At 39.4% G+C, this 541,808-nt stretch overlaps 2 protein-coding genes across 6 annotated transcripts; one reads left to right on the top strand and one right to left on the bottom strand.

Annotated features, from left to right (window-relative positions):
• The first annotated feature begins 129,386 nt into the window (after positions 1-129,386).
• SEC61G (SEC61 translocon subunit gamma) lies at positions 129,387-132,355 on the top strand. Of its 2 annotated transcripts, XM_054639506.2 has the most exons (4): positions 129,387-129,505; positions 130,201-130,300; positions 131,268-131,370; positions 132,205-132,355. In XM_054639506.2, exons 2-4 carry the CDS (start codon positions 130,207-130,209, stop codon positions 132,212-132,214), a joined length of 207 nt encoding a protein of 68 aa, XP_054495481.1. In that variant the 5' UTR covers positions 129,387-129,505; positions 130,201-130,206; the 3' UTR covers positions 132,215-132,355. The 2 variants fall into 2 exon arrangements, with proteins under 2 accessions (XP_054495481.1, XP_054495473.1); XM_054639498.2 differs by lacking the exon at positions 129,387-129,505 and having other exon boundaries at positions 130,183-130,300.
• A 1,249-nt stretch (positions 132,356-133,604) lies between these two features.
• On the bottom strand, positions 133,605-437,979 carry TPK1 (thiamin pyrophosphokinase 1). Of its 4 annotated transcripts, XM_054639468.2 has the most exons (8): positions 437,565-437,979; positions 379,835-379,909; positions 321,433-321,502; positions 292,264-292,336; positions 257,391-257,486; positions 239,176-239,322; positions 196,907-197,018; positions 133,605-133,888 (listed from the first exon to the last, which is right to left on the bottom strand). In XM_054639468.2, exons 1-8 carry the CDS (start codon positions 437,605-437,607, stop codon positions 133,770-133,772), a joined length of 735 nt encoding a protein of 244 aa, XP_054495443.1. In that variant the 5' UTR covers positions 437,608-437,979; the 3' UTR covers positions 133,605-133,769. The 4 variants fall into 4 exon arrangements, with proteins under 4 accessions (XP_054495443.1, XP_077034983.1, XP_054495452.2 ...); XM_077178868.1 differs by lacking the exon at positions 379,835-379,909; XM_054639477.2 differs by lacking the exons at positions 321,433-321,502; positions 379,835-379,909; positions 437,565-437,979 and adding an exon at positions 299,094-299,220.
• Between the last annotated feature and the right edge of the window lie 103,829 nt (positions 437,980-541,808).

Genomic DNA, 541,808 nt, shown 5'->3' with positions numbered 1-541,808 from the left:
GTAGCCCAGGTTTGCCAAAGTTTATGGGTGCTGTGAGGGTCTAGTTGTCCATATGGAATTGGCCTCTTGCCATCCCAGAGCAAGATGCACCCATCTGTAGAGTCAGACATTATTGCTTACCTCACAAGCCTTTTGGGAACTTTTAAGGATGCTACTTGAGACTTTTACCTGAAAAGTGAATCATTACAGTTCATTACCAGGCCTGAATTTTTAAACAACAAAGTAGAAGTCTCAGTCACTTGATTAAAAGGTGATTACATACCAGCACAGACCAATAATTTGCTTCCAAGAACCTAAGGCATATGATTTAGGAATAAAGAATGCTTGTGATTCTTGCACAGGACTTGCCAATAGTCCTGCCCACCTCATCTAGGAAATTTAGCCCTTACCTGGCTTCTTGATGAAAGGGTTGTGGTGAGGCAGGCACATTTGCTGAGTGTTGGTGGTCTTGCTCTGAGCTGTACTGTTCTGGGGCAGAGATACTTGCATATCATCGCTTCTTCAGGAAGTTCAGCTTGAGAAAGGACAGCAGGCAAATGAAGTGCTGAGGTGTTCTGGGGGCTGAACCACAGCCTGTGAGACCCAAGAGAGTTGTTCTTCTCCGTGTCAGGATTTGAGCCCTGCAGAAGCACCTATCAGTTGCACAGCTATTCAAAAATATTAATTCAAGTGGTACAAACCACTAAAACTTCTACAATCAATCCAAAACTACAGTTCAGTCGAGTGACTCTCAGAGAGTACAAATTACATCTTGACTGAAGACAGTCTGTAGCATATGAAGACAGAATCCAACTCCTAACCAATCTTTTTTTAGGTTGGCTATGCCAAATTTTCTTTAAGGGCTTTTGATCTCTAGAGAATTATTTCTTTACTTTTCCTGCAACCTTGAAGTTTTTCAGGGCTGTTCAGTACTCTAGGGTCATGAAGCTCTTCTCTGAGGGCATCACCTGATAAGGGAATGATTTGCTTTCTATCCTGCGGTCTGGCATCCTTGTGTGAAACCTGTTTGACTCTGACACATGCTGTTGAGCTGTTCCTAATCATTGGACTGGTCATATTTTACTTATTACATGTTTATAAATAATAATTTGGACAACAGTCATTCTCGTGTGAACCTGTGGTATTTTATATCTTTCTTAAATCTGCTACCTTGGTTTAACAGAGAATTTCAATCTACTATTTTAAGGAAAATGTCATGCTCATTGGTGCTGCATGAAAACTTTAAAAATTGGTATTGAAATGACTGGCAAATAAATAATGAGAAAGAAATAAAAAAACCACAAAACCAAAAAAGGTGGTGACCTGTATATGCAACAAAAGAAAGCAAAGAAACAAAATCATATTTATTAAGATGACCTGATTATTAAAACCAATCACACTGTTCCTAAGTGACAGAGTTTTGAATGTTTGTGGCTTGCAATATCAGATACAAATGCATCTGAGCAGACACAGGGAGGAAGGGGAGGAGGGAAAGGTACTATGGTGTCTCATCCCTGGGACCTGGGGACTCTCTGTTACCTTCCACACAGAGGCTTTTTCACGTCCTGCACAGAGTTAACTAAGTTGTAGGACAGCTACCAGGAGCGTTTTGTAGATGCCTTTATGATATTTTTGTCTGGTTCTCTGTGAAGGCCAGGTTTGGAGTGCAAGCCATGCCAAGAAAGGTTCTCTGGGGAATATCACGGGATCATTGCTCATTTCAAGCAGTCCCAAGCATGGAGTCAGATTGTCATGCTCAGTTCAAAGCAGCTTTTCTGCAAGAAAAGTTGCAATTTGTGGCCATTAAGCCCTTGGCAATTTTCTAGTGCAGTACAGTAAAATTTTTTCTATTAGCAGTTATTTGTAACAAAAGTATTTCTTTTCTCTGTTAGGCATCTTTATACTTGCAACATTAGGGAATGCCACCAGAATTAACACTGCTTTATAAGCCTGTGGAGTTTATGATATGGTTGGGAGCTGTGAAAAATGCTTTGTCTATGCCTTGCCAACTCTGTGGTAGCATAAAGCAGAAGCCAGACATCAAAACATTAAGAGAATGCAAAAAATATTTTGCACTTGCCAGATGCTTACTCAAATTTGGAGAGGTAAATATATTTATAGCTGCTTTCAGAAGTGTCTACACTGAACTGAACTGTGCACAAGTACTTAGTGCTTTCAATACTTAAACTTTAAAGGAAAGAAATAGCTCCATAGATATAGTTCAGAACTAAACACTCCCATCTTTGCTGTTACAAGTAATTATTCCTCTACCTACCAAGCATTGTAGATGCCACAATTAATTTAAGTAGTTGATTCTTGCCATCTACAACCTAACTCAGTGATTTACAGTTACATCAGACAGGATTTCACCTGACACCCAATTCCTACCTCACTGAAGCATATTGAACACTGGAGTGGAATTCCCTATGGAGGAGCAACTCACCTTATGTTGCTGAAAAATAGCCTTATGATGAAGCAAAACTTGAGCATTGGGAGCAGCACCTTCTCCTAATCTACCATCCACACAGCATCTCTGTAGCAGTGGGGAATTCTGTAACTGTGTTGTGACCATTATGACCTTGTAGAGGTCAGAGGAGCAGCCACAGCACCTTGTTCCATGTGAAACAAGGAGCAGAGAAAAACGCAGCTTGTAATCATCTGCACAGGGCTGTTTGTGACAAACCAAACAAAAAATACCTTGATGGTTGTTTTGAATGGATTTCTTTTCTTTTGAAAGAAAGCACTGCAGAACAACTTTTTGTCCTTTACAGCTGGGACAGTACTCCACTAGGTAGGCTTAAAAATGGAATTCCACCATCAGCCTTGAATACGTTGTGATGTATTTCTGCAAGGAGAATAAAAACAAGTCTACTTTTTAAAAAGAAATATACCTTGAATTATGCCCACTGCTCAGTACAGCTGTGTGCATACTATATTACAAGCACACTCACACATCAAAAACATCTTAGTGACCTGTGCATATTTTTGAGGTGATTTTCTTTTGTCTCTTGTTCTGCTTATAATTTTCTCTCTCTGTATATGTCCACGTTCAGATGTCATGGAACCACCAGGTGTCCAAACTTTATTGACTCCCTTGCTATTTGAGGAAAATACCATTTTTCATATAATCCTACTACACCTCACGCTACTTGCAGCTTGCTTTCCTAAGGCAATGAGGTAATTGTGCACTGTGTGTGTATGCTTATGTGCATACATCACTTGACTCAGTCTCCTCCCAGCAACCTTCAACCCTGCTGGCCTGCCAGTTCAATGTAACAAACACATGGCAGCTTCAGATACTTTCAGTTCCTCCAGTGAGGAAAGTAGGCCAGCAGATAGCGAGAAGAAACTCCCTCATCAACTCTGCCACTGAGAAGGAGACAGCAGGGTTGCCCTAGATGGGTGCAAAGAGTGAAATGTCCTGACTTCTACTCCTGGGAAAACAGTGGGATTTTCCATCTAATGAGATAGCTGATAACACACTACAAGACAAAACTGTAGGAAACCAGGCTCCACCGCCTCCACAGCTCTTGGATGACTTGGGCACCACCTAGGTATGAGTTAAGGTTTAGGTTTGCTCTTGCCAGATATAACCACTGCCATGTTCCTCATTCAGGGGACCCCTAACTCAATTTTTACATCCCTGAAGTGTCTAATGAACATTCATGAAAAGTACCCTGTACCCCTGAAGATGTGGCGCCCTTCTGTAGGCACAATGGCAATCATGGTTTACAGATTAACCTCAGATGGTACATACTGTTTTCCTTCTTCTATATTTAAGGTGCTCAGTAATTTGCTACTGATGCAATGACTGACAATTGCAGCACGTTCCAAGCTATGGCTGTGAATTCAGAGGCAGAGGAGGAGAGAGGAGAGCTCCTTGACCCAGTCTGCCTTGGCTGATGACAGCTATTAATAACCTAGATCTCCAAACATCTTACCTGGGGGGCTCAACTCTTTCTGCAGTCCAGGGAATTGACTACATTAAGAAGGCTACAGAGGCCCTGTCTATAAGTCAGTGAAACATAATTTTTCCAATTCTCTAATCAGCTTGCAACAGCACACCTTTTGGGCTGTTGGGCTGCTCCACCCGTGGTCAGAGGCCACGTTGTCTGTTAGCAGCACAGCTGATCCATCAGCAGCCTGGCAAAGCTGGGGAAAGAGCATGCAAGTCCTGCCAACTCACCAAGCAGCATTACTTCCTCATACTCAACTGGCTGCAAATTGCTCTGTCTTTCTAAAATCATGATTAGAGTTTGATCAGCAAATGTAGCCTTCCATCTTGTTCATTTTCCTCCTGGGAATACCTTGTTCCTATAATAGCAATGCCTTCATAAAGCCAGTAGGAAGTGTTTTGGGCTTTATAAATCATAAGATATCTCAAATAGAAAGCGACGTATAGGGATCATTCAGCTCAGTTCCCTGCTCCTCATAGGACTACTTTACACTAAAATATATGACAGAATCCTCTAGACTGCCTGAACTCAGTCAGGCTTGGTGCCACAACCACTTTCCTGGGGACTCTGCTCCAGCACCCAATCATCTTCTCAGTGAAGAAGCTTTTCCTAATGTTTAATCTGAACTTCTCCTGATGCAGCCTCCTTCCAGTCCTCTTGCTGGGCACCAGAGGGAGAAGATCAGCACTTCCCTTCCCATTGTCCCCTTGAGAAAGTCCTGGGCTCCACCGAGGTCTCCACTCAGCCTTGTCTAAGCTGAACAAGCCCAGTGACAGCTGCTCAGTTAACCTTGGCAACACCTCCAGCCTTGGTGAGCCATCATCTTCATCAGTGTTTGCTCTGACTTCCAGAGGCTTTTACCTATCTTACATGGGATGAGTGGAGACTAAATATTGCTTTATGATAAGCATAGTTTGTGTTTTATCTGAACAAGAGGCATAAAAATTAGATAACCAAACAGCACACAAAATGATGCCTTATCCATATTTCAAAAGAGTATTTCTGCCAAAGCCTCTGACCATGTCAGAGATCAGCAGGAGAAAGGTTGCTTCTCAATAGAGGATAAGCCAGAGCCCAAGCATGATCCCAGTGCAAGAAATGCCATCACCACCTAGGGTGCCACCTCACAGAGCAGGAATAATATGGTTAAGTGACAATCCCTTACAGGGCAAGATAAAGGATCAGGTCCAGAGGACACTTCAGAGTCCAGTCACAAGGAGCAGGAGGCAGAGCTAGAGGTCCAACCAGATGAACAGTCAGAGGCAGCACTGGGTGCAAGCGTACCCACAGTATAGGTCAGACAAGAGCCAAAAGTCAGAGCTGTGCCTGAATTGATCTTCTGGGTCCACTGGCAGAGGGTGTGGGAGAGGCCCAGGTGAGTCTGATCTGAGCTATTGAGGTCTAATAGTGCCCTAAGGGCACTGGGAAGAACTTAAAATTTTACCCTGTAGTCAGGTATCAGGAAAACAACTTAAACTGTTCATGCAGTGTCTTCTCTGTTTTCGTCTGTCCATCCAGGCCCTCAGAAGAAGCTCCCACAAAATCTTCTCTAATCCAAGACTAGCAGGAAGTGATGGAGTAATGACAGTGTGCACCAGCACCCAGGAAAAGCCACTACCAACACAACGGGTGGAGCCACAGACAGTGACACCAGCTGGGAAAGAGTGATTCACAGGTGATGCATCACCACCCAGCACTGGGAACCACCTGCAGGACAAAGACACATCTGTGCCTGATAAATGAAATGCCTTTTGATTTCTAGGTCAGCAAAGCAGGTTTATTGCAAAGAGTACCTGCTAATTGATCAGCTCTTCAGCTTGGAGATGAGCCAGCCTGCAAACCCAGGTTTTCTTGCAGTAGAAAGCAGTGTGGAGATGTGAGGCATGGGAGAACTGGGGGAAGAATGCATGGACATTTCAGTGTCAGGACGTGTCCAGAGCTTATGCCTACCCCAGGGAGATAGATAATAATCCCAGGAACTGAAAAACACACAGAACCAGCTAATTCCATGACAGATAGTGTAACCAGGGTGGAGTAACCAGCAAAGAAATAAACCAAATTTGATTGCATTACTGCCTTCTAAACCATGGGTGCTGAAACACAACATACGCAGTAGTTGTGGTTATCCAATCTCCAAAGTCAATAGGAGGGCAAGAAACTCATGAAAATGAGTTTACATATTGTACTTTGATACCACATCAACACAGAGTGAGGAATGGCACCCACTGAATACCTCCCACACCCTGAAGCATCACCGCAAGATTCTTCTTAGTATTTGAACATTAAAGCTATCATAGGGTGAAGTGGTGCTGCTGTGAGGTTAAAAGCCAGAGCAGGAATTAACCTTTGGCAGTGTCATGTTCACTTGATGATGAAGGGGTTTTCTAACTCAGAACTTTGAATGACAAAACCATACATTTAAATGGACTTAATTTCCCCCCCCCCCAGAATTAGCCTCTGTGTTGGAGCTTTGTTGCCACTATAGCTAATGAAAAAAAAAAATATTTGTGTGAATCTAAACACTGGAAAGGCAAAGAAAAAAACTTTCCCCTTTTATCGGTTAGGAAATCTCTAAAAATCTGCCATGTAGAAAAACCACAGAAAAAATTTACCTTATTTTCTTTTCATGGTCTGACAGTATCAGGTCATGCTGGCTTTGGCTGTAATCTTATCAACAGTATCTCATCCTTTAGGAATCTCTGCTACAATTTCAGTTGGAGTACCTTTCTGGAAAAAGAAGGCTCTTGAGAAAGAAAAGCAATTGTACAAGATGACCTAATAGTTGAATAATCTTTTCCCTTAAGGCAAAGCATGAAAAAACATGAAAGCTACCAAACAGGGTGATCAAAAATAACTGGAAATACGTGTCCTGAAGGGTGGTACAGGATGGATCCCAAGAGTCACTCAAAACCTTACTACCAGTTATTTGTCCCTTCTAAAGCTGGGGGTCTTTGGAAATTGACACATTTTTCCCCCTTTATTATCTTTCATACACACACACACACACACACACACACACATATTTACAAAAACGTAGTGCCAGGATTTACACAGATGTATTGCTGATGGAAAATAAATGGCAGTATAGGAGCCCTAGAGATTCAAGAATTTTCTTTTGTGAGGGCATGTTAATGAAGGAACAGACTCTCCCTTCAAATGTCTGCCATATATGTGTTGCACAAAGATGCACACATTACAGTCTACTTTGTTGAACATGCATTTCCTCAAGTTTTCTCTACAGAGCTAATTCAGCATAATGAAAGTGGACTGTAAAAACCATTACTTAGGACAATATTAATATGCATTTTGTTTAATGGAGCTTTGTTAGCTCACTGCCAAGTAATACGTAAGCAAATCATCATTCATTAGGGAAGCTTGAGTAACATTGTAAGGACCCAATTTGCTTAAAGAGTCTGAAGTTATTGCTGGGCACATGTCCAGTGTTTCTTCAGATTTGCAGAAGCACAGAAAGAGTATTTTCCCCCTGAAGTTACTTTTGTATTCTTCTGCTTTTCAGATGTGTATTTAAATACAGAAATTCACATGCACCTGAAAATAATACCTGAGAAGTTATTTTCTTTATAAAAAGCAATCATAGGAGGTAGGTCAAATGTTGGTCCCATTTCCAAATGCATTGACTTCTGTGGGGGTTTAGTGGCCTCCCAAAGACTAAAATTTGACTTTGTGTTCCCAGAAAGGGTTATGGTTGGGAAATCTGAAACCATGTAACCTTTGTGCATTCATTAAATGTGTAAGCAATAGAACTGCTGGTGTACCAAGTACTTGTGGACTATGCCCGTGAGACTGGCTGTCAGCCTTTTCAGAAAACAACCTTTCCCCTTTCTTTGCCTTGAACTTTAATGAAGAAAAAACATACAAAATCCCTAGAACAGGTTTACTAGAATATAGTGTAGGGTTAGTGTAGGGGGGTCAAATTCAGGCTTTTCTGAGGCAGATTAGCAGCAAGTGATCTTGGTAGTTTGGGGTGTCAGATGGCTTGTGCCAGTTATTAGACACATTAGGGAGGGAGTCAGAGCATCCTGCAGCTAAACAATATTGCAGCAGGGAAACTGGCTGGCCTTAGAGGGAGCAGACGGGTAGGCAGATTGGAGATGTCTGTAATGGGACACCTGTGTCCGGGGACCACTGCACCACACCTGAGTCAAAGAGATTACAACAAGGAAAGCTCTGGAGCTCAGGACTTCAGGCTGGCTGCTGGTGGCTGCTGGAACATCAGGGAGGGAAGGTATATGGAGCTTTTAGGGAAAAGAGAGGATTTGTGACTCTAGGGAAAAGAGCAAGAGAAGACAATCGAAAAATGTCACCTCACTTGCCAGGATCAGCAGTGAAGCTGATAGCTCTCCAGTTTGGAAGTAAACAAGTGACAATGTGCATTTGTAGCCCAGAAAACCAACCTTTTCCTGGTCTGCAGGAACAGAACCATGGCCAGCAGATCAAAGGCGGTGATTCTTCCCTTCTGCTCTGATCTCTTAAGACCCCACCTGGAATGCTGTGTCCAGGGTCATCAGCACAGGGAAGACATGGACTTGTTGGAATTAGTCCAGAGGAGGCCACAAAAATGATCAGAGGGCTGGAACACCTCTCCTACAAATACAGGCTGAGAGAGTTGGGGCTGTGGAACCTGGAGAAGTGAAGGCCCCATGAAGACCTAACTGTGGCCTTTTAATACTTAAAGGAGGCTTAGAAGAAAGATGGGGACAGGTTTCTAGTAATAGAGCCTGTTGTGATAAGACAAGATGTCATGTCTGTAGACTGAAAAACTGCATAGATTCAGGCTAGATATAAGGAAAAACCAAATTGTGATGAGTTTGGTGAAACACTTGTACAAGTTGACTGAGAGGTTGCAGATATCCCATCCCTGTAAACATTCAAGATCAAGCTGGACTAGCTTTTGAATGCCTTGCAGGGTAAGAATTTGGAACAGACAGGTCTTAATAAGTGTACAAAACTGTATAACTCAAGACTCTTATAAAATAGGTGTTTAAGTAATTTTGAAGTAATTTTAAAATTTGCCTGACTTGTGGTAAGATCTGAAGAGAGTGTAAGAGAGAAGTTCTACCCTTGCTTTGGCCCACCATGAGATGCTTTAAAGGAGGTTATTCTTCCATGTGTAAAGAGGAAGTTCTCAAAAAAAGGCTTTAACTTATCTCAAAAGTGTTCTAAAACAACTGAGAACACCAGACCCAGGAGTAGCCTGAGCAAGGAGACCCTGCACACAAGCAAAGCACACCCTCATGGAGGGTCAGAAAAAGAACAGACAATGCTGTGTACCAAATGCTTTTACATCTGCCTGGAAGAAGGTTACCTCCAGCCTGAGGTGCAGACAGTGATATTACCCTCACTTGTGAACTGTCTGAGACAGAGAGGCTTAGACAAGGCCTGAAGTAAAAACTATGGATATATTTCCTAAGAAACAAGTGTAAGAAGTGCCAGGAGCAAACCTGAGCAGTAGATCCTTAGCACAGCTCTGTTTTGTTCTGCTGCAATTGGCTGTTCCCAAAGTTTGGGATAGGAGTGCCTCCCACAAGCTGGTATGTATTAGGATGCACTAATTTTGATTCCTTTCACTCTGCACTGTGCTCCCAAACTATCCCATCTGGTCTTGTACCCTTAACCATTTTATCACATCCCCATGCCATTTATCAGGGCATGAAAGAAATGCCCTCAGATGGACTACATGCTTTAGAAGTACACAATGCAGTCCTCACATTAGTTCATTCACTCTGAACACAAAAATGACAGCTTGCCATCAGGAGAGCATTGAATGAGCTGCTAACTGAGAGTGTGGATATCTCCCTACATCTGCACCTGTGGGCTTGCCCTTAAATAGACACAGGTACAAGAGTTTCCCTTTGGAAAGAAGACACACAAAGTTGCAGGGAGGTGGTACAACCCTCCATCTGTTCTGACTCTCTCTCCTCTCAGTGGGCAGGTGTACCTCCTGCACCTTCAGAGATTCCTTTACTATGACAAGACATCAAAGTTGTCAATCCAGCCCCATATTTTCTAAAAATAATTTAAAGGAATTACTTCCCAATGTTCCCTTCTCTTCTACATTCCTCATGCCCTAAGTCAAGTGCAACACCTTCGAATGGTGACGAGCCATAGGAGACACTGTCAATCATCCTGTTCTAAATGGGGAGAACCATTTCTTTAATGATGACCAGAGTGGGACCAAGACAGTTCCTTCCTAATTTATTTGTCACTGAGTGCAGCACTCAGAAAACATATGTTGTGATGCCTGGTGCATTCCTGTGAGAGGTATATCCACTCCCAGTCACGTGGCAATAGCTGTGCTCAAAGATTGCAGTGTATGTGCTCTGAATTGCATTATTATGCACATACTTACACATGTAAATATGTTGCATTGTTTTTGTGATCATAGTCAAGATATCTATGCAAAGTAGATGTTAATCTCACATTCAGGCACTGGGGCAGAACTTCCATTGCAAAAACAGTGCAGGTGTTGCATTGGGTTGCCAGGTTCCCAAAAGGCTGTAGCTCAAACAGTTGGCACCTCAGGAACATCCTTTTCCTGTGTTTGCTTCCCCCTCTTGTGCACTGCTGCCTGCATGTGTATTTATGTGCACAGAGCATGTCTTCTGAGAGCAAACACTGAGAAAGGGAACAGATCCATGAACTGGGTATGTACATGTAAGTGCAGAGGAAATCTTCTCTTCATTTTTTAGAAAAGCAAATCTAATTAGGGCCACTTGTTTCCTTTGGACTCAAACCAGTAAAGTACATTTATAAAGTAGCAAAAGTACTGAAGTAATTTCTGCTTGGTGGCATGGATAGTAACACATTTTAGATCTTTCTCTTACTTATGAAAGAAACTCTAATGATGTGCTTCTAAATACATGAATTTGAAAAATGGTAAAGAATGTTTTATGTATAATTCTTTAATTTCTATGAATTCTAAATGAAGATAGCTTTTTTGCTTGTTGAAGTTTTTCTCTCCTCAGATATACAGGTTTCTGAAATATTTTACTAAAATCTGTACATAGTTTCTTGTTGCAGAAAAACTGACTGTCCATCTGCTTGCAAACCTTTAAGAGATGAAATGTCAGTAATTTTTAAAATTATTAGACCTGAGTGAAAAATATTCCCTTGAGACTTTCTTTTTCTTTTTTATATAATGGAACAACTAGGACCATGCAAACACACATAAACTTAATTCTATGTTTAACCCTTTGAAAAATAAAAGATTCTGCCTGTGAAAGCATGAGAATCCCATACAGTTCATTTTTCTATACATGCATATATACTCACCAGAAGCTTTGGCACTTCCTCCTTACAATAAATTAGTTATCTGAGCCTTTTGATGAAATGATCTGTGGAAGATCAGTGTTCCGGAAACCCAAAGCTTTAATAGCTATTTAATTGTATCTTTTGGGTAAGTGACAAAGTGATGGATGGAGTTACCACAAATTACATTCTCTTCAAGTGAAAACACCATCTTTTGGTGTTAGCAACACTAATTTGGCCAAGTAATAGTTAAGTGACTTTGTAATAAAGAAGCTGATACAAGCAAAGTCCCAAAAAGTACTGAGCCTTCATTTGCTTTTTGGGAGGACAGTGCAGAGACCAAATGCTTGAGGAGCTAAGCTTTAAAATATAATCAGGTTGGAGATATTGCATTGGATATTTCTGGTGCAAATCAAAGGGAATTGTAAAGAGCTCAATTAATTTTTCTGTCCCAGCATGATGCCTGTTCTCCCATAAACAGATTCTGGTGGAGTGGTGTTTGTTACACTGAGGCAGTATCTTTTTAATGGCCAGTGCACAGCCACTGCTGGGGATGTGCAGGAAAGCCCATGAAACACAGATTATTTTGTATGAAATTGTAGTTAAATTCTTGCAGAATGTCTCTGCTACCCAGAGATTCTGTCCTCTCATCTTTGAGGTTGTGGCTTCATGCTTGCTACCACCACAGCTCTGCTAAGCTCTTGAGGCAGGACTGCCCAATGCTGTACTTCAGGAAGGCTCATTCTGCCTTAAAAAGAGGCAAATTAGTTAATCAGCATTGTAAGTTGGACAGCTACTTATAAACTTCTTTGCATACCCTTTGACTGTCTTGCACTGTCCATGTGATACAGACAGATCTATGACAAAAAAATAAGGTCTGATCAAAGACATTGCTGGTGTGTGAACTAAAGCTGGAGTGTCAGAAGGGTCTGGGGTGGGAGGAAGGCTGCAGGAGCTGTGTCCTCAGCTGCTGTCATGTCACTGAGCCCGAGAAGAAAGCCTAGTTCTCTTACAGCCCTTTCTACAGGCAAACTATAGCTTCCAGATTAAAATCCCAAGGATTTATTTTAACTGGCTCTCCCTTATTATAGGTTCTGCAAAGTAACAGTCTGTAATGGAATCCCTGAAAGAAACTCCAAAGGGAGAAAAATTCCAGCATATTTTTGCTTGTATTCACAGACACGGGCAGAGACCAAGAGGCCCCTATGGTCTAATTTTGACACCTCTCATCCATCAAACCAGTTAGTCCCTCTAGATTTAATATACAAATCAGAATAACCACAGGCTGGGCAGACATGAACCTTCCTGCCCAGGAATGTTTGTGCTGTGGAGGAATAAATCCTGGCAGTGGGCAAGAAAAGAAAAGTTAGTACTCCAACAGAAGTTGGAGATGTGGGGCTGCACTTGTCATTTTAAGAGTTTGGTGTTTTCAAGAAGGTCTGAGAAGAAAGACTGGTCAAACACCTTTCAGATGCACAACTCTACTGCCAGCCCTGGTTTGCACCACTGTAACCAGGAACAGCCTTCTAATCATACATGCTAAGGTATGTCACAGAAGGCATCTCTCATCCTCTCTGAAAGTTAAAGGAGACCAGCAGAAAGGTCTGTCTGTTTCCAAATGAGATGGGCTTTCTGTGTTACTTGTCATCACACGTAGGACTAAAAAACAGAATTACTAATTTTTGCAATTATCATACTAACAGAATTACTAATTTTTGCAATTATGATTGAAATTTCTTCGAGGCCTCAAGCTCTCAACTTACTTTCTGGTGAAGAGGAGTTACAGTCAGTCCACATATTTTGATGCAGTTCATCAAGATAGAAACTGCTTTTCTTTTCTTGTGCTCCCAACCTAAGATTATAATCAAACACAAGTGCCAATAAGTTCTAATTAATTGGTGCCTTCATTTAGTACTTTGCATGGTATATCCAAATAATGGGGTACCTGAATTTTTCCCAGAACCAAGCAATTAGAATGAAGCCAGAGTTAAAGCTATACAACAAAATGCTACCTAGACTATTTTTTTAGACTAGATAACCTGCAGAAGCCTGCTCCAATTTAAACCATGCTAATGACTTGTTCCATGAGGTTCATTTTGTGCTTTCATGCACATTCAAAACATAGGTGAAAAATCTGTATTTTAGCTTTACTTGTGTCCTTTAGTTCCTTACCCCAAAAGCTCTGTCAAAACTAGCAAGCCTCTTGATGGAGTAAATCCTACTCAAGGTAAGTACCACAGGATCTGAGATCTGCTGTTAAAATGCAGCTATGCATATTTGTGCACCTCTCTACACAAACATTCTGTGTTTGCAGGTTGGCAGGATGAAAGCAGGTGTCTTACCTTCCAGTTACTCTGTGACTAAACACATTCTTTCCCCAAAGAATCCAGTCCAGTTTGCCATGAGCTTGTTATGACTATGAGCCATGACATCAGCAGAGACACATCTTTTTGGTTTGATCTAAAGTATATGGAAATTGGCAGAAAAAATGCACTCACTTTCAAAGGTATTCTGTTTTTTGCTCCTATGTAATATAAATAATATTCTATTTTGTTTTATTCAAGTATCACTCTTGTGGCATACAATCATTAGGACATGCACTGCTTTTTTGACTGTACAAGGAGAACACAATACTTTGGTATTCATTTAACAAAACATATCTGGGTTGGGGGAGATATGAAGGGAAGGACACAAGGAAATACTACATGGAAAAAGTAGTCAAACATGCAGAATTTCTCAAGAGAGAAATTGGAGCTTCATTTTGCATATCAAGATAAATGATCATACTATTTTTGCCCTTGTGCTTCTGAAGAATTCCCTTCAAAATACCACTTACCTCAGAAGGGAGTCATGATTCTTAGGAAAAAGTCAGGACCAGCATGAACAGGAAATTAGGTGAGAATGAGCAGGACCAGTTGTTCAGACTTGCAGAGCAAAAAACTCCAAACAAACCCCAAATCAGACACCAAATTAAATATGTGAGAACTGGCTCAGGTCTTTGATGGGTTGTTTGGATTAACATACCCCCAAGAAAGAGAAAGACACCATTTGTGTTTACAGTCCGAGTGCTCAACCTTCCTTAGCTCTGCACTGCTTTCACAGAAGGGATGTCTCCAGAGCTCCTGCAGCAGTGGCAAAGACCTCAGTCTGGAGGATGGTTGAGGGAGATCTACTGAGATGAAAAGGCCTGAAAAACAAGAATGAGAAGTTGTGAAACATGAACACTATGTGAAACCTGTCCAGCTGTTACAGTCATTTCCCCCAAATTTCTTCTTCGAAGCAGCAGAGCACCCAGGTCAACTTCTGAGTCAATCAGCACCAAAACAATACAAAAGAGCAAGTGGGAAACTGCCCATTTCAGCAACCACTTTAAAAAGGGATGGGCTTTTAACCCTTCTACTTCAGAGGCATCTCTCCCTTTTGTGTAGTTTTGCTGTGACTACACACACTTATCAAATCTGTTGCTCACCACAGTCATAACAAAATTATCCTGTTATGCCAAAACCTCAATCTCTGCCACCTGAGAAGGCCCTCAACAGGCAGCAGTTGTCAAACACTTGGCCATTCACGCCTTGAAAAAAATCAACAGATAAATGAACATCTGGACCTGCCCTTAACTTTGCCCCACGACTCCCCTTGTCTCTCTGGGGTAGATAAGACTGGCCAGGTGCTGCTGAGCACTAACTCTTGTCCTTGTTCCACAGCTCCTAGAAAGCACGTGAAATTGTAGATGATATCTCTCTCTCTGTCCTCTTCAACTGAAGAGCAGCAAGGGACTCTACTTAAAAGTTAAGGCTGTCTGAGGGAATGTGCTTGTAATTCATTATCAGATCTATAACTCTTCAGGGGCTAGCCATGAATATCTTGACATATGGTATCAAAGACTGAAGCATTACTGCTATGAATCTTCTAATTCTGCAGTCAGAAATATATTTCTTTTCAGTAAGTATAAGGTGTGCTATGTTTTCTTCCCAACTTCATGTACAGGAATCCTACACATTCAGACCTTCCACACCCTGCAAAATTCAGAGGTACTAAAGAAATTGTATATAAAACTCTCCCAGAATACATTATGTCTCTGCCGTTTCTTCACAGCTCCCAGCTGTGTTGCTGAGAGTCCATTCTACAACACCAGAGCCTCTCCAGCTACCAGCTACAAGTGGCAGTATGTAATTTATTCCCAGAAGTCCTCTTCTCCACTTGTGCCTTTTTCATGGCTGAGCATATCCTTTTTTCCCATCTCTCCTCCAGTAAGAGTTAAGGTTTTTAACCTCCTGATCAGAATTTCAGAGTTTCTTCACAGCATATTTTCATGAGAGTGTTTTTTCCTGCCAAAGAGTAGATCATCCACCTATTCCACTTGGATTTCTCTTTTTCTGGACTATTGTACCTTTCCTGAGATCAGAACTCAGATGGAAATAATCACCAAGATTTGTTAGCTCAGCATAAAACTTTTCTCAGATACAAAGGCTTTGGGAAGGAAACTTTGTGTGCATGTTTACAATGCTTTCTGACATTGCCTATGGAGTCACAGATTGAGGTCTTTAGCATCAGCAGTCTGCAGAAACAAGCTCCTTAGGCAGTGATGGTATTTTGCCTGCATTGAGGACAAAAGCATGATTAAATATATTCCTGGACCACTGATGATTGATTTTTTTTCCAGAAAAGCAGCTAATGATCTTGGATGTCTCATCTGAGACATCTGACTTCCAGAGGAGAATGTCAGGAATTTTTGAAGAATCAAAACCCCATACCCAGCATATGTTTTGAACTGGGCACCCAAAACAAATGGACTCTTGGAAGGAGGCTCCTGTTTTCTGAACACTCCCAAATAACTCTGACTACTTTGTTGAGGAAGTGAGGTGTCCGACGGAAAATTGCAAACTATTCAGAAATGCCAAGCACAAGAAGGGAACATTAAGAAAAGCCTATTTGGGATCCAATGGTAAATTAAAAAAAAAAATTTAAAAACCTAAACAAACAAAGCCTGCACCAAAATAAACCAAAATAAACCACAACATTATTAGCTCTTAAAATAGTAAAAAATTCTGACTCAAATTGTTCAGCAGCATGTTCCTGGCAGAACTGGGGTTAGGAGTGGCCCAGCCAGGGGTACACAACCAGCTCTCAGCAATCAGCCACTTAAGTATTTGCTGCCAAATGTCTCCTCTGGGATCACTATGCCTATACATATGGTATTCTTCCTAGAATGCCCCCAGGAAAGGACTGGGATAGTGCACGAGAGAGGGGAAGAGGAGGAAGCATTGCCTTGACTCTGGGAGCAGGACACAATACCTGGGCTCCACCAGCTGGTTATGGGCTCTGTGAAGTTTGACCTTTCATTTTGGCTCTCACTGACTCAGACTGCACACTCACAGCTGGGCACTTGGTGAAAGCAGGCTCTGGACTGTGTGAAAGCTAAAACCAGAGCAGGGGAATTCTTGCCCTTGGCATGAACAGCTACCACAGCAGCTGGCTGAAAATGTTATAATACATGGGAATCTGGCAGGTGGTTCAGGGCTGCATAGCTTCTGTGGAAACATTCTGTATTGCTCCAGAAAGCAGGAGTCAAGAGAGAATGCAATTTGCATGTACTGCAAAGTGACAAATAAAAGATTTAAATAACTCAAAAGATACCGTCCCTGTTTAATATTAAATATAAAATCCACAGATTACTATGAAATCTTCCTGTGTTCTGAGAGCAAAGCATGCTAACTCTCAGGAAAGGGATATCATGAACATACCATAAGTTCTCAGGATGGCATAGCAGTTTAACAGGCCTTCATGCTGCTGCAAATACTAAAGGAGGGACGTGGGGATCTGTAGGCTCTGAAGCCCTCTTAACAAGTGCTGTGTGCTGTGTGCTGTGCAGGAATCAGGGGAGGAGGTTCTGCCCAGGCAGGGCTACCCCATGCCTTTGCAATGTGTACAACAGTGTTTGAAGCCTCACCTGACTTCTCAGGTAAATCTACTTCTCCAGAACCAATTTGGCACTTGTAGATGTTGGTCTAGTTGTAGATAATATAACAAGCAGGATTGAAATTCCCTGAGCTGAAGACAAGGGTTGAGTACATCATGGAAAGTGTTCACTGTTTTTTTCCCCACCCTGCTATATACTTCTTCCAGAGAACTGTGAATGCTTTTGGAAGAGAAGAGGAAAAATAAGGATGAAAAGTTTTGAATATCTGTACAAGTCATTAAGTTCTGAAGAATTCTGTCCAGAACAAGTTCTCATATATATTGGGATATTTTGCTGGCTGTGAGGATGTGATGCTCATAATTTAATACAATGATACTCATGAAATCAGTGTGATGTCATAAAGTTTTTTGCTGGTATAAGCCCCAAGAAAAGCCAACATTTTACAGAACATTCTTTCAAACAGAACTTTAAAAATACATTAATACTGTGAGTTTGTCTGGGATCAGCAATGGGAATAAAAAAGTATATAGACCAACAAATTTAAACTATGTCCTGGAGAAATGTACTCACATGCATCCTTAGGTTTTTTTATTTTATTTTTTTTTTAATTTAAGTAATCTTGTTAGATTAGAATTAATACCAAACCAAATTCAGTGGTAGTTCTGTGACCAATCAGTGTACATTTCCTATATATCAGCATATATGCACTTTTATCCATGCATTTCTGTAGCTGGTCAGTAACTTCAGGGTTCACTTTTCCATTGTGTAGATGATGCCTGCAAGGCTCGAGTCCCAAACTACTTAAGTGCTTCTGTATGAACATTTATTGGTATGTGAGGGTTAATGCTAAACACCTTTAGTGAGACTTACAGCTCTCTTTTATGACCCCATTTCTTGTTTCTGAAAAATGTGAAGCAGGAGTAGAAGGAAGACCAGATCCCCACCCCAAAAGGGGTGGAAGCAAGTGTAAAGGTACATGGGGTACATGCCCATCCTCCTTGGCCATGATACCTGCGAGGTGGAGGACACTCAGTCCTGCCACAAGCTCTGTTTTTAATTGGTATTTGGATGCCTCATGCTTCTGAGAGTGTGAGCCTATCACGAGCACCTAAGGGGCTCTCATACATCATTTATCACTTTGCACATGTATGTGAAAAATTGGACATTATGTTCTAGTTTCATGTACAGGCTCTGTGGCTCTTTTTTCCATTTTCCCCTCCTTTTTCTTTTTTTACAAACATTCCTGCAAAACCAATCCTTTTAATATCACCATGTGTTTAGCCACGAAAATTGCCAACTTTTGTTGGAAATGCTGCTCATGATTCAACTGTTTGCCAATTATTTCCTTTAATGTTTTAATCCTATGTGGTTCCATAAAATAGTTCTGTGCTAGTTTGATTTTTTCAGACATTTGATCAGTCCAGCTTGCCTGCTAAAAATGATGCTTGACTCATATCCTGGCAACAGTGTTTATTTGACGTGCACTGGTGAAGCACTCTAGAAAACTGTACTCAGTCTATTCCGAATTTAGCCTCCTACATCTGTGTGTGTTTTGGTGTTTGGGTGCGTCTGAGTTATCAGCTGTGTCTAGTGGGTGACACAAGCTGATCAGTGCACCTTTGTTGTTTAATTAGAAGTTCAGTGTTGAAGAAGCCTTGAGAGGGAAAATATCTGCGTTCCTTGAGGGCTTTTTTTAGGTCTGTTTATCTTGGGTAGCTTTGTGCTATAAGAAAATCCAAGTTGCTTTAGACTGTGTCTATCTTCAGCCAAATTCCAATTACTTTTGTATTTCTGTCCAAACAAAACTTCTTGCTGTTAGTCCAAACCTATGAGAAATGTGCAGCTGTGAAGTTACATCCATTCCTATGTTCAAAAATGTAAAACAGCAGAACCAAAGTGTTTTTTCAGAGGGAGGCATACCTGAGGACTAGATGAGGGGAGAAGCTGGCCACATGCTGGGTTTCAGGTGGGAATGCAGGACAGTAAAGAGGGGAATGTCTCACTAAAAGTAGCTGTGCCAAGTTGGCTGAGTTGGTCTTCCTGTGTGTGAGGAGTGTCAAACAATGTGAGCACTTTGCCAAGGAGAGTCCTCCAGGGTCACAACAGCTGTGGTGGGAGTGGAGGCATCAGGCCAAGGTTCCAGCCAAGCCCCAGGCTAGTACAGCATGCTGTTTACTAAAAACTTCTTGCAGTTTCAGTTCAGTGACATATTTCTTACTCCTACTCCAAGAGGCGGAAAGATCTGGGGGCTGGCTAGTTTGTCCTTCAAAAATGGTCTTAAAATCCTCTTATTCCTGTTTACATGAAGTAAGCAAACTCATAGCTGCTCAAATAACCAGGCCCTAAATTCACTTCATTGGCACCTCCTCAGCAACGGCACCAAACAACACAGACCTTCAGAGCCTGTGGAGCCACATGCCAGGGCTAGCTGGGTTTGCTCATCAGTGGAGGTGTCGGGGTCTCTCGCTGGTCAGAGTGACCCTAAGAAATGTTATAAAGTCTCTTTTCCCAGCCTGGCGCTTGAAGAAGGAGTCAGGGCTCTTAATTTCTCGGTCTCAAGGTTGTTTATTGTATCTTATCTATAAAATTCTTTCTCCTGTCCTGCTGAGGTCTGTCCAGCAGGACAGTTCCAGGCACTCTGCCTGCCCCTGGGTCAGTGTTATGTCTTTATACTAAAAACTACGTATACGATGTTTGCAATTACTTTCCAGTACCTATCACCTATGTTAGACAGTGAGCTTCTACTCTAAACCAATCTAAAAGTGCCAGTATCACAGCAGAAGATGGAGGCCAAGAAGAAGAAGCAGAAAAGCAGGACACGTCCAGATCCCTCCATCTTGCCTCCCTGAATCTCCATTCTAAAAACCCCAAAATCTACTTTTTCACCTTGTGATAAATTCACTCTCATTCTACTTAATTTTTCATGGCTTGCAGATCTTCATCTAAGGTTGGTAACTTGCTCCATGGGTCATAATCAAAACCACAGGCATTTTTGGGCTCTGTGCCAGGGTCTCTGAGACCCCTGGCAGGGGTCTTGGCTGCTCAGGACAGCCAGAGGGATGTCCTAGGTTCCCACATCAAGGCAGCAAGCACACAGGTGCTGGCAGTGGGAGAGGCAGGTGCCTTCACCACCAGCCTTCCACCATTGCAGCTGCCTCAGACACCTCAGAGCACCCCTGGGTGCTGCATGAGCTGCAGTCACACCATGGCTGTGGGGTGCAGACATCTGAAGAAGGTGAGCACATCTCCTTTCTTACCACATCTATGGTCAATTAGGCTGTATTTTCACTGAGCAGAGGTGTCCCTGCCCGTGCTATGAGGACAAGGCAGCACCCTGTCCCTAGGAGCCTGGTGGGATAATACTGGTCCTTTAGGAGACCTGACCGTTCCTCTTTGTAGTGTATGCAAAGCTGTAGAGGATGATGGGGCTGCTAAAATTCCCCTCTGCTGATTCATTCCTACCTGAGACTATTTACCTTCAGGGCTCAACATCAGTCTTGTTCTGGAATGTATCAGATTGTGCCAAAAGAAGAAATTATGGGGAAAAAGCAGGGTAACAGCAAGAGATTTTAAACAAGCTACCTGCTGCCAGCCCTGCCTCTGTGCATGCTATCCATTTCACATCACACAAGCAGGGTGACACAAAAAAGCCTTAATGTATCCAGAATATTTCTTTTCAGGATGAAAGTGTATTTGCAGCCAGCACAGCAAGCTTGGGTTAGCTTGCCAAGATTTGTTGCATTTTTGTTTAATTACAGCAGCAGCCAATAGGTTTAAATTTGAGACCCAATGAGCAGAATCCCTGCCTCTCCTCCCTCTCCACTGATTGTTTGAATCTTTAAGAAACAGCTTCCCAGTGTCTTTGGGACAGTCAGGAGAGCCTTTAAGCACATGCTTATCTTCAGCTAATGGATTGCACTCAGCTGGGTGGTACATGTTTGCCAAGTTTAGTGTGTGCTGAAGTGCTTTCTGGGGTGGAGGCTGGAATACACTTGGTTCACAACTCTGAAAGCATGTGATTGCAATGAATTTGTCTTGCATCAGAGAGGAATTTTTTTGGAAGGTCTCCTGTTTAAACAACAATCCACTGGTGTTTCTCAGGCTTCTAGAACAAAGTTGCTATTAAAATATGCAAGTATTTCAATGTTACACAGATGTAACATTTGTGTTTTATATAGTTTGCAAAGTGTGGGAGATTTCTGGTTGAAAAGTGCTCTGCACATACACATCACCATCATCATTATAAATGCATTGAAGGCAGAGAAGCCTAAGCTGATCTATTATGGGCACCTGCCCTGTATAATTTTCTAACACTGCCTGCCTGGCTGAACTGATGAGATCTCCACTAAATTGGGGTAGCCTGTCTTTTTATTCAGATTGAAATGGATTTTCTTGCCTTGAATTCCTGGCAGAGAGAAAACAATCAAAAAATAATGGCTCACAGATAATAAGGTTGTGTGACGAGCTAGGCATAACAGATACACAGCTGTCAACACTTTTCCTGCACACCTTTACATTGTCTTTATTATGAGATGAGCAAGCCCAGGATGAGAGGCAAAACAGAGCCTGGGTGTTTACCATTTGACCCCCCCCCCCACCACAAAAACCAACTTGGGATCCTCCTAATAAAGCTGGTTCTCGTAATTTACACCAGCCAGAGAGACGGGCTCCCTGGCAGAAGGGCAGGCAAATAGTTTGCCTTCCTTCAGATAAGCAAAACTGATTATGTTCCACTGAAATGATATCTAATAAGGGCTTTTGTATGTTTTGGCCCTCAGCATGGCACCACTTCTCCTGCTCTCATCTCTGGAGAGCTCTTAAAGTCCAAGTGACGCATTTTGTAGATTTCAAGAAAAATACAGGCATTCTGGACAACTTTCCTTTTTCAGGGCTACATGGGAAGCTGTAACTCAATGCATAATGGCTTGCCTTGGTTGTCAACAGAGTCACACTGGCCCAGGACAAAAACCTGCTTGAGCCCTATGACTCCATTATATAACTGAGGCCAAGGCTCACCAACTTCACAGCAAGCAGCAGACAGGAGTTGGATGTTGCTATCACACCAGGCTGGCTCTGATTCCCCAGACTGGATGAAATAGTGACACTTCCCAATGGGATGTGCCTACAGTGTCTTGGTTCTCTGGTTCCAGAGCCAGCTACTTCAGCTGCTCTGCCATCCTCTCCATGTCATGTCCTTTTTGCTTACCTGATTCAGCCTGATAAACTTAGTTTTGGAGTATGAAAATATATCTTAAAGATATGCTTGATTTGTCCCTTCCTTGCTTTGTCTGAGTACGTACTGCAAAACTGGAAGCAGTGGAGTTAGCAGCAGCTCCCTGCAGCTCATCTGTTGGCAAGGCTGGAGCTGAAATCACATTCTCAAAGTGCCAGAAAGATAGACCTTCAGAAAGGAAATGTCGGGTGAAAGAGCAGGAAAGCAAGTTTGCCTCCCAACAATAAACATGCAGATCGGAAATAATTGAGGCACTAGAACAAGGAGAAGGGAAAACAAAACAAACCATAAAAACAGATCCTCAGTTGAACTGGTTTTCCTTGTAGTAGGGAAGAAGGACAAGGGAGAAAAGGAAGAAACCAAAACCATCCAGCTTTAGGTAGCTCAGAACTGACCAGAATAACATTTTTCACTTTGTGATAAATCCTGAGGAGCTGCTATGTTCAGTGTCACAATGATAAGCTGGCATCCTGGTGGTTCTGACAAAACAAAGTCTTTCAGGACCTGTCTGCCTGCTGGCTGACCTGCTGATGAGCCAGGAAGCTACTTGCTGTGGCTGGTTTCCTTTAAAACACCAAAAAAATTGACCTGTTTCAATAGAGCATGTCAGTTCTACCAACTCACTGTCTTTGCAGCAGACTCCTGTCTGATGGGGAGATTTCCAAACTGCTCCATGATGCCAGACAATTACAGCTATAATTTTTTTTATTATGGAATACCACAGTATCATTCTGTAGAAAGACATAAAGACAAAGAACAGAATAAAAACTAATTTCCTTTACTACTAGACAGCACTTAAACTATGTGAGAATGATATCTCCAGGCTCCTAAGCAGAGGTCTGTGGGTCACTTGGGGTCCAAGGGAGAGAGGGACAAAGGATTCTGGAAAGAAGAGGAGCACACACACAAAATCTAGAGCCAAGCAGGGTAAAGAGACTTTTTTCAAAGCTTCATGGGATACAGTGTACAGATGTAAATGTACGTGACACCATTTTCTACAGCACAAGAAGGATTGCTAAAGCACTGAATTTAGGCACCCAGCCTGGCTGGTTTAGTTACCTGGCTTGCCTCCTTGAATTTCCTTAATAGAGAAGCTCTCCCAGAGGCAATACAGAACAGAAGCCTGACACAGGCTTACTGAATTGCTCCTGGAAGTGTGTCTCTCTCCCCCTGTTTTTCCATTGACTCCAGGGGGAACCTGGAGAGCCCAGCTGGCTAGCATAACCAGCCAAATTGGGTGGCTAAATTTGGGTGGTCTGAACACCTACACTTCTGCATGAGGCCCAGATTAGGCTTGGACCTTTGTCTTTAACACTTGCATTGCTAGAAAAATACATTGTTGCACTTCAACCTTCAGTAGCTGTGCTTTAGATGGACTGTATATTTATGTTAGACATTGCTTTTCACTTGTACCTAGGATGTGGAAGTGAAAATCTAATGGTGTATTGTATTAAAGAATGGGAGGACTGGGGGAAGTTGGTAAACAACCTGGAAGCTATGGGAAGTTCACATTCACTTTGGGGCATTGCCTCTATTGAAGACAGCACTTTCCTGCTGAGTGACAGTAGTGAATGATGAATATCAGTGAATATTAGCCCTGAGTGCCTGTGTGAGCAACATGGTATTGTTCACTCCTTGCTCACCAGCTTTATAACGAAATCTGAGTGTGTCTGCTCTCTGTCTGGTTTTTGCAGCCTTCCAAATATGAACATGCCTGCCCAGCTTCAGCCTGCATTATTGCATTCCAGCATACTCGCTTTGCATGACATACCAGTTACCTTCAAACAAACTTCGGGCTAAGTCTGCACAGACCAATTCAAAGGGTGCCATTTAATGAAGCTGAGCTCTCACCACACATTTAGTCAGATGTTTCTTTCAGGCCATTGAAATAATATGCAGGCAGCCACCTCCTGCATTTCCAAAGTTGGCCTTCAACAGTGCAGGCTCAGACCAGATTAGGAAGCTGAATTGTAAATTATTCCTTAAAAAAATAAGCCAAGTCGCTTTCTGTTGTCCCAGGAGCCCAGTTCTTACCCCAGTATGATGAGCTGCCTCTCCTGTGACAGAGTTTACAGTTTGAAAGTGGCAGTATCTGCAAACACTTGGCACACTGGAGGAAAAGCACTGGATAGACCTGAGACTGTTAGCCCAAGCAGAAGCTTGGGAGAATGACATGGTCCTGCTCTGGAACATTGTTCCTTCCCCAGGTGATGCACAATCACCCAAAGGGTCACCTTTTGTGGCCCAGACCTCTAGTTCCTTTCTAAACAGACAAGAGAGAAATAGATATTTATTATCAGAGCAGTCCAAGCATGAACCTAATAGGCCAGAGGGTAAATCTTGTTGACAAAGATGGAGCTATTATTACTAATGTATTTTTCAAAGCTGAACCACAAAGATTCTGTGTCATACATCTAACTTTTCCATATGATGGGGAAGAGGAGTGATGTGGTGGGAAGAAAGACTGAAATGTTTTTCAGTCTTGACATTACTACTACTGCATACTGCTTCTTATAGTTCCTTCCAGCTAAAAAGCCATTAAATAGCCCATATTTGTTTGGACTCATGCAGAGAAACATCAGAGAAGAAGAAAAAAAAATCTCATGCTCCTGTTGCCTGATTTTCACTATGCAGAGTACAGACTTGGAATTGTGCTATTATATATTCCTCAAATAGGGGTAGGTCTGAAAACATCTGCCCTGGTCACATTGTGCTTGGCAAGGATAAAAGTTAATATATAAACTCTAATAACCAAGATCTACTGATAGGCAAAAAATGCTGAGATTTTGTTGTGTATACTTTGGGAGAAGTAATTACATTTCGTTATATAATCAGTTATACAACAGAGATTCTCCTCAAAGTAAATGGTAGCTCCATCCATGAAGACTTTTGATGTGTGTTCCAAGAATTTGTAATAAATCAAAACATAAATAGACTTTTTTTGGTGGCACAGGTTGGATGGCTTACAAGGAAACAAAAGTTCCCTTGAATAAAACACAGCTTTTAATCAAGCACTTTGTTTTCACTGAATTTTTACCAAATCCAAGACTTTGGGCCATACATGGGTCTAGGGAGAGTTTGCTTGAGGCCAGTGGTCGTCAGGTCCTGGAGTCCCTTGGCCTCACAGCACCTCCCACGTGCATCTGGTCTGCAGCCACATCCCCATCCTGCTGCCAGAGCTGCTAGCACTGGAGTGCTCCTGACACCTGAGTGCTCCTGGCTCCAAACTCACTCATCCAACAGCTCTGCCTTAGGAAAGGGGGATGTCTGGAAGCTGCTTGCAACCACCCTGAGAGAGTAATGGCTTTGAACATTGTGAAGCCAGCAGAGCTCCCAGCTTGATTGCAGAAAATTAAATAAAAGTTGGATTCTCATCAGAATCCAGACAAGTTAAATTGAAATTAGAAATTACCCTGCAAGCCTCTGCATGGTGTGTGGCACTCTCAGTATTAAATGTCTTGATTTTCTCCAGAACTGGAAGCAGTTTTGTCAGCACACCAGGACAAATTATCAGCTAGTTCTAATGCAACTCAGAGGGGACTGTGCTTGATCAAATCAGTCAAGGAAAGCAGAAAGTAAGCATAAAGTGCAATTTTTGGGCCCATTAATGCTATGTAGAAGTAACTGTCTCCTGTCACTACAGAAGCTTAGACAAATTTACAGTGATCAGCAATCAAGATCTCACATTTCAGTGCTGCAATGCATAAATGAGCAATGTAAGAAAGAGATTCCAAATCCTCCTGGTTCAATCCCAAATCTTGTGTATTCCTTAAAAGAAAATTCTAAATCATGAAGAAAAAAACCTGGAAGTACTTAAAAGAGAGTGTGAAGAAGCAAAAAATTGGGGGAATCTTTCTAAACTCTAGTGCAAGTAGCTTGGCCCATCTTGTGTTACATGTCTGCAGGAGCTGGCCAGCAATAATCTTGATATTTGCTCCTCAAGGCCAACAGTCAGGCAATAGCCAGAAACATTGGGCTCAGAGATTGGTGGGGAAATTTAGGCCACCTGACTTGACCCCCCAGATTCATGCACAAGACTTTAATTAATTTTGTTGTGGTTATCCTGACATTCTATTTCCTTTATTACTATGGCCTGAAGTCAGTAATACACTTGAAAGTACATGTATATCCTTACTATAACTTTGAACTTTTGAGAAGCCCAAAAGAAGAGCCTCTTTTTTTTTTCTTTTTCTTTTTTTTTTTTTTGATTAAGTAGAGCATGACAATAAAGATTTTGTAAATTATGTCCCCCATTAAACCAATAGAGGCATTCATTTTGAATGAAAGTCTGTCAGGACTCAGTAGAACTGAAAATTTTGGCTGTAGCAATCATATAAATTTTCCCCAGTGCCTTTAATGTTTTTCTCAGAGGCAGTGTTTTTTGGTTTATCCCCTACAGTCTGTCCATCAAAAAAAAATAAAACATAGGAAAACCCCATTGCCAGCTGCTTCAAGTTTGGATCCTTATAGATTAATGCAGCAAACTCAGTGTGAAAATGCCTAATTCAGTAAACCTGTTTGCAGACAGGACATTCTCCTTTCCTACCAAAGTAATAACAAATGCATTTTCTTGCTGAATGACCTCCACAAAATGGGCTACATTTATTTATGTGAAGTTAATTAGGTCATAACATTTACTTTTCCTGTTCAGAGATTAAGAACTTCTTATAAATCAAAATTGAAACTTTGCCTCATTTACAGTATGCAATTTTTAAAATACTCCTGGTGACTATCATAATTGCATTTTTTAGATTTTGAGATATTATTTTTATTAAAATATTTGCAATGGGAAATCTAATCAATTAAATAGAATTGTAGCTTTTCAGGCATCACACTTTCCCACCTGGCAGGTCTCAACTCTTTTTAATGCTAAAAAACTGTTTGAATTTTTATTGAACCTATGTTAGAGATTTTTCTAAGGATTAAACCCACCAATTTATAAGTATGCATCCCGTAGTTAAGGTCATACTATCAATTTTCATCTGTATGTAAATATATTCATGCAGTGGATCCTAAGTCTACAATAAAAAGACACCTATGAACATGTTTTTCATGGTTGAAAACAATATGTAACAATTGGAAGCCTACTCAAGAAAATGCCTTCAAAATCACCAGTTAAATGCATTCACAGATATGTACATATTTATACATATAAAAATACATGCCCATGTATGTATGGATATGCATATAGCACTGAATAACATTTGAGAAAGTACCAATCTTTATGGGGCTGCTCTCCATGCCAAGAAAATAATTAATGGACACTTGCAATAATTCTGTAAATTATACTCACAATAATAATACATGGGCTCGAGAAGGGACCGCAGCAGCATTTTTGGCACTGTGTGAAGCTATTAATTTCTATTTATGTCTCTGCAACAAAGTAATTAAACACATGCATAAATCCCCAATAACCTGAGTTGAACTTCAAAATATTTCAAAGGGCTTTGCATAATGGGCCTGGGACATAGGAGGTCACAAAGTGAAAAATTCTACTTCCCAGCAAATACTGATATTTTGACTCTTTTCCATTTTGAAATGGTGCGATAGGATGAAAATATTTTGCAAAAGAAACACTCCACAATTAATTTTTATAGCAAAAGTCAGCAATTTCAAAGAGATTTGACAGGTAAACCATTACAAAATAGAAATACATAAATTCAAAGAAATCCCTGCAAGATCAATAGAAATGGAAAAAAACACAGGAAAACATGTTGGTGCCCTCCAAATAAATAAAAATGAATTCTCCATCTAGATATTTTCTCTTCTCAGCACTATAAAACCAGGACAATCCCCAGAAACACTTCCAGTTTCAAAAAAACCCAGATTGTAATTAATTTTGTTTTCCAGCTGTTTGTAAACCAACCAACCTGTACTATTTATAGATGCAGGCACATAAAACAAATCTTGATGTCTATCCTGCCTTCAGCATTCCATTCAGTTTCTACAGTGCTGCAGAAATTGATCTTTGTGTTTCTTATACAATAACTAGAGCCTGGGCTGCGTGTTCCATGGTTCCACGTTATGAAGCAGCAGCTGGATATCTTCATAATGGAATTTCAGGAAAACCACTCCTAGAAATAATGCACATTATTTTGTTAGTAAATGAATACTGGAAATACATCAACCCTTTGCAGTGAAAAGCAATGAAAAGTTGCGCAGTTAAGGCTGGGGAATTGAATGTTCTCAAAATTGGATGTATGAAAAAATATAGCCCACCCATAAAAAAAAAATCTTAATTTAAAACCAACCAGGCTTGCTCACAGCAAGATACACATCCTCCTGTTATAATTTATGCTGCAGTAGTTCCTAGAAGCCCCGAGTCCCTATCATGCCACACACTGCACATTTATTTATTTATTTATTTATTTTTAGGGCATTAGATTTACCTGCTCTTGAGTGAGCAGGTAAAGCACTGATTGCTGAGGACACCACATGCACCCAGGCAGCCAGCCACAGAAAGCAATTTCAGCCTTTGTTTTAAATAAACACCTGCATTTTCATATGGAGAAAAGAATTTGTTTCACAATGAGCTGTCACAGCATGTTTGCCTGCTAATGAACCAAAAGCTCTTTGAATTCTCTCTCCCATTCTTCCCACACTGCAATTTTGCCAGCCCTGACTATCCCTTTTAGTGCTTTTTCTTTTTTTATTTTTTTTTATTTCTCTTGAACAAAACATTCCTGCTTAGGCCTGCAGTTACTTTGCAATTCCCATTTCATTTACTACAGGGAAAGGCCTTGTTTCCGTTCACAGACAAAAGAAACAGATCGTTGTCACTGCCCTGCGCAGACAGGTAGTCTCTGGTTGATGGTATTTCAGTGGAAAAATATATTTGGAAAAATACATTTATATAGACAGGGAGCTCAAAACAAGGCTTCTCATGGAACCCAGGATCATGGCATAGGATACTGTGCCACATACAACTCAACCTAGTCCCACAGTGCATGAATCCCCAAAGACTTCCAAGGATCAGGCCCTCCTCCAGCGTGAGAGTGTCTGGCATGTGTCAAAGCACGCCCTGCTCCCCACAGGAGCCAACCCCTGCTTCTAGCACTGTAAAACCAGACCCAGCCTCTGCTTTTCTCTATCATATTGAGCAGTGCTCCAGCGGGACTTTGCACAAGAAAGTTTGTTTTCTTTGGGATCCTGGATCAAGGCAAGTCCTCTGGCAGTTATGGCATTTAACCTTTCTGTTCCCCCAGATGCTCACTGGGGAGAAGCACATATTGAAGAAGTGATGTTATGCAAGCACAAGGTTTTTTTAACCTAGGAAATTTCTCATGGGGCCCATTATATCATATGAGGAAGAACAACTGAGTCATTTTTAAGTATAGGAATTTAACATAAAAATAGCCAAGAAATCCTTAGCTTGAGCATCTGTCCCAAGCACACCCCTCCTCCCTTTCCTTCTGCCTTTCCATCATGCGTGGGCTTTCCCCTGAGCTCATTCAGTGTTTTCCTTGCCTGCCTTACACCACTGCATGTCTCCCACCTAAACTTTATTTCATGGCAACATGAAAGGGACTCTGAAGTTCTCCCTTCTTCCCCCAGCTTAGCAGAGGAGAGCCTGCCTGGACAGCCCACCAGAGTGCTGGGAGTGTGGGGTTAAAGAGGGTCTCCTGTGGCAGCAAGGGCTGGGCCATGGGAGTGAGAGAACAGCTCAAGGAAGGGAGGGAAAGGAGGTGTGGAAGCTCTCTGCTGTCCAGAGGTGTGGTGATGTATGCACACAGAGGGGTCAGTGTCACCATGGGACATCTTCACGAGGTGACCCTAGTCATCCTCAGCACTTCACTACTGGAAAAGTCTCTTTTAAGCTCCTTTTTTCTTCCAAATCCTCCTTCCCTGAACATCAGACTCCACAAACCACACACTTTTTTTTTGAGCCACACACAAATAATAATATAGAAATAAAATGTTCAACAACGCTGTGGCACCTTTTGCAAGACAAGTACTGAGAGTGGATAAAGGAAGGACATGGGATGGTCCACCCATCTTCCTGCTCTTTACAGGAGTCAGCTGGGCTGTCCTGTGGGGCCTGGCATGCACATCCCAGGTGCCTGGATTTGTTGGCACCAAGAAAATTCTCCTGGAGAGAGGACAGAGTCCAAGCCCTGCCTTGCCTATCATGGCTAGGCCAGGAAGGTGAAGGACCTGCTGCCTGCAGTCCCTATCCTCATGGCATGGTGGTGCTTCCTGCAGTGTCTCATCTTCCTCTGGTCTAGGGCCACCAGCATCACCTTCCAAAGCAGCCCTCCTTGGGCTGGCACACAAAACCAAACATGTTTAAGCTGAGGCTGTAGCAAGCATGGGCTTTGCTCCTGTAGCAAATTCCTCCTCTCAGCAAAGTCACCCTCTGCTTTGTCAGCTGCACCTTGAAATTAGAAGTACTTCATAAAAAAATAATATAGGGAATATAGCAAGTAAGAATTGCCGAGGTACTGCACTTCATATTTCCTGTGAGGCTGGGCTGCTGTTCCACTGTGCTGACTGAGGGATCAGAATAAAACCTGTGCTCATGTTACAGGAGATGGGGAGGGAGGTGCTTTTGGCTGGGAGGCAGAGGATGTGGGGCTGTGGCCCGGTGCTCCCTCTGCCCCTCTGCCAGCTCTCCCTGGGGTCCACTCTCTGCCTTCCCCTCCAATCCTGCAGGTGGACCTGACACACAGGGGTGCCCAGTGTGGCTGAGGCTTTGAAACTGCTCTGCATAGGTAAGAAATAAAGGAGAATATTTCCTTTACTCCTTGCCACGAGCCAGATAGAACTACGGCAGTTTACAACAGATGAGTATTAACATGTAAGAAAGAAAATAAGGCAAAACAGATAGATATCTGATAAAAGTTCTCAGCTGGAGGTCTTTTAGACCCTTATTGCCATATTTACTGTACTACACACCTGTTTTACACTTCCAGGGACATCCAGCAGTTAATACCAACAGAAAATTGTGTACTACCCCCATAGCAGAGTTAAACCAAGAAATTAAACAAGAATCTACCTTACTTTGAATTGTGGCTGAATTTAACTGAAGGATGTCAAAGTCAGATTAAATTTAAAAAACCCAAAATGACCAAAATTTCCTTATTTACAACTGCATATGCACAGTTGGGCTCACCAGGATTGAAAGGATCAGAGTGGTTTTCTTACACCTTGATGAAAGGGAATCAACAGGCCAAAAGACCATTTTAAAGCTGTCTTGAAAGACAAACTTAAAAGAAATACTTTATAACCAGAGGGTAAGGTGGTAGGAGGGGATAGCATTTTCTTCTCCTGTTTATTAAAAAGACACCTTGGGCATGATTCTAATCTGATTTAAGCATCACGTGAGGTGCATTTATTACATGGGAAAATTGCCTCAGTGTGTTCACTGACACAGTTTGGACCCAGCCTGCAGGAGCTCCTCTGCATGCAGAAGACTCTCCAGTACACAGGGATGAAGTGCGGGGGAGGGAACAGCAGCCAAGAAATAAAAAGGGAATATCTGGGGCAAAGCCACCTGAAAAATAGCAGAAGGTTGAGTGAGCAAGGATATCCTGCTCCTGAAACCTGCAGGGCAATGGCAACCAAGAAGGGTGGGACCACGGGCAGAGGGAAGGGAGAGTATGAGGAGAAACCAGCAGAGTCTGAATGGTCTTGGATCCACACTATAAAACGGAGCAAATTATAGTTGGCAAAATAATGTGTGAAAGAGCCAGCTGTTCCTGAAAATGCTGGACTCCTGCTGCTGCAAGGTTTCAAGGTTTATAGCCTGAAGGCACAGAAACCCCAGAACAAGGAACCAGTAGTAAGACTCTGGTCTTCCAGATGGACTAAAGATCATCTGTGGGGCACCCACTTCACAATACAGGCAACTAGAAAACAACTTAGGGGTGCAGGCAGTGAATAAAAGTGTCTGGCAATGACAGCAATGGGGACTGATGAGCTGAAGCACCCGACCAAGGGTGCAGTGAGCAGAAGAGAGCAGCTTCACACCACAGAGTTAACAGGGACTCATTTAGTGAGGGCTCCCTCCATGCAGCCCAATCTTGTCTCCATCTCAATGGAACCGTCGGACTTGACATCAACATTGCCATGTGCGTGGGATAAGGGAGGCAGTGAGAGAGAAACGGCCAGGGTCTCATTATATAATCATGAATCTCTGCTCCAAAAGTACGACTTATTATTCAAAAATAGCCAGTTTTCTGGGCAATAGCCCAGGGCAGTACTTTGCCAGAAGTCTGTAGAAACCAAACCCATCCTTTTCCCTTTGCTGCCAAAGGAATTGTAATAGGCTTCTCATATCACAGTCACTCCTCTCTCCTAGAAACACAGTTGGAGAAATCATCACAAAGGTCTCTAGGGTTAAATTCCATCCTCTCAGAGTAGATCAGTTGGTTACCAAAAGACTTCAGCAGGCCCTGGATAGCACTGCAACATGACCAGTAAGTCTGGAATTACTGTTTCGAAATGGAAGTGTACTCCAGATCCTTAAAAATGGACACTTCCTTTGGAAAACTCTCCCTACAAACCTCTGACTGCCCAGAAAAGCACATTTAGCCCAGTGTCATCCTGACTCTCAGCTGGAAGAAGCCTTCTGAACTTTCAGAGTCCTGTCATATGGAAGCTAGATGTGGAGAGGCTGAGGTTCTGCCTACAGCAGCTAGAGAAGGAGGGGGATGATGCATGTGTGGGGGAAAAATATCATAAAAGTGTCTTTAATTATTAATATTCACCAGAGCTTGTGACGACCCAGTGGGAGTTAGGACCCCAGAGTGCTGAGCACACCACAAGGCTTTTATCCCTGCAAGGGGATGGGTCAACGTCACCATCGGAAATCAGAGCACCCAACGTGTGGGATGAATGACAAGGACTCCACTGATATCAGAAGGTTAATTAATTACTTTATTATACTATATTATTCTATACTATATTACACTATATTGAACTTCATCTAATCTGCACAAGCACTCACCTCAACTGAACAGAATCTTGTGACTGTCTGCTGACCGACAGTCAGCACACGCGCTTGGCCCTGATGGGCCAAGGAAACAAAACACCATCACTTTGGGTAAACAATCTCCATATTGCATTCTACTTTGGCACAACACAGGAGCAGTGAATGAGAGAAGAATTGTTTTGATCATACTTTTCTCTGCTTTTCTCAGGTTCAGGGCATGTGAATCCCACAGGTCACTACATAGAAATCCTTGTGGCAACAGAAACCAAACATGCTCTCAAAGCAGCAGCATCCTCTCAGTCAGTCACTGAACAGCTCTTGGTTACCTTGGGCAAGGCACATTGTTATGTGTCTCCCGAAGCCCTGTCTGACACATCAGCAGCTGAAGCCCTTGCCAGGGATGTCCAACCTGGAAAAAAGCTGCCAGGAGCAATATCTTATGCTGCAATATTTGTATTTTACTCCAGTCCCACCCCTCTGCCCAAGTCTAGAGCCCTGCAGCACAGCAGGTGCTGAGGAACACACCTGGTGTAGGCAGCCTGGTTTGCAAGCTGCAGTGTGAGATGCAGGTCGAGCTCTGGGTGGGAGCCCAGAGAGACAGGAGGCTGTGAGCTGCCAGCCCTTCTCATGACAAAGGGCACAAAGAGCAGTGGCAGCCAATGAATGGACACTGAGAGGCTCAGGAGGAAGAGCGAGACTTGTGAGCAAATAGATTGTGAGGGGAGAAAAGCCCAGGGTTCCTGTGCTGGGGATCCTCCTTGGAGGCACCAGCCTGGGCTGTTTGTGTGTTACTGGGCCCTGAATAAATGGCTTTATGGAATGAGGTGTCTGACACTGCCATGGGAAACCCAGGGTCAAACTGGGCAGCTCTATTAAGTGACAGTATTAAGATCAGGCTAGGAATGATGAGACCCCTTTCAACACACCATCATTCTAAAGCTGGCCAAAATTGTTCTGGAACTTTGTTATAAAGTGCAGGTTGTATTGGACTTATCAACAGTGGGCTTTCTACACCATTATTGTCCATTTTTCAGGATCAAAACTGTATAATGTCAATACTCTACAAGAAATGCCTCCTCCCAGATCACAGAAAGCAATTTCAGTAGGTGAAGCTATAATGGTAGCAGCATTTTATGTCAGTCACTGACATAAAAAAAGCTACTCCTCTCTACTACCTCCTTAAAGAGACCCTCTGTTTTTCCTAAATTAGGTGTGAAATGTACAGTACATGCCACATTAGGATATGGGTTTCCTACTTCAGGGATAGAAATGTGCAGTCAAGCCTGCAGATGACCAAATTGAAACTTTGGCAAGCACAGGCATATGCTGAAGGTGTGAGTCGCTGTATCTGGTTCCGAGTTCCAGTCCCTTACATAACTTCTAAAGTTATGTATGAATTCAGGGCAATTGCCTATGGAAAAGCAGCATTCTCACTTCAGAAGCCACATCCACAGAGGAAATCATGGCAAAGTCAGTTAGGAAGGGGCCTCAAGAAGATTTCTGCTTTACCCCCTGTGCTGAGGAGAATCACAGGTTCCTAGTTGGTGTGGTGGTTGGCTCTGTGACTGAGACAAATGTGTATTAGTGTGGAAGAAACCACATATTGACTTTTTATGATACCAGGTTACTTCTTAGAAAACTGCATGGTCCAGGAGGGTAGATAGTGGTTGCAGCAACGGGATTTGTTATTAATTAGATCTTTGGCTACAGCTTAAAGGCTGCCATGTATCTCTCAGGTCAGACTTTCCTGCTGCCATTGCCATCAAAGAATCTGTAATTGTCATCAAAGTGAATCCATAATTCACTTAAATTTTTATGGCACTACAGTGAGCACTACCTGATGCTCCTTCCTACATAAGTTCCTTTCAGTTTACAGAGTAATAATGACTTATTTAACCCTTGCATATATGTATTTTATTTCCCATGCTTAAAACATCTGTTGAAATCCAGATTATTATTCTTTTATCCATAGAAAGCAACTATCTCATATTTCACATGGACTTCCTTGTGACTGTAAAGATATCCTGGAAGAAAACAAGCAATTCAGGGACACTAGCAGTTCAGCTTTCCTTCTCTCTTGCCATAAAAAAAATGATGATTTATTAAGAAATTGGTTCTGGCTCAGTTAATCTGACTGGCAAGGTGAGAACAGTGCCTTCCTGCCTGCCTATCCTATCCCTAATTAAGTACTCCAAATAGTTGCATTTCATGGGAAAAGACCTATGGTTTCTGCAGCTACTGTAGAAAACTCACTCATGAGCTGTCTACTCCTCCACCAGGAATGGTGGCTGGCATACACTGTCGTATAAATTCCCTGGCTTAATGTCTGAGCATTTAATGGCAGAACTGCATGAAAAAGTAAAGAAATGTAATAAAAATAATTAAAGAGAAGGAATAATAATTAAAAAGAAATCCATATATGGTAGTTCAAATGCACATTACTACATGAGCTAAATGGGTTTTCTTCAGAGTCTTCTTCTCAGACACAAATGAGTATTCCCCTTCTGATCAGGAGCAAGTACACCTAACATGGTAGCAGGGCTTTATTTTTGTGAAAAACAGCAGCATTATGTGACTGTAAAAATAGAAATTACAGCTCCACTATGGAAGTACTCATTCTCAAGGCTTCCATTGTCTCTCCACAATGCAGCAGGAAAGTGGTCGTGTAATGGAAAGTCATAAACACTATGTCAGATGTGGCTTTGACAAAACATTAATTCACTTCAGCTGATTTGGTTCACTATCTTAGCTTCAGCTACCATGTCAGCTTCCAGAATGACACCATGGATCATGAAGAGTTGTCAGTCACTGTTGATATTCTAACAAGGAATATATAAGAGAGAGCTATGAGTTCCTCCCACTGTCTGTGGGATAAATGCTTGACTGGTTTCCTGAGCTGGAGGATGTAAGAAGTGTGCTTTGAGGTGACCCTGCTCCACAGTATCACCATATAACACTTCTGGTTTATAGGGCAGAAATCAAAGCAAAGGTGACTTGTCTGACATTACATGGTGCTAAAAACAAAATCTGGGTGTCCCAAATCCTGGTAGAACAGCAACCTTTCCATTTCATACCAACCTATTTCATCTCCAGCTCAGCAATTCCGGGAACAAGATTCTGTAGTTGGGCTTTATGAGTTACTGGCTCCTTACATTTACTTTAGATGAGAAAAAAATGCCATGGTCTATCCCTGAAAAAACTCAACCATCCCCACCACTTGCTACTCTCCTACGCACTTACATTAGCACAGCATACACTGGATCAAAAATTTTCAACTAAATTCATTCTCAGCCTCTTAACTTTTTTTTTTTTTTAGCCTTATGATGAGTGAAATTTTGCTTTATTGACAACAACTTGATTTCTTGTTTCCCTGTCATTCATGTCCTCAGAAGCACCACATGGTCTGTGAGGGCTCTGGCAAACAGAGTGAAACCACTTCTCTGGAGAGCTGCTTGTCAAGGAATTTTATGCCCTGGTCTTCTACACTGCAACATAAATCCTACAGTAAACATAGCACAAACTTTGTATTCAAGTGAACCAACTTATTTCCAGAGTTTATTACTTCCTATCTTGTCACATCTTCACCACCTTTGATTTACATAATACTTGTCATCCATAAGGGCTTCAGATGCTTGCTCCAAAATGCTTGTGTCTGCTGCAGGCATTCCTGCTTTCCCAGGACAAAAACCAGAGCCACCCTCTCTCTTCAAACTCCACAACACACAGGAAGGGAGTTCTGCTCTCCACTAAGGTCACTGGTTAAAAGCCATGCTTCAAAATGGCAAATACCACAGGCAGATTATATCTGTTACAGGCTCACATGAACTACAAAGTAGTAACCAGTAATCAAGATTTCTGTGCTGATACCTTCAATGTCTTAAAAAATGCCTTTCTCTCCCTAACACAGGCTGCTGCAGAAGGATTTCTCTGCAGTATCTTACTCAGAGAGGCAGCAAATCTCTGCTTTCACCCACAGCTGAAAAACAACAGACCCATTTGGGAGGAGTTGAGCTCCTGGGCATGGTTTGCACCATCATCAATCTCAGCCCTGCACCAACTCCTTGAGCAACCCCCAGAAAAAAGCACCAAACAAACCAACAGAAAATGACCCTTCTCATGCTGCTGTTTGCATTTCATCTGCAAGGTGAAGAAAATAGTAACTTCTTATCAATGTAAAATGTCTGTCAATCCATGAAGAGACCTGCAACTCTACAGATGTTACCACAGACTGCTGAACAGCCATTAAAGCAAAACTCCTCCGGGAGAAAAGCCAAAAATAATTGTAACAACCAGAAAATATATTTCAATATGAATAGATTATGCATTAAAACATTATTATTACTATTATTACTATTATTATTATTATTATTATTATTATTATTATTAACAAAAGTAAACTGTAGTTATTTGATGTTTGGATTTTGTTCAAGAAATGATGCAAACTTTGAGGAAAAACATTTTTTGCTCAAGAAAAGAGGAAAAATTTTGCTGATTCTCCCCCTCCAAAGACATGCTCATTTTGGAAAAGAACAGGCAAAATTGACAATCTACTGAATGCCAAGCAAGACTTTCATCCCTTTGACATTTCATCTTCTTGAATAGTGATATTTCCACTTGTGATAAAATACCATAGTCTCTCCAGCTTTGGGATACCAGGCATCAGGTCTAGCTGAGCAGTTGCCAATGAGCCAGACATCCCTGGCACCTGTGGGTATGGACCTGCCCACAGTGGAGCAGCGTGTGCCTCTGAGCAGGGCTCCTCTTGGGAGGCACATGCTCCTGATGGCAGCTCCAGCTGGTGGCCCTCTCCCTGCAGCAGGACCTTGAGGGCTCCTCCCAGGGGCAGAAAAGGAGAGAGAGGCCTTCTCTCCCTATTAGAAGTCACTTGCAACACATGGCATGGAAGATGATAAAAGGAAACAAGTCTTGAAAATGCAAGTCTGAAGTGCAGCCTTGCTTGAGCTAAGGGCTTGGATGTCTGGGTCTATTCAAACTCTCTTGGGTTTGTGGCAAATGGGCCGTGAAATTTCCAAGGCAATTGCCTGGTATGAGGTTATCACTACTACAGGGAGTGTAGGAAGGAACTCAAAGTTGTTTTTCCTGACTCCCTGTGTGCACAGAAGTCCAATAGACAGCTACTATTTGGTACACTGACTGCCATTAAAAAATGTCTATTCTTTTTTCTCTGCTCCTTTCACTTTTTTCCTCCTCCTCAGTTTGGTGCTTATGCTGACATTTGAACTCCTGTGCAGTGGAAGTGAATGTGCCCCTGCAATCTGGTAGTGCTGTACATCCACTTTGCACAAGCATAAATTATTTAGCAGTGTTTCAGACAGAAGCAATTGGGTCAACACCATCCAGCCTCTCACAAAGACAGTGCTTTTTGCTCTTGTCTTGTTTGCTTAATCTGAAAGGTCACTGCCACTGCAAGCATATGTTTATTCTTTTATACAGAAAGTATAATACTACTTATTTCCTTCCCGAGAAATTAGAATTGCTGGAATAACCATTTCTTTCACAACATTACTGCACTTCTGCTTCTTGTCCTGTTTGGAATCTAGAATTTCAAAAGGGCATAGAATAATGGAAAAGCTATGATGAACATTTCTGGAAAGTAAAAAAGGGAAATATTGATTTGAGTTTTCTCTAAAAGTACAAATTATTATGCATTTCAAATCAGTTCATCCACTTTGCCTGACTTTGTGTTCCCAGGGGCTGTCAGCCAGAGCAATTGTTAAGGCTTCCCAATGAGCTCTTTTGAAAGGATACATTTTCTTTTTTTATCATCAGCTTTGTCTTATCTGCAAAATGATAAAGAAATAAATCTATATTAATGGTGTGTACCCATACAATTAATCCATCCTTTACTTTTAATTTAAACTGTCAGAGTTTAATTGTAGAGCTGTAAGCAGTTCTATAAATTCTGTAATTCTGCAGTTCTTCCCTGTGGATCCCTTTAGTAGCTTTGCCAGAACTGAACCTAATCTCAGCTGCTAAGGCAGAAATTGCACAGGTCTGTGGAACAAAATTTCCTGGTGTGTGCCAAGAAAATACTTTCATTAATTAACGAGGTAAAAATCAGAAAAAAATGACTTTATTTATGTAGTAAATGGCCTTTCTGCAAAGTACACTTCGAATTTCTGAAATATTTTCTGCATAGTTTGAGCTTTAACTTATTTTAGCTCTGAGTCTCCTATGGGGAATGCCTGGTTATTCTGAGAATTTCTGATGGGTAAGAACCATGGCATTTCCCTGATTTCCACATTAGTCAGTGACCAGGAGTCTCACTCTTTAAAAGCTCTTTGCTTTCTTGAAAATAGAAGTGATATTTGATGCATGTGATACCTGGAGACCAAGGGTGAAACTCTGTGCTTGGGAGTCTTTGTGGAACTTTGCTCTCAGTGTTATCCATGTGATCAACAACATTCCTACTCAGGAGTGATAGGTGAAAGGAATGAAAGGCACGAGGAAAAGTCTTTATAAAGAATAAAACAAATAGACTAAGTTTTGCTCTTTCACATGACTTCTAGCATGCCAGGAAAAAAACCCAACCAACCTTTTCTGATTTTTCAGACATACTCATTTTAGTGTAATGATGATAAATAAAAAAATGCTTTATTTTGCTTTTCATATTTTCTTTTTTCTCAGTTAAAAGCTTAAAAAGATAAATTCTTCCAGACAAAGAAATAATTCCTCATTAAAGTGCAAGAGAACTCTTGCAGTAGTACTTCAGGTATGCCTGCTGTATTCTTACAGAAAAGATTCCTCTTTCTTTTTCTAGTAAAGCATTTTACTCCACAAGTTATGCCCTGAAAATGAGCATGAAATGAAGAGCTGGATGCTAGCTCGGTGAATAACAACAGCTAAACTAGAACAAGAAGCTCAGGCATCTACAGTGCATTGTAAGCAGGTTTTTTTTTAACCTCTGGCTGGAGCTTGCAGAGCAAGTACCTAAGTTCAGTTTGAAGAGGAGTGGCAATGTACTTAGCCACCAAATAAAAACCACTACATAGATCAGTAACTTGTAAAGATGTTGTCCAAGGGACCAAGATGTTCTTTTTCCCTATATATATATGGTTTTTTTAGCTAGGGATGTCATTATGACAGACGGTTTTTTTTCCCTCCTCTAGAATTATATTAAAAAAAAAAATTAAATCTGTCTTTATTCATTATTTTTACATTTCTCTTAATAAAGAGGTCATCTACAATTTCTTCTTTTGTATTTTTCATCCAAAGAAAATCACTTACAAGCCACAAAGAGATGACCTTGGAGCTCCATAAATCAATGTGACAGGTGATTCAATCAGCCACATGCCTTCCCTGATTTAAGCAGCTGCTGACTCTCCTGGAGCATGCCAAGTGCAGGTCCCAGCGGCCCTGCCAGTGATGAAGAAAGCAGCAGGTTTGCACTTTCAAAACCACTGAAGCCTGGCTGAGGAAATCACTGACACAAGTGAAATAAGAGGGACTGAATATTGAATTTGCATGATCTGCTGGCACCACACACACCTCCACACTGAGCCTTCCCATCCTACGTGCGCCATCAGCGTCGCTGCAGGGACTGCAACTGCCCTGGGGATTTTCTCTCCACAAAGGGATACTTCAAGTTCATGACTGCCATTTTTGTGCACTTCCCAGGCAAGCACTTCATGAACCTTTAGAGAACTGCAACAAGCGTAGGTGGAATACTGTTCAAACTCAAATGGGAGACACAGAGCTGGAAAGGCTGCTGAGTGCCAGTGGGAGGCCTTCACCTGGTTGGCCAAATTCTCCTTAAATTCAGAACGGCTCATCACACTGAAATGACTTACTGCTAAGTTTTTATGGCATTCCTTTGGATTTTTTTAGATAGATCAAGTAAGAGGGCTCAACAGAGTTGCTAGGGTCTAAGCAAAGATACGGTTTATTCCTGAAACAAAAATCTATAGTTCATCTAGTCTGATAGCCTATATTTTTCTTCTCACTTAAAATTTATTTGCACATTGCTATCTCAAAATACCCTGTAAATTCAACAGTTCACAGTGCTTTCCCAGGAATGAAACCTGTCTTCTCAGTTTTATTCCTTCAGGACACCAAAGGAAGCACGAAGAAGGACTCAGGAAGATGATGTATGAGTGCTGAAAAGCCTCATCTTTGAAAGTAAGTTGCCAGTATGCTCCTAACTTTGTAAAATCTACTTTGAATGAATATTTAGCAAGCTTTTGGAACCAGCAGGTTTCATACAGTTACTTAGAATAAAGTCTCGGAGTCTCAGTACCATTTTTTGGGTTTTAGTAGAGGATATTGCAAAGATTAATTCACTTGAAGAAAATGAAAACGTGGAAGAAAACCAGAAAACTGTCAACTTATTTTTATAAAACTTGCAAAATTTACCTCTTTCTTGGGGGAAAAACAATGAAAATGTTCTGAAATGTATGTGGAAGAATTCCTCTAGATCCTGGAACATAAGATCTCTCAGTCTGCCTCTGATGAAAGATCTGTCTAGCCCAGTGTCCTGATTTAAAAGTACAGAGAGTGGAAGCTCAAGCTAAAAGACACCTGAAAACCAGCAGATACTTATATAAAGCAAAACTATCCCTTACCTTACCACCTTATTTTATGTCTCACTGCCTCAGAATGTGGCCGCCATCCTGACTGAGTGGCAACAGCCTTGCCAGGGCTCTGAATTGCATCAAATTCAAGCAATAGGATGGACCACAGGCACATGTCACCTAGAAAGAACAGCCGATTTTTCATGGCATGCCTCCTTTTTGTCCTCTCCTCCACACATGGTTTTAATCAAAGCTTAATTTGGGAAAGTTTTGTGGCTAGTGTTATGAAGAAAATCAGACTGATTTACTGCAATGGTCCATTTTGTCCTTGAAATGGAAAAAAAATGGTGCACAAAAAGTTTTGAAGGATGTACTCCCTTACTCTCAGGAGGGAAAATGAGAAAGGCAGGGAAAGATCTCTAATCCGTTTCTCTTATGAATTACTTTCCTTCTACTCACTGTGTTTTCCATCATCATTATTTTTTCATGGATCTGCTTTCTCCAGTACTTTATTGTCATCTTTCCTCCCTCAAATAAGCCCATTAAGCATGTTCAACTTCAAAAGCTAATAGGCAGAGGTGCAAAAAACCACTGACACAGACATGATCATTAATAATGAGCAATGGTGATCATGGTCTTATGCTTTTTCTCTTTAATTGCAGTGCATCAGCTGTATTAATGTATGTTGCCTAAACTCTATCCCACAAAATAATGCAGGCTTAGGGGAACAGCTGCCCAGTCCTGATTGTTTCAGGCAGGCTTCTTGTCGCCTTCAAATTGTCATTTGCTACTGAATCCTCAGTCAGCAGTAGGGAAACATGCAGGTAAGGAAAGTGAAATATTGAAACAAAGCTCAGACCTTCCTTTGGCATTAAAGTGAAGTGCACAGTCTGTGCAAGAAATCCCTGAAACTGATCTATGCTCAGGCAGGTTGCATGACTACATTATTTCTTGCTATTTTTACTTAGAAGAGATGACCAAAAGGCACGGAAAATATTTAGGAACAGAATACAGACCATGCCTCTCTGCCTCTTACATGGAAAGTTAACTTCTGTGAAGACAAGGTGAATTTAAATCTTGGAGAATAGACACTACTGGTTGCATTAGGGAAAAAAAAAAAAAAAAAAGAGAGAGGAAAGATTTATGGTACATTCACACTTAAGTCGATCTGAAACATAGGCAATAATTCTTCATTTATTAGTTGAAGAACAGATTAAAGGCTACTTTCTTAGTTGAAGCAAATTAGTTCAGTTTTATGAATATGAATAGAGGTTTGCATAAGGCAAGGATAAGGCTTTATATTTTTCTAAGTGTGTAGTAAATTTGCTTACTTTCATTATAATGTTAACAATGAAATAGTTTGGGGGAGAAAAAAATTTCTTTCCATGGAAGAGTTAAAGGAAAAAACATTATATGGGAGCTTGTGCCAAGGCTCCAGCTGCTCTGAAATGACAAGTTCTGAAAGTTCTCACTGAAGCTACAGTGAAACATCTCTGTCTATCATTTCATCTGCTTCAGGGATTTTCAAAGAAATATATCACTATATTCAAAACACTCAGTCCTTTGCCTGGTATTGTTGGAATATTTTTGACAAGTCTCCCTCATGAAGTAAGTCTGAGAAAAAGAGCAGATGAAAAAGAAACATCTTTCTAAGGAGTTAAATCACCAAATTTTTCTTAGAACCACAGAGATGACAAAGATTAGGGGTTTTTTGATAAAATCCATAAAATATTAGTTACAAATAACTTACAGTAACTTTATTAGTACAATGAACTGTCCATGTATGGTATTTTCTCCCTCTCTCTCTCTTTTCTCTCTTTCTTTTTTTTAACAGTAAAATCCCCAGTAACTGGGGGACTGTGATGTCACATCGTGGGACCCCAGCCCACCCTAGGTAGCTGCTCCTCCTCTGCTGGCCACTGCAGCTAATCTCCTGCTCCTCTGCTCTGCCTGTTCTCCAAGAATTGTGGAGTGAAGACTAAGGACAGGCATTTCAGAGAGGCAACACTTTGCAAGTGCTTTCTCATTTCAAAGATGTGACATTTTACAAACACTTTCTTTTCTCTCAGGCTCCAGTTTTTGCACTCCAAAGGTGCAAATTATTGCCCTGCATTAAGATGACCCTGCTTAGAAGTGGTTGCTTGACTGTCATTTTTACACTTCATAAAATTGCTCTACTTTAGGATAGGCGTATATTTATTACAGAAATGCTGCAAATATGATAACACAAACAAACACAAATTAGACACTTAAGGCAAATCTCCTATTTATATTCATGCCCACTCCTCTGAACAAGACATCACTGGATTCTTTCCCTATTCTACCCATCAGAAGACCAAACTTCGATCTACATTTTTTGTGTGTCTTTCATCAAGATAAAGGCAGCAGACAGAAGTGCAAGATGTGAGCAACCTATGCCCCTTCATTTGCAACTTAAAAGTCTTGTTCTGATAACTGGTAAGTCAGATAGATTTTTTTTCCTAATTAAAAAACAAATTAACTCTTCCATTATGTGAAAGAAACATATCTTTATCTCATTGTCAAAAGCAAATACTTCCAGACACTTGATCCTGACTCTTATAGCAAGGTGTGTATGGAAAACAGGAATGGTTTTCTATCTAAAATTTCTAAGGCACCTTGAGGATTATGTTTTCCATTCTTGGTCTTTGCTCAAAAGTACAAGCACAGCTCTGTCAGCACATAAATAGTGTAATAAAGATGAAAAAGAGACAATGGTCTTGCAAATTAATCCAACCATGCTGGAAGAAAAAACAACTGAGTTTTTAACTTGACTTGGATTTAATCCTCATTAACATCTTATTTGGTTTGGATGCAGTAAGAGGCAGAAGCATGGGAACAAGGAGAGTGTTGGGGAGATTCTGATCACTCTTCTCATTGGAAATGGAAAGTTCACCTTTGAAGGTGGATATTTTGAGCATCAGTAGACAGCAGATAACAAAGCCTGCTTTTCAGAGTTGGATGAAAAATGATAACAATAATTCCAATCTTTTGCATGACATGCCAAAATCTTTAGATTTCTCCGAAATTTTAAAGGTGTTATGCTGACCCATTTTAAGGAGGCTTATAATTCTCTGTTTGAAAACTTGTGTGGGATACTTTTTTACTTTTCTTTAATTCCTTTAACAAATGATGAAATGGGGGAAAATAATGGCAGTACAGGCCATCTCTGAAAGCCCAAATGACCTGGAAATGCAGTGGTTTTTTCAATCATGTTGAGGGTTTTGGAAGTGAGCATAAATCTAGTTATTTCCATACAACCACTGTCAAACATGCCCCACTTCTAATATTAAGAGTATTATTTTGGAACTCTTTAGGTTCTCAGTTCAATTTTATCACCCTAGTATCAGTTTGAGAAAACTTGCCCTGTAGCAGCATTAGCTTTTTAATCCCCCAGACATCTCTGAGAGATGGATGGTCATGTGCAAGGTCTTTTGGCTTTAGAGAGAAGCACAGTAGGGACAGGACATAAAACAATCTGCTCATGGGCAGGTGGCAATTCAGAGCAGTCCACAGCCCTTGTCTCATGGATTTGGTGCCAGCTAAGGGAATTCCTGGTCTTGCTCCATGATGTCGCACTCCTAAACTCATGCATGCATGGGCTGGGATCAGGAACTACATCAATGAACCATACTGCAAAAGATTTAAAGGAGTTTATTCCAGCCCCTCTCTGAGCTGCAACTGGTGTTGAAAAACAAATGTGTGCATGTAAGGTGAGGGAGGATAACGTGGGAAGAACCAGCTGGGATCAGCTATGACAGAAAGGAACAGTTTAGACCAACGTAACTTCTAAACACAAGATCTGAGCTGGCAGAGCCAGAAGAAGAACATATATCTTCCTGACATTTATTTCCAGAGGCATGTGTGATACATGTCATATCTTGTTTCTCCCAGTTTACCACCTGAGCTTTATACTCAGTTCTTAACATAACCCCCACCATTAAATTTTCTCTTCCAGTTTTCTGCACAATAGTTTCCTTATTTTCACCAATAGCATCCAAAGGAAGTCTAAAAATGGTGACACAGAGCTCAAGAAAGGAGGGAGGAGCAAAAATGCCTCTTTGTGTGACAATTTACATGTGGATAATAGTACACAGTATTCATCAGCTGCAATTTGAACCAGGTCTCTGGAGTTCTTGAACCAACCTAGTAAATTGGGGCCAGGTCCTGACCAAATCTGGGCTGAATTTCAAGTGATGTCACTCCCTCTCCTTGGGCTTCACACAAAGTTTACACATTATGTCAGTATGGTTTGGATAGATACTGTGAAGGTGTGAGCAGATGGATTTTATTTTTAGGCTTTTAAGTTAGAAAATCTCTTAATGCATTTAAGTTATGAATGGTCCAAAGTGAATGCCAGCCCACGAGCCTCAAACTCAGGATTTATGCAAGAAATGGTGCAACACATTGCTATGATATTTGGGTGGCTGGTTTTTTTTTATGATACAAAACACAAATAGTGCTTAGGATAGTCTTCCACACTAGTACAGTGACAATCACTAAAAGGCCCCTGTTTTCTAATAGTTAAAAGGGTTACTTATGAGTCTTTTGCAACTGCGTAAATGTGAGGAGGAGACACACGAGATGCACACACAAAAGCCCCACATGTAGACTGAGCATTCTTGTGCTGCTTGGGCAAGGACATGGCTAGATGATATAGCAGGCAGAGAGGTATAATAATGTTTTCACTTTTCTGAGTTTCAGAAACAGAAACTGAAATAATCCATCAAATGCATTCCAAGGGGGTACACAGGAGAGCTATCTTTGGATGGGACATGTCTCCCACAACCACAACTTCCCACAGACTAACTACTGATAATTAATTAAGGATTATGATCCTCAGACAGGGACAATTGTTCATCTGCTGAACTTCATTCAGGGTCTTAGTCTCATGACTGAATGCAAACAGAATAGTGGCTATTTCCATGAATCCAGCTGTTTTCACCCTTTAGCTTAAAAAGCGCCTAAACCCGAACACACTGTTAGACGGTTATCTGACTTTGGATGTCTAACAAATTAGAAGTTCTACTGCAGAGCATCATCACTGCACCCTTCCTTCTGTTTTTCTCAATTTCATCTGGTCCGATAAACGTTCAACATTCTTGCAGGGATACAAGCAAAGGCAGGGGCTGAGAGAAATGAGGGGAGGGTGCAACAACACCAGGGTGTAGTGCCTGGGATTGTTGAGGCTGAACCATTTGGACACTGCAGAGATGGAGCCACTGACCTGAGCAACACAAGCGGCAAATCCTAGCATGCAAAAAAAAAAGATTCATGGTATGCTCTTGTTTCCCCACCTAACCAAATGGCTCTGCTTCCCAGGCCTGCCTGGTCACAGTTGCCAAGCTTGCTCTTTCTGTAAGGGCAGCCATGGTTTTGGGGACTCCCTCAGAGCCTACATGCTTTGGCAAATCCCCCAGTTTTATCAGGGACTTTTGTGGGCTCAACAAGGGAGGCAGAGAAGGTTCTCCAAACCTCAAAATGGCCTTCAAGAAACAGCTGAGAAATTGGAGCAGGGACCAAAATCAAACACACACAGAGATTTGGAGAAGAGAGTCACTCCTTCGACAGCTGGCAAGGAGAAAGCAGAGGGGACTGCAGCACTGAGAAGAAGATGACCTGCAGATTTCCTATTCAAAAAAATCCCTCAGAATGCACTTAAGCCCTTTGAACTGCACTTCGTTGATGGTCATAAACAGATCGCACCTCAGTTTTCTATCACATTCCACAAGGCTTAAAAAAATTATTTCTATAGAAAGTTATTTATTTAATTCTTTTAATCTTTTCAAGTACATTTTCTATGTCTATTATTCAGTTCTGATCTTTAGATCTGTGGGATTAAATTTGTATTGCAGAAGAGCCTGGAGTGTTTCTTTTCAGTTTTATTTTATTGAGGGGAAAAAAATGCCCAAGTTTAAATTACTGAAAAAAATATCAAATGACCCAAGCAGCAGTTCATCAAGTTCACACCACTACAAGTCAGAGCAAGCTATGGATTTAGAAAGCATGAACCATGAGAACAATTGCAACATAGATCCAGTGAAAACCCCAGTCCCTAAAGGATTGCACTGCTGTTTTAGGCGGTCTACATCTATCTTCCCTGGGTGTATGCTTTGATCATTTTCCCACAATGACATTTATTTCAGATTTTGTGACCTCTTCTTTAATTCTTTGCTGCCTCACTCCTTGAATGCCTGGTTTCTTCTTGTGCTCTATGCAAAGTGATTCTGGGGTGGTTGTAAAAAGTCACTGAATTGAAACTGCTCTACTGCCCATGGGACATTCACTTTGTATAGGAGTGTGCAACTCTCTCTGTAGTTCTAGGAGGCAAAAAAATAGCGGCTCTTGCTGGGTGGTTTTCTACTCTACCCCTCCCCTGCCCTGTTTCAAAATCAATTTGTAATATGCTTCATGGCCCAGCCTCACAAATAGCTTTACTGCTGCAACTCAGGGAGCAGCATGGGAAAGCTGTGGCCTTAGCAGTTAAAGGAATTTGCTGAGTTACACAAAATTTCTTTTTAAACTACGAGGAATAAAAAGATAACTATCCTGACTTTAGCATGAGTATATTCTCTAGGTTCAGTTTCATAGATTGTATATATTTTATTGGCAAGAACTAAAAAAATCCCCCATCCAAAAAAGGAGTTCCTTGCCATGGGAGAAGAACAATTTCTCTGTACAAAAGGCCAATTTTTGTGAGGCAACATGCAGCTCTCATTTCAGTATCTTGTATCAGTATCAGTCTGAGAGAAAGTTCGGGACAACCCCTTGAAAGTGTGAGGGGAAAGATGCTTGATGACATTTATTCTCAGCAGTGCTGTGTTGGCAGTGAACAAGTCCCCCTTGGCAAAGCAAGGAGATAAAAGGTCATGGATTTTACCCGGTATTTTGCTGGTAATCAGTTACCAGCCCAGCTGACAGGACATAACTCACTTGGCCATGAAATACACCTCAGCTGACACACACCAGTGCCTGATGTCACCACCCAGCTCATACCTTACTCATGCTCAAGTCCCACCAAGACCTTGTACCTATTATCCTGACACTCCTGTCTCTCATGGTTAACTCCAACCAAGCACAGCTAGAGGGGAAAGAGTACATGGTGATCATGGGGGAGATGTTCCCAGGCCCTTGCGTAGCAGTAATGCAACAGTCTGATAATCTGCCATGTGAGAGAACCAGGTTCAGCTCCTTCTCCATCAGAAGAGTTGTGAGACTGCACCTCCTCTTATACAAGGAAATGTTTCAGCCCAGATCAGAAAGTTGAGAGCATGTCCCTCAGTCCTCTTTGCTGAAGAGGACCGACAGATGAAGTAATTATTGCAATTATTTAGAAAAAATACCAAATGCTTCTAAATCCATAACTGCTGCAGTTCTTAAAACAAATACACAACTCTTGGCCTCACAATGAAATGATACAACATAAGGATACCTGCTGTAACTGGAAGAGTGGCCTCCCACACATGTACTTGTTCAGCAATCGCAGTTCTTTTTGCTAGAAGGGCTTGGATATTTCCTTTGAAGCTCAGCATGGAGCTAAGGGGAGCAGTTATCATTAACCACTGCATGGTCATGTAGTCCTTTCTCATTTTCTTTAAATCCCTTTTATAAAATATTTCATCCTCTTGTAAGCTGCTGTTCTAGTAAGCTGCAGCAAGGCTTTTGTGGATGCACGCTGTGCTTTGAATACAGAGTAAGCAGTGAGGTTGCTGCGTCAGTGTTTGCCTTGCGTGAAGCAGCTCTTACTGTGTTTTCAGAGTTTGCTTCTTCTGTTTTCAAAAGCTTAATAACTATGGAAACAAGTGTTGTTTGTTTTGTTTTGTTTTTATATAAAAATAGATGGCACCATTAAGCAAGAAAGCAGTGTGTAGTGTCCTAAATAGGAACCTCTGAACTATGCAAAGTTTAGTCTAGCTACTCAGTTTAACTTGCTCTCCATCATAGGCTCTGTGAGAGGCACTATTCATCAGCAGTATTTTCAGTTAGGACTCTGAATGTATATTGACATTATCCCTGGCAGCTTGAATGGAAGAAGAGGCCTTTTAAAAACTGCACTAACACATTAAGATACTCAATAAACACATATGTGTTTTGACAATTGTAGAGCTGTATAATTTAACTTTAAAACTAGCCATCCTTCCAGAACTTGAAGGAGCCCATTTTTTTTCCCTCCTCAAAAGTACAAGGAGCTTGGGCAGTAATTATTAAAATCACCTCAATGCACATTAAAGTACTTCTGTTCTTCTTAAAATTCATTCTAGAACAAGCCCCCTCCTCATCAACTGTATGGATAGGTGAAGAATAGTTCACCTATCCATACAGTTCAGAAGAAAGGGAGAGGAAGAACACCTTTCAGCAGGATTTGAACCTCACACTAAACACCTGAAAGCCCCACCAGTGCTAAAAGCCCCCCTGAGAGCAAAGGAAGACAGTCAGGGGAGCAGAGGACACTTTGCAAATGCCCAAAATAGGCAGCTCCACTATAGTGGAAGGCTGAGTACAGTTTCTCAGATGGATCTCAGCTCACAGGCAGCCTGGAAGTCCTGAAACAATGCCTGCAGAGATGTGCAGTGTGAGAAGGACAAGTATATTTGCCTCCATGAAAAATAAAGAATCTTTCCTGGCCCAGATGCCTCTTAGAAAGAGATGCATGGTTCCTTGGCTGTCCAGGCTAAAGAGAGAGAAATAGCAGGACATGGAAATTAGGAGCCATTCTGGAAGACCATAAAGACTATATTCTAAATCACCAGAGTATGAACCCATTGTATGCAAAAAAATAAATTGATTTGGGTGACAACCCCTCTGCTGCACTCCCCTCTCCTCACAGACTTTTGTGGATATTCATGTGTAGGGCAGGGCACTGGGGCAGGAATAGTAGAAGAGATGGAAATTTCACAAACCTGGAAGCATTTGCAAATGGTGCAAGTATTTGCACCCTTATTTGCACAAATGGGGTGTGTGGAGGGTATTGCTTGGTCCTCAAACACCACTGACTTACTATCTGCAATTTATCACCAGTGAAGACTTCTCTGGCAACCAGCAATGCTACAGCAAAATGAGATGCAGAAGAAAATGCTGTATTTTAGATAATGTTTTTAAAAGTGATTGAGAAAGAAAATGTAGTTCTCAGACAAAGTGCTCAGTCTTTTTTTTGGTAAGAATGTGACATGGAGTGGTTTAGCTGAATTAGGGCTGTGGGGTTTGCCCTTCAGTACTGTTCTGAAAAATTCTTATCAAGAACTGAGCCTTACCATTTTTATTGGCCCAACTCCTGCTTTTCAGAAAGCAGTAATTGCACACAGCTTGCTCTACTTTGCTTCAGCTCTCCCCTGGGGAACCAATACTTCTCATTTCAGTGAACAGACCTGAAGCTGAGAAAACGAAGCCTATTGTTACTTGAGCTTAAGAGGCAAAAGATGTTTGGAAATTTTATAAATTTGGCTTAGAAGACAAGAGACTTTCCTACCCTCACTGTCCACTGGGACTAGCTGAGCTAGAGGCTTATGTTTTGATAATATGGAAAAATGTTCTCGCACAACTGCAAGGGCACCACCCTTCTCCAAACACCTTTGTCCATTGAGCAGACCTCTTTGGCAGCTCCCTCAGTGCAATTGCAGTCCATCTCAAGCACTGCATGTATCATGTATCTTGATTTCCCCTAGGTGTTCAATTCAGATTGAGCATAAATGAGCTGTAACTACATCTCAGATGGGAAATAAGGCTTCTAACAAGCAGAGCAGAGAGGATCTGAAATTGTCATGTCACTGGAGGAGTGAATACAAAAGGTTTATTTATTTTCAATACAGAACTTGATCTAGCATTCCCTAGCATTTGAGTGAATAGTTCTCCACACAACCATGAGGTTACTGCTCATGGCATTCCTTCTAGGCCTACAGTGTACCAATGAATTTGCATGAAGCTAGTAAACCAGGGGGCTACTGCTCTGTGCTCTCAGCTAGCTAGCACTCACTGCAGTTGCATCTCCAGTTCTCAGCAACTAGCTTTCCCAACAACTTGAGAACTGGAATACACAGACCTTCTTAATCCAGTGGAAAGATGTGCATCTCAGAAACTACAGAATTCCACGAGACATCCTGGCAAGCCTGTCATCTGTTTGCCAGAGAGGCATCATATAACTTCTGCTGCAAACCTTCCTCTTTGTATAAGCTAAGCTACCTTGAAGCTGCAGGACACCCTCCTGTTGAAAAGACATCAGCTGAGCCTTCTGTCTTTGCAGTCCCTGCCACCCACACCTCTCACTTGCATACAGCTGGTTATGATCTTGTGAGACTTAGCAGGTGAAGGGCAGTATGGGCCAACCATCTTCAGAAACCAGGCCTTGCTATACTTCATCTAAGTACAAGTCTGGGGTGGACTGATGCCTCCAAAGTCCAATCCCTCTTTTCCATAACCCTTTCCTACTTGGGAAAATTCAATAAGGAGTTTCCCCAAGAAACAGCATAATGGGACCAAAGGTGTTCCGCATTACTGTCCTAGATCCTGCAAAAGAAATCCCCTAATCGAAAGTTGGTTTAAGGTGCAGAACTGGTTTTAAAATATTCCAAATGTTTGATACTTACCTTCCAGGCTTGGTGTGAATCTTGCAGACAAATACAAAATACAGGTGTCTTGAATGCATAGAGTCTTAAAACTCCTGTTTCTCACATTACTGTAGGTCATTCATCGCTCACATTATCCTCCCATACAGAATACCCAGCACCTGGGATTCACCTCTTTAGTAGTGACTGATCCACCAAAGTTTTCAGATGCTGTATTCTACCTCATAAATACTCAATAAGTTTGACACAAAAATGCTTAGGAGCTTCATGTATCACAGCTGAACCAAAGGGATCCACGCCTTTATTAGCTGTAGAAATGGCAAGGAAATAAGGCATTATACCAGCACAAGCAAAATGTTGAAAATAGGCCCTATCATGGAATTTCTACTTCTGCTGCAGGAAGACACCATTTTGCAAGCTCTTTGCAATTGTAAGGAATTGAATTTTTCAAAAAGCTGCTCAGGAAACACATACTGCCAAGAAAGTCCTAACTTAGGGATTTTGCAAAACATTTATCTGCACATGGTGAAGTTTGGATTTCTGACAGCTCATACATCAGGCAATTCTAAGCCTAGAGGTCCATCTTGTAAGAATTGTTTTTGTTTCCTTTTTTGGCCTTATTATTTGGCTTCTTATTCTAGATCTGTGATTTTAAACAAGTCTTTCTTTCAAAACAAGACATATTTCCTGTTGGAATTTAAACAACAGTCCTACAGTGCTAAATGAATTATCTCCTTAGACAAATGTCAAAATATATAGCAACTCAAAACAAAAAGTGTCTACTGTCTTCAGTTCAGACTTACAAGCAATAAACTCCAAGAGGCTTATGTAAAAGAACTTGTAATTGTGTATTTCATATGAAATAGCAGAAATACTTTGGCACTAGAGTGCTAACATAGAGCATAAAAGTATACTTCTCTTGTACTTTATAGAGTTCAGGCAAATGGGCAAATGGATGAAAGCAAAAAGTTTATTTTCTATGGAGAAGATAAAATGTTTGGGCTTTTGAAATATTTAAGTCCTTCCCAAAGAAATAATACATAAATCTTCAGCAAAACAATTATTTACCAAAATTTTGCCTTAATTTCTTTTCTTTTTTCTTCACTTATTTTGTGAGAATGGCACCCATGAGAAAAGTCAAAGTTCAGTATGTGGTGATTTGTGTTATTATTCCATGTTTCCTATAGCTTCAAGAGGCTATAAGATATAGGATTAAAATTATGTTACCAAGCAAGCACATTCCCCCTGAAACCATTGAGATTTAGGTTGAAATTCAAGAAAATGTCTTTCAGTGTATAAATCAGAGCTGTGTACACGAGGAAGTAAAAGTACTAAGCTGACTTCTGACACTCACTGACTGCTGTGAGTGGTTTAACATCTTTTAAAGTCTGGCTTCTCTTTTGTGATCCTGAATTTTGACATAGAGTTTTAAATATCCAGGCATTAATTTCCATTGCTATAACACTTTGTACATTTCATTTTCATTGTGAAGGTTTTGTATAGCTTTACACACACATATAGAAAATGGTATTTTCAAGGTTACCACAGAATATTGTAGAAATTGAAGTTATATTTACCCTTTTCAGACAGTGTAACCTCCAAGTATCATCACTGAAGATGAAGTTCTTCACAGTGAATTTCAGTGTAGCTAGAAACACAGCTTGGTCCACTGTCTCTTCAGGGAGTTGCAAAATGGCCCTGTGCTACATCTTCCCTGTAACACACTCATAATTACTTTCTGGCCCTGATTTGGTCCTTTGAAACTAAGCAGATGGTCCTGCCACCCCACTGCCCCCTTCTCCATGAAAGACTGGTGTTGGCAAGTGAATCCTTTGTAGATGGAACCCAGGAGAGGCACTCACAGTGACAGCTGTGGGACCAGCTAACCCTTGACTGATGGGGCATTTGTGATGGCTGTGCTTTCTGAAGACATTGACAGTCTTGGAACCACACTACCAGCCCTAGAGGTAGGTCTGGTATTTCACACACACTGTCCAGTACAATTTTTACATTTGGGGCTTATGCATGGATGCACATGAGGCTGGCCTCTCCATTTTGAACTAGGTTCAACCATTTTGAACCTTCCTAGTGCTTGGCAGAGCAGGTGCATTTTCTCTCTATTCCTTAAAAAGAACCAAAACCAAAACACCAGGCTTGGGAGGCCAAAAGCAACAAAGCCACAGTTTTGACAAGTGATTATTAAATTGATGTTCTGGGATACTGTAATTTTGGGACAGCAAAATTTGTGATCATCACTCTTGTTGCTTCCAGGTCTCTGATGACCAATAGCCAGGTCCTTCTGTCTGGCCACCTGTCACGAGGGGTTGCAGACTGAGTGGTGGCCTCAGAAGAACTTGTTCACTGTCACTGGTTTTGCAGATTTGCCACATGGAGCTGGCTAGGGTTTGGGAGTCAGTGGTTTGCAAAAGAGCTGCTGGCAGTCAGTAGAAGCAAAGCGCGCTTCTCAGCAGCAGACTCAGCAGGTAGGATGGACTCTATCAGATTAGAAAATATTGCTTTAAAACAGGAAATACTTGAGAGAAGGACCCATTTTTTAGGCTTTGTGTAAGGGCATTTTGACATATGTGACAGAGAGAGAACCTGGAGGTCTCTCATCTATAAGCAACTTATTCCAGCTGTTGCTGAGCTTCATTTCCTGACCTCAGGGACCTAACATTTGACACCTACTAGACCATTTTTAGCCTTGTACCAGAAACTGTAATAATGGCCTTGTTCTAATGGGAAGTATGACCTCTGAAATCCTTCCCATGGGTAAACACCCATCCTGACCCGGTTTGTACTATTGACACAGCACAGCTGTGCACAGCAGCAAATGAAACTTCATACACTTAAAATACTATTTCTATATAGAGTCAATCAGTAGTTGAAGCCTATTTCATCTCTCACCTGCCACTTGGCTTGGGGTGCTAGTCAAGTGAGCTCTCCTAATTCATCAGATGCCAAATCACCAAAATAATCTCTTTCTTAACAAGACCTAAGCTTAAAGTAAACATATTTTGCAAGTTATTATTCAATGTGTTATATCTGTTATTTATCAAATGCTGTTCTGTTGGCTTACTTTATCTTCATGCTTTTCTGCTGCTCACCCGTAACTCTTGGCACTTTAAAATTATCATCTCCGTGCTTCTTTAAAATAATGAGTGAGTTTTCAGAACAAGTGTTCAGTTAATCATCTTTCCAATGCTATTCTTTCAGTTTCTATTCTTTCACTCAGACCAGTATGCAGCCTACCCAACTACTATTTAGCATTCAAGGGAGTAGGGGTAAGGAAATTAAGGGTTTTACTCAGACTTACTGGAAAATAGGAGAGGCCATTCTTTTTGCTTATATGATGCATTTTTTCCACAATTTTTATGTTATTCAGGGCTCCTTCTCTAAAAGCTCTGAAAACTACAATTGTCCAGACTGTTCTAAGATCTTCTGGGGTTAGAAGATAGGGATGAGAGATGCCTACTGAGTGATTTGTTTTTGTGGTCTTTGAGCTACATATATGTATAGCTTCCCTATACCCAAACTAAAGAAAAGCTTTCTTTAAGGTTAGGTTTGAACAGAACTTCCTGAAATCAAATTTCATCTCTGAACTTTAGACAGTCCTAATGGCTTGGCACCTCTTCCCAAGCTTGTCACGTGCTCTACTTTTGGTGAAGGAGAGTTGATCAGCATAATTAAGTGCTTATAACAAAGAATCCAGGGCATAGGTCCCTAAACAGGCGTGTTCTCACTGCTCACAAAAAAGATGGATTACCTGACATACACACAAACTGCATTGCTAACATTTATCCTGCCAGTTTTGCTCCATCCTGAAGGGGACATGAAGATGCTCTTGAACCCAACCTACACCTAATCTGTGTCACCCCAGGTCTCATTCTTGGCAGAAAGCAGAACAAACAATTTTTAAAAGCACAGTACTGCCATCTTCTTGATTTTATTTGGAAAAATATGACCTAAGGTTGATGAAAAGTCAGAAAGTTCCTCAACCTATTGCTAAAAACCAAATAAAGTAGATATATGGACTTTTACTGGAAGGGACAGGAGATCCATGTACATGGAGATCATGAAATGATTTGGGAGAGTAGATGAGAGAAGAAAAGCACTGAAGGGTGAGATGATCAAGTGAACAATGCAAATTATGAATGCTGAGGTGTTTCCTGAATGTTCACACTCTGAGTAATGAGACGACTGAGGCCCCTGAATGGACAAGAGCCGTGGCTCAGTAGGTCAGAGCACAGCAGGAACCAGATGCCCAGGGCCTGGAAAACTGCTCAGTTTGATATACCTGGAAAGGAGATGTGCCATCACTTGGACTTGCAGTAGAAGACATCAACAGCAATTCACGTGTGAATAGTTTAGATGAATAAACTGGCTTAAGGAGAGGGAAAGTGGGAATAGTAGCTGATGGGGAAAGACAGACATGTCCCCCTTGTTTTTGGTTTCTGTAACTCTGGAATAAAATGGCTAAGACTTTGGGATACAGCCCCGGACTGTGATTCCTCTTGGCTGGTCAGTTACAAGTGACACACCCACGGAGTACTTCAAAGTGCAAGAATAGTCTCCATTTAATGTCAAAGGGTAAGGGATGGAGAGGCAGAAGCATGTAAAGCAATTCAGTTTCTAACCATAGTAGTGTCTTAGGCAGATAAACTAATTTCCCATTTGTCTGTAAACATTTTTCCATGGCAAGAAGTTTGCTGAGGGCTATCACTGTTGCCACCTTTGAGAGGAGGGATCCTGGAGCTCCTTCACAAAAAAGGTTCACAGGGCTTTGTTCATATGTGGCCAGGTGAGGCAGCAGAGCTCTCTTGTTTGGCACAGAAACATGGCCCAGCCACATCTTTTCTTATCATAGCTAAACTGTTCTTCCTTTTAAGCACAGCTCTCTTCTGACTAATAAAATGGGTGCAAGCCACACAATCAATGCAGCCAGAAATTTGTCACTGGCTACTGGTGGCTGCAGGGACAGGGCAGTCGTGGGCTGAAGCATGCTAGGGGTATATAGGGGATATTTTTGCCCCTGATGAAGGGGAGAAAATGATGCATCTGACTCCATCTTATCAGAAGGCTAATTAATTACTTTATTATACTATATTACTCTATACTATATTACTCTATACTATATTACTCTATACTATATTATACTATGTTACATTACGTCTAAACTGAATCTGCCAAGCACTCAACTGCACCTCACTGCCCAGAATCTCATGACTGTCAGCCAACAGTCCTGATACACACACATGCTTGGCCCTGATAGGCTAAGGAAACAAAACACCATCGCTTTGGGTAACCAATCTCCATATTGCATTCTACTTTTGCACAAACACAGGCACAGCAAATGATAAGAACTGTTTTTCCTTTCTCTGAGGTTCAGAAAACATGAATCTCAGAAATATTCTTGGGTAGAATTGTGCCTTGCTTTTCTCTGTGAAGAGAAATGTGGCTACAGGGGTGTGGTAAAAGTTTTCTAGTGGTTTTCTAGTTATCTAGTGGTTTTCAGAGAATTGATCCTGAAACATGTAACTTTTCCACCACTCCAAAGGCGAGAGGTGAGCAGTTGGTTTCAGAAGGCAGTGAAACACCATGGGATCTCTTTCACTGCTAATGGAGTTGGCTGCTAAGGAGCAAAGCTCTGAGGCGGCAAGATTGACTTGCAATGGCAGCTGTACTCCTTGAGTCCTCAGGGGAGGTACTGTCTCTGCCAGCTCCTCCTTGGCTCCTACCACTCCAGAGGCCTCACTTTATTAGCAGGAAATCACATCTGCTTTGCCAGTTTCCAGAGTCTGTTATTTTTCTCTGCTGCACCAGCTGTACCCGCAATGGCACCAACACACAAGTGAAAGTTAGCTTCTATTTCTCTTGTAATTTATTGATTGCGTATCCATTTGATGGAAAGATAAGCACTGCACCTGGGAGGGCTGCCTGAAACCCTCATGCACATATGGCTGCAGGTTGGCTTACACTGGAGCCTGCTTGTGGTAATTCCTTCCATCACTTTGTTTACAGCTCTGTCTCTGCATTTTGCGTAACAGGCTGCGTTAGCAACTACTGCTAGGGATTCTCAACATGTGTCTGATTTAAGAAGACAGATACCAATGGAAAAGAAGCCAGAAGTGGCAGCAGATACTGCTGGCACTACTTATACATAACAAGAGTGAGAACCACTGCTGCTTCTTCTGCTGTGCAGAAGAAAATCCACATAGGTAAATCTGAAGTACTAATCAAAGAACAAGGACAGACTGGACTTCCTTCTGGACTGATGAGGAACTACTGGACAAAACTAAAGCTTTTCACCCCCTATATCTCTCTCTGTTTCTTGAGAATGCTTAGAGCTTGGCCACATTCAAGTGTTACATGAAGCCTTAGACCAGCTTTAATTTTCCCACATGGCTCTTTATTAGGGGGCTTGCACTGAAATACTTGTGATTTCTGGCTTCTCATTTATACCCACTTCAAAACTTCTTAATAATGAAATTATTCTCTCAGAGGAGTTGAATTTTGCTGCATTTGAAAAGAATGAAAAATAATTGTGTATCAAGTAATGAAGCATTGGTCCTTAGACTCTTGGCCCCTGAAGAAGTACATGGTATTTATTCTGTCATTGAGACTAAAGTATTTTGTATTGTTTTGAGTTTTGTATAAGCAACTCTCAGAAATCCTAGTGGGAAGAAATAATAAGGGAGGGAGTCAGCATGAGATGCTGTTGATTAAATCAGCATTAACAGAGGCATTTGTGAAGCTGAAGAGCAAAACTGTACACTACCAGCTTGGTCCCACTGACCCCCAAACCCACAGGAGATAAAAATGTCTGCAGATGTGGAGAGGCTTCTCTATAGCCTGGACCTCTTATCAGTTCCTGCTACAGGCATTCTTCAGAGCCATTGTCACCAGATGTGAGTCCCAAATGCTGTCACCTCACAGAAAGACACACCTCCCAAGTGGGTAACATGAAGATGGGAATTACAATTTATTTCCTACACATCTACCCAATTCTGGTCACAAAGGCAACCATGATCAGAAGAGGGAGGCTATAATTAATGCTCAGTATGAAAACAGACAGACCAAACTGTTTCTAATCTAACTGATGCTTTAGAAAAATTGGGCCCACCAAAGAATTCCAAATTCCAGAGTGGAAAGCTGAGAAATCTCTTGGGTGACCCCTTTTTCCCCCTCAAATAAAAGTCAGAATTTAAAACCTAAAGCCATAATTTGCTTACAATTACTGTGAAGACCTTTCTGGGATTTTCAGGGAACTCTGTCTTACAATTGTCTCCTTTACAGTGAGAAATTGAACAATTCCCAGGATTATGAAAACAGAAGGGATTTGCCGGGTTATATCATATCCAAATGATAATGGAATCATTTCAATTCAAGGGAGTCAATTTTTCCATTTTAGCGTTCTCTTTAGGACACCCCACCCTTTTCTGCAGACTTGCTAAAATCTCATTCCTTCCATCTGAGCTGCTCCATGAAAAAAAATGGAAGTAACTATTTTCCTCAGCAAAAGCTGACTTGGGAGAAAACATTTTCCTTTTGTACATAGCAGACAGCATGCTATCTTATCAGAAGCTGGATGAAAATATCTTGGAGGCATTTTCTTTGTTCAGTGCAGTTACAGGGAACTTTAAAACTGATCAGTCACTGACAGGCCATTTCTTCTCAGAAGGATTTTACTATCTGCCTTCCATTTGATCCCACACTACTTAGTATGTGGATGTTTCTGCACATCCAACCAACATATCTAGACACAGATGGCTCTGTCTCTAGGAATTGTGGTGGTGGTAAGATGAAAAAAGGCCAATCATGAATTTTATTCCACTGTTGCAACTGTGTGTGCAACTCAATGTAGAAAGCAGGGTCCATTCTGAAAGTGCTCTTAAAACTGCCATTAGCTCTGGCATCTTCTTTAGAAACATATCTGGCTATTAAGCCTCAGATCTCTTCTTGTCAGTAAAGCTGAGGTGACCACTACAAAGATTAATACATATATTTGGAGGAAGCCATTGGCAGCTCAATCTGTATAACCAGATCTTTGGAAGCAGATTTTGGTTGTGGGGCCTTTCCCTCTCCTTTTCACTTCTGTAAGCCCTGTAGAAGGAATATGGAGAGTGCCTGGCAATGAACACTTGAGAAGCCTGAGGCACAGTGCCTCCATTCCCATCTTCTTCTCCAAGATGGGCATAAAAATGTGGACCCTGACTGTGCACAGAGTTATATCATTTTTCCACTTGCTTCTGTAGGAGCCTTTACTGCTTTTCCAAGGACAAAGTTGATGGTGGCCAGAGAGCAAGCTCATCAGCTATCTTGGATGTCTAGAACATGTTAAACAAATTAGCTCATCTGATATCTGTCACTGTAGAAATTGTTGTATTGAATTGAATAAATAACCTGCTTCTCAGATGTGCAAAGCAGTGCACCCCTGCTTTAAGCATCAGCTGGAACCTTGAGAAACAGGGACCTTGGAAAATTAGGACATTCATGGCGTCTCAGAGAGAAGTAAAAAATATTTGCAAATAGCAGCCAAGACTCCAGTGCTTACTCAGTATGGACAATGTTGAGGCTTGTTCATCTTCTTATAAACATTAACAGGGCTAAAAAATATCTAGGAGGGATTTTTGCTTAGTTTGTTTTCAGAAAGAAGACGAGAGAAGAAGGAGGAGTGGAGAGTATGAATACTTGTTAGTGCTTGTTTTCAGCATACTAACTGAACCAATTTCAGTAAAATTCCTCATTATCTCAACAAGTGAGACTAGAGATACTGTCAGCTCATAGAATTTGTCAGGATCCACCCTAAAAATGGCAAGTGTTTGGCTAAGCTTCTTATTAAAGCTGCTTTAAATGTATATTCTGCTGTTTGTGAATGTTTGGTAAGCTAAAAATACGTGCCATTCTGAAATGGACACTTTCTTTTGCAAATTCTGTGACTGGTAAATAGAGATTAATTTTTCTGTGCAAGAGATTTGTACCCAGATATGGAAATGTGTCTGCTTTGGATTGCCACCCTTTCCCCTACCATGATGTGCAATCCCTGCACAAGGCATTTCTTGAGCCCTTACCCACATAAGCACACAAACACTTTCTAATGCTACAACCAAGCATCAACCTATGTAAAAAGAACAGGAATATGGGTTAGTTGCAATATTGGCACGTTTGCTCTTGATTCTCCATTTCTCTGAACCCCTGTAAAACAGATTAATAGTACCTTCACCTTGCCAAGCTATCTCTACCACCCACATGCACTCCTGCCTGCACCCCCCTCCTCTGCTGTAGTTTGGCATCTTTGTCCCCTGGACCAAACCAGTCACACACATTCCTTTTGGGAGTGACAGTCATCTGTTCTTCTCTTCCCAGCTACTGAAATCTCCTCCTGGTTCCAAAGCCATGACAAATTCAGGCTGCCCTACATGGTCTGTGATTTTGTGATTTACATATCATATGGCTGCTCTTCACACATGAATGACTTTCATTTTACATTCAGCAAAATTCATAGGTTAAACCTTGCCCTTTTCATCCACGGAGGGGGAAACAGATATGAGTGCTCGGCAACTGAGTGGAGAGGGAGAAGAGGTTGAGGGAGGGGGAAAGAGCAAAGGCTTTATCATTCTTCTCTCATGCTGAGGTGTCTGCCTGATGGAAGGGAGTATCCAGCCAAGAGAAAAATTAAGAGAGAGTGTTAATGAATTTTATTCTATTGTTGCAATTTTTGTTTCCAATTTAACTAATGCATAAAGCAAGACCCTCTAGAGAAAGTACTCTTAAAACTGACATTAGGTCTAGCATCTTCACAAGAAATGTATCTGCCTACAAAGTTTCAGGCCTCTTCCTTTTGGGGAAAGGCCACTACAAGGAATAATACACATTTTTGGAAGGAGGCATTTTCTTGGTCATGGGCTGATGATCCTGGTTATCTGGTCTTGTTAGTCCTGGGAACAAGATATGTTCAGAATGAGCATTGAAAAACAGTATTTTTTTTCTGTTTTTCAGTAAAATAGGTGACTATCTTACAGTCATCAGCACAGCCCAAAGGCATAATGCTGTTGTTTAACAGACTGGTAACTTTCCTCAGTCAGCAGGGGCTGGAGTGGGGCATCCCTTTAGGATTTGCCTAGCTGATGATGTGCACATTTTGACAAGCCCTGCTCTGCCAGCTCACCCCCAGCCACCTCTAGCTAACCTGCTCACAGGCCTTTCCAAGTCTGAAGTGCCAATATAAATGAGACACTTGCCTTGTGTCTGCTGGTGTTTAAAAGAGGAATGAAACATCATGACATGAATTTGCCACAAGTCAGAATTAATTGTTTTTTCAGCTATTTATTATTTTTTAATAAAAGGTGGTGCTTCATTTGAGGAAAGCATCTGGAAAAGCATTTGGAGACCTTGTCTCCAAATAAACTGCTTTTGGACTAAACTTTGAATGACAAGCTTCTGAATGAACTGAGATCTTCTAGCAATGTATAAGAGAACTGCCTGCAAATAGCAAAATGTATTGTTCAGCTGTAATTAGAGCAGCAGACTTAAACAATAAAGTGAGAAGTATTTGGGCTATACCTGACAAATTAGAGGGACATTCGATCAGAAAAAACTGTTTCAGTGTGAGGATGAGTGAAGGAGTACTGATAAACCCATGCTGCATTCAAACTAACAGTGTCTACACAGCCTTGCTAAACCGAAAATTCAACCCCAAATGGAAAGGAGCTCGTAGTAATAGGGCTGTGTTAATGTTAGTGAAGTTAAATCACACAGACAGATACTACATGTATGAGCAGCAGTATCAAAAACTCCAAGCTTCAGCTGGGCAACAGTCACTAGCCAACCTGACCTGCTGAGCTATGCCTAAAATGCCACTAACCCAGTACTAGGATACCAATGCCATTGTGATGTTAGAGGGCAATCAATTCAGCCTTTGGTTATCAACAGAGAGTGCCATTATGCCAAATTCATAGACCAAACAAAATCTATAATGAATAACAGGAACACAGTTATTTGTGTCACTGTGGAGGTTCATTTAAATCCTGTGTGTGGGAAGGCTCTGCATCCTTTCAAATCAAGACATTACTCATGACTGTTTTCCTTCCAAGTAGTTCATCTGTATGAACCACCTCTGATAAGTGTTTTTGCTTGCTCATTCATGTGCTGTCTTCCCCACAAAGGCTTTTACCAACTGATGTGAAGAGGGAATGCTTTCCAGGGCTGCACAGCACAGCCTTTTGGGGCTGCTTTATCCTATGGGCTGGGTTCCCCCCTGGCGTTTGCCCGGCTGCAGGCAGATGGCAGTGGGGGTCTCTGGCAGCCGGTGAGCAGATGACAGGCTCCGGGTGTGCTGTCTGTCCAGCATGCTGCAAGGCAGCCAAACTGAGCTCCTCAGGGCCAGTCCTCCCCGGTATTCTGAGGATTGCTCTAAATCTGGGAAGGAGTTAATCAGACTGTAGCTGCCTGTGATGTGTCTGCAGCCTTAGAAAGCTGATTAGTATTTTCTTCAGGAGTAAGACCTCAATGTAGTCACTCTCAGGAACATATTCAATTATTTTTTTAGGGCTTCAGTATCAGATATCTGCAGCATACAGTCTTACATCAACCAAATTTTATTTTTATTATTTACAGAAGCAGTGAAGAAGCTGTGAAATTAAAAGATACCATAGACACATCAAATTGTGGTACCAAGCCATGAACTGCATTTGTGCTGTTTTATATCCCAAACTGTGTCAAATCACAAGACCTTTAGATATGTAAGAGCAGGAATTACTCTGCTCTGGAGAGGCATGGGAGTTGGTTGCAGCAAAGGGATTTTAAATCTGTTTCCCAGAAGTTTGGGGATTGTGAAGATTAAGTGTTGCTTTGGAATCATCTTTCTGTTGTCTGAGGCGTTCAGTCCGGTGCCTTGACCAGACACCACATGCTGCTTGTTCCCTGTAGCAAACCTTTCACACTTGGCAGCTTGGAGAAAAAACAGAATACATTTGCTGGAACTGTACACATACATTAATTCTTGGCCAGAGTTAAAGGAAAATCAAAACAATAATTTCATGGATAAAATGTTTAACCATGGAAAAGGGGGGCTTCTAATAAAACTGATTATTTAATCCATATCAGCAAATTGCCCATAGCTGGACCATAGAATTGTCATGGCAAATAGTCCAGTGTGAAGATTTTAGTCTCTGGGTCAAAAGCACTGGTGTTTCCCATCGCCCTCAGAAGCACAATGCACAGCTCAGAGTCTGTGGTATTAGAAGGACAAATCACTTTCAGGTGAGGGCATAAGGCACCTCAGCCTGTCCTCCATAGGGGAAAGGGAGACAGAACTCACTCAAAACCAGCTGCTAGTGAGGAATGCAGTCTAAGATACCCTGCTGTGAGAGTGGTTTGTTTGCACAATAGTCTTATGAAAGATGGCCTACTATATAGCTGTTGGGATTTCATTGTTGGTCTTCTACAGCCAGTGGGGATTTAACCTTTAGGTCCTCAGATGCTCTCTAGTGCAGCAATCTTTGTCCTCAGTAACCTCACCAGCCATCACACTTCTCATCCAACAAACATTTGGAAATTCCAGCCTGATTTCTCAAGAACTCCTAAAAAGTGACTAAAGCAATATCCCCAAGTCAGAGATAATCACAAATGCCTTCCTGCTTGCAGAAAGGAGCTTTAAAACTTAGTCACACAATAGTTCATGTAACTTGGCTACTGGTGGGAGCATTGGGAAGGGATAGTCAACCTAAGTAGAGGTCTATTGAGGAAAGGAGGAGGAACTGTTGTAATCCATCCCAGAAAATTTGTGCTGCCTGAGTGGGGTCCTATGCATGAACAGACTCCCATTGTTAAGCTCTGGGGTGAAAAGCACTTTAACCTCAGGCAGACAAGGGAAAAATGCTAGACTGGACATTCCTGCCTACTGGTCTGTGGGGTGAGATACTACACTTTGTTAGCTATGGAATGTTCTCAACGTGGGTTCTTCAAGCAGAGATGAAACTGTGCTATAAATCTAAGTTTATCCCAGATAAGATGATTTAATTCCTTTAGAGCTTGCTGGTATTTCTGCTTTTTATCTACCAGAGAGCATCATCCTTTCAAATTCCAGGCAGAAGTTTCTCAGAATCTGAGCAATATTTCCTCCTTTCCACACTAGTAAACTCAAACAAAAGTATCTTTCCACATGTCTAAGTGCAAGGAGAACCAAGTGTTAAGTTGCTCAGCCTTCCAGCTCTGCTCTTACACAGCTGCACATGTGCTGTTATTGCAGATCCAAACACCACTTCAACACCTACGTTGTTCCCAGATTCAAAAGCCATTCATAGTGGGGTTCAGAACAAGCCTGTGGAAGTTTGCCAGTGCTCAGGTAAAATTTAAATGAATTGAATAATGCTTCTTTGGGGTGCTTTGAACGGTTTTGATTAGAACAGCTTAAGCTAAAAGGATCTTTTCGTTAACTCTTGTGCATTGCAACTTCCTCAGGAGAGATTTGGAACAAATTTTCCAGATATAGATGGCTATGTTTGTACTGCTGTATTACACATCTTCTACGTGGCTAAGAAGTACAGATGTAGCTGGCATTATTTCCATTCTCCAAGCTGTTAAATACATCAACTTCTAGACAAAAACAAAAGATTGGTACTTTGCAGCCCCTGTGTAAAAATAATCAGATGTCATAACCATGAGAAAGAACTCAATGTCACATCCAAGTCTGAATTTACACTGCAAATTATACTTGAAACTTCATGGTGTTGGGATCCTTATGATGTGTTCATTCCTGCTAGGCAGAGGGCTGGATGCAAAGGCCATTTGTGCCAGGAGTTGTCAGAGCTCCCAAGTGGCCTTGCTGGCCAGCTTGGAGGAACTAAATTGCACCGGGAGTAAGCTGGGGAGATGAGGAAGGATGGCTGCTGTGGCAGAGCTATTAAGCAAGAAACCTCAACACTATCAAATCCTGACAGCCAAAGTGGCAGAATCTGTTCCAAAGGGCATTGATTTAGGAAGGGAGATAAAAGTACCAAAACATTTCCTTCTAACTATCATACATGTAAGGCCTACTTCTGGAAAAGACTTCTCTTCACCCAGTCTAGAATTCAGCCCTTGTTTTGAAATGTAAAAAGAGGTGTTTTCTCACTGTACAGAAATATTTTGCCCAGTCCAGAATTCAGGAAATCCTGTTATACAACACTTAGAAGACGGGTGTCTATCTGACCTTAAGGAAGCAGAATTAACAGAAGTCATATCAGTCAGAGGCATTTTATTATTTAAAAACAATATTAGCAGCATGGAATCCTGTGGAGTGACCTGATAGGGCAGCATGTGTTTGCTTTGGAGCTTGACCTTCCAGCATTAAAAGTTTAAACAAATTCAGAGATTTTCACTGGCCTTGGTACTCAGCTTCTCTTATCCTATGTCACTTCTCACAAGCTGTGAAAATAATTATATATGCAATGGAAAATTGCAATTTTTCTTCCCTGTGACTTTTTCCCATAATGTAAATCTACTATTTGCCTAAAAACCAAAAGGGAGCAAAAGTTATTTACAATCATATTGTGGTTTTCTTCTGTTCAGGGCAAATTAATTATCAATCAGAAAAACCAAGAGCATATTAAGTGAGTTACTCCTGAATTTGTTTGAACCATAATCACACATGGCACTGTATGGAATTGCCAAAACTAGACAGGTAAATAAATGCACAGAACTTTCAGAAGACAGTGCAAAGGCATAAAGAAAAAAGAGACCAGGGACATGGTACCAGCTCTCCTGGAAAACTTATTAATGAAGGTGATAGGATTAAAAAGAAGAGGAAAAAGTGTCTTAATGCTTACTTTTCACTCTCCCTCTCCCCCAGATTTCTTCAGGGAAGGTTTTTGAAAGTTTGAACACATTCAAACCTAAGGGGACAGAGTTAGGAATCTGATCTGGCATCCTGTTTCAGGGACTCTCTATGATCTATGGAGCTGACATGACTGCTCTCACACATTACATCTTACAGTAATATTATTGCAGCTGTGAAGAAATCCCAGTGTCTGTATTTCTGGATGATTACAGATGGACATCATGCCCTGGATATAACCTTTTGGTATGGCATGTAGTAAACTGTAAATCTACCATGACAATCAGGAACAGAACTTCAAATCAAGAAGTGTTGGTTTTAATTGCTCAACCCCCAATGATATTGATAGGAATGTGACAGTCAAAGCAGAATATAAAGCTCTGAATACATGCCAGTCCTCAAGCCCTCACTATGTCAAAATCATCCCATTATACTGAATTCAGCATTGGCATGAATGACCAACACTATTTAGGCACACACACTCAACTCCAATTTAATCTGAGTGATGACTGCAGTCTAATCCATAGGATTTCCATTAAAATGTATTCAAAAGATAAGTCTTATCTCTTCCTCTGTTTAGCAACAAAGCAAGACATGACAGTTAAAAAAATGCATTTGTCTCACTAAAATATTCTCAGATACAGTTAAAACCTAGTTTCCTAGGCTGTGCAATGAGCTGGAAGAAAATAGTCTTTAATTCTCACCATTATCTTTGGACCTTCTCTGGGCACCACATTTATCACAAACACTATTCTGAATGAGGCAGAGACACCGTTGGAGTACTTCTGGTGAATAGCTAACAATACCAAGAATTAGTACTAGCAGGGATTTTTTCCCCCCACTGTTAGACCACAGATTGATTTTCTTCTTCTGCCTTGACATTCTTCCTTTAATAAATATTAACAATTTTGAGCCACTGGGAAAGTTGATTGGGAAAAAAAAAAATCAGTATCCCTTAATGATGGCTTTGTTAGAATTTATAACCTCTCAGAGTGCAATTAGGCAAGCTTCAGACAAGCAATGAATAACTAGGGAAGCTGAGAAGACCTTTTTCCTCCCTGCAGAGTATTCATACACCCAAAAACACAGAGAGTAAAATTGCTTGTCTCTTCTGCCTTTCTCATAAGTGTAATTAAATATTTCCCTCATTTGTCCCTGAGAAAAATTACCTTCTCAGGCAGAAACAGTGAAGAAGAAAAGCATGGTTGTACTCTTATATCTTCTAAATGCCTGTTACGTGAGTAGCTTAAAGTCAATATATAGAAAGGTTTTGTTTGGGTCTTTTCCCACTGTACTTCTGGCACATCACTCTGGTGCGTCATGTCCACTCATCTGCTAAAACAGACACAATGTGCTGCACACTTTGTGTGTCTGAAATGAAGGGCTCTGCTGGGCAAGCAGGATGCAGAGCACCCAGGACATCCATCCCATGCTCCCAGGAGAGGACAAGTGATACAGTAGCGTTTTTCAATCCAGAGATCTAATTTCATCACTTGTTATTAACTGTACAGAGCTGCTCCCTATTGTGTAATTCATCAATTACAATAATCGTTCATTGAATTACAATAATAGTTCCCGATCCTACTGTCCACATCCCCCCCTTTTATTTTACAGCTAGAGAGTCTACCTATCAGCAATTTCAGGAGTTCATTATTATTCAAAGTGAAGTTTAATACCTAAGATAGAAAGCTGTTTTTCTTTTTGAATCAAATCCGGCTGACATTTACTTAGTAGTTTCTCAGATCTACAAGTAAAACAAGAGAAGTAGCTTTGTTATTTCAGTCTGCATTTATAATTTTTCTAGTCCAGCTTGAATTAAAAAACAAACAGGAAGCCCAAGTTTCATTTGTTTTCAGCAAATGAAAAGCCCTTTGAACAGCTAAAATGATAGACTAAATTCAGGGGTTATATGTCAAGTGGTTCAAGATTTTCATCAGAGATAGATACAAGAGTCTGAAGCTAAAATCCCAGCTCTGCTTAAATTAAAACCAAAGACTCATGATCATTTCAGCCCAAGATCATGTAAACCAGTCAAGATGAAGGAGGAGCTCATCCACAAGTTAAGTTGGAAGGAGTCTAAATTAAACATCCTTGTGTGACGTTTTGTTGTGAAAGATGTCCCTAGAAGGTGACAAACAATCCTAAACAAAGCTAGGGCTTTAGTGAGATCAAAGGTCTATGGAATTTGGTAGATAATAATAATTATATAAAATATTAAAGTAATTTTTAGAGTACAATGAAAATTTCACCCTGTTACTATAATCTACAGATGGATTTAAAATTAATGGAATTAATTCAAGGGTTTTCTATTACATGCTGTAATTTTTCCACAACACTGTTGCTATTATCTAAAACTTGGCGGGATGACTCACAAATACTGGAAGTGACTCATGCTTTCCACTGAGATCACCATTAGGACAGGTAAACCCTGAAGAAAGGTGCTTCTGGCAGGTATGCAGAGACAGTGATTCATGCATAAAGGCAGGAGAACAGATGTTTTCCCAGCTGAATGCTCCTGGTCATTTTGTCCACGTCAGAACAAGGCAATTGCAGTGATCACAGTGCAGAGACCAGACAGGCAAGGATCCAATCTGTTTGAGGAGGCAAGGATTCCTCACTTTTGCTGTCCATAGCATCCAATATCACTTTGACTTTTTTGATATCTTTACAGAATCACTGCCCACTAATGATATTGCTATAGGTATCAAAAGTTTTATTTTTAGAGAAAAATGGTTGGCATTACCTCCAGCTATGAGGACATAGTAGGTGCAACAGAGAAAAGAGACTCTGTGCTCACCTGGGCATCATACTGGAAACTCACCAAGCCTAGCACACTGTGCTAGCACAGAAAGATGCCCTCCTTTCCTCTTCTCCTAATAATTAATGCAGAAGGAGGAAAATAAGGACATGGATCATTATGAATCCCTATGAGTTAAAATATGGACTCTATGGAAAGTGGTACAGCATAGAGGATCTATAACTTGAGACGCCTTTTGTTCTGATCAGAAAAAAAAACTACCATCTATGCAAGATGGCAGAAAAAACCCTTGATGTCAGTTGCTGGAACATGTAGAAGAAGACAGGTACTTTACTGTGGTATAAATGGGCACTTCCAGCACCTGTCCTGGATTTCCAAATGGTAGTAACTCGAGTGAGTTGAACCAGTGGTACACCACATATGGATTTTGCCATATAGTTTTATTTTCCTATTGGCAGTAAAATATAGGTAAAATATCTTAAAAACACAGTGAAAATACTCTCACATAGCAATTGAGAAACTGAGAAAGAGCAAGGCACATAGAAGACATATTTTCTGCATGAAATAACTGTTCTTTCTACTTAAAAAAATTCTTTGGGGTTCAATGAGGAATTTCAATAGGAATCCCAAATGTTTGATTTCCCTTGAGAGTGTTCATTAAGCATGAACAGGCAGACTTTCAACAACTCCTATTAAGAATAATGAGATTTGCTGTATGCTAAACAAATTTAAGATGTAGCAGGAACAGGATAAGGAAGCAAAGCCTTCACAAACACAGCAGTGCCAAGGATCTGCCACTGAGCTCAGCAGTGCCTCTTCTTGGCCTCTTCTTGGCCTGTTCTTTTATGTCGGTGCTACTGGAAACCGTTGTCAGATGAGGCAAACATTGTGAGCTGGTTTCTCATTGCAGTCATGCAGCACCTAACCCTGAGAAACTATGGAAAACTATGTCATTATTTGGCTTCATCATATTAACATTGATCTGACATGTACACAGAGGAATGGGAGCCGGGCCCTGAAACTTCACATGCCGTGTGGGGAGGGAAAGTCACTTGTTGAACACCAACAGCATGTTTGATGAGTGCCAAGAATCACAATATATTAATAATATTTTCTCTGTGGCATTAAAAAGCTTAGAATTAGATCCAAAAGAGCAAAGAAGTTGCTTGGAAAAAATGTTGTGCACTTTCACTGCTGTCGTATGTCACCCTGCCAGCATGACTGATCTTACAGAAGATGAGCCAAAGTAAAGAGTGGGTGATTTCCTTTGCAATGAGGACAATAAAATATATTTGCTATTAGACATGAACCATAAAGATGAAAAGAAATGTGGAATGAAAAAAAAAGATTATGAAATATTTTTATTTCTTTCAAATACTCAAAAATATAATGAAATAACTAATCTCTGATTGAAATGATGTCCATAAATGGTGAGTATGGTAATCTGCTGACAGCAACTGTTTTCCCAGACTGACAGAGCTAAACTGATAGATGCCCCTTTAAGTCAAACAATGCCAACCAAAAGTTTTGCGTTATCTTAATCAAACTTGGTACAAGGGGGTAAGGGAAGAGCAGAGCAAAAAGAAGAAAGTTAACCACACTTTAATTAAATTGACACAACTGTGCTCTTAGAAATGCCACCCTGGGGTCATGGATTTAACAATCCTCCTTGTTGTACCTGGGTTTAGAAGAATACCTTCACTTATGCCACCCAATACACAGGCACCGTTGCTGCTGAAGCCCTTTAATGGGAAACCTCTTAGAATGTTACTTGGTGCATGCTCCAAAGAGCCAAGTTCAAACAGGGTAATAAACCCTGCAAATGAGGAAAGGAGGAAGAGAGTGAACAATATTTTAAGTGATTAAAGAGAACAACCAAAAATATTTCAGATCAAATAAAGACTTAATAACAGAGGAGCCAATAGTGACAATGAATGGCAGTAATAAGTTGATCTCTGTGATCCCAGTGAGTGTATCTTTGGGGAGATTGGAATATAAGTATCCCTTCACATCACAAAGTGGCTGTGAAGATAAGAATATTGCAATCTGCAAGTCATTCAGGTACAAGGATGATGGAGGCCATATTGACTTGCAAAGATAAAAGTGTGGTAATCTAGAAAATAACCCAAAACAACAAAAAACAGATCTGTGGTTGCAGCTGGTATGGGGCCTCCTCTGCAGCTACAACTTTTCTGTAAATGAGTCCCATGCTGCCACCAGCTCATGTTTGCAAACATCCACTCTATCCTTTACATTATGGTTACAGGTGATTATTAGAGAGCAGGCTGCAGCAGCAGTACTAGCTAGTTCTTAGCTAGGCTCTACAGCCAACATAAAGCATGTTAAAGCAGAGCTGCTTCAGCAAACCATGAAATGTGTAGAAGTAATCCTTTTGTGTTCCAGGTACTGGTACCATCCTGATAGTTTAAACTCCTGGATTCCACCCCGCAGTGCAAAACTGGAACCAGTTTAATACAAGCACTGACTCAGTCTCATTGACTGAGCTATTGAATGTGCAGTTTAGTGCTGTAACTACCTACATACTGATGAACAAACTTTCTGTAAGGTTTTCCTGGAGACATGTAGGCTTATAAAGACTGGTATATGTGCCACATATATGTAAATATGGATAAATACACTGGATAATCCATTTATAGAATTTGAATTTAACCTGCAAATCCAATCATCTGGGAGAGGTTTTTTGGTTTTGCCATTTTACTTCTTTTACTGCTTTTTTGTGAAGGACACTCTAAGGTTATGTACTAATTTCAGCCTTCTTCTATTAATTCCGATGTTTTATCTTAGTCTTCATCCCTACTGCATATAGAAACAAAGGACAAACATCTTAATAGCACTGAGAGATACTGAATGGATATTTAAGGTGATTAACAGGCACACACACCTGGTCCCTGACATTAACCCATATCACCATGTTCCATGAGGTTCCATTATGCAATACACAATAAAACAAGGTTACTAGGCCAGAAACAAAATTACTAAACATTTAGATCTGATACCCAGCTGTAACTCATACCAAGTCAGAATTCACTGCAGCAAGATGAAGTAGGGGAAAAGAAAAGGAAAACCAAAGCAATTCAGAAGAGACACTAATTATCTTTTGCAGTTCAAGCAGGGGAGATGCATAAGCAGGGAATTATCTATGTTACATTCAGGGACAGTTTGGATTACAACTTTTTAATAAAAGGCCATAAGTTACTACGTAAGAAAATCAAGTAAAGAAAAGATCCATAATGAAGTTGTAATTATATTCTGTTTTGACTTGGGTGTGGAAGCAGGGAGAAATTGCTCATGGGAAGGTTTGGCATCTGTCTCAAAAATGTATTTAAAACAAAGATGAGTTTCAGCTGCAAAGCATGAGCGTGGATTTCCCCAAAGCTCACAGATGTTTGACTCCAAGGTTTGGTTGAAGTGCATCTATATGTAAAGAGTTGAATTAACCCATTAAGATTCACTTTAGCTGTTATTTTAAACCTGTTTTGAAAAGTAACATAAAAAAGGAATTTGAGCATCTACAGTTTAAGATAAATTGTTGATATCTAAGTCAAATTGAGGTACATCCAACCAGGTCTAAATAATTACAAAAATTTGCACCCCTACCTCCCAAAAGTCACTTTTAGTCAAATACCTTGGCATGCCGTCACTGATTATTTTAATTTGCACATTAACATTTCCACAGTTGCTTTGGGGAGTGACAGTTCCTTTGGCATTTGATTTGCCTTCCACACAACACTCTTTTTGCTTTTGTTCCCTATATCCATTCTTCGGAGTGTGTTCAGCCTGCTCTCTGGTTCCTCTTATTTGTACCTTTCTTTGATACAAAACAGGAGCAAAAAGCAACAACCACAAACATATTTGATGTTCTGAGAAACAGAGGGTTGCACCTAGGAACAGCTGGGGAGGAGTGAGGAGAAGATGTCTCAGGGAATAACAAGAACAGTATTTCTTTTCAACCAAGCCATTGCCAGAGGGACTCACCAGCCCAGGAGTGTGCAGCAGCTGATGAGGGTCAAAGCTACTGCCATTCAGAACCCCAAGGCCACCCCAGGGCTACAGAGGTGATTAGGATTGCTTGCTGCTGCTCCTAGCAAAAACAGTGTGCGCTGTGTTCAGAGACAAGAAATCAGGATTATAAATCAGAAATATTTTGAAAAAAGCAACTATTGCTCGTTCAGTCATATGGAATTAAAACCTCTCTCTAGGTAACCATATAAACAGCTTATGGTTTTTCCTTCAGGTAATGGAGCACAGATCCATTTATACTCTGAACTGTTTTGAGTCACACAGGCTCAGAGCCAAGGATTTCTCTTCCATTAGCCTTATCGTGGATGCAGGTCACAGCTCTGCTCCAAACGTGACACTCCCATTACTCAAGACATGCCTCCCTCATGCTTCCATTGAATGAGTAAAAGCCTTTTCTTTAGCTGCCATCAGTCAACAAACAGCTGCAATTTGCCATTCCTTTCCCACCTTACCACTTTCTTCTTTCATTTTGACACAGTTCTGACCTTAGATATCCTCAAGGCCTTCATATGTGGCAAAGTGTGTGGCCTAATCCTCCTCCTGCTGTGTACATGCTGTGAAAGTCCCATGATGGCATTTCACTTCTACTCCTGGTACCATGTTCCTAAGAATCACCCCGCTGAACACCTGTGGTCCACCTGCTGGTGGCCATTTAGCCTGTAGATTTCTAAACTCAGAAAATATCACCTAAACATCTCACTGCTTGAGAGATTTTTAAGAAAATGTCATGGCCTCTGTGGCTACAACTACTTTAGGTAAAAAAAGATGCAAAACAGGAGCAAAAAGCAACTACGACAAACATATTTGATGTTCTGAGGAACAGAGGTTTGCAGGATCATAGGATGATCGGATAAATGAAGTGTGGCAGTCTATCACTCAGTTTTCAGTGGATCAATCCTGTCTCAGCATCAGGATACTTGACATGTCTCATCAGGAAGTGGCAAAGAGCATTCAGGTAGCACACTAGAGCCTACACACCAGCTCCAGCAGATACAGCTTTCCTCTTGCAGCTGGGCTCTGGTAAACCCTTTGTACATTACCCCTCATCTTCTGCTGTGGGATAGCAAGGATAGGCCTCAATCCCAGGACTGACATCCCAAGACCAAGAAGACCTGGATGCTGACACAGCCCTGCTCCCAGGGTGAAAGCCATGCTGGCACTCCCCTCATTGCCAAAGAGGATGGGCTGAACCTGTCAGATCATACTTCTCTGACACCACCACTCTCAGAGGAGTTGCCTTGGCTCGTCACAAGTAAATAAATCTTGAAGAACAAAGGAATGGCAAGATGTGAAACTTCCCTACTTATTCCAGGCTCCATTTGGCTTATAATCTCATCAAAATGTTTGTGGCAGCTTTTTCTGTGCAGCACTTCTCTGCTTCAGAACTATTTGCTGTTATCTCATCCCAGTCTTCATGGCCTGCATAAGTAACTTCCATTAGCAAGGGACACTATCTTGCCTTGACACCTGACTAATTTTTTTTTTTTTTCAGTTTCTTTGTTCAATATTAGACAGAGGTATTTAGGAGCAGTACTCAATTAGTAGAACTGTGTCAAGCTCAATTTCTTCATGACAGTCTTTATAAGTCACCTCTTGGTAATTCTGAGTGTGGTATACTGTCTCAAGCACTCTGAAGAATGCAGACATGTGGATCATCTCCAGAGAAAGAAAAGAGGGCCGGTTACTTGTAACTCGAATTCTTTGAGGTATGCTATCTACCTGTTTGTTCTTTTTCTGTCTCTCTGTCCTGGATTGCCAAGCAAATCGTATTCTATTTGCCATCTGTATGGCAGTTGTCTTCTGTGAGTGGGCAGTTTTCCTTATCTCTTCCACAACCACTCCTCCCTTGGGAGGGGACATCTGCTGATAACAGGCTATTGAATGTCACTGCATGGCTGATAAGAACTATAGCATTCCATTGTGAGATGCTCCACCCAGAGGGAGGAGCCAAGCATTCCTACCCAGATATAACATTGAGATTCTGGAATAACTGCATGGCTTCTCCACTGGATTTCCCAGAGGAACAGCTGGCTCTTCCACTGGATCTTCAGAGGAAGACTACACCCTTTCTACAGGATCCCTGCTCCAACAGAACCACACCTGACAGTGTCCTCCAGGAGGACTGCAGCCAAGATTCCAATTGGACTGCTACCAACACCCTGACCAACAGGGTGTCAGGTTGAGTTCTGACTCTGTCAGTGTTGTTTTAGTTTACTGCATTGTCTATTTTGTCCTTTTATTTTCTTCCCTAATAAAGAACTGTTACTCCTGCTCCCATATTTTTGCCTGAAATGCCCTTAATTTCAAATTTATAACAAATCGGAGGGAGGGGGTTTACATTTTTCCATTTCAGGGGAAGCTCCTGCCTTCCTTAGCAGACTCCTGTCTTTCCAAACCTAGACACTCTCTTACCTTACTCTTGACTATTTCTGCTCGACTCACACTTTCACGAGAGCTGAAGGAAAGGACATTCTCTCCAAGCCCACATGTACCTATAAGAGGAAGACAGAAACTCAATCCACTATTGCTAAGGAAAAAGAACAGCTTAAATGCTGTGTCGTCCTGACTCACAATCATGAACACACAGAACAGACACAGCATCTTAAACAACTTTGATTACAGGAAAGTGGCACTACTTGGGCTTGAGAACATGAGATTTACAACACACAGATTTGCTTAGATAGCCTCAAATTTATTAAATATTTTGATTCCTATCCTACAAGAAGGAGAAATTATGTAAGGTTGTCTCCATTTTTACCAAAATCTTTCTAACTTTGTCCAGTGTGGCTGTAAATGTCAAAGATGTTGCATATTTAGTAAGATAGCTAAGATATTCCTGGCTTATATAGCTATGTAAGCACAGATTTTGAAGAAAGTATATTACATTTGGAGTCACTTCAAGTCTAAATTTTCAATGGAATGGTTATTTCTGGGTGAAGGAACGAAAATAGAAAAGAGGGCACAAAGCTGGCAGATGGGCTGGCCTGTCATACCTATGCTTATCGTTCTTACATATTTACTTTACAAATAATTTTAAGTGTTCCTGTTAAAACCTTGTGTTTTGGAAACATCGGCAAATCTTTACATTTTGAGAAAAAATAGAATCCCACTTTGATGACTGAATAAGTGATGGAATTACAGGAAAACAGTCCTCTATGTCTCCTTTAGCTTAACTGACCATTTGCCAGACTGTCATTTGCCAGACTTTCAACTCCCAGCTTCTCCTATTGGCATAGATTACACACAGGGAAGTATAATTAGGAAAATGCTTCTGTGGAATAATTTTAGCTACAGCACCCTAGTGAAAAATACCTCAAGCTTCTAAAAAGGTAAGAACAAAACGGCATTTTTGAACAAGAGCAGCACGGTGAGACAGGCCCATGTCTTAGATATTGCCCTCCTTACTTTTTTTTACCTTATCTTAGGTACATACCTCTTCTTAGGTATTGTAGTACCATGCTTTCCCCTTTCCAAATGCTCTTGGCAAGAAAACATAGTTAATCCAGGCCTACAGCAAATCTTGAGAGGCTCAGACATTTTCCCAGAGGAACAACACTCTAATCTGGCTGAGGCACATGAAAGTTTGGGTATTTCTAGAGTCTCTGCGTTCCAAGAAAAATAAAGCAACAAACTCTTACACACACCTGCTCCACTCAAGTGCTGGCAAATCATCAAGCCTCTTTTCCTGTAGGGAGACTTGGATAAGCAGCAGTCTTCCTTGGATTCCAGTTGTTCTGCAGGTAGAGGATAAAGACCCAACCACCCTACTTAGCTGCCAGTCCCAGTGCTGTGACCTCCAGTTCTATCCTGGAAACCTGCATGGAAGGTTTTGCTGCCTGACTACAGGTTTAGTCATCATCTTATTTATACTGTTGATGAGTAAATGAATTTTTTTTTATGTCAGCACCATCTCCCTTGCCAAGAGCAGTAACAATCACATCTATTGGAAAATAAGGGCGCACATTTCCATGGAAAGAAAAAAAATTACTTGCTGTTGACACCTCCTTATAATTTTGGTTACTTCATGGTAAATGCCACAACCAATAATATGTGCAATAGATTTTGCCAGTTGCTGATCTTCAAGTTCTTGTAGGATATAATGTCCACTCAGAAGGTAACTCCAACTAAAGATATGCAAATAAATGGAATCTTCATTTTAATGCCTACTTTCAGTGTCTTGACCTTTGTAAAAAATAAAAATAAAGAAAATAAATTCCTCCATTAGCATGTGAGTTAGAAGGAAATATTTTGTTGCTTTTTCTGGGTAAAAATTTTCCTGAGAAATATTGAAAGAAATTGTTCAACATTTTAATTTTGAATAAACAGAAAACACATTTTGACTTCTGAGATTTTTATCTTCAGTTTGTTGCTATCAAGTCCTTTTTAATGAAGAGTGAGAATCCTGTTTGAAACAGCACATTTGTTTCAAAACAAAATTCATTTGGGATCACTTGCCCATGTGTAAAATTGCTCAGTGCAGACTTTTCCTCAATAGCAGCCTCCCAGTGGACCACACTGACTGATTCTCCTCAGTTCATATAGATATCACAGTAGAAGCCTTCCACAGACTCAGGAGCCTTTTAGTTTCTTTGCTCTGGAAGATTGTTTTATTTCCTTGTTGATCATGTGGTTAGTTTAGATGCATTCAGCAGTGTGGTAGCATTTTCTTCCTCTTCGTTTCTAGACCAGACATGACCAAATAAATCACCGATGAGAAGAGTTTGATATTCTCTGTAACATTAAGACAAGACTTGCTAGAAAGGTTAAATTCTGTTTTCTCCCCTTTCAATAAGTATATCCCCCTCTTGTAAACTACAGCTTTTAATTCTTTTCACCCTCATAGGCTTGTAGACAAAGAGGGACATACACTTTGGAGCATCCAAAGAAGAGGGGCGAGCCTTCTAACCTGAAGTCAACTCACTGCTGGTAATATCAAAGACACTCAGTGAAGTGAATCCACCAGCACTGAATGCTAATTACACCAACACAAAAGCAGTTGTCACCGAGGTAGTGTAGACACCTTACCAAATTTCCTTCTTATGAAGAAAAAAATAGATATACCATAAAATCTTCTGCATGCTTTGCAGGGCAACTTCCCTGGCAGAATAGGTATCAAAGATGAGTTATGAGATTAAATAGAGACTAGCACTGTCATATACTTTCCTTTGCTGCACAGCCAAATTCAATTTTGTGTTGTTGACTCCTGCAGCCAAAATAAATGTACAGCTGGGACAAAGTTGGCTGGTGACTCCTGTTTGCTTAGTTTTGCCAGGGTTAAGGATGCTTGGAGAACTGCATAGGCGTTGCCTGCAAGTCTCCAGGGCAAATGCCTTTTGCAGAGGCATACTTGAGTGACAAAGTACACTGAGAATCAAAGTAAACAATGCAAAATAACTATAAAACAGACACCTGGAAGATGGGGAACAGATCTGGACCTGAAAAGAGACGCCCTTTTCTCCTGTATCTTCCAGTGTCTGTGGTGTTCTCTCCCTCCAGTGGCACAAAGCTGGGTGTAGCAAAGCTGAAACTATGGATAATACCATGATTGTTAAAGTTCCTGATGAACTTCTGTTTTCCTTTTTATATTTTACTTGAGAAAACCTCATGCTCACCTATAGTCTTCTAATTTCAAGGTTACAACAGAGCTAACGTCCCCACAGCACTGGATCTTAATTCTTGGGAATATATGCCTCACTTTGGTCCATGCAGCTTTCATGAGTAGTATTGCATCCCTTTCATGTGCCTCCTCTCTAAAAGCAGATGGGCATGAGCCCCAAACCAAACTCAGTTTTCAGGCAAGGCATTTAAATTCATGAGAAGCATCTTGCTTAATTTTTCCTCCTCATGCATATTCCAACCAGTTCTGGGGAGCATCAGAAAGCTGGAGCCACGTGTGGTTAAGGTGGCCAAATAATAAAGACTCTCTAGTACATTTCAGCTTGAAGAGACTGCCAAAAAGAAAATCAGACAAAGACCAAGGAGATCTCATGACACTGCATCCCTCTCTGGTCTAGATTAATTCCTCACGTCCACTCTAGCCCAGAGCTAACCTGTCCACTTAGGTTGAAACACTCTGCCAGTCTGACACTGCAATCACAGATACAGATGCTTCCTCCTTCTCCCTGGCAATTTTACAATAGCAATTTCCCTTCAGCCGTTGGTATGGTGAGCATATGAAGAATACTTGACACAACAGGTTCTTTAGGGTGGATGATTAGAAACACAAGTGATGCTGTGGGGATGCCCTGAGACTCACTGCCTCAGCTTCTTTGAAAAGACAGCACTTTCCTTAGATTGCAATTACAAGGTACTCAAAACAGATAATGGGCAGCAACCCTGCACACAGCAGTAACTCATTTAGAGAGCGCTCTTCCTTTCCCTGGAGCTAATGCCGCAGAGAAGCTGTTCCATCCTTCTTTTGGATTGGTTTATTGTAATGCCCTTTTCTATTTTGATCAAGTTTATTGCCACAGAGGTAAGTTATTGTCTGAGTTATTTCACATGCCTAGTTTATACAGCACATGTTGAACCATGTCTTTGTTAGTGCTCCAGCATGTAGTAGCTTAGCTACAGCCCCAAGTGTTGCATCAATTGTCACTATGAATTCTTTTGATCCAAAAGTGCTCACATCTTGTCTTAGGTGTGCATGCTTATCTCAAATAGCAATGTCATTACAAATAGATAAGTAATGATATTTTGTGTTGCTCTTCTTTCCTCTGGTGCTTTGTTTTGAACAGGTTTATATACTCCTTTATATGGTGCTGAGTAGAGACTGAAATGTGTTACCATTCCACCTGTCCCTCCTGATGATAGAAGTCAAATTCCTTAGATCAAACAAGCCTAGCAGAGAAACAGAGCTCTCAAATATCTGTTTTGTTAGAAAGCATGGGGTACTGTAGGGCAGATTTGCCTTCAAAGAGACCAGTAACAATGAAATCCAGTCCAGTGGCTGTCTTCTGTTGCTCTTCCTGTGATGCCTACCCTTTCCAAGATGCTCAGCTATCTGCCCTGCTCTGACAGTGAGGAGCTCCCTGAGCACCATTAGCTTGGCCTCACTGCCATCAGTGACAACAGTACAGCCAAACTTTCTCTTAGTTCTGGGCACAAGATATGAGCAACCAACACAGGAGCCAAAGGATGTTTAGCCCCATAAAAGAAGCAACATAGCAAAGATTTTCATAAGGTCTATGTACCATTGATGAATAGTCACACCAGGTTACAGGCTGAAGCCAGTGATCACGCATGCAGGAGCAAGAGCTCACAGAGAAGCACATGCATTTCCCTGGATAATTGTATTTCTATTATTACTCCAAATATTACTGAATTATTAGAGTCACTAAGCTTAATAGTCATCTGCAAAGAAAGACAAGCTATTAAGGCAAGGCAATCACTATTAAGTACCTTACAGCAATCCTTTGAAGGTTGCCATTGGAGAAGCAGAGCCTGGCTAAAGGTCCTGCTGAACTGGTTTCAAGGAGCAGGGCAAAAATCTAGGAAATCATAAAAACAAAGGACTCTTGCTTCAGTGAGGACATCAGGCTCTTGGCCAAGTGCAGAAATTGTGTACATGTTTTGTATTATGCTAACATAAATGCAAGTCCTTGCCCCTCTTTCTCTTGACCAGAAATGCTACAGCAGGAAGACAAAAGTTCTGACAGATGATGAGGAAAGGAATGTCCTGATTTAAAATACAACGATTTTGTATCAGATGATGGAGAGCAAGATTGATACACGCATTTTTCAGCATAGGATTCCATCTTAAAGAAACTGCACTCAATTTGTTGGTCCTCTCTTCAGTCCCTCTGTGATCTTGGACTAGTCAGACACTGTGCTTCCCCTTTGGAAAAAGCAGCAGGCAGTGATTCCCTGCCTCCCTCAGTGTTTGTGAGGATGTGCGCAGGCACAGAGCTACAGGCTGTCAGTGTAGGGGGTAGAGACGTTTGTAAGGCAATGGATCTGGGTGTTCCATAGCACCATCAACCTGTGGTTCCAGTGCTCCCTTCCCATCTTTCACTCTCCAAGGCACTTCTTAAACTGAAGATACAAATACCCCCTCTCTTGTACTGATCAGATGGACTGATTACTTCAGGAGTTTTCATCCAGCACTTAAAACTCTGTTATCTGTCACTCACTGAAAATCAATAAGTGAAATTTTAAGTCAAAATTTTTAGTTATCTAGAAAAGCCAGATAATTTACTGGCAATCTCAATACAACTTATGGTAAATGGATGTATTTTAACAACCAACGTCACTTTACATTTTCTGTTGCAACTTGGTACATTAGTGAGACAATAAATTCTGGAAACAAAACAGGCTAATCACAAAAGGCACTGTGATATATGAGATTTAAATTAATATCAGTAGTTGTACCTCACTCCAAGGTTACATGTGTGCTTGCTTAGTTCAGTAGCAAAAGTGTCACCAAGTGTAATGACATCTGGCCTGGCAACCATTCACTGGTTAGTTGTGAGCCAGTACTTTGAGGGTCACAGCTACAGAAAGCCCAGCTTTCTGTGGAGTCCTTGCTCTTCATCCTGAAATGATACAGGAGTTAGACAGTCTTACTGTGCTGCCAGACATCACTGGTGGAGACCAAGGGCACTGCATTCACCAAGCTACAAAAGCAACTTGCCACGTTGAATCAATGGAGTATGTTTGTCTAAGCAAGATTTTCTACGCTAATTAAAATGGACATATGCCACTCAGATCTGAAATTAAAAAGCAACACAGAAATCCAGTCTATCATTATATTGCTTTGTTACTTCTGAGAATGTATTCCCATTCATAAAAGAGTCTTTGACATGCACAAATATCACGTACCACTCTCAAGAGGAAGATCCTGTCTCTTCAGAAACTGGTTGAAGTACTTAAGGATGCAGAAAAGGAATAACTTCACCAAAAAAAACCTGCTTTCTGCAGTTGTCTATGCATTAGCCTGGAGTAAAGAAGCGGGCATTCAATATTTGGAGCAATTCATCCCAGCAGCACAGAATTAACTTATGCTTTTGTATGTGGTCTCATGTCAGTCACCTTCAGATGCACCTGATGGACCCTCAGAAAGGTTTATATGCAGTGAGGACGGTATGAGGAGTGCAAATGTTAGGTGTGTTGATCAAACAGAATGCCCATTATAGTAGCTGAAGAAGTCCTGAAAGCAAGTATTTGTCAGACATCTTTTTTTTCCTAAAAATTGTGGTTCAGCCATAGCTGGTCACTGGCTGGCCCACTTTGCCTGTGTGTTATCCAGGCTCTCAAATTAAAGGTTGTGGTTCATGGCAACACAATTGGGTGGGAAATCAATTCACTAAAGGAGTGACTCTTATCTTTAGTGTCTTAGAAACTCACAAATTTTGATCCTGGGGATATTAGGATTGCAGGATATAGGCACAGACAGAATGCTGTCAAGTACCTTAGCACAGCAGCAATGGCCAGCTCTCACAAAAGAGACAGCTGGGCCATTTACCCCAGCCAAGAGGTTGGTTTACTGAGGGTACAAAAGCTCTCTGCTTCCAAGCATGGCTATTCTCTGCTCTCCTCCTTCAGAGTTTGCTTGCACACACCTGCAGCTTATACATGCCAGCCCCACAGAGAGGCTGGGAGGTGGCAGGGAGCCAGATCTCCCTTCCTTCCTCCTGCACCTTCATCCCAGAGATGCCAGTGCAGAAATTCCTAAACTTCTGCAGAGCAGCTCAGGCTGCTCACAGACCTCAAACACTGCTTTTATATACAAAGCTGCTTGTTGGGAACTGGTGAGCCAGCTTAAAGTATGAATCAGCTTTATGCTGCTGTGTTTCCTCCAGAGGATTCACCTTTGGGGCAAGGATGCCATTCGTGTGTTTTGGCTTTCAATCCACACATTTGACAAGAGATGGTGTATGAAAGCAGACTTCCCTTGTGGTAATACCACCTTTTCCTCCTTCCACAGGGCAGCTAAGCTCACAATAAGAGCTCATCCTGCAAGTATATCGACATGTTAGAAAGAGAAAATATGAATTTAATTTTTTCATTTTACAAACTTAGTTTTCTCATTTCTTGTCTGCACATGCCATAGGAAGACAAGAATAATTTTCTCCCAGCTGACATCACACAGGGTTTTTTATCTCTTTACACATATAAAGACCCAAGCAGTTCAACCATAGCTAATTTCCAGAACTGCAGGTGCAGAACCAGCTAGTCAGTACAACTAAAGCAGGGCTGTAGAAGCCTGTAAATTATATACATTTAGAGTTTTTTGCATCTTCCAAAAAGCAGTGGCTTGTTTAAGTAACTTCTATCTAACCCCTTGGCTGTTACTTCCCACAAAACATTAAACGAATCCTTTATTAAAGAAGAAAAATCTCTTTTTTCTCTAAATTGCTTTTTTTTTTTGAAAGGTGCTTCAGTTCACTGTATTTGACCTTCTGTATCTACTTCACAAATGCTTGTATTTTAATTTTCATAGTGTGACATTTCCTATTGTTAGTTGCTTCAATGTTAACACTGCACAACCCAAAGGCCTCTTAGGAAAAGTAGATATCTAATTGAATTTTGACATACTTACAGAGAAGAAATGCTCTGCTTACATTGTATGGATCTCTGTTGTACCCTCAAAAGATGCTATCCATCAGTTCCATCACCTCTCCTCCATCTTTCTGCACCAAAATCTACAGGTAGAAACCACTTATTGTTGGCTATGTCTGTCATATTGTTTCTCATGTCAAAGCAAGCCTTGCATGAAATCAACTTGATGTGTTCTGTCATTAAATAATCTGATATTTATCCCATGCAGGGGAGGAGATAAAATGGGAAAGGTTGTTATTGATCATTAGGCTTCATGGCCATGATTTCCTGCCTGGGCTAGAACAATTGGGTTTTATTCATTTTTTTATTTATCTGTCTTTTTATTTACTGATGTAAGAGGCATTTCTATTACTCTATATAATCTGTGACAACACAAAAGTATTACATTGATATTATAATACAAAATGAATAAACTATTTGATGAGTAAAAATTGCATCTGAACAGATGCAAGAAGGCACAAATTAAGGATTATCCTTTAGATCCTTCTGAACAATTCTAAGCAAAGTTATTTTCACACCCCTTTGAAGTTTAAATGCTATCTGTGCTACCTACTATGCAGCTCTATGGCCTGGAGGTAATTTGGATTTATGCAGTCTGCTAAAATCTTCCAGTGCATGTCACTCCTAAATCTGAGCTATGTAAACAATTAAATGTTGTTACTTTTTAAGCAAGGGCTGTATCTGCTGGGTTTGTTCTCCCAATGCCTGTCTCCTGCCTGTAGCAAGAAACAAAATGTTGGTGTCCCTCATACAGACACAGAGGGCTTGCTTTGGGTTCTGAGTACAGCAGCTGGGAAAAGGCAGATCTGTTACCAAAGCAAATACAGATATTTCAATACAATGCATACAGAATACATACAATTATTTCCAATATAGTGGGGACTTTGGAATTCATCATGTGCAAAGAAGAATCAAAGTGCTTTCTGCTTAGGAGTAGTATTTGCACCATATGAAGTTCTGACACCTTTGTAGGTACAGAATTTTTAGTGCAACATGCAAGACTCTACAAGTTAACACTGCTAGAAATTCTTCCTAAAATGTTGCACTAGCCCACTGAAAACTGACTGAGAGCAAAGAGACAAGAAAGAAATAATTTTCCAGCAAATTAGACTGTAAGTAATATGAAATATTGATCTGGTATCACAAGCTCATGAGAATCTTATTTTAAAAAGCTGCCTGAACTGGACAACACAGCCTTCCACATAAAGCAGTACAATTTTCTCTATGATACCTGGTCTCATCTGCTCCAGTCTGGTTTATTATTAATTACTTCTTAGAGATGCAGCTGTAGCTGGGAAAGCTAAATGTGGTGGTGTCTGGTAGAGATTTTTCCTTCATATTAATCCCTTTTATGTCTGAATTAAAGCCAGAAGCTAGGGAAGTTAATTCTATGCTGGCCATACTAGAACTATAATAACCTGTGAAAACTGCAACCTTGACAAAGAGAATTAATCACTGCTTACATGTATGGGCTTGTGAAACCCAGCAAAGGTTTACATCAGTAGGAAATGCATTTTTCTATCGCTGATTGAAGGATGTGAATCTACGTGTTCATTCAACATCTTGGCACCATGAAACAGGGATTAAAAAAATAAACCTTTTTACCACTTTTACAGAAGAAATTGGATTTGCCAAGACATTTAAAAATTTAGAGTTGAAAGATTTATTTGTGCAGGATTAAATGAGACAGCTGAGAAAGTGAAGGCTGGCAGCAGGGCTGGCAGTGTAGGTACACCCAACATGCAGCTATGTTCCTGCCTCAATCGGTGCCATTAAATTTAACACGGAGACAGTACAGAGCCAGAGAAGATTGTTGGTGGTCCAGGAAGCTCACAGTAGGTCCTGGGAGCTGGTTATTAAAACTTCTGAAGCTAGGTCAGGATTGTAATCTCTCTGGCATGCAGGTTCTTCCATACAATCCTTGATCCAGAGCACGAAGCCTGACTTGGAAAGCCTCCATCTGAGCAACAGACTAGTCACTCGATGTTAGTTGCATGATCATAGTGGCTAGATTACCTAACAGGGGATCCAGATCCAGATCCTTCTGCTACAAATTCAAAATACTCTCCCACTTCCTAGGAATGTGCTTTCTTCCACATACTCATGAAACCATCCCTGTTTAGGTTGTGGGATGAAATCAGGTAGTTGTGCAGCTGGCAGGAGCTGTGGGGCAGAGGAGGCTGAGCAAAAAGGGAAACTAAATATAACCTGGAAGTGGCAGCACTTGAAATCCTAGGGGGTTCATTCTGAGCTGTTGCTACTGATACAGGTATATGTGCTTAGCTTGCTTAGTCCTAGATAGTCAAACATTGAAGAAGCATAGTTCCAGGCAGCAAGCACCACCCTGCTTTGCACCTACAGTCTTTGCCTTTTCCTCTCTCCTTCCAGCTCCCTGTTTACACCCTTTGCTGTACACTAACCAAGCACAACCTGGAGGTGAGGTCCCTCTTTCAGAGTGCGTGGGATGTGCAGGAGTAAATCCCTTTGCCCTGAGACAGGAAGTGATGCAGATAGCTCCATTCATAGGTAAATGCTCCAACTATTAGACAATTATACAAATCACAGGAAATAGAGCTCCTGCCTCATTTTTCAGCAAGAAGCCGGTTGCTGAGCTTTGTTCCCAATTGCTTTCTGCCTCTAATGACATTAATCTGTTCAGAGATTTCAGTCTTATTAGCTCAGACCCCTCTCTGACTCATTTCTGAACTGCTGTAGTGCTACATAAGGTGCTAAGCAGGCAGACCCTAAATTCTTTGGAGAGAGGCTTGCCTGTTGCTCTGTATTTGGGCTGTATCCAGATAGAGACATTTAAATCCCCTTGAGGATCTGATGAATCTAAGTTCCTGTTCAATATCCCAGAAGAATTCTCCAGTGAAGGAAAAAAATCAAGTGGAGAAATTTTCAGTCTTTAATCAATTATTAATCTGTAAGAGCATCTACTCCTAAGAGTACCGGTCTTGTACTATGCCCAGGTTCTTATATTTAATAATTCACTTTGGACTGAAGAACCCTAAATTATTAAGATGAGACCCACTTTTAATTCTCTCTATATCTATTGGGAGTTGCTTATCTTTGCTATGGCTAAAAATTATTTTATCTTGTTTTCCTTAGTTATGCACTAAGTTAAATAGTTTATATAACCTTGATCTTTGCCCCTACATTTCCATTCAAATTCTGCTAAACATTCCCCATACTCAAAAAGCAAGCAAGGGCATGCAATTTTTTTTTTTCCAATTAGGAAAACAAGAAGATACAATCTTGACAAGAAATTATATTTCTATGACAGCACTTTCTATTTGCTACTGTGTAAAAATAATGTTGGTTAACCCTGTAACCAGACAGCATTTGCAGGTATTTAGAAGAACAGACATAGAAAATGTATTGTTCAAATTCTCAGTGACAGGTCAGGGAACTGCCACAATGTATGCCATGGTGAATGAATTGAGACTTTACTAATTTTAAAGAAAGATGCCTTGCTTGAGCAACTTTTAAGTGATAAAACTCCTCAGAACACTTTCATGAAATCTCTCTCTGCCTCTGGATTTTGGTGACAGCAGTGTTTCTCTGCTCTGTCTCACTGCATTGGGCTGCACAGGGATTTTTCTACAAGTCATGAGAACCTGTGTCATTCCACAACATGACAATCATTGCAGTCACGTCTCAGTGCCATTGCAGCACACAAAGGAGGACTGGAAATCATCTCAGGTTAAACTGGCAAATTTCTGTGGGCTAAGACTCATGTTACATAGAACAACACAGACCTCAGCAGATTTGATTCATAGGCACTTTCATGAGCTGTTTTTTGTTACTGGAATGACTTCCCTAAAGCCAGACCTTAAGTTCACATCACACCAGTCACAAGGGAGAAAGTTCAGTGTAGGGGGTTTACTCATCATCCCAGGGCTGTCTGCACTTTTCACAGCCCCTGGGACAGCTTCATTTCTGGACAAGGGACTGAGAAGTGAGTCACAGGTGAAGCACTGCCAGCTTGTGAATGGCAAAGGAATGCTCAGGATGAGTAACAGTGCAGACAATGAGCTGAAAGGAAAGACAGAGAGAGGCTGAAGGGACCTGCCTCCCAGACTGAGCAACTATATGAGGACACAAAAATCCCCAGGATCTTTACCAGACTTTTCAATAAATGGGCATGTAACTTCTTTGCCAGTCAGAGTAAGTAATAGGAATGGCAAGCAAACTGCAAAGCCAGAGAGGATCTTTCTTCTATATAGGCCCTTAGCAAAAAGTGGGCAATGCCACTTGGGAAAAAGACAACTCAAAATCTCTTTTCATATTAATATGAGAACACACACATTTCAAAAAACCCCAAGCCCAGTTCCTTTTTGATCTCCAAGTGCTGGCAGTTGCCTCATGCCATGAGAATGAGAGATTATGCCCTTTCTATAAATAAGGAATAACATTATGGGTTTTGTCATTATCTATATAAACACCAAATCCTCTTCTAACCCCCACTAAAGTATTTTGCTTTGCTTCGGGCTCAGGGCTTCCAGAGTTTAGTTGAGCTCCATGTTGCACTTCACCTGTAACAAACTCATGCTCTGTCAGGGAGATATTATTTTGGACAGGTATGTTGTGACCATGTTAAGGCAACATTAAGCCTCTACATACACTGAACAATATTACCTGCATTCAGGTACAGCAGCAGGGGCCACCTCTGCCAAAATACAGAGACAATGCTGCATGATTCTCTCTCTTTAACTGTAAATTCAGTTTTGTTGAGTGTTGAAAAGCTTCATTATATTCCCCAGGGTTTGTTTACATGGTGTCTGTAACTTAAGAACCAGACTCAGAATATGCCCCATAGAAGTAAGACCCTCCATGTGACAGATCAATCAAAGAACAGTAATCTGGAGGATTACCAAGAGGAACTCTTAAGGATCACAAGGCACTTCTCAAAAACTCAGCATTTATTTGAAGAGGGTGACTTTCTGGAACTACACTGTCTTTACTCTTCCCACAATGGAGATACTGCTTTTCTAAATTAATAATTTCTACATTTTGAGCTCTTTCCTAATACTTATTCTTTGTAGGCTGATCTAGCAGAAAAAGATGAGTCAGTGGTTTCAATTCCGCCTGAGACTCAAGACTCACAGGGTGCCCACTTTGTGATGGCTTCACCCTGGATTTTAAGCAAGTCATGAATTTTATTTTCTTATTTGTCTTAAATGCATTGTGATGATAAAGTATCTAGTAGATAGGGATGTTACAAAGACAAATTATTTGTATGAATGTAATGATGTAAACCTGTAAGATGAAGGTAGAGAAGGTGTAATAACATTACAGAGAAACCCTTCAGCTCTTCACACACCGATGAGGTGCACTACTTACTGGATATTGAGAAAAAGCCACAAGGAAAGGAGTCCTGATCCACCTGAAATTCGTAATGTGACTGAACTCACTGCAATAAGGATTAGCTTTTCTGTGTTTATAACAGGAGTAGTACACTCTGAAGTAGGTTTTGAAATACTGTCCTGGGGACAGGGCTGTCAATCGGCAGGTGTACAGTAAATCTGTACAGCCCCAAATTATCTTATGCTATCACGCAACATCATAAAACATATTTACCTTTCCACTCCAGAGCATGGAGTTATACAAAAACCCCTCCCCCACTGCCAAGGCATTGCCTTGTTAGTACCTGGGATCACCTTTCTGTTACATGTCCAGGCTTTTCCTTTCTCATGTAGACTGGTTTGATTCCCACAAATGAGCCTGCAAGTGAGTGATTACACTCTGCATTTCATGCAGAGAGGTATGGAAACCAGCCTGTTCCATCAAAAGTCTGGATGCTGCCTGGGGAATGTGTGGGAACTGGGCAAAGGGGACTTTTCTCGTCCCAAAACTTTAGTGCTGGGTATGGTATTAAGCTCCTGGAGGAAATATGCCAGTAAAAACCACACACGCCTGAGCTTGATTAGAATCAGAGGGTTTTTTTAGCATCTCAATTGTCTTTTTATCCAAATAGAATGGATTAATTTACTTTTTTATTTATATTAAATAAGCAAAGATTTATGACACTTGAGAGAAATCTAGAGCTTGAGAGTGACCACAGAGAATTAACTTTCAATCAAGTCAGAACACAGTGTGGAAGTGCACACCAGGACACTATCTCAGACCAGGTCTGCTGGCTAACAGATTTTATTTAGCGAGTATGGCGTCCAGTCTTCTCAGATTTCTGTTTCTTTTAACCATTTATATACTTAGATCATCTTTATCCTTGCATTACTTGGTTGCATGTATTCTACCTACCCTGAATGCCCCACCTGCATAGCCTCTGATAACCCCTCAGACACTTCACAGCCCCAAGGCCTGCCTTGGTTAAGTGAACTTAATCACCATCAAAATGAGAAGCTGAACAATGCTTTGCTAGATGTAGCAGCACTAACTGCTTAGTGCTAATTCCTTTTCCAGATTGTGTTATTAAAACATAGAGTGAAAAGTGTGAGGCAAGTCAAGTAATTTCCTTCCTACAGAAAGGTCAAAGCTGAGAAAAGATCAGATACAGTGATGTGCGAAGGTTATTGACACAAATACAGTTTGTTAATCAAAGATGTGGGGCTTGTCATTACATCCACTGGAACAACTCCCCTGATGCTGGGAGGTGTCAGGGTCATAAGACAATCTCTTTCTTAACTTGGGCAAGCAGTCCTAGAAAGAAAGTAAGGGAAGCCTTGTTGCACTGAAGATGATAGTAGCATGGAAAGCATTTATGTCTCCAGCCCTGAAGGTGGAAGTGGGACACCTCTACTTTACCCCAAGGCAGGACTGATGTCAGTGCTAATCTTCTTGAAAAAAAAGCCACAAGGAATTCAGTCTTTTACATATGAGAATATTGTCATTTTCTCACAGGCTTTTTTTGTTGGTGTTATTTTTTAAGAGTGAAGGGACTTAGGAGTTTTTCTTAAAGCCTCGGCTCCAGGAAAGAAGTGATTATATGAGCAATTCAGCCATAAATTGAAATTATAAGGAACAGTTTCTAACCTCATAGCTATACAGAGAAGAAAAATGGGAGGGAGAAAATAGAATCCCTAAGGTTCAAAATCAGTAGGGCAAAAGGTCCAATCCCAAAAATAAGCCTGACTTTTCAGTTTTTACATCTGTGATAAACACTGATAACATAAAATTACAATACTGCCAGCTCCAATCAAGAACTGTACAATACCTTTGTCAAGACAAAGGTATTAACGCAGCTGTCCTGGCACATTTACCGGCTTTTGTCTTCCCAGTCCTCAGCATTTAAATACTTTCCATTAGAAACAGCCTTTGTCTTCCTTCTGCCAACAGAGACTGGAAGCTGACTTGGCAGAGCACAGCACCCACCATGCTCTCTCTCCATTTTGGCTATAGGTGAAGAGACCTCTTTACATACAGAGCCAACTCCTCCATTCACTTGATTTTCCATGGGTTTAAGTTACCCTGCATTCTCCCTGGTGAAAGAGCAGCTATTGGCATAGGGCTGGGAAAGGCTTTGCAACTCCTCAACATGAAAAATACAGTTAAAGAGGAGGTGTAATTATTAACACGTGAGCTAGAGGAGACTGCCTGAGAATTTGGAAGCAAACCTAAAATTACAAGCAAGATCAAACTAGTCACCTGAGGGAGGGTGGAGGGGAACAATAAAAATTTATTTCTCAGGGCAGAAAGGCAACAGCAGTCTTGTTGGTGCATGCTAGCAAATGTACCCATTTCTCTCATTTTCTATCTGAAAATTAAGGTTATTATAAGGCATATATATCCTTTGTCATACTTCATGAAAACATGTGGAGCCAGACTCTACTAAATGATACTCTGCACCTCACAGCTTGTGCCTCTAGGTTATGCCATTAAAATAGGTCCCACGTTTATTGGTTTATGCTTGCTGAGGTGTGAATGGCATGTTCGTGCATATCTGACTAACAACTGATAAACAATGTGAACAGAGTGAGCCTTTGTGGATGAAGACAATTTGTTATTTATCAGGTACATTTATCTCCAGTGTTTCTTGGAGCTCAGTTGCTCTCCCCCAGGGCTCAGAAACAGCCGGTTGGGTGCCTCAGGGTTGGACCAGTCCTCCTCTGAAGCCTCTGTCTTACACACGAGCTTCCTCCTTATGTGTTTCAGCATCACCTCAAAGACCCAAAGAGGATCAGCATCAGTTTACATCTTATACAAATTAAAAGGCACTCCTCAGCTTGAATAACCCAAGATAAAGACCCTCCTCCTCCTCCACTATAATTTGCCAGCCTTCCAGTGTGCCCACCCTTGAGCTCCAGAGAGCAGAGCAATGGATGGCCTTTCCAATGTTTACCTGTCCTGACTGGATTCATAGGCCCCTTCCCTCATGTTCCTGCTCCTCTTCTGCACATACTCCTGCTGCTTCTCTGGTGATGAAAAATTACCATACAGGCTCTACATGGCTGAAAAACAGCCTCCTTGCCATGACCCACAGAGCAGGAGGCACATTTCCAGCAGGGGTGTGCAGGATAATGACACAGATTTGATAACAGCCCTCCTTTTTTTTTTTGTTTTTAACTTAATCTTTAGCAAATCTAGAATCTCTTTTCCCACAAGAGCAATGCCTGTGCCTGCCATGGTGCCCTGTGAGACCTGCAGCAGTAATGCCACATCACTTAATGAGGCATAATCAGCATCTGGAACACATCAGCTGGCCATGGCTATCTAGGTAGATGTAGACTGAATTTGAGCAAAAACATTTCAAAAAACACATGAAAGGAGTGTACACTTTGATACAGAATGTAAAAAAATGTAACAGGAGAATTTCCTGTTAATTAACCTGTCATAGTAATGTTCACCACACCTTCTAAAGTAGCCACATGGATGAGTAAGTAGAAAAATAAAGAAAGGAAAAAAGAGATAAAGTAAACCACAAATCACATTGTTCAGATTTTACCTTAAGCAAAACTTTAGGGAAATCTGACCTGTTTCACCCTAAATATTTTTCCTGTGCTTCCTAACAAATGGGAACCAGATCTAATTCCTTTGCAACACAGCTCTGATCTAGGATGAATTATAATTTTAGCTCTGTTACCAGCCTCATCTACTACACTGGGTGGCAAATTATTCATCCATACGCTGCTCAATTCCTTGGTCTGTCCAATGATGACACTTTTCCCAGCCTTCTCTGAACAAGTTTCTCACAATGTCTTTCTGAGAAGGCTCATTTCAACATGAAGCAGAGCCTTCTGCCCCAGTTGCAAGTGGCACATGAAGGTTACATATTGTGGGTTTGATGGCATTATTACAAAAGGGCACTGCAGAATTCTGTGATTAATCTATTTTAGACCTGCCATTAGAGGGAAAACGGGCAGTTGAGTGTGGTACAATGAGTGTATCTGAACTGAAGACAAGTTCTCCCTTTGCAGCAGCAGAGATCTGCCCTTTCTTCTGTAATTGGGAGCAGGAATGTCTCCTATGGTTACACTGAAATGGACCAAATTAAATAGTAACCCTCACTGCTCTTCATAATTAATATTCTTTCCTCACACTGCCTCTGCCTCCTTTGATGACTTAAACTCCACCTGTAATGAGCCATCCTCTATGCTTAAGTTTCTTAGTCATAGCTTCAAAAAAACCCCAAACCATTTAGTCTGTTCCATGACTTCCAACTATATTCTCCCCCTTCTACAAAGTACATATAAATCAGTCAGCAACCATGATCTGCTCCCTTTAGGACAGAAATTTTGTGTCTTGACACAGTTACAACAGACTTGAATGGCTCTTTTTACTCAGTCCTTGTACTCGAAAAACACGTAAACATGGCACACTGGGGAACAGATCACTAGAGGTGGTGTTTTTGTTTTTTGTTACCATCCACCACAATGAAAGAAGTCAACAACATACTGACAAGAGAGAGGGAAGACATTAACCTTTTATCCCCACCAGAAATGCTTCCTCCAGCAGAATGTTTGGAATGAAGCCACTGTTGTGTCCCTATCACCAATGCAATATTACTTAAAAATAAAATAAAAATCCCACCCACTGGATGAACTCCCTTAATGGGAACCTCTGTCCATCTGGATGGAACTGCCTCCCAGTACAAGCAGCTTTTGTTTTACAGAGGCTGCCAGGTATTGCAAAGCTGAAATTCCTGTTTGGACTTATTTGGATCACAAGTCCCAAGACAGCAGAGAAAGGAAAAAGAAGTAGCAAAAATAAATACTCCAAAGATGACGTATCAGCTGCCTCACCATTATAGCATAAACATGCACTTATTTTATTACTGTTTATTAATAAACAAAACAAAATAATTACTTTTCCAATTGTTTTTCTTCTGAGAAAATAAAAAAGTATTCCATTATTCAAGCCTAGAAACTATGACTCTAAGACTTCTTCTGTTGTAAAATACTGTTAGCTTTCTATACCCATCTCACTTTTTTTTCTTGCACCTTTTGAAAGCTGTGTCATGAATATTGATTGAAAAACCTTATAATAGTTATAAAGCTAAAGAACAAACCAAGCAGGAAATACACACACAAAAGAGTGTTTTGATAAGCAGTGGAGATTTGCTGAAGAGTAAATGAGGGTGGGTAACAGCAGTGTGCTAATCTGATGCTCAGACAAAAAGGGTGCAAATATTTTGGCACAGAAAAAGGTTCACTTCCTAGGAGATGTACAGGAAAGGAGAAAAGCACAAACAGCATAAAAAGAAATTCCAGACAACAAATAATTAATCTCACTGGCCTTTCCAGGTTCATTTCTGGCTCACCAGAAGGCTTCTCCTTTTTATATCCCTATTTTCATTAATTTTATCGGCCCTCTTACTGTCTGACACCTATGTTGCCCTTCACACTTTCATGCCTGATGAATCTCTGTAATTCTTAGGATTAACTGGTCAAAAAAGAATGAGAGATTCATTTTTCTCTTCTCTGGAACATGATTAATTTTTAAAAAAAGTCTTATTCAAGCACATAAATTATTGTTTTCAAGTAAACAAGTGGTAGCTGCCTCTCAGGTGTTTCTGAGGTTCTATTGGAAAGGTTCTATTTCTGAGTGTTACAAAAAACAAGAAAAGCACTATCAACCACCAGTACACCCAAACATGAAGAAGGATATGTCAGCTTGCTCTGCAGGTTTATCCTGAGGAAGAAAGCTGTTCTGTTTACATGAACACCTCATCTGGTTTATCCAGGCAAAGAAATTCTTGACTCATGAATGCCTAAAATATTTCTCTCCCTTTTCCTACAAGCCAGATTAGATCAAATATATACAGCTGTCATGAATAGATGAGTCTCCTTCTATTTTCCTAAAACTGAACAAAGACATTTTCAGGCGTCTGCATCCAACAACACCTAATTTAGTAGTGGTATCTCCTTCCTTGAATTACTGGTATGGGGTGCAAGCTGTTAAAAAAAACCAAACAAACTGATAGGAAAAATTGTAATTGAACTTTTTTCTTTTTAAACATACGTGTTACTCAAATCTCATGGCTTAATGACATATCTTGTAATATATATATAAAAATATATCATTTAGCAACTACAGGTACCCATACATGTCCAAATATTGTGACATATACTGTCTATACTTTATTACATATATCATCACATCGTAATGAAGCTACCTTTAATATTCCAAATTTTCAAGACTGCTGTTGAAAATCAGGAAAGCTCTCAACAACATTTAGAAGAAACAAATAGATCAACTATGGTGTTATCTAACCTTTCTCAGAGCTTGAATTTCTTCTCCCAGAAGAAATTATGTATTTCCCAGATAAACAGTGCTGGGAAACTGGTAACAGCAGAGGAGAAGGCTGAGGTACTCAACAATTTTTTTGCCTTAGTCTTCAATGGCAACCTCTCTTCCCATATTCTCTCGAGCTGATGGACAGAAGGATGATGGGACTGGGGGATAATGTGCTTCTCACTGTAAGTAAAGACCAGGTTCATGGCCACCTGAGGAACCTGAATGTGCATCATGGACCTGATGAAATACATCCCGGAGTCCTGAGGGAACTTGCTGATGTAGTTGCCAAACTGCTCTCCATGATATTTGAAAAGTCCTGGCAGTCAGGTGAAGTCCCAGGTGACTGGAAAATGGGAAACATTGTACCTGTGACTAGAAAAAGGAAAACACACTAGCATCTTTAAAATGTGTAGAAAGGAGGCCCCTGGGAACCACTGACCCATCAGTCTCACCTCTGTGCCTGGGAAGATCATGGAACAGATCCTCCTAGAGGCTATGCTGAGGCACATGGAGAATGGCAACATGATTCAAGACAGCCATCGCGGCTTCACTAAGAGCAAGTCCGAGTGACCAGCCCAGTGGCCATCTGTGATCAGTGGTCAAGGGAAAAGCTACAGATGTCATTTATCTGGATTTCTGTAATGTCTTTGACATGGTCACCCTCAGCATCCTTCTCTCCAAACAGGAGAGAGATGGATTTGAGGAGTGGACTGTTAGAGGAGAAGAAAGTGGTTGAACAGTCGTGGTCAATGATTCAGAGTTGACCAACCTGATCTTGTGAAAAGTGCCTCTGCCCATGGCAGGGTGGTTGGAACCAGGTGATCTTTAAGGTCCCTCCCAGCCCAAGCCATTCTATAATTCCCTGCTTGTACATCAAGAAAGGGTTTATCCTGAATCAGTACAGATGTTTATTGCTTGAGGTCTTACAAACCTTCCTCAGAGGTGCTTCTGCAACTCAAATGGTGAATCAGCTTTCAATTCCTACAAAACCAGGTTGTTCCCATATAGAATTTAAGAATGTATTTCCAATGGTATTATTTTAACAAAAGATGTGTTTCTTAAAACAAAATATCTCTCTAGAGGAATTTAGTGGAGACTAATCACAGACCATTTCTACCTCAGTCAAGGCAGACACCTTGAGCCATACATCTTCAGCAGGGGAGTTCTCCAAAGCTCTAGCACAGCAAAATGGGCTGGGATTTATCTCTGCCGAGACTTTCTATCAAGGAGGTCATCTTCAGCTTGTTATTCTGTTATCAAAGTGGTCTTGTAGCACCACATGGCTGAGAAAGCACCTCAGATGATGTCAACATGGTGCTTCTCACAAGAATTTAGGACTCGTGATAACAAGAATAAAGCTTAAGCTGTGCCCATGTTCTTCACTTTGATGATAAACAGAAAATGGTGTGCAGCCAACCATACAACTGCTGTCCTGAAAGAGAAACCCACACAGCAGTGAACTGGACTTGAGGAAAATCTGTGCTTCTAGATGGACACAAAACTCAGGAACAGTGGGGCAGGCTGGGAGAGGTGTTACCCATAAATTTAATGCCACTAGAAGGATGGGACACAACATATGCCAGTTGCCCTGCTAGGACTAGGCCATTGGACACAAAAAAAAATCACAGTACATAAAAATCAGATTTAAAAATTTTTTTATCTGTACATAAAAAAAGAGCTAGTCCTGGGATTGTTAAGACCTTCAAATATACATTGCTGATGACTTCTTCTTTCTTCAGAGTTCAGGTAATAGTCTCATCCTGGCAGTTCTCTACAGTTTAACAAGTCTAAATTAATTTTTATTTGTTTGGTAAATGACCCTAAATAAAAAGGCTATAAACAAGATGAATGAATATGGCTGAGGAAACTGCAAATCACATTCAATGTGCTGTCAAACAAATGCACTCTAAAAGACCTCTCAAAGGAAGGCAAACCCAGAACAGCATGAACACTTGGAGCAGGATGGACACTTAGTATGGGGTATCATCTGCTGGACTAAAGGAAGGCACTAAAACATTTTAATTGTTGAACTGCTCCCTTTCCCAATGTGAGCATAGCAAGAAGTCCCTGTTACCAAAGAGAGGACTGAGACAAACAGGTTGGCCATTATTTGCTTTTCAAAAGAAAAGGAAATCTGCAGATTTTGGATGCTTGCAGTCCTGTTGGCTTGAGAATTTGTAGTCGCAGAAATCGCTACACAGGATTGCCTGCCACCATCTCCACAAACATCCTCTGTTAGCAAGACCCAGAAAGATGTAGACACAGCTGGTGGTACTGAACCAGAGTCCCTTATCCAGCATCATAAATCATGCTCAGATAAATCCTTTTAATGTCATTAGGTCATTAGCAAAGGTAAATTGCTCAATGTGAGCACAAATCAAAATGAACATCCACAAAACAATAGTAAAAGAGTTAGAAAACCTTTCCAGCCTCAGGGCAAAGCAAGGATTTGTTTTCCCAACACTATCCACAGGCAGTTAATGAGGAGCTGAGCTGTGTTAGCTATGGCTGGGTTTGCCTCTGCTCACATGCTCTCATTTGAGCCAGTGTTTTGAGTATCACACTTCCCCTTCAACCCCCTGCTTGCTTTTTAGGATATGCTGAAACATGGGAAGTGTTTTTCTGCTCATGTATTTACAGGCACTGGGAGAAGGGCAGCAATCCTCTCAAGAGGCAAGAGGGTGAGCACTCGAGACTGCTTGATTGAGGATCATTGCTGTGAGGTATAAACAATGTGTGACTGCTGAATTGGCTCAAATGATATGGCCCTGCAGATACAGGTGACTGTGACAACCTTTTCCTTGGCACCTGTGACCTCACACACAAGAGAAGCAGCAGCCAGGTCTGTTCCAGCATGGTCTGCCCACAGAACAACCTTAAAACCTGATGTAGAAATCCACGCTATTTTTTGTGTTATCTGCTGAGGAAGATGAAAAGGTATCTGTTGTGTTAATCAGGAAGTCTTGGATGATTTTTTCATTTCGTCATTAAAATTCAATTAAGCTTCTTTATCAGACCACAGTCTCTTGACTTTTTTATATTGAGAATTCGTATCTCACTCTCTTGCTACAGGGGTGAAAACACAGAAACCTAGTTTGACTGAAGACTTGACCTTTAAAAGTTTTTTAACTGTATCCAGCAGCATGAATCAGCAGTGCTCACCCAGCCTCTGAGGTGAAAAAAGAAAAAAATCCCATACCCCACATTAACACCTCCCCATCTTCCCAACCCCCAATGCATTAACCTTTGACAGAAACTCAGCCTAGACACCGAAATAGCTCTCATTTGTGGAAGAAATTAGCACTGCTTTGCTGCATATAAAACCACACACAATGCAGAAATATTAATATAGCAATAAAGCAACAAGACTGTTAATATAATCAGTATATTCATACATTAAATTATATGTGAAAATTAAATATATATATATAGCATTCACACTGCAGCAGTGTTATGTGCCATATACATGTATATATGTATATATAACAAGAAACGTGTCAATGTGTATACTTATATTAAAAAAGAATAGACCTTTGCCTGAGGAATTTCATAACATTATCTGTAGGTCTCACACTAGACTGAGCTTTTCTGCATGCCTGGGGCTATGCAGGCAGCATGGAATCATGTGTACAGCCCAGGGATGCACTCCAGTCACTCCCAAAGGCAAACACCCATGTCACAGGAAACCCATCGATGGAGAGAGTTCCTGGTTTGCCTAAAGCTTGTGATTAAATGCTGGAAAAGATATTTAGAAAAGGCCTCTATGACTGTGGCCTGTTATTATAGCCAGTAAAATACTTATTTTTATTCAAAACTATGTGAAACAAGCAATCCACATTTTCCAGCTCAGGACACAGGTAAGGAGCAGCACTTGGGGTGAATTCAGGGTCCATTTGCAATTTCAGCTTGCATTTTTTAAAATTTGTTTTCAGAAAGTTAGGACCCTTTTTACTGATTGTTGGCAGGTGCTACTATCAAACTGCAGTACCAGTGGGGGAAATAAACCCTTAAAGATTGGAGAAGCTCTCCTGGGTCTATTCAAAATAATTTCAGAACAGATGCTTTGAAAGAGAAAAGAAACCTTAAAATAAAATTTCAAACTCTGGCAAGTGCTTAAAATTTGAATTTGCTGAATATTAGTTATTCCTTTCATTATATGAGTTTCCATTTGCAGGTTTTATTTTCATAATCTTCATTGGGTTAATAAAAGAAGAAAGAGTTATGTAAAACCCCCAACTCGTTTGTTGTCATACTGAGGGTATGACATTTTTAACTTTAAGGATCAGGAGGAAAGGGTTGTGTCCTCATGCTAAAGAAGCTAATGAGGCCCATGGGAACACAACTCTGCTGACTCTCAGTGCTATTTACATTGGAGTCACTCTTAATTTCCTGATCTTAGCAAGACTTGAAAAGAAAAACAGTGCTGATCAACAGAGTTTTATCTCCACTCAGAGATAATACACACATCAATACATATAATTTGACACAGGACATAGCAAAACCACACACATTCATATACATTTATAAAGATACAGCATCTGATAAATAACTTTGTTGTTTCAGAGAATGCCAAACAGCTAAGTGAAACACAGGCTTTTTCTGTATCTCCATAAATATCTTTATGAATTTTTGTAGTTAACACTGGTTACATAAAACTGACATTCATGCAAGTAGTTTGCTGAGGGTTTGACTTTTCTTTTCCTCTTTAGAAAGGTGGGTGAGGAAGACTTCTGATTTTGGAATACTGGCAGTAGGGTAGGTATGGATAAACTTTCGGCTGAGATAAAAGGAGCCTGAAGTCCATTTTTCAGAGGAAAGTGAAAACAACCAACAAAAGGGATGAAACTCAGTAAATAATGATTGGTCAGAACAATGATTTCTGCCCTGTTTGGGCAGAAGAAGATGGGGGGTGGGGAGGTGTGGTGGAATTTGGACCTGAAAATTACCAAATGTGAGCTATAACAAGTTTGACAGGAACTCCTGACTGCACAGACAAGAAGGGACAGCACAGGAAGGACTGCTGGTTTTAAAATCCTTTATAAAGAACACCTCTTCTAGGGAAATACAGCAGAGCAATAAAACACTTGCTGTAGTCAAGGACAGCCCTGTATTATATATGCACCTCACAGCACACACACAGAGTCTCTGAACCTGCTCTACCTGATCTTTGCAAATCTGAACAGCTGCCTGTGTTATCATAATTTTTACTCTGCCAGACACGTATTCATTTGACCTTTTTTGGGAATTTCATGCTAAGGCTAGGCACTGCAAAAACGGGATTTCACAGTTTGGTGTGAAGATCTGCTTGTCTTGTCTCATCACCTAAAGGAAGACATGAAGTAGATAGGTGTGGAACAACAACAGCCAGACAACAAAGATTGGATGTTTTTGGCTAGGTGAAATATGGGACCAAAAATAAAGCCAACACACACATCCTAAAAGCATGAGCAGGCATATCCTGGGCTCAAAACCCAAAGGCAGATCTGCATATCTGAATCTAGGTATACATCAAGCTTGCAGAGGTTTAGAATAACATAGGACATTGCTGAAATACTTCAAAGGGCTCTGCAGTGCTTGAGAAGAATAGCAATGGAATGGCACAGCTGTGACCACAAGGGCTTTTCCAGATGCTAATATGAGACTTGCTCTTTAAAAACATAAACCAGAAGGCAGACAATATTTGGCAGGGATTCATATGCTCTCAGAAGAATCATTGGTTCACAAATTTTAGAGGAAAGTAAAAATTAAACAGAAATATTTAGTGATGTTTGCCTTTTCCAAAATGGCCTATTAAGATATTAGCATGAAAATACTACATATATATAAAATGAATGCAGCACTGTGAATCTACTCTGGTGTAATTTAATATCACATCGTGATTTACACTAGGAGACAAACAGTCAGAGAAATAGTTAAGCAAAACAAATCAATGCCTTTTATGAGGCCTGAGAATTTAATAAGCCACAGGATAAATATTGACAAGCTGCAGACAGGTGGAACAGGTTTGTAAAGACATAAAATGACTGTTCTAAGGTTCAAGAAACCTTGAAGCTTACTAACGGGTTGTACAAGATAAGTTCCTGGCATGTTCTCCTCCTGCTAAGTAAGGTCAATCAGGCTCAGTCCATGCAGAGCTGGGATGACTTTCAATGTTCTCCTGAAGTAACACTGCCATCTAGATGTCACCTCCTTACCCATGCCTGCTGCTGCTGATCACTTCTAATTGAGGAGATGCTGCCAATCTGATTAGAGCAGAACAAAAGCAAAGCATGCATGTGCATATATAAGCAACTGGAGGTCTGGGTTCAGCCCCAGGCCTGTGCCACTTCAGAAGGAAACCAGATTGTCTCAAATTCTTCAGTGTGGTAGGGCAGCAGAAGGATAGGGTACCACACTGCTGTGGATGCCAGAGGAAAGCTCTAAGGCAATCCGAGCGGTGGGCTGTATCACATTTCATACAACTATCCTTGAGGCTTTCCTCACACTACCATTAGCAGTTGTAGACCTGCACTTTGGCATCCATGCACTGAGACTGGGAGGTGTTTAGAGTATCAGTAGAAGCAACCTCTTGTGTGAGCAAGTACTTCTGATCCTGTGGTCTAACAAGGGAGCCAAGGGCAAGGAAATCATTGGTTCACCTTGTGAAAAAACAAGTTCAGATAAAGAACCTCCGATATAACTACATGAAAATTAAACCAACACAGTTCTAAAGATTTGGGTCCTGTTTGACTCACGAGGTGTGTACGAGAGTAGAGATTATATATATCCACTTGTGAGCTGAAACACCTGCCAATGAGACTCTTCATATTTACATAAGTTGTAGCATTTCACTGTCAAGCTGTGAATTTTATGGATCCTGAGAAAGTGCAGATTTGATTCAAGCGTGAGTTTAAGATTTCTTAGAGTGTCTTTAGCACCACAGTTTTAACATGCTCTTCCAGAAGTAAGTTGTTTTCATTCCAGGCACATGCACACTCCCTACATAGGCACAGATCTAGATCTAGATGGGAGAAGGAAAAGGTCACATTAATTTTTAGCCCTTACCCTTTATCTAAAGGGCATTTAAGATGACAAACAGCCAAGAACTTCTATTATGAAGCCCTGACACTGAATCTTTTAATGCATGTTTGCATTTTCTCACTTGTAATATGGAAATTCAGTCTAATCCTTTCAAGCCTATGGAAGCAGCTCCAATTTGCATTGCCTAGCAGAGAGAACAGGGCGCTGGCCCATCCACAGGGTCCCACGCTGCTTGCACGCAGAAGACAGACTGGAAATGTAGAACCCTTTCAAAAGAATACTTCTGTTCCATGTACACAAGTAATCAATGTATCTGGCTATTCATTCTATTGTGTTTATTTATTGTGGCTCATTCAAGTGGGGCTGGATTAGTACATCTAAGAGAAACTCCTCTTGAGTTCAGAAAATTAGCAGATCAATCTCCAAATGTATGACTTGCATTGGCCTAAGATAGAAACAAAGTATATTGATGAGAAAATCCCAGGCTTAGCTTGAGTGGGTAACAGTTAGGAAAACCACCACAGTGCAGAAATTAATTTAAATGCATAACAGGATAAGCATACTGTTCCCAGAAAAGAAGATCATTCTCAAAGTCTATTTAAAGGCATGTCCCTTTGGATGCACAGCAGAGTTCAAAATTGGAAAAAAGGTAGGAAACACAAGAGTAGAGTTTCAGAGCTGAATGGGAAAAAAACACCCTAAAAGGGGACGATGGTCTTTTACAGAGCCTGGTTCTTCAGTACCTCACAGTACTGTTCCAAATTTGAGTGCAAAAATATTAGAGCCACAATGAGTGAATTATTCAGGGTTAGTAGCATCCTTACAAATAATGCTGGAGCTGCCAGAGGAGGCAGAAGAAACACACAGGAGAGCAGAAAATCAAAGAAGTTGCCTATTTGTTACTTGCGGCAGCATTGTGTAGTTCTGCCAGTTAAAAATCCCCTGCTCCCCTGAAAATGCCAGTCTGTGCTGCTACCACTTTTTTTGGCATTCAATAGAAAGAACCCACAAAAGGGCATCCGTTTACAGACAGTGCGTGAAGTTTGTCCCTCTGCTGTGAACAGAGCTCTGCATCTCTCCGCCTTCAGGCACTGGATTTATTTCCCAGTCACTGCTGGAGTGGCCTTGCAGGCAGATTTCCTGCCAGCATGGTCACAATCAATGTGGGAACATTGGATGCAGACAATGAGTGTTTAATAAAAGCTTACAAGGGTTGGGTGTTTTTTCCTTTTTTCTTTTTCTTTTTTTTTTAAATTTAACTTGAGCTTGTTTCATTGCTAATGCAATAATTGATTGCAGTTAAGTCCCGTGCAGTCAAAATTCAAATAAACTTATAAAAGCCCCTTCTGGGAAGTTACAAGGCATCAGAGTGACCAAAAAATTTAAAGAATAATCCCCCATGTTTCTCAAGACAAACAAATGGCTAGCCCAAAGGTTGCTAAAGAATTCAGGGCAAGGCAGAGCAGAGCAGAGGCAGCTCAGGGCAGAGACAGCTCAGAATTGTGGTGAAACAAGAGCTTTGTCTACTCCTGAGCAATACTCTGCCCCCAGCCAGCTCACTGCTGTTCCCTCCCACCTGCTGTGACTATCTCCTGGCAAGGACCATCGAGAGGACAGCCTTCTTGTCAGCTCTCTGTTCTCCTGAGTGAGAAAACATGCAGGCTGGAGGTTAGAGAGAGAACTGAGGCTAGCACAGGAATGGCATCCATCCTCTCTCAGCATTCACCAAGGCAAGAGCCACACAATGTCCCAAGCAGTGCAATACTCTGTGTGTTGTCCCAAGCAGTGCAATACTCTGATGCCACTGTAAACTACAGGGACAAAAGCAGATTTCATGCTTCATAGGGATTTCTTTCTCCAACTCCCTAGCTGGCTTCAGTGAAACTTTAGGGATTTTTCTCCTTATTTGGGGTTTGTGGTAGTTCCTTCCCTCTGTTTTAATTGCCTCCAGCAAAGTTATTTAATCCTCTACCTTCCTTCCCACACACAGAAATATGAAATTATGCTGAACACAGCAAATATGCATATTTTTCACAGGTTTTAAGATTAAAAATTTTCCCATAAGAGGAAAGAAGCATCTGTATAAGTCTTGCAACACTTTTTCTTGAGGTTATTTGAATATTTTCAGATATTTTAAGAACATGTCTTCAGAGAAAGCACATTTTTCAGGTTTTCCTGTCACCACCTCTTGTTTCAGCAGTTTATATTTTTCATGCAAGTAATTTTAGTGACCACTGTTAAATTAATTTAGGACTGCAATTCCTGTGAGCAAACATCCACATCACTAAAGTCACTGCTGTGACTAGTATTGACCCATCAGATGGAAACACTGCATATAAGACAAAGAGTAGTGCAATACAGAAATTAAAATCTGGTCTGTCCAGACAATGGTTAAAAAACCCCAACAATGGTAGGGCAGTGTAGAAAAGTCTGTATTTTTACCATCAAGATGCATCTCTTCTTTGGGTAAATATAAGGACAAACTGTCTAAGCCCAGCAGCCCCAAAGAAGGGCTTTGCTCAATTGGCAAAAACATAAGACAAGTGTGGAAAAATGTTGTATGAAATGGTATGTGTGTGGCAGGAGGTTGTTTTTCCTTCCATCAGTTAATTTGGTAGAAACATTCTTTACCTTAATATCAAGGTAACTCCACTCAAGCTGGCAAGTTCCTACTAGCTGGAGATGCAAACCTCTGGAGCCCCAGCAAAGGCGTGCTTCCGTCTGTGGAACTGTGGTTATTTTCTCAACAGCCTATCTGCAGGCCTATGAGCTGTTTTCTTAATTTCCACCTCCCTTTTGTTTTCTGCCAGTTCCTGTGATGAGGTAGAAATCCTGTGACTTGTGACCAGTTGCTGAGGGTGGATTTGCAGACAGTGATCCCATTAAACCTGACATGTTGCTGAAGTCCAGGTTCATGCATCCAGTGAAGATTTAGTCTACATACTCTTATCAAAGATTCAAATATTGGGTAAAGGTAGAACAGGGAAGAATGAAAACTGAAACCAGAAAATTTCTTTGTGTAGAACCAGAACTGAAGTCAGCAAAGTTATGTTCCTTTGATCATTTTCTCTTCTCAAAGACTGTGTGGAACTCCTTTCCTGGCATTCACCTACACACCACTGAAACTACCTGCTGCTACCTCTCCTCAAACAAGATTGTCTCATATTCCACCCTTCCAGATGCTCTTTTGTGCTGTGACACTCACCATTTTCATCAGGATTTTGTCTTTGTGCATTTCCAGCAAAACATTTTGCATTTCCAGCAAAGCAATACTCAGCAGAGAAAACTCAGTAGATATCCAGGATCTACCTTAATATTTATTTATCTCCAGTTAAAAGAGTATGTCAAATGTTGCCTGTGGACTTTTCCCAGCTGATCCATCCCTTCAGCTCACCAAGGTGAAGGGCAATGTGGTACCTGTCACATTTTTGGGCAACTGGCATCTCACTATGAAGGCTGAAAAGATTTTCTGCTGCAAGATCCAAAAAAGACAATGCACACACATTTTATAGAACACATTGTCCTTGACCGTGACATTTTTCTCTATCCAAACCCAAAGCACCAAATAACAGATGGTAATGATACAACCTGGCACCAAATTAAGAAGTCAATTGATGTGGTAAAAACACTGGTTCACAATAGGACCCTGGATAATAAGACCATGAAGAGAGAGTGAGCTTGGGTCACCTCCCTGGATTACATCATATTTGGTGCATGATTACACCTGACATTTCATCTAACCTGTTTAATTCCTCTACTGAAGTAGGCTGTCCCCATGACTAGGGATCAATTTTTCTTCTTATTAGGCATTTTCTCCCCTTACTGTTTAATCCAAAGCCTGTCTTACTCTTGTCACTACAATGATTAAAAGCCCCTCTGCTATTGTAGCCGGAATGCAGATTGTTTGTCCAACTGCAGTTATAGTTCAGAGATTAGGATGTCCTACCAACCCAATGTTCCCTTCTGCTTTCAAGGCAGTACAGTGTTTTTGTCCCAGGGCATGATGTAGAGCTGTATTACATTGCTTGACACGGAGATGCTGCCTTATAAAGTCAGAAGGCTATATAAATAATTCATGATGAAGAGAACAGTGTGCCCTGAAATCTGCCATACATTGCAGTTAGTGCTGTCTGGGGGAAACAAAAAAAAAAAGCCCAACAAAAAAAGTTATCTGCAGAATAACTAGCTAGGAAACACCTGCCATGACTTTCCTATCTTAAGACAAATTTCCAATTAGTTACTAGGTCTGAATTAAAAATCCATTAAGTTTTTTTGAGGGAAAATCTTTTAAATTTAACAAAACTTTCATTTTTCATTATCTAGAGGAGCCCTCAAGTATGACGAGGGGTCTATTTAATTATCCTTAAATGTGGTACTCCAGTTCTTCATCCTCTCTGGTACAAATGGATGTGGAACAGGCTGAAAGACCAGGAAATGAGGAAGTGGAAAACAAGTGTTTCCAAGAGGTGGCACCAAACTTCTGCCTGGGGATCCTGTGAAGGAACGTGAAAGGTCTTTCCTTATACTCAGCCTTTCATAGGTTCCTCACTTAAAATCATCTTCTTATTTACAGCACACGGAACAAGTATTAGGATGGAAGGGCCAGTGTTTAGCATGCAGACAGTTTCTGTGTAAAATGTGAGATACTTTATGGGCAAAAAGCCTTCTTGGTGTGCTCTCACTCTTAGGATCTTAACCTCATGTGAGTGAGTAATTTGCATGCCTGTGGCTGGACAGGCTGGCTCAAAAATTCATTCTTGTCCAAGTCAAAAACACAGACATGATCTAGATTAGGTCTAAACAGAGTAGAATTAAAATTCAGTATGGTTAATATTGTAATCTTCCCAAGTTTTGATGTCTCGGTACAGAAAGGAGACAGAAGATACCAAATCACATAGCTGAGAACATCAGAAGAAATGATACTAAGGAATCTAATGGTTATTTTCTCCCGTTTGTAGTTGGGAAATATCTAAATTCAGTATTTCAACTGCTGACAGAGTCAATAATTCAGATCTACTTCAACAGTGTATAGAAGACTTCTTGGTGATGTCCTTCTTCTTATATCAACAGTATTAGTTTACATTTTCCAGTGGAAAGCCAACCAGCTGTTGGTTTCTGATGCAACTTTCTCACTCACAACATGAGCTATTATTCAGCAAGGCAGCCAAAATCCAATTGTTTCCATGATAAATCCTGCCCACATCTGAGATTACACATTGCAGTTGGAACTGTGATTTTATAACCACTAAAAAGCAGAATCAGCCAATGTGGTCAGAAGCTCAGCAGTGTGGTCTCTGTTCTCACAGCAGTGTCTGTACCCAGCCCCAGGCACTACTGTGCCATGGGAGAGATGCTGGGCAAGCATCCTGCAGACCCTCCAGAAAAGCCAGCTCTGCCAAGGAGCACAGCTGGTTTAACAGAGCCCCTCCACTGCCTTAGCAGGATTATGGGATAATCCTTTTCCTCAGGGGTCACAGTTCATTTTGCCATCACAGACACATTACTGTCAGTCTAAGATGCTGGAGTTACTGCTGTCTGTATCACATAGCCTGTGAGACCTGACAAAGCACAGATCAGAAATTATAAGAATCTCCCCAAAAAAGGCATAACCTAAAAAGGGCCGGTTTATATCCAACCAGACCACCCTCCTGGCAGTTCAATTTAACTGCTCCCAAGGTATGCAAAACCTCTGCTCCATTGGTAGGATTGACTACAGCTCTTCCTTTGACCCTGAAAACCTGAAGAAATAAATCCCATTTGGTTCACTGGAAATTCAGATGTGTGCAGAGCTGCAGTTTTATCAACAAGGGGTTTTCCCCAAGACAAGCTGTTAACCACAGCAGGATTAGAGCTTATGGGTGGAAGCAGAAAGGGGAGTGTGGGTAAGAAAGGAGAGACTTTCTTAGTAAACTGTAAGTTGTGCAATACTACCAGGTCTGTGAAACTTTCTAAAATGTGCCCTGGCTGACTTCTTCCTAAAATTTTGCCCTCAGTTAATCAGGAGAATTCTGATTCACTGATTGCTCAGGGTATGGCAGTTACCTACAGGCTGCTTGAGAAAACTTGACACCCTACAGCCTCTCAAGATGTGCATCTACAAGAGATTGGCTTCTTTTTATCCCACAGGCAGGAAGAGGCAGAGACTATTCTCTTCATTCCTCATTCTGGTGTAACAGCAATCCAGATTGAAGCAAAAGGACCCCATATAATCTGACAAGTTCCTGTGAACAAAATAACTATTCTATTCTTATTCTTCCAATAATTCTAATAATATTCTTAATAGGTCTAAGTTACTGCCCCCTGTACAACAGCCAGTACTGTAGTATTACTCCTATAGTTATCTTGTTTTTTCCTTTCCTTCAATATGAAGTGTTTAACCTGACACTGCTTCAGGCCTCTTCATTCCTTCTCTAGAGAGGCAGAGTACAGAACTACCAAAAGCAATATCAGAAGTGGTGCTTTAGTATGTTAATAAAGATGATTTGGCAGTGAATATTACACACATTTTCCCCTCCTTTTTAGTCAGACCACAGGTTTCATCAGAGGATGTCAGTAATGCAAATTTCTACCAAATGCCAAAAACCAATTTCTGTCTTTTTTTCTCTGAAGGTGGTCTTTCATTTGGGCTAACTCCATCTGCATGCCACATCACAAAGCCACACCACAATCTGGCATCCAGACTAACAGTGAGTAACATCCAGGCAGTCATGGTATTTTTTGGAGCAACTCTACGGTAGAGTTTCCTTACATCTACTTGGGGCCAACCACAGCCACAGCCCATGGCTGTGCTGCGGTGAAACCCCCCCAGCTCCTGATGAGCACATCACCTGCTCTGTCCTGGACCCTGCTGACACTCACAGGCACGAGTCCCTGCCCTGGCCACACGCAAATCTTCTTCTTCAGTGCCCTCTCATCCCATCCAGTGAGCACCTTTGGTACATAAAATGGTAGGGAGTAGGTGTCAAAGAAGATACCTCTCCTTCACAAACATAAGAAAAAGGAAAATCTGTGTCCTTGGCCAGGTATCTGCTTTCTCCTATCCTTTTTAAATGGTAAGATAAATGTCAGACTGCACCTATTACCAAATGCAAGGTAAAAATAAAAGGCTTCTGCTACATACCAGACTGATTATAGATCAGGGACAGTAGTGATGGTGATTCATTGCCTTGAAATGATTGTCTAGGAAAAAAAAGCAGGGATTACTCTCTGGCCCTGAGCATCAAACTAGGTAGTCTTCCACTCCAATAAAGTGCTCAGGCTCATATGAATACAGGATTTCTCAGGTACCACAGTCACACCCCAAAACCCAGTACCCTCAGCTAAGAGATATTTTGGTAATTTATGGCTCAGCAGCTCCTCATACAGCTTCCCCTCAAGGCCTTTCACCATCCTCGTAGGTCTGCCCTGGAAGGTCTCCAACAACTTTATATCTTACTTCTGTTTTAGCACCCAAAAAAGCACACAATAGCCAAAGTGAGGCCTGTCAAGTGAATGACAGAGAGGGACAGTCCCCTCCTTTGCCAGGTCAGTGTTTCTAGTCTGACACCGATACTCCTCAGGACATGGGTGGCACTCCCACCTGCCAGGGCATGGCTGACATTTCCATGTCAGTCAGCACAGCAAACTCAGACTTTCTAGACTGAGCCCACACTTGTAACTCCCTGTTTCTCTTCCATCCTGTATGTATCTGTGTCAAATCACTTCAAATAAGACAATGGGCATGGCAGTGGGAAAGAAGATGGTCAAGTTCTCCTTGTCCTGCTGTCCTTCTGGGCACTCCTTTTCTATTTCCAGTATGTGACCTTTCTTTGAGGAGTCTCCAGGAAGATCCTACCAATTTCCTCCTGCACCTTCTGAGTGCTCCAAAGCCTGCTATCTGCCTTGCACAGGTCAGTGCACAACTGGTTCAGAGCCTCAAATATGAGATGTGTCCCACTAACTGAGGAGGCCCCCACCAGCGACAGCCCCAGGCATAGAGAGCGTGTACAGCCTGAAGCCCTGGCAGACTTGAGAAGCTCCATCCTTCCTTGCAGGGCTCTGTGCATGGCTCCAGATCCAGCAGCTGCTGGCACCAAGACCTGGGGCACATCCCTGCCTTTTCTGGGCAGCCTCAAGCAGAGCCATCCTTGAGTGAGCACTGTTCCTACCCCTTGGTCTGCACAGGGTGCACTCTAGCTCCCCAGATCCCTGGGAGCCAGACCTCTTCTTTTGTTGCACTCCTCTGTTAGAGAATTCCTCTTCAGGGGCTACAGAGGCTTTGGTCTAAGCTCCAAGTTTGTGCTGCTTTCCTTGACACAATTCCTCAGACCTGTCTCAGCTGACTGCCTGTGCTTGTTCTCTCCCTGCTCTTGTTCCCTGGGCATGGATCCAGTCCTAGCCTTTCAGAGATGAGTTCTGTCCCTTTTGAGTCCCATTCTCCTCTGCTTGGAAGGCTACAGCACTTGAAGACACCTTGAGATTGCCCTGTTATCACAGCAGCTGCATGGCAGAACTGCCTTTTGTGTGCTGCTCCAGCTCCATCTTAAAACTCAAGGTGCTGCTGACTGAAAAGCTCTTCCAGAACCCTGTAGTTCAGACAGCTACTAGTCCGCTTCAATTTTCCAGTCTCAGCCTTTTCCCCATTCTATTTATGGACACTTATTCTGATACCAAGTGCCTCTTAGATGAAGTAGTTAATTCCTGAAGGGACGATTTCTTCTTCAAGGCAAATATACGAAGAATAAGGAAAGCAGCCCCTTGCAATGGCCCAGAAGTTGAGCAACACTCCTTGGCACAGCCTCTGCTCCTGCCTACAGGCAACTTACAGATGAGGCAGTGCTAACCTCATCAGAGGTGGGCAAGGACAAGAGAGAGCAGACAGAAAGAAGAGGCTTAAGCTGTGCCAAGGAATGTTTGGGTTAGACATTAGGAAGAACCTTTTCCCTGAAAAGGGGGATTCCATATTGGAATGGGCTGCCCAGGGCCAGGGTGGAATCCCCACAGTGGGAGATGGCCAGGAAAGGAAAGCCTGGGCATGGTACCCAGTGCTGTGCTCCAGTTGCCATGGTGGGTTTGGGTCACAGGTTGGACGCCAACAGGGCTCTTGCAAGGCGATGAATGCCATCCTGCTGTGACATCACAGCCCCTGGGCACAGCACGGTGGCTGCATCCACTGCCAGCCTGTGCCCAGAGCCCAGGCACAGAGCGAGGCCAGAGCCTGTGTGGAGCTGGTGGTTGGTGGCACAGCAGGACCATGGCTGGCCACGGCTTCCCCTGGTTCCAGCTGCTTGCACTGCTGGTGGTGATCTTGGGCCGTCCTCTGGACACTTCCAGTCGTCCTGCTGGGGACAGGGCCACCTTGGCTCTGCTTGCCGAGGTCCTGGAGCAGCAGGACGTGGGCCCAGGGACAACCGCTTTTGGGCACATGGCGCTGCTTGCTTGGAGCTGCACAGCCCTGGTCCTGCTGGTGACAGGCGTCTCAGTCAGATGGTGGCTGCGCAAAAGGCTCCGGAGATGCCGGCGAGAGGTCAGGGAGGGAGGGAAGTCAGGCGGGTGGGTTGGGGCCGGGAGCTGTCCAAGGCCTTGGGCCAAGCCAGCGTTGAATGAGACCTGAGCGCCTCCGTGGGGGAGAAAAGTTGGGCAGTCCCTGGTGTCCTGGGCCTCTTGGGCAGCCCTTTGCCCAAGGCCCAGAGGCAGCTGGAGGGGCTCAGCCCCTGGGCATGAATTGGGCCTGGGCTGAGCCCCAGGGACACCCGGCAGAGCCTCCGCCCAGGGCAGCCCAGCCGGGCACGAGTGTCTCCCACAGGGGCCAAAGGCCCCAGGCCTCAGCCCCCCGAGGTCCCTCTGCCCCCTTGCATCAGGCTCTCTGTGTTGTGCCCTCCAGGAGAAGCACCGGAGACCCTCGGCCTCTGCAGGGATGGGCTGCCAGGGACACGACTGCGGCAAGGAGCTGCTCCAGCTGCTGAAGGACAACCGTGCCCTGATGCGGCTGTGTGTGCGCCACCGCCCTGTGCAGAGGCCTCGAGAGAGGAGACAAAGGAAATGGGGCATTTGGAACAGGAAGAGACGCTACTTGTCCCTTTCACGCTGCCTCTCCAGCCCGGCTCTCCGTTTGTAGGTCTCTGTTGGGGATGCATGACCAGTGCTCAGCCCAGGCACTGCAACATCCCCCACGATAGGTGTTAGTGAAGTCCCCCAGTCTTAGGCTTAGGTATAGGGTTCCCAGCAGTCTGCTGCCACAGAAGTTGTAGTATCTCAGAGAGTTCAAGTTGCTAAAAGTTGATGTAGTCTTAGATATAAGGTTCTCTTCCCTGTAGTCTTCGCACCGTCTAGCTGTAGCTCTTAGGAGAAGTTGAAATGAATAAAGTTCACCTTTTCTCTACATTGCTGCCGTACAGTCTTTTATTGCTGTTGCATCTGAGAGGGGACAGCCATTGCCTGGTTTTGCACCTGCGCTGCAGAGCAGCCAGGATGGGAGGCTGGATGTAAGAGCAGTGGTTGAGAGAGAGAGTTTGGAGGGCATGTGGGAAGAAGACTGTGGGCAGTGTTCTCTTGCCTCCATCTTCAAAGAAAGCTCTTATTCGATCAGAGTCTGCACAATGCCAGGGGCCCCCAAAGGCACAGGGAAGTGCATGCTGGGGAACTAAAAGTAGTCATTTAGCCAGCAGAAGGCTGAGACACACACAAGGCTGCCTAGCATTTTTTCCATTCTTTTTCTGTTTCTTCCTCTCTAGGAAGCCCTCCCACCCCCTTTCATGCTAAGTAAAGAAAGAGAGGAGCAACTTTCTGTAAAACAGAATATCCATTCTAAATGAGGTCCTTACTGCTCACAAATATTGAATAAAACAACCTTTAAATTGAACAGATGTTAGTACTCTACCAAATTACTGCAGCAGCTCATATCCATTCCTTCAGCATTCACACAGCTTCAGAAAACCCCATCCAAGCCAAACATTCTCATCACTTGAAAACAGCCTTGCTGCTCCTTTCTCTTCAAATCCCCCTCCTGCTAATAGGCATCACTTTAAGGGGCATCCTGCCACAATGAACCAGTAGCTGGAGCCATAGCACCCGAGGTTCTTCTCTCCATGTGTATTTGGATATCTGATTATTCCCTTGGTTTTATTTTGAGCTCCTCCATTTATAAAGCACCCAATAATATTTTCAGTCTGCTATTAGAGTACATGGAGTTTATAACATCCATCTAATCCCTTGAATCCTTAATCCTCAAAATAAATTGCATTAGATGTTTCCAGCACTCACAGCCCAGAAATTTGAAAATAAAAGCCATTTTGACTAAAAGTTCAGAATTTAAATAAATAAAGACAGCCAAAAACTGGTTCAGAACACATGAATTTTAATTAATTTACAACTATCCCATTATTTGATTGGATTTTACCGTAAAGGCTCAAATCCTGTTGTTTAGCTTTTTAGTGGCTGCAGGTCTCAGCAACTGACTCTGCAGTAGGCATTTTAAGAAACAAGCTTAGAGTTTGAGTGTCAAGCCACTAACACAATGTTTGTACCCCAGGTGGCTGAAATACAGCATTTATAAAGGGACTTGCTGACATCAGAATGTCCTCCCCCTGCAGAGAGCAGTTTGGACAAGCTGGAATCCTTTTGAGAGTTCAAGCAATTCAGACAGTGATCCCCTCAAACTACCCTATGCCAGAAGCAATACACAATTTCATTTTTTCTTGACACCGTGAATTCACTTTGCCATTTTCAACTCTCTATTGAATGCCCATTCTTTTCCTTCAGCAATGATTCCTGACTTTTATTTAATGCCTAAGCCTCTCATTCTCCTGGATAAGGAGTCAAACACATACACAGATAGAAGGTGATTGAACCTGCACAAGAATTGAACCTTAACAATTGGGGTGTTTTTGGAAGGTCTCATGTGTTAACTTGTATGTGGGTCAAAATACAGTATGGGAAATGCTACAAATATTTGCTTAAAAAATACATTTTAAAAAAATACCAATTCTATGTGTGCCTTTGGAATTTTGCTTTAAAGCAAAGTGCACTTGCAGATCACTCCAAACTGAGCTCAGCTCTTCAACAAACATTTCTTGTTAGTTTTTTCATTGGGTCAGACAGCAAATCATACCTCTGAGAACCACTCTGATTTGGAGGAGTTCCAAGAGGTCTTTGCAGGTGGTCTCAGTGAACATTTTGGTTGGTCTGTGCTTTTCCCAGGGCTCAGCCCTTCCTCCAGTGCAGTTTTTGGGCCTCACATTCTGTTCCTCTTTTTCTTTCTCCCAGTCTCTCTCCAACTGCCACAAAGACAATTGCTTGCTTGCTCTTTCAGGTCATTCCTCTGAGAAAATTCCAGTTCTCCAGAGTCCATATATCTTACAGATTTGAAACAACCCAAACCATGTGAACTTGAGACTACTTTACTTTTATTTCAGTCCTTGAACCAGCCTTTCCACCACACCAGTTTACAACTGGGTTTGCACAATCTCTGCAATATTGTTCAGTGTGTGGATAGGGAAAACCAGCAAGCCTGGAGCAAAAATGAGCTGTCCTCATAGGCTCAGGAATTAACATTGAATCAACAGGAATCTGTTTAACCTGCCACATCTGCAGGACCCAAACAAAGCACAGTTAATCCGCATAAACTGAACGAGCACTTTGGAAACGTCGCCCAAAAACGCGGCCCGTGGAGGAAGGACGCTGTTCGGAGGGCAGCGGTGCCATCTAGCGAGAGGAAGGACTCGCTGCACCATTTAGATCCCGCAGCAGCAACACAGAACACCCGGATTTACCTGCTGGAAAGGTTGAAATGTTGAAAAGGTGCACTGCAGGAAATAAAATGCCTTCTTGTGACGTCACTTTTTTGATAAAGACATAAAAGGATTTTTTTAGAAACATCTGAATATTCATTTCTATGGGAAGATTTCTTTATCTCTTGGCTTCCCCATTATACATATATACTCATAATTACTGGAAATATTTTTAATTATGGACTGTTTTTTTAAAATAAGCAGTAATTTTTTCAGTGTTTTGCCTTCAAGAACTTATATGATAAGTGATTACAATGACAATTGATCAGATTAAAACCGGTTTCAAAGTTGATTCTAATCCTATTGCTTTATTGACTCCAACGAAGTCTGACAGACACCTGTCTGCCTGTTTGGTACTTAAAAAAATTCTTATGTATGATTACGCACTGATAAATCTATGAAAATATGAAAGATACATTTGTATATACAGGCAAACATCCCATAAGATGTTAGACCAAAGCTGAAGGAGTCCAACTTCCACAGAGAAAAAGTCCAGGCAAAAGAATATGTCTGAAAGAAGAAAATATGTGATGCCTTAATTATCTGTAGAGGACAGACCTCAGGCAAGTCAGACACTGCTCATGTGTAACCCCTGTGCACTCCTGTGTCTCACAGCCCAAGGCACAGTACCATGGGGGTGTACTGTGAATATCTTACTGTGAATATGTGTTCATGTATGTGTTTAGCATGAGCTGCAGAAAAGTGCTTAGAAACCTAAACACCTTTGTGGCTGTTTATTCATGTCTTGCATCTTGCAACAGGTTGCCCTGTTGTATATTGATCCCAAAAGTTTAGTTCACAGATTTCCACTTCCTTGTCATTATTAAATCTCAGTAGACTGAGAGATTTGGGAGGAAGAGTGAGACTTGTGAGCAGGTAGATTGGGAGAAAAGGGAGAAAAGCCTGGGATTCCTTTGCTGGGGATCCTCCTTGGAGGCACCAGCTGGGGCTGCTTGTGGTGTTACCTGTGCCCTGAATAAATGGCTTTATGGAACGAGACATCTGACACTGCCATGGGAAACCCAGGGTTGAACTGGTGAGGAAACCTGGTCTGACCATGTGAGTGGGGGATGTGGGGAGTCAAGCTGGGCTTCCACTGGAGCTGCCCTCTGTGGAGGGGCTTCAGTCCCAGCGGTGAAAGTCTCTGGCCTTGGGAATGTGACCAGCAGAGAGGCTCGAGAATGGTGAGACCAGGAATTTTCCTTAACATTCTTTTGAGCCTGTTTTAAACCATGTGAGGTGACCAGTTTTTCCCTGAGACAGTGATATGCTGTTCACTTCTTGACTCTTCCCAAGCAAGGTCCTCTGCATCTTCTCAGATGAACAAATTGTACATACCAGGACACCTTCAAGTTTGTTGTTGCAGCCTCTACAGGTCATGGTATTTGGCTCCATGAAAACAGCGGGTATCCAGCAATGCCTGAAACAGATTTCTGGCAAATACATACATATTTGTCACTCAAAATTTGCTCTTTTATTTTGACAAGCTGTAAGAAAGATCCCCTGACAGAATTATGACTTCACAGCTCACAGCTGTTATTTATGCTCTATAAAATGTCACCAACATCTGCTATTGTAGTGAAATGCAGAACTGCAAAGCAATCTGAAGTTCAGATGTAAACAAACAAAACCATTTTCCAAACAACAGTTTAAAAGGCAATAATGCTGAAATAGCCTAAGTATTTTAAAATCTAAAAGGGAATCAATCTGTTGAATATTTATGGAATGAGATGCATATGCAAATAGAAAACTTCAGTTTCCCAAATGTAAATCATATGTGACTCTCTGGATAAAGTCAAGGTTTTCAAAGGTTGTTTTCTATGTTTCTATGTCTGCTGTGTTGACATCTCTTGGTCCTCACATTTAATATTCACAGAATGACAGGTGCCCCTTTACATAGTGCCTTAGGATGTATCACTTCTGGGCAATTCAGAAGTGCCACAGGCACACTGTGACAGTCACATCAAGAAAGGGATGTCCTGGGACACTGAGCAGACCTGCAGGCCCCTCCTCTGAGGCCTCATGTCACACAGCAGCCACCCTGACCTGGCTGGGAAAAGGAACATGAGTATTATTTGCCTTAGGGCAACCAAATTACTCCAACTGTTCCTTCAAACATCTGGAAATGGCCCTGATCAGTGAAAAAGCATCGGTTCTTGCAATCCAAATACCTGGAACTTTAGAAATGTCTTGTGAAACACTTTATGAAAAAGTAATCCCTGCCACCAAGGATGCAAACCTAAATGTACATTTCCAAATATACATAGTCCAATTTTTACAACATGCAATGGATCTCCACACCCAATCTTTAGTATCCTTTGGTACAAAGAACTTGCTGACCCAGAGCAAAAACACCTGTTGTGATCTCCTAAATGAAGTACAATCTTCACTTCTTGGGCTTTTCTGAAAGGAGTCCCTGCAAAAACAATCAGCAAGGGACACTGCAGAAAGCATTGGAAAGCCAAAGTCTGGACAGCCAAACCACTCTGACAGTTCCTTGGGATATATTGACAGCCAGTCTCCTAGAAATAAGCTAGATGATGAGACAATGATGAGAATAAAACAATAATGAGAACTTTTCCCAAATGTGCAGCTCTATCCATACCCCCCAAAGATGCAGGCTGATTTCAGCAAAGTCAGAATCCAACAGACCTGCTCTTCCTGAAGTCATGTAAACACTAGGTATAGGACAGAGCTGGTGCCAAATGTCATTGAGATCTTGCAAGTGTTAAAGATCAGTGAGAAGGTTTTCTCCACCTGTGGCACACAGAAATACTCCAGGGATGGGAGTGGGTGGTGGTGGGGGATGTGTGTGTGCTGTAGCTAGGGAGCCTTGCACAGAATAGAAGCAATAGTAGACTTCCTATCCTGAAACACTCACTCCTCCACCAATGCTTTGAGATAATAAAAGCTGCGCTTACCAAATTTCCTCCCAGGATTACAGTTTTAGCTTGGCATAGGCAACCTATCAGTAGGATCAAGGGAGTCACCATTGCTAGATGACCTTTAAAAAGTAACATCTTGTAAACTTCAAATTTTCAGAGAAAAGTCCAGAGAGAAACAAAACTACAGATGGCTCACTACCCTGAGGACCCACATGGAGAAACAAAACTTGAAGGTGCACAGGAGCTGATAAATTAACCTCTGTATTGCCTGTGTGTTCATAGAGCTTGGAGCTGTCAGATGCTCTGAGATTGCCTGTCACCTTCCAAGGCTATGACTCCCAAGCCTGGCTAGGACAACACTGGAGCTGGGGATAGCCAGAAGATGGATTTTGAAAACAGTACTAGCTGTGGATAGCGGGGTAGCATTTTCACCTAAGGTTTGGGATTAAGGAATGGAATAAAACATTCTCCACTCCATGGACAGTTTCAAGGACTTTAGTGAGATATTTAATGAAAGTGCTAAGATTACAAGCAGCTTTAAGAAAGCTCAGGAGTCTAAGGATAGACAAGTAAAGATTATCCTGCTAAAAAACTTGTAGAGGTAATTAAGAACCACACAGCACTGAAGAACCTCTGCATTCTATGTGACATTCAAGGTGTGGCAGACAATGTGACACCATCACAGACAGTACTGTAAGTGATTTAACGAAGGGTGTCTAATAAGAAAAAATGCAGATACACTCTGCTTGACAACTAGTAGTAAGATAGGCTAAAGCCATATGACTATTAAACTGCAGACAAGAGGCTGAGCCAGGATCTAACACCCAGGAATAACATGGAGTCCTGGAAACTCAGAAAAGAAAACAAAAATGGTCCAAGAAAATAAGAGGAACTGAGGCAGAAGCACATTCCCCTCTGTTTCAGCTTCATGCTGGGTGGGTGCAATTTCAGAATTAAAGGACTGGCCTTGTTATTGCAGCCAACAAAGACTACCTGGCTCAGTGCTCATATGCAGGTAGCCCTGTAGTGCAGTGGTGTCACAGAATTATGGATGTTTGAGATTCACTTCACAGAAAAGACAGGAGTTATGTACAAAACCTTTAATCTTATACTCTTCCAGTCTAAAAGTCAGGCCAGCCAAAATCGTATTGCCATTTTTCAGTGTCTTAACAATTGCAAGACTGGAACAAGGTGGTATTTGCCATTTATTTCCAGAGTACATTGCTAATCACAGGAAAGCTGCAAGTGACTCCAACTGTGATTCTTTATCCTCTCCTGTAAGAGAGGACATGGAGCCTAAGACAGCTGCAGAAGAGCCTAAATTGCTCAAGTCCTCTCAAGTTCTCTATTCAAATCTCGTTCATCTAGAGCAGCTTCACTGGATTATTAATACTATAGTCCATATCTGCTGGCCCTCTCTCATATTGCAACCCCTGAGAAGTAAGGCATTCACTGCTGTAGGGTAAAAGAACAGAAAAAGTAATCTTGGATGTTTTCTGAAACATATTTTGCAAGTATTTTAAAAATCAGAAGTTTTATTAGCATCACCTCTCCCAATCCATGACAAACTTCAGACCACCAGTAAGATTAGCACTGAAAAGCTGCTGATGCAATGAAAGACCATAACTTATGTAATTGAAGCTGTGTATTTTAAAGGCCAAAGGCATCAATAACGCTGAACTGACAATAAAGATTTTAAAGATTTGTCAGCCTTTAAAAGCCTTAAATCTGTGTGGTAGACAAGCCATAGATTTTTCAGCATTTAATGTAATTTTAAACAGCTTAATGATTAACAGACAATTGATTACAGCATGTTCAGTGGCCAGTATGTTTTACAGGTTCATGCCTATAATCTACTTGTAGGAATCTAAATGTCAGTTTACCTGGACTGTGGCCCCAAAGGAATAACAAGAACCTCTGCAATGTACAGGTCAGACCTTGTAGATAACACAGTCAAAGCTGGAATACTACCCACCAGGCACCCTTATCTTGCACCCAAGGTAGAACAGGATCCATAGTTCTTCCAACTGAGCCACCTAAATAACCAGAGGAGATAGGTTGAAACAGATAATTCACATTTTTGTCCCTTGAGTCAAAGGAAGTCAAAGTGCATCAAGAAGCAGCAGAAAACAAAAAACCAAAAAAGTTCCTGTACTTTGACAATGTAACCAGTCCATCACTGCTTTACCTTGCATTTTCTCTGACTCCTCAGCTCATCCTTCCCTTTAGTTCAGATCCTTCACACCACCATGCCATGTTTTCCCCCCACTACTTACATTATATACCACACCTGAATATTCCCTGGTTTCATCACTGCAGGGAAACACAGAGTAACACCTCCTTATCCCCGTCCTACAGGCAGGATGTACTAAACAAGGCTTTTTCCCTAAGCACATGAATTCTCAGAAGCTAACTAAGGGTAGTTAAGGACAGACTATTCTTTTATAGTGAAAATCAGTTTTAGGACTGAGTGATGACAAAGTCCTAAAGGAATGGTTGTGGAAAGGAGGGTTAACAGTGACTGGAAGAGAGACCAAGCAGTGTGATGGTGCAAGGATGTTTATTGACAAAAGGCACAGATATTTGTACTGTTTTAGCCTCTGCATAACAATTTCCAATTGTCCTGTCCCACGTGTGATTTAGTACATAGCAGACCATAATGAATACTTTCTCTTTTGCACAATTACCTGCCACAGCAGGCTGTTCTGTTCTTTGGGAGGGGGACAGAATTTCTGCAGTTCCTTCTTTATGTATCTTTCTCAGTTTCTACAGTTTTTTCTCACAGCTTTTTCTCACAGCTCTTGATGTACAATCTCCAGCAATTTCAAGCGTACAGTTCATGTTGTTTAACTCATTCTGCTCTGCAACAGAAGGTCAGAAGTGAGGTTGGATTGAGCAGTTAAGAGCCTGCTCTGCTTGTGCCTGGCATGGGTAGAAGTGTAAAGAAACTACTTATAGGCTCCATAGCCAAGAGAAACCTCTCATGTGATGTTTATCAGCAACACTGCTGCATAACATACAATTACTATTTTACAACGTTAGGTTCCTACAGGTTTATTTTTATGCAAGAAGAGTGAAATAGTAAATCCAAAAGAACTCCAAAGATGAGGACAAAAATGCCTTTTTCATGGCTTGACTCAGCATTAGGTTCTAATCAGGATTACAGCTCTTAGAGACCCAGAGCAGGCATCTTTACTCTAGCTGCATAAATTCAGGATAATGAAAATATAGTAATTTCATAAGTTTATACTTATGAAATACATATGAGATAAAGTTCTCTGTCAGGAAAAGTGCTGTGACTACGGCTGTTGACTTGAAAACTGTAACAAATGCCAGTACCAAACAGCTGGCAGGTGCTTTACAAATGAATTTATAATGGTAACCCAGATATCATTCCAATTATGTACCATGAATTTGCTAGAAGAGAAACAATTCAGTAAAGAGCATTACCAGGATAGCAGTGTGTCCACACATTGAGACAGATGCAAGGCTCAAATCTGCAGATATCATTTGGGGAAGACTATTTAATACTTGACTAATTTAGCTAACAATTTGAAAAAGGTGCTAATTAAAATGTGCCTGGGGCTGTCAGCTGCTGCCAAAATTGCAGAGATGCTCCATTGAAATGTTTCCACTTTGTTATTAAAATAAGCACTTGGACTGGTTCAGGCAAACAGACACCAACTTACCATGATGTTAGCAGAACTCACTTTTAAAACTTCCTATATCTGATTATTGCAACATTTTGGACAGTTCTGCAATATTAAATCCATGATTAAATGGAAGTGACACCTGGGTAATAAAGCTAGCAGAAAGTGCTAGATCTTCAGATATTTATTTTTTAAACCAACACCACCTTGCAGGATTCTATCTTTTCAGCAATAATGAAAGTAATTGATTTTTATCTTACTAGGAGAGGAAGTGAGAGAAATTAGATTTACAAACATTTCATTACCTGTTGCAGCAATTACTGATAGGACTCAGGAACACTGGCAAGTTTGTGTTGAAAAACTGCTGGATACATTTGTGCCACTTGAACAGGTGATTCCCCAAATCCTTTTCACTAATGCAGAGTCAGACCAGTACTAGTGAGATAGACAAGCAGAATAATCAACAGAACCTTACTATTCCTTCTGCAGGAACAAAACAAATCTTACTGAAAATGCTGCAGATGCAAAGAATAGCAAGGAAGGCCTGCAGCTTCTTCATGCTGTGAAAAGCAGCTTTGTCCTGTGAGCAGCTTTGCATGTGAGGAAGATCATGCACTCAACCAGTGACCAAGCAAAACTGCTTCTCTAGTGACCACCCCTTTCAGTTCTCAAATCACCTTTAAAAATGAACTGTCTGCAGTTCAGAGACACTGTCTCTCACTCACTGAACAGCAGGACCTATCAAGGTTCTTCAGCAAGACTGGAATTTACGTTTCCATTTAAGTTTCTAACACAGAGAGCAAAGATCTGTGAGGGCAGAAAGGAGGAAAGGGAAAGCATTTAAAAATATCTTCAAAAGAGTAGTAAAAAGTACATAAAAAAAAATAAAAGAAACTTTGCAATTCTAGCTTTTTGAAGTTCAGGAATGATTCCCATCCCTGTAAAACCTTCCACTACCCGAACTCCTCTGGATTCTTTTACCTTCAAGTTATTGCATATTTAGAGTGTGTTTCCAAGGCACCCTTTGAGAAAGCACATGCCGCCAGCATGCCTGAAGCACATGGCTCCCATACAAATCAGTGACATGTCTGCTTTAGCACAGGCACTTGGCAAAATTCAGGAGACCTCAGCAGTATCACAAAAGCTTAACCTGAGCCAAAGGGAAATGTACTATTTAATCTGAAGGTAGGAACAAAAGACAACCAACTCTATATAGATCAACTGGGGAAAAAAAAAGTTTAAAAAAACTAGGGCCAAGAAGTTATTTTGCCTTTCAGTAGTAGGAAAGTTTTTTTTTTCTGCCTGTCCAGCTCCATCCTTTCAGCTGCTCAATTTTCCCTACCCCTCAAATGGTTCTCACCCTTATAAAGTGTCTCTCAACTTCTCTCAAATTTTTAGTTTTACAGCAGGAAAAAGCTGAAGAAACACCTTTTTAACTCACAAGAAAAGCATTCTGGCCCACACTCCTAGCCAGCTGGGATCCTGGACCTCAGTGGGCAGAACATGTAATGAAACAGCTTTTGTACCAAATGCATATAATGATAGTGGAACTGGGGTCCAGCTCGGCCAACCCCAATCATGGGTCATGATCCTGTTACATGGAATGAAACAGACATCCTGAGCCACTAATGGAGTAGAAGGTGTGTTGGAACACCACAGAAGGGAAAGGTTTAGTTTACTCCATGTCCCAAAAAGGGACATACTTCACAAACTAAGCGCAGATTTGCCAAAACAAATTAAAACAAGACTTTATAATGAAAAATCATATTAAGGTTAAGAGTATTTCCAATTTTAATTTCCTCCCCCCCTTTTCTTTTTTTAATCTGAAGTGCTAATTAGTATTTCCACAACTACTACTAGCATTTTTTAAAGAAGGATTCAGTGATTTATTTGTTAATATACACAACAATCTTCACGTGTAAATTACAAAGTAAGGAACAAGGCCCATATCATCAGCTGCTATTTATTGGAGCAAGACAAAACAAACTTTTACAAGCACCGCATCAGAGATTTTGATTTTTCTTTATCTCAGACCTGAACAGCTGATGGAGGATTTATTATTCCTCTGTTAATTTCCCTGTATTTCTTTTGCTAGATAGGAACCTTCAGATGTTTTTTTAGTCCGAAATATCATTTAGCAATGCCACTTTAGTATACTGCCTTTGTTTCTCTCCTATTTTGTCTATTATTATACAGTCACAAATCATTATACAGTCACAAATCTCCCAAGTGCTCTCTTTCAAATAAAATGGAACACAGGCTTTTTTTAAAAAGGTCATCTTTAAAATTATATACAATAAATTCAACACCAGGAAAAATCTATTTAACAGCACTTCTCCCTCATCCCACATTTCATCTCCATTGAATATTAAGCAGCACAAATCAAAAGATGGGGCTTGTTGGCTGCTTCAGACTAGAGACATTCCCTTTCACAACCACAGCATTGAAGAGTGGTCTAGTGGCATTTCTGCAATTATTGAGGCTAAACCCCAAGACATGGACCACAAGCACTCCATCATTTTCTCCTGACCCCCAAATCTGAGCTATAATTTTCTTCTTAACATTAATTTCCCATTTATGTTCTTCCCCTGCGTCTGTACAGATACTGAAGAGGGAAATAATCTTTCTTCCTATCGTAAATCATGCAGATGAGCTTATCAAGTCCAAACAGAGTCTCTGGATTGTTTAGGGGAATGAAAAGCTAAAATTAATTTTTAAATGTCAGAAGCACATAGATATTCCAATGTCTTTTCAAGATATAAATTAATCAAACACATTTATGATAATGTAGAATTAAAAATTAAAAGGTCCCATATATCTTTGCAATTTCTGAAGACTGAATTTTATAGATATTTAGTTATCCAACAACACTGACTGTCAAGCAACAGAGCATTAGCATGACATGGGGTTACTCTGCTGCTGCCTCTGAAAATCTGAGAAGGCAGCTCCCTGCAGCACTGTTCAACAAGGATGTCCCTTAACCTTTCCCACAACATCACCTTGCTTTCTCCTCTCTTTCCTCCTTCTCTACATTATTCCCTGGTTTGGGCTGCAAATCCCTGCTGCTGTGTGGTCTTTGTTCTCTGCTGCTTTCTGACCCAAAGCATGCTCAGATGCTCACTGCCTGCAGTGACCAACCCTCCTTGCATACATGAGTCCACAAGTGGCCACCGTCCCTGTTTCCTTAGTGTTTTTCTTTGCTTTTGCTGTCCTTCTGGAAAACCATTTGCCCCTTAAATTCCTAAAGGAAAGTCAGATTGTCCCCCAGTGCTACTCCTGCTCAGACAGTACATCCCTCCCAAAAATCCCCTTGGGGAAGAAGCCAATGTTTTGCCTTGCCTCCTCCAGTTCAAATGCCTTGGATCCTGGGCACAGCACTGGCTGTGCCTCCTGCCCACCCACCCACCCATCCCTCTGGCTCTTCCTAGACGGGAGCAGCTCAGTTCCTGCTGTCCATCATGAGATGGGAAGGAGATAACTCAGAAAGACTTCATATCCCAAAGTACCACTTTTTGTGCAGCCACAGGAAACCTGCCAAGACCACTGCAAGTGCTTTCTTCTAGCACATGGGGAGTAATCCTTCAAACAAGAGAACCAGACTGGCAGATCTCTCCACTCTGGGATGCAGAGAATGGAGTGTTGCCCCTGCCATCAAGCTGCTGCTGAGACCAGGCAGCACCAGCCTCATGGGAACATGAGCAGGACCTGCCTGGGGCTGGAGCAGAGTCAGGGTAGGGAAAATGGGGTTATGCCCCACAGGGGAACAGAGAGGCTTGGGAAACCTGTTCAGAGAGAGCTACTGCTCTGTCCTTCCCACAACCGCTTGGGGATCACACATGTGCCATCCCAGCATACAGAGGCTGAGCCGCCTCTCATACTGAAGTCTGTGTCTTTTCTCCTCTCAGCTGATCCCAAAATTGTTTGCTGCAGCTGCCAGCAGCTCTCTGGCTCCTGGTATCCCACAATGTTCTGCAGGTTGCAGTGGGATCTGTGCTGTGGCAGGCTGGCAGCATGGAATGGGAAAGGCTAAAGAGGAGGCTGATCACACTGTCCAAGTGTCCAGATCCAGAGGGATGGATGTCATACAACAGTCTAATATGCCAATAGTTAAAAGCAGATATTTATCTTGCATGTCCTCAAAAGGACAAGAACAAACTACAACTAAAATGTGCAAATATGCAAAGTGAAAATGTCATCAAAAGAAGTCTCTCATCCTTGGAGCACACAGCAGATGAAAACCTTCTCCCCCCACCCTCCCCCCAGTGGGCTCCAGTTTATGCAATATTCAGAAGCAAATCAGCGCTAGCACATACTGCATAGGATAACAATGGTCTTTTTTACTGTTGAGGGAATGGTTATGTACTGCTTAGATGTTGCCATAAAAGCAGACTTGAAACACTGCCATAAAAATTCACCTGTGCAAGCACACCGCTTTCTTCGCCGACCTTGCAAGAGCCATAAAGAAGTAGAAACAAAACACCCTAGTAGCAGTCTAGCTTTCAATGAAAAAAATTTACACATGCTGAGGAGATGTAAACCTTTTTTTATCTTCTGTAAGTGCAAACGGCTCTTTGTAAATATATTTAGAACAGTAACATAGTTGCCATAAGGACTGAGTCTAAGTAACCATGTATTAGTTCAAGGGCACTAAAAACCCCATAAAAGCTGGAAAATCCTATGAGGAGAACAGCCAATGCTTTCTGTGCACAAATCAGGACTCTGCCTCTCTCCTAAGCTGCTGAAGTCCAAACTTGCAAGCTGGCAGGCAAAGACAAGAGCTTATCACAGCAGAGTGGAGGAAGCTGAGATAGGACAATGGATACCTTCTACCCCACTCTAGAGAACCCGTAGCACAAACTTATGAGAAAGCTGCATTGTTAAGACATGCAAGATATGCTATGTTTCTCCAGAACATTTCTCCCCAGGAAAAACAACTTAGAGAATTTTGGGGAAACAAAGCTTTATTTCAACAAATGCTTTTTAAAACAAAAATCTAATCCAACCAGAAATCCGTGTCATGAATTGTTTCATACATGTCTTCTTTTTTCAGGTTAAATTTTTTTCCCAGTCAGTGCCTTTTGGCTACACCCACTGTGTAGATGGTTCACAGCAAGGCTCCTCATGCAGCACAGCTGGAAATGTGAGTTTCCTCTGTTGATAGAGTCTCTGGCTGTGATACTGAAGGGAAAAAACCCAAATAAGACAAAGCCCACCAAAATGCCTCCACATATGGAATCTCATTCAAAGGTTCAGCAATCTACTCTGTCCATCACACATCATGCACTATGGCTATCTGGCCCTTTGCTGCTTTCCTTAGGGATCTTCCTCTCCCCTTCCTTCCTTCCTGGCAGACTGCAGACTGGCATCAAAAACAAGAGCCAAGTTATACACAAATCTGCTGTGGGAGGCCTCACTGACACTCTAATCTTTCTGTGCTGGTGTGCCAATGGAAGAGGTCCAGCAGAATTTGGCCACCAAAATTATGGCCCCATCTGAGAAGCAGTGCTGCAGGAATTTTCATTCAAAACAAAATCCAAAGGCAGACTTTTGGAGAAAACCTGTAGAGGACCTCAAGCCAATAACCCTCCAATGCCACCTAGAGCGCTCATCTCTGAAGGAGGTCAGTAATACTGAGGGACCTGCCCTGTGGCCAGAGACAAAGAAGGTGGCTGCCAAAAAACCCATGGAATGACCAACAATTCCCCACTGTGATGTGATGGCACTTTACCTGTAGTGAAGATTGTCAGCAAAAATTTAAGCCCAGAAAAATATTTTGTGCACACTGAGATTCAACAGGGAGTTGAGATCAGCAAAGCATTCGCTAAACTGGCTGCAGAGGCCCCACAGTCTGATGAATAATTAATAAACTTTGGAGGCTTAATATAAACTCAAAGGTGGAGTCAACTCGGAATAGAGCTCTAGAGGAAAATCAATAACATCAAAAACAAAGTAAGTATAAAAACAGTAATTCCATTTTGTCTTTGTTCTTCCTTTATCTGTTACAAACTGAAGCAGCAGGGAAGCGCTCCCTTCAGGCACTGACGGCCTCTTTCCCCCTCAGGCAAGGAATTGTCCTATGCTACACCCGTGGAGCTGAAATGTACCGAGCTTTCCCACCTTTGGGCACTGCACACTTCTCTATGCAAGAAAAAGCCCGTGTTTTCAAAGGTGATGAAGTCCCTTAGTTGACAGTGGCTCCAGCATTCCTGAAAACCAGTTTTACACTGGGGAGGGGGAGGGGGGGGTTTGGTTGGTTGTGGGTTTTTTTTTTTGTTTTGTTTTTGCATTTTTTTTTACCATCTTTTCACCGAAGAGCATTTGTTACAGGCATATCCAGAGAATCAATTAGGCTGGAAAATACCTTTAAGATTATGGAGTCCAACCTATGCTCTAACACCACCTTGACAACTATTCTATGGCACTGAGTGCCATATCCAGTCTTTCCTTAAACACCTCCAGGGACAGCGACCTCACCAGTTCCCTGGGCAGCCCATTCCAATATCTAATCACCCTGGCTATGAGGAAATTCCTCCTAACGTCCAACCTAAACCTCCGTGGCCCAGCTTGAGACTACTCCTCTCATCCTTGTCGCTGTTTGCCTGGGAGAATAGTGACACCTTCTTCCCTTTATTTCCCGCTAGGACGCCCCGGGGTCCCAAGGCTCCAAGGGCACGGGAAGCAGGCGCGCTGCCAGGAGTCGCAGAGGCGCTGCAGGGGCGGACCGGCCCTCCCCGCTGTGCCCGCCCCGCCGGCGAGGCGGGAGGAGCGACAGCCCCCGGAAACCGGAAAGGAGGAAAAAAATCCAAGTGAAACCCCGCCCCCAAAACCCTTCAATTTCCACCCAAAACCCGCCCCGCCCGCCGCGGTGACGTCACGCGCTCCGCCGCTCAGTGCGACGTGTCCCTCGGCCCGCGGTGAGGGCGGCTCGGGGGGCCCGGGTGTTCCCCGGCCCGGGGAGAGGGGGATCAGGGCTGGGCAGCGAGGATTGGGATAGGGCCAGGGATGGGGCATTGCCGGGACTGCGGCAGGCAGGGGGACCTCGGCCGGAGCGAGGGGGAAGGGGGTCGCTGGGACGCGAGAGGGGCCGGCATCATACCGGGAGCCTTCTACCAGCTCCTACCAGGGGGTCCGTATGCATTAGTGGGAGCAAATCCCGCCGGTGGTGTCCTATGTGCCGTGGTAATGCTGGTACACGCTTGCTCTGAGGATACGGCTCGGGCACAGCGCTCTCTCTCCGTGCTCACCAGCCCTCGGCAGCTTTTGGCGTGGAGGTCCCCTCAAACCGGCGGCTTTTGTCTATTTAGACCTCTCTGGAACACGGCGTAGGGCGTGAGCTGAAAGCCCAGCTGTGATGGGGCTGTTTTCCTCTTCTGGGCTGAAAGGCGCAGTTTTCCATATTTTTTCTTTTGCAGTCAGAAATAGGCCCTCATGTTTATTTATTGAAACAGTGTCTTCATTTCCTGAAAAGTGGAAGTATCTTAGGTTGGAATATAACACTTACCTTAAGCCTTTAACAAATTTTGTAGGTAACTGTTACTAATGTAATGAAAAAGTCTGATTTTCAGTGTATATGTGGAACCATCAATGCTAAATGTGTGTGTCTTTGCAGGCAATCATGGATCAGGTAATGCAATTTGTGGAACCCAGCCGTCAGTTTGTGAAAGATTCCATACGACTTGTTAAGAGATGCACCAAGCCTGACAGGAAAGGTAAAGCACACAATAAACCAGAACACAATCCTTATTTCGTCTTGCATCTTAGCACGTGTCTTTCCATACGTCACTTCTGTTGATTTGTTTGCTGTGGATGTTTCTCAGCTGCCACTGTGAGATTTAAACTTGAGCTTTAGTTGTCTAAATGTCAGTGTGTTTAAGGTTCTGGCTATTGTAAACACATGTATGTAGGTGTGTAAGTGGTACTAAAATTCACTTTAGGAGAGAGATTAAGTAGCTGAAATTCAGTGCTCCGCAGTTGTCAGTCATTGCCTGATTGCGACAGGAGCAATTTTGTTGCAGGGAGTAGGGAAGAGGAGGTTTTGGACTAGAAAGGCCCTGGAGAGAAGCTATAACTAAAACCAGAATACAGCTAGTCCTCTGAAAGTTACAGTGCTTTATTTACATGCTCAGAGTGAGCAGGTCTGGGACTTAAGTTTGCTATTGAGATCCATAAGGAACTTAATTCCTTGTCAGATTGGCAGGGTTTCTGAGGGGCTGTTGACCTTTGTTAATTTCATGGCTGCTGTCCTAAAGTAATTGAAAATATCCCAAGTATTCGATTTTTGTGGGGTCTTAGAGTGCTGTCCTCCTGTGACAGACATAAATACAGATTTTCTATTTTTGATGCTGTATTAAAGATTACTTTCAGTGCTCGTAGGGATGTAAAGAAAACATAATGGGATAAAAGTTCTATGAATTGTCATAGTGGGTATTTTTGATTCTGCTTATGTTAAAAAAGATTGCGATCAGCCATTCTTTGTGGAAATCTCCATCTTCTCTCTGAAAATCTCATCTGTCTTCTAAAAAAGTGGATTTGTTTCTCAACATCTGTGCAGACTTTGAAGTGTTTCCAGTATTAACATAGTCCTGTAAAGAGAGATCTCTCCTTTGGTCTCTGCAGTGCACATATGTATGCCATACATGAGACATCCTAACAAATTTTCTTTTTGTTATTTTGCAGAGTTCCAGAAGATTGCCATGGCAACAGCAATAGGCTTTGCAATAATGGGATTTATTGGTTTCTTTGTCAAATTGATCCATATCCCCATCAACAATATAATTGTGTAAGTGAATACGGCCTTCAGTTTCACTAAATTTTTACGTCCTCAGTTTTAAATGGAGGATATTAGTGAGCCCTGTGGGACCCATGTTGTTTTTGTGTCTGCATTTCACATGTTAGTGTAATATGACAAGTATTACTTGATTTAAAGGACTTTATGAACAATGTTAATGAACTTTATGTTAATTCAGTATGCTGCAAAGTATTAGAACCACTGTTCTCAAGGTTTTTTCTGAGTATTCTGCTTCAAAACTGAACGCTAGATATTTTGATTTCCAGTTGCTCAGTGTATGTTTGACCACAGAACATTTACCTCATTTGGATCTTAAATGCTATTTCCACTTTATAGCCTGGGTATCCAAAGTAAATGGATAATGGGTGGTAAGGTAAAGAAAACTGAGTGGGTATGCTGTAGGAAGAGGGCACAGAACAAGGTTGGCCTTGTTTCATTTACTGAGTGCTAGATATGTTTGAAATGTTGTTTTAGGTGTAACTGCATCTTGTAAAATCCCTTTTGGAATGAATATTACATCATGAAGAATTTGAACTTCAGGTTGACTGGCCCCATGGTAGTGACATACTAACAGTACCATATTCTCCAGAGCTAATGTCATCCCCTCTCCAGCACTGGAAGAGGCTAAAGACCATTCTGTGTCTGTAATATGTGACTCCCTTATAAGTGTAAGAGTGGTCATCTAGGCAAGGAGTGTTTGAAAATGGGAGATAAGCTGTAATGGTTGTCCTAACAAGGCAGTGGTGGGAGGATAAGTAAGACTTTAGGTGGGATCACTTGATCACACTTCATTAGTTGAAACTGATTCCTTTGTTCTCTCAACAGAGGTGGCTGAATATTCATCATGAAGAAGACAGTTGTGACACCTGCTGCAGTGATTTCACAGCTTTAATTTGTTTGATATTAAACAAGCTCAGTTTGCGTTTTCAAACGTTGTTGTCATCTTACTGCTTTTTTTAAAGTGTATGTGATCATACCTCTCTGCAGGCTTGCTTTTTTTTTTTTTGGTAATAGTAGTTGTGTGCTTTACTTGTTTTGTTACTTCATTTAACCATAGTAGAATCATTCAAGTGGGAAGGAAGCTTGGACAATCTCTAGTCCAATGTCCTGCTTGAAGCTGGGTCGGTGTTGCATTCTAATGAGGTTGCCTAAGCTGTATGACCCCTCTTCAGGGGCTGTTTACAAAGCAGTAAATCAAGCTTTGGAACAGCATTGCTCTAGCAAAAGCGGACTGCAAGAAAACAGCCTTTCTTTCAAGTGGTGTAAAAGTGTATGGGAATTCCTGTCAGTCATTTCTGGAATCACCATCATTATCACTAATTCCTTTCTGCATTTGGAGGTCATGCTACTAGGTTGTAGTATGTACTTGACAGGAAAAAAATCTCATGTCAAACAAAGAAATTGCATTGCCAGTCCTTATTCTGATGGCATAATTAAAAAACCCAGACATAATTGATTACTGAGATATACCATTTGAGGATAATCTAGTTGTCAGAGACACTAAGCAGTCCTTCAGCAAATCCACAACTTGCTCACACCATTGGATAGGATATATACCCATTTTGGATCATGTTCTGTACATAGAATTGTATTGGCCCCCTGCATGTTGACCTGGAAGTTTTTATTATTTTATATTATTGCATATTTTGATTTTAAGAACTAAGCCTGCAAAAACTCTGGTAGATGCAATGCTCTTCCTCCTCAGATTGAGATTAAGACATTTAATTCACTTAAAAATCTTATTGTAAGCATTTAGTATTTGCAGAAGGTACAACGGTACTTCTGTTACAGACTTTAAAAGCACTTAATGCTGGGACAACTGATACTGGTACTGCAGCAAAACTGAAGCTTCTTCAGTACACTAACTTGCTTCAGTACACTAACTTGCTTCTAAGTAGAAAAGTTCAATTATTATTCTTGAGAAATCTTCACCAGCACCTACCTATGTAACAAACCAGGACAGAAAAATGAGATTAGTTAATCTTGGTGCTATCACCTTGTGATACAGTTTTACTATGTGCAACTGGATACTGTATTTCCTTTTGGCAGGACAGGAATAATAGTTGAGTATTGGAATAAAATACTTTGTAAAAGTAGCCTGAACTAACCAGATAAGCAGCAGCAGTTTCTTTACATTCATTTCGGTTTGTGGTTGTACTGAATGGCTGCTCATGCATCTTCTGATTAAGTAGATGTACCAGAATGAAGTACTCTATAACAGCAAGTAATTTTGATTCAGTCTCAAGTGACTTTTATTTCATACTTGTTTTTCATTCAATACAGAAAATCAGTGCCTGCTTATATCTTGCAGCAGTTTTAGTGTCTTAATTCAGTGAAATTTTGTAGTAATTTGAGTCGTGTCAGATCAGAAAAGGCAGCTGTAGCTGATCTTAGCTCTTGATAGCCATTGTCCACAGCAAAGGTTTGTCCGTCTCGATGGTCACGATCCCGGAGTTGTCATAGGTGTTGGAAGTACTGACCAGTGTTCCAAACTTCAGCACCTGGTTAGCTGTGAAAAGTAAGGAAAAGACTGAGTGGTTCTCTACAACAATAAAACAACATCAGTGCATTGATTTGAAAGACCACTGCTCCCACAAAGAACAAAAAAGTAGCTAAATAAATTCAAACTGGATAAACATTACCTAGTTAGAAGGCTTGTATGAGATTTTTCAATGACCCTAAGAGGCAATAAATTAATCCCCATATTAACAGTTTGAGTTTACACCAGGTTATTACAAAAGCAGTGTGTTGGATAATCCTCAGGGTTTCACATCTGGAAATTTGTATTTCATTTGAATCAGTTCAAATACTAGTGCTAGAAAATGTAAAACAAAGAGAATCTTACTGTAATTCCAAACTTGGGATTTGCTTTAGCTCAGCAACAAGCCTATAATCTTTTAAAACATGAACAGTTCTAAACAAAGGCCAGCAGTGAAAAGTGATATTTAGCAACTTTGAGTTAAGGGACTTGAACCTTTTCTTCTATTGCATGTGAGGTAGGTGTTTGTGTACATTAGAAATAACAAATAGCAAACCATACAGTTTAAGTTCTGCCTTTCATTTCTTCCCTTTTGAGATAGCGTTGTTTGCATGTTGCAAACATATCAACTTCCTCAAAGGCACTCTAGAATTACTCAGTTCTGTGGTAGTCCTTGCTCATAGGAAGGTTCAGAGTAAGAACTCTAATACTATCCTTTGATTTAGCTTGTAAAACAAGCCAAATTATAGCTCTTTCCCACTGGCAGGTCAGAAAAACATTTCCAGGTAGGATACAATGATAGCTGCAGCTGGGGAGGATTGTTCTGGAAGATCAGCAAGTCTGTGTGATCTATCAGAATTGCCAAATTGTGCATTGCTACCAAAGTAAAAATCCTCTGGATTTGCTATTAAGTGACCAAATGCAAAGGAGGATCTCCCTGTAGTCAAAAGGAGTGCAAAACAACTTAGTATGCTCTAAGTTATGTGATTTGCACAGGAGACACATTTTCCGGTGCTGGATATGAATGCTGGCTGTAGTAAACTTGGGTGTAGTGCATTACTACAATGCATGCACTGTCTGGCCCTTGCTGGAAGCTGCACAGGAGGAACTGATCTTGCCAGACTCTACTGCTTTAAAAGGAAGGACGTTCAGACAAAAGCCAGGATATATAGTTCAGTGTCTCTTTGCCAAATCTGTGCTTGCTCTACTTATTCCTGCTCCTACACTTGTTACGAGCTTGAAGTGAACTGAAAAGGAGGTTTCAGCTGCTAGCTGAATTTGTTGGCATGAGAGTAACACCCAAGTTTCACTACTGCAAATGGAAGAATCCTGCCATTTCAAGTTCAGGAGCGGGGAGCATAACTGCTATGCAGTGCAGAAATCCAGCAAAGAGAAAAGGAAAAAAAACCCCAGTACTACTGTACTATATTAATTGTGTACCTAAAATAAAGGTGCTAGATTCCATCAAGATTCTTTTGGACACACAACAGTACCAGGCAGGCTCCTAGACAGATGCCAGGATGGATGAGTTTTGGTGTTTGCCTTTGGAAGACACAGCAGAGGCCACAGGGGCTGTGTCTTGCCAGAAAACACAAATTTCCCAATTTGTAGGTAAACAAGTCATTTAGTGCTGAGGTAACACATGGGTAGAGTTCCCTGAGTATAAATACTCCCAAAATACTGTGTTAAGTGCTGTGGTCAAGCTATGAGTGTTTCCAGTCAGTTTTAAGTAGGAAAGAAGCTTAAATACTTTAAAACATTTACTGACACACAAATTATCTTCTTTTGGTTACTATATATTGAAACTTGAAGGGGGTGGGGAGGAAGAACTTTTTTGATGAACTACTGTATAAACCCACTCGTTTAGTATCATTTATTGCTTCTTGCTCAAGACTCAGAATAATACTCAATGTTTCGTAGCTTTGCATATAAAATAATGGCTCTGCAGAAGGCAAGAATTAACAACAACATGGCAGCTTAATGAAACTAAATCTAAAGCCATATTTCTTAGTGCATAAAATCAAGTGAAAATGAGAGCCTTTTTTTTCCCCTTTCAATAGAAAATTCTAGCCCACTAGATGGAGCCTTTTATCTTTACCAGGTTTTCTGCTGGGCAAGGATCACAGTGTGAAATAGTGAAATGAAAAAAAATGCAAAAACTGTTAAACAGTACTGCTGATTCACGTGGCCAACTGCTGATCAAATGGACCAATTCCAAGCACTTGGTTTCACACTAGCCAACATTTCAACTAACATAATTAAAAATGTATGTTTTCCATTCAATAAATGAACAGTAATTAATGTAAAAACCTAGTTTTGAGCTGGTAAAGGAAATAAGAGGATGTGCAAACCTACTGCTGCTAGGCAAACTTCTGCTGTGTCATGCATTCTGATGGAAGTTTACAAGGTCAGAGAAGTGGTAAGTTTTATTAGTTCACACCTGATCCATTCCCTTTTTTTAAAATGAATTTCAGTTTTATTTGTAAGTCCTACCAAGAACTTACATCTTGGGGGAAAAAACCCTACCTATTACAATACTCATTTTCACTACAATGATTACTTTTCAAGAAACGGATTCTGAAGAAAACCCCCTCTTTATATTTTACTATTTAGTAAATAGTTTTGCTATAATTTAGTACCAAATCCAATTTTAATAAAGGATTCCACACTGTGATTAAAAGAAAAATCCAAAACTCAAAACCCCTGGAAATTCTATAATTTTCCAATTAAAATAAATCTTACTTTGGATCACTGAAAGCTTTCTTTTTGACCAATAGTAGTCTCTTTAAAATCTTGATTTTGTTAAACCCATAAGTGATTAACTGAAATACCTCTCACCATTAGAAGTTTTGTTTAGTGCTTTGGTTCCAAGCAAACTGAGTTTACTGATAATGGATTGTTGATGAGAAAAATACCCAGCGTAACCACAAGACTGGCAATTTCCACTATTTTATTGCTCTTACTCTGATAATTAAAAAAAAAGTATACAAATCCTAGGATGCTATATGAAAAATTTTAATTTCAGAAGTAAAATTTTGAAAATTCATTAATCTTATGGATGTAAGAACAACATCTGGAAATGATAACAGAATGCACCCTATATTAAGGTAATTAAGTTACAGAAATAATCAAAAACCTGAAACCTAAACATTTATTTTAAAATCTCATCCCATTTATACTTCTACCCACAGTGGGGAGTTATTTTTGAGTGGCTGGTACTGAAAATCAGTTATCTTTGAGTGGCTGGTACATAAGCCTTGCTTGTAATCTTTGTGCTGCTGGCTTTCAGCCTGGAAACTGAGAAATAGTATGGCCTAATTATAACTAGATTGGAGGTCATCATGTCAAGTGCTGCAAAAATACTCTCAATATCAGGTAATTCCTCTTAATGAATGTATTCATGATCTAGTAGACTGATAAACATAATTTCTATGTTCCATTGTATTATTTAGGACACCCAAAGTTTAGTCCAGAAAAGAGAGCTTATCTATCTAAAAAAAAAAAAAAAATAAAAAAATCAAGGTTTCATGTGCATCTTAGAAGGTGAACTTAAGCAGTGCTTGAGGGAGGCAGAGAAAAATTTCATCCTAAACTTGCCCAGAGAAAAACTTCATCCTAAACTTGTCATATATGGCAAAACCAAATCAAGACAGGGTCTCACTACTGTCACCACAAATGGCTAAGGACCAAAGACTATCATGTTAAGCATGTTCCACATGGACACTGTGATACTTATGCTATGCTGCCTTTTCTCAACTGTGTCTCAATTACTTCCTGAAATATGTAAAGTCCCACCTTGCTGGTTTCCACCACTGAAAATAGAAACAAGGAAAGGAATACAAGCAGATTGCCACTGCCGGCATGAATGTGGGGAATATGAAAATGATTAATTATTAATTAAAAGCTGTATTATAGTGAATTTAATACTCTTCCCCCTAGGCAAATGCTGCATCAAAATGATAGAAAATTAAGATCAATAAGCTGAAACACAAGCTAAAGTGAAATATTGAATCACCATTTGGTATCCTATTACAGTTTATCTGGAGAGGATTTCCCTGAAGTTCTGTTAGGAGCAAAAATCTGCATTTAAATAGAGATACATTAGTAATGCATGAGCTAGTACTTTGCAGGTCACCCTGTGTCTGCAGAACAGCAGCATTAATTTTGCTATTTACCAATAAAAATCCCAAGTAGATTGTAGACTGATCTTCCTTTCATTCCTCCTAGGTTTACACTTGTGGTTAGCCTGATTTCACTGGAGTTAATTTTGATTTACACTGATGGATACAAAGGAAAAATTGGGTGCTTGATCTCTGTGCAGTGGGAACTGCAAAACCAGAAGTTGCAAATAACAGTAATTTACAGTAAAACATGAACTATTTTCAATAGTGATACAACAGAAGTACCATAAAGGCTTGCTGAGTCTGCTGGGAGGGGCTGACTAGCCTGGTAGTCAGATTCCCTCAGGGCCAAAGGGAGTTTGGAATAAACAGAAACTGCATTGGGCATTTTTTATAACTATTGTAACTTTGGGTACCTGGTTTTGTGGCACAGAACAATGGTTTTATAATCTCAGTGCATTCATACAAGCAGACTTATGAAAGGGTTGAGAGGATATGGGAGTAAGGGGGCCCAGCAGGCAGGGCCAGGTGGCTTTTCCACCAGTTCAGGTGCTGGCAATGACTCTTGGCCAGGGCTCTGCAGCACAGGCTGCTTGGCCTCACACTGGGGGGATTTTAGGAGGCTACAACAAAAGTTTAAAGGCTGTCAAAGCTTCACAATTTCATTTAAAAAATATATAAACAGAACCGTGTGTTCTACCCTGGATAGAAACCACCCATGTTGAGAGAGCCTTCAGAAATGCAAATGAATGTCAGAAGTTTTCAAATTTATTTCCAGCACACTTTTTTTTCCCCACATATTTTTTCCAGCTTTGTAATAATGGTGGTACTGCAAGAATAGCTCAAAGTCTTCCTGTCACATCACCCGCTTGATGGCAATTAAAAATGATTAGCTGATAAAAATGATACTAAGAAAGACTGCTTTCTACACTAAGGTCTCTACTGCTACTACTGCTTCACCAAGATCAACAAGAATCATTAACTGTATGGAGTTTCTACAGCTATTAGCAGGATTTTAGCACTACCAGCAAGATATGCTTCTGTGTTTGTTCAAAATCACATTAGCATCTTAACTTAATTAAAGAGGCCTGGAAAGTTAAACAAGGAAACTCTACATACTGTTTTCAGTAGTGCCTTTCTAGTCTAGATGTTATGATAAAGTTGTAACAGGAGTGATCTAGCAAAACCATAAAGTAAGAGTAATAGCTGTCTGGGAGACTGTTTCACTAAGCTAAAGGCAAAGCCAGGCTACAAAGTAATTTTTAGAATTGAGTTTAGCCAGTAAGAAGTAGGGTGTTTACTTAATTTTTGATGCTTTCCACTAAGTTTGTATGTTTCTCAAACTGCTAACAACTCTGAGGTGCTGTACAGGTGACAGGTACTATTAATAATAGTGTTAGAGCACTGAAGAAACAGCTGCAGAAATAAAATGTAGCTTCAGTTTGACAGTCCCTGCTGTAGAGATTTTGCATATAAGCTAGACAAAATAACTTGTTGCTATTTCAGTCTGTCTCTACTTAATGTTGTGAGATAAAGAACACTATTCTCATGAGAAAAAGGGCAAGAGTAACACTGAGATGCATCAGCTAATGAATTGTCTTACTGCTAACTTGTCCATAAGACACCTCATAGCACATATCATCCTATTACATTGTCATCTTTAGAGGCATTACTTCGTCACACAAAGCTGAGGATGGCAATCTGGTGCAACAATGAAACCTGAGATTAGCTCAAAACAATGGTGTTCTGTCACAGCATTTAGGTCTGAAGCTCTGGTTTGACATGACAGCAAAGTACCTAAAAATACTTGCTATTTTGAAAGCTGCTACACTGTCAAGTTGATATGATGCATGTAAAGTGAAATCTACTGAATTGGTTAGAGAAAGATATCCAAATAATCCTAGCAATTGACCACAGACTGCTGCAGAAAGGAGTGAAATTCCCCCTACATTTCTCATGACTGGGCTGTTGGAGACAGGGAGGAGAGATGGGAAGAGGAATCTTCCCATCCCAAATCTTCTTCACCCAAATCTCAGGTCTAGGTGACTACACCCATGTACTCAGGCTTTGAATAACATAGCACCAGAAAAGTGTTTCAGCACAAGTTTTTCAGGACTGACCAAGATCAACAATTCACCTCTAGCTACAGTAATTTTCCAGCATTTCATACACAAATTAAAAAAAACCACTCTCTCACAAACCCCTACAATCCTTCAACAGGTTTTAAAGTGTGATATTAGTTATGAACAGAACACAATTATTTTTTTCTCTATTCTTTGGGCTCCTGCTAAATCCCGTCACATTTAGATTACTATATTTGCAAGAAGAAGCAGCAAAAGAGGATTTTAAAACATTCATAGCATTTTTTAGCTTCTGTATGCATACCATTGTTCCCATCATTTGCAAAAATGTGCAGACACAATGATTATTTCTGTATCAATCAAACTGGGCCTGTAGGTGAAATATTGGTATATGGATATTTGCTCAGTAAATACCTACACATGTTGGGTGAAATGGGGTTCTCATTCAATCACTCCACGGAGGAGAACAGCAGCAATGTCATAAATATTTCACAACAGTCTTGGCCAACTGCTTATATCACCTACCCCTGTGTAGGACGAGTCCCCAGCAGCAAGTCTCCCAAGAATTTAGCACTTCTCTGCTTTCTGTGATGGGAATATGATTTTCCTAAGGGAATTGATCTAAAGCCAGTTCCTTAGCCAGCCCTGAAAAACAAATTTAAGCAGGCTGTCTTCTTATTGCTGCTGCCAGCACTAGCTCAGCACCATATCCAGAGTCCTGTTCTGCTGCACACATTGCTCCATCACTGGGCTTCAGTGTCAAAATTAAATTAAATATGATTTGACAAAGCTCTCTAAAATCTCAGTTCTTAACTCTAACATGCAAAGTTACAATGGCAAAGATCAAAGTAGACCTTCTGAACTCTGGGAGGGTATATTGGGTTTGCATGGTCAGATTTTGGTAGCAGGAGGCTACAGGGGTGACTTCTCTGTGAGAAGCTGCTGGAAGCTTCTTCCATGTCCAACAGAGCCAACTCCAGCCAGCTCCAGAACAGATGCACTGCTGGCCAAGGCTGAGCCAACCAGAAATTATGGTAACACCTCTGTAAAAAAAGATTTGAGACAGGTTAAAAAAAAAGTTATTGCACATAGATATAATTGTGGTCAGAGAGGAATGAGAATGTGTGAGAGGAACAACTTCACAGACAACAAGGTCAATGAAGAACGAGAGGCAGGAGGGACTTCAGGTGCCATATCTGAGATTCCCCTGCAGGCTGTGGTGCAGACCATGGGGAGGCAGCTGTGCCCCTGCAACCCATGGAGGTCCATGGATATACAGAGATCCATCTGCAGCTTGTGGATGAGTCCCAGGCTGGAGCAGGTAGATGATCAAAACAGGCTGTGAACCTGGGGTAAGCCCATGCAGGAACAGGCACCTGGAAGGGATCTGTGGAGCCATGGAGAGGGGAGCCCATGCTGGAGCAGGTTTGCTGGTAAGGCTTGTGACCCTCTGGGGCAGCCATGCCCAAGGACATGCTCTGGAGCAGCAAGTCCTTGAAGGACTGCAACCTGTGGACAGGGACCCAGGCTAGGGAAGTTTGTGAAGAACTGTAGCCTGTGGGATGGATTCCTGGAGAAGTTAGCAGAGGAATGTCTGTGGGAAGGACTCCATGCTGGAGCAGGAGAAGGACTCCTCTACCTCAGCACTGGCAGAAACAACTTGTGATGAACCAACCATAACCATCATTCCCTGTCTCCCCGTGCTGCTAGTGAGGATGAGGTAGAGCCTGAGCAGGAGGGAGGCGTTGGGAGGAAACAGTGTTTTTACAATTTATTTCTCAATAAATCCTGCTCTGATTTTATTACTAAAAAAATCAGTGCATATTACTATATTACTTGGGGATATTATTTGGGATATTACTAAATTAATATCCCCAAGTTCAGTCTGTTTTGCTCATGACAGTAATCAGTGAGTGTTATCTCCTGGTCCTTATAAATGAACCTTTCACTATATTTTCTCTCCCCTGTCCAGTTTTGGATGGGAGTAATAGAAAGGCTTTAGTGGGCACCTAGCATCCAGCCAGGGTCAACCCACCACAGAGGGGTCCAACACATTGCATATTTAAACCCTTCCCCTGCCAAGTCCAGCTCCCACCAGAACTGACCTCGTTCACAGCTGCTCCATTCAGACTCCTGGGTGGCTCCCAGGAGCTCCACACCCTCTTGACCACCAAGAGTTACTTGCTCCAAGACCTTAGCCAAGCTGCCAGACCAGAGAGAATTCTGAAATGTGCCAGAATGGTGGATCTGGTGCTCAAAGAGCTCCTCTGACCACAGGGAAGCAAACAGCTGCCTTCACCTCTGAGCAATGGTCAAGGTGCAAAAAAAAGATACATGCCCTGCCACACTGAATCCCAGGACAGCTGTTTGCATTATGGCTTGCCCAGGGCAAGGGCATTGCCAGGCTTCAAAGCAAGCTGCAGCCCCTCTGAGCTGCTAGCACAAATAACAAACTTCAACCAAATTAAATCCCTGACAAACAATTTTATTATGCAAGCTTTAACAGCAAATGGCACCATTTCCTAGCAGAGTTTTATGTAAATATGGTATTATATTTACACAAAAAATGAAGAGAACAAACTGGAATATTCATCCTTATGCACAAAAGGCACCCTTAATAAAGCAGCTGTGCTTTTGTCTGAAATATTTCTCTGGAAGGGGGTAATTATTATTTAAAAAAACCCACACTGATCTGCTCCTGACAGCTCACAAGGTACATGTTAATCTACTTGCTCTCCCTGACAGCTGATCTATTCTAGGCACACATAACTAACTAATAAAGAGTATTATACTTCTGATAGAAAAGTAATTCCATTTATCTTTACCCTTCCTAGCAGCAGTGCTTCCTCTCAGTGTTGGGGAGGGATGCTGTATGAGGTTTCTAAAATGTGGTTATTTTCACCCCTACTATTGCTGTATAGTATATTCTAAGCATATCTAACTATATCTAAGTATAATTCTAAGTATACTCTATACTTAGAATTTTAGATTGCTCCGCTTTTTTGAGAAAAAAAACAATTCGACACATATAGCATCACCCTGAGGATGAAGCAAAAGCAGTTATTTCTGTTACAAAATGTCCCCCTAGATCTGCATGTGAACAACTAAGCTTTTTGATTTTTCATTTTATTACTTTGCCTTTCTGTTAACAAATAATTAACATGATTACTAACACCCTATGTACCTCTAATGTCTATACAATTTCAATTACAAAGCCATTACTGCTGCTTATTAATTCTATTCCATTTATCTTCAAACTGGCATCTTAAACTTAAAACATTTGTTGACATTCATGGAACTGCAGCTCCTCCAAACTTGCTCATCGGAGTCCAGCACCATTTATGTGTTGCAACCCTTGAGACAGAACATGAGATTCGACAGGAGACTGCAAGCTATACTGTTTATAGCTCAGAGGCACTCAATTGGATTAGATGGCTCTCCATGTCCTCCAAAAAATAAAGGATTGCTTTTGAAACAGTGCTGCCCATTGCATCTTTCAATCTCCCTTCTTTCTAATCTTTAAAGTCAGCTTTTCGGAAAAAAAAAAAATCCAGCGAAAATGTAACTTATGACACAGCACAGCCTATTTTAGCTAGTATTACCCACTTCTTCCACTTCACCCACCATTAGATCCCTTTGCTTCAGGAAGGCCATGGGAGGGGTATCTGCCATGTATATGAATTAGTAAGTCATTGCATATGGCTCATTTAATGTTCCTGGCTGTTTGCTTTTACAGTGGCTTTTTTCATGGATGCAAGGTTAAAATTTGTTACTGATGCTGCTGAATACAAACAGCACCTATATAATGTTTGTCCCAAAATGAAAAAAGAGATTTGTCATTAGAGACAAATCCTAAGTCATTGACTGTCAAAAACTTCATTCAAGTGGAAAACTTGCTACTGAGAATCTGTTAGCTGGCTGTGCACTCTTGAAAAAATCTGATTGATTTCCAGTAATGATTTCCAATATGAACAGTGCTCTTCATATTGGTGTGCTTCCTCCTTCTGACCTGAAAAGCCTTTTTAGCCCTGCCCCCACCCTCATCTCCCCTCTGCAAACCAGCTCAGCTACTCATCCCTTTCATTCAGAAACATGCCATGCACTTCTGGGCCCCCTGCAAGGATTCAGTGGCTTGGGGGATCTTTTCTTTGGCTTCTTCTTCTCTAGAGAGGAGTGCCTCAGCAGGGCTGCACCGAGCTTCCTGCCCAGGCTGAGAGGAAGGAAAGGCTTCTGCATTAATCACACAGCGCCGTGTCAGGCACTGCCCAGGCCAGGTGGTGTAGGCCCTTGGACCCAAAATGCAGAGCCTGAATGCACCACTAAATTAATGCAGTGCTACATGGTGCAGTCAAAGACATTAAAGTTTAAGAGTGCAATTGATTATATGTAGCTCAACTTTCAAACACACTGGTCAAGATGGATTGCAACAGTCATGCCATGGCACAGTGATGCATGTCAGCAGGCTCCCAGTTTTACTGTACAGAGGACTTGACATTGGCTTTTAACTTACCAATAAACTACCCTAGCACACTGCAAGAAGTGGGAAGGAAAAGGAACTACAAATCCAACAGTCACATGTAAAATAAAAGACTACACCAACTACGCTACAGCTTGTGTGCTGCCAACAGCACTTGGTGTTAAAAGAACATGATGGCTGCAATTGCCAAGAAAGGAAATATGTCCTCAAACAGCCTATTTTTTTAGCCTCATGGAGCTTCCATAAGGTTAATCTGTCTTTAGCCTAGAATGTTCCTTATCTTACCTGAAATTACTGTCACCTTGAAACATTTGTAATTCTTCATTATTTATCAGTGTCTGGGGCACACTGTAGGAGAAACATTCCCATCAACATCTAAGAAAGATACATTTCTGAATTATATTTTGAACTCAAAATTGAAGTGGCGAGACACTGGAAGAGGTTGCCTAGAGAAGTTGTGGATGTCTCACCCCTGGAAATGTTCAAAGCCAAGTTGGATGGTGTTTTGAGCAGCCTGGTCTAGTGGGAAGTGTCCCTGCCCACAGCAGTGGGGTTGAAACAAGACGAACTTTAAGGTCACTTTCAAGCCAAACTGTTCTATGATTCTATGAAATATGATTGTATCTTATTTGACAATCTTATTGATTGTTTTTGCCATCCTGGCCATTTGCTGTACTCAATATTTTCCACCCTTTCTTTTTGTTTGTTTGGTTTGGTTTTTTTTTTGTTTTGTAGTCACTTCACAAAAAAAATATGATACATAGCAGAATTTCATTGACATAAATTATTTCACTGATTGTTTAAAATCACTAGATGTGAAATCCTTTTTTATTTTGCAGATATGGAAAATTTTGGTGAAAGCAAAATTATCTCAGAAGAAAAGCAAACCTTAAATTACTATTACAGATTTCTGTTAGTTCTAGAAACAATGCTAGCAGCTTAAATTCCTCTTAAACTGACACCTTTCTTAAAAGTACTGAAAAGGATAAAAAAATAGCACTTTTTGCTGTACTATTCCAAACAAACTACAACACCCAGAAAACATCCCATCTCTGATGTCTATGTGATTAAAAAGTAAACAGAACTACCTAAGAACATAGTGACATATCTGAAGATTAATCCTCAGATATTTCAACCAGACTAGACACTTTATAATTAGCCAAATGCAGAAGTCTCAAAGCAAGTGAGCCCTACAGCTCTATTCCACCTCTTGGAAGATGTGAATATAGGCACATATTCTCCTTAATATCACAGCTTTGGAAGGATATTACTACATATCACTACAAGACATCCAGTGATGAGGAAGAAGTTGGTGTAACCCTGAGATAAGCCTCAGAACCCAGAGATGTCTCATGCAAGCTTTGAACCCAACATCAAGCCTGGTGATCTCTGAACAGATACATCTACTTTGTAATTTAAGGCATGGCCACCTACCAAAAGGTGTGTCTGTTCCAGAATAGGCAGCACTGCTCTTCTACAAACAGGCAGGCTTTTTTCAAGAACATCAAAATAAAATCTCATGTGTGCCCACTTCAAGGCAGCCTGAGACCAAGGGAAGCACTTCACCATGAAGCCCAAAATCAGCAAGAAAGTCTGATAAGAGCTTAGAGCTTACTGGAGGGTGGATTTAGAAAACACTGAGTTGAACACCAACATTTCCAGGAAGACCTGGAGAACCTTGCAAGTTCTGTACAGAACTGATATTGATGAGCCTTGCAGCACCAAGGTCAGGGCACAGCAAGAAGTTTGTCATGTCATGTGCAAGAGTGGAACCTGGATGATGCAGATTTTGAAGGGCTTATTTATAGCTGCTTAAGCATAAAAGAGATCAATAAAGTATCATGTTTAAAAGCTGTGAGCAAAAATGTAGTTATACAACTTCTAATATCACTGGCAGCCAGGGAAATAAATCTCTGCTGCTCTGAAAGGGTATCCATAAATAGCCATAGCTTTCTCCAGCAAAGCACAGGACCTTTAAGGAAGGCCAGAATACTGCAGGAAGCTCTTACTCAATTATACCTGAAGTTAGTCAGCCATGAAGGATGGCTTGCACAAGTCTCACAGAAAAACTATACTGGAAATGGACTGAGAGCTTTGAAAACAATGCTTCAGAACAGAAAAGTCCCTCAAATCTATCATTTTGGGAGAGGGAAGGAAAACTACCAAAGATTTAACAGTAGAAAAAACATGCCTTGGAAAGCTTGCCTTGCTGTAGCTGTCTAAACTCACTAAGTGCAGCTTTCTTAGCCTAACCTCTGCTGCCCACAGGTAAACACTCCTGTTAAGAAGTTTTGCTCCCTCTCTTGAATCATGGGCTTCAGAAGTCAGGGGATACTGAATGCAACGCTGTAATCTGTAGCACACAGAATGGACAACATCAGTGATGCAGTGCAATGAGCCATTTCCCCCTCCCTGCTGTGATTAATGGTGTGGACAGGAGGTCTGCTGGCCGGGCTCACACACGATTCTGGCCCTGGAGGCATGGCCTATATAAAGCACCCTGTGTATGCTTGCATGAGAGATTGGCAGGCAGAGGCAGCTCTGGGAGCCTTTGTTACTGTCCAGTTTACTCCTTCCTGAGCTCTTCCAGCTTGCACAATCTGTGTAGCCTCTGGGAAGGCAGCTTTAGAATTGGCTTACTTGATGGAAAAACTTGATGCATATGATGCAAAGTGATGTGACAGTGACTGACAGCTAGGGAAGAAGAGCAGGGGAAAATTGAGTTAAGTTGGGTATTGTGTGAAGAAGCAGAAGGGAGAAGGAAAAGAAGGAGAATTCCTCATTACCACAGGACGTGTACAGTGGGGGAGATAAGACTTGCTGGGTTTTATAATAATAATCACATTATTAAAGTCAGTTAAGTTGACACAAGTTTATGATGATATAAATAGTACTCCAGTGATTACTGGATGTTTTTCTTCAAAACTTAATCTTCCCCAAACAGAAAACAATTAATAAGTGTAGGAGGCTGACAGTGTACTCCCCTTTCACATTTGTGAACAGGCCATGTAATGTGAATAGAAACCCCAGGGTCTGGTCCTATCTGCACTTCCACTGATACACTGTGCTCCTCATGTGTATATTTAAGACGAGTCAGAACTTGCCTGCCAGCTTCTCATTTCCTTCTCTTATAGTGAAGTCAGTTGTAATTTTTAGTGAATGACGCAATTACACTGCCAGGTACCAGGCAAAAGTGCACTGATGCTTTAGTGCTTTTTGAGTTTGGGTCTGAAAACAGAAGAAAAGGCTATAATTGATTCTATCAGCATGGCAGGGCTTTTTTTGTATTGAAACAAAAGTTAAAACTCAGAGAAACTTCCTTCTACTAGAAAAATGAACTTGAAATGTAGAGTCTCTCACTTTTTGTCTTTAGGAGAGGTACATTCCCAAGAGACATCCTATCTTAGTTTATATCTTAGTTTATCTTCAGCAGACTCTTAGTTTTTGGACCACTGGCATGGAAAGCTGAAATTTTGGGGAAAAAGAAAAAGGGAGGGGCAGAAACTATAACAACTTGAAACTTGAAGACACTTGTGGCAAAACTAGAGATAGCAATTATATATCAAAGAGGAAAGGGGTTATTTGAACAAATCCCAACTGGCTCTTATTCTTAGTTATGAGTAAAAAGACCCTTTTCCAGAGCTCCAGAAGGCATGCTAGAAATCACTACTTGTTGCTGCTTTTTGGAAACTTTTGCAAGTGTCTCATAGGAATATGCCATGCTTGCATTCAGCCTAAAGGAACTCCCATCATTAGTAAACAGGTTATGCTGTGGTTTTCCTCCTGCTGCCCATATGCAAGCAGCTCAGCACAACAAAGTCATAGGCAATAAGGTTAGGAAATGACATGCACAGTAGTTGTCTGTCTGCCAATACAGAAACCTTTTCTTCCAGAACACAAACAAATGGTTTGGGGATTTTTTGTTTAAATCCCAATCTTCTACAGTTACTAATATCAGACCACATGCCACAGCACACTCATTTTGATGTAGCATTAATATCAGTATTTTAACAAATTCTGCGTGCAATCATAATGCACTAAAGCAAAACATCTCCTCAAAACCTTTTAATTGCTAAGGGGACTAATTTCAACATCTATCCCTCTGAAAATCCTAGAACTCTGTAATCCAGGGTCATCTCTGCAAAAGATCTGCAAGTCAAGATGGGTCATGACAGGTCAAACTTTGAATATATTTCCTGCTTTGGAAACACCTCGGGTGTCTCTCTATCATTCCTTAGGGATATGTACAAATTATGTACAAAATATGTACAAAATTATCCTTAGGGATATAGTACAAATCTTCAGGCCACTTGAGTACATTCACTACCATGTTCAGGGACAGCTGCAACTGCAAGACACATGCACACATCTTTAGTGTAAATTCATATCTAATTTGGACCTTATCTACTCAGCCTACTTCACTGCTCATTTCTTCAGGCTACAATTCAGAGGAGAACTAGATCATGTGCTTAACTCACACTTACCATAGAAACCTCAGCAACCCCCCTGTGTTGTATTGAATTGAAGCCCAAAGAACTCCTTTTAAAACTTCTGATCATATAAGATGATGGAAAAAAGACAGAGAAATTTGCAGCCTCTCAAAATAACATATGGACCCCACAGTGTCTTTAATTATGGATATAAAAAGCTTTACATTTTGGATTGCATACAGAACTTCAAAACCAAAACACCTTTGCTAAGAAAGATCTAGTGTTCAAAAAGTACTCAGTCTTGACACTATATGAGCTCCTTCATTTTTGTTGCAACTTCATTATGAAGGAGGAAAGTTCCTTAACTTGTTTAACACATTAAACCAAAATAGGGTTGGTCTGACCCTAATGGCAATGAGCTGATTCTAGGAACACATGAAAGTTCCTTGCTACTTTTCAAGAAATAGTACTAGCAAGAGTTATCTTTTCCCCAATTTCTCAAACAAATACCTCTTTTCTATCCATCCTCTGCAAAATGAGAGATGTATGCTTAGAAATTCATCCTATGAAGTGTTTAAGACATTCTGATGGCCACAATTTATCAACATAAATTACTGTACTTCACAGCAACGCTCCTGTCATAAGAAAACACCATGTGCCCTAAATTGCCTGCTGCCCTCTCCAATAATCAGCCTACTTTTTAAGATCTAGAGATTTGCTGATAAAGGACACTTCAGTGCATACAGCGACAAAAAAAAATTGAGTTTCATACACATCACTGGAAATGTCCACACACTGCTCTATTAATCTTTAGATTGGGGTCATTTTTCTCTTGAGATGTGGTAATAGATTACTTCAAGAGAAAATGGGGAAGAGCCCCCAGACAGGGGCCTACTGAATACTAAGCAAGTTCTCCTCCTTCTATTTTGGTCTAATCCTAAAATATATCTAATGACCAAAGCTGCTGTTAACTCTGTACCAACCAAACTGATGCAGGAGCACATGATGTTTATAGTGTCATCAGCCTGCCCCTGCATCTCCTCAAGCACCCTGTGCTCCTCTTCTCTCCCTGATCAAAACACATTTTGCTGGTTCCAGCGTCATCACTCACCTGCCCAAGAGCTCCTGAAATCCCATACCCAACCTGCTTTGCAGTTCTTTTTTTTTTATTTTCTCTGGGAAATAAAAAACCTACTCTCTTCTGGATAAGCACTCTGATCACCTGTCTTTTCTCCTGTGGCGATTCAGTCTCTAAGTTACAGTATATAGCAAAGACTTTCTCTATCTCATTCCTCAATCCCTCTGGGTGAGTCCTCTGCAAGGTACCAGACATTGAGCCCCATATTTAATGTTCTTTTGTTTCAGGACATTTAAAACTGCATGAGGAAAAACATACATGAAAGTGCCTGGGAGTAAATTATGAAGGGAAGTGCGTCATCTTCTTCAGCACCTAAAAATCAGTCTTGATTTTTATAGTATTCTTCCCACGTGTGAAAATTGTGATTACCAGCAGCATAGGAAATGCCCACCACTGTCTTTAGAGGCACACTTCTCCATTCACAAAACAGAAATCAGTGGAGTGCCCTTTGTGCAAATCACAGAACAGTGTGAGTTGGAAGGGCCCCAGATGGATCAATCAAGTCCAGCTCCTAACTGAATGGCCCATAAGGGGATTGAGCCCATCACCTTGGCATTAATTGCATCATGCTTGCACCAAATGACCAAGAGCAAGGGTATTGTGCCTTTGCTCCTGAGGGTACAGTCCTGCATCCTTGGAGGATCCCTGCTGGATTCCTTCTCTCACTATTTCATTCTGCAGCCAAGGAGATGGTCCACCAGGATGGAAGAAAAGCACACTGGGCTTCACCACTCCTACTCAGCTGAACTGCCTGTGGGGCTGTGGCTAAAGGCATAAACTAGTGCCAAGCTGTTTATGCTAAAGGCATAAAGCTGTTTATGCTAAAGGCATAAAGCAGTGCCAAGCTGCTGGCATCCAACCTGCCTTCTGAGATGGCTCAGGGACCCCTGCACAGGGAAGGACAAGTCAGTGACACCACTGCTTGGCATCTCTGCAGTTCCTCTGGTATGTTTGCACCTCCAGGGAGCCTCAAAATGAAGCTCTTCTGATCTATTTCTGCCTGCTCATGGTAACCTCAGAATGCCTCCTCCTGTGTAACAGGAAATGCACTGGCCATGCGGAGATTAAAGGGCTCTGGATTTCCCCTGCATCTTCCTCCTTCTAAGAAATCAATCAAGATTTTCTGTTATTGCCCACACAGGTTTCCCAGGACACACACCTTTTAAATGATGAAAATGTCTTTAAAGTTTTAGGCTCTGCATTATCAGCTAAGAAAATCTATGAAAAGGGTGAACACATTTTGAGTTTTTTGGGCCAATGCAGACTGGACTTTATTGAGAGAGAAGAAAGGTATTTCTATGAGGAGCAAGTTAAAGTATTACCAGGTATGCCCATATATAATGGGACTGTATAACACCAACCATTTCTAATATATTCTCTATTGGTCCTACTCTGTTTCAATCTTGAACCCCAAAATGTCACTTGTCCTGTTAGAGACTGTTACAGACCCTCTGTGATATTGATGGCATCTGCTTCACACAGCCAACAAGCCCCCAACATCACAAGACAGCTTTAGAAGGGGAGATGTTCTCACTATACTTTATCACAAACAATGCAAACTTTTGCCTCTCCACACTCTGAGAACATCACCCCAATTTCACAGCAAGGATGACTTGCTCACTCCTACTGTTTAGATGCTACACACCTTATTTTGCATAACCTTCTCCCTCCTTTTCACAGCTTGTGCCAGTCTCATAATTTCATGGAGGAAAAAGAACTTTGCTTCTTGGGAGAAGCTGCACAAATGAATAATAGAAGTCCATACTCTAAGCACCTTGCAAAAATAGACACTGAGAAAGATCCAGCACATATTGGTCCTACTTGGATGCTAAACCACAGGCAAAGCAGTTTTTGGCTGGCAGCAGTGATGTTGAGCGTCTGCACACAACCCTTTGAGCATCAACTTTGAAAGTTTTTTTTTCACTAAGTGGGTCATAATTTTTGTTCCCAAGTCACTGCTCAGAGAGAAAGAAAAAATCACTGGGGCATCCAGTGACATTATGGGGGATAGGATGAAGGTAAAATGACAGTGCTTATTTCTTCATTAAAGCAAAGCATCTGCCACTTTGTTAATATTCCAGTATGCCCTGCTCCCAGAGAACTGTGAAGGCAGCAATGATTAAAGGCAGCTCCCATTGGGGAAAATGCATGTTACACTGACCTCAAAAGTGTAATTCAAAATTTATGCTGCTGAATGGTCTACACTCTAATCTGAGGAACCATCTGTGTAGATGTAGGTACAGTACATGCACAGTCTCAGGAGAGGCACCCTGGACTTATTGTCAGCGTGACAGGGAACAAAAGATGACGGACCACTGCCAACCCCTCTTGCCTAAAAAAAAAATTTGAGTGAAGCTTATGACCCAGGAGGTAAAAGGTTACTGAACCTGGTCCTCAGAGAGGCCACTGCCCTGACCCATCAGCTGTAATTGCTTAAAGAAGCCACCACAGGCTGCTCAGGGCCGTTTTGCTGTAAATAGGCAGCTGTGAACACAGGAGACTACCGTGGCTTCCTGCCAAAAATCTGCATTTTAATAACTTTGTAATTGCATATTTTTGCAATCTGTTGACTCTGACTTATTTTAAGAACATCCAAAGAGTAAAACAGTATCACCACCAGATTTTCTGGTACTTCAAATTTCACAATGAAGTTTGCATCAACTCAGTAATTACTGTGAATAATTAATAATAAAGGTTATAATGATGTGACACATTCTAGTGAATCCCTGAAATTTAGGATGTTGAAGTGATAAAAACAAAATAAAAATTAAATTCAATAGTAAATATTAGAAGAAAAATAATTAAATTCCATAATTATAAAAACAGATTGCAAATCCAGCCTGGGTGATGGTGTTGCTATCAAGCTTATGTAATTTCATTAGAAGTGATTTGCTTTAAAGATGAAAAATAATTTTAGCAAAAATGGCTGTGATCCTGCAAATGCCAGCATCCACAGGCTTATTCATGCATGTGAATAGGCTAATGCACAATGGGACCACTTGTGTGGAACTGTTTGCAAGACTGAGGCTCTAGTCAGAGTTTGCACAACAAAACACTTAAAAAAAATATCCATCTTAATAAAAATAATGTGGAATTAAGTCCACTTTTACTTGGTTGTGCTTTTCAGATTAGTGCTATGAACATTATATTTGTACAGGATATGGAAGAAGTTTCAAATTATCCAAGTCCCTTTGCTTAAAGAAACAGAGTCAAACATGTTCTGGCTCACCTTAGCTCACTGTACCTTTTCCATCCAATATTCTGAAACCATGATCCCTACAGCAGACTTCCAGGGAGGGCCACAAGACACCTAGCAGTATTTCTTTCATGTACTTACAGGCTGAAATTAAAATTAAATCTATAGCTTCCAAGACTAGAAGCTATGTAAGGAACCTCCTCATAATAAAGCAGACAGGTAATTATAACTTAGAGTGTACATCTCCAAAGGTTGGTCAGGCTGAATGCAATCTGACTGGCTCCTTTTCTTCCCTAATCCTGAAAAGTAGCAACAAATGCCCCCAGTGGGTCAATTTGCCCCAGTATATCCTGGGAAGGACAGTGAAAGGCTGCCAGAGCTATGATTAGCTACACCAGTTCAGCCAAAGAGGTGTTGGGCTTTTTGTTGCCATCCTTCCCTCCGCCCCCGAGTTGTCATTCCTTGTCCTTAGAGCTTATTTCCTCAGTAAAGGTGTGTCTGCTAGCAAGAGAGAGAAAGTGCTGGGTGACAGATCCTGGTGACAGATTTGCCACATATAATGATATACAGATGTGATTTTCATTCTGATTTGCAAAAGGAAATGCAGTGTTTTTACCTAATTCTGAAGAATGTAAGAAACGCAAGGATTTTTTTTTTACCCTGAATACTTAGCAATACTTTTCTTGAAAGCTTAATGCAATGATTTCTTTGTTTTCTCATTAATTTTCTTCCACAGCCACTACATGTACCTCAGCTCTCCAGTTTGAAACAGTATCATGTAGCCCCAATGAATGCACCAGAGAGTGAATGAAGTATTCAGAGAGAATAAACTAGAGTTGCAAGTACACGGGTCACTAAATACAGAAGAATAAACATAAGATCCTAGAAGGAGGGCAGCCATCGTAGATGAGACAGATTTATGATACATGTGGAATGCAAACTCCCCTCACCTTCCCAATGCCACAACTTGTCTAGTGGCAAGGGAAACACAGCAGTTGTTTCATCCCCTTGTCAGCTCCAAGAAGCAACCTGAAGAGCTTTATTCACTTAGAAATGAAAAGTAATACACACTGAAAGACCATACTTGAAATGTTCTCCATCACTCACTCACTATGAAACCTTCATCACCAGGCAGCAACTGCAGCACTTTCTAGCAGGGGCCTCCAGTGGCTGCTTCAAGGCTCAGCAATGCCATAGGAGGAAAGTAACACTTAATTTTACTTCTTTATTGGTGGGTGGGAGGGATGGGAATGTAACAAATGACCCCTGACATAAGGCATTTCATGGAGAATTGACCAGTTGGGATTAATGGCCCTTGGCTGAATCTGGGCTATAAAATTTTTCAGCCAGCCATTAATTTTCAGGAAATGTTCTATCCCTCAGCCATTATTACTTAAATAAAAACATATATTGTGTATATGGTCAAATCAAATTACCTCTAGAATTTTGTCAAGCACAGATAAGGGTGTAAATTTACTGTGTTATTAGGGTTTTCCTTTTATGCTCAGATAACTATAGTTTGGTAGTGGGAATGACTCTTATAACATGCTTGGGGAAAACACCCTTCCTTTGTCCTTGTGTAAAGTGATCACATTAGGGATTAGAAGCTGGGATTAGAAGCTGGGATAACTAATTTAAAAAAAAATCATCATCAATTACCTCAATTTTTTCTGTTATGATCATGAAGAAAAGCAGTGTACATATACTCGCAGATGTTCACCGTAATTACACTCGATATGTATATTTATCACACAAAAATATATACAGTACATCAAACACATGGAAGGTGGTGTGGCATTTTTGCAGTGAATTTGGGCTGAATATATTAATTATGCACATGAAAGCTGTAATTGCATAGTGCAGATCATCCTAAAGAAAGGCTAATAAAACTTTCCCACCACACACAGGAAACTGCACAGTGCAGGAGCACCAATTTATGAAAAGGAATTTAGCAAACTTTTATGGAAGCTATTGCTTGCAAGACTGAGTCTGTACTTCAGCTGCCATTGGTGAGGCCATACAGTGATTTGAGAAGGAAGAAGACTATCACCAATAAAATTTTAGAAGCCTTTATAAATGACTGATAATAGATTTTCTGTACAAGTGCCTTAACTTGAAAATGTCAGGGTAAGGTCTGGACCTATGACAGGTATACAGTCCAGTATAGTTAGTATTAATGTATTATTTTACCAATAGAGAGAAGGAATTTATAAGCTTACAAAGCATCTACATAGGGCCAAGGATGACCCACAGATACATGACTTTAAAATCTTGAATGCTTTTTATGTATACAGAAGTGATGTTCTCATCTGGAGATGTTTTACCTTTATGAGCTGCTCTGTTTTCCTCCCAGAGAGCCCAGCACAGTGTGCCTCAGGCTGTATCCTTAGGGGTGGCCTCACTGAGGACACAACAGAGGTGGACTGGTTTTGAGGTGACAAAGCTAAGAAAGGAGTGCAGAAGCTCCAGTCACCCCAGCAGCAATGGGGGACTAACGCCATTCCCTGTCTTTGAGGGGCAGCAGGGCTGGACATCCAGCCCCGTGGTGTCCCTCAGTGCCTGAGGCTGATGGGACCTCTGCAGTGCATGCCAGTCACCCCAACACCCCTGAGGGGAGGCACTGGGTTCTGCACTATTTTTACAATGCCACTTGCAGAAAATGAAGGACATTCTAAATCCACACAACGGAAGGACAAATACCAATCTTATTTATTCTAAAATGTGCACTACTTCATGTCAGCTTGTGGGCATGCAGTCCCTGGCCCTTGCTCCTCACCTCCCTGCATCAGTGCTGAGCATCCTGGAACCCTCAATATGGTGCCCTTGAGGTACTCTGACCATTCCTCTTCCCTCTCACACCCAGCCTTTGGTCTTCCCCTTGCCTCCTGGGAGGGCTGGCAAGTGTAGCCATGATATTTTCTGAAAAAATCCTTTCCTTAGGATTTTTTTCTCCTGAGAAGCTGAGAGGCCTCAGGAACAAAATGTAAACAATGGTTATCTGCTGCTGTGGAATGCAACAGGTGAATCCATGATTGGTCTCATGTGGTTGTTTCTAATGAATGGCCAATCACAGTCCAGCTGTCTGGACTGTCTCAGTCAGTCACAAGCCTTTGTTATCATTCCTTTTCTATTCTTAGCTAGCCTTCTGATGAAATCCTTTCTTCTATTCTTTCAGTATAGTTTTAATATAATATATATCATAAAATAATAAATCAAGCCTTCTGAAACATGGAGTTAATATTCTCGTCTCTTCCCTCATCCTAAGACCCCTGCGAACGCTGTCACAGGCAAGCTCTTGCCTCATCCAGTTACCACATTCAGCCACCTCACACTCCCTTCCCCACACCATGAAGTGCTTTGTCTTTTAGCAAAATAACAACATGAATCTTCCAAGCTACTCAGCACCTGCAGTTTGTCAAGTGAGAAGGAAGTCTGCCCAAAGCATGTGCAGACAGGGCTGTTCTAGAAAGAGTTTCAGCTTTCCAAATCATTTGCTATTCCTAATGCCTTCCACAGTGGTCTGCCTCATGCCTTGTTGGTTCTGTAGATTGCAGAAAGACTTCCAAGCAGTGTGATATTAAATGCTCTAAAAGATGACAAAACCAGGACGGGGCCCAGTGTAATGTGAGCTTTAAGCTAATACACAATCAGTGAAATAATGACTTTTACTGCCTCTGCACTTCATGGCAACATTTGAAACAAAGGAAAATTAAGCTTGCATGTTCTGATTCACCTTGGCCTTCTTCAGTCTTGTACTTAATGTAGTTACTGATATGCAAACCAATTTTATCAAGTCTCGAGAGATTATTCTGGCTGGTACTAATGACTGAGCTAAAAAAAATCAGGTTTGATCAGACTCTGATGCTGAAGAACTGCACATTCAGCTCTAAATTTGTATTTCCTGGCACTTACTGCCCATTTTCTGTGAACTCATACAGCTGAAAAAAAAGTGCTTTGTAAGGACACAAGTCTGGACAAAATTTACTCTCAAATCCTGTCCATATGAGAAGACAGCCAAGATTTTCTTTCCTTTTTCACACTTTGTACTGAAATGAAACTTTTTTACCATACTGCATTAACCCATAAGAGAATTAGAAAGCAAATATTAATTTCTGCCATAAAAGCAATGAGCAACTATAGCAAATATTTTATATTGTAATTTCTGTAATCAATACTATAAAAGTTGGTGAAAAATGCACCACCACCTTAAAACACACTGAAACCTGTAATGAAGTTTAATAGTAATCATAATGTTTAATTCACCAAATGGATGGAGCATAAGAGATCATCCACTGTGAAAAATACAATTCAAACATTCTTAGAACCCTAGAATAATGCAAAACCAATAGAAAATAAAAGTATATTTATATGCCAGAGATTGAAGTTCTTTTCTGAGTAGAGAAAAGGCAGGAAGACTCCATGAGGTGATATTGCCATGTTCTCTCGGTGTACAAACAACTTAAAAACCAATTAGGTAAGAAGATTCATACTTTGCTTTTTTTCCCCCCCACAAACCAGTATGTCTTATCAGCATTACAAAGAAAGGTATCACCTAGGAGACAGAGCAAACAGCAATGCTGTTTAAATTAATTCTCCTTTTAAATTTTTAAAAGGAAACTGTTTTCCCTAGCTGTAACCCTTGGCTAATGCAAATCCACTTGCTTCTGTTGCTTCATTCTCCTTGCTTTATTTTCCTATGTCATTCAATATATTCAATTTGTTTTGTAAGACTGAGAGCCTTTAGAAGCAGGTATTATGTATATGCTATATGTTCATAGAATACTTCTTTAAGCCTTTTTTATAGCTTCTAAACAAGCTTCAAAGCCTTGTTTGTAGTCACAGCAATGACTGAAAAATGAAATTTCATCAGCTCAGAAATATAATCCATGAGATGCAACATAGATAGGTATCCAAGTAGATAATTTGATTTTAGAAGTAAAAATCCAATACTTCCAAAAACTTTAGTAGATTTTTTAGTAATTTGTGCTACAACTAAACAAACTAGAATGGATTAAGGGGTGATATTTCCAGGACTTTTGGATATTTTTATCTGTAATGGTTGTTAAACATGGTTAGCAGAGGGAATTTGTTAAGTATTTCTGAAAAATCAGGACACTTAGTACAAGGCTTAATTTTGGCTTGTAAACGTTTTGGTCACAGTGGCATAGAAAATGCATAGTTAGGGGAAAAATATCTAATACCTTTTTCAATTTAAAACCATGGTACTATTATTCTCCATTTCAGCCTCCAAATTCTACTCCAAATTCCTTATGCACATGAAAAATAACACCAGACACTGAGAAGCAATTACCAGCTTCTGTGTGATGAGTCCTTTATGCTTGTAATTAATGTGTTTTAGCTTAACAGCAAAACAAATCTGAAATTAGCAAGTATATTTTTACACTTTCTTTGCTGTACCACCAGGCAGCCAAAGAAGAGCTATATCAATATATCTTCTCATAGTTTTCAAAGTTTTTTGGTCTAGGTTATAAAATAAAGATGGTGGAGGAAAAGAATTGTCTATAATGCTTTGAATGGCATGATGATGTTGGCAGCTTGAAATGATTAGCTGCTCATTAATACAATGCTGAAGCGATTTTTCCTATGTCAGTCCTCACATTCATGGATTTTGCATACCCACATACAAGACATGAAAGTATATCACAAAATAAACCAAAAGCACCATTAACAGTATCATCTAGTCACATTCAACTGATGCTGATGAGAATTTTTTGCCTCCTGTTTTACTTGAACATTAAGATATGATTTTAAACACTTGCACAGGAGCTATTTTTTCTCCCATTTCCTGCCTCTTTGGTACTGAGGTGTTTTATTCAAACCCTTGAATTACGATTCTGTGAATGGTTTTGCCTGTGCACTGTTCTGGACCTGATTTTGTATTGTGTTTATTTCAGCAGTGATGAGAGGTTTTTGTCCAACACAGCTCAAGTTGTGGTGATGCTGGTGGTGATTCAGCCCTGGTGTCTGAATTGCTTTGAAATCTCACTAGGTGAGAAACAGCACAAGCTTGCTTGATCGTGGTATTCAGGCCTTTTGTTCACCCCTGACTGAACAGGCACTGTGGTGAGGATTTTGATTGGGAAAGAGAAATTTTGAACCAAAACCCTGCAGTGAGATGTGGTCTCAAGAAAAGTTAACAAGTTCTTCAACACAGTAAAGATAGATTGCTGCTTGTCAGTAGCCCTGTGATCCACTTAGCTGAGGCATTAAAAAAAAAGAAAAAAAATTTGCTCCTTCTGCTTTCTGATGCTTTTCATCACTCTTTATGTAGGAAAGTAAATAGCTGATGCTAGCCCAGCACCTGGCCAGTCATTGCCCTGCTCATAAATCAGAATAAAGCAAACATCACTTTCTCCACAATGTAATCAGGACACGAGTTCCCAGTGTATGGTGCTTTCAGCTGTCAGCTTTCCGTATTTATCTAGTTTTTTGGAAATCAATCCTATGCAATGTGAACATGGAGAGATGGAAATGAAGAAATTTGCACAGTATCACTCCTCAAGTTTACTTATCTTGTAAATCCATAAGGCACCTCTCATGCTCATGTAATGAGCATGTTATAAATAAAAAAGAGAAAGAAATCACCTCTGCAAAGTAAAATCAGCAAACAACTCTAACACTTTTCCCCTAGTAAATGCTAGGAAAATGCAAGGAAAAGAGATCGTTCCTTCTTAAATATTTTAAGGCAATATATTTATGAGAGCATAACTCATTGAGTATGCTTCCAGTATTAAAGACAAAACCAGTTTTCCTTAAAACTCATGCTATACTGGAAAAGAAACAACAAAAAAGTTATTTATGGTAGACCAAAGGGTTTCCCACATGGAATCAGACCTGTATAAATAATGCCATTGTATCATTGAGTATTAACTCAGTTGCAGCTTGGCCTGTAAGTGACATATAGAGCAATCTATTTTCAAAGAGAGTTTGCATCAGTTGTGACTTGCTATTTACTTCCAAATGATGAAACTTATGGTTCAGCTTCCTTTTATGTGGCCCAAAGAAGATTTGGAGATAAGCAAAGGAAGGACCTCAGGACTTCAACCAGTGTCAAGAGAGAAAAATGTGTATATATTTTAAAACACTTTCATAAACTCTATAATACTGTTTTAGCTTTTACTTTTTACTTGCATCATGCTCTAGCACCTCACAAACAAGCACAATACAAGTGCATTCAAATAATGAAACTTCCTCTAATAGTCCCAAGAGTAAATATTAATAAAATTTTCTTTAGACATCTAATTTGATGTCTAAATAATTTTAGAATTGCACAGAATAACCCCAGCACTGCCTTGCACCATGGAGGAACTGACTGCCTAACTTTAAAAGCTCTAAATCATACCTAAATTGGAAGCATAAAGTGATTCGAAACAGGTAGTGGAGATGCCCTAAAAGAGGTTTCTGGAGGACACTTCTAAGCCACTGATGATTCACTGCTCATGACCTTCTTTAAGATCATGGATCATGAGCATATGGAAATGGAAGGCCCAACAACAGCAACAGAGAGAATTGTAAATAATTGCAGTGTCCATCTTGAAAGTGAAGTAATTCTCTTCATAACCTTTAAACTGACCTGAAACCTGTATTCCCAAGAAGGATAGGCCAGCAGTGAAGAGGGGCACATGTTCTTCTCTATTGCAGCTCACATTTCTCATTTCAAGAGATTTCAGCTTGGTGTCATCCAGAGGGGCAAATTTCTAGGGGGGGCAGACCACTAAATATCTTATGGTAAGAAATAACAGCTGATATTTGCTCTTGCCACCTTACCTGCAGATACTGTGGAGTGGAAAAATGAAGAGAGAGCCAAAACACAAGTGAAGTTTAAATGAGACTGGTGTGAATCATGACTGCAATAACCAGCTCACCTGGGGCATGTCTCCTATGTGTAGGCAGGAGCTCAATCAAAGCAGTCTGGTATAAATGATGTGATTTTAGAGAGAATGACTTAAGCTAACTCAACCTGGTATGTGAACAGTTTGTGTTGATCAAAACCTGGAAAAAAATCAATACAAAATGAAAATTCCACTGGTCAGGCTTTGAGTAGTGGCAGACTCTGACATTTAGATCCGCGCACTGCAGGCAGACATCTCTTTTCAGGTACAGGCCTGTCTCCAAATCAGATGCTCATTTCATTCACCTGCTTGGCACAGCAGGCCTTTAAATTGACTGTCCCTTACTTCCTCTGGACACAAAAATAAATCAGGTTAGCTCAGCCCGACAACTGGAACTGCTAAAGCCAGCCTGGCCTGCAGCAGATCAGGAACTGTTCAGGTGCCCTGCTCTGGCAGCAGTGATGGAGCAGCAAGTCCCACAGAGGAGGACGAGGGAGTAGTGATGCACCTCTCTCATCAGCTTGCATCAGGTCCACAGGGGCCACAGCCTCAGGGGAAAATGCAAGGATCCATTTTAAGGGCCCGCTGTGCTAATCCATCATGATGGGACAACCTCAAGACTTCTTCCTTGTTTGCATTTGGAGCCTGGGTAAAACAGACCAGCCTTAATTCCCATGCACACAGTCCAGGTAAATGCTTGAAACCCACAGACAACCTTTAGTGAAAAACTCTCTTTTTCCAAAAAACCACAGAAGTACATAAGCAAGAAGCTCCAATTCAAATCAGCAGGCTGCTCCATATTCTTATGATGGGTGAGCAATAGAGAGACCCTGAGCTACATATGTGAACTTCTCTAACATCAGTCTACTAATCCTAGTATGTAGGGTACTAATTATGCACAGAGGGTTTTAAAAAAGTCCTCGTTAGCAAATGAGCAGCATATTTCCTGCAACAAAGGGTCTTTCAATACTCTTCATGTTCACATCACACTACCTGAGTTGCTCTTATGCTTCCCATCTTCTTTTCTCTCCTACCCTCAATCTATAGCTCATGGAGCTTTGGCTCTGCTCGGGTTAATGGACTCCATTTTCAGCCATCTTCTCACTTGCCAGGCAGAACTGAGCTACATCTTGGGGAGAACTGTACAAATACAAACAAAGTGAACAAAAATTAAACAGCTTTCCTTTGTTTGTAAAGGCTTACACAGGATGCTACAACAGGTATTATAATAAAAACTAAAATAAATAAATGTAAGCTGTTCCTAGCATTGTAAATATGACAATACTTTCCATTTAACCCAAGGATTGAAAAGAGAAGAGGAAAAAATCCAAACAAAAAAGGTGACAGAACAAAACAGTCACTATACCTTGGTAAAAGTGAAGTCACTTACTCTAAAACCTAAAGCAATATTTGTACCCTTTGTCCTGGGTGATCAACAAGCAGTAATTATTTGTTCATTAGCTGCTCAGATCACCGTAAGCTGGTGATGTGCTCACAAATGGCTGGGGAGTAGACAAAGAAATTTGTCTCCCAAGAAATCAATTTGGGTCCTTCAAGCAAACATGATTAATGTTTTCTTGGGAGGCTGCCTGCACCGGAAGGGCAGCTATGTCTTTAGACATTAATAATATAGAGTGCACTCCTGCTATAAAACTCTCTCAGGAAAAGCCAGCTATGACAGAATTACCGACCTGTCAAACTTCACCAATTTGCTTTTTAACACTAAGACCATCCAAACCATGTGAGGGTTCACCAAAGCTGCGATTTCTCACTACCCCTGCCTGGCAAGGCCACCTGCCCACTGAGAGGCGTGGGGAGGTGGACAGGGGTTTTCTTTCTTCTGCATACATGCATAAAGGTGAGGAAACTTGGACAACATGTAACAAATCACAATCAATTAGGTGGTGAACACACTTTTACATGAGACATGTAAAGTGCTCCAGGATGAGGGAGATATTTTGGTCTTCCTCTTCAAGGTGAGAGATAAGAATCACTGCATTTATCATACAAATTTACTGCATTGGAAATGGGTATTTGAATAGTTTTCTTGGTTTTTTTTTTTTTTTTGATATTTCTACAGGTTTTCTCTCATTATAAGCCTACCTGATGGCATGATGAAAGTGTACATTTAAACTTTCTTAGTCACCAAGACACATACCTTCACTACACCTGGAAACTTTAGGACCTAAATGTGCATTTTTATGTATGCAAATATCCACTTATATATAATGTAAGTGATCGTAGAACATAGCATCAAGCTTTTTCTGTGTGTTAAAACAAAAAATCACCACAAATACAGACCTCACAGCTTTTCCCTATGAGAAAAGACATTGCAGATGCCTATGGAAAACTTTCTTACTACTACAAAATAAGACAATTTATTCTCAAGATGTCAAGTGAGCAATAAAGCACAAGTAACCATAAAGTATTCAGAAACTTTTCTGCAGTTTGCTGTACTTCTTTATCCAAAATATTTTTATGTGTGTGCAAATGAGCACATACATTATCTGACTTGTCATTAGCTTATCTAAATCTTGACATGAAGTATAAATTGTTAATGATGTGCAGCTGAGAAATGTCAAAAGTATATAGCAGGGCCAAAAGTCAGCACAAAAAGGTAAACAGGAAAACTTTCCAAGGCATCTTCTTTCCTGCTAAAAAATATATAGTAATACCTATATAGTAATGCCAGTTAAGCAACCTTTACACAGCACTAAACAGGTGAAAGAGTAGAAAAATCCTTCTTTCACAACAATACTTAGGGGAAAAAATAAAATTCCTAAAATGAATCCTGGACTTGTCCAGTCCTAATTCTTCTTTCATGACAGAAACCTTCAGATTCCCATGTCGTTTTCACTATTGTTGGCAACTGATCACTAAGCAGGATAATTGCACTCTAGTGCCATCCTTTATTTTACACTGCATTTGGATACACTGGTTCATTTAAACAAAGGTTTCCTGCTTTTGTTATTTATTTATCTTTTAAGTCAACTGCATGACGAACGGTCTCATTCATAAGCATTTTTACATATTTATTCACCAAGATTTGAAGAAAAGTTGCTATAAGCCTGGAGTTTGACAGGGATTACTGTAAGAGCCTAAATGAGAGATGTGGGACTCCAGAAGGCTCTCCAAAATGCAGTTTATTCCATCCAAGAGGTTACAGCAGTCCAGGGTTGTGGGTGACAGAGCCTGTGCCTACAGCTGTCAGCTCCAGCTGCAGGCAGGCCTGGAGACCCTTTGGCTTTGGTTACAGTGCATTATATACTTTTCTTTGCTTAGCATCTTAATAGAGTAGAACCAATCTATACCTTAACTATTATCTACAGCCTATCATAACTGCTATAATTACCATATTCATGTTACTATTTTCCAATCACTAAAAGTTAGTACATTACAGTTTAAGCTAGAAGGTGTTTTTCAGTTTTCTTGCAGTGGAAAATTCGGAGACCTTTTTTTTACTTGCAACTTTGCTGATTTGTTTGCCTGTGTTATCTTTCTGCTTGGTAAAAAACATCTTCTTCTTTGAGGTAGGTTTATCCTTTGCTCTAAGTCATAAAATCCCCTTCTAAGTAACATACCCTTTCCCTTCTTGGTTATCCAGTAAAACTGGCTCAGCAATTCTTTTCTTCTATATCAAAACTTGCTTCCATCTCTATTCCTTCATCAGACTCTACATTTAAAAATCTTTCTGCTAAACATACATATCTGTGAGACATTCTTGTCAAACTTTCATCCTTCCCAACAGATTACACGTCTAATGAAAGAGTAAGAAAACTACTCCGTAATACTGAGGTATATCCCAGGGAGAGTGGGAGGGATACTGGCTAGATTCTTTCTTGTGACCCATTCAGATGTCACAAACTCTGAGATAAACAGGAAGATGCTGGTTTCCACTTTGTGTTGGTGATGTATAAGCAGGAGAGTGTTGCTCTTTCCTTGTAGAGAAGGGAAGGGTCACCACACATCTCCCTGTGTCAGGCACACACGGATACACAGCCAGCACGGATGCTCCCGAGGTGCTGCAGTTTAAACACTACCTCTTCCTCAACGGCGCATAAAATCAATGTCAAGCTCATCCTGGCTTCTAGTGGTTACAACATAAACCCAAAGGTACCCTGCTGAGGTGAAGCGAGTCATTTATGATTTGTATCAGCTAAAGCAAAGCAAAGCAAAATACAGTTACCTCTGTAGCCCAGAGCTCATGTATTCCTTGTAAATATGTGTGGCTCTGAAAGCTTATCCAACCTCTTTGTCTGAGGAAATATTTACTTTGTGAACTGCATGTTTCAAAGTCACATTTCACATCCAGCACATGCTCATACTGAAGTCTGTACATCAGCAGCTCTTGGCCCACAGGCCTCCTACCTGCAGCATCGATTCTCTGGCTAGCAAAGCTGCCCTGCTTCCTTAAGACTCTTAGGCTTTGCATCCATTTTATAGCTCTCTGACTGAGGTTTAACACACTGTAGAAGCTCATGCAGAACATCAGCTGCTTTTTACCTGAGGAAGACATGTTTCACATGAGTGGTTTTCATTCAGTTTGCAGGAATGCATAGAAATCCCATGATAGTACGTGTTGTGTCCTCAGCTATGGGCCATTGTTATTACTACTGAAAAAGTTGTTCAGTAATACTTCATGAAAAAAGTGCCTCTTTTACTTGTCCAAGGTTTCCTAGAGTACTCTGGTACTCGTTGGAGAAATAGGAAAGAAGAGCACAAAAAACAGGGCTGTACAGCCAAACTAGGTGGCATCAAGCCATCATAAGAATATGTGGAATATGAAAATAGTAGGAGAAATAGAGACTTTAAAGTGCCAAAATTTGATGTCCTGGAGGCTAAATTAAATCAGAACCAAATTTCTGCATTAAGGGAAAACAACAAGAAATTTGTCCAGAATGTTGTATTTGGAAAACCTGCTGATGCAGCAAGTTAGGGTCTGTCAAATGATTGCTACACATAACATCAGTAATTAACCTCCAGATATTAAACTTTCTTTTTGCTTTTACTGCCATTCAAATGCAGACATGCAGAGTGCATTTTTTCTACTTCCTCCAAGGAAGTGGACATGCTCAAGAAATGAAAAGATTTAGTCAAAGGACATGTTTAGGGCACAACATTTAATTTTAATTTAAAACTAGAATTTTGAACTTTTAAGGACAGAGTTGCCAAACAAGCATGGAAATTTCCAAGGTATCATGTAATTAAAGAGAAAAAAAGTTGAAGAATACAGTGACATCTAATAATCCTGACCAGAAATCAGGATCATCATATTACCTAAGTAAAGGATTCTTTTTGGTTCAAGAAACCTCAGAAAGCTGGAACTATAACTATGGCAAATGACTAAGCCTAAAATTTTCATAGGTCACACTATCAGTAGTTCAGAACTAGAAAAACATGATATAATTCAGGTTATGATGCATAATAACAGATTTTGTTCTTTAAATAATAAAGCTGCTAGAGAGACTGAGTTTCAGAAAGGGGAACAAATTACTCCCTTTACGTTGAGGACTGTTCCTCACCTCCCTAAGAAGGTGGAGCAGGGCACCAAATAGTGCTCATTACTTTCCAGCAAAGCTGAAAATGAGGAAGGTGCTAACAGTCAGATTGCTAAATTAATTCTTAATTCTCTGTTCACTTTTCTAGTGCTCACTCTCATTATGCCATGGATTAAAACAAACAAACTAAAGAGCCTACCAAAAATAGAAGAAAAATTACAACACAGCAACTATTCATCGTAAGGAAGAAAAGGAGTTTAAAAAAAGTTGGGAAAAACAAGGGTCGGTCCCCTCCACATTTTTCATACAAATTATATAATTATATTTTCAATCTTTATCCCAGATTTCAATGTAAAAATCTTCTGAATTCAGAAATGGATTTTACAAAGATTGACAGCTTTAATAACTATTCAAAATGACAAACAGTGCTGAGCTCAGAACAGAGGGGAGTCTAAGCAGGGCTGCTATCAAGCTTGAGCAATTAATTGACCTTCTGTTCTATAAAAAAGACAAAAAATTCAGAGGAAAAAATTTCAAATTATCTTGTTGGAATTTTTTGTCTTTTGCAAGAGTGATCTTCAAAATTTATTTAAAAGGCTCTTGATTAAATGATCTGATTTACAAGCAGTAAAAAAACATAGAAAAGCAAGTATCTTGGCTAGCATGAAAATGCCACAAGTGCACTCATTTTTCAGTTTTTTGAGTTGCACCAATTATTAACAAAACACTTTAGAAAATAAGCGATTTGCATTAAGAAAACGTTAAGAAAACGTTTTTCAGCACAGTAATGGTCATCTTTAGAGTTCATCAGATGTGTGAGATAGCAAGCATTCCCCAAGCAGCCAATTTCAAATTCTGCTGCGAACAGGAGAAGGAAACAGTTTAACCTTGGAAAAATCTCTAAATAAAGTATGGACTTACAAACATGCACATTTGCATCTGCAATGAAAATCCTCTGACCATACAAAGAAATAAGAATGTAATTCATAAAATACTTCTTCTTCTGAAAAAAATCCTTCATCCAGGAGAGGAAATGGGGGTGAGATTCATGTGAGTAAACTCAAACACCTACAATGCCCTAAGGCTGGAACTGTATAGGGGGTGTGACTCAAGCTAGACTTGGGAAGTAAATCAAATAAATGATACTTTCAAACTGCCCACTCATCTTCTGAGCAAAAAAGGAGCAACTGTGACTTGCTAGCTGCAGAAGTACAATGTTTGGCAAGATGAATCATAGTATGGGTAGCTACATTTTCCTAACTGCACCACTGAGTACAGACAGTTTGTCCCTTAATCCCCTGTCCCTTCTCTGCTTGCAAATGTTATATTTCCTACATATTTTCCCAGTTATATTTCCAGAGAAATGCAATAACTGTTACAAGTCTGAAATACCTACATCAAAATTGTTTGTAATGGATTATGTGTGTATAGATAGATGGATCTCTGGATCCTCTGCTGTGAAGTCAAGGATGCAATAGTATTCCACCTGATTATACATATATCATAAAAATGTCTAAAATATTGTTAAAAGCAGCCTGCAATATTTTGAGTAACATAAACTACAGCTGCTGATTTACATCCATCCAAAGAGCTAGTGATGGTTTATGAGCTGTGTATTGATAGCCTTTTTATTAAAAGAGTGACCTCAGTTCCCAGAGAGCCCCTTTGTGTCTTCTGCACTAGGAATTACAGGCTCCTCCATTGGAAATGTCATTTCCACTTGTTCACCACATTGCTTATGTAGAACAAGTCCACAAGAAGTATTGTGGGATCAGGGCTATGCCAAGGAAGAACTAAATCATCCCCCAGCTCTGCTGTCACTCTGGGAGCTCATCTAAAGTGCAAGGGAGAGTCAAAAGTCAGATTAATATTATACAATTGAAAGGAGAGTGATTACAGTAAATGTGACATTTGAGAAATTGTATGCTAAATAAATAGAGAAGGAAACAGAAGGCAGCCCAAGCTGTTTTGCTGACCCTCACGTGCACATATATTTAACTCTAAACAAAACATTTTTATCATAATTCTGCAGCAAAGCTGTCAGCTAATTCTCAACCAGACTCGCTACCCTCCTTTATCCTAACCTTCTCTGGTTGCACAAGCACTTCTGCAGCTGGCCAGCTGCTCACTGTTTCATGTTGTCATAGGGAAATAATTATATTAAAATGCACAGGCCAACAAGAAATGGTGGCAATGTTGCAGAACGTGTTGGAAAAGGGCAAGTTCCCCTGCTTCTGATGTAGCAGAATTTTACAGAGAGTTAACCAGCTGCCCAGGAGGGCAATAATAATTACTTAGGAAAACTATAATAGTATGGGTAGAAATAGGACAGTGCAATGAACACTGAATTGTCAAACTGCTGGGTGATATTTCTCATGGTGACTTAAAGTCCCATCTCTCATTAAGTTGTGCATTGGCTTCAAAGAATACCCCAGCACTACACAGGTCAATGTACACTTCTGTCAAAACCTCTGTCAAGAACCTCTGGAAGGCCCTTCTGCAGACGTCAGATGCACCCACAGCTGCACAAACCTCTCCTTTTCCTTGCTCCCCTCTCCAGTCATCACAGTTAAGAAGACAGCTTAGAAGAAGTGCACAGAGTGAGACAAAGTAAATGCTACCCAATGCAACAGACACCTCATCAGTCACAGTGACTTGTTAAACTATTGAACATAAAAGGTGACAATTAAATATCAGCACAATCATTTAGCTGCTGATCGTTTAGCAGAAATATCAAGTCTGCCCTATAATCCAAACTGCCTCCCACACAGTGCCAGATAGAAAATTGAATATTGCAACAACACCAGGGGAAGAATGTCTTTTTCTAGTCTGTACTCTCATCTTCCCCCCTGCTAAAAGATTAAATTAAAAACTTCCTTTTTTTTTTTTTTTACAACTTGCTAATACTACAAAAATTATTTAAATAGGATAGGAATTTTAACTAATACAGTTATTCTTATGTAATTCCCCATATTAGTGGACAGCACTTTCTCAAGTCCAAGTCTACCTGGGCTGGGACATAAGATTTAAAAGCTGCAGTTTTAAGGAATAAAAGCACCTAAAACAGCATTACATGAGCAGTTTGGCTGTAGTGATATAACGAGGGAACACAGATGTTGAAGTAAGAAGCCATGAAAATGTTCTTAGGGTAGAAATATGATTGGTATTTATATAAGAAGATTAGGTACAATAGTTGAGGTTCAGAATTAAAGGCCATTTAGATCCAGTGCTTAGAGACATGGTTTAGTGGTGGATTTTTCAGTGTGAGGGTTATGGCTAACTCCATGATCTTAAAGGCCTTTTCCAAACTAAATGATGCAATGATTCTATGAAAGTGGTTAATGACACAAGTAAGAGAGAAGATGTATCTCCTCCCTGTAAAATGGAGACACAAAAGAACAGGATGCTCTTTCCAAACATGTCATATCTGGTTTTCTTCCCAGGAGTGAGCTGAATACAAGCAGCAGTCAGGGGCCTTTCCAGGACCACTCACCTGGCAGTCCAAAGGCAGGAGCTCCCCAGCACCTCCTGCCTCCCACCTCCACCCAGCCTCATCTCCAGTACAGTTCCTTGCCAGCTCTGCAGTGATCTTCATCTTTCCTCCAGCCTTGTGTCAAAACTCTACTTGTTACTCTCTGTGTATTGGCAGCTTTTCACTGCCAATTTTGCTGACTGCATTTCTTCCTTGAGAGAAGCTGGCACCTGTGACAGGAGCTGCACTAGGACCATCTCTTTTGGGGGCAAAAATGACAGAGATGGGAGGGACAAACCATGCAAGGAAAAGGTTACTATGGTTTTTTAGGATGAGGACTAAAACACAAGATCTTAACTTTTTTTTTTAAAATTTTTTCTCCCCAAAATACAATTTAACAGTTATCAAACATTTCAGGTGCTAATGGTCAGGCACAACAGATGCCCAGTACAGAAGCTTAGGGCTGTCCTCTCAGTAAACATGTTGATTATTAATGCTACTTTTTGTGTTGTGCTCACCAAGAACACAAGTATCTTTGATGCTTTTGCAAGCCTGTAAGTACAGATACCTTATTAAATAACAAATGGCAGAGCAGTCTTAAGAAGTACTTGACAGAAGGAAAAACAGAGCTGTATTGTTTGTATAAGCAGCTGCAAATGGAGAACCACCTGTGATCTGAGACAGCTGAGAGAGTAAAAAACTGTGAAAAGTCAGGTTTCTTAACCTTGCAACCTTCATTGCTCTGTTAAAGCCCTTTACGTTTCTTTTTAAATGACATTTTTCCTACATATTTTTTGACTTTCAAATGAAACAATACCCTCCCCACCATGTTCAGTGTTGTCATTGAAAGATTGTGTTACAGCTGTTGCATCTCACTGAATTCAAAACAGTCTAGGTAGAAGCAGTGAGAAAGAATTTATTTTTTTAATGCTCTGATACAACCCACTGATTGTGCCATCTGTCCAACACATGATGAAGAATCTCTAAACAGAGAATAGCTGCAGGGGACACAGTACAGTATTTGCAGATCTGTTCTTGGTAAGAGATAAGAGTTTGTATTAAAAAAGGAAATTCAGCTTTTTTTAACACAATATATTAGATATGCAGTATGTTTCTGGCATGAAGTGAGGAAAAAATAAAACAGCAGATCTGTCCAGATGGAGGGGGGAAGTACTGCCAAAGGCAAGACAAGAAAAAGGTGCTTGATTCTGTGTGAAGACCATGTCAACGCAATCTGCCTACCAGGAGTTCAAAAGAAGATGATGGGAGTTCTAGAGATGTCTTTCTGCAATGCAGGAAGTCACATAAAGAATGAAAACTGCAAAGCTCAGGTTACCACTGCATGAGTGTGCAAAAGTATGCTAATAAAAGTGACAGCTCTAAGTGCTTCAGTTAAGTATTTAATAGGATTGTAACAGCCACATCCATAAATCTGCCCATACCAAATATCAATTATGTGGCATCTATCTCACTGTAATAATTTCTCTAAATTGGCTCCTCACTGGCAGGTCTCCAATTATTCTTAGTAAGGATAGTATGTCTTTATCCTTTTGACTGGCATAGGACAACATCTCTTCAGAGAGTCTGATATATTTATAGGTCACCTCAGAAAAACCTGTGTGTGTCACAGGAATTTCAAAGACTCAGGGAACAGCAGCAGAGATCAGAGAGAGGCAAATCTTCTACCCATTCAGCATCTCTGCTTGGATGCCTCTTTGAAATGTCTCAGGCTGTGCTCAGGGCTCAGTGCTGCCATGGAGAAGGGGCTGGGGCAGTGCCAAGCACTGGGACTCCCTGGAAATGCAAGGCTGGGTTAGGAGTACCCAGCCCCTGTAGGTGCAGAGCTGGCTGATGTTGGAACTCAGGAAATTCCTCTGGCTGCCCTGGAGGGCTCAAGCCCCTGCCCAGGGGGCTCAGAGACCTTGGCACAGAGCCCAAGACCCCTGTGCCTTTGATTTAGCCCTTGGGAAAAACAATTACCAACCTTTATATGAAGAATTACAAGTCAAGAAAGTTTAAGCAGAATAATAATTAGTTTGTCATGGGGTGAAAAATAAATTTTTAAGGTTTTTAGAATGGGGGCTTGGGGTCCCAAGATGGAGGAATTTGGGCATGCCTTGTCCTTTTTCCTTCTCCTAGTCTCCATCTTCTGGGTAATGTTGGCATTTTTAGATTGGTTTAGAGCAGAAGCTCACTGTCTAACATAGGTGATATTGGAAAGTAACTGTAAATATTGTACACGTAGTTTTTAGTATAAAAAGATAACACCACCCAGGGGCAGGCAGAATGCCTCTGACTGTCCTGCTGAGCAGACATTGGCTGGACAGGAGAAAGAATTTTATAGATAAGAAACAATAAACAACCTTGAGACAGAAAAATGAAGAGCTCTGACTCCTTCTTCGACCACTGGGCTGGGAAAAGAGACTTTCTGACGTATCTCGGGGTCACTCTGACCAGCAGAGATTCCAAGAGGCTGAGGACTAGAGGAGCAGCTTTTGGGCTGTGGAGATTGATGGTCTGTTCAGTTTTACTGCCTGCAGACCCCATGGGCTTAATATTCTCCCTTCTAAAATTGCATACCCAATCCCTAGAGCTTGCAAGATCCTTTCAGGAGCACTGCTCTTAAATCGGATGAGAACTGAAGCATTTTAAAGTCATTATATAAATACTTGTGTAAACACAGTGATCAGAAGAACTCTTTCCTGTATGCCTACAGCCCAAACTACAACTTAAAATATTCAGTGGCAATTTTTTTTTCCCCTCCCAGAATATAAATTATACATTGCAATTGGAAGCACAGCCCGTGCAAACACTGCAGTTTAAATAAAGAACAAGTTAGCTGTGGTTTGATTACAAGGTCTTAAAGAGTTTCACTTCAAAAGGCAAAGAAGCTTGTAAATTTAGCAAGACAAACTGAGAAAAAAAATACCTAAGACCAGCTTCGTGAAACCAACGGAGTCAGTATACTTCAAAAACTGACCCACAACTACTGTGTTTTCTCTTCAAAACAGAGAAAATTCCAGCTTGCCTAAAAATCAGCAATTTCCATTCTACATATTAAGAAAACCTGCAAGATCAAAATGTCATGAGTACAAAAATCCAACAAGTTAAGAGTGATCCAGTTCTGTGCAGGAGGGATTTACAGGCTATTAACATAATAACCACCCTGTTACAAGCTATTAACCTAACCATCTCATCAGCTTACCAAATTCAGTTTTAATTACCAGTGCAATAGCAGTCATTGCCTTCAGACTTCATTATGCTGGGCACTGTGCAAAGAAAAACTACACAATTGTCCCAGTCCTGAAAAAAACCTACCAATGCGGGGAACAGAGACAGTGAAATGTTGGGAAAAGAAACAAACCAACTTTCTGCCATAGTTACACAGCACATCCAGGAAGGACCCAGGCAGGAATAACAGTGGCACCATCAGCTCTGTAAAGAAACATTTACCAATAGATCTCACAGCACTTAAAGGATGGCCAGTGGCACCACTCCTGTTTCTGAGCTGGAGAAAATGAAGCACAGAGAAGTATGCTTGGAGTTGCCCCGGGTAACCCAGCAGAACATGAGAAAATGCCTGTCTAGTGATTCCTAGCTCAGTTCCCCATCTGCTGGACTAAGATGTTTCTAATCTAAAACATAATTGAAAACTTTATTAGAGTATAATAGAAAGGTCTTTTTCTTAAGAGGTCAAGTCCAGATAGAATATTGGAACAACTATCCAGAATACAGGTAGTGGACACTCATGACAACAGATACTCGTGTTGACATCAGCTCATAAAAATTGCAGAATTTTATGATTGCTTATGCTGCTAAACACTTTGTACATAATGAAGTCTGTCTATCCCACTTCATAACTGTGAGATGTTTGGGGATAACCCAGTGTTGAAGACAGAACTACTTCAAACTGAAGGATCCTCCATAACTCATAATTATCAGAGCTTTCCCTCAGGTGACAAAACCACCCAGCAATTCCCAAGCCTTCAGCTGGCTAATTCTGGCAGTAATTCCTTCCTCCTGCCTCAGACTGTAGACCTGTGACAGAAATTATTTGTTAGCATCATTAACTAAAGAAGTTATAACTTTGAATATGTGTACATGAAACTCTGTGGGCAGTGGCAAATCATAACAAAAACAGGTTAAAAGGTAAAGATGTCAGTTTAAAACCAAAGCAGAACAAAAATATCAGGCTGACTTTATATATGAAAAAATAATCTTCAACACAACCTAATCCAGATATATATATTTTTTTAATGTAGCCATAACAAGGAAAAAAGTATATCGATTTAGATAACTTAAAAAGGATTTCCTGGATTTAAAAATATTTTGTCACAAATGTGAACCCAAGATAAAATTAACATCTATGCAACACAAATAAAAATAGACCTGCCTACTACTTAGCCATCATGTCTGACATCTCTGTCCTTCTTCCTTTCACACAGTGATAAAGGTTTTAGATTCTCCAGTTAACTGAGGATGTGGTCTAATTTCAGAACTGATCAACAGTTCATCTTTAAAATAGCTAATAAACTAGCTGTGATAGCAACCTTTATGGGGATCTCTCTTGCTCCCCAATCTCCATTCCTGCTGAATACTGAGGCTGTGCAATGGTTTGCTTATTTTTCCTGCAATACTTCCTCTTGAAAAACAACACTCTGTAATGGGGAAATATAAACTACAGAGACCTATCACAAGACTTTTAACAATCTTCCCACTACTTTGGCTGCCCTGAGTACCACTCTACTGCATGGTGTGAATTTATGTTAATACTGTCACTGAGGTTGGCTGTAAGTTTCTTTAAGCACTTCTGATTTATGCTTCCTGCTTCTGAAGGGAAGTAAAACAAACAAGGTTAAGGAAAGACCTGGTATTTACTTAACATTAAAACTTATGTTAAATACATGTTTTGGGTTTGAGGCAAACAACAGCCTTCAGTGTTGATTCTAGGAGGTGGAAAATCTTTTGAAAACAGGAAGAAACCAATTTTATGTGAATGTAAAATTAAAATGGAATGCTAACACACATTCTGGATCGCAGAATTACTAGGTTTTTCTCAAAACTGCTTAATGCAGCAGCAGTGGTACAATGTACTTGGAGTTTATTCTCATCCTAGAATTTCAGTGCACTTTTCTAAATGTTAATTAATTAAACTTCAAAAGGCTCCTGTGAGATACAGTAGGTAAGTATTATTGTACCTATTAAGCACATATAAACCAGAGTTATGATGTTTAATTATATTCAGAGTTGTTTCTTTTTAAATTGATTTTCCTCTATAAAAGAAGATGCTGACGGTCTATTACTTTTAGGACAAGTTTTTATGAGTTTAGTTTTTAATAGGCAACATTTCACTGCACCTATGTTTGCCCATGCATGTATTCTTTTAGAGTTTAAAAATACACAGCCAACCAAGAGCTGGTAACATTCTATACAATTGGTTTGAGAGATAAGGCTTAAACCAGAACTAGGAGTAGTTATGGGAAAAGGCACACTGATCTCACCAGAAGCCTCTTTTCCTCTTGGTTTTAATTTTGGTAACTTCCCAACCAAATTCAAAGGTAGCCCTCCCCTGCGCATAATCTAGGCAGTCTGACACAGCTAGAGCATTTCCCCAGGGAAATATTGTTATAACTTCTAAAGATTGAGTACAATCATGGAAACACCAAACTTCTGAGAAGTGTTTGTGTTTATGCTGTTTTAATGTTCTGTTACTCAAATAAGTCCTTCACTGTTTCTTCCAGCATTCTCACATCAGGAGCATTCAGGATGGTTGGTGTCTGGGGTAGATGTTGCACACTGCATGTTATTATGTTATCTGCAGCCAAGGACAAAGCAGTCAGGCAGGATCACCTGCTGCTGCCCAGGCACTCACTTTGAAGGAACACACAACCAGTGCTGAACAAATCCTGATACCACCCTAGCCCATGTGCTCCACAGTGAAATTATGCACTGCAGAAAGTGGTGCCTTCTCATCAGTTTTCAATTTAGTTTGAAGTTCAGTTTTGTTGAGTATCCCCTGCTGGCTCCCAAGTCTGCATTCCATTTAAGTTCCAGAAGGACAGAATATATTTAGTAATTATCTAATTGTAATAACCAATTGCTAAGCCTTTCAGGAGCAGATGGAATAATAAATATGTATGTGTTCCAAAACTAAAACACGCAAGGCAATACAATTCTACTAATAATTAAGATTGCTTTGATACAATATGTCATCCAATAGTATCAGACAACCTGCATCAGGAGGATTTGATTTCTTGCATTTGGTTGTTCAAGAAGCAAATTCTCTGTGCAGCAGAATCTGTTTTGCTTTGCCTCTGAGTCTCCAGAGTATCCATGTAATTATCACTGTGATTGTCATTCCCAGCCAGATTAGTGACAGTGGAGACTAAAGTGTCATCTGCAGGCTATGGCAAAAGCTGTCTATTTGAATCAGCCTCCACCAGCTCTAGTGAACCTTGATACAAAAAGGCAGAAGGTCTAAAATACTTAGCACCATAATGTAATGCATTTTTCTTTCCAAGACAAAACACTGTGTTTTCAAGAAATGATTTTTCATTTTCTGAAGCAATACAATCAGCAGCTCGGAGATTTCCTGCTAGTACAGCACGTTAGCTGAACCCCTGATTAGGAGGCAGGAACTTCCACATCATCTCTTCCCATCAATTTCTTTTCAATTCATCACATGGGAAAAATCACTTTTTTCAGGCCACTCATTGCACATCAATTTTCCAACAGGGGCAACTTGATTCCTGAAACCCAAGACTTTTCACTGTCCTGCTGAGCAGAGCACTGCCTTTATTTCCCACAAAGGATCTCCTAACTTTCTGTAAGGGGTTCATGAGACTGAACCATTCATGTTTGTTTTGTAACTTGCAAGTCATGGGCCATTTCTCTTCCAAGATAAGATTGTACCTAAATGGTGGCTAGACAGAGTAATTTAGGCTACAGAAGCATAAAGAACAGGCAAATATGTGATGAGAATGGTGTTATTCATGCAACTCGAAGTAACACTGCAAAAAGGCAGTTTCACCAGAAGCACCACTTTTGGACTAGAGACTGGATCTGCTCAAGGTCAGTCACCACTCTACTTCTCACCTAGGACTTGTGGTAGAGTCACCATCCCTGGAAGTATTGAAAAAATGAGCAGATTTCTGGCCCTTTGTGATACAGTTCAGTTGACACAGTGGTATTCGAAGGCTGGACTTGATGATCTTGGGCCTCTTTTCCTGCTTTAATGATTCTATGATCAGGTATTTACCCTCAGGGGCTTAGTTTTGGCAAATAAGCTTTCTGCCAGAATTAGATGTTGCAAACAGAAAAAAAAAAGGTATTATCTACTTCAAAACAAAATTTAACATTAATTACTTGAAAGCCTATTACGCTAAATATTATATAATGAAATCACCCTGATAATCTGAATCCACTACTCTGTAACTCTCATGTTACTTTTATATATATATACACACACATATATATGTTTCCATCCACAAGAGACTATCTGGGTTTCTTTTCCTTTTGTTTTTCTTTTTGTCTTTTCTTGTAGAGAATAGACTGCGCACATTCCAGACTGAAGGGGGAAAAAAAAAAAAGGCAGAACTCATATCCTTAATACTTCTCTTCTGCATACAGGAAAAATTCACAACCCTTTGCTGGATATCACTTCAATTAATTTCTACATTAGCTCAGTAATGCTTTAGTCAAACCATCTGAATGAAAAATCAGACTGAAGAGAGAAGGTTCTCTTTTGCATGGCGATGGCTACATTTATCGATGTGAAGGGTATCATCCACCTGATGTTCCCTGGAGACAAGGTGCTAAAAATCAGGCTCCTTCAGAAAGATGTGAAAAATTATACACTTTGCTTTGTACAGCATAATTCAATTACCTTTCTGAATTTGAAGTTGAAATATTTTACAGATTTAGGTGTAAACTCATGACAAGGAAGTTCAAGACAAACAGGATCTTGAAATTTTGGTTATAACACAACAGGCTAACAATCACAATGACCAATCAGGCTGCAAATTAGGACATCAGATGACCCCCCCCCCCCAAAAAAAAAAACAAACAAAAAAACCTGCCAATAGTGGATATTGTTAGTAAAATGTGCAAAGATGTTTCACTCACCTTCCTTTCCCATTACCCTCTATATAAATGTTATGTAGTAACATAAAAGCCACAAAGTTATAATGGCAGCCATAAGAATTCCGGAACCTTATGCTCCTGCCAGCTGCTACTGTATCTGCAGCTAAAGAAAGAGACATTACAGTCTTTAGAAAGCACCATCAAGTGGCTATTATACTGTAGTTTTACCTTTCAAGTCAGTGATGCAACATGCCAGGAAGGTATTGATGGAACTTCCAAACTGCAGTTTCAGTCTAAAACTGATTCACATAAAAACCACAAGTCTAAAAGCAAACATGGGCTAGTCAAAAGTCTAGTTTGTGGCTATACTCTGCCCAAAAGTATTCCCTTTGAGTCAGCAGAGATTATATACATCAGAGAAGATACAAATGGGATGAATTTCAAGAGAATTAATAGTAATTTAATTCTTTCTCAAAGAGGGCTTAAGGAAAGCAGTGAGAAGCTTCCACCTGTTAGGCGAGATGCTATGAATTCACTTATGGCCAGCAACCACAGCTCAACAAGAGCATTTAATGAAAAAGCAGCAGACAACTGCTTTCAGTTAGATGAACCACTACTCTTACAGCTCGAGACCTTAAGCACCTTCATACTCTGGGACATGTGCACTTACTTACAAGCCTCTGGCAGGGAAGCAACAACTCACCAGTTTAGAAAAAGCTCAACCAAACAAAACCAACAAAGGAACCCAAACGCTTTTCCTTCTTAAAGAGTCTGAACATTCTGGAGAGTGTATGAAGGAAAGTCATCTTGTTCTATGCTTGAGAATCCATACTTCCATAAACCCACTTCCACTGGTGCCTGCAGATCTACAATACCACCTTTAGAAACCCCAACTAGAAAGCAGGTATTCAAGTAAAGGAGAAAAGTCCTACTCTGAAACCTTTGTAGCCAAAGTCCATTAAAATGCCGAGGCAGACTCTCAATTGCCAACTGAGTTTGACAATTTAGCAAGAAATCAAAGGTTGTATTTTACATCTCACTAGCAGAAAGAGCCTAGAGATGGCAAAAACATGTAGCTGGCTAGATATTTTCAGCAGAGATAAACACATATTATTGCCACAGTACAGGTGGTACATTGTACAAGGGAGTGCTCTCTGACAAAGGGCATATAATTCTAGTCCTCTGTCTAAGAAAGGATAATTTCCATTTAAAAGCTAAGTGCCTAATCTAGGTAGAGGAAAAAACAGCTTGGAGAGAAGCCCAAATGGAAGAACATATTTGTGCTTTCAGGAGAGCACAGGTCAAAAGAGCACAAAAGCAGCCATTATTGTCATCCCAAGGATTTATCTTGCTAGGACAAGAGGACCCTCAGGCAATGGTCCATAAGAGGTATTTAGGAAAGAATTTTAAAAGACCAGGCAATACGGAGCAGTATTTTTCTCAGCACACCCTTCCCAAACACCTGCAGCTTAGGGATTTCTTGAAGTGGAGACTATATCACTGTTTGCTATGGTTCACAGTATTCTGTGGCAGTGCTTTCCAAAGCCCAGCTGAGCCTTGTGCAGTGGAGTATGGCTGGGCATCACACAGCCTGCCTCCTTGAAGGAGCAAAGACTTGAATCGCATGGATCATGGATCTAAATTTCCCTCTAGGAATGCCCAACTCAAGATAATTTCTGTTCTTGGGTAATGAGTTATCTCAATGGCTACCCGAGAATATGCTGGTGCTCTCACCCTGGTAACTAATGGTTAAAATTCTGTTGAAGTGGAGACCAAAATAATATGCTTGGCTTTTCAGCAAACCAATTTGAGCTCAATTTTTACACCTAGAAACCCTCTTTATCTTCAGAGATGGACACGCACAAAATGAACAACAGCTGACCATATATTCTAAAAGAAAGGCAGAGTTTCTAAATATGATTTTTTTAGATACAGTTTGAAAATATTGACTATGTGCAATAATATTACAAATATATTAAAAAACCCTAAATATGAAAGAATTAATTCTTTTGTCATAATTTATTTCTATCATGATAAGAAAATAATTCCAAAGCCCAGGATACTCAGATTCCTGCCTTCTGATTAACTTCACTTACAATTTTGGATGAGAAAAATGCTCTGCACCTCAGTTTCCTCAATCAAGAGATTGGGAATGGAGCAGTTTCTCACAAAGAAATGCTTTCCGCACAAGGCAGCGCACTCACTATTGGTAAAGTTCCTGTAGAGGTGGCTGGTGGCAGGTGCTGTGTAAGTGCAATGAATTACTTACATTTCTCCACTTCCTCCTCTGCAAAGGAGGAAACTTGTCATTCCTCCTTTTATGAGCAAATGCAGCTGGGAGCTAAATACTCTGGTGACTCCAACTGACTGATTTGGTAGTGTTTATGCAAGTAAGCAGCAAGAGGCACTAAATCAGAGCATAAACAAATCTTAGGCTAAATGTGCAGATGAAAATCTAATACGTACTAAAAACTGTATGTTCCTGAAATTAGTATTCAGTTGGTAAAGATCCAAATTTTATTTTCCTGTTTAATTTTCAAATAATTTCAGCACTAAAGTATAACTGCAGACTGCATGGGGAAAAAATACTGTAATGGTTATTTTCCCCAAATTTAGAAACCATCTGTTTTGAAGTTCTGTTTGGCTAAGCAAATTACAGGACTCACAGAGCAGCTAAGTAGTTAAACACAGAATACCTTTTCTTCAGTGCAGGAGAAAAATGTCTTTAGCTGAGCTGTTTTGCATGGCACCTCCAATTTATCCCTTTTCAGTTCTCTCTGACATCTGTGTCGTGGCGCCAGGGCAACGATCACATCGGGGTGCTCCACAAAGGTTAACACAGACAACAGCCTGGCAGCATTTCATGTGTAAGGAAACAGGACTACCATTTCTCTTGCATCTAAAAGGTCAACAGAACACAACCTAATTCCCTTCTTTTGTACAAGCCCAAGGGCAGGCACATGACAGAAAAGATGGCAAGTTCATTGTTCTACAACACCACAGGAAAAGTAACAGACATATTTCAGCACTGCCAGTGAAGTGAACAGAGCAGGGAGTAGAGGCTGCTAATGATCTGGGCCTTTTCTTTGGCAATATCCTGCTTATTTTTTTCCTCAGTGAATAGAATAATTTATGCAGAATGAAGACTTAGCCTGTAATTAATTACCACAGGTTACTTTTTGCATTGTACGATACACAAAGAGCTGATATTAAACTCAAGCTGCTGCAATAAAATTCCCTTTCAATTAATGTAACTAAAAAATGTTGTTACAGTGATTAATAATTAGCAAGTGGCAGGTGACAAACCAAATAGAATTATAGCACCATTAACAGTGCACAAACCTCTTATCCCATCCTGTTTTTCTAGAGACATGAATATTTGTCTCCTTGTACCCATGAACTTCTAGTGATCCAAACACACTTGTTCTGTCCTAAATGGCTCCTACTTACTTGGGTGTAACACAGTCACTCTGTGGCTGTCAAATAATGCATTACAAATGTCTCATCAATCCACAGGAGACAGGACACTGGGAAGTTGTGAAATAAGGCAGAAGCCATGGGAAGCAATAGAAAAATGAAGGGAAATGGCATCTCCTCTTCTTTTGAGCAGGGGATCAGGGGGTCTTCCACACCACAAGTCATCATTCAACAGTGCTCACCCTCCTCATCTCTACTTTTAGGCTCTCTCCTGTAAACTTTGTATCCAGGCTCTGGATGTCAGCTGGCAGATGTTTGGTGCTCAGCCTGATGATGCCAATGACAAAGGGCACCAGTTCCTCAGGTAATAACTCTGTTTTGGCCCTACAATATTGGCCCTCTATACTCTTAAAAGCACTATAGTTTGAATCCATATTTCACCCATCATTAATTTTCCTCCAGACTCCATCCATCCTCACTGAGTAAAAAGTGTTTACAACAGTATATAATGATAAACATATAAAGCCATCATCAATCATTTATCAGTTACAATTACTATTTGCATCTGTTTATCTAATCACAGTCTGCAGTAACTGCTGCACTTATGCAGTTCAAAACCGCTTTAAAGATGGAAATGTTGAGGATAACTACTACATAATTAACTTCACATTTTGTAGCACTCTGTTAACTCATATTTCTATCCCTTTTCAGTTTTAATGCATATTAAATAAAGAGGAATTATTATTTGCATACACCCCCATTCACCTACACAGTCACATGTGCTGACTATGACAGTGCAGGTGACAAATGGCAGACTAGTCTCATAAACTCTATTTAACGTGCAACTTCAGCTGTCTCAGACACTCAGACTCCCAGTACATCTCTGCTGCTACTTTAAATTCACTGAATTTCACATGTAACTATATAAGAAAACAAAGACCTTTCTCTTTTTCCCTCTCCCTCTTTGCCTGTGCAAGATCATCTGCCAAAAGATTATTTCATCTCAGCCCTGGATGTCAAAATCCATTCTCAGCCCTCCCTTCCCATTTCTGTTTTTCAAACTCACTAATTTGGAGGTGGCAAAAAGTGGGTCCTGAGCTAGTAACAGGTTAAAGATCAGATAACTTGCCATGTTCACAAGCCAAAAGAGGACAGACAACAGTTTTTTCAGCAGTGACCACAATAACTTAATTTGCTATGTTAGGTAAATAATGGATTCCTGAGAGTGGAAGGTGTAATACTTGGTGTTCTTTCACTTCTTCTGTCTTTAAAAATAAGTCCAGTTTTCTGCATCAAAATTAACATTTATCTGAAGATCACTCTGAAGACTTTGAGGGTTTAATCCAACTCTTCTTGCACTGTCATTTTAAGCAGTGAACCATGCAAACACACAACCACTGCTTAACAGCTTTCTCTACAGCATGTGCTTAGGTATCAATATGGGAAGACCCACTGCCCCTGACCCCCACATTTAAACTGACTCTAAACAGAGAGGACAGTTGACAAGTTGCCTTAACATACTGCATGTTCACAGATGGACTTTTTCCTCTCTGGCCCCTTTCCTCCTTTTTCCATCTCTGCCTGCCTGTCAGACTGCTGGGGTAGGTCATGTGATTGCCAGGAAGGTTGGCTGCAGATGCAACATTTCTAGAAATAGCTGCATTTTAAAAAAGACAAAACCCCCCCACAACAATATAGGCTTCTGAGAGAAAGTTAAGAGTGGCTATTGTTGCTGAAGCCTGGCCCATGGATATTGCTGGTTATGACCAAAACAGACAAGAGCACAAACCTCTCTCATCCTCATCCTCCAATGCTGCCAGCATATGACAAAAACTCTGCAAACACTCTCTAGCCATTAATGCCAACTGGACTGTGACAAAAAAAAAAAAAAAAAGAAAAAAAAAACCAGCAAAAACAACCCAACCAAAACCCCCCATGTAAGTGCAGATTACATAGCCTGCTCTGTAGATGGCACTGTATGTTAAACAATGATTTTCTTATTTTTCCACACTACCATTTCTGAAGATAATAATCCAGATGCAGTCTCTTACACTCACAGAATATACATTTATTTTAAATCAGGAATCATTCCATGGTAATAGCTTTCAACTGTAACTCCAGAAGTCACCTCCCATTTCCAATTAATTATGTTTATCCCTGTATTATTTGACTACCAGGAAGGACAGAGACCCTGTGTGTGTACTCCCTGCCCCAAAGAGTTAACAAGATAAGCAGTAGGACAAGTGAGGCAGTGTACTACTGAGACATAATGATGTATTCCAGCCACACTGCTGGATCCCCAGCCTGGTGTGCTACCCACTGAGTCAGCAAGTGGTGCTGTGCCATGACAACAATATAAGTTTTTGGGTTGATTTTTTTTGTTTGCTTGTGAGTTTGTTAGTTTTTTTAAGAGACTGTCTTCATTATTTGTAACTTTTAAAGAATTTGTTGAAACTGGCATGAGAGCAGAGAGAACACAAAATTGGCAGAGAAGCTCAGGAAGCATGGGTACAAAAAGCAGACTGACAAACATCTAGGGAATCATTACTCTGGGAAGTTAGAGAATGGCGTAAACTGGAAAGAGTGGACCTCTCAACAGTCAGGAAAATTCTTTTGTGATTTTGTCAGCTGGGACACTACAGTAATTATGGTATTAAAAGGAGCACAAGCTAATTTACAAATTCACTGACAATAATGTTTTCTTGAGATATTTGGGATGTAAAATTAATTTCCAGCAGCAGAGCTCTCAAAAATCCAAGACAAGCCTTAAATGGTCCAGAACTATGCTAACATAAACACACAGGCTAAAAAAGGCAGCAGCAAAACAAAGTGGCACACACAAGCTCTGAATAACCAACCAACCTTCCTACTGTACACTGCAAATGAGCAGTACAAATCTCTACAGCAGCTCACAACAGAAAGCTGTCTTTCAGGATGCTGCCAGCTTTTGTTGATTTGCACTCACCAAAGGAAGAGTTTGCTGGCTCTTAGAATGTTAAAAGGTAAACATAACTACACTTCATATTTAAAAATAAAAAAAACAAACAGGTACAATACCAAATTATTCTAGTACAAAAAGATTTATGTCATACTATTTCACACGTTCTAGCCCATAATATGATGGGGGAAGCATTCCCTGTTCCCTAGCAAGGGCCTTGTATTGGCTGCATTCATGGTTTTAATGTGAATTGAAAATCTTGGTTCACATATGGCAGAGAAAGATACAAAAGTGTGGCAAATTTGTATCATGGTTAAAAAAAATATTAAAAAAAAATCTCATATCCTCTGTGGTTGATTTACTCCATCATGAGTGTTTTGTTCTCTTACAACTATAGCAGACATGCACCACATTCTAACATTTTTGGCAATTTATAAAAAGTTTATGATTGTTTAAGGATTCTGGTAAGTATCCAGAAACCCTTTTCTCCAAAATTCTCATATAAAAAATTTACTTGATACATGGATTTGACAGCTATACTGGTAGGAAACCAGAACTACTGAATTCAGATGTGAGAAATATTTCAAAGTCATTTGTCTTTCCATGTCTTCATACTTTGCCCAGGCATTCAACAGTAAAATCAGGAGGAATTTCTGTAAATTACTACAGTCCACCATCAATACATAAAAAATGAGCAGAACTAAAAAAGGAAGTTTTATAGCACTGATGAGTGAGAAGAGAGATTAGAATAGGTACAAGCCCAGGCAGCTAACCCTGGAAGTTGAGATTAAAGTCAGTACCACCTTATTTTACATACAGAAAAGCCTTTCAGACATTTTTGAACTTCCACTTCAGAGTCTAACTCGTCGTAAGTACTTCTGCATATTTAACTCTATCCACTGAATAATCCCCATATATTCAATGGAACTAGTAACATGTATAAAAATGCATGAATGCCTAAATCTTCTGATGAATTCAAGGCTTAAGTAACTCTAGTAAGGAAGGGACAGAGGAATTTCCAGATTAAAATATTAATATTAAAGTCAGTGTGCAATTCTCCCATTAATTCCACAAGCTTGGTATTAAGCTCTAAGATTTTCATAAAACATGAATTTTTCAACATATACTGGATATACAGCCTAAAGAATTGTGTTTACAAGGTGTGTTTACAAGGGTTTTAGTATGATTACTTGGGGATAAATCTGGAAAATGTACTTTATTTGTGCTGGTCAAAACTATTCATAAATTTGACAGATCAAATGAAGCTCATCTTGTTAAAACCTCTTAAATCATATAATGAATTGCTTCCACGCCAGACACACTTGACCCGGCTTACACATGATTTAGATCACATTTTTAAAATTAAGGCTTTTCTATTATGGAACAAAAGAATGAAGTAGATAGGAGGAAAGCATGGAATAATTAATTATTCTTCAAGTGGAAATGTGAAATAAATGGAAAATTACCTATGCCTCAGTTTCAACTGACTAGACCCAATAGAATATCTACTATATCACATAATTATTATCAAACAATGATTGGAAATGTAATACCTGTTAAAAACAACAATGTTAATTTTTAAACTATCATCATCCAGTTTCAAAATGCACAAAAGAAATAGCCTGATGAATACTGATTCATTCATGCCAGAGCTTTTAGGCCTATATTGAACTTTTGAAAACATAATCCAGATTCATGAAATCAAAGCTTTCTATATTTGTGTCATTTCTCTTCTTAATTTGCTTTTTTTTCTGGTTTGTTTTTATAAGTAAAACAAATGCTATCACTCCAATTCTGCTTTAAATCAAGAAGCAAGCTCCTGATGAGTGTTCACAAAGCTGATTAGAAAATTGCCTTATAAACAGCATCATGAAGTGGCCTGTCAATCAGCAGTGATACAGTGGTATTGCTGGTGCCTCAGTAAATTGCAGCTATGCCCCATGTTTGGGAAAGTTAAACACACAATTCTGAGATTTCTTATTGGCAATTAGATTATAAATGCTGTGTTATAATGCTTAACAACTTGAGAATATATTTGTCACATACTGTATCTGCAGAATACAGAAAAAAATATTAATTGGAGCAGAGTTTCTTAAGATGCTGTTATAAAGGAATCCCCAAAGTTGAACTGAAAGCTCACAAAAGAGGAGCCTTTTTTCAGATTTTTCAGGAGTGATGCCATAGGAAAGCTATACAGATTGTAGGATCTCTTGGCATTCATTCCACTTCCATTTATTTGTATTTATGCTTGGTTTATGACATGTATTACCACTTAACATGTACTACAAATACTTGGAATTTTTGAAAGATTTAGGGTTTTTTTTGTACTAAATACAAGGAAAAGCTTCAAAAAATAAATAACAGAAAAGTCTGCTGCCACATGCTGACCTAAACTTCTATAGATACAATGGGACATGCTACATATGTTTTACCTGCCAATTGTATATCAACCCACATTCACCTGAAAATAATACACATGGAAGACAACTCTTAAGAAATGCTGAGGCTGCAAAGTGATAGACTTGAGAGCAAGGGGATGCCAGAATTAATGTTTGCCTGTGCAATTTTAATGCAGTTTCTTTGGCCTTCATCCTTTAATTACAGAGTCCCATTAACCAAGCAGGCCAGATTAATTTTGGCAAATAGTATTATCTTAACTGACACCCTCTGAGTCCTAATTAATCATGGTGCTCTTATGCCTTACTTACTGTATAAACTGCATTGAATGCATGCATGCTGAATTCCTCAAGGGTTTGTGTTGCTCATTATGATAGAACTGATGATACCATTGGCCCATGTGAAACTGTTCTAGAGCAATGACACAGACATATTAACATCTCATGTAGCATCCTAAAGATGATACTACAGCTTTGATTTTGGAGCATCCTGTGCTTTCCAGAACCAAGGCAGAGCTCTCAGGAATGTTAGGGTGCTTGAAAACACAGCTTGAGTGCTAAGACAGATGAATAGCTAACTTAAAAGTAGATAAAGCACCTGCATAGAGTAAACACTCCAGACAATCAACTGCCTGAACCACAAGAAAATCAGCAGTGCTTCACCTTATTCCTCCCAGGTGTCTCTTTTCCTGCAGAGGGAAAAGCTGAGGTTGTACATACCTGCACTGTCTACTGTGACTGCAGATTCATTTCTAGAGAACACACCTGGGACACTGAGTGATGCCAATGTCTCAAATCTGTAAGTACCACGACATCCAAACACTAATTAATTTTATTTCTCTGTTTCTGGTTTTTCCTTAGTTTCAGTCTTGAATTTATATCCACAGGAGTGCAAGTTGTTTTCCAATCAAATGTCTAATGCCATCTTTTGCTGTTGGAACAATACCTAGGCAGGTCCTAGGGACACCTGGATGCATCATTTGAGCTTTCCAGTTTACTGACAGTAGAAGTAGGTTATAATGCCTGGACAGCAGTGGAAAATGAGGGAGATCACAAACAGCAGAGAAATGACAGAAGACAGAAATTTTCATCTCAATTCAGTGCTCCAAAAAGGAAGACGTCACCAGTCTACTTAAAACACCCTCATTCTCATTTTCTGAATCTCTGTATTCATATCTTTGCCTATTTTGGTGCTATCTGCCTTTTCTCCAAAACATGTTTCTAATCCTGAATGCAATCTCTCATTGCTATTCTGCCACTTTCTCTTTTTTCTTCCTCTAGACTTGGCTTGACTCCCCCCTGCCATATGAATTTACTGCCCCAAAGAAGTCACAGCTGCTTCTATGGCAAGACGCGGAATCATCTATCAAAAATTTGTATTTCCCAACTCACCTGAAAACAACAGCTTTTCTTAGTGATTTGTAATTGGTATGCATGTCTAAAATTAATAGTTCCACAGCACACTCACTACAGTCAGTTGTTAATGGCTTATTAATTACACATCAGGATGCCATAAACAACTTACAGCCAAAATATAAGTTTTTACAACACACAACAAAAGTCAGTGATGACATCCACCAGACTTTCATCCTCTGTGGAACTTGATATAACAGCAGTAAAGAAGCATCTTTTCCACAAATATGTAGAGCCAAAAACTGGGAGAGAGCAGTGATCCCTCAGATACAATATGCAAAATGTTTACAAAGGGAATAGCGAACGAAGAATTGAGACACTGTAGAAGAGATATCCAGGACTGCTTGCCATTAGGGTACAGGAATAGATCACTGCAGAGAAAATAATTTCCTTCAGTGTCATATTTTTGGGAAGAAGAGATCAATCACATACACTAGTATGTACTAAAAATGTAAACAGAACTAAAACGTCTACAAACAAATTGCAAAGGAGGAGTCAATGCTTAATGGCAACACTTACCTACTTGAACAACCCCCCAAAAATCTAAATAGAACATATTCATTAACTGAGTTAATGAAGAACACAGATAAACACATTTCAGTTTTTAATTCTGGACTACTCTAGCCAGATGTGATTGATTTGTCCTCCTACTGGTCCTTACCCTTTTGTGGTTCTGAAGACATTGGGAACTGGCAATAACTCACCACATGCCGCAGAGAGCTTTTTTGTTTTTGGAAATCTCCAGGCAGTGTGACATTTACATTTAATATGGCTGGTTCTGGGCATTTAAGGATGAAAACAATTAAAGTATATTTGCAAGGGATGTGGCAAATGGGCATTTGTACTCTGGCCAATGTTATACTGACTTTAATTGAAGTAACACCAGCTTTGAAAGTTCCAGCTTTGACTCCGCTGTTGTCTAAAAAAGATTATTTCCCAGTATCCATGTGGACAGGTTGACTGATGAGAATGCCTTTAGGGTTAAATGTCACCAGTGTAAACTATGAGGTCTCTTTCTTGGACAAATTCAGCCCCCAGACTCACTGATGACAATTCAGAGTCAGTGCTGAAATCCATAGAGATAATCTGGACCCACATCAATCTAAAAGGTAGCTCTCTGGCTCTCTGCAGATCTCCCTCTTGCTCAGAAAGGTGTTCTGACTTTACATCAGGTATCCTTCAGTAGCAGCAGACTGCTTTTGATTTTCTTGTGACTTTTTGTACTCTCACCAACCTACAGCCACCAGAGTGCTGAAGATTATCTGCACCAATGCTCGGCTGAGGCAGAGCACCTATCTCTTCATACCTCTGGGTTAGATTTCCATTAGCAGAAGCTGATGGAAGGGACTGAAGTAACAGAGGGAATGCAAGGGAAAGAACAGCATTCTGCTCTCTTGACAACCCTCTCCCCTCTATATTAACAATTAAATTAGTTGCAATGTGCCACAACAATGTAGCTGCACATACATAAGCGTTCTGGTCGGGAGAGGTGAAGTGAGTTAACTGGGGACAGCCTGGGCTTCAGTGACCACACACAGCTGGAGTTTCCAGTCCTGAGATGTACAGGTCAGGCAAGGAGTAAAGCTAAGCTCTGAACTTTAGGAAAGCAAAATTCCAGCTCTTTAGAGAGATAGTCAGTGGGATCCCTTGTGAAACTGCCCTCACAGACAGGTGAGGAGAGTCGAGCTGGCAGATCTTCAAGGAAACCTTCCGTAGAGCTCAAGAGCTGGCAATTCCCAGGAACAAGAAATCAGGCAGGGAAAACAAGAGATGGGCATGGCTGAGTAAGGAAGTGCTGGTCAAATTAAAGGGAAAGAATCAAATGCACAGGCAGTGAAAACAAGGACAGGAAACCTGGGAAGAGTACAGAGATGAAATACAGCTGAGGAAGGCAAAGGAAGCCAAATCTGGCAAGGGATGCAGGGAATAACTGAAAGGGCTTCCACAGGTGTGTTAACCAGAAAAGGAAGGTCAAAGAAGGTGCACCCACCCCTGATAAACAGTGGTGGAACACTGCTAACAGTGGTTGAGGAGAGGGCTGAGGTACCCAACACATCTTTTGTCTTGGTCTTGGTGTCAGCCTCTCTTGATGGATGGACAGCAGGATGAGGACTGGGAGACAAAGTACTTCCCCCTGTAAGTAAAGACCATGACTATCTAAGGAACCTGAATCTACATAAGTCTACAGGACCTGAAGAGATACATCCCAGAGTCCTGAAGGAATTGGTTGATGTAGTTGCCAAGCCACTCTCCACGATATTTGAAAAGTTCTGGCAGTCAGGTGAAGTCCCAGGTGACTGAAAAAATGGAAACATCATACCTATCTTTAAAAATGTAGGAAGTAGGACCCTGGGAACTACTGACCTGACAGCCTCACCTCTGTGCCTGGGAAGATCATGGAACAGATCCTCCTAGAAGCCATGCTGAGGCATATGGAGGACAGGGAGGTGATTTGATACAGCCAGCACAGCTCCACCAAGGGCAAGTCCTGCCTGAGCAACCCAGTGGCCTTCTATGATGGGGTGACAACAGCAGTGGAGAAGGCTCCCCAGAGAAGTGGTCAAGGCTACAGATGTCAATTATCTGGACTTCTGTAAAAAGTCTTGGACATAGTTCCCCACAACATCCTTCTCTCCAAACTGAATAGGGATGGATTTGATGGGTAGACTGTTAGGTGGATAAGGAATTGGTTGTATGGTCACATTCAGAGGGTGCTGGTCAGTGACTCAGAGTCCAAATGGATATCAGTGACAAGAGGTGTCACTCAGGGATCCCTATTGGAACCTTTGCTATTTAATGTCTTCATTAATGATGTAGATGAAAGGACTAAGCGCATCCTCTGCAAAATTACAGATGACGCCAAACTGAGTGGTGCAGTTGACACAGCTGAGTAATGGGATGCCACCCAGAGGAACCTAATTATAGCCTTCCAGTAGAAGCCTACAAGAAAATAAAGAGATTTTTTCCAGGGTCATGCAGTTCAAGAATTACTTGGACAACACTCTCAGGCATGGTGTGATTCTTTGGGTTGTCCTGTGTAGGGCCAAGAGCTGGATTTGATGATCCTGATGGGTCCATTCTAACTCAGGACATTCTATTATGATTCTAAATGTCTTCAGGTTACTTCAGCATGGTATTTATCAGGTTTTGGAGACTCATCTACTCTGTGTAGAGCTGTGCTAGAGTTTTTTGTGCTAGGATTTTTTTGTTCTACTCCTTCCTGGCAATTATTGCCTATTACTGCTGCATAGAAGGATCATATATACACTCTCAATATTCCATTAAAGATGGCTCTCCAGCTGAGCTATACTTACCACTGGAAGTGGTTTGAGCTTTTTCAGAACTAAGGTACTCATAGGAATCTTTCTGTAAGAGGAGTCCCACAGTAGTAATGTTGCCCCAACAGTGTGATCTAGAAAAGCATATCTGTTTATCACCTTAAAGCAGCCTTTCCAAAGTGAATGCCAGGGATCCCGCTACCTTGCTAAAGAGCAGCTGGATCTGAATCTCTCTCCCAGTAATTCCAAACATTTATTGAACTATTTATTGAAACAAACCGAATGTGTGGCCTCAAATTCCCATTTCAAGCCTTTTCACAAAGTCTGACTGAGTTTTCAAGCTGCTGTTCAGCAAAAAAATGCAAATACAGGCTTAGAGGCCCAGCACAACTGAGCTCTGTGTTCATCAGTCATTTAATGTACACCAAATGGTCTTTGTAGTTCAAAATAATTTTATGCAATGCTAAGCAAGGCCCTCGTTGTTTTTGCTGACTTGCAGTAAGCCAGTGGGATGCCAGGCTGCCACCATCAGAACATCTGCTTCATTGGAAAAGGATTTCAGCAGGCCATGCCTTGTAATAAATGATATGACCCTGGAAGGCTGACAGCAGCACTCCTGTGGGCAAACAGCTTGCCAAAGGTCAAAGCCACCCAACACTTTGGGACCAGCAACATCATTTCTGTCCACTCCACCCCTACCCAGAGTCTTAGAGCTGCAATGGATAAGTGAAAAATACATCGCTGATAATATATCTTCTGCCAGTAAAGAACAAGAGAAGGGAGGGAAAGAGAGGAAAGCTGAGGAGAATGGGAATCCAGCTGTGAAGCTATTTACTCTGCCACTGAAAACAAAGCTATTCCCAGAAGCACCACTTAGTTTGCCTCACTCGGAACTGGGGTAGCAAAATGTGTGATATAAACTATTTCAGTTGTGAAACAGGTTAGAGAGTGCTTAGACAAGCAGCCTCACTAGCACAGATACCTGTCCATTTTAATTTACAACCTTTCCCAGAACAGCCTCCCAGAAAAAAACTCTTTTTTCTCTTTTTAAAAAGAAGTTATTAATTTTCTTTCATCTTTTAGACTATGAATTCTCCTAAAACACAAACCACAACAGCTCTTGTAAACTTTTTGCTCAATTCACAATGCAACATCAATAAAACCCCAGTGAAGTATAAAACAATGCAAACATTTCAATTTTACTAACAATGTAAACAGCATAAAAAAGATTTGGGATCCTGTTCATCTACCTGTGACATTAGTAGTCAGTGGATGCTCTGTTGCTACAGTTAAAGGTCTTGCTCCCATTGTTATTGCTATTGCCTTTTGAAGTGAAATGACAGTGGCACTCTTTCGAATGGCAGCATTTTACAGCAATTTAACTTCCTGCCTAAAGAAGGCAAACTGCCATGAAAATTATGTGGAAAGCACAATCACATATACACAGAGTTTATACAGATAGATAGATAGATATAGATATATACACACACACACATACATACACACATATGCTGGCATTTTCAGTACAGGCGTCACATACAGCATTATCAAAGGCCATAAGGATGAAGAATAAATTACTTGGCAAAATTATTTTCTAAAGTAATTCCACAGAAAAGGAACCATCTCCTAAAAAAGCCTACCATTACCCTCCAACCTCTTCTTTGATGAGCACTGCAGCTGATTTCTGCCTTCATTTTTATTTACCTTCCATGAAAGCACCACAGAGGACCTAATGAAGAATGCTGGTAGTTCTGGCATTATTGGATTTTTTGTTATTTATTTATTAGACATGAGAGCTGTTATCAGCAAGCAGTCAGGTGAGTCAAATCAGACAAAGCATTATCTGATTCCTGTGCTGTAAATCAGATTTTAATAGAGAAAAGATAAGTATCACTTTGGGAATGGAAAGAATATGTTTATAATGTGTTCTGAGTATGTGCTACACAATAGCAAGTATGAATAAAAATATTTTTTCTAATCAATTTTCCACTTTCTTCTCCAAGTTCCTTCACCCATAAGATGAGAACTGAAATAAATGAAAATTCTGTTTGTGGCAAGTGCTAGCAAATAACAAAGATAAGCATGCATAAAAGCATGCATAGATGCTGCATTCTCAAACAGACATACAAAAAATACTGAATTCTGTAATATTAAAAGCCGTCATTGTTTCTCTGCTAGCAGAATAACTTACAGATTTCGGGTTTATCTAATTCAGCCATTGAAATGAGACCTTTGGTAGCTTATTCTTAACCTGAATACAGCTTTTGTCCTAGGTATTTATCCATGTCTTTTTCTATTCAGAACCTATGAATTATCATGACAGCACCTGTACACTGGACACAGATAAGGTTTGACTACCTCTTGAAGGTTTTACAATTTAATTGGCAGAGTAATCCAGATATGCTCAGGCAGAAATTGATGTTAAACATCAAAAACCTTGATGCAAAGCCAGCTCTTTCTTGTGCTGCAGTGTTATTTGATTTTTGATTTGCTAGAAATTACTGTTTGCAAAAATGAGGGCTCCCCTACCACATAATGCATCACTGTTTGAACTAAAATTCTGAAATTAGTTTACTGCCCAGATACTTAAATATCCTGAGAGCTCAAAAATTGCTTTTTAAAACCCAACTTGTTAGGTCACATCCAATTAATTCCATAACAAACTTGAGGAATAGGCCTTTCATGTCATGCTTGGCTTAAAAATTTAATTCCTTTTATGATTTACACATGAAAATGAATTTATAACCACAAAAAATTATTCACTGAGGTTTGCAATATATTTACACGGAGGTTTACAAAGGTGTCTGCTCAGATTGCTGTTAATGAATGAAGTGGTAAAGCTCTGCCATTGCCAACCATTAGCAGCAAGGCTGACATCCATATCACACTTCAGTTTCCATTCTTATTATTCTATTTCCTCCAACTTGATCCTCTGCTTCTCCATCCCAATTTACAGGAGGATTAATATTTTTTGAAGTAAGTGCAAAATTACAGGCAGCATAAAAGTCCAGTAACACAATGGAAGTTAGCATCAAACTTTAACTATCAGAATGTAGGTCCTATTTATTAGGGAAGAAAATCCAACCAAGTCACAACTAACCACGTGATGAATTGAAGATGTTGGTTTCCCTTTTGGGAAATGTAATTGCACTTCAATTTTTTAATCAGTGTCTGAACAATAACCTAATTCAATGGTTATTCTGCATTTGGATGAGTGAAAAGTTGAGCTCTAGTGGCTTGGGTGAGAGAGCAGTTTCAGGTTGTAATGGCCTTTATGTCTCAGATAGATTGAGGCTCTTCAAGGAAGACCAGATCATTTTTTGGTTTTACATATATATCTGTGATTAATATGGGGAAATAAATGAAAGAACTACAAGCTGGGAGAAACATGAGTATTGAGACTGAAAACAGCCTGTAACAGGATGCAATCTATACATCACTAAGAAAAACACTGTAAAGGTCTGCTCTCTTTCCTCCTGGAAAATAACAGTAACAAGGGCAGGGAGAAGCAGAGATGATGGTGTTGTGTTAAGATGAAACAAGCAGGAAACAGTCACATAAATACATTTTGTCCCCCAGAAAAACAGAAAAAAAAAAAGATGAAATGAAGAGTATTAAAATCCCTGCAGGTCTGTATCTAGTTATGATCAACATTTAAGAAACTGATATCTCAACCCAACCCTAGAGAGAAAAAATATTTGCTGCCATTTCATCTCCCCCCTGCATCCTCCTCCAGCTGGCACAGCTAACTTGAAATCCCTTTCTCCTTAGCTTTAGTAGATGAGGCAATCATAATTCAGTAGTAACCAAGAAACAGACCAGACAGACCATCTTTAAAATTACCAACTTTCTAATGAGCACCTTGTAAATCTGAGGAAATTTATGGAATTAAACTGAAAAAATTCTGTTGTATCTGAAAAATGGCTTTTTCAACTAATAAAAATCAGAAGAAAGGGCTGCAACCTCATTGCATCTACCACATTTTGATCCAGACAGTAGCCTTTTGCAATACAACACAGGATTCAGAGATGCTTCTTTCATTAACATGAGGCTGTCTTGAGCTTGTTCTACCTCATTCTGAAGGATAGAACATTTTCTGAGAAATTAGTACCTCAGTGCAATGGGTCACTGAATTTGCTGGACAACAGGAGATGAGCAGATGAAAATTCTGTATTGTATATGTCAACTGTATTTATACATACAAATGAAAATATCTGACTCTCTTTCAAATTAAGGGAATGTCTCTCATGCAATATATTCAGCTCTTCCAATCCAGTTTAAAAGGACAGAAATATTGCTAGCTAGACAGCCCTTCATCTGGCAATTCTCCCACAATCCAAAACTAATGCCATATTTATATATTTTATCATTAATGAGCTATTAATGCCTACCACCACCTTAACTGCACTTGTCAGGCTCTCAGTGGAACCAGCAGATGATCTGCTGGCTGGTACAGTGGGTCACTCACCGTAATTCTTAGCCAGTGAAGGCACTGCACTGCAAACTGTGAGAACAGCACGCCCTTTCTGCATGGAATGGCTCTAAAGCCTGGACATGTCAATCAGGCTGAGACTAGAGCCTCTCAATTACTGCTTTGCTCCCACTTAAGTTTTAATGAATGTTCATTGAAAATATCCCATTACTTTCCTGTGTAAATACATCCCAAATGGCTCAGTGTGGGAGGAAGAAGCAGGAGGATGAAAGTTGTTTTGATTTTTTGGGTCATAAAACCTCCTTTCTCTACAGATAAATGTCCCTGGTTCTAGATCAAATGGACTCTTTTCCACTTTAAAGTAAGAAAAAGGATCTGTTCATTCAGGGTTGAGAAATAGACAATATACATGAAGCAGTTCAGGTGAAGTGAGGTAGCTTTGCTAATCTGTATCCTGTTAGTATTTGTCTGTTGTAACTTTATGGCTTATAAGCAGGAGTTTAGACACTCATGGCTTCTTCTCCCTGGAGGGCAATGTATCAAGATGGTAATGTATCATGACCTCAACAAATGTTCTGTTTGAAGAGCACAATGACTCCCAAATGGAAAATGTGTTTCTGCCTGTGAGATCTCAGGTTTAAACGTATTTCTCTTGCTTTTTTTTTTGTATAAATCCCTCAATTTCTAGGAAAAAAAAATGGCCTGGCAGGGATTCGATGCTATGCTTCACCTTCCCACTTGTAAGGCCCTTGATGGCTGGTGAAGCTGCTCTAAAGGCAGGGTGAGGAGCACAGCAGAGCCCCTGTCCCAGAAGCATCTCACTTACTGAGGTTCCACCTGAGGCCCGTCGTGGTCACACTCTCGCAGGGGTTCCCGATGGGGATGAGGCCACACCAGGGGCCCTCCAGCCCCGTGTCCACATGCAGCTTGTGCTTGCCCTGCAAGACAGAAGTGTTTCTGCTGTCAGTGCCTGCCCAAATGGCATTTGGTCCCAGACCTTGCAAACAAAAGTGGAGGTGCTTGGGGACAGCTCCAGAATGTCCCCAAAGGGCTCAGGAATATTTGGTTGCAGCAAGAAGTCAGGCCATTGATGTTTACAGAGGGAGGAGAGATGTGTGCTTAGGTTCTAGACCTTAGGGCTTTTCAAAAGTTTGTTTCTAGGCTTTTCTAAGCAGAATCTAGCCTTGCTCATTCTTCCCTGGCATTATTTGAATAGGTCCTTCTGTCAAACCTGGGCTCTTTATTCCTGTGAAATGAAGGCATCCTGATCCATTCACACATTTTTTCCTCATCTAAACAGCTGTGTTTCACCTCCTAAACAGTGCTAGTCAAAGCTCCACTGAAATGCTTCAATTATTTTGACAACATCTGTAAAATTTCATGTACTTCTCCAGGCATGTACTCTACCCAGAAGGAAGAATACATGCAGAAATTTAACTAGGTGCTAGAGAAATGAACCTAAATATTTAGAGTAACCTGCTTACAATAAATAATGAAAAAAACTGAAATTAAAAGATTTTTTTACATCCAAGATACATTTATCTAATAACTAAAACATTCATGGGATGCAGGAGAAGCAACAGCTATTAATACATCAACAGATGATGTATTTGTGATAAATCTCTTCATTAGTACCTACAGCTCCTGTGTGAACATCCCATGAACAGTTACAAGGAAGAGTAGAAACTGGAGATCTTTAACAGAATGAAAAGTGCCGAGTGTTACAGTTCTAGCACAATCTGTGTTCTAAGAAACTAGGAAAATGTTGATGGAAACTAGCTACAAGCAAGAAGCAAATGAAAAGTAGTGACAAGGTCAGTGGAGAAATCATCCTCTGGTCTCTTCTACACAGAAAATTTATTCCTTTAAATAAGCCTGGACTTCATGTGGGAGAAGCTTCTTTGAAATAGAGGATTTTTTTTCCATTTTTATTTTATTCTCTTGTAGATGCAGGCAAGAAAAACTCTTGAGTATGTCTTTTACACACAAATTCTTCATCACTATAAATAAAATCAGATATGCCTATTTATAAATATATGGACACTGAAGCCCTATGATTATTCAGTGAACACTTTGTTAAGCAAGATATCAAGGTTTTATACCAAAAGAAATGAAGAACAGTTGAACCATAAAAGTCAACTATATGTCCCAAGCAGCAAAAATAGTCCCACAAATTTTCTTAGGAGAATGCATTTTTAAGCTTTTTCTCCTGCCCTGTCCTGTCCTATGCTCATTTTACATGCTCTTGCAAATACAAAGTCACTAGTTAGAAAGTCAAAACTGTAGGCAAAATATCTTATTGCTGAGACATTGATGTCTGAGGCATTCAGCAGCTTCTCCTGTTAATGTCAAATGCATTATGAAGAAACAACTTCAATACATGTCATGCTCTCAGTTAACAAATGAACCTTGGAAAAGCTGTCAATTAGGGAATATCAGATTGCATAGCTTAAGTCTATTTGATTGTTTGCAGAGCAATGAGAAAACCAATCCAATATTATCTGTCTTCTCAGGGTGTCCAGCTTCACACGGTGATGAGCCATGTATATGTGTAGTGGTTGTGAATGCTTGCCTGCCAAATTCAGAGGTGTAACAAATTCAGGCTTGATAAGCTTTTAGCTATGCAATATGCCTTGCCACCTCTCCCTCACAGCATGGAGGGAGGAGGAAAGGAAGAGGAGAGCTGCAAGTACAAGTTCTCTCATTGTGTGATTACAGATAGTGTGGATAATGAAGCTGATGATGAGTGAGAGATGAAGGGGTGGGACTGTCTGATCCCAGTGAATGCACATATTGCTGCTCAGAGCTACTGGAGGAGAGGAGCAAACTTACCATATTAATCAATCAGTAAGGGAATATGAAAAGCAGATGAGAAAGTAGCTGGCCCCACAGAGAACCTGGTTAAATTCCATATTCTCAAAGTCTGTGTCTAACTAATACCAGGTTTGCATTTCCTATTTTATGACATTCTGGCCCAGTTTGCAGATAAGGAATCAATTCAGTAGAAATTTATGCAGATTGCTGTCTTTCTATGCTCATGAAATAAATCTTTAAAACAGAAGAAGCCAGCACCAGAGGCTCACCAATATCTAGGATTTTATCAGGAGTCTTTCAATGTCTGATACCTCATGAAAATCCCAGTTCACACATTCCAGTGATTATGTGAGCCCAATGATTTTCTTCCCTAAAAGGACATTTTCTATCACTCAGTAGTTAAGAGGAATTTCAAACAGGGAGCCCAAATGGCTAAACCCAAGTCAGCAGGTAGGTGAACAGGAATATTGAAATGCAGGTATTTTTTTAAAAAAAACCCTCTCAACTGTCAGGCCAAACTTATGTTTTAAGGATTGGTTCAATAATATAACAGAAGTCAGTTTCTAAGGCTTTTCTTTAAATAAATCAATAAGAGATTTTAATAGTACTGGGGATAGCAGGAGCAGAAAAGGGAAATGAATGTTGGAAAAATAAAAACAAACAAATAAATTACATATAAACAACTCATTTTTGCCAAAAACATCAGCCAGTGCATTTGTACAGTAAACCTCTAAATTCAAAGCACTGTGAAACTGCCATGAGGGAAATTCAGTTCCTAAGCTTATCTCCAATTTTTTGAGTAAAGATCTCTCAACCAAGCAAGATGGAACTGATATTTGCAGGAGGAAGGGATGATCAGAGCTTTTAATTTGCAAATACAAGTAATAATTTGTTCTATTTAAGTCTGTGTGATTAAAGGAATAATTATATACTGCCACTTAAAATATCAAACTGTTTTCAATTTCTGCAGAACTCAAATTTCCAAAACTAGGTTTAAAAAGAAAACTAAACTTTGACTAAATAAATCCCTTGTTATACTTTTTTTGCCTCTGTAGGAGGTAACTGAAATATTTTCACATTTAACTTAAGAATCAAATATTACCATGTTTGAATGTTCCTGGTGATGAAAGAATGACAAATAATACAGCCACATTGATTTTTATCTTATTAAGTCAGTTTTGAAAAACATTGATCAATCTTCAGCATCGATTTTTTTTCCTTCATTTTGTTTTGATGCTGGAAAATAAAATCAATTTTTTGAGTTCAGCAATAAGAAGAAAATGTCAGATGATATTTTTAAGAATGCTTTATCCACAACTTTTCCTTTTGATTCTAATGCCTTGTGTTATAAGAAAGCATTTAAGAAGTAGTGGTTAAATATACACCCACTCTAACACTCTTTTTGCTAAGGAAAGACCTAGAGACATAGTTGTTATTTGCTACAGACAGCTGAAATGAATAGAAGTCTGATTGCCAGGAATTCATACACCTAACCCCATTCAAGGTTGTGAGATGCTAAAATCCTTAGTCAAAAATCTGCAAGCTGAACGCACATGAACAGCATCAAGACAAAAGTGGCAGCTTCCCTACGTGCATGGATACCCCAGCACAGAGAAAATTACTTCTCCAAGTGCTTTTCAGACCATCTTGAATAGATGTGTTGCAATAAATGTACACTCTAAAATAGATATCAAGGAACAAAATATTATGAAAGAGAGACAGAATGGGGGCTAATCTTCAGTAATGCATTCTGAAGGGATCTGAAGGAGGGAAACATGGAACTTGTCAGGCTGAAGCTAAACACTGAGGAGAGGCATAAAGCCAGTTAACAAGATGCTGGGAAAGGATAAGGAATTAAAATTAGGCTTTGAAAAACAAATTAGGAAGATATAGTAAACAGATCTTGGAAACTGCAGAATAACTAGGACATGTGAAAGGTAACAGGGAAGGAAAAGAAAAAGGAATGAGTTACCAGATTGAAAGACAAAGCAAACTTATTCTGATTTAAAGGAAAGAACTGAATAATTTCATTACTAGAAAGCATTGATTTTCTAAAAGGTGTACTTTCAGCCATGCTTGCTGTGAGATCCAGGACTACAGAGAAACAAAATTTCTGGAGATCTGACCAACAGCTCTACAATACCTCCTCCACTATCTAGATCTTGTTTTCCATGATCTTCTGATAAAACATCTTTTTTATACCAGCTTTATTTCTATGATTACTCCATAGATGGCAGCACACACTTGAAAGCAACTACAGTAGCAAAAAACTAAATACAGATGTCAGAGTGTTACCCAGGGGAAAGGCAAAGACCACAATCTGTTTTAGAACATAAACATCTGGGTGCAGAAAATGCTATGCAGAAAGAAGACTTAGGGAAGGGGTGGAAATCAACACAATCACCAAAGACAGCAGCAGAAGGGAGGAAGAGAAAAGGAACAAGGATGAAACAAAGCTGAGAACATTTATGTTTAAAATCAAATATGACTGGCAATAAAGTAAAAACAAAGTTCCAGAAATATTTCTACTAATCATTAATTGTGTAAGAGCTTGACTTAACAACAATAAAAGCTTTTAGGCTGAGATTTTGAGCAAGACAAATACAGCCATTTTTTCTAAAAGGATGTACTTAAGAAGAGCTGTTTTGTTATAACCCTAAAATATCATCAATTGTCATTTCACACAAATAGACACAGTACCAAGTAGCTATTATGTGAACACTATTCAGAGAATGTTTTCTGAGCCAACCAGGCTTTTGGTTGCTGTTGAAGATAAAAGCATCCACAGTTCCTGCAAAAACTTGTATGTCTAAAAGCTTTCATATGTCATATCAATGACTGCTTAAACACATAGAAAAAAAACAGCAAATTTGTTATACTTCAAAATAATATTGAAAACTGTTGGACCCAATCCTGCCAATCCCTACTATCAAAGCTTAGATTGTTCCTGTGCTGAAATGGATAGACTTCAGTGTATCAGTTATTTGCAAGACAGAGCCCTACCAAGGCTACCCTTCAAGAGTAGCACTTTAAAATAAAAAGACTTTACAGTGAATAAAATCCCAGGTAGGAAAGACACAATATATTATAATCATTAGTAGACCCAATTAATGAACAGATCTGTTTCAAACCAATTTATGATAAGGGTACAGAAGGAAATTCCCATGGAGGTGAGTGCCAGTAAACCAAAAGGAGTTACTATATCCTGAGGTTATACATTTAAATGGTTGCTACTGTATATCTAATGTACAAATTATCCACAGAGAGCAAACGATTGCAGAATTTCACACATTTACACATGAACATCTACAGTCCTACCAAAAACCAGCCTGAAAGAACATTTCTCATGTCTCTGAGCACAGGGAGCAAATCCCTTGTTTGCCCATCACTTGTAGTAGCATGAGCCTGTGAAACAGCTCTCTATCTTCTGCAGGCCAGTCTACATGGGTGGAAAAACCCCAGCAATCACAGGTGCAAAAAATCTGAAAGTATACTTCCCTCAGAATGCTGCAAGCAGTTAAATGTGACAGCAGCATGTGTGCTAACATGCACACAAATAAAGGGATGAAAACATTTTTTCAACCTAAAAAGATATCTGGGAACACAAAAGATACTTTAAAAGGGAGTTTCATTAGTTTAATTCTTTTTCGCAGACATATCTTAAAGATTGACAAATGCCATAAATACTAATTCTTGTTCTACTATGAACACCACCAAAAAGAGAAACTCGTTCTGTTTAAATTTCCCACTTGCAAATGAGATTCCACAACATTTTCTGCAGTTTTCCACAAATCAGTGCAAAATACACCACAAATACAGAGCAAAACTACAATAATCAAGATATCCCTGGTCCCTTTCTAAATTTAAGCAAGCCTTAGACTGGCCCAGTGTGACATTTTATCCTTGAGCTTGTGCAGTTGGTGCCCTATCCTCAGCAGGCTCATCATTATAGGTTTAATTAGCATTTTTAGTGATGCCTTAAAAAAATCAGAACCATTTCTTTATATCCATTTATGAGACTACAGAGTATAATAGATTGCAGATAAGAGTGAAAAGTAGACAAGCTGCTGAAGATTTCATATTGCCTGTATAATTATTATGCAGTGTTGCAGTTAAATTGTCAGCCTAGAGGGGCCTTTACTGAGGGCACTAATACTCTGCAATTCTTAAGTGATAAAAATGCAGCATAATCTTTTTCATTATGAATCAGTTCATAATAAATTTAGTGTCACTGCCCTTCCTTTTTTTGTATATTTCTACAGGGGAAGAGTCTGTAGGATCCCTTCTCTCTAGACTATACTATCTTATTTTTCCGGGTATTAGAGAAGCGTGTGAATTAATTTAAAAGACAGGGTAATGTTCACCTAACTTGTGGTAAGAAACAATTTCTTCTTCTTAGCACTGAATCACTGACTGTTACAGAAAGGCACATTTATGCTACATAAGAATACACAAAATTCAAATCTGTTTATCTGTTCCCAGGCAAACTGGCAAATCTGTAGCTCTCCTACTCCAAAGTCTCACTTGTAAATCTTCTATACTGCATAAATAAGAAGAATGATCAACAGGTCAACAAAAAAGAAGGTGGTCAACACCTTCTTTTAGTTTCTTGTACTTCTCAATCCCTAGGATGCCTTTTTTTTTTAATGTTTTATACAATGGCAGCAAATCATGAGCCCACAGATTCTCTCATATACCATCATCCTTTTAGTAGAACTGGCTTCATATTTGGAGGTTTCATGTTAGGATTAGGGCTTCATAAAAGCCTGACCTCTCTAATTTCTTCGGTGCAAACAAACTGATGAACAGAATTCCTTTCATGGAGTGGGGGAATCTCATAAATGCTCTTTTCTCCCTTTTGTTTCTGACTGTAACTTTCATATACCTCTAGGCAAGAAGGATAGAGGTTGGAACTAGCAAAAATGAACTTAGGAGATAATTTTGCATTCCTTTTTGATCTCTGCTACAGGAAGAAATAATTTGCTGTTATTATAAAGATATTCATTGACCTAGGATAAGAAACCATATCTACTTTCAATAGACAGGAAAATGGGTTCTGCTTTGTAACAGCAGGCTTTGAAGACGTTATGCCCCAGATCTGGTGCTTGCAATGACTGACTGCTCCTTTCTACAATGATTGATTGACTGACTTCTTTCTACACCTGTGAAACTCAAAGACATGTTGCCCAGGTGAAGAAGAACAAATTAAAAAAAAGATTAATTGAAATTGAATTAAAAATTTAAAAAATTAAAAAATTTAAACAAAATTCAAGTTGACTATTCAAATATATTTTTTGTTCTCCTCTTTTTCCCCACACATTTTTTCTTCTCTCTTGTAAAGCTCGGTATTCACTTGGAGATTACAGCTCTCACAAAAATCTATTATTTTGTTGAAGGATGTGGTAGGGGAGTGGAATATTGTACTGCTTAGAACTTCTGGCTGGAGACTGGTGACCAGTGGTATTTTTCAGGACTTAATTCTAGGGCCAATTCTGTTCAATATTTGTATCAATGACTTAGGTACAGGAGCTGAATGCACAGTTAGTAAGTTTGAAATGATGAAACTGGGAGGTGCTATTGGCTGTCTCAGGGGACAAGAGGCCCTGCAGGGGTATCTGTAATCCTAAATTACAGCAATCATCAGTGGCATGAAACTGAACAAGTCCAAATGCTGGACTCTGCACCTGGGAGGGAGCAATGCCAGACATGAGACTAAACTGGGAGAGGAGTGGCTGGAGAGCAGCCCTACAGAAAGGGATCTGGAAGTGCTGGTTGACAGGAGGTTTGACAGGAGTCAGCAGTGTGTGCCCTGGCAGCAAGGAGGGCAAACCCCATCCTGGAGTGCACCAAACACAGCATCACCAGCTGGTCAAAAGAGGTGACTGGATGGTCATACCTGTATTTAGTGCTGGTGCAGCCCCATCTTGAGTAGCACCTGCAGTTCATTTAAGAAAGATGCGAAGATACTTGAGTGTGTCCCAGGGAGGGCACCAAGGTGGCAAAGGGCACAGCAGACATGTCCTTGAGGACTTTGTGTGTGTCTGGTTTGGAGAGGAGGAGGCCAAGGGGTGACCTCACTGCTCCCCACAGCTTCCTGAAAAGGGGCAGTTGAGAGGGAGGTGCTGAGCTCTTCTCCCTGGCACCCAGTGCTGGGACATGTGGGAACAGCTAAAAGCTGCTTCCATCAGGGAAGGTTCAGACTTGACATAAGCAAATATTTTCCTTACCCGAAGGGTGGTGAAACCCTGGACTGGACTTCCTTGAGAAGTGGTCAGTACCCTGTGCCTGTCAGTGTTGAAGAGGCATGCTTTAACTTTTGGTCAGTCCTGAAAGTAGTCAGGTAGTTGGACTAGGTGCTTGTTGTGGGTCCCTTCCAGCTGACCTATTCTATTGTATTCTATTAAATTATTTCAATTTACTGTCTGGGAATAAAATAGAACTTGAACCCATGAAACAGGACCACAGCATATCAAGTCTATACCAAATACAGAGTAGTATAATGCAAGATGGAAAGCACTGACATAAAAAAACCCATAAAATGAAGGTCAACAGAATGACAGGTTGCTGTTAAAACTCACGGCTCACCCTCGCAAAAGCAGAAAGGTTGCAACAAGTAATACTGCCTATTTAGACCCTTTGACTTATGCATATTGTTGCATTTTCTGTATATAAGTTTTCAGTCTCTTTCACACAGTAGAAAGTCAGGATGCATCTTCTGATAAAGGAACTGAATCCTTCCATAAAACAGGAACTTGCTAGGTCAAACCTGTTTGTAGGCTTTATTAATGAGATAGAAGAATAAAATATCTCACAAAAGTATCAAAAAGGATCAAAACCATTCAAGAAGAAAACATATAGCAAAATACTTGAAAAACCTAGAAGCTAAACTATCAATTTCAAGCTATTTAAAGTAGTAATAAACTTAATACATAATCAAGGATTGCTTAAGGAATTAGGTGCATTACTACTGCATACTGATTTCTTGCCTTCCTAAACTTCTCTAGCTACATTTCCCTCTTGGAAAGCATGTGATTTCCTTGCTACTCTTGCTCCATGAAATGAGATGCCATTGGGTTAATACTAGGAGAGAACTGCAATTAAGACATGAAAGATTTCAGAATAAAAAGCTTATTGCTTGCTGTATTGGTTTAGCATGGCCTGGTTTTGGCAGAGAGAAGCTACAAGGGTGGCTTCTGTGAGAAGCTGCTGGAAGCCCATGATGGTATTTGATGAGTGATGTCTCCTGATCCTTATCTCAAGCCATGAACCCTTCATTATATTTTCCTCTCCCCTGTCCAGCTGCAGAGGGGAGTGGGAGAGAGGCTTTGGTGGGTTACCTGGCATCCTGCCAGCATCAACCCACTACACTTAGATCAAACCATTACCAGCCACAAAAGTGGAGTTTTGCAGAGCACAAGAACTTCTCACAGAATGGGTCAGGTTAGAAAGGACCACAGTGGATCATCAAACTCTCTGCTCAAGCAGGGTCATCCTAGAGCACATGGCAGAGGATTGCATCCAGACAGTTCTTGAATACCTCCAGCGAGGGAGACTCCACAAGCTCTCTGGGAAATCTGTTCCAGTATTTGATCACCCACACAGTAAAGAAGTTTTTCCCTGTATTCTGCTGGAACTTTCTGTGCATCAGTTTCTGCCAGTTGTTACCTAACAAGTCCAATTTCTCTAAGAAATCTACGCAGCAGCGGGGGAAGATGTTGGAAAATTTTTTTAGCTTTAGCACAATAGTGTATAATCCCTATACTCATCATTAATGCTTGGTTTTAACAATACAGTACTTAGTACAAATACCAGAGATTAATGTGGCCTTGTGCTAACTCTCTCTACATCTGTGACTAATAAGTCTTGTGCCAGCCAATGCTTCCTTATTCCTTATTTCCTTTATATTAGTGATCAATATGTACTAGCAGATATCTTAGTTTTTAGAAAAAAAATCAGATTGTGTGTCACAACAAAGCATGGTAGAGGAAATACATTACAACCTGATCCCAGATTTGAAACAGTCTCAAAAAGAAAAGATTCATCGGAAGATCCAGAACCATATTCAAATAAGTCCATGTAAATAATTAGCATATATGCATGGTTGAGGAAATGTGATGAATATGTGCCAATTTCAGGAATATAACTGGCCTGTTGAGTTACTAGGCATGCACGCTTTGAGGAGAATTCCCCATGCATCAGTGGTGCTAGTAGTAATGTTGTCTTTCTAACCTAGTAAATTGGTTTCTGGTGACACTGCTGCATCTTGTCCTAGTGCTTGGCACCACCAAGAAGTGCCTGGCTCCATGCTCTTCACATGCTCCCTTCAGACAGGCATTGGTAGAGCACTGCAGGCTCATGGACAGCTTGGTGTCCACCAGAACCTACAGGTCCTTCTCCACAGAGCTGCTTTCCAGCAGTTTGGCCCCCAGCCTGCACTGGTGCAGGGGGTTTTTCTTCCCCAGGCACAGGACTCTGCAATTGCCTTTGTTGAATTTCAGACAGTTCTTCTCTGTCTGTCTCTCCAGACTGTTAAGATCCTTCTGAAGGGCAGCACAGCCCTCTGGGTACTGACCACTTCTGCCAGCTTTGGGACATCACTGAACTTGCTCAGTCATTGATGGATAAGTTAAACGGTTCTGTGCCAGTACTGAACCCTGGGGACACCACTAGTGACAGACCTGCAGACAGACCCTGTGCCACTGATTACAGCTCTCTGGGATCTGCTGGTCAGTTCTCAATTGATCTCACTCATCCACACTTCCTGAGTTTGTTCATGAGGATGCTGTGAGAGACAGAGCCAAAAGCCTTGCTGAAGTCAAGGTAGACAAAGTCCACTGTTCTCCCCCATCCATCCAGGTACTTGTCTCATCATAGGCCATCAGGTTGGTCAGGCAGAATTTCCCTGTAGTGAACCCATGCTGACTACTCCAAGCACTTTCTTGCACCCATGTGGATAGACATGGTCTCCAAAATGAGGTGCTCCATCACTGACTGGTCAGTTGCTCCCTGGGTCCTCCTTCTTGCCCTTTTTTTGAAGACCAGGGTGATTTGTTCTTACTTCCAGTCCTCAGGCATCCCTTCTGATCTCCAGGGCCTTTCAAAGAGCATTGTTATGGTGTCTGCCAGCTCTCAGCACTCATAGATGCATCCTGTCAGGTTCCAGGAACTTGTGGATGCCAAGTTGGCCTAGGTGTTCTTTAACCCAGTCCGCCTTGACAAAGGGAAATTTTCTACTAATAAAAAAATAGATTGTCTACAACAAATCTCTGAGGACTACACATGGTACAAAGAGGAATTTGAAGGTGCATTTTTGTCTGGTTTTAAAAGAACTAGCTAATTCTTGGGAACAGGAAGTGGAAAAGGTGGCTGTAAAATCTTCACTACTAGAGATTTAGTAATCTCTTAAAAATATGCATTTATTTCCTAGTGTTGATTTTGGATGCTCAAATATTACCCACTTTACTCCTCAATTTAAATTGCACATTATGATGAATGAAATGCAATACATACAGGTAAAATAATTTCCCCATGTTTGTGTATACTTATGAACATTTCAGCCAAATTTCATGCTTTGAGAACTATTTATGATAACAGCCATCTTCATTATATAAAAACAACTAAGCTTGGGCATCTGTCAATGTACCTATCCATTTGTTCATGTCTCCATCTAATTTACAGAAAAAATCTAAACCTACCTTCTTCCTGTTTAGGCCATCACCCTTTGTCCTGTCACAAAAATCTTTGTTAAAACGTCTCTGTCTTTCTTATAAGACCCCTTATATATGGAAAACACCACAAGAAAGCCTCTCCAGAGCTGAACAACCCCAACTCTCAGCTTTTTTCATAGAAGATATATGCAGAAAGCCATTTAACTCAATATGATCTGAAAATGAGGAAGAAAGTTTTGAACCAGAACTTTTCTCTCCAAGCCACCTGAACCCTATTTTTTTAAAAAAATTAATAGAAAAATAAATCACAATTGATTTTGCAAGGAGTCTGTAAAATCACAGCAATGACAAAGAAAAAAAATTCATTACTCTCAAGTTTTTCCCAACTTTTCATTTCAGAAGATCAGGTTTAAAACTATGTGGAGTATATTGAAACATTGACTCGATCGAGTGAATTTCAATAAAAGCATCTCTAAAAACAAACAAACAAAAAAACCCCCTAAAAATCTTAAATGTGTTATCATCATATTTTGAAACAGGCAGAAATAAATATTCCTGGCTCAAAATAAGCAGACCTTGTGCAGACACTCATGTTCACACACAGGATTTGCAGAGGGACCCTTTCCAAAATCAGGGTAAGCAGAGATTACTGTTTCTTACAAATGAGAAGCTCAGGACATGAAGCTCTTCTGAAAGATGTTTATCATGTGTGTCTTAGTCCCTTCCTGATCCCCAGCTGCTCCTCCTACTCAGCAAAGCCTTAAGAATCTGCTTCTTAACAACCACGACTTGAGACCAGCTGTAGAGAAGCCTACAATGGTTCACTGGAAGGACAGACACTCACATAACCTTCCAGATAAAAAACCAACCACTTTCATGGCTGTTTTCTTCAGGAGGTTTTGGGGAAAAGGTCAGACTCATTCCTGACAGGCCTCCATAGTGGGAAACATTCCTGTATGCATTCATGGGCCACTGCTGGCTGCATTTCACCACTTAGAGAGCTGGGGACACAGAACCATCATCAGGAAGCCTTTGCACTGAGGTGACCAGAATGAGTTCCAGCAGCTCCTGCCACAGGCCAGGCTCTGCACAAACACAAAACAACAATTCACTTTCCCATTTAAAACAGGAATTAAAGACCGACAATAGAGATACAAGACAGGAACTGACATGTGACAGGCGGCTGTCAATCACCACAGCATTACAAAACCTTTCCATGGATGTGTCTCCAAAAAGTTAATAGTTAACAATCCCTGGATGGCACTTCAGGAGGGCTGAACAGAGATAATTAGCCACAGGTAATTAGCTACAGGTTCTGACTGCAGGGCCGAGCATAGTGGCAGGATGAAATCAGAGAGAAATAATCTCAAGAGAAATAATCTCGAGAGAAATCATCCATTTCTTCTGGGGTGTTTTGGACTTTATTAGCAAGAAACCAAATGGAGACAAATGCAGAGTTTCAGACTTTGCTGAAGACTATACTGGTTAGTCAATATGGCCAAGAAATATTAAGCACATCAGATTTTTAAAATGCCCTCAAGACATGAAGAGAAACATCAGACATTTTAAAATGTAATTCACCTTGACTGGTGGGGAAAATAGTGTGTTTTTGTTAACAGACTATAAAACAGGCACTCCAGATTTCTTTTGGAAGTGAATGGAAGACAAGCCCTCTCTAACCTGGTATAACTCTAACAAAACACTCATCCAAACAAAATAAAACATATATAAAGAATCAATGAAATCATTTTAAATAGTAACAATACCCTTGGTTAGTTACTTGAGAATCACTTGCTTAGATAATTACTGAATATCTAGAGTGGATGAAATGCATAAGGAGGTTTTATATGGACACTTTGTGAAAGAATATTTAAATATAAATAATATTAATAAATAAGGCAAGTTAATTTGGCTTTGCTTTAGCATGGTTAATTCCGAAATAGTTAGCTAATATGTTCTCTCATTCACTTGGGGCTGCATGCTTCTGTATATTCTAAAATATGCTACTAATCTAAATTACTTCTGATATTTGAGCTTAATTTAGAAAATATATCTTGTTAAGTCTCCAAAACCATGTCATTTCAAGTAATTAATATGAGAAATTAATGGAGATTACTTTATCAGTATTTTTTTTTAAATGAAGTTCATCAGAAGTCAAATCTGAGATTCCATATAACAGGAAATGTTACTGTCTGGAAAATAAACTTTTATGTTCTTGTCTTAGCTTGTAGATACAATGAATTTTGGAAAAGAAATGTTGATGACTATGTTAAAATGTGAACAACAAAACTTTGCACCAAAAAACTGTAACTTGACTTTTTGGAATACAAGGAAGAAAAAAAAAAACCAAAAAACAACAGGTCTGTCATCTAAATTTATACAGCCTGTTTTTCTCAATTTCTCCTTCTCACCTTTTCCTTTCTTAGGATAATTTCAGGATAGTAACTTATCAGCCTTAGGGACTAATAAATTCCATTTTAATATTAGTATTTTCTGTTAAAGAAAACATTATATTTGATGAAGGTGAGTCATTGCTGTCTTCTCAGTAGTAATTCAAACAGGTAAAACCATTTTACCTGTTTGCACTCAGCCACCAACCTATGACTCCCCAGAAGTCCTGAAAATTCCAAGAGAGCATCAAAAGCCAGGGAATTTTCATTTTCTTCATTCAAATACTTCCCTAGTCTTTTGGTAAAGACACTATAAAAGCCCATGAATATACATATCTGTTTAACTGTATCATTGCTGTTTTCACAGCTGGTCCTTAAGTGTCATGCTAAATTTTATCCAAAATCCACAAATCTTCAATTTTAGCTAAGTTACCTCTTGGTAGTGCAACTGGAGATGCAGTTGTTTCTCCCATCTACTTTATATCAGTCTAACTGGAAGCTTGCAGTTTGGTTTCATGCAGGAAAAAAAATGAAAAAATGAAGAACTCAGATGTCTGAAATGCTTCCCATTGCAAATACAAACACAGGCAGCAGAAATTCCAGACTTGACCGTGTTAAGTAAGACTAGAGGATTTAAAGCAGAGTTTATTGGGGCACCAGAAGTTTTGGGCCAGCAGAACTTTTATCCAAATGGAGTGAAACTGCTGGCAAACAAAAATGAAAAAGCTTTTGAGAATTTAAACAAGAGTGAGAAAGAAGGCTGACAGGTGCTAAGGAGCACTCAGGTCAGACAAAGACATCTGCCAGAGACTTCAACAACATAAAAGTAGCTTTGAATCCAGTAGTGGAGGACAAGACAAAAAATTAGAGTTGAAATGAAGGAGGTGCAAGCTGAAATCATAGAAGTAATTTACATAGAGAAAAAGCATCCATCATAATTTTAAAAAATCCATTAGCATTATAATGAATTTAAATAAAAGTCCACCTACATATGATGCTGTTTTGGCACATAAAAAATGAGAGAAAACTTAAAGGGGTTAAAGCTTTAGAATAGAAAAAGCTGTAAAAAAACCCCATACATACTAATAGGGTTTTACTATTGACAATTTACTGTATGTTTACAGTAATATTTTTTTAATTAAATTTTTTTAATACTGGACTGTCTCCACACTGAGATCCACAGTGACTTGAGCACACACAGAAAATTCCTTCTGGACAAAATTAAACTGGAAGATCTCTTCAGAAGAGCACCTAAAACCCTCTACCCACTAATGGGCATTCACAGAATCACAGACCCAGACTAGGACAAGTCTGAAATAAAACCCTGAAAAGTGTGCAGTGGGGACATCAGACACCACAAAGTGTTTCAGTACTAAGAGCCTCCTTCTACTGGTCTGCACTGCTTTTTATCAGAGACACAGGGTCTCGAAAGGTCTAAAACAAGAGTGGTAATAGAAGCTAAGACAACAGGTCTTCATAGAAAGTGGCAAACTATTACATTCAGCAAGATTTTGGAAAGAAAATTCTTTAAACAACTTGCTGTTCTTGGCATCAATTTTTAAATGCTGTACAGTCACATGATACAATCTACAAATACTGTCATTTTATCTTAGTATTTTTTACAGAAAACAGGCATTCAACAAAATTTTATCTCAGGATAAATTCTTCTTGAGTAGAAGATATTTATTTATTTATTATAATACAATTGAGAGGTGAACAACTGCAAAGGTTTTACCTTTTAACTCAAGACAAAAGATATTGGCTCAGCAGATGCCAGATAAAATTCAGGATCCAAACAATTTTGTTCTGGCTGTGTGGAAGGACCTGCTACTCCAGCAAGGAAGAGGGGCACTTTGGAGGAGCTGTTGGTTGAGGAACCTGCTAAGGGTATTTTCAAATATATGATATATGTCTGTCACCACCAGAGAAGATTTAGGCTGTTTGACAGGATTAGAAATAGCAAACAATCCACCCTCCCCCAGCTCCAAACTGAAATTTAACCTTCTCAACACAAATTTTTTAAAAATGTATCATTTCATGACTTGCTTACAAGTTAATAAACCAAATTTGCACATTGTATTTCTGCTCTATTTGATCTGCTCTCACCCTTCTCATATAAACAACTTTCTTCCCAAACCAGAAACAAAGTGAAGCTAAAAAATATACTGACACACCGAAAAACCTCCAGTAATACATCATTAGATCTGCAATCTCTCTGCTGCATTAGGTAGTTCAAATTTACTACTAAAGCTGTGTATGGCTACTAAGACATGTTGAAAAAAGCAACCACTATAATCTTACTTACAAGGGTATATATAGATTTAAATAATAGAATTACTGTTATTCACCATTCCAAGTTTACCTAAGGAACCAATAAATAATCAGATTAAAGAATAAATAAAGAGTTTCTTGTTTACTAAACTTCTACCCTCTCCTTTTCTCCTGAATTATAAGTTTCTTCATTTCAAACATAGCATACATAGTACTGACTTATTCTAGAAACAAACACATTCTTGTCTTAGGAAATGGTTACACCTATGTGCAGGGGAAGAAAAAGGCAAATATGGTACAATCAAAAAGCTCAAATCCAAACTTAGATCCAAGCTTTCCACAAACATGACTCATGGCAGAAATCTGCTCTCAGACCAGCACAGGAGAGATATCTATGGAAGACATTTACATCTATTTTAGTTCTAGAGTAAATTAATGAAACAGGAAAAAAGTGGAAAAATGTCAATGCTCCAGACTTCCATGCACAAAAATAAAATAGACATTTCTGTCCTACTGCTTCCATACAGCCTCTTTGCTTATCTGCTGGGTCTATGAGTAGTATTTTCATTTCTTTAAACAGCTGCTGAAACTGAAACAACACCTCTATTAGAGACTGCCTGGGATGATGGACTGCCCTCAGTTTAGACATCACTCATAAGAGACGGCTCTGAGGGCCCATTGGCATCTGGGAATTCTGGCTATAAACCTAGTGGTGATTCTGTTTTGCAAAGGGGTTAATTTTCCATACATCAGAATTACTAGCTGCTTCATTGCTTATGCCCTTCTCTACTTGCTGTCTTTGCAGTTACAAACTGTGTAATCATTAACTTTTTCTCCACAATACATAAGTGGTAGACAGTTTTCATCAGAGCAGCTACTATTTTTGCAGTGAATCCAAAAAAAAAAATCCTTTTTTCTTACCCTTTTTTTTTTACTTTAATCCTGGAAAACAAAGAAAGAGCAAGATCTAACAAAAACATAAATTTGAGTTATTACCCCTAACCTAGAGCTACTGCAGATATATCCAAAAGAAATGTGGCGGTAGTTAAAGTTTCATGCTCAAAGCAGCAAGTTTGCTTTCAGGATATTGCATCTTATACTCCTAATGGGTGAAGCCAAAAATGCCACTGTGTTTCCTGATGTCTGCAGCTGAGGCAGCCTTAAATTCACTCTAAGTTTGGAGAGTTTGTTTTAAATACCAAGTGCTTGGGGCACAACTTTTTCTCTTCTGTGCTTCTGTACTCGGTCTCAATATGTGGAAGCATATAGATAAGATTTAAATATTTTCAGACTCCACGTATCTCATTTGCATGTTCAATGAAATGTCTATGTAGCCAAAACTTATGTTTGTTTTTAGAATCAGAAGAATCAGAAAGAGCTGCAAGTAAACCTTTGCCTCTCATATATTCCTTTGAACTGTTCCAACTGTCACTGAAGGTAATGTCATTTACAAGTTTATATACTAAATCTCTGGACAACTACTACTGTGCTTTCTACTGGAGAGTTTGTGTACATAAGCAACTTCCCTTTTGAAACTTTCCAAAAGCAGACAGATTTTGTGAACAATTACCTCCTTTCCCTACATTCTAAGATCAGAGGTAAATGCATCTAGTGGAATGTATTACCTGAAATTATACTGCATATATTCTGAATCACTTATCTCTCCACAGTGTATGCAGGTATGACATACAGAACTGTGATCACATGTGATGTTTACTAATATACATCTCTACAATCCATTGAATAAGGATTTTTTTTCATTAATTCAACAGCCCATTCTATAAAATGAGGGTAATTAAATCTGGGAAGGCAATCTCTCTAAAACCAAATGCCAACTTTTGAAGTACGACTTTTCTGCACCATGGAGTCAGAGATCGAATTTTTGTCTATATCCCAGAAAGGACATGTGATAAATGGTACATTACCAAAATATGCCTTTTAAAAATTGCAAATACATTTAATCTGCAATTTTAAATATTTAAAGATATCTGGAATGTCATTTGAGATTCTTATGAAGTCTAAAGCCCTTAAGCATCTGTGTCTTATGACACAGATATATATCTATAATTTCATTCACATTGCACACATTTTTAAATACTACTCCCATGATGAAAAGAAAAAAAATCCCTTGCTCAGAAAGATAAATTCTAATGTTTTCTAAGTTAAAGATAGGCTGCTATGCTGTGTAAAAAGAGGAAATTCTGGTTACATGTTGAACTGGTTCACTGTACAGTGAAGCTTAACCTGAACACAGATGTGGGCTGAACAATAAAAACAGGTTATTTACTGGGGATGTGTAATGTGAAGCACAAGAGGATAATCAGGCCACCAGCTGATCACATCTACAGAGCTGAGAGATGAATAACTGTTTGCTGTAGGCACCTATTTATTTGGCAAGGGAGAAATAAGGGTAATTTCTTTTGCTTTCATAATAAAGAACTTCTGACTTTGGTTAAAAAAAAAATCGGGTGGCTGTAAGACTGAGAGGCTGGAGAGCAGCCAAAGGTAGAGTTTACCATAGGAATTTATTAAGATAAGCTTGCCCAAAATTTTAAAGTATGTTCTGCTTCATAAGTAAATAGAACATTGCTATTGTACTTCAAGAATTTCTTATTCATTGCTGCCTTCATATCATCATGTAAAAACATTTCAAGACACTTACAAAAATGCATAATCTCTTAACACTGCCATCTGCAGAGCCAGAACAAAATGAACAAATGTGTTCTGACTTGGTGAATGAAAGATTCTATGTTTCAGTGACTAGACTATGCAGTAAATACCCATTAACCATCCATCTGATCATGTTTAATTTTCAGTATTTCTGCAAAAACCTCATTAATGACTTCTGCAAATTACTGACCATGCAGTTGGTCTCAGTTTATGTGACTAGTATTGCGTGTAGTAATGTAGCACAACACCCAGCAGATTACAGACCAAATCTTCATTTCATTGCAAGGCAACATCTTACTATAAATTTAGATGGCTGAAAGATAGGGAGTTTCTTTTGTTACTTCCACAGATTTATCCAACAATCATGAATTTGAATCACTACTGAAATATGCTGCAGAGGCTTCAGCTAACGTGAGGAGAATGAGGTAATCAATGCATCCTAGACCCTTACAGGGCATTTACATTTCTACTTTTGGCAGCCCCTGCCTAGCCCAAAGAAGAGTTGCTTGTTGTTTTTGATTTAAAACCAAAATCTCCCTCCCTCAGAAAAGTCTCACAGGGATCCCTGCATAAACAAGAGAGTCAGCTGATATGTGGAAAAGTATTCAATCCCTTCCCACTTTCAGATTAGCTATTATTAACAAGAGGCTGAAACCAGGCACTCCAGGATGCTTTTTCTGCAGTTGCCTAAAGATCAGCTCCACAATGCCTGCCTGATGGGGAAAGCTCCCTCAGTCACTGGAAAATGAGAAATACAAAACCCCAAACCTACTCTGAGAAACATGAATGACTATTCATCCTCATACTCAAATAAGATTATTGGTAATTACCATGAAACATGCTACTGCTGCTGCACCTTCTGCTTCCATGCAGAGCATAAGCCTGCTCAGCTTTAATCCCTGGAGTAAATAACTCTTTTGACCCAGGGCTCACATTCCTGACAAAATCTCTTTCCATTGCCTGAAAAACAGCAGGTTTCATGAAACTATAAGCAAAAGAAGCTAGCAAAATGTCAATCAGCAGCCTGAAAAGGTACTTGCTGTCAAGGCAATGCAACAACTCTCGCTAGCAGTCACAAGGCTCTTGCAGGTTCTGTCCACCTCCCACAACATTTTGTCTGTGCTCCAGTGCTCAGAAAGGCTGAGTAAAGGGGTCAACCTTTGTTCTATCACCAAACCATTTTACCAGCAGTCACAGGCAGACCCTAGGCTGGGGGCCTTTATAGGAAAGCAGTATATGCAGAGGGAAGGGCCCGATTCCCACAGGAAGGCACTGAAACTGCCTCTCAGGTGAACTCACTGACTGCCCCATCACTAATTTTACACACTAAACCCCCTTCACATCACCCTCTTGGGGGTCTTCAGGCAGTGCCACCTCTGACTGTGGCAGCCCAGCCCCTTGGGGCTCCTGCACTCTGCTTGTTGCCCACAACCTGGGGCCATCAGGACCTGACCCAGTGTCCCCAGGTCCCCATGGCCCTGCCCTCCTGGGCTCACACCCTCTCCTGTCCCCATCCCCATGGAGGTGCCCAGTTCTTGGGGCTGGGGTTGGGGAAGGGCTTGGGCTGCCAGGCCCCCCAGTCACCTCCTGGTGTCCAGGGAGCCTGAGCCACTGCACCTTGGGTGTCTGCTTTCATCTTACTGCTAAGTGAAAAAGGCTCATGAAACTGGGACATACAAGGGGGGAAAATTGCAATTCAAACTTCTACATCTTTCTGAGTGAGATCTAATATTTCTAAAACAGAAGATAAGAATAATTTAAAAACTGAGATTCTCTTATAAGTTGAACAGAAATAAAGGTCACAAAAAATGATTTGTTTTCTCTACTAGACCAGTTATCAGTGACTAATGGATTATCTAATAGAATATTGCTATTTTATTGAAAAAGGACACCTCCCAAACCATCTTTTATTCATTCTTTGGCAGAAGTTGTTTCATTTTTCCTAATTTTTCAATATTAAAATGAAGGTCAAAAAGGACCATCTCTTGTCAGTTACAAAATTATTCAACCAAGTCCATTGCATTAATTACAGATTTTATATACTGCTTGAAATAAGAATGAAAGAGGAAAGCCAAATTAATGTGCAAGGTGCTTATCTGAAACTTAGATTTCTCTTGAAACTAAGAGAAATGCCTTTAGAAGCCACTCTAAGAAAATCAATTTACAAAAATGCAATTGTTTCTTCCTACAGTGAAAAGTAACCAGCCACCAGTATATTGGTATTTTATTGATGGGCACAGTAAAAGAACATATAAAAACATTTTCTGTAGACTCGTTTACACATGTTTCTTCATGTGCTATTTCTTCAGTTGATATGAGTTCCACTTATACTTTCTAAAAATACTCTGTCTTGAAAGGTCTGCCTTGGTTAAGACATCTTTACTTTTATTCTGCAAAGGAGTAGGAAACCACTTCACCATGCCACAACTTTTTTTTTTTTTTTTTCCTCCCAAACCCCAGAATCAACTAAATTAAAATGATATGCTTCCCCCAAACTCAAGTCCTTGGAACTATATCTGCAGGTCTAATCAATGCAGATGCACTGAAATGCAGAAATTAGCTTTCAGGTCACCATGTACATACCTTCTCTCTTATGCACCACACATTTTAAACATCTGACAACAGTTTTATTTTAGGACGGTTAATCATCCATGAGTATTTACTTATAAAAGCCTGTTTTCAAGGGAACCTAACTAGACCATAAAAATTTGCTTTAGGCAGAGACAAGTACAAAACAGAAGTTAATGCTTTTAGTTTGTTTCCAGAATAATAAAAACACATTTGAGCACTCTTAAGTCATTGACATCAGTGGATCCAATAAAAATTGCTTTTACTTTTAAACCAAGTTTTGCTAACCAGAGTGTAAAGATGCCTAACTGTTCTGATATTTATTTGAGGTCTAAGATACTTCAGAGAATGGTAAAGTCTGGCAGAAAAGGCTTTTCTTGAGAAGGGGGGAGATGTTATTACAAAAGATTCCTTTTTACAGATCTTGCAGAGCAGAGCTGTCACTGGGAAGAAAGTCTGTTGTAGGTCATGCTATCACAATGTTTTTCTTGCTCATCAGTGAAAAGTCAGAATAGTGTTTTCAAGGGCACTCAGTGCCCACCTACTTCTCCTCTCACTAATATTGATGCCTCAGGTTTTGGCTTTTATATTTTTCAGATTCTGTTCTGCTTTAGTGTACAAGTCTAGGCTTCATATTAGGGGATAATAAGCTCTCTCTACAGAACAGGTAGACAAAACAATTCCTTCTCTAGCTGGGGACCCAAGGACAACTGATCCAGATCTCAGGCCCAAGAATATAAACAACAGGGGACTGAAAAGAGAAAACAAGAAGGATGGAACTTCATGGGCTAAAGCTGTGGATGGACAACTAGCTCCAATATGCTAATCGACCAAAACTTATAAAAATGTGAGACTGGTTGTCCATTTTTGTGGCCATTTTGGGTTGTGCTGCCCAAAGTGGATCTACTGAGGCCTCTTAAAAAATACCTACTTTATTCTTTAGCTCCATCAAGTCTCTGTTCTAGGTCAGCTTTCACAAGGCATCAATATCACCATCACTAACATTCCCTGGAGTCCAGTGGGAGCTCAGGTGAATAACACTGAACATTTTCAGAAAATGTTTTAATAATGACTTCAGAATATTGTTTAAAACTAGGAGTGTTCATCTATCTAATGCCACATCATTGTCTGTCCTCCATGTATTTTTCTTTCTTATTTCAGATGTATTGACCAACTGTCTAAAAACACTGGTTTCCTATTTTGTCCAATACAATTATCCATAGATAGCTATAACAGTGATCTTTAAAATCAAACAGAATTTTTGTACAGTAATGTTATACATACAGGGTATTTACATAAAGGTATGATACACTAGCCTGCCTACAAAACATTTTCCCCATTCATTTCTATCCCAGACTCAATCCTATCAAAATTCCTTTAAGAGCTTCTTTATATTCTTTAAAAATTAAGAAACTGCCACAATCAAAGTTGATTTGCTAGAAGCAGGTACTTACTTTCAATGTAGCATATTTATAAAGCATCCCTATACACTGCTGGCAAATGCTACAGGGCATATAGTCTATACACAAGCACACAGGGAATAGTGTTCCCACACCTTTATCCTCTCTTTTTTCCCCTTAATTTCTTCTTTGTTTTTCCCACTATGCTCTTTATTCTAAGCATATTTTTCTATTTGTCTGTGGAGTCAAACACATGAGTCAAACCACGCTAAGACTCAAGCCTACACAAATCCCTCTTACTCAGAAATAAAAGAAACAGTAGGGATGGTCTTGGACTAAGCCTCTAATCTGACCTCCCTGGAACTTGGACATATATACACATGTGCAAGGAAACTCCATCACATTTTAGATGAGAGTTACATCCAAAAAGTGATGAGATTCAGAAAAAATATCAAGAATGAAGCACAGTGGAGACAAACATACAAGTGACTTCAAAAATGTAGGGATTTTTCTTGTCTACTGAGAGCACTAGAAGTGCCAGTAAGACTTGCTATGCTACAGCACATCAAGGTAATGTTTTTCAGCTTGGCACATAACATTTTGACAAGTCATTTAAGGCCTTAAACTTTAATGAATATGGAAGCAATAATAAAAATGCATGACATATACAGTGTGTGTTTGCTGCCTAAGAGAATGTTTTTCTACCAGAATATGTTCTGCCTGTACCTGCTCAAAATGTGGCTAGTTATCTGCTGATGAACTCACAATTGCTCTTAAACTTCAATGCTTTATTATAAAAGTCTATATGGTTTTATTACTTGTGTACGCAAACACACCCACATTTCCCACCCATCATAAATATAAATCAGGAGAGAAATAAGGAATTAAAATTCCTCCTCAGCCATTCTCAACAACTGCGGTAATCTTCATTTTCACCATTCAGTGCTCACACATACAGAAATGCAGGTGCTTATTTCTAGCATTGCTAAGATAGTAAGTTAAATCAGTTGAGGGGTCAGGAACAATGTTTGATAATTCAATGTTTGATAAAGGGTTCAGGTAGCCTTTTGAAAAATTAACTCCTGCAAATGAGGTCTTGTCCCCCTGAAAGAGCTTCATTTTTCTGGGCAGTACAATTACGAAGAGTCTTAGAGAAGTGTAAGATTTCTCATCCGTGTGGGCACCAAAGTTCAGAGAGTGCTAAATACTCTCCTTCCACTTTCCAATTAGCTTTCTCATAAACACATGCATTTTCCTGCTGATGCATAAAACATGTCTGTTAGTCTGAGCAGTGACTTAGATCCAAAGAGTGTCAAACATGAAACAACTAAATCTTCTAAAAAGTCTAATGAAGTAACAGGCAGAGTACACAATTCTGAAGTTGCACCGATATTTCTAGGATATATGTCTTTGGGATATTTCTGTTCTAAAGCCAATATTATATTTCTTTTTTCTCTTAAAAACACAGACAGATATTTGGAGGAGACTCTGAGAGTGTTTTAGTTCTGTTACGTTACAGATTACAAGAATAGACTCATCTTTGCATTTCCATCAAGATGAAAGCTGGATTTTCAAACACTTACTCAGTTTTTACCTAATCTGTCTTAATATCTTAAAATGGAAATACCCTTTTAAAACATCAATCAATTCAGAGTAGCTTTCAAATACTCTCCAATATATATCAATATACTGCTTTTTCTCTCCTATAACAATAAATGGCACATTTAGACACACCATCCCCAAATAACTATTATAATATACTGTCCATCCATCCATCCATCCATCCATCCATCCATCCATCCATCCATCCATCCATCCATCCATCACTCCTGGAAGCATAACAGTTATAATACTATGGTTAATAATACCCCCTTCAAAAAATCATATTCCATTTTTGGCAACATATTATGGATCTATTATGAAACTAGGCTAAATGTTCTTTATTAGATAGCTTTTAATTTTTAGAACTATGCAATTTTCTCCAGGTACATAGGAGCCCAGCTACACAGCAGAAAAAAAGCTCAGGAGTTTTGGAAGGGGAAAACACATGTGTGACTGTGATATATTTATAGTCAAACACACACAGACCTACAATCTTTAAACCAAACACTCCTCATTATGTATTACATGATATATCATGTTTATGTGATAATAAGTCACAGAAATCACATCAGTTCCTCAGATGCAAAGTTACTTCTAAGAAGCTCTGCCTTTTACTCTGCATTTGTTGAACCTTCACTTATGACCAGGGCCATTCAACAGCAAGGAACACACTGGAAGCAATTATGTTTATTTCCTTGGAATATTTCTTAGATGAAGAAAAGAAATCACACTTATCATTTGACCCTCAGTTACAGGTAATGAATATTAAGGCTCTAGCTAGTACCAATTATAGCCCATTTTGAAAAGACTGGCATGCTTTGCATGACCTTCTCTGTCCTTAGAAATGGAGGAGTTTGTTTATAGCTGATTTGGGAAACTCATTGCTTTCTGATGCAGAAACAGAACTCAGGTAAGAAAAATGCTCATCCTCCCAGTGTATCTCCCTCTGCCTTCCAACTCCTTTCCAATCTTTTTGTGGCTGTCTCCCCACCTGCCACACCACCCTGTACTTGTCACAGTGCCTGGGCTCTAGAGTAGTGTACTTGTGAATATTTGCACTTTTTTAACATAAAATCACAACCAAAACACAAAGCAATGAATCTCAAAGAATCATTCCCTTTGTCTCAAATAAATCAAACAGAGAAAAATTTTGTCCCTGACATGAATAAATTCTGCCTGGGGGAGCAGTCAACCCAACAAGTAGAGTGAGTGAGTGAGTGAGTGAGTGAGTGAGTGAGTGAGTGAGTGCATGTGTGTGTAGACTTCCAACAGATACTCTTCTATGAACTTAGAGACCATTTCAATCTCCTTTTCAATCTACCATGGATCCAGATAATGCTTATGAGCATCTCTTGAAATTTTTCCTAAATGTACAATAGGAAAACAAATGTTTAATATTTTTATCCCAGTAAATAATCACCATATCCTCACTCTCTTAGTTCTTCAAGTAATTAATTTCATGTTCTCCTTTTATAGCCTGTCTAAAGTCTACAGCACTCTCCAGTCCATATATAATTTGCAAGATCTGCATTGCCTCTCTTCTCTTTGCATCTTTTCACCAATTTCACTCCTGCAGCACATTAAGTACAAATGTTTTCGCTCCATTTGCAAAGTTAATGCCTAACTTGGCCTAGATTACCTAACCAAAAACTTAAAAACCTACTCTACCTTCTCCCTACAGAAGGACAGGCATGATTCTGATTTTCTCATAGTGTATTCAATACTTTCAATTCAATACTTTATTTGACACACAATTTTTGAAGTGTCTTTATTTCAGGAAAAAGAAAGATAAAGAAATGTATGCTAGTTCTACACAACTGTGGTGAATAAGTATTCAACTACATATTTTTAAACTAATTTCAAGAAACTTGGCCTCCCTAAAAATACAGGCCAGCAGCTCTTCCAAGAAATGAAAGAATCAGCTACTTGCTTAGGGATTTATACATCTACATTTACAGATTAGTTTGGATAAGAGAGGGGGAAGGTGTGCCTGTCCATCCGACCACTAAAGATTGTCTGGCTACATACTAACAGAGCTACAACTTCCTGCTATGCTTGAGTAAGCTGTGCTCATGACAGCTCATTGTGCTGGGACATGATATATGTATTTTGTAGACACCTCAGAGAATGAGAACAAACCTTGCTGTAAGCTCTATTATGTGATACCCCAGGATTTTCTTTTGCTCACTCACCTATGAAAGACTGTGATAGCTATAGTCATTTTCCCTTCTGCATCTCTAACCTACACATCTCTAACACATTAAAAAAGGCAGGGGGGAAAAAACATTCATCTTCTGATGTCTTCTGTGAACTGCTTTTTCTGATGACAATTGGAATAGAACTTGTAAAATTCTGATGAGATGAGAAATGTTTTATTGGATGGCACAGCGGTCATGCACAGGGGCAGAAAGCTGGAAGATGTTAAAATGTAGAAGTTATTATTTCTAATAATTGTCTGCCACACTTTGACTAACTCTTTGTTTCTTCTTTTCCTGGATAAATTGTTCATTAGAAATAATCAGCTATTATAATTGGCATATATATATATTTGGCCACTCTAAGCCATGGCATTCTCAGATTCAAGCATATGGGTTTTTTTTTCAGGCTTCTTAAGAAATGAGATTATTTATACAAATCCATCTCTTTATAATTTCTCCTAAGGAAGTTTAGGATGAGTTTTACTATAGAAAAGTGAGCTTCTCTGATTTTTCTGAAAGGATTAAGCACTTTCAGTAAAAAAAATCTCCATCATCTCTAAAGGTCATTCTTAATAAAGTCACAAGGACCAAGGAGGAAATAGGTCCCAGTTGACAGGTCCCTGGAAATCGAAACCTGGAAAACTGGATTCAATTTTCAGTATGGTATTGACTCCCTGAGTGCCTGAGAAAATAATTTCCCTTCCTCATGCCTTTGTCTCTCTCTCTCCCCCTCTGCAATATAGGAGTAATATACCCTGAGATCCAGCTAAAGGGTGTGACATGACATGTAGTCCAAGATTCACCAACAGAAGATCAGAGCCCATATGAAAACCTAGGCATGTTATTGTTTGTCATCTTATGGATTCTTATAAAAATAACTGTTTCCAACAAAGACTTTGTACATCAGTTACCCTTCACAATAAAAAATGTTGAGAATACACAGCCACAGTAACCTGATTTTAGGTGTACAGGCTGAAGGAAAGGATCATGGTATGACAGTTCAGTACAATTTAACACCATAGAGGCCACTATCAAGCACATCTAAATACTAAGCTGATTATCAGATTTACTTCACTTTCCCCCTCTCCAAGATGACTACAAAGGAGGAGTTATCAAAACAATCAGCTTCAGGTAACCTCTTGCTGACTCAACATTGGATTTTTATCCCTCAAATAGGAAAATAAAAGAAAAGTCCAATTATAAAACAGTGGTATTAAAATCACCTGCATTTCCAGAGTTCTATGGAGAAATACTGACAAACTTCAAGGAGAGACAATCTTGTTCTCACTCCCCCAGCTGAAAGTGAAGTTTGCATAGGAGCAACTAGATGCAGGCATTTGGCAGGCATGGCCTTCCAGGGGGAGACACCAGCAGGGAGTCAGCTCCACTGAACTGCAGGGGTTGACTCAGGCTGTTTCAGAAACACGAGCTCCTACTGCCTTTCGAGATGAGAGATTTGAACATCATCATGCATGGGTTTCCAAGGGCTACAGAAATGAGTGATTGCATTCACTTCATTATCTGAAGGCTGTGCCTTGGGTAGGGACACCTTTCACTAGACCAGGCTGCTCAAAGTCCCATCCAGCCTGGCCTTGAACACTTCCAGGGATGGGGCACAACAGCTTCTCTGACTTTTAACAGACTGCAGTAAATAATTAAAACTGCTTCACTTTCTCAGATGATTTGGAATTATAAAGAAGGTTTAGTATTTTATCTCCTTAAGAGTTTTTGAGGACTTTTTGACAGTTCAGTGGGCTTTAATACTAGAAATACTTAAAAATTCCTACACTATTGCTAGGAAACTAATTTTCTAAAACAATAGCTTCATAATACCTCTTCCCTAAGGAGACACAGAATGAATTTAGTACAATAATCTGGAACTAGGTTTAAGTACGAAAAAGAATTTAAAAACAGGAGAGATGTTCATGAAGAGCATTACTATTGATAAACTGGAAATTAGATGTTGCCCTGATATTTCTGCAACTTCACTGTGTGCTTGTGAACAGGAAAGAAGATCCAGAAGTCAGAGAGATGAAAGACCAAGAAATGACACAAGCATTACTAATTCAGTCATATCATTAGGCTTACAGAAAATTGATAAAATATGTGTAATAGGGATGATGAGCTACTCCCTTTATCTGCACAGGTTCTGAAGTGCATCTCTTTTGTGGCATTCGCCTTCTGGCACACCAGAATGGCTGGATTTGTTTATGAGACCTCAGGCTGCTGCTCAAGAGTAGTTCTGCCTCTGGCCATCCATCTCACTCAACAGGAATACACCAGACTCTCCAAATTCCACAAGGATTTCAAGAACCATTAAGCATGGATGGGTTAAGGCTGCATGTGGTAGCTTACACACCTACAACATGTGGAAATAACTCCCACAAAATCCTGAATGGACAGGAGGGTCTATGACTTTATGCAGAGACATACTGGCCCCTCAGAGACCTACTGATTCTTCTCTTGGTGCTCCTCTAATTGCTTTAAAGCTTCAGTCAATACCTTGGGTAGAGTTAATATCTTATCAGTTTTATTCTCAGTTCCCAGGTTCCTCTAACATAAAGGAAACGGGCAGCTCTTCCTTAAAAACATCACTAAGCTTGCAGCTAAATGAGACTGTCTGCCTGTGGCATCATTGACACAGAAGACTAATTCCAGATCTTCAGCTGCTCTTGCTTCACTCTGAAGTGTGTCCTCCAATTGAGGAAAAACTGCTGATGGTTAACAACAGAAGAAAAATACACCTTTTCTTTTTTTCTTTTTTTACCAGAGAGTCTTCCTCTTTTCCCTGTCCTAAAAGAAAAGTGATATGTGAGAAAGAACTGAATAATGTGCCCCATTATTGAGAGATATATACATACTGCAATGCAGCTTTTAAATGCTTGCATCTAAAAACCCTTAAGGTACGAGGTAGGAAGACCTCAGACTCATAACACAAGGGTACATTTCATTGCCAACACTGTGGTTTGTAGAAGAGAATTCTGCAAGCTAATTATTCTTCAATCTGATAATTTGCTCTTTCACCAGAATAAAAGGATTCCCCTCTGGGTGCACCTCCTTCTTTTCCCTCAGGTTCCTCATATTGCTGAAATTGAAGGCCATAATTCAATTAACAAAGGATGGGAACTCTTAATGAAAATTAACCACTCAGAGACAGAAGTTGATGACACAGAAATGTCGATACTCCCCATGAAGCACCACTGGCTGTCATGTGGATGGGAAAATGCAGAGACATCTGAACTTGGAATTACACACCAGATGAGGTAACTATACTTACATCTGCAGACCACTGTTCAAAGAAGTGCTTAAGCACAGATTAGATTACATTAATCTGCTTTGCCATATGCTTACATTTATTCTGTATGGGTAACATCACTAGCCAAAAGGTATATGATTTCACAGTAGTGCATTTTCCCGGATTGCTAAACCACCTTTGGATATCTGATTTCTTATGGCATACATGAAAGCAATGCCTACATTTCAAAATTTTTAAGGTTGGAAGGGACCTCTGGGGATCATCTACTCCAACATCCCTATAAAGGCAGGGTCACCTAGGGCAGGTTACACAGGAATGCATCCAGGAGGGTTTTGAATGCCTTCGCAGAGGGAGACTCCACGACCTCCCTGAGCAGCCTGTCCAGTGCTCTGCCACCCTCAATGTAAAGAAGTTGTTCCTCATGCTGAGGTGCAATTTCCTGTGCTTTAGTTTATGGCCATTGCTCCTCATCCTGTAACTGGGCACCACTGAAAAGAGTCTGGCACCATCCTATTGGCATCTGCCTTTGAAATATTTATAGGCACTAACAAGATCATCTCTCTCGCTTTCCTCTAAAACAAGCCCAGCTCCCACAGTATAAGAGAGATGCTCCAGACCCCAGATCATCTTTGTGGCCTCCACTGGACATTCAGTAGCAACTTGTCCAGATACAACACTCCAGATGTGGCCTCACCAGGGCTGAGTAAAAGGGCAGGATGACCTACCTTGACCTGCTGGCCACACTCTTCCCAATGCACTCCAGGATACCATTGCCCCTCCTGGCACTGCTGGCTCAATTTGTTACCCACAATTTGTGACCCACCAAGACTCCCAGGCCCTTCTCTGCAGAGCTGCTCTCTAGGAGTTCAGCCCCCAACCTCTCCTGATACTTGGTGTTATTCCTCCCCAGGTTTGGGATCCTACACTTGCCCTTGTTGGTTTTCTCTCCACCCACTCCTTCAGCCTATCAGGATCCCACTGAGTGGCAGCCCAGACTTCAGCTGTATCAGCCTCTGCCCCCCAGTTTCACACCAAGAGCAAACTTGCTGAGGGTACATTCTATCCCTTCATCCAGGTCACTGATAAACAAGTTCAGTAAGACTGGACTCAGCAGATTCCTCACCACAGGCTTCCAGCTGACCACAACCCTCTGAGCTCTGACACTCAGCCAGTTCTTGGTCCACCCTACTGTCCATCCATCTAACCCACACTTCCCACAATTACCTGTGATGATGGTCAGAGAGACAGTGTATTTCCAGCTGGAGTAAATAAAAGGCCAAAGGAAGCTACATCTGTGAAAAAGACTCCATGGGAGGGGCTGGAACTCCTGCTCACTGTTTGCAAACCAGCAACTGCTGAAAAGCTGATCACAGAACCAGTACGGCTCATGTGACTCAAGGTTCAAATGGATTAATGTCACTTTCAGGCTTCATGTTTAAAAAACAGCAAATTAAGGACAGTTGGAAACACAATGCCTACATATTAACAACTTTTGAAAGTTTTGTGTTTGCTTTTGGTGGGCATAGAGTTGAGGACATAAACTCAGCATAAGTGAGCTCTGATTATGCCTCCCTCTTTGTCAGTTTTCCCTTTTGTAAACCTGTTGTGCAATCTCACCCAAAGAATGATTAGGGACTTTTCCTTCTAACTTCATAGAGTCATAGAATCCCACAGGCAGGGATGCCATTCACTCCACCAGGTTGCTCAGGGCCCTGTCCAGCTTGACCTGGAACACTTCCAGGGATGGGGCATCCACAACTTCTCTGGGCAACCTACTCCAGTATCTCACCAGCCTTGCAACAAAGAATTTCTTTCTAATAGGAAAGAGAGGCATTTCCTTTCCTCTCTTTCAGCTTAAAACCACTGCATCTTGTCCTGTCATTATCTACCCATGTAAAAAGTCCCTCTTGCTCCTTTTTATGAGCCCCTGTAAAATATTGGAAGGATGCTCCAAGGTTTTCCTGAAACCTTCTGTTCTCCAGGCTGAATGACTGCACTCCATCAGCCTGTCTTCACAGAAGAAGTGCTCCAGCCCTCTGATTATCTTCATGGCCTCCACTGGCCTCACTCCAGCAGGTCCATGTTGTGGACCCCAGAGCTGGATGCAGCACTGCAGGTGGGCTCTCACCAGAGAGGAGCAGAGGGGCAGAATCCCCTCCCTCACCCTCTGGCCACGCTGCTTTGGAGGCAGCCCAGGACACGTTTGTGTCTCTGGGCTGTGAGTGCCCATGGCTGGGTCATGTCCAGCCTCTCATCCAGCAGCACTCCCAGCTCCTTCTCCCCAGGGCTGCTCTCAATAATTTCTTCTTACAGCCTCTACTTATGACTGGGACAGGTGCACCTGGACTTGTTAAACATCATGAGGAAGACTGTGGGCCCACTTCTCAAGTTTGTCCAGCTCCCTCTGAATGGCATAATTTCTGATGGAAATTTATCCATCACTGGTTTAAAGGAATTTACTCTTTTTCTAACTTTGGTCTTGAGCTTAACCAGTCCTGGTTTATCTCCCTGGCATTTACTTAGTGCATTCAGAGACAGCAATCATTTCTCCTTTCAGCATTTTCTTCTGTGAGGTTACATGAGAAACTACAACACTTCCCTTTGTAAGGTGACAAAAACATAAAAAGAGATCAGAGTGGACAGAACCACTATTTCTTGATGTGGCCACAGCCTCCTTCTGTATCAGGAGATTCCAAATTCTTCTCAACAGATACTTGTACAATGGTTCCAACACACTTACTCACTCTACCTGTGTCTCTGCAAGTGTCCCAGAATCACTTAGGTGGGAGGGAGTCTTGGGGGTGCAGCCTTCCCATCAGGTTTTGAACACTGTCAGGGACAGAGATCCTCTGGACAACCTATTCCTGTATGTAATTTGTAATTATGTTCAGAGTAGAAACTTTTCCTTATAGTTACCCTGAATCTCAGTTTAGGGCCACTGTCTGTCATTCTTCTGCTGTGCATCTCAGGAATAAACCTAGCTTCATTCATTTTCTTGAAACCCCTTTCACAGATCCTGGAAGATTGTTTCCAGACTCCTTTTCTTCCTTTTAACAGAAACATATTCACTCCAAATCCCTTAATTTTAGGATTAAGAGTAGGAAGCCTGTGCAGTGCCCTGAAGGTCATTGGCCCAACTGCAGTGCTGACAAGTATTTTTGACTGGAGTTGTCATGAGAGTGACAGACACATTACAGCCTTAAAGACAATGAAGAATTCAATCCCTGATTCCCATCTGCTCTTGGGATGTTCTGTTAGAGCAGAGAGAGTCCTGAAGTAATGTAATCAGTTGTTATCAACATAGAGAAAATTCGGATTGCCAAGTCAATCACTTCCCATGGCAAAGCTGAATAGTTCTACCTAAATCTTGTTTATCAGTGTAGTACAGCATTTTCCCTAGAACCTCTGATATTACCAAATATTATCACTCTTCTGCCCTGACCCTTTTTTAATATTAAGAGTAAATGTTGAAAATCCATACAGTTGACACCACTGCCCTGGCAGATGCAGAATTAACAGTGATACTGTAAGGGATTGCATAAACCTAAGCCATTTCACAAAGGGATTGAATTGAAGAGATAACACATTTTCAAATATAACTGAGGCCAGAATACAGATGCTCACATTCTACAACTTTAACTATTACCAGCACTCAGATGTGAACAGAAAAGTACATTATTAAATTTACCTCTAAAGGATTCTATAAACCCTTCGGGTCAACAATTAAGTGTTCAGCATTTTTATTTTTTTTATTTTGTACTAGAAAATAATTTATCACCTACTATCACTTCAATTTTGACTGTTATTTACATTCAGGATAGGAACAATAATATTGATTTTCCCTGCTATATTTCTGATTGTATGAAATAAAATATTTTTTAATTAATTTTCTTTCCAGATAAGGTTCTGTCACAGATTACAGACTTCTGATACTTGTTAGTTTCCCTACAGAACTTTCTGTAACTTAGGCAGGGAGTGAAAAAAATTGCACGCCCCTAAACTATCACTGAAATCCACTTAACACTCAGAGGAAAGTTGCTACTGCAAAACTCTGGTGAAATTCACCTCAAGCAAGGCAGTATGGTGCTTTCAGAAAGACACTGTCACTTAGTGGGTAGAACAGAATCCCAGGACTTAAGAAATTTGTGCTAGCATAATAAAGCTGAACAAAGAGTTAGAGCACAGAATGATTTCAGGGTGATGCAAAAGCACACTGCAGCAGGTATCACCCCAGCAGATTCCAGTACTAAATATGGGGCTGCTTTGGTCATTGGTACAATGAACAAAAGATGAAACATTGTGAGACCCAAGAGGAATATGATTCTATGATTCTATTAATAGATGAAGCCAGAATGACTGGGGATTGATGGATTAATGCTTCATAGCACACAATTATGACTGCCGAGAGGAGATAAATCCTGGGAAAAATCTTCAGAGTAGCAGTGGCTGCTTAAGTTAAAGATAAAAGAGTTTAGACAAAACTGAACTAAAAAAATAAGATAAGATGATGTGCTGGGAAAAGACAGTTGATGGGATTCAGGGAAAATCCAGAGGGAAAGGAAAGGGAAAGTGGAAGAAACAAGATTAGATAAAGAAAGTAAGATCTTGCAGTATGATGACTACTTAGTAAGGAGGATGGCATCTGATAAGGCAAGGCACAGAAAGTGTTAATAATTATTCCTCTGAGTTCTCCTACATCTTCATGTTTAATGGTTGACCTTGAAATTCAAAATATTGCATTACTCCTCCCAGTAATGTTAGGTGTTAGATGATAGACAAATAATTTAAATCATAATCATAAAAATACTACAAAATTGATCTGCTATGTACCAGTTTATGACACCTTCATACGACAAGCATTTGCATAATGTTCCTTTTTCAAAGTATAAAAATATGGTACCTTGTAGAAATAGAAAGCTTATTGAATTATGTACAAAATATTTAAATCTTTTGGTCAGATTTGGAATCCATATTAACAGTCTTTTGATGTGCTTTTGTCTTTTTTTTCTTTTCCTTTTGGGCCAAAAAAATCTCTTCACAAAAAGCTTAGAAAATCTTTAGCTTGCTAAAAAATCCCCATATAGGAGTAGAGTCCTACTTGGGAAAAAAACCAAACAAAACTGGAAAGAACATACACACACATACACACATTCTCCAGCTTTCTTCCATTCAGTTACAGAATAAAGATAAGTGAAAATACTGCTGTGATCTTCCTCAGCTTAGCAATATTGTCAAAACAAGATAAAGTTTTACCAGCTTCCTATTGATCCCAGTTCATATATCAGCTCCTACCCATAAGCAAATGGCAAAGACAAACATTTTGTATTTTGCTGCTGACCATTTAATGGAAAGCAGAAGAATTGTTTTATAGTACACAAAATTATTAATACCACATTGCACACAAAAGCCCAAAGTATCAGGCCACTGCAAAAAGAAGTTGTTAAAGGACAGGATGAAAAGATGGATTAAGATTTTGAAGGAAAGAAAAGTAATTGACAATTTTGGGGGAAAAAACTCCAGCAAAACAGCTCTAAGATAATCAGCTTTGTAGCAAAAACTTCTTGTGGTTTCCATAAACCAACAAAATAGGTATTATCATATTGACAAGATCATATCACAGCAGCTAGGGGCAACAACAGAGAGCAGGAATCTCATTGGAAGAGTTTTATTTAGGGCCAAGGTTCTCCTCGATGATCATCCATCAGCAGCTGCAGTAACTAATTAAAAATCTGGGCAAATATTGAAAAAAGTTGCAAGCAGAACTGTTGACACTTACCAAGTGCAAACTATTGATTGAGAATCACACTGGATGACTTCAGAATTTAGAAACATCTAAGTAATCCAATTAGACTCCTTACCTCCTTACATCATCTTCTCTTGCAGACACCTTTAAGATGTGAATTCAAAACCAGCTGTGTGATTATCATATCCTGCTATAGAATATGACTTGTTTCTTAACAATTATGAACAGATGAAAATTTCATTTAATAAAGACTATTTTTTTCACTTAGTAATGATGTTTTGGTACTTTCTTTTCCTCTCTGAATGATAGGTACTTTATTAAACTGGTTACCTGCAAGCTAACAAATTGACATATGATTTTTTTTGTTTTCAGTTTGTCTTCCTTATAAAGAAGAAATCGATAAGTATTAGATGTCATCCATAAAGTTGATGCAGGTTGCACTTTAAACTGATGTTAAATAAACTGTTTAAAGGATTTGACTATTTCAAAAGCTAATTATTTTTTCCAAGGTTCTATATAATCTTGGTATACTTAATACTACACATCTGCTGATGCTGGAATAGAAAAAGTTACAAAGAATGTAGCTGTTAAGAGAAAATCCACCCAAAAGTTTCCTTCTGTAGCAGTGAGAAGCAAGATAGCAAGTCGATATTTTCCAGGTCAGAATGTTACTGACAAATAGGAATTAATTTTGGATCACTGATATTCAGTAAAACAGAGAAATCCTGTGCAAAACCATGAAGCAACACCACTTTAAGCCATGAATTACCATGAAATAAACCTAAGTCCTTTAGACCTGTGGCCTTTTGTAGGTCACATTTACATAGGCCCACTACATTACCACAGGAAAAGAATGAATTGGTCCAGCTGATTTTCCAAGGAAAGAATAAAAAAACAGGCTAGTTTAGGTCTTATTTTAAGAACAGAAGTTGAGCTATAACCAAGTCCTCAATGTTTCTTACGAAAGAAGGAAACTAAGGCAGCTAAACTACCAATATAGAATTTTATATTTTTTTTTCCCTGAGAAGCCACTTCAATGTAATACTAAACCTCTGGAAGCACAAAATCTGTTTCTGCAAGGTTTTCTGTGAAGGAGTCAGGCACTCAGGCTCCCAGAGAAAGGTTGGATTAAGACTTTTCCTCAGCTAATATTTTTGACATTGCAGTGTTTCTGTCCAGCTGAATGGCTGGCTTTCTCATAGAAAAAGTCAGAAAAAGTAGTATTTATCAAAGAACAAGGAGTTGTATATTTGTGAATTCCACAAGGAACTTGAGGCACAGAGACTGACTGCTTTGTCAAATAGATTGAATTCCAATAGTGTTTTTTGAGAGAAGATATCAAACAGGGGAGAGAGCCTTTCAGGACAATAAACACTGTAAGTACTAAATGCATGTTTAAATATTAGATATATGTTTAAATGCCTTCCTTTACAACTGAAACTGAATTTACCCATCAAAAATACATATCTAGGAAAAGGAGACATTAAATTTCCAGATCCCAAAATTATTCCCCATAGGAGACACATTCATCAGGGATTTTCTCCATTGAGTGCAAGCCAGATCTGTTTCTTACACACGAGGCAGTACAAAACTGATTGGATAACTCATTCTTGAGGTTCCTGCAAATTTCAATTACTGGCTGCCAGAGAAAACTCACAAGCTGAAGGTATATACCCTGAACTTCCCATTAAACTTTACAAGCATGGACACAAACCAAATCAATAACATTGGCACAGAGAATTGCAGCAACAAACCCCAGCAAAGTTTCTGGTCTTTGTACCTTCTCTCACATCTGCTGCAGTGTCTCCATCTAGGAGCACATCTTCATGCCAAGTCACTCTGTCTGCACCTGTAAATCAGTTCAGGTAACAGCCCTGGAGCTCAAGCCAACCAGCACAGCAGGGCTCATGTGCATGTGGCTGCTCTCTCTTGGCCCCATGACAAGGTGGTCCCTTCCAAATATTTGGGAAGCAGCTCCTGGCCTGTGCTAAACCTGAGGCATGCCCAGATGCCATCTGTGAGAAGGATGGCTGGCTCCCACTGAAACTGTGCTCAGGACCATGCTGACTAATTATCTGCACAGCCTCCTCTGTGGCAATATTTATGTTAATTAAGGGCCTTGCTAATACTGTTGTTACTATTACCATGACACTACGTTCCACCCAGTGCAGGGCAGAGGGTGTAATGGCATTTTGTAAATAACCAAATGAGCCTCACAGTACCCATTCAGAGAAGGACATGGTTTTTACCCAATTTACAATCTAGGAGACCATGGGATCAAAAGACTACCCAATATACTTCTCTTCAAGGAAATGATGGTAAAGAGCCAAGAATAAGGGATGGAATTCCAGATTCTTATTGCTCACATTTAGCTGCTGGGCTGCTACCTATGATGTTAAATTATTCATCGTTTCTCACAGGGAAGGCAGGCACACACTCAAAAGAGAAGCTGGGTGCAAGAAAAAGGGTTATCAAAGTATTCACACACTCTTTCAAGAGTTAGTTAACTGACAAAAATATGCTGCTGTAATGCATTTTCATGTGTAGGCAGCAATTCTCCTCTACATCCTAGGGCTGGAATCCTGTGTGGGGAAAACTGAACTGCTCAGTATATGTAAAAGACAGGCCTCATTAACTCTTGGACATCTTCTCATTTCTTGGTCATAAATCCTATTACCTTGTATTACAAACTGCCATAAAACTCACAGATAAAAGATAATTTATGCTCAGTGTACAGAAGCTAATGTTTCTGTACTCCTGAGAAGCACACAACCAGAAAATGAGAAAGTATGTATGTGAAACCTTAAGCCATTCATATTGAGCATGGCTAGCATGATAAACATGACTCTAAGGGAATTATGCTCTTCAGCCAGGGTATAGTCTAATGGTAATTGATATTACCAAATTTCTAACATAAAATGTATGAACTCTTGCATAAAATGTCCTGCTTATAAAGACTGATTACTCCTTATTAAAAATTCAAGCTTTCCTCCCTCCCCCACTACAGAATGAAATATGACATCTACTCAGTACACAGGTACATTTTTTTTCTTTTTTATTTTTTTTCAAACTCCAGTCATCAGATAAGGAAATGCTTCATAACAAGCATCACATCCTAGAATTCTTACAAAGTTTCCCTGTTTCTGACTCCTATCCTAATTAGTGTTGCATGGCACACAAAAAATAACAGCCCTTGGAGTTGGCAGAATCAAAGGCAGCTCAATCTTTTATTTGCTTTTTCTCTGAAGCAATTTAAATTCCTCAGACTTTGGCACTGATTTTAACTGTATTGGTTATCTGCTCAAAGGAATATTTTGCTTTGAGCAAATGTGCTCATTTAGGCTGCTTGTCATTAGTTTTCCTTTCCCATTCAGACAAAAGAAAATCTTTCACTGTCAATTTATAAATACTGTAGCTACAAACTATGTTCTCATTGTGTGGGCCCTTCCATAGGTGCAAGTCATTTCATGCCTGCTTTCTTTTCTTCAATATTTTATTAGTGGTTTGACATATATTGAAATTAATTTATCTAAATTTACATACTTACAGTCTATATATCTACATTTCAGCCTCCCACCCAGTTTCTCCATAGAGATCATGTAGACAGGTATTTATGGGATGTAATTATTCCCATCTTTTTCCTCTTTTCCTTACAGGAGCTCATCCTTAAAAGTCAGAAATAAACATAAGAGACTTTACTTCCTTGTGGTTTTCTTTGCTTTCCATGTGAAAACATTTTTATCTATATATTTCAAAAACTTGCACTGTCTGTCTATTTCCCAAGAAATGCCTCAATAGTCAAAGTTCTAATTACTTGGATAATGTACTTGGATTCAGCACTTGGATAATGTTATTGGCTAATGAAAAAAGGCATTGTTTACCTGGTCCACCTAGCCTGGTAGTCTGCACTGGATCCCAAATCAGGCATTGTCCTTGCCATCTTCCTCTTCCAACCCTGAAGACTTTTAGCAAGCCCATAATATTTCCTGCAATGCTGTGGACCCTTTACAAGTGTGTTAAGTATTTATGTATTTCTTCTACCATAACCTTCTACACCAACATTGTAACAATGTGAAATCTCTCTCTTTCAAACAATTAATAGATTTTTGGTGGCCTTAGATATCTACTCACACCACCCTCCTCTTAGTTTCTGCACTGGTAACTATAAATTCAGCAACTTGACCTGTTACTCCCCTTGTTACCCTTCCTAGGGCTCCTAAGGAATTACCAGTCTATGTGCTGTATCCAGATACTTTAGACTCTGCCTAGGTACACATGACAGAGAACCACTCTCCTGCTATAATGAACCAAAGGCTAACATTATTTGCAAACAAAACCATAATTATGTTTTGCTCATATATTTTACCCAAAGAATCCAATAAAGATCAGATTCTTCTTCCCAAGAGAGAGAGTTTCTCTTCTACATTTATAGAAATGTTTCCACTCTACATTCAAAAAAAAGCAACATGCTCTCAACTTTATAATTTGCATCAGCATTTGAAGCTCAAAACCTTGCTTCATTTATTGCACAGTTTCCAGACTTGTATTTCGAACAGTCAGTGGGTCTCCCACTGTGTTAAACTCCCTCCTACCTTGATTTTAAATTACAAAGGGAAGAGAGGGAAAAGAGAGAATGTCATGATTGTGGCTGTTTGGAAGAGAAAAATATCAAACTGAACTCCATTAAAAAAACCCCAAAAAACAAAACAAAAAAAACCCCAACCCCCCCACCCCCCAAAAAAAACCAAACCAACAAAAAATGAGAGTACTTTCAAACTTAGGATCCTTGTGTCTCTCAGCTTATAAACTACTCACTTTTGAAAAGAAAACCAACTATCAGCTATGCAGGATTAATGTTATTATCTGTTATTATCCACAACAGTTGACTGAAAATGCCAACAGTGACAAGTTTAAACCAACAATGAAAAGCAATTTTGTGTCAAAGTTAGCACTGAGATTGTTTAAAGGCCTGCCCCTATATCTACCCCTTATTTCTGTAAGCTAGAAACAGCCTGAAGTTTCCTGTGGAACTCTGCCCATCTACAAAAAAATATTAAAAGCTTTTTGTACAGCATTATTAAAAATAGAACAAAGAAGTTTCCAGAAAACAAAACAATTAGCAACCTCCCATTTCTATTTTAAATGCACAGATCATGTTTTTTTTTCAAGTTTTAAAGGCTTTAATTATTCATGGAAGACTCATGAAAGCAACCTTAGGCATTGCGTTTTAAAGCCGCTTATGGAAAAGATGAATTAAAATAATTATAAATCTTTCCAGTCTTAGTAAGAGTTTTGTAAGTTAAACAGGAAATTGTCCACTTTATTTCAGTTCTTCAACATGTTCTTAAAAATACCCTAAAAGAAATTTACATTTGTCAGCAAAGTACTGCACTCGCAGATCAATTACAAGCAAGTTACTCCTGACTTTTAGATTTTTACCAGAGTTACCCTTTTTTTATCTTTCCCCCTCACTCTTGCTGCCTCCATCTATTTAGTTGTGCAACTAATGATCAGAGTAATTCCTCATCATACTGGCAAAACAGCTCCTGTGCCTACTACCTTTCCTGCAGCCACAGTGCTTCAAACTGTTAATAGAGCACCTGCCCCTGTGGCTTTAAATCTATAATCTCATAGAACTTCATTAATGCTTTTCTCAAATTACACTGAAGCACATCTTCAAGGTGCAAGGTTGTGTCAAACTTACCTGTGAATGTTATTTATTTTAATAGAATAAGCCCTCCAAGAGAAACTGGCAAAGTTAGGCAAGCTTTTAGAAACCTTGCCAAAGGGAAAACATATTTTCAAAATAATAAATGAATCACTGTTAGAGAAAAGTGTTTGATGTTTAGATTTGCCTTTAATTTAAATCTCAGAAGCAGAAGATCAGCAAGATATTTTGTGTGTGTTGTTTTATGAATCAATAAATGCAATAACAGATCTGAAAATCCACAGAAATAACACATCTTAAATAAATTCCCTCGTTGATGCTAGATGGATTCCCATCAGAATGAACTGTGCCACTCAGACTGCATGCAAGCTCTGCTGATGTGTATGGCAGGAATTCCCTCACAAATCCTCTCACATCTTTTCTTTGTTCCTCTTATTGAAGACATCTGTAATGCTACTCAACATGCAAAAAGGTGTGTGCTAAATTTAGACTTACTGGAATCTAATTTAAAAGATTAATATTTTTTTCCCATATATAATCAATATATTTTTTCCCATTTATAATCAATATAAATTGATATTTATCCAATTCAGTTTTCATACTTTCTGATTTTCTGGTTTCTCCCCTTTTAAACAAGTTTAAGGTGAACAAATTAAACGTAAACTTTTCCAAAGGAGGAATTCAGAGCCCATCATTTGCTGTCCACTTGCCTGCAATGTATTTTATATTTCAGCTCTGACCCTACAGAACACAGCTGATAAAGCAAGCATTTAATGGTGCAAGACCTATGGTGTCAGCGTGGGTGGAAGGTCAGTTTTATTACAAAGTAACTTTTCACAACACTTACAGGTTGAAGCAGGTAAATCAGCGAGCACTCCTGGATAACTACCACTGGAGAAGGAGTGATATTTGTTGCATGAAAAAGTGTTTCCACCGATGCCATTGTTTGGTCAAAGCGTCCTCCAAGTCCACCCAGAGCCACAATCACATCGACCTAAAAGACAGAACAAAAAGACTCACCAAGAAAAGTCTCAGGAGTGGTCTTTGGATGCTGAAAATCCACAATAAAATCACTTTGAGGGAAAAAAAAAACAACAAAAACCCCCGAAACTACTGACTATAGAAAAGCAAATGTCAAATACAGTTATTTACTCTCATTACCGATAAATACCGTTATGTGATTTTTAAGCTGAGTATTAAAGCACCATAAATCCATGGATAACATGTGGCACTTTTTAAAAGATCATAACCATTCTCCCTAAAATACTGGCCAGTCTTTGAAGGTACTAACCTGCCTGTCCTGAATATATAGAATCTAGGATATATCATTCTACACGGAAGCTCCTTGGGTAAGTGTGGCATATATGAGCACAGAACCCTCAGTTCTTTGCATCATTTCGTTATTATACTCACAGTTCACAGAGCAAATAAAGAAAATAACAGGTTAGGCCATTATGTGTCATTCTCATTCCTGCCATACAGCATTTCAATGTACAAGCAATACCACTCAAAGGCAGCCCTTGTTCAAGATTAAAAGTAGCACTGTATAGAAAGTTCTGCCCCAAGTGACTAGGACATCACCTCCCAGCTGTCAGGGACAGACAGCCACAGGAGAAGTCTCCAGTCCCAGTCACACAGAAAACACCTGTGACTGTTTCCAATATGCCGTGGTCCTGCTCAATTCTCTCACACAGGTGTTCCAGACTCTGAACACTTCATTTCCTATAAGCAGAAAAGTAGTATTCAAAAGACTTGGTTAAGAGCTTTTAGGTACTTAAATAAAAGGTCACTGAGTGCAAAGTATTATTATTATTACTTCCATAATGAGGATCAGTTATGTTCAGCAATTGTATTTTAAAGAGCTAATGCTAAGTCATATCTAGGGCCCTAAGACATTGCAGCTCTGAAGTCTTTAGAAGCTGCTTTGACAATGGCCATCTGGTTAAGTTTCCAACTTTTGAGAGCTTAAGTCTACGGTTTCTGTGATTAAATGAAATTTTACTCAACCCAAGAGCCACATAATGGTGCTCTGTGTATCTGGAATGATGTATTAATAGCATCAGCTTCTATTTTTATTACCACGTCTAGGGCTTTATGATTCTGTTGAATATTGTTTTGCATGAAAATTAAGGTCTTGAAGAGATACACCATCTTTCTCATCACCACCTGGAAAATTCTTCAGAGGCCAGAGTGGATCAATATAACACATTACACTAGCAGCAAACCCTGAAACAAAAAAACCCTATCCTTGTACTGCTGACAGCATGTATTTTCTGTGCAGATTATGGATCACACAGGCCATATGTACAACCAAGAGAATAGGGATGGTAAGAAAACCTACCTTTAAACAGAAGACAAAATAGCAAAAGGTAAAAAGCGTGTGTTTCCAGCTAAGCCATAATACCATAATATATTTTCCCTTTTATTGATTCCACTTTAGAAACAAACTGCTTTTGTTCGACTGGTGATGACTGTGAGTTAAAAGGGTGGATTGATTCTCTGAAAATAATACTACTAATATGACCCACCAACACCCATCAGCTCCCTACCAGACAGCCAGCAGTAAAATGCTCCTCTCCTTCCCCAAGAGAGGCCATGGAGAAAATCAGATTTACTAACCTGGAACCACACTGAACTTAAGGTGGTTTGACAAAGGATCAGCATCCACATGTATGTTGTTTTTCTACTAAGCAATGGGACTGAAGCTCAAATATTAGCCTAGATTAGTCTTCAAGAAACCAAGCAACTACTGTAATAGTTTCTTGGTGTATATATGCCTCACCATATATGAACAAGTTTTTTTTGGCTTTGATGATTGGTACCAATATAAAAGGTAGGAATAAAGGAGATACATAGCTCCTTTGGCTTGGAATTGAAATGATGCAATAACATTCTAGAGGTGTCTTCTTTCCTTTGTAAACCCTTTGTTATTACCACACGTGTGCTTCCCATGAAGTACAGTACCCAGATCAAGTTATGAAGTTCACAGAACCTCAGAGTTCTGCGGCAGAGACTGCCAGAGAGCTGCAAGTTGAAGAAAAATGTAGCAAAAGAACCACTTCTTCTATTTTCAAGTAATACAGAATCCTGCTCAAAGTCTTACTCCTTATTCAGTTGGAACAGTGCAGTCTTGTGGATTGGTTACCAAAAAGGAAGAAAATAAACCAATATAGCATGGAGTGGAGGCATGTTGAAAAGGCATTCATAAATCAGAGGTATGGGGTTGAGTTGTGTTGGGAGAAGGATAATAAAGATATCTGAAAAGGGAATGTATCTATTATTTAGGGTTTGCATGGACTGTGAAAACGAAAAACAAGCATGTGGCAGGTATGCAAACAAACCCAGCTGGAGTATGAGAGGAACAGACAAAGAGAAAAGCTAAAATTCTGCACTTCTATGACAGTTTACAGTACCACCTTTCACTGCATAATCTTGGCAGAAGTGACAGGAATCCAGACATCAAAGGACTTTTAGAGCTTTTATTTGAAGGTCTAGGCATTCACACTTTGTTTATTGGAAAAAAAAAAACAAAACACAAAAAGACTAAGTGCAGCCAAAACCTCAAGAACCTTTTTATTCTAAAGCTATCACCTCTGCTAAAAAAAGAAAAACAACCTAAAAAACACAACACAAAAATCACAAACTAACAAAACAATCAGTTCAATCCCTGCAATCACTGCTCTTGTCACTCTACCAAGAACTTAAGAAAATGGATGTGCCATGAAAGCATGTACACAACTCTGTGTCATTCTAGAACCTAAGACAACGTGAATACCCAAGGACGGGTACATTTAGATATTCCCACACTACAGAGAATAAAGGCCATTCATTTTTGCACTATGCTTTCCTGCATACCACAGGCCACAGAATTAATCCTGTTACTGCTAATGAGCCCAGCAGGCAACATTTGACTAACACTCTGTACTTCAATTGAAATGTCCATGCTTCACTTAAATGTTCCATCACCAGTCCCCTTACACAATTTGTTTTCACTCTGTGTCATTCATTTCCTGGAAAAAAGGACATAAAATCATAAATAACTAGAGAGAACACCTTATATCATTGCAGGCACATTCTCTTGGGCTATCTATAATCTGAATAAAATGCACAGTATCTTTAAAGGCTATCAAGCTTTAACTTAGAAATAGTTGAAGATCTAAGCGTAGGATCCAGTCATCTTTAAAAGATACACCCAAATGTTAGTATGTCTTGAGAAAGTTTTAAAAGTCACTATCAAAGAGCAGGGCAGTTAATAGGGGGAGAGCAGAGAGTAAAACTTTATGCTGGCAATTCAGGGACATATCTTTTTGTTCTCCTGCAAACTGTAATTTAGAGGGTGCAGTAACCAGGGGGAGCTGAGGCTCTCACCACATCAGAATGAAGTTGCTCAGGTTCCTGCTTCCACTCTCAGAGACTACTGAAATGGACAACCTGCTGTAAACTCTTTGCAGGCTTGCTAAATTAGACACTGTGAAAGCTGGCCCAGCTGACATTCCTCTTTCTAGTATAAATGGGCTAAATACAAAGAAGATTTTCACTTTATGACTGAGGAACATGCATTTAAGGACACAGGAAGCTGGGAACTGCCTGGAGTGGGTGAAGAGAGCAATACCTAGCTTTGCAATGACAGCATCACCATGACTTGTAAGAGTGAAGTCCAATGCTCAAACTGACAGTAAATGATGCACACCCTTTTCAAAACCATGCTCATTATCTCTGATAAGAAATCCTCTCCCCAGGGAGAGGACAGACAACTCAAAGGACTTTCTTCCCCATGAGTTCACTTTTAGCCTGACAACTTGCAAACAAAAATGCCTAAGTCTCAGGGAGGTGGGCAGATGAAAGGAAACAAATTTACTAACAACAACCAGCAGCATTGAACAAACTGCAAAGAAGATCTCCCCTAAAGGAAAAAAAGAAGGCAAGAGTAATCAAGACCTTGTAAAAGTTCTGGAGTCATGACTAAGCCTCCCCCTGCTCTGAGATCATGGAGACCACCCATTGCTAATATCCAAGATATTAGTATGCCAATTTCAGGTTAGGTATCTGATTGGAACATAGTGGGTTATTAGCACCTTCTCACTTTGCTAAAATCCTTTCATCTCCACAGCCTTTCTTAATTTTCTAGAACTCATAAGATGATTTCCTTAATTTAATTTTTAAAGGAATATGACATAGACAACAAAATTATTGTAGTAATATGCATAGCATATTGGAAGTTTATTATATGTTGAAATATAGATAGATATATATATATGCACACATACATATAAGTATCTCACATTGAAAAACGAACAATTAAGCAGTAGTGTGAATGTTACATTTATTATTGCTTTATTGGTTTGTCACTTCATCAGTTTTGGGCAGTTTACAAGAAAAGCGTTTTCTTCTTCATTAGGCAATTTGTCAGCTCAGGATGTGGTTTAAGTTTTTTTCTGGTCCTTGCATCAGCTTCAGTACCAAAGACATAAAAACACACCAAGCATTTCTCTTGATAACAAATGGGCCAGAGTAGATTTTAACTCATTTGCCCATAGCGTGTGCCAGAGCTCTAGTGCCGGCCAAATAAGTAATTTTTTATATCATCCTCAAAATTGCAATGTAAATTTCATGGACTACTAAAATCCCACAATCCAATGTTAAATATGTAGCAAGATATTGTTCGCTTGAGTGGACAATGTACTGGCTCCCCAGCTCAGTGTTTTACATAAAAGGTATGGCATTAATTTCTGCAGAAATGAGATGCTGAACCACACAGCAGCATCTGAACTTTGCTCAGGTAGAATCCTCTTTACTTTAGCCAGAATTTTCTTGTTGCTTCAGTCATGTGACTCTTTCTGGGAACAAAAGCTCTCAGTCAAAGGCTACCATCCTGTCTGTGTACCTGAGATGATAACCTTCAATCAGCTTCATCCTCACCTCACTGACTCCACTAATCTATATATTACATTGTTCCAGCTCCCTCACAAAGCATTTCTTGCTTTTTATCATCATTTTCTTACCGTTTCACCCAAGTGCTTTCTCTACTGGTAATGCTTTTTATTCGAATAATAGACTAATTCTCTCTGGTAATGACAATAAGTATGCAGACAGATTGCATTTGTCTGCTTAAAGCAAGAAACATGTATGATGGTAAGATGGAAATGAAAAAGATAATCTCAAAATCCAGAAACAGACTTGAGTTGCTGGAAACATTTTTTAAGGTTGGTTTTACTATCGATTTGTGTTTACTTCTCTGGTTTAATAACTATTTCATTTTAAAAAATGAAGCTTTGGCTTTGCCCTCTTTTGCAGGTAAACAGAATGTCTGAGAGTGTATATAACATAAGCCAGCATTAGTTTTGTGGAACATGAATTTCATAACCATTGACTTAATTCTTTATTATTTAAAGAAACCTAATCAACAAAATCCTTGTGAACTGCTGGATTCGAAGCAATCTGAATTAGACTTCCTGCTTTCATGCTGAATATTTGTGTCTGACCTTGGTCAAACAATGCTCACTGTGCCTGAGGTAGGGAGGGGACACCAACAACTCCTGCTCTGCTACTGCTGGTCAACTGGAGCAAAGCTCTACAATTCTTTCTGTGTGTGAGACCAGGGTCAGTGGAATTCCTTATTGCCTAAGATTTTCTGGTGAAGGGTTTGTCCGTACTCCTGACTGCTACCATGCTGTGCTGAGTAGGTAAAAGCTACACCTCTATGAGCATTTGTTTACTGATGCTTAGGAGGAAAATGTGTGCTGATTTTGATCCAGACACATTTATTTTGTGAATGAACAAGGATTCCAGGACTATCAATCATTTGTCTTCTGGAAAATCGTAAAATCTTCTCATGTTTTAAAGCAGTATGATAAAACATTCACAAGCTAACCTTTCTCTTCCCATAACTGAACTACTGTAATCCACAGTGCGCACTGTGGTATCACCACCATGGAAATGTGAAATTAATAACTAAACTGTCATATCCCTAAGAAACTAAGTCCTGGATTTGTATGAGGAGCAGTGCAAAAGGCTTTTGAAAGATTACACTAAAATGGTCAAGCAAATATCTTCCATGATCTAATAGCCACTTAATTCCAGTGCCAAAAGCTTTGTTTGGCACATGCTGTGGTTTTATTCATTCTGAATCCTGCCTCCAGGAGTTAAAATAAGAAAATAACTACAAACTCTCATCAATGAGAATTCAAGGAAGGAAAAAAATCTTCTTCAAGAGAATCTGTTCATTGTGAGCTTTGTATCCCACATTTCTTTTAACTCTGTCTCTCAGTCTTTACCATAATAGCCTTCCTCCCCATCCCTCCAATACATTTCCATGTTGTCACAAGATGAGCAGGACAACACCAGCACAACCCACTGCTTCTCAGCCAGCAGGACCCCCACCGCCTGTGCTGATGCCTTATCCTGTGTGGATCCCACACTGTTGTATTGCACTAAATAGTTTCTTTAGTTGTTGTTTTGCACTGGGTGATGGGAAATTTGTACTGAGTATGTTATGTCATGTGGATGGTTATTTCCCCTCCCTCATCACATGGTCTCTCCCTCATACACCCCCCTGCCAATACACCCTGGTGGTCGGTTCCCTGGTTACCCCTCCCCTCGCCCCTCCCCAATGGTATCCCATTGGCTGCGGTCCTCTTCCCCCGCCCCCATCCCCTGGGGTATAAAACTCCACTGCAAGGGTGCTATGCCCTTTTTTCTATTTGGGTGGTCACTGCAACCAGCAGTGTCCTGTCCCAAGCCAATAAACAGGATACTCGTCCCCATGTGGAGAAGAGCGCTTCTCGTCCTTTATTTCTGTCTATGCAAGATTGTATGGGCTAGAGTCTGAGCTAGCTGGACTGGACTCATATAACAGCCCAGAGACACGCGGACTCTTGCACCACACCCCTCAACAAGAGCCAGCCTGCAGCCCGTGCTGGAGGTTAACCCAGTCCTGCAGCATCAACATGTGGGAAGGGAGCCTTGCCGTGGACTGTGGCTCCTGCTGCAGCCTGCTTGGCAGAGTCTTGTACAGGAAGGTCCCTGGCTACTCAGGACCTGATGGATCAGACACTGCAAGTTCTGCCTACTGGCCACAAACATGAGCTATATCCTGTATCAGTGAGAGTCTGTGCACCTTTGCACATCTCCATGAGCCCTGACAACCTCCCTTTGATTTCCCTTACAGCTCTGTGGTGGGTTAATCTCAGCTGGCTGCCTGGCATTCACCCAGCCTCTCTCACCCCCTCTCCTCAACAGGACAAGGTGAGAAAATGAGATGAGAAAGCTCATGGGTCAGGACAAGGACAGGGAAATTGTTAATTATCAACTACCATCACAGGCAAAACAGACTTGACTTGGGGAAAATTAATTTAATTTACTACCAATTAAAAATCAAATTAGAGAGGAAAAAAAAATACAAAACTAAACCCACCTTTCCATCACCCACCTTTTTTACAGGCTCAGCTTCACTCCTTCATTCCTTACTCCTCTATCTCACCATTCCCCTGAGTGGCACAGGGAAACAGGGGACTGTGGTCAGTTCATACCCGCTCCTCTCTGCTGCTCCTTCCTTCTCATGTTCTCCTACAGTTTATATATATATATATATAGTATATATATATAAATAGTATATATCTATATCTATCTATATATATACACTATATATATACACACACTATATATAAATACTACGTATATATATAGATAGTTTATATATATACGTATATATGTATATATAGACATACACACGCACACAGATATACTTTTTTTTTGTTTGTTTCATCTGAGTTAAGAGTAACGACTCAGGCACTTTCCCACTGTAACATTTAGCAGTGAAGTCTGTATAAAAGATGTCACAAGTAAGGCAGAGCTTTGGAGGACCTTCACTCTCCCACAGCAGCATCACAGAGGACATAACAGCCTGAGGCACTTGTGTCTAGCTAGGGTGAGGTATTAGCTCTGCTATTTAAAATGTTTAACCTCAGGTTCACACAGGTCTGAAGATCTCCCAATAGGTCCCAACAGAACAGTAATATTTTCAGCTGGTCTGAACATTAATCTTCATGATGAACAAGGGAATAATAACCTGTCCTATTATACTCTAGAGACAAATAGAAGACCTGAAACTAAAGATGGAAAATTTTTCCTGTGTCTCTTAGGCCCCATTCTGGGAATGGTTCCTCTTTTGAGTGATTTCACTGAATACTTGGGCAGTACACAATGACATTTTTTTTCCTAAGGGAGTTCAGACTTGCAGAGAGAAGTCTTGAATTTATACATTTGTTTCAAAGAAGCTGGACATATTTTTATACTCAAGGAAGTACATTATGATCTGAATGTCAATTTTCCTCGTCAGCGTAGTTTCAGTATTTATAGCAGGTAAGTTAAACATAGCCTGAGCAAATATACAATGTATTTTATTTTTCTACATTGTCCTCTAGACTGTATAAATTTAGCCACACACTTAAAAAGAAATGAAGCATGATTTCTTTAACTGGAGGCGCTTGTGAAGCTGTAAACCTTTTATGTTCACATTTAATTTGCAGAAAATATTGAGCTTTAATTGTTCAGTACTTAGTTGTTCAGTTGTTTAAAAAAGAAATTTGATGGGTTCTTTAGTCAAGCTGAAGAGACCATCCCCTGTCAGTGGCAAAGTAAAAGGCAGGTGATTTAATAAGGAATATCTTGAGCATCAGAACTAGCAAAGCCTGGTTGCCAGGGCAGCTCTGCTATGAAGACCCTTCAAGTCCCTATCTTTGTTGAGCTGCCTTATTTTACTGTGGGAATACTGTAGGGGCCTTTCATATGTTACCAGGCTGCCTCATTTTCTCAATATTTTTAAGAGTTAAATTACTATACACCCCTCTGCCCCTTCTTGAACAGCACTGGTATCAGCAAAGAGGTGCAGAGTTAAATGTCAGGAAAAGCCAAAGGACTGCAGAAAACAATGAGGCCTCAGGCTAAAACATTTCTGTGTAGCACCAGCCACACACTTTTACTTCAGAATGGTTTTAATACCTTCCTCTCCCCTCTGTGCCAATACTCCTTTCTAGGTAAGGAAAGGAAAAGAAGAGGAAGAGCCACCACTGCTTCAAAAGCTTTTACCAATATTACAATTTCACTGTTTCTCTAGGCTGTTCAAAGGCCATACAACATTATAAAAAGAGGGAATATGTCATGGCAAAAAAACCCTAAATAATCCAAAACCAGTAAGGAAGAATTCTGATATACATTACTTAGGTTAAATAATTTTATTTGAATAGCCATTTATTTGAATATAGGATAAAAAAAGAAGCCACAGAAAAAGTCAATTTGTTGATTGATTCACCCTCTGCTTTAAGGACCAGATCACTTTCATGAAGTTATGAAAGTGTGCTCTCTAAAGCCAGTGTTTCCTATACTCAGGAATGTAGAAAACTGCTAGAAGTTTTTATGAAACTATCTCTGCAACAGCCAAAACACCTGTCATTCTCGACAGGCATCTCAATTTAGTAAAAAGAAACCAATTTGAGTTGTAAAAAATGCTCTATTATAATCTGCAGTTAAAAATTATCATATTAGCTCAAATTTCTTAATATGCTTAACAATAAACTTACATTCCATTAACTAAACAGAATCTAATAAAAACAGTTGTAACTTATGGGAGATTTCATTACACCACAGCATTCATGTGTCAAGCAAAGAAAAAGCCAAACCCAAGTTTATTTATGAAAATCTCAGGCAACAACCTGAGGTCTCAGTCCTTGAATTGCAAAAAAATTGCTGGTGTCAAAAGACGTGGCTGTTCAAGATCTCCCCCTACAATATCCATGATCTCGACCGTGCCCATGCAAGTATGACAGTCTTTTGAGGATAATGATATGTCCTTGTAGCCCAACCACTTTCCCAGCATGGGGGCAGTTAGATCAGCAATAGCTGCTCTCAGGGAAGCTGTGCTCCTGCAAAGCAGAAGGGGCTGAAAGGGGGAGGAGAATCACATCTCCTATGAGAAAGTCACAAACAGAGCAAAATTGGTGGTTGCAAAGGGAACAGTACATTGCCTGTAGTAACCACACGCTTTCTGCTTCAAACATATTTAGCCTTTAACTAAGTTGAGAGAACAGTTGCTAGCTTCCTCATTAGCTTCTGCAGTCTGGTTAATGAGCATATCCTTGATCTCTTGAATCCCCTGAACTGCCTAAATAAACAGTATTTTTCCCCTTGCTCTTACTCTCCCCAAAGCTTGATATGGGATCTAACTTTTTTAAACAAACGAACTGAAATCAATGTGTTGTCCAGAATCACTGCCCTGTTTATGTCTTAAAAAATTATAACCATAGGTCCAATACAAGCCCCAGTAGAGCATACAAGGATTATATCAGAAAATTTCTTGGTATGTGATGCACTGTGTTCTTGCAGACACCCATACTGCATAAAATTATTTGAAGGCAAAGATACTCAGTGTGTCTTGATGCTCACAGCTATAGAGGAACAGGAAGACACTTTACATATTAGGGTTTCTCTTTGGGAACTGGCAGGTTCTGATATCCTGTATTATAAGAAATGGATTTTGCCATCCCTTTACAATGGGAAGCATTAAAATAATTCAGCAGTGGGAAAGATGGATTAGATACTGCATTCCTTGAAGGCAGACTTGGACCGTAAGAGTTAAAATAGTCTTCAAGGATATGTCTGATGCCCTGTCATGGTTTGACACTGGCACAATGCCAGTGCCTCCATGAGAATACTCTCTTCCTGGTTTCTGCTGTGAGACGTGACCAGGAATAAGCAAATCAGGCTCCTACTTAGGAAAAAAATTTATTAACTAAACTACAAGGGAAAGGGGAAAAAAAGAAACACACAAGGAAAATGAAAACTTCACAAATACATCTCCTCATCCTCCCCACCAAATTCCCAGTACAATACATCCCCCAAATCATCGACTCTCAGTCCGGCACCACCCTTCAGAATACTCAATCCTCAGTTCATCAAGAGGAGAAGGAGTCCTTCTTGTGCCAATGGTGACCTCTTCCTTTCATGTCCAGTGCTCTCACCACTGAACACGGGCCAGAGCTGCTTCTAGGGTCAACTTTTAAGGATGCTTCATCCCACTCCAAAAAGGCACAGTCTCAACTTTGGGACATCTGTCCCCCCCATATTTTTCATCCCCTGGGGCCGAGGGGTACCCACACCGAACCCTCTTGGTCCTGAGGCATTGCCTCCCCCTAGAATGCAGTCTCTGTATCACAAGGAAACATGGCTCTGTCCATGGCTACACAAAAAGAGTCCAGCATAAGCTACTCCATCATCTCTTCCACCTGAGTTCTTCTCTATTTCTCTCGTGACCCATTTCCTCTTATCTCATGTCTATCTCTCTTCTCATTCAGCTCCAGGAGGATTAGCAACTGTAAGGGTTAAAAATCTGAGGCTCCATCTGTCCGGAACTCCCACGGCTGCCCAGGCGGGCACCTTCTCACCGCTCCCCCCCTTCTCCTTCTTGGCCGGCCAAGCACAGGCACAGGCTCTCTCTCTGTCTCTCCTGGGTGGGGGAATGGCTGCCCGATGCCTCTCAGTGCTCCTCCACCCTTCCATCCTGCAGGGGCCTTCCCCTCCCTTCTGCCCAGGGCCCGGCCTACCTCACCCGGCCCCATGGCTGCCCCTGCCCCGCCCAGCCCACAGCCGAGCAGGGGAGCTCTGAACCTTTCACTGACCGGAACCCAAGAGAGCCTCCCAGGGGAGAGCCCTGCTTTAACCCCGTGTTCTCAGAGGCGGATCCAATGTCCCAATGGCCACATTAGGTGCCAGTATTAAAATCTGAGCATCCATTGGCCTAACCACAGCATCCCAGAAAACGTATTTCCTGTCAAACCACCACACACCCTAAAGGAGGGATTTACTGCTGTTGAAAAGTATTACGAAATTCTGCATTTTAGAAGTGGAATTAGCAGGAAACACTTCAGATTCATTTGTTTCTTTTGGACAGGAAAGGTTTATGAAGAAGATTACTATTAATAACTCATGAAAAATCTTTTGATGCAACACTTGACAGAATAAGAACCTTTTCATTACACATATTTAACTTCCCCTAAAATATATCTCATTTGCATTTTTATTCTCCTGTGAAGCATTAAGAAGAAAAACTCAGAAGTGCCACCAAAAGAGAACAGGTTTATTCTCAGCCCTTCCTTCTAGATAGGATTTGGCAATAAATCCACAAGCTTCAGTGTCCTTATGGTCCTTCAGGTCCAGTGGTGAGGCACTGGGACCGGTTCCAGGGAAAAGTTATGGATGCCCCATCCTTGGAAGTGCTCCAGGCCAGGCTGGATGGGACCCTGAGTAATCTGGTCTAGCTGAAGGTGTCCCTGCCTGTGGCCGTGGGTTGGAACTAAATGATCCTTAAGATACCTTCTCACCCAAAACATCCTGTGATTCTGTGATTCTTACAAAAGCTTCACATTTCAGCTTCATGTCAGCTTTGGGATTTTCCAGTCTGCCTCTCCCCCCTAGTCTGGTATTTTTGTAACTTCCCTATTCTCAAATCCTGGTAACAGACTATCCTCATTTCTCATCTTTGCTTTAAGAGCCATTCCCACTACTCTTCTGGATACCCAAAAGTCTTCAGAAATGAAAACAGGTAGTGTTCCATCTTGAAATTACCAGCTACCAACATGAGCAGCAAAATTATGATTTATTCAGGAAAGGAAACTGATCTATTTGCTGCTAAAAAAAGCCACATATCAGGAATAAGCTCAGCTGGTAGCCAAAACCAAAACTAAACCAAATAGAGCCCAGTATTTCAATAATTATACCTTTTCTCTGTGGGACTTGTCTTTATGTAAAAAATTACTCTCTTTTAAAATAACATCTGATTTTTGTTTTAGGGTACTTTGGGTTTTCCTTCAGGGCCTTTTTTCCTCATATAAAGACAAACCAAAGAGGGCTTAGTAGGGTGTTTGAACACTGCATAGCTGAAGGTGATACATAAACATCACTGTCTTCTCTTTGGCACTTTATAAACACAGGACTTCACTAACTTGTTTAGCCTTGCTCAATATAAAAGAAAATGGACTGATTTGACACTTTTTTTAAAAGTAGAAAGGGAAGAAGGCTTGCATTCACTTAAAAGAATTAATGCCCTAGACTGCTGACTGATTGAACCTCTGAAGCGTGATTTTAAAATGGAAATGTTAGTAGAGTATCCCTTTATTGCCAAGGGTTTTTAGGAAGAGTTGGTTTGGATATTTTCCCTTTTTCATACTGACACTGGTGCTTTTATCAATTTAAACACACTAACATTAAACCACTAAAAGGCGTGTGGGTTTCAATAAAACTCATTTTTTATATCTTCAGCCCATATAACCAAATGAGCTGCTTTAACTTTTTTTAAGCAGAAAAGATAATAAAGCTAAATTAAAAGTCCCAGAGCTTAGTTTTAAGACTAAATTGTATTTTAGATGAAACAGTTAAGGAAAGTACAGTTTGTAACTCTGAAATAAAGATAATGGCTTAAATCTATCTTTATATTATGAGTATTCTTCTTCGAGCTGCAAAATTGATAAACACCCTCTCAGTTCTCACTGGCATTAGCTGCTACAAGCTGAGACCAGAGATGCTGTTATTGAAAGAGCATTTGATGAATATTGGGAATTGGAGGATCTTTCCCAAGTATACCACTAGCATGCTGGTAGGCTGTGGACAAAGTGCTTTTGTACTTCTGCTTTCCAATCTGCAAATCAAAGATAATAGCACACACTTCTAATGCAAGATCTGTTGATCCCTAAATAAGAGTTATTGTAAGCTTGCCTATCATTTTGCCTGTTCAGTTGGTTTCTTGAAATAGCTTATGTTAAGATGAGAGAAAATTAAGAACAGAAAGTAGTACCAGACAGACATAAGTTTATTTGAAGGTCTTGTAATGAAGAAAGGAAAGCACTCACATAACTACAGAATGAATAAAATAGTGATTAAAGCAGTAAAGCAAAATGTGCACACCTAATAGACCATAAACAATGTGAAAGACACACACAGCAGCAATAAAGACAGAGTTATTAGGACATTTAAAAAGCACCAATTAGGGCCAGGAAGGAACACTACCAGAAAAGATGTGCATTTATATACGTACTTGCATGTGCATGTGTGTGCATGCATACTCACAGTCATGCAGAAAGAGAAAGAAAAATATCTAAGAGCCTTTAGGTTGGAAAGAAACTTCAGGAGTCAAATTCTTCTGGTGTTACTTCATTGTTTCACCCATCCAATAGAAATGCAATTCACAAATGAATTAGGGCTGTGGAGAGGGAAGATTGAGACTGATTCTAGCTTGCACATATGCAGGGTACTGCCTTTTCTAAAATTCACTGCAGTATGTAATTATATATACATATAATTAGGTGACTTAGATCTCACAAAATGACTGCAATGCTGCTTTCTGCATGACTTGGCTTTGCAACCAAAATATGCAATGTAAATCAGAAATTAATTACCCTGAGGATTCAGAAACTATTCTAAGAGTGTTTATTTGAAAAATAAGGAAAAAGCAGTCATGAATTTGGCTAATTATTCCAGAAGACAGAATTCCTGCTCTTTATGTTGAGCAAGGAGTTCAAAAACTAACAAGGTATTTTTTCTCCCTGATTTGCATCTCAGCTGACTATCAACTCTAGCTACATATTTCCTTGTGGAAAAGAAATTTCTAAGGCTCTTATCAAACTAACTACCAGTAAAAATCTAAGCTTTTTTTGCATCCTTCTTTACAAGTAGGGGCACTGAGTGTCTACCTCACCTGCATTCTCACTCAGCTGACCTCCAAGAAAGCTGTTTGACACAGTTGTCTTTCAATATGTTATTCCTCTATTCAAAAGTTATTTCTTCAGAAGCTATTTGGATGAACAGGAAGAAAGAAAAGGAGGAGGATAAAGGCACAGAGACATAGAAAGTAAATTACACAAACCTAATCCCTTCGGAACAAAATATCATCTGCATATGTTCAAGTGAGCTCAAAAACCTCCATGACATAGAACTTCCATAGAGGTGACTGATAAATCAGAGCAGAAATTTTAATCCATTCAGTATAGCAGGTAAATGCTAATTTATTCTCTGACCAATGGAGGGAGGCCTGTTTTAAACACCTCAGCTACTCACACTTGAATTTCATCCAGACAAACTACCTTGTGGGATTGTGGATCCAAGGTATGCACTGAATGCAATTAACTTCCCAGCTTAACATATTGCTACTCAGAAATAGCAGCAAACACAGCAGGACTGTGGCATCAATTTTTTAAAGATACTAAAGAGATACCTTCCTTGTTTCATACCTTCAACTATAAATCACATGAAAACAAATTTGTAGTGTCTCTTTGTCTTATTCCTCTTTGACAAGTGCTTTAAATAGAGTGGGGAAAAAAACAAAAACAAAACTGGAGACAAACATATTTTTTCTGGCACCTGGAAGACATATTCCACTTAGTTAATACTCTCTGCTAAAGAAAAAGCTTTTATGACATTTTGCAGAAGGAAGATAACTCCACTTTGTGACATGCAAGTTTGTCCTTGAGGTCAAAAAACACAAATGCAGATGAAGAACCCCGTCTGTATCCACTTCTAATTTTCAGATCCTGGACTGCCTTTTCTTCTCAGCTGTGTGTGTACCTCTCAGGTGACCACAGAATTCAACAGCAGCTTTCTTTGCTGAAAATATTTGCATTCTCCTCAAAGATTTTAGGTCTATGGCCGGAACAGTCTGTTGTCATACCACTTGACATTTTTTATGGCAGAATTGTTACCCATAAAGAAACCTAAATTAAGTGCAAATTTAGGTATTTAAAGAGGCTAGAGTTTCAGAAGAGCCAAGAGGTTGCATGCATAAACTGAGGCCAGTGTATTTTGCAAGCGCTCAGAATCTCTGTGTCATTCAGGGACCAGACATCAAGTTACTCTCTGCATCATCAGAACATTCTGAAGAACCATCAAACCTCCTACTAAAGAATTACAACCAATACTTCTGAACAAAGGGCAAATTAGAAACTGAACTAATACTTTATGGAATTATGATACAGTTTAGTCTTACGTTTGCTTAAGTTTCACATTTTATCTCCCTAAGTGGAGTCAATGACTTCAAATTCCTTACTCAGAGAATGCAGAAGAGCAGAAGCAGAAATGCATTATGCTTTATCTAGAGTGCATGAATAAGATAGCATCTTATTATGTTTTATGGAACAGGCACAGCAAACAAGAAGTAGCTAGCATTTAATGAACATGGTGCTTAGTTTTATAAAATTTATCTGTGTTACTTCTTTCACCTCTGAAGAACTCAGATTGTATTTAAAGCACATCTCTTACATGTAACACCATACAATTATAACTGAACTGAAATTTTAGATTTAGTGCATTGGCATGAACACTGCACAATTGCTGCAATTACACTCAGGCTTGTACTTTAAAAAATATCCTCAAAGATCACAATGTGGTTTTCTTTAGTCAACTAAACACAGCTTTACTGTGAGAGTGATCACAGAACTCTAACTTTTACAAATAGACTACTTATTGTTTAAACACACCTGCTGTAGCTGTCATATTCCCATTGCTCTCATTTTAACCACACATTGATTATTCATCATAAAACCTCTTGTAACAGCTTAAAAAAATTTCCTCTCTAGTAATAGCTGGGATTGAACTGAATCCAAGAAGTGTTTAAGTTCTTCTTCATTGAAAGGGCATTTCTATTAAGAGGAAAGCACCTTACTTGCCAAATTCAAAACAAATCCTAGGCATAGGTGGCTCATCTGTTCCAATGGCACTCATTACCATTCCTGTCCTAGATGCAAAGACACGTCTCTGAGCTCTCATGATGAAAAATTATAGGGGGAAAGAAAATAAACTGTTTTATAAAGAGTTTCCTGGCTCACAGCCAGACAGTAAGACAAGTGTATGGTGAAACCATCCCATCTCTGTCTATACTGATGGAGAAAAAAAAACCCTGATGAACAACAGCATTTTATTGAGATGCAATTGCAGATGGGTATTCTGTGACAGCATTCCGAAGTGTCCCACGGACATTTGTTGTCTTTAGAAGAACAAGAAGTTTTAAAGCAGCTTAAGCAAAAACTGGTGAATTTTTTATCAGCCTGGAGTGAGGAGGGAAGAAGGAGAGAAGGGTATAGGCATTTCAATCCCCTGCTGCTTTGTTGGAGAATGGTGATCTCAGGAAATTGACAACCTTCTTATCCTGCTACAATGAAAATGGGAAAAGAGGTTTACACATCCCTTTCCATGTTGTGCTATTCTTTTAATTTTCCTACAGGCCTCTTGTCCTCACTGTGGGTGAAGGATGCAGCAGCTGCTCCCTCTCTTCACTCATACATGAAGAGCAGAAGAGAGAGGTCAGCTCTTATGAATCACTATTCCATTGAGAGGAAAGGGCAGCAATCCCAAGAGCTCATCTGCCACCGACTCATCACATTTGAAAATTCCCAAGGAATTTCACCTGTGCATCTCAGAGACAAAACAAGAGGGCCTCCTGTAGAAGGGGAAAGGGAATGTTGACTCCCTTGTCTTTCCCATGAAAAGAGATGGTCAACTCCATATGGCTTCTTTTAAGTTTAGTGCACTGGTTGCTCTGCAAAGTCTGCCTTTGATTCCAAGGGAACATTTTGCAGAAGGAAGTATTGCTTACCATTTGTAACGTTGGTATGACAAGATTTCCCCTCTCCATTTCACCCTTGAAAGGTTAGAGAAAGGGGAATGAACACGAACATCAAGACTTAGTGTGCCAAGACTTGAAAATATATTTACATGCCAAAGTGGAACTCTTGCTTTGAACACCAGCCACAACAGCCTTCTGCACTTTGGGTAGTTCATTAACAGAAATCAATACAAGCTGCCTTTTAAGAAAGCTAACACTTGTTCATCGACACACTTTGTAATTCCTTTTAGCAGAAGCATCAATGCTTACAAATGTGCAGTAACTTATGGCAAAACTACAGGATGTCAAGGCTATGGAAAATAGTTTCATTTCAGTGCAAACTTGAAAGATTAACCTAAATACAATGAGAAAAAGAGTAATTACTAAGAAACACAGAAAGAAAAAAAAAGTGTTGTCTTTACCTGGAGGCCCTTCTTCTCTATCTTTTTCTGGAGTATCTGAAGGCACTTGGTGAAATCTGTGAGGTCCTGATCCATGGTCTCAATTAACTCACATCCCTAGTGAAGAAGCAACAAAACAGAGAGAGAAAAAAAAGTCAGTAATTTTTCAAATTTAAGAACTAATGACATCTTTGGTGAAATTAACTGCAGACAACCACTCAGAGTCTCTGCATGGAGATGCAGGATTAAGCAAAAGACTCTTACAGAGCCCAATAACTGTAGGTCCCAGTTCAACTAGTTATTATGAAGCAGCAGCTTGATAGGTCCAGGAGTATATACTCAAAGCCATTTGAGTACATCTGTGAATTTGGATAAGTATGTTTTACAGTGGTCTGCTGGATGGACAAATTCTGGTGTAGTGAGCCCTGGGTGATTGGTAATTTTCAGGAAAATGACTGTCCTCTCTGGTGCTGCACTTACTATGTCTCTGCTACATACATTCAAATCTGTATAAATGTGAGCACACAGAAGTGTTCAAGCACCCCAGAAACAGTGCAGTTGTACTGCAGTCAATTTGCAATGGTTCAACAACAATTTCCTTGCACTGGGGTATTATGGCTGAGAACATGTTAGAGAAGAGCAGGAGTTCAGATTTCTTAACTGAAAGCTAAGGCAATTCCTAAGCCTCTGATAAAAAGCTGAGTCAGGAGAAGGGAAGTGTATCTACCTCATAAAGTCACTATTCAAAGAGGTTTAAGGAATAAAAAATATCTAATACGGCATTATGAATTAAAATTAGAATCATACACATTGGATTTAGACTTTCCCTCTCCTACTACTTCAAGGTTCCCTTAAAAGCCTCCTAGCTTTGTCTTACTTGACAGATTTTATGCTTCTGCTATACACAATAACAACTGATAAGAGAAAAGCATTCAGAATACAGAATCTTTGTATGTGTGCCTCTGTGTATAAAGTACATCACTCTGTTACATCAGAAAAAACCCCAAACAACAAAGCCAACATAAAAATGTTAAAGTTGCCTTTACCTTGGTGATAAAAATAAAGGTAGAGAAGACAAAATTTACAAGATTAGTGAGGGCACCGAATTTAGTGAATATCATGCAACAAAGTAACAAGCCTCCAATAGGAAGACACACTATCACTGAAATGCTTTCCCACACAGCCAGACTGCATATAAAACCAAATAAAGTCATCAGGCAGTAGGAGATTAGGATAAAGTAGAAGAGAAAAGTGAAAAGATAATAACAGGTTTTCTATTACACTTCTCAAAAACTTCTGAAAGAAAGCTGGTCAAAAGTAGCAGCCTCTTTCTGAGACCTCATATTGCTCTAAATATTTTTTTCAAGTAGTAATAATAGGCTTGCCAAGATGAAGCATCATGTAGCTGCAACAGCACATGTAATCAGAGACCTCCATTGCAGAAGTGATGCTGCTTCCCCTGCAAAGTGGTGAGGGAAAAGGTGCGTGGATTCTGCACTCAGTGCTAAGCACAAAACTATTTAAAAAGCTGCCATAGCTTCACTTTTCTCTGGAAAAGACCAAAAATGTAAAATTGGCGGGGGGGGGGGGGGGGACATGACACAGGCCATCTGGAGCCCATAATGAACATGTGAGTTTGGCAACAGCAGCCAGAGATACCCAGGGAGCCCAGGAAAGGTAGAGGGTTGTTCAGTCCCACTCAGTCCCACTCAGAAAGCTCAGTCAGATCTGAAAACCACTGAAGGGAACTTGTTTATCAAAGCTACTCTAAATGAAAAGGTGTCCCATTCACTAAGAATGGGGTGCTCTCTCAAACAGTCTTGATATCAGCACTGATAGTGGGAAGAGAGACCAAGCTGTGAGAAACCATAAACAGACAGACAGGACCTCAGTATTTCTCAGACAGCCTCTGAGCAGCTTGAGAACATGACAGATGAAGACTAAATCAGCAGCAGGGACAGCTACTGCTGAGTATGGGAGAAGACACAACCTCAGCTGCCAGCTCTTAAATTAGCAGTAGAGAAGTCAAGCCTTTTATCTTTTGCCAGGGCCATTCCTTGGCTTCACAGCATTGGCAGAAGCAAGCAGTTTATAGATACCAATTTATGAATGAAAAATTTAATCCCCATTCTCCCTTAGCAAAATACTTCTTCCTCCAGGCATTAACAAATTAACAAACCTGATCTTGAACAGTTAGGTTTGTCAGCAGAAGGTAGGCTGCAATTCTACTTTCCACATAAGGAATATCAAGGTGTCTGGGTTTTTTTTTTTGGTTGGGTTTTTTTTTGTTTGTTTGTTTGGGGGTTTTTTGGTTTTTTTTTTTTTTTTTGTGGTTTTTCTTTTTGTGATTTTTTTTTAATGATGTCCTACAACACTTTAAACTATGACTTATTATTTTATGCCACTACTAGAAACATTACTCTTAAGTTTAATTCTTGCCTAGCGTCTCAGGATGTTCTTTGACAAAAAATTATTCTAGAGGAACTGCAAGGCACTACCAAGGCAAGATAACATTAGCATAGTGATTGGAGGGCACTGAAGGTCATTCTGCTCCCAGAGAAAACTCTGCTGCACCATGCATAGACAACGTATGTCCTGCTACTGTCTTCTGTGCAAATTCACAATAAAAGGCCTCAAACACCTAGCACTGGAATGCAGTGTGAATATGTGAATGGGATGTCAGATGCACTATTCATTAAAGGCAGTACCTGTGAGTACAGTAAGAGCTGGTGCTTGTAAGTGCCTGGAGCTGTTTACTGACTACATTACTCACCCATACCTTTAATGCTTTACACAAGCACTGCTATAGGTCATCATGTCAAAAAATGTTGATAGAGTGCTACCATTAAAGCCACCACTTTCTTCAAATTAAACTGTAATTTCTCATTCTCTTTCCACATCAAAGAGATAGCCAGTTGTAGAATTGGCAGAGATTTTAATACTGCTCCTTTTGCCACAATGTCAAAGAGACTGGTATGGTTAGATTGAACAGGGGAGGGGACAAGCAGCAGAACTGGATCCTCCATCCTCTTTACAGTCTTGCTGAAATTAATGCCTGTGCAGTTCATGTTTGCTGATGGTATAAGAGCCTCAGATAAATCTGTCTCCTGCCACATCAAGTCCAATATTTTATGCCATAGAATTGGATGACAATTGTAATGCAGTTCCTTTCAACCTTCACTGCATTATTCTGGAATGACAAAAATCTTCAAGACAGAGCTATCCAATGCAGTCAGAGTTTAATGAAAGGACAGTATAGCAACACAAGATAGGCAATAACACATGTAGTTTTATAGATACCCGCTCAACTTAATGACATTAACCTTTGGTAAGAAAGTTTAAAAGCCAAACAAATTTAACATTAGGAAAGGTTAGAAAAATCAATAGCACACAGCAGGAAAGAAAACAATAGATTTCATCTTATGATGATACAGCTTTGGTGAATGATAGGATGAGACAGAGTATGAGGCTTTTGCTATCCTGTCATATTATAGCAGCTATGGGAGGCACTTTGCTAAAGAAGGAGTGTGTCAGACACACTTAATAGGACTGTTGAACCCTATATTTCAGACAGACACTGAATTCAGAGAGGCACTGAAATGTCAATCTGAACATCTCGGCATTTCCCCATTTTAAGAAATATTACAAATCACAGGACATTGTGTGTTTGCAGAAAGCAGTATGTAGTTGCCCATTCTCCCATGTTCTTCTTAATCTTTTATTAAGAGAATGTAATGTTTTTTTTTTCTTTCTGTAACCTTTTTGAGTATGGGAACATAATTAGAACAGAATACATAAAATATCCTAATATGTCTCTATCTCCCAGGTCTTCCTATGGCAAACCATTTAACACTATCTTTTGAAACCTGTATCTGGCTGTGCTCAGTGGGTGCACCAGTGACATTCAGTTCAGTCTTTTAACAATACTTGAGCACAGAGGCTCAACTTAGAGCTATCAAACTCAAACAGATGTGCTTATGTATAGTGCTAATGCCACACATCATCAAGAAAAACAAGGAGAAAGGAGACAGCCTGTAGATTCTCTCAAAATCACAGCACTAACAAATAAATTTTAAGAAACCTATATAAATTAAATGTTATCTCCAAACATTCTCCTTCCCCTAGACTTCACCTTCACAAACAGTAATGTACCCTCTTTACCCTAATATTTCACTGACCAACTGGGTAAGGCTATAGATTCTCAGAACTACTTCATTTGGGAACTTTTCAAAGTCATCTGGTCTGATCTCTTGCTAAGAGTATGTTAGATTTGCTCAGGTTTCTCAAGGCCCTTTCTGGTCCAGGTTTAGCTGGAAATGGAGTCACATCTCCCAAGATGGAGATGCCACTTCCCTGGGCTACCTCTTCCTGTGCTTGACCACTCTTGTGAAATTTTCTTTCCCAGTGGCAAATGGGGATCTCTTGTATTGCAAATTGTGGTTGTTGCTTCTTCTCCTACCTCAACTTAAGGAAGAATCTCTTTTTGTTTTCTCTCTGCCCTTCCATTAGGAAGTTTAAGACAGCAATATGATCTGCTGCTCACCTTTTCTTCTGGAGGTTTGAACAAGACAGTTCACATCAGCCTTTTCTCATGTCATATGTTCTAGATTTCCCTAAAATGTATTTCCCTCACTTGTACTGTATTGGCATGCAGTAATTCCACCTTTGAGAGTCTGAAGACATAATTTAAGAGCAAGGAGGCAGAGGGTTCCCAGATATCTCTTCCTTTTAAAGTAAATTTCTGGCCACAGGGAATTTAATTTTGCCCCTCTGGTATCCTCTTCCTCTTTAGCCCACTCACAAAATAACTCCAACCTTCACATTCCTCATACACTAGCTGCAGCCACCTGAAAGTTTTGGCCTCCCCAACATTTTCATACACAAATGTACAGCAGACAAGCATTTACATCCTGAATTGGACTCAATGCAATTGATACTGAAAAACAACTCTGTGGCATTCACATCTTCTGGAGAAATCCCTTCACCCAGGATTTTTCTCCTGAGAAGTTGAGAAGCCTCAGAGAAAAAGGAAAACAATAATTATCTGATCTGCTTCTCCTGTGTTTTGCTCATGTGGAATGTGTTTGGAGATTGTTTATCAACAGGTGGTTGTTTCATTGGTTTCTGCTGTGAATTGTTTTCATTCTTTGGCCAATCAGTGCCAAGCTGTGTCAGAGCTCTGGAGAGAGTCACGACTTTTCATTATTACTGTTTAGCCTTCTGTAAGTAGCCTTTCTGTATTCTTTAGTATAGTTAATTTAGTATTCTTTAATATAATATAGTATCATAAAACAATAAATTAGGCTTCTGAGAACATGGAGTCAGATTCATCATTCCTTCCTCCATCTGGGGACCTCATGAATACAACACAACTCTATGAAAAAGCATACATGGATTGAAGCAAAGTACTGCTCTATGTACAGAAAGAGGAACAGAAATGGATTGCAGGATGTGACTGCAGGTCTTGGTCCAGTTCTAGCAAAGAAGATAAAATATCTGGATGCATAACCCTACAAGTTCAACAGAGGACAAACATTATGTTCTACCACCTCATTTGTAATAGGAGGGTGGTTTTTGAGGCCACAGCATTCAATCAGTATCAGAAAGGAAAAAAAAACCAAAACAACCATAGCTGGGGAAAATTTGTTTGTAGAGATGGCAGAAGCCCAGACAGTGGCTGTTGGCCCAGTATTCCACAGCTGATCCAAAACACCTCTACCAGAATCGAAACCGAGTCTAGCATGGGAGGAAGATGAGACAGGCTGGAATGTAACTTCAAACATTCTGAAAATGTTTAAAGATACAGGATTATAGACAGGCAGAACAAGAACCTCTAATTTGAACTACTTCTAGGCATAAAAGTTGCATAGATTTCCTATAGGTGGTAAGATTGAGTTAGTATGATTACCAAATTACCATGGCTGGTTTATGTCTATGAATTACAACCAGCAGGAAATGAGGGAACTGAAACCTTTTGCATTTGGGGAGTAGGATGCAAGTAAGGAAGGCAAAGCAGTTAAGTTCACTGGCTTCTTTTGGGAATTTCAAATACTGTTGAACAAAAGTGTTGAACAGCTTTTCTTTAACTCAGTTTAATTGTGTGAATTTTCTTTTCATATTTGAAATAGAGAACAAACCAAGTATGTGCAATTGTTGAAAATTATTTTTGATATTTGAATAGTCAAAATACTTAATTAAGTTAATTTAATTTTCTTCTAGTTTTTGGACTCAAATTTGGCTGACTTCCTGGCATCAGTAAAAACCTAATACTGTATGGATTGCTTCACCTCCAGTCCTAGGGTTCATGGTGTTTTCACTCATCCAATTGCACATTAAGGGACACTGCCATTCAGATTGACTAAAATAATTCATTAATCATGTTGAAACCTATGCTCTGAAAGCCAAATAACTGAAATTTACATTCAGGTGAAAGCCTTATTACTGAAAAGCAAACCAAGAATGTCCAGGTTTGACTATCACTTATAACCTTATATAACATCACTTTGTTTAATAAACAAGTACTATCTAGTGGCAGAAACAAAATCAGTAAATATATGTAAACATATGCACAGTTCCACAACCCAGAAGCTACATGAACTTGTCAAATTTGACAAGCATTCAAAACAACAACAATAAAAGTGCTCTGTAGTTGAAACTGACTGCAACAGCTGCAACCTCTCCTCCCTTTCCCTATTTCTATTTTGATGTGATCTTTTCCACAGTAAATAAAATGTTTCCTGTTTTTGTTTTTAACGAGTTAGCATGTGGCTTCTGGTGGAGGATTTTTTTTGACATCATACATTTTATGTTGAGATAATAGCAATGAAAGAGTTCATCTGCATTAATAGAGTTCATCTGCCCCCTTTTAAAAGAAAAGTCTATTCATGAAATAGCAATTATTTAAAATGAACAAAATATGAGTCTGTTTAGTTGGTATCTGACTGATAGCAGAGAAAGCCACTGCACCTTCTTTGCCACCTATTAGATACCAAAACCAAGAAACCCAAATGTTTCTAAATATAAAATAAAAACAACACGTGGAAGCAATCTGCCCCCCTGCTCCCCAAATTAAAAAAAAAAATAAACCAACAAACCCCACAAGCAGACAAAAGCCCCCCAGCAAGCACAGTTAATGTTCCATTTGCTGGAAAAATTCCCAGTATTTATCTGTACTGGAGCAAATTCTTCTGATGTATTAAGTTTGGTGAATGAAAGCAAGAAATGCTCACAGGTCAGAAAGTGCAGTGATATACACATCACTGCAATGCCTTTATCAGAAGGCCACTAACATATTTTAGAACTTTTAAATAACTGAGCAGAGAAGTAAGAGTGTTGCGTGAGAAAGGTCTGTCAGGAGTTGCAGTCTCATATTAAACCCATATCTCTCCATACCCATTTCTTGCATTTAAACAGTAGACCTACTTTTGTACATCCCTGTGCAACCCAAACATGTTATTTTTTCAATCTGATGATTAAAACTGAGCACAGTACAACAGTGACAGCCACCTGCTATTTTTGGATCTTCTCTGAAATATCCCTTATGTGCCCTTTTCTGAAAAACAAAGGTTCAGAAAGGGGAGTTTTAATTGATGGCCAGTCTCTCTCTGTAATCAGCACTGTGAAAAGCTTTTGTCTACCAAGATGGTTATGCTCTTTGGATCCTAACCTAGTGATGAGTCTGATTATAGTACCTTGCTTTTCTTGGAAAATAGCTTGAAAACAGTAATTGCCCCTCTGTGTGCATTTACGTGCTAAGATATGAGGTAGCTCTTGGAAGGGAAATCAGAGTGCTGGAATTGCACCAGTGTCTGACAAAAGGGAAGCATGTGCCACTGATTGCAGACAGCAAGAGCCACTACCCAGTTGTGTTGATGACAGTCGTTTTTGTTGACTTGTATGCACTTTGAACCAAGACAAAGAACTGTATCATTTTCAAAAATAAGGCAAATACACTTAAATACATGCTAAAACTGTCTTTGGCACTCACACCAGTGCATATTAGAGTCAAGCACTCTTCTGAAATAAAGCAAGAAAGAGAAAAGCTGCCTTAACCACAAATTCTATCTGTGCCCCACAAAGCTGAAGAAATAGAGCATATCCCACACCAATTTAATTGCAGTAACCAAACAGGTTTTTGTTTTGGCTTTTGTGCTTCTGTTGTTGTTGTGGTGGTGGTGGTTTTGTTCTTTTTTTTTATTAATTATAAGGGCTTCAGGTTAGCAACTCTTGCTTTTTACCACATAGGATGACAGACACTCTACAGAAATAAAGTTAATAAGCAGACACTGTATTTGAATCGACTTCAGTTTCCAGACTAATTGCCAATTCTCAAGAACATCTCAAGGTAAGAAAAACAAGGAGAAAACAGCATGGCTTGTACTGAGGTGTTTTCAAAGATCTGGGCTGACAAATTTTAGACATCCTAAACACTATTTTAACATGTTCCTTTGCCAGCAGCCAAGAAATCCAAGAGCACTGTGACTGTGAAAAATGCATAGAAAATAGCCAAAGAGATGTTAACTTGGATGGCATAAAATTCCCTGCAAGGCATTTCTAATCATTAATCTTATTTAAATATATATGACTAGTACACCTAGTTCTTCTCTCTTGCATTTGGACAGACTTTATGCAACAGAATTTTTGTTCCTTAGCTAGTATTTCCCAGTATGTCCTTACTTTCAAAGGTATGTAATTGCCAAAAAAGAATTTGGATTGTGAGAGTAGAGGTGCATTTTAAATATTGATTACTGGACAGATTTTATTGAGACCAGGCTCCAAATGTGTGCTAAGGGCAAAAAAACCCCATAAGGGTATTCTTACACAACTCTGTCTATGAGTACAAGATGAGTAAAAAGGGATTTGAAGATTTTGATTACCTGAAGACAGGAAATTGAAAGGAGAAATATCCTCCCTATCATGGATAAAAGTCCAAAAATTGTGTTATCAAGACAATTCAGTAGCTCCTCTTTTCTTTTTGGTATTGGGATATTAATAAAACCAGCAAAATTAGTCTCAAGACTGATCCATCAGGAAAGATACTAATTACTTCCCACTGCTTGTTAGTTTTCTTATGAATTGCTGCCTGCCTTTAATTTGTGTCTTAAGCTCTAACTTGGCTAGATATGTGACTAGATAATACTCTTTTCTTTCCCTCTTATTGTTCTGTCTGACAGTTTCTAAAACCTCTCAGCCTCAGTGTAAGAGCTGTATATCACAAGGAATAGAAGAAACTTTCTGTGAGGAGAGTTTATTCATTGTCTGTAATACCCCATCATTTCAGGATCATTTAATATAGATCAAAAGGAGAATGCCAAACTATACAAATCCTCAGCACAATGCAGGTCAGCTTCTGTGTTCCAAATTTTAAATGATATTCCTGTCCTCTCTTCCTCCAGTTTTTCTTTCCAGTCTTTTCAATGAAGGGAATGGCAAATTTAAACTTATGGAAATCTCTTGCTTTCTTTAGGCAGATTGTCTATGACAGGCAGATTATATAACATTTCCAATATGTGCTGGTGCCTGAGAGAGGCAGGAGCTTTACATTGCTGAAAACTGAGTATCTCCCCACACTGCCACACCAGGTCTGCATCCTCCTGCATATTTATAGGATACCAGAAAAAGTAAGGCAGAATGAAGGAAATATTTGTTGTTATCCATACATACGCCATATTAACTACAGGTAGAAAATTAACACACCAAAGAGATGTTGCTTTTGGGAACTTATTGGAGGAAAGTTCCTAGCCATACCTCAACAGCTTCCTGTCAGAAGTAGCAATGTTGTTAAGAATGCCAAACTCAAAGGCGCTGCTATTAATTTAGTTACATCTTCTGTATTGAAAAGAATTTTGTGGCTCCAAGAGTGAGAAAGGCTGCATAGGTTTGGCAAATGCCCAATCTTAATGTAGACCAGCGAAAACAGGTTTCACAAACTCAAAATAAAATTAAATTGTTCAGTATTTTAACAACTATAAATATTGCAAAGCTAACAGCAATGAAAATACGTAACAATAATAATTATAATAACAGCAGCAACAGCAACAACCACCACTCAGCTTTACAATCCTTTTCAAAGAACATCAAATTATCTAGGAGCAATGAACAGAAATAATTGACATGCTGACATTTTGACAGACATAAGGGAAAGCTTGGGAAATTAAAGCACTGCCCAGCAGAGCAGTTCTGACTTCATCACTAGCAAGTGTTCCACTGAATATGAACACATTTCCAAGTGAAATGCAGGCTATTTGCTGTATTTCCACAGAACTGAGGTCGATTCTTGAATAATAATAGGTCACACATCATATTCACATAGTTGCTGCATTTTCTATTTGTGGAGGATTTCAAATCTCAAGTGAAATTGCTGAACAAATATTCAGTACTTAGATCTGAGAGCACTTGATTACTTGCTAAGTTGGACACCAGTTTTATCTTCAAGGCCTGCTTTTTGATAGGCAAAGGTTGTGGGTTTAAAGACAGAGAACACATAGAAACTGGGCTGTATATCCTTCTCCTTGTCTCTCTTTTCCACATGAAATATAAATCAGTACTCAGGGGAGTCTTCAATTAGAAATCAGAAAATACAAGCTTACTGTACTGAAAATAGTTCCGTTACATGTGACATGCTTCAAGCTTTGAACAGGTGACAAATATGACATCTAATAAAATAAATAAAATATGTCCAACTAGCTTCAATTACTCTGCAAGTAATACAGAGCTTTGCAACACAAGATTTTGCATTGGTGTACCCTAGATCTCTCCTAGTGGGATATTCCTTTGCTCTACATAGCAACAGTGATTTCTGAAGTGTCACTTCTAGCTCTTCTTACAGACTACTGTGATCCCAGGAAAAAGCAAGCTAGCACAACATAATGGGTACAAGCTTTACAAAGGCACTATATAGTCAACTTCTTGTTTTAACAGGTTCTGTTCAGAACCCACTCCAGTAACTATTCTCTGAGAACTGATCACAATGCCCTGCATAGCCTATATATTAAAGGGATAAATCACAGAGCAACAGAATGTTCATCTCCAGCAAGCAGGGGTCCCACTCTCATGTTTATTAATGCTGTAGGGTATGCCTAAAGCAAATTACACTGAACTGAAATCTATATGAAAAATCAGATCCCAAGATCTTCCCCTACATGACTGAGAACAGGATTTGGCCTCCTGCATCTTCTGTTGACAAAGGGCAATGGAACTGTCAGGCATATTCTTAACACAAAATGCAAGCCACTGCTGTTTGTGCAAAGAGCTGGAATGGGTTTGCAGGAACTGAATGAAGCAAAAAAGCTGAGTGTCACATTGTGCTAAGACAGAAATGCAAGTGAGAAAACGAGCTGGGTGCACACACAGGGCAGACTGGTCTAACACACTACCTGGAAGATGCAAGGATACAAGACATTTCCCTGACTACTGCCCAGACGAAGCATAAAGCTCCAGAGCATCCAGCTGTGCTCTGACCTTCTCATCAGCTACCCAGGCTAACATGATTGCTGAGGGAACCTGACCTAACATTCACTGACCAGTACTCAAGACAGTAATTCTTTTTTATTAAAAATAAATATAAAATTTCCATAACGCACTACTCTAACTCATAATTAGATCTCTTGGGATCTGGGAGCTTCTCCTGTTCTGCTTTCCCTCATTCTACCCATACTCTATTTTAAACTACTCTTGTTAGAAAGAAAAGGAAAAAAAAAATATCAAGACATGCTTGTGCATTTTGATCAGAGACCTAAAAAAACCTTACAGCTTCAAAAAGCTGTGAGAAGATGCATCAGAAGCTAACCAAGGCCATATGTGAACATTTTTAAATTTTTGTTTTAGCTCAATCAAGTCTTCCAAACATATTATTTTCACTAAATTTTCCCTGAATAGTAAGTTGAAAGCAGATCCACATGGAGATAACAAGACAAGAAGATACACAGTCCCCCAGATTCTGAAGTTTTCAGAGTATTTGGCACTTACTAACTGGGGTTTGTAGACAATGGTTATGTCTCTACTGCAGCCAGTGCTGGGACTGGACCTAACCAAGCTTTAGTGGACAACAGAGCTCAGCCTAGGCTGTACCTGAAAGCCTCTTGTCTTCTCTGGTGGGTCTCACAATCTGAACAGGTCTAAATCCTGCCACTGCTCCTGGGAGGCCAACTGGCTGGTTCAGAGTTAGGAAGGTTGACTAGTTCAGTAAAAGGCAGGCTATGTCTGCACTGAGCAGGCACAGAACAGCCCTATGAGCCCTATTGCCACACCTTATTCTGCCACTCAAAAAGCTCTCCATGCACAGTAGTTTTAAACAAAGATGAACATTAGTGACTGCCCTTTAAAATATTCTGTTAAAGGTTTGCCAGACACTTCCGAAGGTATGAGGACAGTTGCAAGGAAAACTCTTCCTAACATTCTCCAGGTTTGGATTTCCTGTGAGAAGGCAATATATATACACTAATCAGATGATAAATTATGGAGATTAAACTAACCTTCAATTATCTTGTCCATACCTCTAAAGAGAAAGTTTTTCTCTGTTCTTTCTCAAGTGTTGTGTTCAGTTTAATTAAAAGATTTTTCAAAGCCTCAGAAGCTTTACGTCTTTACAGAAAAAAACCCAAAACTACCACACCCCAGCTGATCTCTCTAGGTATTTTTCCTGATATTTACTAAAAAGTCTTTTATTCAGCCATATCCCTCTTTGCACACAGGTATTACATAAGTATATCTCCCCAGTCCATGTGATGCTCTATCTCTTTCTTAATCTTCCTTCAAATTCATTCTTTAAAATCCCTGGCATCCACACAAAATATAAAGGTAAAGCAAATACACAAGCAAAACCTGCTATATAGAAAGCAGCCCTTCTCTACTGACAAAAAGCATTAGAGCTGCTTTCCTTTTTGCAGGAACTCATTGTGCTTTTTCTTACTTATTAGAATGGCAATCCTGTGCCTGAATCGTACTACAAAAATTATGTTTTAAGAGGCTTTGCTTTTCAAGTTGCAGATCATGTTCTAAAATGCCAACAGATTACAGCACATTCAGACATTTAATAGTTTTCCCCTCTGCATGCAAAACCTCACCCAATACCTTTCATTCTGTATCTAATTAGCAGATATCCTCACACAGCTTATGTAGACAATGCCCTGCTTTCACCACACATTGCAGCCTGCAGCTTTATAATCCAAATCCAAAATGGTCACCAGGAAACTGTCTTGAGATCAAGGCAGCAACAAAACATTCATCAAGTAAGGGATCAGCCACTTACACTGCCATGACAATCTGGTGTGACCTGGGCAAGCAGTCAGTGACATTTGGGCACTAAATTCTTCCTAGCTTCTGTGGGTCTTAGGCTTGATTTTGGCCTCTCTTCACCTCAGTTCTGCAAGGTCTGGTCTCTCTCCATCTCAGTCTTGCAGGTTTTGGTCTATCTCAGTCCTGCAAGTGTGCAATAAATTAATACTTTTGGCATGCACTGAGAAAATAAGTGAATAAGCACTCAAAAGGCAATCTATGGCACATACATAAAGCGTACATAAAGTGGCCATTTCTTAATTGGGTAAACAACTACTTAAGGCAAAGATCTACTTCTCCACCACAATTTTTGAAGACATAGCTATGCTTATACAACTGTGCTTTCTCTATACTAAAATTCCTTAAATATTTAGTTTCTTTACCTTGACTTTTACAAAAAGAAGTTAGGCTAAAAAGGTAGCAATCGTCATCTGTCCTGCCTCCCTGTTTTAGCTACCAGAGAAGCTTTTCCTTCCTTTGGAAATTCAAAAACTAAGCATTCTAGAATTACATGCTGCATCAAGTAAAAATAAAAATATCACAACAGAGGAAGTATGCAACACACTTACTTCTTCATTTGAAAGAATCACATTGGAGATACACAGTGGAAATTATTTTGCAGCAGATTTAAAGCAAAAGCTGAGCTTTTTTGATTAAAATATATTATTACTAAGTAAAAGAAGACAGTTATTTAATACCTTCTTTAATATACTACTGTTATATTTCCAGACATTGTATGTGGTCAGTATTTCTATTCCCTTTAACTCTTTTCAACTCTTGTCCATGTAATACAAATGAAATTCAAATCAGCAGCTTTCAATCAGATTTTTTTGAATGTGGCAGTCTGACACTAAAATTGGTATCTGAATGCAGTCTAGTGGAACATAAAATACATTGTTTTTAATGGAGTCACTGGAAAAAACCTAAAACCACTGTGACCACTTCATTCAAATTATGATAAGGCAAGTAAAGATTTGGCTAGATTGTTACAATGGAAGTAGAAGAGAACAATCACAGATTTAGGTAAGACCATAGCATTAAAGAAAAAACTTTGTGTTCAGTGTGTTTTGCAAAAGACCATAACACATCTCTTCTGACAGTAGAGCATTTTCCTCTACTCTCAGCAAGCTCAGCCAAAATTTAGCTAATATTAAACATCAGGCAGTGTTATAGTTCCAGACATTTTAATTAATGACTTACTTGTTCGTAATAATTTGTCTGAGAGTGAACAGAGCTCATTTTTAAAGGAGCCAAGATTATCATGTGTGAGGAGAAATAGAATTCCTCATGCAAGAAGAAATAGTAGGTCACTATAAATAATATCTGCACACTTACTGTAAATTATTTTGGTGACAGAAGGTGCTGCCATGCAGTCTGATTAACATTACCAATGAAGCACAGCCAATTTTGATATGTTTGTATGACAGATTGCTGTTATTAGTCAACATTAGGATGTTTGATGTAGTTGCATAAGGCTCTCAGCACCCAAAATTCTTGGTTTTTATTCTCAGAAAAGCATCTCTGTAAAAAAATTAAATTGACATAAAAAATGGAGACAAGGATTTTATTCACTTGCATACTGTAAAGTTCAACTTCAAGGTACATCTTTTGTAACTCTTGAATCTTGAAAATCTTGAAAATCAAATTCTTGTACCGTACTCTGAGTGCCTGCCAGGGTCTGCAATCAGAACTCAACCAATACCTATGCTCTGCATGATGCAACATTGAACTGAGCCCTTCTCCTGCTGAGCTGGAATAACTAAGAGCAAGATCTCCTTTTGCTTCAGGAATAAATTCCATTTTCTCCAAGTTTCTTAGCTAACAAAGTAGAGTTTCTTTATGTACATATCACTGCAAGGAGGGCACAGTAATTCTGGTCCCATCCTGTTACTGGTCTTATGCCAACACTGATGTAAGGAACAGGTTCTAGTCTGAGAGACATGAGGCATCCATGCTCTTTGAAAGACCTGCTTAGACTTGAGGGCCAAAGAGCTACATTTCAAGGAATTCAGCTGCTTCTTTCTGAAGACATGGAAGATTGGAAACCGTGTATATAAATAAAGAATTTGTGAGTCAATAAGCATACAATAGGTACATGCACAGGAAGGCTTTGCTGTACAGACTTTTCTAGGGCTGGCAAAGCAGGGAACATACCAAGAAAGTCCAAAGGCAGTATGAGATCTTAAAACTTCAGCTGGATTTGCTACCAAGATTTGCATCATTCCACATTCATCTTCTACTTAATTTTTATGTATCTCACCTGCTTTGAATAAATAATGAATTATTGCCTCAGATAATTATTTTACATATCACATTCCTCTCAATAAGAGTCCTGCAAGTGCTCCCAATCACTGTAGAGGCCATCTCTGAGAAGGCTGGTATACTGTCTGCTTCTCTTACACAAATTCCTTTCCTTTCAAAGTCACAAACCTAGTAGCCATTTAGTGCTGAACCCCTTATTGCCCTGGAAATCTCCAGTGACTAAGACAGAAATAAATGATCTGAGTGGATATTCCTGCCACACCACCCAGCTCTTGATCTTTCCTCTTCTGTTCCAAATATTCAATAATTTGATTCTCCTCATTTTAACTCACTAACCACCTTCCCAGATTTCTAGCTCAGAAAAGGAAAAAAGACAGTATAAACCACAAATTATTAGGAAAGTAGCAGCCTAATTCTACCCAATGATGGCCTTTCCTTATTCACTAGCAGCTCATTTCTGTTTCTCATAATATAGTTTTGTAATAGATGGATAATGAGATGATTGGCTCTTGCAATTAAGGGATAACTATTGTGTGAATATTAAGAAAAGCTTTAGTGATGCATAGTTATGTTATTGTAGTTTAGATGTCCTCTGTTCTCCCCATAGTTCCCTTTCCCCCCCCTGTATTGTTGCCATCAGACAGCCGGGGTTGTCTGGGACAGGTAGAGGGAAGGCAGCACATGTGTCCCTTACCTGGGGCAGGTGGGAATGGAAAAGCTTGGTGCTTAGGGGGTGCAGCATGACAGCACCTGATCTCCAATCAAGTTAGAAAAAAGCAGTCTCCACTGATAAATGGCAAAGAAGAGCTGACTGACAGAATATGGGAAGAGCCAGGGCTGACTGATGCAACCCCAGGGGTATAAAAGACTGAACATCTATCTTGAAGATGAACTGGCTGTGTGGTATCCATGAGGGGCAGTTCCCAGTGCTGCAGCTTTCTCCTTATGTAGTCCTTTGTTGTATGTTTGTTAAGGTTTAATAAACCTCTTTAAATTTTCAAAGTGAGCAGTTGTTTCTCACAGTTTCTCTGCCTAAATCTTTAGGTCACGGGCTGCTGCAGGCAGGATCCAATGGCAGTACTTCAGTGCCCCAGGCAGGCGGTGGAAAAGGCCAGCCCCTTTGTCAACAACTGCACTCCAAAGCATCCTTTCTTCCTACAATTTTTACACAAATATAACCTGAAAGTCAGAGTTGGCCTTACACAAAGGGCAAAAGAGCAAAATTTGATTTTCATTCAAAACAAACCAGGAGAAAAGAGGAAAGAAACTTTGTTACTAAGTAACAATTCCTTCCCAGGGGTCCTCACAGAAAAATGCAACTGTCATCCTCCTTTAGATTTTCATGTCCCTGTACTGGAACAAAACACAAACTCAGCTAAAAGTTCCTCACAACTGTCTTGAAGCTGTGCTTTCAGTTGCTGATGCTTTATGAGCTTTAAAAGAATACAACCAATGCTGTGGTTTTTAATGCAAAATGAAACCTGGAATCTAATTTAAGATATTGACATGTAATTATAATTAAAACCAAACATTATTGCAATTACACCCATTCTCTGCCCTGGCTTCCAGCTGAAAGCTGTCATTCCAGTCACCTTTCTGAATTTCCCATGTTGGTGCCTCTTGGCCCAACAAGCAACTGGGGTAACCTGGTTTCCCACTGCCAGCTTGCTCTGTCCCTGACAGCAGAAGAGTCACCCATCCTCACAATAAGCTCTGAAACAAGACCATGCTTTTTAACACTTGGAAGATGCCTCCAACCTCTGGCTTGGCTTAAGAAGAGACAGCTGGATGGAGCAGACTGAGCCAGAGACTGATTAGTCCAGTACTGAACCTGTACATGCCAGTGCAAGGAGGGGGGAATGGAAGAGCACATACAGAACAGTTACACTCCACACGAGCCCTTAGGATGTCCTTTACTCAGTTAGTTCAGTGACTCTGAAAGAACATCAATGTGTGAATTGAATCTTAAGAAGCACTCAATGAGGCAAACAAATGGTAACAATACAGGGAAGGCAGAGTGCCTGACCAGTCTTTGTAAACCTCTTCACAAGCAGTCTTATGCTCGAAGCCAGAGCCTTCACCTGTATGAGTGAGGAAGAGGGGAGAGGCAGGGAATAAAACCTGGGGCTAAACATATGGGGCTTACAGGTACTGTGACACCACAAATGATTACAAAAAATCATATATTTGACTCCTAAAGTGCAGGATGCAGAGTGAAATCAATAAAGCAAAAGCGATGAGGGAAACAAAGTACTCAGAAATGCATGGATATGGATCAGTGAGTTAATAAATTGGCCTTGGAATGTTGGGCAAAGGGTTTTTGCAAGGCATCTCTGATAAACTGAAATGCTAGTGAGAATCTGCACTATCCCACTTCCTTTAACTGTGCCTAATCCCTACACTAACACCATCCCTTCCTCTGTTACTGATTTTTCTTGGGCCATCCTTCTTCTGTACAGAGATGCAAAATAGCACTGACAAGATTAAATCAAGCACCTGCTTTTAAGTAAGCTATTAGTAACACTCAAGGGAGGCAGGGGGCAGGGAGCATAAACACTGTCTGATTGTAGTACAACAGTAGCTTTACTTCACAGTAGTTCACTTACAGAGATGGCTTTTCCGGACGAAAAATTAGACACAGCAGATTTTATTACTTTCCATAATAGAGTGATAAAGATGACTATTGGAATAATTACATTATGCTATAATTACATACAGTAACCAATTGTCAAGGACATGGCAATGCTCTGGAAGTACTTTGAATTCTAAACACTTTGTATATTTCTCAGGCAGCTGTTAAGGGTTTTTTCCTTTATTGATAACTCCAAGCCTTCGAGTTATCAGCACATGACAAATGAAACCCAGTCACACAAGCAGTGATCCCTCCATGACATCTCAGTGGAGAATTGTTCCAGGGACCTTTGTGCCATTCTCCGGGTAGGAAGCACCCGGGTCATACTGCAGAGGCATCCAGGTTAATCAGGATAAAGACATCCCAGGGGACACCTCATCAAGGTGGCCTCAAAGTAGGAAAGGAAGCCTGTGCTGGCAGCAGAAGAGAAGTCAGGAGGAAAGACAAAACATCATAGTGTCTTTGAGGGAATTTAGCCAGGAGCACTGCAACCTGCAATTCAACCAGAAACCAGATCCATCAGACTGACTTGGTTCTGGAACCAGCATGGCAAGAAAAGTTTGTATTTTTATATTTATATTTCTACCAAGGGAAAAATCAATATTTCTGTCATTGTCTTTCTTATCCTCCTGACCACTCTATAAGCAAGTCCTGCCTTAATTAAGGAAAACCAATTCCCTCTTTTTGCATTGTGTTTCTACAGTGGAGAAAAGTTAACATCAACTATAAATAGCATTAAAATATCAGTCACAACTACAGGCTCGTAACCTACTCCATAACCACAAACTGGATGTTTGATGAGGAAGCTGCTTGATATAGAAGGACACAAGAGAGCAGATAAAAATCTGCATCTGTTTACACCAAAGATGCATCTCCACCTAATTTTGAGTATAGTCTCCTCAGGATACTTATCTAGAATAATCAGATTAACCTATCTGTGGACTGTTCTGTATGATGGATTGTCTGAATTTCTTACCTAACATTTGCATGAAATGTAGTGGCTGGTTTGTCTGGAGGTCAAACAGGAGATTTGATCTGAAATTTTGTTTGTACTTTTTGTAGTTCAAAGGCACAACTGTTAGAAGTTCCTCTGAAAATAACACATTCACTGTAATAATTGCTCACCTGGATTGGTGCATACAGCTAAGTGAAAAACAAGCTTCAGCTCTGTAAGTATGAAGATTCTTATTTTCCTTGAAAAATATAATGTTATGTCTTGCAATGCACATATCAGCAGTTAGGAAAATGCAGGACAAATGATTAAAAAGAAAAAATAGTGTACAATTTAAAATTGTCAGTTTATTGAATATACAGAAAACCATGCCTAAGATCTCAATCTATGAATCAGATGGATGCTTATGTAAAAAAATTAGGACATACTGCATTTTCCCTATTATTTTTAGCTTTTGCTGTATTCCTTAAAAATCACCATGAGAATCATAATATGGTTTGGGTTGGAAAGGACCTTAGTGACTGTCAAGTGCCAACCCCTCTGCCACAGGCAGGGACACCTTCCATTACAGCAGTTTGCTCAAATGCTCATCTAACCTGACCTTTAACACCTTCTGGGATGGGACATCCACAACTTCTTTGGTCAACCTATTCCATTGCTTCACCACCTTCACAGAGAAGAATTTCTTCCCAATATCTAATCTAAACCTGCCCTCTTTAAAGCCATTTTTCTTGTCCTCTCAATGCATGCCCTTGTGAAACTCTTCCTCTGGAGAGGAACTTTTCATTTGGAGCTCCCAAGAGGCGCATCTGATTTGGGGGGAAAAAAATCCTAGAACAGTATTAGTGGCAACAATCAACTCAATATGCGAATACTGAAGAAGGAATATTGGTATCAAGTTTTGATTTAGGCCCATTCTTATACCATATTTTTAAACAAGATTTAGCCTATCAATTTTCAAATTTACAAATGAAGTCATTAATATGAAATACAAGCTCTTTCCACAACAGATGCAAATCACATCAGGTCACATTAAACTGGCTATTAAAAACAATCATAACCCAATGATTGTAAAATCCAGTTTTGCTTCTAGACTATCTATTATTGCAGATTAAATAGGTTTAAAAAGGAAGCAAACAAAACAATCACCTGTGCTCTTTATGTCTAATGATTAGAGTTACAACTAGAGAACCATATGCCTGGGTTCCTTGTTCAGAGTCAAGCTGGTTTCATCAAGTTTACAGAAGTATCTGAACTGATCATCCAAAAAGGAAAACAAAAAAGTATCTTCTAAAAGAAAAGTTTTTTCTCAGTAGGTACTCAGCATAAGCTCAACCCCAAAAGCAATTTTGTTATTATTCTTAAATGACACATTTAGCTTCCCAGAAAACTCTGTCTAAATATGCTTCTAGTCAGTTTATTAATTTTATGTATATTTTTATTCTTTTAGAAAATGGTGAATAATGCGTCTTAGTTTTTGGAGTGGTTTTTTTTGTTGTTGATTGGCTTTTTGTTTTGCCTTTTTTTTTTGTTTGTTTAAAATCAAGCTGCTTTCAGATGGAAATTGGAATCAAAATAAAATGCCACAACCACTATTTCCTATTTTTAAAAGCAGTTAAAGATTTTAGTTAGATTTTAGTTTTCCCTGACTTCCCCTCTTGTCCTGTTTCCCAAAGCATTGGGCATGTTTTTTTTTGCCATGGAGTTATCGTCAATAACCATGCTGCCCTCATGAGTCAGTTTGACTTCACCTTTCTGCATTTTCTAGGTAACTGAAGTGCCCATTGCTACATGTGGAGCTGACAGAAGAGAGCTCTAATTCACCTGTATTTTTTGCTCATCATCCCTCCTCCTCTTCCATGCTTCACACTTCTTAGTTTCCTTTCAGAGTTCACATGGTTATATTGGAAATCTTCCTTGTCTTTTACCTTTTCCTTAAAAACCAGTTCCAGGTAGAAGTTGTTAAGACAAATAGAATGAAAATTTGCCTTCTTTTTGTTTAGTGCTAAAGCTCCTCTACAGATGGCCTTCTGTTTTCAACTTCTCAAGGCATTTTCCTTTTGAAATACACTTACATAAGATTTATAAATAAACCCCCAAAACTGAAGTACAGTACAGACCTCACACACTTACTGTTCATCTCCACAGCTCACAAATCAACTTCTTATCATTCTGTCCAGAAATTACTTTGGTCCCCAAATGTACCAGAAATGTTTTACTGTCTACCAGAACAATACTGAAAATACCACATAATCTCATTTCCTCAGAGACTGCATGCTGAAATATTATCTGCCATCCACCAATCAGGTATACCTGGGTTTTACCATTTAAATTGCATTTTTTCCCCTCATGCCCATAAACATGAGTTCAAACCAGCTGACCTGATTTTTAGTCCATCATAAACATGCAAAGTAATTTCACATTAACCTTCTTTTCTTTTTAATAACGTAATATCTCTATTTAATCCTTGCCTGCCACTTCACCGTATTTCCAGTAAAGACGTAAAAAAATCTATCTGCATAGCAATAATAATTGGCTTAGTACTGCTATTTTGCTGCCAAGTTTCTTGTACAATAGTCAACAAAGCATTGTAGTTAGTCCTTGCTGACTTCATCCAATTTTCTAGCTGGGTTACATATATTGACCAACTACCACTCCAATCCACATATTATTGTACTTCCCTCTGTTCCATGCTCTGGCCCCCAGTTTGGGTCTTTACCCTTTACTAAATAAAGCAATTTTATATCCTACAGAGACAAATATGCTACAGAGACACAAATATGCTTATCTAACCACATTTTGCATTTAAAAAATAACTGATTTGTTGTTTGAACTCAGGAGCTAGAGATAATGTTGATCACTCCTCATCACGAAGTATTTTATCATCATCTCATAACTCATTTTTATTGATACACTGAAAGAGAAAATAAACCATTTTACTTTTTTTCAAATCTAAGCATGGAACTGAAGTTAAATGGCTACAATAAAATAATAATAATAAAAAAATCTTTGACTCTACAGTAATCCCCCATCAAAAGCTTCTTTAGCTTACTATATATTCAAATGCTGAGCTAGTAAGGAGGCCAGTTCTGTCTGTTCCCCTTAACTTTCAGCAGTTCATATTTTAAAAAGCTTTTTCATTTACTTTGATTTTATTTACTATGATTTTAAACCAAACTGACAAATTTATCAAGAAGTGCCACATTATTAATTTCAATTAAGTCTACTTTTCAAGAGAAATGTATGAATTTAGTGAAATATAAACCCTCTGGTTTTATCTCTCAAATCAGGTTTGTTGTTTTAAATTTGTGATAGTAATACAAAAGGTAGTTGCTATATATTTATTAACTGCTGAAAAGAAGGTAGATGGCACTCTATGTTTCTAAATCAGATACTCACACAAGTGTCTGACAAGCAGACTTCAACAACTGTCTTATCTGCCAACAGAGCAACTGGAAGAGACCCTCTGCCTCATCCCACCTGCTGCCTGCAGTCCTGGTTAACTGCATCCTAAACACCCTTCCACTGAATCATCAAAGACCAAAGTTGGGCTCCCTACTCTCAGGCACACAATTTGGGCTTGAAATGTCTGGGATTTCGTAGCCTCATCAATATAATTTTCAAGGATGCAGTAAACTAGGACTTTAGAAAGCATGTTTGTGTGCTGCTCCACTCATTATTACACAAATACATTCAATGAAGGCATTTTTGAGGGTGCAATTTCAAAGTCTGGCTCTCCTGTAATGTTTTAATTCAGATTTTTTGTCCAGCTATAATGCTCTTACTCTATTCATACCTCAGACAAAACTCTCAGCAAGAGATCTCAGGATCCATTATTTTAAACTAGTGAATCACTAGAAATAGTGAGAAAATAAAAGATAGGAGAGTGGGATGGCCTGTAGTGAAAAGAAATATTCAATCTATTAACAGATAACAGGATTGGAAGGCATTAGACCTTACAGTACCTTTTGTGCAACTTCTTTAAAAGTGAATTTAACTAAAAGACAGGCAGTGTAACCACCAGTTATATGATATGGGAACACCTCATCTTTACAAATTTTCCCAGAATTTATCAAACCATATCATATTTACCCTAACCCTTCAAAACATCTTCAGTTTGCCACTAAAAGTACATAAAAGTGATAAATAATGCTCCCTAAGGGACCTTAAACTTTTTATACTATTTCATTCCCAAATCTAACCAGTCCACCACACTTTCCTCCTGCCACAGGGAGTTCTGAGTTATCCCAAAGCATCTATAGCTGTCAACCTGCACTTATATTTTTCACACTATATAGAACCAAGTTCAAGAAGAGTCTGTCAAAAAATGTCAAATGCAATTATTCTCTCTCATATCACTTTCATTCTCGCCCTATGAATCTGCTCAAACTTCAGGTCTGCAAAGGCATTCAGACATGGCACTGACACATCAAAACATTACACAGGGCTGTCCTGTATTCTGTCCAGGAGGGGACAACCACTGGAGAATCACTGACTTTCACTCTTAAAGCTGTGCAACCTATTTCCCTGTACAAAATCCTGAAAGCCTCACCATTTGTCATAAATCTGTCTTAAATAATTTCTCCTAAATCAGCTGAAAATTTATCAATTACCTCTTTTTATTAACTCTAAGAGATGATCTGAGATCTCACCATGTCTTTTGGCCTTCTCTCTGCATATGGCTGGCTTGGGGAGGATCCATCCTGAAAATCCTGCCACAATCAGAGAACTGGCATGACTTGGATGGGAACAGCACTTCACACCAGGACACTGCTGCATGGCATTGCACTTTATCTGATGCTAAGGACTACAACAAACCCTTCATCACAAGCTGCAGTCAGTTGGAAGAAAACAATTCTTTTTGATGAAAAAGTGTTTGGAAAGACTGTCCAGTGAAGCAAGAAGGTTGTTTTGCATTTAAGGCACTGAAACTCTGATGGTTCACAGCTAGAAGGGTGCTCTTCTACAGAAGGGGAGCAAAACTGAGTCTGGCCACAATGAATTATTTGCATTTCAGGGTATGTGAAAATGGTAAAATTAGAGGGGAAGGCTGTCTCTTTTGCCTGGGCTGTTTCTAACTGTTCCTGGATTGTGGGAATGGCTCTTTGGCAGTCACTGTGTGCAGCCTAGAGCTGCAAACCACAGCCAGGGCAGTCCAGTGAGGGTGGCACAAGGACTGAAACATACAGAAACTCAGTAAGTAAAGGAAAAGTATGTGCTTGAATCTGTACCTGCCTGGAGAGAGGAGGAGTTGGCTTGTCCAAACACCACAAATTACAAAAAGTATTTGAAAACTTCTCCCCACCCCTGTCCAAGATCAGGCCAAACATACTTTTAAGCTGGAATATGTGTTAATTGATTACACTCTTGTTGAGAAAAATGTTCCCTGCAACACCCTGCCCCTCACACCACACCACACTTGCTCAAGGTCAGGTGGGACCAGAGCTCTTTTGGAATCTCAATGGAGCTCTTAAGAGGGAAAAACACCTAAAGGAGTGTCAGATCTCCTCAACCCTCTCTCTTGTTTTATCTTATGAGTGGGAGAATACAACAGAAGTTGACCTGCAATAGTCACAGTTTTCTCTTCCCCTATGGCCCACTTCTGGTCTGGGATGAGCTCAAGATATCAAGAATATAACCTTGAGGAAAAGATTTTGTTCAATCATTCTAGAGACCTTCCTTACATTCAGCTGTAAAAGCTGTTGCTGCCAGACCAGAAATGTACTTCTGCAAGTATGTTAGGTATTCATGGGTACATTTATTTGCTCCAAAAAACCTGCAAAAATACAGGATATAGAACATCCTCTGAGGCTTGAGTGTGTTCCACTACTGTAACTGTTAATATTTTCACTAGGAAATGTATCTTAAAATCCCAAAGATTGTTAACTGGTTAACTGAGTTCTGGTAATGTTAATCGGCAACTTCTGGTGAGTTGAAAATTCCTTCCTTGAAGGGTTACTATCAATTAACAGCAAAGTAAATTTACATCTGTAAATTTACTGTAAATACATTCAAACTTTCATTGTAGTTTATTACATTTTCAGCTCCTGGTAGGATTTTTTATTTTTCACAGATGATTCTCCCATCAAAGCCTAGTCAAGGATGGAATAAACATATTTAAGTCCTATTTCAACTTCAAACAAAAAGATTTCAAAAACAAACAAACAAACAAAAGAAAACCACCAAAACCAACCACTCTGCACTCCTTCCTAATAAACTGAAAATCTTACTTTCAGATTAAAAAAATATGGTGTCCATGTGTGTGTGCTTATTTTATCCCAGTCACTTCACAACCACAAAAAAGTGACAGCAGATTTAATCTGCTGATGTGCCTGGGAATTTTTTTCTATTTCTATCCATTTCTCTTTCCTGCTCTCTGCTCCTACCTTTATTTTTCTTTCTTAAAATGCTTACCTTCTCCTAACTTTTTAAAGAGTCTCTGTTTTTTTCCTCAGTTTTCATTCCTCATTTTCCTCTCCCCAACATTTCATTTTTTTCTTAATTCCTGTCATCACATTGGGTACTGTTTCCATTTCTAATTATAACTCCAAATCTATTTCACTTACAGAGCTTTTTATCAAAGACCATCATAGCTTCTTCAACTGAAGGGAGTCCAACAGCACACCAGAATGCAAACTAACTCACTCTTGAGACTGGCCAGATTTCAGCTGATTTTCTTGCACATCAGCTTATCAAAGCTTCATCCAAGACCTGTTTACTGGACTCTGCTGAGCACTCAAGGAAAACAGAAGAATTGAAACAGACAAACAGAGCTTCAAATGAGCTTGCTGATGACAGGGAAAACAGCAAGGATCCAAAAGTATATTACAGTCAGAAAAATAAAAGGAGAAAGTACCACAAAAGGTAAGTATGATAAATAATCCAATTTGCAGAAATTTCCCTGCCCAGCTGTAATTAAATCTGCCAGAACTGAAGTTCTTTCCTTCCCCTCCACCCCCTGTAAATGGCCTTTCTTTGCCACTAATATCTTCTTTCAAAAATTTCATCTTAATTAAATTTCTTCCTGGTATATCTGAATGTAACTTTTACCATCTTGGACTGAGTGCAGCTATAAAAACAGACCTTGTATTTTGCATGTTTTTGACAACTCAAAATTCAATTAGTAAAAATAACTATCTGTGCTCCATTAGCCATATTTGAATTTTTCTGTTGGACTCTACCTCTGTCTTGGTTTATAAATAAACTTCCATGGCTTGGTGAACTAACACAGGCAAGTGCAAATTTGGCAGCTTTAGCTCATTCTTTGTCTCACTGTAAAGCTACAAAGCACTTCTCTACTTGGACAATACACATAATTTTCTTTCTTTTCCATTTGGTGGCTGGTGAAGCACTCATCTTCTGTGTGAACACAAACAGAACAAATCCAACCTTATTCCAGCTGGACTGTCATTCTTGAGGTTTTGTAACTGTATTTCTATGTGAAGTATAAGCACCACTTGGGCAACTTTATGGAAAGTTAAGACATGCCATCCCTGGCTCATGTGTCCTAATTTATTGGGCCTTTTAAAGTTCATAGTTGTATCAAAGATGAAGAAGCAAAGGCTATGGTGGCCTTGGTGAATCTGCCTCTGGAGTCTGGAGGTGAGGGAGAATGATCCTGATAGCCCACACACTCCTTTTAAAGCAAGGGAACTCACTCTCCACCACAATTACTACAGGTCCCTCAAAGCACATCAGAAGCATTCCTCCTCCTCCTCTTCCTCCTCCTTCTCCTCCAGCCCACCCACAAACCTTCCTACTTCAAAACGAGCAAAGGTTGCATCGTTTCACTCTGCTTCTGAAATGAGAGCTGACTGCTCTTTGACAAGATGCACAATGGAATCATTTGCACAGGCTGACAAGCTGCTTCTAAAAATACTTAAAAATGGTAACATCAGGATTTTAGGCATCCCTTTTCTGGGTTAATGATCATGTTTGAGTACCTGTTTCTGGCCAGACTTGTGCTTTGGCTGGCTCATGAGCTGCCACACAACAGAATCAAGCTCATAAATCCCACAGGACATTTGGGCAGAACTTGAGTTTGCAGCAACATTTGATGAGCTATGAGGTTGTGGGCTCTGCAGCTTTGCTGGAGTCTGGTCTAATTAGGAGTCCATAGGCAAGGGCACTGAGCCCTGTGCTCTGGGGACAATTTTCTCTTAAATTCTCTAAAGAAAAAAATTATAAAAAAAGATAGATGTATAAATCCCATTTACATCTAAAATGACCTGTAATCTGAGTCTTCAGCCTCTGGTACCATATCAAAGTTGTCTCCTTTGTGTGAAGAGGCTTAATCACAAAATAACTGCTCAATTTCCTTCTCCAGATTAAGCTGTCATTATTTAAAATACCTTTTTTATTCCTTTTACTGGAAATGAAGTTCATTCAATGCATTTCTATTTTTTAAACTTTTCTGTTATTTTCTCCACCACAGGGTGACAGATCAGAGTAATGACTTCTTTCAGAGATTAACACCAGATTAAATTTTTTAAAACTCTTGAAAGTAACTCAAATGTCTAATGCAATATAGATTCTACCCTTTCCCTTCCTCGGGCCATAACCAATGGAAGGGAGAAATAAATCTTATACTGCAACATAATATTAAACTGAAATTGGATGCAAGACTAAAATACCACCACCATCATTTTTGTTATATGGTGCACTGTTTTCTTCCACATTCTACTGTGAAGCAGTTGAGCTCCAGCTAAAGCACTTGCAAGAAGAAAGCAAGCAACTTGTAATAAGGAAATAATTGTCATTTCAAACCTAAGCAAAAGAAAGACAAACCATCTCAAATAAAAGTTTGATCTCTTAATTTCTATATACTGTCTCCAAAAGCTAAATTATAAACTGCAAAATACTGCAAAGGAAAATAGAGTTATACTTTTTTAAGGAATGAGAACTTGGCCAAATTAAATTCTCCAATCTCCTGTGTAAATTAGGGACTGACTCAGGCTCTAATAAACAGATATAGTAGCTCTCAATGGCCTCAAAACCATGAGAATTTCACTGATATTACATCTTACAACAGAAGTAGGACTTAGCTGTTTCTTCAGGTTCAAAAGGAGTGATGTGCAACTCAGAAAGAACACACATTACTTAGAAAGATGCAGGCCTACATAATTGAATTTATTTTGACTTCCCCACACCCTCCTCCCAAATCTCATCTGCATTTAAACAGATACAGCTTTTTGTAAGCTGCTACTATAGTGAAAGCATAAAGAGTGATCTAGAACTGGACAGATATTTTTTTGAGATTGTTTTTTAAAGGCACATAAAGAACAGCTCAGTGCAAGCTCAGAGTCCTGAAATTCTTTGCTTTAAGAAAAATTCTTTTCAACAGGAGTTTCCAGACATTTTACATATATTAACTCAGCAGGACATAAAACATCTGTACAGACTGTACTTAATTTTAGGCTGTAAATTTGATGGCATATGCCATATTTCACTGGCTTAGTTGTGCACACACCCCTGCATACCTATGGGAATACTAGACACTAGGGACAATCATTTCAATACAAGCAGAACTGCACTGACAAGGAGGTTGATGTATATTTATCCACTCTTTAGCACAATACAGGACACTCAAATATAACTATCAAAAAGTAAAGCTTAAAGCCAAAAAAACTTCCAAAAGACAATTTTTTCTTAACTGCAACCAACTAGGAAACACATTGCCAAGGTTTTTCTTTTTTTTTTTGTTTGGTTTTTTTTTGGTTTTGATTTGTTTTTTGGGTTTTTTTTTTGGTGGATACTTGCATTCTCATCAATGTAGTGTGAAGAAAAGGGAGTAGACTAATTTTGGGGAAAATTAAATCAAATCTATGAGGCTATTAAACACAAAGAAATCTTTAAGCAATACCTTAGAGCGTGATGAAAAACTGTATCAAAGGAGCCCCACTGTGCATACTTTTGCTTTCAACAGTATTCTGTTCTGGCCCAGTTGAATGAACCTTTGATCTGACCTAGTGTGACTGTCTGTCATGTTCACCTTTACAAAAGTGGCACCAAGCACAGAATCTCGTACAAATTTATGACATATCTGGAACATTGAGATATTGTTACTTTCATTTAGCATGAATAAGAAATCCACATAACTAGACTCACCTAGACAAGTCACTTGAAAACACAATCTTGACAAAACCTCTGACATACTATTCAAGAATGGAACCATTTGTGAAAGCTCCTGTTGAATAATTACATGACTAAGGCACCCAGAAAGCTTCCAGTCTGAAATCCTAAACTGCATATAAAGTAATATACAGTTTGAACTATTAATAGCAGGACCATACCAACTTTACAAATAATTTTGATTTGATGAACCTCTATCTATATTAAGGCACTAAGACTCTTTCAATAAATGTACATGAGTAGAAAAAAACTACAACTTGGATTTAAGTCCAGGTGGTAGTAGGCACCCTCAACACATCAGAAGCAGATGATGCTTTTTATACTTGTCAAAAGTATATATACTTACATATGCTTAATATATACATATAAATAGATGTATATATAATGTATATATGTATTAATATATACTTAATATATACTTATATACACTTTATATATACATATAAAAGTATATATGCTTTTATACACAGAATTTTTTTTACTTGTGAAAAATGTTGTCAGTAGAACATATTAACCAAGAGATTGCTTGGAAGCTTAAGTAGTGAATGCCAAGCAGAAGTAGCCAGTACAACAGTAAGACTGAATTGTTTCAGATCCACTTGCACAAATTTTAGAGTTCCTTCTGAAACCTTAAAACATTTCACAAAGGAACTAGGCCCTAAAATAAACCATGTTTTTCTTAGATAACTGTTCAGTCTAACAAGAATGCTGTAAATGAGTCAAGCATTTTAATATCTGAAGTCTCATCCTGTATTAAAAATTAGTACTAAAAAGAAATGTAACATTCAGGGAAAAAAGATAAATTAAAATAGGCATATAAAAACTTATCGGTTTTCTTTGTTTTAAATTATATTAATATAACTCAGGCAAATCAATTAACACTGTGATTTCATAAAATTATTGAAATGTTTGGCCTTGGAAAGCAAGCAGGAAACATGGCCTAAAACGTGGAGTTTATCCAGAAAGTGCAGAAGTTAGAGAGACATAAAAGCACTACATCAGTGTTACCAATACATTTTGTAAATCTAATTATAGGTGCATCATCGAAGAACAAAAATACAATACCTACACCCTACCTAATAAACCTTTTTACAGCCCTGATAACCATTAGCACTGGAAATGAAAATAGGAAAGAGAAAGTGCTACAGCTGCAGAACTGCCTGCAAAATAAGCAGCTCTATGGGACTTAAAAAGAAAAAAGAACAGGAAAAGAAGTGGATTTGTAAATAAATTCACAGCATTTAATTGCAGATCTGAAATAGAGCCTGCTAAGCCTGCAGCAGCCTTTCAAGGCACATGAAGTTTGCTTGGTGGGAAAGCCAAACTGAATTTTTAATAAATAGCACAGCCTGGATTTAAAAGAACATTGGATTCAACCTGCTGCTTCTTGGTGTAAGTACAGATTTGGTGTAATTTTAGATGATGTCTCTGGACTTAAGACTTCAGAAACAGAACCTTGTTTGAGGCATAACAATACAAATGGCTGCTTTAACTTCAGAGCAATGTTTAAAAGGTTTCAATAATAGAAACATTCAGCTAAAGCAAGAAAAGGATGAAACTCCAATGACAGAAATATCACCACAAATCCTCCCTGCTTTGTGCAGTGTCATTTCCAATGCACTTCAGACTGCACAGAGAAAGAATGCCAGTGCATCTATTATGGGATCACATGAACGTGCATATTTATCATGAAAGTACAAAACCTCTTCTCAATTTCTACTTTAACAATGACAGAAGATACACAGAATAAAGAATTCTAAATTGCTATTCTTTATCCGTCATTTATAGTGCAATATGATTGTAAAAAGAAATTTAAAATATGACATTTCATTTTCAGTTGTGGTGCAGTTTTATCCAGTTTTAACATTATTTAATTCTAAGAAATGGGGGAAATAATCTCTAATATTTTAATAAATTTTAATAGAAGACTACAAATACATACTTGACAAGCCAATGAGGCAAAACCAAGACCGCAGAAAATAAAAAGTAAAGCTGAATAACCTCTGACACATGCTTACTTATTCTCTCCCAAAAGGAATGCCTAACTCCTCACTTACACATCCCACTCAGAAGTCTGTTACACAGTTACTTTCCAAAATAGAACTTTTGCCTTTAGGTCTCTTCACTGTGGCATACGACACCTAACAGAGATAAAATGGATTTATTTGCTTCATGGTTATGAACTTTGTTTAAATAAGGTTTCCCAATACAATAGTGATTGTCCTCCTCAAGGGAAAATGGAAACACTTGCCTTGTAATCCCTACTCAAATAAAAACACCAGAGCAACTGGCTTAAATATAGCCCATTCAGTAAAACCCCTTGGCTTTGGGAATCTGTATGTCATGTCTTCTTGTAGTGACAAAAATCTCCTTGCTTTCTCACTTAAATGAGGTAGAAAAACTTCCAAGTCCAGCAGCAACATCCTGGCATGAAGCTGGTGTGATGAAGAGTCAGGCTGTTGCTGTGTTGAGAGGATGACACAACTGCTATAGACAACTCTTCCCACAACCATTAGTTTGGTGCACTGAGTTTAATACACCCCACTACTTACCCAGCACTACACTGGGCTGTCTTTGACACAAACCCTTGCATATGATATGTTTTATAGCTCAGCAATTAACATCCATAAGCTTTACTATGAAAAAGTAACTCTTAGATAGGTAGAAAATGTTACAATGCATTAATTTCTGCCAATATAGGTAGCTTTTATAAAATGATAAAAGACAATCGATAAAAGAGAATACTTGAAACAACACAGTAATATTATCTAATGATAGTGGCTTACCTTGGTCTCTGGGTGTAATCTGCACATGGGTAGAGAAGGATGGTATGGGAAGCAACCCTAATTGACAATATGATGCTTCCCTAAAGTCAATGGTGCTACACTGATCTATTCAGCTGAAGGTCTCCCACAGCCTGTTTTAAGCAGTGCTAATATATTTTGGGTTACATATATATTATGAACACATACAGCATTTCCAAAGACAGGGATTTTGGAAATTGTCTGGAGTACAGAGGGTGCTTTAATGAATAAGATACTTTACAAGAAAATAAATATACACTTCTCTCCAGTTTCTGTGCTCTATTACATTTTTTGCTCGCCTTAGACACTCATCCATATTTACCATTCTAATTTTCTGACTACGGGAAGTTCATTTAAAAATGCAAAAAATTATTTTTTCCTACCATGTACGCTAAAACTTAAAATTCTGAAGTCTATCTGCATTTTCCTCAGTCTTGTATGAAGACCCCAGGCAGGGATTCTGTAGGCTAGATGATTCTGTTCATTACACCTTTAAAAACCTCATTATTACTTCATCCTTTACAACTTATCAGCTCAGTCCTTGCACAGATGTATTAACTCTGTATGAAACAGAAAGATCAATTATGTGTTCATAAAGATGTAAACTGTGCATCACCAGTAAGATGCAACTATGCTGACAAAAAGGATGCTATGGCCAGAAAAGTAATCCCTCTGAAAAAGGGTAATACCTACTGTATTCTTCCACTTCCTTCCTCTTCCATCTCCCCTCTCTCTGCTGAATGATCCTTAACTTGCATTCTTTGGTAGGACTTACATACCTACCAGCATGCTGTTCTATATAAGCATTAATTGCAGAATCATAGAATGGTTCAGGTTGGAAGAAACCCTAAAGAACATGAAGTTCCATGGGCAGGGACACCTTCCACTAGACCAGGTTGCTCAGAGTCCCATCCAACCTGGCCTTGAACACTGCCAAGGGTGGGGCAACCACAGCTTCTCTGGGCAACCTCTTTCAGTGTCTCACCACCCTCACAATAAAGAAACTCTCTGTAATATCTAATCTAAACCTACTATCAATTTAAAGCCATTCCCACTAGTCCTGTCACTATATAGTCTTGTAAAAAGTCTCCATCTTTCTTTTATGCTCTCTTTAGGTACTGAAAGGTTGCAATTAGGTCACTCTGAAGCTTTCTGTTTTCCAGGCTGAACCATCCCAATTTTCTCAGCCCTTTCACATCTCCTGATCCCTTCACCCCACTAATCATCTTCATGGCCTCCTCTGGCCTCACTGGATGCAGCACTGCAGGTGGGCTCTCACCAGAGAGGAGCAGAGGGGCAGAATCCCCTCCCTCACCCTCTGGCCACGCTGCTTTGGAGGCAGCCCAGGACACGTTTGTGTCTCTGGGCTGTGAGTGCCCATGGCTGGGTCATGTCCAGCCTCTCATCCAGCAGCACCCCCAGGTCCTTCTCCCCAGGGCTGCTCTCCATCTGTCCATCCCCCAGCCTGTGCTGGTACTGGGGCTTGCCCATGTCCATGCCAAACAGAGTAGAGCATTTTGTAGTTTCCCCTTTTACAGACTCACAGAATCACAGAAGCCGAGTTGGAAGGGACCCACAAGGATCAGTGAGACCAACTCTGAGCCCTGCACAGCATCATCCCTAAGAGTCACACCATGCACCCAAGACTGTTGTCCAAATACTTATTGAACTCATTTATTTACAGATCATGAATTTTCAGTCTGTAGTGAATAGTATTAACCCAAAGCTTTTTTATTCTATTTTCACTTCCCAAGCTGTAATTTAGATTCCTGAGCATTTTTCTTGAGCCGTTCTCCTAGAGGTGAACAGCCATCACTCATTTCTCCATCCTAAAAAATGGGGTAGAATATGGAAATAAAACCCCACAGTGCTCAGAGAGAGAATATAACCCTGCTCTACACACTACTCCAGCCCTCCCCTCACAGTCTGAAACCTTTTGTTCTAACCATTTGATCCCAAGTCCGTCAGGGAAGATTTTAGGCAAATTTCATTCTTATACATGAATCAGCAACAGATTAAGTCAACTACTTCAGAAGGATCAAACACTTCTCTTGCAAGTGCAGCCTGCTGCAAAGGTAAGCTGGCATGTCAAGGCAATCTCTGAATTTGCAGAAGCCTGCTGTCCAAGATGCTAGGGTGAAGAACTGTGCTCATCACAAAAGCCTAAACAAGGAGGCAGGTGAAGTGTTAAATACCCAAGGGTCAGGTACTGGCAGAACTTTGAGCCCTAAGACCTGAGAAAAGTGAGTTTACATTTATGCTGCTCACTGGAAATAAATTAACACAAGCAGGAATTTATCCAATAACTCATTAGGGAGGGCACTCCACCAGTGTAGCAGAAGTAGTTGACTGTAATTCAGTGCTTCAGTGGGTGAGGCAAGGTATGGATTTCTCCATCTGCAGCTTTCCTCTAAAAAGGTTAAATCATATCCTACAAATAGCACACTGAGAAACTCTCTCTAGAAAGTATGTGGATATCCACCAGGTGAGAATGATGGTAACTTAATCTTTATTTCTCTGTATCTCACCATGCAAAAGAAGTCACAGATTTTTCAGGAAGTTTTATTCTAGTTTCTAGGTGCTGTAATCTCTACCACAATATGATCTATTTCATCACCTAATACTATGAAAACTCACCCAGGATTCTGGCAGGACTGCACCTCCTGTGTTTATTTTAGTACCGTACCACAAAGCACAACTTCAGAGCTTCTCAGGTGTTTACCACTGAAGCCTCAAAGGAAGCAATGAACCCAGAATCACTTCATGACCAACTGGAGCACAAATGGCTTGGATCTTACAATGCTCTATGACAAAAAAATTCAAAGGGATTTAATTTACCTTGACCTTGTAGTACTCCTTGACTTCAGGCTGAATGGAATCAAAATCACCACTGATGTAATCAGGCAAGAAGCTGAAAGGAAAGCAATGAGCAGTGAAATGAAAAATTAATCCATCTTACTATATTTAGTATTTATTTTCTCAAGAGTACTATGGGCTACAAGCATTTATCTTCATAAAGGAATATGTGTTCCTTAAAGGCATGTTCAAACAAGGTGATGTGAGGTGATACAAAAAAAGGTAACAAAACAAAATGTAAAACTGGTAAATCTATTGTCCCTTTGCTGAGGGAGCTGCACATTACTAAGATGCTTATATATCTCTCTGGGTCAGTAAGACTTCTATTTGCCTGGTCCTAGAAAGACAACTTTCAAATATCTTTCAAATGTATCATTCAGTCAGCAAAGTGTTTGAAATAGCATATTTGAGTGCTGTATATCAAGCCTCAGAGGATATCATTTGTCAGAAGATGATGATGATGCTTCTCGGACAGCTGGTATGCCATAAATGTTTCAAGGATTTGTATTTTAGTTGTTAGTGATGTCATCTCATTTCTACTCTTCTCAATTATTAAAAATATTCCCAAAATATGGAAGCCAAATGCTCAGTGATTTTTAACTCACATGAACTTAATTTCAACTCCTAACCATCATTTGTACAGTAATATTGCTGCAGAGAACATAGAAATAATTTTGTGGTATTTATCTTATCTTGCCACATGTAGCTTTTTAATTGCAGAATGCTTAAAAAAATTTATTGCATAAATTCATGTCAAATTCCTAATGAAACTTCCCCTGTGCTATAGAAAGAACAGCGTAAGAATATCTTTTGAAAGAATATCAATGCCCTTCAAACCACTCAACACAGCTTTCCAACTTGCACAAATTCTTGAGTTTTAAGAAGCAGCTGACAGGTGAAAGAGTGTTTCCACTGTTTCAACAGATAAGGCTGCACTGAGTTCTGAAAGTAAAGCTGTGATTTTAGTTAACTCCATGGCTACTATACTTTACAAGGGGGATAACAGTTCATCAGCAAATTAGTTTCCGGTTTAATGTGTTTAATGTGTTTAAACTGTGTTACAAGGAATTGAGCAGATTATATTGGGACATATTTTTTCTACCACATGATTTCAGAAGAATGCTGCAGGGTCTAGAAACTTCTCATATTAGTAAAACTTATAAAAATCTCATATTCTGTGTCCGTGCAGAGATTTCAAAAGAGATATGATCACTGGCAACCATTTTCTTTGAAAACTGAAAGCTGCTCCAGTAGAAGCTGGTAAGTACAAGTGCTGTGAGTTAGGTCATGTGCAACTATGGCACTGCAAATTCCCTGTTTTCCAACATTACTAAGGCTGTTCTAAAAGGATATGTTCTAAAAAGAATCCCTCCAGAAGTGATGGTCCAACACTCACTGCAGTGAGAAGGGCAGTCCCTGCTGCACTGGGTTTGACTGAGGACACAGGAATCAAGTAGGAGAAATGCAAATGCTTCAGTGCTGTTTCATATGCCTCCATCAGTATGGTTCAAAACTAAACAGAAAATTAGGTTTTCTCCCTCATTGTAAAGACTGACCTTTCCAATGTACAAAAAATACCACATTTTCTAAAGTTAAAATTTAAATTTTTTTTTTTTTTTACCTTTCCATAAGTAGTTCCCTAATGAAATATTTACTGAATACAACAAGCCTAAAAACTTGCAGGTATTCTCTTTCAATTTGTTATTTTACAATTATTTATTCCTGATTGAAACAGAGCCATTAAAAGTAAACTCACTCCAGGCATTTCAGTGGTGGCCCTGAATGCAAGACCTGGAGGTGTTCCAGCAGGTTGGGTAGGAAGAACAGCGGCCATTTGTCATGGAATGCCAGCTTGGTATGACATAGACATCCACTGTGATGAAAAAGCTGTTTATCTTACTGAAAATGCCATACATAAATCTAAAAGTGTCTTTTTTTTTTTTCCCTCTCTACACCAGCTACAAATTGCAGTGCTTTTAAATAATCAACTATTTATTTCTCCTGAATGCTTCAAGAGATAGAAGTGAGAGAAGAATTAGCCAAAAAAACCCAGAAAAGTGTCTTTTAAGAATCAAGTGCTCATTCAGAGCTTTTGTTCTCATCCAAAATGAAACTATTTCCAATCAAAAGCTAGTTTGAATTTTTCCAAGCAGAAGGAACAGGCATTTCAGTTGCACTTTCCATGGGCTCGGCTGGGGCTCCTGGCTGTGCTTCCTGAACACATCTCCTCTTCCAGGAAGCTCTATGCTCATTTTCAACATATCCTCTCTAAATCACTCACTTGAAGCAACCACAAAACCAGAAGTGACTAAAGGGAATAAAGAATTGTGGCTGGGGACTTCAAAATTTCAAGATGTCTAAGCCTCCTATTAATGATCATGAAGAGAAGAATTCCTTCTTTTTTCCTTCCCTTTTAGAAACACCAGAAACAAGGAAAGTTCAGAAAGTCATGCCTGATGATTAAAAAAAAAAAAATTAGTAAATCTCAACTCCACTGTCTGCCTCATAGACATGAAAAAATATGTCTGCTTAATCTTCAGAGGGAGGATGGCTGCTCTTTGTAGCTCATTGACTATGCAAACTAGGAAAAGTGTGGAAGAGGTTTTACAGTTTTTACAGAGAGAAGTTTGATAAGAGGATTCACGTTTACCCCTGAAAGAATTCTCTACCAAGGTCGTTGACATAGAAACCAAGAAAGAAAGAAGGATAAATAAGAGAAACCTGCTTATTCCAATAAGCACTTTGTCTCCCATGACCAATGAGTAAAGTGGAAACTTATGAGTTTTGTAAGAATGCATAAAAAGCATGCATGCTATAATAAAAACAGGTTTGAAGCCTTCTGAAAATGGAGTGTGCTTCTTTGTATTGTCTCTGTCTCAACTATGATACAAAAGTAAGGGAACATTCAGTATAGAGTCAAAGGCTGCATTTGACACAGTCCTTTTTGAGTTCTGTGGAACAAATTTCTTGATCCAGGTGAGCAGATTTGAGTCAAAGCTCTTTCCAACAAACACAACTGAACAAAGTTTATTGTGCGAAGAATTCTTCTTGACTGACTAACCTCAGAGATTAGCACTGATATAGAAATAGGGGAAATAGTTGAGAGAGTTCTATGGAAAAAAACTTCATACTAAAGTAACTCAAGAATATATGTAATAATTGGTTTTCACTTGTTTGCTTTCATATAGTTTTGTATTTACTCCTGAGTGCAGGCTCTGGTGCAGGAGAACAGGCTTGGGAGAATCACACATCAAGCTTACATCTATTTGAGTGGAAGAAATGATGTCAGGAGAAAAGTAACAAGAAAAGTCTCTCCATAAAAGTTAAAACAGCTGCCCTTATTTAAAGTACAGATTAAAACCAGGTATTATATTAGTCTAACCCATGTTTTCCTGCCCTCTGAACTAAAATTAATGAATAATTCTTATTCTGATGCATAACTGTATTGAAGATGACATATTTCAGTGACATATCTGACACACATCCTTTAGTGAAGGAGTTTAACTTTTTGCCCATGATGGCAAAATATGTCTTTAATTCCTAGTGCAATTTAAAATTTTAATTTCTAAACAGTCTTGATGATGCAGTCTACTGCATTTCAGAACCATATTTTATCAGTCTCATTAGCTATTAATTATCACTATGCATATAAGGTCATGACCAGCTCAGCTGGCTTGATTCTCTGCTGCTTTATATTGACATTTATCAGGAGTGAGCCAAATCCTTAATCCTAATGGGACTGAAAGTACAAAATTCATGTAAGATCAGCCTAGTCTACAAAGTCTTTTCTAGAGCTGTCAAGAAGGATAACACCAGGCACTGGGCAACAAAAAATCTTCAGAGGTTTGAGCCAACTGGAGTTTTTCTTACTCTTTTCAATCTCTTTTGGTTTTTCTGTATGTTGAGGGGTTTATTCTGTTTGGATTTAGGTGTGTGCTTTCTGTTGTTCTTTGGACTTGCCATTTTTTTTCCTCATCAGGGTATTTTAGAATCATACTACATCCATCTAAAATGAGTATGGAGTCATGAGGGCCAGGATTACTTTCAGATAAGGACCCAAAGGCACTTCCATGTCAAACTGCTTATCTTTTATCTAACTTCTTTTACATAAAACCCCCATAATTTCCACATGAAACCTTTAAAAGTTTACCTAGCTTAGGAAGGAAAAACAACACTATTTCTCAGCAGTTAGGAGATGGATACCAGCTAGATGATTTATTCAAACTGGGTAAAGGCTGAATGTTGACTGAACAGTTTTATGAACTCCCAGGACCCTGGGCTGGAAAATGGGAAAAAAAAAAAAAAAAAGAGAGATTCCAGCAAGTTTGACATAGTTTCCATTTACCCCAGTAAATTTTTAGTCACCAGCACCATAAAGCAGGAATTGATTCTTATCATAGACAGATTACAAAATAAATAAAAGCTATTATACTCTGAGGTTCTGCAAACAAGCACAACTGTGCCTTTTTCCTTCAAGTGATACATCTAATAGACACAGCAATATTGTTTTTAAATATTCAGCACTAATGTACACTAACATTTAGCATATTTAACACCAGTGTTAAATTTAAAACATCAGAATGTTTGCTTCTTTATTCACTCATTTTAAGAATTCAGTGTGAAGTGTAAAATATGCGTTTTCACACAGTTATGAAAAAGAAAAAAAGAACCACAAAAACCCACACAAAATGATCACACTTTAGCAGTTTATACTAAAGAAAAACCCATGCTGCCTTCTTAAATAAAATGCTTGGGCTAACTGCTCAGCTCTATCATTAATTCAAAGTTACAGTTTCCTAGTACTATTGACTTTTCTTGTGATGCAGCTCCTTTAGCACATAATTGCATGCAATTAACCTTTTTTAAACAAATGTTAACATCAGAGACATGAGCATTTAAAGGCAGTATCTGCAGACCCTTTTATTTCTTCAGCTACAGCATAGAAAATAATCCCATGCAGACAAACCATGTGTTCCCAGCTGTATCATCTGAGGGCTCAGAGTGGGTTCCCTATATTTTTTTCTTCACTACTAAAAATAAATTTGAAAATGGGTGTCTTTTACCCTGGACTGATAGGCACACACAAGCTACATCCCTGTGGAATAAAAACCAGTGAGGATAAAATGCTGCAGACTGAACATGAAGCAAAGTCAGCTCTGACTTTTTTAAGCATCTAGCACTTGGGAATACAGAAGATAAAACTCTCTAGCACTACTTCAGGATAAGCATTAAAATCACAGTTTAACAAAAAAACCCATCCAAAGCTAAAACAAAAGTTAATGGTCTCCACTCTATATTTGCGAACTGTTAAGGTGCACTTTCAGCTTGCCCTCCTGATGTCCTGACAGAAAGAGTAAGTGAGGGCTGTTCTCATCAGAAAGGTGTTAGGTCTGTTTAAATCTGTCAAAAGTATACTGTTATCTGCTGTGAAGATCAAAGTGCCTTTTTACTCTCAGAGACATGTACAGCACAAGCAGGTACCTTTTATATATTGTGTCAGAGCAGCATATTTGGATGCTCCAAGTAGCTGCACAGAGGTGAGTTCCTGGGTAAAGGAGAAATGTCAGAGAGTGAGATATATTCAGAGTTTATGTCTTTTCAACCTATAAATACCTTCCTGCATTACCTACAAGGTTACCACAAGAAAGGCTCACACCTGCAGCTCAGAAGCCCAACACAAAAATACCAATATAATTAATCAATTCAAACTGACCATAAAAAAGAATTTCGGTCTGATAGATCTTGAACAGATGACACAAATGATTCCATAACTTATTATTATCAAGAGGCTTTAAAAAACAGCTGAACCCCAGTCCTTAGCTTGTCCACCCTCCACCTCCCAAACAAGACTCTCTTGAAGACAGTAAGCTTACATTTTTTCTGACTCCATGGTTCCCACCACTGCTCTTTCAATCCCCCAAACCTCCCTTATCACTATACAATGTTTGTAGCAGGGTGTCACTGACAATGATGTGCTAGTTCTGTATGAATTCAGAGAGAAAAAAACAACATCAACAAAAAAAACCCCAACCGTTTCCCACACCTTCTTCAAAGGCCTTAATAAACCCTAATGTTCATTATGCAATTCACAAAACAATTCCCAAACAGCACACCACAATAAACCCAGATGTGATTTAATAAGACCTAAGAAAAAAAAAAAGGGAGGTACAACACCAGCACTGTAAACACTTAACAATTTAACAAAGAAAGCGAGTGTATGCCTACCTCAAACTATACACAGATAAGCTAAACTCTTTGCACAGATACCATATCTGCATATTACAATCAGATAGTTATGGGGTTAAAAGTACTTGGAATATTAGGCAACCTTGGAAAACGGCCTCTTTTTTTTTTCCTTACTTTTTAAGGAGCTTAGTGTTAAAGAGCATGTAAGTATTATTTCATTTGCAAACCCTATGATTTAAAGAAAAAGATAAAAGTGTGTGAAGATATGAAGGCAACAATGCATTCATTTATGCTTGTTGGTATGCAGTGTCACCTTGCAAATAACAAAAAAGTATCTAAAATAAACTGAAGAACATATTATCTTCAGCTCAAACTACTATGCAAAGCACACATCAGGGGGACATCTTCCAGAGGGGAGAGACACAACTTTCTCCCATTATCATTACAAATCCAAAGAAGCTTACACCCTCCCTCAAAACCTTGTCCCTCAGTGACAAAGATGAGAGTTAATGATAGCTACAACTGTTGCATTTTTCTTTTTAATAGTCAATATTTGAAGCTTTTCTCCAGTTGCAGCTGATGGAGAATGAAAATAAATCATGCTATGAGATTTAAGAACTACTCACTTGTTTGCCATGGTGCTGAACATCCTCCTGTGTTCAGGTAAGTACATGTACTTAATGAAAAACTCAGTATGCTCAGAACAAGCAACTCCCAGGGACTGCAGCTAAGTACCTGTGGTCTTGTTTATATAACACACAAACTGAAGTGTTTCTTAAAATAAAGGATAGCTGACGGCAATACATGATCTTAGAGCAACTTAAAGCTGAAGCTATTCAGCACAACTCAGCATTGCACACGCTCAAGCACCTTATCTTCCTGTTGGATCCTTGGCAAATGGAATTTTAAAAAAGGGAGCTGAGCAGCTGTGAGTTTTCATCCTTGCATAGGGCAGCGTGGCTGAGGGATGCACATTAAAGCAGGGGCAAAAAACACTCCAGTGCCTCAGTCACCCACAAGCACATGATTTTGAATGCAAGCAAAGTATAAATACTTGTCTGGAAGTGCCAGACTCCAATCTTCTAGGAGTCAAAGCCAGAAGAAAGGGGGGAGAAGATAAGCACTGCAGCCTCTGACAGGTGAGGGCATCTGACTCATTAAGAAGATAGAGGCTGGTAAGACCCTTGAAACAGTTTTCCCTTTTCATTTCAAAGCAACAGATGGCAGAATATGCTCAAAAATTGAGAAAAAATAGTCATTACATTAAAGAAGTGTAAAGTATTTATTAACATTTTATACTTTGCATGAAGAATCAAAAGGATGTGACCTAAAATGTGGTAAACTTAGAGCAGCCACAAACTACACAAACAGATTTAGAAACTAGTCTCAAAAATATGGCACTAGAAGCCACAGCAGGCTCAGGGCTTCATGGAGTGCCAAGTTAGATGTTGCTGCTACAAGGCAACAGACTTTTCCAAGACAAGACAAACAATTCCTCTTTTTCACAGAAATTTTAGAAACATGCATATTATAATTTTCCACCTAATCAGAGAGTTACTAACAATATCTTCAGTGTGGCTTGAAAAATGAACTATACAATTTCAAAAGTCAGTTTGGATGACTGGTATTTAAACTCTAGGTGTCCTTTCTGTGAACTTTCACACCACTAAGAACATTTAAAAGTCAAGCACAATCAAACAGTAAGGAGTTACATGTGAAAGATGGTCATTGGGATTTCCCTGCTTCCATTACTTTACTTACTCTCACTGAAGTACCTTAAGTACCTGCTCTGAGTTTAGCATCTGTTTACATATTTAGAAAAACAGGGAGGAACATCTTTGCAGGGGAGGTTGAGCTTGAAGAAGCCCTTTGCTTCCAGAAACTGAAGTAAGCTTGCAGCAGAAATCCTCTAGAGCCCTTTCTACATGAGGAGTCATGAGTACAATGAGAAGAGATTTATCCCCTTACTGAGCAACTTGTTTCAAGCAAACAAGAGGAAATCTGCAGGTTTTCAAAAGTCTGTATTATGCTTCCTCTGTTTGGGCCTGCAGTTTCTTTTCTGATTTTCACATACACATCATTTTATAGATGGATATTCTGTTTTGTGGCCACAAAGAGACACCTCTACACTTACCTATGAGTAGGATGCCATGAAAAGTGAATTGTCATATAAAAATTTGTTTAAAGAACAACTACTCGTAGAAAAAGTCTTCAGAAGAAAACCAAAACATCTGATTATAACACAATTATTGAAAGGCAAAGTTGATTTTGTACAGTTATTGAATATGCTTCTTTATCCTAGGCTCTGATTGCCTGCAGAGAAGCCACTGAGCAAACCATTTTTATTTTTGGTGAAGATGGGCTTGAGTACCTTAAACATATTAACATAATTCCTTCAGGTTTCAAGCCCTTATACTGATAAGGTTTATAATAATTTGCAGACCTGGACTACACAGAGGAACAAAACCTATCACTTCATGTTTTTAGGGATTGTGAGCCCACGTCGCAAGGAATGGAGAAAAGACCCAGAACAGCAGAGAGTTGTTTGAAGTCTGTTGTCTCTGTATGACTGAAACTGGGTAAGTCACTAGGAGGCAGAAGTTTTATTAAACCTTTTGCTGCTGACCTCTGCTGCAGCTTCTCCAGAGCTGACAGACAAGCAGGATATTCCAGCAGAGCATTAGCATTTCAAAAGGTACCTGCACCTCTTGCCTAGCACAGCACTGCAGCATTAATTAGAGAGACTGCAGAAGATAAATGCGCATACAAAATGAGACTTGGGCTCTATTTGATGCTGAGTAACCTCTACCAAAAAGCACCCTCCCTTTCATCAGATAAACTCAAGGCAGAATTCTCCCATTTCTCCACAATTTAGCTGTACAATGGATGACTGTATTTCATTTTCTGTGATTTAGACAACAAGGTATTGCAAAGTTTAATAGAAATTCTTTTAAGGTTTGTACTAATTGAAAAGATGAAAAGTAGGCTTAGAGCTCTGAAGGAATTGGTGGAAAACTGTTTAGTATACCGGGGTTTCTGTCTTCAGTGGGCTGGAGCATCACAGCTCTGTAAAGCTCCTGCACCTGGCAGAGATCCTTCTCACTTTAATCCTTGTTTTGCTCTTCTGGCTCTGTCACAGCCTCTACAGAGTCAAGGTACCAATGCCATATTTTAGTTAGCAAAGTCAACAGGTTTACAGTTATGAATGCACACAAGCAATTCTCTCTTTCAAGAGATTAAAAGTGTTTCAAACAACTATTTTCATGAGCACAGATGCAATTAAAATGCCTCTGATGAAGCTCTAATTAAAGAATAAAACCACCTTTTATAGTTACTTGACATATGGATGAAATTAAGAAACAAATAAAGCTGCTACTCTCACGTATCAATAAATCTGCCTTCTGATCACAGCCTGATGTACTCAATTGAAATAGTTTTTCTACCAGGGTTTTATGTGCTAAACTTTTTATAAGGGATAAAGAATGAGGGACTGACAAAATGTGTTCATCAAGGGAAAAATCAGCTCCCTTGACATTTTCTTCTGTAAAACATTTAAACTGCTGTACCAAACAGGTAAGTTCATACCTATGCTCTGCACCTTAATAGATGGAAAAGAATGTCTGGTTGACAGTGACTTGGTTGACAGACCTAAATTTTTATTTCTTTTCACTGCTCATTAGTGAACAAACCTACTTGCAATGAAATACAGTAATGTAAGGAAACCTGCTGCAGTGTTACCCTGGCTACTATATGAACTGTCTGCTTTCCCAAAGACTCCCAAGTACAAGGAAATGCTATTCTAGCTGTAAAATTCTCCATTAGCTTAGCTGCAGTCAAGTTCCTCCTCTGTCACTGTCATATTTTCTGGAAAAATCCCTTTGCCAGGATTTCTTCTCCTGGGAAGCTGAGAAGCCTCAGAGAAAAAGGAAAAACAATATTATCTCATTTTTCTCTCCTGTTTTGCTGCTTTGGAATGTGGTTGGAGATTGTTTATCCAACAAGTGGTTGTTTGATTGGTTTCATGTGAATTATTTTTACTTAATGACCAATCACCGTCCAGCTGTGTCAGGGCTCTGTGGAGTCAGTCAGGAGTTTTTAATTAATATCTTGTTAAGCCTTCTGTGTGTATCCTTTCTCTATTCTTTTGTATAGTTTTAGTACAGCATTCTTTAATATAATACAATATCATAAAATAATAAATTAGCCTTCTAAGAACATGGAGTCAGATTCTCAATTCCTCCTTTGTCCCGGGGACCCCAGCACTCCCCCTGGAAGTCAGCTTCCAATGCCTCCTGAAAAAAAGGCCTGTTTTAGAAGTTAGCCATTGCCACCCCCAACACCAGAGGGAACTCCCTGCAGCTCCCTGGATGGCTAATCTGAAAAGAAGACTGTGTAATTGCACAACCATGTATCCAGTGTAAGGGTGGGAAATACCCCTTCAGGGAAAAAACCCTAAACTTTGAACTGGCCATGTCAAAACCTGAAGTCCTTCTTGCTTCTCAGAGCTTCCTTCACCACTCAAAAACACCAGCTGTCACAGAGATATTCAGAAGATAAAATCTTTTCCTTTCAGCTGGAATAACTGATCAGCAACTAATCAAGCCAAGGTAACTTACAAAAGCTGAAGATCTGGTTTATATTAGTTATTTCACAATTTAGCTCACAGGTGATAAAAGGCTGAAGCAAGCCATATCCTTTCAGACCTCTCATACCTGGGAAGTGGCTAGTGTGGACACATGGTAGTCTCATTTGACCTACTAAAATGTCACCTTCTGCTTATTAAATTAATTTTACCAAGGAAATACTGATCCTCAGCTCAACATAAAATGGCTTTCATAATCACAGGAGTCTGTGCTGGTTTTTATGTTTGGTACAGACTTGGCAGTCCTAACTCAGGAGAAAAAGCTAACTGCAATTCACAGAATCATAGAAGGATTTCAATGGATAGAACCTTAATGATCATGGTAGTTTCAACTCCACTGCCATGGGAAGGGACACCTTCCATGACATCAGGTTGCTCAAAGTCCCACCAAGACTGGTCTTGAACAATTCCAGGGATCACAAATACATCAAGGCAGCAAAATTCTGGAAGAGGTCAAGGTCTGCAAGTAATCCTTCCTTCAGATCACATTATATTTCTACCACTGTGAGGCCTTGACTATAGCTATCACTGACAAGCACCAGAAACTGCAAGCACGTGCTAAAATCCTCCCTAGGTCCCAGTCCTTCAACCCTGCACGTGTACAGCCCTGCCTGGCACACAGAGCCAGCATCTCTCCTCTCCAGGGAGAGGGAAGCTCTGTATCAGCTCCATCTGAAACCAGCACAGCTACACACAACACAGCTGGCAGCACAGCTGGTGAGTCAGAACACACAAGGAGTCCAATGCAAAACTCAAGCTCAGAAGCAAATTCATCATTGCATTCAGAATTGGTAGAGCAGAAGAGGATGTAAAATTATTTTGTTATATTTTAATACATTCAAAACGGAGCAATTTTCCAGATAATCTTTGCTAAGGAAAAAAACCAACCACCACCAACTAAAATGCAAACCACACACACAAAAAAAGAAAAAAAATCTGAAAAAAACCCCCAAAAACCTGCAAGCATGACCAAGAGAAATCTAAAGGGCATTGTGAAGGGTCTCCAAGGCTACATTGAGAACTTGGTTGACTGAAGTGTATATAAATCTGAGCTAGCTTTAAAACAGCTCAGAGACTGGTAGTAGTTATAATGGCAGTGTGTGCTGTGCTTGTTTCCAGAACACTGCCAGCTTCACATGTAAGGGTCTTAACTGTGTTCAAGAAACAAATGTGTGTGTCTGTCCATCTCTCCCCACCCACCTGTAGACTAAGGTGCTACAGCAAATTTTCAGCTGAGAAAGTAGGTTTGTGTTACTCCTGCTTATTATTAAGCTTTTAAAACCCAGGCTGTGGCTAGGATCTACCTACCAAGCTCCTACTGCCTGTTACTTAAGCTGGCTGTCCTTATTAATGTTTCATCTAAAGCAAGGAAATCGTGCTGTGGAGGGAAAGTTTGAAAAGAACCTGAGGCAGTCTTCCTGTTTGTGTCTGCAGCATTTAGTTTACTGCCACTTCAGAGCACAAATGAAAGCACTGAGATAACTACCTACCTGACAGATATGAGATGCAGGTCAATGTCGAGATTTGTTCTTATTTGTAAGTGGCAATCACAGAAAAAAAAAACAAACAACCCTGTGCACTGGATTGAGGCATTAAAAACATTACAAACGTACATGTACCTCCTCAATCCTCCTCCTTTCCCTCTGTCTGTGTGGGTTAAAAGCCCTCAGACAGAAAATACCTCATTCTTGGTAAGTAACACATATTTCAAAAAATCCCTGTCTTGGCCTCTGCACAAGTAATTGTCTATCAAGTAGAGTAGCTGAAAATAATTTGATGTTAACACTGATGCTGTTGGTGCCCTGCTTATTATAAAAAAATGTAATAATACCCCCATATGAACTTCACATTTTATTGTGATTAAAAAATCATATAACCCTTAACTGCTATTCTACTAAGTTCTATTATTGTCATAATCACTTTGACTTAATCTTTTATTAAATTTCAACATATTAATTACCTTTTCTTATAGGATGAGAACTAGATCTTAAGGACACAGAGCTGCCTATAAATAATACAAGTGCAACGATGATCTCTTATTAAAAGCAATTCCCTTTACATACAGTTATAGTAATTTTTCCTTAGGGAAGACATTCAGAGGTCTAATATCCCTGCTGCCATCTGCACCATGTGCACTAAAAGAAGGGAGAGGAGAACCCCGAATGGATGCAGCATTGGAAATGTTCTGGAAAAGACTGGACACAGATGAGCTGTGAATCAGACACTTTGAATTGGGGTATATTGAGATGCTCTGGGAGTAGCCTGGAGACTACCACAAGTGACATGGAGTGTAACCATCATTAGAGATGTCATTCAACAGAGGATGTAATTCATCTGAATGACAGTGTGGCCCATTCCTTCAGTCTAAAATTCACTACTAGATAATTCTTTCCACACATTTTAATACCAGCAGGTAGTAATACATTAATTCTCAGGTTGATAAGTTTTTGAAAAATGTGTAAAGTTAGGAGGATTAGACCTCTCTGCCTGATAATGAGGTAAGAGATTCATATTTTATTGGCAGAAAAACTGTGACTGAGATTACTTTTGTAATTGTTCTTGGAGAGAAATGGAAAGTCCTCCTGAAGATTAACAGAAAACTCTACTTCATTGTAAGCAAAGCCAATGCCTAAGTTCTTTTAAATACCTGCTAAGTTCCAATGCAAAACAAGCCTGCACCAGCCAGCTACAGCCAGCCAGCTGGTAATAAATTGGAATTTGGACTTACATGCTGATAAAAAGGCACCAAGATTTTGGATCATTCTCACCTTCAAATCCAGCTCCATGTATTTTAGGAAGTGCAGCACACCCACTCTCTCTAGGCAGCAATGACCCTCAGGTGCACTTCACACAGCAACAGTTTTTGGGGATCCCACCTGGAGTGTTTCAGGCTATGTGGTTCCCTAATTCTAAAAAACACCACCTCCCTTACCTAGAGAGGTATGTCCATGATAGGGAGGGAGGTGGAGAATATCTTTGTTCCAAGCAACAGGGTCACAATCAGCTCTAAGGCCCAAGAAGGGCAGGCTGCAGCATTCATGAAACAATACAGCTTTTCCAGAGGCCAAGCTGTGGAATAAAATGGCCACTTCTTTTCATTTGTGCTCCTGGCTGATGGTGGTGCATGGAAGAGCTCCAAGGAGGAGGAGTGCGTAGGAGCAGTTTTCCCCATTTCTGTCTTTTACAATGTGGGAAAAACAGTTTGCAAATGCAGCTTTCAGATGAGAAAATAAAATAATTAAAATTACTTTTTAAACACAGAAATAAGGAATTAAAGCTACAACCTCCTAGTAACTCATGCTTTTGATCTCTGGATTCATATAATATATTTAGAGATTAAAATAATTAACTCTTCAGAGATAACAGAGTGGAACAAGTCAGTGTGTGAATGTCAGAATTGGCTCATTTTCAAAGAAGGTTGGGGAAAACAAAGAAAAGGTACACTTGGATTGACAACTTGTGTATGGTCCTGTGTCATGATCCAGCCTAATGCACTTGAACACACTGAAATATTAAATCCTAGAAGCACAGGAACTAAAAGAGGAATTTTGATGAACTCTTAAACAGGGTCATGAACATGACTGTATTTCTGCTGGCGCTACTAAAAGAAAACAAAACTTGCCATGGCTTTTCCAGTGTGAACGTGGAAAGGAAGCACTTTCCCCTCTGACTAAAAATGTGATCCCGCAGAATGGGGAAGGCATCACACTCCTGATGAAAGCCCTCTTCAGCATACTGGGAATGCTATTAGAGTTTTAGAAACCCCTACTGAGGTGTATTATGATCACATATATGCATGACAGGGCTGACCACTTAATCCCCATTCTGTCATAGGCAAGTTGGAGAATAAAAATTACACTGACACCCAAGGGTATTTTATAATAGAATACAAAATAAAACAATAAATTTGCAGATGATTTTGGCTTTGCCTCATGGTACTGCATTATGCACCAAATATTCCTGGCCTCTCATTCATTACTATTTAATTACAACAGCATACCTTTCTTTCAGACTTAATTAACCTCTGAAAGGAGTTTGTGACCTTGGGACCCTCCTGCACATTTGCTATGTGCTGTTGGAATATTGCTCTGCCTGGAAACACTTTCTTTAATGCTGAGATTTAATGAAGTGCACAGGTTTTTACAGGGAACACACAAAATACGAGAACCCTGCATGTGGTCACTTAATGAACAAGAGCTAGAGCATATCAATTAGAATCATAAATCAATACTAAATTAACATTAGAGGATGCCACAAGAGTATCCCCAGAGGAGAGGGTCATTACAGTAAACATGATCATGAATGCTCTTCCCGATTACTTTCACTGTGGGGCACAGAAGAGGGAGTAATGAAATGAGGAGGGATTTGTCCATTTACTTCCTATTTGTTTAAGCCAGCAGAAGCTTAAGTATCCCTCTAAGCCAAATGACAGTGTAGTACAGTCCCAGCTCCTGTCTTTGTCAGAAAGTGCTGTTCAAGCTGAAACACTGTGACTGTGAACGGAAATTGGAGAGCAGTAACCCCATTACGAGATGAGAGGCAGAACCACAGCTTGTACAACTCCTTTCATTGCTTTGCTGCAAAGCTTCCAACAATGGATTCATGTTGGCCCCTTGGTGCCAATCAGAACAGACTGGTGCTTGCAGAGCAGGTGCTGGTCCAGTAACTCACTTGCTAGGAATGTTAACTCCTCAAAATGGATTCCTCATCATCCTGAGAATTCCTTCTGAGAACTAAAAATCACATCAATCCATGCATGCTCCTCATACAATTCCCTCCTGTACAAAACTACCCCAAAATCACCTTTTGCACAGTTTTCTTTTTTTCCTACAATTGAATGCATCAGAAAGAAGAGATATTGACATCTGTACTGTCACTTCATTAATTACAATCATTTGTTGTCAAACCTCACAGATGATGTTTTAGTAAAAAAGAAAGAAAAAGGCACTGAATTCTTTACTGAGTCTTTTCAGATATCTTTTTGGGACAGCCTGTCTTTCTCTCACCACTCAAAATACCTTTATGTGCATGATTCCAATCTGATCTGTCACCAATATTTAACACCCCTGCTGCAGCTTACAAAATTAGAAAACATCAATCCTCCCACGGATACTGCTGGAACTTGCAGAGGAAAATCGTAAAGCCTTTCTTTCTTTCTTGTTACAGAACAACAGTTGCTCCACTGGAGTCATTAGCTAGGTTTCTTCCAGACACTTTTCTCCTTCTCAGCTTTAGTATCAAAAACATTTTCACTCCCTTTCCATCTTTTTCCTTGTGCCCTGTTTTTATCCCTCCCTTCCAATTTTTGCCTTTTTTCGATTAGGTCTGTCCCTAACCTGTTTAGATCCACCTAACACCAAGGCAAAAACCCTGCTGACAAAGAAACAGAGATATTCACGGTTCTGTTGCATTGGTGCTTAAAGACTCTGTGATTCCAAGCCTTTGTAGAGTGGCCTCACTTCTGTGCAGAGGGAATGACAGCCACAGGCATTGCTCTGGCCCACAGCTGCATGTCCATCTCTGAACAATGAATGTCACTGGACTTGTAACACACACCAATTGCAGAAACAATCAATCACTCTACTACCCACTCAAAAGCTTAAAAAAAAACCCAAAAGAACAAAAGCTGACCTAAAAATCCTACCAGTCTCATAGTAGAATATATTTTGAGCTACACTCACATACCAGTCTCTTTTTTATGCTGAAGGAAAAAGGGGAAGTCCAAAGGCACAAACTTTTATCCACTACCATTGCTACTCCCTCTGTCATTGCTTCATACATCAAGCACCGTAAAAATACACCTTTTCTAACCTGCTGATCCTTATCAATCTTCTTCTCTGGTATCCTATTAGGTCTCTCCACACCAATGGGTTAATCTAGTCTCAAGCTGCAAACCCCTACATTTCCTTTCACTTAGTCATTCTAATTTGTGCAAAACACAATGAACAAATGAAGGGGAAGAGCTATATGTTTTTTTTATTGCTTCTATTCTTTTTTTTTTTTAATTTGCCAGATACTTTTTACACAGAGATCAAAACACTGGAGAAAATGAAGACCAAACTGCACGCACATGTGTACTCTGATACAAAACATCTTATCTACACATCCCCATTAGTCACTAGTGATGTGAGTACCTTCAACTCCCCACTCAGCTCTTCTTCAAAAGAAAGAAACTTATTCCAGCTGGAGTTTCTTAACCACCAGGGAAAGCCAGGCAGTTTAAGAGTTAAGCACTCTGTGTAGGTGGGATATCCCTCAAGAGTTAGACCAAGAATAAACCAAGAATTCTTCTTAGACCAAGAATAATTTCTTGCTACAGGATTAATTTCATTCCTGATCTTACTGCTACTATTTTAAATAATCTAAATATTTTGATCACTCTGTGGGCACCTCAAAGTTGCTTCACATGCAGTAAGCAGTAAAAATTTCCAACTATTGCCAATGCTGGAATCAGAGTAATAGATGCTCAAACAATATTTACACAGTAAAAAGGTTTTTTGTTTGGTTTGGGATTTTTTTTTAAAGCAAAAGGGATAAAAATGGATTATATCCTAGTCTCTGGAAGATGTGGTTACTGACAAAGCAACAGTAGGACTCTCACTGCTGTTCCATCTATTTCACAGGCTGTTGGAACAATACCAGGTTGCTGAAAACATTAGATCCAGCTGTGGTGATTTCTCTGCTTGCAATCCCCATGGAGAAGTGATGCATTATGTAAAACATTAGTTATAATGCAAGAATTCAGGGCAATACATGGAGAGGTTATAATTGCTTAGGCATCTAGTGCTTAGTATGTTACCAATTAAGTCAATAGAACGTCCTGAATTTGTCCTAAAGGCAATCTGTGTCCCTATTCAACAAGCACAGGCCCCATCTATTTCTGTGTTGTGACAATAAAGAAAAATAACTAAGTAACAGTAAAAAGTTAACAAGACTGACAAGCTTGCATGGAATTGCAGTTCCCCTCATTCACCAGGTTAGTTTCAAAATCCTGAAAAAAGCCACAACAGAATTTCTACAGGATCTTCATGCTGTGTGCCCACTGAGATAGTCACTGGTCAGTCTTGGTTTGTTTCTTCTCTCTCTAGAATGAAACATAACTTTCAACCACATTCAGCTGTATTCTTTCTCAAGTATTATTTGTCTGACCCTTTTTATTTAGTAAGCAGTTTAATATTCCTCGGTACTCAGAGGAACAAACAAGGACATCGCTCCAAAGCCAATAGAAGCTGAATGCGTCTCTTCCGTAGCTCACTTCCATAATTTCTTTGTACAGTACATACACATGCCCCTATCTGAGCCACAAAGAACTGGTGCAGGACAGATGTATTTTTATTCTGAATGTTTCCATGTTCAGGCTGTGTTGCAACATACAGGTATTTTGGTGGTGTGCTAGAGCTGTTGTCCAGCCCTTTATCTACTGCTCTCTTCTCTCATCTCTCTAAAGTTCACTCTTCTATTCACATCCTTGCAGTGTTAATTTTTCCTGAAGTGCTGTAAGCACACAAGTGCTTACAAAAAGATAAGAAGAATGGAAAATATTTGCAAGTAAAGGCAATGCCCACAGCACACAGAAGATGCTCACACTGGTATCAGGAACCATCTTAGTGCCTTAGTGCATATTTGAGCTGAAACATTCCCTATTTCATAGCTGAGTTAATGAGTCAGAGCTGAAAGATGTGCTGATACTGGTCCCGACTTCTGCAGAGACACCAAAACCCGTTTGCAAATAGCCTCTAGACTTGCTCATGTGGAATATCCCACACAGGCAGAAAAGCATCAAAACACAACCCCAGTGGACCTTGATTCATTTTCATTATTTTTAAGACACTGTAATCTTGGATCTAATCTACCTGCTGCATGATCAGACATTTTTTTGTTTATTTATTTATTTCTGTACAGTTTATCTAATTTCCAACAGGTTTTTGACTATCTTTTAACACTAATGCCTGATGTATTTTCATTTTATCTGTTATCAAAAATAGATCTTTCTTCCCTTGCTCAAAAATCAGAATTTTCTACATTTCTCTATAACTGACATTCACTACATTTAGTTATCTTGACTACAACTTTTTTTTTAAAGTCTGTATGCAAGAGACAGCAATTTATCTCCTTTTTTATTTAACACAACTAACTCAAAGCATTACAAGATTTTTTTCTCCACCATTTTGCAAGAATGAAGCACAGGCTGTTATCTAAATAAGGCCATATGGTGGTTGAAGAGGAGTGTGCACACCCAGGAGTGTGATTTTTGTATGAACTATTAGTTGAAGGAGATATGAGTTTCTCGGAATATAAGTGTATCCAAGAGCAGCTTTGGAGGTACCACTGTACACATTACCCACATGCTTGAGCAAGTTATTTCTGGCAGCAGAACAAAACTTATTCTGTGACAGCTCAGAGCTCCAATTTTTTAATAAGGATTAACCCTCCTGTCTTAAATGACAGAATTTGCTGGGTTGACTGGCAACCTTATCTAGTCCAACTTTCCATCAACCAGCAATTAATTGATGCTCAACCCTTCATGAGGATGGCTTTGCAACTGGTTCTGCAGTTTTTGCTCTATAGTTTATCCTTGTCAGAAGAGGCACAGGGTATTCATCTCTTGACCCTAAAAAGTAAATTTATTAAATATTCTCAGTTATCAACTGTAAAAAGGAGCCTTAATCACAGTTTTAGAACACAGTTCCTTGTTCTTGATAGCATTTTCTGTGAAAACACCATGGCACAAAACATTTTTGAATGAAAAGATGAAAAGAGTCCATTTGTAAAACGAAACCACTCTTGGAATACAATTAGATTTAAAAACAAATCTTACCAGAACAACTAAGAAAAATAAAGAATGGATTTATATTCTCAAGTTTTACTTCTCATCATATTCTATCATATTCTACAATACATAAAGTCCTCCCCTTCACAAACTTCTGACTTCACTAACACTAAATTTAAACAGATTTGAATAATAGAATCATCTGTTCTGAAAATAAAAGTGTCCATTTGAATGCAAATTGTTAAAAGTCAGAATTTCTGGCATTCACATATTTATAGAAAGAGAGCAGAGTCTACTGAAGAAATAGAATAGGAAAGAAAACCAAGCAATAAACACCCAGAATATGTTTATGCTCCAACAATCACTAATAAGTTTAGTAAAAGAACATTTTAGAGATGGCAAAAACTAATCTGAATAATTTATCTATGGGTATTTCTTGTGTTCAGTCCCATTAGGCAATATACTGTAATTTGAAGTCAGCTGCAAAGGACTATACCTGCTCTTCCCTGAGATTTTCCAGGCTATGAAAAAAAAAAGAAAACAAAAAAACAAAAAAGAGAATGAATGGGTCTTATATCACTAGTAATTCCTCCCCCTAAATGTCTGAAGTGCAACAGAGCAGATTAGCCAACTTCAAGGTCATTTGTTAACACACATTCATTTTAAGGCATTGATAGCACATGGATTTCTGTGCTCCCTAATTGAATACTGCTCTTGGCCTTCTTCTCAGGTTTTAACAGAGCTTCTTTCAAATCTAAGATCATTCTTGACATGTTCAATATAAAATCTGTACTTTAAATTTTAAATGACAAGTACTATTGCAGCAAAGACCCAGCTTGGTTTGAGGCTTGTAAGAACTTTCTAGTTTTGCTTTGTTTCAAGAACAGGAAAACTCTCAGTCCCCAGACTGCCCCTAACATCTGTAGAAAGCATTGCTCTATAAAAAAAAGCATTGCTCTATAAAAACAAGCATTGCTGGCTTAATCCTTAATTTCTATTGATAGTCAGAGATACAAAGGAAGCAAGGGCATACATTTCACCCTAACACTATACACAAAGCCAGCTTCTCCTGAATCCTGAGAATTTCCTTATGCACAACAGACCAAACCACTATAACATGCTGAGTACTCTTTAGCCAGCTCAGAAGTCTTTTTGAAGCTGCTTGCTCCAGATGTGACTCAATGCACGGATATTTTATCACTGCAAAGTCCTAACCTCTAGCATTGGTGTGGCCATAAATGATTTTTACCATGTCATAAAGCCAGAAATCACCCAGATGGCAATGACATTCCTCTGCTTAGAGTACACTAGGGGCAGAGATGCAGCTATTTGAAGACTACGATGAAGCAGTACAGACCCTCTGATTGAAAGACCTGGGATTAATTCAAAGTGTCCCTTTATTCTCCTTTTCTTAGCCCCCTTTTCCCCCCTGCCTTTTTCTTTTTTTTTCTCTCTAGAACTACTGTTCTGGACAAATCATGGCCCTTTGGTTTCCTGGTTGGAAATTTAAACTTGGTTTATGGTGCTCTTACTGGGACAGAGCAGTTTTATGGGCAAAACACATCACTTTCAGCCAGGAGACCTTGTTTCTAAAGTTGAACTGTTCACCTGTTTTGTATTTGCTCATCACTCCATCTCCCCAGACTTATGTTTTGGTCCTTCTTATCTACTCCTAAGCAAGTTTAGAATTATTCAAAAAAGCAGAGATTCATGCTTAGTGTTTGTTGAGTGACTGAAAGAGGGTCCTAATGCCATCTTTGAATATCTTGAGGTATGTGAAAAATAAAAAAAAAAAAAAAAATCAGTGGATTTATACTAAAGCATGAAGATCCCTGGAGCACTCATGGAGAGCAAGTCAGCTTCCACCCAGGACTTAATATTCCTTATTAAATACTGATCTCATGAGGAATGATACAATGGCTCATATTTTAACAAGGAAGTATCAGAAACTCTGGTGAGATCATGTGAATGAGGAGAGCATTTTATTTATTATTAGGAACTATTTTCCTGCATTTTAAAGGTGACTAACTGAGAATGTGAGGTGATTTTGTAATTCAATGCATGACTTAGAGCAAATTAATAAAGGAACACAATAAAAGTCTTGCTTCCCAGTTCTCCACTTTAACCTGTAGATAATACTCTCACTGTTGCTTGACACAAAACCTGCTACATCAACATCTGCCTCTTGTGAATCATATCCAGAGGTTCTACTGGGCACTGCTTTTTCTTTTCTACCTTCTCCTGTAAAGAAAGCAGGTTCCTTTAGTAAGGTAGTTACCTGCTTGCACTGTCTCCTGACATAAAAGAAACAAGGCATTCATACATCTACGTACACACATGTACCTCAGGGATGAAAAGCCAGGCATTTCACAGCTTCTGCAAGGGCATGATGCTACGAAACCTTTTTTCTATTAGAGATCTAAATTTCATGGGTCACAACAGGCAGTGCTGTCACCTCCCATAATTTTCAGTCATAAATATTACTATGATTCTACAATTACCATCTTGAGTAGCAAAAGCAATAGAAATTCAACATGTAGAGCAATTTAATCTCACCTAGATACTGCTAATATTTACGAGACCATATGTTTTATTATCTGCCATTTGATTTTCAGTTTGAGAGAAGGATAAAAAAATCCAAAAACTTGCTCATTTTCTGTTATGGTTTATGCAGTAAGTTCACTTAAAAGCACCTCCAAGTAAACCCAGTTGCTGGTGTCTCTCTCAAAATATATCTCCACTTCTTGTGATATGTAAAAGACTACTTCTGCCCCTCCTAAAATTCTCAAGTGAATCCCAGCCAATGGTGGTGTAGCTCCCAGATTTTTCCTTTATAGCATAAGATGATTAAGTGAATAGAAATAACTCCTTTACTCCAGAAGAATACATACTCCTGGGTCTGGCTTATACAGCTGTTTAATATGAAGATGAACCTAGCAGTAAAAAAAAAAAAATAAAAATAGACCAGTGATTTCCAACTCTCATAATTTCTGTAAGCGTTTGATTCAGAGACCAAAAAAGTCTGATATGCCTAGTGATGTTATTGCCCTAATACTTTCAGGAAACCCCTTCCAATATAGGAAGCTAATTTTGGTTTAAATTGAGGACTGAAACTATGCATATTTCATGATATTCATGCCTTGCTACCTCAACTCTTCACTGTTTCTGAAACAAATCTTGACTTAACAGTGCACAGCTACTGGAATATAAATGTATTTGAAAATGCAATCGAGTGAAAGTAATTAAATTGAAGATATAAATGAAAAAAGCAAAAAATTACACGATTCTGAAGTATCTTGAGAATTTCTCATCTGTATTACCTGAAGCAAACACATTATGTAACTTCAAATGTATTAATCCTTCCAAACACTAAGAGATAGATTTCTTCGGTTTCTTTAAATTTGTTGGTGCCTGGCTGTTTTCTAAAAATGGATCCCAGGTCAGGTATTTCCTAAAGGAGGAAACTGTGGATAGGGTTTTTTTTTTCCTGAACATGCCTGCAGAATTTATTAGGATAAACACAAGACTCTAATTTTGATCTTTAAACACTGCTACAGTTTTTATGTCAGGCAAAGATGTCTGATGTAAAAGATTTCCTTTAAGCCATTTGACAAATAAAGCACTGCCTGAGCTTCCAACTTTCTTGGCTTTTGGATTGTAATCCCTCAAATCAAAGAATTCTTCACTACTAGCAGCAAAGGGGCTGGCTTTGACCTCACAGTTTCAGAGGTTATATTTTTTTTAAACAGTACTAAAACATATTCTCATATCAACACGAATAAAGCAAAAACTTCATGAATATAACTGTCTCACATCCTCCCCAAATCATACAATGAATAGGTTTTAAAGACAAGAAAGGATCATTGGACTCTTCATGTAGAACTCTACTCAGATAATCTTATTCAGTGTTTTCTGCATCAGTGCCCTAAATTTTGCCTGAATATAGGATGCCTTAAAAACAATACTCAGTTTAATCTGAAGAGTTCAAGCAAAGAATTCCTCTCAACTGTACATTAAGTTATGTCAGTGGCTAATTACCTTCATAAGTACTCTATTTCTCATCCAATATGGAATACAGAAAAGTATGCATGAATTTCTCAGTCTAATAATCTTATTAGGGACCCACTTTTCCACGAGTAGAAGATTATTCAGGAAAAACAGACCTCATTTTGCAGATGAGTTTTGCTAGCTGTTGTCCAGAGGTTTCTCTTTTGGTTGTCTTGTCAGTGGAGGCACTGGTTCTTAGATTAGCCAAATTCAGTGTAAACTACAAATAGCCAACTGAAGTAGCCAAGGGACTACTAACCCTCATTAATTGCTAAAATGCACACATGAAACCTTCAAAATATACAGACATTATGATTCCTCTTTCCACTTTTCACACAGGCAAATATATGATGATAGCTACCTTTCCTCATGGAAGTTATATTAGCTTAGTTTTCCTATTGAAAGGTTAAACTTTTGTTTAGCTTTCAAACTTTGATGCAAAATAAACCCCCTGAAAAATGCATGCAGCTTGGGAGAAACACAAAGAGATCTGTGAGCAGTTGCAGAGCTACAATCTTGTTGGGATCACAGAGATATGACTGGGTGTGGCAATGCAGGGATGCAGGCTTTTTAGGAAGAACAGGATAGGAAGGTGGGGAAGAAGAGTTGCCCATTCTTTAAGAGAGAAGCTGGAGTGCACAGAGCTCTGCCTAGGGATGGGTGAAGTTAGGCAAGCTAAAGCTGAAGGGGAACTATATCATGACAGGGATTTCAAAGATACAAGTTGATTGTAAAACTATATTTTTGAGGTCTGTATTTGAAATTTAGCAGCTGCATCAACTGGAAATGTTTACAAAATTTGTTCCTAATTTTTAAAAACTGCCATAGGGCTTCTGGAAGCTGCCTGCATTTACAGCCAGTTCAGAGAAGAATTGTATAGTAGCAGCTGTGTTTTCATGCATTACCTGAGTTCACCTCATTTATGCTTAATATGTAGAAAATGCTGCCATTTTCCAGTTTTACTGCTACTCTATTTTATATAGTTCACAGAGAGAAACTGAAAGGCTAGTGAAAGTGATGTTCTCTGTGACCGTAGGCAAGTCAGCTAGTGTCCCACAGTCAGTCTGTAATACTAACCAGAACTCCAGAAACACAGTATTTTTCATGATTGGCTAGTGTCACACAGTCAGTCTGTAATACTAACCAGAACTCCAGAAACACAGTATTTTTCATGATTGGCTAGTGTCACACAGTCAGTCTGTAATACTAACCAGAACTCCAGAAACACCGTATTTTTCATGATTGGTTTATCCTTCTTCCTGTAGAGCTCACCACTCCCCTCTTTGACCTGATGCTCTTAACACTGCAAAACCTGAGTACATTGGATTTGATATCTCTCTGGGAAACAGCATCCAAGACACAAGAACTAATGCCTGGTTTTAAAAGTTCCAATGTGATGATAGTTTTCAATGCATTTTCACCTGTGTATACCCCAAAGCCAGTGACACCCAGGTTAATCAATGTCCTGAGATGTAATCACAAGGTGTTGAGAAACAAGTTCTGCAGCGTGATACAGATAAACAACAGCTTAATGCTGAAGTGGAAAGCAGTGCTTCATAATGACTCAAGAAAATTCAAAATTGGATTGGCAAGGCAGACAGAATGAGCAAAGAACCCATAAAGATCAGCAACTCACCTGTAACTCTGATTAGTAACAAATGTTTAGCAATCAAGAATGGTTTAGCAGTAATCCTTATTTCTAAGTGGGAATTGGTGTTAACAGTCTAAGGAAAATTACCTTTCTGGACTGTAGATTCTGAGGGAGAAAAGCACCAGCATTCTGTCCTTTTCCACTCCTGCCTTTCCCATGTCCCCAGTACTGACAGGTCCCAAGGACCAGCCTCTTTAAGGGAAAATTATCCTCCCCTTTTGGTTATTCCTCTTAGCCCTCATGCTCTAAAAGGCAATTTGTTTTAACATATCATTGAAAAAACCTGGCATGGTTTCTCCTCGTTAGCACTTACAAAAATTAAAGTTTTCTTGGACAGGTTTGTTTTTAAACAAAAATAATTGCAACTCAGATCTTTTGAGAAAATGGGAAAACCAATATAAAAATGTCATTAAAATGACACCACAAAAACAGAGGAAGACAGATAACATCTTACATATGTTAAACCCATGACAAAGTCTCATTGCTATGTCAGCCTGTGCAATGCTATAGAGAGGAAGGTGTGAACTTCCTTTGCTTGATGGGTCTAGCACAAAAGCAAGTCAAGATATCAGTGGAGAAATAGGAAACAGATGGAGGTGGGGGGCTCTTGAATCACCCTTTCCTGCTTTTCATCCACTGGCATAGGCCAACATAATGAAAAGCAAGTTAAAGAATTGTTCAGCACTGAAGAAGAACTACAGCAACCATGGCGGCAGCAAAAGGAGGCTTAAGAGGGAACACAAGCATCCAAAGACACAAGCAGTAGAAAGACTATGCATCATCCCTCTGGGATATGGACACAATCAAATACCTCTATAAAGTGCCTATAGACCAACACACACAGTATGGGAAACAAACCAGGAAGGAGAGATCTGTGTGCAGTCACAGATCCCACTGTGATTATACAGATGGATAACTCCTGTGGCTGGAATGCTGTCATGAGGGGCTATGCAATATTTAGGAGAGATAGACTGGGAAGGTGTGGTAGTGGAGTTGCCCTCTATGAGTGAGGTAACACTTGGAATGGATTGAGCTCTGTCTTGGTGAGGATGATGAGGGAGTGGAGGGCTTATGAGCTTGGATAAAATGAGAGACTGGTAAGGGTGATGCTGTTGTGGGTGTTTGCTACAGGTTGCCCAGGCAGGAGGGGAGGCGGTTGATGAGGCCTTCCACAGGCAGCTCAAAGACGCCTCAAAGTCACAGGTGCTGGCTCTTGTGGGAGATTTTAACTACTCTGACATCTACTGGAGAAACAACACAGTGAAGCACAAACCATCCAGGAGGTTCCTGGAAAGCCTTGATGACTACTTCCAGACAGAAGAAGTGGATAATCCCACAAGGAATGGTGTGCTGCTTGATCTCATACTAACAAACAGAGAAGACCTTGTTGGAGATGTGAATGATGGCCACAGCCTTGGCTGTAGTGACCATGAGACTGTGGAGTTCAGTCTGGGGAAGGGAGGAAGCAGGGCAGTAAGACTGTAACCATGAACTTCAGAAGAGCTAACTTTAGCCTCTTCAAGGATCTTCTTGGAAGAATCCCATGGGAATGAGGCCTGCAGGAAATAGAAGTCTAAGAAAGCTGGTTGATATTCAAGGATCACTTCCTCCATTCCCAGGCATCTTGCATCCCAGTGAGAAAGAAATCAGGCCGAGGGGAAAGAGGCCTGTTGATGATCAAGGAACTCCTGTCTTTACTTGAGTGTAGGCAAGAAAATGGAGAACTAGAGGCAGGAAATAGAATCAGTGTCAGGACACTTGGAATGAATACAGGGAGGTTGTCACAGTGAGTATAAATGAGATAAAAATGGTCAAGACACATCTGGAATTAAAGCTGGCCAAGGCTGTCAAAGACAAGAAGGGCTTCTTCAATCCACTGGGGTCCCTTCCAACTTTACCTATTCTGTGAATCTGTAATATGAACTTATCTCCAAAGGAAGAGCATCAGTACACAGCACTTATGTCCAGTACAAGAGCCCCATACTGCAAGCTATTCTTTTCCCAAACTATTATCACTATTTTCCATTCTAAAGGATTCTTCATAAAATTTAGTGTCACAGACAATCAAGCCCAAAATATCAATCAAATTCTTTGTTTATGTCTGTTGTATATTATAATATCCTTAAAATTAAAGGACTATTGTTTTTTTGGGTTGTGATATAACACAGATATCAAGGCTTTGAATATAGTATAGTTTTAAAATGTTAAGACAGCATTAAAAATTATTAGTATGTCAGTACAGTCTGAGCAGACAGCTCTTTAATAACAATGGACAGGGAATTTAAAGAAAAAATACTTCAGAGAAGTAAATGGATATTCTTTCCAGCAGAATGATTTCTTTAAAGACAAAAATCCAAATTATGCACTCCTTTTTTTTTGTTTCAAAAGAACTGCTTTGAAGGTAAAATATATCCAACCAAAGCAATTAAGATGAGAAGAAGAAAGATAGAGGAAAAGAGTACTCCAAGGGCCAAGTATGTAAGACTGAAAGGACTATTAAGTCAAAGTATAATCATCCATTTTCCCCTGAATTATATTTATTTAATGCAAACATAAATATGTGCAGAACAGATGAATGGGTTACCAGAGAAGGTAAAGCAAAAGCTCTCAAATGCTGCTCTCTGGAGAGCATCACCATTATCAAAGAGAACTGTTTGCTGCAAGTTAGTCTTGAATTCAAACAGACACCTGCCTAAGTTTTCTTTCCATGGCTCTGTGAGCAACTACTAGAAAAGGACAAAGAGAATTTTATAAAACATAGTCTACAACAATAGTGCTTCCCAGGCTTCAGTCTTAGCAGTTGGAGAACTTTAGATAAACTTTTCACAGGTGACAAGGGAAGAAATTTTTACTTTAATTTTTACTTTTGGACTACAGCCTTCCTCTCTAACTCTTGTCTTTTTTTCTGAAGGAGAGGAGGAAACTGAGCTTCCTCTTGTCCCCATCATACACTTTCCATTAGATGAAAAGCAAACTATGTGTCAGATTTTTCTGTATGAATAAAACTGTTCATAAGCTTGTAAGTTCTACCAGATGCCTTTCTCATTACTTTGCTCCAAGAGTCAGTGTATCAATTCACTTTTTTAAAATACTTATTTATGAATTCTTGCTCAAAAAACCTGAAAATCCTAAAGACAAGCAAAAAGAATCCTTAGTAAGCTAAATTTGCACAATGTTTCATAGCTCCACTACAACTATAAGAAATCATTTGAATCATTTTGCATCACAACCCCCACTCAACACCTCTGTTGCAGAAACCTGGGATGTTTTGCAATTTTAAATGCCATTGCAGAAAACAAGACCATATTCTTCCAGTCATATTTCCTCACCTAGTGTACACATTTATAGTGTCTGTACTTGCCTTTGGTCATTTATAATGCCCTGATGCTAATTAAAAAAAAATTCACAAAAAGACTTCCTAGGAAGTCTAAGTAAGTAGATTTCCTCTAAGGCCTCATGAAAAAAGAAGAGGACATACTTTGTTTCAGCTCATGATGACAAGCATCAGATGCTCCTCTAGGCAACCCTTGCTAGGGGCACAGCAAATTTTTTCAGAGGCCTAACTCTGATGGATGCACAAAATAAGACAGACTGAGAGCAGAGCTTTCAAGAGGAAAAAAAGACCAGTGGGCTTCAGGGAAAATGGTGTTTCAGACTACCTGTGTTTTTATAAATTGGAGCTGAGAATAAAAATTTAGGATAACGCAGAGAAAATATTATACTACGTGACACAGTTCATTAAAGTACCACGCACAGAGCAAGCAGCTACTTAAGTAACTGAACAAATCCTACTCCACATTTTATTTTCATTGAGAAGAGATGGCTTCAATCACTTCAAATGTATTGCTGACATACCTTTCTTGGCTCCCTTCTGTGATGTGGTAGAGAAGATTGGCACCTCCATCAGCACAAGCTCTAAGGGCAGCTGCAAGTGAAGAAGGAGAACATCAGCACATTTGCATTATAAATAAAAACCCACAACCAGTTGACAGTGCTAAATTAATTGTTCATAGTGGCATAGGGAATAAGCTTGAGATCTTATATGGCTTTTAGCTTCTGGTACTTGACTGCTTTCCCTGTTTCTCTAAATAGAAATTTGAACTGTTTTGATCAGACTAGTGCCAATCTTCATCTGACTGTGCCACGGCACTTGCAAATAGCTTATTTCTGTTATGAATAAAATTCTATATGTCTAATTCAACAAACAACAAAGTTGAATTTAGCAACAATTTTAATTGAGCAGCGATTTTATATAAAATAATACAATCAAATATAATCAAGCAGATACAAAAATAATTTGGCAATGGTTTGGATAAAGCATAAGCATAACTGACCAGGGTACAAACCCGACCAGGGTACTAGGTGGGGGGGGTTCTCACCCTGCCTCCTGTACAAAAAACAAAGGAATCCAAACACAACTTATATACTGTATGCTAATACATATCCATCAATATTTCCCCATAAATCTCCTCCTATTTTCGATTCTTGAAATCTACATCACTGTACTGCACAGCACCTGCTCCGCTTGTTTCTAAGGGGTCTTCTGGCTTTTGGTGGTCTCTTCTGATGAAGGCTTCTCCTCATTGTCAGTGTCCTTTGAACAACCCCACAGGTTGCACATGCACCCCAAGTCTTGTGTAATAGAAGCCACCATTATATCCCAAAAATAAGCTTTATTATTTCATAGATACCTGGAATTATCCCAATTTTGTTCATTTCAAGGCTGATTCCCTAATTATCCCAAGGCCTATTCCGTTTTGGGATTTTACTTATCTCAAACTACATCCTGAATCCTATTTTCTCATGAACATCTGAAAACATCTGTTTTGTGACACTAATTCCATTTTTTTCCCTCTATTACTTTTTAACAAATATTTTCTAAAATATTGATATAGTTACAATTCTTAGCACGAATCAGATTCATTTATTACATTTCTATCTATCTGAACCTGCTGCCCAGCCAGCTTAAACTACAAGACAGGCAAGTATTAAAACCTGAAAAGGCCACCCTCCATCTACAGATGGATCCTCCACCTTGTCACAGGTGAGAACTTGCACTGTAAACACAACTATCTTCTCACCCAGGCAGAAGTCCCCTATGGTGGCTCTACAGCAATCTGCATAACAATTGGGAAAGAAAAATAACCAAGAGTTAATAATCACAATACCTTTTTTTTCTTCTTTTCCCCCTCTCCTATGACACAAAAATGTTAACTTTATTACAGTTCCTATATTTTTCCACAGACTGTTTGACTCTTCTGATATAAAGTGGTTTATGTCTTAGCTTTAAATCTTGGACTATCCTGGTACAAAACCACAATAATTTTCAGCACTTTCACCTAACTTGGGGGCCACAAAGGGCATGTGCCACTAATTCCAGTTGATTTAAACAAGCAGAGACAAGCTGCTCTCTTGTGATCCTTTTGTTTATACAGATTAAAGTCAGAGAAAAGAGACAAGTCTAACACTATTACAAAATCAAACATTAATTGTATCTTTTTTCATAAGCTTCCCTATTAATCATCATTTAACTAACACACAGCTCTTTCATGAGGCTTTTAAAACCTGATAAGCTATTAAAAATTGAAAATGACCATCTTGTCTTAGCAGTCTTTATCAGTTTTGCTCTGATATGCACAAGTTAGATACCTATAGCACTCAAGATAAAAGAAGCTGTTGCTTCCATGCTAGGGCAGAGTGTTCCTTCCAGGCACAGAGAGACTGACTAGCAATACTGAAAGGGCTGAAAGTCACAGGGCCAAGGGGAAAAAAGAGGAGACATAAGTAAAAAAAAGGTACAAACAATCAGATCAGGCACTTCTTGCTGCTAAGAATCCAATTTTCAGCCAAAGCCGCTTTCCTTTGGTGTTTATTTTTCAGTCAGAACCACCTGTCAGCAATGATACAAACCTGAATCTTTCCTTTTGGTGCACATTCAATGGGCAATCCACCTCCCCCCTACTTAGCCAGCCTATACAAATTGGGACAACAGAGATCACCTCTATAGCTGTTCTCATCTTTAAGTCATTTTTTCCTATGTGGGTGCTAAAATCCCACAGGGAGTGTTTGTAAATGAATATCTAGTGTGCAGTACCAAGTAACCTTGGCTGAGGATTTTTTTGGGGGGCAGGGAGAAAGAAGGAAGCAGGACCAAGCAAAAGCTACCAGTTCATCACAGGTGACTTTGGGTACCTCAGCTATTTTTCTTTCAGGCTGAAGCCATGAGCAGAGCAGGAGAGCAAGGACTGTACTGCTTCTAGCACAACTTCTGCTGCTGCTCTTTCCAGTACCCACCATAGCAAGCACTCCTGGCCTCAGCCTTCTTGTACAGACCATGCACTTCTCTGTCCCCTTAACCACTTCACCCACTCCTCACAGCCTCCACCCAAACACATATTAACAAGCCAAGGTCAAGAAGATTTGATCCTGAGAAATCTTATTAGGTGAAATAATTTCTAGATTATTCTAGAAGCTTGCCAGCCACTTACTATGGTGATTCCCTGCTTCAGGCAAGTGCCTCATCCAGTCTGATGAATACAACATCACAATACAAGAACACTACTTTTTGCCTGCTGTGTTTGACTGGAAGATTTTAACTTCTTTCACTGGAGGTTACAGCTGAAAATGGATTGATATACTTCCTTTCACCTGGGCATACCTGTTCTCTCAGGGAGTTCAGCTCACACAAAACAAAGTAATGGCCCATTGCAAGAGTGTGTAATACCTGTCCTAACTCAGCAATCCTGTCCACTGGCTTATTTAGCAGATAGAAGCATCTAAGCAAGGCCTAGGACCTAAGGTATTTGACCTGCTTAAAGCTTGTTTCCTAGACATTTCCAGACAGCCACAGCTTTTTCCTTCTGCAAATGGTGAGTTTGCCATCTATTCTCCCACATTAAAAAAAAAAAAAATATAAGTAGCTTATAACTTCTGGGAAAAAAAATGGAATGCGATACATTAAAAGAGATTAAAATCTATTATTGGTCTCAAATATTTTAACACAGCCAGAGCCTTAACTATTGTATATTCTCTCAATTGACTTACCACTAGTGAAACCTGGCCCAAGATCTCTTCATCTGATCTTACAATTTTAAAACAATGTGACCAAAAAAACCCAAACCAAACTAAGCAGTACAAAACTGTCTTGATTTAGAGCAAATTTGGGAGAAAAGCCTCTAAAGGGGTTCCTCTAGAAAGCAGATTCAAGTGGCCCCTCCCCTAACTGGTTCAGGAAAAGATTTCCTTGGAGAAAAGTGGGAAAAAACTGTTTATTTAACAGGCAAAGCATTCACCAGCACAAAAAAATGAACAATAATAAGCAATAAAATCTCTTGCTGCTCTAAAGGAGATGACAAACTCAGAAAGCCCCCTTTGTGGGCTGTAGCTTGGCTCACTCAGTCTCTTATCAGTCCCTCCAGCACTGGAAATGCCGCGGCCCAGGCCCAGCCCGGTGGGCCACAGGTGTGAGCTGCTGGTGCTCTTCTGGGTGTTCAGTCCAGAACAGGTTTAAACAGGTCCAAGAAAAAGAAAACCCAGAGTGTCCAGGGAACTTCTCTGCCTCAGCTAGCTAAAATTAACTAAAAAGCAAAGGAGACATCTGCCCTGCTGTCTTGTCTGTCCATGCTGTAGACAACACAGTCCAGGAGCAGGATGTGGGGGAGCAAGTGCAGTTTCTGATAACAAAGTCTGCGCTTCTTCTCTCTCGTCCATCACTCTCAGAACAACCCTTAAAGGTGCAAAACTTATTACCCAGCTTCAACAGAACAGACAGTTGGGGATACAAGCATCATATAAGCCAACCCAGGACAAAAACAAACCAGTCTTCAGTCTGGTACGTGTAAAAGTACTGAGATTCTCCCAAAGAAAGGAAGGTGCCTAAGTAACAGATCTATGACATTTAGATATTCTTCACACAGATATGGTGCTACTATTTGATATCTCAAATCGAAAGAGTTGCCTTATATAACTGCAATTTAAAGCTGTCCCTTACATATTTATTCTTATTTATTAAAAAAAAAAAATTAAACTTCCATAGCATTGTAAAGTTATTTAGAGAAATAATTTATGAGGTACTGATCCTTTACCAACTGAAATCAAACAAAGCCTCAATTGCATTAAGGAACTAGCAGGTAATTAATAGATTGGCTGGAGGCCAGTAAATCATATATTTCTACAGCTATGAACTAAGCTTTGCTTGACAAAAACTAATGATATATCTTAGCTGGAAGAATATGTATCATTATTACCTGGAAGTGCTTAAGGAGATGGTCAGCAATTCTAAGCTTACAGTTTGGATGGAAAATTCTCTATGAAAAATAATAGGAACTGATTTTTAGCAGTGCCTTTTTTATTAGAGACAAAATTGCTTTACAAACAATTATTTGGCCAAGGTGCACCATCTCAACTGTGTAGGCAAATCTAAGAATCTCTAGGCACTTCTCAACAGCTCACACAAAACCTCATTAATTATTTCAGCAGAAACTGAAGGACCTGAACAAGATTTGGGCTTTGTGTTTCTTGGTTGGCATTCTGAAAACAGAAACACCTTCTTCTGAGATGTTTTCAATTTAAACATGAAAGCAAATGATGAAAAAAAAAATTAAAAGGTGGAAAGTGACATGGATGAAGTGCTAAGGGTCACAAATTGGTCAAAGGCAAGTAATCCTCCAGGGTGACCAAAGTGGATGGTGAGGCTTATAAAGTGAAGAATAACTTAAGTGGCCAGTCAGAACACCAAAGGTCTTGCTCTTACCTCTCTTCTGCCCCAAAGGGTACCATTATATTATGGCAGACCCCTCAAATTTGCTAGGTGGGCTACACATGCTCTGGCTTATGTACGTCAGAAAAATCTAAGTCACCAAAGACATTATCTAAGGGCTAGAGGCAGTTAACCTGGCCTCTGTGAAGTGACACATACTAAGGAATTAGTTCATATTATATTTAACTAATATAATATTAGTTTATATTATTGATATTAGCAAATATAAAAAACTTCCTGTCCAAGTAGCTCACTGAGCTCTGGTGGGTCAGGAGGACCAACACCTCCAGAAAAAAACATCGTTATATGCAGTAGCTTTTTCAACCAGCACAGTTGGAAGCAGAGGAGGCCTGTGATTTTTGGCTACCCAGCTCAGCTGCAGAGCCCCATGGTACCATTTCATGCTTCTGTTATTAGAAGAGATGATGTTAAGAGGACAAGGACACAAGTGCACTGCAGCCCCAGGTTAGCATGTGAATTTGCACTCCTTGGCATTACCACAAATTACCACCTTTACAATCTGAATATTCTGTGTTAAGCTCCACTGCTCAGAAATAGCTCTGTCTGCCAAATTACCACCTTTTCTATCTGTTGGATTCCTTTCTTATATAACTCCAGTGTCAGTCAGGGAACTAGGGCATGGAGATATAATCAAAAAATCAACTGTTTTATTGTGCAGGAGGGAGAACTCAATGACACTGTCAATAACTGCTTCCCAAGTTATTGGGAGCAGCATGTGTTCAGTTCAGTCCAACTCTTGCCATGTCTGAAATTATGGCAAGAGTTAATACCCCTCAGCCCCATCTATGCCAAGGAAGAGTTATATAAAGAGCATATTATCAAGCCATCCTATCTAAGAGTTTCTCAAAGGCAGCATGAATGAAGAGACAGAGGCCTTTCTGAGCAATGCCCTTCCTTTTAAATGGTGCATCTTCTGCTAGCAACCAGTGAAGTATTTCCCTTTACTGACTTTGAGGCACCATTTTCGGGCTAACTATTAGTTCTTATAAAAATTAGTCTAACACAACAAAAACACTGGAAACAGTTTACTTTATATTTACCCCTTTGGCAAATATAAAAAACTTCTTGTCCCTGTGAGACAGGATATGAGCAGCATATGAAACACAAAAAAGGGAGGTCTTGGCTGTGAGCTAACAAGTACTGATACTTTTTGCAGAAAAGGAGCAAGTATATTATTGTATTCAACAGCCCTGCAAATTCAGGTGGACAAAAGACTCCACAGAAGAGATGCAACTCTTGCAGACTAAGATGAGTGCATAGAAAGGGAATACATTTATAAACATTACCAATACCTGGGAAAGAAAAGCATAACCTTATTATTCCTATTCTATTATTCCTTCCAATTAGCATTTAAAATTTATTCCTATCCAAACCTATCTTGAAATAAATAATTTTTTTTGCTTAAATTCAAACTCGTGACAACTATCCTTAAACTGCTTTAGTATAGCCCCTCTGTTCCTTTTCTAATTTCACACAACATAGGTATGCAATCTCTTTCCCTCATTCCTTTATTGATTCAGTAGCCTGGTAACCATAATTAACCTGCCAGCAAAATCTACGCATAAGAGAACTCCGCTTAATTAATGACTTGGAGTGCAGGTAGTAATACATATGTGAAATAAATGATAGATACACAGAGAATTGCTTGCTTGGCTTGATACATAGGGCCAACACATATTTGTCCCAGTATTACTAAAAAATAGCAGTTACCAACAACAAAATGCATAATCTGTATTTATGTGCTGTCTCATTTTCTCCTTTTTCCTGCAGAACCTGCAAAAATAAATTTAACAAACCCATGGCTTTGTACAGCTGCAGATTGCTAGAAAGGGTATCAAACTGCATCTCAAACTATTGCCTCCCACCCATGTGTTTCCACCTGTGTTATCAGGACTGTTCGTAACTGCTATTCCGCTTCAATTACAGGGCATTGCAGACATCCCTCTTCTGTCAGCTGCAGCTCTGTTTAGCAAATCAGCTACCAGTCCATAATAGTTATCTGCTTTATGGTTGGACATTGGTCTTGCTACGAGGCTTTTTTAGCTATTTAAAGTAGGTCTATGTTAAAGCTGCAAATGAGTGGTTTGGCTACTTAAAGAAACACTATCAAAGACATCAGTGAAAGCAGGGTTTAATATGAATTTGTGAAAATTCAATTCATATTCATCAACTTCATATAGTTTGGTGAGAAGGTTCACTCTACTACTTGCTGCAAAGATGAAAGCATACAAAAGAAGATCACATTAGAAGCAATTTGAAATTATTTATATGGAAGCTGGGAATATTAGAGGGGGTAAGGGTGCAAAGGATCTGGATGCAATGATAAGGGTGCAAAAGGGCTTTGCAGCACCCTTATGTCATGAGTAATTAATATTTACAGAACAATTTGATCATGTTCCCTACAATTATAACAATGATTAACGATAGATTTGAGATGGTAACATTTATACTATAATCAATTCAGAGGCACACGGGTAAAATGATGCATACACCCCTTTGTATTTGTGCAAAGGTACCTATCATAAATTCCCCTTGAGTTCAGTGAAACGCTAACATCAAATCCCTTTGCCAGCAGGCAAGGCTGCACCTGAAGGAGTGTGGAGGTGGGGTGGGAGTATCAGCCCAGGCCTCATTGTTAGTGATAGTTCTTTGAGTATCACAGACTTGAGGGCGTGTGAGCTCTGAGGTGTCACACTCAGAGGGTTGCTATTCTAAAACTGTTTGTGTATCCAAGAAAGATCCACCAGCTACAAATCTCTTATACCTAAACCATGACTCCTAAAACTATCTATAGCAAAGAACATAGGTAGCCATTAGTCCTGAGGCAAATGGCTCACCAACACTGGAACTATGCTCCCATATGGACCAGACTGGATCTCAATATGTAAAATGACTGTACTTTTGGTAAAGTAATTGTATGTTTCCTATAAAGCTGCTATGCTTCTTTAATGACTCTGCTTTGAGCTGTAAACATCATAGAGATCTCAGCTAAGCAGAGGCAAGATCCATTAAACAATTAAATATGAGAAGACAAGGAAGAAACCAATGAGAATGAATTAGGAACACTATTCTTTTTCCAGTGCATTGATTCAATATTGAGCTAAAGCCACACAGATAACACTTCTCTTTAAAAAGTTCACACAGAAATTAAACACTTGGAAAAAGAAACCATTTTTCCCACAGAAAAAAAAAAAACCACCACTGAATTTTAGTCAAACATGTTACAGTCACAAAAAAAAAAAAAAAAAAAAAAAAAGAAAACTTTAAAAGAAAATTCTAGGAAAACTTATATCTTAATGCTCATTTTTTGGAAAAAAAAAAAAAGAACAGAGCAACCCTTAAAAAATAAAATCCTATGTACCCAAAACCACAAATTCAAGAAAAAAAACCTTGAGTACCAGTAAACATAGTAGCAGTAATGTGCTGTCAGAGACAGAGGCAAGGGAGCAATTGTGATTTTACTAAAAGTGAGCTTCTGCACTGGCTTCAGGAGCACTTCGATGCAGAGTTCATTATGATGATTCATATTCAAGGCTGCTGGGTTTGGAGTAATCTCTTGTCAGGAGTTAGATTTAATATTCCTACAAGCCTTACTTAAGATATGATTGTGTCTTCTCTTTTCTGTCATTCTCCCATTCTGTCAGACCCAAGAGCTCTGGTACTCACTGAGCTGCTTTACACCCACTGCTGTAACAGGCTCCACAGGCAAAGCAGCCCTGTGCTGTCTCACAGAGAAAACCAGGAGGAGAGAGCTTAAACATAAAGTGCTTGCTGCCATCATTTCCATTAAAATCAAAGTGACCTTTTCATGACAAGGCCATGTGGCTTGATGCCACTGGGGGAAGAATCAGGAAGAAGTTTATTCTTTTTATTTTCTACTTTTTTTTGCTCTCTCTTTGAAAAAACGACAGCTAAAGCTATAATATAACATTTAATCAGCTTTTCTTTTTGCCCTGAGCACACATCTATTATTACTAGGTAACAGTAAGAAAACACTTATTAGGGCACAGACAAAAAAAAAAAAAAGGGAAAATGCACTGAAGTGCATAATATTGATCCTGACTTTTTTTCCTGATACACTATTTGTTTTGAATGTATTTAAAGAATAACTTGTCAAATGTAAGATCCTCACAAATCCATCGAGCTGATGAAACAAAAGCAGGAAGTCCTACCTGGGACCTTAAATCTGTATTTTCCAGAGTGAGAAGGAATACAAGCTCTCTACAGCCATATATTTGCATTTTATTGAAGTCTGGTCTGATACCAGGAACTCCCCAGAGATTCACAAGCCCTTTCTGTAGTGCAACATGTTGGCTCCAGGGTTGGGTTGCATCCTGGCTTGCAGACCTTGCCTCGGTAACCCCTGATTGCTGATGAAGGATCAAGCAAGTCTCAAACATCAAACCCCTACAGACACAATGCTGCAGACACAATCCATCCCATCAGGCAGCCTTTCAAACAACACATGCTTTCATTGCTTTGCAACTGCAATGCACCTCACTCACAAAAATTTCCTCTAGCCTGTCTATGAGGGTCCTATACCTACAGCAAATATCTACATTGAAATAATAATAATTGAAGGTGAAGTAGCTGCAAGAGTGTGCAGCTAGCTTTTTCTGCATCCATTTCCTGGTTATCAAGTGAAATGGAGAGGCTTCAACATTGATTTTATTTCTGAAGTTTTAAAATCATATTGTTTAATAATATAATTGACCTCAAGCTTTGAATGCAACTTTTTATTTCTTCATTTCCTATTTTCCATTGCTGCAGCATTGATTTCTGACAGAAGGAAAACAAACAGCTATAAATATGATGGAATACCCCAACTGCTTGCAATTTTAATTGCCAGTCAGCACTGTCATCAGACAAACTTTAGCAACAAGCTGACTATTCCTATATGGAAAAAGAACCTGACTAAAAAAATAATCACCTTTATTAGGATTATACATCTACATTTGCTGCATGGAGAAAAAAAAAACAAGCTTTTTTTTTTATTTATCTGGCATTGCATGAGCAATAACAGACTTTATGAAATCACTACCCCAGAATGAGAAGGAAGTGGGGCAGGCAGGGAGGCAATATTTGGGAAAGGGTGGTCAGCTGTGCTAAAACAGCAAAGAAGAAGAAGAAATTGTCTCCTACTGCTGCTGGCAACCAGCAAGTTTATGCTCTTCATCACAACCAGATCAGTGCACCTGTCTCTTCTGCTTCCCCTCAACAAAATGCATTAATAATTCAAGCCAACCTGCAAGTGTAAAGCAATGAGCATGATAAGTTCATATTCATGTCTATGATTAAATATTTTCGAGTAATGCATTTATATTTCAAATTTTGTTTGCCTAAATTGGATTTGCAGTAGCCAGCAACTCATAAAAAATTAATCACACACTTATTTAAATTGCACAAAATATATTAATTCTCCTGCTAATAAAACACACATCTTTCCTTGGAGCGCAGAATAGATTTCCACACAACCATTTTATATCACAGTCTAACAAAAACTTTTGTGTGCCAAGGAAATTTCAGGGTTCATAAAAGTCAGAAACTCCAATTTTGTTAAAAGATAACTAGACTATTACAATGCATAAATTTCTCAATGAATCAAGCATGCTTTGACACCAACTTGAAAACTTACTTAAAATATTCAAGAGAATAATCTTGATCTAAAAGTTGTTTGGAATTAAGTATCTTAAAGAGGGACAAACAAGAAACCAGACAAGGATGGTAGATATATTTTCCTAATGCAAGTGGAACTGATCTTTATTTTCTAATGTCTTGATAACATAACCTGTGTTCATGCTACATACATTTTTGCACTAGTAATTTTCCCTACTTTTAACAGATAACTGTTTAATAGATTTTTCAAGCAAACAATTGTAACACCATCCAAAGATATGGCCAAACACCCACTCTTATTATTTAACTTCTGACAGTTTCACCCTTGTTTCTGACTGACCCCCACATCTTTTCTGTTGTCTTAACTCCCAGATTTGAGCAGTGCTAAGCTGCAGTAGAAGTTTCTTTGAAGAAACTGGAAATGTAAAATTACAAGAAGACCTGATCTTACCTACTTTATTTCATATTTGGAATAACTACAAGTACATATGCCCTGGAATTTGCAGAAATCTACATCAGAGTGGTTTCATGGAAGCAGTGGATTTGCATTGCTTTTACTCTAGTACTGGCAGCTGAAAGGATGAAAAGGAACACAGATACTACAATGTATGGCTCCTCTTAGGAAAAGAGGAGCTTTAGCTACTTGCATCAAGACTAATCCTGATCTCCAACATCTTCCCACACAAAACAGATCTAGAATTAAAATAATATTCTTGTTAGGCACTTCCTTTAAGCTAAATTTTCCAATAGTCAAGAAAGTAGGTCAGCTAGCATACTGATATAAAAGATCAGATCTAAAATATAATTTTCTTAAACACATTTCTTTCATTATTTGTTATTTAATAAAATAGTCGAAAACCCCCAAAGGATGCAAAAATTAGGATATTTTCATTCTTAAAATATTATAGAAGGTGTGAATTAGAATTTTCAAAAGAAATAATCAGCACCAGCAATAATTCTTGGAAGTTTTTAGCTATCTTGATGAAATACTATGTTAAATCATCACAAGACACAAAGAAAGCCCATTTGGACTGTCAGAATCAGCTTCAGACCAGACTAGAAGCTGCATTTCTGAATGCTAAATGGGATTTCACATCTGAATTCTTTTACATAACACAAATGCAAAACCAATGCTGTCATCCTTAAAAGAAAATAATCAACATCTATATGGAAAGTCTGGTTATGAATGAAGATGGCATAGCAGTAATGTCCCAGCTCATAAAGAGATGAAGAAACAAGTGCATTGATTTCAAACTCTCTCTTTATTAAGGCTATAAAAGAACTTTTAACACGAATTTTCCAAATAAAAATATTTGTAGGAGGCAATCTAGAGTTTACTGTACAAAACTGAGTGTATTTTCTCAGGGGGAATAAACTTCTATGTGACAACTCTCCTCATAGCAAGGCTGCAAACAGGTAATTAATTTATAGATCTCTGCATGAAGTAGAAACAGCTTTTGTCCTCTGGCAGTTCCCTAAGGCTTCAGAAAGGGAAAAGGGCATAGAGTGAATGGAAAAGTAGAGGCTCAGGGGGTATTCCAGACCCCAACTTTGGGACTGTTCAGGGTTATAAACTATTCAAAACGTGATTTTAGTAGCAGATTTTTCTATGTCTAGTTTGCAGTTACAAAGATAATCAGTACATTGCACATGACTTTTATCAAAATGATACAGTTACTGCTCCAGGCCTTCCATTTCAATGTGTTACAAACTGGCCTAAAAGTGCAAAACCAAAGAACTTTTCCCTCTTATTTTGGTCAATATTTTTCCTTTGAAGAAAAGAGACTGGATTTTAGCATATATTGAAGTCTGCAGTTCAGAAGTGAATTCATGCAAATCAGGTATGAATTCTTTGTTTTGTTCAAATTACCTCCTACCTAACTATATTATATAAATAAATATTAGCATTTTAAATAGATGGCAATACAGAAGCATTTTGCCATTCCCTGAGGATAAGCTAAACCACTTAATCCTTATTGACCAGAAATATTGGCCTCTTCTTTGGGGCCATTTTCCCCTTGTAGTTGAAACCTGTGTGTTCAATAAACAAAACCTTAGATTCAGCACACCTGAGCTTACTCTGAAAGTCTGCTTTTAGAACATGTTCCCTGTGAAACAAACAAGCAAAACCCCAGGACACAGCCTTGTTCAAATGGTAATACATTGCATGTTGTATCTGCTGCTCTTTGTTCTCAAAATGGTGTGGTGTAAAAGAATCCAAGAACTATATAGCAGCTGTGAGCACTACCATAAAAAGTGTTCCATTTCAATGTTGCTGTTTAATTGCAAATTATCACCCTGTTTAATTTTCCCAAGAAATATGGCTTATAAAAATGTCCTAAGTATATCTAATATATCCTTATTTAAATCAGCCAAGTGTTGGCCAAAAAGAATATCAATACTCTACTTAATTTATGAACTCTGTCCATACTAAACACTTCATTATCAGGAACAGAAAATATTAGAAGACAGGATGTTCAAATGTGATTTGAATTACTGTACCAATCCCATGCTACCTTATCTGCCAGATGTGCTGGAGATTCCAGATTAGTACACAACATTTTCATTTAAAGTAGTGTGTTTCTGCACTCAGCCTTGTTTAAATCAGTATTGATAGTGAAGAGCTGGTAAAATAATTAATAAAATTTTATTTTTACTTGCTTAATCTGGATTCATCTTTTGTGACCCTACAGTATCATTACCTACTGGGCTTTGAAGCACAAGAATTAAACAGAAGTCAGTCTTTTCACCTGGCACTTATGTCCCTGCTTTAAAAGAGGAGAACTCCTGTCTTCTCCAGATACCCAGTTTTCTTTCTCTGTGCTCATCAGTTCTTGACTGAGGCTCTGATAGCATCCCTATATAAGGGGATTACCAGGCCTGAGCCTTAAATATTGAATATTAGAAAGTTAAAAACAAATAAACAAACATCCAACCACTCTACATAAAAAACAAACAAACTCCAAACCAAATCTAACTCTACAACAAACACATATTAGTATGTGTAAGAAAGGACTTTCACGTAAAAAATCTATTTTCTCACTACTTTTTACTAGTTTACTTCCAAATGTCTCTGTTGGGCATGCATTAACTAAGACACTCAAGGTCAAGCTCAGCCAGCCAAGCTCAGCACAGTGTGTTTAAGGCAGGATTCTTTCTCATAAGAGGCTTGATGAAAGAATTGCTCTAACTCATGTGACAATACCTGAGTAAGCCCCTGTAGCAGATGGCTCTCTGTGTGCAGAACTGAACATCCAGCACTGGAGCACTGCTCTCCCTAGCAAGGAACAGGAACAGCAATGCCCTGAGTTCACACACAACACTCACACAGACCTGCAAAGACACCTCTGAATCTGTGCTTCACAAGATGCTATACAGACACCATAAAGGCATCAAGCATGGTTTTGCTGGTGTAGAAGAAGATTTGCATAATTCTTCACTACCTCCTTGGTACAGTCACCAGAGCTTCTAATAGATTTTGCAATTTGAAGTGGGTTTTTGCTTAAAGATGCAATGATTTCTCTGAAAGATTAAAAGGTGACCAAACTGCCACCTTTATAAACTAAAATAATGTTTAAAAAGGAGAACTAGAGATTCTGGTTCTTTCATTTATGTTGTTCACAGGTAAAACTGGGTACTATCAAGTCACAGCCTTTCAATAGTCCCCTGGCAGAGAAAAGACGTCTCAGAAATTTGATTTTGCAGCTGGCTTCCCAGTCTCAGAAACATTTGATGCTTTTTCACAAACCATAATCAATAGCTGTGACTAACTGAAGAAGGTTTTGTTCATGTGATTAATTTCTCCTCTAGTAAACCCAACACCTAACTTCTTAAAAGGCTTACCTGGAGGGGCATGAAATAGTATTTGCTTTAAGCCATAACTCGAGAGGTTCCTGCATGCAGCTGGTCCTCATTCCTCTCTGTTCTGCCCCCACTGCTGTTCCTCATCCCCACTGCTTTCTATTCCAGGATCTGCTTTATGAGCCACATAGTTAGTTTACTTTACTTAAAATTTAGCAATTGTGATAGAAAAGCAAAAAATGTAAGCAGAAGAGTATGGACCTCCTGGGGTTCTGTAGAAAAAAATTCTGAAAACAAAGCAAAGAAGACAGGTTCTTATACCATAATCAGGAATAAAAGGGGTAAGGGTCACACTATTTCTCTCTACATGCAGTAACCTCGTGCACTGTCCTGTCACACCACCAAGGATGAGAACTCCAAGCCAAGCTGTTCCCATGCCAGCAGTTTGTCAAAGACTGTATCATACCCTGGGCAGGTTCAGTGGAGGCAAACAGGCCTTGGAGAGAGTGTGTGTGCCCAGGGAGCTGCAGACACAGCACTGCTGTCACTCTCTCCATGTGAATGGCTCCCATGCCACTGGAGAGAAGGGAATTGCACACTATACTATGCCTGGTGCAAAGATGCTGCCTCCTTCCAGCAGCAGACAAGGGTCACACTGAGCCATCAATGATGCTGCTCTCCCAGCCAACACAAAACAATGGGAAAGCCTCTGCAGGGGGAGAACACAACCACTGGCCCCCAGGGAGGCATTTATCTGGTTTGAGAGTAAAGAACAGGACAGGTAGGAAATCAAATTATATCTCTTTTCTTCCCAGGCGTGAGGGGTGCATTTCCTCACCTACAGTGAAAACAACAAGCAATGTTTTAAAGAAACATTTGCTCCCTAACACAGCTGAATTCACCAGGGCATTCCCAGTCCCTCCTCTTCTAAAGAGGAATGACCACCCATTCAACAGTAAAATGATGCAATATGCGCTTGGGGAAAAAAACCCAAAACCAAACCTAAATAAGAGAACCAAGAAACCATTGGTCTGTTAAAACATAAGAATACTAAGAAAGAAATGCTTATATAAGAAGAAATATTTAAAAGTAACCACACAGAAAAATAAATTTAAAAACCCCACAACAAATAATTAAAGGTAACCTTTAAATTACTGTTGCAGTCTATAAGAGATATGCTGCAAATTTTAATAATAATGTTTGGAACATCAGTCATTTTGCTCTTGCTGAAATTCATTTTTGATAATGCAATTGTAACATCTGAGGAATGATATTAAATTTCTACTTTGTATTAAAGTAGAATTGTATTATTAGCATGGTACAGTGTGTGCATCTCTGCTGGGATTACATTCATGCTGAAAAAAACAATGTTATTTTTCTATTACTGATATACGTTATCTATTTTGACACTGGAAAATATATTTCACTAAACTATAAACTAAGAAAATCTCTCATCTGAGAGGATATCACTGAAGTTTCCCTCCTGGTGTATTTTCAATTCCTAGCCAGCAGACATCCTGCTAATTTTTTTTTTGCACAAACTCATTTGATTTGTAGCATACCTGTGAGCCCATATACTAGAGTTAGCATGTCCAGTCCAATTATTCTTGCTCAATCTTTGACCAAACTACTGGGAAATCTGCCTGCAGGAAGAACAAAAGATTGCAGCTGACAGACCTATGTCTTTCTAAATAAAACTCAAGAGGCCTCCTTCTAGGATCTCTCTCCATTCAGTCTTTCCATTTGCCTACCAGCACCCTGAGAGAGTGAGTCCCACAGCAGCTTGGAGGGAGAAAAATATAACACTAATTCCCCATTTCTATTTTCAAACATATCTATACTTTACTGACATGATTTTCCAAAGCACTCAACCTCATCCTAACATTTGTTCCTCAGCTTAAGAAGTGGGATCACTGGTTTCTATTCAACTTTCACACTGATGAATCACCTTGAACATCCTCCAGCTGGCCCTAACACTCCAGTTTCTTGTCAGGGTATTGAAGAAATGAGCTCTAACAGGGATTTACAAAGGGAATAGAGAGGACTCACCTTATCTGATAAAATCTGCCTTCTGCTATAAGCTGCAAACAGTTCCAGATATGAATTAGGGAGGTTATCAAAGACAGGCCAGGAAATCATGCTCCTCACTAATGGATCAATCCCCCTACTAATGGATCAAGACTGTGGTTAGCAAATACTGGTACTTCAGCAAAATTCAGGTTTTAGGCACATAATTACTTGAATTCACTGCAGAGAGTACATTTCCAAACACACCCCCTAATTTGCTGTTGCAGAATGATGTATAATTTACAGTGCATTCTGTACTGGTTCTGAAGCGCACCAACACACTTCCACATGCTGAAGTGACACATCCCATCACACCTGCACAGTAGGGGAGATCCATAGAAAAAGATTAAATTCTCAAATACCTGGTGTGAAAAGCAGCCATAGCCATTAAGTTTGGGACTGGTGGTACATGACACCATGTGGGTTTAAACTGGTATCCTCGGGGGCATTTTTTTTTCTTTTGCAATAACACCAGAATCTGGAGGAAGATAGGGAACTTGAATATAGTCTAGAAAAGCTACTTGCAATCAATCACCTGTGGAGCAGCAAATGACATCTTTGAGCCACAAAGCAGCTTTCTGTGAAGCCTGCCCTTGGCAGCAGGTGTCGCTGCAAGGCAAAGGCACAGCAATTGGTAAATTACTGGGACACAGACAAGAACAGAAGCAGGCAAAGATGCTTCATGGTACGCAGGAAGAACATGCACATTCCTGACAGCTGGTAGCTGTGCACTCCTCTTGTGCTAAGTGTTTTGGCTGCAAACATGATCAAACAGCAGATTGCTAGTATACACCTGCCTGAAAAAAAGCATGGAAACTCTTACTATTAAGGTAACAGCTTGCATAGCAGCATTCTTTATGTTTAGTTTTCCACTTACTGAGCGCTCAGTCCTCTCGACACATTAAAGAGTTTACTGCTACTCAGTACAAACAGAACTCTATGCAGCACCTCGTTTAATCCTCCAAGCCCAGCTGCAAACTACCTAAATTGTCCCTTTAAGTTTCTGCAGTGGGCCTTCTAAGGATGAATTCATGCATAAATTCCTGTCACTCTAGTGTCCAGCCATTCCAGGTTATGGATATTTCATCTTCTAGGGAGCAGTGTCAGCTGGGTTACATCCAGCACAGAACAAGAGGCAGACACCTCTGCTCAGCTCTTGTGTGTTATTTCAGCCACTGGCTGATATTAGGGATCACCACTTTTGATCCTCTTCAAGTCCTTTAGTATTTTGTAATATGTTTCTCTTCACGCTACAGAGAAATTACAGAGGCTGATGTCTCTATGAGAGGAGAAGGCTTTTTCCAGAAGGGTTTTCAGCCTGCTGTCAAGTAGTCTCTCCCTTCTACTCTTTCATGCCTGAACTATTAGCCTTCAGCTGCCACTGACACAAAAAAAGCCATTTTCTGCTACAGCATTGAGCCATTTTACAAAGAAACTGCCAACTAAATTAAGAGCTAGTCTTTTACTACAAGTCTAACAAGGCAAGAGAAGTATTTAAATAATGACAAGGCAAGAAAAAGACTAACTCATAGTCCAGAGATTCCTAGAACTACAGTGCCATGATTTACTTTGAAAAGAGGGCTGCTGCTGCTAAGAACAGATCCTACAAGGTCTTGACTTCACCAAATGGCTTCAAGCCAGAGATATAAAAGTCACTGCTCTTATCATCACCACCAGAATCTGGTGCTAAAGGTGCTAACTTAGTTTTAAAAGAATACTTAGAAAGCAGATAGAGACTATAGTAAGCAAAGGTTGTGCAGAGAGCTGAAACGGGCACTGGGGCAAACTGAATGTGCTGAGTACCTGCATTGTCAGCCCGGCAGAAGGTGCAGATCAGCAGAACTGCTGAGCAAACTGAGCAAGAAGGGGTTTCCAGCCATTGCCTGGAAGAAGCCAGTAAAAGAGCTTTTCATCAAGGGATGCCTTTAAAGATGCATGTGGAGCATACTTGGGGATATTTTTTTTGTTTTGTTTCTTTAACAAACTGAAACCACTTCTACAGCAAAGGTTTTATGCCGCCCTCTCTGAAGCACACTCACGGTTTTCCTGCAGGGAGAAGTATAAGAACTTGGAGGGTGAAAACATGAGTTACTCCTCTTCAAATGAGGCACTGAGGTACTATTTCACTGATACTGCCACCAGAGCGGATACCACCAGGCCATGGTGGTAGTTAGTGACACTAAAACAAACCAGACTGCAGGGCATCAGGCAAGCAAAGTACCTTACTACATCTTTTACTCCTCTCTTCTCTCTCTTCCACCCTCACCTCACCAATTTAATATGAACAAGAGCTTGGCCTAAGACTTTTTGTGCTTACAGTGACTGGCACATCAACCCTCTCCAGGCACTACCTTAATAAAAACAAGACAGACAAAGCAGAGAGAAAATGGATAACATAATATCTATAAAACACACAATACCCACTGGAAGCAACCTGAAGGTTGCTAATGCCAATCCCTAATGCAGCAGCACTCTCTTATGTCTGCACAATATCTAATAAAATACAACCTCTGGGAAAGAAACTCATCATCTCCTTCTGCTCCTCTGTGCAAGCAAGACCTCTTGTTTGCCAGTTCAGCAAAGACCCTGAGCTGTGACCAGAAAAAAAGGTGCCAAACTTATTTACTGTGCTGTGGGCTGCACCCAGACTGTGACCAGCGAGGCAGGAGGTGACGGGCTCATTGCTCCACTCCTGCAGTTGTTTTCCCCAGCAGTACTTGGTCTGTGACCCAAGGAAGGTGTGCAGCTACAGCAGGGGTGGGTGCAGGCACAGCAGAGCCCTGCAGAAGTGCTCAGGCCTGGGGAATGGGACACTGGACTGCTATATCCATCTTAGGAGGCAGAAGCCAAGCCCGAACTCTGAAAATACAACCGCCGAACCAGGGGAGACACAACAGCTGCTTATATAAACCTGCACTCTGAAGCAGCTTTAGAAGGGGAAAGAAAACCCTGTAGAGACTGCAGTCAGGGAAGAATAAGGTTGTAAAAAGTTTTACTTCCCATAAAGCATTACATTGAGTTAGTGATTACAGTCCAAACAGGCATTAATTTTATTTAAAAATTGAATTTTTACTGTCTCCCAATTTTTTTTTTTGTTTTTAAATGATGAGAGAACTGCATGGCCTGTTAAAATTTGATTTTTCTTGGGCTTAAGAAATGGTCATCTCTATACATAACAGGCACATATTGGTTACAATATCCCTCTGACAGACAAGTTTCAGGGAAATCTGTTTCAAAATATTTAGTAGTAGAATCAAAAAACATTTTCAAACTGAATGCTTCTGTTTTAAAAGGCATGACTTTTAGAGGAGTGTTTGTGGTAATGTATGGAAATTTAGTCACAATGTAAGAAAAAAAAGGAGATCATAATGTGTGCAAGGAGAAAGAAAGGATCACTCAAAATGTTCAATATGCTCAGTACACTGTTGCTTGAAGTATTAAAGAATATTAAATTTGCACCTTGACGCTGTTGAGTCAGGGATGCAAAGAAGGCTCCAGTCTTCAGGTGGATCAGAAGGCAAAAGTGTTTAATGAAAATAGCAGGTCTTTTTATAATGTGACTCACTACAGTGATTGGTCTCAAAGCAGAAACATCTCACACCATTGGCGAACTATGAATAGTACAGTCTGGAGAGCCATATCTATAAACAATGGTTACAGAAAGAGAGATAATAATTGTTTGAATTCTTTAGTCTAAGTTTTCCACAGTTTCTACACAGCTTCCCAGAATTTTCCTGGGAGAACCATCTATCTCTGTTCAGAGATATGTAATTACTACATCACCTGGGTTTTTATTTACTATTTCATGGCAATATTAAATCGTTCTTTTTAGTAGTTTGGTCATTTAAAAATATTTTTCTTCTCCCCTTTTCTCTAGTAGAATGGACTGTTTTAGAAGCAGTTAGTTTTATGTGATCAAAGAGCAAAGCATACCTAGAAAAGAAACTAGACATTGTTACTGTAATTGCCAAAGTATCAGAAATGTGCCTAGTGGGTGGCCAAGAGACCTTTAATGTTCTTGTGACATGGTCCGTTGCTTGGCCCATATCCTGATCTGATTGGAGCTCCATGATAAAGTGAGCAGCACTGTGCTGATTCTCCTACAAGTTTGTTGTGTGAAGTTTCCAAGGCTCTGCTAGAACAGAGAAGTTTGAGCTTCAGCTCATGTGAGTCCATACAGCCACAGCTATTTAAATTCCCACTGCCGGGAGGCACATGTGCACTGTTTGCTCATACTGCACGGCTTCCGCTCTCATTTTTAAACCATCTGTTATTGCACCAAAGTCCAAATGATTTTTTAACAAAGACAGAATGTTCAAACCAACAGTAAAAAGACAGCTGAAAAGTCCATAAATATGTATCTACCAAGATATCTGCCTTGCCTGAAAAGACATGTTAATAAATTTCAGAAGGACAAGTAAGGTACAAGAGGCTAAAGCAACATAATTTTTTTTCCCCACAAAATAATCTTAAAATATCAATTAAAGAAATTGTTTATCTCAACTCTATTTCTGGGAAGAGATAATCTGTATCAAAAAGCTGCTATGCCCTTCATGATATGAACATCTGAGCATGTGTGGCTTTTAGTATCACCCATGGTATCCTTCTTTAGTGAGGTTTTTATGTTATTTACGTTCAGTTGAGATCAGTTACTTGAGATCAGCTGTGCCTTCTGCACACATTCACCAGTCTTCTCAGCAAGCATATACTCTTTTGCTCAATATTAACATAAATCAAATGCTTTTCCTGCATAAGTGTTAAATCTGGTGTCATAACTTGGCTACATAAGTGCCAGAAGTCAAGAAGCACCAGAAATCACTGCTTAAGAACAAGCATTTTTCTTGTTATATTTAAGATACTACAAATTGAGCAATTTCTTTTCAGTCTTTTAACTGCATTACAAGGATACTGCACCTCAAGTTCAGGAGAGCTGGGTAAGTAAAATACTTTAAAAACAAGCAAATTATTACGAAAGTGAAAGTAATTGGAAAATAAAATCATATGTGCTATAATTTATCTTACAGAAACTCTCCTTTGCTTTTCAACTTAAAACTGAGCAATGAAAAACAGACTGAAGGACACACTCCATGTCTTTTGAATGCAAAACTAAACAGTAATATCTAGGAAACAGCCAGAATCAAACTTTAACCAAAATTCTCATTTTCTTCTGATAAAGCTATGGAGTTTGTTACTTAGGTCAAGTGGTGGGATATAATTTGATAAAGGAGGAAAGGGAGTTAATCCAATTCCACCTACTCCCCATTCAACAGAAATATACTGCAAGCCTCAAATTACCCATGTGTGAACCCTGTAGTACTCCTGGTTTTCAAAGGGATTCCCCTGAATTTCCCATTCTTCTCTATAACATTCAGCTCACCTTGAAGACAAGAGAGCTTGTCAAACTACTATTAACACAGAAGAAAAATAAATATTTAAATCTCACTCCTGCTAATCAGATCTGAATAAATAAAAAGGTACCATTTAATCATTAGCCTGAAAAAAGAACGACAGTAATACAGACACAGAGGAAGTCTAAGTAAATAATTTTATTTTTGTTTGGGATTTTTTTACCTACCCCCAACTTAAGGGGAACCATTAAAACCCACTTTCATCTACCATTTGAGAGTTATGTGGTGATCCCAAATACATGAAAATAAATTCTTTATTCCACCTCTTCTTCCTCCCTGCTCTTTGCTTTTATGGTGGTTGTAACTTTGCTACTCATAAAGAGCGACAGAGAATGCAGTCCAAATGCAGCAAAGTCAGCATTAACTAATAAAAGGAAATCTCATCACAGAAGGGAAAGTTATAAGCAAGGTTAAACCCATCTAAAATTAACACACAAATCCACTTCCCAGCAGTCCTGCAGAACACTCAAAGCCAATTCCCTCAAGGACTGCTCAACTTAGAAAATGGGATAAGGGAAAAAGTGAGGAGAAATGAGTAAGGTGAGAGTCTCTGTGTGTACATTTATGTACATAATTTATTATTAGCATAGTCACTGAGCAAGCAAATTCCCATAGATTTAAATATACAGCTTTAACATGTTAGTTATTGTGAGTTTTAAGTGTAGAATTTCCACCACAGCTTCCAAGACATTATTATGAGCATCTCAAGGAAGAAAATAAAAAAAACCCCATATATTAAGAACTAGATCAATGAGAACTTTACTAAAGACCCATTCCAAAAGAAACAGGATTATCCACACAAGTTTAGCAGTCAAAAATTAATTTCCAAGCAAAAAAAAAAAAAGGAAATTATTCTTTCATTGCTCATGTAGATCTAGCAGCATGTTTTACTGTCCTCTCTCCTGGAACCTTCTACTGTAATTCTGATATCCCTTTCTTTGGGAGGGTAAGTCTTTTGACTCAAATAGAATCTTTAGGGAGTATGCTAAATAAACCAACAAAAACAAACAAAAAATACACCAAGCCAAGTTCTGCATTTTTTCGTTATATATGTACATACAAATCGATTCTATGCATATTAACATTGTATATACATATACACTAAGTTAAAATATTTTAGGCATTCTTTCTAACAAGAGAAAAACCTATCTTTATATAAGCTTCTGGTGGAAGCAGAGATAGATATTTATTGTCAATACAGTCTCTTTTTCAACAGCAAATATTCTTTCAGAAATATTTTGATTAATCTTTTAGGCATATGGATCTTGCTATTAACTGTGGCAAAATTCAAGGTAATTGATTATGCTAAACCAGTTGAAGAACATTAGTATAGCAATATTTATTTATGAGGCAGCAAAACAAGGAAAACAAAGCTCTCAAGTGAAAGATCTGTTTTTTCAACAGTGTTCCTGACAATTATTTTTGAATCATACATATTCAGCAGGGTAGTTAAACTCCCCATTGTGACACCAATGAGGGGCTGGAAGAGGCATCTAGGAAACTACTGTCCTGTCAGCCTGACCTTGGTGCCAGGGAAGGTTATGGAACAGATTATCTCGAGTGTGAGCACATGGCACTTACAGGTAAAACAGGGGATCAGACCCAGGTTCAGATCAGACACAGGTTTAGGAAAGCCTTGCCTGAGCATCCTGATCTCCTCTTACAACCAGGGGACCTGCCTGGTGCATGAGGGGAAGGTGTGGATGTTGTCTAACTAGAGCTCAGGAAACTTTGATACTGTATCCCATGACATTCTCCAGGGGAAGCTGGCACACCATGGCTTGGATGGGTGCACTCTGCCAGATTAAAACCACTTGGATGGCTCAGCCGAGAGAGTCACAGTAAATAGTGCTGCATCCAGTTGTGGCCACGCATCACTGGTGTCCCCCAGGGATCTGTGTTGGGCATAGTCCTGTTTAATATCTTGACCAATGATCTGGATGAGGGAGTTAAGTATAAATTCATGGCTGACAGCAAGTCAATCTGCTGCAGGGTATCTCTCTGCAGAGGGATTTGGACAGGCTGGATTGATGGGCCAAGACCAATGGTATGAGGTTCAACACAGCCCAGTGCCAGGGCCCACACTTTGCCAACAATAACCCCAGGCTAAAAGTCTACTGCACACAGTGTCTGGAAAGCTATCCATCAGGGCAGGACCAGGGGGTGCTGGTCACCAGTAGCTGAATGTGAGCCAGCAGTGTGCCCAGGGGGCCAAGCAGGCCAAGGGCATCCGGGCCTGGATCAGCAATAGCAGGAGCAGGGCCAGAACCAGATTGTTCCCCTGTACTTGGCACTGGTGAGGCTGCATCTCAAACCCTGTGTTCAGTTTTGGGCCCCTCACTACAAGAAAGATATTGAGGAGCTGTATCATGTCCAGAGAAAGGCAACAAAGCTGGTGAAGGGTCTGGGGGGTAAGGCTTACTAGGAGCAGTCGAGGGAGCTGAGGTTGTTTGGCCTGGAGAAGAGAAGGCTCAGGGGAGACCTCATCATTCCCTACAGCTGCCTGAAAGCAGGCTGGAGACAGGTGATGGTCAGTCTCTTCTCCCAGGTAACAGGATGACAGGACAGGATGATAATTCTCAAGTTTTGCCAGGGAAGGTTCAGGCTGGATGTCAGGAACAACTTCGTAATGGAAAGGGTTGTTAAACATTGGAATGGACTGCTCAGGAAGATGGTGCAGTCACCACCTGGAGCTGTTCAAGAAACAACTGGAAGCAGTACTTCCTGCCATGGTCTAATTGACAAATTAGTGAGGATTGGTAGAAAGTTAGGCTCAATGATCTTAGATGTCTTTTCCAATTTTAATGATTCTGTAATTCTGTTTTTTAAAAGTTATTAAAAAATACTTTAGGCCATCAGTACAAAGATCATCCCACACAAAGCAGCCACAACCAGGGAGTTGTGGTTTCCCCATGATGCAAGGGAGCAGAACTGGCTTAAAGGTGCACAGCTTCAAAGGGTTAATTTGGCAGTAAAGCATTAACAAACTGCCACCACCATGAAGTCAAATTCAGGTCAGATCTTGAAAATCATTCACATCAGTACCACTTGCACAAATACAGAGCCTTGTGGAATCCTCCTTGGGGCAATGTAGGCAGAGACCTCTGCTGTGGTCTGCAGCTAACACATTGCCCAGAGCACACCAGCACAGGGACTGAGTACTCAACACAGGTTCCCAGATGAGGGCACAAAACACTCCAGTACCTAAGCAGTTCCACAGTCATTTCACACTTCGTCTTACATCAAACAAATGCCATCTTTAATTAAGGTCATGCCAGAGAAGCAACACCAAGTCATGTTCATGCTCTCTAGCAAGCTTAGCTGAACTATGCTCTCCATCTGTGATTTGGAAGCAAGGGACAAGAATAAAAAAAAAAGATCATCTATTATTAAGTTCAATAAAAACACATGAATGAACATAGCTTCAAGTGCTCCTTGCTGACTTTAAAGCAAATATTATTTTATGAGCTATCATGCCTGTTTTGGAAACTCAAAGTTTGTTGTTGTTGTTAGAAAAAGTAAATAAATATAACCACAATTCCAAAACAAACCCTAGTAAGCTGAAACTTTTTCCACCCAGCCCAACAAGAATTCTTACTGGGTGCCAGGGGCAAGGTAAGCACAGTTAAGTCCCAAACATCACCCATTCCTTCCCAGCTCTGCTGCCCCAGCCACACAGTTAATATTTGGCTGCTGGTACTCTCTGATGGAGATGTGGTCATGCATCTTTTCCATTGTTTTCCTCACTTTCCCACTTCCCCCGCCACATCATTCAATTCTGTGTCATGAACATTTTGTTTGTTTGTATGAGCACAGAGCAAGTGAACTGAACCCACGTCGTCAATTAAACCAAAGTCAATTTGGAGAGAAATACAGAAGGTTAATTAACTGCTAATGATTTTGGCATTTATTTAGGTTAGTCCCTAAACTTAATTTATTGATGTGACAGTATATCAATGTGCCATGATTTATAAAAGACACTTGAAAAGCAAAAAGGTTGGTTATGGAACATTCAGGGCTGCACACTAAAAAAATGTACAGGTGTAATAAAAACTCTTTTAAAGGAACACTCAGATTACAAGCATTGAAATTCACACCTGAAACAACACATCAGAGACTTGCTCTGAGAATCAGCTAAGCCTAACACAGCCACAGAGCGTTCTCTGCTAGCAAAGTGTAAGTAGTTAAGTTCCTAAATACAGCTTTAGAAACTTAGTGTCAGGCTGCCACTTCCAAAGCCCTCTTGGAGGTCATTTCATGGCATACCCTCATGCACTGTTTTTTCATAGCTGCTGCTAGCACTGAAAATCAGGGACATGCAAAATCAATAGATTGGAATGAAAACTGCTCTTTTTATGAGTACAACATGAGCTGTGGCACAGACAGTACAACCTAGAAAATTTACTTCAAGTTAACCTTCCTGTAAGAAATTAAGCCAACTGTGACAACAGCATGAGAGGATAAATAAATACATGATTCTCAACCACTTTCAGTCATGGGTCAATCTTTTAGTCTGAAGTACTCCAGCACAGTCAGGTCAGGCTTCTCAGAAGCTCAAGTACAGATCACAGCATGAGTCAAGGAAAGCATTTCTTGTTGCTGAGGTGAGAAGGGAAAACAGTATGACTTGGACAAAAACCTGAAAGTTGGCTTTACGCAGCACGTAGGATTAAAAAAAGAGCAACATTAAGATCCAAAACTAAGTAAAACTAAGTTTACTCCACAAAGGAATACAGGTACCTTCTTACCAGTTTTAGACTTAATACATTCACCTTCTATCCACAGAGATCAAAGCTGAGATAAACAGGTAACACGCTGGTGCTCAACACAACGGGGGAGAAGGAATCACACTGCCATTCATTTATGCACCAAAATCTTAATTAAGCTTCTAAACAAGAGCCTTTTGAGATTCCAGTTTAAAATGCTGGAAGGCACATGTGGACATTTCCTATAATAAGGGTCATGCAGAAGGAGTACAGGAGACATCCAACCTCAGGTAGAAACACTTGTCTGACTGCAGCCCTTTTATCACTCTAAGACCAATATTGCAACTCCACATTGTAAATTCTAAAGGATCGCTTCAATCATGAATACTGTAGTCAAGATATTCAGAGCGAACTAAAAAAAAACTTTGGCACATTTTAGCAGACAATCTGCAGTGCAAATGCAGAAAGCGTTAGAAAGAAACTGATATAACAATCAGCATTTATTGCAGTAATCCAGTGGATTGAATAAAAGATAATTAAGTTAGTAGCGAACTTTCACCCAATCTGTTTTGTCACTAACAGGCCATAACCAAATCAAAGGTAAATGTAAGATGATGATAGGAAATAATTCAGTAAAGTAGTTCAAAAATAGCCCTATTGGTACAGAACTTATTCAAAGAAGTGTGATTGCTTGTCAAATGCCTTGAATCAAAGGGTACAATAAAAATATGATTAATAAAATTTGTTGTTATTAGGAGGAGGAAGACCTCAGAGAAGAGTAGCTTTGCCTTGTGAGAAACAATTTAAGTTTGTAGCCAGGCCAAGAACACCTACAGGAAATAAGCAGAGTGACCCTGGGAGAATTGGTGCATATGAGCTTGGAACACTGATCACAATTAACACATGAATAGCAGGAATATACACATTTCCATCAAAGCCCTACTAGACAGACCATACCTGTTTAAAAAATATCTGAACACAAAGAATAACGAGCTTGCTTTCACAGCATGAGGATGAAACTGAGAGTACTGAGCTACAGTCTGCTACTCTTCTACAGCTGTATTGCCGTGTGACTCCAGGGAAGTCATTTCACACCTCGACCTTTTATTGTCCTTCCAATTTAGAATACTTAAGCGGCTATCCTAAGCAGTAATAACAAATTATTGTTATTTAATATGCACTGTTATGTAGCAATAATTATCCCTGAAATGACAGATATGCAAAAACCCTTTATACATACCATGCCATAAACAAGTTTTTATTGGCCAGAGGCTTGTGAAGGATTAGTACTACACCAAATGCAGCACAGGGGCTGAACAGATTCCAGTTCTGATTTCATTCTGTGGTATCCCAAGGCAACTGTCAGAAAGAGATTCAGATGCTCCTTTCACACTTGAAGTTTCTACCTGCTGGCCACCAGAGCTTCAGTGCTGCTCCTGCATGAGAGTGATACCACGCTACACCTAACAGTGACTGTGCTGCCACAGTCACACATTCTCCCAGCTGCTAAGAAAGCAGTGGTGGCTGCTTCAACCAAAGTGTTAGGTCATCCTGAAAATAAGCTGCACACCTGCTTACTGCTGTCTTCATTGTGAGAGGCAGAGTCACTGAGGGATCACTGCAATATTCAGTCTCATCATCCTTTAACTCCCTCAGATACAGAAGGATGATGCATCTTGTGGTGCTCTGCATAGAGAATTTGTGGGTTTGCTTGTCAGGTGAATGCAGGAATTTGTCTGAGACAACCAGGAATAGATGTCACACATTACCATTCCCACATCACCTGAATGACACAGGCTGCAAAACTTTACTTCTCATCCTCCTCAGGGCCCCCGAATCCAATGCTATCCAAACCAAAACAACTTCTGGCTCTTCTGTGACACTTCACATCTAATACAAGACACAGGTGTGAGTGAAACAGAGCTACAAACCCAGAGACCAGTAACTACTGTCTTGTTCTCTTCTGGAAATGAAGGAATGTGGAAAAAAAGACAAAGAAAAAAGAGAAAAGGTTACTTTTATGATTCCTATCCCCTCTTCTTCCAGCTGTCTCTGGTAAATTTTCTCCCTAAGAGAAATCCCTGAGGTTTTCACATGTTGTTTGAACATGGTCTAACTTCGCCTCTCAATACACCCCTGAGTGCTCCTAAGTTTCATGACATGCTGTACTAGTGGACAACAACATGCCTGAAAAGAAACCAAGATATAGAAAAGGTGAAAGTGCTTTGTTTGCAGGTTTCAGACATTATTGGGTATGTTTTATTGATCCAGCCATGCAGAGCTCTGAGCTGCTATCAGACAGCAGCAACCACTCAAGGCCAACGCTAAAGAAATAGAAAATATAGAAGCTTTAAGACCATTTTGCTATTTTGAAAATCCTTCAGTTCAGGACCTCTTATTTGCTATGAACTTATTTTGAAAACAAAAAGCCATTTTTCACTTGCTGCTCCTGCCTCTCTTCTCCTTTTGATCTCTGCACAGCAATAGCATTCCAGATCCAAATGAGCAAAGGTGATGCTTCTTTCTCCTCAGACCTACAGTAACAGTCAAGTTGATTTCTATCTTCCCTTTAAATACAAATGAACAGAAACTCCCCCAAAAATACTCCAAAGCAAAAGTCACAAATCTTGGGGAGATAAATTAGAAGCAGTTTGATTTATCTCCCTCACTCCAATGCACACTGCTTTGACTACTAGTAAAGCTACCTCCTAGCAAAATGATGAAAAGTGCATGAAGAAGGCTGTGGCAGAAATATGCAACCTACTTTTGAAGTTTAGTCAGCTGAGGAAAAACTGGCAGCCAAGCTGTAGGTGATACGGCTTTTGTCATTACACTCACCTAGCCACCATGAATATTTATTTTCCTCTTAAAAACTTATATCTCAAATATTTAAGGGAAAAAAAAAAGCCCAGCAAATTTATCCTTAGATGTAATTGAAAGCAAAACTTCAGACATGGCCAGCCAGCCAGCTCCACAGCAGCTGAAGCTCTCCTGGAGGGAGGAAATCAGATACTTGAGACTGCCTCAGCAATTAATATCTTTACATCACACAGCAATGATACTGAAAACACATCACCCCCCAAGGTATAGCCTCTGACAGCATTTAACTGACATATACTACCACTTGCTACAAATTAGTCATACAATACTTCTGTGTTACTGTGCACTCTGGACTTCTGATCTCAGTACCTTCAACAGATCCCTAACAGAAATGGAGAGCAGGAACCAGGACTCATCAGACTCCTGTCAGTGCTGCAGAATGGACATGAAGGAAAAGGAGGAGCCTCCAAAGAGATGTGTGAGACTACAGATCAAGGTTTATTAATTGCATAGCTATGCTGGCTCTGCAAGAGAGCATCACACACAACTACAGTCTTCCCAGCACACCAAAAGGTTTGACCAATCAGCAGTCAGCTCTGCCAGTTTATTTAAAAAACGGTATTAGCATACAGATAGTCACCATAACTACCTTCTGATTTATTAGTAATTTCTATTGATTAGGATTTATTGGATTTCTGTGGGTCCTTGAGAAGTAGCTTGGAAAATCATAGAATGTTTTAAAAGCATGTATCCCTTTTCTTGAAGATGATAATAGAAAAAAAGAGCATGTACAGAAAGTTTCAGGGGGGCTTAGATTGGTAAAGGAGCAGAAGTGTGGAACTAGAAAACAAACATAGCCTGATTTTATACAAGAGGCTGAGATCCTGCTCTTCAATGAAGCTCATTTTCTCAAAACTGGCTGCTTATAATAATCTCTTATCACTAATGAAACCTTCCCCTTGCCCCTTTATTAATTTTTTAAAATGACACTCAACTCAAAAGTTTGCTATTAAAAATTTCTTGCTAGGTACTCATCTTCCCTAATCAACACTAGCAGACACCTCCAGTTTCCTAAGTGAAAGCACATACTGGGAGGTTAAAGCTGGGCCTTTTCTGTCTCAATTGCCAGAGCACTTAGTGTCCTCTGATCCTCTTGAAGATATCATCCACCTAAATCATTGATTGAAACACTGGCACTTTTTTCCTTTTCCTACTCTTCATATATCAAGTGAAGGTAGCCTAATGGTATGTTGCAGATTTTGTTTTCTTACTTTTTATGAAATATGGGGTGGCTTTTTTTGGCGAGTGGCATTAACCTGAGTTGCTGAATAAATCATAGAATGGTTGGGGTTGAGAGGGACCTTAAAGATCTTCTAGTTCCAGCCCCCATGCCATGGGCAGGCACACCTTTCACTAGATCAGATTGCTCAAAGTCCTATCCAACCCGGCCTTGAGCGCTTACAGTAATGTTCCCGTTTATGTTCATAAATCTCTGTGACCAGATGGGATCCATCTCAGGGTGAGGAGGGAGCTGGCAGATGAGCTTGTGAAACCGCCCTCCATCATTTACCAGCAGTCCTGGCTCACTGGTGAGGTTCCAGATGACTGGAAGCTGGCCAATGTGATGCCCATTCACAAAAAAGGTGGGAAGGAGGATCCTGGTAATTCTAGGCCAGTTAGCCTGACCTCAGTACCCAGGAAGGTGATGGAGCAGTTTATACTGAGCATCATCACACAGCACTTAGAGGATGGCCAGGGTATCAGACCCAGCCAGCGCGGGTTTAGGAGGTTGTGTTTGACAAACCCAATCTCCTCTTATACCAAGTGACCCACCTGGTGGATGAGGTCTGTGAAAGGCTGTGGATGTTGTCTACTTGGAGTTCAGCAAGGCCTTTGACACTGTCTCCACAGCACACTCCTGGAAAAGCTGGCAGCCCACAGCTTGGACAGGAGCACTCCTTGCTGGGTTAAGAGCTGGCTGGATGGCCAGGCCCAGAGGGTGGTGGTGAATGGTGCTGCATCCAGCTGGGGCCAGTCAGCAGTGGTGTCCCTCAGGGCTCTGTGCTGGGAACAGTTCTGTTCAATATCTTCATTGATGACATGGATGAGGGGATTGAGTCTTTCATTAATAAATCTGTGGATGACACTAAGCTGAGAGCATGTGTTGATCTTTTGAAGGGTAGGAAGGCTCTGCACAGAGACCTGGAACAGTTGGATGGATGGGTAGAGACCACTAACATGAAGTTCAGTAAGTCCAAGTGCCGAGTCCTGCATTTTGGCCACAATAACCCCCTGCAGTGTTATAGGGTGGGGATGGTGTGGCTTTACAGTGCCCAGGCAGAAAGGGACCTGGGGGTACTGAGTGACAACAGACTGAACATGAGCCAGCAGTGAGCCCTGGTGGCCAAGAAGGCCAGTGGCATCCTGGTCCGTATCAGGAAAAGTGTGGCCAGCAGGAGCAGGGAGGTCATTCTGCCCCTGCACTTGGCACTGGTGAGGCCACACTTTGAGTGCTGTATCCAGTTCTGGGCCCCTCAGTTTGGGAAGAACGTTGAGACACTTGAGTGTGTCCAGAGGAGGGCAACGAGGCTGGTGAGGGGCTTGGAACACAAGTCCTGGGGCTGGTGAGGAATGACTGAGGGAGCTGGGGTTGTTTGGCCTGAAGAAAAGGAGACTCAGGGGTGACCTTACAACTCCCTACAATTTCCTGAAAGATGGTTGTAGGCAGGTGGGGGTCAGTCTCTTTCTTCAGGCAGCAGCTGACAGAACCAGAGGACACAGTCTTAAGCTGTGCCAAGGGAAATATAGGCTGGATATTAGGAAGAAGTTTTTTATGGAAAGATGATAAATACTGGAATCATCTCCCCAGGGGAGGTGGTGGAGTCACTGACCCTGGATGTGTTAAAAAAAAGCTTGGATGTGGTACTCAGTGCCATAGTTTAGTTGAGGTGGTGTTAGGGCATGGGTTGGACTCTATGATCTTGAAGGTCTCTTCCAACCTTGTGATTCTGTGATTCAGTGATGAGGCACCCACAACTTCTCCGGACAAACTGTTCCAGCGCTACACCACCCTCCAAGTAAAACATTTCTTCCTAATATCTAAACTAAACCTGCCTTTTTTAATTTAAAACCTTTGCCCCTTGTCCAGTCACTATCTGCTCTTATAAAGAGGCCTTCTCTTCTCCATACTGAATGACATGAATTTTGTGCCAGGGTAGAGCAGAAGAGAAGGAAGACAGAGCTGGCATCCAGAACTAAAAAAGCTCTTCCAGAGAGACAGGGGAGTCAGTCCTCTTATTGCTTAAAATTAAAGAATAAGATACTGTACTATCATTTTTTATACCATGTTCAGACAGAAAAATGGTAACAGACATATATATAAGCATGAAGAAAATATTCTTCATGGGACTTGCACCTTTTGCACCTTTGCTTTACTATCTTTAGCTCTTTCAGCAGCAGAAATTCAGGGACAGATAGGGAGTATAGCTGTGAAAAAGAGCTAGCACTCAAACCTTCATAGTGGGTTCCATCACTCAAAGATTCTCAGTAGTGGGGAAAGAAAATAAATAAATTGAATAAAAAGCTGCCAACAGGTTATATATATGCTTTTACATCCAATGGCAGGGTCCATGCCTGAAGTGTGTCCTGACCCACCATGACAACTGAGCATGTTTGCTCCCCAGATAGATTTGTCTCTTCAATAGGACCACATCAGAGCCAGTAAGGCAACTAATGCAGAAGCTGATAACTTAGGAAAAACATATTTGTGAACTGGATAAAACAAGACAAGATGCCAACTAGAGATTCAGCTGTTACACTTAACTACTGAGATCTACAAATGCTAATTACATCTATATGCAAGCTCATACTAACACTACAGCATTTCAAGCTCTCAAGGCACCTTGTGGTGGAAGGTCTGTGGATGCTTAACAAGACAAATGCAGCCTGTTTGCTCTGGTTGCTCTACACACACAGTCAATTTCCCCAGGTCCCCATTTTAATCTCAGACCCATTTTTTTTTTCCTGCAGACAGCCATCTGTTCCTATCATTAGCATGTTTCTCTGCATCTAAGGACAGGAAGCCTTAAAGATACAAGTTTTTCCAGATGAATATTTCCTCTATGTTTGCCCCTGGTTTTGTCCTCAAGGATAGAAAGTGTTGATGAGAAGAACGTGAGGTGTGCTGTTTACCAGCAGGAACATGCAAGTTCTGCTTTTGTCCTGAGTACCGCAAGAAAAACAGCCAAATCTTCAAAGACAGGCATTTTTTGTGCATTGGAGCTGCCTTAGAGTTTTCATAACTTTCCTGATTTCACTACTGATGTTTTCTACCCTCTACCCCATCTCTTTTTCTCTGATAATTTTATACACCCTTTTTGATAGTCCCTCAAAAAATATTAAAGAAGAAATCAAGTTTTAGGTTCCCTCAATATCATACACCCGGTTTGATCTTAGAAATAATCAGGGATTTTACACCCTGTTATACATCCAATGCTAACATCTGTAACCACAGAATCCTTCTTCTTGTCACTCAGCCTTCACATATTGGCAAAACTTGTACCCAAAAGATAAATGGCAAAGTCAACTGCAAAAACTGAGTATGTCCTTGTGTATCACTGGCATTAGGATGAAGGGCAATTATTCCAATATGCTCCCACATTTCAAACCTATGTACAGTTTCAAGTAAGAAATTGCCAGTCACCTTCACTCTTATGGAACTGCAGTTCCACTGGAATCCACTCTTCGTTGAAAGCACTTGATAGATTGGTTACTGTGCATGTTTAAAAAACAAAATTTCTCTGAAATACATCTCAGCTAAAGCACAAAACCCCCCACTAAAGCCAAACACTTTGTTCTTTGTATGTTCCGAAATATCTTCTGAGCACTGCCAAATATGACTCTTCTCACATCAGAAATTCTTAGAACACTGCCAGCTGGAGACAAGGAGGAATATGCCTTTTTGTTGCTCACTCTGCATACATTACTGATACCACTGAATGCTTATGACCAGATCTTGTTTAACATTATCATGCAACCACAAAAGACCCTTGAAATTCCTCTGAAAGGAATTATGAGAAATAATTATGAAAATTCTGATAGAATTATGGAAGACACAAGCAAATGCAAGGCACTTTACAATTAAAGCATTCAAACAATCAGAATTACAGAATCTAGATCTAATACTTGAAATAAACATTAACAAAGAAATACACTGTCTTAGTCTCAATATAAATGTTTGCTTTAATTGTGCCATGCTATTTATACTATTAATATTTATATGTTGTAAATAAAATTTAGTGCTTGGCACAAACTAGGAGGTTTGAATTGATTATTACTTATATCCCTGCACATATTTTACTACATAATTGGCTAGGATTTACTTATTTATTTAGTGTCTAGCTGAAAACTTGGGCACTCCCTCTAGAAGAGAAAGGCTATAATTTCTTTTTGCTGTTTGCTGTTATCAGCTATGCTATATAGTATTTACATAGATGCTCATATTTCCTGATGTTACCATTTTTATGCCATTTACAAACTGAGATTATGTGGATGCCATCAGTAAAGAACCAGGTAACCAGCTTAATCCAGCCATATACTTAAGTTGGGAGTGGGATGAAGATGTTTGTAATCTTCTCCTCTTACAATGAGAACCTTCACACAAGTTGTTTTCTGCCACATGAGAAACATTTATAGTATTCTCAATCCTTCTTTTCTATGTTGCATTTCCTGCAAAATTGACTATTTGAGTTAATACCACATCTGGGAGCCAGAATTTTTTAAATCCAAGATTTATTAAACTTGCTTCCTACACAAATCAGATTGACTGAGTCATTCATTACATTTCTATTAAATCTCATACTCACTTATTCAGCATTGGCTTTTTATATAGTCAACTGGAATTTAGTCCCTTTGTACAGCCATTAAGATGTTCCCATGAAGATTACAGCATAAGTGGAAGCAATAGGATATTAGCACACTGTACAACTCACTCCATCAATTTATGTGCTGAATATGAATTTGGAAACTCCCATGAACTTTAATGTGTACTATGCACACAAATATCCACTGACAAGATATTTAGCCTCCTTAAATTGCAAAGGCATAAATCACCTGCTTTAGCCACAGAAAATCCAGCAAACTCAGTATTACTGAAATAAGTACTCAATTTTATGTAGATGGCCCATTAAAGTTATGGTAGATAAGATCAGCTGGAAGTGGTGAGCTTCATGCACAGTCAGTAGACTGACTGTAGTCCTACTTTTGGCAAAAAACGCGATAAATTTATGTATGAATGCATATTTTGATATTGTGCATATTAAGCATTCATTTCTAAGGTCTAGGTTGTCTTATTTTTTCGGAACACTTAGAGCCCTCAATACTCAATAACATTCGTGAAGAACTATTAAGATGTTTTCCACTGCTACCAAGAAATCAAATTAATTAAGGCCAAAAAAACCAAAGATGATGCTCTGCTAGCTGCTTCAGTTACCAGAATAAGCAGGAAGAACCAGCATGAGTCATTCTTGCAGTAATACACTTTGGCATGTTTAGTAGATAAACAACAACTTCCTTTCCCTCCCATTTATCTCCTTCAACCCCTATATTTATTTCAAAAGAGTTTATTCATTGCAGATTAGGTTTTGTCATTCTTGTGAGTCTCAGTCTATTCAGTGATAACACTGATAACATACATTCAGCATTCACTTATATATATATAAAATGCACATAAGCTAAACCAAGATATTTGAAAAGCAGTTGCATTTTCACAAACACCCTACTCACTGCTGTAACATCTCTTCTACATTTCCAGAGAAGAGGAGCATTTGATTTATACTCCACTTTCAAATCCTCTTCTCACTAGGCAAAATGCTGTAAATGAGTCTTAGTGCAAGGAAGAAAGAAAAAAAAAAATCTTGATTGGAAATTCTCCTATGGTTTTGAGTCTGGAAGGTGTGATAGTATCTTCATAATTTTGATAAAATTAATTACCATACTACAAAGTTGCAATTTTGGAGATGTTATTCAGTGAATCTGAAAAAAACCTTCCACAACACCTACATCTACTAACATGTTTCTTTCTTAACACTATAAATACAGGCACTATAAGCAGATGCTTTCCTCTAAAGGCTCAGTAACATTTCTAGTACTCACTGGGACACAGCACCTTTTTGAAAACTAGTAGGCTAATATGATGCTCTTTTAGTAATGATATTAGCTGCTCAGTGTTTAAGTCCAGCCTCATTGCTGCTTGGCTTACACCACTCTGTCAGGAAAAGGTGGACATATTAAAGGGATTATTCTCTTCTGAGTCTTAAAGAAGAAAAACTCCCCCAGGAGTGACAGCCTTATTGCTGCACACATACAGGTGCATGATACCTGTTAGTGAAACACAGCTTTGCCAGCCCCATGAGAATCAAAAATCCTTTAGAGGTTAAATTTCCAGCTGTAGTTGCTTTAGCTGCTTTCAACAGATTCTCAACAGGGAGTAAAATCTATTATAATTTTAGGTGGAGAAGACTCAGAAAGGAGACTAAAGGAGGAGAAGGAAAGATAAGAGCTCCTTCTGGGTTTGGCTGCCAGCAAGGTCAGAGCAAAGAGTAGTACACAACATTAGCAATGCAAAACACTCAACTCTAGAAGTCACTTCCCCCACTGATCTGCACTGGAGTCTCCAAAAATCATCCCAGGTAACATCACCTCATTCACTGCATTGCTTGAGACTTACAGCTTGAAAGGATGGCATTTTAGAAGCAGAGTAGAGTGAATTAGAAAAGTGAGATTTTCTGCTATTTCTTGGTTTTGTTATGTGTGGTTTTATATACAGGAACACACAAAGCCTTTTTCATTCAAAGCAACAACATCAGGAAATCCAGGCAGAGTACCATTCCCTCTTGCTCCATAGCTCTGAGGGGTCCAAATGAGAACAACCAGTTGCTTTTGTGAGTGTAGGATCTTGTCTCATGACACACTCATACAGCTTCTGCCAAATTTAGCCACTGAATGCAAGTGCTAGAACACACTTAAAATAATAAAGTACAGTGAAAGTGAGCCAAGAGGGGGTATGAAATTTTCATGTGAGACATTCCAGTGGGCAATGGCAAGTTTTAAGGGCCTGTCCATCAAATGACCACCAAAGGAGCAATTATCTACTATGCACAGAATCATATTAAGTTGACTTTATTTTTATATACACTGGCAATTAATAAATCTTCAGGTAGCATACAAGCATTCTTCTCTTGTACATTCAAACCACTAATGAACTTTGGAATCTTGCTTGGATTCCCCCCCAAAAAATTTAACCCACGGAATAAATGCAGACACAAAACTGAGACAGAGACCAACTGCATCCCGTATTTTCTACTATGATAGTAGCTCACTAGTAGTAGAATCTAAAACAAAGCACTTCCAGATTTCACATGAATAAAAAAACTTCTTTCATAAAAAAAAAAAAAAAAGAAAAGCCAATTCCCCTCCTATGAAGGGTTTACCCAGTTTTAGTTAAACTACAGAAGCACAACAGTGCACACATATCAGGGTATTTCCTAAGCCAAGATTGGCATCAGCCCTCCATGCTTTATGCCCTAACTTTAATTTTCACTTTTTGTCACAGAATTAGAAATAAAAGGAGTAAGTAATCAGGGATACAATCAGGGGACTTTTTTGTTTTGTTTTTTTTTTTCACTACAAGGTTTATTTTTGCTAAGGAAGCCTTTTGCAGAATGGAGAAAAATCAATCAGGTAATGTACAATAATATGCAACAATATCTAAAAGCCTACATCATTGTACTCTATTATGTTATTGTGTCCTAACTTCCATTATGATCTTCTGCTATGGGTTTTAATTATTTCCAGCAACAATTTACGAGATCAGAGACCATAAAACAACCTAAAAGACAGATCAGCCTTCTTTTAGATTAGAGAGGTTTTAAAAGGGAGCTTTCCACTTCATCTCAGGAACACAGACCTCTTCTTTCTTTTTCTTCTAAAGAGAACACGCACATGATTGTTATGGGTTTTTGCTGCCATTGGTCAGGTTACTCAAAACTTCATTACAATACTTCACTCTCTCTATCCACTTGCACTTAGCACACATTGATTTTCATCCCATCTTTTTAAAGGAGGGTCAGCCATTGCAGCTGTTTTATTTATTTTCATCAATACTGGTGTGAACATGTATCACATTCGAGAAAAACAACAAAAAAAGGATGGGCTGGTTGCTAGCTGTTACAGAGGAGAGTGAGGAAGGAAAACAGCAACCACTCAATGCTGTTGTTTTCTTAAGGAATAAAACTTCTAAAATCTCTTTTATGTAGCTGACAATGTGTTTTGTACAAGATGGGTTTTCTGGTGTCCAGTTGAGAACTTATGCTGTAATTTCAGTGAGACACTAGATGAGAAACTCGTGTTAACACCACTCCTCCTATTTCTCCTATATTCACAAAGCCTAGTGCACCTTATTATTTTGATACTTTTATCCCTCTCTCAACATGAATATAAATTGATCAATCAATTCAAAACTTATTTTGAAAGAAAAACAGCATAATTACATATCTCTTATGTGATGTACCTTTACGTGGACGTAGCAGGAACAGGCTATTTTATTATAGCTCAGTTTTGCACTGAGCTATGGCCAGATCAATCCAATGCTTTACTACAACTGCAATGTGTCTGGGCAGCCAACTTTGCAGGGATGTCTTTTTTGTTTTCTTTAACAGACATATATCAGACAGTGTTATCCACTATTCAAAAAAATATCCATGTTGCCAGACTTCCTTCTCATTTTGCACTGGGATTCAATAACAATGATCAATTAAGGAAAAAGTCCTGTATCTGTAAATAAACCAGCTAGGTTCCTTAACAGCCTGCTCATTTGCTTGATTTCAGTTATCATTAGCCTGTCCCAGATTGCAACTTTTATTTCATGTTATTAAGAACCTTTTAATGTATTGCCTAGTGGCTTTTCATATCTTAAATTTATTTTTGGCATTAAGCAACCACTAGCCAGAATACAAGCATCTAAATTATTAGTATCTCCAGGTTGGATAAACTTATCATTAAAAGCCAAGTATCTTGTGATTCTTATCTTAGATGTGGGTTTCACCTATTTTCTTATCTGTTTATGATTTAAACAAATATAGGTAGAAATTTTCCATGGCTATAAGTTGCTTAGTAATGGAAATTACTTGGACCCAAGGAAGAACCACTTTAGAAAGCTGGTCAACAAAAGACTATTCCACAAGTGACTATAAGGATTGCTAGTGTATGGAAAGCCTTACGCTACCCTGCCACAATATGGACATAAGAGAAAACATAAATGAAAACTGTACATTTCTATCCATAGAAATACATAATTTTTTTAATACTGGGTATCTTGAGCACCACTGACTTAGTAAGCAGATAAATTGTTTTCAATTAGAAATTTTCTAGGCAATTATTGCACTCATTATATGTGGATTCCTGGAAAAGAGTTTGCACTATCCAGTGTATATCCTTTACTGAAATATTTTTTACAAATGCAGAAATATGAAGTGCTACATTAAACACTTGCACAGGTTCTGACTTGCCAGTGTTCCAATTCACAAGCTGCTGAAGTTACCCAAGCACCCGCCAAAATTGCAGGACTGGTGCAAGAGGGAACTGAAGTGTAAGTTTGATCACAGCACTCGCAGCACTCTTTGTGTTTGATCAGCCTTTACTTGAACAAGCCATATTTCATAATCCCCAGCACTGTGTTCTTGTGTAAAATGACCTTTGTCTATTGGCATCAGACAAGCTCATTCAATATTTTACTGAATTAATCCAGGTGTATAAATAATCTACACACACTTCCTTCATCATGGAGGAAAGGCAGACGCAAATCCGGGAATAATTATGGTTGCGTAAATTATGGTTGCATATACTGCAACAAGATAACCATAAAAGTCCAATTAGTTCACTCATGATTTCCCTGTGGGAAATCTGTTCATTTTTGGAAGCAAGACTGTGCTTCTTTATAGAAGGTGTAAGCATTATTTTAAAGCTGGCATTAAAACTCACACCCACTGTAATAAATACCCTTTACAGTGACATAGTGACTGAGAAGCTAATAGCTAGTTGAAAAGCTGACTACATTCCTAAGAAGTCCATTTAAATATGAATCCCACCTTCTTCTCCAGTTTTCAATTAAGATGCAAGGATCTGACCTTAAGCAGAAGTCACAGCCACCTCCAGTTTAAGCATCCACTGACTACTCAAGCATGATACCAATTTGTGAGTAAATTCTTGGTGAGTGAATGCAAGGTTCTCCAGGGAGAAGCTTGAAGTATCCAGGTATTAACTATTTATGAAGCATAATGTAAATGAAAGGGTGGCCCTGTGTGAGGAAGAGCTGCATTGTCAGAAGCCAAGCTGAGGGCATGGAGGGGATGTAAAAATGGATGCTCTTGGCAAATCTCTATGTGTCAGATGGAAGACAAGCAGGAAAAAAACACCTGGTCTTACAAGTATCAGGGGGAATAAAGGTTCAAATAGACATGCTGACCCTGATTCATCCTGCCTAACTGATCCTAAAAATCTCTGCACAGCAATCAGAAAGACTACCCAACAGGGTGAGTTGGGTCAGTATGTTAGTGTCAGCACTCTGAGCCACCTTTCTGGAGATGTTTCTGCCTCCCCCTTCACCACAAAAAAAACCCTGGACAGATAATGCAGATGCTTCAAATCAAATTGTGTTTTAAAATGGTATTTTAAAGAATTTTTATTTTAGATACCTATTCAATATAGATACTTTACAGTGCTTCTGTGGCAGTAATGTCCTTTGTGATTACCATCATCACAAATGATCCCACTGCAACATAGAAGGGATAGTTTGGTAATACCAGTACAGGATCACAGTGATTACAGCAGCAAATTGGAAAAGACAAAAGGAATCACATTTGTGTTTAGTCTTGTTATGGTGTGGCAAAGCTGGATCAGCTATGAAAAAAAAAAAAACAAAAAAACAAAAACCAGAATAAAGTTGTTTTCATGCAATTTATTTTCTGGAAGGTGTAAGCATTACCTTGAAGCTGAAACTAAAACTTGCACCCATTTTAATGGGTGACATGTGATTGAGAAGCTATTAGCTTCAGTCAAAAAGCTGACATTCATAGCAGAGCCATTTTATCCTACATGTTCTATAGCACTGTTTCCCAAGGTTGTTTTCTTTTCCATACCAAAGGCCCTTTCACCCTGCACCATAAATTTGCTTCACATGAAAACACTAAACTAGGTACCTAATGTACTACTTCTCCCACAATCTCACCTGAGAAGGGATGGTAAGAACGACAAAAAGGCAGCATAAGAACCAGCAGAACAAATGAGTTTAAGGATCACAGCATCCCTTTAAGTCAGTTCAACTTACCAACCAATGAATCAAAAACTCCTACTTAAAAGACTTCCCTCTAAGGCTGAAGGTTTTTTCTTTCTCACACAGTAGCTGATACTGACATTGGATTCTTCCTTTATTCTGTGGACATGTACGGTTTCTACTAAAATGCATTTCTTAACCCAGCTGCTCAAGGATAAAGTAAACAAAGTAAACCTCCTCGTGTCCCCTCCCTTTCCCCAGGAGTATGTCACCAGTTCCTACTACAGAGCTCCTGTTACCTGAGGAAACCAGCTAACCCAAACCCTCTTAAAGAGGTAATTTATCCTTCTGCAGACTCTAATCCTATTGATGTCCATGTCATGAATGTGTGCTGGTTACAGAATAGGAAACCCAAAAGGTCAATTTGAGCACACAGGACCCATTTTGATAGAACAGAGCAGATTTCAATCTGGTTTAACCCAGGCTTACTTGTCTCAATAAAACCATAAAATTCTAGCACTGCCTCTGTCCTCCTTCATTCAAGGGACGTGATGTTTCCCTACTATTTAAAATTCTTCATCCAGCTATCCTTTCATTGTTACTTTTGGACTATGTTCTGTAATTACGTTAGGTGCTTGTTTATTCAAAACACCCACCATGTCTCTAAAGCCTCCCTTTGTAACAAGCTGCCAGCTTGTCTCTCTGTTCAGCTGATTCCCATTATCTGGCCTATCCGTCATCTGAATATATTTAGTCTCACCCAAGTAGTTTTGATTATCAAGATTTTACTACGGTCTAATTAGTGACATTTTTATTACTAATTTGTCACTCAGACACTTTCAGTCACATTAAAAATTCCTGCCAGCTTCTCTGAAATTGCTGTGTGTCTGCAGTCTTTTTCTTTTCACACAAGATCAGCTAAGCATTTTTATTTTGCTGGATCTTTGGAGGACTTTTAAAGAAACACTTAGGAAAATAATTTTAAGTTGAAAGAGACTTTTGAGCACCACAAAGAGGATGCACAGCCCAAGGAAGTAGTGTGTGGTATCCCACCTCTCAAATAAAGGTTTGAATATCACCAAGAAGGATATAAAAACCACTTAATACCTTAGGTCCTTCTCATTTTATTTCTAAAGGTATGAAAGTGGTTGAATCATGACAGAGGGACACTTTATAACACACAACCTATCAATCAGCAGCAACTCTGTGGTAGTTCCTAAGAGTTTTTGACATGTGTGGCTGGCTGTGCCATGTGAGTCCCTGAGGAGCTGCAACAGTATGCTAAAACAAGCAGGAGAGGTGAGGCTGAACTTGGTGAAAGGCTGCCAAATCTACCTGAAACTTAGCCCTGCACATCAATAGAGACATCAGAACAAACCACTGCCTCTTGTATCCCTGTCTTGATCTCTCATAGTGTGTCTGTCCTTCCAACTGAATGGAAGAGGAGGCCTACACCCATGCATTCTACAAACCACCTGGTTGACCAAATTCAGGTCCTATTGCTGCATCTGCCTTCATCAAGTTCTGCTGGTTTCAACCACCAGATTTAAATTCAAGGTGTAAGCCTTCCAGAACAGCACACACTGGTGAAGGGAGACAATTTCTGGAGACATGATACAGCTATAAATGGTATTTAAAATTATTAACTCAATATTACACTTGTTTTAAACAAAATCTGTCCTGGAATTTAAAATGCAGCCACACATTGCTTGCAAAGGATTAATAAACAATGGCCATATGCATCTTATAAAACAAACTGCTTGTGCCTTTAACTGTTAATTACACAGATAGATCCTATTATAAATAGTTCTGAAGCAATCCATTAACCAGATGGCTTTTAGCAAATCAGAATTTATTACTCTTTTATGAGCTACTTATATAAAAATGTAACTTTCAGATAAACAATGGGAAACAGCTGAAGCAGTTGACCATATCTGTTTTCCATTATAGCATCTTTGAAGGTAGGGTGAGGGAGGGAAGAAATAAAGTGTCTTATTAATGCTGTATAGACAGCTCATCCTATTGGAAACGTCTCCCTTCTTCTCCTACGGAAGGATAACTCACACAAAGACTTTACTGCACTGGAGAGTGATGAGATCTATTAGCAAGGGCAGTGAAGGCAGCTGAGATATTCACTTCTTTCTGAAACTGTGACTGAAGTCAAGGAATCAACGACTTTTGACATGAGTAAGAACAGGACTTCTGTCTCAAGTGCCTGAGGCTGCAAATAAAAGCAAATGCTGTAAAATATCTGAATAAATACCTTGGTATCAAACATTAGTTGATTAATTACTTCCTTATGAACCTACTGAAAAGAATTAAAATTCTGAGTGACACAAATGTAATTTATTTTCAGCCCAAGCCATTAGTATTTGTTTACATTTTTAAAGTTTTTACATTAGAGATTTTGACAAGGTTGAAGCCTGTACATTCAGAGGATATCTATGGCACAGGAGCATAGGAGAGGGTTAACTTTCAAACGTGTCAATAAAATCCATTTCACAAGTCTTACGGTCCAAATAATATCAGTGGGCAATTAACTGGGATTCACACTCATTTGGAACTTTAATCTATTAAACTCCAGCAGAAAGTTGGTAGATAAAAAAAGCTGAAATTGAGAAATTACTCCTAACATTCAGGATTCATTTTATTTCATTTCTCCAAAGAATTCTTATCCAAGGGAAGTGTTACTTGGGAAGGTGTTGCTGTTTGGGGTTTGTCTGGATGAGAATTTTTGTGGAAACCTGAGATTCTACCATCATGCAAATTAGTGATTCATGCTCCTACACAAGCTGACATCCAGAATGGAATGCCAGCTCATCATCCACAGCCCACCATATTTTAAGGAGATAGGCACCAAGCCAAGATTTAATGAAGTCATAGAAAAGCTGGTTACCAGACTTGAAGTCTTTTTTTTTGCCAACAGAGGCTCAAAGAAGATTTATCCACCTCTATCTTCTGAACAGAAATAACTCATACAAAAAAGAAGACTACCACATAGCTATACACAACCTTCACAACTGATGAAGGCTTTTGACCTCTTTCCTCATCACACTCAAACACTCTACATAAGTCTTGAAACCATAAGCTTTGATAATCATCACTACTTGAACAGATCTCAACAACCACCATGCACAAAAAGACGACTCATTATATATGGATACTCACATCTTAGCATGACAGGATCTTTTCTCAGCTTTCACTTGTAAATCAAGAAAAGGAAGTCTGGGGACCTCAATTAGATAAACATGTATTTTTTACATGATTTGAGTAGGATTTTCCAAAGAATTGAAGGCAATTGAACTTGTCAATTTTAAATGGCGTAACTTCTCCAGGCTACTTTGAAAAAGTATTCCTTATATTTAGCTATACTTCAACATTTCTCCTGGAATGCTCAAATGTCATATATTTGCCATGAAAATACAGTGTGTCAAACTTCACATTCAGCTTCTCCCTCAGCTGCTTCTAGCATGGATTCAGAATGCCTTTTCTAAACAAAATAAGCCTCTGCTACAGCATTACCAATAGACAGAAACAACATCCTGAACAAATGTTGCTTTAATACAAGTAAACAAATGGTTGGTTTTCAGTCCCTAGTAGACACTGTGGCAATTGGTTTATTTTAGCACAATATCTCAAATGCTGAGTGAACAGGAAGATACCCCAGTAACATGTCATCACAGTATTGGCTACTCAGAACATGTATGTTTCAAACTTGAATGTGGTGCCAGATGCTCCTTTCCACTGCTTCTCTCAGTGTTTGGAAACATTTGGCATTTCAGACATACTACATGCAGGTTAAGTACTTGCAGTATGATTTGAAACATAATTCTGATTCTGGTAATGAATCCCAAACAGAAAATGAGGTATCACATGAGAACCAGAAACACCTCTAGACAGAAAAATCTCTGAAGTGACCTAAAGAATCATGCAGCTAAACAATCACTGCTCCATGTTCCGAGAGAGGAGTTCTTCCACAGAGAAGTCAGGACTCAGTGCCCTCATGCAAATCTATGTCCCACTTCCACATCCCACTTTTTCTAGATTCCTTGGGGCAAGGCCAATAGCTCCTAACTGATGGTAGAAAAATAAATCACTGAACTTTCAAGGGGGCAGAATCAAATGACTTTTGATCTTTTCACATGGAGGCATTTCCTAAACCAAAGCTCATAATTCTTCAGTCTGTATCAGAGGGGTTTTGACTCTAATGAGAGCATTATTTATTACCATTCTCTGATCCTAAGACTTCAGCATGAAATTATCAAATCCACTGATATCCAGTATCTACTAGGGTCTAAAAATGACTCTTACCTTGCTTCTGAATGTCTACAGTGGCTTTGCCCTTTCAGTAAGAAAAACCAAGACTCACACAAGTTCCTAATTTCCAGGTTCAACAACTGTGTCTATGAGCGAAGGAAAACACACCATTAGGCCCCCTTCAGACCACTATACTAATTAATGGGAAACAGTGATATTCTTCTTTTATAATACAATGCTAGGAAAAGTATTACAAACAAACTAGAAGTAAGAAGATTAATAGGCTTTGAACAGCCTAAACCATTTGGAACAAAATCTTTTATAATTTCTTTTTAGCAGTGCATTCAGTTTGGAGCAATGATTGCGCCATTCTTCTGGACCTGGGAAGGAGCTGGATACTTCTTTACTACAAATACAACATAAAAAACGTCAATTTGTTGCCCTGAAGTGTCTCCAAGATCCTTTTTCCCAACCATTAATGGCTAGCAATATGGATTATCAACTACAGCATCCTGCACTACCTTCATAAAGGAGTGGCCTAGACAGTTGAATGCTACTGCACCAGCAAGGACAAAGGTTCTGTGTGCAGTTATTCATGCTATTATAAGCAGTCCCAATAGGATAAGATAGCACACTCACAAAAGAAAAAAGGCCTCACACACAAAAAAAAAGGCCAAACAAAAAACCCCAAAGCCCCCACAAAAAAAATCTCCCCCCACAACCCTGCTAAGACTCGCAGCAGACTTCAACAAATTTTTCACACTTCTAAATTTAATATCTAAAAGAGAACAGCAGCAGCATGCCCTTGCAATATAAAAGATCTTTACTGTTTTAGTAAAGATTTATTATGCTAATAACACTAGAGCCTCCCTATTGTCCCACACATTTTTAAAAAGGACACTGCATATGTATATTCAAATTGCCAGAGATGAACAGTGGGTCACAAACAAAACTTAAAATGTTGAACTGTGTCAGCCAAATTGATAGTGCATTTATTATTTCTACCCTTTCTTATGCATTTTGGCATAGTCAGCTCTGCTGCCAAAGCATTTCTAGAAGGTGAATATAAAGGATGTGAAGCATAATAGTCACTAATGAAATATGAGTGATGCATTAAGACTCACTCAAATCTATAGAGCTAAACAAAAAGCAATAAAAATTAAATGCATGATTTAGAAGTAATCTTAAACACTAAACAGATCCTAAATTCACCAAGGAAAGCAGACTTCACAAATCACTGCTAAGAGCAATAGCAATCTCCCTTCCAGACAAAAGGTCAGCTCTGGATGCCTTGTTAATATGTATCTGGGTTTTACAAAGTCCTGATGAGAATGTTGCTCTCTGACAAAGGTGCATAGGCCTACAGAAAAAGAGGTGGTCAAGGAAAACCACAACCACAGCATGTTCAGAATTAGATGATAGCTTTGCAGTCTCCAGGGCCTTACCCTTATTGTCCCTCTCCTGTTGCTAAATCAAGAAAGAAAGTTTGACATGGCTAATGGGAAAGACTTGAGAGTAGAAGACAACACTGAGATTAAATAGAGCAGACTAACTATAGACTCCCACAGAATTTACTTGCCTCCTTTTTTTGCACTACATTGGCAAAAGAAAAAAGAGAAAATAACCTGACATCTGGGCTCCTATTCAGGCCTCCACACCTCCTCAATTATAGGTACCTAGCAGATATATCTAAATTTCTATGGTGATCCAGAAGACAACTCAGATCTCTGTCCATTGACTGAGGAAAATATTAGGAAACTAAAACTTCAGCTAAATATCCCAAGAGAGATATAACTGGAGGACCCAGTTCACTACTACTTAAGCAACTTTAAACCTTGTCAGTGTGAGATTAAGTGGACATTTACTATGCCTCATGCACCCTCTTTATGTTTCCTTAGCTCCTTCAGGAAGCAAAGGGAAAGACACGTTCACAAAAATAAATTTAAAAAAAGGGGAAACTCTGACTTTTGCCAAACAGTTGATAAAATCACAGTTATTAATATAATACCACCAAGAACAATGTATAGCCAGATTTGAAGAACCAGTCTACTTCCTTAATATGTTAATATTATCAGGAATTAAAATTGGCTACAATCCCACTTGTTCTTACCTTTTATTTTCCCCAAAAATGATGGATTACATAGTAATTCTCTATGTACTTGGACATGTTGATCAACCTTCTCCTTCTGTCCATGTCTTTTCTCACTTTCTGGTCCCACCATAACTTCTATAACAGTTATTCAATTTTGGAAGACAAACCAAAAAGCACAGTCACTGAATCTCTGAATAAACATGGAAGTGAACCAAACCAGACAGTTCTGTGACATATTCAGAGGGTTCAACCTGCTCAAAGTTCTTTGTAATACTACTACTGCCAAGAGAAGCTAAAGCCTTTCCTGCAATTTAAATACACCTTTTGATACCTTAAGACAGCTTTGCATATAAAATGATTACACAGCTCAGTTAAACAGAGTTGACACATGATCTATGTCATGCTAAGGGCAATTCATTTGACAATGACCAAATGTTGTGACTTCTTGAGCACATTTTCCTGATATTAATCACTTTCTCTTGAAACCTCATCAGCAATCATGTTCCAGATCTGTAATTACTGCACATCTTTTTAGCAATGAAAAGATTTAAGTCTGAATGACCACAGAGAGGCCTTCAAATGCAGCATCCCCCACAGAGAACATGATTTTTCACATTTACTTAAAACTGGGATAGGAAGAAAATAACTGTAAAAATTAGAAAGAAATAATTTCTACACTACTTTTGTGATACAGTCTTATCTATAAAATTCTTCTGGCTGCTAAAATTGTTCAGGTTTGGAAGTTTTTAAAGAATGAGAAACTCTACTGCACTGCTGCTTTGTAAGGGTTTATTCATAGTCATGCTCTCTGTAAGGAATAAAGGACTTAATACTTATCCTCCTAGGAATAGAAGGTATAATTCTCATTCTCTTTATCTTGGATTAGCTGTCAAGACAGTAAGTGGACTGTTCAAACATTCAGTGCTTTCAGTGGTTTTAAATCAAGATGAAACATAGGCCAAGCTGTTAAGATGTGCCTGTCTCAGCTCCTCAGTGCTCAGCTTCCCTATCAGTCCTGGATGGGTAAAAAGGGAAGGTTAGGAAACCAGAATCCACTTAAGCTGGCAATTTAGGCATCCAAAACCAGGAGATAATCAAAGTATTTTAATTCTGGTATGATTTGGGCCCACACTGCACTTACACCATTTTTGCCTTTTACCTCAAAGGACTTCAAAATCAAACGGACCCACCTTAATCCTGTACTAAAACATGAGCTTGTTGTTTTGTTGAAGCATGTATTTTCACAGGCTAAATAACTTACTCATAATTCTTTGTAAAAATCTGAAGTTTATTAGCAATGTACAGAATTAGCATATCCCCAAGTTAATTTTAAGTCATTGTGACAGCATGTTACAAGTTTGTGTTCTTTCTTAGGACACTTATGTTGCCAAATAGGTCAGTCTAAAGGCATTCTGAGCCTTTCCAATTCTTGCACTTCAAAATATTTGGGGCCTCTTCAAAGACTTGCAGTGTCAAATTAGCTCCTCTTTCTCTTTTCCCCCTCAAAAGAAACACATTTCAAATGTGCTGTTCTGTTACTATGCAGTTTAACCTGATAATCAATTAGTCATATCTTATTACACCTCACAAAACACCAAGGTGATACTATGGACAACTATGGGCATCTGGAAGCCAGGGCCTAAAGCTAAGGGTTTGTTGTAGGTAACATCAAGAAGCTTGAAAGACAAGTGCATGTTCAGACAAGGAAAAACTTAGTTACCTGCTTAATGACCTCCACTGCCAGAAACAGAACTCCCAATGAGCCAGACCTTGGGCTCTGAACACAAGCAGCAAAGGTTTGAAGGATCTGGGGTTTTTCAAAAGAAAATCCAACAGAATGATACTCATACTCCAAAGTACCAAATTATTTCTGTGCTAATGATGCTGACATTGAACCAACATTGATTCTTGTGGTTACACCTTATCCAGGACATCCAAGTTAACATTAAGCTTTATTTCAGTGAAAATAGAGGGAAGCCCTCTTTAAAGAAAGAATTTTATGGAGGTCTGAACCAAATTAATTCAAAGTAACTGAGGGAATATTGATGTCAAGAGCTTATACATCAGGCTGTGCTAGTCATATAGCTTCCAACAATGGAAGATGATAATAAAACAACCCTAAAAATAATAGTTTGTCCCCATTATTTCTGAGGTCAGTGGGATTTTCCCCAATGAATAACCTATGACAATGTTTTGTTTCCAATGTGATTCACTGTAGATGAAACCAAAGACGGGCTGATATACATCGCCATTGTCTTTTCAGAGTATCAGATGAAGACTTGTTAACTTGTAAGAAAAAATTATGTTAATAGCCACAATACTTATTCCATTTATATGTGCTACATTTTTGGCTAACATCTAACCAATTACACATTATATAAAATAATCCTACCATGCTGTTTTCTAGATGTAAATGCACAGACTATTTTAGTAACACATTTATATAATGCTGAAATTTAACAAAACAGCGTACTTTACAAAAGAGAAGAGACAATGAGTAGACCAGAAAAGATATCTATTTTATGACTATATGACTTTACAGTTCAATTTTAATACTTGATAATATGGGTGAGCAAGACAGCACGTATACCATTCAGATGAGAAAACCAGCAATCCAACATCCATATTCTCAAACTACTGCTGTCCCTTCAGGCACTGAACACAGTGAAGGATGTACACTCCATCAGTCAAGTAGCTAATAAATACTAGCATAATTTCAACATATTACAGAAGAGTTAAACTGTTCACTGGCTGAGTTACTCATAATTGCAGTCATGGTAATAAAGTAATAAAAACTTCTAAAATTCAAAATCTGGAAATACAGCAAGACTCAGGCAAATTAAAAAGAAAAAATCCACTTTTAAAAAGCAGTCACCATTTGAAATCACCACTGGATCAAGGTGAGCCACTTGTACCACTGTAGGCTTCTTGGGACTTTTTTTTCTTTTGTTTTCCTTTTTTTTTTTAAATTTCCTTATTATTAAAAAAAGGTTTGTCTGCCCTAAGGCAACCCAGGAGTAAGAGAAAAAGGAAGACTATAACACAATAGTTTGATCCAAAGGCCATCAGAGCCAGTGAGAAGACCCTGACACAGACAACCCTAGATAACATCCATATTTTACATGACCTTAACACTTCACCGTAGTAATGGATTCATGCTAAGCTCTAGCTGTGAAAATAATACTTTTGCCCTGTAGTAACTCCCAGAGAAACAATGTTTTTCACTGTGTGGCTTGAGGCAGCGAAAATCCAAGAGTTCCTTTCATGGGATTAAAAATCTGCTCTTTTCTGACACAGGCCTTACTTATGCTAACCTCATGCATTCACCTCTGCTCCTCGAGTTCATTCCCAGGACAATTGCTCTTCTTGAATCACTAACAAAATGAGCCATGAATAATCTTTTTTTCCTATTGTCTTATGCTTCTCTTTCTGCTTGGGGTGCTCCAAAGCACTCTCCTGACAGTATTTTCCAAAGTTCCTTCTTTCAACAGTCCTCTGGGAAACATCCTGGTAACCAGATATATAGCACGATGCTATCAAAGGCTTCCATACAGCAAATCTTGTAACAATAGAACTCCCCTAATGGGATTTGCATCCTGGCTTCATAGAAAAGGCACTGTAATAACCTCCCATTTTTTCCTTTTGCTGTAATCATCTGTTAGGCTTCTCACTTGTACTTCAAAGTAATTCTCTATTGTTCTGTTACTCTGAACTTCAGCTCAGCAGGGTTTAGTTTTTCAAAGCATCACAGAGGGGAATCTTAATTACTCTATTTTTTTTTTAATTTTTTCAAACAAAATCTCAAATCCATAAAACAAACAAAATTATTTTAGATCAGAATTTCCTGCTGCTGGATTCACAGAGAACTAAAATCAACAACAAAGCACATTCAGTCGACTGTGTCTCAAAATTTATCTAGAGACCTCATTCTGTCACAGCTTCTACTATGGTGAGGTGACTTGAACCATGCAAAAGGCCTAGAAGATCAGCTCTGTCCTCACCTTTGCCTTTAGCTTTGCTAAAAAATTCACAAAAATACCGAGACTTACCTTTTAAATTGTCCACACACCTAGGCTACGTCTCTCAAGAACCCAAATTCTGAACCAGAAAGGCACTAAAAATACATATGTCACAAATAGAGCAATTTTATCATATTTCTGGAGTTTTAAGCTTAGTTTTCTAAAGATAAATCAAAACTTCCAGTTCAGCACTGAAAATCTGGTAGATATCAAGCTTATACAGAGTCATAGGCAAAGCACAGTCTACAAAAGCTCTCTTCCCAAAATCCCTTCTAGTACAAACTACTGCATGTCCTAAGATCCAGATCCTACTTCACACCTTGAGTCCTGTGCCCAGTTTTGCTTGTCTCTTTAAAGAAAAGCAAAACATACTGAGGTGCTGGAGCATGTCCAGAGAAGGGCTACAAGGCAGGGGAAGGGTCTGGAACACAAGCCCTGTGAGGAGCAGCTGAGGGAGCTGGGGTTGTTTAGCCTGGAGGAAAGGAGGCTCAGGGGAGACCTCATCACTCTTCACAGCTGCCTGAAGGCAGGCTGGAGCCAGATGAAGGTCAGCCTCTTTCCCCAGGTAACAAGTCACCAGATAAGAGATGTAACCTCAGACAGCTCCAGGGAAGGTTCAGGCTGGACATCAGAAGGAATTTCTTCACTAAAAGGGTTGTTAAATACTGGAATGGGCTGCCTAGGGAAGTAGTAAGGTCACAGTTCCTGGAGATGTTCAAGAAACAACTGGATGTGGTACATAGTGCCATGTGCCAGGTGGTGATCAATCAAAGGTTGGACTCGATGATTTTAGAGGTCTGTTCCAAATGATTCTGTGGTTCATGTCCAAGCTTAAAGCATGGTACTAGCCAGCCCTAAAGAGTGCCAGATTTTCTTGTTCCTACAATATATCATAGATTCCCTACCCTTAAGAACACTTCAAATAACTTCTCTCAGACTCCTGTAGTTGAAGGACCCCTGAAATTGAAGGACCTAACTCATATGCAATCCAACAACAGGCACATCACCATAACAAAATGTTGTTTAAATCTAAATTAAGTGTCACAGAGCATCAAATTTAAGTTATTAAATACAAACTAGAAATTATATTCCTGTTTTGATTCAAATGTGGAAAAATGAACTTCATACTGACGTTTTAGAATTCTAATAGAACAGAGTCCCTCTGTTCTCAGTAGATCAGAGTAGTTTAGCTGAGGCCAGCAGTAAGAGTTACTGCTAGTCTGGATGCCTGCTAGAAAGTGCAATAAAGCATACAAGCCCATGCGACATCCCAATCACCATTTTTATGAACATTTTCCTATTTATTAATAGTAGCTGCTCTGAATTCCCTCAAGTTTTATGCCAACTGCCAATTCTGGGTCCAGTACAAATTTGAGATATATTACAAGCAAGTTCAGCTAGAAATGAAAATAAAAGGTGAGAAAAAAGCTCACCATATGCCAACAAGGCAAGCTCATTGGATGGCAGGTAAAAGGGCAAGTGAATGGCTGCACATACTAATAATTCTGGAAGTGTAGGTGAGTTCAACCCCCAAAGACTAAAGGAAAAGGTGTTAGTCATAGAGAAGAAAAAAACAGTACCAGGGAAAGTCAGGTTATTTCCCCTCCTCTTATTAAACTACAGTATCTTTTCTTCAGACATTAAAACTGTTCCAAATGATCTGTTACCTTCCCCTCTGTAAATCTGAACTGATACCTGAACTTTGTATTGCTACTTATATCTTATTTCCCTCTTAAACCTCAACTGAAGACATTCAAAATATCAATCACTGCAGACAAAAGCATATGGAACATAAAATGTATGGCAGCATGTGGCATTCAAAGACAGATGACTTGGAAATCATGCATACAAATCAGCACCTTTTCTGATCTGATGGTTCAGTTAGGAGAGATATTTGGTAATGCAGTCACCTCTAGGTGCTGACCAACAATTCATTTTTGGCATTTTCACCAAAGAGTAGGTTGGCCTTGACAGGAAATTTTCCTGACATTCAAAAGAAGATTTGGAATGCAACAGCTGCTTTGATTGAGCAGTTGCAATATGGGTATTGATAGAGAAAACTCAGTTTATGGATAAGCCATCACAATATAAATAGTCTAAGAAAATACCATTTGAAGACACTTTAACAGATTTTGGATTTGACTTACTACACTGCTGCCATAGAAGAGTGCTTTCTGTTATCTCACTACATAGACCTCACACACAATACAGAGCTGGAGTCTCCAGGATGAGCAACATTCCTCTTTCTGGGGCTCCTCCCTCTTCATGATCTACAAGGTATCATAAAATGCCCATATACTATGCATATGGAGTGGCTGGTCATGCTGTCTGTAGAGCAGCACAAGATGATGCCGATAGACCCCAAAATCCTTCACTGGAAAGAACTGTCTATGGAAGAGACTGTTTAGGGATGTGCCCCTGAAGGATATTTTTGCAGCCTGGTTTCATAGATGTCTCCTTTCTATTGACTTGTCCAACATTAAACACACCTCCCACAAGTCAGGATTCAGTCAGCCTGCTCCAAAGGGATGATGGTAGCTTATTCTAACACATTAGCCAAAGACATTTGGTAGTAAGAATGGCTGATATTTGAAGTTGTTCAACATGTTTTGTTTGATGAAAAGCTTTCATGGAAAGTATTTATTTGTGGAAAGAAATCACAATCCTTTTGAGGAAGGCACAGTGGCCAATGTATGACAACCATTGTGAGAACTAAAAAATACATATGGAGACATTTTCCAACTGTAAAGCCCAACATCATCAGGTTGCTATAGAATGTTGTCATTTCACTCTGACTTTATTTAAATAATCTTATTTTCCAGAGCATAACTCCTTGTTCTTTAGAGCTGTCATTGTCAACATTTAAGACTGGAAAGCACTCTGCAATGTACAGCCATTTAACATCCTATCATAAAGCAGAGACATAAGGAGATTTTGGATCCTTTGAGTAGCTTGTAGGGGTAATGTTTTCAGAAACAAGAAACAATTTTCAGATCCTGAACTTAAAGATAAATTTCACTGAGGTGATTTCTCAGCACTTCAATAATTCTGCCTCTTCCCTAGGGAGACATCAAAAAGTCAGAGCACTCAACGCTAGACACAGCTGTAATTCTTGGCATAAGTAAGTCATTGCATTTCTGATTAAAGAGATTTTTAAAAGAAGAATCAAAGTCTCAGGAACTTTCATTTACTCCCCAGAAAGCCCATTCTGTTTCCAGCCACTAAAACCCAGGCTTTTGTACTTTTCAAACTTAATATAAAGACAGCTTCAGACTTTCAACTCACAGTCAATTCTGTGAAAGATATATTTACATTTGAAATCACCTGAGAAGTAGCCCCAGAGACTAATTCAAACTGGATTTTTTCACCACCATATTTTTTTTATTAAATAGGATTCAAACAAGGAGCTAGAAACTTTGCATAAGCAGGGATTTAGGATGCATGACAGTGTTGTTAAGGTAAGACCTACTGGATCTAATCTTCCATATAGAAAACTGACAGACAGAAAAGTGTGCAGCTTTGAGAAAAGCAGGGTCCTGACTCTTTGACATATTTTCCACATTACCTCCTGTTCCCCTTCATCGACCTATTCTCTTCAATTCCTCTTGCCATTTGTTTTTTTCCCTTCTCACTATATGCAGCCCATTAAATCCTTCAGGGAACAACCAGTGTTGTCTGCCATATGAGTCTTCATCCTGCTTTGGCAAACTGTCCCTTTTCCAGCATTTCATCCATCCTGCTTTTAGGACAGCACTAATACTGCATGACTGTACCAAACACCAAACACATGTACATAATCTAGACTGATTCATTACAGTAATGATATATAATAGATTAAAATCATATAGTCCTTAGCTTGTACTCCTTCACTGTTGTCACTTATCCAGCTTGTATGGCAAGAATAGTAAAAGAGGTCTCTTGGAAATGATGAAATCTGATTTCAGCGTCCTTCACAAAGCACAAAGAAGGAAGTTCATGCAAACTTGTACTGACTGAAATAGTTCTTTAGAAAGTATGTCAGTAAAAATAGATTTCATAAATGTGTGTAATAAGACAAAGGTTAATTAGCTGTAACCACTTTTTCTCAAGGTCAAGAGGAGTTACACCTGGGATAATTTTAGCCTAGAATAGCCACTTATTGATGTGATTTTCTTTTTTTTTTAACTTAGGACATCTCACATCACACCACTTTTTACTTGACAGTAAACTGACAGGACTAACAAAAGAAATTATTTTGAGAGGTGTCATAGAGTAACTTTATGATGCTTGTATCATTTGTTTTCCTCCCAAATTTGCCCTAAACCAGGACAATAGGACCCAGACTCCTTGAAAATAACATATTTCAGCATTCTGTACTGAGTATAACAACCCAAAATTCCTGTAACTCAGAGAAGTGGGACAATATTTTATCTTATTTTTCCTTTGCATTTTTCTCTCCCTTTCTCCCCAGGTTTGTGTAGCTAGCAATATTCTGTGGATAAACAGCCCCATTATTTCCTCCTCATCTCCCCTTTATGATATCTCAAGCATATACTGCTTTGTTCCTAAGGATGAATCCTTCAGAACTTCTTTCAGTTCACATATCAAACCCCCAGGTTCTCCTAGTGCTCTAACAGTCCCTGTGTTAACACTCCTCCAGAAGCAGCATCCAGAAAACTGCTGACACAGTCCACTAGCACTGTAAGCCAGGCATTACCAAAACCTTGTCCTGGATTCACTAAGGTTTGCTGCAGCTGAGATGCTTTGAAGAAAAACATTTCATGTTTACCATCTAACCACCTACATCGGTCATTTTACTTAGAAAATATCCACCTATTTCTTAATCTACCAGCAAAAGTCTTAATAGCTTAATTAGGACTTCTGCTCTTCCCACAAATTCTTTGGAAAGGAAAACTGTTTACAGCACCAGTGATCACTTTCAAAACAGTTATGCTCAAAGAGCAGGAACCCATTGAGGTAGCTTTGAATTAGACAGTCTTTGGCCTACTTGATTTTATTTAGCTTCTTACTTCAACCCTTTACAGAAGCACTACAGTTTAAAGGCTCATTAGTGTTACAGTAAGAACACTATGCCCCATGATTTGATCAAATGAGGAAGATTTAAAATTCAAAAGGACAGAGAGACAGAAAAAAAAGTCTAATCAACAAAATACAGCACTAAAGCAACACATGCAAGGTACTACAAGACACTAAATACTGCCATTCAGAAACTGTGCGTGTCTGGTTTACTGCCTCTTTTTTTAACCCCAATCCTGAAAACAGGAAAGGTGGGACAAAGAAATAAGATCAAAGGCTTCACCTTGTTTCCTTCTCTATTTAATACAAAGTAGGTGTTTCAGTGCAGCTTTTTAAATGAAAAAAAATATGTAGAATCACATCTATAAAATAACTGGACAGCCCTTCCACTGAGTGCTTGTTACTTTCTTGCTGATTATGCAAATGATCAGCAAGAAGTGAGTCTGAAAGTGAGTGAATGAAAGTGAGTCTGTTTGGGATACAGCACCTGTTCAGATGCTTTGAATCATCTTGTACAACTCCTCTGGCTATATGGGTACCTAATTTGGGTTTACTGGAATTAAGTACTATATCCTGCCCACTTCATCCCTTATTTCAATTCCTTTTAACTGTACAGCTACCCCATGCCAGCCCTTCTGCCTGTGGTGCAACCAAATAGCTCTATCTGCTCCAGTCAGTTAAGAGGAATCTCTCTGCAAGGTTCCTATCCTGGGAATAAGTTAGAGACAGTTCCTGTGGCTTTTCAGAAAGCTTCTGAAGGACTACATTCCTGCATGGAGGAATTAATAGCTCCAAGCTTGTAAAGATTTACATATCTCCACAAAATGTCAGCAAATCTGAAGCTATCATACCAGAGATGATGATTAGCACTGTGCATATTTAACAAAGGAGTAGTGAAATCTGATTTGCATATTTCTAACAAGCACACAAATTCCCCACCACTTTCACAACTTAGTATCTACACGGTTCATTTTATTTTGATTAAATTTAACACTTTTCACTGATGACCTTTAAAGAAATGCTCACTTCCAGACTCTTAAATGTACCATTGATCTGCTACACTTTGTCAGCAAAACAATGATTGTTCCTAAGAAGCCTCTGAAAAGCTACAGTCTTACACAGATCAGTGCACAAAGTTCCCTCTGACGTGTGCAATGCAGGGATGCAGAATTTGCATGATCAGCTCATTTGCTGCATTCAGCAACAAAGGACATACTCTGCCAGTTCACACCCTCACCAGAAGGTTGCTCTAGTAAAGAGGAAGTCACCACACTTCAATTCAACAGACATGAAGCTGGGTAACAGCTAAGAAAATAACCAAATGAAGATGTATGTAAGTTATTATTACCTCTGCTCCACAGACAATGGAAATGACCTTTGTTGAAAGGCTGGTTCAGAATCAGAAGGCAAAACTTCAGGTTCCCTGTAAGATAAATGTTGGCTCTCATTAGCAATAATATTGATTTTTTTTTGTCCTTTTTTTTAATTTTATTTTTGCCAGATGTATTTTAGTCCAACCACATCAGAGTAACTCCACGAATATCCTTGCTTCTCAAGTTTTACCACTGTCAGATTGAGAAACTGTCAGAACTTCATAAAATACCTTTTACTTGGTAGGGTTTTGCTACATGATTAATTTATAAGTGACTTTACTTACTGAAGGCCATCCTCAACAGGACCCCACATCTATACAGCTCTCTCATTTAATCTCCCACTTGCTACTGCTGCCTGGATGCAGCAATTACTGATATGAGCTTACCCTGGTCTCTGTTAATGGGGAAGGCTGGAGGAGACTCCATATAAGATCTCTAACCTATACCCAATATTCCACCCTCCTGGAGGATGCAGAACTCTGGCTGCCATCAGTGGCTTCCCTGTGTTTTCATATCATGTATAAGCTTTAATTGCGGTAGATTTCTACAAATAAAGAACGAAAGGCCATGACCCGGGACTTAAAATTAAAAGCTAGTAAAAGCAAAAGTGTACTTTAGCCTGTGTTATCTAGGTGATATTGCAGACTAAAAACCTCAGTGGATTTACAAGCCCAACTTGATTGAGCTCATAAAGCCTCCTGTCCCTGCAAAACATGCATGCTGAAGGTCGATAATAAACCTACAGTTAGAAAAGCCTTAAAAGAAAGAAAGGATGTATGATATGACACACTTTGAATTCAAAGAGTAAATACGTAAATCTTTGACAGCTGCCTGCAGTGGGATTTGCATTATTTCACTTCCTAATTATCTTGCCAATCATATAGGAATACAAGTTTCCCCTGGAGCTTGATATCCTTAGGCAATCGAGTTAATGAATAATATTTGGTCATGTGAAGCCACTGTTATTGAAAAGTGAAATCCTCTATCACTAGAAAGTCTTTTGAGAAGATCCAGTATAACAGGAGGCAGAAGGCTACAGTAGAAGCCTGTGGCCTAAGCCAGACCATGTTATCAAGGAAAATACAGCTGGTCAAACTGCTGAAGTTGAAAGAATATTTAGGGATGGGAATTGGAAGGGTCAGTCTTAAAATAATTATTTAAATGCGTGATTAGGAGAACAAAGTGAAGGTCATCAGACTGGGATACCACTATTCCACCTCTTCTGCCCCTTTCTCTTTGAGTGATTTAGGGTTTCCCTCCCCACTGAACCATTTGAGGCCTCAGTTTCCTAAAACAGAAGCAACAGTATTGTTCTCCTTCATAACTATCAAGAGAAATAGAAATGAAGACCTAGATTATTTTTACTCTAGTGAAAATTCTACATGATTATCATAGCCTGGTGCTTTCAAATACTTTCCCTCAAGCCTTCTGCTTCCATCTTTGCTGACATTGACCTCACTTCCATTTATTTTATGTATATATAGGAGAATAAATTTTCATAGAGAGAGGTGGAGGGACCAAGTAAACAAAGGAAAGTGAGAAAAGTTTTTTCTGAGTGCAGTTTTGCCTTGTCCTTGAACTTTAAGAGAAAGGTAGAAAACAATACATTCAAACTAAGTGCCAATTTCCAGCTGCCTCACAAAATGGGACCTCAGCAGCAGATCTCCTAATGATTGTTAAGTGAGAAAGGCTGCCAACTCCTTGTATTAAACATAATCATCTAGTGATGCTCTCCATTGAAAAGAGCCAGCAAATATCCCAGGTTCTGTTACTGGTACAGTAATACAAAACAGGCACAGGTGCTGTAAGCCTATTCTTGCTGGTGAATCACAAAAGGCATTTCTGTGAATGTTTTAAACCCTTAAACCATTTCAGCATATGATTGCAGCTTTTTTTTTTTTGCCCATCAGAAGTACTCTTGTTATATATATTAGGGTACATTTTTGAAGCCAAGACCTGGCTGCAGGTGTCTACACTGAGATTTCAGAGGCTGATTTTCAGAGATGACACTTCTAAGAGCTTCCAGTGAGGCCCATAAGAGATGCTGGGTCTTACATGTTCAGTTGTTGCAAAGAAGTCAAGAAGTAGATGCCCACAGCACACACAGTTAGGAGATGGAGCGGGGATTGTCTTTAGGGTGCTTTGTTGTTTGGGTTTTTTAAAGTGCAGTTATGGGCTGAAAAAGTAGAGAAATGGAAATTATTGTTTCACCTGCTTTTAGAGAAGTGAACACTCCAGTCATTTCAAACCAGTCATTTCATACAATTAAGGCATGATAAAATGCTATGATTAATGGTATGATTAATGCTGACAAAATGAGCCTAAATGTCAATATTTTAATGGTGCCTGCAGAGTTAATACAAAGCTGCACACGAGGCTCAGTCCTCAGTAGATGTAAAACAGTAATAAAATTGGGCTGCAATAATTTGCAACCATTGCCCTAAAAACTATTAATATATTGGGACATCTAATGGCAAACACCCAGTCAACAGACAGAATTTGCAACATTAATAGCTCTGAGAAAAACTTATGAGAGCTCACTGTGCCACTGCTCTGAACACTCTACTGGCTATTCATTTGAAAACAAATCTACTTTGAGGCCATTTATCTTTAAAAGCCCTCAACAAATTAGGACATATCTATCTTCTGGACTGTCTACCCATCTATTTTTCACAAAGATAATTAGCACCCTGACCCAACTCTTAGTGACATTGTGCTCTGTTTGGACTAATGGGAAAAAGGTTTCTGTAAGCAAGAAATCACCAGCAATATCCCCAGATATGGATGTCTCCACTGAAGAAGCTTTTGTGAGCCTTTTCCTAAAGGCAGAATAAGTTTCTCTCTTGCATAGTTTCTTCCATTTTTAGTATAATTTTCTCTTTCATTATGTACTTTTGCAGCTCTTGCAGCCTGAGCAAATTCAACCATCTGCAGCAAAAGCAGAAAAGAATAAACTTCTCCTGACAAAACCTGCAGCTTATTTTTGATATTTACATCAACACAGAGAACAAATGGAGTCACATCCCATGGTCAAAGTCCTCCTGTAGAAGAATTAGCTACACAGTAAGGCCTGTGATGTACAGGCCTACAGAAAAGGAGGATGACTATAGGAAATTTTACTTGCATTTAAGGAACCAAATTCTCCCCCCCTCTTGTTTTTCTATTTGATGCTTATAAACCTTGCAGTCTTACAGGCATAACTTACTGAGAAAGAATGAACATGGGCACAACTATGTGAACAGGCAGTTACATGAAAAAATACAGCTAAAATATCTTCTGGCAGACTTGGAAAAATCCTAATCTTTGAATAAAACTGGATCACTTATTTCTGTTGGAAACCTTTCCTAAGTTACAAATCAGTCCATCAATCAATCAATCAACAATGCCTACAAGTTTCTACACTGGCACCATCACCTCATCCTTACTGATTTTTTTTTTTCTTTTTCTTCTTTCCAAAATTATTTAGCTGAACTTCTTTGATGAAACTTCTTATGCAAAGCATGAGAAGCAACTTTTCTTGCTTTGAAAAGAGCTTTTATCAAAAGTGTTGTGAACCTCCCTGATAGCCTATGCACTGCCTATGCAATGACTTTTTACCACATGGTAACTCACTCTGAACAATTCCAATATATTTTAGAGCACAGATTTGCTATTCTAAAAGCCTTCTTGGCTTCTCCCTGTTATATTGTATTTACCTAGCTATTTTATACTTATAATATCATTATGCATTTTTAATTCATTCCCTTTGCCCCATGCCAGTCTTAAGGCAGTATGTCCATCACAAAGCATAGGTAAAAGACACATTTTTAAAGACAACCTTTTCTCTGTAGCCAATAAATTAATATATGCCACTTTGCTTCCTTTCAGTGTTAGAATCATATCACTAAAGAGTTTCTCTGCATACTGCAAGGATGTTGGTATTGAATTTTCTGAAGTGGGGAAAAAACTTTCAATGCTTCAAACAAGAGGACCTTTGGGAAAGATCACTGCTATTCCCAGACTTTCTGACATGATGTAAGTGCTAATACAGAATGGGGGGACATGCTGTGCTAAGATACAGGCATGCCTCAAGGTGCTGAAAAAGTATGACTTCAAATTCAAAGTTTCAGCCACAGAAAGTGGCTTCCACTAAACAATTAATGTTTTGGGTTTGTTTCTTTGGTATTTGCATTTTACTGTTTGCCTGAAGAGAAGCCATTCCTTTCCCTTCCATGATCCATCAAACATCAGCAAAGAAGGAGGTTCAGTGCTGAGGAAGAAGTAGGCAAGAGACAGGTAGTATAGGAGCAGAGCTAAAAGTTGGAAGGTGGTTATAAGTTTCCAGAAAATTTGTGTACTGATAGAAATATATCTAAACACCCAAGATACTAACCAAGATCCATTGAAAAGACACTGCAGTTATACACATTCCTGAGCATATAGGTGGACATCCAAATATACAACAGCTTCTGAGAGAAAAAGCTCTGAGTGATCTTACTGAAAACTTCCTGCTTATGTTTCTGTTCTCACATCAGTCTACAGATGCACCATGATATACATAAATATACCATAACAGCAAAAAAAAAAAAACAAAAAACCCACACGAAAACAAAAAGCCCACAAAAAATAGCCAAACAAAAACCCCCAATGAAACAAAAAACTAATTAAAAAAACAAAAATGAACCCCCCCAAAAAAAAATTGTTTCCAGTACCATAACTTTCTCAGAAAATTCCTGCCCCTCAGATTAATTTTAAATGAACAGTCACTGCCTACTTAAATGCCAAGTACATAGGAAGGGACAAGGCTGTTTTTCACAGTTCCAAAACTGACTGATAAGACTGTACAGAAACAGGGCTGAGGCAGCTCTTTGGGCAGTTGATGTTCCTTCAGCTGCACAAGAATTAACACCAAAATTGTGATTCTAAGAATTCCACATAAGTCAGATGTGCTGTGAGCCTATCATAATAAACCCTTGGGAAAGCAGTTCATGAAACCAGCAAACATAACAAAACCACAGTAACAATCAATCCAGCTATTGCTACAGATCACCAGAGCAAGATTACTGTGGGTTTTCAGACTTGGGGTTTTCAAACTAAAACAAAGGAGTTTGGGGGAATGAGCACCAAATCTACACCATTTTACTGCCAAGTAAGCACCTGTCTCCAAATGTAAATTCAAAACTGATACAATTCTTATTGAAATGGACCATTTCATTCAGGGCTTTTTTCAAGAGCTACCATCCACTTCTCAAACATACTCAAATGGAACAATCTCACCACCAGGAATGAAGTAAATTATTGAGTAGAAACTAAGGGGGAGCAGGTCTGTCAGACTAAGGAGTATTCCCCATTTTCTGAAAGGCTTTCTTCATCATGGTTGTTTGCTTTTTGTTTTTTAGACATTGAAAAACCCAACCATAGTTTCCTACCTGCTACACACATACAATTCTTAATTTACTTGTTGATATAGCACTTCTTGAAAGTTGGCTTCTCATTCACAAGCCAAGATTCTGATTTTATCAGTTAATATCTTTGGTAGCTCACTATGAGTAGTATGTAGATCTACCTCAGCAAGTGGCATAGCAGAATAAAATCAGTCTGTAAAGCAAAACTGTTGGTGCTGAAGGTATGATATTCACATCACACATGTTCTGGGAGAAAGGAAGAGAGGGAGGCTACTTCAGGTTAAGTTTAGTCTGGTTTTGTAGACACATTAGCAGTAGGAGAGGGTTATGTGCACTCCTACAGCACATTTTTATCCAAAGGAAATTAGTTTACATATTCCAAAACCACCCTGCAACATGAATTAAACCACAGCAAACAGGCAGGATCACGTGACTTGCTTCAAAATTATATTCTTGATCCACAGTAAAATACTAATGTAAATATGCCAATAGCCACATGGCTTTTGGCTTCTGAATTTTTATTCATATTTTATGCTGCAAGATCAGTTTAACTTACATGACACTTTTTAAATTTTATACTCATCAAAATTTGGTGCTAAACTTAAGCTTTTTATATTTAAGAGCCAATCTAACACCTTTATCATGTATGGAAGGTGTAAGGGGGACTTAAAACTTATAAATATAGCATTTTAAACTCCTGAAAAAGCACTTAACATCAAACCCTAAGATGCTATTTCTAAGGTTATCTTTTAGGTTAAAACCTCACTTTGAACAGAACAAATAGTGCACCTTCTACAAAAAAGACTCCTCATACTGCTGTTCTCTTTCTTGAACCAAGACTTCCCCCAACACTACTTCCTTTCATGGGGAAAGCCAGTGCTCTGCTGCGATACCAAGGAATATAAAAAAGGATAATTTCCTAGGATCATTATGCAGACCAAATCAACACTCTAAAATATAAACATTTCACGTTTTAAAATTTTCACAACTCCTGCAGAACTACTACTCTGAAAATGGTAAAACTTCAAGTCAGTAAAATCTACTTCCTCCATCTGTGCTCCTGCTGAAAAGGTAGTTGTCAGCTTTAATTCAGAGAAACACTTAAGCTTAGACTACTGTATTAATTATAGCCACTGCTAATAAAACATTGTGTAGTTGCTTTTTTCCACACTGAATCCCCAGCCTCCAAACAAGCCATTTAATTTTCCTCATAACAGCGACAACTCCAGTAATAAACCTGCACAAATTATGTAAAAGGATCACAGACCTTACAAACATGTTCTCAAACTTCTTGAATGAATAAATCAAATATGCATACACAACTGATTTTTGTGCAAAGGCACTGTTATCCCTGTCAATGCATCTTAGTGTTCATTTTTTCATGTAAATTCTATTGATTTTTAAATATTTTGCAGCTCTTAATTCTCCAGGCAAATTCCAGTAAGAGTAGGGAGAAGAAGGGATTTGTGCAAACAGTCTTATTGAAAAGCTGCAATGTGTTACCCTCTGGAGAACACTCTACAAGAATTTATGTGGATGAATTCAAACGAACTAATTTCTCACAATAAGTTACAAACATGGCCATACACATGGGATAATTTACCCACATCATCAACCACTGTGCCTAGAAGGGTGCCATGCCTTGCAATGAAATTTGTCAATTAATGCTGGTGCTTCTCTGGAGAATGTGAGAGCTGCATTTCTGATTTCACTGTGTGATGGGATGCTTCTTTTCATCTTAAGTCCTATAGTCTGTAGCTGCATTTCTGAGTACTTGGGACTTCTACTCTTTATGTGTAAAACATCTCAGTCTGGTCAAGCAGAATAAGGTCACACAATTCCCAGTAGTGAATCTTCAGCTTTAGATAACTCGTCCAGCATCACAAAGAAACTTCATGGCAGCATTCAACTCTCTAGGGCAACACAGAACTCAACTGAATCATGAGAACTTACTATTTAAATAGAAATCCTAACCACACTTACTATTATATACATGGAAGTGATGCTTGTGTCCCATTACCAACTCTCATTTGAAAATAAACACAGTGGAGTAACCAGTCACTTTGTGGGGGCAGCAATGTACACAAACCATAAAGCAGGCTTTTCAAGGCACACACTGGCAGATGCACCATTTGCCACTGCAAGGCCTTTGGCTTGATTTGCCTCACACCCTTGTGCTTGTCTCGAGGGATGTGGCCAGACCATACCCATCATTCTGCACCTTATGCAATCTGGACTTTCATTTCCAGCCAAGCACAGCAAAGGTCAGAATTAACTGGAAGCAGCAGTGGTTGGTTTAGCTATTATTGCCTGTTCACTTACACTCTTCCAGTGTTCAAGATTGGACTCAAATTATCCAACAATCCAACAAAGAGAGATTTCTGATATAGGCACAGACAAGTAGAGGTCTACAATATTATTCAGACATGTTTTATCCTGTGGCATGGAAAAAAAAAAAGTCATGCTGAAGTGATGAATAGGAAGTGCAATAGCAGGAAGAAAGACAATTTTGTGCAGAATGGGAAGGCTAGTCACCAGGGCTGCAGAATCAGACACAACTTTCACATTTAAGGTGAACTTTTAAAATGCATTAATTTCACTGCAACTATATTATAAAAAAGTACTAAATGCTTTTCTTTGTTATTCACAGGCAAGTCATCATCTGAAACAGAACCAATTTGACACCTTTTGATACCAGTTGGAAGACCTTCTAAGACAAGAATTAGACAAACAGTCCTGCTATAAAAATATTGATAGTCTTATGGTAAAATTGACTTCAGCGTTTAAAACTTCTAGGCACAGACCATTAGACTGGAGCTTAAATCTGCATCAAAGTAAAACTGAAAGCAAATCTTGAGAAAATCTAAACAACTACTATTCAAGGAAGTTCCAACATTAAATGAAAAACAAAGATATGTGTTCACTTTCTTGCTCTGTAATAGCCAGGACTAATGTAATGCCCTCCATGCATTTTAAAACCACAGCATCAACACTGTCTGAATACATCACACTAACAATACTTGTTATCTGGGATGGCTTATTCCAAGAAGACAACGAGGCATACAAGCTCCCCTGGCAGTCGATATTGTCAGCTCAATCTGCACACAGCAAGGGCAAGGTGACTTAAAGGAATCACAAGGCAGAGCAGGCAGATGTCAGTAGTCTCTCTGGGCAAATAGGTACAAAGCACAACCCCTTCAGCAAACATTCAGATCAGCGAACAGTACAGGGCCATTTCTATGGTCAACAGATATCTTTAGATATTTTCTACAGGATAAACAAAATGTAATATGCATTTAATGATTCACATATTGGAGTACTGACCAAAGAGTACAAACCACGAGAACACAAAAGTGCCTGACTGCACAGCATTTGCACAGCAAGAACCCCTGCTTGCTGCTACCAAGCACTCCACTGAGCCTTCAGTTCCTGGCACTAACATCTCCTATGCACATAAAAGTCTGAATTCTATTTGCACCAAGATGCTCTTTAAGAGGCTGACAGAACCTGATGCCTCTCTTGATGTCAAAACACCACTCCTATCCACCAACGAGACATTCCTCCACTGATCTCATTGGAAGCACACGTTTCAAGTAGCTGTTTTTGGAGCATACCTATTAGATCCTGCTTCACAATGTCAGCTATCTCGTTTTTAAAAAATGAGAAGGAGATATACCTTTTATCAGCATGGATTAAGTTAGTGTGTGCCTTCAGGAGACTGATGACCCACATTCAGGTTCCCTCTCTATCAAGAGGGAATTCACATCCAAATTCAGTCAAGACAGCACTCTCCTCCCCAGACACAACATTATTCTTGGGGAAGAAGATTCTTCCCTCCCTGCTACAAAATGAAATATATGATGGGACTATTTTCATAAAACAGTTAAACATGAGTAGCCTGTGGAAGTCTGATTCTGCAGTCCACTAACCTAAACAAAGTTTGTTCTCCAATTTATTCAAATCTCTCTTTTCCACTTTGAATACATCCCCCAATTACTTCACCATGGTATTACAGAATTATATCCACTGCTTCCTCCCTAATGTGCGACATGCTGTCGGAGAACAGTGTAACCTCTGGTTTTGCAGGATAATTTTCAGGCAAGAAGAGTGGTTTTCTAACTATCTTCAGAAGACTTGGCACTAGCAGTCATAAAAGGAGGGAATAGCTTTCTGCAACACAGCATAAAATGTCCAAATCCAACAGAGCAGGATTTTAGATGCTACAGTCTTCCCGCTTCTCATGGTATTCCCACTGCCAAACTCAGCTTGATTCCTCCTTAGTACATTTACACTGATGGATTGTACACTTTGTATAAAATTTCTCCCTCTTCCCTTTATATACAGTCGCACTACCATGCTGAGGACAAGGACACCATCATTAGAAGTCCAGTGTGCATCCACTGAATAGCCCAGGGGCTAAATTCCAGTAAAATGTTGTGAAGGCACACAGCAAAGTTCCATCTTCAGAAAGGGGAAAACAGGCATTATATGACTGTAGGAAGATCCCACTCCTATGCAGCAAATGAGTCAATACGAAAAGACAAAAGTTCCTTTCCGCTCTTCAGCTTTATCTGATAAGACACATTACAAATTGCAAATGGCTTCTGGCCAAACTCCAGTGTGGACAATTACAGGCTTCTCTTTTCCTACCTCTGTTCAGCCATCCAAATGAAATATGCTATCTCCCACTGTCCCAGACTCATGTGTACTAATTAAGCACTTATTTAAAAGCACAAAGCCTTCAACCAGGCTACAATGTACTTTGGAGATGGTTGGATTTTGTATTTAGTAAGTTCACCGAGTTTAAAAAAGTTGAGCAAATTGTGACCCAAGTAACATTAATTATTAACTTCTCAGATATAACGGATGAGACTGATGAGTCAATTCCCATTGACTCCCAGGATTTTACCTCATATGCTTTCATGAAAATCCATGCTGAGACAGCTGGTTCAGCAACACCCCAAACCCCTTTGAGGTGCATGTCAGAAAGGACATTTGTGCCCATACCACATTTTCAGTCTTGCTGTTTTCCCAAAGCAGATTATTCTGTACTTTGAGGTCCAGAGTGCCATCCAGAAGATTCAGAAAAGCAAAGAGGCTTTCCAGGTGGTTTTAACAACAGCCCACACAAGCAGTGGTGGCAGTGGGAGGGTGTTTGGGCCTCTGGAGTAAGATTATGGCAAAGAATGATGAGGAGGGGAATGTTTTCTTATATTACAAAAAGAGTTTTTAACAGATATAGGAAGGAAAGACAATGACTTTAATTTCCCAACATTCAAAAACATTTCACTCCTAAAATTATGTCTTCTGATTTCATGAGCTTAATTTTATTATTTCTAGAGTTGTTGTTGTTTTTTTTTTTACCATATGAAGGCAGCTCCATTTTTCTGCCTGTTTTAGGACATTCTATAACTTTATTACCACTGGCTTCTTTTTCTAACAAAACATTTTTAAGACCTCTCTGTATATATTTTATAAATAGATAAATCTATACTTGGAGAAAACAAGGTAAAATAAACAAAAAGAAAGACAAAAAACCACAAAGGTGATGAAAACTGCATTACATTATCAGTCAGGTAAGGAATTTTTATGTAACCTGGATGAAGTTCCTCTTCACATTTTATTCTGTAATATGTCATTATGCTGCATCTGGCAGAAAAATAAGACCTAAAGTCAAAGTTCTGTGGACTGAATAGCTACAATAAGCTTACTCAAATCAGGAACTAACACCTGTCTCTTGGAATAAAACTAGGGGGTGATAAAGAAACAAAGAGAGAACACTATCAGAGTATCGATGCTTCTTCCACAGGTAAAAAATAATTACCTAATGCTGAAAATTTTGTAAGGAGAGCTGTTTAACATTTATGTAACTTTTAAACAAGATTGAAAAAGCTGTTTGCAAGTAAATGGTGTGATAGCATTACTGGGATCACTGTAGTCTGGGAGAACAGGACACCATATCCAGCAAAGATCAGCTTACAAAAAATAGGTCATGCCTGTAAGGAGACTACTCACTCAAGCAGACCCTCCAAATCATTATGACAAACTGGTCCCATAAGATACCTGTCACACTAATAAAGTTTGGTAGGTTTAGTCACTACACAAAGCCTATGATAACTGCTTTTATTGTAAGTCACTTGTGCTAGTTTATAGTCCCTTGTTTTGACATGCTGCACATGATATATAATTAAAGAGAACTGTTACTTTCCTCCTTTTCTCACAATACAGTAAAGCCTGTAAACAAACACAAGCTCTGGGACCATTAAGAGAGGCTCTTGTTTGCAGACTGTCTTTTCAACCAACTACTTCAATTTCAATGCTAAAACTGTCAAGCTTAATTATGAGTTATGGGGCATAACCATTTCAAAACCATAAATCTATACAGTAGAAAAATATAATGACTGCCTTAGTGAACATCTCTTTTTAAATAAGCAGTATCTCCTACCAAGGCCTAATTTAAGTTCTTTATACACAACATTGTGTGGTAAATAACTTTACTACTTCTCCTGAAGTGAATATTAAGACTACCATAAAGTATTTTCATCCTGATGTCTTTTAGTTTATTTGACTATTTAAAGTGGACCTCAAAGCACGTTCTAGTGCTTACACTGCTACCCCATCCAAATCCACCAGAGCTCTTTGTGATCCTCCAACATGTTTGCACACAACTGCCTTTCTCTCCAGCTTCTTTCAATATCTTGTTTTCTAAAGTCCCTTTGACTTTTGAGTGTGCACAGCTGTTCACACATCCTCACAGCTTCAGGCAGAAAGATACAGAGAAAGAGTTATCAAGAGCTCACCATTGAAGCACTCCCCTTTAAAAAATCCTCAGCATTCAGCACCCCCAGCCTGAGACACTAGTGACACAGTCCAAAAAATCCACCAAAACAGCACTGTAGGGCAGGTGTAGATGTAAATCTCAAAGCCACATTACCCATTCCAAAAGAATCACACATTTATTTCCATTTTAACCGTGGTTATAATCTTCTACCATAACCTCTGCAAAATCAGTGCTCTAGGGAGCACCCAACCCAGTCAGAAAACCTAGTGCAACCTGAGTCATATTGGTACTTTCAGCCAGAAATTAAAATTTAACATGATTACCATGCTTCAAAGGCTTGAACCTCACAGTACTGGACAGATTCTAAAATCAACTGAATATTGCCACTTTCATTATGAAAAGAGTCCCACATACAATCTTACCATTAGCTTTCACATAGTTAAGGTGATTTTCTGGACTTTGCAGCAAAGGAGTTACCCTTAAAAATGCAAATCCTAAAGGCTTAAACCTTTAAGGGTGATTGAATCAGTACCATGTTTATTACTATTTCTTAATCTAATGACTTTTGTAATATGATTGCGTGAGGAAGGTTTCTCCACCTGCTTCATGGACTAACAGATTAATTCAATTTATAGAACTGATGATCATATAATAGTCAGTCTAGTGGCACACCCTTAAAATAAAAGTTTTTAAGGAAACTTAATTTCTATCCTGATGAGCACTTAAACAACATTTGGGCCAAGATCTAGAGGAAATAATAGCTGAATATCTCAAAGCATAATTTATGCAGATTAAACATAACCCTTATCAGCTGTTTATCAGATCCAGAGAGGAACAGCAAATACACCCTGGTCAGCATGTTAGTACACTTGGGGAGAAGATACTTAGAAAAGGAGCTACAGTTCTCTCTTCTTCATTACCCTATCTGGAAAATGTGGTTAATAATAATAATGCTTTGAACTTAAATTTCCATTTGTAGATTTAAAATCACTTTATAAAGGTGCATAAGCATTATTATTCTCATTTCACAGTTGGCCTCACTAAGTACAGAGATTTGTAGCAATTTGTATGAGAAGCAGCATCACCTAGTGAATAAGTTAAGATCTGAAATTATGTCCCCAGGGTTTTCTTCCCAGCTAAATTGTAAACTTCAGACTACACCAATATCCACGGTGGCAAAACCAGACACAGTCCATCTGAAATTGGAGGGTTTCTGCATGAGAACAGGCACACAAGCCAGGAATATATAACATATTCCTGGCTTGTGTGCCTATTCTCATGCAGAGAAAAAGACTTTCTGCCTTACATTGATCTAGTCACTTAAAATAAACTTTCTGCAGCCATGGGGAGATGGACATCACAGATGTCATCAGAGTGTTCAAACATACAAAAAAAAAAGAAATTACATCCGTCCAGAAGAATAAAGGAAATAATAAGATACATAGCAGTGGACAGCCTGGAGTTTAATCAGGAGAGAACTCCTTAACCACTAGCATCAAAATCTTCTCCTCTCTTGTTGACAAAAGATATCTCATGCCGATTCCCTGCAATAACGTTTCTCTTACTCAATATTATTCCTCCTTTGGACAACAGCTCCTGCACATGGCAACAACCTTACCAATGGGTTTTAAAATTTGTCATGAAAAGCACTTCTCTGTGGTAAGCAGTCAGGAAAATACTGAGTACATCTTTTCTGATAATGGAAATAATTTTAGTATATTTCATTCTCAAATATCAGTTGGTCACTTAGGTTAAACTTAAACTAACATTTCCAATTTCCCATTAGACTAAAGGCTAAAAACAAGGGAGCAATATGGTATTTTTTCTTTTTAGAATTATGGGAATGATAAAAATCAGGCTAAAAGGCTAACAGGTAGATAGAAATATTTTCAAGCTTAAAAGTATTATCTATTCTTCAAAAAGCTGCTTAATTTCAGAGCCAGGCCAATAAAGTCAAAAGAATCTCTCATCAAAACTACTCCAATTTTTTTTTCCCAACTATCAGTTGGCCAAGAAAGAATACCAACACATTTAGGAGATTAAGCCAAAAACATGTTTTCAGGCTTTTAAATTTAAATAAACAGAGACCTTAAGTATTTGAAAAATACTGGTATATTACAGAAAAATTACAATAGTTGCCACTGAAATTAATCTGCAATAGCCTGTACACATGAAACTTGTAAGGACAACCAGTTTTGGACACACGAGGGGAAAAAAACAAACAAAAGTGAGCTGTCAAAACAAAAATAAAAAAGTTAAATGTTTTTAATGCAATAATAGTTTACAAAGTTTTATATAGAGTATAATATAGTTAGATCAAATCACTTCTCCAAACATAATATGTTGGACAAAAACCAGGAGATACCAAACTGGGGTTACAGCAAAACACGATTTTGCCACAGATGTTGACACCCCTGCAAAATTTTGCAATTCATAAACAAATGGTCGAAACAACTATTAAATAATTTAAATTTAATAACAGAATAATTTTTTTCCATTCTTCTACTAGTCTTGTAATCACAGAAAAGCCTATACAAATTTGTCAGAAAAAACCCAGCTGCATCAGTTCTCTCTTCTGTTTCAGTTTTGTGTAAAGGCATAAATCCATGATGGATTCAGGTTAATTTATTCCCAGGGCAATACCTGGCATGCTGTGTGTTTGGAGAGTTTAGGGGCATTTATTTACACATTTACCTCTCTAACACGCCTTGACTACAACTAGAGTTGGTCAAAGTATAACAGGTGAATGTGTGTCAATGATAGTGGCAGGCAGAGCAGCACCTTTGGATGATATTTAGAAAACCAAAGATGTGCAGTTTGACCACCTGTGTCAAGAGCTCTTGATCAGTTCTGCAACACAGCACAGCGAGCAACTCTTAAAGGAGGCAATCTCAGTGAAAGCACTTTTCCCTCCCCAGCCAGGGCATTACAGGGCCCCCCACCTGGGACTGTCTTCTATACACAGGACTCATTACATCAGGGAAGATGGTGCAGGGGAGCCTTGAGCTCTGCACAAAAAAATCCCCAGAGAAGCAGCAGAATGGTGATCTGCTGTTTTAGTGTACTTCTGCATTAACTTTTGCTTTAACTCCTCTATAACTGTATGACAACCAAATCAAGGTTTCCTGTCAGCATGATGTACTGGGAACACACATTTCCTCCAGCTTAACAGCTCTTGGGCTTCTTATGCCACCTCCCACTGCCTCCCTAAAGCCACAACAAAGATCACTATCGACCAACATGACAACACCTAACAAGGGTACAGCTGATAAACTCCAAGTTTGATCCTGTCTACAATGCTCATATGCCTCCAGCAGATGATTCATCTGTCTGATTTTGAAACAGGAGGCAGCATTAAAACTAAATGCAGATGAGGAACATGTATCAAATGCAAGTTTTTATTTTAGACAGCATATTCAAGGAGCACCTCTAAATATGGGTAGGATGAAAGAAGAGAAGCCTGAACACTGGTCCCATCAGGACTGGGTTGATTTTCTAGTTTTGCATGTGAATATAAATGAATCTTTAATCAGCATTCGTAATTTCTGCACCAGGACAAAGTTAGAGGAAGCAGAAGTTAAAGCAGGAAAATAAAGAAGGCTGAAAGCATAAAAATATTCATGCACATACACACATGTGCACACTCCCACACATCCAGCAAGCCCTACTTTGCCATATGGGATTACTGCTCTGTATTTAGCTAATGGATTAAGCACCAATAATTTTTTAAAAATATGAATATTACTTTTCCAATAAAAATAAGTCAAGGACTTAAAATAGAAAAGCCTTTTTAATGAAAAACAAATGGCATTTAAAACTTAATGGCCTTTAGGTCTGATAAAAAAGTCAAAGCCTTTATTTAAAGAAAAGAAACTTTCTTTAATAATCACAGGCATTGTAACGCACAAAAGGCACCACTTGCAATGCAGCGAGTGCTACCTATGGCAGTCTGGCTATGGCAAATAATAGGATACTAATGGAAGAAAAAACATATGCCTACAAAAATGATGGAAAATGGTTTAAATCAGATGAGGGGCCATTAAGTTTTGCTTTGAAGAACACGTTTAAAAAACATTGGCAAGTGTAAACATTCTTAAGCCTAGTGATGACAAGTCAAATCAAACAGATCTTCACGTACCCCTAACTAAAGGAAAGGGGTTACAAAATTTAGGGCAACTTTCCAAAATTAAGCACACACTGAGCTGGCACATGACATTTGCTGGTATTGATACTGACACTGCTCTCTGAGGCACCACCAGTACGATTTGTGGGGACTTAGGATGTTGTCATTGTATTGCAAAAGTTCCATACCTTCCTGGTGATTTCTCATGGGCATCTCCTCACAGCACTGACTCCTTCTTCACAGCACAGCCAACAAACTCCAGCCCTTTCTCAACTAGCTAAACCACTCTTTTACAGCACTCATCCTTACTAGACACAGCTGTAGCATGCTAAGGACAGGCCTGTTCCTAATCTTTAGTGATTAGTACAGCTGCAACTCCTCAGGGGTGAGACTGCCTTCTGCACTATCTTTATTTTCTTACATTCTATCCCCCCACATTAGGAAGCACTGAGACATACCCAAGCTGGCAGTCATGACTGGTGAAAGAGGCTCATAACCAGATAAATATTTCACTGGCACAACCAGGTATTGTCAAACCTGAATTTAATGGACACAATCTCCATCCCAGGGACTGCCACAGTGGTCAAACGACTTGCTAAGTTCGAGCCCTTTGGGGAGCTTCTAAACTCGCAGCTGGAAGTTCTCTGTTGATTTTCTAAAGGGCCACAGTTTCACCCCATGTGCCAAGTAAGAAAGTCTGTGCCACAAACTTTACTTCATCTTCATGCCATTTTCCTGGGCCACAGTAAAAGAACAGCATGTTTTGACTATTAGGATAAAAACTAGTGAAAGAAATTCTAGATATGAATCGTGCCCACAAGTGTTTCACTTTCAAAGAGGCAAAAACAAGTAAAAGCTTCAGCAAAGCAGCTGTTATGTTGCAGTCTCTCTTCCAGCTTTTCTTCATCCCTGGTATGCTGCTGACTTTTAGCTTTATCCTACCCCAATATTCCCCCCTGCATGCAGTCTTACCACCTTAAGCTTATTGAAATAATCAGTACCAACAAGACAATTCACACACTAGACTTACCTTCAATAGCTGCATTTGAAGGGTTTAAGAACCACTGAAAGCCAGTTTCAGTCTCCCTTAATATTACTGTTTTAAAAAAATGTATTAAATTCTTATGTCTCATATATTCTAAGAGAATGCCTTCCCTTACTTCCTTTTTTGCTGTAATGATGATCAGATAAAACCGGTGAGCAACACTACTTTTTTTTTTTCTTTCATTTTCCAGAGAGGAGATAATGTTTTAGATGGATGTGCCCTATCAACTGCAGTATGCAATTTAATGAGGAAAGTTTCACACCTGTAGTTTTAAAATCAATGAAGTTTCAATGGTGAAAAAACAAAACAGCAGAGTGCAGATGAAGGTTTACTTCTAACTCTCGATTCCTTAGAAAGCTAAAATCACCACCATATACAACACAATAAAACTACATATGGTGCTTGCCCTGCAAAAATCTTGCTGAGGCTTTTTTGGTTTTGGTTTGTTTTGGGTTTGTGGGTTTTTTTAATAAATGTAAACCTGTACTTCTCAAAGCATTTTGAAATTCAAATGACAATTCAACGGACTGCTAAGTATACCTCTATAGACACACAAATGAATATTTTCTTCTAATTACCTTATTTCTCGGATGTGGAATGTGAAAAAAAAATCACGTAACTTCAGCATTAAAATAAGAGATTAAAATGCCTCATTTGGCACCAAATGCTATCATCATAAAAGAAATGAGGGAACCTGAAATGTGTTTCCACTTTTTGAATATCCGGTTCAAATCCAAAAGCCATGAATTTCAAAATAATTTGGATCTGAACTGAGTAACCATCCAACATTCTTGAGTGACAACACAAAAATTGCTTATAACATGTTCTGACCTCCAAAAATTGAAAAACACTAGCACTCTAGTGGAAACTTGATGCTAGGCAACTACCTAGAAGAGGAAATGTTTACAAGGTCACCAGTGAGCCAAGCAGCCAACCTGCTGCAGTGCTTGCACAATGAATTAGGCTGGATCAGTTAAGTAAATACAAGGTAAAAAGTGCTGATTTCCAGATGAGTAGGGTTAGGGAATTTCTTGGGTATGGCAGTGTACCACTTCATCTGCTCTGCATCTTCAAATCAAACCCCACCAAACAAAACCAAAGTCACTAAATTAACTAAATGCACAATGGCACTGCCATCACCTGGCTGAGATGGCTGTTTCCACACCAGGAACAGTTTTTACTCCAGTTGGATACCTGCACCTGGCTTTTGGGTACCTTTTCTACCTTTTGGGTCCCAGGTGAATGAAATCTATGTACAAACACACAAATAGGACAGGACTGCTGGGGAACATGTCTCAAGCTGTTTATCTTCTAGCATCAGTCTCATTATGTGGTTATGACAATGGGAAGATGCCAGCAGCTCACAGCCCGGGCAGCAGACAAAGAACTTAATGTTACAACTTACTTCAGAAGGTTTTTGATCAATCATTCAAAGCAAAAGCATATTGACAGTAGTTCTATCCAACCACTATAAGCACATCTACCTTATTGTTAAAATAATGCTTGCTTATTTTGAATACAATACCTACTTGTAATCCTTAAAACACTATACACATTATTTTATTATTTTAATATTTTTATTAATATTTTTTATTATTAATAATAATATATTTTTATTATTTTATTAAGTTCCATTATTACGCTTAAAACTTCTTAATATATTTCTAGATATACTTTTCTGTAACTTAGGGAGTTATTCTAGACAAGAATTAATACACAGACCATTGTTCTATTTGTCCTTACTTTTCTACTTCTTTTATAACTTTTCTAATGACAAATCTTATGGCTACTGCTTAACTCTAATCTCAGTTCTGCTGTCTCTGAGGCCTGCCTTTTACAGCTTTCCCAAAACTCTCTGATTTTAAAGATTCCCACAACTGACAGCCAAGCTGTAAACATTGACATTTTGGGTGCCCAGCAGCATTCCCAGGGAGCCAGCTCAGACCCAGCTGCTACACAATTACACTCAGGTGTATTTAGATTTTGCTCTCCAGCCCCACCAACCATGGTGACCACAGACAGGGACAGATGTAAAACTGCCCCGCGGCCAAAATCTCCCCTTAACACCTCAAAATGGCACTTCAGCAGCATTTATTCTACAAGGTTCAGGCTCTCTCCTTCCAAATCTGACAGCCTTCACTTCCACATTTAGGCCTACCCATTATGCAGTACTTCCTCCAGGCCTCTCCACATTGGAAGAGTCTATGAGGCAGTAACAGGAAATTCTGCTAATTAGAGCTTACCAACAGTAAGATTCTTTAGAACTGTGGCTAGCAGGGTGATGGATTTGGCAAGTTGCTGGCCTGAAAGATTGCTGAATCCACAAAACATTTTCTTAAACATTATTTTCCAAAATTCCCTATACAAAGACCTGTTCGTATTTCTGTCAAGCTCACAGTAGTTAATGCACTCACCATACCAAAGTTTTCCTTTTGCTAAGCAGATGTCAAGAAGAGAAAATATAATAAAATCTTTGAGAGAGGAAGAGCAAAACCTACCCCACAACCATCCTTTTCCTAAGCCACATTCCAAGTATGTATACCTCAAAGTCTTTGTAGAGTTTGGTTTAGAGAATGCAACAACTCTTGGAGAGGGTTCTGGGCAGAAATCTGGTTTTTAAGTAACCCACTGCCTGGGTTTGACCCACACTGCCTGGGCAAATGCAATCTCCAGGTATACACAGAAACAGAAGACAGCTGTCAAATCAACAAAATTAACACCAGCTTCCTCCCTGCCCCCAACCTTAGGAAATTTTACTAGCAATTCCCTGTGTTTTTATTAGAGGCTTTTGTATCCTGTCTATCAAAATATTATGGACATACTGTATACATAAAACCAGCCCAGATGGAATGACAATAAACTAGCACATACTTACTAGCCTCTGGTTCTGCATGCATAAAACACATGGGTAAAAAAAAATAATATAAGATAAAATAAAGATATTGACACATCCTAAATAATGTTCTTACAAACTGGCAGAAGTACTGAGCTTACAGAGTCATATGTGACAGAGAGAGATAATTGTGAGTTGTTGAGCTTTACAGTGAGTGCAGAAGCAGCATTCTTTTTTAACCTGAACTCTCCATCACACATGCATTTACTATGTCTGATATTCCAGTGGAAATGTGATTTGATGTCTTTTGAAAACAACACTTCACTATGACTTTAAATTATTCCCCATGGGGGACCATTTTACTGACACGTGCTTTGTTTACTAGCTCTGCTGCTTCCAGCAAGCTGCTTGATAGATGCCAAAGATGAAGATGAGCTCTGAAATGCACATTTTTGGATGACTGAAGACAAAATTCTCTGCTCCTTGGCATAGTTTTCCAAATGATCATGATTCTTAAAGCATTCATTACTGTGTAGTAAGGCAATCTATATTTCTGTCAAATCCTGTTATTTACAATTTATGGAGAATAAAGATTAGAAAGGAGAGATACTTCAGTGAGCAAAACAACACACACAAGGAACACTTTCCATTCTAATTTTTATTCTCCCCAGTGACCTTGTTATCCCTGTCCTTAAGTGACAGAGGGGTCATTAACAAGTCACACACTTGCAAACAGGAATGGCAATTGTACAGTAAAGTACTTGGATATAAAAAATAAAAGCATTCCAAGATAATAGGAAAGGACAGCCTTTTGGAAAAAAGATAAACAGTTAGCACATTCATTTTGTATTATTACTGGTTTTAAAGTAACAGCTATAAGCTCCAGTGAAGATCAGAGTTTCACTGTAATGGTACTGCCCAAGAACACAAGAACAGGTGCTCTGGATTGGAAGAGCTGGTCACTAATTAGATCCAATAGCCAAAAGGAGAGAGGAGAAGGGCTGATCAAGGCACTGAAACAAAGTGCCACTTGTTGTATACTCTGAATCATGCTAGCAACATACACCGGCGTGAAACAAAAAATAATTACCTGATCATTAAAAAAACACTCTGAGAGACCTTATCAAGACAAGGTCATGTCATACTTCTCAAGCAGCTGGTCAAGCACATAGAAAAGAAAAACAAGAAAAAAGCCATAGTAATCATTTGAACAGTGCATGTTACTCCTACTGTTTCTAACCAAATGCCTCTAACATCTAAACATCATGACTCAGCTGTATCCAAAACTACTGTCAATGGTCACCATTCTCAGGCTGGTCTCTTTTTGACACAGAACCTTTTATTTGTGCATTCTTTATCTCAGCAAGGGAATACTAAGGTTGTTGATGGAAACAAAATTTCATTTTCCAGAAGAAATGACTTTTAAAAATTGTATGATGATGACAGATCTACTCAACATAACTTTACAAAAAGGAAATTTTTCCTGCCACTTGATTCTCCACTGAGAATAGTTGTAACCTTTAATACATCTTAAAACAGTAAGAAAAGTTGTGAAAGCTGATTGGTTTTAATTAGAACCAATCAGCTTTCACAACTTTTCTTACTGTTTTAAGATGTATTAAAGGTTACAACTATCCTGGCTTGATGCAGGCATGCCAGTTGCACCAGATGAACTTTAGATAGTCAGGTCTGGTCTATATCAGAGCCTAGAATTATTTGCCATTTCAGTTATTTCAGAAACTTGGCAAATGTGTAACACGTCAATGACAAAGGCACAGATCACAAAGTTACTCTGCAAAGAGCTGCTAAGAAACATCGCTGACCTTGTCTGCCTGATCTGCTCCCATGGCCAACACACAAATACTGGCAGAAGCTTTACACTGCACCTTCCAAGTCTTTTTGAGGGAAAATCAGGTGGGGAAGTCCAACCTGCTGCTAACCAAGCTGTACAGAAATAATCTCAAACCAGTTGCATAACAACCAGATTCAAAGGAAAAACATCTGTGATCAAGTTATCCCTGGGATCACTTCCATTTCCATTCAGCATTATAAGCTGACTGCAGGAAGAACCACATTTTTCTCACAACACAGGTCAATGCAGCTACATAAACATGCAGATTTAGGCACATCATCAATTTTCTGAACAGGCACTTGAAGTCCTAGTAACAAATTGATTTATTTTAACATGTACTGTACACTTGTGTACTACATCCCTAACCAATGCAAGACCTTCAAGCCTGATCTTCAAAACAAAACAAAACACTCACTTTATTTTGCTTTCAGGCCATTCCTTACTTACTTATGAACCACCTGTATTTATAAGCAAAGGTTGAGTCCACCAACCCTTCCTCATCACACATATCTTATAAATAGAACTGCTATGACAACGTTAATTCAATCTCACACCCCACTTCAGGCAGCCAATTCTGTCATCTACAATTCCTAGCCCACTGGGGTCCTTCTCATTCCCCACAGTCCTCAAGCATCTCTCTTCTACAAATCTTGGGAAGTATCACACATCTGGTACCAATCTGATCTCTCTTTAGCAACAGGCACTTTTGAGAACCAAGGGTGACTTGAAACCTTTCTCAGTCATTTTCACTTACATAAAAACTGTGGTAAAATGAGGTGCTTTTATTTTGAAGTAATGCTTGCAATCAAGATTTGCCTCAAATTCTGCACCTAAAAATAATTTGCAAGAAAAAGTATTTTCTTACTTAAAGCTACTCATTACTCATAATTAAAAGATTATGTAAACATTTTTTTACTATTATTTTCCATGTGCTTTTATTTAAAATTAGAACTCATGCATTATTAACTGATGACTAAATAGAGACTCATCTGCCTATTTTCAAGAGAAAGGTTTCTCCTGTGTTTCCATTGATTATGTGTTTTTCCTATAGCAAAGTAGAACTTGGGCACAGAAATAATTCATGTCCCCAAAAATATGCCATATAACTCTACTGGAACACATGACCCAGGAAAGTTTTGGAAACAAATAAGAGAAAATTACTAATGTTTTTGGAGAAAAAAACTCAAACCACAAACAAACTCAAACAAAACCCCCAGGCTCTCCCCAGAACAACAACAACCACTGAAATGAAAAAAAAAAAAAAAAAAAAAAAAAAAAAAAAAAAAAAATCAAAAAAACAAGAGTAAGGAAGAAATGTTTGGAACCAAACTGCTGAGGCTCATTTGTGGGATTTGGTCAACTCAAGCAGCAGCCTTAAGGAACTCTAGGATGTTTGATATCTGGTATTTGTCTTTTTTATCCTATAAAACATAATCCTTATTGATTTCTAGCAAGCCTGGGCCAGCCAAGATACCAATGTACTTTCAGAATTCTCACATTATGCATAAATGGGGCATAAGTAAGGATAAACTTTTCTTAATGCCACCACCTGCATTAATCCCCAGGACCGTGTGATGCCTCCCAGCACCTCCAGCAGGATACACAAGGAGCACCTTTGGCTAAACTAAAAGCTTTGCACAACATGTGTCTTGGAAAATATAACAATGCAATGGGATACAGAGTGAACAAAAAAATCAATATTTAGTGCAATACTAAGCACTATGGGTCTAAACCATTGTAACCATAGTAAGGTAAGTTCCAGTGCACAGATTAGTGTTCTCCCCTAAAAAAGTTTAATTACGTTATTCCACATTATTTTACACTTGATAATGTGGTGGGTCCCCATGCAGCAACCTGTACTTGAAAATAAAACACAGAGACAGAGAGGTTGGCTAGGCAAGGAAGGACACTCCAAGCATGAAAAAGGATTCAACAAATGTAAAAATGTTCAGCAATGTGGGTGAGTCGCTAGGAAGCCAATGGAACATGAGTTGAATCAGAAAAGGTCACAAAGACACTGACAAGAAAGTAGAGTTTGATGCAAGGTGAAGGCACTTGGAAGTTTCAGGATGGAATGTGGCACCAGCTGGGAGGGAGGGAGGGAGGGAACTCTTTTAACACCCACACACTGCCCTTCACACTGACACTCTCTCTTGGTATCCCTTTGTTAGACCCCAAATGCTCTCTGTGAGCAAAGTTCTCCTGCAAACTTCTCTCACAAAGATAAACCAATATAGCTCTGAGTCTTCCTACATCTTGGAGGATGTCTTATTTCTCACTACCCTTGACAATTAGTGCACACCAGAACTGGACATGGTATTTTAGTACTGGAAGGCAAAAGCAGAGGTAGCAGAAGATTTCCTTGCACAGAAACAGGCTCTCCCACAGAAATTTGTGAATTCATATTCACTAGAACCATTGTTTCCCACTGCAAAGTCTTCCCTCTCTGAATTAATTTTGTTCATAACATTTATACTGGATTATATTTTAATCACTTAACCCTATCTGAGTCTGTGCAATTCACCCAGAGATCCAGATACCATTGTACTCTATACTCTTCATTGCTATTTCCCAATCCATCAATCTTTGTGTCCATAATCATTCCTAGTGATGATTTTGCATTTCCTTTCATTGCAGACAAAATATGACGAGACATAAAACCCTGCAAGATTTCTTAGGGTGCACTCATATAGATGGGTCTAATTTTGAGATCCGTCACACAGTCACTCTATAACCTACACAGATACATCATGCTTATTTTGTGCCACAATAGTTTCTACATCACAAGTGCCTTGAAACATGCCTTACAGAACCATACAAACATTAAATGGCTTCTGTAAATGTTCTATCCAAGCTCTAGTTCACTTGACAGTACCTTTTTCAAAACCCCTAGTGAATTTCTTCAAAAGAATTTGGCTTAATTGTAGATTTAAGGCTAAAACTATTTTCAAGGTATGGCTTTTTTATCTATATGCAACATTACACTGTTTCGATTTGCCTTAGAGAGGCAAATATATCTATTTACTTTCAGAGCCGAGTTAATTTTAGTAAGACTGTAAAAATGCCCCAAAAGTGTGTCCAAAGATGTATAAGTTGGACTACTAATATCAATAATATATCTGAAATAGATCATTGCCTTGATTTTTTAAGATTTACTAGGCCTTCTGATGTTTACATTCTTGTGACGAACTTTCTCACATACTTTCTGTAAATAACTTATTGTTTTGCATTCCTTTATGGAGGAGGAGAAATTTGATGGACTGTTGGTTTGACCAGTATCATTGGAGAGGTGGCACTTTCACCCTCCAAGCCACTGTCACTTTTAAAAACCTATAAATGTTAGAATCAGAAAATAAACTTCCCTTTTTTCACCTTGAGAACAGCGGTGTGTACGCATCGTGTTGTTTCATGTCCTATAGTAACAACAGACAGTTCAACAGAATTCTCATCTGCTTTCTCTACTGCAAAACAGATCTTTAATTCACAGAGGAAAAAGGTTGAAAGCAGGGTATTACAAAAAGGATGTGGAAGCTCCTTTTACATTTTGGTTGCAAAAATTATTTAATCTGAAAGAGTTTTTTTAGGTTAAACAACAAAGAGCTTCACTGTGATCAGCATTACCAAGGATCCACAAGTTTTCTACAGAAGCAATTGTCCTTTTCATCAGAGGGATAATAACCCAGGTTTGCTATTTTCAAATTCTGTCAGTAAACAATTTTTGCCAGAACTATATACACAATCTTCTGGGTGCCCAGTGCAGGACCAAAAGCAATTGGCACACAATTGAAACACAGGATATTCCCTCTAAATATCAGGAAATACCTTCTCACTGTGAGGGGACTGAGGACTGCAGCACAGGTGGCCCAGGGAGGTGGCAGAGTAGCCCTCCTTGGAGATACTCTAAAGATGTCTGGAGATAGTCCTGGGCCACTGGCTACAGGTGGCCAAGCTTGAGCGGCAGGGCTGGACCACAGGATCTCCAGTGATCCTTTTTAGGCTAAACTCTTCTGTGATTCTGTGATGCAAGTGTCTTATCTACACTGAAAAAGAATATATTAGCAAAACTTAAAATGCAAAGAGTAATTTATCTTCTTAATAGAAATGTTGTTGTATTTGCAACAACAGCTGATGGGGTTTTAGAAGAGACTGACAGTGTAAATTGGAGTATAGGATTAAAAATTGGTGTTGTTACACTGCTTTATTCTGGTTGAACATCTGTTCTGTAGTTGGTTTGTATATTTTGTTTGATTTCCAAACAGATTGTAGAATGAAAAGAGTTTAAAAGATTGTTCTGAAGAACAGTACGAACAGAGCTATGGTCAGCGCATGAGGAAATATTACAATCACAGAATAACAGCAATCCCATGGGCTACCAGGAAAGTACAATTTGGATCTCAGGATTTCACAGTTTTGTGTCCCATAGCAAAGAATCCCCTAGCTTTGTGTTATATGCCATCAGTTTGGCAATATTTTGAAATCAGTCTCAAAAGAATTTAAGTTTATTGACTCTGCACTGTTAAGCAGAGAATGTCATACATCTCTTCTAAAGAGGTGATGACTGACTTCTGTGCCATATAAATTCAAAAATTAATGCAAGAGTTATATAAATTCAAAAATTAATACAAGAATATTGTAAAGGAAGCTCATGGGGATTCTTTTAGTTTATTTTAAAAGGTTGGCAAAATTTCTTTAGTTTTTAGCTTTAAGCAAACACTACCAGGCTGAACAGGTCAAAGAAGGTTGAATGGAGTAATTGAGTAGTTTAAGAACATGAGCACTTTGTTCTTGCTGATAAATTAGACAGCTGCTCTGAATTACATTTCATGCTGTTTTCACACAACATCTAATTTCCTCCTGCTAGTTCTAAAGCTACTTGGAACTGTACACAATTAACTCCACCACCTTTCCTTTATCCTTCAAAAAGGATAAATTTTGTTTGCTTACAGCTCTCTACATATTTTCCTTTCTCCTATAATATCATAAAAAATAATACACATTTGTAATAGAAGAGATGCATTAGCAGCATAATGCAATGAAAATGAATATGATGTATGATCAATTAATTGTAAAAGACTGCATATTCTTTTATTACAGAATACTTGTGTACCTGCAAGCTCCAACAAACTGGAGCTTTTTTCCTGTTTTCAATATATTTTGAACACCTCAAAGTATTTTTCCCTGTATTTGGAAATAGTACAAAAAGCTAACTTTTTTGTTTTCTGAATACAATTCACACTTTGTCATCAACCTACTTTCAATTATGCAAATTGCAATATGACTGGATCCAAAATGAAGCAGAGTTTTTTTTACTGAAAAAAAGGGAAATAGTATTTGTAATAAAAAAAAAAATTATAAAAAATAAGGTTGCACAAAACCAGTTTTATACAAGGATACAAACAAAACATGCTTTTAGGAAGAAATATCTCTTTGACAGTGTAAGAATAATACATAGCACAGAGATCTATTGTACCTATAAATACTCTTTACTGAATGCCTTAATGTCCAGGTTCTGGAAAAGGAGAAGTGTTTTTTGCAAGGAAAAACAGTTAAGGCACACCCTTAATTTTAAACACAGGCTTAATTTCTCCCTCCTTGCCCAAGCCTGAGTGGGACAGGTACATGAGCTGCACAGCTACACTAAAAAGAACAGGTCATATTTGCTTCTTTTGAAAGACACTGCCGAGAAATTTATGCCTAATTCACAGAAGTCAGCTGTAATTCTTTCAATTACTTCAACAGACTATATTTAATACTTGGGTACTGAAAAAAATTGCATTAAAAATTTATTCAAATTGTAAATACATTCACTGAATTTAAAGCCTTACACTTACACATACTTCTCACCTACAGGAGTGTAAACCAGCACTAACAGTAAGCTTAATTAACATGTTCCATGAAGTTGTAAATTCTCTTATGGTGGTATTTTTTAATGATGACAAAAATATTTATGATTGGCAATAAAATTCTTAAAATAAAAAATAGGAATTTCTGTTATTGTAGGTAGTATGAAGCTAAAATAATGCATTATCTTGTAATTTAAATTTCATTTTGACATTCCTCTAGCAAAGGAAGGTGTAAATCAGTTTCAAACAGACTAGATTCTGAAGGATCAAACAGATACTCCTATTACAAATGCAAATTGCTGTTTTCACTTCTCTCCTTACTGATCCATTTAAGTTTGGCTTTTTTCTTAATTTGCTTCAATTAATTTTTGATACTAAAAAAATAAAGACAAGGAAGAAGAAAAAGAACCTCATTTTAGATTCTATAAGGTTATTAAGAAGTATAATATTGAGTTAAGGCATTTACATCAATTCATTCACCACATCCTCACATTTCAACCAACTTTTCCAGGAGCTAGTAGCATTTGAGTAACATTTTTTCACAGCAATTCTGAGTCACACCAATATGTAGGTGGTTTTCTTTTTTTCTTTTTACTTGCTCAAAGTGAAAAAAAAATATTTATTAAGTTTGGAAAAAAAAAATTAGCCCTGAAGAAACAGGCAAGTATCCAGATAATGTTATTAGGAGTTGTGCTTCCTTAAGTCAGACTAAATTTTGACCTTAAGCATAAGCATTTTGTCCCAGTGAAAGTACTTAGCAGCTAAGTTTTATGGTAAGATGAGTTTCAGTTTGTTTTGCTATCTTCCCAGAGATATCTAGTTTCATATGACAGTTCTCAGAACAAACACCATTGGTGTACAAGTATTTTTGATAAAACCATCTATAGGCTTTGGCAAAAACCCAGGTAGAGTGGATTTCTAAAGTGTTAATTAAAAAAGAAAAATGCACCAGACTTCACATCTACTCTGTTGAAGGGATTGTGTGGATACTCTTGACCCATTATAAGACAAAATTACTCATCGTAAGTCTTTTATGTATTTATTTCAATTTATTTATTTTAATCCAAAGCACTGAATAATATTCCATATTAGGTCACCACGAGGTAGTCATGCACCAAATACGGCAAAAGACTCCACTTTTAACCTCACATATCTGTGATTTATTGATCCTTCACAGAATCTGATGGAGGATGAGAGACTTTTAATTAAAAGAAGTGATTAAATGCAAATCCTTCACAAGCCTTTCAGGAAAATCTTGCTTCAGAGAATGATTTGAAGAGCCATAGCAAAGCTGAGTCAGTATGCTTAAAAAGAAAAGGTGTATTCCTAATGAGATTGGTTGCATTGAGGTAAGATACTATTGAAGATAAAGTTCTCAGTAGGAAACAATTTCTAGTTCTCAATATGAAACAGCTGACAAAACTAGCACTGAAGAATACTTTTTTTGCCCTTGCAAAATTAACAAAGTTGCTATTCTTTCTTTCAGAAAATTTTATTGGATTTTAAATTGCTCTGGCATGACCCTTTGTTTTACTCACTCTAATGACAAAGAATTGAATCTTGTTTAAGTAAAGCTGTTTCCATAACTGAAGTAGGGGAAAGTGTAATAGAAACAGATGACAGTGAACACTGCATCTTACTTCAAGGTGATACCTTGGCACTGCAGAGAGTCCTTCTGTTAGAGAAGGTTCAGCTTAGTCAGTTAAATATATCACTGACGTGACCTCCTTAGTTTCAGGGAATGAGCTGAAAATGTCCTCTGTAATTAAATTCCATTTTGTCATAAGGGAACCAACACAGAAAGAATTTAGTTTTGTAATTTCTCATTCTTCTTAAAACAGCCATAACATGTTTGGATCTATGACTTTCTTAATGAACTTTTCCTAAGTATCCTCTTTCTCCTTGAATTTTTTTGAAATTTTACTTTAAACATATTTTTATATATCTTTACATTTTCTATTTTAATTTCATTTTTATTTGTACAGAAATTGACATAAAACATTAAAGTCAAAAATATAATCCCAGAAACAAATTTCTTAATGTAAAAGCTCAAGTATGAAGAAAAAAACTCCAGAACTAGAGAATTAAGGCAGAAGGAATCTTAAGAAATTACTCAATAAGTCTGCTTAATCAAAGCCAGATACAAATGCACCTGATGTGAAGAGGGCAGAAAGCACACAAATAGCAAACTGACTGAAACAAAAGTAACATTTAGAATTCATATGAAGGACAAGTACTGTCTACATTGGGATGAGGACGGAGACTTTAATGTATGCAATTACATGGAAAAGAGTATGAAACCAGAAAGACTGAAAAGTAGAAAAGTAAGTAGAAAAGAATCACAGATTCACAGAATACAGTGAGTTGGAAACGACCCACAAAGATGACTGAGTCCAACTCCTGGCCCTGCACGGGACCATCCCCAAGAGCCACACCATGTGTCCAAGAGTATCGCCCAAATTCTTCTTGAACTGTGTCAGGCTTGGTGCCGTGACCACTTCCCGGGGGAGCCTGTTCCAGTGCCCAAACACCTTCTGGGGGATGAACTTTTTTATAACATCCAACCTAAACCTACCCTGACACAATTTCAGGTCATTGCCTTGGGGCCTGTCACTGGTCACCACAGAGAAGAGATCAGTGCCTGCCCCTCCTTTCCCTCTCACAAGGAAGTTTTAGCTGCAATGAGGTGTCCCCTCAGTCTCCTCCAGGCTGAACAGACCAAGTGATCTCAGTCCCTCGTCATCTGGCTTCCCTTCAAGGCCCGTCACCTGGCTTCCCTTCAAGGCCCGTCACCATCTTTGTTTTTCTCCTTTGGACCCTCTCTAATAGTTGAATATCTTTCTTATATTTCTGTGAACCAAGACTGAAGTGTTTTGGAGAGAAATATTTGGATAAAAGTCAAACCCAAAAGAAAACTAGTACACATCTATGTGGTTTATGACACTTAGAAACACACAGCAGATAACCATTTGCAAACCACTTTAGATCAAAATGTGCAGATACAAAACAAAGGCTCAGGAACCACAACTCAGAAAAACCAGGAAAATATCTGTCACATTATCAGTACCAAGGCTAGGGAGAGCTAAACCAGATGTATGTTGAAAGCTCCACATGTGCCCAGCTGCCTTCCAGGCAACAAGCAGGCTCCTGCGAGGCTCCTGGCCAAGGCAAAGGTTAAGACACGTGTGTCAGTGAGTACTGCGCAATCCTCTGTGTGGGTCTCTTGGAGCTCTTCTGCAGGGTATAAATAAATAAACCCCTCTTGTCAAGTAATGACTGGATTACTCATCTACGTATTATTCAAGTCTCACTTCTCTTGTTCTGGCAGGAGTTTTGACCTTCCACCTCAGACTACACTCCCTTCAAAAATATTTTATATTATTACACTCCATTTTCACCTAAAAATTCTCCACTATCTCTAGCTAATACCTACTTCATTGGGTATAATGAAACACACAACATTTTTGTTAGTAAAAATTTCAGTAACCCAGTAGGAAGAACTCTGGCAAAATACGTGTTGTTATTCTTGTGTAATTATTAGTGATAATTGCATTCTAAAGCAGTTCTGAAATATCAAGCTATTCAACTGGAATTTTTCTTGAGCATGATAATACTATATTTAAAAAACTCTTTTTGGTTTCATACAATTTATAACACAGTAAGTTCACAGATTTCTATTGAGTCAGTCCTGATTTACATAGCTAGAAAAAATTTGCAATTGTCTGGCTGAAAATCACCTTGTGAGAACTTCTTCAGTTGTACAGCTAATAGTGCATTATCATAAAGGAGACTTAAAAGCATCTACCAATGATGTCTACAGTTATTTTTTGAAATACAGCATTATCAAGTGAAGAACTCAAGCATATTTTTGGTGAATATGAATTCACTGAGGAAAATCATGTCAGAACAAATGTTTTGAGGGCTGTTTTAATTATTTTCTTTACTAGTTTTCAGGAGAAAGAATATGCCATAAAATCTGTTCTGGGTTTTAACACTTAACTACAGAAAAAAAGGACCAGAAGAAGAAGGCTAAATAAGACAAGAAATTGGCTAATAAGCAAATGATATTGATTTTTTCCAAAAGGGAATGTACTAAATTGAAGACAAGGTTAGTAGGATAGATCCTCAAGGATCAATGCTAGCACTAACCTTAATATTTTAATAACTGCGGCATAATACAAAGTTTACTAATGATTAAGTTAGAAGGCAAAGAAAGAGATGGACACCTTATAGAATTTAATGCATAGCCTTGTGGCACAAAATAAAAATAGGATGAAACTTAATAGCACCAGAAGGCAAAGAAAAAGATGGACACCTTATAGAATTTAATGCATAGCCTTGTGGCACAAAATAAAAATAGGATGAAACTTAATAGCACCAAAAGCACGAGAAATGCATTTCTGGGGTGTAATAAAAAAACATGCTATACCCTGGGAGCTGATGAACTGCCAAAGAACAAGAAGTATGTAAGTATGCCAACTGGTCACAAGATCCCTCCAAGTCATACAAAGACAACATCATTGTATAAATGATATTTATCATTTATACAACGATATACATCATTGTATAAATGATAAATACAACCCAATGTTGCATTCAGTGCACAGAAAACATCAAAAATTTTGTGTCAAAGACAGAAAACCTCCTATGGAAGATTCCATGCAGAAAAATATTCACACATGAATGAACTGGTATGCATTGCCCATAAAAAGGGAAATTAGAAGACAGTTCCTCGTTATTAGAACAATGGCCTGTTGTAGTATCAGCCAAATAGGGGAGAGTAAAGGACAAAATCCACCTGCTGTTACATAAAAATTAAGAGCTAGTTGAAAGCAAAAAGAGGATTACATTGTGTGGGATGAAATTTGCTGGCCATTAGATGACCCAGCCAACCTTTTTCATTCCTCTTACCTCTACTTGCTAGTTTATCCAGTCATTGCAAAAGTTGCACCCACCACATATCCAGAGAAATACATTATTTGAAATCTTCATTAGTAGTATTTTTGTTCCCACAACAGATGGCATTTGCAAAGTACAAAACTGCTTGATCCATATCTAGTATAACATTATATAATTTAATACTGGAAAAAAAAAAGCAATTTAATTCTTTTTTCTCCCACTTGAGAATACATGTACTATGATGAGAACTATCAGGGGAATCTGAATCCAAACCAGTCACTCTGGAAAATGTCCTGTGTTCCAGCTCTGCAGACTGGGCTTTGTGAGGCGCTGGACTTCAATAATCCATCTGCTTTTCGACACAAGGCCAAGAGACTTTCCAAAATTGAGAGCAAGAGAATAACCATTTATTAACTATATATTGTGTCAGTCCCACTATAGAGACACAACCCAAAAGTCGGTTTTGTTTCTTTCTTAAGGCCCAATATTGTATTCCATGGTTCAGGTGAACACTTCACGAGCTGTCATTTCTGGGAGTTCTGAACAACAATTAAACCAAGAGGACATGATGTTCTGTCATGAATTCCCTCGAGATCTGCACTCAATACAGCTTTTTCCATAGTTAAAGCACAGTGTTGACACATAGTTATGAGTATATTTACTTGGTTTTTACTGGAAGATTGGTTATCAAACAAGTTTTTATCACTCCACTCTATTGGGAAATTTGTATTACAAACTGTAATGCTCCATGGCTCAAAATAAGCTTGTTATTTTTTAACATGTCTATAATTACAGCTTTTTTTTTTTTTAATATAAGTAGAATTCTCTGTGTTGCAGCGAGTTTATTTGATTTATTTTTTTCTGAGTTCAAGTAATGAAGTAGGCACTCTGCAAATATACTGAACTCTTGAAAGTTAAAATCCTACACTACACACTACAAGCCAGATTTGCTTTGTTTCTGCACAGCTTTCACCTCTCAAGTGATAAAAAAATACTCAGAACTATTCAGTCATTGAGTTTTGGTTGGTTTGGGGTTTGTTAGCTTTTTTTTGGTAAGGCAGAGAAGAATCTAATCACTTTCCTGTATCATTTTCCTCAGCACTTTGCCATAATCACCATCAATATAATCATATTGCATTTCCATGCAAGGAGCTCAAGGACTTTACAAAACATCACAGAGAAAAATGTCCTCTGTCCTTTAGCTTGCTATAAGATGTGCTTTAGTTCCACAAGGGATACTTAACATCTGAAATGAGGCCAATATGAAAGACTGTACTAGTCAAAAGACCTTTAAAACCTCAAATACTGTGTATTTACAGATGACAAAAAAAAAAAGTAGCAGTGATACAGTTCTAGTAACAGAGAAAAATAGTGCATTTCATTGCATCAAAAATTATTCTGATGGGATTTTATTAATATAATAAAATTATGGAATATCTGGATTTGGAAGGAACATGACAAGGACAGTCCAACTCAGCCTGGCACAGGACAACCCCAAGAGTCACACCATGTGCCTGAGGGCATTTTCCAAATTCTTCTTGAATTCTGTCTGGCTTGGTGCTGTGACCACTTCCCTGGGGAGCCTGTTCCAGTGCCCAACCACCCTCTGGGGGAAGCAAACCTTTTTCTAACATCCAACCTAAACTTCTGCCGACACAACTCCAGGCCCTTCCCTCAGGTCCTGTCCCTGGTCACCAGAGAGAAGAGATCAGTCTCTGCCCCTCCTCTGCCCTTCATGAGGAAGTCATAGACTGTTGCTCCTCCACTTAAGCCTCTACCTTTAGTTTGTTAGAAATTAATACTAGGTATTGAAAAAAAAAAAAAAAAACAAAAAAAACCAAACAAACTTGGGAAGTATAGAGAAATTGTATATGCATGAAACAACATTTATTGTTATTCAGCATCCAGTACTTAATGAACTGAACCAAAGGCTGCATCAGGCTTTTAACGGCAACTGCTGTTTATTTCTCCATAAATTTCTCTAATCTCTCTGAAAATCTTAATACTTTTAATTGTCCCCGTATCTGTGGCTGTGAGCTTGTACAAGTTAATTGCAATCTGCACAAAAATTATTTATTTTGCTATAAACATGGAACATGTTTGAAATTATACCCTGAGCTTTGGCATTAAAAAAAAAAAACCAACAAAAAAACCAACACAATAACAAAAACCCCACAAACACAAAATACTTGTTCCTGGTTTTTCTTATAATTTTATAGGCTTCTACTATATTTTTCCTGTCTTTTCTTTTCCAAGCTCAATTCCTAATCCATTTAATTTCGTTGCATAGAAATACTCCACACCACTGATAGTCATCATTACCTATTCCTATACTTTTTAAAAAAAATCTAGCTGTGCAAAATTGCATCTGTTTGCCCTATACAGTCAGTTTGGTCTGATCTGATTCAGCTTTTATCCAACCCTGTGGCAGACAAAACATTCATCAAGTTCAATGATGTAAAGTCAAGCTCCTAGCTATATTTATGCTGCAATACCTGTATTTGAAATACTTTAATAACTGATTACACTCCTTAAAAGAAAGGTACGAAATACAGAACTGGTGCTAGCACGAGTGGGCACAACAATAGCAAAATGAATAGGAAAATACCAAGGTGTATTAGGTGAGAATCTGTCACTAGACACATCTTCATTAGTAAAAAATAGCTTTTATACATAGTTTGAAAGAATCACTTCCATCTTAAGATTCCCCATAATGTATTTACAATGCACAATAATCTTCTGTATGCCAGGATTGTTCAGCAAACATATGGAAATTAATATAAAAAGTATGCCTATCTAAATTACCTTACCTTGTTCTGCCTTCCTTTTTGAAGTGTAGGTATAAACTACTGCTTAGATTTTATGTAAGATTGTATTATTTATCCAAGTAGTCTTTCCTTGACTGTCATGATTTTGTTGTCTTACAAAGAAATACAAGTAGACATTAAATTTAAAGAACATTGGAATTAAAATATTTCTGTAAGAAGCACATTTATTTTATCATGTGGAATGATAAAATCCAAGTTTACAGAATAAAAAACATGCAGCAGGATAGAGAAAACTGGGACAATTTTTGAGAAAACATCTTCATCTTTTTGTCTCAGAATAGTCATTAGTAAAACTGCTCACAGGAAAGATGAGGTTTGATAAACACATTTGCTTTCAAAATCTCTGAAGCTGTTCAAATATCCTAGCTCATAATTCTCCAAGTGATATATTTCACTGAAAAAGAAAGTTCACTTAAAGCACAAACTTGAACAGACACATTTGAAATTAAAAAAAAAAAATATATAATTTAAATAATTTAAATTAAAATGCTTTGGTTGATCTTAACTATAATTTAAGAACATCTCTGAGAATTCAACTTCTTGTTCCAATTTAGGACAAAGACATCTTTTAAAGATTTGACTATTTTTCCAGCACAAATTAATCTTCTCTCAACTCCAGATGTACAGTAAAGGCACAAGGTATCTGTGAACACAGATGCTTATGTAACCTTACTCTTCTGAAAATGACACATAATGAGTACAGCAGCTTTCTTTTAGGAGTGGGGCAGACCTGATCTTCTAGAACTCCACAGGAGCAGGCAATCTGCTCCTTTGGATCTACTGAGTGACAGGGAACCACCATTTTTTAGAGGTTTGTTTGCTTTTTCTCCTCTAAAAATATATATATATATGTTGTATTTTTAGCCTCAGATTTCCACTAAGCACCATTTTCAATGGAATTTTTTTTGTTTTTACTTCACCCAAATCTGTGACACATATATAATAAGCACTGCACTAATAACTTGACTTTTCAGTGCTTCATCCCCCCCAAAATAACTTACAATAAAGAGCTTAAAGTGTAGTGAATAAATGTCTCAACAACATAATTTTCCTGGCAGAACTAGACCCCGTGCAGAAGCACAGAACCTCCCAAGAAGAGCCTCCAGTCTTCCCACATCCACAGGTGACCTTGGTGGCATACTGCTAAAACAATGGGAAAACCAAGGAGCATGTCACAATCTACAGTGTGCTTTGCACACACACACAGAAGAAAACAATATTCCCACTAAAGATGTTAAAGGAAGATGGCCAAAAACTTCATTATATTTCTGCAATATGATTTCAATGAAAGGAAGGAAATATTAAAGAGTATTTTAAAAGCTACACCATACATGCTTGCAACACCTGTTTCCAGTCTACACAGACTAATTCTTTCTGATGAATGTAACCAACAGAGAAGGGCTATAAAATACTCTCTTAAGGGAAACAATCACCACACTCACCAGTTCTCCGGTAAAACTACCAATCACATCTGTTGTTTGCACACATCAAAAGTTTATTGACAATTTTAATTTCAACTTAGAAAACAGCACTCAGTTATTGCATGGCAGTTGGGGTTTTTTGGCTTTTTGCTAGGTTGTGTTGTTTGGGGTTTTTTTTTTAAGACCTACATAAATGCTAAGCTCTTTCACCAACAGGGAATTAACCAGATTTTTTAATAAAAAGGTCTGGAAAGACCATGAACTAGTGATATTAAATTTTATCAACAGGCTTCTCAGCTTAATTCTTACAGACAAGAAACCAATACAACAATAAAAATGCTAATTGAGAAAGTTTTTGGAAAGATGCTGCAGATAATACAACTACATGCATGGGAAATTAATTCTGTAGATGATGTGTAAAAGATGGGTTATAAAGTTAACGAGATATTACTTAAGGCAAGAGAAACAATTAGACTATTAACAGTGAAGATAAAGCAACATTTTGCCATCAAATATAATGAAACTAATTAAAAGTGAAATGAAAATTTAGATATGAATATGAAAATAAAATTGAACAAATTAAAAGGCCTAAAGAGTTCACAGGCTCAAAATCCAAACAATCTGTCCAAAGCCACAGCACGTATGAAGAATCTGAAGAGTGTGTTAGTTTATCATTTTTGCACATGCTAAAAATCTGAAAGATCCGTCGTCCTTCGAGGCATGGATTGGTCTGCTATTTTTTAAGACTAGAAAGAGATTTTATGGGCACCAGAAACAAAACTAAAAGGCATGGGTGTAATTGCAAACAGAGTGAGTACTGAAAAAGCAGTAAGCTGTGCTATGCAGGTAATCATTCTGAAGAATCTGTAATGCTTAAAGGGAAGATTCTTCTCCAAGGAATGTTGCAGGCACGTGCAACAATGGAGCAAATGAAATCTATAGCTATTAGCTTGTATTGTTTCACAAAATACTTCTCTGACACTACAGAAGCATGAGAGAAGCCAAGTCTAATTCTGCTTACACATTTCTGTTCAATTCACATAACCTGATAAAACAACAGGGGATTTAGACTTAAAGACATTGTATGCAATAAACAGTCTTTCTTACTCTGCCATCACCAGGTGGGACTGCATACTAACACTTTGCTCCCCTTGTTTCAGGAGGGCTTTTGAAGCATAGAATTGAATGGTTTCAAGACTCAGGTTAACAATGCTGACATGTTCCTCATGGAAGTCACTCACCATCTTTCATGAGCCTGTCTCCATTTTTTATTTTGCTTTCCAAGTATTTCCTTGTTTTTTTCTTTACTGCTTATTCACTTTCAAAAGTCTGAAAGCCTACTGTTTTGAACTGTTTTGAACATTTTTGAACAATCCCACTACTGGCATCATTATCCAATGATGATGCTGTCCTTACCCTCTGCTGCTGGCTCCTCTCTGTCAGTACTGACATCTTGCTAATGTCTTGTTCATGGATGTCCTGCAATGATTTCAGCCTAAAAGATCTATTACCCACATTTGAATTTCCAATGCTTTTAGTTAAAACATCCCACTTTTTGAAAAGTTCACTATATATTATCCTTAAAAATGTCTCAGATTCACCAGGTGCCACAATTCCACAGGCATGGACTGGCAGTGAAGGATTTGCATGCCATATTTATTAAGCATGGTGCTGACCACAAACATCTCACCTTCCCTTGGTGCTTACACCTTTGCTCTTTTACACAGTTTGTACTACAAATATCCTAGCTGTTGTCTTGGAACTAGTATGTGAATTCTTTTTAGTAAGAACTAGTCTACAGATTAATTTCCCCTATCCTAGAGGCCTCATTTTTCAGGACGTATTTCAATGCAAATACAGGTTTTAATTCCTTTTACATACCATTTGCTAGTCTGTCTTAATAATGCATCCCTCATGCTCTGAAAAATATAATGAGATAATATGGAATGACTTTGGAAAATTTTCAGAAATAAGGAGAGCAACAACAAAGAAAGTAATAACAGAGCATCCTAAAAGCAACATTCTCTACTGCAGAACATGCAAGAAATGCAAACAGATAACAAAACCCTCTCCTGTTATCCAGAAACATCCCTTGCTAATTTAGCCTTTGAAAAACTTAGGGCATTGTCCACATAACATCAAGCAAATTGTAAAAAATAAAACTGCTTAATAATGACTGTTGAACAGTGTGTTTTCAAGAGAACAGGAATAAGCATTTTCCCAGTAATTACCCTTTTAATTCCAATTAGCCAGCCTATACACACTCTGTATGAGTAAGTGTATTAGCCAGCCTATACACTTACTCTCAATGACCAGGTCTGCAAAGAGTAAAGGCTCAACCCTCAGAAGTGTGACAGTTGCTTTGCTAATCTGAATCACAGACAATCACATACAAATCATTACCAAACTCTAGTGGCAGAAGCACAATGTACAGGGGAATCTCCAGACCATGCAGTGCTACAAGCACTGGCCACATGCTTGTTGAATCTTGAGAACTGCAAGGCACAGAACTTAGTTCCATGGACTGCCTGATCTCTAGGAAGTGAGACAGTGAAAGCAGGGAGTCAGTGAACTGCTCAAATCATAAGTTTTCTAGTAACAAGTCATGCCATGTGAACAGTTACCAAAATTTCAGTCTATTATTAAAATTGGGGCCAAAATGAGACCTTTTATGATTTTTCTTCTGATTTCGATGATATGAATGCTAGCATTGCAAAATTAAAGCCTAGCCCCTCACTTGTCCAGTCCCAGTAAGGGACTATTTCCAAGAAAATGCTGAATAGATATCTGGAAGGTATGATTTTAAACCAACTTAATTATATTTGGATAAAAAGCTGCATGGATACTCTTTCTTCAGCTCCCAACAGTTTTACTTTAGTTGAGGTTTTTTTAGTTCTTTTGCTTAGGGACACATTTAAGATGAATGAAGCTGCTTTCACATAACAAAATAGAGTCCATAAAGGGATTTGTAAAAGTTTACTTACCCAGTGGGGCTCATGCCTTTTAATAAAACTTTCTCATGCGGGCAATATCAAACTGCCACTTCTCTCCAAATTCCCCAAATAAATTTAAAACCAAGGTGCATTCTTTCCTTGCCAGCACAATCAGAGACTCTACAGACTGAGTGATGCCACTTCTAGACAATATCATTTTTATTCTTAGTATGCTCTTAAGGAATTCCCCAGGGAAATGTACTTATTTCTAGCAAACTACAGGAGCACACAGCTGGAATTTTAGAAATATGTCTTAAGAACCCGCTCAGAGAGAAAAGATTTGAAAGACAGTACATATTTAATGATGACCCAGCAATGCCACAGTAACTCACTTGCCAAGATTAATACAAGTGTGCACAATAGCTGCACCCCAAGTAACTCAGGGGAAAAGATCCTTTACATACAATCATGGCTGAAAACAGACATGCTTCTAAAAGGATTCATACTTCATACTTCTAAAAGGATTTGATAAAATCACAGCTATAGAATAAAAAAATAGGTTAAACAAGGCACAAGGAGGGATTAGCAAGTTTCCAACAAAAGAAACAGAGCTTTGTGATTTAGTTAAATCCTATGGAGCACTGGGAGATAAAATTACAACCATTTTCATGGAATGGTCTGCATTAGTTAAGGTATATGTGGACACATCAGCTAAGCAAGCACTGGAGTGGCAATGTCTGCTTTCAAGTTCTTTGACTTTGTTTTCAAGAAAAATCAAATGCCATCTATCACAGGGGACAGAATTAAAGACCTAAGACAGAAAGGTGACATTAAGCAGGCTGTATGCTCACTGGACCCCATTCACAATCTCAAAAGAAGCTGGATGCATTTGGTAAAAAACGATTGACATTTATGTTTTTCTCAGTAGGCCTAATTAGGTCTGACATACATCCATTCACACTCAAATAGGCACAGAAACCTTCAAGGTTATTTTCCAATTATTTCCACCTACAGTGCCTCATTCTGAAAGGCCTGGGAGTCTGGACCTTCAAAAGAGGCTACAGGTGCTGTTCCTGCATTCTCTCTCAGCAACTGAACACTTAATAAGAAAAGTACTTATTATTTAAAACTCATGACTTTCAAAAAAGGATTTCTAATCTCAGCATCTCTGATCCCATCTTTACTTGTGATTGACAGAATTTTTCATCACACAAATAGCCTAAGTACTGTTCTAATATTGTAAAAGCATTTTAAATACCCAAAAAGTCAGGTCTGTTCATAACACTATTATTAATGTAGTAACATAAATATCCATTTAAACAGCATAAAAGGTGCTAAAGGATGGTAAAGTAAATTTTCACACATGAAAGAATCAGATAAAACAGCTTCCCCAAAGAGGTTATGAAATATTAAAGTTAAGATAAAGGTCACTTGAAAAGACACATCACATTTAGCACTGTGTCATGGGTTGGTGGTATAACCCCCAAAGCAAATGAATCTCTTCTCTTTGCTTTGGTTAAAAAAGCAGAGCTTGCTCTAGGTTTAAATAAATGTTGTCATGAAATGCCAGAGGCCCATCAGCAGTCTGCTGCATTTCCACAATGGTCAGATTACCTCTGAAAGAAGAGAATTCTTAATTTAGCTCCTAAATATCATAATATTGAGTGATCTTTCCTAAAAATACTTTTTTTCTGTGATTTTGTCAGAGATTTTGTAATCTGCTGTACCATGAACTGAAAACAGCAGTCGAATCAATGTTATGAACCGACTATCTCAGAAAAACAAGCCAAAAAAAACCTCTTGGTAGGACCTGTATATTTTTTTATACCACATCTGTTGAACTGTATTTGCTTTGTTTCTCATGATGGCATTCAAACTGTCAGAAGCAGAGATCTAATCTAAGAAATAGCAATGACATCCCTTTCTGCAAGGATTTAAGGAATGTCCTTTAGGTTCTAAGCAAACAGTATTATATTAGAACCCACAATTGACATGAACATGAAAAGAAAGGAAAAAAAGTGCCCTTACTATTGGCTAAACTTCAGAACTTTTCAACATAGTATTTCAAAAAGTATAATTGCCTCCAATTTGTTGATGAGGAACTAAGGTAAAACAAGGTTAAAAGCTTACCCAACATTATGCATCATAGGACTTGGGAAAGAAACATATGTACCTTCAGGTTCATGATAATTGCACATGAAAAAACTGACAAAATGCAATTGTTTGTGCAGCACACAAAAGTCTTTTCCAGAGACAATTGCATAAAAGTGGAATAACCAGCAATATTAATGTTTAAGGCGAAAAACAAATTTCATGGTTATGAAGAAAAAAATGACAACTTTGTACTTAATAGCTGAGAAACAGTGAACTTGAATGCACATCTGTAGTGTCAGAACAAACCCTCCGTAATACACACAAAATGTGGGAAAGCACTAGGGTGTCAAAAATGAAAATGAATTATCAGGTTTGTAGAACATAGACTGTTTCAGCTATCTTTTGAATTTCTATATATGTGTAATGATCTGCAAAATACCTCTTCCTATGCTATTTTAACTGCTCTTTTTTGGCTGTCAGTGCTGTATAAGCTGTGCCTCTGCACAGGCTCTGGGCACCTCCATGTAGAGCAGACACCATGAAGTGCCAGGCTCAGACAGGAGATTGCTCTCTGCAAGATGAGATTTTAAAGCATTCAAGACAGGAATACCATTTTGTCATCTACCTCCTCTACCACAGATGTCCTGTGAGGACTTGAGGGTGTGAAAAAATACAGCAATAATACATTTAAAGTTCACCCTTCTAGTTAAACCTAAACCTCAGAAGTATTAGGTGCATATAAATGCCTTCTTAATAGAGACTTTTCTGTATTACGTTCAGAGAAGTTTACTGTGTCTGCCTCTGTAACATACCCTACGTATCTCACACTGTTCCCCATCATCTTATTCAGGAATTCCAACACCATCATTTTAGGATTTGGTGCCAATGTGAGTACATTTCAATCCTTTAACACATTCCATTCCTGTTTCACTCTCACAAGAGATAGGCTATTTGCTTCTAACCTCTAAGGAAGCCTATAGCATGAATGACAAGATGTCAGGAATAATCAGGAAAACTAGTTTTATGCCCCTAAAGAATGAAATGTCATCTTTGTCCTCTCAGGTAGGATGTTGTCTTTCCTTAATAAAAAGAATGGCTTTTGGCATCTACCAAGTAAATCCAAATCATCATGTCATTAGAGATTACTCATATTTTTTCCTACATCTTGCTTCATTTCTTCCCTCAGTTTTCTGCTGTTACCTTCTGTGCCATCTATGATCACAGCCTACTGTGAGAGAGTAGCAGAAAAACCAGCACTACTGCTACCCCTCTTTCCTTCCCTAGGGGAATCAGCTTACTTCAGACTATCCAGGAACTTAGGATATAACAGTCCAGAAAATAGTCTTCCCCAGCCTCCTGCTCTCCTCTTGTGATCTCTAAGCATTTAATTTCTATGAAGCAGTTGTTATGAGTTACTAAGTACTGTCGTTTCACAGACTTGTCCAGAGCTACCAAAACAAATTAAAGGGTTAAGCAAAAATCACAATGTAAGCAAAGCACACATCTCATGATGTGAGGTATCAATGAAAACATTTCAGTGTCACACCCTTCCTCTAACTGCTGCAGGTTAGTAGCTCAAACTTTATGTATTTAGCAACTAAAAAACACAACTAACGAAAAAACTCCCACCAAAACCCCCAGCTGTATAGTAAGAATATAGCTTGTTTCAAAGCCCCAGTTTGTGTGCCAAGAATGTGTTGTGGAGCCAGTGGTTTGTTGCACACCACCCCTCAAATGCTGACATGTTTTGACAAAGCTGCCACCAATTCTGATTTTTAAAGCTGAAGAGAGGGTAGATGCTCACCTCAGCCATCTGCCAATGCAGCAGATGAACACGATGCAGACATTCCATAACTGATGTACCTCAACTCAACAGAAATCCTGTGACTTGAGACACACTTTCTCACTGGAGATAATGACTATAGAAACTACAGTGACAGCAGAATTTTTCTCAAGAGCGATATGCATGAAAACTAAATATATTAACTCTTTCACTATAAAGTAGATTAAACAATAGAAAAACTCTTTACAGATGCATTCCTTTGCTGATTTTTACCCTTAGAAACGCATAATTAGAGCTTTTGAAAAAAAATTAGGAGCAATTATCTGAAAGAAGCTTTCTTTTTGAAAATTTATAGTCCCTTTTGGACATCAAGAGAAAGCACATTCCTAGGAAATCATAGCCTATAGAACACACTTGTGTTTCTAATCAATATGAAAGATCATCTGTAAAAACTAATAATATACAAGAATTTGAAAATGTTCAGGGTTTTTTTCAAGGTAATCCCTCAAACTCTACAAATTCAAGTGACAATTATCAGTAGTATGGAAACAGATCAAATGAAATTACAGAGGCAGATTTCACCATCTGGAAAACTCACAGCAATTTCTACACCCAGTTTTCACTCCTTACTTCAGAACTTAGGGAGCTTCACTCCTCACACCTCTTTTCACAAATTTGTCAACTTTTGACATCAGCTGTGATTTAGCTAAAAAGAAATGTTATTACTGTACTGCAGTGGAAAGCATCATTAATTTGCAGGATGAACACTATAGACCACAAGAACAAATACTGCTGGTCTGAGCAGCCCAGGTGAAGCCAGTCTGATTACCTGAGTGAGACTGTGTGCAGAAATGTCCTGTCCTCATTCTGAGACCAATATGCACACAGGTAACTGCCTCTACCTCTACAGATATGATTCTTAAATTCCCATCTCAGTCTTCTACAGTTTTGTACACTGAAGTTTTGTATATTTGGTTTATTCTTCTGCCCCTAAGTAGAATCAGTTCTCTATCTGATTCTACTTCATTCTTCTCCATGTACCCTTGAAAAAGGACAGGCTCCTAGCAAGAGGGACTTCATCTTTTCAAATAATGTATTCCAGTGCTTCTTCCCGCTACTTACATGTTTTTCCCCAAATTTCTAACTCCAGCCATCTTTGCTATAGCTGAAATTCATTTCTTACCCAACCACAATATAATTGGTGTATATTTCCAAGGTCTGTTATGTATGCTCTTGGGGAAACTATGAATAGGACAATTCTGTACAGATACACTGTGAGCTGCAAAGGTTCTCCCACTGAATAGAACAGAAGGATCTCCTTCCTAAATTCTCCTCTTTTCATGGCTCCTTCTCTCAAGAAAAGTCACAAAATTCCTTTCACCTTGTATTTGTATCATAAAAAGTGCATTTTCCATATGTATTTGCTGCTTGGGGAAAAGAAGAAAAGCAAAGACCTAAACAGCAAAAGACAAGATTACAAAACTAGAGGTTTATAAACTCTCACATAATATTACTATCTCTTCCTATGTATTAACTTTAGATTTCCTCTCTACTCTTCTAATTTACATTATATGAGCTGTATAACTACACCGGTTTAGAGTTCAGCCCATTTGTTAATACTTGGAGGCCTTACATTTATTCAGTTCCAACTCTGCTCTCAAAGGAAACCAGCTATTTATTTCAGCAAATGTATTCAAGAAATGTAAATCCAGCAAGAAACAGAATAGTTGTGCATAATGTTATATAAGTTTAGCATAACTATTCATTGCACTGTCTAAATTCAAGCTTTTTTTTTCTCCTTGTGGGATTCACAATTATAATATTTATAGATAAATAAGAATAGATTCTATGGAAATAATTTCAAAGCTTTTGATAGCTCACAGTAACCAACAGTAAATTCAGCACAGTGTGTAGTAAAATCTTACTGCAGTAACTTCTTCTTGATACTTAGGAACAATAGCAAAATATTACAGGGTTTTTGGGTGTTTCAGGGTTTTTTTTTTCCATTTGAAAAACGCAATTTACTCAAGATATAAGGAAGAAGTACCATCCTCTAAATTTCTGAATTGCATTGCAAGAGCTCTGAAATCTGCTCCTTATTCTCCAACACCTCCTCTGTTTCACATGACTAGCCACCTCATACTCCATACTGCAGGATATACCCATCCTCAGATATACCCATTCCTCCCTTTCCTCACAAGTCTGTCCATTCTACTTAAAGAGAAAGGAAAATAAGTCTCTCCTTTGGCAGGCCAAGTGTTTCAAATTTATAGACTAAGAGGCTAGAAAGGATTGCTGTGACAATCTAGTTTAGCCTTTTGTATAAAGGATAGCCTGAAACTCATTCTGGTTTCAAGCTGAGTTGCAACTGACTTAGGCAGATTCTGTATCAGTGTTGCTCTAGGTACAGCAATCAAACGGTTGGTTATCCTTTCCCATGTTAAAGATCAGTACCTGATTCAGGTATGAATTTGTTTGGCTCCTATGTCCAACCTCTGCATCTCATAAATACCTTTGTCTGCCTGACAAAATACAGCTAAATCCAATGCAAATAACAGACTACACTGTGTCACCTAAGGAGCATTCCTCCTTAAGTGCACCCCTGGGACAGCTCTAACACCCCCTTACTGGAGCTGGCTGACACAAAGCTTTTGGCAACAAGTATGCCATCAAAACATCTGCTGTGACCCCCTTGGAAGCGCCCCCTCTCCTGCACCATATGGCCTTCGCCACTGAGTGGTACCCAAGGCCACAACCCAGCTCTCATCACTCCCTCTCCTCTCTGGGGACGCCAGACACTGACAGATAATTTCACACACACTTCACACTTCATCAGCAGGGAAGACAGCCTGCTGCAGTGAAAGCAGACACGCAAAGCATGTCCATGTTGCAACACACTCTGTCCATGTTGCTGTCAGAAAACCCTGCTCATGGAGTGTTGTATACACTGAAGGAAGGGAATCTTTTTTTTCTTTTGTCTAGCACTGCTATTGTCCTCCCAAGTGGCAACTGCTTTTTGTGTAACTGGGTGTACACCCGGGGCTTTGTCAACACAACTATGGCAGCTGTGGGTGCAAGGAGAAACAAATAAAAGACAAACACGGTCACAGAAACACAGCAAAAACATTACACAGTGGATCAAACTTCCTACTGACTTAAATTTTTGTGCCAACAAAACTCTTTAATTTTTGATCTTATGACAGGATAGCAGACTAAGAGAAAATAAGAAACTCTTCCACAAGATCAAGTGACAAAACCTGTTACTATTAATCAGGTAAAAACCGCAGCAGCATTACTGCTAACCAGTACGTAAGAACAGTAAAGCAAACAGAGGCACAGAGAACTAAGAGATATAGTTTCCAAGCAAACACCCTACCAGCAAGTCAGTTCAAGGAAGAACATCTGGTATCAGTGATTTTATTTCCCACAGCTACAAAATGACCATTTAAATCCTCTGTTCATAGTTACCAAAGTCATTAGAAAGGCTCAAAGCCCATGCATACAGTACTAAATGTCACTCCCACAGTGGATTCTGTGCAAAGAAAGCAGAGCTAATAGGAAAGCACTCTTGATAACAGTAGGAACACACCAGCATCTCAAGAAGACAGAATGGAAAGATAACACCAGTCTGCAGTAAAAATTATATCATAGAAGGGTTGAGGTTGGAAGGACCTTAAAGATCACCTAGTTCCAGCCCTCCTGAAATGGGCAGGGACACATTCCACTAGACCAGGTTACTCAGAGACTCATCCAACCTAGCCTTGAACATCTCCAGGGATGGGGCACTCATAACTTTTTTGGGAATCTTATTCCAGTGCCTCACCACTGTCACAGTCAAAAGTTTCCTCCTCAAATGTAATCTAAACTTACCCTCTTTCACTGTAAAACCATTCCCCCTTGTCTTATTACATGTCCTTGGCAAAAGTCCCTCACCAGCTCTCTTGTAGGGCCCCTTGAAGTACTGGAAAGCTTAGAGGTTGCTCTAAGGCATGCCAGAGCCTTCTCTACTCCAGGCTGTACAATCCCAGGTCTCTCAGCCTGTTTTCATAGGGGAGGTGTTCCAACCCCTTGATCATCTTTGTGGCCCTCCAGCAGATCCATGTCCTCATTCTGGGGTCACCAGAGCTGGACACAGTACTCCAGAGGGGGTCTCATGACAGCAGAGTCATTACATCAGTTTGAGGCAAAGTCTTGTGGCTGTACCTTTCAAGAACACTGCTGCACAGAGTCCAGAAAGCCAAACATTAACTTGCCCTTAACAAATGTTTCCTCAGTATTGTCCCCTTTCCTTCTTTCTTTCTGTGTTTTTTAATAATAAATCAAGCTCTTCTTTAGGAAACTTGAAAGGCAAATTTTCCATTTGTAGCAGGAAGTGGCAATACGGAGACAAACACTTTCATATCAGAGCTTAATCACCTCCACTGTACCCAGGTTGACTCATTATGAAATTAGGTGATCACACATTGCCCAAGAGCTATTTTTGTGGCATCTGCAGCAGCTAAGACACTGCACCACTTCATCTGGCACTCCAAGTGTCCAAGCAGCAGATCTTTAGCTGCTTGACTCTCAAGCTGCCCTCTAACAAGTTTTCTCTTTTGGATTTACAGTATGGCAAAACACTGCTTAGATGCTTATTAAGCATATGGATAAACTGAACAGGGAACAATGAGGACAGGGAAACAATGCCCATATGAGGACACAGGCTATACTCACAAGGCTGTGCTTTACCCTCTACAGCTTGTAGAACACTAATTTCCTGAAATGAAAGTGTTACCCAACTCAAAGTATCTGCATTAGAGGCTGTCAGTTACATTTAAAGCACACAGAGATCTTGATGCATTGTAAGCATTACTGATGCACAGGTTAAACTCCCTGGTATAAACCTCACTTCAGCCTCCAGGATTTCCCCATACATAACTCTCATCAAGAGTACGAAGTCTCAAAATGGAGCAACTGGAGACTGATGCTTATTTCACAGCTACTCTGTGACACATGTCAACCCCAGGAATGTTTTGAGTGATTTAAGTCACATCACCTGCTGAAAAACTGCCCAGGTGCAGTTTCAAACCAACAGCCTTTTAACTCATCCTGAAAAACTAGACCTTTAGCCTTAGCTCTGGTCTATGCATCAGTGCTTTGCTTGCCACACTTAAATTAGCTATAATTACAGAAGTAAATAAATCTCACACACAGATTTCATTGACATACCAGCACCCTTCTTCTATGAAAGCTGAACCACAGAATTGTTAAGGTTGGAATGGACCTCTGGAGATCATTTAGGCCAAGCCTCCTGCCAAGGGAGGGTCACCTAGAGCAGGTTACACAGGAACTCATCCGGGCACAATTTAAATGTCTCCAGAGGGGAGACTCCACAACCTCTGCAGGAAGCCTGTTCCAGGTTTCTGCCACCCTCAATGCTACTTGTGTTTTAGTTTATGGCCATTGCTCTTTGTTTTGCGACTGGGGACCACTGAAAAGAGTCTGGCATCATTCTCTTGGCAACCCACTTTGAGATATTTATATGCATTAATAAGATCCCCTCTTAGTTTCTTCTTCAGATGAAACAGGCCCAGCTCTCACAGTCTCTCCTCCTAAGAGACATTTCAGACCCCTGATCATCTTTCACTGGACAAGTAGTTCCATAGTAGTACAGTTTTTCTTGTACTGTGGATCCAGAACTGGACACAGCACTGGGGCTGAGTAGAGGGGCAGGATCAGCTCCCCTGACCTGCTGGGCACATTCTTCCTGATGCACCCCACAAAACCATTGGCTCACCTGGCCACAAGGGCTCATCATCAACCTGTCATTCACCAAGACTCCCAGGTCCTTCTCAGCAGAACTGCTCTCTACTAGGTCAGCCCCCAACCCATACTGGTGCTTGAGTGCTCCTCTTTCATTTATGCTTATAAAGAATACATAATTGTGAATTGTGTCTGTGGGGGAAAAAAGAGAAACAATAAATAGAAGAAAAAATGCCCTTCCTGACAACTTTGCTGTGTGTGCACCAAGCAAGTCCACAGACATCCTTACTGACACTGTCATGGAAGTCAAAGCTTTTCTAGTCGAATCCCCAGTGTTTTGTAACATCAACATATTTTCCTTTGGCAGTAAAGCCAACTTCCTTCTGTCAGACACACAGACAGTTCTTACCACCAAAGACAATGAACAATCTGGTCAAAAACTGTACATATAAATACTTCTTAACTACTCACTTATTGCTGTGTTGCCCAGTATCAGTGTTGACCAGATAATTTGGGGTAAAGGATAGACCACAAAAAAAGAGCTACAGTAAGAGAAAACAAGAAATAAAGCCAAACAGAACCCACACCACCAGTCACAACTATAGAATAAATAAATAAATGGTGAGGGTACAGGTTCTGCTCCTACTGAATTCACTGGCCAGCTTCCTATTTATTTCAATTGGCCTGATAAACACATGCATCCCTCCAGCTCCTGTCCTGCCAGAGAGGAAGCCTGGCAGACAATCTATCAATATAAGCCACAAAGAATCAGCACTAGCACTGTGAAAATTCAACTGCCATTCAAAATAAAATTCAAAGCTAGGAAATTACAGGAAAAGCCTTCCAGCAGCTTCAACTGCTGTTGGATATACAGCAATAGATTTAATTTAAAGCAATCCAAAAGCAACTAAGTGTGCTCTCTATGTAAAATTTAACTAACAGAACATTCCTGTAAAACTTTAAATTGTCAATTCTCTTTTTAATTTTGCAAAGGCAATACTACACAAACACTGTTAATCATATTCCTCATGTTTAAGGTCAGACCTGAATGGAATGGAGAACCTGTTTCCATAAACTCACATCTAATTCACCACAGCTATATTTTACAGAAAAAAATGTAAGGCAAAAATCTGAAGAACTGGTTATATTTCAGCTATACTCTGGTGTAAGGGACAACTGATATTCAGTTCTTTTCCATCTTGAAGTTATTTGGCTATAGATCAAATTAATTAACCTTGCTGGACACACTGCAAATTCCCCTCTCTGTGTAGAAATCAGAGATAGGAAATGTTCTGTGCTGTACCAAAAAGTGGTTGTACACATCTGAGTTCTCTCCTGTTGATTTACTACATTTTGTACTGGATAAGATCTACTACGGGGTTGTTGGGATTTTATTTGTGGTTTGGTTCTGCGGTTTGTTGGTTTATTTGCTAATCTGGGGGTTTTGTTTGGTTGGAAGGCAGAGGGAGAGAAGTGTCCCCCCTCCTTTTATCCACATTTTTCAACAATGGCACTTTGAGACTGGCATGGTTATTTTTATGTCACACAGAAAAAAAAAATGTTTACATTTGTAACTAGTAATTTCCCTGGACAAAGTTAACAGCATTGTTCTCAAAGGTCCTAACCTCTGAGTTTACATCCAAACCTAAAACTCAGTAGAAGTGAAAGCTTCTAATGGATGGGAACTGACTAATGAAAAGAAACTTCTATTCCTTTAACTTGTTTTCAGGTGGCTTCTTTACTTGGTTTTTTTTTTGTTTGCTTTTTTTAAGACTTTGATTTTAAGTTTCATTCTTGATGCAGCTATTTTCTACAAAGATTAAGCTTCGATTAATATCTCAGGATGTCCAAACCTAAAGCAAATGCACAAGGATGCCTGGGATTTGTTATTTTGGATCTTGAAAACTCTGAAATCTACCAGTGTTATGTTTTCTCCTGAGTAAAAAAAGCGCTTCATTTCTATGCTTCATATTCAATTTCTCCCTAAATCAAACTTAGATGAGCTTTGTAAACAGGATAAAAAACAAACAAAACCTCTTCTGTTTTCCACTTCCAGAAAGTATAACTAACTTTTATATATATATGTATACACACAGATTTCAAATATAGCATAATGCTGAAGGTGCTGTAAAACTGCTGTAGTGTTTTAAGGACTGATGAGAGACATGCAATATATCTCTGAGAGAATACAGCAGAGGAGAAACACAAGCTGAAAGTCCACTATTCTCTTTGACTACCTGTACCTTCTTAAGATTAATATTTTGCTCTCGTAACACTAACAAGTTTAAATGGTTTTCAGTGGTCCTGCATACATGGAATTGGATACAAACAACATGAACATTGGATGACTGGAACAAATGGATTTCCCATCTCCTTACCTCCTTAAATCACAGGTGGGAAAAAAAGAAAAAAAAAAAAAAAGAGAGAGATGAGAAAAAAGAAGAAGAAAAAAAAGACTACAGGAGATCAGCTAGTGTATTCCCTAGCTTTAAGCCTCAGCTGATGGAAAATAACAAGACCTTCCAAAAGGAATTTAATTTATCCAGGTGCTTTACTATCTGGGCAAACAGTAATGAATGTTTTTGTCTCAGAAATTCCAGTAACATCATTATTGCTCTTATACTCTATGAGGTCTTGAAGATTTTTTGTTAGTTTGGGGTTCTTTTTGTTAGGCTGCTTATTTGTGGTCCTTCTGGAGGTGGATTTTGTTTTAGTTTTTGGTTTGTTGTTTTCTTTTTTGGCTTTTTGTGTTTTTTGAGATGACCTCAGACCCCTCCACCATCATATTCCCACACAAAAGAGAGCTACGCCCTATTCGTGACTGCAAGATATGGAACTATCAGTGCAGACACTGCAGTACATGAGAATCCACATAAACAGCAACTGAAGTCAACATGTTTCAAAAGGTGGCCCTGTCTGTGTATGAAACCAAGTCAAAAATAAGTAAACATCTATTCATTTTCCTATTAGCTCCAATGGTTACATGTGCCTTGTTAAAATGGTTAAAGATGCCTTGTTACCCCATTCCAAATAACACACCTGCACAGAAAGCATTTATATATATATATATATATATATATATATATATATATATATATATATATATATGTAACTCCAAAAGCTTTCCATGAGCGAAAGCAAAGACCTGATAGAAAGTGGTGAGGTTAACAATGAATGTGTCTTTTAAATGCCATTCTGCCTGTAATATTTCACTCATAAGTGCACCTGTAGTAATCTACACAATAATACTTACAAAACAAATGCTGACCCAGCACAGCAGATTAGCAATTAGCAGGGTCTGAGTACCTGAATATTAAGAGCTACTTCAAAAACAAACTAATGAGTTTCAGGTAACTAGACTAGATTAATGGTGTTGCTACTTAAATGAAATGAAGAATAAGACTAGGTCAGCAACATTGACAGAAAAATAAAAAAGCATTTTGAAAGTATTTAAGTTAAAAAGACAGAACAATGTAACAGCCATATGGAAGTGCTTCCTAATTTTATTAAGGAATACCAGTAGTAGTCTTAGAAGAACTGACACCCCTGTTAACACATTTTCAGTTTAAGTGAATTCAGTAACAGCTTTTGAATTATCTGATTCATCTGAAAACTTCACTAGCCTGACCCAACAGCTGTGGCACAAATCCTGCAAAATTGCAGAGCTATCCAATAGTTTGGGACTCCACACCTTTTCCATACACCTTTAATATTCAGAAACTAATAGAGACCACCACCAGGTTGATTTTCTAGCCCCACGACTGTCTTGATTTCTATCACAGAGTTTTGTGAATTAGATGGCAAGATAACACACCATAGATACCACGCAGAGCTCTAGTAAAGGGACATTTAAACAGTCATTGGCACGTGTAGCCAGCCGGAGGTCAGTCACTGAATGGCAAACATGTCACTCTTTCACAAAATAACTTTGAATCCTTAGTGTCAGATAAAAGGGAACATCAAGGAAGAAGTTCCAGCTCCAGGCATTTAAAAGGAATATGGTGATAAAATCCTTTCAGAGGTATCTCGTTTACAGCCAGTAACATTTCCAGAAGACATAGAGTAAAGCAAGAGACAATCAAGCTTGCAGAATGATGGAAGAGCATTCAGAGCATATTGTTGCTTCCTCTTGTTCTCTTTGCTTTAAATTCTATGCAGGATTTTATAGTCCCTTTGCACAAAGAGATGACTATATATTTTCTCCATAATTCTGAAGCAGTCTTTGTCCTATGTGGATCTGTCTCTCATGGCATATAGATGACCTTGCTTCAGTGAGATAAAGGCAGCACACCCACCTCTGAGCAAACCACATCCTAACCACCAGTTCTGAACACAGTGTAGTTCAGGAGTGCATTTGACTCAGGGCATGGAGAACTGGGGACAGGGAAACCAACTTTCACTGGTAGCAAAGGCTCCCTGTCACTCAGAGCAAGCTCAGCTCCACCATACCCTCAGCAAGGCACAGAAGAGAGCAGAGGGATAAATAAGATTTGCCACTTCTTTGCAGCCCCTCCACCTCTACAAGGCAACACACTCACATTGGGAGCTGTTGGATTATAAACTGAGGAAGATACACTCCTTCTGCATCACTCCACTTGATAAAACCAATACTGAGCCACACTTTAAGGACTGGGCAAGGCAAGGAACGATTAATCACATCTGGAGATGAGCAAGAATCCAGGCCATGCTGCGGCAGGCAATGTAAAATGTTCCCTGTGAGAAAACACAGCCTGGCAAACTGGCACTCTGCCCTTCTCAAAATCTCAAGTGGTATTCAGGGCCAACCTTATTAGAGGATGCTACAGTACTTCCACTGTTAAGCAGTCACAAGCACGGCACACTCAGCTCCCAAAGTTCATGGTATTAAAATAATAAATTAGAAACACTTGTCTCTCTGCAGAAGTGCCTGCAGCACAGTCTGGGACAAGCAGCAGGAGGCAATGACAGTGCAAGAGAAGGGTACAAACAGCGGGAGGGAAATGTCGAGTCTGTCAAAGGATGCTCCAGATAAACAAAGCTACTCTTGTCATGAACTCACAGGCTGTAGTGTGACATCATTATGAGCCTTCTACAAGAGCCTTGCCTGTGGAGCTTCTGCCTGACCCTTTCACTCAGCGTACAGATCTCTGTGGTGAAGCCTTCTGTGAGACTTTTTAAAGATTTCCTTTAAAAATATTTTTTTTTAATGTGCAAGACATAAATTTAGACTCAATCCCACTTTAAATTCTATCTTGTTACCCATTCTGCACTATGTTAAGCAAATCAACATAGTTCTAAAGTCCATAGCACTGTGTTCTAACTGTAGTATGGTGATTTCAACTGTGCTCCAGCTGTTTGACTGAATAATGTTCAAAGTCCCTGAGCATTTTAGTTAGCACAGCAGTTCTCAAATATATACTACTTGAACATCAATCAGGTGAGATAGAGAGAGATGTAGAACCTAAGAACTCATTCTAACTACACTGACTAAAATTACCAAGTCATACATGGCCCTGAAATACCAATTTGGGTATCTAATATTATAATGTTCTAAAACCTGAGAGTGTTTTACTCCATCCTGTATCAATAAAAGAGTAATTTCTGAACAACTTCAAAAAGAGAAACACAGTAATTAATAATTTTCAAACACAGCTGATGAATCTTTCACAGTGTCCCCACCATAAACACAGTCACACATTGCTATACACAACACTATTTCTAGTATTGAAGGAAAGGGGCAAGGCCCAGAGTGCTTCAATGGCATCAAAAGGGTTTATTTTGTAAGCTCATGTTTAGCTTCTAAGAAGTGCCATGCTCTTCATTGATTAGCTTTATACTATTTGGACACTTAAATACCTATCCCAATGAAGCAAACACTGGGATAGGTATTTAATCCTATCCCTTCCTATGGAGGAACTACTGGCAGCTACTTTCTCCAGAAGAAATTGGGAGGGTCATTTTAGCTATCCGATTTTGAAAACCTTATTTCTGAGTTCCCCAAGCAGGATACCAGAGTTTAAACGGTGAATTGCCAAATAAATCTGCTCAGCATTGAATACTTTGAGCAGGCTAATTCAGTTGGTAATGAATGTCTGTAATGATGACAAGGATCCTGATGCAGTACCACTGTGCATTTTACAGGCACAGCCTGTATAACCAACTGATCTGTAGGCAAGCAGCAGACTTTTCTTTCAGAGAAGCAGGCTTCTTTACATCCAGCTGGACCCTGTGGTATGAGAAGGCCATGGGTCACAAGAAAACTGAACAAACATCTCCAACCTTCAAATCCAACCAGACATAACCAAAGAAAAAGACAGGCAACTCCTGGAAACTGACGACATATGGTAGCCCTATCATTCTGCAATGTCTACCAAAGCCAACTAGCTTACAATACAAACAGCAATGCTGGCACTTCCACAGCGACAAATTTATAGAATTACAAGATGTTAAGGGGTTGGAATGGACCTTACAGATTACCTAGTTCCAATCTTCCCTGCTGTGGATAGGGAGACCACCCACTAAATCAGGTTGTTCAACGCCTTTTCCAACCTGGTCTTGAACAGTGTCAGGGTTGGGGCATCCACAGCCTCTCTGGGCAACCTGTTCCAGTGTCTCACCACCCTCACAGTAAAGAATTTCTACCTAATATTGATAACCTAAATTTTTCCTCTTTGAATTTGAGCCCATTACTCCTTGTCCTATCACTACAGCTCTGGATGGAGAGTTCCTCTCTGGCTTCCCCATAGGCCCCTTCAGATACTGGGCACTTGATATGAGGTCTCCACACGACCTCACAGCAACCTCTTCTCCAGTCTGAAAGGCACAATTTTGTCAGCCTGTCCTCACAGGGCAAGCCCTCCAGTCCTCTTATCAACTAAAGGAAGCTTTTTGCTTGGCCTTATTACATACTTAATAATCACTTGTATACAAGAGGACATCATGTCACAATGAATCAAAGTTCACCATTAAAATCTCACCTATGTGTTCATTCCCTCTTTCCTCCCAACAGTGTGTCTCAAAGTCCACATCCACACACTGTCAAATACACATTTCTAGCAAGAATACCTTGAGTGCAGCTTTACCTGTTAGTAGTTTTAACCATATCCTGCAGTCTTTAAGAATCAGAGCGAAGCTTGACTTAAAAAAATGCATCACAGTGGAATGAATTTAAACATGCTTTTAAAATGCTAGCTGTAAAAATTTACTGAATTGTTGAAAGTGTGCATTCTGTTAAACTCTGCCCTTCCTACAGATCTTACTAGTAAATAAATAACAACAGTTACCTCAATGCAGCAGCTGGTGTCTGTGCCACAACAGAGTAGAAAAGAGCAGTGTCAGTTAGAATTCAGCTGCTATGCCAAGAAGATTTTTATGCAGCTTTAAAGTCACGTTATAGAAAAATAAAAATATTTACTGTTTATAATTGTGTCACTGAACAACAAATTGGACCCTACTGAATCAGACTCTGTGCAAACACAGAGTGAAGAAGAGGTGCCTACTCCAAAATGTGTACAAGCTCTTGGATAAGTCTGTGCTTATTGCAGGCGCTCCATCCTTTAGACACGTAATAAGGTTAATGATGCATATTAATAAAGCTCACCTCTCGGGTCTCAAGAATAGTATCAAAACCACAGTACTGTTGGATACCTTGGGAAAACCCTGAATACAAACCTCAGAGGTCTGCGGTGCAGAGCTGAAGGGCAAGGCAGGGTGCAAGGGTGGCTCTAGGGCAAAGCACAGGGCAGGAGGCGGGGAGCCAAAGGCACACGGGGGATGGATGCCAAGCCGGGGACCCCTTGCCCCAGGGGACAGCCAGGAGATAGGGGACATACAGGCGACACCGCAGCGCTCTGCCCGGCCAAGCCGAGAAAAGGCGGCAGCAAACCGGAAAGCACCGACTGAACCCGGAGGGCTCGGGGTTTAAATGACAATTTGGACTCCAGAGCGAGTTAACACGGTACCAAACCGCTGTACTGAGCCCAACACTCAGCCTGAGGGGGGCGGACACACGGCGCTGTTCCGCAGCTCGGGGGGCTCGGCTGGGCGGCGGAGGCAGGGTCGGGGCGGGAGGCAGGCTCGGGGCGGGAGGCGCGGCCGCCCCGCTCCCCTCCCTCCCTCCCTGCCTCCCTCGGCTGCCGGGCGCGCTGGGGCGGGAGGTACCGTACCGGCGGGCAGGAGGCATTCCAGCGGCGTGAACGCGCGCTCCATGGCCTCGCGGCACGGGCAGGCACACGCCAAAGGCACGGAGAACCGGGCGGGACCGGCGGCGGGGGGCCAGGCGGGGAGCAGCCGTGCCCCTTCCCGGTCTCCCCGGGGAACGCCTACAGCCACACGGCCGCGGCGGCGGCTGCGCCCGCCCTTGCAGGCGACAGGCGGCAGCGCTGCCCGGATACCTTCGGCCGCGCGTCCTCCTACATCCCCCGGCCAGGACCAGGACCAGGCACAGCCACCGGGATATGCTTGGGACCGGGACCGGGATGTGCCTGGCACCGGGCGGCAGGACAAGCCGAGGGAATCGATGGCCGCCCCAATCCGTTGCTCGGCCAGCAGCGGGAAGGAAAGGCTGGACACGTTGATTGGCAGCGGAGGGGGCCTATGGGCCTGCGCTGAAGGGGCGGGGCTAAGGGAAGCCTCCGTCCCCAGCAGCGCCGGTGCGCGCCTGAGGCGGGAACGGGAGAGAGGAGCGGGAAGCGTCAGGGACTGGGACAGCAGCGCCAGGGAGGGGACAGGGAGCGAGCGGAGCAGTACCCAGGCTCCCTGGGCACCTGAGCAGTGCCTACCCCGGTACAGCGACGCTCGGGACGCCGGGAAGAGCCTCGCGTACCTGCGACGCTGTACCGAGCTCTTTGCTCGGAGGGAAAGTCCTCAAATGGCTTTCAGCCCATGGAAACTGGAGGGAAATAAAAACTGCCATGATTGCTCATGGCTTCGCATGCCGCCTGTGTGCCGGCTCTCTCGGGATGCAGGGAATACCGTGCCGGAGGGCTGGCAGCATCCCGGCTCTGCTGTCCCCGCCTGTGCCCTTCCAGCTCGCCCAGAATGATGCGGCATTCCCAGGTGCTGCATAAGTTTCAATTAATATCATTTCAATAACATCACAAAACTTGTCAAATTCGTAGTTTCTCCTCGCTCAGAACTCTTAATTGAGGCGTTAATCATCTTAAGGCATAAAATGGACAACACTGCTAAATTCCAGTTTGCTCTGGGAGCATAGTGGGGCAAGTTTTGACCCCTCTAATGTGTCAATAATGTATTTCCACCTCCTGGAGCGGCCTTTGTCCCCGCAGGTACCCCTCTTGAGCCGCTCCATCAGGGACAGCGCGGCATGGCCTCGCCCCCAGCGGCGTTCTCGGCTCCCGGCCGCACGGAGCTGAGCTCTCCCGGGAGCCGGAGGGAGCGCAGCGTCGCGGGGCCCCGCAGCAGAGGGCAGCAGAGGAGCGCCGCTCCCTCCCTCCATGTCTCCCTCCTCCTTCCCTCCATCCCTTCCGTCTGTCCGTCCGTCTGTCCACCGCCCCGGCAGCGCGGCTCGGAGCGGCCGGGGGACTCCGCAGAGCCCCGCTCGGAGCCGCCGTGCCGCTGTCCGGACGTGCACTGCGCCCCGGGGGGGGGGGGGCGAGACGGGAGGACAGGGTCTCCTGATCCCGGAGAAAGCGTCAGCGAGGTCCGTGGGCTGGATGCTCACAGGGGTATTTTCCAACCTACTAAAATTATGTGGTTTCCTGTCAGTGAGGGTTTCCTGTCAAATCGAAGGGAAATGGGACCAACATGTCAGCCCACTCCTCAGTCCGTCTTGTTAGTCTGAACTTCACACTCAGATCAACATGATTTGAGTGACTTCAGTGGTGGGCTAGTTCGGGCCACATTTTTAGGACAAGGGGGAGTGGTTCCAACCTGAAACAGGGCAGGTTTAGATTGGATATTAGGAAGAAACCCTTTATGGATTTACAGTGTGGTGGGGCACTGGAATAGGTTGCCCAGAGCCATTGTGGATGCCCCAGCTCCGGGAGTATCCAAGGCCAGGCTGGATGGGACTCTGAGCAGCCTGGCCTAGTAGAAGGTGTCCCTGCTCATCAAAGGGGGATTGAAATGGTCTAGATGACCTTGAAGGTCCATTCCAAGCCATACCATTCCAGGATTCTGTGGTTACCACTTTGACTGTGGGTGCACCTTTGGTTTAACAGTACAAGCACCAAACCTTTGCTTGGACCTTTCAGATAAGCTGCCCTGCCACCTATAAGAGACTATATTGTATAAGCAATTCTGGTCCACAAAGACTGATAAAAATTTAGAAGTATTAGAGGCGTTCATGCCTTGGCAATGAGAGAAATGAGAGATTATTGGGAAAAAAGGAAAATATATTAAGGGCATCAAAACATTACTGTTGTTTACACTATAGAAATAAAAAATGTTACACTTTTGTGCCATTTAAAATTAAAAATTACTCTTCCATTGAGGACTTAAACTTCAAAGGCTCTTAGGACATTGGTATCATCTCAGTGTCCTTCTTCAAGCTGGTTAAAAACAAACAGCATTAGGAAGAAGCTTTTCCAAGAGTGGAGACAATGTGGGGGCTACCATGCAGTTGGCCAATGCTCTCCTCTTCTTAATTATATTCTCTTCCACTCTGTCTCCCCACCCTGCTTCCTTTCAATTTTGACAGGCACTTTTCAGTTGCCTAGTAATACTATTAAACCTTCTCCAGGACAGCTTGTTTTTCTTCTTCAGTATCTTTCCATGTCTCTGTCATAATTTATTTTTTTTAATCGCTCTTGAGGGGGTACCATCTGTTACAAAGAGTTGCTGATAAGCAGGTTCTTATGCATGAGAAGAGTCATACTTGCTTGGAGAGAAGGTCCAGTTCAGTCAGGGCCCTGTTCCTGGTAGTGTTCATTTACAGGTATTTCTCCTCTTGTTCCCCCTTCAATTTCTTTTTTCTTTTTTCTTTGTTTATTTTTTTAACTGTAAATGCAACAGTTTCCATCTCTCCATTCCCTTCATGTCCCAGAAGACGCTTTTTCCACCTCTGTCACATCTGGGCTTCCAGGCAATCCTTTAGCAGCCACGGCTGCAAAAAAGTAATTGTACCTCTCTCTGCTAATCATAGTAATGCATGATTCATCACAAAAGCATTGCAGAGAGAAATCAGTCTTGAGAGACCAGGCTGGTACTAGTGTGCTTTAAATCTTTTCAAGATGAGCAAGGGTCTGCAAGGTAAGGCAAACTGCCAGCCCACTACACAATTAGGCAAAGGGCAAACAAGGCAGACACTTTTTCTCTCCCTGAACCCAGTTGTTCTTTCACTGCTCTTTCCTTCAGATAGAAATCTCTCATCCAGAGTATAAAGCTCTTTTTCAGAATCCTTTCCCCAGGAATAGCTTTAGCAGATGCTATAATGCACTGATTTTGAAGGCAGGACCTGACACTATTTAATACTGTTTATCAGAGCCTAACAAAGGTATCTAGTAGAGGAAATGTAGAGAGCAAAATTAATAACTCCATGCAGACTGGCATGTTGTCTTATGGATAGTCCCTTAAGAATACTGAGCAGTCAGGAGGTTGATTTGCTGGTTTGAAAAATAAGCACTTTCAACTCCTTTTTGCACTTTACATCTGTGCTAGGACATCCATTGAATTATCCTGTGAAAGGCTACCATTTAATAAACTTGGTGATATTTTTCTTGTCACACATGAGAAATTCCTCAGTAAGTATTACACCTGTTTTTCCAGGTAGCATATAGATTGAGCAATACTTTTTTCCTCTAGCTGGATCTCAAACTAAACCTTTTCCCCTGTTCTTTTCCTCTGGTTGTACATGTCTACATTACTTTGCAAGGTTTGTAGAACAGTGTACAGAGAGACTACTCAAAAAAGACATCCCTGGAGCACAGATATTGTGCTTTGATTACTACTGTCTCCTCTGATTAGCTAAAGGGAGGGCAAGTGACCTCAACCCCAAGTGAGAAAATAAACAGGCAAGCAGATGTAGTTCCTGAGTGACAGATGGGGCTGTCTGACAGGGAAAGTTTCAGAATGACAGGCAGGAAAGGTTGAGGGAGCGTTCACACCCTTTAAACTTCCTCTGGTAACTGAGCAGCCAGTCATGCCCCTTACCTGAGATGTTATCCACTAAGTTTGTACAGGCTTGGTGACTGGACCGCACAGAGAGAAAATGCAATTTATGTATATTACAATATACATTTATATATATAAAAGCTTGGTCCTAGCAGACTCCAGATAGCTTCCTCTTCTTTAGGAAAACTATGCTGAGAAGTGGTCAGTTGGGCAGCTTCTGTGGAACACAGTTATGGTGTTACTGGCACTGCTTTTCAGCACCACTAAAACTGATCAGATAGGAAGGCTTGAAGGGTAATTAAGAGGGCAGCAGCTTTTATTTACTCATAACATCTCCTGGGACTTAGCAAGGAAGGAAAAGGGAAGTTGAATTGCTAGGGGATTTACACATCGGGGCTAAAGCCTGCAGTTTTTGCTGTTCTTCCTTAGGATGATCAATCTCTGTGTATCCCGGTACAGATACACTGCTGAGGCTAACTTGTAGTAGCATTAGTTGCTCTCAGATTTTTTTTCCTTCTTTCAGATAGACTAATCTAATTGAGATTGAAAGATTTAGAGGTATTTGGGGACTTTGTCCAGCAAAATGACAGGACATGTTTCTAGAATTCACAGCATAATGCCTCTCCCAGACAAAAGTAGGCCTGGTAGTGCCAGACATGATAATTTAATGCTTTATTTTTTCCCCCCTCCCTTCTTACATTTTTCATCAAAATAAGAATCATATCTCTGTGCTTGACTGTAAGTACTTTAGGTTCTGTTCAAGGGCCATGGCAGATTTCATTAATTGGCATTCTGATGCCTTTTGATTGGAAATTTTGTAGAATCAAAACTACCCAGGTACCTCCAGAAGTCCCTCCAGGTGATGTCTGAAACAAGCTGCTTGTAAAGCAAGGGGCATTTGTTCCTCCAGCTATGCTAATTTTATTGCTAAAAGAGAACAGTCTGTACAAGTCTGGCAATCAGGATTCATGGAACACATAAATGTTAAGAATACTTTCTCCTTCTCCTCACAGCTTAGCTTTATACTAAAGGGAATCCAGAGTTAAAACTAGCAAGCTGGGATGGTTCATTCTGGTACCTATTCCAGCATTTATGCAGAATAATAAGGTTGAGAATGTTTAGCTAACTCAGCTGTCTGATTGTCTGTACATCCCTAAGTGCTTGATAATTCAAGAAACGCAGGCATAAGTAGATAAATGGGATGCTTTATTATAGACATTATATCCTTGCAGTTCTCCTGTGCCAGCAATGTAAGTCCTCACAACCTTCTCAAAACTCAAACACCAATTTGAAAGGTACAGTCATTGAGGGAAAAAAAAAACCTGCAAACACAGGCAGACAGAATCTAACACATATACTCGTTAAGTCCAGGTTCTGAAACAATTAATGGAGTCAACTTCACATTTGTTTTGTTTCAAGTCCTGAAGAGATTATGAAACTTTAAAAAAATATAATGTAAGTGCAATCTGTTTATGAAATGGTATAGAGTAGGCTGGAGATAAAACATATGAATTATTTTAGGCCACAGAGTAAAGCAGAAGAAAATAGTGAAATAATCCTGTGGCTCACCAGGCAAGACACTGCATTCAGAAGACTTAGGTTTTAATCCTCTCTCTACTACTGGTAAGTGTAGACGCAACCAAACCCCATGGATCCATAGCCTGTAGTGTATATAATGGCTTAGGAATTAACTTAGCTTCAAAAAGATGTAGCTCATAGCATTCTATGCCTTTGTTGCCTCATCTATAGAATGGCATCAATCAGGTATACCCGTACTTTTAAATCAACCTAGGATCAACAGCCAAATACAAATGATTTTGTATTACTAATGACAAGACAGATGGCATTTGTTTAAGAATCAATTCCATACAAATTGAGAAAAAGATTTATTATGATAATCAACAATATTCTGTCATGAAGATGGATGAAAAATAAACTTTGGAAAGAGGATTGTGTCTTGAAGTGATAACTTTTAGAAATAACGTTTGCATCAAATCAGCTGCTATCAAGACACTATGGACAGCAGTAAGCAGAGATTGTGCAGGCTAATACCTATGATTATATTCTTGACTTCATCAGGTCAGGATACTGTGGATTCTTGAGATGATAGGCAAGCTGTCTGACTAACCTGGCAAGAAATTCCTGGGAGGCCTTGGCTGTGGTGACCTGGCAGCACAAGAAGAGTTAAGTAGGAACAATCCAATTATTTGCTGCACTCTATTCTGCCTAGAAGAATTGTCTTTTTTTTGACTGACATGGACAGGAACATTCATTGTCTTACTGAAACTTTCATTGTCTTAGTGGTGTGCTACAGCCAATGTGGAGAACCACTCCACAGATTCCTCTCAGGATGTTTTCTCCAGCACAGTCTAATTTCTCTTGTAGGTGCATGGCACTAAAAAAAGGCTGTGTTTTTAGTCCTTGATGTCTTTACCCTGAGTTTTGTTGACTCTTCTACAAACAGCTTTCTCAGTAGGTGACCCAAGGAAGCAGCATTTGGGAAATGAGTATTGTGTGCTTGGAGTGAGTGTGAGGTGTGATGAATACTGTCTTGGGTCACTGGCCATGTCCAGTGCATTAAGTGATAGAAAGCAAGTTGCAGTAGCTCCACACAGGGGTTTATGAGGTTCTCATCCCTGTCCCATGGGAGTGAAGCAGTCTTGTAAAACTGCGAAGGATAACATTTACCATTAGTCATTTGAGCATGCAGCAAAGTTGAGCCTTAAGTTGAGCCTTAAGTTGACCTTAAGGCTGCAGAGATCAGAAGGTGAATAGTGGCCCAGGATAAGAACAGGGCAAGGTCCTGTTCACTAATCATTGTTGTCACTTCTGCCTTGTCTGAGCTGAGTTTGGCCAAGGACTGTATGGGATTCTCCATGGTGGTGACTTGCCAGGGTGATGGAAAGTATGGCCATTGATAACTGACATTTACATTTATTTGCATACATTTACTGTATTGACCTCTCTGAGTTATTGTTGGAAGTCATCAAAGTAAGGGAAGAAATGTTGAGTCCTGAAAGGACCTTAATCTGTCAGGGCCAGTGTTATTCTGGGGGGGAGCCACTTAGAAGGAACGCTGGAATGGAAATGGTGGGAGGCACCCAGCTGCTTCAGTGTCTTTGTTAGGTTCCATAAAAGTGGCAGTACTGTCTGAGGAGCTGTTTAAAAGGCAGCAATAGAGAAAAGATAATGGCTGCAATTCTGTCCCGCCAATCTGAACAAAGCTGCCTGAGCCTGCCCTTTCCTCAAAGGCTAAATCTGTTACAACTTGCTTGCTAATTCTGTCCTTGGGTCCCAGGTGGAGAAAAAAGGACATCCTGCTGGGACAGAGGGCAGCCCTCAGATATACCTACTGGAGTTGTTATGTGGAGAAAACAAGCTCTTCTCTCATTTGTACAACCTCTCTCAACTAGTGCATGCCTAGCTGGAGATGCCTGCTATTAACTATTCTTTAATTGAGAGGGAAAAAAAAAATCCTAAGACACCCTATGGAACAATGAAAGACCTGTAGCAAAAGAGCATTACACAAGGCACAGTGTGTCATTTATTCACACGTTTTAGATGCTGCTACTTGTGGACATACATATAAGTATGCACATAGATAAATTTGCTGCATCTTCTTTTAGTTTTGTTGCTTAAGTTAGCTGTAGGCTGACATATGATGGAGTTCAGGTTTAAATCTTCCAAGTAAAACACTTTGAAAGCAAACCTATTAAGGCTAATAGAATGATCTTACAATGCCCATGGTTAAGGAGGAGGGGGAAGTGAGACACTCAGTAAATTGTTCACCAAATAGCCTGTCACCTCTTAGTCTGCAGCTGAAGGCCTGCCAATGGATCATTCTATTATCTTTAATAAGCTTAATTTTAAAGTGGTATGCACATCAAATGTAAAATATCTATGTCAGTTTTGTTATCTGTGATCCTGGATCTATCTTAAATACGTTAATAAAGAATATATACAGTCTAAGAAGGTGCAAAAGCAGTATACATACAATGCTCACCTAAAAATGCTTAAAATTAAAAAAAAGAAAAAAGGTATTTCTGTTCTTTAAGCTACTCCATGCATAAAAAACAATGCAGTCTTACAAATGTACAAAGCAATTTCTAGAAAATATCTTTAAAGTAGAACAAACTTACCAAGGCAGTTGTTTGGGAGTTTTATACCACTCCATAATAGCCATTTACTTGAAGCATAAACTCAGCTTTTCCAAGCCCCTAATACAAATTAGAACCCTATGAGATTTTTGCTGCACTTGATTACATTCTTCCCGTGGGCACTTTGTCACCTTAGAAAATTCATCCAAGTATCTTAAGACCTTTTAAGACAAACTACCACTTGCAGCTGGGCTGCTCATGCCTTTGATGAAACATGCAGCACATTTTTGCTCCTGCCCAACCCCTGCTTTTTCTAGCTTCCCCTTTAAGAAACATGTGCTCAGCTTGCCACAACATTATTCACGTTTGCTTGACACCACTTCATAGAATCATAGAATGGTTTGTGTCAGAAAGGACTCCAAAAATCATCTAGTTCCAAGCTCCCTGCCATTTCAGATGCTTTAATTCCAGTGTCCGTAGCTGAAGTAGCTCCTACCCCAACAGTTCCAAGCCCTGTCCTGGCTTCTACTGCAGGAATATTGCTAAGAGGCTTCTCACCATGAAATACCAATATCAATGAGGAATATGTTTCAAACTGAGATTCAGTATGTGTCAGCCCATATGTGTATCCCCATATGATGGGGATATAATCACTAAAGATCAGTAAAGCAACATTATTATTCACATATCAAGGCTCTGCCTTGATGAACCATAAAGGACAGACAGAAGGTTGACAGCACAGCTGGGAAGAGGAAGATATGGGTAAAGTTACTGGCACAGAGCTCAGGGGTATTCTCTCCCTCTATGAAGTAGAAGTCAAATGGGAAGACCAAATCTAACAGTAAGCTGTGGCAGCTTGCAACTGCATAAGTACCTAAGGATAATGTAATTTTGGTGAACTTATGTGTTAGTTGATGTTAGCAGATGCTCGTTTGTAAACTAAAGTTTATCACATCCAGAGCAGTCCTTGTGAAAATGTGTCATGGACTTTTGCCTGATAATGTAACAACAAGAAAGAAAAAAAAAAAAACCCCAAAAAACCAAAAAAACAAACCAAATATTTTTCCACGGCATTGCCCTTTACTGATGGAAACTGTCTAGGAATCTGTTTAAAAGAAGAAACCTAGAAAATACTGGATGAACTCTAATTACCTTAACAGGCAGCCTGGCCCCTGATAAGTCACAGGTGTATTAATTACCAAAGTAGAGTAAAGATATGTGTGAAAAAAGGGGTAGGTTGGCTGGCTAGGGAAAACATTGAGGAAAAGGACCTGGATAAAAAGGACTTTGAGGATGTAGGGAAGCCTCTTCTATCCTCTCCTCACCTCGAGTACGAAGACCCGTTTAAAAATGGAACGTAAGAACTTTTTCCTCCTCAAGTACAAAGAGCCATTTGGAAATGGAAGGTAAGAACCTTGCCTGTCTCCTCTCCTTGAGTATGAAGAGCCATTTGAGGCAGATGAGCTGCGACGCAGGCAAGGTTCTTACCTTCCATTTCCAAATGGCTCTTTGTACTCAAGGAGAGGGGCAAGTTTCTTACGTTCTGTTTTCAAATGGCTCTTTGTACTCGAGGGGAGGAGAGGAGAGGAAAGGATAGTCATGACTTTCTGTCATGCCTATGGTAATTTAAAAGCATCTTGTATACTGGAATACAAGCTTGCCATCAGAGCATAATATGTTTCCTCAATAGCAAATCAAATTACAGGAATGTAATTTGTGAAAACATTTTAAAAAGTCTCTGTTATTCAGAAACCCTAGTCATATAATACAAGATGAAGAAACAACCTCAGTGCTACTTTTCTAAGGTTAAAATTATGTTTTAGTCTCTTTTTCAAAGGAAAAGATGCTTTTCAGAATTTCAGAAAGTAAATAAAAAGGATCTGTATACATGAAATCATGGGGAAAGTTAAGAAAAAGAGCATTTGGTTATCCCTAGGAATTTCTGAATTTACAGCTGAGTTTTCATTAATGTTGAGAGTGAAACAGACTTCTTCCAGTTTCATGATAAAAAACACGATGACAAAAAGAAAATCAAGACTCGCATGTTAAAGACACCAGGGAGTCCTCCTGGACCTACTCACTTACTGAGCTTTGCAGTATGGAAGAAAAGATTTATTAAGTATTTACAATCATTACAAAGACAATTTTAGCATTTCAGCCAAGTAAAAGAGAATGGAGTTTGGGGCTGAAGGGCAGAGACCTAGTAAATGAAAGCTTTGACAAGGAATGTCGGAGAAAGGGAAAGACCAATTTATCCTTGTAACGACATGGGTAACGTCTCATTTCAGCTAATCAGAGGGTGAGGCACTAAGCTTTGTTTTACTTTAGCTTGTTAGAATCAGAACAAAAGGCAAGTCCAAATATGTTAGTTCAGCAAAATATTGTAAATCAAATTTACTTTTCTTGGGTTATTTTTTTAGTATCAAAATCTTATGAGCATAAGTTTGCATGTTGCCAATTGAGCTAAGAAATAATTTTTACTCCAGTTATTGCTTTAGCAGTCTAATAGTCTACAATGATGTCATTTATACAGAAAAACTGATGGTGCAGTTACATATTTTGTACAAAATGGACAAATACCAGTCCTGTTTACTGTTTAGAACCTCTGAGTTCTAAGCTTGACTGTTTCTCTCTCCCTCATCTCACAGTGATGGTGGGAAGTCACATCAGTAGTGAAGTTCTTGCTGGGAAGACCTTAACAGTGGAATTTTGTTCCTGTTCAGCCTCAGGTCTTCTTGGGACTAATCTTGTTCATTTTCTCCTCGCAGTCTTATTCTTCATCAGCTCCCAGCCAAGGTTTGGAAGTTGCACGATGGGCTCACTTAAGCAAAGGGCTGCTGTTGTGTGCACAGGGACAATGAGGTCTGTGAGTTCTTCGCTGTCCATGAGGTTCACAGCAGAAGCCCATCAACTTAGGTGCCTGCTGGCAAGCATTAAGCCAGCTACAACAAGCCTAGGCCAATGCAAACCCGGTTAATTCCTGAGACCCTGTGCTGTCAGGTCGACATAAATCTGTAGCCTTTTACTAGTGATTGCAAAAAAAGTCATATTCCCTGTCCTAAAAGAGCCCAAATAATTCTTACTGGACTACAATTTATGCCATATATAATTGATTAATATATAAATCAGCCAGTATGAAGATAAGACAGCCATTAAAGACTGGCTGTTTGGAGCTGTTCCCCAAGGTGATATCACAATGGCTGTCATTCACATTATCTCTGCAGTGCAGCAGGTGGGATGCCCAGGAAGTCTGTCTCTTGTTTGTCTGTAACTGAATTTGATTTTAAAAACAAAGAAAGTAGCTCATAATATGCCTTTTTTCCCTCTTCTGTTGCAAACACAGCTCCTCTTCAGTAACTTCATCTGTGACTCCTGTAGAGGGATGGACATAATAAATACAATGAGCTAACTTGAAAAATGAGCAATAGTAATGAGAAGTAAAGTGTAAGTTTAATGAAGTAGGAAATCTGGCTTCATTAGTTGCAGGGTTCACAAGACTGTTTAATGTATAGTACCTCAGGCTGGATAAAAGTTGCCCAGAGCCTTTCCTAGAATGGTTACAAAAATTAAGATCCTCAGTATGATTGAAAATCCTCTTCCTCTGATGATGGCTCTCAGAGGGCTGCAGTGTGTAAAATCCAGTAAGTAAAGAACTCTTTATAATCATAAATAGGGCACCTTGTACTGGATTACTGTATAATAAACGTGATGCTTGTTTCACTAAACTCTTGGTAGTTAAAAAAAAATCAAACCTCCCAATTAGTCCACCTCAACCAACAAAAATGGATGCCAATCCAAGGGAACTGCAGCCCTTCACAAAGAGCTCAAATTTCATTGTGCTCATTTCCTACCTTCCAGCTGACAGCACATTATTACTTTTTCTTTTGGATGCCTGATTGAGAAGAAAATTCAGGGCGTATGTAGAGCAGTGTCACTAACAGTACCATCTAGCAGGAACTCTACTGGCTCTGCAGGATCATGAAACACTTCTTTGCCTATCTAGTGGGAGTTTCAAGACCACTTCCAAGTATTAATCCCTTCAGATAACGTGAATGGGCAACTAGCCACCAAACAATATGAAATGGATTGAAACAGTTAATCTCTTTACCCAATCTTTTATGCTTTAAATTCTGCCTTTGAAATGAGATGACCAGGACATAATCAGTGGACAGATCTCTGACATAGTCCAGGAACAGACATGTTTAAATCATATGGAGAAAAGGCTGGAAAGTACTGTTTAATCCTCCCGAGCACAATTAAAAAAAAAAAAAAAAAAAGAGACAGAAGATGGTTGTTTGTGTTTTAAAGATTCATATACCAGGAAGTCTGATCTCCTGGCTGTTTGTCTTCTGAAATGATGGTATTAGAACATTTCCACTCTCCCTCTCATCCATTCACTTCAGATCTTTTCAGAGTCAGAAGCTATATTACTATCTAAATCTGCAAAACACCATGTGTTGCTCTTTCCCTCTTCTTGGTTTATAGCCAACACTCTGATTATTTTGGACAAAGCCCTTCATACCACCATTGCTCCTGAGAGAATAAATTATAATCACTGTTCATTTGTATCCTATGATTGAAGCTGTGTAAATTGGACCATCACACCATTCAAATGAAGACAAATTTTGCCAGTTCCCACTTATTATTAATTTCTACAGCAACTTCTCATCAGAAAGTTATATCCACATGTTTATGAAAAGTGGGCTTAAACTTAGAATTTTATTAGTGTTTACTTAAAAGTGCTAATACCACTGCCAAAGACTACTGGAAAGGAATTAATTCTCGTCCCAATATATTTTAAAACCTCTTTCTATAGTAAGCAGATCATAAGCTGTAATCTAAGCTCAGTGACTATTTAAAACAAGTTCAACTAAATCAACCCTTAATTTCCAGCAGCAACAAATCAGAATTTAACCCTTTAATTAAACCTGCACTCAAAGTTTGATCTAGAGGAGGATCTGAATAATGCAATAACACTGAAGCTGCCTATAAGGGTACTCAGCTGGAGACTCAGCTTCTTGTCTGTACTCCAATGAATTGATCAGTTGTTAAGTGATTTAGACAAGATTCTCACTGCTTAGGGAAAAAAAAAAAAAGAAGGAAACATCTGTTAAAGCTTCTCCATAGAATTACTTTTGACATAATAATCTATATGGTATAAGTAAACAACTTGTCAGTTCTTTGCTTTGTCTCTGTTAATCTTTTGTGTCTGGTCTTCATGCCTAATATTATATCACCACTTTTGTCTGCAACCACCAAAGCTCCCTTCTGCTCACCAAGGAGGAGGACAATCAAATAACCGGTTTCAAAAAGAGCTTTCTATATGTATTTCCATGAGCCAATTCCTTTTTTCCCCTCTTAAAAAGTTAGAACTTACTTATCCAGTGTTTCAAAAACCTAGGGAAATTCTGATGCAATAAAAGGTGGGGCAACTGGCATGTATGGGAAAGTGAATCCTTTGGAGAAAAATTCAGACAAGTGCTTGAAGGGGAAGGAAGTCAAGAAAGTGCTGTGTAAATCTGTGATGTTCACGGGAAAAGGAGAAAAGTTACAAAGTAGTAGTAGATTTAAAATAACTGGAAGGCCCTCAGAGCAGCATTATGAGTCAAGAGTTCTTGGTTACCATGAGAATAGTGGTAGTGAGAAAATATAAGGAAATTTGGTATCTGTTTAAAACTGTCAAGTCTCCTCATCCAAATCAATCTAAATAGGTTCCACCAAGTCCCTAATCAACTACCTCTCTTTGAAATGCATCTTCCTTGTCTAGAACAGTGAACACTGAAACTTGTGCTATGCACCAACTGATATTGAACAAATAATGATCTTTCAAACTAGTGAATGCTCTAGATGCAAAAGATTTCAATACCTTATAAAAACCAATAAAACACCTGTACACTATTCACCTATAAACCTATACACTAAAAGGTGCATCTGGAACAACATACGGAGTTACTTTGATATTTGGTATTAGTTTAAAAAATGAAAAAAAAAAAATCCAAAGTACTAGATCAACTTAAAATAAGTAAAAATTAGTATAAATGCACACAGACTAGAGTTATTAAATCTGAAGCTCCCTGTTTATGAGGAATAGTAATCTTGCATTTTACAAAAGGGACAGTGGAACTGCCTAAGAGCAGTCAGAGTTCCTCATGAGTATGTTGTCAAAGATTTGGTTCCTCAACATGTATTTTCACTGTGATTTTCTGTAGTTCTCATCCCTGACTTAGAATGAGGAGTTCCCTTGTAGTTTGGAAACACTGTCAGCACCTCAATCGCAAGTACACATCAAGGCAGTGTCAATTCTGTTGCAGAGCGTAGACAGAGATAGGTGCAAATGGCAAACTATGGTTTGCTAAATAATCAATGCAATGCCTAAATGCTCTCTAAAATGAAGACTTTCCCATACTTCAAAAAATAATCTACTTTAATCTCTTCTATTGCTAGAGCAAACTGAAAAGCAAAGAAATACAAGGCTACCACTTCAGAAGATGGAAATGCTCTGATGGATTTAGCTGGATATTAACAGAGCTCTTCTAGTCATATACCTCACTTAAAGCTGTATTTCTCACCTAAAGCTACATAACAATTCTGGGCAAAGTTTCCTACCCCTGTTCGGAAACAATTAAGACCAAACTGCAAAAAATCAAGATCAACAACAACAAAACAGACCTCCCCCTCCCACCCAGAAAACACCCCAAACACAAAAAAGACAAAACTCCAAGCAAAACCAAACCAAAGGACATCCCAAAAATTTAGGAAAGCTTAATTAACACTTTGAAAAAACAAATTTGAAGGTACATTCTGTAAGGATTTGTTATAGTCTGACTACTCTATGGAGAAATAAGGCATGTAATTTTATTAGTGATGACGTTCCATGCTGCACATATGTGAACATTATTTCCTCAAACTCTACCCTTCAAACCTACTTGAGATTTTAAATCTGTGCAACTTGAATAACAGATCTTTGTTATAAGCTGCTATCAAAAGATTTATGCTTTAATACACTTCCAGGCATTTTTCTTCTAAACTGTCCTCAATAAAATTTTTGCAGTATATTTCCTGAGAGAATTTATTTTATTCCAAGGTGGGAGCAAACACAATATGCCAGCTAACATCACAAGTAGAAAATTTTGTTCCAGCCAGCAATCTGAAACGAGGCACTCTAAAGGAACACAGGATTTGCCCAGGAAAGAGTATGAAGTTGCCTTGTGAAAGCTCTTTACTACTTTTTCATCCAAATAAAGGTGGCTGTATAGAAAACATATGCTAGAAAAGCCAGTTTTCCTTCATGTCATGCATCAGTAAAGAGATTTTTAGAAACCAAACAAGCCATAGACCCAGAGCATATTATGAGAGACACCTTTATAGCAAGTGAGTAGTAGCTATACTCATTAGTGTTGTCTTCCTACCTTTGAAATTTGTTCTTTGTTCCTCACAGCGCAGACAACAGAGTTCATGAAATCTTCGCCAGTCTACAAAAGCTTGCCAGTTAAAGCCAGCGTGGAAATATTATGAAGAGAGGAACAGTTATCATAATGACAGATGGACTGTACATAATAGATAGCAATTTACTTCTTCAAGGGTAATTACAAAAGTTGTTGGAAAATAATCAGGCCCCTATTCGCCAGCCAGGAAGATAGAAGGCAGCTGTACAAATATCAATGTTCATTATGAAGTGCAGCAAAAAATGAGAGCTGGGGATGAACTGGGCATCCTGGAAAAAGATGTCTAAATGCATCATTGCTTCCTGATGAAAGTACTCAAAAGTGGTCACAAGAGTATTTGGAAAAGGAGAGTCAGAGAAAAACTGGCTGGATATTGATGTGGATGTACCAAGGGGTGTTACAGGGTTTTTTTCTGGGCCCTCTCAGTGTTTGCCCAAGTACCAAGAATGATGAAATGGAGAAGAAGTTTGTTACATTGTCTGATGAGCTCAAGGTGCATGTAACTGCAATGCAGTAAGAGGTTGGGACCAGAATTACAAAAAAAACCTGAGGCAATTACATGGCAAGAAATAGATGATATTGTTTTCCAGGAACAGTCAAATTCCATCCATAAGACGGCACTTTATGTGCTTGACCATGGGGAAAAAAGGATGTTAAAGTAGATTTTAAAGATGTGAATCAATAGTGGTCTCCTATTATGAATAAGAAGACATGGAAATGAAAGTGCTGCCTGGCAGCATAGGGACATATTTTCAGATCACTCAAACTGAGATAGATGCTCTTGAGTGGAGGTTTTTGGGCAGTTTTGAGCATGTTTGTTAATAAAGATGGAGAACAGCTGGGCATAGCAGAAGCCTAGGAAATACATCTGGACAAGAGGGGGTTATAAAGACAGGAGAAAAGGCTTCACACCATAGAGCTAAGAGCATAACTGCTCTGATACATAGCAGGCTGTAGAACAGAGGAGAAGCATGTCCTGTTTCTCCTTCTCTACAATGAATAGGACATGAATGAAACTAAACTACAGCAAGTAAGATTTATACTAGCTGTTAGGAGAGCAAATAGGGATGGTTAAACAGCATAATACACTTCCAGGCAAGGCTGGGGGTCCTTCATCAGTGGGAGCTTTATGAACAGGCTATCTCACTGAGAATAGTTTAGGTACAACTAATACAGCCATGGGAGGTGACAGTTTTTATTTTCCTTGATTCTGTCCTTCTTATGTGCATACACATACCATGCATCCTATGCATATTCATGTTTGAAAAACTAATTAACTTCATCAAATTTGATCAAATTAATTTGATCACAATTCTCCTCTGCTCTTTCAAATCTTCCTGTACCACTGCTCACTTTCCATATCTCTTGGAACCTGTCATGTTTTTAACTTCGGCTTCTTCATCCCTACTCCCCTTCTCCTTCCTTAAAAGCTGTCCTTTTTCTCATCTGAAAATGTCAGCTACCAGGAAATTGCACAAAAATTAGAGATTGATAATTTTTGACCTGCAAGAATGAAGAGTAGAAACATAGGATGCACTTGTCCAATTTGTTCTATCCTTCAAGTCACATTTTTTAGTGTTCAGTAATGTTTTTAAAAGTAATTTCCAGCTGTGTGTTCCTCTCCTTTCCTGTTCTTTAAGTCAGAGCAACTTCACTGCCCGTCACTTCATGACAAGTCTGATCAGAGGCTGCTGCACCCCCACCTGGCAGCTCTCCTGCCAAACAAAACCCTTTTGGTTGCTCCACTTCTCTACACCTCTGCTGTAGCTTTGATCATCTTAGGCTCCTGCTACAGTCAGGAGAAACATAGAGGCATTTCCAGAGGACAATCAAGCCTAGCTGTGGCTCAGATCTGCCCTCTGGAAATATTTCTCTCCCCTGACTACAGAGGGCTTGAATGGTGAACTTGCCTCTGGGAAGTACCATACCCTGAAGAAAAATAGACTGAACTGCCCTCAGAAACCTTCTTTCTTTCAAGACAGAAAGTTTTCCCCTGGGGCAGGGACATTCTCATGATGCCAGTTAGTTGGCACATGCTAGGTGCAATGGGGAGAAAGGGGACATCTACATTTCCAAAAAATGTCTGGCCTTATTTACACAGCTCCTACAAATAACATATATAATGAAAAAAGTATAGCCCTCTAATGAAGGCCTTCTGATCAGAAGTTTGTCCTCACCGGTGAAAAGGCCCTAATGTGGGAACTTGAGAGCTGCTGACAGTGAGCGTTTCCTGGTAAATAACAGAAACTAAATGGGTCTACTAGGCTTTGGAGCATGGAGCCCTGGAAAAAGCCCACAGTGATTCAAAATATTAAGTATCGTCTCAGTAGAGAGCAAGCACTTAATGAAATGGGAACATTTGATAGCCCAATAGACAAATAAATACAACAGGCAGCTACAGATTACGCAAGTTTCTGGTGACATGATTAATCATGAGAGCACAGCTCATCTGGATAGGGACATTATGAAAATCTCTTTGTTTGTCTTTGTAATTTATAGTGTCTGCATTATAAAACAGGATTCTCAACAACACATACTACCAGGATTTTTTTGGTTCCTTTTTTATTTTTTTGGCAGAGCTGTATCAAACAAAAAATTGCGACTGTGTTTTTTTTTCTTCTCTACAAGAAGATGATCCTTTAGTTATTCAGTTTCTTTTTCCTTGATGACAGCATTGAAAAGTTTAGCTTTTTGGATGAAAAACATGTATGTAAAGTTAGAACTTCCTATTGTTGCCATGTTTCTGAATTACACTTTTCATATTCAAACAATAAATAATTCTTGGGGCTATATATAAATATATAAATATTTTTTTTCTCTATTGAAAGGAAAACTGGAAGCACATTCAGCAGGATATTTCCATTTCTCATGAAGCACCACTTTCTCAAAATTTCTGCTGTTGTACTACCATTTATGGTGACCGCAAAATAAGCATGGTAGGGGGTTTTTGACTATCACCTTTACTACTCTTAAGAGTAATTGTGGCAATATGCTAATTTCAGCCCAATTATCTGATTTTGTTAAAACTGGTTGCAATGTCTATGCAAACATATGACTATAAACAGTAAAGTTTAGGCAAGAATTATTCAGTTGAACAGGAGCTTTGAAGTTTTATTTAAAAATTCTCTTTGAAATCACCTATAAAAATGAAATCTAATTTTTGAGTCATAAAGTTTTCATGTCATCAATGAAAATTAGGTTGGCACAAAAAGACTTACAAATTAAACTATCAATAATTTTGACAGGTAGAAAAGTGTGAGCTGATCTTTCTTCAAAAGAAATCTAAACCACTCTAATCTCTTCATCTTGTTTCAACTATTGTTTCTGATCTGGTCATCAGTTTTCTTTTGAAGATGTTTGCCTCAATTTGTCATTTTTTTAATGACAAATAACATAAATAAATAAATTTAAGAGCCAAGCCCAAGCTCCAATCTCTGGCAATGATTACATTTTATGTCCAGAAAGGAAAGCTCTCATGCCATTGAGCGTGACAGATGACACATTGTCATTTCAAATATAACTGGTCTGCCAGCAGAGGAGAATCTGCCCTGCTTTCCTACACAGTTATGTGCTTGCTAGGCATAATTGGCTCCATGAATTGACAGTTTAGCAGCAGAGTTAATTCTTTTATTTTGTGTGTTTTTCTCATCATTTACAGCAGCTTTGCTGTACCTCTAAATGCCCACAGAACTGGCCTTTCATCAGAAAACACCCCAGCAGCCCAAATTTTTGAAACTTAAAAAAACCACTAATCATACAAAAAAAAAAAAAACAAACAAAACAAACAAAAAAAACCTGAGGAGAAAAAAATCTCATGCATCTCACGTTATTATCTCCAAAAGATATTAAGAACCACTATACACCTCAGACTCAGATTTACAATGTGGTAGTTGATGCTTACTTCTCATGACATCAGATTGCCTCATTTACATCCAGTGGAGAACTCTACGGCCCAAAAGCTGCTACAAGTTCTTAGGAAGTTTTCCATTGGCATTTTGATATACTGTGCTTTGGAAACTGAGTCTTTTGAAGACAGAGAGAAAGAGAGAATTGAGTATTTTATACACATGACACAAATACATAAACACAGGTACTTATGTACCACGATCCAAAAAAAGAAAGGTTGGCTGCTGATTTCATTTGAACAGAGATGGTTTTGTGTTCTCTGATGACTCAAGAGCTAAAAATACAATGTTTACACACTGTTTTCAACACTCAGGTTCACAGGTAATTTTCTGTTGTTTTATGACCTGCATTCATTCATGTAGTTTTCAGCAGTTTTAATACCAGTAATTACCTGGATCTTTGCATTTTGTAGCTGTCTTGTTCTTCCAGGGAATTGAAAAAAACATGTATATGATTAGAAATACTCATCTCTTACATTTTCAGTAGATCCTCTTCAGCTGTAGCATTCTCAGCTACAATGTGCAAACACAGAGTTCATGAATTGTGTATTGATATAAATTATTGAAATCACAAATGATTACAGTTGTACCATCCTCTGCTGCAATATTAATAAATGGCATAGCAAGTGCAATGAGAATGTGCATTTCTCCAGCAAGTTCTCTCCTAAGGCAAGGCCAATAAATTGTTCTTCCCTTTCCTATCTGCATTTTTGTTGGTACTCTTTCCAAATTCGAATTAAAATGCATCATACCTGAACAGAACAGCTCTAAAGGAAAATGCATGGTTTGGAAAGACCTACTTTCAGGTCACTCCTGCTTGAAGTGCTACCCAGATTGTGCTTCATTGTCTTTCAAATATTCTTGATGGTCACCAATCCCTGTCTGCTGTTCACATTAAAAACCACACAGATATGAACCTCACCACCCTTTGGAGAATCTAGGGAGACAGGCAAATGCCTGAATGGAATCTGCTGATGATTATTCCTCCAGGGCTTGGTCTCCTGAGTATAGCAATAGTAGGCCAGCAGGAGAACAGTACTGTTGGAATTGTGCCCCGGATAAGGTTGGGCAGGTCCTTAATTACCCATGCTTGAAAACGCAGCCAAGTTCTTGCGGAGTTTGCGGCATTTGTTGTGCTTTTATGTTATACTGTCAGTCAAGACCATAAGAGAATTTATTTTTTGCTATACCCAAAGTTAATTGGAAGTTGAAAGCACATATGTGCCATGAGATTCTCATGCTGTATGTACAGGATCAGAGGGAGTGCATACTGCAAACATTTTAGCTTCAGGGTGTTTCTTTCACAATTCATGCTGCCTGGAGACACTGGGCATGTCAAGATGCAATTGCTCAGTTGGCCAGTGGGTAGTGGAGTCCATGTGGCTACATGATTTTTCCTCTGAAGTCCTACTAACCTCAAAATAATGATAAAAATAGCTGAAAGTAAGGAAGAATAAATGAGATGTGTAAACAAAATTAAAGGCAAAAGGGACAAAAATGTGCTATAAAAATAATAATGACAAAAATATAAAATGCATTCTCTCCTGCTGCCTGTGTAGCTTGTGTGTGTGTGCATCACACATTCAAGGTAACTGATGCACTAAAGCTAGTCCAAATAACAACCCCCTTTACCCCCCACAAACTGACACTGTGAACCAAGCACAATGGGTTCAAGATGCTCAGTATCTTATCCCACACATCTACTTGCCTTACAGTTGAGTTACTTGCTTTACCTGTTGAGGTAGACATAACTTTTGTTGAACTGACATTTTCTTGAAAACATCATTCTGTGGTGGTGTCCTCAATGCAAATAAAGAGTTTCCTTTCCAGATAGCAACTTGGATATAAAATACTTGTCCAGAATGTAATATGTGTTTTTTCCACCCTGTGTAGTCAGTCAAGATCAATCCTGTACTCTGTTTATAGACCCTGTGACCGTATCCTTTTTATAAGTCCAATACCAGTTGGTTAATGGAGATTCAACTTTTGGATTCCATGTCTTTTAAATGCATTTGGTCTAAGAATTTAGGCCCTCAGGTCTGGCATCTGAAATGCATTTCCTTGTGTGTATCTGAGCACTGACAGATCTCCAGAAGAAACATCACATGGTCCAGGTACTTGGAACCTTTAAAGTCAGAACAGAACTGCTGAGGAAAAGAGAAAGTAATCACACCATTTATCTTTAAACCCAGATTTAGATGACCTCCATAGGCAATGGAGAAAAGTAGATATTCTCCAAAGACGAATTTTGCTTAACTAAATTAGGCTCCTTTTCTGAAATACTCTCCAGAGAAATTCTTGCTTTCCACTGACAATGGAGGGAGTCCAGGGAAAGCAGCTGGCAATGTAAAGTCAGCACAGTCAGGTTTCAATATCCCTCTGTGTCAGAGTTAAAGCCAGAACCATGCACAGGACCACTGAAAAGTGACACATGCATAAAGGCCATCTTCTCCCTTTATTGCCCTGTCTCTATCATAAGGTATCTTTCTTTCCCAAAGCATCTCAAACCATCATACCTCTCCTCATTTCATTTGAGAATCCCCCTCTTTTTTCTCTTCTCCCCCCCTCATCCTTTCTTTGATGGGGGAGATTCACAGAAAGTCACTGTCTGACCACTTATCTCACCTTGTTCAAATTTGCTCAGCATGAAACTCTCAAGTATTGGCTCTTTCACTAAAAATAAGGATGCAGCACAATGGTTACACTTTCAGCTGGAAAGAAGACTTCAAGCGTGTTTTTTACTCTCTGAAAATTGTCCACCTTGAACTAAATTTACCAGCAAATCTGAAGTGAATTTTCTCAGTTGTTTTCATTGAAAAATCAGAGGAACAAAACAAAAGCCTCTGTAAATTTTTCTACTAAAAGGAACCTCTGATGATTTATGTAATGTGTGGCTTTCTTTGCTTTGCTGGAAAGCCTGAAAGTTTGGCTTCATAACTAGCCTGAAACAATTCACACTGATGTGGTTTACAGGTCTAGCAAGTCACCAGTAAAAAACATTAATGCATTTTCCATTTAAAACTGAGGCAGAGATATAATAGGGCTTAAAAAAATCTGATTTGTAAACCAGTAAAATATAGAAAAAATATCATAAGCACCCACTTGCATGAACAACAATCAGAGAGAAAAAGGCAAATGTCTTGATGTGTTAGAACCACTATCTGTTAGATTGTAGTCTCAATACAAAAAAAAAACTTTGCAGAGAAGCCAAAACTCAGGTTCAATAACAGCATTTTGTGAAAAATGACAATAATTTTGAAATTATTTCCCTGCTTCTTATCCTTTGCCTTTAGTAGAAAGAGGTGTCAAATATTATACAACAGACAAAAGTGACACAAATTCTATGAGTTTAGGGGCAAATTATTTCAGTATTTGAACAGTATGCTTCATGCTGAGGACTTTCAGCCCGTCTAGTAAACTGGCAAGGCTGGTTCAGCTTTTTCTTTTCATCTCTAAAAAGAAATAAATAGCATAAATTGACCTACGGCAAAGTTCATTTAATTGTATATACAGCACCGTATGAGCATCCCCACACAAAAGCTACCATAGAACTTGAGATACTGTTGAGATACTCTTGACCCTTTCACCCAGTGAAAGATGTGCCCACATCTACTTGTGGTTCTGCAGGGACAAACTGCATGGTAAAATCAGTACAAAGACCCCAGTGCTAAGCACAGAAGTCTTGCAGAAATCAGCATCCAAGAATTGCTACTTTCTTTTTGAGCTCCTCTGGATATAGGTTATTACACAGCTCATTAAATTCTGTTTCTAATAGAAAGTTACAAGTGTAAATTCTGATGAGTAAAATTTAGGTAAAAGCTGCATATCATTATAGTTTCCTTGTGAATTTTTTCAAAGTTGGTTCAGTACCAGATCAGGAAAATTTCTGGTGATGTTCAATAAACTCCTTTAATTTTATCTTTCCTTCCACAAAGTAAAATTTAGAACTAAATTCATTCTACATTTCTGCAGGGTTATAGCAGAGATAAATTTGGCCAATATGTATTCATTGCTCTGCTAAACACATTACAGTAGTTTTCTTGTGATATTGCTGGGAAGAGCCAAAAATAACTTGTTTTTCCAGTGTCCTCATCTACTTTTACAACAAATATTGTTGGTGAATGTAAATTAATGGTTATTACAGCATCTGCTCTGCATTTCACTTATTTTTATAGTGAAAGGCTGACTAGACTTTTTATTTTGATATTGCAATAGTAACACACCTGCTGGAGCCTGCTATATTGCTACTCTAGGGAAATATGGTTAATTGCATTTTCTGCCTATTAAAAATAGAGGGATTTAGATTTCGTATTGTTTTCCATAAGGTTTTTTAAACATCTTATCAAGGCTTTCAAAAAAAATAAACAACTCAGTCCTTCTCTACTGCCCACCAAGAAAAGCTCTGCCAAAAAATACTTATTAGAGAATGAGTCCCATCTAATGAGTATATTTTCTATGTTGAATAATAAACATTCCAATAATTACAGTTAAAACAATAGCATTAGTTATGACTTTCTTACATGTACTAAAATGACACTTCAGAGTAGGACTAGAGCAGTGACCAATGCAGTGTGAACTGTAAGAATTAAATCTAGCTCACCAACTAGAATGAAATTTTACAGAGGTAAAAACTGCAGGCTGTAACTACTGGCAAAATCAGAGGAAGGGTCCATTTCTCTTCATTTGAGCAAAGAATAAAAAAAAATTAGAGGCCAAAAAGTTAAGCTTACAGTTGTTTTATGAGCAGAATTTTTTTGCACGTTCTCACCATAAAAGCAGGTACTAAGGATGCTGTTGACTAGCTGGTGGGTGAATGGCTAGTGGGTTGGCAAGGGAGGACACTATTTGTAAGAATTGACAGTTGATCTAAAAGAAAAGGACCATTTGTATTTTGCCCTCCTATGATGGAAGAGGCTGGGGAAAAAAAAGCAAAGCCAAAAGACACAAGAAAGAAAGGCAAAAAGGAAGATAATAGAGGTGGAGTCTTAGTCTTTGTTTACCTTAGAAATAGGTAATTTCTGTGGATGACACCGAAGGATCTGGTTAATGTGCCTTTTAGCAACCACCCAAAAGAGTAAGAAACAGGTGTTGATGACATGAGAGTCCTGGAGGGACTATGGAAAATGAAAAGCAGAAGTGATCAGGCGCCCACACTAGGAACAGCTGCTTGATGAGGACCATAAAAAAAACAAACAAAAAAACCAAACCAAACAAAAAAAAAATTCCCAACCTGGAGTAGGGAGAATAATAAAAGAAAAAGAGTGAAATAAAGGCAAAATCTGGAAATAAGGAGACAAAACCAAAGCCAGCTTTTATTGGCCAATGTTACAATTATCATTGTAGCCACTGCAAAACTCACAGTACTAACTGTAACAGCTTTGCTCCATTTTCCCAGGTTTCTGGGACTCCCTCCTCTTGCACAGACTGCAGCAGTGGGTCCCTGTTCCAGCATGCCTCCTACCACCCAGTGTGAATTAGGAGCCTCATTTTACTGCCTCCACCTAGACAAGAGGGAGGGTGTTTATGTTCTGCATGTAGGAGACTGTTTTGAAATCCAAATTGAACTGCATAAAATTGACTCCCGTACAGATTGAGGCAAGTGCTTCCTTCTACTGAAGGAATTGTGTTGTGTAATCTATCTCATAGTAACAGACCCACCGAGCATCTTGGGTACTTTGGGCTAAATCGAGGAGAATAAAAATAACCAAACACAAGCACATTACAATCTTTTTTCAGCATCTGAAGCATACAATTTGCATTCCAGTATATCCTCTAATGGCCGTGTCCTGTAGTGTTTACCTGTATAATGTGTTGTTTGCATTTATTCCTCTTATTGTTAATGCTAGCATGAGACATAATTCATTTTTGTCAAAGTGTATGGAATTACATGGCTATAAAGAGAAAGTAAATAGAGATGTAGGATTGAGTAAGACAGTTTGTTTTCACAGTGAAACTAATATAAAACTAGCCTAGCTCCATTCATATTCATATTCAGGCACAATTCCCTCTTTAAATAAACCCACCCCAGAAGCCAGCCTATATCTTAAACGGTAAGTATTTCAGGTTGGCACAGTGGTATTTGTACAGTGCCAGAATAATATAACTGCTGTTTTCAAACACTTCCGTGGTAGGGATGAATCCTGTGAGTAAAAATAGCGAAGTAGAAAGAAGAATAAACTGCATATGGATGAGAGGGAAAGAAGAAAAAGTAATGAGCATACAAGTCAGGCAACTAACAAGAAGGTTGAGGGCTCTTCAGGGATAGGAATGGTAAATGGCATCTTACTGTTTGTCTGTAATATCTTAGTGTAATACAAAGGCAAGTGCAAGATCTCTTAAGAGACCTGAGGGTGTTACAGTAATGCAGATAAGAACAGCTTCTAGTTCAAGGCTCTAACAATTAATGATGATTTTTTTCTTTTGTAAACAAGCCTCTAACAGTAGGTGTTATATTAAAATAGCTGTCCCACAAAATTACAAAAAAAAAAAAGGTTTATCAGCAGAAGACATTTTCAGATGCCTATAGTAGAATTGTATTATAAAGCATAGGGTAAAGAAATATGAAAGAAAAAAATCCAGGTTGATTCTTCTTGAAAGGCAGCCTACTGCATTATAAAATATCTGAGCCACGAGCAAAATTAAGACAAAACAAATATTTGGGGACAAGGCATTTTGCATAATAGAACAGTTAGTTACCACCAGGAACTATTTTGCAAAGGCTTTTTCTTTACCAGTCCTGAGAAGCCAACTTGTTTTATCAATGCAACAATGCTGAATGCTTTAGGCTCTTTTACAGGACCACCAGCATGTTCCTGAAGTCACTGTCCAAGGCAAAACCAGAAATTTCAGAGAAACAGTCTCCAAGGACAATGACCATTTGCTTGTTGAGGTGATGAAGATGAATTAAAACATCTTCTCAAATGCTGTAGTTCAAAGAAAGTTGATCTACTGAGAAATAATTGTGAAAATTGCAGTTGGAAGAGAATATGCGATGCTATGAAGGAGGCTAAGATACAGGAGCTGGAAATGAATGCAGTGTTCTGGCTCTCCTGGGGACTTCCAGCTACTGCTTTGTTTTGTTTCCATTCAGGCATGTGTTAAATGAGTATAATTCTTCTTACATACTTCACAGTAATGTTTAATTACCGGCTTAAAAAGTGACCATGGATTGTAAGGTACATTGTGCTAGAAAAGCACATTCTGTAACTGAAAACTTAGTCTATGGCTCTCCTGAGTTATCTTCTATCCAGGACTTGCATTTCATTTACAAAAAGCTATATTTTTATGAGCAGTACCTGGAAGATGGAAAACATTTGGGGGTTTCAAGAAAATGAAGATTTCTGCTCTGCTGATCTCCATGGGAGTTGCAGCTTACCAGGAATATTCCATCCATGAAGAATTGCACTGAATCGCCAAAAGGTGACACCTCACAGAAGATCCAGTTTGGACTGGAAGTTTGTTTTAAAGGAAAGGCAGACCTTGGGGAGCATCCACCTAAATTTCCAGACAAAATGTTTGGGGTGGTGGAACCTTGCTTATATTCCTTCAAGGTAAAAAAAGCAAGATTTTATGCATGTACCACACATATAAACAAATCAGTTTTTGCTCTGTGTGTGCTATATGTCAAATATAAATAAATAAATATATGTATATAGGCAGTCATAACGAAAACCCACAAATAAATCAGACAGTTAATTACATTAAATATAGAATGATTAATACAAAATGTAAGGAATAACTATGTCAGCATATTACTGCTGCTGAACTTTAGACTGGCATCCTTGTACCTTAGAGTGGTGTCTTTGAATTAGCTACCTTTGCAAGCTCCAGCAAAGGTAGACTCATCCTTCTAGAGACATAGTCCTTATCTTAGGAAGTAAGAGATTACTTTATCAGTTACATAAGAGAAGTCTAATCAGTCCAACCAGGGGGAAGCAATTAACACTTTTTCTCTTCTCTGGAACACCAGGAACACAGTAATAATTGAAATTTTGCTAAAGTCAAGTTCTTCTTGATGTTCAGAAGTAGCTGAGCTGTGGTAGCCCTTTCTCCATCTACCTTGATTGAGTGTGGTGTAACATATGGTAAACAAACAGGAATGGATGTACCCTGTTTTTAGCTTCATTCAGGTTCTCTTTTCCCACTGCCCCTGCAGGGACATACAGCTGAGGAGTTTACTTTTCCTAAATCCCACTTTCTGACAATGTCAACGCTTCAGTCTTAAACTTTATATGCCCCAAAAGTGATGTGATGTTCAGACTTCTCAAGCACTCAGGAATCCTACTGATTTTAAACAAACTGACGGGAAAAAAAAAATCAAATACACGTCAGTCTACTTGTTTAGTGCTTGGTTAATGCTTTAAATATGTAACTGTGGACGACCAGATTAGGCTGTTTGGCCTAAATAGCCTAAGACACGCTAAGATGAGCAGTTAAACTGCCAAGGAGGCAGCTAAACTGCAGCAAACACTAGGAAAAAAAAACCCAACCATATGCTCAAGGTGCTTTGCTGGGGAGAGAGGCTCTGTTGTGCAGACTGGGGGCTCAGACATAGTACACCTGAAGTGTTTCACCATACCAAAGCTTAATCAAGAGATCCCAGTACAGCCTGAGCCCATTAACTCCAGACAAGCATGAAGTGTGCAGCTACTGCTGCAAAAAGGGGTGATTACTGTTTTGAAATGCATAAACAGTAGCATTACCCAGTGAGGAACCAAGGGAGCAATAGAAGCACTATTTTACATCAACTCTGCGAGGCCAGGTCTGCATTTGTACACACCACTCTGGTGCTGCCATTACCTCTGTTTCTGTTATGCCAAGATTTATTTTGTAAGTCAAGTTGGTGCTGGTGCAAAAACACTGACTTTGACCCAAAATATGAAATAAATCAGAAAGAAACCAATGAGGGCAACTAAAGCAATAAAAGACTGAAGAAATATGTTCAGTGCAGACTGCTAGGAGAACCAAGTATGCATTGTGTAGAGACAACAGCTTGATAGCATGCATGTACCTGGAAAAGATTAATTGTGAGTGCAGCTTACTCTCAGTCACGAACATGGACATGAGAAAAGAAAAATTTTAACTAGTATCTCAGTATCAGAGAGAGTAAATCCTTGTTTTCTATAGATTTGTGGACAACCATTTATGTGGACTCACTGTTCATACAAAGTCACACAATTATCTCATTTCTCCTTCTCAGTCTCCACTCACCACAAAGTTTGAAGGGACTTCATATTTATGTGGGGTCTACCATTCCAAAAAACTGCATCTGAAATTAGCAAATTTTAAAAAAAACACTAGGGCTAAAGTGGAAAATGACAGAGGACCAGCTTACTCAACACAAGATTAACAATAAAAGTACATTAATAAATAGCTGATTTCTTTCAGTGATAAACCAGTCTAGCTAAATTATTAACTAGCTAAATTATGTCAGGGAAGGAAATGGATAATGGATTCTGTCATCTCTTTATGTCATCCTTGTATTATTACAGGAGGAATACCTAAGAATAGAAGTTAAATAGTCCTGTCGACTCTGTTTACTTCTAGCTCTAGATCTTTGACACTTGGCAAGACACTTTTTGAGGAGGGTAAATTTTAAGGGCTGCAACCTTGAAATTGCAAGACCTGAGGTGTTCACAGCATCTAACTTTGAAAGGAAAGTGCAAAACATAAAGACATACTGACTGAATTTTGAAAATATATTGGTAGCACAAAGCACAGGGCTTTAATGTGACCATGTATCAAAAGCCACCATGCAAGACTTAAGAAAGTCAAAGGACAACAGATCTTTTTCTCTTTGACAAAACAGTTTTGTAACTCTAGCCAATTTATAGAAGTACATTGAAGGAATACCTCTGTTGCCAGTGACATTTTCCATGGGAAATAATAATAAATATCTAGCTTCAACTTCAATAGGGAAGCCCTTTTTTTGGACAGTTTAACTTTATTAGATGAGGTCCAGAATAACAAGTCCACCATTTTCAAAACCAAGGAAGTTATCAATGCTGTAGTTTAAGCAATACCTTTAAATGCAGTGGCTTTATAACAAAACTGAAATACATACCAGTCTCCATATAGATTGCATTCAGAAAGTTACTCTTGATATCTGTACATTTATTGCTTAGCCATACATACAGACAACACCAAGCTGATTTGCTGGAGGGCAGGAAGGCTCTACAGAAGGATCTGGTTCAATAAGGTGAATTGCCAGATCCTGCACTTAGATCACAACAACCCCAAGCAGCACGACAAGCTAGGGGAAGAGTGATTGTTGGGAAGCTGCCCAGAGGGAAGGGACCTGGGGCTGCTGGTTGACAGTGACTCAACACGAGCCAGTGTGTGCCCAGGTGGCCGAGAAGGCCAATGGCATTCTGGCTTCTATCAGCAATAGTGTGGCCAGCAGGACCAGGGTGTCACTGTCATATTTTCTGAAAAATCCCTTTGCCAGGATTTCTTCTCCTGGGAAGATGAGAAGCCTCAGCTTCTCCATGTTTTGCTGCTCTGGAATGTGGTCTGGAGAGGGTTTATCCAAACATGTGAATTGTTTTAACTTCATGGCCAATCACGGCCAACTGTGTTGGACTCTGAGGAGTCAGTCACTAGCTTTCATTATCATTCTTGTTAAGCCTTCTGTCTGTATCCTTCTCTTTCTTTAGTATAGTTTTGGTATAGCATTCTTTAATCTAATACAATATCATAAAATAATAAATCAGCCTTCTGAGAACAGGGAGCCAGATTCCTCATCTCTCATCTCGTCCTGGGGACCCAGCAAACACCACACCAGGGAAGTGATCATTCCCCTGTACTTGTCACTGGTGAGGCCACACCTTGAGTATCTCGGGTTCTGGGCCTCTCACTACAGGAAAGACATTGAGGTGCTGGAGTGCATCCCAAGAAGGGCAACAGAGCTGGTGAAGAGTCTGGAACATAAGTCCTCAGGCAAGAGGCTGAAGGAGCTGGGGATGTTTAGCCTGGACAGAAGGAGGCTCAGGAGAGATCTTATCTCTCTCTACAACTGCCTAAAAGGAGGTTGTAGGAAGCTGGAGCTTGGTCTTTTCTCACAGGCAACCAGCAACAGGACAAGGGAAAACGTCCTTAAGTTGCACTAAGAAAGGTTCAGGTTGGATATTTTGAAAAATATCTTGAGTGAAAGAAAGGTTAAGCCTCAGAAGTGGTGGAGTCACTATGCTTGGAAGTGTTCAAAAACGAGTAGATGTGGCACTTGGTGATATGGCTTAGTGGGCATAGTGGCATTTGGTCAAAGATTGGATTCAGTGATCTTGAAAGTCTTTTCCAATCTTAACTATTCTATGATTCTCTTCTATGTATTCTCTGATGAGTTATGGCTCGTATCAGTTTCCCAGGTTGTTATCCCTGTCTCAGTCTGTGTTAGCCAGACTGCAAGTCAGCTGGGGGAATCTTCTCATTTTCTTGTTCTTTGTGCTCTGTGTATGTTTCTTTAGTGTAGAAGAGTTAATGGGTTTCCACTTTGTGCCAGGTTCCATATAAAAGCAGAGAATAAAAAAGAAGTCACGTCACGTAAACATTAAGTAAGCTAAATGTGGTGTAGAGCACTGTCCAAATGTACTCTGGGTTAAAACAGCTGTAGGAGTGTTTCAGGAGGGGCGCTATTTTCCAATTACTTTTCATCCCTTGTGAGTCTATTTTGAGTATCTCCTTTCCCTTGTAAAAAGAAATGGAAGAAGGCACTCACCTGGAACTTCACAGGCAGTAATTCATAAGGCAGAACCTGAACGAAAGGAATGCTGATGAACTGCAAGATGGCCAGCCCTTTGAATACAGAGAGATGAACATCAGGTTTTGTTATCTGCCAAATGAATGTCAAATTTGACCCACTTTATCCAGTCTTTCTTTTTTTTTTTTTTTTGGTAAGTTTCTGGCACAGTGTCTGGTTTAAAAGAGCATGTGTTCCATCAGATTAATATGGTGGGGGTGCTGGATGTAAGCAAAATGTTAGAGAGCTGGTGGTCACATACCTTTCATTGGCACATACAGATTTAACAGCACCGTGTTTACTATAAATGCAGTCCTTCAAATCATCCTTTGTTATGCTTACTGGATCAAGTCTTTTAAATTCTACTGCTAGTCTTCCTGGTGCAAAACCAGTCCTTCACAAATGTGATGACATATTTAAAAAATTTGGAAGCACAGTCTGGCTCCTTCCCTGCCTAGATTTTGCAGGCTCAAAGAACTTAAACCTGACATTCAAAGTACCTGTTATATAAATCTGTCTTGGTTTGAAAAGACAGGTGTCTGCTAAGGAAGGCAGAAGCCTCTCTTGAAATCAAAAATGTAAACTCCCTCCCTCCAAATTATTAGAATTTTGAAATTAAATGGCTCTCAGGCAAAGATATGGGAATAGGAATAACAGTTCTTTATGAGGAAAATCAAAAATATAAATGCAGTAGTACAAAAAACCCAAAAACCCAAAATACTGACAGAGTCAGAATACAACCTGACACCCTGTTGGTCAGGATGTTGGCAGCAGTCCCATTAAATGGTGGCTGCAGTCCTCCTGGAGTGGCAGATGGGGTTCTGTTGAAGCAGTGATCCTGTAGAAGGGTGGAGTTTTCTTCTGAAGGTCCAGTGGGGGTCTAGATGGGCCTGGTCTTCCTCAGGGAATCCAGTGGAGAAGAAAGCTGCTTCTCTGGGAATCCAGTGGGAAAAGGCTGCCTGTGGTGTTCCAAATCTCAGATTATATCCAGGTAGGAATGCTTGGCTCCTCCCCCTGGGCGGAGCCTCTCACAGTGGGGTGATGTAATTTTATCAGTCATGGAGTGAGACTCAATGGCCCATTGACAGATGATATCTCCCCGAGGGAGGATTGGTTGTGGGAGAGATAAAGAAAAACTGCCCAATTAACAGAAGATAACTGCCTCACCTCTAACAGATGGGGATATAATACACACCCCCGGCCACATCTTGCAACCTAAGACATTGTATGTGTTTGTATATATTCCTTTCGTTTACAGGAAAAATATAGAGCAATGCTTTCTTTTTATTAGGAGGAAGGATGGTTACTGGACAAAGAGGATGGATTTTTTTTTTTTTTTTTATTAAACACAAGCATATCCTGAAAGAAATTTTAGCAACTGATGACTGTTTTCAAACATTGTGAACATTTGCCAGACCCAACATGGCACCATAACAAAAATGCTGCATTTTCCCTGTGATCAAGCTCAGGGATTTGCAAACCTTTACGAGGCAGAACTACTACCCTAAAACATTTATTATGGGCTCCTCTGCACTTCTTTTATCATGCTTTTCATTAAAAGTGCAACAAAGCCAATGCAAATGATAGACTACTATTTAATAACCACTGGCTTTATTGCTTGTGATAAAAGAATTTCACTGGGTTGTATTCACCTCACATTTGGGAATAAGGAGGAAGGGAAAAAGCAGAGCTTCATAAGTAGCATAAATGATCAACAAAACTTTCTTGTTTGAGTACAAAATATACAAAGCATTAAGCTTAACTGGATGCTAAAGAGCAATTAGGGATTGTTTGATAAACTGAGAGGAATTTTAAAGTGAAAGCCCCTGGGGAAGAAACTGAAAAATCATAAAGAGGCCTTGATTTAGCTAAGTGCAGTTGTGGCCTTGTTTTATCTGGCCAACAAACTGCTTTCTTAAAATCAGAGAAAGTCTTGGGAGACTACAGGAGTATCAGAAGGAAAAGCATAGGGCCAGAAGTGAATTAGATGAAACCAAAAACCCGATGGTTTTATCCAAAGGAATGATAACAATTCAAATCTAGGGCCCTGCAAGGGCACCTTTATTTTTTCAAAAGTCTTCAGTTATTCTTCTTTTGACAGTAGTAGTTTTGCCATAGCTGTGATATGCTAATGTATAGTGAAATTAAGGCTGGAAGGAAAAGGTTAACAAGTAATGGGAAGACAAACTTTGAGACACAAATATTCTTTCTCCAATCTGAAACAGAAGCAGCAAACTTCGAAGTCAAACTCAAACTAAAAAACAGCTCCTCTGAATTTTACTCAGATTATATCTTTCACATTAGGACACTGCCTATAGAGCAGAGAGAGACAGGCATAAGATTGTCTCTGCAGGACAGAAACAGAAAGATATTTTTTGTTGAACACAGGTGAGGCTTCAGAAATAGGGAAAGGTATAAAAGCCATAAAACTAGTATCACTAATGAATAGATGTTTTTAATGCCTAATAGAGTAAGGAGTTTTTGATTTGTGTGCGTCATTTGGAGATATTTTGCATGGTGTGTTTTTGAATATTTATTTTAGCGAATGACAAAAAGATGTGCAATAAAAGAGATATATTCTGAATATGATGACAGTTCATTTCTTCAGGAAAAAACTCCTTATCTTCATATGTCTGTAATATTGTTTCCACTCCTTACAGAGCAAAGAAAGGACATACTCCAGGTAGCAGAACAATTGTGTTACCAGTAAAAATATGCAGATTACAGACAGAATACAGACATGTATTACCAAATTGAAGAAGTAACTCCAGCTATAGTTGTTGAGGCAGCTACTTTTCCCACAGTGACAAGCAGCTAAAGAACAAGGAGTGAAGAAAAACACTTGTCACTCAGTTTCAGACCTTATCTAAATTAGTAGCCAGTCACCTCTTTTTGTGCCCATAAAAAGTTAATGTCACCCAATCAAAATATTTCAAGGGAGATTCTAATGAGCTTTATTATAAATAGTCCAAATAAATAGAGATTAGAGCTTACTGAACTAGTTTTTGAAGAACTTCACAGGAAAACATTAAGCAGACTCAGGTAATTATTTTACCCCCTCCATCCTCCTGAAATATCTGTCTGTGGCCATAAATTAAAAGAAGAGGAAAAGAGTTAATTAAATTTATTAAGTGGATAATCCTTTTCTTATAATGATAAATGCAAACTGCATTTAATTGACAGTCACCTGAGGACAATATACTTAAGACAGATGTCATGGAAGCATAGCAAAAGATTAAACATAAACTCAAGGCATTTCATTTAGTATCCAAGGAAAGATGATTGAACATCTTCAAAGTTGCCACTGAGAGCTACAGAGTTATCTGAGAGATTTGGAACTTTTTGATCAAATGAAGATTCAAAGCCTTCCCAACTCTGCTGTATTTATGGAATTACTACACTAAAGGATTTACTGGTTTGGAGGCAGAGATCAATAACAGTTTGTGAAAAGCCCAAGTTAGAAACATCTTGAACTAAGACAAGCGTTCAATATAGAGTTCATTGCTATAGGCTTTAAATTGTCCAGTATAAAAAGAGGGACTGATGTTTGACCTTCACTAGTTCCTCTGTGAGGAGGAAAAAAAAAGGTATATTTATGGGAAAAAAAGGATGAAAAAAGGCCCTAAAATTGAAGTGGGAGATTAGGCACACCAGTTAAAGGTGATTGATGGGCATTTCCAAGCAGGCCTTTGCAAGGCAACACAAGGTCTGATGCTCATTTATAAATAATTTGTTACTGTTTGACTGCATTTGCCTTTCTCCAGAGCCCAGGATTCTGGAGAAAAAATGTTGCATGTTTTAGGTACTAGCTAAATTACTAATCTACCTATAGGTGCAGATTTTGAATGAAATTAAGGATTTAGGCCTTCTTTTAGCAAATGAAAAGGCTGCTAAGGGCTCTTGACCTTTGTCTGTTCTTATGGGACAAGATCTTAGCCTCTCTTATGGGAGTTTTATGCAGTAATTTCTGTGAGGCCAGAATTTCACCCAGTCTTTGGTGAAAGTAATGCAATCTTAACTGGGTATCACCAACTGGTACCTCAGTGTTGAAAGTTGTCTTTTAGTGAAGAGCCTCTATGTCTAAAAGGAAACTAAAAATTCAAAGAAAACCTCTAGAAAGTGACAATTCAACATCAGGTGAATTAGAGTGGATGGGCTAGGAGCTTATTACAGGTGTGAGATTTAAGGACAGTGATTTACACCCAATGCCTATCCAGTGGCAAATCCTGTTCTTCTTGGAGGGGTTCCTTAGCATTTTCAAAATCCTGTCTCTCTCCATCAAGAAGCAGGTTCATTACTGAGCATATTCTGGAGTCAGAGGTCACCAGTGTTTTCTCCTTCATTTCCTTTTCATAGGAGGAAAAAGAGCAATTCTCATAAAAGTGAAATGCTTTATTGACACAATGCCAGTGAAGATAGAGGATCCCACAAACAAATAAAAAAGGCAAAGTTCACAGTTTCACAGAGGTAAAAGAGCTTGCTTTGGACAGGATGTTGGATATTTCCTTAACACAGACAGTAAAGTGACTATGGAGATAAGGTGGACCGGCTTGAGATTTCATCAGCAGGGACTGTGGCAGCAAGAGCTCAGACTGGTGCCTATTGTCCAATTCAAGCGTGGACGTGGACACCCACTAAAACTTAAAATTAACAAAGAAAGAAGGACAGGAAAATATGTATGTTAGCTTTACATGATACAGATAGATGCATGAAACTTTCTCCTCTGTCTTTGACTTTTCCCCTCCGTGAAATCAAGCTCACATAAATTATTTCACTATCTTGTCTGATATTAAACTATTAGCTTTTGGAGTTAGGGCTGTAACCCCTAAAGAGAATAAACTAAAGGAGAGCTTTAAAAAAACCTAAATGATTCAGGAATCTCAGGCTTACTGGACTTGAATGAGATTTAAGAGACTCAAAAAGCAATTTAGCACTGTGGGAAAATGTGTACAGTGCTTAATTCAGTGAATTCTAATTCCTATAAAAATTCAAAGTACAGTATGACAAAAAAAAAATAGCCAACCAAGACCTAGGTAATGAGTTATCTAATGTAAAATCTGAACACATTAAAATGGGGCTTGACCAAACTTATAATTATTGCAGTTTTTCTCATTTACTCATTTTCTTCACTACAGCACAGAAGCAAATTTCTAACATAGTTTAAAACTGTCTTGAATACTTAATCTCAGAATGAAAACCTTTCCATAGATATGTGTTTTAGAGTTGTTTTCATGCTTCTTTAGAGTAGTCATAAAACAGCTACATGAATAGGAAGTTACCTTTCTCCTTTTACATACAACAAACTTGCCTCTAAAATCACCATTAAATCATGGGAGGTGTTTGAAAACTGTCACAAAATGAAAGGAAAAAAACACAGTCACGAGAGTATAAACTTCCCTGAATTTTGGGTGGTTTTTTGATGAGATGCCCCTCTACCACTGAGAAGATCATTGCTTTCTGCAGGGTGATATGAGAGCAGGCCAGGAGCGAAAGAAGAAAGCAAGGGAAGGAGAGCAGTGGAAGGTACAAGCAGAGAGAGAAGTAAAAAAAAACAACCACCAAAAAAACCACCAAAACAAAAAAAACCCCACAAAACCAAAACAAACAAACAAACAAAAAAAAAACAGTGTTAAATTCTGGCATAAAAGTGTTCTAAAAACACCAAAGTATTTTGCTTCCTTTTAATAAGACATTTCCCCCCCTTCTTATTTAAAATAACACAGATGAGATATTTCTGAGCAGCCAAAAGTGCAAAGGTTAATGAAGTATCTCATTAATCTTTCATAATTGTAGCATGCCCTTGTGACCCTTGGATCCATAGTATAACAGCAGCATTCAGGTTATGATTCAGAAGAGCCAAAAATAAGATCAAAATCCTGTAAATAAACCCCCAGCATGCCTCTGAATACTAGGTGTAGAGTGCCATACTCTCCCATGGCTGGGAGAGGTAGCTGGCTTCTGGGAATATGCTATACCAGCTGTTGGGCTGTATGGCTCAACACGAGAAGGCAGGTGCTTTATCTCTTCCCTTTCTGCTTTATTTATCATTGTGTTTGTGATTCAGTAGTGGTGAAACACTTGGTAGGCAGCCCCACAAGTACAGCGGGGGAGGACAAGATGCAGGACAGCCAGGGTGGGCAGCCATGCAATTTCTGAACCAGCATCTGACTCTCTCGCCTAAAGTGCATCCTTTGAAAAACAATGAGAGTAACTGCAGACTGCTAGAAAGAGACAGAGGGAGCCAGGTAGCTTTTGGAATAGGGAAAGCACTCATTTGCAAGCTGGAGGCAGAAATCACTGTAAAGGCAGCACAGCCTGTCTTCTTCCTTTGTTAAGAAATGCTAAACTGCAGAGGTTCCTTGGGCACACGGGTACATGGGCCCCTGCAGCACCTTGTGACAGCTAATGGGAAGGCTTCCAGGCCAGCCAGGTGCTCTGGGGAAAGAGAACTAGAGCCTGTGGGTTGTTTCCTGGTGGTCACTGTTTTGCTAAGTGATATTCTGTCTGGTTTTCCTTCTTTTTTTTCTCCTTTAATTTGTCTCACTACTGGAACAAAACAGTTCATCCAGACCACTTGAGATGTCTGATAGGTGATACAGATCCTGCTATCCTTCTTGAAAGATTAATCCAATCTACAATCTTATCATTCTACCCACAGGCTTACGTATGTTTTCACTCTGAAGGGTGTAAAATTGACTTGCTATCTCTGTCTGATAGAGCAGTACAAGCAAATAATAGCAGGTCACTCCTTCTGTTTATTTGTATCACACTGTTGGGTACAGATTATGACATCCATTGTTAGGTGCCATCCAAACATAGCATGAGAAATAGCACCTCTCCTTGCAGTTCATCAAAAAAGTGTGATGAGAAAAGGAGGATTTCATAGAAAAAGGCTGAAGTATGGAATAGGAATGTTTACAAATACAATGCAGCTCTGAGGATACTCAAGCCTGGAAGATACTCAGCTTGTCAGTAAGGGGGTTAAGTAGCTTAAATGGAGTGCTGTGTGAGTAACAGCCCTCTTCTTGGTGCCCAACTAGCCTGGGAACATTTCCACAGCATTGAAAATTACCTGGTAAGCATAGCTAAAGCTGGTTTAAAAAGCTTGTGAACTAATTCTGTAGCATACCTGGGAATTGATCCTGATTCTCATGTCTCTCAGCTTTGCACAGACCACTGCTTGTCTCATTTAGCTCTTCCCTCCCTCCCTCTGTCCCTCCTCCCTCAACTCATATTTAGAAAGCAGTGAAGAATAACAATTCGTGTCTGGCAGAGCCTGGACCCTCCCTCAGAGACACCTCTGGTGTGAGAAAGTTCTTGGTCTGTGCCTAGTGAAGACAAAGCAGCCAAGGGTGACTAACAGAATATAAACGACAACTCTTAATATCATGCAAGCAACTGAGACAACCTAATGTGAATATTAGGACCTGATTCACATATATAAAAAATACCCAACAACATAAAGCAAAGATTGATTTTAAGCTAAAAGTAAAACTGCATGAATTAATATTTAAAATGTATGGTACTTCAGATAAAAAGGTGACAGCCCTTATTATTAAATGAAACTCCAGCTTCAGAAGAGAAAAAATACACAAAACCTCCTGGCTAGATATGAAATTACTTGCCTGTAATGTTTCATTTATATTGATAATAAAGCCTTTGGTATGGAGAGTGTTCTTTCTTTTTTCACAGGTATAAATGGGACTGCAAGCTGCTAGATCAGGTCCCCAGCCACTACACCAACAGAACATCCAACAGCAAATTCCCCACCAATGCAACCACCCAAAAGCAAACAACCTGCCAAACCTAAGCTATCCTGACCTTAATTAGAAAACACAGAAATCAGACATCGCTGTTGATCAACTTCCAAGTTCACTCTCATCACCTGATAAGATTGAGAAGAAAGGAGAGGAGAATAGAGGGAGAGGGAGAGGGAGAGGGAGAGGGAGAGGGAGAGGGAGAGGGAGAGGGAGAGGGAGAGGGAGAGGGAGAGGGAGAGGGAGAGGGAGGAGGAAAAGGAGAGTTGTGCCATGTTAAACCTCCAGCTCTGCATGACAAGGCCCGACCCAGGTCTGAGGGCTCCACCCCCGAGAGCAGCTCTGCAGTGCAGGTCCCAGGCCCACCCAGGAGACAGGGGCAGAGATGGGCACACACACAGCAGGGCTCAGCCAGGGACTGAAGGTCCCAGGCAGAGCTGGGACACGTCCCTGGGCCCTTGGCAGGAGGTGGTGGGGCTGGGGGTCCCAGGGCAGGCCAGTCCCAGCCACTGAGGCCTTTGAGCACCATCAGGATCCTGTCAGGACTAAACTTCAGTGCTCCTGTGCTCTTCTTCAGACACTGGTGGTGGGACACTTCGGAGACCACTTCCCCTTCTCAGGAAGCTGTAGGGAGCAGTGACATCACCCCTCAATTTCCTCCTCTCCAAAGCCCAGTGCCCTTAGCCGCTTGTCAGAGAACATTCCTGCCAGCCCCTTCCCCAGCTTTGGTGCCCTTCTCTGGATACATTCAAGCACCTTTCCATCCTTAAATTGAACTGCACAGAGTACTCAAGGCTGCACCAATGCTAAATACAGCAGGAAAATTGCCTCTTTTGAGCAGCTGGTGATGCTGTGTTTGATGAACTCCAGGATGGGGTTTGCCTTCCTTGCTGCCAGCACCCCCAGATTCCTTCCTGCAGGGCTGTTCTCCTGCCACTTCTCTCCCAGTTTGGTCTCATGTCTGATGTTACTCCATCCCAGGTGTGCAGAATCTGACATTTCATGCCACTGGTGATTGCCCAATACTCCAATCTATCCAGATACCCCTACAAGGCCTTTTGTCCCCTGAGACAGCCAACAGTACCTCCCAGTTTGGTTTCCTCTGCAGACTTACTAACTGTGCATTCAGCTCCTGTATCCAGGTCATCAATACAAATATTGAACAGAACTGGCCCTAGAATTGCACCCTGAGGGATGCTGTGGTCACTGGTCACCAGGCAGATGTGACCATGCACCACAACCCTTCGCTCATCTCAGCTGGACAGCTTGTCCAGAAGGATGCTGCAAGGGACACTGTCACCTTTCAATGAAATTGGGTTTTTACATACCAATTCAAAGATTTGGTATGTAAAAACCCAAAATTCAAATTCCTACACACCAAGATGTGCGCAGGAATTCTTGCCACCTCCCTTCTCTTCTCAGCTTGCTCACGTCATAGTCTTGCCTCTGCATTTATTACTTCTCATCTACAGTCTGAAACCAATTGGCTGGGATACAACTAATTACCAGTAGGGATCAAGCACTAACCTCAAGATCCTCTAAATAATAACAGCCATAGAAAGGTTAATAACCATAATAATAATGTGTCGTTGTGGGGCAAAACATCTTCATCATTTCCTACCACGTTTGCAGCATTTACTTGGGGACACTAGGAGTCCTGGAGACTTCAGTGTAACATATGTTCCTGCCACATTTCTGCATGCTCAAAGGCTGGTGAATACATAAAAATGGTCTCTTGAAACCAGAGACCAGTTGCAAAATCATTTGGGAGTTCAAAAGACTTCCTAATGAAAAACCCATGTAATTCACTGAAGGCAATATTTTTAATTATACCACATCAGAGCTGCAATAGAGCCACATCATTTGCTGGTAAGACAAGACACACAAGACACCAGCATATCTAGCCCTTAGGGGTACCAGGCAGTAACCCATTTTATCAGGAAAAGCAGAAGGTGATGCCACATTCAGAAAAAAAGGCCTTAATTTAGAAATTAAATAATTTTGCACATTCTAAAAAGAGAAAAAGCAGTAGAAAAAGACAGGAGTAAAATAGAAACTGTGTATTCTGCTGTGAACTCAACTTAGATGTTTCACAGATTCATTACAAAACATTCAAGTCATACATTTCTAAGAGATAATCGCTTCTGAATTTGTTAAATAGCTCTTATTACTCCAAGTTTATAAGAAAGTTCTTTCAATTTAACCACTTTTTAGACTAATGGAGCTAATTTGACTTTGTCCTAAAATCTTCTAGCTGGTTTAATTCAATATATTCATCATTCATATAAAAGTCTCTGAACAAAAGTCTTTGCCAATAAATGGCTTTCAGAGATTTACAGCCGCAGTATTTAGGAAAATTAGACATTACCAAAAGTTACTCAAATCTCTCCCCAGGCATTCTGTTCTGTAGGTGGTTTTAAAACTTATATAGATCTAGAACTGGTTCAAAAAGCTACATATTCTGGATTTGGGTTGCTTTTTATACCAGCTTCATGATTTTTCTCATTTCATGAAAATGCACACATGTGCTTTGTTTTGTATCACATAATTAATTCACTGTAGTGAATGTAGTTCTGTAAGTTGAGCAATGCATCTGGGCTAAATAAATTATTTGAGCATGAATCAAGAAACATGTCTTCTGTCCCTTTTATCTGGAAGCCTTTCAAGTAAACTGTCATCCTATCATGTAATGTATGAAAAAATTCCTTGACATTTAACATCATCCTGATCATAGTAGTTGCACAATGGAGGGTTAGATGACACAACAAGGATTTATATGGCTTATCATCTAAATAGCTAGATTAGATGCATCTGAGAACAATTTGCTATCCCATTCCTACTTGTCATTGCAACTTCATTTGTTATTGCATGACAACCTCTTCAAAAGTACAGCCTGGTGCAAGCATAATGTCCTCCTATGCATTTTTCTTTAAGCTGCATTTTGTTTATTTTTATGTTTATTTGAATCCTTTGCAATTTCAGCCAATTGTAATAAAGTTCTGGGTGATCTTGCTCATATTTACTTGCACATTGCTGATCTTTCCTTAGAGACTCAGGTTTGTTTGCTTATTTGTAGAGCACTTTTACCCTGGCTGGGATCATACCTTAACTCATGGTCTGGCAGATGAACTGTATCTAAGATTTTCCACAAGCAGGATTGGTGAAGTAGCAGCAGAGACCTTGCAAGAACCAGATCGAGCAATGACTTGACACGGTGTTATGATTTAATCCAGCAATCAGCCAAGACCCACGTCTGCTTGCTCACTCCCCTACCGGTGGGATTGGGAAGAGAATCAGAAGGGTAAAAGGTAGAAAGCTTGTGGGTTGAGATAAAGACAGTTTAATAGGGAAAGAGAAAGCTAAGTACAGAAGCAGAGCAAAACAAGGAATTAATTCATTGCTTCCCATCTGCAGCAGGTGTCCAGCCATCTCCAAGAGAGCAAGGTCTCATCACATGTAATGGTTACTTGGGAAGACAAACATCATCAGTCCAAACATTACCCCTTCCTCCTTCTTCCCCCTACTTTATTTACTGAGCATGATGTCGTATCAGTGTGGTCAGTTTGGGTCACCTGTCTTGGCTGTGTCTCCTCCCAATCTTCCATGCACCTTGAGCTTCCTGGCCAGTGTGACAGTACGAAAAGCAGAAAAGGACTTGTCTCTGTGTAAGCCCTGCTCAGCAATAATAAAAATATTGCCATATTATCAACCTTGTGTTCAGCACAAATCAGAAACACAGTCCCATATCAGCCACTGTGAAGAAAATAAACTTCTCCTCAAGCAAAACCAGCATACATGGACCTGACATGATATTTTTTTCTCAGTAGTACAAGACCGAGAGTGATGTAATTTCATCTATTTCAAGCAACTTTTTTGAGGTGCCAGATGGAAACACAGTAATGAGAGATACTGATCCTAATAATGCTGTTTCAGAAGTAATAAAGATCATTGAGGTGACTGACACTGTTCCTTTGCGCTTTATGTTAAAACACTCTTAGCTCATTCCGTCCAGCTGCAGTTTCTGCAAGGCAGAAGAGCTTCACTTTATCTTAACATTGCTCCTAAAATAGGAACTGGGAACTACATGCTTCTTCAGAATGTAGAAACTGTCAATATAAATTAATTTTATGGTTCTATCTGAGTTTCTGTGGAGAGGTTCAGTGCTTGCAGATGTAATTTTAGCCTGGGAAATAGGATGCCTGGGAAATAGGACACCTGGGAAATAGGATGCTTTTATGCATGTGGCTTGTGTGGACTTGCCTATCTGTTCATCTTTTCTCCCTTATCCCCATGAGGGACTTTTGCCATTGGTGGGTTTCTAGATGATCTCACAGCAATGCATGTCCTCCAGCCCCCTGTACCACATCCTCACCAGCTTTGGGAAAAATCAAAGGCTGGGAGGAGGAGACAGACCCAGATTAGAACTGCACTGATGAGCAGATTGCATCACAAGCATGATGCTGCTTGTCAGCAGGAAGAAGCTCTGAATGAGCTGGTCTGATGGCATAGTTAACTCAGTTTGAGTAGAAATTTGGACTAGAGACCTGCTGGGACTCCTTAGAACCTGAATTGTCCTATGACCTCAGCACTCAGCAGTAGTTGGGAACTCTGATGATACTTCATATCAGCTAGCAGAGGGGACAGATTGTTAAAGAAATTTAATGAAAATCTAACATTATTGTTATTATTGTGGGGAAGGTATACAGATGGAGGATGCAAATCCAGAGGAGACCAGACTTCATTAGTGCTGACATCCTCCCCAAAATGCTTTTATGTTACATTTCCATGGGCAAAGATGCCTTAATCTTTTTAGGGTTTTAAAAACTGAGATGCATCAACAGTAAAGCTTGCAAATTATGAAGAAAATGAGCTAATTTCCCATTTCTACTTTTATGCAGAGAGTGACATAAACCCAGCAATAACCTGGCATTTTATTTGATAAACTTTTTTCTTAAGTATTTCAAAGAAACCTGACTTGCAATGGTACAATCTGAAATTAGTTCCCTGAAAGTCCCTCATGGTATCAGTTTCACTTGGGAAAAACTAATTAAATGTGAGTTCTCTTTGATGCAGGAAATAAATGTGTTATAATCGCTTACCCTACAGGCAGCCCCCGTGCTTAATTATACACACCATATTCATGGCATGACCAGAATCCATCAGTCCTTCCATGGGTGAGCAGTAGCAAGCAGGCCTGGCACCAAACTGAGACCAAAAGGGAACTGCTGATGAAGGACTCTTGGGTCCATATTCCATTTTTAATGATGTTTAGGCACAGATTATCCCCAAAATATGTAGGAGGAGCCAAGGTAAGAATATGGTCACCAGAGGCAGCTTCTGTACTCAGTGTAGATAGACGCTGCAGCACTTTCTCACTGAGCAGAGAAAGGGACTTGGCTGACATTTTAAATTGTTAATAAAAAACTTCATCTGGGTTCCTTAGATGGACCATAGATTTGAGGCAAAGTTGAATTTACTCTATGTGGTCTTTCCTCTATGTTTCATTTGAAACATGCCACACAGCAAACAGCATGCAATTCATCTGCTTTAGAGAGACAAAGGGCTGAGTCAACTCCACTGGATTTCTCCCTCACTGCTGCTCCTTAGGATATTGTGTGATAAGCTGATATTTGCTTACTGTGATTTGGCTTTAAACAAATCCTGAAATTGCCTCTTGCAATAAAATATATGCATCTGCCATTGAATGTAACTGATCTATGAGAACAATTTGAAAATTTCAGAGTCACTTCAGGTGCAAACATAAATAGCGGATAATGATTTTTTTCTCATTTTTTTCCTTATTTGTAAATCCTTGATATGGCCTTTGCTAATGCTGCATCTATCCTTTTTACTACCCACTTGATGTGTGAGTAAACACAGCATTGACTTAAGCAATAAATTATTCCTAATCCCCTATTAAGAAACCAACTAGGCCAATAAAAAAATAGATCCAACTACTTTTTCAGTCACAGCCAGTTTCAAAATATTTTTACATCGTAGTAGCCAGATTTAGACAATGTCCATTTCCAGCCAGCCTGCTAGAGCCCTGTTTAGCGGATTATACGTTTTTCCAATCCAGAAAGCTGGCACAGGGTTTTTTTTTTGGGGCTGTAACATGCAAATGCCTGAACAAATCCCTTTAACAAAAGGGCAGAGACAACAGCTGAAAGGTCAGCACCTCAGGTCATTAACACAGACAAGGAGAAATGCTGACTTTAGGTTCAAGGATTTGGTTTCTTTTAATAACCATCCCAGAGTTACTCAGCAGTACTAAGAATGGTTTTCAGTACATTTAGAATCCTGTATTTTGTGCAGACAATGATTATGAAAAAAAAATGCCTCTTCCATTTAAAGCCACAGAGAGGAAAGAGGAGGAAGAGTCCAGTCCTACCCCCTTCAGGAGAGAGTCAGGTGGGGGGAAGCAAGTCCAGAAAAGGTACAAGGTGCAATACTATACAATTATTTTCAAGGTGCAATAAATTCCAACCAGCAAGGCTCAGGGTTGTATTTTGTTCATCACCTTCACGGTTTCACTTGTTCTCCTGCCTATTACTTCAGCCCACCTGCTTATCTCCTCCCCCATGCACCACTGGCATACACTGACTTGCCACTTGCACTTCCCTTTCCTCCATCTGGCTGTGCCAGTCAATACCTGTGGCACCCCATCCCATTCACAGCATGTGGCATTGCTTCCATCTCACTTTCAGCCATCTCTTACTATAGGTCCTGCTTCAATTCTGCCTACCCTTCCTGGGCTCACCCCTACACCTCCACCACTTCCTTCTCTCTTTCTGTCCTCTATTCCTGTTCATCATTTCCTCAATGTCTCTTGCAGCCTCATCAGTCCCTGCCTTGCCCTATTTCTCCTAGTGTGCCCTTATCTAATTCCCTTCAGTGCCTCTCCCTCAACACTTCACCATCTCATTTTACTGCTTCATGTGCTGTTTTCCTGTCCCATTGTCACCGTCCCCTATGGTCCCAGAGCTTTGTACTGCTCTTTGCCACTCACCTTCAACACCTCTCTGCTTGCCTCTGCTTTCCCTTCTCCTAACTCCTCTGTTTTCCAATACACCTTGCTACTGTAATTCACTGCTTGTTCTGGCCAGCCCCATTTACTACTGTTTCCTCTCCTCCTCCTCTTCTCCCAGCAGCCATACTTGCTCTCTACACACACTATTTTTGTTTACTGTTCCACTTACTGCTTGCTCTTGCTCCCCAAATGACCAGGTACCTTTCTCAGATCACCTTGCCAATCCATTACTTATTGCCATTTGCCATCCTGCCTGTTCTTGCTGCTTCATTTTGTCTCCACCTGTCTGTAGCTGCCTTGTTTGCAGACAGCCCTTGCTCACAACTTCTTCATTTCCCATCTGCTGATCATGCTTGTTCACTCGCTGCCTGTTACCACTCACCAAACTCCTCCTCCATTTACTTCTTCTGATGCCTGGAACAGAAGCTAGACAGAGTTAAAGGATAAAGGCAGGTACTCATTGAAAGGCCTTCAAAAGGTACACCTGGGGCACAGGAGTCTCACAGAGCACTTTGCACCCAAGAGAGATGACAGTCACAAGTTTTTTGGACAGATAGAAGTTTGGTCTTCTATCTATTTGCATATCAGAGGTTAATTATTGAATTACAGCTTCAGGTAACAAAGTCACATACTCCAAGTTTGCTCCCCCCCTTTATTCCCTGTTTACATTTGTCAGGGCCTTAGACAGTGAGGTGTCCTTGAGTTTCTGGCCTAGAGAGAAATTGTTTTCTCTGAATAAAGTGGGAGAACAGAAGCTGACAGGAGTTTTAGAGTTATACACTAAAGCAGTACTAATCTGAAAAATATAAAAGCTAAACTTTAAGACATCACTTCTTCCTGCCACTTTGTGCCCCTGCACATCCCACCTCTCCTCATGGACTCATTTCCATGCCACTAGCATGTATTGATGCTTGTGGCTAACTTTACACAGAACAATCCCCCCCTTCTTTTCTTGCTTGCCTTCACCATTTTCCTTAGCTACAGGGTCTTACTGCCTGTCCTGCCAGCTTGTTCTTGCCACTGCTTGATTCCTGCACTTGTAAGCATCCTTCCTACAGCTTTTGAAAGCAACATTTCTGGTTTGAACTCTCAACCTTTTCTTTCTGGTATATCACCATTTCCCTACTCTGCTTCTTCCTGGCTTCATCACATCATTTCAATACCTGACTTGCTGACCACGGTCAGTTTACGTGTTGGACCATGTTTGCCATCTCTGTTCAGGAGCGTGTTTGTTGACTCCTGCTGTTGCCAGCCCCCTGCCTCTGCTTTGCACCTTGAACTAAGTGTGTCCTCTCAAGCCTTGATCTGCTGCGTACATTCCTCCTCAGCTTGTTGCCCCAAATGTTGACTGCTTTCTCCTTGTCCAGAAGCTGCATCTGCTGTCCATTTACTCTTTTTCCTTGTTCTTTCTCACTTTTTACCCTTGTCCCCCTCCTCTTACTAGCCTGTCAGACATGCACCTTTCCCGTTGCTGCACAGCCTGCACCTTTGCTCTTATCACATCACCAGCAGTTTCTGCCTATGATTGCTGCTTTATTTCCTAGCAAGCCTCCTCATTCTCCTTACTGACTGCACTCAAAACTCCCCTTGCCTACAAGCTTTCAGCTGTAATGCAGCTGGCCTTTTATCGCTTCCCATAGCTGTTTCTGCTCCCGACTTAGCTGCCTGCCTTTGGTGCCTTTCCAGGCAGCAGTATTCAACTCCATGGTGGGTTGACCCCAGCCAGCAGCAAAACTCCCACACAGCTTCTTGCTTATTCCTGTCCCAGTGGGGTAGAGAAGAGTACAAGAAGAATGGAAGCTCGAAAACTAGAGATAAGGAAAGTTTAATGCTGTTAATAAATGAAGTTAATAAGCAAAGACAGTTTTATAAGCAAGGGAAAGAAGCAGGGGAAAAAAAAGAATGCAAAAACAATCACTTACCCCCTCCCACATGCTGACTGATGCCCACCCAACCTCTAAGTCAATAGTTACCTTGGAGAACTCTTTTCCCTCCTCCTCTCCCTTGTTTTGTTAGTAAGCATGATGCTGTGTTGTATGGATATATCTTTATCCAGTAAGGTGAACTATCCTGACTGTGTCTCTTTCCAATCTCTTTCCCACCTCACTGGAGTGTGAGGAATTGAGGAAGGCTAGGTGGGAAACAGATAAAACCTGAGCAAACATTGCTCAGCAATAGCAAAAAGATTGGTGTGTTACCAACACTGGTTTAGTCACAAAGCCAAAATGTAGTATTGTATGGGCTGAGAAATATGGAGAAATGAACTCCATCCCATCCAGACCCAGTACAATTTCCTTCCAAAACAGCTGACTTTAATCTGTGATTTTATATTACTGCTTGTTGTACTACTGTTGTTGCTCTTTCCTACCCTTGCACCCTGCCCCTGCCCTTTCCTCACTGTACTCCTTGCCACCACGACCTCCCTTACCCAGCCCTTTCCACACAGTAACCTGCCCTTTACCACCCACCCCTCAACTGCAGTGCTTCACTGTTGTCCTTTTTAACCAGTGCTTCTCTCATCTTCACCTTTTACTGCGTTTTCTCACGGAGGGGAAGGAATCTTTTAGGCACATATTAATCTCCAGGCTTTGATTCTTCCTTCACTCTATCCTTTGCCACCTTGTTTCCCACCTTTTCTCACTGCTTTCCTTTTTGACACCAGGCTGTGTGTATCCCCATCACCCCATTTTGCCCTTTCCCTCTTCCTCTTTATATTGATCTGGTAATCATCTGGCTTCACCTGCTCATAATCTTGGCCTGCTATGAGGTTATTCAGCCCATTAGCCTTGCTTCCAGGGTTTCTGGCATTTCAGACACCTCCTTCTCACCCCACTTGCCAGTCTCCTCAAGACACTCACCCACCTCCTGCCCCTCCTTCCTCCTCACCATCACTGCTGCCCTGTTCCCCACCATAACCCTTATTCCATACCTGCAAAGGAAAATTCCTGCCAGAGCACAACTGGTCACTCACAGCTGTGTCCCCATCCCCTCCCTCACTGCCAGAGGTCATTGCAGCCTGGTACTGCTGCCTTCTCTGTCCCTGGCCACTGCTATTTCTGTCCCTGCCATCCATTGTAGCACTTCATGCATAATACACAACTTCCAGAAGTACCCATTTGATTTATTTTCTCAAATTCTTCATTTTGGAAAACAGAATCTCTAGCTCTTAACAGCTTAGGTTTTATTGCAAGTCGATGAAAACTGAACTACTAAATGCCCTGTGTCTGAATTTTCAAAGCTGTTCAAGCATGCACAAAATAGCCTCAGGGAACCAGCTTAATTTTCAACCATATGTGGGACACCTAAGTTGGCTTTTGAAATTTCTCTAGGCTGGTCTTGTAAAAGGCCTAAATACATGTGAAAATTTGGCCACAGATTCCCTTTGAGGCAGAGGAAAGAAGGGGAGAATATTCTGAGTTTCTAAACAGCTTGCATGCTTTTTAAAAATGTACCACCAGGCTTTTAACCCTAAAATAACTATTTATCAGACTAAAGAGTTAATTATAGTACAGCACCTTTCAGAGAACCTTTCAGAAGAAACATGTCATATAAAGGCTAAGAATTAAGAGTGGAGGTGTGAACTTTTTTTAAAGCATTCAGATCATTGCTCTCTCCTACGCACACTGTTAAGATGGGCTAAGCTCAAAAGCAATTTTGTACAAAATATATCTAGGGGGTAGATTATAGAGGGTTACATTAAAAACCTATGATACCTGAATGGATCTGGTATTTATTAATGTGTCTACAGAAAAAAAAAAAAAAGAAAAAAAAAAAGAAGAAAAAAATAAAAAATTAGAGGCTGAGACAGAGTGAACTAGAATTGTTTGAATGAACTACACATCTAAAATATAACATTGCAAGGTATTACTTATGCAAAGGAACAAGCATTTCTTATTAAGTATATCTACTTGTAGCATTTTACCTGCAAAAGCTTAATATCCACTTTTCCACATGGTGTATTCCTGCAAGGGAGAAAAAGAACGACCAGCCATATTGTAAACATCCAGGCTTGGGGAAGTTGAGTAAGCAATACCTTATATTGAATAGGAATAAATGGAGAGAAGTTGGGAAAAGGCCAGTGGACTATCAATGAAACATATACCACCTCTTGGGTGTCAATCTTGGGACTAGGTAAGGCTTTTCTTGAGAAATGATGCAGGTTCACAACCTGCCCTTCAGACTGAAGGGCTTAGAGAAATATTAATGAGACAAAGTCTGCAGAGCTACAAGGATTTCCCACTGAACAGTATCAAAGTATAGCTGCTTTATTAACATACTCTGTGGTGGGTTGACCTTGGTTGGATACCAGGTGCCCACCAAGCCTCTTCCTCATTCCCCTCCTCAGTAGGACAGGGGCAACAGGAAATAAAATAAAAAAAAAAACAAACCAAAAAACAAACCCAAAACCTTCATTGGTCAGGATAAAGACAGTTTTATGAAGGAAAAGTAAAGGTCATTAGCAGAAATAAAGTAAAACAAAATATTTATTCTCTATTTCCCATCAACAGGGATGTCCAGCTACTTCCTGGGAAGTAGGGCTTCAGTACGCTTAGTGGTTGCTTTGTGAGACAAACGCAGGAAAAAGTAGCCCTTCCCCATTCTCTTAGCTTTTATTACTGAACAATAAAATGTGGAATATCCCTTTGGTTAGTTTTGGTCAGCTGTCCTGCCTATGTCCCCTCCCAAGATTTTGTCCATCTCTGGCTGAGCGGTGTGGGGGGCAGATCATTGGAGAGACAGTGCTGATGTTGTGTGTACACTGCTCAGCAGCAGCCAAAACACTGGGGAGTTATCAGCTTTCCAGCTACAAGTGCAAAGCACAGCTCTGTGAGGGCTGCTGTGGAGAAAGGGAACTCCAGCTCAGTCAGATCAGACGGATACATCCTCTCAATGGGACCCCAGTATAAAAGAACAGTGATATTGAAAGACAAACTCCAGGCTCTTCCTCAGCCATAGAGTACATAACCGGAGTGAAATAATCTTACACAGGTATGAACAGACCCAAATAATTCTCATTTGGCTGTTTTTATTAAAATCCATCTGGTGGACTTAGCTTAGGTTTCTATATAGAAAACAGTGTAATTCAGGGATGACTGGCTTGGGACTCCCCTTTATAGGCAGAGCTGCATTTCCCTTTGGATATTCTGCTGTATTCTTCAAAAGGTAGCACTTGTACTTTTGCTTTTCACCTTTATTTGCTACATTCACATAAGGAAGACTTAATAATAGAAGGAAAAAATCTGAGAGGGAAAACTCCTCCACTAATCAGCAATCCAAAAGCAATTGCAGCTCTTCCTCCAGCTAGTTCTACTTAGGGACTGTCATTACCTCTGTCTCTCCTGTCTGCTAAGTATTGCAGAAATATAATGATCTGCAAATGATGAGGAAAAGTGTGAAAAAAGAGAAAAAATGCAAAAACCTGTATTTAGCAGAATCTTGCTTTGACTGTTAACACACCACTCCTAATTTTGTCAAATTCCAATGCAGTGGCCTTGTCTCTTCACAGTACCTGAAACAGCCCCAAATTAATTAATTGTCTCTCCCATTCTAGATGAAAGAATTGAGCATATTTTTTTCAACAAACCTAATTTTGCTGGGTTATGCAGCTTATTTTTCATCTTAGCTTGATCAGAAATCCTGCATCCAAATAAGCCTCCACAGTTTTAACCTAAAATGGAAAATGCCAGTGCTTTTTGTATTGACTGTTTCTCCAAATTTAAATACGCAGTAATTAACATAAATAGAAAAAAATTTACAGAAGCAGCTGTAAATGAGAAGGTACTTTGCAAACACTATTTGAATTTAGCCTTTATATACAGCTTATTAATGAGTAGGGCTCCAGAAGTGTGCACAGAACTGAAAATGGATCAACTGTGCCATAAAAATAATAGGTCATTGCCCTAGGTGGCTGATCCTTGGAAGGATTATGAGGGTGCAACAAAAGCAATCAAAATTACTGAGCCACTAAATTATTATGCAGTTTCAAAAACTCATCATACATTACTATAGTTTATGTGGTGTTATAAGGGCTTTCTATACAACTAGAGTGCACAGGCATGGTCCTCTCAGTAAGAAGTACATAATTCTGAAGACCAAAGTGCCTGCAGGCCAATTAAAAAGAATACTTTTCTACGTAGTATTAGCACCATCTTGATTTTTTTCCCTGTAAATCTATATCAGCATAAACAATTTCAAGAAACACCAAAAATGCTGTATTAAAAATAAGCAAATCTCTGTTTTGCCCTTCTGCTATTAAGTTCTTACTACTTGCACTTAGGATTTTTTTTATAGAATAAAAATAAAAACAACCTGATGCTCATCCAGCCATCTGGCATAAAGAAATAAACTGTAGTTAGAAAGGTCATAGAAACTCTGGGGCTTGAGCACATATTATTCAGGAAAATTAAATATGTAAAAAATTAGAAGCATCTAAGTAACACAAAATTCTTCCTAGCTGCTTACCAAGATCTAAGATTTCATCTGCTACCGAAAGCATATGCTACTCCACTATGCTTTTAGATTCAACCTGTCTATGGGTCTCAAAGTATCTTTTTCTGTTGAAATAACAGCATAGTCAAGATTTGGGCTTAAACTCTATGATTTCTCTTGCATTTGTGCCACAGCATATATCACAGCACATTGGAGTTGAGATGGCCACGACACATAGAGCATCACCATCCAATATCAGAGAGCATCAGGCCATACAGAGCAATACCACTTCAGAAGGCTTCAAGCATCTACCCTTTATTGTTCTTCAGTCCAACCTTTTATTCTTCAGTCCAACCCTTCATCTTACATGCCTTACACCTGTGTACCCTTGTTATGATCCATCCTTATAAACAGGTTTCATGATGGTTCGTGAATTGATCTCAGAGTGCAAAAACCGACATGGCACAGGGATTTGCAGTAATAATCAAAATCCAATGCACCTTTATTGAAATGACCACAGCAAAATGTGTTGGGGAGGAACTGGGGAGAAAGGGAAGAATAAGGAAAAAAAGGGAGAGAGAGAAAGGAAGATATATAGCTACCAAATGTAGAACCAGTGAAGTCCTTCAAGGTCCAGCTGATAGAGTTCACCAGGCCACATCAGGGAAGATCTCGGAGATTCCAGACCATTCGAACTCCTATTATACTCTTTTTTGATGGGGGAAGGGGATGAGTCTTGAAATCGAATCAAAAGTAGAAAAGAATAGTCTATTGTAATTTCTGGGGGAAAAAAAGGTATTTGAAGAAGGGTACATGGGTCCATGTTCTTGGCAGTGGATGAGAACCATTGTCTTCTCGGTCCACTGCTTGCACCTGCAACATCCATCTTGCTTTGGTCAGCTTGCCTCCCCCACACACCTCCCCTAGGTGAGGGGTTTCAGTCCTAGTCCTTGGAAAGAGGAGGGGGGGGGGGGGGGCTTTTCACATGGGGATTTCATGTCTCAGTCCGTGATGGAGAGGCTTCTCCCATCTCAGTATGTCTGTCACGGTGGTTGTAAAACAGGTGAGGGGTCTTCTGTGAGGACCACCAAAAACTGCCTCAGGAAAAGCCCAGCCAAGCGGTAGGGAAATTCCAGGGCCATTGCTGCAGAAAGGGCAGAGTGCCTCCTTTTTCCTTTCACTGGGCCCAGTGTAGCATACAGCAAACACACCTGTGAGCAATAGCTTAGCAATGCCAGAGGCCTTGCTCAGGCCTTAGGGCCTTGGCAAGCAACTATCTCCAACAAGAGCAGAATTTCAGACAAGGGTCCTTTTTTTCTGGTGGTCCCAATCTCTGTCTCTTTCATGACGATTGTGAGGGAAACTTCAGACAGAGACTTACAGTCCTCTCTAACCTTTTGTGATTGGTCAGTGCACTTTATTAATAAATACTGTGACCTTCAGAAAAATAACTTATGTCTCATTACCTTCAATGCTGTTCACCTGTCCTGCACAGCTGTAAATGTCCTACATGTAAACCTGTCCTACATGTCTGTAAATGTAAGAAAACTTCTTTGTGCACATTTAACTCTCATATACATAATAACATTTTTTTAATGATCATATTTATTAACATAGCCAACATGTTATTTCAGCCATTTAGACACTGTGTAAAGTAACTTCCAAAGATAGAAAGAACCCTAACCACAATGTAGTAATCCTAAAAAAATTGGTTTCAGACAGCTGAGAACCAGATATAAACCCCTACTAAAACTATTTAGTGAACTACATATTTATTTAATAAGTATATAATTTTGTCTGCATGTCTTTATGGGAAATACAATTTGCACTCTGCTCATCTTTAGACTCATCTAACCTCCAGTGTAAGGACATTTCCAGTTTTTAAAGTTCTTTAATGTTTTTTAGGAAAAGATAAATCCCTGAGTCTCCTTTACTTCTTGCCATGGACTACAAAGTGGGCACTTATTATTGATTAAATCCAGCCATAAGAAAGAGATCTAAGCCCTAAGTCCCACTTAACATGAGTTTTGAGGGCTTTGGTTCCCTCCAACAGAACCAGTTGTCCTGATCTCCTCCTGTGCAGTCTTTGCTTTATGGGGTTAAGAAAAAGCCAAATGTCAGTTGATTCAATTCATCTATGCTGGTGGAATGAAATCTGTTTATATCAGTTGAAAAGGTGTAGCTCAGGAGTCTGACCTTTTACAAGAGAAAGTTGATCCTTAAAATACTGCAGATTTGTATTAGAAAAAATACAAAAAATATTTTAAGAAGCTGTTTGGCTTTTAATAGGTTTTGCATCTGACATTTCAGTAGTCTCTATTCTAAATATAGGTTCCTGGAAAGAACATCATATTTCTTATATGAATATTTGTTCCAATAATTTGAACTACCAGTAATTCTATGCTTTCAGGGAACAGCAATGATCTGCTCAAGCCCATTTCCATTTCACAACATCTCTGTTATTGCATCCATCTCCTCTGGCTCCTGATTTGTGAACCACAGCCTTTACCCCATAGAGCAGAATTTATCATTGCAAGCAAAAAACCCCAAAAACCAAAAAAAACCCAAAAAAAAACCAAAATAGAAAAGAAAGAGTATGTTTTCTATCAAAAATGTAAGATGAAACAAAAGATTTATTGTTTTGCTTGACATTTCCAGGAAAAAAATTTTTGTTTTGAACCAGGTGAGATTCTTCTGAGATTCTTCCCTTTTCCTCACTATTTTTCCCAGTGAAGGAAAATGGGAGAGAAGCAAGAGTTCACATTTTTACCTTTTACAAAGAAATTGCTTTTGAGGGACTTTGCATCTCCTTTACCTCAACAATATAAAACCAAGTATTTTTACAGAGATGAAAAAATTCCATGTTAAAGCTGTGCTAGTTGTGAAAATCTCAATCTTGACCAAAATGATGAAATATTTTCAAAAAGTTTGTTCAGTTGATATCAAGCTTGATGAATTCAACTTATAGAATTGCGTGTGCTGATACCTTCTGCTGCACTTTGTTCCTCTTTCAGTTGGAAACATAAAAACATTTCCTTTTTTCCCCCCTAATAATTCAGTATGCTGTTTCTGTAGAGTTGATGTACATTTTGATATGTTGTTATGCTTCTCTCTGATTATCCAGAAATAAGACTGATTCTAGAATAATTCTAAGTGTAGAAGTTTATGCCTTTTCCTACTAATCTAATTTCTCCACCATTTCACATTTGTTCTAAGTTAGAATTTTAAATGCAGTGACAGGAATTGTTGTAGTATTCTTTTCTTTCTAGAAAGTACAAATCCTTTAGGTTTCCTAATTAAGAAAAGCTGTTGGAATGATAAATTTAGCATTAACAGCAAATACAATACCTTAAGGCTAAGCCTCCAATATTCCACCTATTTTAGCACAAGGAAAGTTTGATGGCATGTAGTTAAGTCAGCTATCCAATACTATTGTTTAAAGCTTGAAAATCCAATTAAAGTCTTTGTTTGGTGTAATTAGTGACACTTCTTTGGTACGTTTTAGCCAGGGCTTTAAAAAGTCCAGTAAAGAATCTATTGACATCAGTCTCATACAGGAGTAAGATTATCACCTCAAAAAAGGAGACATAGACAAGACAGAAATGTTTAATGATTTCTTTGCCTCTGCTTTCAACACCAACGATGGGCTAAGGAGGTCTCAGTGCCCTGAGCTTGCCTATGAGAATGATCAGCTCCCAGTCGACCCTGAACTTGTGCAAGATCTACTGCTCCAGCTGCATCCCTTACAAGCCTGTCAGGCCTGATGGGATACATCCAAGAATACTCAAAGAGCTGCCTGATGTCATTGCAAGGTCTCCCTCAATGATTTTTTAATAGTTTTGGGAGTTTGGAGAGGTCCCATTTGGCTGGAAGTTGGTTAATGTTGCCCCAGTTTTCATGGAGGGTAAAAAGGATGAGCTTGGAAATATGGGCCTGTCAGTCTCATGGCAAAATTAGGGAGAAAATTATTCTGGAAAGTATTGAAAAACCTGAAGAACAATGCAGTCATTAGTCACACCCAGCATGGCTTCATGAGAGGAAAGTCCTGCTTGTTAAATTTTCTTTTGGGAAAATGTGACCCACCTAGCTGATCAACCAAAGCGAGTTATGTAATCTTTATGGATTTCAGTAAAGCTTTTGATATTTTCTCTCACAGGATCCTTCTGGACAAAAACATCCAGCATACAGCTGGATTAACACATCATGCAGTGGGTGAGCAACTGGCTCACAGGTTGGGCACAAAGGGTTACTGTCAATGGGGTCACATCGGACTGGTGACCTGTCACTAGTGGAGTTCTGCAGGGCTCCATCCTCAGCACTCTGCTCTTCAGGATCTTCATAAATGACTTGGATCTCCAAAGTATGCTAAGTAAGTTTGCAGATGATATAACATTGGGAGAAGCTGTTGACCCTCCTGAAGGCAGACAGACCGTAAAGAGAGACCTGGACAAATCAGAGGACTGGGCAAGCACCAACCATATGACGTTTAACAAGGTCAGATGCCAGATTCTGCATCTGGGATGGGGCAGACTGGGAAATGAGACACTGAAGAGCAGCACCGTGGAAAAGGACCTGGGGGTCCTGGTTGATTGCAAGTTAAACGTGAGTCAGCAGTGCCCTGGAAGCCAGGAGGGCCAAGTGTGTCCTGGGGTGCATCAGGCACAGCATCACCAGCCAGGCAAGGGAGGGGATTGTCCTGCTCTGCTCTGGGGAGGCCTCACCTTGAGTCCTGAGAGCAGTTTTGGGTGCCACAATATAAGAAGGATTTAAAGCTATTAGAGAGCTTCCAAAGGAGGGCAACAAAGATGGTGAAGGGCCTTGAGGAGAAGGCATAAAAGAAGTGGCTGAGATCGCTTATCTTGTTCAGCCTGGAGAAAAGAACAGAAGGGAAATATCATTGCAGTCTACAGCTTCCTCATAAGAAGCAGAGGAGGGGCAGAGACTGATCTCTTCTCTCTGGTGACTAGTGACAGGCTCCAAGGCAATGGCCAGAAGTTGTGTAAGTGGAGGTTTAGTTTGGATATAAGGAAAAGCTTCTTCCCCCAGAGAATGGTTGGGAACTGAACAGGTTCCCCAGGGAGTTGGTCACAGCACCAAGCCTGACAGAGTTCAAAAAGAATTTGGACCATACTCTTGGGCACTTGGTGTGACTCTTGGTGCCGTTCTGTGCAGGGCAAGGAGTTGGGCCCAATGATTCTTCTGAGCTCCTTCCAGCTCAGGATGTTCTATGATTCTGTCTGTCTTGATTTTGTTCCTCCTTTTTTGTTCTCTACCAGGCAATGGTCAGGAGAACTGGAGACAATATACAAAGTAAGAAAAGCTGTGTGGAATATATCTCATCTCACATATTAGCAGGCCTTTGCTCAGTTGTCAGCTGAGACTGCTAACATCAACTAAATTTTGAAGTGAAGGACACTTAGGATAGTCTAGTCCAATGTCCTGTCAAATCACAGACTATAGACACTGGCCTGGTAATTCCTATGACAAACCCACATCACTTCCTTGAACTAAGGTGTTCTTGTTGAATATTCCAAGTAGCACCTCTATAGCTACAGAATATGACCCAGCAAGAAGAGCAGGACGTTAAACAATATTTACCTTACTATTTTTCCATCTCTTATCATCATTGTATCTCATCCTTTTTGAAACTACTGATAGATTGTGTTCTCAAAAATGCTCTTAAAATTGAGAATTACTATTTATAAAATGGGCAATAGAGTTAGATGGTAGATTAAGTGATTTTTCTGAAGGTCACAGTATTTATGAATAAACCACAACATGAGCTAAAGTTTTCCTCAATCTGTCTTGACACACAATGTAATTTCTCAGAAAAAATACAAAGCATATTTTTTCTGTGCTCTAAGGTCAGGCAGAATTCATATCATTCAAAATAGCTCAAAACAGTAAAAATAGCCACTCAACATAGTCAAAGTCCTCTCCTGAGTTACGATGACAAAACAAGTACCCTGTGAGCAGCACTCCATTCATCATGGATAACAGGTTATCTGGATCTTCCACCCTTATGATACAGGCTAGCTCATTTATAGCAACAAACCACACATTAATCTTCATTCCTTTAGACAGAGTATATTTTAATATCTCTTAAAGGGAAATCTGACAATGAGAGGCCCAGCTATACACACATTTGTATCCATATGGAACTGATTGGAAACTAGAATCTTCAATCTTACAATTGAGCAATTTTTAAAAAAAAATCAGTTGGGACTTCTTGCATGATTTCTGAAAAGCATTTTTCAGCAGAGAAACACTGCATAACATAATTGTGATCTTAGAATTTTAATGTCATAAAAGTTACAGTTATGCAAGCATGTGTGATTTAGTGTGGGCTCAGGGTTTTCAAAATTCATCCATTTCAAACATGCATTTTTCTTTCAATGAAATGGAATTTCAGTGGCAAACAGTGCCAGTGGTGTTTCGCATCCATATTGAACACTTCAGCTGTGAGTTTGAAAACAAACCAATGGATCAGATGCTGTCACTTCCACAGGATTTTAAAAGGCCTTCTTGTTTCTAAAATTTTAGCAAACTTCCTGAAAGTTTTATTAAAACATAAGTATTTTCAGTCTCCATTTGAGACTGCTTCCTCTAATGTAATTGCATTTTTTTATATAAACGGCAGTTTCACATTTTAAAATTCGATTTTGTTTGGACATGATATGACACAATAGGCATAGAAATCCTAAAGGACAGATTTAATAGATCTAGGATCCCTTATCACATCCCTTTTTAGTTCTTATTTGACAAATAGCTTTCAGATGAGCTCTCCTGAGGAGATAAGTCAGAATCTTTTTATCAATTCCATTGCACTTTTCATAAAGGTTCTCCTAGCTAATTTTCTTTACTATGTGCCTTTCTTTCCTCTCAACATTTTATTAAGCCCAATAATAAAATTTATTATTGCTTTACATTAATAAGCATTCTGTATCACTTTGGATTTCAGGTAGTCTGAAGAACTTCCTTTTTTAATTTCAAGAGAAGTATTTTTGTTTAACTTATTAGGTATATCAAGCAACAATTTTCAAATTATTTCATTGGCCATATCACATAAGGCCAATCATTAGTGACTTTTTATTTTTAATGAGGGAACACTTCATGTGCTTTTCTCAGTCAGTCTCTGGGACGTCTCAGGAACAGCCATGAAATTTTAATGTTATCTTCTTATAACATTCAGGGATTTACTTTAACACAGTATATGCTGCTGTGCATTTCTGACATACCTGCTTATCACATTTGATTTGGGAATTCCCATTAATGCATTTTTCCCTGCTATATATGTCTACTGGGTGCAGGTGCTCAGGTTCTGGTTTGGCAGCTGCAGGGATGTCCATGAAAAGAGGGGATGAGCTGCCCCATGCTGAACACAGCTGGTTCCAGCAGTCCCAGAGCTGGGATGGGGTGAGGGGAGGGTGAAGGGAGGAAGCAGGGTGTTTTAATGCCCATCTTTCTACTTCACAATACCCAAATCTATTTTATATGGCAATAAAATTAAATTTCCACTAGCCAAATGTTCCTCATTGAAGAAGGATGAGTGAGCTAGAAGCTGGTGGCAGGGCAACACCTTAGCCAAGGTCCTCGCCCCGCTTCCCCACCATGCTGTTGAATAGTTCTCCCCAGAAAGAGGGACTGTCATTTTGTCAGAGGCAGCAGCAGACCTGGGAGATGGCTAAAGATGGCTCTAACCAACACTATGTGTTTGGGAGGTTGCTTTCTACATGGTACAAAACTAATTTGCAACATGAAAACTTGCAGAGCCCCTGGGCCATGATTCTGTTCTTCTGCTGCCATGAAGCCTCATGGGATATCTGTTTATTTAGGAAGGCTATTTTTAACCACCACAGCACAGTCCCTTCACCCTCCCTGTTCTCTGACCTTCATAAGGTGCAGACCTGGTATCCTGTGCTCCATAGTTAGCATCTGGCTCTAGGGAGATACCTGAGGCCCCATCCCCCCTTGCTACTGACATACTTCCTATTTGCAGTAAAAGATCCTTTATAAGGCACTGTCCATTCATTCCACTCTGAAGATAGAAATGTCTTACCCTGCAGGTATGGCTATATCTCTGCTTTCCAAGAAAAGAAATCTCTCTCAGACATACACAGACATGCTCACTTTCATTGGTGCATAGAGAAATAGGTATATAAGGAAGCTGGTCCTTTCTGTTTCACTTAAGAAAGAAGTTGTTTGCAGTTTTCAGCTCAGCTAAAAAAATAAAAATCAAGAGAGATCTGATTGCACTTAGCAGTACAGTTTGGAAGCAACTTTGAAAGCATATTAATTGCAGAGCTGGGGTGGCTGAGGGAAGGAAGCTGGGATAGTCTCAGGAAACGTGAACAGCATCCTTTTAAAAATTTACATAAATATTACAAAAATTGGAAGCATCACTCTGTTTATCCCTGAAGGGAAAAAGAGAAAACTCATGCCTCCATCCAAAATGAGTTCTTCACTTTTTCTACCTTTTTTTTTGTCATTAGTTTTGACTGTTACACAAAACACAGGAAAAAAAGACAGGAACTAATTAAAACAATTTGAACTGCTTGAGCAAGAACCAAGAAACAAACACCCAAAGGGGTACCTGAACTGTCTATTAAAGAAGAACTATTCATAATATAACTCTCCTCACAGGTTCTTCCACCTACCATATGCCTTTGACCACCTCTCACCCCGTCAAACAGAAAAAACCCATTAATTTTTCTTACCATAAATCCAAGGAATCCCCAGCTTTTTTTCCATTTCCCAGTAAATACATATACAATAACTTTTAATATTTCTGTATTCAAATATGTAGCTTACATGATTTTAACAAAAACAGAAAAATTACTCTTTTATCCTCTTACCCTAAAAAATTATAGACATGGCATAATTCTATGTTTAAACATAGTTTTTAGAAATTCTACATTTAAACATAATGTTTTTCCCTTCATCATTCACTGCCTATCTGTAATTTAAAATAAACCTGGAAAAAAATTTTCAACAAGCCTGAGCGTATGAGTGCTGTAAGAATGATATGTTGGACACACAGATTAATTGTTATCATTATTTAGATTATCTATGCAGTCCACATATTAAATTACTTCACAAGAATTTTAATTTGTGGGTTTTTTGGGAGGATTTATTTTTGTAAATGGAAGTCTTACAAGACTTCAAAGAACAAAGGAAATGCAGATTTCTTTCATTCTGACTTACTTGAGAGAGTACAAGTATTCTTTTCCAAGGGGCATCAGAGAACTTCGTCATGAGGACTGCTGTGGTCCCAGTTAAAGAGAGCTCATTAATTCATGGCTTAGAGACCAGATAATAGGGGAGTGTAAATGACTGAACTTCACAGATTTAGTCTGCCCTGTATGGAAATTCAACTTCTGCACTCATTGCAGTTTTTCTTCCCAGAATAAAGTAGATTCATTATTAATCTGAAGGAGCTACTGGGGTGGTTTCTTTACCAGTTTTGGTATCTTGATTAAGAATTTAGATAAAATTCACAAAGGACCTGATGACCAAACAGTATTCTCTGGGCTATTTGTATCCTATAAAAAAATTGTAATTTAAAGACACATTTCAGCAAAGAAAGCTCTTCTTTTTTATAGAGGCACTTAAACTACTAGTTCCAATGAAATAAAATTACAGTTTTTCTTTAATAAATGCTATCTTATATCAGGCTCACAGACAACAATGTCAGCTTCAGGCTAATTAGCCACATAAGCAACCTTGTACCAGTTGGAATAACTGGGTCAAAAACTGGCTTTTCATTTGTAAGCACTTTCAAGCTGTTAATTTCAAGTACGTAAGAAGTTAACACCTAATCCAACAAAAACATCCAAGTGCATTTTCTTTGGCAAATTAGGGTCATACATTCTGGTTTGAAGAGCACTAAATATCCATTTGCAGGTTGTGATTATTCAGCATTAGAAATTCCTAAAGACACACCTGAAATGCCAGCTACACTGAGAGACACCTGTGTTGTCATTCCAATGAGTGGCCTATGCAAGGCAGTGTGCTAGTATTAAGGGAAGGGCTAACCTTGCTTTGCACACAAATTTTTCCTGCAGGTAGTTAGTCAAGTATTTATCCAGGTACTACCATGCCCCTACATTTTTTTTTAATTATGAAAAGTATTATTTCCCTCAATACCAAGGCACAGACAGAACTTGTTTAGTATGAATCACTTATTTCTGTAGAGCCTGGAGCTAGCACTCAGTTCTATAACACCACAAACATGACACATCAAGCAAATAAACTCTATGCCTACATTTTCTTCTCAGTAGGTTACATTAGTGGTAGAAGGTTATTAATACTAGATGAGATAAAAAAGAAAAATCATTGAATCTATCCATAAATGTACTGCAATAGTTCTCATTTACATTCATCTCCTTCTACTCCAGCAGTGAAAAGTCATCTTACAGTAGGCAGCTCCTGATCACTAGCTTGTATTCTGTCAAGCAGGTTGTAATTAGAGAATAATCTCATAAGGCCATTCACATGCCTTAGAAGGCTGTGCACACACAATAAATTCCAGAAGTCAACCTGGCCCTAGGAAAGCATTTTTACATGACAGAGGAGAGCTTTGCTTACAGGTCCCATCACTCACCACATCAAGAATGTTACAGAAGTATAACATCCAAAACAGAACTTGAATTTAAAAAATTTAAATAAGCCAGAAGAATGTGATGAAAGACTTCTCTAAACAATAGAATGCAAAAGAAAAGACTGAAGAGAAAGCCCAAACCATTGGAGAAAATTTGCAGAAGAACTTGTTGAGCACAATTTAATAAACACAAAAAAGAAACTCAGTCATTTTGATAGCTTTCAACAAATATGCAAACAGCATTTGTAATTAGCCCACAGTCATACCTACTTTGACATCTGGATTAATTAGGGCTTCATCAAGATTCCCTTCTGGCTTAGGGCAGATTTCAAAGGAATACTACACACATACATGTGGTCCCTGAAATGCATAACTCAGGTGGGAGGCTGGCTATATGTGACATGAGCAGCACAAAAATGAGCACTGACTAAAGAAATTACATGAGAACTTCTATGGATCTGAAAAAAAAGATTAGGCAAGTGCTAATACCAATTCAACACTGCCTTATTTTGAAAATAGAAGTCAAGTACTGGATCTCCAAAGCAGTTCTCAATTTTTATTTAATCTCATCAAAGGTTGGTGTTAAGAGATGAGAAAATAGATGCTTATATGGCTGCAGAAATGTCTTCAATCTGTGCCCTGAATGCTGTGACTTTTAGAGTCTTAATTCTCAATTCTTCTCTATAACAAAAAGCTCATTTGTTTATTTCTAAGAAAACCCAGGTTCTCAGTGAACTGATATTTTAATATTGATATTAAATGTCATGACACTCTCAGCTTATTGAGCGTTGGCAACTCTGCAAACTAGTGGTGCATGGAGCTGTGCATAAGCATGTACATATTAATTGAAGATTTGGGCTGTAGTTTTCAGGCATCCTGGTACAGAGGAAAGGTTATAGTTCTATGCATTCATGCTTTCATTAGAATTCAGGTAGGCTGTAGCTTGCACTTTATTTGCTTGAAAAAAGCCCAGAAGTATCTTATTTCTGGTCTTCTTGTCAAAAAATTCATGCTGATGTCAAAAGCAGATCTTTTTAAGGTTATCATTTAGCAGAGTAACACCAACAGAAGATGGAGGAACATTTAATATCTTTGTATTCTTTGTTTATTATTTTCCTAAGGAAAAAAAGTATCTTGAATTCTTAGCATGAGAGTTATATTTCACAGGAGTTTATATTTTAGGAGTTTATTGTTTTCTATGTATAAAATTGTGTAAGCTTATATAAAAAATAAAATGAATGTCAACATTTCAAAATCAAAAGGTTAAGCTATCTCTTACTATGGTTTTAACATCACTGTTTTTAGGTCTCTTGTTACTGATTTCCAAACTGAAAGTTGTCAGAAGCCTTTAAACTCTCCAAATTCTGACTCTGACACCATATTCCCCAAGTGAAAAGCTTATATCAAATTGTGGCACAAGCTCTGAGGAGAAAATGTATTTACCATTTACACTAAATATGATTATTATGAGTCATGATGTAGAATGCATTAATCCTAGTGCCGCCTGGATGTCACGGCTCTCTATCTCACACAATACTGTATCTCTCATCCCTAAGATCTGACCTTTTAAAAAGCAAGTCCCTTGTCATCATTTTCTGCAGAAGAGATGGGTTCTTACAAGGCAGCTTAAGGCCTTTCTGAACTGTCACTGCAAAGTTTAGCTTAAAAAAATAAAATATTTTTTGCACATCTCTTCAAGGAGTTTATGCTTCTTCTGGCTTCCAGTGACTACGTCATTTAAAATGAAAAATGAGGTGAGGTCCAGAGTAGCTTTTGTTGCCCAGAAAAAACAGCAGATTCCAGTCTTTCAGTGGTTTGTGACAGCAGAAGGATGTTGAGGAGTAAATTTTTAAAGGACTAGATCTTGAAAAAAATCACAAATCTGGGAATTTTCTGAAGAAGTTTCTGTAGCCAGGCCACTCATCTATTTTTTTGACCTTTAACAGTAAACATTGTCTCTCCATGTTGATTGGGAATCCATAGGAACCCGCAGGTAGAGAAGAGAAGAGAAGAGAAGAGAAGAGAAGAGAAGAGAAGAGAAGAGAAGAGAAGAGAAGAGAAGAGAAGAGAAGAGAAGAGAAGAGAAGGGAGAGTTGCAAGTTCAGTAGCAAGAGACACAAGATATCTCAACTTCTGGGTGATGGCCAAAAAGGATATTGAATAAAATCTGAGGAGACTACACCCAGTTCCTCCCCACATTAGGGCTGTTTGTGAAATCACACAGGTCTCTGGATTTCAGGCAAGATGCAGGGCTGCCAGCTTCCAGTTCAAGCAGTGCAGAAAAATGGTAAAGGTTGATCACTTTGGACATCAGCATTGAGTCTGGCAGCTCTCACTGAGAAGGCTGTTGAGGATGTTTTCTGATGGAGAGACCAACACAGGCATCCTCATTAGGAGCAACTGAGTCGCCTTAGCTAAGATATTGCATTGCACAAGGCAAACATGGCCTTGATGTTTTTTGTCAAAGAGCTGGCAAATAGGGTCTTACCTATTCATGCAGTCTCAATCCAGTCATTGTAACCACTTGTGCACACAAAAACACACATGGATGCACATGCATTCACTGTATTTCCAAAGACCTTAGCTCTTGCTGGGTCACAAAGATATAATTTATTGTTAACAGATATTTAAAGCCCACTGAAGGGGAAAAGAAATCTAAGAAATCAGAGTAAAAAAACTCTCTTACAGATTTTACTCGATTATGAACAAGGTTTAAGATTTAAATGAAACATATTTCATGCCTTTGGACATCGTTTTGGAAACTCTTTGAATCCGTGTTATTGAAACAGAAGTTGCTTTCCCTCCAGGAATTATGAATTGCTGTGTCTGTTCGAATCTAATTGAGCCAAGTGGTAGACATATGTCCTCCAAGTGAAATTTTTCCTACTATACAAAGTTAAAATGACCACAAGTTTGTTATTTTTTTTGAAATCTAAGAAATGACACTAGTATTTGGCAGCAGGTAACTAAGCAAAGCAAAATGAAAAATCCAACTGACCAACCAAAAAACCACCCCAGAAACAAAAGCAGAAACCAACACCCCCAGAAACAAAGAACCCTCCCCCCAAACCCTAATTTCATTATCAAGATACTTGCATTTTTCAAAATCAAGCTATTTTAAAATTCAAACTAAGGGTTAAAGTATTTTACCTCTGCACATCTTTTTATAAACATATAAAATTATAGAACAGAAATGAAACCTAAAGTTTATGAAAACTAGGCACTTGGCACAGAAAATTTTTATTAACTGTAAAGATACCACCTCAGTCCTAAAGTTTATGTTCAATTTCTTTTTTTTTTGTTTTGTTTTATTTTTTAGATAAGATTTGGTCAGTAGAATTTTGGGTCTTGTTCATTGCACTAGTGCTGAAGGAAAGTAGACAGAAGCATATAGTGCATACTTCTACATAAAGAATAATCAAATTTATGGGCTTGGTTGTATATTTGAGCAGCAAAGGTCAGGAAATACAAATGTGCACAGTGCCTTTACAGTTCCAATGCAACCACTGAGATCCATAGACATGTTTAACTAGGCTATCTGGAAGCTTAGAGGATGAGTGTTAGAAATAGTGAACAAAACAGAACTGTGCCTCCAATAGAGCTGTTGCCCTCAGAATTCCTGGAAGCACATTGACCTGGACATCCATGCCTACACACATACATTTCAAGCCCAGCACAGCTGGCTGTGACATTTAGAGGTTGCCAGAACAAAAGCCAGGCCAACACATTTTACCTACAAGCTTGTCAAAGCCTCGGCACTCTCTGTAGCTCTATCTGTAGCTGCCAAGGAAACGTGTGCTGAACCCTTGTGCCAACAGTGGGCTCAATAACAGGTCCTTGCATCCTCTGGCTCTGCCCTATCCCTTATACCAGAGAAATGTCAGGCCAGGAAGGTGCCTGCAAGGAAACCCAGTTAGCCTTGTTATATCCTAACCAGAGCCCTCTATTGGATAACCTCCACATCCTCAAGGACTCTAGCAACATATTTCCACTTTCTGGCTCTAGTGCTGTTATAATTTCAGAATTTCTCATCTGGTAATGAGATGAGCTAGATACCAGATGAGAAGATGCTGCTTCAATCCTCAAATCCAACTTCCCCTAATTAATGTGGGGATTATGCAATTTAATCCCTTTCAATATGTTGTCTAGCCCATTCTATAAGTGATTAGATTTCTTTCTTATCCTTCTCTGTACCTATATTGTGAGAAGGAACTTAACTAGAGGAAATGTAATGTGGTAATGACAATATCCTGTGGCTAGAGGAAGCTGATGTGGCAGACTATATTGTCACAGACATATTTTATGAAAAACCCTTTCATTAGGATTTTCCTCCTGAGAAGCTGAGAGGCCTCAGAAACTAAAGGTAAACAATGATTATCTGCTGCTGTGGAATGCAACAGGTGGATCTGTGATTGGTCTCATGTGGTTGTTTTTAATTAATGGCCAATCACAGTCCAGCTGTCTCAGACTCTCTGGTCAGTCACAAGATTTTATTATCATTCCATTCCTTTCTAATGCTTGCTAGCCTTTCTTCTATTCTTTTAGGATAGTTTTAATATATCATTTTCTTTTAATATAATATATATCGTAAAATAATAAATCAGCCTTCTGAAACATGGAGTCAAGATTCTCATCTCTTCCCTCATCCTGGGACCCCTGTGAACACCACCACACTATATTTGTATGAAGGCTGAAAGTAAAGGAGGAGAATGATAGAACAGTGATATACCATCCATCATGTACCTGCAGAAGACCTGCTCTCTTCATTTTGTTGGTTTTTTAATGGTTGCTTATTGTCCTAGGAACATGCATTTCCAATTTAACTAGGGCATAACAGATTTCCAAGAGAGGTTATAGATGCCCCATCCCTGAAACATTCAAGGTCAGCTTGGACAGAGCTCTGAGAAATCTCATGTGACTGAAGGAGTCCATGACCTGGACTAGATTAACTTTGACTAGATGGCCTTTAAAGATCCTTTTCAATACTAACCATTCATAATCCTGTGAAAAGAAAGGAATTCAATATATTTTTTCATTTGAAGAACTTGCACATTTTTTAACAAACAGAAAAGAAATAATTGATCAGTATTTTGATTACATTGATGCCAAGCAGCAACACTCACAATATTTTCACAATAAGGATGTATTCTTAAGTGGAACAAAATAAAGCCTTTTCACAGGATTGTTGTAGCACTGCTAACAACCTGATGTATATTTGTCAATTAACATCTTCAGTGAAATACCCTGCAGAATTTCATCAAAGTCTATACTACAACTGCTTAAAGAAAAGTTTCTCCTTACTAGATATGGAAGGACTTGGAAAGAAAAGCTAATACAACAGAGAACACCATTTATATAAATAATAAATGTAAAATTTAATAAAAAAATATCTTAATAGACTTTTCAATAAAAATGGGTCTTTCCACTTTGGCCATTTGCACACCAACAATCTGTACATAAGATACATCTGCAGAGAAATTGCATGGGAAGGAAAAAAATCACAATATTAAATTTTTAGTTCAAGATACAAACATCAAAATAATTTGGTTTACCATTTCCAGAGCAGTTTCCTCATTTCATCTGGAGACAAGTTAGAATCTCATTGGCTTTTTAAGCTCAGTGTTTAAGGTTAAATAAGAGAATTAATGTTGCCAATGGATATTATAGGAACACTATTTCCCTAGCAATGTGGTCTTGAAAATGGGACACATAAAGAAAACCACACACAGAACTAGTCAAAAGAAGCAGTCAAAGGAGGAGAAAAATGTATTTTGTGTTAGTCAATATACATGCACTGGAAATACCAGGAGACAGAGAAGAACAAATAAGACCAGTGAAAATGCTCAAGTTAAATGAAAAGGTGCAGAAGCAGGCTCAGACTGCAAGCCACTACAGACTCAAAAATGCAGTGTGAAAGAATCAAGACAGCAGGAGATTTTGCTTTGCTTCAGGCACTGGATAGAAACATGGATAGATGAATTCTTTCCTTCATAAAGAACCAAGGAAAAAGCAGGTACCAGGTGAAAAAACCAAACCAAATCCAGCTAAGGAATGCTTAGAGGGGCTCTAAAAAATGAATAAAGAAGTTGACAGAAGAATGATATATGCAAGTAAATAAAGCTGACAGTTCCTAACAAGGGATCGTTGAATTATAGAATGGTTTGAGTGAGAAGGGGCATTAAATATCAGCTAGTTCCATCCCCCTGCCATGGACAGAAACACCTTCCATGAGCCCATGTTGCACAAGGCCCCTTCCAATCTAGCTTTGAACACTGTCAGGGACAGACACAGAAACACAAGTTCACAACTTCTCTGGGTTACCAGTGCCTTGAGTGAAGAATTTCTTCCTAATATCTAATCAAAATCAAATTTTAGTTTAAAGCAATTACCCCTTGACCTATCACTACAGGCCTTGGTAAGAAGTCCCTCTCTGTTTCTGATGACATCAGTTGTCTTTCCTTTATGTTATGACCTGCCCTTGAAGGGGAGGATAACTAAAGCCTTTGTTAATAGACCCCTTGGGGCAGATTAGAGGGAAATGACACTGAAGGATGGATGTTCCTAAAGATAGATATAGGTGAGATTTATATTAGAACTATTTGGTTGCGATGGAAAGGAAAGAGAAAAAAGGATAAGAGTATAAAGATATCATCACTCATGGATCCAGCAACAAGATTTGATGTCTGGTCAATTTGCAATTTTGCTGTCTGTCAAAGTGATGGTCACAATCTTGCTCCGTGGGGCGTGGGGGAAAGCCATGAAACACAAAGTTCAATCATTTAGGTTTAGGTGGAATGCACAAGCACCTCCCCTGTCAGGAGAGTTTTACACTGTCTTTTGCAGCACTGTGAATCTGTTGCAACACCTTGGATCACATGCAGTCCTCTGGTGGAAGGCCCCAGAAATGACTCTGGGGGCACTTTGGGCATTTTTAATGATTTATGACCTGCCTCTCACATCAGCATGCTGAGCCAGTTATGCTCCCTCAGAAAGGATGGATACCCTCAGGCCTATGCATGAATGTGAATGTTGTGTGTGAATGTGACCTTCCAGGGGTGGGGGAGAGTTTTACAGCTAAGCCAATAGTGTAAGGAAGGACATTGACATGATAAAAAACACCATCCCACCTTGCAGGATCTGCTTTTCATCGGGTGTGATAAAAATGTGCCCTATCCAGCTCAAAACCCAGCTTGTAACCTCCAGCGCTAGGCATGCACCTCCTCTGCACCTGGGTTGTGACCTTGCACATCAGCAAAGCACCTCTGCTTTTGCAAATGGCTGTTTGAATCATTAATATTCCAGTCTCTCACACCTGATCCCACAATGTTGTAGTTCCGTCCTAGAAGGCCAACAAATTTGTCAAGCATGACTTGCCCTTAGTGAAGTCATGTTTGCTGTCACAATTTCTTTGCTTTCAATATGTCTTAGCTTATATTCCAGGAGGATCTGCTCCATGACCTTGTAAGTCACAGAGAAGAAATTGGCTGGCCTGTAGTTCACTTGGTCTTCCTTTTTTCTCTTCTTAAAATGGAGGTTATGTTTCCCCTTTTCCACTCAATAGGAACTTCACCAGACTGCCACAACTTCTCAAATAGGATGGATAGTAGTTTAGGTACTTACCTGACAGTTCCCTCAGGACCCAGAGATGCATCTCAACAGGTCCTATAGTTTTGCACTGTAGATATTTTGAAAGGTTTTCTAAGGTTCCTTAGATCTTCTCAAATCTGATCTTCTCCTACAGTAGGAGGTTCTTCATTCTTCCAGTTCCTTCCTCTTCCTTCTGCATCTTGGGCAATATTTGCTGGGCTGGAATATTTGCTGGTGGAGACAGGGACAAAAAAGTCATTGAGTACCTCAAGCTACTCCTTATCCTGGGTAACCAGGTCTCTTGTTTCCCTCCAGAGAGGCCCCTCATTTCCCTATTCTTCTTGTTATCACCAACATACATCTTGAAGCTTTTCTTTTTGCCCTTGACCTCCTTGGGCAGGTTTAATTCTATAGAATCTTTAACTTTCCTAACACAATCCTTGTCTCTTTGGACAATCTCTCTGCATTCCACCCAGGCTACTTCTCCTGGCTTCCACCCTCTGTAAGCTTTCTTTCTATGTTTGAAGTTTTTCAGGAGCTCCGTGCTCATCTAAGCAGACCTTTTTATACCTGAGTTCTTTTTCCTTGGGATGCATTGCTCCTGAGCTCTGAGGAAGTGATCCTTGAATATTAACCAGCTTTCTTTGGCTCTTCTTCTCTACAGTGCTGTATTCCATGGTACTTTACCAAGAAAATGAGGCCAAAACTTGTTGTGTGCCCTCCTTGCTGCTCTAAGCACCTTCAATTCCATAATTTCATAGTCACTGCAAACAAGGCTGCCTTGGAGGACTACATTCCCCACCAGCCCCTTGTTGTTAAGAATAAAGCCCAGCAGAGTACCCTTCCTTGTTGTCTCCTGTCTCACTTGGAGAAGGAAGTTAGGATCAAAATCTTCCAAGATCCTCCCTTTGCTTATGCCCTGCCCTGTTGTCCCTCCAACAGATATTGAGGTGGTTGAAGTCCCCCATGAGGACCAAGGCTTGTGATTGTGTCTGCTCCTCTCTGTCCATAGAGGGCCTCATCCATTCTGTCACCTGTCCCTGCTTTCCCTTTAATTCTGAGACATAAGCTCTAGGTCAGTTCCTCGTTCTGGCAGAGATCCAGCTGGTCACTTACACAGAGGGCACAACCTCTTCTCATCTCCCCTGCCAAATATAGCAGAAATGCACACAGACTTGGATACATTCCAAACATGGAAAGAATAACCTCACAAAATTAGCAGAAATACATGGAAAAGATGATGTTTTAGGGAAGTAGTCTGTACAGCACAGTCTTTCTCTGTATAATAAAGAAATGTATATCCATCCAAGCCAAGAAGGAAACAGCACCTTTGGCATGAAATTAGAAACATACTTAACAGTTTCAATGAAAAAAAAAATCCTAGCTGACCCCACATTCCCACAAAGGAAACTAAACTATCAATATTGATGCTCAGAATACTTTCTTCCTACTTTCCTGGACAGAGCAGGTGAGCTCAAAATATGCTACCAAGTGATGCAATTCTGGCTCAGCTTATTGTCCAAGGAACAAGCTGTTAGGTGACATGAAAGAAGTGTTCTGCTGCTGTGAAAAGGAAATTTCTAGAGATGTCCTCAAGAGGCTGAAACTGCCTCTAATTGGAGTAGGAGATGAATAGGAGGCTGCTGTTATGTAAAATAAGTGTTCAGGACACAATCATGTATATCAATGATCATTACAGTGAGGAGAAAAAAATAGAAAAAAATAATTAAATTTACACAAAAGCTCAGCTTTAGCTTCTCTATGCAGCGGGCATCTAATTCATATCATCTTACCTCTGTAACCATGCCACTCCTCTCTTTTCATCTCCAGTTCCCAGTATCTTCATGTCTCTGCCCTAGCACCCTTACACACCACTCCTACCTCCACCACAATCTTGTAGGTTGAGCTCACACATCCTCTGTATCTCTTCCTCCTTAGGGCTAAAGGGTGGAATGCTTGGAAAAGAAGACATTTTAACCCACAATGTTGAAAGCTGCTTCCACCTCAGCTCCCCACCCCCACCAGGGCTCAAATATCTGGGCCACACTTTGTCATAACAAGACTGGATAGTTTGAACCAGTGTGATCATAAAAGCAAATATTATCAAATAGGCCAGGGTGTAATGAATGCTCATCATATCTGGAGAAATCTGGTGCCCTGATGAAAAAGCTTATTGGCTCATGCTCAAAAAGTCTTTTTCAGAGGCTTTTGACATGGCTAAAAGTGGGTTGTTTTTTATGGAAATAAAGAGAACATTTGCAGGTAATGATTCACCACCTCAGGTGCTGGCACTAAAACATGGGGTTTGGTGGATTGAAAGAAGGAAAGAACACTGCTGGTAGTTCTTAAAAATATTTTCAGATTTATTCTTTCAAGTGAACTAAACATATTTTTCTCTAATCATCATCTTATAAATAACTGTGCCATGTTGGTCTGAAGCTTTCACAAAAAATTGCTGGATACAAACAGCTGGAGGTGCATGCACAGCACGGAAAACTCTATCCTGAGGAGTTTGGAGTTGATAAAATCCTCCAAACACTAAAAGCAAGATTATGGGAGACAAATCAAGTTGTTCTAAGGGTTACTTAAGTCTAGACTGTGCCACCCACAGCCACACAGATTATACAGGACACCCACAACATGATCTCTCAGAGTCTGACTGATGCTTTCCTGTTCTGTTAGTCTCTGAAATGGAATTAAAATTCAGTCAGGCTGAAAGGAGCTTTTTACTCTGTGTATGAGGGGAAATAACAATAACTCTGCAATTCATAAAAACCTTCTAGCGTGTATATAGACATGCATGCCTCCACTGATAAATCCAAAACAGAGGTAAACATAGAGGAGGCATTAAGTTGTCTTTTCCTGGAGGGAGAGAAATCTGCATGACAAGTTTATTGAAGCATTTTACAGAAATCTGGGGTACTGTTCAACATACACAGCAAGTTCTTATTACAGGCTGCAGTTCACCATAAACAGCAATTTTGGATGACAATGTTGTGCATTCGTCGTCAAACATTGTTGTTTGCAAACAGCAAGAGGATTCCATCTGCTATTATTTTTTACAATTATATAAATAGGAATATTTAACCAGATAGACATTTTGTGTATAAAATGGATCAGCTTGAGGAATGTAAGCCAGAAAATAAAGTTAAGATGAAATAGAAATTTAACCCAGAAAATATAGCATTTTAAAGTGAAATTTAAGGCAAAGAGTAAATTATGTTCTGAATAAAGTAAATTCTGATAACAAATTTAGCATACTTGTCACTTTCTAATAAAGAAAGGAAAAATGTTCTGTGGAAATGCTTTGAAGCAAAATATGAAAGCATCTGCTTTCCAAAGGCTTTGCCAAAAAATAGAGCATCCAAACTCATAGCAGAATTGAATAAACTGTCACTGTGCTACAGAAGAGTTTTAGTTCAACTGTTTCAGTGTACCCACTCTCTTCTATAGAATATGTTCTCTGGTCCTGAGACACTGGAAAGAGGAAAGAGGGAAATAATCTGGGGAAGATGACTCCCAATGGAAGAGGACACAGACTTCCAGTGCAACTACTTTAAATTATCCTTGTGATACTTCAGGATCATCATTATTTTCACTCTTTGCTGAAGTTGATATTTTCTATGAGAAAACCCCTTCACAATTTCCTAGTCTCTCTGACTCCTTAATAAAAAGGCCATTTTCGGACCTGCTACTTCACTTACTCTCTAATCATAAGGCTTGACAATAAAAGTAGTGTAGCACTTCAGGCCAGGATCAGCGGAAATCAAGTATTGTTCATGGATTACTTTCTTGCAAAGATCTGTCAATAGATGTTACATGTTGGCAATAAAAGTTTCAGTTGACACAGACATATAAGTTTCTCTCAATTTTCTGCTGAGAAGTATTGGGTACTTAAATGCTGTCTGAGTGATGACTCAGCATTTAAAGTGGTGCTATGAAAGTAATTTGGAGACAGTCAATCCTTTCATATCTTCTATTTCTCAAGAAGCTACTGCACATATTCCTCAGATTTACTCCATATACTCTCCCATGAACAGAATGCAAAATTATGATTAAGACAAAGCACAGTGTGCTTGTACAAAACAGGTTCACCTCCTCCCAAAAGCACAACTTATGCAAAGGCCTTGTGAAAAAAAAAAAAAAGAAATGTGCTGTGAATACAGTGAATACACATGCTGTGTGATTCTGTGCTCTGGAGCCTGCCCCACAGCAGCAGTTCATCCTCTAAGCATGAGACTGATTACAAAGTTTCTTGCTTTGGCTGCATGTGTTTGCCAATTAACTGCATTTAGAAATGTACTGCCAAAATCTTCAGAAGACCTCTTGATTTAGCTTAAGACCTTTGTTTCTTGCTTCAGAGAAGACTGCAAAATCTGTAATTTTCACTACAATTAATAAAATATCAGCTTCCATGCACAAAAATGTAAGAACTGCTGGTTGTATACATTACTCTATTAGTTCCTAAGCTATGTCCATTATCCATAGACTTTTATATGTTCTTCAGGTGACAGTGGTATTTAAACACCAAGATTAGTTCTTACCTTACTGGAAGAGTATCCCATCAACAGAGTAATACAGTATATTTATGGTGCAGCAGCAGCTGTGAAACTCACCCTCTGCTACACTCTTTGAGTTGTCAGAAAAGTCACAGTGTGGTTTCCCCCCGAGAAAGAGCTACAGCAGAGCTGAGGTTATTACTAAGGACTCTCGAATTCCCCCACTGATAGTACAGGGCAAGAAATACTACAGAATTAAGGCCCTGAGACAAGTTGCTCCTCCAATAACAGAAGGATTGCTGCTATCTTCAAAGTTTAAATCTGTCTGTGCCTTTATATAAAATTCAGTGTTTCCCTACTTTATCAGAAGCATCAATTGGCATATTCCACTTCTTATTTCTAATTTTAGAGGAGAACTGGAGGGAATAAGAATTGAGCAAGTCAACTCCTCTACAATCTTACAGTTCCCAAAAATAAAAAAAAAGAAGTTCCAGATAGAAGACTTACTGTTAACTTAATTGCATCTTTTTCATTCCTTTGCCTAAGTAGTATTTTTCTCTAAAATATATTCTGAAGTACTTGACTCAATCTGACTTTAAAAGGTTGAAAGCAGCTTTTAAAGGTTAAAGCAGTACTATAAGCATTACCAGGGAGCTGCTCCCAAAGCCAGTAAGGCTTTAAACTGGAACTGTTCTTTAAGGTTTGATTTCTATGCAGTCAATAAATTATTCTTTCTCTTGATAGCTAAAAATGCTACCATCAAGACACTGCTTTTCTTAGCACAGAAGTCACAATACTGAGCTTGGGACAGTATATGACAAGTCGCAATCGACTTCCTTTTATCAAAGAGATAAGAATCACTTTTAAAGTTTCTTTTCAGTTCTAGCATGGCAACACAGAATGGAAATTCTTTTAGAAGAACTTTCATCCAATTTCCTGCTGCCTATCAAGTAATTAGACAGAAGGTAAGTGTATTTCTTTTGATGACTCTTCAAAATTTGATATTCAGAATTATATTTCAATATAATTTTACCTAGAACAGACCAATAGGTAGCATACAACATCCTTGTTTTGTGAGTCAGGCTGTTTTCCTTTACAGATGCACTGGTATGCCAAGAACTTCTTTCCAATATGCCAAAGGTTCCCAGTCAAAGCTATTGACTGAAGTACAATTTGTCCTGCTGCATTTTTTTTTTTTACCCCAATGAATGATGCCATAGTGATACATGCTGTGCTTGCAAAGATGAGCATCATAGTGCACCAAAAAACAGTGGGAAAAGCAGGCTCAGTCAAAACCATCATTTTACTGAAAGAGACACTTGATGACATATTCAGCTCCACACAATAAACATGTTTAGAAAACCAAATTTACAGGTATCTGAACAGCAGGTATATGTGAAGGACTTGGAGTCTAGCAACAGGAACACAACTTCTTCAAAAGAATATTTGTGATCTTAGGGAAACAAAAAAATTTACTCATGAACATACTAGCTCCTAGTTCTACAGAAATGAACTGTGAACAGTGAAATGGAAAAAATAGCTAAAATATATGTTTATTTTGTACAAAGATTTTATATTATATTTTAATTCTGATATTTTTTCTTAAGCCTTCAAGTGTCTTTAATTCCTGAAAAAAAATTTTCCTTCAGCTTTTCTTCATGCAGGAAAAAAAAAAGGAGAAAATTGAATATACACTAGAAATCTCCAAAAACAATTTTTCTGAATTTATAGTATACATACAGCTAGATTACCACACAGAGATTAGGTGAGTTGGTTAGAGCATCGTGCTAATGATGCCAAGGTTGTTGGTTCATTCCCTGTATGGGCCATTTGCTCCAGACTTGGACTTGATGATCCTTTTGGGTCCCTTTGAAATCAGAATATTCTTATTCTGTGATACCTTCATCCTAAAGAATTCTGAAGCTAGCATAAGGAGTTAAAAGAAGCATCTCTTAAATCCCCTCTTGTCCCACTGTCTGTTCTCTTTTTGTACATTGCTGTGATATCACAGTACCTCAGCATGAGCTGGTTGGTGTTCTTGTTCCTTCCTGCAAACTATTCCTGCTGTATCTATCACCTGGGTCATTCTGCATGCTAAATCACACTGTCTTCTACTTCCAAGTCTGTTCTCTGCAGAGATTTTACTCTGACATGGAGACTATTGTCAGTGGCCCATCTTGGGGATCAAGGAGATGAAGACTAAAGACGACAGATTAAAGCTGTACTGCCTTTGACAATATAAATATAAATGGACCACATGAGGCAGTATGTTCACTGTGAGCATTTGTTCACTCACATGTTAGTGTGAAATATTTCCAGCAGTCAGTAAACTCATCATGTTTTTAATGTAGTTCCCAGAATTTAGCATAAAAACAGCAAACCAGCAAAGGCTCAAATCCTTAAAATACTTTTCTACTTTCCCCCCAATAATCTCAACGGAAAAGCATTTGTAAGCCCAAAACCAAGCCTCCAGCTCTTTCTTTCGCTTCCTGAAAGCTGGAGATTTTGGCTGCTAGCTTTGGGATTAAATAACTGATTAGAAATTTTTACCACTAAAAACATCAATGTGTATTATCCTCCAAAATTTCCACACTGAGGTACTGAGCAAGTTTGTCAAAATTCATTCCTTCACTGTTTTTTGCAAGGTGCAAAGTTGCAATTCCAAAGCAATTCTACTCAACGAGACCAAAAGGGGCTTCATTGCTAAAAGCACTCATTAATAATTATGTCCTTTCTGAGGAAAAGAAAAATTAACTTAGTTTTCATTGCTGCACCAATTGCATCTTGCATGAATTATGGGCAGAGTTTGTCTATGTTTTTACTCACAGCCATCAAAATATGATTGAAATTGCAGGTAAAACCTATGTGCTGCCTCTTCCCTGATTATCTAACCTGTATTCTGTTTCTTGATTTCTTTGTTTTTTTGGCTTATTACATGATCACACATTAATTCTTTGTTCCTTATTTACTTTAACTTTCAGAGGGTGACACAAGCTACACCAGATCCCACAGAGACATTTCCCCGCACCATGCTCTCCCTGTTCCAGCTGAGGTCTGCCGTAGCGATGCCTGAACAAAACATTCTGGATCCATCCTGAGGCACTTGAAATGGAGCAAGAGATAGAACAAAGTTGTCTGAAAGGATCATTTCCTTTTCATAAGGAGCCTGAGAAGAGTGGAAAGTCAACAGGGAATAGGAACAAGAGTAGTAGTAGTAATTGGAGTGGGCATAGAAAAGTGAACAAGGAGACTTTCAGCTGAACCTTCTGTGGGAAAGGGACTCTTCCGTTATAACATATTTGTACAGCCCTTGCCATGGAGGTGATCTATCTGATGCTTTGCAGGTGCTATTAAGTATGCAGTGTACATCCCTCACTGCCAGTTCATAGGTGATGAAGTCTTGCTTCAATGCCCTTCCTCAGCTTTGGTGGTTCAGATTGAGATGTTCTTTTTCTTCAGTGTTGACAGAGTTCAAACAGAAAAAGACAAGAAAAACACAGCCAGAGAGGGAACAAGGAAAATGTACAAAGATCGTAAGTGGCACATTTAGCACAAGATGCTGTTTATTGTGGCTATTTGACCAAAGGGTGAAGAGAATGTAAGACTAATCTGTTCTGTAGGTTTTTGTTATTCGCTTAAATGCTATGATTCCAATGACACAGATATATGAGTGAAGGTAATTTTCAGATTGTAATGAGTATGCCAACCAATGCAATGGTGTCTGAGTGAAGCCACTTATTCCGAATAACATGTGCTTATTCCTGCTCATCTGAACTGCTATTAATACTAAACCATAAAGATATTCTCCCTGTCAAAAAAAAGTAGAGGGAAAAACCATGAGGAAGAAAGAAGGAAAGGAAGGGAAGGAAGGGAAGGAAGGAAGGAAGGAAGGAAGGAAGGAAGGAAGGAAGGAAGGAAGGAAGGAAGGAAGGAAGGAAGGAAGGAAGGAAGGAAGGAAGGAAGGAAGGAAGGAAGGAAGGAAGGAAGGAAGGAAGGAAGGAAGGAAGGAAGGAAGGAAGGAAGGAAGGAAGGAAGGAAGGAAGGAAGGAAGGAAGGAAGGAAGGAAGGAAGGAAGGAAGGAAGGAAGGAAGGAAGGAAGGAAGAAAGAAAGAAAGAAAGAAAGAAAGAAAGAAAGAAAGAAAGAAAGAAAGAAAGAAAGAAAGAAAGAAAGAAAGAAAGAAAGAAAGAAAAAAAGAAAATGAGAAAAAAAAAGAAAATGAGAAAAAAAAAGAAAAAGAAAAAAAAATCAAAAAGAAAAAGAAAAGGAAAAAGAAAGAAAGGCATTGACATGGCATGATGATAGGCCTATCTTGAAAAGAAAGGTATCTGTTAATTAGGCAGGCATAGGTGAGATATGGTAGGATGTCACTGATTCTTGACAGAGAGGAGAAGAGGGGCCCAAAAGACTTCAAAGTATGATAAGTTCATTTTCTTCTTCACATTTAATGTCTGAATAATTTCTAGCTTGGGGAGAGATGTCAGAGAAATCTGGCTCTGAAGTCCAGGGAGAAACCATGTTGGGTTTCTGACTTGCGCAAATTTGCTGCTCTTGCTGTGACGGACTGTCCAGTTTCCCTGGCAGGTATGCATTTGCTGTTCACCTAAGGATTGGAAAAATTACTCTTACCACTGAGAGTTTAATAGGTTTATTTTCTTCAGATCAGATTGAACAAATGTGACTGACAGAGCTACTGAGAGCATGCACACCCATATAGAACCTGTTTGTTCTGCTCTTCCTTCCTTCTCCAACGTCACTCATTCTTTTTGATCAACGGCATAAAATGCCTAAAAAGATTTTTTCCATATTGTATTTGAGAAATATGTGGTCCTATTTACAACTGAGGTTTGTTTTTCTCTACACAATGGCAAAAATCAAACTTTAATTCAATTTTCTGCTCATGTTTTTATGAAATCTGCTGCCAGAAAACAGTCCAAGGAGTCTTAGACAAGTTGCTTTTAGGACATGTTACTACAGAGATCAGGAAAATAGGATCAAAGATATTTTCACTTTTTTCTAGGCTATCACTGCTCTACATCAAATTTTATCTTTCTTTTACCCGATATTTCAAATTTGTCTTCTATTTCTGTAAATAAACAATCTTTAAAATACAAGCCTATGTTTGAAAGTTTTTATTCTATCTACTCTCATCTCTGTTTTCTTATTTTCTGTCTGAATCACAAAGTAATTAAATAATTTCATTCACAAGTCAAAGGTAAATTGCTAATGCAAAATTAATCTGGTTTATAGACTTAAGGTTTAGGAGTATCAAAGCAGAAGCCATGGTGAAGAACAAGCTAATGAGGAAAATCAAAATTACCACAAATGCATCAAAAAAGCATGGAAATAATCTTAACCATAGTCATTGTTAATGACTTGAACAGTACCTTCTTGAACTCATGCTTCCCAGCTAACAACTTGACACCTTCAAAATACCAACAGACTTCAATGATACCAGTATTTTGCCTTTTTCTTCTCATCACTTGCAGAGCTAAAGAAACCAAGCAGTATCACAAAATGAGCTTTCAATCCAAGGCATTAAAATCCAAGCCCACAAGTACAGGGTGATAAGAGATCCTTTCAGGTCAACCTCAAGACATATAATATTGCTTTCTGTGGAGTTTAGAGCAGCTCAGGCTTTCTGAGGCCTCCCTTAGGTTGCATAAGTGAAGGATTTATGTCCATGTCATCCATTTAAAAACCTCTCAGGGGCATTGAAAGATGTGGGATTAAGAGAGATTTTTCAATATGGGTTTTATATGCAAAATGGTGAAAAAGACATAGTACAATGAATATATACATAATAAAACCTACTTAAACAACAAACATGCAAACTTGAAAAAAGTATACTTCATGGCAGGAAGAAAGTAGGAGACAAGAGGAAAAAATATAAGGAAGACTAATGCCCTTAGACACTCAATATAGAAAAGATATTGTCCTCATATACATTCTTATTTATCTTCACCCTCCTGCAGTTGGTGTATTACCTCCTTACACACAGCAGTTTCTTTCTGTCATGGAGGCAATTCATTCCTATCCTGTCAGGCTCACTTTTTCTTTCCTAGTGTCTCAAGACACTAGTTGCTGTCAAAGCAGTAACAAAAAGAACCCAAGAGGTTTTTTTGCTGACACCTCCCAAAGTGTAGAATCATCACATCAGATATATATTTGGGGTTAGGAAGACCAGCTTCTGTTATATGACCTCATCCAGCCAGAGCTTTCTCTAAATCCTTGTCAAAAAAATGTTTATGATCCCCAGCCCGCCAGGAGAAACACTGTTTGTTCTCTCAAGCCCAGCTAACTTGTTTTCTATTATCTCCTTATTAAAGAAAAAGATTGTGCTTCATAAAGCAGTCCTAGATGTTGCAGAATTACTGCTTGAAACATAGAAATTGGAAAAACTCATTTTTATTTCAATATTGGTATCCTATGCCTTATGAGTCATTCTAACGATTCCCTGTTGCCTTCTGTGCTTAAACAAGTTAGCCATTTTCAAAGCTGTTAACTAAAGTCACAGTGGAATTAAAAACACTTCTGCAGAAAAACACAAAACAGCTAAAGAAGACCCTCAGCTGGCCTGTACTAATCTCTCTTATAGCAAATTTTGGAACCATCTAGTTCTGGAACCATGCAGAACGGTGGCAGCATTTCTGGCTAAATAATCTTGGATTATTACATTTGTCACTTGTTTCTTTCCTTTTTAAAACACATTTACACCTTTGTTATTAAGGCACACAATTCAAGGTTGCAATCCTGACAAAAATTGTGTGGGTGAACAGTTCCATGGACCAAGGGAGACACTAAGTCCTGATTTCCAAGATTTGTGTGAAGGAGGTATCCCCACAATTAAACAAAAAAACAAACAAACCTCAAACCACCACACTTTGTTTCCACCTACCCTTTCTCAAGGGATATTGTTGTGTATTGCTTTATCTGCAGTGTATTTTCCTTGTATCAACACTGACTCTCCGTACCTGGCAAAAGTAACATTGGGTAGAAAATGTATTTCCCCCCTGCTTCAAACAAAAGTGAATTTAGGTCTAGTGAGCTCAGGATGCTCAGGATAATATTGGTTGTGTTTTTATTCTTTTTTAAAACCAAAATAAGTAAAAAAGGTAAATTCAACACATTAATCTCATGAGTGGATATTCATAAGTGAATATCTGCAGTGAAATTTGCTTTTGAAAACAGAACACCAGGGACCAACTCAAACCACCATAACTGAAACCAGGCTGATTTTGACTTTCTGTTAGCCCAAACTGCACACATACACTTTGCAATTTGCAAATACAATTCACTGCAGCTGTAGAATAAATCAATCTGAAAATACATATGTACATAAATAACAGTGGTTTAATATTACCACTGAGAAATCTTGACAACTCAGAAGACTTAGAAACTGAGTCAAGGCAAATTCCAGCAGTTCCAATATTTGAAATATACTCAATTTCATTCAACAACTTCTTTCTAATAGCATTTGCTATTGTGTGCCTCTATCTCTCACTAGATGTATGTGTTTATATGTACAGAGAAATATATACAAACTAGCATATTTTTAATACTTAAATTGTAAAACAAGCATTTTTTGTGTAAGATAGCTACCTAGAATTAAAAGAGAAATACTCCACAGTTCATGAATTACCTCAGTAAAGCTAGTTAACAATATTTTGAGGCATACATGCACATAGGTTTATTTAGTTTGCTATATACTGTCCAGAACAGCTGCAAACGTGTGCCTTTTTATGGGAGTTCAGATTCCATGTGGTTCAAACACCTGGTATTTGCTTTTTACAGTTGATACTGTTCAGGCCATACTTCCTGGCACACCCTCCATTTCAAGTTGCCAAGAGGTGGAAGAATGAGAAACCCTGGAACCATGTATTTTCTAAAGCAATATGAAAGATTGACCTTGGGTATTCCATCACACAGTGGGGTTTTGTCACATTTTACCTATTAGCCAGCTTGCCTTCTTCAAATCTGCTTTATTATGATCTAGGCAGAGTTGAAAATTGAACAATAAATAGCCTGTATGCACTTGTTTTATTGTGCCAGCATTAATGGATGTTTTCATAATTGATATGAAAAAATAAAAATGTTTTCCAGAAAGCTGTTTGTATACAGAGAGAAAGAATTTGCACTTTGCAAAGAGGACTGCTTTGAGGAATTGAATACTTATGTAAGAATTCCTCTATTCTATATCCGTATCAAATCTGCAAGAAAAGCAATAATTGCAAGTAGGTTTATTTGAATCAGTGTGCCAGCTAGAGAGCTGCACAGGAAGAACCATGCAGCTACCAAATGCTTTTATGTGCCACAGCAGTTCAGCAGTCCATGGCACAGCTGCCTGCAGGGCAGAGGCCAGAGCACTAACTGCAAATGCAGCACAAGCTGGGTGACCAGACTGAGGCACAACACAAAACTTCCACCATTTGTTTAATGCTAATATTTTATTTCTCAATTCTTTTCTGTCTTTCAAAGTATCCCCTTCTTTCTGTGCCATGTGTATATCTGCTTCTGAGACAAGGCAATGCAAAGATTTCAGGCTGAGTGTCTTTGCAGACATCACATCTACTGACTGATCTGCTGACTGTACTACATGTCTGATTCTCCTCTGCTTTTCACCTTCACTAGCTCTCAGTTGCAGGGTGAGTTAGTTGTACTTCTGGGATTACTGCACTCCAGATGTTGTACTCCTTTCTTTTCCAAGGACATCCATTTGTTATCCATCATATTTTCCACTCAGTAAATAATTTAGATGGGATTATTGAATAAATTTTCAAAACACTATTCTGAAGATCACTCAGTGGCATTACTCACACAAAGTCTTATAGAACTAAACATTTCCATTCTGAAGGTTAAATTTGATTTGTGAGCTGTGCATTGCAAAACTGAGCCACTTTTAAGAAAGTCAGGTTGATGAGAAGTCTCAATTTGACTTGAATCTGAAGCCAGTTCTAGGAAAAGGAATTCAAAAGACATTGCCACAACCTTCAAGGTCACGTTTTTCTGTCAGTGCTTAAAGTTTCGTATTAGTACCCTACTAGAACAGTCTTAAGAATTTTAAGAAAGATTAAATTATTAAAAAAAAAATCTCTTGAAGATAACCACAAATAGATTAGACAATTAGGTATTTAACTTCAAACACTAATTTTTGCTTATTGTGGTTGTCTCATCATTATCTCATCCAGACAGGAAAGGATGCAATAAACAGCCTTCTCAACAATGTATCCCTGATATCTTTAATCTTTCCTATTGTATTGGTTTTGCATGGCAAGGGTTTGGTAGCAGGGAGGTTACAGGGGTATTTTTTTGTGAGAAGCTACCCAAAGCTTTCCCCTACATGCAGTAGAGCCAGTGCCACATGGTTCCAAGAGGGGCCTGCTGCTGACCATCAGCAACAGTGGCAGCACTCCTGGCTAAAATATTTAAAAAGGGGAAAGGTTTACTGTGGGAGAGCACTTGCAGCCACAGAAGAGAGGAGTGAGAATAGCTAAGAAAGACAGCCCTGTTGACAGCAAGGTCAACGAGGAAAGAGGGGCAGAAAGTGCTCCATGTGCCCGAGTATAGAGTATCTTGGAGCCTGTAGAGTATCTTGGAGCCTGTGGTGGAGATCATGGAGAGCCAGGCAGCTCATGGAGGTCTACAATAGAGCAGAGATCCACCTGCAGGCCATGGAGGACCCTCCCTCAGGAGAACCTGGCACCCAGTCAATGTCGGATACACCACACTCAAAAGAGTTTCTTATCCATAGTCTATTTGCTAAAATGGAGGTTTGTTCAGTGATGAGGCTTCCCAGACTGACATTAACAGTTCTCCAAAATGAATTTGATTGCAATGACTGTTCTGGACTCTTAGATTCACCTAGTTAGCCCAGAAGCCACATCTGCTCATGAACTGGAGAATATGAGAAGTAATTCCCACAAGAACAAAGCAAAATAGAAGAAAGAAAATGGACTTTTACTTTCCTGCTATTTAAACTATCCTGCTGTGCAACATCTGAAACCCTCTGTGTTGCCCTGCCTGAGTCTTTCTGCACACAAGAAAATTTGGAATCATTAGTAATAAGAGAGGTGCTATCTGAGGACTTGAAGGCCTGCCAACAATTACTTAAATTAAGCATCTTCAGTAATCAGGTAGAAGTGCTTCAAACTATTTTTATTCCCGTTTCATTGAAATTGAAACTTTACTTTTTGTTACTCCATCTTAATAGTCAACATATTCTTGTGTGTGTTTTTTGGAGGTTCACTTCCACAAAGTTGCTTTCAATAAAGTGTCACATGATTTACTGTACAATCCAATCTTCAGCTTTGGAAAAGCTCTTTTGCTAACTGTGACAGGAACAGGCATTTTACCTGTGTCACGTTGCTTCCTTTGGTAAAGAATTAAAACTTGATACTGTGAGAAAATGAAAAACAATAGATTGCAATTGGATCACTGTACTGTTCTATCTTTATCTACCTTAATAGCATTATAATAAATTAGATTAATATAACATTTGATCAACAATTTTTATTTGAAAAATCTATAGATGTATATGAAAGTGGTTTACTGTGCCAAATCCTGACATGGGTCATGAACTCTGAAAGGCGTGTGTAACACCAGGCAAGAGTCCTGCAGACTATTTTTTCACTATAGGACACAAAATAACACAACATAGATATGCAGCTCTTCCAAGGCGAAAAGAGAGATTTTCTGACTCCAACATTTATAGATTTCCAAAAGTGACAGTGGATTAGAGGGTGACAGTGCCACCTCTCTAATGACACTGTACAAACCTACAGTCCACCAATTTTTTTCCTTATCCATAAAAGAATGCAAAACAATAAGTTATTTACATAAAGTGTGTGAGAAAGTTTGTTACAAGAATCAGAAGGCTTAGAAAAAACTTAAAAAATCAGGGCAACACTACTTGGCTCTGCTTCCAAAAGAATATCCAAATCCTCATACTGGGGTATTCTTCTATAAGAGAACACATTTCCCACTGGTACTTATTAGTGTCAGTTGCCAAAAGGTTTGCTAGAGAACTTCATAGGTTTCTGCTCATCCTCCAAGAAGCAGAGCTCAGGAGCGTGATGCTTTTAGGTAGGGAGAAAACAACAGAGCTCTGGCCTGAAAAGCAGACATCTGCAACTGCCAGTATGGCACAGTGGTCTCAGTTAATGATTAAAAAGAAAAATCTTTTCTTTTTAATAGCACTGGATGGAAACCCCCCAAGCTCCTTCTTCACTGTAATGCAACACATTTTGCAGGTGCATCTAAACAATTTAGTAACATCAAATTTTGAGTAACTCCATTAGAGTTTAGGGCCTGTAATGCTTTGGGCTCACTAGACACCTGTTTTTCAGCCATGCAGTCTGCTCCCTGCACCACAGAGGTCTAGGTGTAGGGCAGCTGTAGTCAGCAAGCACACAAAGGGCTGGCACCCTAGGGGATACAGCTTCTATAGGTTACTTTCCTTAAGGAAATTGATGGCCAAGCAGTGGGGTTGCTGTTGGTGCCACAGGGTTCATGGCTCTGATGCAAATTCAAGTATTTGTACAGGCATTGTCGGTTGAAATCAGTATAACTAAGGCTCAGACTCATCTATAAATGTGTTATTCATAGAACAACCTGGTATTATATTCACTTTGAAACAGCCCATTCTAAAACCGGTATCAAGCCTATTTATAGAATAAAATTGGTCAGACACAACTAAACAGAGGTATCAATAGGAAACTTTGGAATTCCTTTATCCTGCTGTGTTGTTTTCTTACATGAAAATTTTTCAGATGCCACAGTCTGCCTTTAAGATTTTATAGTTTATTTCCAGGAAAGCAATATGCTTGTTTTCATTGTCAATCGTTGAAGCAGTTTGGGCTGAGCATGTCTTTTTACTGTTGACTTTGCATTTCTAATCTGGCATTAAAAAAAAAAGTTGTTTTTTATATTAAAGGATGGTGTAATTCCCTAATAGTAAGCCTGTTGGAAGAGGACTAATGGAGCTATTCATATTTAACAAATAAAAAGCTCTACTTTGATGGAAGGGGGATTATGTATGACTTCTGTCTGAGCAGCTTCAACACTCTTTCTTACTGTAAGTGCATGAAAAATGTACTATTTGAATATTATCTCACAAACAAAAAATCTTGTCCAGTTAACTGTGAAAGTGCAGAAGAGCATGTGGAATAAAAACTGGAGTAAACCCTCCAAAGAACAGTTTCATAAAGGTCTCAGGAAGTCACCTTTTATACAACTGTCTTGATCAAATTGTCTCTCACTGATTTTTCTTGTGTTCCCTCAGTTTCAGCTGCAGCTAGCATGAAATCGATTAAAACCGGAGATTAAAGAGACTTCCAAACGAAGTATAAATTTTCAAAAAATTGTGTTGCATATGCTCAGCAGGCACCAAGGGAGGGGGGGAAAGATGTCAACAATTTGTATAAACAAAAGGCACATAAGAAAATCATCATGCTGAAATATTGCAAACTAACAGCAGGCTAGAGTAAAACATCCATATTGCCAGAGCTAATTTATTTCCTTTAGCATTACCTTTATAATCCTTCACCAAGAAGGAATCTTTTCTCCTTTTTTTTTTAAGCATGACAAATATGTATTATAATCAGTTGGGTTAGATTAGTTTTTCTTTTTTCAGAGATGGATTTTCTCTCCCTGAATCTTCAACTGTGACTGCAGTGAGTTTCTTCAGAGAAAGAGAGATGTTACAAGAGAAAGAGAGAGATTACAAAAAAAGTGCTTGCCGTCTTCCATTATTAAGCCATAAAAAAAGAAAAAGAAAAAGGTAAAATGAAAACCCTAGGAGAAAGCTGTTCCCTGAGTTGATGGAAGAAGTGACAAGGTTTGTAAAACCTAAAGTAGACTTAACAGATAATGTCATGCACTGAGGGGGACAAGAAGCAATTTGGGGAAAGAAGGAATCAACCCAAATAGTCTCAAGGGGAATCAGACAAGACAGAATACTAATAATCAGGCTTAAAATGTCCACAGACTAATTTAAGGGTGAAAATACTTGTGAAAAATGCTGGTTAGGATCTTGTGAAAGATGGGTCGTTAGGAAAAACAACCTCAAGTGAACTCATTGGACTTTTAGGACATTCTCATCACAGCGTGAAGAGTGGTCCATCTGATGTTCAGAAAAAGTAGCAAATGTAGGAGTGGACTGGCTTTATCAAACAGGACTGACTCCAGCACAAACTAACCATATACTAACCATATGGAAGATAGATAAAGTATATATCTTCCGTATGGTTAGTATATGGTTAGTTTGTGCTGGAGTCACAATTAGGAGGAATTAAGGCAAGAAGCAAAGAAATATAGAGGAATCTCCTGGCCATGCTGGGGTAGTATAGAAAAGCCAAAGCTCAGCTGCAATTGAAATCGATGAGGAACATTGAAGGGCAACAAGAAGCCCTTCTACCTCTGTACTAGTGGCAGAATAAACAAAGAAGATGGGGACTTCTTGCTCTATGGGCAGGTGATTTTGTGACAGCAGATATATTTAAAGTGAAGTACTCAATCCGTTCTCTTTGTGTCAGTCCACAACTGAATCTCCCAGGACTCTGCCAAGAGAGAGAGTTCAAGAAAGGGAGGTACAATAGTGAAAACTGATCAAGTCTGGAGTTTCAGAAATTCTTGATCCATATGTGCTCCCCAGTACCAGAGAGATAAACTGAGGCAAGAGCTGACTGTAAAGACAGTCTAGTCTGCAAGCTCACATGCCTTGTGAACAGAAGCTGAGGAAGTGAGGCTTTTCTGGGGAAACCTGACAGCAGCCTCCTCCTGCCTGCAGGGGAATTAAGATGGGAGACCCAAGATCTTTACAGAGGTGTACTGTGGGACACCAGGGTACAATGATACTGAATTGAAACAGAGGAGGTTTTATCTACATAAAAGGAAAAAAAAAAAATCACCAAAAGGTTGCTGAAGGTTGACACATGCTGCACAGTCTTCCTTGGAGGTTTTCAAGACCTGGGTGTACCAAAGGCCTGGCAAAGCCAGCCTGAAATCAGCACTGATCATGGTTTAGAGTGGGAAGCTGGATAGGATGACCTGTCAGGGTCCCTGCCAAGCTGAACTTTTTTATTTTTAAGACTTGGTCCTAAACACAGATAACATATAAAGAAATGTCCACCCTAACACTGAACTTACAACTTATGTGTACTAGGAAGTAAGCTAATGTAAGTTGTAGATGATTGATTTTATATGGATATTTAGGCCCATAAATACATTATTTGATATTCAGAAGTAAGTTGCTTTAGAAGTTCTGGGCATTGTCCAATATAACTAACCAGAATTATGCATTTTACAGCACATATAGCACATTTATCTACTAGTTTATTATAGTTATATGGAATACTTAATATATCTTCCTATATTTACATAAAACTTAACTCAAAGTTTTACTGTGAATAAGTAACTGATCATCCTAATAGTGGTGTAAAACTGGTAAAGACTAAAACACTGAACAAATAGAACTTATTTTTACCTTCTTCTCTTTTAAGATTTCATCAAGCATGCTAGCATTCACAAGATGCCCAAGGCTTTAGGAGCTCAGTATCATTTTAAGCCCTTGGGTTTGAAGATATTGATCCAAATTTATTGACATACCCAGGAAGATCACGTGTCTCTTTTCCAACCACATAATGAAAATAACTGTGTGAATAAATATTTTAAAAATGCTATCCTGGAGATTCAGGCCCATGAGAGTACATGCTCATTTTTAAGAAATAAAGAGAAAAATGAACCCATTGACAACTGAAGAACAAGAATGTTTAGGCAAACACTGGAAGAAAACAAATATCAACATGTCAACACTGGCATTGAGTTTACTGAGGTTTAAACTTCTTAAAGTCTCACTGAAATTATAATTTGCTAACCTTGACTAAACTATGTTACAAATCCAGGTAGAACACGTTTGCTGAGCACAATTGCACTCTGGCAAGAAACCTTTATAAAGCAAACAAATAGATCAATAGAGTATGAATTGAAGACAATTTCAATACTTGCAATTATGAAGGGTTTAATGGCATTGATGGACTAGGGACCGCATACTTTATTATGACTGTAACTACTTACCACAAAGAAGATCAAAGAGACAAGGATGTATGTTTAAATGGGAGCAGCATGAGGAACCAAAACAGACAGCGGGGAGGAAGAACCAGTTTATGTTAAGAATAAACAACATGTAGGGCCCTATTTCTACTTTTGCTGATGCCTTTTGCAAGAGATAAAGTGTTATCTGATAACTTTCTATGCTACAGAACTAAACGTCAGAGACGTCACTAATCTCAATTTTTGACATTGACCTTCGTTTTGATGTACAAAGGCTGACTCCAGCTTTGGGATTCAGTTTGTCACAGTTCAGTCCCACAGGCAGAGGTGGAAGAAGGCTGTTTCATCAAAGCTACCTTAATGCAGATTTCTGTAGTGAGCAGAGAACATTACATTACAAGTAGGAAGGTGTGCATGTCTGAGTATCATTCCATACCCCATTTTTTTTTTTTTTAAGCAATTTGTCTCCTGTAGATTTAAGCATCTTCCAGCCCTGCATCACACATTTTCAACAAGTTAAAGAACAGTACCTGGCACTCAGAATACAAGTAATTTCATGAAAGGATGGATGATTTCAACATGCATATCTGCATTCTTCTTCCAGACAATCAGACATTTTTATTAAAAAAAAAATCTTTAAAGAAAAAAAAAGAGAGAAAAACTCTAATTTCACTGATCTTAAAAATCTGAATATTCCAAAACTAAAAGTACATTTTACTACATGTGGATTTTTTAAACTGTAAGGCTATAAACTGGAAAGCACTATGCATAACATTGTAAAAACTACCCGGATGTCAAGGAGCCTAAGGCTAATTCACTGTGCCTTCACTGTAAATTCATTGTAAATGAGTATGTGAACTCACAGTGCACCAACTTCCCATGTAGAGAGACAGAGCAAACATTAAGGAGCCTAACTTGTAAGGTAGACAGTCCCCATTTTTTTACTATTTTTCTTGAATAAGACCTTCTGTATTGGAATGCCTTGGGACACATATGGGAGGGAAATAAACCAGAGGTGGACTGTGCTGAGAAAAAAAGAGATTTTGAAGGAGAGCACTAGAATTCAGAAAAAAGGGGTTATGAGGGAAAACATGAGAGAGAAAGTACAATTAGACTCAGCACAAGAAGCAGAAGGATGTGAAGGTACAGAGAAATAAAAAAGATAAATAACACTAATAGTCAGGGAAGAATAAATGCAACAGCAAACACAAAAATCTATGCTAGAAAGCAAAGGAAAATTCAGATAAAGCATGTCTGCAAATTTTCAAACACAAATCAGTAAATCCAGCATGCCCAGCTACAAAGCTGTGTATTTTCAAGGTATGTATGCAGCTTCCTACATTTCATTAAGATGAGCCAACCTGCATGAAATTTTATGGATCCCACTACAGACACAGGAGCCCAGACCACATTTCCTCAGATGCACTGAGGTCCTCTCTCAAGGATCCATGCAGATCTGTTGGAACTTTGGCATATCAGACAGGGCAGAGAGCATGTCCCAGCTGTCACTGTCATATTTTCTGAAAAATCCCTTAGCCAGGATTTCTTCTCCTGGGAAGATGAGAAGCCTCAGCTTCTCCTGTGTTTGCTGCTCTGGAATGTGGTCTGGAGATTGTTTATCCAGGCATGTGAATTGTGATTGTGATTGTTTATCCAAGCATGTGAATTGTTTTAACTTAATGGCCAATCATGGCCAGCTGTGTCAGACTCTGCTGAGTCAGTCATGAGTTTTTATTATTCATTCTTATTAAACCTTCTGTCTGTATTCTTCTCTTCCTTTAATATAGTTTTAGTATAGCATAATATCATATCATATCATAATAAATCAGCCTTCTGAGAACATGGAGTCAGATTCTCATCTCTCACCTCATCCTGGAGACCCTCACAAACACCACACCCAGCTGCAGTTCAAATGAGACCACAGCAATGCAGCTCACCACAAGTTATCATCACACTGCCCTTAGTACAAATATCTGGCTTCAACCTGATTCTCTGGCATGCTTAAAACTTTTCATGACACTGAAATGTTGTGCTTTAATTATCATCCCAAGACAGGAAGAAAAATAAATATCTGAAAAATTCCCCTGGGACAGACATTCATTTCCCATTAGCTCCTAGGGACCAAACCACTTCCTAGCCTCAATGCAAACATACAACCACTCTACTATCACTGATTGTTTATTCTCCAATTCTGATAACACTTGCTTTCTTTTCAACTCTCTGGATTTTTTTGCTTTTTTTTTGACTCAGTCTGACACATATCTGGTTGTCTTTTTTGTTCCTCACCTTGTTTTATTTAATCCTCCTCCTTTACTTCCTTCATATTCTTCCCTATCCTGTTGATTCCCCTTGTCTCTTGGGTCCCAGCTGAGCAAGCTTTTCAATGCACAGAAGCTCTCAGCTATTTCACTTGTGGGCTGATGGTGCCAGCCTTGGCATAAACAGCTGATTTGGGAAAATATGTATTTGCAACTCCTGAACTGGATTTATTACAACACACAAAGAATAAGTGTGTCAAGTATTTTGCCAGGGGTTACTGCCTGTCTAAGCTTTTATATAGGTTCTAGGATTTATATAGTTTTAAAAAGTTCACTTCTCTAGTGTACAAATAGTACCTTTTCTTCATCAAACTAATAGAAACAAATTTAACACTGTTGAATACTTGAGTATACATATATATACACACACACACACACAATCCCCTAAATCTAGAAGTACAGTTGTAAAAGTAAGGGAGGTATATATTTAGAAGGCTTTATTGATCCCATCTGCTTGGTGAACACACAGCACCTGCCAATAACTGAACTCCTAAAATCTTGTCCCAACATAAAACTTTGAGGGCAGGCTCTTCTGTCACCATTTTTAACAGGACATCTTTTTTAGATTCCTCAGTGCTCAGTGTATTTCAATTGCTTTTCCACTTGCAGCTGAGAGAGAACAATTCTGTGCTATGAGGGGAATAAATGGATGCAAGGTCTCAGTGACTGGAAAGTTCTGTCCAAATTTTTCCTTTGCTAAGGGAGCTCCTGGACCAACAAGCTGTCATTACTTACACACAGATTGCATGGTGCTGCTTACTAAATAAGCTGAAAATCAGTGAAGGAGAGCTGAATTTAAACAAATTGAAGAATGTAATTTCTAACAGAGTATATGTACACTTGATAATGACTTCAAGTGCTAAAAAAATAGACTGGAGTTAAGAAATGCAGTTCTGTGTTGCTTTGCTAACTCTTTTATTTTTGGGGTTTTTTTTTGGGGTTTTTTTTTTTTTTTTTTTGGTTTGGTTTTTTTTTTTAATGTGTGTGTGTATAAATCTGAAGCAGAAGACAAATTCTGATATCCTGGTAGGAAAACAGTCTCCAGTTGTCTAATTGTCTAAGAAATTTAATGCCAGTAAGCATGAACATAGTGCAGTTACCTCAGTGGCACCTTCAGTTGCAAGCAAGCACCAGAACAAACCTTTCTGTGATTGTGTCCAGATCAGTAGATGCCCAGGCTGGATGTGGCCATTTTCAGACCAGTGCTAGAAAGGTCTGTGTGTTTCACTACATACTAGGCTCTTGCAGACAAAGCACCCTACTGTTCCTGGAGGTCTACATCAAGACTCATGGTGCAGGACTTTTTTGCTATCAAGTCAATCAGAATAACACTGTACTGAAGAGCAGCACCTCTAGAATAATACTTTAGGACTTTATAATCTCCTTGATGATAAGCTTTCCATCTCAGGTAGCTGTGTCCTTGTTCAGTCATCTTCATTCAGTCTTGTGCCCTTCTTCAGACAGGGCATGCATTTTAATCTTATGATGAGAATAAACCATCAATCAGGCAGCTGTAGAAAATACAGCCACCACCAGAAAGCAGCTCCTAGCACTCTGGAAAATGCATTAGAAAGACTTTTTGGAATGTATAGTTTGGGTCAGCTGCATTGGAGAGGGTGAGAGGAAACAAAAACATCTATGAGGGATACCGATATTTAACTTTGTAGAAGAGAATGAGGAGTATCTAAGCCAGAGCTACTTGAAAGCAGAAGCTGGTACTGGCAAGAGAACAAATGGCTTTGAGCTAGTTTTATTTGTGAATTAAGTCTCCAGTGATGTGAGCAGTGATGCTCTTGTACAGCTCTAACCAGCAGAGTATGTACAGGCAAGAGTAAAACCAACTGTAAAATGAGGCTTCACATAAGAAGGAAAAGAATTTATCTTCTGACATTCAGTGGCTCAGAAACTTTACTGTGGCTGCTTTTCTAAGTTTTCCAAGGTTCATCAGTTGGTCTTCTCTGCTGCCAAATTCTCTCATTGACCACTTCCTTCCACCACTATCCAGCAAGACCCTCTTTATATCCCCCCACTCTTCAGTCCAACCCTGTGACTTCAGCTCAGCTGCATTGATAAGCTGGCATCTGCCTTCAGTGCTCTCTTTTGAGGAGACAGCTGTTCAATCTCCCCAAACTTTGGCATTTGCTGATGATAAAAGGAGCACCAGTTCAGGTTTTTGGCAAAACCCTCTGTTCCAAAATAAACTTCCTTTATTCATGGTATGCTGCAGTGTTTGAGGAAATCCCATAAATATGCTGACTTACCCCATTATAAAAAACATCCTTCAGACCAAACGTCTGCAATTTGTTTAAATTAACTGAATCCTGGATGCTAAGTTTTTTTGAATTTCTGGTTCATTTATCTGTTAATTTCCCTTCCTACACACAAAACTGACAAAATTACTTTTGTCTTTACCCTCATTTTCTTCCCTTTCCCATTTTTCTTCTATAACACTTTCCCCTGAAACAAATATTTCTTATCTACTCTCTCTCTCTCTCTCTCTCCCCCACTTTTCCAGATTTTAGGATGCCTCTTACCTGCTTCCACCCCTTGATTTCCCTGTTTAATATCTCATTCTCTTCTGGCTTACACATATTATTCCCCATATCACACAGTGAGTATTATTAAATAACTCATGTTTAGTTCCTGCCTACTGTCTCTCCTCTGACTCTGCTCATCTCAGAATTACTTTGTATGACCTTGTTAATTTTTATGGAATACACACTTCATAATCACTTCCCCAATTCCAGGTTAGACTTTCTGAAGTTTCTTGAACTTCACTGAAAACTCTGTTTCTTGAACTTCTCTGAAACAGTCTTTGGCAAGGAATTCCATCAAACCTAAGATGCAAGTGTATAATCTTTCATATTCCATATTTTATCAGCACTTTCAACACCAACTGTTTATTTTCTTGAAGTTGTTTGTTGGGTTTTTTCAAACGTTGGCTTCTACATTACCAGGATTAATAAGTAACAACTAATAGAACATTTTATTTGTAAAATGAATTAAAATTCACTAGGATTTCCTTAAACAGCTATCGAGGGCCCTGTCTCCTTTGCCAGATGCACAACTAATACTTGTGTGTCCCCCTTGGAGCATACTTGCATCCTAGAGAGAATATTGGTCTAAAAGTAAAAATAAAATATGGCTGATCTTTGCTTGTATTCTGATCTTTCAGAGAACCAAGGGATTGATTCATAATATTTTTTCGTATTTATGAATTCTCTAAGCAGCATGAAGAATCCTCTTCTCCGTAGTTCATTAAAAGTATTCTCAAATTGCTTCAGTAAATAATCTCAGTCATGTAAATACTTTCAGCCCTCTCTATTATATCCAAGCTGCAATACAAGATGCAACCTTCTAAATTAACTTGTAGAACTAGCACAACTTTTAAAGCACAATGTGCAGCTGGCTGCAATACACATTTTCTGTAATATAAATTGTATTAAGCTTTCAAACAGGACCCAAGAATAATACCTTTTAATTTACATAACCCACTAAATACAAACCATTACATGCAGATTCTTAATTCTAATATGCAGCTATTAATATTTCTATGAATACACAAGGATTTAAAATGAACACTGAGATTTTCATGAACATGGGCACAAATTAGTCTGGTTTTGAACAAACTATAGAAAAATACCCATTGGTTCAAACCCATACTTGGGCCAAAAAAATATTTTACTTTTATTTTTTGTATTACAGGATTCCAGATGTCAAGTGATTAGGAAAAATTATATTTTCTGTAATATAAAACAATTCAATATGCTGGTAGAGCACTTAGCACAGCAGGGTTGCCATCTCTTGTGGTCTGTGAGCACTGCCCTAGGAAATATGATTAACAAATTGGAGTTAACTGCATAACTCATGTTACTGATTTTGTTTAGCAAGCCATGGATTGAAATAGGAGGAAGATGCACATTTAGCACTGGTATATGACAACACACTATTTGCTTGAACTAAAAGAGAGGTAGAAATATCATATTTAAACTCATTTATATTTGTGACAATTTTAAAATTGAATCAGGAGCAACCTTACTACAATTTTGATGGGAACAGTTTTCCAGCAATTTTCTTCACTAGTAGAATTACAAACATTTCTTCCCATTCTGGAAAAACAAAACCAAAAAAATCCATATTACCAAAATTTTGATCAAGTTCTGTATCAAACTTTACCACAATTTTTCACAGAGTTATTTAGATTGAAAAGAACTTTCAAGTGCCATCTAATCTCACTTTATGCTCAAAGTAAGGCTGACTTCAGAGTCAAGTGAGGCTACCAGTGCCTTGTCCAGTCAAGCTCTTAAGAGTTCCGAAGCCTCACCAGATGACTTGTTCCAGTGTTTGACCATTGTCATACTAAAAGTTTTGCTTTATAACCCATGATTTTCCTTGCAGCACTTTGCAATAACTAACCATTATCCTTTCAATGTCTTGTGTACCTCAGAGAATACCCTGTCTTCCATCTTCTCTAACAAGACTCCTACAGGTAACAGAAGCTCCCCTCAAGTGCCTTCTCTTCTCCAGGATAAACAGACCCAGGGCCTTCAGACATCTTCTCAGTATGTCACACCACCCAGCCCCTTCAGCCTCCTACGGGATCAACTTTGACTGCCCCAAGAGCACGCTGCCAATTCTCCATCTTCATCTGCACCTGTGCTATTGTACACACAGACTTATTCCCTCCCAGTCAGGGGGTTTTATGAGACTTACAAGGTTTCTGCCAACCCACTCCCCTACCCTTTGGAGGTCCCCTTGGGTGGCAGCTCTCTGCAAGTCTCATGAGAATATATTTATACCTCCTTTCCATTAATCATTTGAGACACTTCTGTATTTAGCATTATTATGCTGCATTATAACTTTGTACAGAAGTCAGAACAAAACTATTTTTCCATACCTAAGAAACCTGGTTTTGTTATTAATCATCTTGACAAAGCTATTAAGGATGTTTCTAATATTACCAAAAATCAGCATTCTTTGACAAAACTGTTCTGACAGAAAAACATCATCTCTTCTTTGGATTAACACTTACACATAAGACTCTAAGTCCTATTTTTAGCTAGATTTGGGATTTTGAGATGAGCACCTGTCAGGAAGCTGATACATTGGAGGGAAATGAAGCTAGTGGAGAGCCTTGAGGGGCAGCTGTATGAGGAGCAGCTGAGGTCACTTGATCTGTTCTGCCTGGAGAAGAGGAGACTCAGGGGAGACCCCACTACAGTCTACAACTTCCTTGTGAGGGGAAAAGCAAGGGCAAGCACTGATCTCTGCTCTCTGGTGACCAGTGACAGACTTGAGGCCTGAAGTTTTGTCAGAGGAGATTTAGGTTGGATATTAGAAAAATGTTCTTCCCCCAGAGGGTGGTTGGGCACTGGAATAGGCTCCCCAGGGAAGTGGTCACAGCACCAAGGGTGACAGAATTTAAGAAGTGTTTGGACAATGCTCTCAGGCCCATGGTGTGACTCTTGGGGCTGTCCTGTGCTAGGCCAAGATTTGGACTCGATCCTTGTGGGCCCTCCCAACTCAGGATATTCTGTGATTCTGTATCAGAAGGACAACTGCAAAACCTGAAGAAATTTCCAAAGAATCTCTGAGGATCTAATGCCTATGTGTCCCGTGTAAGAATGGCAGATTCCTCCTCCCCACTCTACTCGTAGGAACAGTGTTGCAGATCCTCTAAAATTGCTGAGATAGGACAGAGCAAAACAAGCTTAAAGTATCATCCTAAAGAGAACAAGCCCCCTCTACAATATGCATAATAATATTTTCCATGTTTGTCGAAGTTTTGAAAGTGATCTTCTTTCATAACTTTATTCTATGAAAGAATACAGAAGATAAGCCTGATTTTTATAGGCTTATTAAATTTAAGCAACCATCTTCCATTTTATATGGAAACTGCAAATGAAAGAGAGATTTCCGATTTTCTGATGCTAAAGCATTCATAATACAGGTATGACCTAGATAAAATAAGCTTTCCCTTCTGGTAAATTCAGTGGGATTTACCATGTGCTGATCTCACAAGTGCCATTACTTTCACATAAAAGAGCTCCAGCTAAACATATGGTGAAGCAGCTAAGCTGGGGTCTAAACTGATTCTTATAGCTGTTGAAGGAATTGTGTTACTAAATGTAAATTGATTTCTCTATTCAATTTGACAGATACAGAGAGTAAGTGGTATTATCTGTTTTTTCAAGCTTCCATACTCTCCAATAGAGTGCTACCCATTCTCTCTAAAGCCCTTCATATGTTACAAAGGCAGGAAAGGGCCCCCAGAAGATCATCTGTTTACATCAGCCTTGTAGAGAACAGAGCTTTTTGATGAGAAAGGTGGGAAATGCATCAGCACTTTATTATTGTAGGGGTTATGATAAAGAACTTTCATTCAAGTAGCAATCCATAAAATGCCTGACGAATTCAATAGTTACTCACTTCTGTTACCAGGGTAAATGGCAGCATGTTTCTTTCTGGTTAAAGGTGTAAAATAAGGAAGCCAAACATCCAAATTGCCAGGCAATGCTCAACTAAAATAAAGGCTTTTTCACATATATTTTCACTTGACAGATCATAAAAGAGAAAATTGGTCCACTAAAAAGTGACAGTAGGGAATTGGCAACAAGGATTGAGATAGCAGATTTGTTAAACAGCTATTTTGCACCAAACTTTCCAGAGGACAAAGGAGACATAGCTTTGTTTTCTCTTCAGAGGACATACTCCAGAGGATTGGAAAACAGGAAACCTACAAATGCTATTGAATGAAAAAAGCCTCAAAGTGTATTATGGCAAACAAATTACAGCCTGGTTGGCATAGTTAAGGAAAAAGGGTGATAGGTGAAGAAATTATATGGAGGACATTTAATGAAGACTTTCATGTGAATAATTTGATTCTAAATATCCATTGTGAATCCTTAGGAGTCCTGCTTAAACTAACTCACTTTCATTCTTAAGAGATAATATTGCTGCAGCAGGAGTAAGGGAACTGCAGTGTTTCAAACACTTACATTTTCAAAGAGTAATAAGATTCCACACTGAAGATAATTGAAAAAGGCAGAGTTATGGTACACAGGTTAAAATAATAGCTTTAGGATAGAAAATTAGCTCAAAAATAAGAAACAGTGAAGAGGTAATAAGAAGTGTGAAGGAAAAGAGTTTACTAGTGAGGTACCTCAGAGGTCAGGTGGCTTTTAACTAATGCATGAGAACAATTTAGATGAGAGGAAATCTCACCTTTTCTGTGCCTGCTGCAGTTGTTTTATCCACAGGGACTGGACAAGAACAAAATATACAATGGAGACCCAGGATATACAGAGAAGAGGTGAAGGGTGGTCTTAGTTTGTTGACCAAAAAAAAAAAATAAATGCCACACAACCTTGATTATGCAAAGGTATACAAGGATATCACATGGCTCCAGACAGCCGGGAGTGCAGCTAATGGGAGAGCTGAGACAGCCTGCTTGCAAGCCCTCAACTAACAGAAGCAAGTCTAGTACTGTGGCAGTTACTCAAGTTAAGGTTTATTATAACTATGCTACAAGATAACACTTGCCAGTTTTCTCAATAGCAGATGGAAATGAGCAGTCACAAATTCAGGTCAATATCATGGTCCTCAAAACCTGTGCTGAGGGAGAAGGGAGAGAAAAGACAATGAACTGCAGATGGGACCCCTAGGAGCTCATGTGCTGCCTTTATGAAATATCCTTGTGGCAGAGATGAGGTTAGAACAAGACTGGGTTACCCAGCCTTCCCCAGCTTCATAAAGTTGGTCTTCAGGAGATTCCTGATAGTATTTCTCTGAGCAGAACATCCTTTACTTTCCTGTAGAGGCTAATTCAGGCACAGAAGCCTTGAAAAAACATGGGAAAAAAAGCCCAGTAACCTAAAAACCCACGTCAAAATCTATAGGCAGTATGGTGGGAGGTGGGAAGTATGAGGAGGGAGGAGATGCTGCTGCTCTCTTTTAAGGCTTTTACTGGAACCTTCTGGTGTGACAGGAGCTCCAGATTGAATTTTTGAAGAATACCCTACAGGAATAATTAGCTGGTAAATTTTTGTTGACTTACTGGTCAACAGTGCCACCTACATTGACATATCATGGGCAGCTTGAATTCTTCTCCAAAAACAGATGTCCAGGGTGAATTTGCTCCCCTTATGAAGGCAAAGGCTTTGAAGCAACATCAGTTTTATCAGAGAGGAGATGAAGCAGGTTGTGCAGACTCAGATAGCTGTAATTCATACTGAGGAATGAACAGAGAGGCCTTTAGCCCAGAAAAATGCTGGATTCCTTCCTGTCACGGTTTCAGAATGTTATTCCCCAATTTAGCGTTCCCTTTGGAGCACTCTAAACCACGTGCTGGTCCCTCACTCCCTGCTTCTTCTTCTTCTCCCCCATTCAGCAGGCTGGAGAGGAGAACTGGAAGCACAAAAGGTAAAGATCACACTTTGAGATAAAGCCAATTTGCTGGAAACAGCAATGAAATAAAGAACAAACTATAACAGCAACAATATTAATAACAGCATGTACAAGAGAGGCAAATGATAAACACTTGAATGCTCACCATGTGGAAAACCAGGAAGACATGAATCACAGCCATGATGCCCTGACTAAGAAGAGCTCCCTGTCCCTGGAAAATGATGTGAGGTGTTACAGAATGTTATTGTCATATTTTTTGGAAAAATCTCTTTGATAGGATTTCTTCTCTTAGGAAGTTGAGAAGCCTCAGAGAGGAATGAAAACAATAATTATCTGATTTGTTTTTCTTGTGTTTTGCTGCTTTGGAATGTAGTTTGGACATTGTTTACCAGCTAGTCATTGTTTCATTGGTTTCATGTGAATTGTTTTTACTTAATGACTAATCACAGTCTGGCTGTGTCGGGACTCTGGAAAAGAGTCACAAGTTTTTCTTAGTATCTTGTTAAACTTTCTGTAAGTATCCTTTCTCTAGTCTTTGGTATAGTTTTAGTATAACATTCCATAATATAATGTAATGTAATGTAATGTAATGTAATATAATATAATATAATATAATATAATATAATATAATATAATATAATATAATATAATATAATATAATATAATATAAATATAATATACATAGCCTTCTAAAAACATAGAGTAGGATTCATTTCTTTCCTGCCACGAAAACCCCGAAAATATCACAAAAGAATAACTTGCAGGTCCTAGCCATGCCCTCTCCTGCCCACAGCAAAATTTAACCCTGTCCTAGCTGGAACCAGGACACTTCTGCATTAACTTGCTAATTGAAAGAAGGAGCCTGAGGATTTCTTTAGGCAAGGCACAGAAAAATCTGAACTCCGTTTATGCCCTTTTTTCAGAGTCCTAAAACTGGAAGTGTCTCAGCAATGCAGATTTGACATTTGTAGAAGGTCAAGGATTCTGACCTGCATCAGGAACAGTAGAAGCAAGGGAAAACACTTCAGCACATATATAGTGCTGACCAAGCTGTGTAAGCAGGTACTTTACAGCTGGAATTTTCACAAGGTTGTTACAGAAGAGAGATGAGATACAATGATTTATTAGAGAAGCATTCATGCCTTCAGTTTCCTCCCTCACCAATGAGGATATTTAAAATCCATTTAGTTTGCTAACTAGTGTTAGATCTGAAGTGTCTTTACACTACAATTCAGAATTACCCAGCCTACATATTAAAGTACTTATTCAACAAACAGACACCCACTGGCTTCCATGGAAGGTTGATCTGGGTGAGGACAATAATTTTCAGCAGAATATGGACCTTTGTATATCATTGGCACTACTATCTTCTGCTGCTGAATATTCTCATTAATGGATGCATGTATGAGTCAAAGAAACATGGGTGTGCAATAAGCTCATGGCAGATACTTGGAGGCAAGTTTGAGTTGTAGATATTTTCCATGGAAATATTAAGATTTGTACAAATGAAATATGAACAGCAGAGCATGTGTGTTTACAAGTACCTGAAGTAAGAGCATGACAAAGGTTAGAAAAATAGTCTGTTTGGAGAAAAAGAAGCCATTTCCTGAGATACTGCCCTCAGGAGTTAGACTGATGATTGTTAGTTAATATGAAGACCAGAAGACCTGATACTCTGGTAAGGCCACAGCAGAGATGTGTCATCAGCTGGAGATCCTGCATCACAACATCACAATAGCAGGAGGACAGCAACAAGGCTGCAGGGCCTCTTATGCCATTCCTAGTCCTGGTAAGCCCTTGTGAGCAGACATATTCCTACCAGACAAGGGAAAAAACAGGGAAGGTTACTCCTCATTATCCAAGATTCCTGAAGGTGCAAACAGGTGGGATCCTTAAGCAAAAGATCATCCTCTAACAACTGCTGCCTCGTAAAAAATAGGAAATCTTGGTTCAAATATCAAGTACCAAAACATCTTGGCTATGTATCAGGAACCACAGCACTAAGTTTTGACTGAACAGTTGGAATCCCTCCCTTGTCCTCTCTGTAACATTAATTATCTTGACTATATAATTTGTAGCAGGTATTTTGTATTTCATGTACAGCAATGTGAAGCAATGAAATCTGAGAAAATGAATGGGCAAAATCCCTTCACTCACAGATTTTGTAAGCCAGCATTACATTTTGTCTCAGAGAGAGTTCTGAAGAAACTTCTTCACCAAATCTAGCTACATCTGGGAACAGTTTTACCTGATAAGAGGAGTTTCCTTCACTGAAAGTATTTAGGACACAACCTGATGGGGTTCTGGGTTAAAGTTTCTAAGACCTTGCTTTTAAGAGAGTGCTGAACTGCACAATATCTGCAAATATGCTCCAGGCTTGACTTGACTGTATTTTTGACTGTATTCATATGATCTCATTTTGGCTTTTATCACACAAGTTTCCAAGTGTGTTTAGATTATTTTAGCCAGATGCTATAGACTTCATATTGGATAAAATACCTGGAATTAGTTAAAAGAATGAAATATGGATGGGGTTTGAGATGAAAGTTTTTGTGAAGCTTTGGATAATGCTGAAGAACATGCTTTTGTTCTGGAAAATGCAAAAAGTTTTTTTGAAAAAAGATATTTTTTTACTTTAGGCCTTCTGAGTCAGGTTCATATGAGAATGTTCTGATCTCATGTCACAGACCCATAAGCAGTGGACTCACAAATCTGGCCACAGGAAAAAATCCTTACAGACCCTAAGTCTGTGCTAGAAGACTCCTATGAATTTCAATATATCTTATGCAATGTCTTTCCTGAGCATGGAAAGAATGAAGACAAAAAAGATGAGAGAACTGATAGCAAAGCTTTCCCATGAGTGTGCTCAGTAGGTCAGTGGTGTCACAAAAGTTAAAGACACTGCAAGGGTGGAATTCCCCTCTGTGCTAAATAGAAGTGGCCAGAGGAAGTAGTAGAGTCATCGATGTAAAGGTGCAATGATTCAGATGCAGAAAACCAAGATTCCCTGGGTTCATTGTTATTCTCAGAAATGAACTTGTTTCTGTTTATTTTTCCCCTCACCATACTTCCTATTATTGCCTAAAAATATGTACTTCTAAAACATCCAAATGAAAGGCTCCTAGGGATAGGAAGTCTAGGTACAAAGCCTGCAAATGTCAATTTTCCACATGAATCATATTTAAAAATGACTTCAGAAAAGATTGCACACTTCTCAAAAGCAATAACTATCACCCCATGCTATGTTCTGTAAACAGCACGAGTGACATTATATATAATTATGCCTGTCAGGAAATTCTAGGCAAACCCACTCTACCAGAGCCTTTCAGACAGAACTTGCAGCAGCCTGACTGCAATGTGCATTGGCCAAAGCTCCTGAAGATTTGAGTTCTAATTACGTAAGATTGACATGGGCATAAATCTCATTTTCTTCAGTGCACCCCAGCAAGGGGACTAGAACTGCCTACCAGATATGAAGATATTA

This window comes from Agelaius phoeniceus, chromosome 1 (assembly GCF_051311805.1).
Source record: "Agelaius phoeniceus isolate bAgePho1 chromosome 1, bAgePho1.hap1, whole genome shotgun sequence".
Classification (NCBI taxonomy): Eukaryota; Metazoa; Chordata; class Aves; order Passeriformes; family Icteridae; genus Agelaius; species Agelaius phoeniceus.
Note: the sequence above shows the minus strand (reverse complement) of the source record. Positions and strands in the feature narration are given on the sequence as shown.

Coding starts and splice junctions, on each gene's coding strand:
- SEC61G (XM_054639498.2), top strand. CDS start 130,183: ATGTGTGTGTCTTTGCAGGCAATCATGGATCAGGTAATGCAATTTGTG. Junction 130,301..131,267: donor CACCAAGCCTGACAGGAAAG/GTAAAGCACACA, acceptor GTTATTTTGCAG/AGTTCCAGAAGATTGCCATG.
- TPK1 (XM_054639468.2), bottom strand. CDS start 437,607: ATGGAGCGCGCGTTCACGCCGCTGGAATGCCTCCTGCCCGCCG. Junction 321,503..379,834: donor CCATTGTCTGTGGAGCAGAG/GTAATAATAACT, acceptor CTTCACTTGCAG/CTGCCCTTAGAGCTTGTGCT. Junction 257,487..292,263: donor AGGAGTACTACAAGGTCAAG/GTAAATTAAATC, acceptor CTTCTTCACTAG/GGATGTGAGTTAATTGAGAC.